General features: G+C 36.4%; 7 protein-coding genes, 2 long non-coding RNA genes and 3 pseudogenes across 9 annotated transcripts; 7 read left to right on the top strand and 5 right to left on the bottom strand.

Annotated features, from left to right (window-relative positions):
* Positions 1-7,126, bottom strand: part of LOC138324501 (uncharacterized) — an 8,700-nt pseudogene extending 1,574 nt beyond the window's left edge.
* A 24,015-nt stretch (positions 7,127-31,141) lies between these two features.
* Positions 31,142-70,333, bottom strand: LOC138322816 (uncharacterized). The gene is made up of 3 exons (XM_069266939.1): positions 70,152-70,333; positions 35,770-35,910; positions 31,142-34,869 (listed from the first exon to the last, which is right to left on the bottom strand). The coding sequence occupies exons 1-3, from the start codon at positions 70,231-70,233 to the stop codon at positions 34,664-34,666; spliced, it is 429 nt and encodes a 142-aa protein (XP_069123040.1). The 5' UTR covers positions 70,234-70,333; the 3' UTR covers positions 31,142-34,663.
* Positions 70,334-82,118: 11,785 nt separating this feature from the next.
* Positions 82,119-83,342, top strand: LOC138324500 (uncharacterized; annotated as a pseudogene).
* Positions 83,343-106,746: 23,404 nt separating this feature from the next.
* On the bottom strand, positions 106,747-108,622 carry LOC138324498 (uncharacterized). Its single transcript, XM_069269561.1, is given in 1 exon segment — positions 106,747-108,622. A coding segment is annotated over 1 exon segment (936 nt). The 5' UTR covers positions 107,784-108,622; the 3' UTR covers positions 106,747-106,847.
* Positions 108,623-128,245: 19,623 nt separating this feature from the next.
* LOC138322815 (NUAK family SNF1-like kinase 2) lies at positions 128,246-130,207 on the bottom strand. The gene has a single exon (XM_069266938.1). The coding sequence runs from the start codon at positions 129,296-129,298 to the stop codon at positions 128,357-128,359; it is 942 nt and encodes a 313-aa protein (XP_069123039.1). The 5' UTR covers positions 129,299-130,207; the 3' UTR covers positions 128,246-128,356.
* A 30,798-nt stretch (positions 130,208-161,005) lies between these two features.
* LOC138322814 (uncharacterized) lies at positions 161,006-201,540 on the top strand. The gene is made up of 5 exons (XM_069266937.1): positions 161,006-161,116; positions 191,998-192,268; positions 196,574-196,698; positions 199,450-199,588; positions 201,212-201,540. The coding sequence occupies exons 1-5, from the start codon at positions 161,068-161,070 to the stop codon at positions 201,369-201,371; spliced, it is 744 nt and encodes a 247-aa protein (XP_069123038.1). The 5' UTR covers positions 161,006-161,067; the 3' UTR covers positions 201,372-201,540.
* Positions 201,541-210,291: 8,751 nt separating this feature from the next.
* Positions 210,292-382,745, top strand: LOC138324259 (caskin-2-like). The gene is made up of 18 exons (XM_069269338.1): positions 210,292-210,785; positions 241,030-241,078; positions 254,810-254,907; positions 256,670-256,815; positions 266,811-267,037; positions 269,053-269,161; positions 287,896-288,004; positions 306,468-306,562; positions 322,990-323,101; positions 325,309-325,503; positions 329,145-329,257; positions 345,486-345,701; positions 353,602-353,796; positions 363,102-363,212; positions 364,486-364,813; positions 374,943-376,910; positions 377,778-377,844; positions 378,240-382,745. The coding sequence occupies exons 1-18, from the start codon at positions 210,689-210,691 to the stop codon at positions 378,337-378,339; spliced, it is 4,335 nt and encodes a 1,444-aa protein (XP_069125439.1). The 5' UTR covers positions 210,292-210,688; the 3' UTR covers positions 378,340-382,745.
* Positions 382,746-396,239: 13,494 nt separating this feature from the next.
* LOC138324497 (uncharacterized) lies at positions 396,240-398,488 on the top strand. Its single transcript, XR_011208633.1, has 4 exons — positions 396,240-396,467; positions 396,677-396,853; positions 397,207-397,316; positions 398,250-398,488. It is a non-coding gene; the product is annotated as an uncharacterized lncRNA (long non-coding RNA).
* A 30,413-nt stretch (positions 398,489-428,901) lies between these two features.
* LOC138324258 (uncharacterized) lies at positions 428,902-441,466 on the top strand (annotated as a pseudogene).
* A 23,593-nt stretch (positions 441,467-465,059) lies between these two features.
* LOC138324257 (uncharacterized) lies at positions 465,060-469,558 on the top strand. The gene is made up of 3 exons (XM_069269336.1): positions 465,060-465,390; positions 467,525-467,656; positions 469,503-469,558. Exons 1-3 carry the CDS (start codon positions 465,060-465,062, stop codon positions 469,556-469,558), a joined length of 519 nt encoding a protein of 172 aa, XP_069125437.1.
* Positions 469,559-478,703: 9,145 nt separating this feature from the next.
* LOC138324256 (neuropeptide Y receptor type 6-like) lies at positions 478,704-479,723 on the bottom strand. The gene has a single exon (XM_069269335.1). It carries the CDS (start codon positions 479,721-479,723, stop codon positions 478,704-478,706), a length of 1,020 nt encoding a protein of 339 aa, XP_069125436.1.
* An 11,889-nt stretch (positions 479,724-491,612) lies between these two features.
* LOC138322813 (uncharacterized) lies at positions 491,613-493,058 on the top strand. The gene is made up of 2 exons (XR_011208493.1): positions 491,613-491,983; positions 492,839-493,058. It is a non-coding gene; the product is annotated as an uncharacterized lncRNA (long non-coding RNA).
* The last annotated feature ends 83,658 nt before the right edge of the window (positions 493,059-576,716 follow it).

Here is a 576,716-nt window from a genome sequence, read left to right as displayed (position 1 = left end):
GGACATGACTGTTGGATGAAGATTGTATCCGACTTCTGAAGTTTGACCAGCGGACTGTTTTGGTCTGACTACCGGACTAGATGATGACTCTGTTCGGTCGGTAGGAATGCTTATGTTGCCCATAGCCTGTTTAATGTGACTCTGCCTGTTCTTACTTGGAGTAAACCCTGCCAAGTCTATTGTAGGTGCGGGTGGGATGTCGGTATCCAGTTCCAGGATTTCTGATACCGAGTCGTACATCAGTATAGCTGTTCCTGTCTGGATAGTCTGTCTATACTCTGATGAGAGTTCCCTCAAGCGTTCCCTTCTACCCTTCATTTCTGAGATGTGTGTCTGAAAGCGGTCCGTAGCCGCCACCTCCATCTTGTCACAAAGTGACAAATACTCCGCCGTTATTAGATCTAATTCTTCCTTACATTGGTTACTATGGTCCAGGATATCTTTGCGGAGTTTGTCATACAGAGGTTTACACGAAGTGATTTTTGTACGAGATGTAGTAATTTCCTGGTTCAATTTTGGAATATTAACTTTGTCTGTTTCATTGATAAAATCCAAAATGATGTTTTGATTTTGATATTTCGTTTCAGATAATTCAACAAAACTGCCATTATGAGCCTTGTGAGTTGACAATGAACACGTCAAACATATCAGGACCTTACAATCCTGACAAAGGAGGAGGACGTCATTGTCTTTATGTATGTGACACTTGGTGTTACCTTTACCTCGGACTGGTAACTGCGCCCGTATTGTCGATGTTTTAGATGCCATGGATGTCAACATTAGGTTTGCGATAAGTACAAGATGAACATTGGATGGGGTAGATCCTTTGATGTATCTGGATAACAAAGGAAATAACATATTAAGTCTTTGCCAACGGACTAATCTAATGATATGTTCACGCTTTTGTTTGTTTGTTTGTTTGTTTGTTTGAGTTTTACGGCCCATCGACAACTATGGTCATTTAGGGCCAAACTACAAGTCAGGCATTAGTATCAGGATAAAAGATCGGGGTAAGAAAAGGCAAGTAAGGATTAAAACACAGATTGTAAACGTTCACACGTAGAAAATCCTTTCTTTGGTCACAGGTTTACGACGCGCATAAAAAACATAAACTGAAAGGTTGTTTACTTAGCCCTGTATCCCATTTCCAGAAAATGGGGTAATTAATTTTGAAATGCTCTGAACACCACAAAAATCATCCGATTTGAATATTTTTTAGCTTACATTGATGACAAATCCTTACTGGTCATTATGGTATATGATATCTGTGCTCATTTGGGAATCGTGACCTGGGGATGTAGGGTGTACTTTAACGACTAATGATTTTTACACGAATCCTCGTAATTCAATTTCGATATGAAATAAAAGTCGCCTATAATCCCATCATATCATATACCATAGTGACCAGTAAGGAATTGTCTTCAATGTACATGTATGCTAACAAATATTCAGATCGGATGATTCTTGTGGTGTTCAGAGTATTTTAAAATTAATTACCCCATTTTCTGGAAATGGGATACAGGGCTAATAAACAACCTTTCAGTTTTTTAGTATATTTTTTTGCGCGTCGTAAACCTGTGCTTTGGTACATTTAAGTGGAATGAAATTTAGCCTAAGATAACAAAGGAAATGATATATTAAAGCTGACGAAGCAGGTCAAAAGTATTTATTTAAAAAATAAGTATGCATGTGTTTTAGGAATCAAGAGACATTCCCGTGTCGAGGACAGCCATTTTTGTTTTTCTGTCTCTCCGTATTCTGACGCACTCGCCGAACCATATATACACCGCGTGAATCGACACGTGCGTGCAGTCTATACGTGTACATATCACATACTATTACGTAAACGAAGCCTTTAAAACCTGTAAAGCTGTTTCAGCAAGAAAACATGTCAAGTCCTCTATGATGTTATTTAGATGTTTCTCAAAATAAAATTTTCCTTATCAGTGAATAGAAATTCAAATAAAATGTATCGAACTCGATACACTCGACTGGCCACGTACACATGACCACCAGTCCCAAACGAGTGACTGATATATAAACTGCCGAGGACACACACGTGTACATGTGAAACATTGTGTACATTAGCTTGTATTCGACATATTTTGGGATCTAGCAGACAATATTACTGCAATGAAACCTTGTCAGGTGAATGCAGTGGTTATTTTTAGTTTTACAATATTATCTGCAATATCGGGGCATGTATATCTGAGACAAGATATGTAAAAAATGACGCACGTGTGTCAAGTCTCGTGCTTTTTATAGGTGGTTGGCTAGTGGAAGGTAACTAAGCAGAACAAACGAAAATGGCTACCTTCGGAATCATTTGATACGACTTTCGTGGTACAGTTGAGAACTTAATCAAAAGTGTGTATTCATCATAACGAACCGTACTGTTACGCATGAAAGGTAGTACAGTTTGTTAATTTTTACAGAACATGCGAAAAAAAGGCAAATTTAAGGAAATTTAAGGTAGATATCAATTTTCAATGCACATATCTAATGTTTTCTGAGCAGTGATAAGATTGTTTTTAGGAAAACAGTTTAAACAAGGTAAACAAGGACTCGATTTGTATGATTTTGTCAAGTAAAATCCCGTCAAACAAACCGTACACGCTTTAGTAAAAAAAGGGTATTATACGAAGGACAAGATGTAGGACAAAGAGACACAACACAAATATGCCACAGCCTACCAAGACCCGCACATTCACACATGAGAGGCCGTCCTTTTATTACGACATTAATGTAATAAACTCAACTCTGAAATATACATGTCTTCGTATAGTATAGAAGAAGGCAGGGCAGTGTTTGAATCGTTTTTTCGTCAACCTCACTGAGTGCGCACGGACATTATCTTGCTGCAGAACGTCGACGGCTGGATGATTTCGAAAGAATGGTACGGCGGTAGTTTGTAGGATTTTGTCGATATAACGGCGCGTTGTCAGATTACGTCAGATCCACGACCACCAGAGGCGTTATGCTATAGAATGAAATCCCTCCTTAAACCTATCCCCCCCCCCCCACCGGTCACATTCGTTGACGCACGAATCGAAGTAGTCGTCTCCAAATACGAGTTCTACGAATTTAACGTCCTATGTAAATCCAGGGTCATGTATGTATGTGCAAGGTTTGTTGGTGGAGAAAAACTACCGACCAGTGTTCAGTACCTGGCAACTGCCCCTTACGGAATTCGAACTCACGACCCAGAGGTGGAGGGCTTGTGGTATAGGATGTCGAGACATCTTAACCACTCGGCCATCAACGTGACGCCTGGTCCACGTTAGACGACGTGGTGTCAGCATGTTTCTGTTAACAATCATTAACAGTAACCCGAGATTGTATGTCCTCCAATGTATGTGATGTGAAGTGCGGGTCATGACCCTGACTGTTAATATGACGTTAATTCAATCAAACAAACAAGTGTCTTCTTTTAAATGAGGAACTTTGCCCTTTTTATAGTGATATCTCACACCAGCATGCCGTCGAAGACACTTTTGCCCTGCATAACCGCTGCCCCTATTGCATGATCCTAAAGGCAGCTAAATTAAGGATCTTGTCTTATTTCTTCATCATTACTAACTCTCTTCTTCCTTATGTCTCCCTTGACACCACCTCTTATGGCCTTTGGTTCTCTGGGTTCTGTCCCCGTATTCAAAATAAAAGTGGATTGTTTCTGCTCCTCCTTAGCGATCAGCATTAAGTGATTCCCCGGGGTGACTGGTTTGCTCCGAGTCAGTATAATGTGACCGGGTGGGGAGTGTTGCTTGATCTCCCAAAACACGCATCACGCACTTCACACACGCTACACAACGCATACATCGGAGGTCGTCCTTACATTACCATGTGTGTTAACGGGACGTTAATTTAATCAAACAAACAAACCGAAGATACCATACAACTAAACCCTAATGAAAACATCCTACACTAGCCAGAGTTGGCCTGTGTGTTTGGGGGAAACCTCATGTTGGAGACCGTCGACAAAGGACAGTTGGTGTTAAGAGGTCGCAATGCTGTTAGTCAACACTTATTGGTTATTTTTCATTTTCAAATTAAATGGAAACAATCTATTTTCGTATTTATTCAACTCATCATTTACTTTATCCGTCATAATTCTTATGTAATAACAGATGCGTTATGAACAAACTCAAACGTCAACAACGTATACCTGCACCAGGAGGTGAGTATGCTAAATGAATATGTATGATAAACATACCTGATATCGTGACTTATAACGTGTGTACATACACTATACATGTACATTCCAGATAGGCTCTGTAAATACCGTAATTGTTTAGTTTCAACGTCCTCTTAAATCGTAAAGTGAGTTTTTTAACAAGTTTTTGATGCTGATTAAATAAATCCTTAACTAAGTCACTGTGACCTACAATGTGTCATCTGTTTTCTAAACTGAAGTTTAGAAACCCATGTTTTGCAGGGAAAAAATATATCATTCCTGCTGTAATACTTGATTTAATTAGGATATCAAACATGAAAACATCGCCCTGAAAATTACCATGATCCTAGAAAAATCGGATGTTCTTGAATAGCATACAATATGCTGCTGATCCCAAGGTATCTCAAGCAAAATAGTTTGGTTATCACTGAGTTAACAGCCCCACAGTGACACCCCTTCTTTCGATTGGTGAAGTTACCCATATCTGTATCATCTTACTTTGTTCTGTTTAGATCGAGCACACGCTTTTAAATTATGTTTAAGACCATTAACAGGATTGGCCATGATCTGAACTTTGGTTGGTGGTTGATAAGGCTTTACCTGGTTGGTTGTTGATAAGGCTTTGCCTCCTATTAGGGATCAACCAACTAAATAAAAAAAAAGACCTTCGAAATGGCCCACTGTGTATACAAGATTGAGCCCAGGATAGAATTTTAACCCGGCCGCTGATTGGCCTGGCTAATTATGAATTTCAAAAGTAAAAATGTTTTCTGACAGGTAATTATTCCTAGATAACCATAATATCAATTTGGAAATTCATATTGAGATTTAGGTTAAAAATATCAATTTTGATAATGAATAGGTAAAAACATTAGAATTTCCGGATATTTTAGTGCAAAATGCGCCTGATTTCAATAAAGCTACCCTGGTTGGAGTTTGAGCAGAAGGACCCAACTTTTTTTTCTATCTAGTGTTATATGAGAACTTAGACTTTAATTATGGAACACAATACCTAACTAATATTTCTTTGTTTTAATAATACAGTACAAAACTTTAACAAAGTTTAACACTGTGGTCTATGTAAAATCATTTAGTTGGTTGCTCTCTATAGCGAACGCAACCGGAAGTATAAGAGTCAGTCACTGGAGCCGAGTGAGTCCATGGATACAAAGGTAAGTCGCCAAGTTTTAGAATAATATATGTGTCACTGTGACTATGCATGCAGTTTATTTAGAATTGGCCAGTAAGTTAATGGTACATATAACGTAGATTCAGGTAATTAGCACGGCTGTAAACGTGTGACATGTGCGTTTAACATCAGATGGGTACGATCACATGGTGCGCGGTGCATGGTCTCCTCAGTTGTCAGAATTTAGTACACAGAACTGTATGCATGTTCCAGTTTAGGTGAACCAGGAATTAGCGGTCAAATCAAGAAATTGGGGGTCAGTCATCTCTGCCATATTGGAGTGCCGAGAGCCATAAAGGTATAATATAAAAACATAAGTTAAAGCTTATACATTTTGAAATTGGTAACATTAAGGGGAGACCAATTACATTGTATTACATAATGTCTAGTTTGGGATTTAGACCTCCCTTGTGCTGTGTGTTGTGTGAACATTTTGGGAGGTTGTGGTATGTTGTGTTCTTATAATGTGCCCTGTCCCTTGTGCTGTGTGTGTGAACATTTTGGGAGGTTGTGGTATGTTGTGTTCTTATAATGTGCCCTGTAATGTGTTATGTACTGAAGCAAGCACGACCAAACATAATACCTCCCCCGGCCACATGATACTGACTCGTGTAAAAGTAAACTGTACGATTTTGAATTAAAAATAAATTGCTACAAACAACTGAAATATTTCTTTTTAAAACAGGTTGTTATTTTAAATGTAAACTTGTCCCACTCCAATACTATTGACCGACCCAGGTTATTACGCCTTGGAAGTAATTTAACAAAACTGTATTATTGTTGAAGACAATACAACACATCACATGTAGCCATTGCGTACCAAACAGATACGAACCATATATTAAGTAAATGTCTGATGATTAGAAGAAGCAATGTATACTTTGAGGTATTTACTGGTTGAATTTATCGAAATACCCGAAATCAAGTGGAGAAGTGACAATCCTAGGTCAATGACCTATTTGTATTTTATTTTAAACATATAAACATAATTTGATTTCAACAAAACTGGACAAAAACAGAAAATTGCCCCCCACACACACATGACTCCGTACTGACCTTAAAGGTAGGTTTCGCCCAACCAAATAGTTTTTTTTTGTAAAATACGATAAACGGAAGAATTTTTTTTTTTTTTTTTTAAATACCGTAACTTAATTTCTTTATGCGTATGAGATTGAACAAATGTGTCTTGAATACAAAATTGAAGTAAATTGCCGTGGCAAACTGTCATTGTTATCTGACTTTTTTGTTGCACGCTTCCGTTTGTTGATGCGGCCTCGTTTTGGAAAAAAAAATACGTCATGTTCTATGTAAAACTTGACTTCGCTCTATTTTAGAGGAGTATTTTCCTTGTCAAGCTAGGCAACTGACCATCCATATTATTCGCTATATGCATTGAAAATGATCTGAGGATTATATCTATGTGCAGGATAAATTTCAATTTCGTAGTCTTTATATATCCTTGGACGAAACCTACCCCCGGGTATCTGTAAACAAAAATAATGCGTATCGGTCATGGCCACCAGAGGGCCCAAATTGACACTCGTCCTTTGTGTAAGCAAGGAAGATTTGGTTATTGGCGGGAATTTTACTTAAAGCCCAACTTAAGAAGGTTAGTGTCTCCAAAAACCATCCAAAAGTGTTGTACAGTAAATTGCTAAATACCTTGCTTTCAAGAATGCAGGCTACTAAGTATGGCGACTTCTGTACTGATCCTCGTGATGATTTCTTTTCTGTTCTCACTACGATGTACACTACTCGGTCCGTCACGTGAAATAAAACTAGTCTTTATATGATGATAAAGAGATTATAAATGATATAAACAAAACTTTGACCGTGGTTGTTTTCCGAGCTTTGTGACTAATCAATATATAAAGATACGATAATATTGCTGATAATCACTTAACGTTGCTGGTCTTTCTATGCTTAGTTTATCAACTTCAGTCTTAGCACTGTAACAGTTTAGGTCCAAACTTTATCAACTTTTATTTCTGACCTCACCCAATGGCAGTCAACAAGATGATAACATAACAAATGGTGGTTATCGTTTTTCTGACAAGAGAATACAACGCAATATCATGTATTTAGTATCGTTATACGAAACATCATTGACATTTTGATAATATCCTGTATGTCTATTCCTTTCTCCATACACTCTCACAGTAACTATGCTACATGCAAGATTACTTACAATGTGCCCTACTAAATGTATACTTCCCTAAACCTTATCAATAAAACTGTACCTCTATTTAGAAAACTACCACTTACTGATAACTTCCCCAAACCGATTCGTTTCATTATTGAGGAGGGTATTATTACTTCCAAATTCAGAACAATAAGGTCCACACCCGTAACTAACTACGCTTAATCTCAATGGAACGCTCATGCTTTATCTGAATGTCAATCGTTTACGATGCAATGCTATCAGGTATACATTTACTAATAATTGAATTACGGTTCTTAGTAACTCTTCTTATTTTATGACCATTCACAAATTTAATGTTCAAATATTCATATAGATTGAACTAATACTGCACTGAACGTGACACATCACAGAAACACTCCATCTCGACAATCGACAAATTCGAAATGTCCTTTATAGGCCTCCATCATCAGATGGTAGCTTTCAAATCGATTTTCGTCCGTGGCCCGTCCAGTAACAATTCTTGTTATCGCTATTGCTATTAAAGTACTGAAGGGGTCTTTCTCAGAATATGTTGGATCTCCCTATTGCCCTAGTTTTTCTATTTGTATTTTGGGATCGCGCCAACAAGATGGCAGACAGGCTACTATCTTGAATTTTGATAATTGAGGTTTATTACCGCTATTTCAGAAAGTACTGAATCGATCTGTCTCCAAATTTCATATGACGTTTTGTAGTTTAAAAATAAACAGAGAAAAAAACTTTCATTTCATTGTCTGACAAATCATTCTTGGTGGGCGCAATAATCCCTATGGGATTATTTGTTTTTTATTGGCATATTCTTTGTATTTATTTTCACTCTGTTGTTACCATTTTGGTACCAATTATTAAGATGGCCCACAGGCCTCCATTTTGGATTTTGATAGTTGAAGCTTGTTACCGCTATTTCTGAGAATGTACTAACGGGATATGTCTCGACATTTGGCAAGTTGTAAGGGGTTCCAAATGGGGTAAGTATAAATGTTTTTAAAGCATTCTACAAATGGGGAAATTCTACTCCGGCCTAAAACTGTGTTGCATAAATAGAACAATATTTGAAAATGGTAAAATCATTAAAATATTTTATATAGACCATAGATATTGATATTTATCATGAATTTTACACTGAACGAAACTGTCTCCCCAAAAGAGCCTCCAAATCGGATTCCTATAGAAACAATAAAGACAGTCGTTTAAATGGAAAATATGAATTACTAGAATCATTACAACCCACGATACATTATGACTTCAAATTGATGTTTTTTTCCCTGATATCTGTACTCAAAGTTAATCAGGTGTGGTGTACAGATATTACGTATCATGAGACTGGCCTACACTTAGATCTGTCAGGTGTAATGTACAGATATTACGTATCATGAGACCGGCCTACACTTAGATCTGTCAGGTGTAATGTACAGATATTACGTATCATGAGACTGGCCTACACTTAGATCTGTCAGGTGTAATGTACAGATATTACGTATCATGAGACTGGCCTACACTTAGATCTGTCAGGTGTAATGTACAGATATTACGTATCATGAGACTGGCCTACACTTAGATCTGTCAGGTGTAATGTACAGATATTACGTATCATGAGACCGGCCTACACTTAGATCTGTCAGTCATTGTGGTAGTTTATCACAGTTGTATTATCATGTTATATCAGGGTTAACTTGATATAACACAAATATCTGATTGTACTCTAGACACGGCGAAGCGGTTTGTGGTAAGAGTACAGAGGTTTGTCATATCTCCATAAAACACTAATCTCTTTGTGGGACTCTTTTTTATGAAATTATCACGCCATTATCTCAGTCAACTAGAACTGAGGTTACACATCATTCCAATATGGGTTGATTAAGTAATTATAAAGTCAATGATAATGGTCGTTACAATTACAATCAAAGTTGAGTTATACAAAAATATTCCACCGATTAAAGCTGCTTTATCTAAAATATTTCAATTTAAAACGACTCAATTTCCGTTATATGCAAGGTAAGAAGGTTGTTCCCTCTTGCATTAGGTACACTCCTTATCAGAGGTTAGGGGTTTACCTAATCACAATTCTGTGTAAACGTGATTTCATTTACCTTTTAAATAGACCCAATTCCCGTTCATTGGTCGAATTACTGTATAGTTTAATTTCGTGGGGAAAAATTCGCTCATCTTAGATTTCTAACAGTATAAGCTAGTACGAGTTATCTTTCTTCTTATTTGTTCAAACGTTTTTGAGTGAACGCTCGACCAAATTGAAATGTCCTTTTTAATATTGTATTTTGGGATATAGTCGAGGAAAATTAGCACTAAAATCAGCTAACCCCAAAATAATTGCAACATAATGTTTTTAATTGGTTTTACCTTCATCAATATCTGAAGTAAAACTCACAAAAAGTCGCCATCGATTAGCCAACAGGAAATTGTATTTTTTCCATATTGAAGTCAAGCATATTGTTCTATCATTATTCTATCATGAACAGGGGGTAGGGGTATTAAATATATCCTAAAATTGTTGTTGGTAATATCTTGTGGAATTTAAACATACACAATGTAAGTATACATAATAAGAATCATTGTCATTTGCATTTTAATGGAAATCCTCATTCAGTGACGTCACAGCAGGATCAAAAGTTATCGCCCTTGTTAAATTGAATAACAAAAATAGTTTCTCAAATCAATACAAATGAAACATTTATATACAATTTTAGATTGATGTCAAAACGCGTAAAATGTAAATATCTATTATTTTACACATTATGTTTATTCTACATCCGCATCAGAAGGCACAGAAGGTGAATTTTCACAACTCAGACCGCGACACTCTCCACAGCCCATTGAACATTTTAGTCCATGTCGCCTAAATGTGCATTGCCTTGTGTCACAATTTGACTTACATTTGCACCTTATGATTTTCAATAGTTCCTCCGGTGCCACAGCGATGCATGTCTTTACCGGTGTGTAAGTGTCATTCAAAAGTTCCCATCCCCAGTCCCGGGGATCCATATCTGCCTCCTCATCCATCCATTGTTGAACTTGTAAGAATACTCTGTAACTGTGAAATTTGGCAGCAGATGACGTAGGTGGAAGTGCGTGGACCTGTACAGGCCCAGTGTTTTGAGTAACTTTCTCTGAGAATTTTCTAAATCGTAAAATATTCAGATTCTCATTTTGAACACCATTGTAGAGAACAATCAAAGCATCTTCACCGACTTGTGCCACTTGTGCATGTGTTGAACTGTCATTAAGAAGAATATCTGCCTGAACCTGTAAGTGGGGATTGGTTTTGAGATTTTTTCAAAGCCAGACCTTTCCCAATGCCGTATATCCTCGATGTGGTATCACATCCTGTAAAAGCATGCAGAAATGGGAGGCGGTTACATGTGTCAAATCCAAGTACCTCTTTTGTCTTCTTAATGCTCCATACCCTCATCTTACGATTGGTTTGTTTGAATTCAGATTTGAAGTGAATATCGTGGTCGTCTATGCTTGCGTTGAAACAGAGGAGAACTAATAAGTCGGTGTCCTCGCCGATTAGAACTGTTTGGGCCCAAAGAAGCACAAGCTACTGCAGATTTGACGATCCGGACGTCGGAGTCACTGTCACTGTAAAGGATCTGACAACCATTCTCACTAAGATGAGCTGAAAGAAGGTTGATGAAGGCTTGCTTGTTTGCAGCATTTGCTAAAAACTGTTCTTTCTTGGTCTTAAAGGGTGTGTTATCGGAAAACACAACGTTTGTGCCAATAACTCCTCTTGTTCTGCGTTGGTGTGTAGCATCCTTTGTGGAGAGCCCTGCAGCATATCCATCAAATACGATAACAGGTTTATCATATTTATCATACTTAGTTGACACGTAGTTAACGCACAGAGTACAAATTGCGGCAAATGTTGCCCCTCTTGGCCATGATATCTTGTGTAAGAGAGATCCACCGTCCAAAACATATTATACGTCATTGTGTGGGACAAGAAGGTCTGCAGCACAGTCTCCGAGAGCCCAGACTGCGTTCGCAAGAGAGGGTTTCTGTGCCTCGCGCATAGTCCAAGTTGTATCAAACAAAGACGAGGGAAAACTGCTCAGTTAAAATGCAAACACTTTAGACACGTCATCCGATATTGTGTTTGCTGCAAGAACAAGTCTCTGAAACAACAGTTATGGGCTGACGAAAAAATGCGATCGCGATTGAAGCAAATACTACGGAAAATATTTCGTAATAAATCGACTTTCCGGGTGATATTTCTCTGGCGACTTTTTATATGTTATGAAGTGTTTGTGTTTAAATGTGGTTTTGACTTAAAAAATTCTGTTGCAACTATTTTGGGGTCAAATTTTATTTTTCCTGGACTAATAGAGGCAACAAGATGATTGACAACCAATCTGATTAAAATACATATTCTTATACAACTCCGTTCAATAGAGGATCTGACAACATGTGGTTAATTAAGGGTCATGTTCGGATAACCTATACGCCACCTGTACTTCAAATCACATGCATTTTCTACACATTGCTACATCATTTGAAAACGTCATTTCATCCCATTTTACATTTAGCTTTGTTGTGCTATTTGGCCAAGATGACTACATACACGGAAATGATCTGATAGCTTTTTGACACTTTTTCGCCCCGTGACATTCACATTCAAGGTTCTGATGGTAACAATTTGATTGGCCGTTTCGAAATGGCATCTGAACATGACCTCTGATGGGATGTTGTCAGATCCTCGCAAGTTGTTTATATCGCTACATTCACGTTTTCAAATGTTTTATGAATTTTGTCTTGATTAATACCTCGTAACACTTTTATTTCCTTTAAAAGTGTCGAAATTTTCGTATAGATATTTTGCTTACTATCGATTAATTAACGTTTTAACGGAAACCAACATGCGAGTTTTTTTCAAAATTCAATTTAGAATAAATCAAATTGGATTTGCATCTGCTGAACGTATTTTCTATATCGCATACAATTAAATAAATATCATTGATATGCAACCAGATGTACATTTGGGTCATGAATAAATTCAAATAAAAGACAAAAAATGTTCAGAGTCCATTGTTTGATAGGATGCCTGTGTGTCTTGATGTATACATTTTTTCAAATGCAGATGTTTTATTTGTCTGCCCTATGGCCATGAATTCACGGTGGTAAGATTCACTCAAGATACTGAAAATACGATGGGTGTCTGTGAAAAAAAAAACTTAAAATATGGTAGACCTATTGAAATCTTTATCGTTTTTTAAAATGTAGGGCATGTATTGGTATTTATGCTGAAATAACAATGAAATAAAAAACGGTTGATATGAAATAAAACACGATTTAACCATTACATTATTCAGCCAGACATCAGATGTGCGACAAGATGTTTCGGGGAAACGATTTGAGAAAGTACGGAACAAAGGTAATAATACTGCCATTTTACTGTCGATAAATTTCTTGCATGTAAAGCAAATGTCCCGATTGGCGATTGGGCTGTCTTGGAAAAGAATTAACTAAAACGCGGAGACAGCCATATTTATCTATACTTACACGATAAATCCCACAAATGATTGAAGCCTGACAGGTTGCTGAATTACTATACTATGATTACCTCTATCATTTCAGACATCTTTTTATAAACAGCAAAACATGAAAATGAAATCGCTTTTCGTACAAGTTTATGGAAATCCTACAAGTAAGTCTTAAAATTTGGAGGTAACCATTATAAAATAAAAATCAAGGACAATGGTGCGAATCTTACAAGGATACGCTACACGATGTACCGTATGTGTCCAAAACCATCTACAGTCACACTAGTATCAAATTTTATACAGGTGAGCCGGCCTTATTATCTTAAAGGTTCTTAGGATGGCACGTAATAAATAAATACTTTTGTTCATGCCATCGTCACCGTCCTTTATCCAAGTTCTTAAGTGTCGAATAAACTAAAACTTTAAATTGTTTCTCCGATATAAGGTTGCACGATTCAAACAGCTTTTCAATAAACAACATACACATATCGCCTATCGTCCTGGTTGTTGTTGAAGTCATTTGACTTTCGAAAAGCTGTTAATTTTAACTCTTGTTGGCACGTCTGATGATAATTAAGGAAACTGACACGTGTTACCTAAATATATCACAATTTCCAAGTTGTGGTTTCAAATTATATATGTACTCACTGCCAATAAATTATATTTTAGATGTAGAACTGACATGATTGGCTAGTTAAAATACCAATCAAATTGATGACGTCAAATCAATATGTCAAGTCTTCGACGCAGTAAAAACGACATTTGGCAAGTTGAAAGTGGTTCCAAACGGGGAAGTATTAATGATTTTAAAGCATTCCACAAACGGGGAAATTCTACCCCGGCTTAAAACTAAGACTTGGAGCAAATCAGAGATGACAGTCGTTAAAATGGAAAACCTGAATAGGGAAACAATAAATAGAGTTTTGAAGCAAATCAGAGATGACAGTCGTTTAAATGGAAGACATAAATTGGGGAAACAATAAATAGAGATTTGAAGCAAAGCAGAGATGACAGTCGTTAAAATGGTTTGTTTGTTTGTTTGATTAGTTTAACGTCCTATTAACAGCCAGGGTCATGTAAGGACGGCCTCCCATGTATGCAGTGTGTAGCGTGTATGTTGTGCGAGGTGCGTTTTTGGGAGACTGCAGTATGTTTGTGTTGTGTCTTCTTGTTTAGTGGAACTGTTGCCCTTTTTATAGTTTTATATCACTGAAGCATGCCGCCGAAGACACCAAGCAACACACCCCACCCGGTCACATTATACTGACAACGGGCGAACCAGTCGTCCCACTCCCTGTTTGCTGAGCGCTAAGCAGGAGTAGAAACTACCACTTTTATAGACTTTGGTGTGTCTCGGCCAGGGGACAGAACCCAAACCCTTCCTCACAGGGGCGAACGCTCAACCCAAGGCCAAAAGTGAGGCGGTGCCAAGGTAAGCATTAGGAAAGATAAAGTCAGTTAGGAAGAAGAGAAAAGATAAGATCCTAAATTTAGTCGCCTTTTACGATCATGCAATAGGGGCAGCAGGTACAATTCTAACGCCCTACCTGCAGGGCGAAAACCTGAACTAGGGAATCAATAAATAGATTTGAAGCAAAGCAGAGATGACGGCCGTTAAAATGGAAAGCCTGAACTAGGGAAACAATAAATAGAGATTTAAAGCAAAGCAGAGATGACGTTCATTTAAATGGAAAACCTAAATTGGTTAGAATCTTTAAAACCGACGATACATTATATATTTAACTTCGAATTGATGTTTTCTTCTGATATCTGTACTCAAAGTTATTCAGGTGTGATGTAGATACTATGTATCATGAGACTATTCTAGACTTAGATCTGTCAGGTGTGATGTAGATACTCTATTCATGAGACTATTCTACACTTAGATCTGTCAGGTGTGATGTAGATACTCTGTATCATGAGACGGGCCTACACTTAGATCTGTCAGGTGTAATGTAGATACTCTGTATCATGAGACTATTATACACTTAGATCTGTCAGGTGTGATGTAGATACTCTGTATCATGAGACGGGCCTACACTTAGATCTGTCAGGTGTGATGTAGATACTCTGTATCATGAGACTATTATACACTTAGATCTGTCAGGTGTGATGTAGATACTATGTATTATGAGACTATTCTACATTAGATAGATATTCTACACTTAGATCTGTCAGGTGTGATGTAGATAATCTGTATCATGAGACTATTATACACTTAGATCTATCAGGTGTGATGTAGATACTATGTATTATGAGACTATTCTACACTTAGATCTGTCAGGTGTGATGTAGATACTATGTATCATGAGACTATTCTACACTTAGATCTGTCAGGTGTGATGTAGATACTCTGTATCATGAGACTATTCTACACTTAGATCTGTCAGGTGTAATGTAGATACTCTGTATCATGAGACTATTATACACTTAAATCTGTCAGGTGTGATGTAGATACTCTGTATCATGAGACGGGCCTACACTTAGATCTGTCAGGTGTGATGTAGATAATCTGTATCATGAGACTATTATACACTTAGATCTGTCAGGTGTGATGTAGATACTATGTATTATGAGACTATTCTACACTTAGATCTGTCAGGTGTGATGTAGATACTATGTATCATGAGACTATTCTACACTTAGATCTGTCAGGTGTGATGTAGATACTCTGTATCATGAGACGGGCCTACACTTAGATCTGTCAGTCATTGCTGCATTATATTACAGTTGTATTATCATGTTATATGGATTAACTTGATATAACACAAATATCTGATTGTACTCTAGAAACACGGCGAATCGGTTTGTAGTAAGAGTACAGAGGTTTGTCACATCTCCATAAAACACTTATCTCTTTGTGGGACTCTTTTTTATGAAATTATCACGCCGTTATCTCGGCAAACCAGAACCGACGTTACAGACCATTCCATTATGGACTGATTAAGTAGTTTTAAAGCCATTGAAAATGCTCGTTACAATAAAAGTTATATAAAAATATATTTTACTGATTTAATAAAATGCTTTATCTAAAAATTTTCAATTTAAAGATGTTCCACCGCTGACAAATGGTATATTTTCACTATCAAAAATAGCAGCAAACGATTTAATATTTTTCTTCAGTTACAAAAATTACTTACTTTACACCATTACCATCGTAGAGAAGTTTGAGCTTCTAATTTCACTTCAAGTTAAAAATATAAAAAATAATTAATTGCATCCCGAAAAAATTCCATGGCACTCTATCCTATATGGAATGAAGTAATGAATGCGCATGACACAAAGGCAAAATAAAGTATTTTATATTATTTTTTGTGTTAATTAGACTTATGTATACACGATTAAACACTAATTATTGGTCAAATGATGAATTTCATGTATGCTCTGTCGGCGGTGGAGCATCTTTAAAGTGAAAGATATGTTTTCAGTCCAGTCATTAATTTCCCTCTAATTGTCTCACGTTGGTGAAAGAACACGGGCAATTTTACATCCAGACTGGTATTTATTTCCCTGAACTATATCACTGATATTTTCAAATTGCTCAACAGTAGTGCGCTTGTATGATCGTACAGCCAAAGAACGATGTCCAGTTCTATGGACACAAGCTGTAGAGCCTGGTAGCGGCAGTAGCACGTAAAGAGCAAGTATTCGATATGAACTTCGATGGCGTCAGATAACATGCATCTGTTGTACTTTTTTTGTGGACTGTGATATGTAAATACTATTGGAAAAAAAGAAATATAATTTACTGCCGGTATGTTAAAAGTAAATACCTATCTTAGACTGATATATTTTTTATATCTTCACAGAACAGCCGTCTGGTTGCATATTATTGTTCAAATGTTATCTTGGGAGCCACTTTTCGATGCAAAAGCCCCCCCGGCATTTGTCTTTGAAATATCCTCCTGGTATTCCAGAAAATGCTTCCCTGTGGAATCTGCCTTCATAGTTGATACGTGCCAAACCTCAAATTTAGGAGCTCCTTCCCGGCACGTAATCGCAAAACTTAGCCCAAGGACATATAGTAAGGTATCACGTAGTTTCTGAGGGGTATCATTTTCCAAAATATTTTTGCCAAAGTTCACTTTCTTGTTCCTCGGTTATTATTTCCGCCTATTTTTGTTGATTTACTAAAGCATGCCTAGACAAACCGTTCATCTTGGCATCTATAATTTGACGCAGCTTTCCAAAGTCAGTATTTGTTTGTTTGTTTGTTTGTTTGATTTATTAACGTCCTATTAACCGGTATGGTCATGAGTATCGTCTAAGAAATTGACAAAATGTTCAATAATGTTGGATCATAATAATCAGTTCATCAATTGTGTTTTGGCGGTATTCTTTTCCTCCTTGATTTCGAACCTCTACCACAAAAAAGGAGAGTGTAGAATTCAGGTCACCACTGCTTATTTTCAGCGGGTCCGTGCCAAAATGTCCAGGTATTTCTTTTCTCCATGCTTGATATACACGAACTGCCCATTTCGTTTTGTTCTCTGTGTTCCGGCACTTTTCGTTTTGAAAAATGTCATTGCAATGGCATTCCTTGAGAGGGCTGTACAATTTACATTCGGCTTTCTCTGCTTCTTGAGTTATTTTTGTTCATCGTCGAATATATGAGAAAAGGTCATTGTTAACATTGAAAATTTGACTGTTTAACCGTATTTTCCATGTCAAGATCATCGCTGAGAATTCCATCACTATTAATTCTCAGGTTTTTTCCTTAGTACTTGACTGAGTCATAAATATACCATTTTCAGTGCCTGAAGACATAGTGTTGAGTGAAACTTATACACTGAACAGGTAAATCATTTAGTTTCTGCTCCTGCTTAGGGCTCAGCATATGGGGCGACTGGTTCGCCTGTTGTCAGTATAATGTGACCGGGTGGGGTGTGTTGCTTAGTGTCATCGTTTGCATGCTTCAGTGATATAGCACTATAATTTCAATTTCAACAAAATTTTATTTCAAATGAATTGAAATGGGATCAAACAACAGGCAGTGCCTATGGAAGTTCTCTCCCTGGTAACAAAATGTATACATACAAATGACATGAAAGAGTATTTGAAAGCATTTGAAAGTATGTGTTTCAGAAGTCATGACAGTATATGAGAAGTTATTAATGAGATTACAGATAATAATTTTGTTTTTCAAAAAGTATAATAATAAAGAAGAAGCAGCCATGAGGAAATTACCTTCACCCACCAGATACAGACCAGAAAGTCCATGTGGCTAATAAGCCGATGGTCATCCACCAATGGGATTCAGAAATTCCACCATGGCTGCTGCATGCATGTATATGATTTAAAAGATAAAATGTTGCAGAATATTGAGATGAAGTTTGGTCTAAATTTATACTTGTCATGACACATGCATTAATTTTAACATTTACCTAAACAGATATGTAGCTAAGATAAATAAATTAATCATGTATTCTAAATAGTATGACAATTTATATAATAATACGTAAAATTTACAACTTATAAATGATAAATGCCCATCGGAACAGATGCTATTATAGAAGTGTTTTTCAGAACACTAATTTTATCAATTAAGGTATGGTATCTTTATCCACGATTTGTAAATCAATTCTTAAAAGTTATTGATGAATCATACAAATTTGAAGTATAAGAGGAAGAATCAATAAGTTAAACAATTTTGATGGTGGTTATATGTCATGAAATCTATTAGTAGCCCTTACAAAATCTAGTGTTCACTGAAAGATATTCAAGTTTGTTTCATTATTACAATCATTACAGCCAGACAAAAGTATTTGAAGGTCAAAGTGGTTATGAGTAAAATGTATTAACTTATTTTGGAGAGGTCTGCGTTGTTCATTTTATTTACCACATGAGATGTAATGTTCATTGATTTTTTATGCATTACCAAACTCGCACAATGGTGATTCTGCTAAGTGATCATTATAAAGAACAAAGTTTAAGTTACCACAGCAGTTCCGTAATTGACATATCAGAATATTATCTTTCCTTTTGCCTGAATTTAAAAAAGTTTTGTACTTCGAATTATCTGTTGGTGTGATATCACTAATATTCTGGTTTAGAAGTTTCTTAAATTGGTTGATAGAGGTGATATTGGTTAAATCAAATCTAAGTGCAAGTTCATTATATTACTTGGAATAAAACTATTAGCATAAATGGTAGATCTACTAAAAGGAATTGCAAACAATCTTTCATTTCTGAACAAATATGGGTTTCATAATTAAAGTATTGTTCAATCAATTCGTTTAGATAGGAGGAAGCAGTTTCTGATAAAATTTCATTAAGAAGGACAAGTCTATGTTCTAATATTGGTCTAATATATGAAACATACATATTAGTTAGAGATTTTCGACTCAATTTATATTTAACAGTTTTTGAAAGGTTTATACGATTACAAGCTTGTTTGTAGATGTAGTGAATATGATGGTGCCATTTACCATCCTCGGTCATAAATATACCATTTTCAGTGTCTGAAGACATAGTGTTGAGTGAAACTTATTTACTGAACAGGTAAATCATTTAGTTTCTGCTCCTGCTAAGCGCTGAGCATACGGGGAGTGGGACGACTGGTTCGCCTATTGTCAGTATAATGTGACCGGGTGGGGTGTGTTGCTTGGTGTCTTTGGTTGCATGCTTCAGTGATATAGCACTTTAAAAAGGGCAACAGTTCCTTTATACAAGACACAACATGAATATACCGCAGTCTCCCAAAACACGCACCTCGCACAACATACAAGCAACACACCGCATACATGGGAGGCCGTCCTTACATGACCATAGCTGTTAATAGGACGTTAATTAATCAAACAAACAAACAAACAAACGATTAATAAATCATGTGTTGTAATGTACAGTTCATTGGAATTATAGGGGTACTCAGCATTTACATGTAGGACTACCTTCGATTGGCAAATCTCGAGTATGAGTGTCGTTATATATAGAAATGTCAAACTCTTTGTCAGTCGAATGCTTCACTCCGAGAGCAAGTCATTTTTTGTTAATATGGTTTGACTGGTTGGACCTCTAGTCGTTTGTATGTGAATTAAAGGCGGATCTGATGATTTTATTTTATTTCAAACGAGTCTTCAAGGTTCTGATGGTAGCAATTTGATTGACCATTTCCATAGGTCACCTTAACATGACCTCTGATGGGAAGTTGTTAGATCATTTTATCAAACGTAGTGATAATAAAGATCTGTATTTCAATCAGACGATTCATTTAAGATGTTTTGTTCTACGCTTTTTAGGTCATCTCACCCGATTATTTGTTGGTTTTGTTTATTAGATTCAATAAACGTCCTATCAACAGCCAGGGTAATTTAAGGACCTCTCCCACGTATGTTGCGTATATGTGGTGCGTGTTTTAGGAAACTGTCACCTACCACTTTTTTTTAGACTTTGGTGTGTCTCGACATAACCCAGTCTTCAAAGGGCGAGCGCTCAACCTATGATCTGAAGTGGGACGGGGGTCAAGCAACTGAGGCAGCAAATGCAATTCTAACGCCCTATCTGCATGGAAACAATACATAGTGTCATGTATAGTGAATATTAATCTAAATAATTTGCTAATACTCTAATAGTTACAATATATAGTTCTGATGTATGTCACCTTTGAACATCCCCCATCTCTAGTGTAATTACTCTAAATTAGTAGAATAATATTCCCTTTTTTATTAATTAAGTACATTAATCTAGTAATGTACGGAAAAAAAGTATTAGTATAATTTTGTACTTGCTCCAGTGGAAGTTATAAAAAAATCCTCTGAATTTGCTCATATCAATAATTGTGAAGCCAATAGAAAAGAGCTAACAAGAATACTAAAGCGTTTTCAGAGATCAAATATGACAAAACATTAAAATTGCTTCTTAACTTCTATAACTAAATTGCATAATAAAGTCATCAAGTAATGCAAGTTTGTGAGCAATGCGTCCTAAACAATTTGAATAGCTAACTATATGATTGTTCTGGATTAAGTCTGAAAGCATACGACGCATGATTATGCGTTGTATATTCCGTTGTTATTTGTCTCTGACACTGGTGCTTGATCCATATAAATCTTTATCGTTACAGTTATGTTCAGTTGGTTATCCATTACTGCTGTCTGTAGGTGACAGGACTCGGTTATTGACTACTACCCAGTGTTGTATCCAGCGGAATTGTCCGTCGTATCTGATGCTGACAACCAATAGACCATGTTACCCTCCCGCCAATGTTCAGAGTGAAACAAAAACTCGGTACACAATCTATTAAGGAAACAATAGTCATGGTCTATTGATAAAAAATGGTCGGAAAAGTTAGGTTGTCAGGAAAAAGGCAAAGAAGCAATGTTTTTAGGTTTCATAAATAGTCATTTGCGGATGCCTTCTGATGCCTTTTTACACCACTGAGCAATACGTTTGTTTGTTTGATTAATTAACGTCCTATTGACAGCTATGATCATGTAAGGACGGCCTCCCATGTATGCGGTGTGTTGCGTGTATGTTGTGCGAGGTGCGTGTTTTGGGAGACTGCGGTATATTCGTGTTGTGTCTTATTGTATAGTGGAACTGTTGCCCTTTTTATAGTGCTATATCACTGAAGCATGCCGTCGAAGACACCAGGCAACACACCCCACCTGAGCAATATAAATAGCCTTTATATACAGCAGGAATAAGATAAAATCTGCACGATACACGATTCACCAAACGCATTGCAATTAATGCCGATTTTTATTGGAGATGTATAACTTGGTTAATGCTATACACGGACATGCTAAAACAACTCAAGGTAATTGTGTTTGTTGCGTTAAAATGGACGATGATCTTCATCAGATAACGAAATTGATAGAACCAAAATTATACTAGTATGGCAGGATGTCTGATTGCTAAAACTTTTTTTCTACATGACGCGACCATGTCTTAACGACAGGTCTAGACCAGTAAGGGTTGTATCCGCAAGGCAAAACGCGAACGTGTATCGATGAAGTTTCTAGATATTTCAAATATAATATACATTTAGAATAGTTTTGTGTCTATACTTGTTCTGGTAAAGTGGAAGACCGTACTTCAGGTAATAATTTCAGGGCAAGGGAGACAACTCATATTGACCCTTGGATTTATACCGTTACCTCTAGATGTTCAAGCATTTCAATACCCATGACTCAATAATTATATTCTGCTCTCCTTTGAAGTTATGGAAAAGTTAATTTCTTTGATTTAAAAATAACAACCCCATAAATTTAATAGTTCTATTTTATGTAAAATAAATAGTGTTTTAACATTTTTGTTTAATTCCAAATCTAACAAATTAATTAAGCTCTTATTTTTTAACAGAAATTTGGTTTGGCTGATTAAGTTTAACGCTTAGCCGCTGTAGGATGTTTAACCTCATAAAAACAAGCTAAATCAAAGTTATTTTGTCATCATATTTTTACGGCATTACTGCCTATGAACAGTTCCATTATACAAGAAAATACAACACGAATATACCGCAGTCTCCCAAAACACGCACCTCACATACATACACGCAACATACCGCATACATAGGAGGCGGTCCTTACATGACCATAGCTGTTAATAAGACGTTAATTAATCAAACAAACAAAATATTCCGATAGTGAGATATATGTACAAATATCAGAAGGGTGAAATGAAAACATAAAACATTAATAGTTTGTTTGTTTGATTAATTAACGTCCTATTAACAGCTATGATCATGTAAGGACGGCCTACTAGGTATGAGGTGTTTGCGTGTATGTTGTGCGAGGTGCGTGTTTGAGGAGACTGCGGTATATTCGTGTTGTGTCTTCTTGTATAGTGGAACTGTTGCCCTTTTTATAGTGCTATATCACTGAAGCATGCCGCCGAAGACACCAAGCAACACACCCCATCCGGTCACATTATACTGACAACGGGGGAACCAGTCCCACTCCCTGTATGCTGAGCGCTAAGCAGGAGAAGAAAAGAGAAATATGTCTTGAATTAACAATATAAAGTAGATAAAGGATAACTCCATAATTATATAGTTTGATTAATGACAAATAAGGTTTTTAATAGTGCGTAAGGTATATTTTAATATATCGGGTTCAATTTTGTTGAAAATATTGTTAAAATCAAATACACATGTCCATTTTATTCTATTAGTTTTACGGAATAGCTAAACGTTAAAATTTCGATTTTTGTATTTTGTGAGGATTTGACATTTTAAGATTTTAACTTATGGGGCAGATTCATCTCTATATTGTTTTTTCATATACAGAAAAGGGTACAAATAATGACTAATTTGAATATCAATGAAGAAAATAATGACAGGTTGTATTTCTTCGAAACTTCAAAAGAAGGCGCCAGAATGATAAAACAAGTACGAAGAATGTTAGACTACTATAGCATTTTAGGTGATGTGAGACTATCACCTTAAATGACTTTTGCTGTTATATACACGAGAAATATGTCCCATTCCATTAGGGGTCACGTCAAGATGACCTTTGGAAAAAAATTGGTACTGGCAGAATCTTGACTGGGGACGAAATAGTTTGAAAAAGCTGTCGAATTATTTTCGTGTATGTGGTCATCTCGCCCGAAGTGCACAACAAAGCTATTTATATTGGGACGAAATGACGTTGTAAATTGACGTAGCAAAGTGTAGAAAATGTATTTGATCTGAAGAACACGTGGTAAAAGGTCATCCGAACATGACCCCTTATGGGATGTTGTCAGATCCTCTATTGAACGGAGTGGTTATAAGAATCTGCATTTTAATCAGATTGTACATTTTCCGTTCCAACTTTTGTTTGTTTGATAAATTAACGTCCTATTAACAGCTATGGTCATGTAAGTACGACCTCCCATTTATTTGGTGTATGTTTTGGGAGACCGCGGTATATTCATGTTGTGTCTTCTTGTATAGTGTAACTGTTGCCCTTTTTATAGTGCAATATTACTGAAGCACGCCTCCGAAGTCACCAAGCAACACACCCCACCCGGTCACATACTGACAACGGGCGAACCAGTCGCCTCACTCCCTGTATGCTGAGCGCTAAGCAGGAGCAGACACTACCACTATTATAGACTTTGGTGTGTCTCGGCGGGGGGACAGAAGAACACAGAGCCTTCCTCCCAGGGGCGAATACTAAACTAAAGGCCAAAAGTTAGGTGGTGCTGAGGGAGGCATTAGGAAAGATAAAGTCAATTTAGGTAGAAAAGAAAAGATCCTAAATTTAGGCGTCTTTTACGATCATGCAATAGGAGCAGAATGTACAATTCTAATGCCCTACCTGCAGGGCCGGCCTTTCCAACTACATTATCAATAAAAGGTCAAAAATGAATATTATTTCCCTGGCGACAGTCGCCTCTATGGTACCATTTTGTTCTAGTAGTACCACTATATATAAACTACCTAATATGTTATAGAGCTCATATAAATGTGTTCTCTTATCGTATTTGATAGCTGAGAATATGCTCTCATCAATTTACAGATGCATGTCAAGTCTAGGTGTTTGTCATACCAAAGTCAAAATAAGGATATTCTATTATAAATTATGAATGAATTCAATGCAATTTGTATTTTAAAAACCCTTCATACAAATTAAAACTGAAACGGTAGCCAATGGCATCTCAGTATGCTCCTTTGCGTCGTGATCTTTGAACATTATCGTGATGACTGGGCTTTGTGATAACGACCGAATATGTCAACAAAGCGTGTACTTTAAGGATACAGTGGTACGGTTTTTTTATTCATCTGCATTTTGATGTTAATTTTAATAGTGCTACCTACTTGACTTAACTACCAATAGAATCGCCGTAGTCATGATCAACCAATCTTTAATGTTCCGATAGTCGGCATTAGATATCATTAGTCGTGCATCATTCAACGTTATCAGTCAGTTTGTGTCATCCATGAAGTTTTAATCAAATTATTTTGGTTAACAAAAGCTCCGATCGAAAGGCAATTTTCACAGTTGCAAGATCAAATACATACATTTAATCATGAAATAAAACGGAATAAAATGGAATAAAATGTTGCATGCTGTTGTGAAAGTTAAACGCCAATAAGCACGAAACTGAGTGTTTTGTAATATCCTTTGATCATTTGTTTGTTTGATTAATTAACGTCCTATTAACAGCTAAGGTCATGTTAGGACGGCCTCCCATGTATGCGATGTGTTGAGTGTATGTTGTTGGAGGTGCGTGTTTTGGGAGACTGCGGTATATTCATGTTGTGTCTTCTTGTATAGTGGAACCGTTGCCCATTTTTAGGTCATCTGACCCTCTATTGTCATCATGCACCGTCCGTCGTCGTGCGCCGTCCGCCGTGCGTAAACTTTTCATTCAAACGACTTCTTCTCAATGACCAGAAGGCCCAGGGTACTGATATTTGGCCTGTAGGATGCTGGGATGAAGGGCTACCAAGTTTGTTCAAATAAATGACCTTGACCTTCATTCAAGGTCACAGGGGTCAAATAGGCTTATATTCTTTAAACAACTTCTTGTGAATAACTAAGAGGCCTAGAGACCTGATATTAAGCCTGTGGCATGCTGGATTAAAGGGCTACCAAGTTTGTTCAAATAAATGACCTTGACCTTCATTCAAGGTTACGGGGGTCAAAAAGGCTAAATTCTTTAAACGACTTCTCCTCAAGAACCAGACAGCCCAAGGTACTGATATTAGGCCCGTAGGATGCTGGGATGAAGGGCTACCAAGTTTGTTCAAATAAATGACCTTGACCTTCATTCAAGGTCAGAGGGGTTAAATAGTCTAAAATTCTTTAAACAACTTCTTGTGAAAAACTAAGAGGCCTAGAGACCTGATATTAGGCCTGTGGCATGCTGGGATAAAGGGCTACCAAGTTTGTTCAAATAAATGACCTTGATCTTCATTCAAGGTCACGGGGGTCAAATAGGCTAAAATCTTTAAACGACTTCTTCTCAAGAACCAGACGGCCCAGGGTACTGATATTGGGCCAATAGGATGCTGGGATGAAAGGCTACTAAGTTTGTTCAAATAAATGACCTTGACCTTCAATCAAGGTCACAGGGGTCAATTAGGCTATAATCTTTAAACAACTTCTTCTCAAGAACCAGAAGGCTCAGGATACTGATATTTGACCTGAAACATGATGGGATGAAGGGCTACCAAGTTTGTTCAAATGAAAGACCTTAACCTTCCTTCAAGGTCACAGGGGTCAAAAAGGCTAAAATATTTAAACGACTTCTTCTCAAGAACCAGAAGGCTCAGGTTACTGATATTGGACCTGTAGGATGCTGGGATGAAGGGCTACCAAGTTTGTTCAAATAAATGACCTTGACCTGCATTGAAGGTCACAGGGGTCAAATAGGCTCAAATTCTTTAAACAACTTCTTGTGAATAACTGACAGGTCTAGATACCTGATATTAGTCTTGTGGGATGAAGGGCTACAACTTCTTCTCAAGAACCAGAAGGATCAGGATACTGATATTTGACCTGTGACATGATGGGATGAAGGGCTACCAAGTTTGTTCAAATAAATGACCTTGATTTCATTCAAGGTCACGGGGGTCAAATAGGCTAAATTTTTTAAACGACTTCTCCTCAAGAACCAGACGGCCCAGGGTACTGATATTGGGCCCGTAGGATGCTGGGATGAAGGGCTATTGGGTTGGTTCAAATAAATGATCTTGACCTTCATTCAAGGTCACAGGGGTCAAATAGTCTAAAATTCTTAAAACAACTTCTTGTGAATAACTAAGAGACCTAGAAACCTGATATTAGGCCTGTGGCATGCTGGGATGAAGGGCTACCAAGTTTGTTCAAATAAATGACCTTGATCTTCATTCAAGGTCACGGGGGTGAAATAGGCTAAAATCTTTAAACGACTTCTTCTCAAGAACCAGACGGCCCAGGGTACTAATATTGGGCCAATAGGATGCTGGGATGAAAGGCTACCAAGTTTGTTCAAATAAATGACCTTGACCTTCATTCAAGGTCACAAGGGTCAAATAGGCTATAATCATTTAAACAACATCTTGTGAATAATGAAGAGGTTTAGAGACCAGATATTAGGCCTGTGGCATGCTGGGATGAAGGGCTACCAAGTTTGTTACAATGAATGACCTTGGTCTTCAAGGTCATGGGGGCCAAATAGGCTAAAATCTTTAAATGAGTTCTTCTCAAGAACTAAATAGCCCAGAATACTCATATTAGGCCTGCAGCATACTGGGATTAAGGGCTACCAAGTTTGTTCAAATGAAGGACCTTGACCTTCATTCAAGGTCACGGGGGTCAAATAGGCTAAAATCTTTAAATGAGTTCTACTCAAGAACTAAATGGCCCAGGATACTCATATTAGCCCTGCAGCATGCTGGGATGAAGGGCTACCAAGTTTGTTCAAATGAAAGACCTTGATCTTCATACAAGGTCACAGGGGTCAAATAGGCTAAAATCCTTTAAACAACTTCTTGTCAATAACTAAGAGGCCTAGATACCTGATATTGGGCAGTTGACATGCTTTGATGAAGGGCTATCAAATTTGTTCAAATGAATGACCTTGATCTTCATTCAAGGTCGTGGGGTCAAAAAGGCTAAAATCTTTAAACGACTTCTTCTCAAGAATTTGAAGTCCCAGGGTACTGATATTTGGCATGTAGCATGCTGGGATGAAGAGCTACCAAGTTTGTTGAAATGAATGACCTTGACCTTCAATCAAGGTCACAGGGGTCAAATAGGCTAAAATCTTTTAACGACTATGTTGTAATGTACGTTGTAACTATGTTGTAATGTACTAATAGTCAGATGACCGTTAAGGACCATGGGCCTCTTGTATAGTGCTATATCACTGTATTAGGGGACAATAAGCTAATGACAAGTCTACATAGATATAAACGAATTCAAAATAGAATGATTTACATTATGAACTATAATTCTTATGTATATTTCCAAAAATATGCTAGTCTTTCTTTTGACAGCATCAGTATTGTAATAGCTAAGCTAACTCATGTTTCTTTTGATTATCTCACTTATTGGTTTCTGCATCTGACTATTAGTGGTACATACAATGTATGATATCAAATCTATATATTTATATTATATGTCACCATTTAAGGATCGACCGACTACTCATCTTAAACTACTGGAAATATTTCAACGAAACTTGGTGGAGATACTCCTTATACAGCGCAGATGAAAGTATTCTATATCGTTATAAAAATAGCGTATATTGAAACACGTTTACAGTTAGTGTTGTAGCAGCACAGTTCCCTGCTGTCAAGTTACATTTTCCAGTTTATGGCAAGTTATTATTGCTTAGTTATGCTATCATTGTGTGAAGTTTGGACAAATATGTTGTTTCACAAATTTTAGTTTCCTAGTTTCCGGACGATAACTTGAGAACACATCAACAGAATTTGTCCAAACTCACACAATGATAGCATATCGACCAGGAGACAGAACCCAGTGCCTTTCTCACAGGGGCGAACGCTCAACTCTAGGCCAAAAGTGAGGCGGTGCCAAGGGAGGCATTAGGAAAGATAAAGTCAGTTAGGAAGAAGAGAAAAGATCAGATCCTAAATTTAGTCGCCTTTTTACGATTATGCAATAGGGGCAGTAACATTGACCTTTGTAGCTGACCTTTTAATCCCAAATCCAAATCAAAAAGATTTTCATATGCTACCATTGTGTAAAGTTTGATCAAAACCCATCAATTCATTTTCGCTTGCCGTCAAAACTCTATAGGTTGGTTTCACGATTTCGTCGGTGATTAGGTGAATGAAAGAAATGTAATTACAAGCACATTCGTGGCGTAACTAATGTTGTAAGCAAATGAGATTTAGTTAGAAAAATGTTAGGATTCACAGAAGAAATATTAAATGAAAGTTTATTGTAGAATTTGAATTTTACATTTGCACTCATTAATAAACGTTATGGGAACTACTTTATGATTTTATTGTCGACGGTGAGTTTTCGATCAACCCATCAATTCTTTTCCTTAAAGGTTGAAATAGAATGAAAATAGTTAATATGGAGCTACAAATTAGTTTAATAAAACAGGTAATAGTTAAAGCCCTTATTGCTTTATATATTCTATTTCAATTCATAGTTGTAAAATGTCGAAAAAGTAGTTAACCAATAAGGTAAAGAATTACATACATAAACAAGTATTCATCAAACATTACATTTCTTTTTTCGTTTTACAGCGTCCTATTATTACCTTCTCGTCGAAATCAAATGAACTTGCTGATCCTAATGCATACCTGTATATTGCTTGTTGTACGCCTTTGTAATAGGTTTATGAGCCAGTCTTCACAAATCGAATCCTTCTAAAATATGCTAGACAAGCATTAATATGTTATAGATTAAACATGTTTATGTACCTTGTGTGTATAAAATCTCCGATAATCTCATTTCATGTATTTAAATATGCTGATAATAGCATTTCACGTGGTGGCTTGTGTGATAGATTAAACAGTAACTCATGACAACTCATCAATTGAGTGGCCAGCGAATCTACACTGTTACTTCGTAATATCCAGTCTCCATTAGCTATAAACAGACAAAAATATCACGCAGCATTGAACATATACGTGCACATCACTCGGGTATTCGTCGACTCAGCGTTTTCACTCTCAGCCAATCCGAAAAGAAAAAAAAATACAAAATATGAATACAAACATTAAAAGGTCTTCTCTTTGATGGGGATTTGATATCAATATTCTTATGAACCTAACATGACGAATGCCTAAAGCCCTAATGTGATTATTGAAGGAAAGGCTATTCTATAAGTTGAAATAATTGTTGTCCAATATACTTGTCCTTTGATCATGCAATAAATGTGCTTAAATGAATTGAAGATATTCCTTTTTATGGTAGAAGTACATTTTCCAATTTAAAGATGGATTCCCGCGTACTTGCGCTCAGCAAACATCGCCGTGGGTAAAAGGAGTTTTGTGCTACAAAAAGTTGATAAAGTACTATGCTGTATGATAAGTATATTACATGTTAGAAATATTTCTGAGAAAGATAGACAGATATGTTTCGTTTGATAATTTATACTTTGAGTGCCTTGACGATATTAGAATAAACGTACATTTCAGAACTGATAAAACCTATTAAATTATTTGAAATATGTTTCTGTTCGTGGAGAATCAAAATTGAAAGGTAATACAAGGAACCCCATTAGCCATTATAGTGATCGTAAAAGGCTATACATAACACGTGATATCTCCTATGCCTAATGTTATAGTATCTCCCAGGACACTTACTCTGACCTTGGGCGCGGCGTTCCCCTCTTTGGGGTTATATTATAATCTGTTTCGATGGGTGTTATATCAACAAGTAACTAACATTCATCTCCGATTTATGGTAACCTGCGATAAAATCGATATCAAAACGGCTTCCTTTTATTATTTGTGCGACAGTAAATTTTAATTAAGGAATGGATTCAACTTGTATGTCAGGAAAAACACATTAATGTATTTGTACAAAAACATACGGGTCAATCATCGTTGTGTTAAGAGTGACACAGGATCCTTGCAAACGTATGTCATTAGTATGGGCAAGGAAGTAATTTCAAGAACGTAGATAAAACAGATTGTCGAACTTCAAAGGCTAACGGTCAACGCAAAAAAACCAAACTCCCCACCCCACATACACAACCAGTCGTCCCATCCCCTTTATCCTTTTATGCCGACCACAAGCAAGAGCAAAATATCACTTTTATAGATTGTAGTGTGTCTTGGCCATAGGACAGAACCTTCCTAAAAGGGCAAACGCTAAACTAGAGACCAAAAGTCAGACGGTGGCCAAGACGAAATGAGAAAATACGATATCCTGTTAGTTTCCTTTGACGATTTTAATGTCTTATCTGAAGGACTAGTCATTTTCCGCCGGGTCATTCACGGTGTTCGCATATACAATATCGAAAGTCCATATAATTCTATATCGTGTGTACATTACTAGTTTTTCGACGACGTTTCAACATATGAGGCCGTCCTTAAATGACCCTGGCTGAAAATAGTAGGTTAATCTTACCAAAAGATTACGATTGTGAATCTAAAACATCACATACATCAGGTACTGGTACTATGCAGTGATGTTTAACAGTTGTTGTAGTATATAATTATGAATAAAATATCAAACAAACGTTGTCAACGGAATCATCATTTATTTACATAATGCAATATTAAGATACTTAGACGTAAAAGAAATAATCTCAAGAGACACTCCTTCGTTTGGATGTAAATAAAGTGTAGAAATTTTAAACTCGTCAATCAATACAAAATTGATTGTACATGTTTTAATACATATCATTTTCGATCAGGGCGTATTAGGGACAGACATTATTTATGTCGGATTTGCCGGCCATTAAATAAGGTACTTTGGGTAAAGAACTTACTCAGTTGAATAGCGTTATGAAAAAACTACACGTTTCACTCTTAAAACAAAGCATATTTTTCCATTTAGTATAAATCGAAGGAATGTCCCTTTAAAGCCCTGAAATATTATAGAATATTCAACATCTGCTTAAATTCTCCCAGAAAATCGATTTCAGCTTAGATTTCTTTCTTTCACACCATAAAGAACTCACAAGAAATTCTTTAAAAAAACTAATACTACATCAAGTATGTCAAAGATTAATTTTTGAAATGTCAATAAAAATGCAACACTTATTAAACCATGTATTAAGCGTTTATTATTTAAAAGGAAGATTAAAAAAAATCCTTATTTTTATGTGGATTTGTGCATTATTTCTAAGATATGTTTTATGACAACACTTGTCATCCATGGGACCAATTGCAAAGAAAAGCTTCAAGTACGTATGAATATTTTCTGCACTAATAAATCAGTTAACTTTATGATGTTTCACTGCATTGTAGGAGGATCGTCTATTTTATAAAAAGAGATCCCAGAGGATCCTGTCGCCCACCAAAGAATGATCCATGTCTGACAACTGAAAGAAGGATCTTTTCTCTGCTTTTCAAACATTTACTACATATTATATATATATAAGTGGAAAGATCCTTTCTGAGCTATATTGCAGTAACAAACTTATCGAAATCCAAGATTGCTACCTATCGGCCATATTACTGACCAATCAATCCTAATATTCAATATGCACAACTAAGGAACTACTAGGGGAACCTGCACATGAAATTTAAGACCGATCCCTTCAGTACTTTCTGAGAAATAGCGTTAACAAGCTTCAATTGTAAAAATCCAAGATTCCTGTCGGCCATCCTGTTGACCGATCGGTCCCAAAATTCCATATGCATAACTAGGGCCCTAGGGAAACCTACATATACAATTTGAGACAGATTACTTCAGTACTTTCTGAGAAATAGCGGTAACAAACTTCAACTATCAAAATCCAAGATGGCGGCCATCTAGTCCACCGATCGGTCCGAAAATGCACTTTGCACAACTAAACCGCTCGGGGAACCTGGTGATGAAACTTGAGACAGATTCATTTTATACTTTCTCAGAAATAGCGGTAACAAACTTCAACTGGCAAAATCAAAGATGGTGGCCATCTTGTACACCGATCTGTCAGAAAATGCAATATCTACTACAAAGGACCTAGGGAAACCTGCAAACGAAATTTAAGACGGATCCCTTCAGTGCTTTCTGAGAAATAGCGGTAACAAACTTCAATTGTCAAAATCCAAGATGGCGTCCTGTCGGCCATAATGTTCACCGATCGGTCCGAAAATGCAATATGTACAACTAAGGGACCTAGGGGAACCTGCATGTGAAATTTGAGACGGGTATTTTCTGAGAAATAGCGGTAACAAGAAATGTTAACGGACGGACCACGGACGAAAGACGATTTGGATATGGGGGGCTAAAAACAGAACAAATCCAGTTGTATTTACAGCGGAACCGGTAATGACCGAACATGGACATGTTTGGAACGTCTAATTAAGCAGAGATGTGTACAAACAGGTTCAGGTTGCACAAACATGATTACCAATGAAAATATTAAATATACAAGTGAGCATTGAGCGGCTCGATCAAAGAGCAAAAGTTTTCATTACCATATATTTTGAAGAAATATTGATATTATCCTCGTATTGTTTACTGACGATGGGCATTTTAACGCTTGTTACATTGATAAGTTATAATCAATTTATATATTACATTTTGAACTGTATATTAAATAATTATGTAATGTTTTGTAGGTCATCATCGCAGAGAAACATAAAGGGAAATACTTTCTTGTCGACGGTTGAATAATGGCCGAAGGTAACATGTTGCATAAAAAACCAATAACGGCTCCGTAATAATCACCATTCAACACTTATATCTTATGTATTTTTCATTATCTAGCTGAAAGTTTATAATTACCGAACAAATGATTTGTTGCAAGTATTGTTCTTCATTAATGTTTGTTTATGCAAGGTCTTCAACAAAACGCTAGCGTGTAGCTAGACTATAAGTATGCATTGTCTAATCGAAAGCATGAATACCTTAGAATACCTTATCTCTTCTGGCCTTTTATAAAAATCCCTTAGACAATATCAATCTGTTGATGGATGTCACTTTAGGGGTGTAACGCTATTTTTTCTGTTGACGTTCGCGATCTTAAATCATTGTAAAATCAAATTTGCACGGAAACAATTTAATAAAGATATTTATTTCGATCCTTGACGAGCAAAAGATAAAATGTTTATAATTGTTTAATAACATCTCATATAAAATGAATACATATTAAAGATACAGGGTGTTTTAGAAAGTATGTCAAGATTCTTATTATTACTCTATGGGTGTGACAAAACCCCGTTAGGGGTCACTTCGTGGTGACTTTTTGGATTTCCCAGTCAAACTGCTGCATCTATTCTGAAAGTGAAGTTCAAGGGACGAAATAGATTAAAAGAACTGTCAGAATTATTTTTGAATGCAGTTATATCAACCATTTAACACAACAAAGCTAAATATATACGTATACGAGGACGAAATGTCGTGTTCAATTGATATAGAAAATTCATTTGATCAGAAGAACAGGTAGTTTATAAAGGTCGCATGAAAAACCAGCAAAACCAATGAATATAAACTAAAGGTCATATTACACTTGTATCATGTGCAGCAATACTACAAGGGCGAATTAAATAAATATTCATTTAATTATGCGATAAACGATGATGTGTAAATAGAAATTTAAAAAAAAAGTTCGTGGAATGTGTACATGGAACTGTAAGATCATTGAATGGGATACTAATACATATGTAGAAAATCTAAAAAGCGTGAACTTCGATATGTCCAAAACACGACGTAATTAGCTTGTACATTATTGAAGGTAATATAAAACATGGATGCCAAACCGTCAGAAGAACTGTCATTTGATGCATATTTCGTAATAATTTGTACTATCTTAAATCATTTATGATATTTCTGTTTTCCTGTGTATATTACCACTCTATATTACTATGATTGGTTCATTCGTTGAGAGTGCAAACGCGCCCAAACCACATTAATACTACAAATCAATACTACGAGATAGCAACATTTCAAGAATCACGAATTTCACTGAAATCATTTAACCTATTTTTGTTCTGGGCACTGTTTTGAGACACCAGCCTGATAGTCATCTAACGGCTGTCTGTTAGAATGGGGTTTATCTAAATCTCCCGCATCAATCATGAATGACGTTCGTAGAGAAGATTAAGACGGAGCCTTGAATCAGTTGAGATACGTTAAAGTCAATAGCAGTGAGCTTGTAATGGACACTGCACTGGCGAATGGATCCGGTATGGAAATGGTGGCAGCGTTACATCCATCTTTGAAACATCTGTAAGTACATGTGCTAACCTTCTCGTCTGCTAACTCCCGTTCGTCGCACAAGTCAGAAGAGTCCCCATGGTCACAATCCCGGAACACGAACTTCACTGCAAGTATAATGGATATACATTTTACTGTTTTATCTCAGTGAAGCATATTACCATGGACAATGAACAGCAAGTCCAATAGTATTACAATTACATGGCATATCCAATTACCCTAGTTGTTAATAGATAGGAGGTCGAGCCTAATCAGCCAACCAATCACTTATCCCTGATACGCTAATCTGCCATATATCAATCGGCAGCCAAATCCAAATTCGGTTCTGTCAAGTACATAGGAATGCCCAATTCCTTCGTGACCAATTTACAATTGGCTTTAATAAACTCAACAACCACATGCTGGCCAAAATCAAACAATATATTTACTCTGTAGGGATTATTCACACCTTCTTAACATGACCTTGTGCGATTTCATTAATTTAAACATATCTTTCTCTCCTTGCTAAACGTTCAGGATAAAATGCGTGTACGCTGTCTGTATAGTGTGGCTTGATACGCTGATATTGGTCACCACACATTGTATATAACGGAATGAGCCCCTTCAAATCTCCTTAGCTGTTAGGACACTAAGCTTTATCGATCAAACCACCCTTGACACCGCCCGAATTTTGTCTCGAGTTTGGTGGTTGCCTATGTGATAGAAAAGCTTTTGGTTGCCAGTACATACTGCAAACACATACATCTACACACCATGAAAATCACTTCACATACAGTAACTGCTCTTCGTAAGTTATTATTGCTGTAAAATGGATTGGCTTGATTTAATAAATTAACGCCTAATTAACAACCAGATCCATTTAAGGACGACATCCCATGTGTGCAATGTGTTGTTGTTAGTAAACGATGGTAATAACATAATAACAAACCAACACATCAATCTTGAACAGTCGTCTGTCTTCAAGAACATAATTGAAGACGATTGTATTCAAGACATCAGATACTTACTCCCATTTAGGACACCTTCGTATTTTATACAGGAAGTTTGATTTGCGTCTGTGCAATTTGTTGGAGCAACATTTCCAGTAAGGCAGACTTGTCTCCCCTTTTGTACCATTGTACTGCACTGGACGCACTTTAGACCATCAACTACAATATATATTAGTATACAAATTAGATAGTGTGTATCATCTATATGTCATAGTCAAGCCTTAATATAACAAAAGGAGCAGAAATTATCTATTAATGACACTATTTAAACATATAAATGAACTATAAAAACCATAATGTTGTCACTGCATTCTTACCTTTGATGTTAATCATAACTGCTAGACATCAACTCTATCAAATATAGAGTATGTATTCCAGCGCCTTTCACTGATGAAAGTGCGATCTAGTAGTACGGGGATTTTCTAAACTCAAATCGACAGCCCAACTCATCCCAAAGCTAAAATGAAATATGGTTTTGAAAACATACTTATCGTTGGTCGACACAGCATGATGAGGGAAAATTGACTTGTCAACTATGGCATGATGAGGCTTATAGAGGAATGATTTGAGGCTGGAAATATTTAACGTAGAGGTAATGTCATCGCACTGGAAATCAATAGTGCGCGTGTATATTGTCATCTATAATACAAACTTACTAACTGGGAGTCACAAAATTAAACCATCAGTACCGTACCGTATTAAAGAGGACTTGACGTAGGGGAATGGCTTAATGTTGGATGGATGTACCCGATTCCTTTATCGGTTGAAATCATAAACAACACATGTTGTGTAGTTAATTATAGTATTTATTGGCCCGCAGACAGCCTATGACCCCCCATGGATTGCAGTAGTAGGTACAATTGCCAAATATTACTGTATTTAGCATTTGAAAAATCTGTTTACTGTAGAATGACGTTTCATGTTGACGTCATATAGAAAATTGCTCACTATGAACACGTCGCGACTTTTAATTATTAGGCGAACTAACACATAACGTATTGATCGTTGTGAATTATCAAATCATACAGCGAGTCAATCAGCATAAAGATTCGATTATCAGACCTAGTATCTAATAATAACTATTGATCACGGTGAATTGTACAATAACACTTTTGCAAATCTATGATTATTCTTGCAAAGTCAAAAAAGGTTGCCTCAGGCAAACAGTACAAAGTCTATCTTATACAATCGTCGAACGTATATATTAAACAACAAGACCGGTTAAAAGCGTAATGGGGAAAATGGATGTTAATGTTTGTTTGATTATTTTAACTTCCTATTAACAGCTATGGTCATGTAAGGACGGCCTCCCATGTATGCAGTGTGTGTGAAGTGCGAGATGCGTGTTTTGGGAGACTGGTATGTTCTTGTGTCTTCTTGTATAGTGGAACTATTGCCATTTTTATAGCGCTATATCACCGAAGCATGCGGCCGAAGACACCAAGCAACACACCCTACCTGATCACATTATACTGACAACGGGCGAACCAGTCCTCCCACTCCTGTTTTGCTGAACGTTAAGCAGAAGCAGAATCTACCACTTTTATAGACTGGTGTGTATCGGCCAGGGGACAGAACCCAGAGCCTTCACACAGGGGCAAACGCTCAACTCAAGGGGACATTAGCAAGGATTAAAGTGAGTGAGGAAGAAGAGAAAAGATAAGCTCCTAACTACATAATTACTAAAGCAATGCACGAAGGTAGATACTGGTGCTACTATAGTGTATAAAGAGAATGGCATTTAATTACATATTTTCGGTACTACGTAACACGACCCTTTAAAGATATTTTCATACTGGTTTTATAATGAGTTTCAATTTCTAGTTTCTCATAATAAAATAACTCGGGACGCATTAAAAGTATGTTTGTTTTTGATATCCTATCGCATGTTTTATTGCGATCATTGCAATCGGGTTGTTAAAATGTAATGCTTTTCGCGTTGTCAGTGTGTCTAGGTGGGGTTTGGCAGGAGTTTCACTATAAAAGACAACACCAATATACCGCAGTCTCCTAAAACACACACCAGCTCTTCATACAAACAACATACATGGCATACATGGGAGGCTGTCTTTTTGCATGACCTTGGCTGTTAATAGGACGTAAATTTATTCACAGTGTAATTCGGTGTATTTGGCAGTATGGGTTAGAGCTTTAACACGAATACCACAGCCTCCCAAACAATACCCTCTGTATAAAGGGGACGTCCTAAAATGACATTTCTGTGAACAGGTCGTTTAGCCAAATCTACAGCGAACCAAACATCTTTATCAAAACAAAAGAAAAACGTGCAAGGTTAACTAATGTAAAAAGTTCAGTAGTTGGCTTCAAAATGCCTAGTTTGACTAAGTAATTTAACATAAAAAATCAACAAATGGGATTTTAAAGATAACACAACAAATTAAAGCTTTTGAAGCGTTCTAAAAAATGAATACTACAAAACGACATAACACTACAGTGGTTTCTTAGAAACAATCGGCGTCATTTCGAATCTCGGCTTGGTTTATCATTCATGCACAATAATCGTCTTTCCATTCGACTTCTCTCCAAATTATCTGAATTATTCCGATCAGCGTTGGCAGAACTCGAAAACCTGTGTTTGTAATGTATTTTTAATATAGCTTCATCAGAGATGCAAAACGAATTTAAGCTGCCGATCACGGTGTATTTATGTTTTATTTTCTAAAGCCTCCTGGCTACGAAGGAAGTAATTGACACAATTTTCATGGATCCTGCTCTACAAGAGTGATATAGTGCCATTGTGGAGTGTCACATAACTAAGGCGACCTGATTGTGGAGCACAACAGTACGGATGTACCATTAATATGCTTTCAGGTGGGAAGAAACGCAGTAAGAATGAACATTATACGTATACAGAAGAGCATCTGGGTCGGTCACATAAAGATACTACTCCCGAATTGGAAAACACATGGAGTGTGATGCTCTGATCTCGCAAGCGGTGTCCATTAGTGGTAAATATAGGTTAAACCTGCTAAAATACTGACGACATTAATTCACGATGGTTAATTGCATTACACGTTTTCTACAATAATTGTTTGCTTTGTCTTCTATTAACAGTTATTAAGTATATACCATGTGATATTTTGTTTTATGTGCCTCTTGATAAATACCTAATTGGTGTACATTGTCGCATCATTGTTGCTCTGTTATACAAACGCTCACCATTTCAAAATGGCGAAATCAGGTAGACGTAAGGAAGTAAATAATAATTCATCACATAATCCGCCTGATATCCAGTGATTTCGCCAGTGTAATTTTTCTACATGTCATTAGTGTAATATGACCTGGAGCGATTTTCATTGGCTGGAAATGGATTGTGACGTCAGTCAGAAACAATAAATGACGTCAGGAAAAATGACGTGACGTCAGGATTACGAGGACATTTGCTGAATTTTCAGAATAAATTTTGACGTGTAATTCTTTGTTATGAGGATGTTTGTAGTTATCTGATAAAAGTATTTTAAATTTGTGTTCATTTCATATGAGATTTTATGAAATTCGTCTCGACAAGGCTCGCAAAAATAAAAAAAACTTCTTAGACTCGTTTCATAAAATTTCATATGAAATGAACACTCAAGTACGATCCTATATATCCTATTTTTTTTTACAATTAAGAAATAGAGATAGCAGGTTCAATGATAACACCCTATTTGACACCGCCTCAGTTGTGGTCATCACGAGATCGCTCGTCTTTTTACAGTGCCATCTCACTGAACCATGCTGTCACAGATAAGACACCAAACAAGCACACCTTATCAGATCACATTATACGAACAACGGTCAATCCAGTCTTCACACTCCCGTTGTGTTTAGAGCTAAACAGGAGCAGAAATTAACGCTTTGGATACAGTATCAAAGGAGACGTTAGGAAGAATAGATAAGACCTCAAACTTAGTCGTCCTTTTAGATCGTGTATTGGGGGCAGCAAGTACAACTCTAACGGCCTACCTGCAGGGCCTTAATTGAATGTAAAGCCAATCAAATAGAATGTGGTATCTGACATCGTACTTCCATTATTTTAAATGCCGTCGGTGTAACCATACTCTTTCAAAGTGGTGTGATTGGTAATGCTTATCTTTAGATTGAAGGCGATACATTAAATCGTCGCGCTGTCACGAAAACAAGTCGCTAGCAGACATTCTCTATATAGATCAGACTCCACAGGTGGTATATTAAGGACAGTCAAATAAACGGTCGTCATGGCAATCAAATGACAGGTCGCCAGTAAGTATACGTCTGTTTATATTGTATGCTCATGATGATTCAGTTTCGACATATAATCAGCGGTTATAAATAGAGGGAAGACATATACTCCACAAGAAAGTGCACGGTATGAGTTATTATTTTTTAACTTTTGTTTTGTGATGCTTAGAATTAATATGAATTGAAGCAAAGGATTGTAAAAGTACAGCTACATGTTAAAGGACTTTCCGACTGGCACAAATACATGGATTCTGCCCTGGCCGAGACACACAATAGTCTATAGAAGTTTCTGCTCCTGCTTGGCGCTCAGCAGTAAAGGAACGCACTCCATACACGCACCACACCGCTTATATGGGAGGCCATCCTAACATGAGTCTGGCTGTTAATAGAACGTTAAAACAATTAAAAAAATAAACAATGTGTGTTACTTGGTGTCTTCTGTGGCTTGCTTCACTGATATAGCACTCTAAAAACGACAAGTTCCACTATAGAAGGATACACAACACGAATATACCGCAGTCTCCCATAACATACACCTAGCACTTCACACACAAGGCACCACATTTATAGGCGGCCGTCTTCAAATCACCATGGCTGTTATTAGGACGTAAATATGATATTCAAACCGAATTAAAGTATTGCGACGAATACAATATTAGGTATAGTATATGGCGGGGCCTCCATACTAAACCAGCCACCTGTCAAACAGGTATAAGAGCTTTTGCTCTGTGTGATACTTAATTAAAATCGACTATTTTCCGTTATAGCATCTTACAAATAATAAGTATTTTTGATAAAAAATAAAAGAAAAATATTTTCCAGCAATTTTATTTCCGTATTTTGTTTGTCCGTTTGCGGACGAAAATTAGTATACCGGTATCTTACGATGAATGTCTATTGAAGCTCGAAACTCTAATGTTTCCATTCAAAACACCACTGACTAACTTCGGCATCCATATACTGTGTAAATTTATTTCTATTGTACAAAGGATAGCTATACAATTATAGTAATAATACATGGTCATTCATTTGTTAATGACGCGAAGTTTTTCATTTTTGGTCCCCGTAAATCCATGTGTATCCCATCTGAGTGTTTAGCGACAACTATGATTCTTGGAATTTACTTCATACGTGAATCTTTAAAATTATACTATATTTACCGATTACCACACCTTAAAATTGATACAATTCAAGTAAGCACTCGTGCTTCCAGACGAAATATTTGCTCGAATGTCGATGTCACAAGCGAGTTATAATAAATGGGTACGGATACATAAAATAAGTTTGCAGGGATCAGGATAGCGACGTTACAAAAGTATGATGTCACTGAAGGGACAGTTTACGTTAAAGCGATATATTTACAGTTTGCACTGATATGTACTCAATAGTATTTATCATTATCATGTTTAATGATAGCACAACACGTGCAGCAATTATATTATGGGAATAGCCAATCTGATTAAAATACATATCCTTTTAACCACTCCGATCAATAGAGGATCAGACAACATCCCATTAGGGGTCATGTTCGGATGACCTATACACCACCTCTACTTCAGATCACATGCACGTTGCTACATCAATTGAAAACGTCATTTCGTCCCATTTTACATTTAGCTTTGTTGTGCTATTTGGGCGAGATGACTAAATACACGAAAATAATTGACAGCTTTTTGAAACTATTTCGTTCCCTGATATTCACATTCAAGGTTCTGTTGGTAGCAATTTGATTGGCCATTTCCATAGGTCACCTGAGCATGACCTCTGATGGGATGTTGTCAGATCCTCTTATCAAACGTAGTGATAATATAATAAGAATTTCAATTTTAACAAAATTTTATTTCAAATAAATTGAAATGGGATCAAACAACAGGTAGTGCCAATGTTAGTTCTCTCCCTGGTAATAAAATTTATATATACAATTGACATGAAAGAGTATTTGAAAGCATTTGAAAGTATATGTTTCAGAAGTCATGACAGTATATGAGATATTATTAATGAGATTATAGATAGTAATTATCCCCCGCCCAACGAAGTTGGCGGGGGATATACAAATGGGTTCCGTCCGTCCGTCTGTCCGTCCGTCCGTACGAATGGTTTCGGGAGCATAACTCTAAAACCAGAAGAGATATTTCCACGAAACTTCATAGACACATTGGTCTTATGGTCTAGTAGTGCTTTTTGCTATTTTAAGGTTTTCACTTTTTGTACTTTTTTCTGTAACCATGGAAACATTGCTGAAAATGGCAGATTTTTGTGAAAGAATCGTTTCCGGAGCACAACTCTAAAACCAGCAGAGATATTTCCATGAAACTTCATAGACACATTGTTCTTATGGTCTAGTAGTGCCTTTTGCTATTTTTAGGTTTTCATTTTTTGCACTTTTTCCGTAACCATGGAAACATTGCTGAAAATATCATATTTTTGTACCAGGTTTGTTTCCGCAGCATAACTGGAAAACCGGTTGAGATATATGCACGGAACTCCATAGGCACATTAGTCTTATGGTCTAGTAGGGCTTTTTGATATTTTAAGGTTTTCACTTTTTGTACTTTTTTCTGTAACCATGGAAACATTGCTGAAAATGGCAGATTTTTGCGTAAGAATCGTTTCCGGAGCACAACTCTAAAACCAGCAGAGATATTTCCATGAAACTTCATAGATACATTGTTCTTATGGTCAAGTAGTGCCTTTTGCTATTTTTAGGTTTTCACTTTTCATGCTTTTTTCTGTAACCATAGAAATATTGCTGAAAATATCATATTTTTGTACCAGGTTCATTTCCGGAGCATAACTCTAAAACCAGGTAAAGATATTTCGACGAAACTTCATAGACACATTCTTTTTATGGTCTAGTTGTACCTTTTGCTATTTTTAGGTTTTCATTATTTGCACTTTTTCCGTTACCATGGAAACATTGCTGAAAATATCATGGTAAATGGTAAATGTTACTTTGAAAAACTCCACCCATCTTTGTGTATATAGTCTAATATAAATGTCAAGGCTGTATACCTGATTCAACAATTGCAGCCCCGCTCTACTTGAATTATACACCATCTTTCTTTAGCTCAACTTCCTTTTTCCTGGTTTTTTTCATACACATAAGTCTCCACAATCAAACTTACTTCAGCTTTAATATCTCCATTGGCGGGGGATCTGAATGACTATGTCCTTGTTTTGTTTTTCAAAAAAGTATAACAATAAAGAAATGAGAATGCAGCAGCCATGAGGAAATTACCTTCACCCACCAGATACAGACCATAAAGTCCATGTGGCTAATCAGCCGATGGTCATCCACCAATGGGATTCAGAAATTCTACCATGGCTGCTGCATTCATGCATATGATTTAAGAAAATAAAATGTTGCAGAATATTGAGATAAAGTTTGGTCTAAATTTATACTTGTCATGACACATGCATTAATTTTAAAACTTACCTAAACAGATATGTAGCTAAGATAACTGTATCAAACATGTATTCTAAATAATATGATAATTTAGATAATAATACGTAAAATTTACAACTAATAAATGATAAATGAATGAACAGATGCTATTATAGAAGTGTTTTTCAGAACACTAATTTCATTAATTAAGGTATGGTATCTTTATCCACGATTAGTTAAAGGCCCAATACCTTTCCGGAGCAAAATATAAAGATTTCTTAAAAACATTAATTACACCAGAAAATATATACCGATGGCCTAAGATGAGGTTACAACACCAAACATATGCAAGATTTCCTGCGTAATATATTATAACAATGGAGAGTCATTTCGCTGTTTTACCGTCTGCCGCAGTGATAGTCAACTACCGCGCGGTATTTAGGACGACGGGGGAAAACTTAAGACGACCCGCGTTATGAAAATTAACATTTTATTTATTTTAATTAAATTGTTTAGGAGGTGATAACGTAAAAATATTGAATGAAACAAAAACGATGGCTTTTAGTCTTATGCATGTGGTTCTATAAAATGCGATTGCAATTTCAGTAAATTCTACGGCGACTATATATGAATATATCAATCAATTTAAAGCGAAATCGTTAAATAAATTTACTCCGAGTAAAACCAGATAACAGAGTCGTTAATTCCATCCTGTTGCTCATGCTGTTGTATTCCATAGGCACGATGCGTTTTTAATTTTGATCAATAATGAGAATATAAATATGATGGATGGGATTTCTTAGAGCAGAAATGACACATGATACCATTATACATAGTATCATTAAGCCGGAAAATCAACCAAGTAAAGCAACTTTCATCATAGTGCGGAGGCAAAGAATACTTTATCATTGTCAGATTTAAATTGAAACTTGAAAGTATGGAAACGTTTGTATATCCGTCTGCTTTCTCTTATCTCGTAATTATGATATAGTGGGCCATTTAAAGAGTATAGCAGGTTATGTGATTGATTACCTACATCATATGATATTGTAGTGAATCTTCGACAAACAAACTTTTTTGTATTATTTTTTTTTCAAATAATAGGACAAACAGTATATTGTCAATGTACACATACACACTGTGTACTATCATACATTCACAGAGAGACGAAAACAGAAAAAAAAGAGAATGGAGAGAGAGAGGGGGGTAATAAATAAATAACAAACGTGTACATTTATAGTTATTATTGTGAATAGTTCAGGGTAGTAGGAGTATGAATAAGTATAGTTTTTTTCTCCAGTCTTTCTCTTTGATTTTCACTCTTTCGCCTTGGCTTTAAGCTATATATTTCTGAATATTATAATAGTCTTTCAAAGAATTGACAGTTAGTGTTACTTTGGACTGAAGAAGACCTTCTAGTGGCTGAATATTCATCACATAGAAATGATTTTTGATTTTACTTTGAATTTATTTTGGCCTTTTATTTCGGATTATTAATATTCTAGCTTTATGCCGTTTGTACCTAATTTATGAAAGTATTGACAAGACGATAGATACTGAGAGACTTATGGCGACTGAACTCATTCTATGAACATTCTGTTTTAGGGTCCCATTGTCAGCTTTGATGGAATATTGTACCACCTTCCCCTATTGCATGGTCGTAAAAGGCGATTAAATAGCATCTTATCTTTTTTTCTTCCTACCTTACTTTCTTCTTCCTATGGTCTTCCTTGACATTTGAGCTGTAGGTAGGACGTTAGAATGGTACCTGCTGCCCCTATTGAATGATCGTAAAACACGACTAAATTAAGGACCTTTCCATTTTCCTAAATGACAATGTTTTCCTAACGTCTATAAAAAGTCTATAAAAGTGATAGTTTCTGCTTCTGCTTAGCGCTCAGCAAACCCGGTTCACCCGTTTTCAGTATAATGTGACCGGTGGGGTGTGTTGCTTGGTGTCTTCGGTGGCATGCTTCAGTGTTATAGCACTATAAAAAGTTGTGCATATTGCATTTTGGGACTGATCGGTTAACAAGATGGCCGCCAGGCAGCCATCTTGGATTTTGATAGTTATAGATTGTTATCGCTATTTCTTGGAATGTACTGAAGGAATCATTCTCAAATTTCATATGTAGGTTCCCCTAGAACTCGTGTTGTGCATATTGCATTTTGCGACTGATCTGTCGACAAGATGGCCACCAGGCAACCATATGGGATTTTGATAGTTGAAGTTTGTAATAGCTATTTCCCACAAAGAACTGAGAGATCTGTCTCAAATTTCATATGTAGGTTCCCCTAGGGCCCCGTTTGTGCATATTGCATTTTGTAACTGATCGGTCAACAAGATGGCCGAGCGGCCGCCATCTTGGATTTTGATAGATACCGCTATTTCTCAGAAATTACTTAAGGGGTCTCTCAAATTTCATACGTATGTTCCCCTTGGGCTCTAGTTGTGCATAATGTCTTTTGAGAGTGATCAGTCAACCGTCTGCCATCTTGGATTTCATCGTTAAGCGATCTGTCTCAAATTTTATATGTTGAATGTTTGAAAAAGTTCGAAAAGCAGGGAAAATATCCCTCTTTCCATTGTCAGACATAGATCATTCATTGGTGGGCGCCAAGATCCCTCTGGGATCTCTTGTTTTATTTGTATGAACAACGCTCGTGATACTTTAATAATCAGAATTTCAGCACTAAATCTTCAACCTGCCAAACTCTGTTGATATTAATACAGCGTAGCGTTACGTTAAGAAATTAAGAAACCAGGAATGGAATAGGGTAAATGCCCACAGCTACGGATATGAAATTGAATTGTGAAGTATGTCGAATTAGAATAAAATAGGGTAAATGCCCACAGCTACGGATGTGAAAGTGACTAGATAAACAGGGTAATGCCCACAGTACGAGTGATAGCGTATATTAGAATAAAAGGGTGAATGCCCACAGCTACGGATGTGAAATTGTGAAGTATGTCGAATCTAGAATAAAATAGGGTAAATGCCCACAGCTACGGATGTGAAATTGTGAAGTATGTCGAATCTAGAATAAAATAGGGTAAATGCCCACAGCTACGGATATGAAATTGTGAAGTATGTCGAATCTAGAATAAAATAGGGTAAATGCCCACAGCTACGGATATGAAATTGTGAAGTATGTCGAATCTAGAATAAAATAGGGTGAATGCCCACAGCTACGGATGTTAAATTGTGAAGTATGTCGAATCTAGAATATATAGGGTGAATGCTTGGTGTCTTCGGCGGCATGCTTCAGTGTTATAGCACTATTAAAAGGGCAACAGTTCCACTATACAAGAAGACATACACGAACATACAGCAGTCTTCCAAAACACGCACCTCTCACTTCACACACGCTACACACTGCATACATGGGAGGCCGTCCTTACATGACCCTGGCTGTTAACAGGACGTTATAATAATCAATCAAACAAACAAACAAATCCTTACTGACTTTATTGTTCCTAAAGTCTCCCTTGACACCGTCTCACATTTGGCATTTGTAGAGCGCTCGCCCCTGTGAGGTAGGCTCTGGGTCTGTCCCCTGGCCGATACACTGCTTAGTGCTCAGCATATAGGGAGTGGGACGACTGGTTCGCCGTTGTCAGTATAATGTGACCGGGTGGAGTGTGTTGCTTGGTGTCTTCGGCGCATGCTTCAGTGATATAGCACTATAAAAAGGGCAACAGTTCCATTACACAAGAAGACACAACATGAATATATCGCAGTCTCCCAAAACATGCACCTCGCATAACATAGACGCAACACGCAGCATACATGGAAGGCCGTCCTTACATGACCATAGCTGTTAATAGGACGTTAATTAATCCAACAAACAAACAAATAAACAGAGACACACCAAAGTCTATAAAAGTGATAGTTTCTGCTCCTGCTTAGCGCTCAGCAAGCAGGAAGTGGGACTACTGGTTCGCTCGTTGTCAGTATAATGTGACCGGTTGGGTGTGTTGCTTTAAAATTTGAGCAACAGTTCCACTATACAAGGAGACACAACACGAATATACCGCTGTCTCCCAAAACACGCACCTCGCACTTCATACATGCTCCACTCCAAATACATGGGAGGCCGTCCTTACATAACATTGGTTGTTAATAGGACGTTAATTAATCAAACAAACGAACAAACGCATTTGTGCGATGGGCTGAGGGGGTCTGTACCATGGCCGAAACACAACATAGTCTATCAAAGAGTGTGACTACTGAACTATACTGTCGAAGACGCCCAACAAGCAAGCTCCCACCAGTCACAATATACTGACAACGGACAAACCAGTCGTCCTACTCTCTTTGTACTGTAATTAACTTTTCAATTGCGTAAGTCCATATAATCAAACAGTCATCCAAGTATCTCTTCCAATAGTTCCTAATATATACGCTTAAAGCATGGTCTTATATTCCAGGTGCCCATTAATAGCTTGGCATAGGTTGGGACTATATTGGTACCCATTCTTTTTCCAAGAACTTGTAAATATTTTACATCGACGTAGAAAGAATTATTTTTAATATGACTTTCAACAATTCAATTATATAGTTTGAATCAAACCTTGGAATTTAAGCCCGTAGGAATCGGTTTATCCAGAAACATATTGCTTCAACGCCAAGTGTATATGGAGTGTTTAAGGCTTGTGACAACTAAACTAACAAGAATCGCGTCCTGATCCACTTTTTTCAGAAAGATGCGCTATAAAATCCATTTTTCCCGGGGGACACTTAGAATGCAATTACACAAAGGTTTTTACAAAGTACCGAAAAAGTAACTTAAGCGATTGGTCGGACAACTTTGGCCTATGACAATTGGTCTGAATTTCAGATTCGCGAGTTTCAGAATTCGTGTATTTTTTATGTATTTTTATCAGTTTTGTTTGTTGAAAGATGATCCCATATTTCAAGATGATTAAAATAACTGCCGTTATGTACAAATGATTTTTCGTCTCTAATGTCTTTTTCCACAAAGAATTTCTTCTTACAGATAAGTAACACATATCTCACATAAAGTACGAATGACATAGCGATGCGTATAAATCATATGGTTTCCTAAAACAGATACGGAAGCCCCTCCTGGTGCTTTTAGTTAATTAAGTCAATATTTGAAGACCAAGGTTTCTCTGACGGGAAATTAATTCCATTTCGGAGATATGTTGTCAACTGAAATTAAGCCCAAGGTTCTTTGTCGTAAGTTCTATAAAATTATTCATAGTGTGAGTACCGAATCGATACAAATCTTTTTCTCGTTTACATGTTTTTCATCAGATGGTGGGCTTTTCAAATCGCTTTTCTTCTGTGGTCCGTCCGTTAACAATTCTTGTTATCGCTATTTCTCATAAGGTACTGAAGGGATTATTCTCAATTTTCCCATTGGACCCTAGTTATGCATATTGCATTTTGGGACTGATCGGTCAACAAAATGGCCGCCAGGCAGCCATCTTGGATTTTGATAGTTATAGTATTTTATCGCTATTTCTCGGAATGTACTGAAGGGATCATTCTCAAATTTCATATGTAGGTTCCCCTAGGGCCCTAGTTGTGCATATTGCATTTTGGGACTGATCGGTTAACAAGATGGCCGCCAGACAGCCATCTTGGATTTTGATAGTTATAGTTTGTTATCGCTATTTCTTGGAATGTACTGAAGGAATCATTCTCAAATTTCATATGTAGGTTCCCCTAGAACTCGTGTTATGCATATTGCATTTTGGGACTGATCTGTCGACACGGTGGCCACCAGGCAGCCATCTGGGATTTTGATAGTTAAAGTTTGTAATAGCCATTTCTCAGAAAGAACTGAGAGATCTGTCTTTAATTTCATATGTAGGTTCCCCTAGGGCCCCGTTTGTGCATATTGCATTTTGTAACTGATCGGTCACCAAGATGGCCGAGCAGCCGCCATCTTAGATTTTGATAGGTACCGCTATTTCTCAGAAATTACTGAAGGGGTCTCTCAAATTTCATAAGTATGTTCCCCTTGGGCTCTAGTTGTGCATATTGTCGTTTGAGAGTGATCAGTCAACCGTCTCCCATCTTGGATTTCATCGTTGAAGTTTGCTATCGCTATTTCTCAGAAAGTTCTTAAGCGATCTGTCTCAAATTTTATATGTTGAATGTTTGAAAAAGTTCGAAAAGCAGGGAAAATATCCCTCTTTCCATTGTCAGACATAGATCATTCATTGGTGGGCGCCAAGATCCCTCTGGAATGTCTTGTTTTATTTGTATGAACAACGCTAGTGATACTTTAATAATCAGAATTTCAGCACTAAATCTTCAACCTGCCAAACTCTGTTGATATTAATACAATCTGATTAAAATACAGATCCTTATTATCACTACGTTGGATAAGAGGATCTGATTAGGGGTCCTTATTATCACTACGTTGGATAAGAGGATCTGAGAACATCCCATTAGGGGTCACGTCAAGATGACCTTTTGAAATGGCCAATCAAATTGGCACTGCCAGAATCTTGACTGGGGACGAAATAGTTTGAAAAGCTGTCCAAATCATTTTCGTGTATTTAGCCATCTCGCCCGACGTGCACAACAAAGCTAATTGTATATGTATACTGGGACGAAAAGACATTTTCAATTGATGTTGTAAGGTGTAGAAACTGCAATTGCTCTGAAGTACACGTGGTATAAAGGTCATCTGGACGTGACCCCTTATGGAATATTGTCAGATCCTCTATTGAACGGATTGGTTATAAGGATGTGTGTTTTAATCAGATTGATATTAATACAGCGTAGCGTTACGTTAAGAACCCAGGAATGGAATAGGGTAAATGCCTACAGCTACGGATATGAAATTGTGAAGTATGTCGAATCTAGAATAAATAGGGTGAATGCCCACAGCTACGGATGTGAAATTGTGAAGTATGTCGAATCTAGAATAAAATAGGGTGAATGCCTACGGCTACGGATATGAAATTGTGAAGTATGTCGAATCTAGAATAAACTAGGGTGAATGCCCACAGCTACGGATGTGAAATTGTGAAGTATGTCGAATCTAGAATAAAATAGGGTGAATGCCTACAGCTACGGATATGAAATTGTGAAGTATGTCGAATCTAGAATAAAATAGGGTGAATGCCTACAGCTACGGATATGAAATTGTGAAGTATGTCGAATCTAGAATAAAATAGGGTGAATGCCTACAGCTATGGATTTGAATTGTGAAGTATGCGGAATCTAGAATGAAATAAGGTTAATGCCCACAGCTACGAATATGAAATTGTGAAATAATATATCGAATCTAGAATAAAATAGGGTGAATGCCCACAGCTATTGATTTGAATTGTGAAGTATGCGGAATCTAGAATGAAATAAGGTAAATGCCTACAGCTATGGATATGAAATTGTGAAGTATGTCGAATCTAGAAATAAAATAAGGTATGCCTACAGCTATGGATATGAATTGTGAAGTATGTCGAATCTAGAATAAAATAGGGTGAATGCCCACAGCTACGGATATGAATTGTGAATATTCGAATCTAGAATAAAATAGGGTGAATGCCCACGCTAGATTGAATTGTGAAGTATGTCGAATCTAGAATAAAATAGGGTGAATGCCCACAGCTACGGATATGAAATTGTGAAGTATGTCGAATCTAGAATAAAATAGGGTGAATGCCTACAGCTACGGATATGAAATTGTGAAGTATGTCGAATCTAGAATAAAATAGGGTAAATGCCCACAGCTACGGATATGAAATTGTGAAGTATGTCGAATCTAGAATAAAATAGGGTGAATGCCCACAGCTACGGATATGAAATTGTGAAGTATGTCGAATCTAGAATAAAATAGGGTGAATGCACACAGCTACGGATATGAAATTGTGAAGTATGTCGAATCTAGAATAAAATAGGGTGAATGCCTACAGCTACGGATATGAAATTGTGAAGTATGTCGAATCTAGAATAAAATAGGGTAAATGCCCACAGCTACGGATATGAAATTGTGAAGTATGTCGAATCTAGAATAAAATAAGGCAAAGCCTACAGCTATGTATGTGAAATTATGAAGTATGTCAGATTAAGAAGTTATTTGTCGAAGATCGTGATGATTTGTATACAACCCGATGTAACACAACATTTGGCCACAAATACTGTGATGCATCTAATTATTGTTTTTTTAAATGACCTGTTACTTCTTTTAATTTCAGTATTTTGATAAATGCGAACAAAGACAAAAAGACAATATGGGTTAAATACATAAAAGTCATTTATGAAAGGTTATATCAAAACGATTTTTAACTTCTAATACAGTGATAATCGGGGCTAGAGCAATGAAAAACACAATCTCTATCGGGTATTTCATACAACAAAACTAGGTCCAGCACAGAATATTATGCTATAACAATAATCATCTCACAGACATCTTAATGTGAATTAAACCTATTAAAATCCCCTTAAAATGTATAAGATGATTTTATTATTAATCAATTTGGTCTTGATTTCATTAGCATTATATGTATCCCTTAAGCCTATTTATTTCTGCTGGTTATCCTGCGGTACTAATTGTTACTGTTTATATTTATAAAGTAATATGACTGTCGATAAAACCTTACTACATGTCCAGTAAATTTCTTCAGCATTTTGAGAGAATTGAGACTAAAAGAGCAAAGACTTTATTCACGTCTGCCAACAATTATCGAAGGTCCATTAACCCGCCTGATATAGCTTGTACTAAAAATCAACAATCATTTTTAATATAGATGTACAAGTTCGTCATTTTCTATTACAGAATAATGGGAGCCGATGTTCAATTCACTATAGAGAAACCCTATCGAAATATGCTAAATGAATGGCTAATAACACCCTGGTGAACAATACCAATATTGAAAACAAGGCAGGAGAGCGACATTCATTGGATGGGATGACGATGCTAACATTACTGCTGCATTCTGCTGGACAAGACCTCATCTCATTCATATCACCTCCCATCAAACAGAGACCAAGCTCTCTGGATAACTAATATTACCACACCATGAGGCTGAAGCTATGTATTGTTTATTGCTACTTCATTCATTGACCCGATATTTGAGGCTTCAGTAAGCAGTAAATGGCACTAGTGACCTGGTCAGCCTTATTGGTTTTCTCCAGTATGATGACCTCATTGTCAAGTTTATTCCGAGATAGTAAGATTGTTGTACTTTACATAGAATACCTATCATCAATGTCGGCTAGTATCATAATGTATCGGGTAATTGATATAATTTACTAAAAGTAGATGATTCCATGATCATATTTGCCTCTAGATAGGTGAAAGATTTTCTATACATACCTGTACAAGGTGTACAATTTCACCCCGGACTAGTTGTAACGATTTACTATATAGAGGATCTTTTAAGGGAAGCAATGCTATAAGGAATTTATTTTACAAACCCAGGAATTTCGAATGTATTAAAGGTAAAATTCCATTTGGTTTCGGTTAGATGTTTTTCCTGTATCTGACGTCATTCAGAATAACTGTCAATCCCCATAGCTTTTCTGATGCGTCGTCCTGGTGGATGTGTTTGGTCAACTTGGTGTATAGATTCGGCCACTAATTCAACTATAAAATGTTGTCTGAAAACCTGTGAGTATTACCGATGATGCTGTTGCTGATTCTGTTACATTGCTGACTTGCATGATAATTACCGGTACCGTAGCGGTCGAGGTAGTTTGGGAACGATGTAATACTTGCGAAATTGCCTTGATGTTGATTACAACTGTTTATGTGACTATAAAATAAATGATATGATTCATCATGATATCTAGAAATCTGCATTATTTGAGCTGGGGCAATGTTCGTTTCACCCTGGCCCTGCAGGTAGGGCATTATAATTGTACATGCTGCCCCTATTGCATGATCGTAGAAGGCGACATAATTTAGGATATTTTCTTTTCTCATCCTAACTTTTCCCTTGACACCACCTCACTTTTGGCCTTCTGTTGAGCGCTTGCTCCTTTAAGGTAAGCTCTGGGTTGTCCCCTGTCAGTATAATGTGACCGAGTGGGGTGTGTTGATCGGTGTCTTCGCTGGTATGCTTCAGTGATATAGCACTAGAAAAAGGGGCAAGGGTTCCACTATTCGACGCAAAACACGAATAGGCCTATACTGCACTCTCCCAAAACCGCTACACAATGCATACATGGGAGGCCGTCCTTACATGACACACCATGTCTATAAAAGTGGCAATTTCTGCTCCTTCTTAACGCTCAGCATTAATGGAGTGGGACATTTGGTTCGCCCGTTGTCAGTATAGTGTTGCTTGGTGTCTTCAGCAGCATGCTGCAGTGATATAGCACAAAGGGCAAGGACAAGAGCTCCACTATACAAAAAGACACAACACAAATATTCCGCAGTGTACCAAAGCACCCTTCACACACTACATACCGCATACACGGGAAATAGTCGTTACATGACCCTGGCTGTTAATAGGGCGATAATTAAACAAACAATTGGACGAAATACTTCCAGACACTATGATGTGACAGATGCTTATAATTACTTATATTCCGACGAAATTCCTACAAGTTGTTATAAACTCGAAAGGTCCGTGTATCGCCTCTGGCTGTAGCTTTATGGTATGGGTTTCATGTATGTATATGTGCCCTTCCCGCTAAATATTCTGACACGTCTGTATTTTAATATATTTATATAAAGTGGACAGTGCTGCAGAGTCACGCTGTTTCTCAGATAGTGTTTGAATCTGATCTCAAGTATTCCAGAGTGTTCATTTTATTATCATTGATTACATCAACTATATGTGCCACTTCCCATTGACATCGCATATTAATCGACGCTCTTTACTTTTAATTTTTACACAATAACTTTGCTGACATTCGGCTGCTTGTGATCGAATGTTCGTAGTTACTGTGAAATTATTGTCAAAACCTGTAATCATACAATATGATTAAGAAGGCTCATATTCTGAGCCGACCTGTTATGAAAAATTACATAATAACGATCACAAGTCTTTCACTGGGATCTCATGGATCCCCTCCACCACCACCACACCTCAACCTCACTTCGTTGATTTCTGGCAGTTCTAAAATGTACGAACCTTTCAAATTATAACTTCTTTCTGTTTGAATGTTTAAGAATACAATTCCCTTCTTTGTTTTTAAATGTTTTACAAATCTCGTCAATTCACTTTCGGAGTTTTAAGTGGTCGTCTGCTGCTTCTCGTCTGGATGAAGTGCTGATTTGACGTGCAATTTTAAAGCCAAATACCGATCAATTTAACAACATAAAACGTTGCAAATCTCTGAAAAAATATTTCTGTGAAAATAGCTAACACTGCGTAATAAGCTAAAATGGTGTCTTCAATATGAGCATGTTTACTACAGAATTCATAGTAAAAATAGTTCACATTGTTCGCATTAACAATTTCCCCATGGTATATTTATAACAGGGTTGAACACGTCAGTTATATGATACAAAATCGTAATGTCCATCTTTGGCAGTATAATATTGCGTCCAAATATATAGAAGTGAGATATATATACAAAAAGTGTAATATTTTCATTTCGTTTTGTAACCATGGGGCATAACTCTAAACAAAGTGGATGTATCACGTTTCAATAAAGATACACCACATCTACTTTGAACCCGGAATATTGCGTCCGAATTTTGTTGAAATCCATCAAAGGAGTAGTCGGTGGACCATTTTGACACAATGGGGTAAAACTCAAAAACGACAAAACAACACGATATACCGCAGCCTCCCCAAACATTCCCACAATACATACAGGGAGGTCATTCTACAAAGACTAGCGGTTAATAGAACGTTAAGCGTAAACAAATAACACAGAAAGTAAAGAGTAAAACAGAGAGGCATCGATATTTCATTTGAATGATAACGATCTTGCATCATTTATTTTTGTTTAAATTCTACGCAAATTGGTTTTCAAAATGACAGTATTTTCATAATGGCCCGTTGAATGTTATAGACGTCACATGTAATTTTCGTCTGAGGATATTTAGTTATTTAAGGAAAGCGAAGTAACATAATATGCTGTAAACGTTCTCAAAAGTTAAGAGATAAGTCTTCTTTTTGATGCAAAAATTACATTATTCTAACTTATCAACTGCAGCCGGGAAAACATTAAAAGCGAAATGACATGATTTATTGGAGAAAAGAGACAATGACGAATAGTTATATCATGATGGGTGGAAGTCGATGATCCTGTTCTGCTTGTTATGACTTGGTCCAAATTTCCTTAAAATCAAGTTACTTGCAATGAATACGATACAAATGTCTACCAGCTATATATATTATTATATTTAAAAGCAAATGGAGGCAAAACAATTGTACATGTTTTCGTCATTACCTGGTCGATTAAAACTGCTACGATTCTGATCAGCTCTTATCTTCTATCTAAATTACCGCTCTCTGTCTGAGTTATTCCATGGAACCTCTACAGCAGACTAGGAACAGTTGTGACACGTAGATAATGTATTTTGCTGAATACATGTAATTTTCCTAGCGTTTTGGTTAGTTATCACTATACAAAATCGACAAGCTACTTGATGAAACGAAATTACCATAGTATCACACGTGATCACAATACAAATCTGTGTAGGTTTATTACGTAATCATGGGGTACGCTGACCTTAACAGACTATAGATAGTTTTTTTTCAATGAAATAAAACGGAAAGGTATTTTCTGTATTGTGATATAACTTATGTATGATATCTTATACATACAATCACTACATCTTGTTTCAATGATAGATAACTTCGTCGTGTTCGTATCCAATACATCGACATGATTTATAGGTTGCCGTGAATATTTTTCTTTAGACATGCGCACTCTTAAGTTGATCTGTTTACCAGTAGCATGAAGATGAATAACGTTTTACGCTCGATGATAATCCCCTTAACATCTTGTTCGATCCATAGGCTTAAACTGTCATAAATAAAGTTAGGGTTTAACATAAACAACTTTTAATTTCATACACGTGGCTTAAAACAAGAGTTTTTCATTAGTTCTGAATCCTATTGATAAGGAGAGTTTTCTCTTGCAAAACTAATAGGATCTACCCTACAACTTGTAGCTCAAGCAACCATTTAAAATATGTACTTTACACGTTTGAATTAATACTAGGACACAGGCAAAGCTGTGTTATGCTTTTATGTCGTATAATCGGGATAATGCAACAAGTAAAAGATTCCACCTACATCAAAAGGTGTAAATAATCTGCTTAATGTTCGCGTCGCTAGACTGACAGATAAAGTAAGTGATAAGAACATTGTTTTATTGAGAGTTCAATCAATACAAACATTGCCACTGATATGTCGCTGTCCTTATCATTGAGTCATTTGATTGGATAAGAAACTTTATATTTGTGGTGAATGATAGTTTCATATATATTGGTGGGGGACACAATATTACATTTAGGACCGATATAATAACAAACCTCAAATATTTGCAATTTTTAATACATTCACAAGTGCATGTACAAATTTAATACCGATATAATAACAAACCTCAAAGATTTGCAATTTTTAATACATTCACAAGTGCATGTACAAATTTAGGACCGATATAATAACAAACCTCAAAGATTTGCAATTTTTAATACATTCACAAGTGCATGTACAAATTTAGGACCGATATAATAACAAACCTCAAAGATTTGCAATTGTTAATACATTCACAAGTGCATGTTAACACATTGTTAAAGAGTTGAAAGACTTGTGTGTGCGTTGTCAGTATAAATTGACAGACTCCCGGGGCCCCGAGCGGCGTGTCCAAAAGGGGTTAAATAGGTTAAAACTTAAATTTGTTCTACCTAAATTATAAAAATGGTAGAATCAAATACTCTTCTTAGATGGGAAGGTCTTTAAGGTCCTAAAAAATTGTGAATTATATGATCTTAAAGTCCCCCCTCCCCCGGGGCGGTTGAACCTTGGTGAAAACATTTTTTTCTGACACTCAGGGGTCTGAATATACTGCAGACTCCCACAACACACACCCGCTCTTTATACACACAACACAACGCAAACATGACATAACCTTAGCTGCTAAAAGGACATTAATGTTATCAAACAAACTGAGGGACGGGACCAAAAGGGGCTAAATATATTTTACATTCTGTAACGGCTTAAACTTCAAAACACTTAAACAAATAGCATGATCCAATTTCCTTCGCATATGAAAAACTAAAACAAGAAAAACCCTGGGGAGTTGGTAAACGTTATTTAGTCCTCAAGCGATGTCATTGGATAGCAATTACTGTAAACCATGCGATTTACTTTCGCGACCACAGTAAATTCACGAATGTTTTTATCTGCGAATACATATAAACCTCGTTTATATTGATACATATTTACATTTTAATTTTCAAATTCTTCTCGAACCAGTTTTGAAATAGAAATCACGAAATTTCGTATCCTCGAAGGAAAGATGGTTTACAATTTCATGATGGTCCGTCCTAATATTATATATTACAAAGGAAAACCAACACCCTATACCAGCACTCATGTGACCTTCAAGGCCTCTTGGGCCTCTTGTTTATCGATGAAATATTAAGAAGTTATATGATTATATATGCCCTTTAGGTTAAGTCACAAAATGCATTATTTATTTGTCTTGTTTTATTTCAAATTCACGACAATAACAAGCTATACGGTACCATTATAAGTTGTAAAACTTCTACACACCAAATCGAACAAGGATCCTTCTAGCAACATATATCTAGATGATATACATGCGCAAAGGCAGAGCACCTACCGTAATGAAACATAACGAGACCATGGTATACGGACAACTGGTGGATCAGTGTTGTTTCAACGTTAATTGGTCATGTCTGTTCGCCCGTCGTCCGTCAACACTTTGTTTAAATCACTACTACTCATATAGTTTTAAATGTATTGTAACAATCCTTGTGGGAAAGGCAATTCTAGTGAGATGGTTTTTTGTTTTATTAATGGTTGCTTTCAGACAGTCAATATTAATAAAATACTGTTACTTCTACTGTAGGGCCTCTATGAGAGACAGTGATTTTAATCTAAGAATTCTAGGTAACCAATGTTAGTGATGCAATGATCGTATTTTAAAGAAAAGCCAAATATAATGATTTACAAATGCTTAGGGTCCAACGCATTTTATATTGGTACCCTTCCAAACGCGCTTCGCATAATTGGAGGTAGGAATGCATTATATAATGTCGTCATTTCCATTTACGCAAATAAAACCAGACAAAATCGCCGAACATATAAATGTTTCAGCATTGTGGTAATGGGCTGTTTTGACACAAAAGCCGACACAGCTCGGTATTGTGCGACGAGGTTCTCTTATGTTCCGTCTCTGTTAAGATCTTTGACAGAATAGAGATTACACCAACACAAACGTATCCCGCTGTACATCTAATTCCCTGAGAGAGCAGTCCTTCAATTTAGTCAAGATAAAAAAGAAAGTCGTTGTATTTCTTGAGCAGAGGTTTTAATGACTTTAATGTGTAACTGTCCGATATCGCAAAGCCTTTTGAGACTTGAATCAGTGTTTACGATATTGGACGGCTAAACTTAAAAAGGCAAACGAGACATTTATTGTTTTCATCCATAGTATACCACGGAATTCAATAGAACTCCTTGCCAAATAGCTCCGTAAGGTCTCTTACGTTACCAAAATACGAAAGTGTTTCAGAGGCGAGATGAAATAGATGCCGCTTGTAGCCACTGTTCGATCGTGAGGATTTAAACATTTTTTTTCCTTTTTCCCTAATCTCCCCATGTTTATATACATAATTCATGGAAATTGGATGAAAGTAAATTTGCTGTACCTCATTACTGTGTGTATATTTACGAATACTTCGTGCTGACTACCCTTTCTATCAGTAACAATTTCAAATCTTTAATCATGGTTTCAATTCACTAAACCTTGTTTAAAATCTCTAAAGAACACTGTAGTCCAGTAAAAATAGAGACATAACCTCCAAGTAATTGCAACAGGATTTGTTTTCTGCTTTTTGGGTTGGAGGATCTTAGTATTTTAAAATGAAAAAAGTCGCCAAAAATAGCATGGTCGGAAAGTCGTTTTTTTCAGTACTCCAAAAAATAAAAGATATATATACTGTATATGTAAAGAAATTATACTTTTGACCACTTTTAAAGTCCACTATTTACAATATTTTGCAATACTTGTAGTATTAAATCGGTTGTATAGTAAGACAAACTTTAAATTAAAACAAATAAGATGAAATTATACAACAGTTTCAGTCAATTTTAGAAATAATGAAGAATGGAAACAGCTCAAAACCTTTTGAATTTAGCAAGCATTACCATATTTTGCTCTTTTTTGATGCACACATTTATAAAATCTGACCCTGAAAAAATATCGGTTTATGTGTTATGTCTTCAATTTTTTATTTGACATTAATGCATTACTGATAATACATTAGCCAGAAAAAAAAATAGTCATCAACCTGTCAAGTTGACTGATTATCGTGCCAATTTGAAGTGTTTTTATATGTAGATATTGGACAAAACACCCATTTCGGTATTTTATATTTTGGAAAATGCTTTCAAATATCTTAAAATCTTTTTTGTGTATTATGTTCTTGTTATTGTGATAATTTGTTGTAAAAATATAGAAATATGCACATATTATTAAAAGGTAGGTTTCGCCCAACCAAATAGATATTTTTTGAAAATCCGAAAAACAAAAACAAAAGTTAAAAGAAAATATTATATATACCTCAATTTCGATGGATTGTGTTGTCGAAGTTTTGCGCATGCGCACAATCTGATTGAAATACAGATCCTTATTATCACTACTTTAGAACTGACAGGATCTGTATTTTAATCAGATTGGCATGCGCAACAAGGAGGAGGAAATTAGAATGGAATCGGTAGCACCCTAGGACATCTCTAGGGAATGAATTCAGAGATGGTATGTAGTAATAGAAGAAACAGAAGCTACATCTAAAGCGGATTCTGTTGGGACTTGTTTTGCACGTTGTGAAAATTTCAACAAATATGCTAACGCACATACAGCGGCAGACTAGCTACATATATGTTTGATGAACTAAGCTAGCGAGCTTATGTAAGTAACTAGAAGTATTAGAGATCTTATGTATATACAATCCATCGCACTTCGATTTTTTTTTCTTTTTGCTAAACATACTGTGGCAAGACTGTAACTTCCATCTCACATTTTGTTTCCGTTCTGTTAATGCGGCCTGAAGAAAATTGCATGGATTGTAACCAAATTTGGCCAGAAACTTTCTATGGGGAAGGGAAACATAATTAACATAAATTTGGCTCTGATCCCCTGGAGCCAAATGAGTGGGGCCCAATAGTGAAATCAAAGGTAAATATTTAAATTCCTTCAGAAAGAAACCTATGAATCAATATTTAGTGCATTACTTGGCATTACAAACCAGGTGAGCGATACTGGGGCTCTTGTTAGAGGTGTATTTTCCTGGTCAAGCTAGGCAACTGACCACCCATAATGTTCGCTGTATGCATCGAAAATGATCTGAAGATTATATCTATGTATAGGATAAATTTCTTTATATTACGTTGGGCGAAACCTACCTTTAATATTAAAAATTTCATAAATATGCATGACCATAGCTGTTAAAAGGATGTTAATTAATCAAATAAATATGCAATACAAAAATATATTTGAATAAAATTTTTCGAATATGCTTTATTTGCTGTCATAAAATGTTGCTAGTAAATCAATCAGAACTGTGATGATTTTTAGCCACAAGATTGAAATTAAACTTTTTTTTTATTTTATTCCATTATCTTATTGAAAATAATGTAATCCCAATCCAGTTCCATTATGAATAAAAAATAAAAAAAATACCTTACCTATTCAAATATTTGATCAAAAAGACACTTCAATCTCACTTTATAAAAAAAACCTCCATTATGGTAGTAACATCTGCCAATGGATTTTGCAATCTGATCAGTCACTAAATAGATATTTACATATTTGGTATATCAACTTATATGGACATCGAACAACCGTGTTATCTCAGGCGGTGAAAATAAAATGTTTTACTTTAAAAAGATCCACGAAAATGATTATCAATAGTATTGTTGATAATTACACATTCTTATCTTAACAATTAAATAAAATAAAATTTGGCCGTTGCATAATTTACATTGTTTGAGATCACTCTTGATTTATTTTACACACACCCCAAACACTAAAAGATGATGCGTAGCAATTTGTCTCTACTAAAGAAAAAATAATTGTACTAATAGATGATATATTTATTTTAGGGACGAAAAATATATATGCCAACAGCTTTGCATGGGCTGAATATGCCACGTACATTGTCAGCATGCGATTGACCAATGCGTCAATCTTTTCTTTTGAGGGATGAAAACGTGTAAGTATTGAAATACGTAAATAAAATTGATAAAATTTCATCATGTTTCTTAAAAATTGTCACGTTGCAAAGAAGAAATTGATCATCAAAATCTATTTTAGAAACACTAATCTCGATGTTTCTTGAAACCGAAGCTTATTATACAGAACCGCTAAGGAGAACGCAAATTATCTGGATTTGAAGTTCAAATTCTGCTTGATGACGCGAAATCTGACGCTAATTATGTTCACTCTCATACGCTATATGGTTTTGATATCAGAAAATGATTTGGCATACACGATGAAGTTTCACGGTATTTATTCTTTTCAATTCCATCTTAACAAGCACATAACGTCTCCTTGTTTCCATTTCGTATTGGTTTTCAGATTTTTACAGCCCAAAAGCTGATGATTTTTGAATAATACATTTACATTGTTGAAACGTGATCCATGTATGTTTAACAAACAACTTAGCTTGTAAAATATCCTTTGTATCAATATCTGTCATTAGGAGAACTACCGGTATTTTAATACCGTTTTATGATCACAATACTCGTCTGACACAAGCTATCCAAACATGCTGTCGTAAATTTTGTTCGAACGAAATGCTGATATATAAGCATGCATAGTAAAGGAAATGTAAATGTCACAGAGTAATAATGTTTAACGACACTGAAATAAATGAAATCTGATAGAAAATATCAACTAAACTAAATCAAAATTAGTTGGCTTTTATGTGGTTTATACATAACCTACTATTAAACGTTGCTGACAAATGGTTTTTCTCTATCAAAAACAGGAGTAGACGATTTAGTATCTTTCTTTAGTCACAACAGTTACAATTTTACACCATTACCGCCATGTAAAAGTTTGAGCTTCCAATTTTACTTCAAGATAAAACTATCAAAAAAATTAATTGCATTCCAAAAAAAACGTGGCACTATGTTCTATATGTAATGCAGTACTGATTGCGTATGCACCGAAAGCAATTTTTTTTTATTAGACTTATACATACACGATTAAACACCAATTATTGTTAAAATGATGAGTATCATTTATGGTCTGTCGGCGGTGGAGCATCTTTACTAGTCAAAGTCATCAACGGACGGCCTTCCGTGTATGTGGTGTCTTACGTTTGAAGCCAGGTGCGTGTTTTCAGTTACTGCTATGTTAGTGTTTGGTCATGTAGAATGAAAATCTTTGTCATTTGTATAATGCGATATCATTGGAGCATGATTTGTACCTGCTGCCCCTATTGCATGATCGTAAAAGACGACTAAATTTAGGATCTTATCTTTTCTATTCTTCCTAACTGACTTTATCCTTCCTAATGCCTCCCTTGGCACCGCCTCACTTTTGGCCTTGAGTTGAGCGTTCGCCCCTGTGAGGAAGGCTATGGGTTCTGTCCCCTGGCCGAGACACACCAAAGTCTATAAAAGTGGTAGTTTCTGCTCCTGCTTAGCGCTCAGCATACAGGGAGTGGGACGACTGGTTCGCCCGTTGTCAGTATAATGTGACCGGGTGGGGTGTGTTGCTTGGTGTCTTCGGCGGCATGCTTCAGTAGTTCCACTATACAAGAAGACACAACATGAATATACCGCAGTCTCCCAAAACACGCACCTCGCACAACATACACGCAACACACCGCATACATGGGAGGCCGTCCTTACATGACCATAGCTGTTAATAGGACGTTAATTAAATCAAACAAACATGTAGAATGAAAATCTTTGTCATTTGTATAATGCGATATCATTGGAGCATGCCGCCGAACACCGCCAAGAAACACACTCCACCCGTTCACATTACGTTGAACCAGTCGTCAAACTCCAGTAATATTGAGTGCTAAACGAGAGCAGATACTGCAACTTTTATAGACCATGATGTGTGTCTCTGCCAGGGGACAAAACCAAGAGCCTTACTCACAGGGACGAGCGCTCAACCGAAGGCAAAAACCAGGAGAGGCGAGTCGGTGTCAAGAGAGACGTTAGAAATAAGAGACAAGATATGATTCTAAATATAGTCTCTTTTTACGATCATGTAATAGGGGCAGCAGGTATGATTCTACCTACCGGGACAAGTTAGCTTCTATCACGCCTGATGATTCTACCTACCGGGACAAGTTAGCCTCTATCACGCCTGATGATTCTACCTACAGGGACAAGTTAGCCTCTATCACGCCTGATGATTCTACCTACAGGGACAAGTTAGCCTCTATCACGCCTGATGATTCTACCTACAGGGACAAGTTAGCCTCTATCACGCCTGATGATTCTACCTACAGGGACAAGTTAGCCTCTATCACGCCTGATGATTCTACCTAAAGGGACAAGTTAGCCTCTATCACGCCTGATGATTCTACCTACAGGGACAAGTTAGCCTCTATCACACCTGATGATTCTTCCTACAGGGACAAGTTAGCCTCTATCACGCCTGATGATTCTATCAACAGGGACAAATTAGCCTCTATCACACCTGATGATTCTACCTACAGGGACAAGTTAGCCTCTATCACGCCTGATGATTCTACATACAGGGACAAGTTAGGTTCTATCACGCCTGATGATTCTACCTAAAGGGACAAGTTAGCCTCTATCACGCCTGATGATTCTACCTACAGGGACAAGTTAGCCTCTATCACACCTGATGATTCTTCCTACAGGGACAAGTTAGCCTCTATCACGCCTGATGATTCTACATACAGGGACAAGTTAAGTCTCTATCACGCCTGATGATTCTACCAACAGGGACAAGTTAAGTCTCTATCACGCCTGATGATTCTACCTACAGGGGCATTCTACCTACAGGGACAAGTTAGCCTCTATCACGCCTGATGATTCTACCTACAGGGACAAGTTAGCCTCTATCAGGCGTGATATTAAGTGTTTTACCAACTACTACTTGATTATCAAGACTTTAGCCTTAATCTAATTAAAATACAATGCGGTTTTTGCAAAACCGTGATAGAGACTGTTAAACGCGATACTTTTTCTTAGATTTTAAAATATTCTTCAGTTAAGCATATCTGTATCCTTTATACAATATTCTATAAAAGCCTGGCTCCAATTTTTTTTATATCAGCCGTAGTATTTCACTTAGCGATTAAATTTCAACAATTTATAGATAATATTTATAGTTTTAAAGTACAAATGTTGATTTGTTCGGATATTTTAGGACGCTTTTCTAATACCCCAATTGACGTAGTTGTTCATAGGGTAACTACAATGCAATCTGATTAAAATACAGATCCTTATTATCACTACGTTGGATAAGAGGATCTGAGAACATCCCATTAGGGGTCGCGTCAAGATGACCTTTTGAAATGGCCAATCAAATTGGCACTGCCAGAATCTTGACTGGGGACAAAATAGTTTGAAAAAAGCTGTTCAAATTATTTTCGTGTATGTAGCCATCTCGCCCGAAGTGCACAACAAAGCTAATTGTACATGTATACTGGGACGAGAAGACATTTTCAACGCCCTATATTGTAAGGTGTAGAAACTGCATTTGCTCTGAAGTACACGTGGTATAAAGGTCATGTGGACGTGACCCCTTATGGGATATTGTCAGATCCTCTATTGAACGGAGTGATTATAAGGATGTGTGTTTTAATCAGATTGACTACAATGATACTTATAACAAAGATTGCAAGGATATTAAAAAGGCCCTGCTGGGAGAGCGTATGAAATCCTTGTGCCCTATTGCATGATTGTAAAAGGCAATTAAATTCCTAATCTTATCTTTTCTAAGTACTTCAAATTGATTTGTTTTTTTGACGGCTTCTTTGACCCTGTCTCACTTTTGACTTCGATTTGAGCACATTTTCTTTTAAGGAAGATTTTAGGTTCTGTCTCCTGGCGCAGACACACTGTAGCCTATAAACGAATGCCGCATCCTATCGTTTCAAAACCACACGTACCTTAAACACGCACAACTCGCGACATACATAGGAAACTGAATAGGACTAATAGGACGGTAATATAACCTTCATAGTCTTCACTATCTGTGGAGTAAATAGATAATTATGGAAACGATTTAAGTTTGTAATATAATTCATCTGCTTTATATATCGGTCATTCAACTGGTGTCTTACGTCATATACGCCCATACCTTTTAGGGGTTCTTGTTCCATTCTGTCATGTAACGCTGCGTTCCATTGAAGTTCCATTCAAATGAAGTCAGGGCATTTTTATCTTATATATATATTTATAATTGTGTCAAAGCAGAGAAGTATTTAACAGAAAACTGGTGAGTTTTCTTAGCGAAATTGTCTGAATAAAATCAATTTCAAGTTGTACTCGATTATTCAATGTCTGTGTGGCTGTCAAAATAAGAGTAGATGGTAATCATTTCTTTGGAAGATATCTAGCATTGGTAGTCGTGCTTTCTTGTCTCGACAAACATCGATCTACAAACAGAACAATACAGACGGACCCTTGTATAAAAGTGTGGTTATCAAATACTTGAGTATCCATTCTTGTTAAATCGAAGTATTCTATATGACTCGCTTGTGTTAACCATGGCAAATTTTAAAATATGAATTTAAAACTCCATTTCATTCTTTCAGTTAAAGGGACAATTCACTCATGCTAATTCTTTTACATAACCAAGAAGCAAAATATGGCATTAATGTATTGTTCTATATTTCTTATGAAACATATAACATAAAATATTGAACATTGATATAAAACATTGTTTAGTATTTTAATTGATACCGTTGTAATTACAAATCGTTGATCAATACGATTAAGCAGGTACAAAAAGTACGATGTACCCAAACCAGAGCCAAAGTCACGCACGTCAAACAAATGAACTACATAACCACTGAGGAGGTGATCAAATGATTTTTAGGCAAGACAATTCACCTAATAAGGTCAACACACTACTGTCAGAGCGATTTGAGCAGTTTTAAACAAAATTTGCATTACTCTACAAGCAAGGACAGGGTTCGGCAAACAAGATGTTCGACCACAATGTGTAATGGCGGACAGCGAGCGAGTTTGAACATTTCACACGCGTTTTACCACCATGGACTTTTCTGGCATATCTTAGTAAAACCGATTTATCTAATTTCCATTAGAACTGGGTTTTTCCGATATATGTACAAATTTTAATGTTCTCTGAGACTGAATTGTCCCTTTAAGGTATACCGTAATCTATTTACCTTTACAGAAAGAGTAACTTTTACCTATTTAGTCGCAAATGAAAAATGATGAGCTAATCAGTATTTATGAATAAAGGTTTATTTTCAAAAGCAACTTTCCATGTATTTGTTATGTTCAGTTCAGTGAATATTCAGTTCAGCCGTAAATTTAGTTAATTTAAGAAAGGTTTCCTTGCAGAAACGATTGACCAAGTTAAAATAGGTAACTACATCATGAACAACTTCAAAATATTGTAACATGATTAGATTTTGATATTAACAATATTGTGTTCAATCTTTTAGAACGTCAAATGCTGAAAACAATGTTACCCTTGAATATCGCATGACTACAGCAGTTGCAGGAACAACTAATTTCCGTAGTTTTCACATATCTCATTAAAATATTCAATTTCTAGAAGACATTACAGGAACTATACAATAGAAAATCCCTCGCGTAAGACATTAGGTTATCATTCATCGCTATTGTCCGTGTTCTGAATGAGTTTATGAAGCAGATGCTAGCATTTCCGCCCTTAACACTGGAGCAGCGTGTTTCCAATTAGCTCCGATTGATTGTGATGCTAATGTCTTCCTAATCCACATCATCACTTGTTAGTTGACGTATTCATTACGCCTACATTACATTTAACGAGTAGAACAACACATAGAAAATCCGTGCATATTATGATAAGAAATGTCTTTCATGTGTAGTACCATAATCTCTCCTAGAAACCCCATAGAAACTCCTTAGATATTATCCTGTCGCTTATAGAGCATTTATTGGAAGTTCGATTGGTTCTTGTATTATTCCCCAAGTTATACATTGGTATTACCGTGGTTTAGCAAAATACCATGTTAAGGAAAACTAATAGCAATCGTACCAAACCCAATTATCAGTGTTTTAATTTTTCCTTTTCCTCGTACTACAAAAGTTGATATTTTAATTTGGTAAGTTTGGAAATGGAATATAATTGCCGACGAAAACAACACAAAATGAATACTTGCCGACAAATAGGAGCCAAAATACAATGCCCGCGACAAATGTTTTAATGGTAAAACATTAAAAAATACAATAAGCTGTGCGTTGAAATGGCTCCAAAATATATATAGTCTACTTCAATACTACAAAATTAATATAGTTAATCGTAAATGCATTCCGACCTTCATAATGCTGTGCTGTCGGCACTGATCCCTACTCTACTGTGTAGATATATATTGTGTCATTGGAATGCAAATGACTGTTAAATAGTACATATAACGCTAATGACATATGAATAAAGGCATTTGTCAAAGTCGTTCCTAACATGCATTGTTGTGGATTCTAAAACTGAATAGAAAACTGTTTTGTGATACAATTTTTCAATCGTTGTACTTTGAGTTTTATTGAAAAATAATACATAAGTGAAAATTAAAAAAAATAACAATTTGGAACAAAAACTGAGGTATAATTATATATATAATTACCTGATTAGTTAACAAAATATTAAAATGCCATGAAGAACACATCGTCTGATTTATTTAAAAACACTGGGAATAGGCCACAACAATTTGGCAAACATTTTACCGACGCTTATTTGAATACTGTTTTAATATGTTTTCCCTTGGCATATACTATACGAAACAAAAATGTGCAATTCATCATTTTGTGTCCTGTTTAACTAATTACTTCATGAACTCGGAAACATTTTTGTGTTAAGATTTAAAGTAACCAGCGACAAGTTTGTGTACCCTGGATGGAATGGCTTGGACCTGTATTTCTACACTAACGGGATAATACTGCGTAGTACACAGTCTCACGAAGACACTCTGGTTAACTTGTACATTATTCAATGTTGATATAGAACTGAAACCATTCTAAGATACTGAAAGGAAGTATTTGTCAATATACCGGTATCGTAATACCGATGTGCACTATATAAACTATTTATTTTACATCGATTACGAAACAAGTTATGCAACTTATGTAAATCACTCTCGATGGCCCGGATGTAAGCGCGCGAGGGATCTTAGTGTGGGAGAAAACCGGAGTGCCCGGAGAAACCCCACGTGATCGGGCAGGTGACCCCTAACCTTTTCACGTCCGTGCCGGGGATCGAACCCCGGCCGGCTAGGTGAAAGGCGAGTGGCTTAACCACTGCACCACCTGATCACGATGTGCACCGTTGTAAATATTTTCTAAAAGTTATCTCAAGCCAAACCAATAGATTAGAAGTGTGCTCCAATTATAGATCACATTATTTAATGAAGATGTTATTCTATGGTAGATGCCAAATCGTTGTATACACCTTGCGATCAAAGAATTCGAGACAATTGTCGGCAAATTCAAGATGTTGTCCCTATTGACCAACAATTACAACACGCAAAGGATTGGTCACACACGACATCAACATCTGTATTAATTCAATTACAATGTCTAGTCGACACTTAATATAAGATTGATTTCAATTACTCAGTGTTAGTAGTTACTTTCCGGGTCAGTTAAAACGTCATATGACTACCTAATGGTGAGTGGCAGCAGCGTTAGTGACATACCTTTACATAGAAGATGAAACTGAACTGAGGTGTTGAATATACATCAGGGTACATTTCCGTTTAATAAATAAATATATGTTCAATTTAACACAAGTTAAATTGGGAATTTGTACATTCGTTGGAAATCAACATATGTATTTGACATCCACGAATGGAATCCTGAATGCATGAGCTGCATTTAATTGTAATAATGAATGAAAAAGGGACAACAAACTAACGCCAAAAGAATCAAAGAAAAAATACTTAAAAAGCAATATGCGAAAGGAGTAAACTGCTTTAATTATTACCAAATGTGAGAGACATCTTTAATTACTATTCATGTTATCATATACCATTCCCAACATTTCAATATGTGATAAATGACAGCCGTGACCCATCATTTTTAATTGTGGTTGTACTTCAGTCATTTAGAGTTAGTGTCTAACTATCATATGCATCTTACTAACGAATTAGTTAGATGCTTTCAAAATATAGGAATAATTTACCAAAACATTTGTAAAAAATATATTGATGAATGATATGTACAGAACTGAGATATCAATATACAGTATGACAATAAATCCATTGAAGTGGAAATGACCTAATTACCATTTCCCAAGTTAAGATCATCAAGGAATAGTCATTTACGAATTGCGAAAAAAGTTGTTTTATAACATTTCAATTCACCTGCACGAACAACAATAATGATAAAATTTAATTTAATTTTTCAAGCAAATGAAAGTAATTTAGATTTTAGATTAGTTCTTTAAAATAAACATATATAGTATATATCACTTCTTACCTTGGCTCAGTTGGAAATACAATCCTAAAGTGACTAGAATTACAGAAAGGCTTTTGGTATTGTTCCCTAAACACCGACTCATCCTTAGCTAGATCCCGAGACATCTCTCTCTTCCACAGAGAGAGCGAAAATGACACCGTCCTTTTGGAGACATGACCAAACACTAACGGCAAACGGTGGCACGCTTGTGGATCCGATGATAATAATGCTATAGACCTGTTTGGCAGTCATCAGAAGGCAGGTGGAGATTGGTCTCACAAATCATTGTGGCAGCAGCAATGAAGTGATAGCTCCACAGAGAAGCTATATGGTATCAAATGTATCAGGTTAGGAATAGCAATGAATGATTTCGTAACGGAATCAAAGATTTATCAATGTTTGTATATAGGGAATGTCCTATGTAGCTGACATGTTATGTTGACGAACGATGGAGATATTTATTTTCACATTGAATTACCAAAATATAAGGGTTGAGTAAAAAATGTAATAAATATTCGTTATAGCATCATTAAGCAGCTATACAAACAAATTATTGTTTTCGTATTCCCCATTATTGTTTAACCTTATTCCTTACTTAATTCACGTTGTCGTTAAGATTATAAATAACTGTTTATATCAGTTTTATTTGATACAGCTAAAAATAATTGTGGGTATTTGTTTGTTTGTTTGATTGATTAATTAACGTCCTATTAACAGCTATGGTCACGTAAGGCACCTCCCCTGTATGCGGTGGGTAGCGTGTGTGTAGTGCGAGGTGCGTGTTTTGGGAGACTGTGGCATGTTCGCGTTGTGTCTTCTTGGAACTGTTGCCCTTTTTATAGTGCTACATCACTGATGCATGCTGCCGAAGACACCAAGCAAGACATCCTTCCGGTCACATTATACTGTATGCTGAGTGTTCCTTCCGGTCACATTATACTGTATGCTGAGTGTTAAGCAGGAACAGAAACTGCCAGTTTTATAGACATTGGTGTGAACAATGTTAAACACTATGAAAAACCCACTTTGTTCCCTTGCCGATACACACCAGGCTATCGCAATGGTAATTTTGCTTCTGCTTAGCGCTCAACAAATTACGGAGGTTGGCGATTAGTTTGCAGATTGTCAGTATATATAACAGGGAAAGTTCATTGCACGGAAGTAAAGTTCAGGGATACCACAGTATCCCAAACACACATGAACTAAACCCATAAAAATATCGTAAACAGGGAATGTCAGTCTTACATAATCCTAATGTCTTTAATAAGCAATATAAGTATGAAGAATAGTACATCTTCTCGATGAAGCCATGCATATGCTGTTGATAAAAAACGAGATAAAATATTTTCGGAAATTACCTTTAGAGTTCCACGTTTGCAACTTATGAAATCAATATTTTTATGTAATTTAATATTATGACTTGAAACGAATAGTATAAATGTGATCATTAAATAGGTTTGAATATTTGTGGTAAATGTGCGCAAGTAAGAAAGAAATCTGAGCGAAAATGTGCACAGCGACATTTTTCTTAACACGAATCGATTCATTGGAAAGTTTGTAATATTGTTTTCATACTGAATCTAAAAAGGGAATATTTGTAAATAATGGACTATATTTACATTGCATTGCCTATGCTGAATACTCGGCTTAACACGGGTTTTATATCTTACAAAATTCCTATAGTATCAGGGATAAGAAATACGTTTTCCTCTAGAATGGTAATAAAAAACACGAATACAATATCGTTAAAAACTACTCTTTTATGCACATATTCCTTCAAATTAATTTTACATTTGGTAGCAGCATGTTGTTGTGTATCAAACGTCTGTCAAACAGAACGAGCTCTTTGTACTTCATATCGGCTCCATTATATCAATACCCTGACGCAACTAGCAGACCAACTTATTGGTCCAACTTGGTATTTATTTACATGTATGCAATACGTTAATTTCTCACATAGATAGCCATGTAAGATAGAGTTGTCCCATGAAAGACAGCTATGTAAGATAAATCTATCTTACATAGCTGTGACGTCACAATTGAAAAAACAATGAGATGACGTCATGTCAGCCAAAGTTGACGTCATTTTTCTTCTATTTCGATTAATTTGTCGGATTTATTTACCATTTCATTTGTTTAATTTGCATTTCAAAACCATTTTACCTAAGATTTCTTGTTTATATTTTCAATATAAACCAAACTTTGATGAGCTCTTTCGAATGGCGTTCTTATTTTTAAAATCGATCGATTATTTAAGAAGTTAAGATTTTGTCACAAAATAGCTGCCTCACCTTTCGTGCAAGTAATTCGACAAGCAATGTGAGAAAATAACTCTTTCATATGTAAATTATGTAGGATAGAACTATTCCACCCTCGGGTACAGAATTTTGGGTCAGAAACCTCGGCAAGCCTCGGTTCTGACCCAAAATTCTGTACCCTCGGGTGGAATAGTTCTATCCTACATATGTACATATGAAAGAGTCATATACTATTATTATTATAATGTGTAAATAAGAGCAGCAAACATAAGAAATGTATACATAAAATGATATAAATGCGAAATTGAAGTCACAGCCGTTAATAAAAAATACCTGGCACGCGAAATTATATGTGTGGCCAAAAGAAGAAAATGGAAATAGAGGATTTACGAATAAAATGCCTTCTGTCATGCAATCTGATTAAAATACAGATCCTTTTAACAACTCCGTTCACTAGAGGATCTGACAACATCCCATAAAGGGTCATGTTCGGATGACCTTTTACCACGTGTACGTCAGATCAAATACATTTTCTACACATAGCTAAGTCAATTGATAACGCCATTTCGTCCCAGTATACATATACATTTAGCTTTGATGTGTACTTTGGGCGAGAAAACTACGGACACAAAAATGATTCGGACAGCTTTTTCAAACTATTTCGTTCCCAGTCAAGATTCTGGCAATGACAATTTGATTGGCCTTTTCAAAAGGTCATCTTGACTTGACCCCAAATGGAATGTTCTCAGATCCTCTTATCAAACGTAGTGATAATGAGGATCTGTATTTTAATCAGATTACCTGTCATATTTTTTGTTTTATTTCTCCTATGACATAGTTAAAATCTGATAAAATCCTAAACTTAATATGTGCGTAAAGCGAAAAGTCCGTTTTCGGTTTGATAAAAGTGATTGTTTAAAGTATCTTGATTATATGTACCTGCTATATAACCACAATTAGCTAAACGACTGTAAAGGATAATGAGGAAAAGTAAGAGAAACAGTTTTGTTGCATTCTGTTGCCCTGTGTATGTTTCCGAGCAACACGATGGTACTAATAATTCTATTGTATAACAGAAATACACTTGAATAGTTTTACGGTATTGGCTCAACAGGTTTGTCTGTTGTTAGTATGACCGTGTGTACACCGCTAAACCTGTCTATTTTGTTAGGCTGTTTACCTATTACAGTTTGACCCGGGAATAATGAAATTCAGGGGACCCTATGAATTTGTTCATAATAAGCGGGTTTCAATATGACCAGGTTGGCATTTATGTAGTACATCTCGCGTTACTTCCCTCCCTTCCTAGCATCAACAACGACAACAACAAAAAATAAGATCTTATTTTAATAAAGAAATTATGTAATCATTTAAACTTATTTACAAATATTTTTTTATGAAATTGATTTCATTTAACATTATATGTTGTACTCTCGATACTGCAGTCTATTCTTTGTGTTAGGCCTATCAATTGTCATTGTTGAAAGAAATCGCTTATGTGAGGCTGATGTTTCGTGCCTCAATATCGGTCACGTTTTCAATTTCTTTACAGTAGTATACAACCAAAAGCCTAATAATATGAACAGCTTTTTTCGAAATACATTGTGTGCAGTCTGTTATAGTGAGTGGGGTGACTATCAACTGAAGATTTGTTTTCAAACAATAACTTTGTTCCACAATTTGCTGACACTTTTACTCGCACTATGAGAACTTATCACGACTTGGGTAGTTTAACGTCCTATTCTTTGCATATAACAGTTACCTACCTTACGGGTATAGACATATTGGCGTTACGCTGAGAACCGCATGACGGGTATAGACATATTGGCGTTACGCTGAGAACCGCATGACGTGACAAATAATACCTACCCACAAGGACAGATAACCCTGAAATATGCAAATACAGAACAGATGATTGGATGTCATATTTCGACAAGCATCAGTGTACTGAATTTGGTTTTGTTGTATACTTTTATCTGTTTCTATTGTTAAGTATTGTTTCAAGTGTTCGGATTTCACACTGTACATCCTAGAGGATTGACGAAGGATCAAGACCACAAAGAAATTATATGACCCTGGGGTCTCACGTTTTCCCCTGAGGTTTGTTCCCCTGAGGATTGGGGTAATTTTGCTATAGTTTATCTATGGAAAACATATTTTAGCATTATTTGGTCATTTGTGTAATAGGTAATGAGTGAAATGTTGTCATAAGTACCAGTATGAGATGGTCAGTCGTATTACGATATTGTATATATTAACCAACTCCCGAAGACTGAAGGGGCGGGGCCAAAAGGTGTCAAATAGGCTAAAATTTCAGAAATCTTCTAAAATTAGGAAACTGTTTACTACATTGTAAAAACATAAGGAAACCATACACTAAAATGGTCAGCTGGCACCCGTTTCAGTGTAAACTTTCCTTAACATAAATAGTTTTAAGTGTAAACTAACACCAAAATAATTATAACTGCCACCAGTTTTGGTATAAGGTGTCCTCATTTAAGCAAGCATTTTTGGCATCACATTCCCATTGTTAGATTTCTGAGTACTTATAAAGTTGTAATTACATACACATTTTTAAAATGGTGCAATATAGATAAGGAGTTAATATGTATGCACATTACACATCTTTAAATATATGGAGCAATGAGGAAATCATTATGCTAACGCAATAAAGTGACAAATAACATTGCTTTATTAATACAAACAACGATACATGGTGTTCGTGATACAACCAAATGATATTGTAGAGTGAATAATGATTGCTTACTTAAGACATCTGGTCTCTGTAAATTGTTAGATAAGAGGTTGGTCCCATCGTCCAAAATCTATCAACTGTTGATTATTGTAAAATATTCCAAGTTTTACCCAATAACCTTGTAAAAGGCCAAGGTTATTTTAGTGAACTCTCAGAACCTCAGATTCCAGGCCTAACTGTTATTTAGGAGAAGTAAGACCAGACAGATAAGATAGTGTACCAAAATTATACTCAGTAAATCGGAAACAGAAACTTGTTTTCTTTTTGGCCATGTATAAAATGTAAATAATCGCAGATAAATATCAACATTCATTTTGACAAACAAGCACACAAAGAGAGAGGTAGCATTCATATACATATTATTCGGTCTATCTGACCTTTCAAATGTAAAAGGACAAAATTACATTTTTTGTGTTTTATATAAGTACATTTTGGGAGTGTTATGATAAAAAGCATCATAATCCATTACCTGGTATAGCCTCTAAAATTAATGAGGCCAGTACTTTGAATTGATAAAAATACAAATATAAATAAAAAATCTTTCTTTGCCACATCACAGGCATAACACAAACTTCTTTACCTCAAAAACCTTTCAATCTACTATATATTATTCAAGAATTAAATAACATATTAAATTGAATGAAAATCTCTTTTTTGTGATGTTACAATATGCTAGTCTTCGTTATTATAATGTTACAATATGCTAGTCTTCGTTATTATAATGTTACAATATGCATGAATCTTCTGTTAACAAATACTGTTTCTTGATTTTTTTAAAACGTTTATCACTTTGCTGATCATAAACATGATGTTCAAAACGACAGAAATAGTATCATTGAATAATTATCACATCAAGCAAAAGTTTTGCGTTGTGTAGGATTGATTTCTTAATTCTGTATTCTTAATGGCTATTTCAAATGTTCTTATACAAGATACAAAATATACGGTTAAGTAATACAAATATATGTTAATAAAAAGGATGTTGTGAAACATTATTTCCAATGTTCTTAAACAACCTATAATTAATAGATAAAGGCATAAATCACAATCATCAAATAAGCATTGACAGTCGAAATAAACTGAAATAAACTGGCATAAATCACAATCATCAAATAAGCATTGACAGTCGAAATAAACTGGGATAAACTGTTACATTTTTTGTGCTTATTTTTGTTTCATAATTTAGCCTCCATGCATTTTTCTTGTAATGCATCTTGTAATACACAAACATGTTATAAAAAAAACAGGATTAGGAATTTATTAAACACCGATTTAATAATAAAGAATAACAAAGGATCCTTCGCTTATCTTTAAGTGATCTACTAGGTACTCAAATAAGAATTGAATTGATTGCATTGCAGAATTAGATTAAACAATGAACTAATTCTGGAAAACAGATCATCATGAATGAAATCTATTTTTGAATTGATAGCACCAATAATATAGAATCTAAAAGGGCATTCATTTTACAAATTAGATGAAAATATTTTACATTCAGTATAGCACTTGGTGTTATATCAAATACAAGAAGCCCAGAGAGTCTTATCACTTTCCTTTAAATGAGTTATATAACTCAGTCTGATCGTTTATACATTTTAAGTCCCCATCCCACAAAGATACCAACAATTAAATTTGGTTAAATTCTGACACTTTATTATGAAGTAGTTGTCTTGATGAATAGACAGACGGATGGTGCCAGACGCCACGGTATAGCATAAGCTCACCTTGATCGTTTGGACCAGCAAGCAAGCTAAAACAATTGAAAAGACTAGGGGTCAATTCAAGGCATGTAAACAACTAACTATAAATACATGTATTTACCCAGTGCGTAATGATACATTATACAAAAAAAGTGTACATAACTAATGATCTATCAATTACAAATGTAGGTTAAGCTAGCCACATGTAATAATAATCTGTTGACTAAAGATTTCTTTAGATATAAATCAAACATTGCTGGAACTGAATGAAAGACAATATCCATAAAATATGTCAATTGTTTAAAATGAATTTTCTCTAGTTAACATCAAACTTAGATGTCATCGTAAACAAATATCTACGACAGCTTTTCAGAATTTGATTTGCTTCAGACATACTTACAGTGATAGCAATGGACACCAAAGTTTGGCCGGTGATTTGTGTTAATCCAGCACACAAATGACCCATCTTTCTGAAATGTTTGATTTTCAGAAATTCATCATCTGAAATATTCTTGGATCCAGACACTAAAAGAGTTTTCAGGTTTTCTAAAATGGCAAAAATGATTGTGTTGTTAGTTGTACATCAGCTAAGTCTAGACGGGCAAGATTAATTGACAAAGGGAGGTAATTACTTAGACACTTGCCCAATTATAAAGCACTATACTCAAATGCACAAGATAACTATGGGCTGGCCTGCAGGTAGGGCGTTAGAATTGTACCTGCGACCCATATTGCATGACCGTAAAAGGCGACTAAATTTAGGATCTTATCTTTTCTATTCCCAACTAACTTTATCTTTCCTAATGATTCCGTTGGCACCCCTCACTATTGGCCTTGAGTTGAGCATTCGCCCCTGTGAGGAAGACTCTGGGTTCTGTCCCCTGGCCGAGACACACCAAAGTCTAAAAAAGTGGTAGTTTCTGTTCCTGCGTAGTTCTCAGCATAACGGGAGTGGGACGACTGGTTTGCCCGTTGTCAGTATAATGTGACCGGGTGTGGTGTGTTGCTTGGTGTCTTCGACGGCATGCTTCAGTGATATAGCACTATAAAAAGGGCAATAGTTCTACTATACAAGAAGACACAACATGAATATACCGCAGTCTCCCAAAACAAGCACCTCGCACAACACACACGTAACACACCGCATACATGGGAGGCCGTCCTTACATGACCATAGGTGTTAATTGGACGTTAATTAATCAAACAAACCCTGATAATCCGCCATGATACAGCTTGTAAATCACAAAGTGATGACTATCAATGATTGTTATCGTTTATCAGTTTATATCAGTTACCTATATGTAAATATTGAAGTTCTCTTTCACAGACAAAGGAGGTATTATGGGCAGGACAAATGGGACTTAAGAGAAGAGAATATATTTTTTAAATCATCATATTGTTTTACTGATATGAAAAATATATTGTATTGAGATGTAACTATATTTATTTTGTGAAATGAGTTCACTTCAGTGGATGGTTGATGTTGTACATATGTGGACTTAATAGTCCGTACGTAAATGTTGGGTCAGTTGAGATAATATGTCCAAATGGACAAATAGTCAAGTGAAATTATTATTATTATACCACCATTTTTTTGTGAAAAACATACAATCAAAAGAAATAAAAAAATATTATTAAGAGTTAAAGTAATCATTTTGGGAGTTATCTCCCTTTACCTTCATATTAAACCGTCTAATATTAAAGTGTTTCTTGTTTTTTGTACCATCTTACTATATATATATATCAAGGACTAAGATACCCAATCCAATTGCTTATTAACTTTTCTCTGTCAACAGAATATTTGGAAAATGAATATATTGGAGACGGTCAAGTTGTAGAGTAACAAACTCATGAAAACATACATCAATAATAACTATTGATATCAATATATGCAGTGCCGAACTATCCAAATTTGCTTGAAGCATTATAATGGTCCATCTAAAGCTATTGCATATCTATGCTATGTTTTTATACCATCTCTGGCTACCGTACGGACAGTTATGATTACAGCTTGAAATCTAATCAATTTTAAAAGCACCACTAATCATGTATAATAAAGAATTTGTTATCTTTGTGTCTAAATAAATGTATTATATGAAACCTTGTTTTTGATTGATTGCATCTCGATGATTTAAGTATTGTTATGTTGCAATTGTTCAACACGTGTAATTTGAGATTTTGGATCATTTTGGTTGGTAAATTATTTAATTGCATCTGAATGTCGCATCACAGACACATTTGTATAATATATCGCTTTATCCATGAAAATGTCATCTGTGAAATAGTCCCTTTTTCTCTTGTGAAAAAGATGAGTTATAGAATATCTATATCTGATAAAAATTATTCTTGTTTAAAAGCCTTGAAATTTCTCAAACACGTATTTGGAACGGCATGAAGTAGAATTGCATCGACGCAATCCATTACATTTATGAACAAGAAAGACATAAAGCCATCTATGAATATTCAATATCGTGATGTATAAAATTTTATCACTTATCCAGAAAATGCTATCGATGATTAATTCACAACCGCTCATATTTGAAAGAAGATGTATCAATAGTGGTAGACCGATCGTAACTAGCATAATCCCATGTGTTTTGATACTATAATGACAGCAATATATGGTACAAAATTGTTATGGATTTAAAATTCTTTTTGAAAATAGAAAATCAGAAATGAAACCACTGAAGTATTGCATGTGTCAGGCCACAGGGACTTGTAACGTAGGTTGTGAGAAAGTCTGTTGTGTATACATGTGTACTATAGGCCTATATACTATATAAAAGGACAAGGGAACCAACGGCTCGCTTGGAAGAGGTACACCTGCCTCTACAAAAGTCGCCGGTATTCCGTCAAACATGGATAAATATGTATATATTTAATACTAATATATTCTTAAATAAATTTTCGATACGGAAAACACAACTTTAGACACGAAATAATATATTAACATACCTTTATTTCACTATGAACGCGGAAAATGCAGTCAGATTTCCTCACTGTCGTTTTGCCTGTCCAGTGAAATCTAGGTCAAAGGCACTCATATTCCCTTGTAACAAATTTTGTATGCATTCACTTCACTTTCTGGTGATATTTTCCCATTGCAAATACAAATAGGCTATCTCCGATAACTCTTCCATTAATCCAATCCAACAACTAAGCGAGGAATCACACTTTTTTTATCCAGCACTCGACTCTTGTTTGTATAATCCGCCATATTGTAATTGATGATGGGTACCTTTTTAGTGTACCCGCCCTTACCCGATACTGCACTGGAATTCTGTACCCAGACTTTGTATAAATTAAGTTTTATGGTTAAGGTTCTTAGAAGTACCTTTATTTGAAATACACGTATCATTAATTGAAGAATCTAACTTAAGTCGAGACTCTAATGTTTTACTTTACCGTTACCACATTAATATTGTAGCTTTTAGTACACAGGCACTGTGTATATGGGGTTTCCAGTTCGGGACCGGGCATGGGGTACACAATATCCACTCAAACGTGTTTAACCTAGATTTCAGTGGACAAGCAAAACGACAGTGAGGAAATCTGACTGCATTTTCCGCGTTCATAGTGAAATAAAGGTATGTTAATATATTATTTCGTGTCTGAAGTTGTGTTTTCCGTATCGAAAATTTATTTAAGAATATATTAGTATTTAATATATACATATTTATCCATGTTTGACGGAATACCGGCGACTTTTGTAGAGGCAGGTGTACCTCTTCCAAGCGAGCCGTTGGTTCCCTTGTCCTTTTATATAGTATATAGGCCTATAGTACACATGTATACACAACAGACTTTCTCACAACCTACGTTACAAGTCCCTGTGGTAAGGACGTCCGCATACAGTCACTGAAAAAGTATAACAGTATTTTTGTCTACCGTCGGCTATATTAGTATAACCTGAAACCTGATTTGCTTCTTGCAAACTATCTATTCGAACTAACTGGGCTTGAACAGAATGTTAGGTTGTGCATTGATAAAAATTAAATGGTAAATTAAATCGATTCGCGGGGTTTTGACATTAAAGTTTTGATCTTTATAATTGCAAAACAAGCTTGCTGTATATTTCGTTGTTTGGCACAAAGACAGGCCTCGAGCTACCGAACTGGAATTCAGAATCAATCAAATGTAATCAATATACCATGAATATGTGTTCAATTAATTCTACAAATAAATATGAATCGAAAGCTGCTGAACCATACGTCACGGCACAAATCAAAATGTACAGTTTGGGTTAACCAAAACCAACATCGCATTTTGTTCAAAGACGTAAGCGAAGCGTTCCTCATCAATCTTCAGAAATCATCTTCAATCATGCCATACACCTTACAGAAATAAACAAAAGACGTCTTTACGGTCGATCTTGGTAAAACACTTGGAAAGGATTACATACATCGTGGCAGTTACATCACATGATAAACTAAGAAAAATTACGTAACACGCAAATAAATAAAGAAACCCTATTGGATGGAGAGCGTTTACATAAATTTAGTATAAATAGTGTATACAAGTTGTATTCCCGCATTCTGCCATAAGTTTATTTGGATAATTAGAATGCTTTTTTCCATGGACATTCATTCCGGATAAATAAGAAGATGTTTGTTGAGATGAAACGTGATATATGCCTACTGTCATTTAACAAGAGAGTCCGCCAATCAGGAGCGAACTTCTTCATTTTTCTTAAAGCTACAGATCTGTCGATGGCAGTTACAAGGCATGGTAGGAAATCTGTAGATCTACATACATATATATCCGACAGTTTCCTGTATCTTTCAGTAAAATCTAACCTATACAAATTGGTAACTGGATAACAGAAGAAAGCAAAATGTTCCGAGTTGAAATGCTAAAACTAGAATTATTTCATTGGAATGTTGGAATTATGTATGGGTGCGGATACTACATTGAAGTTGTGGCTTAAAACTGAAGTGATTTTCGTGCATATATATCCGACAGTTTCCTGTATCTTTGGTATTGTAATCGGCGCGTTGACCTTAACGTCATTCTATATTAACTTTTCACCGTTAATAGTGAGAATGTTAAGTAAAAGTGATAACAAAACTCGTGAACATACTTCGAATGCATCAATAAAAAACTGGTGCGCCAAATTGAACCAATTTAAGCAGCGGACTTAACAATCCTCATATGTTCAGTGTTCGATACGGAAATTGGTAGCGATGAATTCTATTAAAACCGTAAAGAGTTAGCTTAACGAAGACTTAAATTGTAATATTCAAAGCAACATTTTATACATGCAGATTTTGTTAGAATGGATAAAAAATACAGAACTTTGGAATGGTAGATGTAGTAAATTTTGGTGACATTTTTACAATACAGACATTAACAGAAGGAAATGCGTTCGTACTGAAACAAATATCTTACAGAGGGAATCTCATGACAAATCAGTATATACTAGACAAATCGAGTGTCTGCGAAGTCTAAAGCACGACCACATCATTCACTTTGAGGAGTTGCTTATCAATTCGAACCATGTGAACCTTATACTGGAATATGCTGAAAATGGAAGTTTGGAAAATTATTTACGAGAAAGATTTCCATTAAATGTAGTATTTCTCATGAGATTCGGTGTTCAGATTTTAAAAGCGATAGCATTTTGTCATTCGCGTGGGATCGCTCACATAGATTTGACCCCTAGCAACGTTTGAATAACTGCAGACCATGTCATCAAATTGGCGGACTTTGGCCTTGCGGTTTGTGCGGTGACAAGTGAAAGTGAAGTAGTCTCGTGCGAGGATTACCTTGGAAATGTTCCGTTTCTGGTACCGGAAGTTCTAAGGGAAGTTCCATACAATGCATTGATGGCGGACTTATGGAGCACTGGAATGTTACTCTGTTATCTTTTATTTGGTAAATTATTGTTTCAAGGTCCTGCTGAAGATGTGATGTGCAATTCCAGGGAGGTACCGAAATTCTTTTATAGTTTGAACACTACATCCTTTACTAGAACAGAGAAAGTTGTATTCAGACAGATTAGAAATCTTTTAAGATTTTCACCAGTAGAAAGGAGCCTTATTTCGAGACTCCTAGATGGTCTTAAAACAGAAATGGCGTCACATAATTCAGGCTGTTAGTTTTCGCGAAAGATAGAAAATATGTCGGATCTTTCAGAAACCAAAGTGATCACCAAACCGTCATGTGAGCTCGTGCGTGGAATAGTTACATGTGATGACACTGTCAGACAGGTATAATGCAAAACTGTTATGATATATTACATATCAAGTGTCGTTTACGTGTAAATTTGCGAAGGCTTTTAGAAAGTGTTAATGCCAGAGAGGAATACAAAAACAAAACTTTAAAATATTGTTTCTGTGTGAAATTATCAGCATCGAAGAGGTTTCGCCTCAGTTTTGGGGAAAAACAATAAATATATCGCTCGATATCGTTTGTACACTTTTTTTTCCACGAACCAATTTTTTTAAAACTACATGGTTTTTTTAACATGAAACGTTTTTGTACAACATGAACATAAATGGTATATAAATTCAAATTTTGTATAATAATCATATTTTCATCAATTTGTTACCAGTTTCAACAATTTGTCACCAGGAATTCCCTTCAAAGATAATTATTGTAATAAAGTTAAAGTATTTGAATATATAAATTAAAAGTTTGTCTTATTGCAATATCATGACATTAAAAAATGTGATTTTGGATATGAAATCAAAGATTTTGAAGGGACATAACTCAGACAAAATGCGAATGAACTATGCAATGGATAAAGTACTATTTTTGCAACATATAAATAATACATAGTATATTTTAACTTTTATGGTAGTTTTACGAATTTGTCGACGACCATAATAAAGCAAATCGAGATGAAAAAAAAATGAGTCGATGAATAGTGTAAACCGGAAGATAACTCTCATAACCGGAAATCATAACGAAAACAATATACACGTGGTTTTTTCGTTGGAGGAGTGCGTATGTACACTTAATATACTATTATATGTGAACGCATACCTATAAAAGGTCACAGTACAAGTAAATTGGTTTATCTTACAACCAGCACTGTAAGTGTATCTTCCTGGCATGAGACAACATTACATCTGCAAATTTTATTTTCACACTCATGAATACTATCGTATAATATTAAGGCTAACTGTATATTTAACATATCTATTTGTGTCTGACCTAAAACATAGCTGTTAATAGGACGTTAATTAATCAAACAAACAAATACGAGCTAGCCGACAACACCACACGTATAACCATGCCACTCAAGAGGCATTATATTAGATATACGTGCAAGCAAGTGTCTGAACAATAACATAAGGTGTTTTTTACAGTCTCTAAAGAGCTACTTGTGCATGTTTGTCTGTGATCAACAACTCATGGTTACGCATTTCTTATCTCAAAAGAGTTATCATGGAAAAAGTAATAAATTCACGCCATGGGGCGGGCAGACAGGATTCGAACTACCTACTAAATTTCAGGTTGTGTTTGAAATTCTCTCATAACAAAAACATTAATTACTTTTTTTTAAATCTGCTTTAAACTTTGAAAACCATGGCTAGAAGACAATAAGTTGACAGTTGGCAGACGATACGATTCAATAAATATGACCTAATTTGTCTCCGTCAGCAAGCCCATGTGACCCTATAGACCAGTCAATCTAGCCATGAAAATAGCTGAACCTCAAACTAATTGCAACAGAAGCAACTATGCATTTTTCTTACTCCTTGATATGTAGTAAATGATATATTAAAATTCCCAAATAATCCCAAAAGGGGAAAATTGAAAAATATCAGCTTTTCTTAGACCTATATAGCCTTACAGATAAGCACTGTAGATTAAGGGGGTAGGTTAATAAAATTATTCTTTCTTGGAAAGTATTTATATGTATACATTATATACTTGCAATAATACTATAAAGATAGATTAAACTTTGTTATGGTATTTTTTTCAGTAACAATCATTTTATTATGAAGGTCAAATACAGGTCAAAACTGCCAAATTGGTGAAAAAATGATGAAAAACCAGTAGTGTTTTCAGATGTACTCTCTTGTAGGATTATAATGCATTATATCACTTATAACATTTTCATCTTTGCATAAAGTTAAAATAAATTAATACAAACAACAAAATATAACCCTGGCAACTATATAATGTCCCATTACATTGTTAGCTCACCTCTCGGAGCTTACAGAATCGCTTTTGTGTCAGTGTCGGCATTGGGAATCCCATCTTAAGGTTTTGGTTGTGTGTTGTAATATATACTGCTATTCTTAACAACTGACATTTAATTCTACAATATTCTTGGATTAAAATTGTTGTGATAAGTATGGACTAGCATTTAAAGAAGGGCAATGCTGGATTTGGAGAATTTCAAGAGGTCCAATTGGCCGAAGTAGGCAGGTTAAGGTTTTGTGCAAGTGTTGAAATACTGTTATCTGTCACAACTGACATTTATTTCTGCAATAATTTTGGTTTATAATTGTGGTATATGGACAATGACTTAAAGGGGGAAATGCTGGATTTTGATAATTCCAAAAGGCTCAATGGACCAAAAGGTTAAATTACATAATGACATTGCTATAATTTATACTTTGGCCAAAGGGATTTCTTTGATGAAGGTAGTCTAATACTAAGGTTGTATCTTTCCCTTTGTGTTGGTCATTGGTTATATAATTGACCTTATTAGGTAACGAAAATGTAAGTTGTGGACAAAAAACCTCTAACAAAAGTCAGACATATTTTTACTCTTTCCACACTCATGGCACATTAATCTGTCACAGTAAACATACATATGCCTTCTTTCCTTTGATTACGCATTAGTAGGTAATGATTCACATGTGGAAGACTCACAAGTTTATATAATATGGAATACGATGCCTGTAAGCATCACACAGTTGTAAAACATCGTTAAATTTATGGGATGAAGGGGGGGTGGGCATTTATATAACTTCAGCATTAAGGGAGTGGGACGACTGGTTCACCCGTCAGTATAATATCATCGGCGGCATGCTTCAGTGATATAATATTATAAAAAGGCCAAGACTTCCACTATACAACACGAATAAACCACAGTCTCCCAAAATCAAACAAACAAGCAAGCAAACAAACAGACAAACAAATCAATTCCTCCAGAAGAGGAGAGGGGGCGCCAATTACGTCGAATACAGTATGTATATAAATAACTAAAATGGTTAAGAAGCGGAACCAATATATGACGTCAAATTTTTAAATGTAAATTTAAATCTAATTACAATCAGACTTGGGACCAGAACTCTATGTAAGAAGCGGAATTATCTATATTAATATTAACTATACATCAGCTTGGGACAGAGGAATAATTGTTCTAACAGAAATTTGATATAGAGTTTCTGAAACTATAAGTTCATTAAAGTCATAGGCCGATTGCAACCCGAATCAACGTAGTTATCAAGCTAACTCACAAATTCCGAAGTCAGCAACAATGTTTTCTTTAGCAGATATTCCATTCTCGATGATTAATTGTACACTTGTTTGATCGCATTTGATTTTCTATTAATTAATTCCCCCTTTTTTATTCATCACTGTGTGTATTTACTACTTATTCAGAGCTACATATATATGCCCTTTGACATTTGTTTGTTGAAATATGTATTTTATTTGCTTGATATTGTTGTTTCTGTTATTAATACGAAGGTGTAAAAGTCTCTAACATGATGACTAGTTTTCACTGTAAAGTCATTTTTCAATATGTATCCATAAAGAACATGTAGAAGTTGATTATCATATATGTACATGTAGATTAATTGGAAACCTACGTACATGTACATTCCCAACCCAGCAAGTTCCCTTTTTAATTCTGCTTCTTCCAGTTTCATTTCTAAACATTTCCTCACACATATAAATGCTCTGATTGGATATTGTTTTACCGTCTTTGTGAATTTGATAACCGAACTCTGCTAAAAGAGATTATAGAAAGTTTTACCACACAAATTAGCATTTAATTGTGGTTTAAAGGAGCCCCATAGGTCCATTAAATATCGTAGATTTTAATCAAGCTTTATTAGAGCTTTATGCTCCGTTAACTTTAATGGACGTTTGTGCAGCATCATATTTTCTGGAAATGACGTCATCAAGTTAATGACGGTTTAATGAAGGTTTAATCCTCGATTAACTTTTAATAGACCTTTGAACAACTGGTCCCAGATAAATAAATACATGGAACTAACTGACCATTAGTATCTGTTATATGTAGAGCTATGACACGTATTAAGTAATAAAGTGGCAATAAAGTAAAATGATTTCTGAAATAAAAGAAAATAGTACATATAAAATACACAGTTAGAAACCAAAACAATGATGAGGTCGCAAACATCCAAACCACTTTTCGGAAGAAGTATTAAATATATGGAATTTTATCGGAAATATGTGTAAAATGGAAATTTTGATCAATATCGCGCTAGTACAAACAGGCTTCCATACTTTTTTTCGTCAATGAAACTGGGTTATTAAAACTGGCAAACTTTTAAAACTTAAATAACATCGTATTGACAGAACCATTACTCATTAAAGATAAATTAAAGCATAGACTACACTGGCAAAATATCGAAATTAAAATATGTTTAATTTAACATAAATACAGTTATGTTGTCGTCACTTTGTACTTTCGTCGGGTAGGAGTTACCGTCACCGATCGCTAACCATTTCAACACTTAAAGACATATGTGAAGCACATGGTATTATGTATAATATAACTTAAAATAATCATGAACTTTGCTCACACTATCATAAAACCTGCCAATGATGCACGATTGTCAATAATCAACGCTTTTGTTTATGTAAATTGTATTCGTGTGTCCACTCATGCCAACATTGTAGCTCTTTTCCACTTAAAACATCGTTAAATTTATGGGATGAAGGGGGGGTGGGCATTTATATAACTTCAGCATTAAGGGAGTGGGACGACTGGTTCACCCGTCAGTATAATATCATCGGCGGCATGCTTCAGTGATATAATATTATAAAAAGGCCAAGACTTCCACTATACAACACGAATAAACCACAGTCTCCCAAAATCAAACAAACAAGCAAGCAAACAAACAGACAAACAAATCAATTCCTCCAGAAGAGGAGAGGGGGCGCCAATTACGTCGAATACAGTATGTATATAAAATAACTAAAATGGTTAAGAAGCGGAAGCGGAACCAATATATGACGTCAAATTTTTTAAATGTAAATTTAAATCTAATTACAATCAGACTTGGGACCAGAGGAAATAATTCGTTCTAACAGAAATTTGATATAGAGTTTCTGATATAGAGTTTCTGAAACAATAAGTTCATTAAAGTCATAGGCCGATTGCAACCCGAATCAACGTAGTTATCAAGCTAACTCACAAATTCCGAAGTCAGCAACAATGTTTTCTTTAGCAGATTTTCCATTCTCGATGATTAATTGTACACTTGTTTGATCGTATTTGATTTTCTATTAATTAATTCCCCCTTTTTTATTCATCACTGTGTGTATTTACTACTTATTCAGAGCTACATATATATGCCCTTTGACATTTGTTTGTTGAAATATGTATTTCATTTGCTTGATATTGTTGTTTCTGTTATTAATACGAAGGTGTAAAAGTCTCTAACATGATGACTAGTTTTCACTGTAAAGTCATTTTTCAATATGTATCCATAAAGAACATGTAGAAGTTGATTATCATATATGTACATGTAGATTAATTGGAAACCTACGTACATGTACATTCCCAACCCAGCAAGTTCCCTTTTTAATTCTGCTTCTTCCAGTTTCATTTCTAAACATTTCCTCACACATATAAATGCTCTGATTGGACATTGTTTTACCGTCTTTGTGAATTTGATAACCGAACTCTGCTAAAAGAGATTATAGAAAAGTTTTACCACACAAATTAGCATTTAATTGTGGTTTAAAGGAGCCCCATAGGTCCATTAAATATCGTAGATTTTAATCAAGCTTTATTAGAGCTTTATGCTCCGTTAACTTTAATGGACGTTTGTGCAGCATCATATTTTCTGGAAATGACGTCATCAAGTTAATGACGGTTTAATGAAGGTTTAATCCTCGATTAACTTTTAATAGACCTTTGAACAACTGGCCCCAGATAAATAAATACATGGAACTAACTGACCATTAGTATCTGTTATATGTAGTGCTATGACACGTATTAAGTAATAAAGTGGCAATAAATTAAAATGATTTCTGAAATAAAAGAAAATAGTACATATAAAATACACAGTTAGAAACCAAAACAATAATAAGGTCGCAAACATCCAAACCACTCTTCGGAATAAGTATTAAATATGGAATTTTATCGGAAATATGTGTAAAATGGAAATTTTGATCAATATCGCGCTAGTGCAAACAGGCTTCCATACTTTTTTTCGTCAATGAAACAGGGTTATTAAAACTGGCAAACTTTTAAAACTTAAATACATCGTATTGACAGAACCATTACTCATTAAAGATAAATTAAAGCATAGACTACACTGGCAAAATATCGAAATTAAAATATGTTTAATTTAACATAAATACAGTTATGTTGTCGTCACTTTGTACTTCCGTCGGGTAGGAGTTACCGTCACCGATCGCTAACCATTTCAACACTTAAAGACATATGTGAAGCACATGGTATTATGTATAATATAACTTAAAATAATCATGAACTTTGCTCACACTATCATAAAACCTGCCAATGATGCACGATTGTCAATAATCAACGCTTTTGTTTATGTAAATTGTATTCGTGTGTCCACTCATGCCAACATTGTAGCTCTTTTCCACCTCCTTTGTGGAACTCTTCCGATCTATGGCGGCCCATACGGGACACATTTACCGGCGGTGTAGATGACTTTATAAATAGGTAAAATTAACCACTTTCCCCTTATGGGATTTTTTGGGAATTTTTACCAGTTACTTATAGTCAAAATCTAAAAACATTCCAACAAAAAAAATTTCTGTTGCAATTAGTTTGACGTTGAAACCTAGTTTGACTGGTCTACTAGAATGTACCCATCTTAAATACGTAATCAAGCCATGTCAATATCTGCATGCATGCAGTGCTAATCATCAATGTATCAACTGGTTGAACAATGAAATGTTTGTTTTTTTTGTAAAATCAAAAGTTTTTAATGCTAAATTAGAACAAATTGTTAATTATGAAACAATGACCTATGACATTACCACGAGTTCATGGAATAGCACACAATAATCTTCATACAAAGTATTTCATCGAGTGGCCGTAATACGGTCCAAATCTATGCCCTCTTTATCTTATCTGCTTTAGAGGTATATGAAGTGAACATATTTCATTTCGTTCGTATTTTTGGTTTTTATGACAACGGCATACTATCAAGAGAACACTTAACATAACGACACTTCCGTCTTGACTCTGGGACAGTCTATACAGAGCTTGTCCATGATGGTTGTGGGACGACTGGTTTGGTCTATGTCGGTATAATGTGACATGGTGAGATGTCCGTTAATGGTAGTTCCAGCTAGCACAAAGAGACATCATAACACTCCGTATGCCCTCATATACACCTCTTTCTTTGGAGTGACAAATCATTGAATAGGGGAAAACGCTATTAGCGCGACAAGTAAGTGATACTAGTATCATAGTTTGAATTCATGTAATTCATTTCATGTTCTCATGTTTTCTTATTCTTATTATTCTTATTGTTTTCATGACTATTTTGATCGGAATCGACATTGCGGTTATAAATAGCATCGCTTTCCAAAACTTTAAAGAGAACATGACGCTGGTTAACTCTGTAATATTTGATATGTATACACGGTGATACGGACGAATTCGCTATCGTACTGATAAAAGGACAGGTGAAGACGATAGGCATATTTTCTTTGATAGGTATACGTATATTATCAAAGTTTTTGAAAGATAACTTGGAATTTATTGAAACAAAATACAGTTTACCATTCTGTTACACAGGTCTTTGTCCAGCATTTGATCGTAGAACTGAAAGGTAGGTCATGTACCCTAGCCGAGACACACCAAAGTCTATGAAAGTGGTCGTTTCTGCTTCTGCATAGCGCTCAGCCCTACGGGACCGGGACGACTTGTTCGCCCGTTGTCGGTATAATGTGAACGGGTGGGGTGTGTTGTTTGGGAAAACCCAGCCAATAAATTAGTCTTTGTTGTATATGACCATTGTATTAAATAATGGTCACCTACGAGTCCATAATGTAACTCGCTGTCCATTATTCTGGGGCAACTGTCCATTATTAAATTGTCTTTTGTTGTACATATAGGAGTCACATTATGTAATCCTGTCCATTATTCCCCAAAATAATGGACAGTCTATTTTGAACAAAGGAAAAACGCTGCTGTAAAGGAAAACCAAACAAGTTTATTTGACCAACAAAAATATTCAAAATTTTACATTTATGATCACTACTCCAACGAAATTATTAACTCCCTTTCTAGCTGTTACTGTTCTGAAATTTTAAAAAATCATAATAAGAGTCTTGCATTATTACTTGTAACACAGTTTATTAGTGATCTGATAAGGAAACATATCGAGTCTAAAAAACTTGTATCTGACAAGGAACAGGAATTCAACAGTTCAAGATTCTTTTCTGAGGTGGGATAACATGCAATCTTTTAGCTCGCCAGATATCTCACAATCTTTATAATATATAATTATGGTTAAAATGATAGAATAATCACAATAAAACAAAACCTGTCTTATCTGAAACCGGGCTTTCCTACATCCTAGTTGTATCTGTTCCATATTCCTAAGAACATCAATTAGTCAATTTTTGACTTTCCTAATCCCTGTCTAATCTGACCAAACTAGTCACAGCCACGTGGTGTCGGATAAGACAGGCTTTTTGTTTGTTTGTTTGATTAATTTACGTCCTGTTAACAGCTATGGTCATGTAAGGACGGCCTCCCATGTATGCGGTGTGTTGCATGTATGTTGTGCGGGGTGCGTGTTTTTGGGAGAGACTGCGGTATATTCATGTTGTGTCTTCTTGTATAGTGGAACTGTTGCCCTTTTTATAGTGCTATATCACTGAAGCATGCCGCCGAAGACACCAAGCAACACACCCCACCCGGTCACATTATACTGACAACGGGCGAACCAGTCGTCCCACTCCCTGTATGCTGAGCGCCAAGCAGGAGCAGAAACTACCACTTTTATAGACTTTGGTGTGTCTCGGCCAGGGGACAGAACCCAGAGCCTTCCTCACAGAGGCGAACGATCAACTCAAGGCCAAAAGTGAGGCGGTGCCAAGGGAGGCATTAGGAAAGATAAAGTCAGTTAGGAAGAAGAGAAAAGATAAGATCCTAAATTTAGTCGCCTTTTACGATCATGCAATAGGGGCAGCAGGTACAATTAGGCTTCACAGGATACCAATGCAATGGTTTGTTTGAGATATGGTCATGTAAGGACGGCCTATGCAATGGTTTGTTTGAGATATGGTCATGTAAGGACGGCCTCCCATGTATGCGGTGTGTTGCGTGTATGTTGTACGAGGTGAGTGTACTGGGAGACTGCGGTATGTTCGTGTTGTGTCTTCTGGTACCATAGCAATCAGATGTGGTTATTTTTATCATATATAACATGCGGATGGTCTATTGTAACAGTAAAGTTTAATTTGTAGCGAAACCTCATCTTGCTTGTATGCATTTGATGCAAAGTTAGACAATGCACTTGCCCTTGTGTGAATGAAAATATCACCACAAACAGGTAAACAATTACTCCAGTAAGAACGTATATCATTTGAATCACACATGGGTACATCCCTTAATGATGATTATGTAAGACATATATCAATATCCGACATGTTCAAAACGCTGTTGTACCAAAGGTGTAAAACTAAATGATTGTGCATGCATATCAACATCGATAGTCCATTATTTGTCACAGGTGAAAACTGCAATATCTGAAGTGGGATGTCCCATTTCTCAAACAGGGTACGCAAAGTAGTGGGTATGCTGGGGGCTGACGCGGTACTATCCATTCTCTGTAATTACGGACAGGTCGAGGAAATTATCCATTTACATATAACACAATAAAAAGGACAAGAGTTCCACTATACACGACAATATAACACGAGTCTCACAAAACACGCACCACGCAATTCATACACACTACATACCGCATACATGGGAGGCCATCCTTACATGACCCTGGCTGTTAATAGGACGTTAATTAATCAAACAAACAAACAAACGTAGAAACTAACCGCGGTCACCAGACAAATTAGTTGTCACAGATTTATAAATCCACTGTACATGAAAAAAATGAACTGCGATCTACAGACGACATTAGTTGTCACAGACTTATAAATCCACTGTACATGATAAAACTAACCGCGGTCACCAGACGGCATTAGTTGTCACAGAAAACAAGCCTTTCATTCTACCAGACATTTTAGTATATTGCAATCTGCAGAGAATTCCCTCAAACCGTTCACTGATTTTAGGTATGGGCATTATGGAATGGTTGCAATCTAATATCCCTGTAGTATCTTGATCTTTCGTTGCGAGGTTAATTCACAAATGATGACAAAATTCTGCCAGCTCGTTTTTCTGATTAACAAATATGCATCCACTGCGAAAGTATTCTAGACACCACCAAATGCAATTGATATATTGTAACTTAGATGTATCTGATGTAATGCTAAGCGTTACGTGTGTATGTATTATACAATAAATGTTATATAACATGCAGCTGTAAGTGTGCGTCCTACACAATCAGAATTATATAACCATAGAATAATATACATGACCAGTAGGCTGTGTAATGAGTCTTTATAATCGATACAAAAAATCCCTAAAGATGGGCGTATTATCTAAGTAGCACATTTAAACAATAAAAAGAAATATAGTTATATACAGTTGAAATCAATAGTTTATTTTACCAACCGGAAACCTATATTAATTTTCATTAATAATGACATTTACCTTTTTACCGCAGGCCCTAGAAATAATCTCAGTCAGCACCTCCCCTCTAAAAGCTTTCTTATATACCAGTTATTTCTCTTTTAGTAAAACAAACTGAAAACAATCTGATAGATCAGAATGTCAGAAAGGTATCTATGAAATTTAAGTTCAATTACACAAACGGATTCTGGCTTTTCGCACAGAATACTATTTTCCGAACGATGCCACCCTTCATGCTTATAAATGCCCCCTGTAAAAAAAGCAAACATTGAAGACATCCATTGCACTTGAATTGGTTTGTTTGACGTCCTATTAACAGCATAGCCTCACCTTTGGCCTTGAGTTGAGTGCTCGCCTTTGTGAGGAAGGCTATGGGTTCTGTCCCCTAGCCGAAACACACCAGGGTTAGTCTATAATAATGGTAGTTTCTGCTCCTGCTTAGCGCTCAGCAAACATGGAGTGGGACAACTGGTTCACTCGTTGTCAGTACAATGTGACCGGATGGGGTGTGTTGCTTGGTGTCTTCGGCTGTATGGTTCAGTGATATAGCACTATAAAAAAGGCAACAGTTCCACTTAACTAGAAGACACAACACGAACATACCGTAGTCTCCCAAAACACGCACCTCGCACTTCACACACGCTACACACTGCATATATGGGAAGCCGTCCTTACATGACCCTGGCTGTTTATAGGACATTAACATAATCAAACAAACAAACAAAGTCAGAGGCATTTAAGTCGCATGTGTACGGTGTATGAATGTCTATTTGTTTATCGCATCCGGTCACATAATACTGACAACGGGCAAACTAGTCGTCCCATTCCCTTTATTCTAAGCGCTAAGTGGGGACATTAACTACCAGTTTGATAGACTATGAAGTGAAAATTATCGTTTTATTTGAATTGATTTCGAGCTACATGTTAGTGTCTACAACCAACTTTATACAACTTATATCGAGACAGATGTCTGTGAAGATTCCAGCAAATTATCATAACAAGTACATTTCATTCCTTTGGATCTACATAAAAAACATCTTTCTTAATCCTTCAAAGTGATTGATGATGTAATTAGAACTGTTTCTTGTGATATTGGATATATTGAAATTGTTAACAGTGTAGGAATAGACTGGAGGATTACAAAACAAAATATCTTAAAGTTATATGTGCCGTAACTGGCCGAAAATTTGGACATGTTATTTTTTCTGCAATTATGTATTTAAAACCATACGTTTTAATGAACAAAGCTGTGAAAATCATTTAAATGGACAGACAAACATATATAATGCCTTATAAACGTTAGTTAGAACACATAGGTTTTGCACTGAGAAATTCTTGTTTTTCTATGCCTTATACATGTTGAGTTGGAAACATACCTTCAGAAATCACTTTACAATTACTAACAATACTGTACAAATGTACAATGAAATTGTGGACAACAATATGGCTTCATGGTCTGACCGTATGTCCTCATTTCAATACACTGAAGACGTTGATATGATGATTTTTGGCAGTACTGCCAAAAATCATTTTCAGCTCTTTTTTATAGTTGTAAAATTAAAACCTATATATTGAAAGTATTGTTATTCTCAAAATGTTGTTTACTTTTGGAGTTTAACAACATATTAAAAGCTCTTCTTGATTCGTGACTATGAATAATACGGCACATATAACTTTAATTTTACTCATACAGTAATACAGTACATTATTTAAGTCATATTCATCCACTAATAAATGATATATAATTTGCCAAATACTTCTAAAACAGTTATACAAAAATCCTAGCACAAATGATATTTTTTGGAAGAGAAGTCTATAAATCACAAACAAAAACGACATATCGAATTTATTTTACATTTGGGTTTCTAACCATAAAGCATTTTCACAAGTGTCGGAAGTTTTAGTACAAACAATCTTTATGATCATATTATCATCATTTTTAAACGATACTTGATATACATTTTATATGAGGTGTATATTACACTGCAATGTTTGTTTGCGTCTCAAAGACAATTCATTGTGTACTTTTATTGTATCGCAGTTGTCTATAGGAACATAGATGTTCGTCATAATGTTATTTGTAAATGGCATCCAAACAATTAATCTATCATAATTGCATTAAACAACTAGAGTGCCTGTCTTTGCCACAAAGGAAAGCCGTTCCATCATTCCCATTACCCAAAGATGCACAGGTGCCAAGAAACGAAGCGCACCTGTCAGAACCCACACTGATCTTATTGTACAGCTTCTGCAAATTCAGCTGTGCATTACATTGGTGAACATAGAAACTAGCCGGTATATAATATAGGAACCCTCCGTTACATTTTCCTTTTAATATAAACTCTTTTTCAAGAATTAAATAACTAGAGGCCCATAGGCCTAAACAGTCACCTGAGTTCAGATACAAAAGATTATTGGTTCCATCAATTCAGAAGAAGTTTTTTTGAAATTTTAGCCATTTTGACCTCTTTTTGCCCTGCCCCTCTGGCACCTGGGTGTCGACCAGGACCAATATGGTTATGGTGTTAAAATGCTTTATCAGACTAATAATTCTTATTTCTATTAAAACTAAGCAAATAATGTTCATAAATGTGTTTTTTTCTAGATAAACTTTAGTAAATTTGACTCCCTACCCACGGCAAAATCTGAGATCCCAGGGCCATGGAATTAACAATTTTTGTAAAGGTTCTTAATATATTTAAATTTATTTAGTGTATCTGGTTCCATCAAATCTGTGAATTAAGAAGATTTTTAAAATTATAGCCGTTTTGACCCCTTTTGGCTCTGGCCCTTGGGGGTCGGTCAGGACCAATATGGGTACAGATGTGATATCAAAATTTCTATTTCTGGCGAATAATTCTAACCAAGTTTGACTAACTTCCTATGAAAACTAAGCAATTAATGTTCATAAATGTGTTTTCCAATATAAACTATAGTAAACCTCAGACCCCAGGGTAATATGATCCACAATTTTGTAGAGGTCCTTGAAAACTTTCTATCTATAAAGAATATTTGATTCCATCACATCTGTGAGTGGAGAAGATTTTGAATCTTTAGTCGGTTTTACCCCTTTTGGCCCCTCCACAGCCCCCTGTGGTTTGGTCATATGATTCACAATTTTCATAGGCTTTATGCCTTATAAGGTTTTTGCAAAATTTCATTGAAATTGCTTCATTAGTTTTTGAGAAGAGGTCGGAAATGTATATTGTTTAGTAACACACGACGGACGACGCATGACGACGGACAAAAGGCGATTGGAATAGATTATTTGAGACGTCGTTTTAGGTGACCTAAAAAGTATATGATCAACTATGATGTTGCTTTGAGATTTCCAAAAAAACACTCATTCTACAGCTTGGTACAATCGTCACTGGTATCAACTGCCTCCGTCAAACAGGAGAGTAGTTTGTTAGACAAAGGTGTAGACTTGGGAAGTATTACGGCCGATGTTATTTTCAGATTTGAAAATATTCTTATTCTCTTTGTGATATAAAATCAGACCTATTGTCACTATGCAACTGCCTTTGAAAGTTTACTTTACCCGATTTGAACAAAATTGCTTATCATCAATTTCAATCGATAAAGCTAATGCTATCAATCTTAAACAAACCAGAAATTTGTTCTAATATTTTGAGAATAAACTTTTTATGGTGTATGTTATCTCATCGATATAAATCTTATATTTAGAGACACTTCATTTTTAACAATCTAAATCTATACGTTCTATCCATACGTAGAAAACATCATTAATATTGTATAAGCATTTAATTGAACTTTTGAAGTTGCCATTCATCGGAGAAATATCATGTATGATGACTTCAGTGAGATTCAACATTGACTATTCAATCACTTTTCGTGGTGTAAGATAGAAACTCTATACATTCGCAACTGGTGAATGACGTAGATGCGACAGGTGTCAGTTTGCATCAATAACAGGATTATTTTGTTGGTGCATTATACCCGAAAATTCGAAATAGAATTTTGAAGAAGAGTAGGCGTATCGTACCCCTTAGTTGGTGAAGATGACATACAGTATCAAAGTCCATCCTTAGTAACATTGAAGATGTCATAAATTGTTTATATCAAGAAATATGTTCAACAAAACAAATATGATGAATTTCTGTATGACTAAATGACATATTTAATGGTGAGCTTTGTCACAATCCAAAGAATCGATATCGATAACCCGCAAAATGATCATGCACGAAAAACGTAACAAGCTAGGAACCATGGCAGTAAACAAATTTACACCATGGTCGAATCGATCGACACAATGGCAATACAGGCGTAGCATGTGTAAGCTTCAAGTGATTGAAGTTTCAAAAAAAACTGGACAGAGGCGAATTCCATGAAACGCTCTAGCGCTTCATGTTGAATTTGCATCTGTTCAGTTGGCATCATATTGGCTATGGATGCCAACTGAAAGACGTTCAATGCTTATATTTACATTTGATGATGAAATCCCAAGGAATTTTGCATCTATAATGAAATAATTATTCATTATCGTCATGGATTGAACAGCCATTTGAACAGCTAATTTCCGTGATCGCCGACACAATTGTGACGTCACAATGATTATGACGTCATAATAAGCGCTTGAATTTCATTTTATATATGACTGCCAACTGCGTTTGGTAAGGTTACATAGTGGGACTGCAGTGAAAATGTAAATATTTAATGTGACTGGGTATGGGTGTGCTTGATCGGTCTGCAGTGGCGTAACACATTAGAACGGACAAGAGTTCCACTATTACCAGCAGACACAACACAAATGTACTGCAGCTTCTCAAAAAGATATACCGCAATACTTTGCTTACGTGGGAAGCCGTCCTATAATGTCCCTGACTGTTGGATTTCAATGAAATTAATCCAGTACTTTAGGATGAGTTGTTTTGAAATACCACACAGAAAAGCCGATTCCAGCACACCAGTATACATATACTCAATACCCTAGTTACTGGTGGAGTAAATATGAGATATTTAACTGTTTGTATGACTGGAGATGTGGTTTATTTAACCTGTTAACTGAGAAACATACCGATATAAAATAATTTCAAATGACACATGCTATGATATCGTATGTCTATATATGTAGTAAATTATTGACTGATGCTCTAACATTAAAGGTGATGATCTTCAACTCGGGACCGTCATACTGACTGCTTGTTACGTAACATGTAAGTATAGTTATTGTAACTGGTGTCAATTCTCTTCCTTTGACTATTATATAATAATATTTGATGTATAGCCTTTCATTACCTTCTATACATAACTGTGAACTGTGGAACTATTTCGGGATGAAGGTATGTTTGCTAATCAGGAACATGAACATGCATATTTTTTGTTATTTGTGAAATAAAAGACACATGTATATTAGATGTAGATAATAGATGTACATTTCACGATTTTTAGGACTGAAATTAATGACAGTTATAAGGATATTTCCTGCTGTGTGCAATGCTGTGAAATGTGTGTAGGAATGTTAGGCTTGTGTTCTCGGACAACTAATGTCGTCCGGGTACTGTTGTAAGTGTATCTACTTAATGGTCTTACTTAATGGGTCTTCTTTTTTGTAATCGAAAACAAAGGCAATTCTTGTTTATTTAGATTATTTCAGAAAAGAATGAAGCATAGTGCTAATCATCATGTTCAACGATAACACAAATGAGAAAACAGTTTTTCGATGAACTTCATATTTGAGCAGAATTTAAATTTTGATGAGAACTGTGAATCAAAGAAGCAATGTTGCAGATGTCAGATAATGACCAAATTCTCTTTAAAAGCACCAACAAACGACTTGGAATGTAGATTTAGATTCTGCCACGATATTCTATTCTATAAAGTGATAGAATAGAGAAGTCTGATGATGATATGGTTTGTTCTCATGGGCTATTATTTCCTTCCCTGGTGATACCATTCACATATGTTCTGACGAAAATAGTTTAACTATGCATTAATGGGGATCTAAAATAAAAACTCTAACAACAAAATATCAGTATAATTTATAAAGGTGTTCCTATCTCTTTGCAGTATAGAAATAGATTGAAACAATATGTCGTTGAAGAATCTCACTAAAACAAATTACCAAACCTTTTGGTGATTGTCCAGAGGTTGTACATACGAAGAAAACAAGCTTTGAAACTGTACTGATAACAATGGTCAAGACATTACCCATATACATCGGACAGTGTTTCCGGGTTTCTGCATATCCACATGTGTTCTATACCTATTTTATTCCCTAACAATTTGATTGCTCGCAAATGCGCATTATACTGCCAGTTTATCAGGGTATTTGTGAAAATGGAATGCCAGTACCTGGTGTTAATTACGAAAGAACGATTTTTCACTTGGGACTAAGGATTGTTTTTTGGGAAAATATGTTAACAAGACGCTTAGTAATTCGCGTAATAAGTAGCAAATTATAGAATGATGAAGATATCCTGCCTCGTGAGATCTCGCGAGTTTCATATCTGTCTTTTACATACCTACCTCGTACTGGACTGTCTGAATATTCCATTTGTGTATGTTTCATAATCTGTTCTCGCAATATCTAAAACACTTAATCCGTAACGGAACATAAGGAGTAAGTTGTGAACAAAGCTACATTCTCAGCCTTCTACATAGAAAATAAATGGTTAGTATTTTACAATACAAGGTTTTCTTTGGTGAAAGTCTTGGTAAAGCCGAGATGACGAGGCTTTGCCGAGTTATCTCGACTTTCCGTTTCTTTGGAGAAGATTTTATAAAAAAAAAAGGTTTATGCTTTTGTTGGTTGGTTAAGGTATGTTATATTTACAGAACAGCTAGGGTCATTTAAGGACGACTTACTCCCCTGTATACAATATGTTTGTGTATATGTATATGTTGGTTAGGATGTGGTTTGAACATATTGTGTCACCTTGCAATATTAGAAACTGTTGCTATCGCACTCAAGCATGTTTGTCAGAGACGCCGGCAGCACTTTCCTCCTGGTCACATTCTACTGACAACGGACAAACCAGTCGTCCCATTCCCTGTATGCTGAACACTAAGCAGGACCAGATAGGACCAAGAGCCTTCCTCACAGGGGCGAGCGCTCGAATCCAGGCAAAAGGTGTCAAAATGTTATCCATAAATTAAGTGAACTCTTGCGATCGCCCTACCGCATGGTATATTCTTTACACCTATGAGCATATGGAGAGATTCATAAAATGAAAATAAATAGTTGAAACACGTTTCAAAAACAAATCTTTATTAGTGGAATTTATATATTTCATTTGTCATCAAGCGTCTGATTACAAGTTATATATATATAGTATATATGGTGGTAAAAGGCGCAGGTATATTTGGCTAGGCGATTGGGTGCCGAAGATCGTGAGTTAGAGGTCCGGATAGAGCACGAGTTATTAGAAATCGTCCGAGATCTTTCCAATGCTAGTCTACATACAAACGATTCATTAATCTCGGTTCATAGCTACTTAATTAACATGTGCACAAGGTCCAATATAATAATTGGTGCAAAGGGCAATAACTCCGTAAATTACCGTTGAATCAAACTGATCGTCCGAGATCTTTCCGATATTAGTCTACATCTGAAGTTTCACCAAGCTCGGTCTATAATTACTCAATTTATTGTATTTACAACGTCCAATAATAATAATTATTTGTGCAAAGGGCAATAACTCTGTAAATTACCATCGAATCAAGCTGGTTTTAGAACTAGTCCGATATCTTTCCAATGTTACTCTTCATACAAAAATTCATCAAGCGGTTTATATTTATTCCAGTTATCCTTTCACAAGATCCGATCATATTTATAAGTGCAAAGGTAATAACTCCATGGATTACTGTCGAATCACGCTGATTTTCGAACTCTTTCGAGATCTTCCCAAAATTAGTCTATGTACAAAGTTTAATTAGCTCGGGTTATATTTATTCAAGTAATCACGTTCACAAGGAAATGTTAACGAACGTCGCACGACGGACGACGAACGACGACAGACAAAAGACTATCGCAATAGGTCACCATGTCCTAGATTAGGTGACCTAAAAATCACCACAATGGTGACAAATCAAAGCATAAATACATTTTTATTATTTTTTTCAGTTTTTTTTACTGAAGACGCATGTGAAGGCAGAGAGGCCTAGCAACGAAGTCTAGCGTGCTTTCTTTTTATCCCCCGCTTTCTCCGAAACGGGGATACTAATTTGGGTTTGTCCGCCTGTCTATTCGTCTTTCTGTAACACTTCGTTTCTGTGCAATAACTGTAGCAAATGTAAACCGATTTTCTTCAAACTTAGTAACAAGTATTGCCCTTTGATTTAATAAAAAAAGACATTTTCTGCCACTTCGTACAATAACTGTACTAAATATTAACTGATTTTCTTCAAACTTGGTAACAAAGTTAAATGTCTTAAGGTCTCGGCCAAGTGCGATCGCCACTTGCGATGGACTTTATCTAGCAGAGTTATGACCCTTTGATTTAATAAAAAAAGTCATTCTCTGCCATTTCCCTGCAAAAATCTAATAAATATTAAATGATTTTCTTCAAACTTGGTAACAAGGTCAAATGCCTTAAGGGCTTATCCAAGTTCGATTACCACGGCATGTTTCAACTAAGGTACTAAAAGTTATCTTTTAATAATAATCCATCGATCTATGCTATCCAAACAACTTATATTATCTACAATGTAAACATGCCTGTCGTCTTTCACTGCCTCTCAACATTTAGTTAGTAAATGCACAGGCTTAAACCGTCCCTAACTGTTTATACTTGTTATCAAATGTATACGGAGTTTAAGCGTTTTGTGCGCTTTTTATAGATTTCGACCTGTCAGTATGTATAATTGTAATCTGAATTCCTTATCCGAATTTCCGAGTACTCGCGCCAATAAATTAAATGTTGTTTGACCGTGCCAAAATACGCCAGTTTGAAAACAGGAAATAAAAAAGTAAGTTTTACTACCGATCTCGCTTCCTGTTCCATATCGCGTATTCTACCCTGGCTAATGCCAAGACTCTAATTAAAGAAGAGCCAAAACAAGCAAAGATATTTTAAAGGCCTGTTTCATTTTCGATTTAGGAGAAATGAAAGTTTTCATGTTGGAGTAATTTTCCTCAGAGACGCCAAGATTTTGTACTTTATCTTTGCTTTGTATTAGTGTGTCCGATATGAGAAATGTTTATGATATATAAGGAAAATGTGTGAGAATATGAACCTATTCCATATATAAATATGAGGTGCTATAGATCTAGTCAGGCGGTATGGTAGAAAAAGGAAAGAGGAAAACTTGACACACTCTGAATGAGACCAAACCTAATATCGGTCTAGCGTGTATTGTCTTACCATCATATCCATAGCTTATTTCAGTAATGTGATTAAGAACTGTGTTTTGTTATTTTTTTAACCAAATCGGTCCATTTAACTAATCTCATCATAGGACGGAAATGTGTGTTCACTATTATAACGGCCTCTTGTCCGTATACCATAAACATATACCGATATGTATTTAAAATATCATCCCAAAAATATAAAATGTGAAACATGTTACAGAACACCTTAGCTTTGTGTGTGGGAGTCGAAAAAGCAAGGCCCCTCTCAGTTACTGCTAGTCCCCAATACACCTATTACATACCAATGTTAATTTCTATGATCACACAGAAACTAAGGAGATGTTCGCCTAATCATTATTAACCAATAACACATTCTTCTATGATATATCCTATGTGTTCAGAGATAAGTAATAGTGATCTGTTCATCGTCTACAAATAGAAATGAGTCGCTGTGTACGATACAAGACGTAACAAACAGCTACTTGTTTCAAGACACTTGCTGCCTCGTATATCTTCTAAAATTCAAAATATAGTACTGGAAATGAAAATTTATTGTTAACCCCGGAAGGTCGTTGTTTCTGTTATTTAAAAGGATTAACTTCTATTTCCCCTATTTGGCCCCGCCCCTCCTGCCCCAGGGGAGTCAGAGCCAAAATTTGTACAAATTCTGTTTCCCTTCTCCCAAGGACGTTTTCTGGCCAAATTTGGTTACAATCCATGCAGAACTCTAGGACAAGTAGCGAGTTGTAGGATTTACCTTTATTACCCATATTGGGCCCCAACCCTCCTGCCCCCGGGGGGGTCAAAGCCAAAATTTATACAGGTTCTGTTCCCCTTCTCCAAAGACGTTTCTGGCCAAATTTGGTTACAATCCATGCAGAACTCTAGGACAAGTAGCAATTTATAAGATTTACCTCTATTTACCCCTATTGGACCCGCCCCTCCTGCCCCCGGGGGTCAGAGCCAAAATTTGTACAATTTATATTCCCCTTCCCCCAATGATGTTTCCGGCCAAATTTGGTTTCAATCCATGCATAACTCTAGGACAAGTAGCGATTTATAGGATTTACCTCTATTTCCCCTATTGGGGCCTCACCCCTCCTGCCCCCTGGGGGTCAGAGCCAAAATTGATACAAGTGCTGTTTCCCCTTCCCCTAAGGATGTTTTGTGGTCACATTTGGTTACAATCCATGCAGAACTCTAGGACAAGTAGCGATTTATAGGATTTACTACTATTTCCCCTATTGGGCCCCGCTTCTCCTTCCCCAGGGGGGTCAGAGCCAAAAGTTTATACAAATTCTGTTCCCCTTCCCCCAAGGATGTTTCTGGCCAAATTTGGTTACAATCAATGCAGAACTCTAGGACAAGTAGCGTATGGGCCCCAACCCTCCTGCACCCGGGGGGTCAGAGCCAAAATTTTATACAAGTTCTGTTCCCCTTCCCCCAAGAATGTTTCTAGCCAAATTTGGTAACAATCCATGCAGAACTCTAGGACAAGTAGCGATTTATAGGATTTACTACTATTTCCCCTATTGGGCCCCGACCCTCCTGCCCCCGGGGGGGTCAGAGCCAAAATGTATACAGGTTCTGTTCCCATTCCCCCAAGGACGTTCCTGGCCAAATTTGGTTACAATCCATTCAGAACTCTAGGACAAGTAGCGATTTATAGAATTTACCTTCTATTTTCCCCTATTGGGCCCCGCCCCTTCTGCCCGTGGGAAGTCAGAACCAAAATTTTATACAAGTTCTGTTCCCCTTTCCCAAGGATGTTTCTGGCCAAATTTGGTTAAAATCCATGCAGAACTCTAGGACAAGTAGCGATTTATAGGATTTACCTCTATTACCCCTATTGGGCCCCGACCCTCCTGCCCCCGGGGAGTCAGAGCCAAAATTTATACAAGTTCTGTTCCCCTTCCCCAAAGAAATTTCTGGCCAAATTTGGTTACAATCCATGCAGAACTCTAGGACAAGTAGCGATTTATAGGATTAACCTCTATTTCCCCTATTGGGCCCCGCCCCTCCTGCCCGGATGGGTCAGAGCCAAATTGATATAAGTTCTGTTCCCCTTCCCCTAAGGATGTTTGTGGCACATTTGGTTACAATCCATGCAGAACTCTAGGACAAGTAGCGATTTATAGGAATTTACTACTATTTCCCCTATTGGGCCCACCCCTCCTGCCCCCGGAGGGTCAGAGCCAAAATTTATACAAATTCTGTTCCCCTTCCTCCAAGGATGTTTCTGGCCAAATTTGGTTACAATCCATGCAGAACTCTAGGACAAGTAGCGAAATATAGGATTTACCTCTATTACCCTTAATGGGCCCCGCCCCTCCTGCGCCGGGGCGTCAAAGCCAAAATTGATACAAGTGCTGTTCCCATTCCCCTAAGGATGTTTGTGGTCACATTTGGTTACAATCCATGCAGAACTCTAGGAGAAGTAGCGATTTATAGGATTTACTACTATTTCCCCTATTGGGCCCCACCCCTCCTGCCCCCGGAGGGTCAGAGCCAAAATTTATACAAATTCTGTTCCCCTTCCCCCAAGGATGTTTCTGGCCAAATTTGGTTACAATCCATGCAGAACTCTAGGACAAGTAGCGATTTATAGGATTTACCTCTATTACCCTTAATGGGCCCCACCCCTCCTGCCCCCGGGGGGTCTGAGCTAAAATTTATACAAGTTCTGTTCCCCTTCCCCCAAGGATGTTTCTGGCCAAGCTTGGTTACAATCCATGCAGAACTCTAGGACAAGTAGCGATTTATAGGATTAACCTCTATTTCCCCTATTGGGCCCCGCCCCTCCTGCCCTGGGTGGGTCAGAGCCAAAATTGATACAAGTGCTGTTCCCCTTCCCCTAAGGATGTTTGTGGTCACATTTGGTTACAATCCATGCAGAACTCTAGGACAAGTAGCGATTTATAGGATTTACTACTATTTCCCCTATTGGGCCCCACCCCTCCTGCCCCCGGAGGGTCAGAGCCAAAATTTATACAACTTCTGTTCCCCTTCCCCCAAGGATGTTTCTGGCCACATTTGGTTACAATCCATCCAGAACTCTATGACTAGTAGCGATTTAAAGGAAATGTTGACGGACGGACGCCGCGGGTCAGGTAAGCTAAAAATCACTAAAGTTTGGCTCGATTATTTTTGTCTCTACTACATGCCTGATTCTAGACTGATCATCAGTCTCTAGAATATTAAAAAATCGCGAAATTTTGGCTTGATTATTTTTGTCTCTACTACATGCCTGATTCTAGAGTTTTAAATTAGGGGGAGATAATCTAGTAAAGAACTCTGTTGAGAAAGGCTTATCAGCAACTTAGGGTCTGGTTGCCAGTCTTGGAAAATGTGTGAGAATGTGAACCTATTATATATGCAACATAAACACGAGGTACTATAGATCTAGTCAGGTGGAAAAGTAGAATTTTAATGGCAATAATAAAAATTGATGCAAATAGTTCTTAGAACAATGGACTCAATAGACAAATTGTATGGATGGTTGAATATATTGACGTGCTACTAATAGTCAGGGTTAATTAAGGACAGTCTGTCACCTGGCCGAGACACACCAAAGTCTATAAAAGTGCTAGTGTCTACACAAACGATCGATGAACACGGAATTTGTTCGCTTGACACTGGAATATATGCATGTAAACTGAAGATGAAAAGTGATATCGATTGTAATAATTTTGCAGGATTTTATTTTAAAACTAAAGATAACAAATTAATACAGAAACGACACTAAATATGTTATACATGTATATCTTAACAGTTTTGTATTATACCTATCTGAGACTGTCATCACATGTAACCATTCCACACACGAGGTCATGTGACGGTTTGGTTACCACTTTAGTTTCCGAGGGATCCGACATATCTTTTATAATTCCGGAAACATGATAACGTTAGTCATGGGAATCCATGTCGGCTTTAACACCATCTAGGAGTTTTGAAATCACACTCCTTTCTGATGGTGAATATTGCAAAAGACATTTTATTTGCCAGAATATATTTTTGGCAGTTCTAGAAAAGGATGTCGTGTCTAAGCTACAAAGGAATTTTGGTACTTCCCGTGAATGACTAAGCACATCTTCAGCAGTACCTTGGAACAATACTTTACCAAACAGAAGATAATAAAGTAACATTCCAGTGCTCCATAAGTCTGCCAAAAATGCATTGTATGGAACTTCCCTTAGAACTTCCGGTGCCAGATACGGAACATTTCCAAGGTAATCCTCGCACGAGACTACTTCACCTTCACTTGTCACCGCACAAACCGCAAGGCCAAAGTCCGCCAATTTAATGACGTGGTCCGCAGTTATCAAAACGTTGCCAGGGGTCAAATCTCTGTGAGCGATCGCACACGAATGACAAAATGCTATTGCTTTTAAAATCTGAACATTGAATCTTCTTAGAAATAATCCTTTTAATGGAAAACTTTCTCGTAAATAATTTTCCAAATTTCCGTTTTCAGCATATTCCAGTATAAGGTTTACGGAGTTTGAAGCTATATACCCCTCCTCAAAGTGGATGATATGGTCATGCTTCAGACTTCGCAGACACTCAATTTCTGCAACTATATAGTCATTTTTCACGAGATTCCCTCTGTAAGATATTTGTTTCAACACGAACACATTTCCTTCTGCTAAAGTCTGTATTGTAAAAATGTCACCAAAACTTCCTTCATCTGTCTTTTTCAAAATCCTATACTTTTTATCCATTTTAAAACAATCTCAACTGTTGCTTTGAATATTACGCATAGATGTTTTGTGTTGGTGAGGCTATACTGCCTCAAAATAATCTACCTCCGTACCTTACACTTTTAATATTATCCATCCCTACAGATTGCTGTAACGAACGTTAAATATCTCTGACGATTATTAAGTCGTCCGCAGTATACGTTAAGCTGCTAATAAAAAAGAAATCTGACTTATATTAATCTTTCCCATGAGGTTCTCTCAGTGAAATTTAGGTCTGTCTCAGAACTTAAATCCCACACAAATGTTTTCTACAATTTAATTTTCACCAAATAGTTTGCCACTACATTCAACACAATCCAGAATCGCTCAGATACATTATACTATCAAATATGGATTATTGCCTTGTGAAAATAACTTTTAACCACAATTCTGAGCGTATTTGAATAGTTTCACCTATAAAACAACTATCCAATCGCAGACCATTCAACATTCCAGCTACGTAAATCTGTTCCTCCATTATCTAGTTACCTTTATGTGTATTTCCCCAATCACATTATTAGAAGTTTAGAATTGCACTGTATACAGCGAAAGCACTTGGTGTATGTAGATCTACAGATTACCTAACATGCCTTGTAACTGCCCTCGGCAGATCTGTAGCTTTTGTAAAAGTGCAGTAGTTCGCTCCTGATTGGCGGACTTTCCATGTTAAATGACAGTAGGCGTACATCACGTTTCATCTCAACAATCCTCTTCTTATTTATCAGATATAATTCCAGGATGCATGAGAAGCATTCTAATTAATGTATACATGATGGAGAGCGAGAATAAACTTGCAGTTTAACAATACATTGTCCAGACTATAAACATGTATACGACGTTTCTGTTATCTGTAAACATTCCTCAACCCTCAGATATTCTTTACTTACAGGCTTGCTATGCGATTTATCCAAGTTTCCCGATATGTATGTGATGTTACTGTCACGATTTACGTAATGCTTTCCAAGGTTATTACCAAGATCGACCCTTAAGACGTCTTTGTTTATTTCTGTAAGGTGTATGACATGAGTGAAATTTATTTCTGAAGATTGATGACGGAACTTTCACACCTTTTGGCAAAATATCATGGTAGCTTTCCTGCAGTTTGAACTGTCAATTTCTTACATAGTTCAAATCATTTAATTTTATTTGATTTGTCTTTATTTAATCAAATATTCATGATTATGTACATTTGGATTGGCGGGTTCCGTATATCTTTTATAAAATCAGATTTTCATAAAAATATCAGAATTCGTAAATTCATGACAATATAATAGATACTTGATAACCGGAAGGGACAACATGTGCCGATAATATATTGACATAGAAAAGACAAGTGGCCTCAAATCAATAGTGAAATTAATGTATAAAATTTTCACAAATCGTAAGTCTATCTAACACGAACACACTAATTGACAGGTTAAGTTATCAAAGCTTAAATGCTAATACAGTGTTATATGTATATCCTTTATCTCCTAGTGGCACCTGGAGGAGGTGTTAAAGACTGTGGTGGCTCCATGAATTATGTAACACCGGCTCTGTATTTGTGCCAAACAACAAAGAACTCAAAAAAAAGTGTTTGGCAATTATTAAGATCTAAACTCTAATGTTAACGAGGAATCCACGGATCAACTACAATTTATCATCCATGTCAAACGTGACATTATTTTTAAGCATTGTTAGTCTTAACAATTTATACGACGTCAATAATCAAGAGGATTTCAATGCTACAGAGCGAGATTTTTTCTTCTGAAATGCCCGGTTCAGGAATTTTCTTTCATTTAAAACTGCAAATTCATGTAATTTTGTTTCTGAAAGAATTTTGTGGTGATTTTACTTCTGACAATATATATTAAACATTTAAAAAAATTCGAGTTGTAACACAACTTGTATTAATATCTAATACAATACATCTTTGAACCTTTTATTGATGTCCCACTGTCATTAAGAAATTACATTTGTATTTCGACAATATATTACAGTCTATTACTATTGGATAATGATATGCTTACAGACATCATGTGAAAGGAATGTGCTGCGCATGTAACTCTTTATAATTACTTGTGATTGTACGACTAACGTACACTACTACTGTTGAAAGGTTGATGGTGCACCTGCATTAATGATATCTAAAAATATAATCTACATGGAATTTCCTGACTGTGATACCACTAAATACCGAAGTCGCAGTTGTGTGGCCGCACAGCGTACCAAAAACTGCGAGCGCACATCGTGCATACATCGTGCGCACAGCTGTGTGGTTCGGATCGCTTACCGCACAGCTGTGCGATCGCTGTAATATTTTATCATTATATTTGAAATATAGTTTGATTGATATACATTAAATTTTGCTTTATTCATTGTATTGTCAGTTTAAGCGATATCTCTATTTATTATATATAAACATGAAATTTATATTGAAATAAAGCACAAGTTTGTACATTTATTAGAAGATTATTAACTGAAAGTGATATCATTTACATTAAAATAATGTGGAGTGTTATATATAATTCATGTTGTCAAGAAACATTTTAATCATACGTGTAGATAGGTTTAATTAGTGTTTACACATACACATAAAATACAATATCTTATCATACTACAGGTACGTAGATATCTGTACATGTGTATTATACAAAAGTGTAATTGGTACAAAAGTCTGTTGCATACACTAATATATATATACATTGTACATGTACTTTACGTTGTACGGGGGATACAGGTATACACTGTACCTGCATTTACGTAATTATATATATAAAAATGACTTGCAATTGTGTACTGTAAATTATAGGCACACAGGGCTGTCGTTATAGTCACTTATAAGCCTAGGGCCCTTTCCTCCCTCCTTTCCCTATCCCACAACCTAAGAACGCGGTGGGTAATCACGTGGTCTGTAGTTGGTGTGTTACACGAATCAAAATGGCGGCCGCCAGCAGTTTTGCCAGAAAAGGAGGTAGGTCACTGAAAATACCCTTTGTATCGGCATTTTATAGTGACGAGCATATGCTATACATAATTCTAGACAAACCGATACCTTAGTTGTGTTGCAACGCTCTGTACTCTGTAACATTCTGACCAAAGTTTTGAATCGGAGCGATTTTGCTCGTAGTAGAATTGGTAGTATACACGAACATACACTTTTCGTACGTTTTCTGTGATTAGACGGGCCTATTCGCTGTAAATGTGATATTGTCTAAATGTTATAGTCTACATTCAATTGCACATCTAACCTTTCTGACAGAAAACATCATGTTCACTCTTAATTCTTTGGTTTTGTAAAAGGATGAGTAAACACGTACCGTTTTGGACTGTTGAGTTGACACGAACTTCTACATGTAGGCCTACTTATTTCCGTCAATTTGACTAATCTGGCAAACATTGATAGTGTGTGCTCAAGTTTGTAAGATTAACTTATAGCAGTGAAAAGTAAGATTAGTATACTTGTTTAATTGATTAAACTTTAACACATAACATTGGAAGGTGAGAGGATATACCCTTTTGAATTCCGGAAGTGGACGTCTTTTGCAACATCAGTCAAAATGGTAAATATGTACGTTGTTTTTTACGACAAATATGCCATACAAAACAACAGGAATCTGTAAAATATGCCGTACAGTCATTATTGGCTTACATCATGTTGATCTCCAGTGACTGCAGTCCAACTGAATTTAAGCAATGTCGTTGGTAAATATATTGATGAATTACTTTTACTTTTTAGAGTGTTGAATATAACAAATTAGTGATCAATTACTTGATTGTCTTTGAAATACAAGGGATCCTCGGTGGTATTCCCACAGGGGGCCAACTCAATGAAAATGAATGTTGTCACACATTTTTTGTATTTGGTTGATGGACTGCTGAGTATATATGACAGTCATGTTATTTTTTCAGAAAATATGAAATTTGAAAAATTATTAAAAAAGTGGGATATTTACTTTACTGTTTTATAGTAAATATCCGTTTTTTTTAATTATTTTTCAAATTTCATATTTTCTGAAAAAAAATCACATGACTGTCATATATACTCATCAGTCTATTTACCAAATGCAAAAAATGTATCAAAGTGATCTCTGAAAAATACCAAATTTGTATTATTGATGTTGTACTGATTAATTGTTTGTTGTTTATAAACTTGTGATTTTCCCTTTGGATGAATAAAGTTATGGTAAGTATTATGTCAGCCTAAATTGGTTACGGAAAACATCAATTTCTTTCTGTGACTAAATTGTAGGTTCATTCTATAACATATTCATTTATAAAACTGATTAACAAACAAATCTAAACATTACCAACACTTAAAACATTAAACATGTGCGTTATATACCTTATATATCTGATTACGTTCCCAAATTTCCCCGTTTGTTTCCTTAACCAGATGATATGCAGTCATGGCTTTGATGCAGTAGGTTGTGAATGTCCTGGATATTATAACAGTTGTCATAAATATTAAACGATATTCCATTGAACGATAGCTTGTTAATATATTCCATTGAATTTTAACCGCCCACATATTACATCATGCGGTTGTTTCTAACTGGTATAAGTTAATCACGTAAACATACTTGAACACAAGTACATGTATTAGGCCTATAATATCATTGTTTGTCAGCTTAGTCAAATTAACGGACATATGTAGCAGTTCGTGTCAACTCATCAATCCAAAACGGTACGTGTTTACTCACCCTTTCGTAAAACTAAAGCATTAACAATAAACATGATGTTTTCTGTCAGAAAGGTTAGATGTGCAATTGAATGTAGACTATAAAATTTTGACAATATTACATTTACAGCAAATGGGCCCGTCTAAACACAGAAAACGTACGAAAAGTGTATGTTCGTGTATACTACCAATTCTTCTACGAGCAAAATCGCTCCGATTCAAAACTTTGGTCAGAATGTGACAGAGTACAAAGCGTTGCAACACAACTAAGGTATCGGTTTGTCTAGAATTATGTATAGCATATGCTCGTCACTATAAAAATGCCGATACAAAGGGTATTTTCCGTGACTTACCTCCTTTTCTGAAAAAACTGCTGGCGGCCGCCATTTTGATTCGTGTAACACACCAACTACAGACCACGTGATTCCCCACCGTGAAGAAGGAAACACATTACCTGAGATGATGATCAGTCAGGCGTATATCTATTTTCTTTAACACCATGGGGTCCATTATAGCAATCATTTCGATTGATCACAAGCATGCTGTGATCGCCTCTATACCTGAAGACCCCATGTGTTATTTTGTTTCAAATAATGATAATCTTATAGCTACTTTTTATCAAATTGCGTTTATACTTTTAATTGAGAATAATTGATATAATACTATTTTTTTCTCAAAATGAAGATAATGTACACTTTTTTAGTACCTTTTTGTATTTTATTTATCTTTTTTCCAGGAAAGGGAGAGGGTTTATTAAAAAGTTAAATTTATACTACATATATACATATATGTGTATTTCAAATATGCTTCGAGACAATAACCATTTGGTTCCCTTTATACCCTGCGGCACCCCAAACCTACCTACATGTACAGTATATATATGTACATTGTACATGTATATAGTTAGCTATTTTCCGTGTATTTCGCCGCGCGCTCTGTCACTAATTTTGCCCTCTGGTCATGAATTGTTTTACCTTCAATTTAACTGATATCCTGGCTCAGGTATACAAACTTGTCTAACAGATATTGTATAGAGAGTATATGAATACCTGAATGAACGTACGTAAAACAAGATATTTAGATAATATTCTATATAAATTTCTGGTAAAACATTTATAGATAATAATGCTGCCCCGCTTTAAAAGATTTATATGATTTGTTTTAGATATTTATATACAATTAAATTTCAAAACTGAAACATTGCTCAAGTTAACAATAAAAAAAAGAGTTTGAAAATTTAATACGTAGTATATCAACCTTAAAAAGGCCTAATTAGCCGGTACAGTAGACTGCTTAGCAGCCTCTACACGTAAATTTTAAAGGAAACAAAACAAACCAAAATACATATTTGTTATATTATGGATATCCTTTATACAAGTGTGTATATCACATTTGGATTTACCGTGTCTTCAATACAGTAGCAATAAAACCCCTTCATCGTTCCGCACGTTTACTGAATAAAATTGAATACCTATATTTATATTGACCACGATAACTATCGCCCAGACACCGTTCCTACCGCCCAGACCGCACATCGTGCGCATACCGCACGAACCGCACATCGTGCGCACACCGCACATCGTGTAACGTTGTGCGGTCACACAACCGTAGGTCATTTGACCCGAAGGGTCACATGCACCGTTCGTCGTCGTGCGTCATCCGCCGTGCGAAGTGCGTGAACGTTTCATTCAAACGACTTCTTCTCAAGAACCAAAGTTCTAGGGTATTTGGACAAAATTTGTTGAAATGAATGACCCTGACCATCATTCAAGGTCACAGGGGTCAAAAAGGCTTAAATCTTTGAACGACTTCTTCTCAGGAAACAGAAGGACCAGGGAACTGATATTGGGCCTAGTAGCAAGCTCGGATGTAGGGCTACCAAGTTTGTTCAAATAAATGACCTTGGCCTTCATTCAAGGTCAGAGGGGTCTAATAGGCTTAAATCTTTAAATAACTTATTGTGAATAACTAAAAGGCCTAGAGATCTGATATTTGGCCTGTGACATGCTGTGATGAAGGGCTACGAATTGAATTAGTTTGTTCAAATGGATGACCTTGATCTTCATCCAAGGTCACAGGGGTCGAAATGGCTTAAGTCTTTAAACAATCTGATTAAAATACAGATCCATATTATCACTACGTTGGATAGGAGGATCTGAGAACATCCCATTAGGGGTCACGTCAAGATGACCTTTTGAAATGGCCAATCAAATTGGCACTGCCAGAATCTTGACTGGGGACGAAATAGTTTGAAAAAGCTGTCCAAATTATTTTCGTGTATGTAGCCATCTCGCCCGAAGTGCACAAGAAAGCTAATTGTATATGTATACTGGGACGAAAAGACATTTTCAATGATGTTGTAAGGTGTAGAAACTGCATTTGCTCTGTAGAACACGTGGTATAAAGGTCATGTGGACGTGGCCCCTTATGGAATATTGTCAGATCCTCTATTGAACGGAGTGGTTATAAGGATCTGTGTTTTAATCAGATTGGTCTTTAAATGACTTCTTGTGAATAACTAATTATATAAGAGGCCTAGAAACCTGATATTGGGCCTGCACCATGCTGTAATGAAGGCCTACCAATATCTTCCAAATGGATGAACTTGATATTCATTCAAGGTCCCAGGGATCAAATAGGCTAAAATCTTTAAATTAATTCTTGTAAATAACTAAGAGGCCTAAAGACCTGGTATTGGGTCTGTGACATGCTGGGAAAAGGGTGTACCAATTTTGTTCTAACAATTCACCTTGACCTTCATTCAAGGTCACAACAGCCAAACTGACTAAAATCTTTTAACGACTTCATGGGAACAAGCAAGAGGCCTAGATACCTGATATTGGGTTTGTGAAATGCTGGGATGAAGGACTACCTTTGTTCAAATGAATGACTTTGATCTTCATTCAATCTCACAAGTGTCAAAATGGCTAAAACTAAGACCCGTGGTACTGATGGTTAGCCTGTAGCATGCTTGGATAAAAGGCCTCTGGGGGTAAAATGTGTTACAATTGCTAACCATCTATTAAATATTGTATATACAGTCAGATGGTCGTGAAGGTCCATTGTGTATACAGTCAGATGGTCGTGAAGGTCCATTGTGTATACAGTCAGATGGTCGTGAAGGTCCATTGTATATACAGTCAGATGGTCGTGAAGGTCCATTGTATATACAGTCAGATGGTCGTGAAGGTCCATTGTGTATACAGTCAGATGGTCGTGAAGGTCCATTGTGTATACAGTCAGATGGTCGTGAAGGTCCATTGTGTATATACAGTCAGATGGTCGTGAAGGTCCATTGTGTATACAGTCAGATGGTCGTGAAGGTCCATTGTGTATACAGTCAGATGGTCGTGAAGGTCCATTGTGTATACAGTCAGATGGTCGTGAAGGTCCATTGTGTATACAGTCAGATGGTCGTGAAGGTCCATTGTATATACAGTCAGATGGTCGTGAAGGTCCATTGTATATACAGTCAGATGGTCGTGAAGGTCCATTGTGTATACAGTCAGATGGTCGTGAAGGTCCATTGTGTATACAGAGATGGTCGTGAGGTCCATTGTATATACAGTCAGATGGTCGTGAAGGTCCATTGTATATACAGTCAGATGGTCGTGAAGGTCCATTGTATATACAGTCAGATGGTCGTGAAGGTCCATTGTGTCTCTTGTATTTCCAGTGTACCAATCGTACGACGAGTATATATTTATATAAATCAATTGATATAAGAACCTCCCTATGTAGCTTTGTAAGTGACGCTATGATGACGAGTTCCCCCATAAGATTTCAAAAAGATTTTTGTCCGTTGTGTGCGCTTATCCATCATATTAATATCATCTTTTAGTTTCAGAATGCCTTGTAGATATTAGAAGGCGTATAGTAGGTAGACTACAACCATTTAAAGGAAAGAAGAACTCGCTGTCAAATAGATATATGGTGTATTGTGTGATATGAAAAAGCACTATTGGTGACGCGAGATTAATCATCATGCTTTTAATTGATCGATCGTCACTAAAACAAACAGATAGTGGTCAAAATGAGCAAACTATTTCTGAACAATAATGATAGTGGTCAAAATGAGCAAACTATTTCTGAACAGTAATGATAGTGGTCAAAATGAGCAAACTATTTCTGAACAGTATCGTTTAACAATACCACAACACGTTAACCATCTGAACACAATTATCGCATTACACAATGACAACACGCACCTCGCACAACATACACGCAACACACCGCATACATGAGAGGCCGTCCTAACATGACCATAGCTGTTAATAGGACGTTAATTAATCAATCAAACGAACAAACAAACGGGGTACAACGAAAGCAAACCTTTTTATACTAACAACGAAACTGTTGTATGATACGAATCTGCTGTATCTCAAATGGAACGCGCCGTACCAGCAGAACTGTATCGGTAAAAGTGTATCTTTGTTGAAAATAAGGCAGAGCGTATTTACATCCGATCAAATTACATGAATTGTTTATTTCAATGTGTGCCGAAATTATTTGGGTATTATTTTTATATCCATTTTATTGTTAACACCGAAAATACTTAGCTTTTGTATTAGAAGCGTATCTTTTATATGGGTGTCGCCATCATGGAAAAATCATGTGTGCAATCATACATAGCATGTATATGTACCCTCAGCACTCTTACATAATTTATTGGACAGTTTGTGAAATGTTCACTTATTATATAACTGCATGCTCCTACTGACTATTTATTTCATGGTTTTACCCGAGGAATGTAGTATTACTGAGAAACGTTATATATAATTGTGGTCTGACTATTATAAATGTCGAACGCCATCACTAAGACCTCGCCAGATTTTAGCAAGAGTGATGGTTTATTTTGATGCAGTAATGGAAACGATTATAAGTTTATCCCAGAAAATAACGTATTGAGCATGCGTAAGTGCGACTTCCGACTAGATCCTTGACAAAATGATAAGGTGTAGTGGAGAGAATTCTGGGAAATCTTATAAATTCTGTGCTTTGTGCATTCACGTTAGAATCTTGCCCGGGCTGCAATTTTGTGTACGTCAGGAATCCGGGTTTGGTAAGGGATTACGACACTCTGACCCAATAGTCTGCTGATATAGACAGACGTTCTATCCAGCTCAAAGCTCACGCACCGTTCGCATTACACGTAGTAAAAATGCATCCTTACTTGTGTAGGGTATGCTTGTCTTTTTATTCAATCTAATCTATTTCACCTCTATCGAATTAGTGAACTCTACATTAAAATACTCTGAAGTATCCTTGTGATAGCGTAAATATCAAATTATAGTAAGATCTCACTGAAACGTACATACCGTACATCGCTGAAGTTATACTAAACCTAAAAACCATGATCCACATTTAATTTACTTTTTAATGTAACGAATGAAGTTAAAGAAATTGAAATGATTCTGTCGTATAATCAAATATAACAAGTCCAGAACATGATGAAAGTCGTGCAGAATTACTTCCATTGTAAAAATAACTCACTTGTTGTATACCATTTGATAAAATTAATGTTTTATTTACATTTTAGTTTTCAAAATGACTTTAACAAAAAAGACGCTATATTACACAGATAAGAAGCAATTTACTTTATTGAGATGATAAATATAGAACACAGTTGATGTGGCTCGTTACATCTTGCCTATGAATATATTCCAGGTGAGTCTTTTCTAGTGCACGCACCATTGAAACCACGTGATAAGAATAAATGTAGTTTTCTATGTTAAAGTATATCAGATACGTGCATGTGCTATATTATTATGAAATAAAGATAGTGGTTATCATAGGGAGATAGCACAAGTCGAAGTCAACAACCTAACGCACAAGGTTAAAACATCTGTCAAGGATATGATCAATTAATTTTAGTGTCGGTGCGCCTGGTGAGTTTTGAAATTGATTTGTCTGGCAGATAGTGAATACACAAGTTAATTTCTCCGGAGTGACTATCAACGATAACACATTCATATGAACCTATATTCAACCAGTTTACTTTTCCTCCGAAAGCACTCTTAATGAATACGGTTTATTCATTGTTCCGTAATGTAGTATTTTCTAGTGAACGATCGTATAATTGATAACATTGATGACATATTTTGTTACATCCATCTAGATGAGACTAAAATTCGCTAAACATGTTTACAACGAAAATGTACGTATGACGACTTTCAAGTATTACAAGTTATAGGTAAAGTAAGAGACGCATGCCTCTATATCCATTTCCCAAATAACTAGAAATTTATTTGTTACTGTTGGGAAAGTAAGCGTTAGTCTTCATTAAAACCCTTCCACGGACAGTGTAAACAATAAATCTTGATCGCGATGCTATTTATGATGCACTTAAAACTAGAACACTGACACGTCAGAAAGGGCCCCGCTATGTGTCTGACGTGCTTAAGTGAAAAAGTAGTATTTTGACAACGAATTCTTCCGTGTTAGCTATATGTTGCTAATAAATAATTAATGTCAACATTAATTGGGAAACCGATGATGGTACATTATTATAATTCTTTGGAAAAAGTCTTCCAAGTATTTAACTTGAATCCTGATTCCAAGCTAACATTACATTAAGAGCATACAATTAACTCAAATACCCCTTTTAAACAAGGTAAACCTCATAGTTTGCTGAAGAAACACATAACAAATGTGAAAGGAAGGGAATAAAGGTCTTGCTCAAATATTTTAATCATGTAAACGTTTTTTTTTCCATAAGAGTTGTATCTGCAAATAAACTCTGTGGAATGGTATATCTAATCATATCATGTAGCCATTTTGATTCAAATCATATTGACTTTAATTAATATATTAAGCAATGAATAATTTTATTTATTATGTCATAACAAATTGTTAATAAGTCCAAAAATGGAAAATGTCAACCTTTGATGCAGTGACCCCATGATCTTACCTTTGGTCAGTCAAACCTTTGGTGAGTTGACTTCGTTTAATTCTGAACAACTCTGCTTCATTATAAATGTTGTAGCAAAATGTTCATGAGAAAATAATTTTTTTTAAATTTGACCTTGACCTTTGACTTAGTAACCTTGGCCCATGACCTTACCTTTGGACAGTCAACTCCTTGTTTAATTCTGAACAACTTTGCATCATAATGTTATAACAAAATGTTTATCAGTTAAGAGCAACAACATTGTGATTTTTTTAAATGTTAAAATCCAAGATGGCCGATTTTTTAATTTAATTTCAGCCTGAAAAATTACCAAGCAGATCTAGGATGGATGGGGAATCATCATGTAAAATATGGGGAAAATACTCCACTCCCTTCCATCATTAATGTGCAAAAGAAAAAAAACGGACAGACGGACGGACGGACAGACAGACAGACGGACGGACGGACGGACGGACGGACGGACGGACGGACAACCTGATTACTATAGGGCACCCGCATCTCGATGCGGGGCCCTAATAACAATCTTGGAATGGCGGACAATTTTCCTATTCGATCCGATTAATTCATCGGATTCGCTTCGATAAGAAATTTGTTTTCCTGTTCTCGTTGGAATTTTGTCAAACCGTTTCTTATCTGAGTATCAAGAATACTTAGGTTGACTTTTAACTGTCATTAATTTCTGAAAACTCTGGTTTTCACTTCCCTTGATAGTAGCGATACAAGAATAGGTATCCCGTTTGGTTGATCTTCAGGGGTTTTTTCCGGAACTTTGGCCATATGTATGATCTTGTTGAATAGTGTTTCAACGTCGCTGGATTCTGAAGAGGATGCGAACATATTCCGTATGACCTCCGTATCGGTTTCTTTTCTGACCATTTGGATCCTGTTGTTAGGGGATACCGAAGAGTATCAAATTAGTTTGTCGCTGTTCTTTCCTTGATTCCCAATATTATGATATTCGTATTCTGTGGTCTATATTTAGTTAAGCAACATGACTTTTCTCGAGAAGAGATCTCAAAAAGAATCTGATCATTTGGCGAAAAATATCCTGAGAACAAGAAAATTAATTTTAAAGGCTTTGTCATAAAAATTCGATTCCCGTGAGTTACACTGATTAACAGTTCCTAATACACGAACAAAATCGTTATAAAACAATAACTATGAGTGGAATGCATGCTGATTAACTCCCCGTCTATTTTTGTGCTTGTTTCATTTCGAGGCTGGCAAATACATTAGGTAGCATGTGTAATTTGTTTATAGTGAGTGATAAAACCATAATACATATCATCCATGATAAAAACTTTGGACTGAGCTCGGGGATACATGGAAACTCGTACAGGCCGGAGTTTTCTTTGTTGGTGCATGTCGCTACCAGCTGTTTTACTCTTTTAATTGGCTCATACATTATATATACTATATCAAAAAAATAAATCCCTCTTAAGTGTGCTTGATAATAGATTTCCCAACAAAACAGAATTCCATTAGAAACCGTGTGCCATTTTTCGCCTGTAGAACAAGCATTATTACATACGTACTGACAAAGTAAGTTATGAAACGCAGCAATTGGCTCTACTGCAAGGGATAATGGAGGTTGGGATAACTTTAACTCATTTCAATGACTAAGTCGAGTAATCTAAATCACATATTCTAGGAGATTATAACCACCATTATCATATTTAATGTCTTCTTTGGCAAAACTATATGAAATATATCAATTATGTTTGTTTTTGGTATTAATTTTGCTTGAGGCTGTTATATAGCGTTAATCTATAATCAGAGAAATTCTTTACTTGAGGAAGGAAATTTGGTTTAGGTTTCAATACACGAGGAAATATTTTAGCGTGAAGGAGGAGCTTCACGTATGAGCGATATTTTGAGAACTCTTAATTAAAATTAAAGAAATTTAGGGACACTTCACCACATTAAACGTTGGGTACAAGCAGGCTCTTCTGTATTTTTTAGTTAGAATGCTATTTCAGAGGGATCGTTTAGAGTTACGTAACAATTAATTGAGCATGCCTCTCTTCCGTCAAGTGTCGTCGTTAGCCTAGACGTGTCTGCTGCACATTATACACCAGTGGGGTGTAAATCGTGGCTGCTGTAGTGTTGAAAGCCCCTAGTCTACTTACAGCGAAGTAGACTGATTTACAAATACTCTTGGATAAGCCTAAGCATCACTCGTGTATCAAGAATACATGTTTATATTTCGTTTTCCATTTTTCTTCCTTGGAGAGAGCTGTCTGATTACAACATAAAATAATAAATGCAAGTCAAAGTAAAATTCCCCATTGCTAGCAGATCTTGTTATATGCTAGACTTAATCAAATGTATTGTTTCCATGCCAGCTTGCTGTCTTCGTACGGCAGTTAGAGATATTATCACGTGATACAAAGAGAAATGTCCGTCATTATCATAATAAATTATCATGACAGGTACGTCTTGTTTTCTTGATGTAAAATAGAAGATATCTTCCCAGTGTAATCAATGACGTAGATCAGTCAGGCGTCTGTTTACAGCAAGAGGATTTATCGGTATGTTGTTTTCATTTAAAATACCCAAGAGTTCCAAATAGAAATTAATCATCATTGAGAAAACATATTTTGTTCTTGGTTTCTTTATAAAAATGAAACTGTAAAGGAATATCTGGGAAAACGGAATATAACCAGCATAATAAACTCCTGTTCATACATTTGTTAATTATGCTATTTTTTCTCTAAATCTTTTGTCTCCGATATTACAAGTACTGTAACAATAACCAATTTTTGAAGAGTAATAATTAAACTATTATTTATAGTATCGTGATCTTGCTCAATTCATTTCAGTTTTCTTAGCACCTTACTCAACTTAAGATAAAATGTGAGGAGCAGACAGGAGCGAGTCTTTCTGTGTAGAAGATCTATCTACATACAATGTATGCAGCGAGGGGTTCCAAACTGAATATTATTGTAACGTCCTACTGTGGTTATGACAACAATGAGCAGTGGGATCTGTGTAGGTTCTAACAGGTGTGATAGTATTATTGGCACCTGCGCCTCTTCAGGTAATAAGTATGATGGAACGGTGTTTCTTTGTGGCAAAAGCAGAAACTCTAGATGTAAAATGGAATTGTGATAGATTGATAGTTTGGGTGTCATTTGTAAACAGCATTATGTTACTATAGACAACTGTGTAACAATAACATTACATAATAGTTTGTCTTTGATATACAAACAAACATTATAGAGTAATCAACAGCTGACGTAAACTACCTGTACCCCGTATTATTTAACAATGGTGATTATAAAACCATCGCAATTAAACGTCAATACTTTTGACACTTGGTATAATGCTTCACATATTAAGCATTCTAATGAACCGTAATGTTTAAAGAAATGAAGAATTGCAAGAAATGAAGAATTGAATTGAAACATGACTAAATACTATTTATCATCGTTGTATCCACCAACTAAGGTTTGAATCCGATATTTAAATTTTCAGCTTCATGGTTCATATTTTCGTATAGGATGGCTTGTGACTAAGGAAATTTCGATATTACACCCTATTATTTGAATTTTCATATTTTTTTCAAATACAAGTGTAATTACTTAAGGCTAGTTCACAGATGATATCTTATTTGGCTTTCTTGAGGATATTCCTAGAACGTAAACTAAATTACATCCTCATTTCTTTGGCAAATATTTGTCTATCTTCATTATGTCACCGACAATTTTTGGCAAATGTATTTAATAATGTACAAATAGTAATTCAAAAAAACAAAAACAACACACAATATTAATAAAAGAGGCGAACACTTACCTCAAAGTCAGAAGGCGGAGAAACGTTAGCCCTAGTAGGAAAGACACATATCCCAAACTAAGTGGTTGCCTTTTACGATCATGCACAGTGGAAACAGCAGGTAAAATTCCTACCTGCGACTAATTTGAGGTACATACATAAATTTTCTTTCTATAAAATAAACGCAAGACTATTGCCTGTTTCACAAATGTGTAGGACTGAAATTAATAACTGGATAGGCGAGTTCCTTTCTGGATGTAATACAGTAAAATGTGTGTAGGAATGTTAGGTGTGCGTTCTGGGACAACTAATGTCGTCTGGGTACTGTTGTAAGTGTATTTACGTAATGGTGTGTACAGCTAATTTAGATCTCTCCAACAAATGTTTATATCAAGTCATTTTTATAGCACAATACTTGTTATTCAAACACTTATATTTTTAGAAAATAAAAACATACATAAAATATACATCACAATTCCGTCTTTGCATTTCACAAAGTTAGCTCCCTTGTTAGTTTACATTAGTCTCGTTCACAATCATCAACAAACGCCTTTGAATGTATATTTATATTTTGTCATGGTGTCCCATACCTTTCTACATTGATCGGCAAATAATACAATGGAGACGCGCAGTGGTTTGATATAACGTTTCTTTGTTCTGCCCTGGTAAAATCATTCATACTTGTTCTGGATATGACAGCGGGAGTTGAATGTATGTGTGAACGAAGAACGGCTTAGAACTTGAGGGATCGCATTGGTCAGTGTATTATCCATAGATATAAGTTAATGTTTCCGAGGTTCTGCATAACAACATGGATGCTATGCTGTCTGTGTGATACTGCCCGTCCGTCAACATGTGTGTAAAAATTGGTTTAAGCGATAGGACAATATTTTACCGGGTACAGACAAATATTTTAGTGTTTACGGTACATTTATCTTAGTTACATCCTTAGTAATTAGTAAAATTAGCAAGTTATGTGGGTTTATTAAAAAGTATCATATTCATGAGTTTCGCTGCATCATTACCTCTAATACCGACCATCTGAACATTTCACTAGCAGAAAGGTAAGCAAAGCTATATTTCAACACACGTACAGTAATGCTTCACCATCATTATAATCTATGCTAAATTGTCTGTATTTTGTTCCAAGTGCCAAGTTTGATATGACCCTTGCTGTTAGTGTGACTTTAAAATAATCAAACATTACATTTAGTCGCCTTTTACGATATCCTGCAATTGATGCTGTGTAACATTGCAATAAACACGAAATCACAAAGGACACAACAGATTTAGGTGTATGTGATCAAATGAAACTCATTAAACCAGGACAATGGCAAGCGATAGCTTTATCATTTGGTTCTGTGGTCTCCTGAGATTAATTTCTTGGTTGTGTCACCTGGCCTAGACATACTAGTCTTTAAAAGTGGTAGTTTCTGCTCCTGCTTAGCGCTCAGCATACCGGGAGTAGGACGACTGGATCGCCCGTTTTTCAGTAAAATGTGACCGGTGTGTGTTTTCATGGAGTCTTTGGCGGCATACTTATGTGATATAGCACTATCAAAACGGCAAGAGTTCCAATATTTACTAGACACGAATATATGATAGCCTCCCAACACATGCACTTCACAATAGACATCACATACACGGCAGGCTGTCCTTAAATGAACCTTGCTGTTAATAGGACGTCAATATAATAAATCAAAACTCTAGAATGACTATAGCAGTCGATAGGACCCAACACAAACCTTTAATTAACAACCCAAAACTGATTTCAACATTTTACTACCAAGAGAGAAAGAACTCTTTCAAGTAGATCTTATATCCTTGCAGTATCACAAAAAATACATATGCCGGATATGCAGTCTTAAGACACAATACACAATCACATATACATCTCATAAAGTTGTAACAACTGAATTGAAGCCAATCCAGTATGTAATATGCCCTTGTCTTTGTCTTATATTCTTAATTGTATACATATCGAATTAAGCCAAGCTGAATTATCTTTCATTTGCCACCAAGCGTCGGATTTCATATTTTTGTTAGTTATATTCATTGTTTGAGGACTAGTGGCTTCGAATTCGATATCAATAGGTAAATTAGCTAGTTTTGCAGTTCTGGTTTTGAACACAATATTATCTTTAACGATAACCCATTTATTTATTCAGATAAATTAAATTTTATCTACATTGTAAACATGTCTATCTTCTTTCACTGCCAGTTATCAGTAAGATACTTCATGTACAGTCTAAATCCGTCTGTATCCTCGTATTCTTAGGTATCAAATTCCATGGAGTTTATGTACTCTAGCTGTGCTTTTTTAGCATTCGAAAATTGTCAGTCGTAACCGAATAACCGGAGTCAGTACTAATTTATTGGTCTTAATTATGAATTTTTGGTCTCAAATTAATGGACATCTTGGATTGATCACGTTTTCCTCCTACCTAATCGTTGATGCTAGCACTGTGGATAAGGATAACGCTTGGTCAACACAAGCAACAGTCTTTCAACGCCAACTACTTTCGAAAGTCTGTTTAGATAACTTTAGATGAACTTAGTTAAAAAAATAATTAAAAAAAAAAATAAAAAAAATAAAAATAGAAATACTTTTGGTAAAAAAATTTGGTAAAAAAGTAGTCATATTCGTTCTTTTATTTATTTTATGGTTTTATGGGCGTTTAAAAGATTTTTTCTAGTTTAAACAAATGTAATTCATTTCTAGTTTAAACAAATGTAATTCATATAAAAAAAATGGAAAAGGCAGTAAAAAGAGATAACGTTACATGGTACTAAGATTCATAGCTTATGATGCATACCGATTTCTTTAAGATACATAAAAATATTGCTTTAATTTGCTCGTCAGCTATCTGGAGAGCACCATATATACATTAATATATAATTTCCAGATGTACAATTACTCTAAAGATTAATAAACTCTATCGATATGTTCTTCATATTCACCTGATAATTAACATATAATTAATGTAAACTGCTAACTGGATGAAGTTGAAAATAGTGACATCAATGCTTTAGTAAACAAACATGAAAAAAACATCGGTCAAATGTTCTATCTGTTTTCTTTAATGTCCCGTTATTAGAATAAAAAAGATCCATATAAATCATTTCAGACGCCCCTGTGTAGGATTTAATGCGCCATGTGGTGCGGTACGGATATCCAATTTATTTGAACGACAACGCCGGTATTCGAGGGATTAAGACCATTTTCGTGTTGGAGTAAATTTAATTATCTCGAATGCCAAAAACTTGTTTGCAAGATGTTTGGTTTAACGCCCAACTCACGGTTTCTGACAATTAAGAACGGCACCCTTCAAATGTATTATGTAGTGTGAGTGAAAGTGTTTTGGGAGACTGCGGTATTTTCGTATTGTATTTTCTGATAATAGCTTGACTTTAACCATTTTTATTTTTATTGTGCTATCCCACTGATGCCTGCCGCCAAAGACACCAAAAAGCACACATCACAAGGTCAAGGTGTATGCGGTGTTCAGTGTATATGAAGTGCGTGTTTTGGGGTTCTGGGAGTATGTGGTATATTCATGTTATCTCTTCTTGTATAGTGGAACTCTTGCGCTTTTTATAGTTCTAAATTAATGATTCATGCCGCCGAAGACACAAAGCAACACACCCCACCCGGTCACATTATACTGACATAGGGTGAACCAGTCGTCCTACTCCCTATATGCTGAGCGCTACAGACTTCGTTGTATCTTGCCTAGGGGACAAAAGCTAGAGCCTACCTCATAGGGGAAAGCACTCAACATAAGACCAAAAGTGAGGCGTTGTCAAGAGAGACGTAAGGAAAAACAAAGCAAGTTAGGAAGAAGAGAAAAATAAGACAAGTCACCATGCAATAGGGGCAGTATGTGTAAGATTCATTACAATGAGTTGCAAAATTGTTAACATAATCACTAATTACCTTAAATGTGAGGTAAAGGTCATACACGTTAGAAAGGAAAAGGCAACTCTACACACTTTTAATCTTAAAGAAAAATACAAGAATATTATTGGTGTCGTGTATACGTTCTTACCGACTTATCCAGATCATTTAGAACTATATTTTGAGTAAGTCTGTGGGTATTTTGGGAGACTACTCTATGACCGAAGTGAATATCACCGCTGTATATCCATCACGTGGATAACCAGTCGACAAAGACCAGACTACCATTCCAATAATGATTATTCTCGTTCTTGTTGGTTTCTTAAATACTTATCTTAAAGCGTAATTAATATCCACTTGCTATGAGTATATTATATATACATATCTATATATGTGTTATTGTAACGATAAAATGTGAAATCTCTATACTGTCCAATTAGTTGAGTTTATAAATACACTCATGTTCTATTAACATACGTATTAAAGAACGATGAAATGTGTACATTTTGCTACATGCCATTTTGGTATGGGATTAAAATAGCAAGGCTTGGAATGACCCTGGCTGTTAATAGGTCGTTAAAATAATCAAACAAAGAAAGTGTTCCTCTCTATTCAACCAGCCACACATTGCGTTCACACCAATTACATAACATGGCTTTCTATAATCAAGAAAGAAGAAACTGAAAAGTTCGGCAATCATTAAAAACCAATAACACATTTGTCTATGGTATAACGTCTATGTCTAGAAATAGGTAATAGTGATCTGTTCATCATCTACAAATAGAAATGAGTCGCTATTGACGATAAACGACTGTAACAAACACCTCATGCTATTTTCCAAACACTTGCTGCCTCTTATATCTTCTAAAAGTTAACGCGTCTGACATGACGTGGTTATTTTTGCTTTGAATCTGGCTAGACCGTATGTGTTCTAGATAAACAAATTAAAACAGAAATGTTAGAATGATATATATGCATATTGGCCTTTAAAAGGGTTCTAAATTTAAACAAGAACGGCAATACCATTTGTACTTATTTCGCATGGTTTTATTTCAAAACTTAGTCATCACATGTAACGATTTCACATGCGAGGTTACGGAAAATCAGGAACGAGCTTCTGCATTTTCTTAACTAATTTGGTGGCAGCCGTTCGCTACTGATTTTCCATGTTAAATAAAAGTACTAAATCTGAACAAGAAATACCAATTTTACTTATTTCGCATTTTATTTCAAAACTGAAATAAAAAATCAAAGTTTTTGCAAATGAACACGTTAACGAAACTTGATATGTGGTATATCATAGCAATTTTGAATTATACCTGTCTGAGAGTGTCATCACATGTAACCATTCCACACACGAGGTCACGTGATGGTTTGGTGATCACTTTGGTTTCCGATAGATCCGACATATTTTCTATCATTCCGGACATATGGCAACGTGTGACATGGGGCGCCATTTCAGTTTTAACATCATCTAGGAGTCTCGAAATCAGGCTCCTTTCTGCTGGTGTAAATTTCAAAAGATTTCGAATCTGTTTGAATACAATTTTTTCTGTTCTAGTAAATGATGTCGTGTTTAAACTGTAAAGAAATTTCGGTACCTCCCTGGAATTGCACATCACATCTTCAGCAGTACCTTGAAACAATACTTTACCAAATAAAAGATAATAGAGTAACATTCCAGTGCTCCATAAGTCCGCCATTAATGCATTGTATGGAACTTCCCTTAGAACTTCCGGTGCCAGATACGGAACGTTTCCAAGGTAATCCTCGCACAAGACCACTTCACCTTCTCTTGTCACCGCACAAACCGCGAGGCCAAAGTCCGCCAATTTGATGACATGGTCCGCAGTTATTAAAACGTTGCTGGGGGTCAAATCTCTGTGAGCGATTCCATACGAATGACAAAATGCTATTGCTTTTAAAATTTGAAGACAAAATCTCCCGAGAAATATTTCCTTCAATGGAAATCTTTCTCGTAAATAATTTTCCAAATTTCCCTTTTCAGCATATTCCAGAATAAGGTTCACGGAGTTGGAATTTATATAAACCTCCTCAAATTGAATGATGTGGTCGTGCTTCAGACTTCGTAGACAATCAATTTCTCCGATGATATAGTCATTTTTCATGACATTTCCTCTGTAAGATATTTGTTTTAGTACGAACACATGTCCTTCACTCAAGGTTTGTATTGTAAAAATGTCACCAAAACTTCCTTCATCTATCATTTCCAAAATCCTATACTTTTCATCCATTTTAAAACAATCTCAGTTGAATATTACGCATAGAGGTTCGTGTTGGTGAAGCTATACTGCCTACAAATAATGAACCTCCGTACCTCACACTTTTAATATTATCCATCCCTCCAGATTGTTATAACGAACGTTAAACATCTGACGATTGTTAAGTCGTCTGCAGCATAACTTGGTTCAATCTGTCATCAGTTCCGTAAATATGTGTAAATAAAAGAGAAATCTGGTTTCCATCAATCACCTACACTCTAGATTGGCGCTCTCCTGACGGTTTAATTTCCGAGTATTATTTTTGTTAGAGATAAAGTTTTATTTAATTTCCGCAGACACTTCGTAGTTGCACACAGTATTCACAAATCCGGTAGCACCAACTTAATGAATAATGATGTAACGATCAATAATATGTTGTATACAGACAAATATCTATTACACCTTCTTGTGAAAATTATTTTTTAACCATAAGTGTATTTTGCTTATGCCAGTCATACAAAACTCCAACAACATATTTCTCATTTCAGAGCATACAAGATTCCAGCTTCGTTAATCTGCTTCCTTCCAGTATCTAGTTACCTTTATATGTATTTCCCCAATCACATTATTAGAAGTTAGTTTAGAATTGCACTGTATATAGCGAAAGCACTTGGTGTATGTAGATCTACAGATTTCCTACCATGCCTTGTAACTGCCCTCGGCAGATCTGTAGCTTTAAGAAAAGTGCAGTAGTTCGCTCCTGATTGGCGGACTTTCCATGTTAAATGACAGAAGGCATATATCACGTTTCATCTGAACAAACCTCTTCTTATTTATCAGATAGAATTCCAGAATGCATGAGAAGCATTCTAATTAATGTACACGTGATGGAGAGCGAGAACAAACTAGCAGCTTAAACAATACATTATCCAGACTATATACAGAGATTCTGTTTACTGTAAACGTTCTCCAACCTACAGATATTCTTTATTTATAGACGTTCTCTCGTTTTATCTCAGTTTCACGATATATATGTGATATACTTGACAGGTTTTACGTAATGTTTTCCTAGTTTATTACCGAGATCGACCCTTAAGACTTTCCTTGTTTATTTCCGTAAGGCGCGTGGCATGAGTGAAATTGATTTCTGAAAATTGGGCAAAATTCCATGTTAGCTTTCTTGTAACCAGAACTGTCAATCTGTACGTGAAATATGAACATATATACCCTTATGGTTATCAAATTTAATGATCATGATAATACATGTATTTTGAAAAATTATTATATATCTTAAATGATATATCAAATTGAACACATTTTTAGCAGATATTCATTTCTTATTAAATTGACAAATATCTTCAAACTATAAAAATAAGAGCGCAATAAACGCTTACTAAAGCACAAATCAATTACAATGACAATTTCACACCGATTTCATATCCCATAACATAAACAAAGTTTTTATTATTATGGGGCCAATAGTACAATGATCCGAATGTTTTCACAACAGAATATGAACATATTAATGACACTTGATGATAACATAACACGGCAACAGAGGCAGAGTGTATAATGCAAGCTATCAAGTCTTTAACATACACTTACACTGTATATATATCTTGTATCTTCAAGTGGCACCTGGAGGAGGTGTTAAAGATAAGACGACAGCGATGGTTCCGTAAATTATGTAACACGGGGTCTGTCTTTGTGCCAAACAACGAAATATAGAGCAAGCTTGTTTGGCTATTAGAAAGATCAAACTTTTAATGTAAACACAAATCTACGGATCGACTACCATTCCTAGCTTATCCATCTCAATCCTGACATTCTGTTGAAGCATTGTTAGTTTGCTAATAAATAGATATTTCACACAAAGTAAGTTTATTTCAGAAATTATTTTCCTGTGAAATGAGAAAACACATCCGAAAATTGAACTCTGTTTTCATTTTTCAGTCTTTTTTAAAATATTAATGGATACTATTTTTCAGCGGAAGAAAATAAGAAATAACACAAATCAAATGGTATGCCAGCCGCAAAGTCTATCTTTAAAGATATGAACGAATCGGCTAACAATCCAACTGTTGAAATCTGACATGCTGTCATTTTGATTTTTGTAGTCTGTAGGTCTTTCCCATTCATAAAATCACTGGCATTGTTCCTCTAGTTCTACTCTTTGTTACCTTTTATAGTGTTATTTCACTGAAGCATCTTGCCAAAGACACCAAACAAACACACCTTACCCGCTCACAATATTCTGACAACGGGCGAACTAGTCGTCCTACTTGGTAATCCCCTGCAGGTAGGGTGTTAGAATTGTACCTGCTGCCCCTATATCGCATGACTAAATTTAGGATATTATTTTTTCTCTTGTTCCGAACTGACTTTTATCTTTCCTAATGCTTCCCTTCGAACCGCCTCACTTTTGGCCTTGAGTGGAGCGTTCGCCACTCTGAGGAAGGCTCTGGGTTTTGTCCCCTGGCCGAGACATACCAAAGTCTATAATAATGGTAATTTCTGCTCCTGCTTAGCATTAAACAAACAGGGAGTGGGACGACTGGTTCGCCCGTTGTCAGTATAATGTGACCGGGCGGGGTGTGTTGCTTGGTGTCTTCGGCGGCATGCTTCAGTGATATAGCACTATAAAAAGGGCAACAGTTCCACTATACAAGAAGACACAACATGAATATACCGCAGTCTCCCAAAACACGCACCTCGCACGACACAACACACTACACACCGCATGCATGGGAGGCCGTCCTTACATGACTTTAGCTGTTAATAGGACGTTAGAATAATCAAACAAACAAACAAAATGGTAACCCCTGTATGCTGGGCGCTAATGTTTTGGTCACAACCCTTTCCGATTATGCTTATGATGCACTTCCAACATGATATTTTGCCATTTTGACCTGGACCCCTGCCGGACACCGGATGTTGCGGCCGGTGGCCGGGGCTCTCGGACAGTATCGGGAAGGTGCCCAGAGAGTTTGAACTCGAAGTTAAAATCCTTTGTTTTCATTTTCCTTATCCCTAGATATCGGCCGATCATTGTGACCAAAGCAGCATCAGCAGGAGCAGACAATGGTATGTCTCAGCCAGGGGACAGAACTCAGACCCTACCTCGCATAGGGAGCGCTCAACCGAATGCCAAACGTGAGGCGGTGTCAAGTGAGACGTTAAGAAGAAGAAAGTCTGTTAGAAAGAAGAAGAAATATAAGATCCTAAATGTATTACCGTTTCACTATCATGCAATAAGGGCTCCAGTTACAATTGTAGATCTAACGCGCTATACCTGCATGGCTAATACTATAAGATAAGTTACAAAATCAACATTACCCAAGTACAAAATGGTCGCTGGACTCGAATGCAATACAAGTTAACCTTCAATCATACTAGTGTGTCTAACAAATGTGAAGCAATAATAACAGTATTTTCATAATATACGTGATATTTTTTTATCTTAATTGAACTCCTTTTATTTTGCATATTTGAAAGATTGACCCTAAATGACCTTAAAGAAAGAAACAAACAAACATCTGGACACAATTACTTCAAAACAGGTTTCGCATATACGTTTTTGTAAGACAAAAGGAAAGGAAACCTTTGATATAAACAATGAAATTGTTATCCGGTGATTAATGGTGCTTATAATTGATACCAACACAGTTGTATAATGAGATAACAAGCAGTTAACCAGAGAGTATATACAACGTGATGTAATGTATTTAGATGTGCTCTCCTCCTGCTTCAAAGGTCTCGGAAAAATTTGGAAAATTAAATTACTCTGCATTGACGTTAACAGCATCAGCTATAACTGATGTCAGATTCTTGTTTTTGTTCCACGTATGCGTTTTTTACTTCTTTCTAATAGACATCACTTGAAAGCTTTGCCAACAATTTTCCTTTAAAACCATTAAATGAAAAATCTTTAATTTCACATTAAGTATACTGACTAAATCAACATACATATTGTTACTGGTTAATTAATCTAAATTTCATTTATTTTTGTTCTGAAAAACTAATATTATTTTAACGAAAAGCCGAAAAATCTTCATTATAAACAAGATGGTCTTAAATACTAAGTGGTTTTCTATGGTACATTAGCAGGTTTGTTTGATTAATTTATGTCCTATTACCAACCAGGGTCATGTAAGGACGGCCTCCCATGCATGCGGTGTGTGTTGTGCGTATTTGGTGTATTCGTGTTGTATCTTCTGCCTCACCCTGTCACATTATACTGACAACGGGCGAACCAGTCGTCCCACTCTCTATATTCTGAGCTCAATATAACGTCAAAAGTTGAGGGACATTAGGAAGAAAAAAGCCAGCTGGGAAGAAAGAAAGGTAATATAAATTTAGTCGCCTTTTACGATCATGCAATAGGGGCCGCGGGTAGCAGGTGACATCTGTACCGGAATTAGAAGTATAAGAAATAGCAGTGAATTAGAGAAGTTTTTTCTTTCTTTCTTTTTTGTTTTGTTGGAGTGTTTTTGTTCTATTATCGGCCTTTTGCCGGATCAATACAAAGAAGACGGTGGCTACTTCATTGAACAAATATTAATAAGGTATGTCGAACAATGCCAAAAATTGTATTGGTATGCCCACTGAACTACATATTCCCTTTCTTCAAACTACCAGAGACTAATATGAGTTTTTGTTTATTGTTATTTTATCACTAGGTGTTACAAACTTTCTAATTATCTCGGTTTTCCTAATAAATATATCATCGTACTGATTTGATCATTCTTAATCATCGATAATTATTCAGTTTTAATGTGGTCATCCCGTCAAAACACGGAACGGTATGGTATGGAGGCTCTAGACAATGATTTGTATAGAGTGTACAGACCAGTAAGGTAAATACGTGCATAAGATAGATACAAAATGTAACAGTAAATTTTTTTGTCCTAGATATATTTTGTGTCTTTACGTATATACGAAACTGTCATCCGCTGGAGAGAATATTGGTGATACAAAACAATAACCATTTAACCATGTTTACGGTGCCTAGCGAAACTTATGCTGTATAACAGATAGGTTTTTTATCCTACCCAAGGCGTATGTCAACAACCAATACCTGCCCATTGAAATCGTTATTTTACGTTACGAATTCGGGTAAAATAAGCCTTATGATTTTAGTTCTATTGGTAAACGGTTGAAATAGCCGTTATCATGTTTCCGTGTCTGAGATTGTTATTGGCCAGAAGACGTCAGATCTGATGTGTTTACACCAGAGGCGTAGAGGAACTTAACGTCAAGAAGCGGTGTGGTCTCACTGTTGAACGTCATTACTCAAGGCCTCGACAGCGAGAGTGATGGTTTGTTTTGATGCAGCAATGGAAACGATTATAAGATAACCTTTTATTACTCCAGGCGCAGTACGCAGTGCCCCTTAGTACAATAGGTTAATTAGTGTGCAGCTTGTAACATACACTTGAACCCGGATTAGTACTAAAACCTGCTCTGATAAAACAGAACCTTGGTATAGTAGCTTAGATAAATACGTACTCTAACAATACGTTTTGCTGGCAATAAAGTCTGGAACATTTGTATGTGCTATCCTCGTCAGAGATAGGAAGGTGCAGTAGAGAGTGAGAAATCCTTTAAATCATGTGATGTAATTACGATAGAGTTAGTACGTGGTGCCCCTTATTACAAAGGTAGGCTAGTTATACGACAGCACCAATACTATAGCAGTATGTTAGTAATAAGATATCAAGCATGCGTATTAGCCCGTCAAAATGAGAAGGTGCAATTGTGAGTATTCTGAAAAACACTATAAATTATGTTCTGTGAACATCACCGTAAGACTCTTCTTGTGATGCCATTCTAACCAAATAGTCGTCTCATAGGTAAAGATTTGTAACAAACAAATGCAGCCTGGATATGTTTAATTGAAACAGACTGACATAAATTATAGCAAGAATACAGGAACATCATCACTGATGTTATGAACACGTAGTAAAAACTAGTATACGTATATAGGCATAAATCCTTCATGTATATTGGGGCTTTATGCAGTCTGGAACACCGCTGTTAAAGTAGGGAGCTTTTTCACGCCATATTTATCACTGAATTAAGTGTAGTGGAACGTTTAGGCCAGACCGTCGATTAGCCATAATTTCTTTCAATTATACATCAATTATTGTGTCACAAGTTAAGTGACTCATCATTTGTTTGTTTGTTTGTTTGATTAATTAACGTCCTAATAACAGCTATGGTCATGTAAGGATGGCGGAACCAGTCGTCCCACTCTCTATATTCTGAGCTCAATATAACGTCAAAAAGTTGAGGGACATTAGGAAGAAAAAAGCCAGCTGGGAAGAAAGAAAGGTAATATAAATTTAGTCGCCTTTTACGATCATGCAAAAGGGGCCGCGGGTAGCAGGTGACATCTGTACCGGAATTAGAAGTATAAGAAATAGCAGTGAATTAGAGAAAGTTTTTTCTTTCTTTCTTTTTTGTTTTGTTGGAGTGTTTTTGTTCTATTATCGGCTTTTGCCGGATCAATACAAAGAAGACGGTGGCTACTTCATTGAACAAATATTAATAAGGTATGTCGAACAATGCCAAAATTGTATTGGTATGCCCACTGAACTACATATTCCCTTTCTTCAAACTACCAGAGACTAATATGAGTTTGTGTTTTTTGTTATTTTTATCACTAGGTGTTACAAACTTTCTAATTATCTCGGTTTTCCTAATAAATATATCATCGTACTGATTTGATCATTCTTAATCATCGATAATTATTCAGTTTTAATGTGGTCATCCCGTCAAAACACGGAACGGTATGGTATGGAGGCTCTAGACAATGATTTGTATAGAGTGTACAGACCAGTAAGGTAAATACGTGCATAAGATAGATACAAAATGTAACAGTAAATTTTTGTCCTAGATATATTTTGTGTCTTTACGTATATACGAAACTGTCATCCGCTGGAGAGAATATTGGTGATACAAAAACAATAACCATTTAACCATGTTTACGGTGCCTAGCGAAACTTATGCTGTATAACAGATAGGTTTTTTATCCTACCCAAGGCGTATGTCAACAACCAATACCTGCCCATTGAAATCGTTATTTTACGTTACGAATTCGGGTAAAATAAGCCTTATGATTTTAGTTCTATTGGTAAACGGTTGAAATAGCCGTTATCATGTTTCCGTGTCTGAGATTGTTATTGGCCAGAAGACGTCAGATCTGATGTGTTTACACCAGAGGCGTAGAGGAACTTAACGTCAAGAAGCGGTGTGGTCTCACTGTTGAACGTCATTACTCAAGGCCTCGACAGCGAGAGTGATGGTTTGTTTTGATGCAGCAATGGAAACGATTATAAGATAACCTTTTATTACTCCAGGCGCAGTACGCAGTGCCCCTTAGTACAATAGGTTAATTAGTGTGCAGCTTGTAACATACACTTGAACCCGGATTAGTACTAAAACCTGCTCTGATAAAACAGAACCTTGGTATAGTAGCTTAGATAAATACGTACTCTAACAATACGTTTTGCTGGCAATAAAGTCTGGAACATTTGTATGTGCTATCCTCGTCAGAGATAGGAAGGTGCAGTAGAGAGTGAGAAATCCTTTAAATCATGTGATGTAATTACGATAGAGTTAGTACGTGGTGCCCCTTATTACAAAGGTAGGCTAGTTATACGACAGCACCAATACTATAGCAGTATGTTAGTAATAAGATATCAAGCATGCGTATTAGCCCGTCAAAATGAGAAGGTGCAATTGTGAGTATTCTGAAAAACACTATAAATTATGTTCTGTGAACATCACCGTAAGACTCTTCTTGTGATGCCATTCTAACCAAATAGTCGTCTCATAGGTAAAGATTTGTAACAAACAAATGCAGCCTGGATATGTTTAATTGAAACAGACTGACATAAATTATAGTAAGAATATAGGAACATTATCACTGATGTTATGAACACGTAGTAAAAACTAGTATACGTATATAGGCATAAATCCTTCATATATATTGGAGCTTTATGCAGTCTGGAACACCGCTGTTAAAGTAGGGAGCTTTTTCACGCCATATTTATCACTGAATTAAGTGTAGTGGAACGTTTAGGCCAGACCGTCGATTAGCCATAATTTCTTTCAATTATACATCAATTATTGTGTCACAAGTTAAGTGACTCATCATTTGTTTGTTTGTTTGTTTGATTAATTAACGTCCTAATAACAGCTATGGTCATGTAAGGATGGCCTCCCATGTATGACTCATCGGGACATCATCAAAACCTCCATACTCTATACTATCCATGAGCATGATGAGTGGTATATGTGTTGTAATACGGACGGATAACTGCGTAAATCTGCATGATACAGTCTTTGTTTTGTTTTCGTTTTGATGTAACGTGTTCGACCAAAACCTTCTGTAAGTATAACTGATGTCAACCTCGATTCCACGTCGAGTAAGACATAAATATAAAAGCAAAAGACATTCACATTCATATTTTATTCCATAGAGATGTATCGTTTATTATTTTTCTACCACAATATGTGGTGTTAATATGAAGGTTTGAACTCAAAAAGACGTTAAATGGGTATTATTTTACCCTAAAGATATTTCCAATCAGAGGAATTTGTTATTGATAGATTCTTTATCTAACAATGACTTTTCAATCCTAATTAGTGTCGTTTTGCTGATGGAAAATATTACTGCTAAGTAACACTTTATTTGCAATTTTCGGACTTTATTTGCAATTTTCGGTAAATACACGTTACCGCATCCTCTCCGTATTTCTATCGGCTAAAAACGAATATGATTGTAGTAGAAACAGGTCACACTACTCGTGGTTGTTGAATATAGAATTTATTCACATTCGTAAGTTATTTTTCAAAAGTTACAAAATACACTCGCTTAAGCTCGTAAAAACACCTCACTCGTGTGGAATTAATTCAATATTTAAAAAACCACTCGTTGTGTAACCTCTTCATTTCATATCCTTTTGAAGCAGTCAGTATTGTTATGCACTACATGTAGAATATGTCTGTATCCCATCGCGTTCATGCCACTTTTAACGCAATCAAAACACTATTCGATCTTTATATTTACATAAATCAGTTTATTGTTTACATGACTGTGATCAAGTTAAAACGATGTTAGTTGCTAAGCTGGGTAACTGCGGTAGTCAGGATTACTGTCGATATAGTTCCGATGAATGAATGTTATAGCTGCAGTTTGATTTGAAATGTAACCCATTACACCTTTCAATTATTTTTTAAAATATGGGGTTTTTTTCAATTTGATCATACATCAAAAATGTCCATTTCGAATAAAAATTGAGATAAATGAGGCAAAACAACTTCCAGTATGTATCGTTGTCAGGGTAGTGATGCGGTCCGAAGTGAAGCGAGCCGCCGTATTTGATTTCAACCGAAGAAAGTAACTGTGATATAACCTGTTGATGGTATGGCCGTTGAACTGCTGAATGTTTGTCATATATATATCGATCTATGAACGCGATACAGACTAAATTCTTCATTGTTACGACTTTTATTTTATTATACGGATGATAGAGAAGTGTTTGCATGGTGTGTGACTGACGTAACTATGGATTTCCTCGAACATTCCTGAGGAAAGACCGCGGTTGTAACACCGACCAGCGATTCTTTTGTTATTTATTACCGTTACTATGCTTGAATTTATATTCTGTTTTGATGTCAAATACATAGTTAATTGATTCTAATAACAACTCTTTATTGTTATTTTGAAATCCGACAACGAGGAAACTTTGTTTACACATCATACAGTAGGCCTACTGTCAACCGAGTACTGACGGGCATGGTATTGTCTGTGCCGCCTAAGGATCAGTCTTGAGACAAATAAATGACCGAAATCGTTTTTTATTAGTTTATTATTGATTCAAAGCAAATCTGTGATTTGTGAAAAGATCAAATGTAAATTAAGCAATTAAAGTTTATCTAGATTATCATATTACGCGAAATCTTACCGAAGCATGAACTAGAAGTAGTCTGATTCTACTCTGGGTTTGTATTCATAAGTTGTTGCGTTTACGCTAATTTAAACGCAACTCTCCCCCGTTGACTATATAGGGGCATATGTAAAATAAATGACAGTTTTTCCGTTCTCTGATTGGTCTGTACCGCTCGAACAGGTTCCGTTCTCTGTTTGGTCTATACCGCTCGAACAGGTCTTAACAAAATGCAATGTCAACCTGCGACTGATGGACACCTGTTCAGAGGTTAATATTGCAAATCCGATAACCTGGCTATAAATAGTAACAGGGAATTCCCCCGATGTCTTCCTTATCTTTGACCAATCAAAATTGAGCATTGTCGATCCTCAGGCAGTTACCATACCAAACCATATGGCAGACGACACTGCATTGGAAATAGATAACAAATGTTTCGGTTCTGTTTCCGAGGATGATCTGGAGACTATACTTGTAAACACACTTAGCAAGAATACGAAAGGTACCACAGAGACTTCTGTTAAAATTTTGCGTGACTATTTACAAGAAAAGGGACATACCGGTGAGTTTGAATCCTTAGAGCCCGTGGATTTAGCAGGGAAGCTGCGAAAGTTTTACGTGGAGGTAAGGAAAGAAGACGGATCGAAATATCAACGTACAACATAGTTTGATATTCGCCATGGTATAAACAGGCACTTATCGAGTTAAAGTAAACCAGTTAATATCATAAAAGATTCAGCATTTGATGAGGCAAATAAGATGTTCAAAGCTGCTACAAAAGAACTCAAACGTGAAGGAAAGGGAGGCAGTTCGCATTACCTACCAATCGAGGAGACTGATCTTCAGAAAATGTATGCCTATTTTACTCTGAAGGACAGTGTCAAGCTGCTGCAGAAAGTATTTGTAGACATGATGTTGTTTTCTGGAAGGAGAGGTCGTGAAAATATTCACAATTTAAGAACTGATGATTTTGCTGCAACAACTGACGCAAATAGTAATATGTACGTGTACAAGATTAAAGATGAAGCGACAAAAAACCACCAAGACGACCCGAACAACCATTAGCGAAAGAGCCGACTTGTCACACAGACATACAAATCATAGGCTACGGGCTACAGCTGCTCATGTCCTTGACAAAACACAATTTGCTGGAAGACAGATAATGAGTGTGACAGGATATAAATCTGAAAATTCTTTAAAGACATACACTGGTTATACTGATCAGGGCATTAAAAACATGTCGGACACTATCATAGAAAGTCTGAGGCCCTCTGTCTCTTCAAATTCATCTGTTGAACCACCAATGAAAAATTCAAGAACACAGGAAGACGGAAACAAAGAGAACAATGTTGACGAATGGTCTGCTAACATAAACAACGCAGACTTTATGCTATTAACAGATTCTCAAATGGATGAGCTGTTAAATGTGTTTGATTCTAGGGAAGATGATGTAAAATTAAATGACTGTACAGGTGTTTAACAAACTGTGAAAAACAATGTTGTTACAACTCCATTGCTACAAAACCAGGTAGCCATACCAAACAAAACCACAGCCACAAATAATGGTGCTACAACTTCAAGGTGTTTGACTGAATCGTCCATGAATTCCTGGATGAACATCACTAATTTGCCATTTCAACTGTCATCAATTAATAATTGTGACAATGTCACAATCAATTTTAGTCTGAAACTGTAAACTGTCTCTTTTGAAGATGTTTAGTGTATACATTTCATATGTACACTATTGCAATTTCATAACTATTCTTTGTTTAGTTGTTCAACTTTGGAACAAAAACAGAATTCAGTTATCTTTGCGTTATGTTAGTTTCGGAATTTCATCAGTATCATATAAAACCTTCGAAAGGTGATACTCCCCTCGGCCTCCGACCTCGGGAAATATCATCTTTTTTCAGGTTACCAATTCCTCATGTTAACCTCCAAAAGTCGATAATTGTATAATGTTGACCTGGTAGAATACAATAATGACCGAGAGCGTTTCATATTAAATTCTACAAGGGCGGTATGGACCGAATCAGAGGCTCTTTAATGTTATGCAGGTTTTTTTGACAAATGTCAAAAGTATTATCTCATGTTATACAGGTTTGTCATGCTGTGATATGTATTGGTAGATCATGTTGTAATACAGGTTTGCCATGCTGTGATATGTATTGGTAGATCATGTTGTAACACAGGTTTGCCATGCTGTGATATGTATTGGTAGATCATGTTGTAATACAGGTTTGCCATGCTGTGATATGTATTGGTAGATCATGTTGTAATACAGGTTTGCCATGCTGTGATATGTATTGGTAGATCATGTTGTAATACAGGTTTGCCATGCTGTGATATGTATTGGTAGATCATGTTGTAATACAGGTTTGTCATGCTGTGATATGTATTGGTAGATCATGTTGTAATACAGGTTTTGCCATGCTGTGATATATATTGGTAGATCATGTTGTAATACAGGTTTGCCATGCTGTGATATGTATTGGTAGATCATGTTGTAATACAGGTTTGTCATGCTGTGATATGTATTGGTAGATCATGTTGTAATACAGGTTTGCCATGCTGTGATATGTATTGGTAGATCATGTTGTAATACAGGTTTGTCATGCTGTGATATGTATTGGTAGATCATGTTGTAATACAGGTTTGTCATGCTGTGATATGTATTGGTAGATCATGTTGTAATACAGGTTTGTCATGCTGTGATATGTATTGGTAGATCATGTTGTAATACAGGTTTGCCATGCTGTGATATGTATTGGAAGATCATGTTGTAATACAGGTTTGTCATGCTATGATATATATTGGTAGATCATGTTGTAATACAGGTTTGTCATGCTGTGATATGTATTGGTAGATCATGTTGTAATACAGGTTTGCCATGCTGTGATATATATTGGTAGATCATGTTGTAATACAGGTTTGCCATGCTGTGATATATATTGGTAGATCCTGTTGTAATACAGGTTTGCCATGCTGTGATATATATTGGTAGATCCTGTTGTAATACAGGTTTGCCATGCTGTGATATATATTGGTAGATCATGTTGTAATACAGGTTTGCCATGCTGTGATATATATTGGTAGATCATGTTGTAATACAGGTTTGTCATGCTGTGATATGTATTGGTAGATCATGTTGTAATACAGGTTTGCCATGCTGTGATATATATTGGTAGATCATGTTGTAATACAGGTTTGTCATGCTGTGATATGTATTGGTAGATCATGTTGTAATACAGGTTTGCCATGCTGTGATATATATTGGTAGATCATGTTGTAATACAGGTTTGTCATGCTGTGATATGTATTTGGTAGATCATGTTGTAATACAGGTTTGCCATGCTGTGATATATATTGGTAGATCATGTTGTAATACAGGTTTGTCATGCTGTGATATGTATTGGTAGTTCATGTTGTAATACAGGTTTGCCATGCTGTGATATATATTGGTAGATCATGTTGTAATACAGGTTTGTCATGCTGTGATATGTATTGGTAGATCATGTTGTAATACAGGTTTGCCATGCTGTGATATGTATTGGTAGATCATGTTGTAATACAGGTTTGTCATGCATGTATATATTGGTAGATCATGTTGTAATACAGGTTTGCCATGCTGTGATATGTATTGGTAGATCATGTTGTAATACAGGTTTGTCATGTTAAGTGGTAGATCATGTTGTATACGGTGTCATGTTATATTGGTAGATCATGTTGTAATACAGGCTTGTCATGTAGATCATGTTGTAATACAGGTCATGTTATATTTGTAGATCTGATCATGTTTGTGTAATAGATCATGTTGTAATACAGGTTGTCATGTTATATTTGGTAGATCTGTTGTATACAGGCTTGTCATGTTATATTTGTAGATCATGTTGTAATACAGGTTTGTCATGCTGAGATATGTATTGGTAGATCATGTTGTAATACAGGTTTGTCATGCTGTGATATGTATTGGTAGATCATGTTGTAATACAGGTTTGTCATGCTGTGATATTATGGTAGATCATGTTGTAATACAGGTTTGTCATGCTGTGATATGTATTGGTAGATCATGTTGTAATATACAGGTTTGTCATTTGTCATGCTGTGATATATATTGGTAGATCATGTTGTAATACAGGCTTGTCATGTTGGTATGTATTTGGTAGATCATGTTGTAATACAGGTTTGTCATGCTGTGATATGTATTGGTAGATCATGTTGTAATACAGGTTTGTCATGCTGTGATATGTATTGGTAGATCATGTTGTAATACAGGTTTGTCATGCTGGTAATATTTTGGTAATTATGTATTGGTAGATCATGTTGTAATACAGGTTTGTCATGCTGGTATATATGTATTGGTAGATCATGTTGTAATACAGGTTTGTCATGCTGTGATATATATTGGTAGATCATGTTGTAATACAGGTTTGTCATGCTATGATATATATTGGTAGATCATGTTGTAATACAGGTTTGTCATGCTATGATATATATTGGTAGATCATGTTGTAATACAGGCTTGTCATGTTATATTTGTAGATCATGTTGTAATACAGGTTTGTCATGCTGTGATATGTATTGGTAGATCATGTTGTAATACAGGTTTGTCATGCTGTGATATATATTGGTAGATCATGTTGTAATACAGGTTTGTCATGCTGTGATATGTATTGGTAGATCATGTTGTAATACAGGTTTGTCATGCTGTGATATGTATTGGTAGATCATGTTGTAATACAGGTTTGTCATGCTGTGATATATATTGGTAGATCATGTTGTAATACAGGGAGTTTTGTCATGCTGTGATATGTATTGGTAGATCATGTTGTAATACAGGTTTGTCATGCTGTGATTATATATATGGTAGATCATGTTGTAATATACAGGTTTGTCATGCTGTGATATATATTGGTAGATCATGTTGTAATACAGGTTTGCCATGCTGTGATTATGTATTGGTAGATCATGTTGTAATACAGGTTTGTCATGCTGTGATATGTATTGGTAGATCATGTTGTAATACAGGTTTGTCATGCTGTGATATATATTGGTAGATCATGTTGTAATACAGGTTTGCCATGCTGTGATATGTATTGGTAGATCATGTTGTAATACAGGTTTGCCATGCTGTGATATGTATTGGTAGATCATGTTGTAATACAGGTTTGTCGTGCTAAGGTATATATTGGTAGATCATGTTGTAATACAGGTTTGCCATGCTGTGATATATATTGGTAGATCATGTTGTAATACAGGTTTGCCATGCTGTGATATGTATTGGTAGATCATGTTGTAATACAGGTTTGTCATGTTAAGGTATATATTGGTAGATCATGTTGTAATACAGGTTTGCCATGCTGTGTGATATTTATTTATTGGTAGATCATGTTGTAATACAGGTTTGTCATGCTGTGATATATATTGGTAGATCATGTTGTAATACAGGTTTGCCATGCTGTGATATATATTGGTAGATCATGTTGTAATACAGGTTTGCCATGCTGTGATATATATTGGTAGATCATGTTGTAATACAGGTTTGTCATGTTAAGATATATATTGGTAGATCATGTTGTAATACAGGTTTGCCATGCTGTGATATATATTGGTAGATCATGTTGTAATACAGGTTTGCCATGCTGTGTATGTATTGGTATGATCATGTTGTAATACAGGTTTGTCATGTTAAGGTATTATTATGTTGTAATACAGGTTGCCATGCTGGATATCATGTTGTAATACAGGTTTGTCATGCTGTGATATGTATTGGTAGATCATGTTGTAATACAGGTTTGCCATGCTGTGATATATATTGGTAGATCATGTTGTAATACAGGTTTGTCATGCTGTGATATGTATTGGTAGATCATGTTGTAATACAGGTTTGTCATGCTGTGATATATATTGGTAGATCATGTTGTAATACAGGTTTGTCATGCTGTGATATATATTGGTAGATCATGTTGTAATACAGGTTTGTCATGCTGTGATATATATTGGTAGATCATGTTGTAATACAGGTTTGTCATGCTGTGATATATATTGGTAGATCATGTTGTAATACAGGTTTGCCATGCTATGATATATATTGGTAGATCATGTTGTAATACAGGTTTGTCATGCTGTGATATGTATATTGGTAGATCATGTTTGTAATACAGGTTTGTCATGCTGTGATATATATTGTAGATCATGTTGTAATACAGGTTTGTAATGCTCAGTGATATATATGGTAGATCATGTTGTAATACAGGTTTGTCATGCTGTAATATATATTGTAGATCATGTTGTAATACAGGCTTTGTCATGTTAATGGATATTATTGGTAGATCATGTTGTAATACAGGCTTGTCATGTGTGATATATATTGGGTAGATCATGTTGTAATACAGGCTTGTCATGTTATTGTATATGTAGAGATCATGTTGTAATACGGCTTGTCATGTTGGTAGATCATGGTTACAGGTGTCATGCTGTTATATTTGTAGATCATGTTGTAATACAGGTTTGTCATGTTATATTTGTAGTTTGTAGATCATGTTGTAATACATGGTTGTAATAAGGCATTGCTTGTTTTGTACTTGTAGATCATGTTGTAATACAGGTTTGCCATGCTGTGATATGTATTGGAAGATCATGTTGTAATACAGGTTTGTCATGCTGTGATATGTATTTGTAGATCATGTTGTAATACAGGCTTGTCATGTTATATTTGTAGATCATGTTGTAATACAGGTTTGTCATGCTGTGATATGGTAGATCATGTTGTAATACAGATGCTGTGATATTGTATTGTAGATCATGTTGTAATACAGGTTTGTCATGCTGTGATATATATTGGTAGATCATGTTGTAATACAGGTTGTCATCATGTTAAGGTATATATTGGTAGATCATGTTGTAATACAGGTTTGTCATGTTAAGGTATATATGGTAGATCATGTTGTAATACAGGTTTGTCATGCTGTGATATGTATTGGTAGATCATGTTGTAATACAGGTTGTCATGTTAAGGTATATATATTGGTAGATCATGTTGTAATACAGGTTTGTCATGCTGTGATATATATTGGTAGATCATGTTGTAATACAGGTTTGTGATATATATTGGTAGATCATGTTGTAATACAGGTTTGCCATGCTGTGATATATATTGGTAGATCATGTTGTAATACAGGTTTGTCATGCTGTGATATATATTGGTAGATCATGTTGTAATACAGGTTTGTCATGCTATGATATATATTGGTAGATCATGTTGTAATACAGGTTTGTCATGCTGTGATATATATTGGTAGATCATGTTGTAATACAGGTTTGCCATGCTGTGATATGTATTGGTAGATCATGTTGTAATACAGGCTTGTCATGTTAAGGTATATATTGGTAGATCATGTTGTAATACAGGTTTGTCATGCTCTGATATGTATTGGTAGATCATGTTGTAATACAGGTTTGTCATGCTCTGATATGTATTGGTAGATCATGTTGTAATACAGGTTTGCCATGCTGTGATATGTATTGGTAGATCATGTTGTAATACAGGCTTGTCATGTTAAGGTATATATTGGTAGATCATGTTGTAATACAGGTTTGTCATGCTGTGATATGTATTGGTAGATCATGTTGTAATACAGGCTTGTCATGTTAAGGTATATATTGGTAGATCATGTTGTAATACAGGTTTGTCATGCTGTGATATGTATTGGTAGATCATGTTGTAATACAGGTTTGTCATGTTAAGGTATATATTGGTAGATCATGTTGTAATACAGGCTTGTCATGTTAAGGTATATATTGGTAGATCATGTTGTAATACAGGTTTGCATGCTGTGATATATATTGGTAGATCATGTTGTAATACAGGTTTGTCATGCTGTGATATGTATTGGTAGATCATGTTGTAATACAGGTTTGTCATGTTAAGGTATATATTGGTAGATCATGTTGTAATACGGGCTTGTCATGTTATGGTATATATTGGTAGATCATGTTGTAATACAGGTTTGTCATGCTGTGATATGTATTGGTAGATCATGTTGTAATACAGGTTTGTCATGCTATGATATATATTGGTAGATCATGTTGTAATACAGGTTTGCCATGCTGTGATATGTATTGGTAGATCATGTTGTAATACAGGTTTGTCATGTTATATTGGTAGATCATGTTGTAATACAGGTTTGCCATGCTGTGATATATATTGGTAGATCATGTTGTAATACAGGTTTGTCATGCTGTGATATATATTGGTAGATCATGTTGTAATACAGGTTTGTCATGTTAAGGTATGTGTATATTATTGGTAGATCATGTTGTAATACAGGTTTGTCATGCTGTGATATGTATTGGTAGATCATGTTGTAATACAGGCTTGTCATGTGTAAGGTATATATTGGTAGATCATGTTGTAATACAGGTTTGTCATGCTGTGATATGTATTGGTAGATCATGTTGTAATACAGGCTTGTCATGTTAAGGTATATATTGGTAGATCATGTTGTAATACAGGTTTGCCATGCTGTGATATATATTGGTAGATCATGTTGTAATACAGGTTTGTCATGCTGTGATATATATTGGTAGATCATGTTGTAATACAGGTTTGTCATGCTGTGATATGTATTGGTAGATCATGTTGTAATACAGGTTTGTCATGTTAAGGTATATATTGGTAGATCATGTTGTAATACAGGTTTGTCATGCTGTGATATATATTGGTAGATCATGTTGTAATACAGGTTTGTCATGCTGTGATATGTATTGGTAGATCATGTTGTAATACAGGCTTGTCATGTTAAGGTGATATGTATTGGTAGATCATGTTGTAATACAGGCTTGTCATGTTAAGGTATATATTGGTAGATCATGTTGTAATACAGGTTTGCCATGCTGTGATATATATTGGTAGATCATGTTGTAATACAGGTTTGCCATGCTGTGATATGTATTGGTAGATCATGTTGTAATACAGGTTTGCCATGCTGTGATATATATTGGTAGATCATGTTGTAATACAGGTTTGTCATGCTGTGATATGTATTGGTAGATCATGTTGTAATACAGGTTTGCCATGCTGTGATATGTATTGGTAGATCATGTTGTAATACAGGTTTGTCATGCTGTGATATGTATTGGTAGATCATGTTGTAATACAGGTTTGTCATGTTAAGGTATATATTGGTAGATCATGTTGTAATACAGGCTTGTCATGTTAAGGTATATATTGGTAGATCATGTTGTAATACAGGCTTGTCATGTTAAGGTATATATTGGTAGATCATGTTGTAATACAGGTTTGTCATGCTGTGATATGTATTGGTAGATCATGTTGTAATACAGGCTTGTCATGTTAAGGTATATATTGGTAGATCATGTTGTAATACAGGTTTGTCATGCTGTGATATGTATTGGTAGATCATGTTGTAATACAGGTTTGTCATGCTGTGATATGTATTGGTAGATCATGTTGTAATACAGGTTTGTCATGCTGTGATATGTATTGGTAGATCATGTTGTAATACAGGTTTGTCATGCTGTGATATGTATTGGTAGATCATGTTGTAATACAGGCTTGTCATGTTAAGGTATATATGTATGGTAGATCATGTTGTAATACAGGTTTGTCATGCTGTGATATATATTGGTAGATCATGTTGTAATACAGGTTTGCCATGCTGTGATATGTATTGGTAGATCATGTTGTAATACAGGCTTGTCATGCTGTGATATATATTGGTAGATCATGTTGTAATACAGGTTTGTCATGCTATGATATATATTGGTAGATCATGTTGTAATACAGGCTTGTCATGTTATATTTGTAGATCATGTTGTAATACAGGCTTGTCATGTTATATTTGTAGATCATGTTGTAATACAGGCTTGTCATGTTATATATATTGGTAGATCATGTTGTAATACAGGTTTGTCATGTTATGATAGATATTGGTAGATCATTCTGCTCTGAAGAAAAATTTTGAAATTTGCTTTTACTAAAAATAACTTTTGATTCGTGATACACAGGTTAGAAGTTCTTTACTTGGTATGATAAATCTAGAACAAAGTCGATGTAGCGCATTTCATCTTGCCTTTAAACATATTTCAGGTGAATCTCCTCTAGTGCACGCGCCATGAAAATCATATGTTTATTATAATCTTTAATATGTTTATTTAAAGTGTATCAGATACGTGCAAGTGTTATATTATTATTTAATAAAGATAGAGGTATCATAGAGAGATAGCACCAGTCGAAGTCAACAGCCTCACGCTCAAGGTTAAAGCTTGTATCAAAGATATGATAAATGTTATTGTCTATGTTCCTAGCCAGTTTTGAAATTGATTTGCTTGGCAGATAGTCAGAACATATGTTAATTTCTCTTTCAGGCGGCTATCAGTGAGAGCACAATAGTTTGTATTTCCATCTAACAGCAAACAAACAGGGCCGCAGCTTTTGTACATTGTTAGGGAATATATTTTAACAGTTTTGCTTTTGAGCTGCGTGTCACATAATCGAAACTGCATCCAACGATTAATTGTTTTTATTTCAACAACAATGCCCGATTATAAGAAGTCAATTATCATTACCCAGGTAAAAGACAACTAAAGGAATTTTCATTGTTTTATCAGACACTAGGAGATGACAGCGACAGATCATTGTATCATTTTATCTAGAATTCGCTAAATATGATTACAACGCAATATGTGCTCATGTGTGATATGTACGTCATTTGTATTGTAGTGTTGTACATGTGTAACTGGCTTAAAAGTAAAGCCACCAGATTTTCTCTTACCGCATGTTATGACAAGATATTGACAGAATAATTGAACTGATGACCTGGATGATCCAATCAGACTATAAAGGTTTTCATGGAGGTTATCATTGATCACTTGTAACATTTGAAAGAATAGATGTTCTTCATTCATTTTATGTTAGCGTCATGTGTATACAGTGTCACATTACGTTTGGTTTCTACAAAATAATCAGTAGATTAACGTCTCCATAACAGCCAGTGCCATTTAAGGACGGTCATTCGTGTACGTAATGTGCTACTTGTGTGAAGTGACTGCGTGTTTTGTTATATTGGAACGCCTTATTATAGTGCTATATCACTGAAGCACACTTCACTCGTCACTGTGACGTTATACCACACAAACAAGATCATTATTAAAAAAACACCTCAAATTTGCCATAAGAACGCATGCTTTCGCGAAACTTGTGGTAATAGCAGTTTTCTTTTATCTCAGCTGTTCTGTTTAACTCCCCGTCTATTTTTGTGTTTGTTGCATTTCGAGGCTGACAAATACATTAAGTGGCATGTGTAATTTGTTTATAGTGAGTGAGAAAACCATTAATACATATCATCCATGATAAAAACTTCGGACTGAGCTCGGGGGATACATGGAAAACTCGTACAGGCCTTCGGCGGTTTCTTTGTTCGTGCATGTCACTACTTATAGCCTACAAGCTGAACTCCACGTGCACTGACCTAAATATAAATCACCCGGAACTACATTATCCTTCAGATTTGTTAGCTTATATCCAGTATAATGATTAAAAGATCATTTGATAAAGCTGAATCAATGTCTACCATATTTATCAATAAGTTTCTCCTCAAATTATAAAACCTGCAGGAGTATTACAGTAACACCCCTCTGACATTGCCTCTTGTTGGCCTCGCACGAAAGATATCATTTACATGTATTTTAATTGCGTTACCAAAAAGCAATAGGTTCTTGCAATGCAATTGTCGTAGTCCGTTGATTTCCTTTCGCATATTTTCTTAAATGTAAAAAGAGGGTGTAGAAATCTACCCTCTGTGTTAAATATTTAGTGTTTGGCGTCCATCCCATGTTAGTTTGTGCTCAGATTCCTTCCATAGACATACAATTGTATAATGTATTTTGAAATTATTTTTGCATAGTAATATAATTCATTTTTTGTTATCTGTATGTAGAATGCAGCATTCTACATGCAAACATTTACTTTGTTCCTATTGTACTCAGCCCCTTAGAACGAATATACGTACCAGGCCTACTATACCTTTCGGCCGGGTACGAATTGGTCCCTATGTGTCGTAGTGGAACACTGCCTCCGAAAATCACTCGGGCATAGTTTTCTATACTTTTTTGTAGGTTTCCAATTATTTTATGCGTATACATGCATTTACATATTTTTGTTCAAAACAAACATAACTATCTACCGTACCGCTCACAAGACGTCAAATTCACAATTTGAGGACTTGCCGTATAAATTCCCTTCAGAAAGACCTTCATATGTATTATGTAAAAAAAATAATGCCTCAATGAGAATTTGATATTTTATGTGGTTCAGTTTTATTGCCTAGTAGATAAGCGATATCAAACAAGTACGATAAAAATGCAAACAAACGTTTTAAAATGGTTTGCATAATCATTACTTTGCTCCATTAGCACCAATTGTAGCTCTAAAGACGACACAATTTTCTGTCAAAAAGTCTTTTGAGCTACAATATTGCAGCTATCAGCCCCTTAGAAGGGGCCACGCCCATGGCTAATATAAAAAAGCTTCTTTCCACAAATATGATTCAGGTCAAATTTGTTCTATTTTACCACCACAATCCTAAATGAAGCAGGTGAGTTACAAATGAGTGAAGATAAAAGTGTTTTTAACTAGAAGTGTACAGTAAATTTGTATACAATTTGCATAATAAACATAACGTTCGACATTGGATTTATTTGGAACCTCAATGCAGATATAATATTGATGGATTTTGACCAGTAACGCACCCATCTAAGATCCCGTAATATAAAGCAATATACCAAATTGGTTGAAATTGGACAATAAATACTAATTTAAGTTATCGAAAGGAAACCATGGATTTTTCGGTTTTGACGATTTTAAAAGTCCCGTAACTCTTGCAAATATTGACGGATTTTGACCACTATCGCATTCATCTGAGATCTCATTGATATAAAGCAATATCGCAAAATTTGGTTGAAATCAGACAATTAATATTTAAGTTTGCACATAAACCGTTTCCCGGACGCCGACGCAGCCGACATAGTGATAGTTTTACAAGCGACACAGAAATTAGCAAATGTGTACCCATCTCGTATGTGGTGTATAAAAAAGCTTTCAGAAACAAAACAAAATCCCATTAGAAACTGTTTTCTATTTTTTCCAAGCCGATTACATGCGAAATGACAAAATAAGTAACGCACAGAAAAACACATCACAGTTTGAGTTGTACTAGTACTGCCAGGTATAGCGCCCGTCGGAAAGAAACAATATATCATCAATCATTCCCTTGAAATGGTCTGTATATCGCCTTGTCATTTCAACTGTCAAGTCGAGTAATTAATAACTCATAACACATTCTGTGATATTGATCATTTTCAAATTTAATTTAGTTTTTGGCAAAATTCTCCCGCACTTTATGAAGACCACAGGTGTCGGTAGAAGAGTTTGTTGATCTAAGATTTGGGGAATAAATCATGCCATATAAACAATCCATACTTACTATAGTAGATATTAGGTTTACAACTTTGTATCCTCTATACAATAAGACAACAAGAACATACCGCAGTTTCCCAAAACACGCACCTCGCACTTCACACGCGCTACACACCGCATACTTAGGAGGCCGTCCTAATATGATCCTAGCTGTTAATAGGATTTTCAAACAAACAAACAATTATATCGTTTTATGTAATTTTATCACACATATATCATATGGAGCATTTTCAAAATAAACAAACAAATCAATCGTGGGTAGACCAATGCTTTCCTTTCCGTTGATTGTATGCAAATCCCCTCAAGTGTCATTTATGATCATCTTCACTATAAACGACATGCTGCATGTGTGAAGGGTCTGGGAGGTTGATTATAGTATTATCCCATTGAAGCACGACGCCAGATAATCCCACCCTCACTGACACATTATACGGACAACGGGTAAACCACGCCTTTACGTTGAGCACAGCAGAAACTACCACTTTATTATACATTGCTACAGAATCGTAAACACGTCACGCGCAATTTAACATAATCATTGTCATCACCGTGACATCATCTTAACTTTAGCACAACGAATCCATACACGGTTTCATATCTTAAATAAATCTATCAATTATATGGCCATATCATATCATGAGTCATTATTTTACTTTCTTAACACCCTTTGTGTTGATAGTAAAGGAAAGCTGGAATATGTCTCTTTAATATTTTAGGAAATTAGTGTTGAAGGTAAGCGTGAATGAAGGAAACTATTTTGAGAAATGCTGAGTAAATTTAGGAATTCCTCTTAATTCAGGTTTCAGCATTAAGAAATGTACACAAACAGTGCCTGCTGCAATAATTAGTTAAGTTTTCTGTGGGATCGTTTAGAGTTACGTAACAATTAAGTGAGCATGCCTCTCTTCCGTCAAGTGTCGTCGTTAACCTAGACATGTCTGCTACACATTATACACCAGTGGGGTGTAAATCGTGGCTGCTGTAGTTGTTGAAAGCCCATAGACTACTTAGAGCGAAGTAAACTAGTTTACAAATACCCTGGAATAAAACCTAAGCAAGTTAATAAAGACTGCAATACCTGACTACAACTGGTATTGTCTTCTAAATTTAATACATGGCCAAAGCGTTATTCCTCCCCGCTTTTGTAAGGGCCCCGCATCGAGATGCGGGTGCCCTATAGTAATCAGGTTGTCCGTCCGTCTGTCCGTCCGTCCGTCCGTCTGTCCGTTTTTTTTCTTTTGCACATTAATGATGGAAGGGAGTGGAGTATTTTCCCCATATTTTACATGATGATTCCCCATCCATCCTAGATCTGCTTGGTAATTTTTCAGGCTGAAATTAAATTAAAAAATCGGCCATCTTGGATTTTAACATTTAAAAAAATCACAATGTTGTTGCTCTTAACTGATAAACATTTTGTTATAACATTATGATGCAAAGTTGTTCAGAATTAAACAAGGAGTTGACTGTCCAAAGGTAAGGTCATGGGCCAAGGTTACTAAGTCAAAGGTCAAGGTCAAATTTAAAAAAAATATTTTCTCATGAACATTTTGCTACAACATTTATAATGAAGCAGAGTTGTTCAGAATTAAACAAGAAGTCAACTCACCAAAAGTTTTGACTGACCAAAGGTAAGATCATGGGGTCACTGCATCAAAGGTTGTGGACACATTTTCCATTTTTGGACTTATTAACAATTTGTTATGACATAATAAATAAAATTATTCATTGCTTAATATATTTATTAAAGTCAATATGATTTGAATCAAAATGGCTACATGATATGATTAGAATAAAAAAGGCTGCAAATCAGTCATCTTGGCACGTCAGACACATAGCGGGGCCCTTTCTGACGTGTCAGTGTTCTAGTTTTCTTTAGTGCATGCTGTTCACATTGTTTTGATATTATGACAATTGCATGGCTACAACGCTTGTTTGGTAATATTACTCCGATATGGCCCTGCAGGTAGGACTATTGTACCTGTTGCCTCTATTACATGATCTTAAAAGGCGACTAAATTTAGGATCTTATTTCTCCTTTCTTCCTAGCTTACTTTCGTCTATACCAATGTCTCCCTTGACACCACCTCCCTTTTGGCCATCTGTTTGAGCGCTCACCCCTGTGGAGTAGGCTTTCGGTTCAGTCCCCTGGCCGAGACACACAAAAGTCTATCAAGTGGTAGTCTCTGCTCCTTCTTAGCGATCAGCATTAAGGTAGTGGGACGACTAGTTCGCCCGTTGTCAGTATAATGTGACCGGATGGGGTGTGTTGCTTGGTGTCTTCGGCAGCATGCTTCAGTGATATAGCACTATAAAAAGGGCAATAGTGTCACTATATACAAAAGGTAGAACATGAATATACCGCAGTCTCCCAAAACCCTCACACCGTATACATGGAAGGATGTCCTTATATGGCCCTGGCTGTTAATAGGACGTTAATTAATCAAACAAAGAAGTATTCCAATATTACAGCCACAGAAAAGTTTGGCCGATGCAATAATCTCATCAATTTATCGTTGGCAAAACCCATCTTCGATATTTCTGGGATTACTATTGCTGTAATATCCACCCATGCATCATGACAGAATATACCGCAGTCTCCCAAAACCCTCACACCGTATACATGGAAGGATGTCCTTATATGACCCTGGCTGTTAATAGGACGTTAATTAATCAAACAAACAAGTATTCCAATATTACAGCCACAGAAAAGTTTGGCCGATGCAATAATCTCATCAATTTATCGTTGGCAAAACCCATCTTCGATATTTATGGGATTACTATTGCTGTAATATCCACCCATGCATCATGACAGAATCGAATAACGGAACATTATGGTTGGCTTTGTTACTTTGAAGTTGGGTATTGCTTTCTGTACTCTTAAAAACGAAGTTTCTGCTAGCATGTGATTGGTCAATGTTTTTCTCGTGAACTGCCTTCAGTTCTACTATGAGATAGTCCAAATGTGGAAACAACCACAGTAAAAGTAATCACTGGCATATCGAGGATGGCGGCACTACTTAAAGGTGTATCCTAACTTATTTTGTCAGGAATAGTGACCAGTCTGATTATTTCAATCTGTAGTTTTATATTATGTTTATTTTGCTAGAATAGTGTTATATAGTATATATATGTAAGTATTATTTTATGATAATTATAGTGCATGATTTACATTTCATTTTTATTTCTATCTCAAATGATAGATACATGTATGATTGATTTAAGCTACCTCAACAATTTCAGTAATGATCAAAGGTCGGTCGTTTATCCCCGGTTATAAGGGCTTCCCCCACCCTCTAAACATGGGTGGTCCTTACATTAACCCAGTTATTAATTTCTCGTTAAACCAATCAACTGTGATATAGGTAGAAGTTAGAATGGCCCTTAAGGGATTCAAACAAACCAACGATCTATTGTAGGACTTGTGGTAAGATGTCGCAACATCTGTAACCGTTCGGCACCCAAATGATGATGCATGATCGCCACATGCTTTACTTATGTTCCAAGGGAAATAACTCGTTATTTTACACAGAATACGATAATGCATCATGTAGCATTTGTCATCACATTTAGAACTGTGTATATGTGTCAACGGAAAATAACACCAAGTGGTATATTTGTAGGGAAGGGAAAATTGTCCTGAAAATAACCATTTTTTATCTGAACACCGATATCGCCACCAAACCGTTATCGGGATGCCAGATTACAACTATTTAGTATACCATGGTCAGTAGGTTGATTAGACGAACGTCCCTCTATTGTTGCAGCAAGGGTCGAAAATCTATCAGTGTTGTCATACTCACATTTGGATTATTTTTCCGTAGCATTTCGATAAGTTTTGAATGATATATTTCTAACCAAGACCATTTTCAACACTCTTTTTTTCACAAAATAAAGAATACTACATACTTGATTGTTTGATTAATTAACGTCCTATTAACAGCCAGGGCCATGTAAGGACGGCCTCCCATGTATGCGGTGTGTAGCATGTATGAAGTGTGATGTTCGTTTAGTGTCTTCTTGTATAGTGGAACTATTGCCCTTTTTATATAGGGAATGAATGCACAAATGTATTTTTCTAATTTTCATACCGGCTATGAAACCAGAAGCTGCCCGTGGATCGCGGTAGCGCCGCTCCTCGGAAGATATGTAGATATGTAGGTTCTATGAAAATTAGAAAAATACATTCAATCCATGTATTTACATAAGAATAATTTATGAAAATTAAAATTATTGAAAGGTTATTATATTATATTTACAATTATAACACACATATACGTCGAGAAACGAGACTAATGGAACAGCTGAATGACAAAGTCGTTCCGTTTTCAAGCTTCCGCCTTCTGGTCGACCTTTTTGTTCAAATGATAAACCATAAACAAGAAATATAATTAAAATAAGATTCCATCGACTTATTATCTTAAACCTTATTATTTATCAATAAACAAAGAAGATTATACATTAAAATATTGCGGGGACTTTTTTATTGATATGAAACTAGCGTGATGTTTGAAATCAGCTGATCGATGCACGGGAATCGCTGTATTCATAGGGTTTTCACAGGCAAATGTTTGTTTTTGCCAGTTGGTTGATTTATATAGTGACGAAACACTCGGAATGTAATTATAGTGCTTTATCACTGAAACATGCCGCTGAAGACACCAAGCAACATATCCCATCCGGTCACATACTGACAACGGGTGAACCAGTCTTCCCACTCCCTTTATGCTGAGCGCCAAGCAGAAGCAGAAACTACCACTTTTATAGACTATGGTGTGTGTCGGCCAGGGGATAGAAACCAAAGCCTTTCTCACAGGGGCGGGCGCTTAACCGAAGGCCAAAAGTCAGGTGATGTCGAGTGAGACGTTCGGAAGAAGCAAGTGATACTTAAGATAGGAAGAAAGAAAAGATAAGATCCTAAATTAAGTCGCCTTTTACGATCATGCAATAGAGGCAGGGGATACAATTCTAATGCCCGACCTGCAAGGCGACCTACCTCGTCACTTTCAATATGGTTATGGTAATTAGTTATGATTACCAAAACACAAAACAAATTCTTGGATCTCGGCACCCATTAAAGAAAGATCTATGCCTGACAATGGAAAGAGGAATCTTTTCTCTGCTTTTTAAAAACTTTTTCTATCACAATTCAAGATTTTTGTTTTGTTACAAAAAAAAAAACAATTCAAGACGGCTATGTTAAAGACCAATCGCAATCCCTTCCAGGGTGTATTGCGGTCCACACAATTTCACCTCTGTAAACGGCCCAACGAAATTTCAAGATTCTTGAAAAACGTATTTCGGACGCATACCGAATTCCCTAATACATATTGTAAGTTTCCATTCTTTTAGGGATGCACTAGATTCATTTGTAAGTAAACAGTTACAATTTGTATACGACGTCCGCCGTTTCAAAAACAATCACTGTGACGTCATATATAAAGGGGCACAATGTATTAAACAATCGTTATCATGAAATATTCTGTGACCCGAGGTCAACAGACGGTCAGTTCGTGAGCCGTTGAGAGAGGTGAAAGTGGACACCGCTATGAACCCTGGGAGAGATCGGACCAATCATTCCCAAAATACAATATACACATCAACGGCCTTCGGGGAGCAAAGACATGAAATTTGAGAAAGATTCTTTCAGTACTTTCTGAGAAATAGTAGTAAAAAACGATAACATTTCAAAGCTTCTTGAAGACATCACCAATTGTATTTATCTAACTGTAAGGACGAACAGTTATATCATAGCTTATTATAGCACTTTAGTATTTATTTTCTCGTGATTCACGCTTCAAATGCCTAAGTGGGAATTCCCCAAATGACATCATGTCAAATATACCATAAATTACGTGGTCACAAACTTTCACATACCCGCGTGACATTAACATACATTGGTCATTAAACAATTACCTACGAAACAATTCACACTCAACCAATTGTCGTGAACGACAATGTATCAATTAAGTTTGATATTTGATCTGAAAGTAGGGATTTCCATTTCGAATTAATGCAAATCACTATTTGGTTTTATATCATTGTATGTATGGCACAACCTAAGTTCACTCATTCCAATGCCATGTCATCAAAGTCAGGAGATTGTTACGGGGTTAAAAGAAGCGTCAAAAATATCACCAATCATTGCAAGTCACTTCTTAGTTTCAAGCGATACTTGCTTATTGGCTTACGTCAGAACCGAATTGACGTCAGCTGCATCTAATAGTCCCGTACGCTGTATTTAGTATCGCATAGTTTAAAATTTAAAGGTAAAAGCTACCGAATAGCCTCGGTAAATACGCCCCAATGGCAAACAAATCAAAACGCTCAGACGTAAAATATTAAGCATGTATTGCTATGATTTCGGCCAAAAACACTAGTATCGGGATTTACTCCGTAATAAAGTGTTAGTAGAAAAATCCAGTTGTCGCAAGTGATATAGAAAGTGTATCAGTTGTAAATGTATGATGGCCAATTTACGCTCTCTACATACATGTACTATCGCTTTGCCTCAGCATGAAAAGATGACTTATACAAAACGTGGCAGCAGATTGTGGCCTAAACAGACCTACGTATGAATCAAATTTACAATAAACAATTATAGTTTACAATGTTTTCTGAAACAACATGACGCCATTTAGGTTCAATTACAGTAAAATTACGTCCTAAATTGGGGGTCATTATGATGATTTGTCACACATATCTTTGCATTTTCAGTGATTATATCTACCATCATTATCATCTGAACTGGTGCCTGGAAAGTGAGCGCAAAATAAGATACTCAACTGTATCAAAACATCATTATGTATATATATGAACAAGAATAATAGTAGTAATGTGGTTGCTAAGGAAAATATTAATAGAATCTTTCATGGGCATGTCAAATGGACAGAGATACGAGATACCTAAACACGCATGAAGGATCTTAACTGGTCGACATAAGGTTTGATGAGTGTTGACGGCCATGTTTACGAGGCTTGTTGAGTGTTGGCGGCCATGTTTACAAGGACTGAGATATTTCTGTCCATCTATGTTTGATTGGTTTTCTTTCATACTTTAACGATTTTTTTTTTTTTTTTTTTTTTAATGTTTGGGAGCATTTACATTTACGCTGTCATCACAAGGACATCGCAATGCGTCAAAATTAATGACGTTGTCTACAATTGGCGCCGCAATGTACTGGTAACTTATGGATTTCACCCTCAAGTTGAAATTTCACTCCCGGAGGCGGTGAATATTATATTAGCCTTTTTACCGGGGTTGGGAAAAGACAACTCATACGCCCTAGACAATGGCGCGCGTGACGTCATCAATAAATGTGTCGCATATTGCCTACTAATATAGTATCATTTAATTATGGCATAGAAGTAACCAAACTTTCTGGGGTGCATCAAGACAACAGAAATACATGTAGTTCAACCATCGTGTGAGATGGCAGTAGGTTAACACTCGGCAAGCTTTCAATTGTCTTGTCAAATTCCTACCCTCGGGTTAAAATACCTGTGTCCATGTAATAGTTCCATGTAAAATCATATCAATCTTACATGGTGGCAAGGGGGATTGCAACGTAGCTCGATTAGGTCATGTTAACAATACAAGAATGGTGATAACCAACAACACTGTTGATAAACTACTGTGGTAGAATATTTACAAAAATAATTAAATGATTATCATCTTAGTTCGATTGACGACGGTAACGACTTAGATTTTATCATCGAGTTAACACACGGGCTTAGACATCCCTGTCCTATTGAAATCACGAATCTTGATAGCGTTATTTCGAACTTTGATGGCAATCGCATGCTATCGCTGGAATTGAAATCATAGTTAGATGGTTTGTCTGATAAAATTACATCGTATAAGAGAGAATTAGAGAAACAAATGTAAATTTTTGAGTGCATATTGAATTTGTGTATACATATTGTAGTAATAAGTATTTAATAAGTATAATTGTACGCATTCATACACCAAAGCAAAGTGCATTGCACACATGTCAGGCCGTCTTTATATAATCCTGACTGTTTATGCTACGTTAAACCCAATAAATCAAACCAAACTAGGAAATATAGAATGATCTCCCTTTTTATGACGATTGCCCTACTTTGTTAAATGCATTGACATACAGACAGCAATTTAAGCTGTACAAAATACGGTATCAGAATATTAGTCAGATAACAAGCCATTATGTTTGTTTTACTGCATGGTTTGGAAATATCAAAGTTCCACTTTAGAGACAATTGACATTAAATATCCTAAATAGTATCATTATAATACATTAACTGTCCATGGCAACATATTTAACAACACACATCTCTGCCACAGTCATCATTACCACTTAGAAGATCAACATGACTGACTTCGTTCTCCTACTGGCTGTCCTTGCAGGGGCCATTTCAGGTAGGACGCACAGCTCTATCTTTAAGATGCATGTTTTTGTCGTTTTGAAAACAAAATCATATAGATCTACAAAATATTTTATCTAACATTCATTGCATTTGTCAATAAGGGATTATGTTGAAACAGATATCATGATGCGTTGTTTCAGTATGATTGTCTTGGTTCAAAAAATAACGCCTTTCCTTAGCCAATTGATCACGTGGGTAGCAAACCATGACCTTGATGTAGACCGTCACTTCTGGTTCCCTCTGAAGGATTTCGTTCATTTTTTATATTTTGATTATAGGTAAAAGCACCTAAAATCATATATAACCAGGTTAATTTTTCTTCCATGACCATAGCTGTTAATAGGACGTTAATTAATCAAACAAACAAACAAACAATGTTTAAAGATATGTACTCATGACTTTTAAAATATTCCTGATTTTAAGGATTTTTAAAGAAATAATATTTCCTCCCTGTAACATTGCTTAATATATTAAGAATGATTTTTCCGCAATAAAACGAAATTTCCATTAAGATTGACATATTTGCAATAATAAAAGCCAAATATGACCGATTTTCTTTCTAATACCTATTAAATTTTGGTCTGAAAACGTTTAAATAGGTTAATCCGTGCACCTTTCAACGTTTTATGTTATCCATTTACCCTTGTTAGTTTTTTCTGTATTTATTATACTATTGGAGCTTACAAGATAACACAATAATTACATATCTTGATTTTATTTATTTATTATATAAAATATAAAAATGAATTTGGCAAGCTAGGTCTGACCTCAAACAGCTTTTTCTGAGGCACAAGAAATTGTGATAATCAACTATTAATATATTGGGCCTACTGTGGTAGCATGTTTTGAAAAATAATTGTTGATTAAACGTTTCACAAATAAACTTTTTTACTAAGTTTACATACCCACTCAAAAACATTGACCTCATTCAAGGCTATTGTTAAATTAAAAATGAATGATTTGTCAATATTACAGTAAAACTTTCTAAAGACGAAAATTCAAATCCCCGGATTCGGCTCCACTTTATTCATACTGATTTGAGCAACAATATTGGATTTTTTTATAAGGAATTGTCTTTTGATACGATTTTGAGGTCCCATCAAGTCAATATTGGCTCTATAACAATTTTTCCGGAATTGTTGCTGAATATCGCCTTGTTTGAAGCTGAAAAAGGGAGTAAATTGATAGAGAATCGAATACAACCAAACAAGTATACGTCTGTGCATGCGATTCGGGACCCAGAGTGCCTAGTAGGGGAGAAGTCCCCAGGAAAACGGCAGGTCGACAAAATTGTCCACGTGAGTTAGAGGCAGAAATGGCCATGCTGGGGCAATGTCGGGCCGTCAGGGTCATGTAAGGATGGCCTCCCATATATGCGGTATGCAGCAGGTACAATTCTAACGCCCAACTATCCTTCATACCCCACGGGTTACTATCACAGTCGTTATATCCACCCCTGTACTATCTCATTGTTAAACTGAAGGCAGGTCAAGAGAAAAAATCAGAACCAATCACAGGCCTGTGTCATTAATAGGCTTGGGAAGTTGTCATTTGTGATCGCAATTCCAGAAGTTCGCTTGAACAAGCTTTTTACCTACCCCCCCCCCCCTTTGCTGGTGTTGCCCTTTGCTGGTGTTGTGAAGAATAAACTGAATAACCACATATAAGTGGTACATGTAGTAGTGATTTGCACCCAGATACAATATAAACTAGTTTAGAATCATTCTGTAAACTTATTCAGGAGCATTAATATCATTGTAAGTTGATTGCAAAGAAAATAAGAAAATATTGTGAACTGCAATTCATTAATAACTAAATGATAGTGGGGTCGTGGTAAGTACGTATACGGAACTCTCTACTCTGACGTCCCGGTTTCGTCCCTCAACGTCGGCATATGTTTTTTTTTAATTTAATTTTAATTTCATATTTTTTGTTGTTGTTATGTCACTATACTTGAACATATTTTTTTTTTGTCTTTATTTTATTTTCCAAAAGTTAATTCCAAACATACACATGTATAGCATATACACTAAAACCTCACCTTACTGCCACCTCAAAAATTACGAACATCCCGCTATTACGGGCACTTATTTTCAGTCCCGATTTTTTTCTATATATGTCTTTATATTGGTCGTTTCAGTAATACGATCACACCGCTATTCCGTATTACGACCAGTTTTCATAGTCTCAACGGCCACTAAATTAGCACTAATTGACCACGGGCACATGTGATGACTTCACACCTCGCTGTGCCTCACATTCCCGCACGCAGCGACCCGTGAACAACTGCCCACAGGAACATCAGTCAGTCTTTTATTTCCGTCGACCTAATTATCATATTATCTACCTGTACTAGGAGAGTGTTAATAGCCTTCATTTGTATACTTGTGATTAACTGTACATGGCAGTTGATGTGATCGAAACCACAAATAATGCAACGTTCTTACGTTATACCTGGTGGCGAGATCGAACGATTTAGGTAGTTCTTGTTCGTACGTGTAACGCCACTGGAATTAAAATTCTCTAATGTATGAGATATATTGATCTTGTTTCAGATTTTTATGAACGTTCGTCAATCATCTCATTTCAATAGATGGGTCATCTATTTTGTTGCTGTAAAATATGTCTAACAATCGTAATTAAAAATACGCTTGACTATTGCACAGCAGTCTTTCAAACACTTTACCGATTGTGATCGTAAGTTATTATTTGAACAATCATTGCACGTGGCGGGGTAATTCAAAACGATTTACGTAAATATTTTGGAATTTACACAGATCAATACAAATTTTAAAACATAGTTTCTCATTAACCCCAGGTGATACTATGTGATAATTACACTACCGATATATGTATTTGGATTATAATTAGAACATAATAGAAAGTAATGTATATAAAAAGTATTTTCAGTTGGATTGTCAAAAATAACTTCAGTGAAGTTCAGTTTAAGATTTAAATAAGTACACACTATAAACTTTATTTAATGAAAAAATATGGTTATGCTCTAGAAATAAATGGCATAGTCATTAGATATATGTCCCTAATTTATCAAACTTGAATAATTAGAAATCTTTGTAAATTATTGTTTTGTATTAGATACGCATGGATTAAAATATGATATACATTTATATAAACATGTATATAACATTTTTCATAAAAGTTAAATCTTGAAACAAAAAATACAGTACATGTATTATGTACCTGTCTGCTAGGATACAGAGTTACTGTTCTTGATCGTCATGATCAGAGATGAAACCTGGTCCATCGCAGAATTAAGACCACCTCGCTATTAGGACCACTTTTACTCAAGTGGTTTTAATAGAGGGGTTTTACTGTAAATACAGCAATACATATTCTCAACAGATGTTATATAATGTTTCTGGCGTCCCTTGCTCATACACATTTTTATATACATCAGTAGGGAGCTGTGTTTGTGAGGAAATTATTTCAAAGATTATAGGATAGATAACCACGTGCACCCATATATATACATCTCTCCGTATCTGTAGCAGTGTACAGCCAAGCGTGAAGATGTAATACATTGATCATGACCACATCAAAACAATAAGCAGTGATCTAGGATTGACTGTTCTATTGTTTAGAGGATTAAGTGTCATTTTATGACGGCATCTTATCGTTTGGTTGTTTACGCAAATTATATGGAAAAAAATCGGGAAGTGTTTAAAATGTAAATGAAATTGTAATACATGTACGTAATATTTACAAGATCTTCTGTACTAGGTACATGTACTTATATAATTTGTAACACATTGTTTTTTCAAAGTAAATTATCATGTCAGAGTAAAATTGCTGAGTGAATCTGCTATAATATATATTGAAACCACTGAAGCTTACAATTTTTCGTTACTGTAATGGGCATTTTAGAAATATCAACCCATTTCAAATGATTCGACTGAACTAAGTCTTCCCATCTCCTCCTCCCGGTAGGAGTTATGTTATTTTTTAATTGCATTGTACAGATCAATATGAAATAGTTAATGTTAGTAGGAATAAAATTTGACATATTCCAGAGTCAGCTTAATTCAGGTATTCTCTGATAGCAGATAATAAAACCGTGATATCACATCAAAATTAGAACTAATCTGATAGATTTGTATAAATTCATCATCAAAACAGTAAAAAGTGTCACTATCCTACATCAAATCATATACTTCAGTTGTTTTTCTTGAACCAAGCCTTATAAGAACAGTTTTGCGACCAATAGTCATATTTCAAAGTAAATTATCATGTCCAAGCCTTATAAAAATCAGTTTTGCCACCAATAGTCAAACAAAGTAGATTATCATTCTAAAGTAAAATTTCTTGAGTGAATTTGCTATCCGAATTTTAGACCTATCCTTGCTGCAAATTCACAATGTAAGCTTGAACCAGAAATTACCTCCCCCGGTTAAGTACATTATCATTTGATCACAAGTACCGATTACTCTTCTACAATTAAATAGACCTCGCAACCCATGTAAAGGCCCAGCAGGGGGTCCGCCCATGCCAAGCGCTGCTGTGCAATAAAGATGGATAGACTGGGTTGGGGGTTTTGGGACCTGTTTAGTAGCTAACAGGAAATGTGAAAACACAGTGAGTAATGCAAGGTGGCATTGGGATCGAAAGTGCAGTGAATAAGTAATGGAAGATCTCGGTAAAGAGAGATAACAGGATTAGCCATGGAGGCCAAGCAGATAGAAAATCTATTAGGAAGAATTCATTCGTGAAATAACAGAAAGGGGATCCAACATGGGATCTGTTGAAGTATGTTTTATGGAGGATATATGATCATTATAGATAATAACAGGTTAGCCCATGGTCGAGACACAAAACATTGAGAACACAGTATGAGTATATCCACAGCCCGCCCCGGAAAGACGCATGCAAGAGAGCAACTAACAAGAGGAGTACCGCACACAGAATGACAACCCACCACCCAAACCCCACCTCGGTAATTCCCATTGCAGAGCACAGAAGAGAGGACGCACCAGCTGAGAAGACAAACCCCGTCTATAGACCCGTAACGCGTAAGACACACAATTTACTCACCATAAATACCCACACCCTTTAGAAAAATTTCCACATTTTAATCAGCATAGAGTTTCACAATGGACTAGCAAGGTACGCAAACCAGTAATACACACCCCGATCCATTTACCAAGTTAAGCAAGGTTTAACGACAAATGAATCTTTCACCCTCCGGTTGACTAAATAGAGCGCACCCCGCAAGCCACCGGGGACACCCCCTAACACAACCAATGGGGGGCTCCACCATACCATCCACTATAAAATACAATTACAACCTTTGCAGACACATTGGTGCACAACAAACTCGCATAAACTCGCCCCTAATAAACTCTGATCTATACCCCAGACGAAGTAAAATTAATAAGACAGAGTAAGAATCATAGAATCAGATTATAGTGTAGTGTTTGGGGTGTTCTTGGTTGTTCTGCTATCTGTACTATACATTCCACGGTATGATTTGTTGTTTGATGTGTGTTGTTATTTTGGATGGTGTGGTGTTGATGGGGTGTATAGATTGGTTTTTAATATTATTTATAACATAACTCATAAATCGAAAAATAAAGGATAATAAACTAACTCATAATAACGGGATATCTGGTTTGTCATGCTGTGATATGTATTGGTAGATCATGTTGTAATAGATCAGGTTACAGTCTTGTCATGTAATACTGGTTTGTATGTATATTGGTAGATCATGTTGTAGTACAGGCTTGTCATGTTATATTTGTAGATCATGTTGTAATACAGGTTTGTCATGTTATATTGGTAGATCATGTTGTAATACAGGTTTGTCATGCTATGATATATATTTGTAGATCATGTTGTAATACAGGTTTGTCATGCTATGATATATATTGGTAGATCATGTTGTAATACAGGTTTGTCATGCTGTGATATATATTGGTAGATCATGTTGTAATACAGGTTTGTCATGTTGATATATTGATGGGAGTAGATCATGTTGTAATACATTGGTCATGATATTGTAGATCATGTTGTAATACAGGTTTGTCATGCTGTGATATATTGGTAGATCATGTTGTAATACAGGTTTGTCATGCTGTGATATATATTGGTAGATCATGTTGTAATACAGGTGCATGTTATATGGTAGCATGTTGTATACAGGTTTGTCCATGTGATATATTGGTAGATCATGTTGTAATACAGGTTTGTCATGTTATATGGTAGATCATGTTGTATAGGATTTGTCATGCTATATATGGTATCATGTTGTAATACAGGTTTGCCATGCTGTGATATATATTGGTAGATCATGTTGTAATACAGGTTTGTCATGTTATGATATATATTGGTAGATCATGTTGTAATACAGGCTTGTCATGTTATATTGGTAGATCATGTTGTAATACAGGATGTTGATATATTTGTAGATCATGTTGTAATACAGGTTTGTCCATGCTGTGTGATATATATGGTAGATCATGTTGTAATACAGGTTTGCCATCTGTTATATATATGGTAGATATCGTAATACAGGAGATCATGTTGTAATACAGGTTTGTCATGTGATATGTATTTACTGGTATATGTTGTAGATCATGTTGTAATACAGGTGTTATATTGGTAGATCATGTTGTAATACAGGTTTTGTCATGCTTATATATTGGTAGATCATGTTGTAATACAGGTTTGTCATGCTTGTCAGTTATATTGGTAGATCATGTTGTAATACAGGTTTGTCATGTGTGATATGTATTGTAGATCATGTTGTAATACAGGTTTGCCATGCTGTGATATATATTGGTAGATCATGTTGTAATACAGGTTTGTCATATGATATATGGTAGATCATGTTGTAATACAGGTTTGTCCATGTGTATATATATGGTAGATCATGTTGTAATACAGGTTTGTCATGTTATTGTAGATCATGTTGTAATACAGGCTTGTCATGTGTGATATATATTGGTAGATCATGTTGTAATACAGGTTTGTCATGCTGTGATATATATTGGTAGATCATGTTGTAATACAGGTCCATGTCTGACTTGATATTATGTTGTAATACAGGTTTGTCATGCTGTGATATATATTGGTAGATCATGTTGTAATACAGGTTTTTGTCATGTGATATATATTGGTAGATCATGTTGTAATACAGGTTTGTCATGCTGTGATATATATATTGGTAGATCATGTTGTAATACAGGTTTGTCATGTTAAATGATATGTATTGGTAGATCATGTTGTAAATACAGGTTTGTCATGCTGTGATATATATTGGTAGATCATGTTGTAATACAGGTTTGTCATGCTGTGATATTATATTGGTAGATCATGTTGTAATACAGGTTTGCATGCTGTTGATATATATTTTTGGTAGAATCATGGTTTGTCATGTGTATATATATTTGTAGATCATGTTTGTAATACAGGTTTGTCATGTATATGGTAGATCATGTTGTAATACAGGTTTGTCATGTATGTGAAGATATGTATTACCGGTAGATCATGTTGTAATACAGGTTTGTCATGCTGTGATATGTATTGGTAGATCATGTGTGATATAATACAGGTTGTCATGTTAAGTGATATAATATTTTGGTAGATCATGTTGTAATACAGGTTTGTCATGCTGTGATATGTATATTGGTAGATCATGTTGTAATACAGGTTTGTCATGCTTAAAGGTGAATCATTATATTGGTAGATCATGTTGTAATACAGGTTTGTCATGTGTATATGGTATTGGTAGATCATGTTGTAATACAGGTTTGTCATGTTATGATATGTATTTGTATCATGTTGTAATACAGGCTTGTCATGTTAAGAGTAATTATGGTAGATCATGTTGTAATACAGGTTTGTCAAGTGATCAGATATGATGCTAGATCATGTTTAATATAATAAGGTGTTAGGCTTGTCATGTTATATTTGTAGATCATGTTGTAATACAGGTTGTCATGTGATAAATGTGTACTCATATAGGCTTAAATCATGTGTCATATGTATTAGATCATGTAGATATGCAGTGATTGTGGTAGATCATGTTGTAATACAGGTTTGTCATGTGTATATGTATTTGGTAGATCATGTTGTAATACAGGGTGTCATGTAAAATAATTATTATTGTATTTCGATCATGTTGTAATACAGGTTTGTCATGCTGTATATTATTGGTAGATCATGTTGTAATACAGGTTTGCCATGCTGTGATATGTATATTGGTAGATGTTGTTAGTGTTCAACAGGCTTGTCATGTTAAGTATTTATACATCATGTGTAATTACACAGGTTTATGTCCATGTTAAGGTATATATTGTGTATCATTACTAATACAGGTGTGTCATGCTGTGAAATGTACATGTAATACAGTTTCATGCAAGCTGTTCTATATGACATATAGAGAAGCTCATGTTGTAATACAGGTTTGTCAAATGCTTGATGAATGTATGTATATGCTGTCAGATATGTTAAGGTATATATAAATACAGATCATTTGTAATACAGGTGATGTGATATATATGTGTAGTGTAATACATGATGTATACAAGGCTTTGTCATGTTTGTAACATAATAGACAGGTATTGAATCATGCTGTATCAATGTTGTAATACAGGTTTTGCCATGCTTGATATGTATTAGATCATTAGTAATACATGTCATGTATATCATTTGAATACTTGCTGTGTATGATTGGTAGATCATTGTAATACAGGTAAATGTGATTTCCTATATTTGTAGATCATGGTAATATCATGTTGTCAGTGTTTTTTACATGCTGTATATGTTTTGTCAGACATATACGATCATGTTGATAAAATTACAGGTTGTAATGTTTTATATATATAGTAATCATGTTTTGTAATACAGGTTTGTCATGCTGTGATATGTATATTGGTATTCATGTTTAATGTACAGGTTTGTGATGTGATAATGTATATGATTGGGTAGATCATGTTGTAATACAGGCTTTGTCATGTTATGTACATTGTGTTAGATCATTGCTAATTAAAAGGGTTTGTCGTGTTAAAGGTATATATGTAGATCATGTTGTAATACAGGTTTGTCATGTTATGATATGTATTGGTTGTATCATGTTGTAATATGTTTGCCATGCTGTGTCTATGTGTATTTGGTAGATCATGTTGTAATACAGGTTGTCATGCTGTGAATATGTATTGGTAGATCATGTTGTAATTACAGGTTTGTTCATGTTAAGGTACTTTGGTAAATCATGTTGTAATACAGGTATGTCATGCTGTGATATTATTTGGTAGATCTATGTTGTAATAACAGGTTTGCCATGTCATGTGATATGTATTGGTAGATAATGTTGTAATACAGGTTTGCCCTATGTGATATATTGTGATTGGTAGATCATGTTGTAATACAGGGTTTGTCATGTGATTATGTATTGGTAGATCATGTTGTTAATAACATGGTTTGCCATGCTGTGATATGTATTGGTAGATCATGTTGTTAATACAGTTTGCCATACAATGTATTTGTAGATTGTTGTAATACATGTTTGTGTGTTAGGTAATATATTGGTAGATTCATGTTATTGTAATACAGTTGGTCATGCTTCAATATTTATCATTGTCATGTTGTAATACAGGTTTGCCATGCTGTGATATGTATTGGTAGATCATGTTGTAATACAGTTTGCAATGCTGTTGATATGTTGTAGATTCATGTTGTAATACAGGTTTGCTGTGGTATATTGTAGATCATGTGTATAAGGTTGCCTTGTATGATATGTACATTTGGTAGTATCTTGTTGTAATAAGGTTTGCCTATGCTTGTGATAATGTATTGGTAGATTCATGTGGTAAACAGGCCTTGCCATGCTGTGATATGTATTGGTAGATCATAGTTGTAATACAGGTTTGCCATGCTGTGATATGTATTGGTAGATCATGTTGTAATTACAGGTTTGTCAATGCTGTGATATGTATTGGTAGATCTGTATGTAATACAGGTTTGTCATGCTGTGATATGTATTGGTAGATCATGTTGTATACAGGTTTGCCATGCTGTGATATGTATTGGTAGATCATGTTGTACAATACAGGCTTGCCATGCTGTGATATGTATTTGTAATCATGTTGTAATACAGGTTTGTCATGCTGTGATATGTATTGGTAGATCATGTTGTAATACAGGTTTGTCATGCTGTGATATGTATATTGGTAGATCATGTTGTAATACAGGTTTGCCATGCTGTGATATAATGTATTGGTAGATCATGTTGTAATACAGGTTTCATGTTGTATATTGGTAGATCATGTTGTAATTACAGGTTTTTTGCATGTGTGTTATGTTATTGGTAGATCATGTTGTATTACAGGTATGCTCCTTGCTGTGTATATGGTAGATCATGTTGTATTGTATACAGGTAAAACAGGTGCCATGCTGTGATATGTATTGGTAGATCATGTTGTAATACAGGTTTGTAATGCTGTGATATATTGGTAGATCATGTTGTAATACAGGTTTGTCATGCTGTGATATGTAATTGGTAGATCATGTTGTAATACAGGTTTGCCATGTACTGCTGTGATATGTATTGGTAGATCATGTTGTAATACAGGTTTGTCATGCTGTGATATGTATTGGTAGATCATGTTGTAATACAGGTTTGTCATGTTATATTTGGTAGATCATGTTGTAATACAGGGCTTGTCATGTTAAGTGTATATATTGGTAGATCATATTTGTAATACAGGTTTGTCATGCTGTGATATGTATATTGGTAGATCATGTTGTAATACAGGTTTGTCATGTATATTGTATTGTTAGATATGTATACAGGGTAGATCATGGTAGATCATGTTGTAATACAGGTTTGTCATGCTGTGTATGTATTTGGTAGATCATGTTGTAATACAGGTGTTGCCATGCTGTGATATGTATTGGTTAGATCCTATGTTGTAATACAGGTTTGTCCATGCTGTGATATGTATTGGTAGATCATGTTGTAATACAGGTTTGTCATGCTGTGATATGTATTGGTAGATCATGTTGTAATACAGGCTTGTCATGTTAAGAATATATTGGTAGATCATGTTGTAATACAGGTTTGCCATGCTGTGATATATATTGGTAGATCATGTTGTAATACAGGTTTGCCATGCTTAGTGATATGTATTGGTAGATCAGTGTTGTAATACAAGGCTTGTCATGTTGTAATAAAGGTATCATATATTGGTAGATCATGTTGTAATACAGGTTGCCATGCTGTGATATATTTTGGTAGATCATGTTGTAATACAGGTTTGCATGGTTATATTTGTAAAACATGTTGTTAACATTAATACAGGCTAGAAAATATGTTGTAAACATACGTGTCATGTTAAGGTATATATTGGTAGATCCTGTTGTAATACAGGTTTGTCGTGTTATGAAGATATTAGTAGATCATACTGCTCTGAAGAAAAATTTTGAAAATTGCTTTTACTAAAAATAACTTTTGATTCGTGATACACAGGTTAGAAGTTCTTTACTTGGTATGATAAATGTAGAACAAAGTCGATGTAGCGCATTTCATCTTGCCTTTAAACATATTTGAGGTGAATCTCCTCTAGTGCACGCGCCATGAAAATCATATGTTTATTATAATCTTTAAATGTTTATTTAAAGTGTATCAGATACGTGCAAGTGTTATATTATTATTATTTAATAAAGATAGAGGTATCATAGAGAGATAGCACCAGTCGAAGTCAACAGCCTCACGCTCAAGGTTAAAGCTTGTATCAAAGATATGATAAATGTTATTGTCTATGTTCCTAGCCAGTTTTGAAATTGATTTGCTTGGCAGATAGTCAGAACATATGTTAATTTCTCTTTCAGGCGGCTATCAGTGAGAGCACAATAGTTTGTATTTCCATCTAACAGCAAACAAACAGGGCCGCAGCTTTTGTACATTGTTAGGGAATATATTTTAACAGTTTTGCTTTTGAGCTGCGTGTCACATAATCGAAACTGCATCCAACGATTAATTGTTTTTATTTCAACAACAATGCCCGATTATAAGAAGTCAATTATCATTACCCAGGTAAAAGACAACTAAAGGAATTTTCATTGTTTTATCAGACACTAGGAGATGACAGCGACAGATCATTGTATCATTTTATCTAGAATTCGCTAAATATGATTACAACGCAATATGTGCTCATGTGTGATATTTACGTCATTTGTATTGTAGTGTTGTACATGTGTAACTGGCTTAAAAGTAAAGCCACCAGATTTTCTCTTACCGCATGTTATGACAAGATATTGACAGAATAATTGAACTGATGACCTGGATGATCCAATCAGACTATAAAGGTTTTCATGGAGGTTATCATTGATCACTTGTAACATTTGAAAGAATAGATGTTCTTCATTCATTTTATGTTAGCGTCATGTGTATACAGTGTCACATTACGTTTGGTTTCTACAAAATAATCAGTAGATTAACGTCTCCATAACAGCCAGTGCCATTTAAGGACGGTCATTCGTGTACGTAATGTGCTACTTGTGTGAAGTGACTGCGTGTTTTGTTATATTGGAACGCCTTATTATAGTGCTATATCACTGAAGCACACTTCACTCGTCACTGTGACGTTATACCACACAAACAAGATCTTTATTAAAAAAACACCTCAAATTTGCCATAAGAATGCATGCTTTCGCGAAACTTGTGGTAATAGCAGTTTTCTTTTATCTCAGCTGTTCTGTTTAACTCCCCGTCTATTTTTGTGTTTGTTGCATTTCGAGGCTGACAAATACATTAAGTGGCATGTGTACTTTTGTTTATAGTGAGTGATAAAACCATTAATACATATCATCCATGATAAAAACTTCGGGCTGAGCTCGGGGGATACATGGAAAACTCGTACAGGCCTTCGGCGGTTTCTTTGTTCGTGCATGTCACTACTTATAGCCTACAAGCTGAACTCCACGTGCACTGACCTAAATATAAATCACCCGGAACTACATTATCCTTCAGATTTGTTAGCTTATATCCAGTATAATGATTAAAAGATCATTTGATAAAGCTGAATCAATGTCTACCATATTTATCAATAAGTTTCTCCTCAAATTATAAAACCTGCAGGAGTATTACAGTAACACCCGTCTGACATTGCCTCTTGTTGGCCTCGCACGAAAAATATCATTTACATGTATTTTAATTGCGTTACCAAAAAGCAATAGGTTCTTGCAATGCAATTGTCGTAGTCCGTTGATTTCCTTTCGCATATTTTCTTAAATGTAAAAAGAGGGTGTAGAAATCTACCCTCTGTGTTAAATATTTAGTGTTTGGCGTCCATCCCATGTTAGTTTGTGCTCAGATTCCTTCCATAGACATACAATTGTATAATGTATTTTGAAATTATTTTTGCATAGTAATATAATTCATTTTTTGTTATCTGTATGTAGAATGCAGTATTCTACATGCAAACATTTACTTTGTTCCTATTGTACTCAGCCCCTTAGAACGAATATACGTACCCGGCCTACTATACCTTTCGGCCGGGTACGAATTGGTCCCTATGTGTCGTAGTGGAACACTGCCTCCGAAAATCACTCGGGCATAGTTTTCTATACTTTTTTGTAGGTTTCCAATTATTTTATGCGTATGCATGCATTTACATATTTTTGTTCAAAACAAACATAACTATCTACCGTACCGCTCACAAGACGTCAAATTCACAATTTGAGGACTTGCCGTATAAATTCGCTTCAGAAAGACCTTCATATGTATTATGTAAAAAAAATAATGCCTCAATGAGAATTTGATATTTTATGTGGTTCAGTTTTATTGCCTAGTAGATAAGCGATATCAAACAAGTACGATAAAAATGCAAACAAACGTTTTAAAATGGTTTGCATAATCACTACTTTGCTCCATTAGCACCAATTGTAGCTCTAAAGACGACACAATTTTCTGTCAAAAAGTCTTTTGAGCTACAATATTGCAGCTATCAGCCCCTTAGAAGGGGCCACGCCCATGGCTAATATAAAAAAGCTTCTTTCCACAAACATGATTCAGGTCAAATTTGATCTATTTTACCACCACAATCCTAAATGAAGCAGGTGAGTTACAAATGAGTGAAGATAAAAGTGTTTTTAACTAGAAGTGTACAGTACATTTGTATACAATTTGCATAATAAACATAACGTTCGACATTGGATTTATTTGGAACCTCAATGCAGATATAATATTGATGGATTTTGACCAGTAACGCACCCATCTAAGATCCCGTAATATAAAGCAATATACCAAATTGGTTGAAATTGGACAATAAATACTAATTTAAGTTATCGAGCGGAAACCATGGATTTTTCGGTTTTGACGATTTTAAAGTCCCGTAACTCTTGCAAATATTGACGGATTTTGACCACTATCGCATTCATCTGAGATCTCATTGATATAAAGCAATATCGCGAAATTTGGTTGAAATCAGACAATTAATATTTAAGTTTGCACATAAACCGTTTCCCGGACGCCGACGCAGCCGACATAGTGATAGTTTTGCAAGCGACACAGAAATTAGCAAATGTGTACCCATCTCGTATGTGGTGTATAAAAAGCTTTCAGAAACAAAACAAAATCCCATTAGAATCTGTTTTCTATTTTTTCCAAGCCGATTACATGCGAAATGACAAAATAAGTAACGCACAGCAAAACACATCACAGTTTGAGTTGTACTAGTACTGCCAGGTATAGCGCCCGTCGGAAAGAAACAATCTATCATCAATCATTCCCTTGAAATGGTCTGTATATCGCCTTGTCATTTCAACTGTCAAGTCGAGTAATTAATAACTCATAACACATTCTGTGATATTGATCATTTTCAAATTTAATTTAGTTTTTGGCAAAATTCTCACGCCCTTTATGAAGACCACAGGTGTCGGTATAAGAGTATGTTGATCTAAGATTTGGGGAATAAATCATGCCATATAAACAATCCATACTTACTATAGTAGATATTAGGTTTACAACTTTGTATCCTCTATACAATAAGACAACAAGAACATACCGCAGTTTCCCAAAACACGCACCTCGCACTTCACACGCGCTAAACACCGCATACTTAGGAGGCCGTCCTAATATGATCCTAGCTGTTAATAGGATGTTCAAACAAACAAACAATCATATCGTTTTATGTAATTTTATCACACATATATCATATGGAGCATTTTCAAAATAAACAAACAAATCAATCGTGGGTAGACCAATGCTTTCCTTTCCGTTGATTGTATGCAAATCCCCTCTAGTGTCATTTATGATAATCTTCACTATAAACGACATGCTGCACGTGTAAAGGGTCTGGGAGGCTGATTATAGTATTATCCCATTGAAGCACGACGCCAGATAATCCCACCCTCAATGACACATTATACGGACAACGGGTAAACCACGCATTTACGCTGAGCACAGCAGAAACTACCACTTTTTCTATACATTGCTACATGATCGTAAACACGTCACGCGCAATTAAACATAATCATTGTCATCACCGTGACGTCATCTTAACTTTAGCACAACGAATTCATACACGGTTTCATACCCTAAATAAATCTATCAATTATATGGCCATGTCATATCATTAGTCATTATTTTACTTTCTTAACACCCTTTGTGTTGATAGTAAAGGAAAGCTGGAATATGTCTCTTTAATATTTTGGGAAATTAGTGTTGAAGGTAAGCGTGAATGAAGGAAACTATTTTGAGAAATGCTGAGTAAATTTAGGAATTCCTCTTAATTCAGGTTTCAGCATTAAGAAATGTAGACAAACAGTGCCTGCTGCAATAATTAGTTAAGTTTTCTGTGGGATCGTTTAGAGTTACGTAACAATTAGGTGAGCATGCCTCTCTTCCGTCAAGTGTCGTCGTTAACCTAGACATGTCTGCTACACATTATACACCAGTGGGGTGTAAATCGTGGCTGCTGTAGTGTTGAAAGCCCATAGACTACTTAGAGCGAAGTAAACTAATTTACAAATACCCTGGAATAAAACCTAAGCAAGTTAATAAAGACTGCAATACCTGACTACAACTGGTATTGTCTTCTAAATTTAATACATGGCCAAAGCGTTATTCCTCCCCGCTTTTGTTTTCTTTAGTGCATGCTGTTCACATTGTTTTGATATTATGACAATTGCATGGCTACAACGCTTGTTTGGTAATATTACTCCGATATGGCCCGGCAGGTAGGACGTTTGACTATTGTACCTGTTGCCTCTATTACATGATCTTAAAAGGCGACTAAATTTAGGATCTTAGTTCTCCTTTCTTCCTAGCTTACTTTCGTCTATACCAATGTCTCCCTTGACACCACCTCCCTTTTGGCCATCTGTTGAGCGCTCACCCCTGTGGGGTAGGCTTTCGGTTCAGTCCCCTGGCCGAGACACACAAAAGTCTATTAAGTGGTAGTCTCTGCTCCTTCTTAGCGATCAGCATTAAGGTAGTGGGACGACTAGTTCGCCCGTTGTCAGTATAATGTGACCGGGTGGGGTGTGTCGCTTGGTGTCTTCGGCAGCATGCTTCAGTAATATAGCACTATAAAAAGGGCAATAGTGTCACTATATATACAAAAGGTAGAACATGAATATACCGCAGTCTCCCAAAACCCTCACACCGTATACATGGAAGGATGTCCTTATATGGCCATGTCTGTTAATAGGACGTTAATTAATCAAACAAACAAGTACATGTATTCCAATATTACAGCCACAGAAAAGTTTGGCCGATGCAATAATCTCATCAATTTATCGTTAGCAAAACCCATCTTCGATATTTCTGGGATTACTATTGCTGTAATATCCACCCATGCATCATGACAGAATCGAATAACGGAACATTATGGTTGGCTTTGTGACTTTGAAGTTGGGTATTGCTTTCTGTACTCTTAAAATGAAGTTTCTGCTAGCATGTGATTGGTCAATGTTTTTCTCGTGAACTGCCTTCAGTTCTACTATGAGATAGTCCAAATGTGGAAACAACCACAGTAACAGTAACCACTGGCATATCGAGGATGGCGACACTACTTAAAGGTGTATCCTAACTTATTTGTCATGAAATGTGACCAGTCTGATTATTTCAATCTGTAGTTTTATATTATGTTTATTTTACTAGAATAGTATTATATAGTATATATATGTAAGCATTATTTAATAATAATTGTAGTGCATGATTTACATTTCATTTTTATTTCTATCTCAAATGATAGATACATGTATGATTGATTTAAGCTACCTCAACAATTTCAGTAATGATCAAAGGTCGGTCGTTTATCCCCGGTTATGAGGGCTTCCCCCACCTTCTAAACATGGGTGGTCCTTACATTAACCCAGTTATTAATTTCTCGTTAAACCAATCAACTGTTATATAGGTAGAAGGTTAGAATGGCCCTTAAGGGTAGGACTTGTGGTAAGATGTCGTAACATCTGTAACCGTTCGGCACCCAAATGATGATGCATGATCGCCACATGCTTTACTTATGTTCAAAGGGAAATAACTCGTTATTTTACACAGAATACGATAATGCATCATGTAGCATTTGTCATCACATTTATAACTGTGTATATGTGTCAACGGAAAATAACACCAAGTGGTATATTTGTAGGGAAGGGAAAATTGTCCTGAAAATAACCATTCTTTATCTGAACACCGACATCGCCACCAAACCGTTATCGGGATGCCAGATTACAACTATTTAGTATACCATGGTCAGTAGGTTGATTAGACGAACGTCCCTATATTTTAACAGCAAGGGTCGAAAATCTATCAGTGTTGTCATACTCACATTTGGATTATTTTTCCGTAGCATTTCGATAAGTTTTGAATGATTTATTTCTAACCAAGACCATTTTCAACACTCTTTTTTTTTCACAAAATAAAGAATGCTACATACTTGATTGTTTTATTAATTAACGTCCTATTAACATCCAGGACCATGTAAGGACGGCCTCCCGTGTATGCGGTGTGTAGCATGTATGAAGTGTGATGTTCGTTTAGTGTCTTCTTGTATAATGGAACTATTGCCCTTTTTATATAGGGATTGTACAAATGTATTTTTCTAATTTTCATAGAGGCTATGAAAGCAGAAGTTGCCCGTGGATCGCGGTAGCGCCGCTCCTCGGAAGATATGTAGATATGTAGGTTCTATGAAAATTAGAAAAATACATTCAATCCATGTATTTACATAAGAATAATTTATGAAAATTAAAATTATTGAAAGGTTATTATATTATATTTACAATTATAACACATATATACGTCGAGAAACGAGACTAATGGAACAGCTGAATGACAAAGTCGTTCCGTTTTCAAGCTTCCGCCTTCTGGTCGACCTTTTTGTTCAAATGATAAACGATAAACACGAAATATAGTTGAAATAAGATTCCATCGACTTATTACCTTAAACCTTATTATATATCAAGAAACAAAAAAGATTATACATTAAAATATTGCGGGGACTTTTTTATTGATATGAAACTAGCGTGATGTTTGAAATCAGCTGATCGATGCACGGGAATCGCTGTATTCATAGGGTTTTCACAGGCAAATGTTTGTTTTTGCCAGTTGGTTGATTTATATAGTGACGAAACACTCGAAATGTAATTATAGTGCTTTATCACTGAAACATGCCGCTGAAGACTCCAAGCAACATATCCCATCCGGTCATATTATACTGACAACGGGTGAACCAGTCATCCCATTCCCTTTATGCTGAGCGCCAAGCAGAAGCAGAAACTACCACTTTTATAGACTATGGTGTGTGTCGGCCAGGGGCGGGCGCTCAACCGAAGGCCAAAAGTCAGGTGATGTCAAGGGAGACGTTAGGAAGAAGCAAGTGATACTTAAGATAGGAAGAAAGAAAAGATAAGATCCTAAATTAAGTCGCCTTTTACGATCATGCAATAGAGGCAGGAGATACAATTCTAACGCCCGAACTGCAAGGCGACCTACCTCGTCACTTTCAATATGGTTATGGTAATTAGTTGTGATTACCAAAACACAAAACAAATTCTTGGATCTCGGCACCCATTAAAGAAAGATCTATGTCTGACAATGGAAAGAGGAATCTTTTCTCTGCTTTTTAAAAAAAATTTCTATCACAATTCAAGATTTTTGTTTTGTTACAAAAAAAACCATAACAATTCAAGACGGCTATGTTAAAGACCAATCGCAATCCCTTCCAGGGTGTATTGCGGTCCACACAATTTCACCTCTGTAAACGGCCCAACGAAATTTCAAGATTCTTGAAAAACGTATTTCGGACGCATACCGAATTCCCTAATACATATTGTAAGTTTCCATTCTTTTAGGGATGCACTAGATTCATTTGTAAGTAAACAGTTACAATTTGTATACGACGTCCGCCGTTTCAAAAACAATCACTGTGACGTCATATATAAAGGGGCACAATGTATTAAACAATCGTTATCATGAAATATTCTGTGACCCGAGGTCAACAGACGGTCAGTTCGTGAGCCGTTGAGAGAGGTGAAAGTGGAGACCGCTATGAACCCTGGGAGAGATCGGACCAATCATTCCCAAAATACAATATACACATCAACGGCCTTCGGGGAGCAAAGACATGAAATTTGAGAAAGATTCTTTCAGTACTTTCTGAGAAATAGTAGTAAAAAACGATAACATTTCAAAGCTTCTTGAAGACATCACCAATTGTATTTATCTAACTATAAGGACGAACAGTTATATGATAGCTTATTATAGCACTTTAGTATTTATTTTCTCGTGATTCACGCTTCAAATGCCTAAGTGGGAATTCCCCAAATGACATCATGTCAAATATACCATAAATTACGTGGTCACAAACTTTCACATACCCGCGTGACATTAACATACATTGGTCATTAAACAATTACCTACGAAACAATTCACACTCAACCAATTGTCGTGAACGACAATGTATCAATTAAGATTGATATTTGATCTGATAGTAGGGATTTCCATTTCGAATTAATGCAAATCACTATTTGGTTTTATATCATTGTATGTATGGCACAACCTAAGTTCACTCATTCCAATGCCATGTCATCAAAGTCAGGGGATTGTTACGGGGTTAAAAGAAGCGTAAAAAATATCACCAATCATTACAAGTCACTTCTTAGTTTCAAGCGATACTTGCTTATTGGCTTACGTCAGAACCGAATTGACGTCAGCTGCATCTAATAGTCCCGTACGCTGTATTTAGTATCGCATAGTTTAACATTTAAAGGTAAAAGCTACCGAATAGCCTCGGTAAATACGCCCCAATTGCAAACAAATCAAAACGCTCAGACGTAAAATATTAAGCATGTATTGCTATGATTTCGGCCAAAAACACTAGTATCGGGATTTACTCCGTAATAAAGTGTTAGTAGAAAAATCCAGTTGTCGCAAGTGATATAGAAAGTGTATCAGTTGTAAATGTATGATGGCCAATTTACGCTCTCTACATACATGTACTATCGCTTTGCCTCAGCATGAAAAGATGACTTATACAAAACGTGGCAGCAGATTGTGGCCTAAACAGACCTACGTATGAATCAAATTTACAATAAACAATTACAGTTTACAATGTTTTCTGAAACAACATGACGCCATTTAAGTTCAATTACAGTAAAATTACGTCCTAAATTGGGGTCATTATGATGATTTGTCACACATATCTTTGCATTTTCAGTGATTATATCTACCATCATTATCATCTGAACTGGTGCCTGGAAAGTGAGCGCAAAATAAGATACTCAACTGTATCAAAACATCATTATGTATATATATGAACAAGAATAATAGTAGTAATGTGGTTGCTAAGGAAAATATTAATAGAATCTTTCATGGGCATGTCAAATGGACAGAGATACGAGATACCTAAACACGCATGAAGGATCTTAACTGGTCGACATAAGGTTTGATGAGTGTTGACGGCCATGTTTACGAGGCTTGTTGAGTGTTGGCGGCCATGTTTACAAGGACTGAGATATTTCTGTCCATCTATGTTTGATTGGTTTTCTTTCATACTTTAACGATTTTTTTTTTTTTTTTAAGAAACATTTTTTTTTAAATGTTTGGGAGCATTTACATTTACGCTGTCATCACAAGGACATCGCAATGCGTCAAAATTAATGACGTTGTCTACAATTGGCGCCGCAATGTACTACTGGTAACTTATGGATTTCACCCTCAAGTTGAGATTTCACTCCCGGAGGGGTGAATATTATATTAGCCTTTTTACCGGGGTTGGGAAAAGACAACTCATACGCCCTAGACAATGGCGCGCGTGACGTCATCAATAAATGTGTCGCATATTGCCTACTAATATAGTATCATTTAATTATGGCATAGAAGTAACCAAACTTTCTGGGGTGCATCAAGACAACAGAGATACATGTAGTTCAACCATCGTGTGAGATTGTAGTAGGTTAACACTCGGCAAGCTTTCAATTGTCTTGTCAAATTCCTACCCTCGGGTTAAAATACCTGTGTCCATATAATAGTTCCATGTAAGATCATATCAATCTTACATGGTGGCAAGGGGGATTGCAACGTAGCTCGATTAGGTCATGTTAACAATACAAGAATGGTGATAACCAACAACACTGTTGATAAACTACTGTGGTAGAATATTTACAAAAATAATTAAATGATTATCATCTTAGTTCGATTGACGACGGTAACGACTTAGATTTTATCATCGAGTTAACACACGGGCTTAGACATCCCTGTCCTATTGAAATCACGAATCTTGATAGCGTTATTTCGAACTTTGATGGCAATCGCATGCTATCGCTGGAATTGAAATCATAGTTAGATGGTTTGTCTGATAAAATTACATCGTATAAGAGAGAATTAGAGAAACAAATGTAAATTTTTGAGTGCATATTGAATTTGTGTATACATATTGTAGTAATAAGTATTTAATAAGTATAATTGTACGCATTCATACACCAAAGCAAAGTGCATTGCACACATGTCAGGCCGTCTTTATATAATCCTGACTGTTTATGCTACGTTAAACCCAATAAATCAAACCAAACTAGGAAATATAGAATGATCTCCCTTTTTATGACGATTGCCCTACTTTGTTAAATGCATTGACATACAGACAGCAATTTAAGCTGTACAAAATACGGTATCAGAATATTAGTCAGACTAACAAGCCATTATGTTTGTTTTACTGCATGGTTTGGAAATATCAAAGTTCCACTTTAGAGCCAATTGACATTAAATATCCTAAATAGTATCATTATAATACATTAACTGTCCATGGCAACATATTTAACAACACACATCTCTGCCACAGTCAATTAGAACTTGAAATTTCGTTCTCCAATGGCTGTCTTATCAGGGTTTTCTGTTACGACATTCTTCTCCTAAACTCATATAGATCTACAAATATTTTATCCATGTGAATCATTGCATTTTAGGTTATGTTGAAGCATTAAATACTTTTTTGTCTTTAAGTGCTATGGCAAACGTTTTGAATAAAACATTCTGGTTCCCTCTAAAAATATTTTATTTCTATAGGTCAAAGCATAAAATATGATTGCATTTTGTCCTCTTTTATTTTTAACCATGACCATATGCTTGAATGGAGACTTCTGAATTAAATGCAAATTAAACAAACAATGTGAAATATGTAAATTGAAAATTTGACCTAAGGATTTGTTACCAAGTACGAAAAATTTGAATTAACACACTTAATAATGACATGACTTTATGTAGCAAAAAATGATTAATCTTGATGTAGACCCAAATTTGAATACTTCTTCTTTCCTAAACCTATTAAATTTTGATTTCAATTTTTAAATAGGTTATTTTGTGCTTATTTCAAATATGTTCATCCATATTACCAGTTTTTTTTCTGTATTCCATACATAAGCTGTTAATTGTTAATTAATATCAAAGTTCACTTTTAAAGATAATTGATGACATTAAATATGATTTTATTATTTTTGTTAGTAAATAATAATTTTGACATTCCTTGTGAAATACAATACTTTTGTGAGAAATAACCGCCTCACTCAAAAATGGCACCTCAACATTTCCATTAAGATTGTCACATACTTTACTGCAATCTATGTGAAGTCCAAATATGTCGCCATTTTCTTTCTATATCCTACCGCAATTTAATCTTGAAAACGCAAACAGTAATAGGTTCACCACTTCAACATTCCTTATGTTAGAATGTCATACTGTAATACTTCGTTCTTGTTTGAAGATATGGGAGTAAATTGATAGACGATACAACTGACTATTCCTTGTGCATGCGATCTTGACCCAGAGTGCCTGTAATAGGGGAGATTCCTTGCAGATATGTCGCCATTTAAAAATGAATTTTGGAGATATGGCACACGCACTGTAATGTCAAATTCCTCATCATGTTTACCAGATATGCAGTAAGCAGGTACATTGACAACGCCTTGTCAGATTGTTTTGTCGTTGAATAACATTCCTTTGAGATATTTGTACTATCATCACTTTTAAAGCAAATTTTGTGAGATATCATTTTGTAATACTTACATTCCTTGTGATATTGTAACATTCATAATGACATTTTGTTATATGTCACCGCAAGTTATTCCTGTGTGATATGTTGAAACCCATGTAAGTAGTGACGTGATTCCTTGTTGGTCACACCCATGTGATTTCAAACTTGTTACTGACATTCCTTGTCATGGAATATGTCTGTAAAAACACTTGATAGAGAATTCCTTCTTTGAAATCAACGCCCAATTAATACATATAAGTGAGCCAATTGTGAATTACATAACCATGACTGCCCATTGATTCGTTGGCCCAAAATAGAAAATATGAACTGTTCCTTAATGAGATAAATGTCCACCACTTCTTTGACGAAATTTTCGTCCACTGAGTTAGGCTGAATTCCTTGTGAGATTGTCATCAGGGTTTACTTTATTTGTTCCTTGTTTTATGTCAATTGATTTTTTTGATTATATTTTATTCAAAAGTGTATATCCACCCCTGACATCACATTGTATAATGTCATACCCACTGTAATAGACATTCCTTGTGAGATCAATCCCACTGTGTAATTAAATATGTCCGCTGTAAACTTTCACTTTTTGTCACCACCCGAATACTATATAATTCCTTTTGAATATGTCCAGTGTTAATACTGACATTCCTTGTGAGATATGTCACCCGTGTTGCTGGTGTTTCCTTGTGATAGTTGAAATTCCTGTGATTGTAATGCTGACATTCCTTGTGAGATGACTTCACTACCTCGCTTGCCCACTGTTACTGACATTCCCACAGATATGTCACAACCCACTAATATTTCCTTGTGTTAGGTACATCAATACTGTATTTATTTATAATATCTGCTTATTCAACCAGCTGTAATTCTATTCTTGTGAAATAATGTTACCCACTGTTAATAAACATGCCTTGTGAGAATAATCAAACCCACATAATACAACCTTTGAGATTATATACCAACTGAATGTCGATATTCCTTGTGAGATATGTCATTCGTACTGTAAAATATTTCCTGATTTACCACCCATGTTTGTTTCAGATTTTTTTTGAAGAATTCATAATAGAGTCCTCCCTTAACAATACTTTAATAATTATATTCGTTAATTGTTATTGTTTCCACCACCCACTTGCAAACACTTATAACGAAATTTGATTAAGACATGGACATATTTGTCAGCATAATCACCACCCACTGTAATTTATTCTTGTGATTAATACAGGACATTCAGATAATATGATATGTCCACCCACTGTAATGCTGATATTCCTTGTTGATATCTGATATCACCACCCACTGTAATGCCCTTGTGAGATGTTAATCTGAATTCCTGTGAAACTAGCACCTTTTTGTCTGAAATGTGATATTTATATTACTAATCCCACTGTAATCCTACTCTTTCAACGTTTTATATTTAGTGAATGTTATCCCCATTTACCATTCTTGTTAGTTTTTTTAATTGTATTTAGATATACTATTTAATGCTGAGCTGGTACAAACGTCGCTGTATAAATGCACAATCCTTGTGAGAATTACACTTTAACGGGTCACATGTATCTTGTGAAATTTCACCACCTGCTGGGCTGACAATTAATTAAACTGTACCCGCTATACATGATATTCCTTATTCAAATTTCTGAAGCTGTAAATCAAAGTAATACTGAAAAAATTGGTACCCACTGTAAGTCTGATATTTTGATGAAATTCCACTGCATGTCACCACCCACTGTAATGCTGATTAACAGAGGATATGTCACCACCTCCACTGTAATACTGATGTAAATTCCTTGTGAATTGACCACCCACTTAATGACTGAATTTGTGAGATATTGTGTACTCACATTCAACTTTTACGTGTGAATATATGTCTTTGACTATGAAAATCACTGTCTTTTATATATTCCGTTGTGACCCCTAAATATATGTCCCACCCAAACAGTTATACCTGACTTCCTTGTGAATTTTTCCATGTAATATTTGTGAAAATTGCTTGTACACCCAGGTTTGATGTGATATTCCTTGTGAGAATATTTGTTTTACAAATTCCTGATATTCCTTTTGAGATTTACTGTAAACTTCATGACATACACCCACTGTAATTAAATTTCTCTTAATGTGAGATATCTGACCTCAAAAGTAATGCTGACGTTGTCAATGTTTATTTCACATGACTATTGTTAAATAAAAATGAATGATTGTCAATATACAAATCTGACAGTAAAATCGCTTTTTCCTTGTGAATATGACGAACCAAATTTGCAAATATTGAATTCAAACACCCCGCATTAATCGGAGAGATATTATCAACTTGAAATTCTTTGTGAGATATGTCACCACCCACTGTAATACTGAATTCATATGTTGAGATATGTTTTTTTTGTATAAGAATTGTCTTTTGATACTGAAAAAGTCTGAATATTGGCTCTATAACAATTTTTCCGAGTTGCTGAATATCGCCTTGTTTGAAGCTGAAAAAGGGAGTAAATTGATAGAGAATCGAATACAACCAAACAAGTATACCTCTGTGCATGCGATTCGGGACCCAGAGTGCCTAGTAGGGGAGAAGTCCCCAGGAAAACGGCAGGTCGACAAAATTGTCCAACGTGAGTTAGAGGCAGAAATGGCCATGCTGGGGCAATGTCGGGCCGTCAGGGTCATGTAAGGATGGCCTCCATATATATGCGGTATGCAGCAGGTACAATTCTAACGCCCAACTATCCTTCATACCCCACGGGTTACTATCACAGTCGTTATATCCACCCCTGTACTATCTCATTGTTAAACTGAAGGCAGGTCAAGAGAAAAAATCAGAACCAATCACAGGCCTGTGTCATTAATAGGCTTGGGAAGTTGTCATTTGTGATCGCAATTCCAGAAGTTCGCTTGAACAAGCTTTTTACCTACCCCCCCCCCCCCCCCCCCCTTTGCTGGTGTTGCCCTTTGCTGGTGTTGTGAAGAATAAACTGAATAACCACATATAAGTGGTACATGTAGTAGTGATTTGCACCCAGATACAATATAAACTAGTTTAGAATCATTCTGTAAACTTATTCAGGAGCATTAATATCATTGTAAGTTGATTGCAAAGAAAATAAGAAAATATTGTGAACTGCAATTCATTAATAACTAAATGATAGTGGGGTCGTGGTAAGTACAGTACGTATACGGAGCTCTCTACTCTGACGTCCCGGTTTTCGTCCCTAAAACGTCGGCATATGTTTTTTTTTTTTATTTTAATTTCATATTTTTTTGTTGTTGTTATGTCACTATACTTGAACATTATTCTTTTTTTGTCTTTATTTTATTTTCCAAAAGTTAATTCCAAAACATACACATGTATAGCATATACACTAAAACCTCACCTTACTGCCACCTCAAAAATTACGAACATCCCGCTATTACGGGCACTTATTTTCAGTCCCGATTTTTTTCTATATATGTCTTTATATTGGTCGTTTCAGTAATACGATCACACCGCTATTCCGTATTACGACCAGTTTTCATAGTCTCAACGGCCACTAAATTAGCACTAATTGACCACGGGCACATGTGATGACTTCACACCTCGCTGTGCCTCACATTCCCGCACGCAGCGACCCGTGAACAACTGCCCACAGGAACATCAGTCAGTCTTTTATTTCCGTCGACCTAATTATCATATTATCTACCTGTACTAGGAGAGTGTTAATAGCCTTCATTTGTATACTTGTGATTAACTGTACATGGCAGTTGATGTGATCGAAACCACAAATAATGCAACGTTCTTACGTTATACCTGGTGGCGAGATCGAACGATTTAGGTAGTTCTTGTTCGTACGTGTAACGCCACTGGAATTAAAATTCTCTAATGTATGAGATATATTGATCTTGTTTCAGATTTTTATGAAGAACCGTTCGTCAATCATCTCATTTCAATAGATGGGTCATCTATTTTGTTGCTGTAAACATATGTCTAACAATCGTTGTTTTCGTTAATTAAAAATACGCTTGACTATTGCACAGCAGTCTTTCAAACACTTTACCGATTGTGATCGTAAGTTATTATTTGAACAATCATTGCACGTGGCGGGGTAATTCAAAACGATTTACGTAAATATTTTGGAATTTACACAGATCAATACAAATTTTAAAACATAGTTTCTCATTAACCCCAGGTGATACTATGTGATAATTACACTACCGATATATATTTGGATTACAATTAGAACATAATAGAAAGTAATGTATATAAAAAGTATTTTCAGTTGGATTGTCAAAAATAACTTCAGTTAAGTTCAGTTTAAGATTTAAATAAGTACACACTATAAACTTTATTTAATGAAAAAATATGGTTATGCTCTAGAAATAAATGGCATAGTCATTATATATATGTCCCTAATTTATCAAACTTGAATAATTAGAAATCTTTGTAAATTGTTGTTTTGTATTAGATACGCATGGATTAAAATATGATATACATTTATATAAACATGTATATAACATTTTTCATAAAATTTAAATCTTGAAACAAAAATACAGTACATGTATTATGTACCTGTCTGCTAGGATACAGAGTTACTGTTCTTGATCGTCATGATCAGAGATGAAACCTGGTCCATCGCAGAATTAAGACCACCTCGCTATTAGGACCACTTTTACTCAAGTGGTTTTAATAGAGGGGTTTTACTGTAAATACAGCAATACATATTCTCAACAGATGTTATATAATGTTTCTGGCGTCCCTTGCTCATACACATTTTTATATACATCAGTAGGGAGCTGTGTTTGTGAGGAAATATTTCAAAGATTATAGGATAGATAACCACGTGCACCCATATATATACATCTCTCCGTATCTGTAGCAGTGTGCAGCCAAGCGTGAAGATGTAATACATTGATCATGACCACATCAAAACAATAAGCAGTGATCTAGGATTGGCTGTTCTATTGTTTAGAGGATTAAGTGTCATTTTATGACGGCATCTTATCGTTTGGTTGTTTACGCAAATTATATGGAAAAAATCGGGAAGTGTTTAAAATGTAAATGAAATTGTAATACATGTACGTAATATTTACAAGATCTTCTGTACTAGGTACATGTACTTATATAATTTGTAACACATTGTTTTTTCAAAGTAAATTATCATGTCAGAGTAAAATTGCTGAGTGAATCTGCTATAATATATATTGAAACCACTGAAGCTTACAATTTTTCGTTACTGTAATGGGCATTTTAGAAATATCAACCCATTTCAAATGATTCGACTGAACTAAGTCTTCCCATCTCCTCCTCCCGGTAGGAGTTATGTTATTTTTTAATTGCATTGTACAGATCAATATGAAATAGTTAATGTTAGTAGGAATAAAATTTGACATATTCCAGAGTCAGCTTAATTCAGGTATTCTCTGATAGCAGATAATAAAACCGTGATATCACACAAAATTAGAACTAATCTGATAGATTTGTATAAATTCATCAAAACAGTAAAAAGTGTCACTATCCTACATCAAATCATATACTTCAGTTGTTTTTCTTGAACCAAGCCTTATAAGAACAGTTTTGCGACCAATAGTCATATTTCAAAGTAAATTATCATGTCCAAGCCTTATAAAAATCAGTTTTGCCACCAATAGTCAAACAAAGTAGATTATTATTCTAAAGTAAAATTTCTTGAGTGAATTTGCTATCCGAATTTTAGACCTATCCTTGCTGCAAATTTACAGTTTTACAGTGTTTACAAATTGTAGTTAGAAAAGGACGCCGATGACAATATCTGCCATTTAGTTAACTCGTGCCATTACCGTTTCTTATGATTTAGTTTTACAGTTAATATATATACATTAATGTACTTGAAACTTGATAAAACATATACCGGTTAACAGCTGATAGCTATTCTCTCTCTCTCTCTCTCTCTCTCTCTCTCTCTCTCTCTCTCTCTCTCTCTCTCTCTCTCTCTCTCTCTCTCTCTCTCTCCCTCCCTGATATGTTGCCAAAGTAGTATTAGTGAAGTTATGAAGCATGAAAGTCATCCTTTATGACAATATACGTTAGTTATATATGTTACACGGTTTGACAACCATTAATTTTTGTAGTTATAGATAGTAAGGTGTTCTTAAACTTGCCAGATACATAAGACAACATTAACAAACTTATTTTTGTTAAAAAGGAAATCCTTGATGTCATTTACATTAGTCATTAAAGGTCAAATACGTGTGTGGTATTGCTTAAGGATTATATGAGATTTTATATTATATAACCAGTAAGTTTTTTCTTACTAGATGAAGAATCTCTGATCCTACACTAAACATATATGCCTGTTTAGTTTTTAACAAAAAAATCAATTCAATTTGACATTACAAGTCACCATAGTGCATAAAACTTTTTTTATGTAAACTTGACTTAGGCAACATAAATACTTCCTCTTTGATTGAAGGTTCTGCACTAAAATGCATTATGTGTATATAGAATAACTGGACCTGTACAAAATGTAAGAAAATAAATCAATGGGATAAATTATTACAAGAAAAACCCAATTACTTGTATTAGTTTTTTCAGCCTTAGTTTAAGTCCTGTATTCTTTGGATCGTTTTCTAATTTGCAGTTATACTGATAATATAACCATTGACTTATCAATCTTTAACACTCGAATCAACTCCTATCATCCAGAAGTTTTACCACTGCAGTACTTTCAGTACTTTGATTATATCAAAGCGCACACTCTATTGTCAAGTCTTTTAATTGTTATGTAATTAACTTTACAACCGGAGTTACCTGCCAAACTGGACAGAAGTCACTTCATAAAAACGCCTTTTTGATATTTGGACGCCAGTTGGATTCCAACGATCAAACGGACAGGTCGGTCCACTATCGGACTTTTATTGCATATTTTCAAAGGTTGGATTTCCATATAGAGAACAAGTGTGAAACAGTGAACTTATTGATGGATTGCTATGGACATAATATACAGTGTCTACATTGGATTACCAATATCAGTGAAATTTAAATTTACCTTCTAACCAATGTGCCACCATTTTGTTTATTTATGATATGAAAACCAATTCTAATTAACAATACAAGAAACGAGTACAAACCAATCAAACTCTTAGTTTTGAGTCCTGCTAATTTAACCCAATATCAACGGTCCGAATACAAACAACTTACTATCACACACAGCACAAAAATTCTTATGATACTAACATGAACCTGGTTGTTATTAGGACGTTAATTTAATTAATCAAACAAACATCGGGAATGATGTCCTCCTACCTGCAGGGCTTTAATAGGACATTACGCCCAATAAACTAACTAATCAAACCTCGATCTCGCCATTATTTTTACCTCTGTATATTTTCATCAATGGAGAAATATTCATTTTTTTTATTTATTATCAATTAGCTTCTACGATCCGAGACTACACAGGTGGAAATGAAGTCGATGACATATTTGACCACCAAGACAACATTGGGACGTCCCAGGGTGAGGAAGTACCTGCCTTACCAGCTGACACTATCGACAGCGAGATGGTTAACTATACGCGTACGGATGCTGAAAACTATCGATGTATGGAATATTACTCCTGCATCTCGGAAACCTCACCTCCTGAACCTTTAGGATCATTAAGAAAAGGATTTTACTTCAGTCCTGCATTCGTAAAGAAAGCGTGCAGGTATGTTAAGTGATGTGATAGTCGAGTATAACTGATCACGTAAGGCTATGCAATACAGACATCTATGTGAATCACAATCATTCCCGTAACACTGATATTCCTAGTGAGATACGTCACCAGACCCCGTAATACTACTTTTTTGTGTGATACGTCAGCAAATCCCATAATGCTGACATTCCATCTATGTGAGATACGTTTGAGAAATATTCCTTGTGAAATATGTCACCACCCACTGTAATGCTGATATTCCTTGTGAGATATGTCACACCCACTGTAATACTGACATTCCTTGTGAGATATGTCACCACCCACTGTAATGCTGACATTCCTTGTGAGATATCTCACCACCCACTGTAATGCTGATATTCCTTGTGAGATATGTCACCACCCACTGTAATACTGACATTCCTTGTGAATTATGTCACCACCCACTGTAATGCTGATATTCCTTGTGAATTATGTCACCACCCACTGTAATGCTGACATTCCTTGTGAATTATGTCACCACCCACTGTAATGCTGTTCTTGCTGACATTCCTTGACATGTGAATTATGTCACCACCCACTGTAATGCTGAATTCTGAGATATTCACCACCACTGCTGACATTCCTTGTGAGATATGTCACCACCCACTGTAATACTGAATTTCCTTGTGAGATATGTCACCACCCACTGTAATACTGACATTCCTTGTGAGATATGTCACCACCCACTGTAATACTGACATTCCTTGTGAGATATGTCACCACCCACTGTAATGCTGACATTCCTTGTGAGATATGTCACCACCCACTGTAATGCTGACATTCCTTGTGAGATATGTCACCACCCACTGTAATGCTGACATTTCTTGTGAGATATGTCACCACCCACTGTAATGCTGACATTCCTTGTGAGATATATCACCACCCACTGTAATGCTGACATTCCTTGTGAGATATATCACCACCCACTGTAATACTGACATTCCTTGTGAGATATGTCACCACCCACTGTAATGCTGATATTCCTTGTGAGATATGTCACCACCCACTGTAATGCTGACATTCCTTGTGAGATATGTCACCACCCACTGTAATGCTGACATTCCTTGTGAGATATATCACCACCCACTGTAATACTGACATTCCTTGTGAGATATGTCACCACCCACTGTAATGCTGATATTCCTTGTGAGATATGTCACCACCCACTGTAATGCTGATATTCCTTGTGAGATATGTCACCGCTCACTGTAATGCTGACATTAATTGTGAGATATGTCACCACCCACTGTAATACTGACATTCCTTGTGAGATATGTCACTACCCACTGTGATATTCCTTGTGAGATATGTCACCGCCCACTGTAATACTGACATTCCTTGTGAGATATATCACCACCCACTGTAATACTGACATTCCTTGTGAGATATATCACCACCCTCTGTAATGCTGATATTCCTTGTGAGATATATCACCACCCACTGTAATACTGACATTCCTTGTGAGATATGTCACCACCCACTGTAATACTGACATTCCTTGTGAGATATGTCACCGCCTACTGTAATGCTGACATTCCTTGTGAGATATGTCACCGCCCACTGTAATACTGACATTTCTTGTGAGATATGTCACCACCCACTGTAATACTGACATTCCTTGTGAGTTATCTCACCACCCACTGTAATACTGATATTCCTTGTGAGATATGTCACCACCCACTGTAATACTGACATTCCTTGTGAGATATGTCACCACCCACTGTAATGCTGATATTCCTTGTGAGATATGTCACCACCCACTGTAATGCTGACATTCCTTGTGAGATATGTCACCACCCACTGTAATGCTGATATTCCTTGTGAGATATATCACCACCCACTGTAATACTGACATTCCTTGTGAGATATGTCACCACCCAATGTAATGCTGATATTCCTTGTGAGATATGTCACCACCCACTGTAATACTGACATTCCTTGTGAGATATGTCACCACCCACTGTAATACTGATATTCCTTGTGAGATATGTCACCACCCACTGTAATACTGACATTCCTTGTGAGATATATCACCAACCACTGTAATACTGATATTCCTTGTGAGATATGTCACCACCCACTGTAATACTGACATTTCTCGTGAGATATGTCACCACCCACTGTAATGCTGATATTCCTTGTGAGATATGTCACCACCCACTGTAATACTGACATTCCTTGTGAGATATGTCACCACCCACTGTAATGCTGACATTCCTTGTGAGATATCTCACCACCCACTGTAATGCTGATATTCCTTGTGAGATATATCACCACCCACTGTAATGCTGATATTCCTTGTGAGATATGTCACCACCCACTGTAACGCTGATATTCCTTGTGAGATATGTCACCACCAACTGTAATGCTGACATTCCTTGTGAGATATGTCACACCCACTGTAATGCTGACATTCCTTGTGAGATATGTCACACCACCCTCTGTAATGCTGACATTCCTTGTGAGATATGTCACCACCCTCTGTAATGCTGATATTCCTTGTGAGATATGTCACCACCCACTGTAATGCTGATATTCCTTGTGAGATACGTCACCACCCACTGTAATACTGATATTCCTTGTGAGATATGTCACCACCCACTGTAATACTGATATTCCTTGTGAATATGTCATACAGTATATCACCACCCTGTAATACTGATATTCCTTGTAGATACTGTAATACTGATATCCTTGTGAGATATGTCACCGCCCACTATAATACTGATATTCCTTGTGAGATATGTCACCGCTCACTGTAATGCTGACATTAATTGTGAGATATGTCACCACCCACTGTAATACTGACATTCCTTGTGAGATATGTCACTACCCACTGTGATATTCCTTGTGAGATATGTCACCGCCCACTGTAATACTGACATTCCTTGTGAGATATGTCACTACCCACTGTGATATTTCTTGTGAGATATATCACCACCCACTGTAATGCTGATATTCCTTGTGAGATATGTTACCGCCCACTGTAATACTGACATTCCTTGTGAGATATGTCACCACCCTTTGTAATACTAACATTCCTTGTGAGATATGTCACCATACACTGTAATACTGACATTCCTTGTGAGATATGTCACCGCCTACTGTAATGCTGACATTCCTTGTGAGATATGTCACCACCCTCTGTAATACTGACATTCCTTGTGAGATATGTCACCACCCACTGTAATACTGAATTTCCTTGTGAGATATGTTACCACCCACTGTAATACTGACATTCCTTGTGAGATATGTCACCCACACACTGTAATACTGACATTCCTTGTGAGATATGTCACCACCCACTGTAATGCTGACATTCCTTGTGAGATATGTCACCACCCACTGTAATACTGACATTCCTTGTGAGATATGTCACCACCCACTGTAATGCTGACATTCCTTGTGAGATATGTCACCACCCACTGTAATACTGACATTCCTTGTGAGATATATCACCACCCACTGTAATGCTGATATTCCTTGTGAGATATGTCACCACCCACTGTAATACTGATATTCCTTGTGAGATATGTCACCACCCACTGTAATACTGACATTCCTTGTGAGATATGTCACCACCCACTGTAATGCTGATATTCCTTGTGAGATATGTCACCACCCACTGTAATACTGACATTCCTTGTGAGATATGTCACCACCCACTGTAATACTGACATTCCTTGTGAGATATGTCACCACCCACTGTAATGCTGATATTCCTTGTGAGATATATCACCACCCACTGTAATACTGATATTCCTTGTGAGATATGTCACCACCCACTGTAATATTGACATTCCTTGTGAGATATGTCACCACCCAATGTAATACTGACTTCTATGTGATATACCGTTAGGATAACCATCCCCGATATCACATGATATCTATTTCTGTATTTCTTCATGATTTTCGTCGTAGTATCGAAATAAGCTATTCTTAGTAATACTTGTTTCCATTATTTCCGTATTATTTGCTAATAGTCCAATATATCAAAAACTTTGGCATTAACTCTAATAAACGTTATTTAGCCATTCGTAAATTTATACGATGCAATTTTCTACAAAGTCTGTAAAGAACTGCATTATCAAAATTTTCACCGAAAAGAATGTCTGCAATTTATACATACATTCGAATTCCCTACCTAGCAAATAGCATAATCAAAGCCATGATAGTGTTTAGATTATGACGCTTATTTAAGAAATCATATTTTTAAAACATTGTTATTACACTGTTAGATGTAGAATGATTATAGCGAATTCCTATGATTACCTGCAGGTTTATGAAGAGTGCAGTGTCCTGTTATATCCATGGAGTCTATGATGACTGTCCCGCAGTGACGGAGTCTGTCAAGTCAATAGCAAGCACGTATTCATATGTGTGTGTAGAACCCGGACGATCAGGTGATGTATTTGAAAAACAATTGGGATTAATTGATGATATATATACCCTGCCTTGATTTATTAGCTCACCTGGTCCAAAGGATCAAGGTGAGCTTGTGCTATACTGTGGCGTCCGGCGTCCGTCCGTCCATCAACAATCGACTTCTCCAAAACCGCTGGTCGGAATACAACAAAATTTGACTGGTAGCATCCTTATGAGTTACTGACTAAAAATTGTACAAATGATGGGCTGACCCCCGGGGGCCTGAGGGTCGGGGTCAAAAGAGGTCATTTTGGCTATTTCCATATACAAGGACTTTTCTCTGGAACTAAGGATTCGATAGCACCCAAAATGTAATGTTAGCATCCTTATAGGGCGGGATTTAAAATTGTACAAATGATTAGGCTGACCCCCCGGGGGCCTGAGGGGCGGGTCAAAAGGGGTCGATTTGGCTATTTTCATATTAACGACTTCTTCTCTGCAACTAAGCATGGGATAGCACTCATAATGCAATGGTAGCATCCTTATATGGTCAGGATTCAAAATTGTACAAATGATGGGGCTTACCCCCAGGGAGGCCTGAGGGGCGAGGTCAAAAAGGGTCAATTAGGCTATTTTCATATAAACGACCATTTCTCTGAAACTAAGCATGGGATAGCACTCATAATGCCATTGTAGCATCCTTATAGGGTTGGAATTCAAAATTGTAGAAATGATGGGGCTGACCGTCCGTGGGCCTGAGGGACGGGTTGAAAAGGGGTAAATTTGGCTATTTTCATATGAAAGACTTCTTCTCAGAAACTAAACATGGGAGAGCACTCGTAGTGTAATGGTCGCATTCTTGTAGGATGGGGATTCAAAATTGTACAAATGATGGGGCTGACCCTGCCCCCCCTGCCCCCCTGCCCCCCTGGCCCCCCCCCCCCCCCCCCCCCCCCCCCCCGGGGTCAAAAAGGATTAATTTGGCTATCACCATATAAACGACTTCTCTGCAATTAAGCATGGGATAGCACTCATAATGTAATGGTGGCATCCTTATAGAGTGGGGACTCAAAATTCTACAAATGATGAGCCTGACCCCGGAGCCTTAGGCGCGGGACCAAAAAGGTCAATTAGGCTACTATTTAATTTTTCATATAAAAATCACTTCTTCTCTAAAACTATGTATTTGATAGTATATTCGTATGGTATCTATAGCATCATTATATTGTTGGGATTCAAATTTAAACAAATCGTGGGATCAATTATGCTTATTTTTCTAACTGTAAGAGTCCTTGTGATAATTACTAAAATAAAACCAAGTGAGCGATACAAGCACTCTGGGCCTGTTGTTAGGCTAAACATTTTATCAACAGTTAAGGTCAATTAAGGACGGCTTCTCCTGTATGGAACGATTTGTGTGTGGATATCCGTACACTGAAGTATGCCGCAAAAGACCCAACCTACACATCACAACCAAAACACATTATACTTAATACGGGCAAACCAGTCGTCCCCTTTATGGTCAGCCTTAAAGAGGAGTAGAAACAGCCACTGTTACAGATTATAGTGTGGTTCGGTCAGGGGACATAGCTTTCAGGGGTCTCTCAACTCAACGCCAAATGTAAGGCGGTGTCAGGGGAGGCATTAGGAAGACGAAAAATAAGTTAGAAAGAAAAGATAACAGGTATCTCAAATTGATTTGCCTTTCACGAACTCCTGCCCTTTTGATAGTGCTATGTTATTGACAGTTAACGAACACGCACACTCCACCCGGTCCTACTATACTGACAACGAGCAAACCAGTCGTCCAACTCCCTGAGCTGGGCTTTAAAGTTGTATTGCTGCTAATTTCACTGTAATGATATGTAACTTAAACATTTGATATTCAAACATTGAAATGTAACTTGATGATTTAGCTCCCTAAAAGCATATGTCGGCCTATAAGAGAGCCGAAATCTAGGAATCATATATTCCTGGTTTTGAATAAAGCGCCTTCAATCACCGCCATGTTCAGTGACTTCGGATTCAGAATCGTATCACGTGACTGACGTTCGACACGACCTGCACGTGGTGAGCCAGATTAAATAGCGTAAGCGCACATGTGTTTGTTTACGTTTTCCTTCTGGCCTATATGAGTAAATCATGCTGGTATATGTCCACAGATAGAGTATTTGAAACATTTAATTTACACATTACCGTAAAATATTGTGTGGATCAAATATAGTAATGTGCGAGCATTATTTTCTTTGTAGATAGAGTCTGATGAGGTCGACCACATGTTTTGTTTATGAAAAATTGTTGATGTTTTCTCTTGGTTTCACAACCCTCGTTTTACTTCGAGATTGTCGAGACGATGTTCGGAAGAGTTCGGAATGATTCGGCATCTTTCGAGCCTATTTTTCACGTGTACACGTTAAAAAGATTTTTTACTTTTATAATTAAAGATACTTCCAGTGCTGCAACTTTATAAAAAGTGGTAAAATTAGAAAGTTTAAAACTCAGGCAGACGGAGAAAAATATGTATAACACTTAAACAGTTTTCACTATGACAAAAAAAGCGAAAGTTATAGACCATACAACTTTAAAGCTCAATTGACGACCAAAAGGTAAGGCGGTTTCAAGCCGAGAACGTCAGTTGGGAAGAGGAGAAAATACAATAGCCTTTTGGTTGCCTTGTACAATCATGCAATAGGGGCAGCAGATTAACTTGTAATGCTCTACCTGCATGATTAAAACTTTCGACTACCGACCATCAGAAAATCAATACTTAATGTTGGCCTTTTTTGCAGATATTTACTCATTTCTCCCGTGCATCAACAACTTTGACGTCCAGATGTCATTGATTAGAGCCGGCATTGGGTTCTCTTATTCCATGGAGATTGTACTAAGGTGGCCTGACCCTGCCCACGTGTCTATGATGGCCTGTCAGTAAGTTCCAAAACAATAACTTTTTATTTAGCGCATATATGACTGAATCATAGGTCTTACACTTTTTTATGACTGATCCCCCAACCTCACGTTCTGTATGACTGACCCCTAACCTCACGTTTTGTATGACTGACCTAAAACGTAGCGTTTTGTATGAATGCCTCAAAACATAACGTTATGCATGACTGACCCCCCAAAATAACGTTTTGTATTATCTGACCCCTAACCTCACGTTTTTTATGACTGACCCAAAACATAACGTTTTGTATGACTGACCCTCAAACATAACGTTTTGTATGGCTGACCCCAAACATAACGTTTTTGTATGAGTTACCCCCGAAACATAACGTTTTGTATGACTGACCTCCAAGCATAACGTTTTCTATACCTGACCCTAAACATATCGTTTGTATGATTGACTCCCAAACATAACGTTTTGTATGACTGACCCCCAAACATTACGTTTTGTATGACTGACCCCCAAACACAACGTTTTGTATGACTTACATGTACCCCGAAACATAATGTTTCGTATGACTGACCCCAAACATCACGTAGAACTGAAGGGGACTATAGTGTCTGTCCCCGTCTGTCTGTCTGTTCTGTATGGTTTTCAGATGATAACCTGAGAACTAATTGATGTATTTTGAACAAACTTCACATAATGGTAGCATTTGAGAAAATATAGCATGCATGGGATTGGATTTTGGGTCAAAAGGTCAATTACAAAGGTCACTGTTATTAGTAAGTTAATTAATGGACGCAGGCAATCGTATGCCTCTATAGTCATATCTAAATTACTCTAAGAGAATTTGGTCTAATAATTTTAAATGTGTTTTTTTTTTAAATTTCCTTGCCCTTCATTATTTAGTTATTATTCTAGGAAAGCCTATGGTTTTCATAGTCCATGGCGGGCCCCGAACACGGTAGATATAGTCTTCTATTTCCATTGATTTGGCTTCTTCTCTCAGCTCTCTTTCCCTTTCTCTTTCGCATTTAGTTAGGTCATTTCGTATTTTACAGCGGAAAACTTATGATTATTATTAAATATAGATCGGTTCACAAATTTTAGTTTCCGGACGATAACTTGAGAACACATCAACAGACTTTGTTCAAACTTCATACAATGATAGCATAGGATCCCCCCCGGAGGTGACAGCTTTGGATTAAAATTGGGGTGAACAGGTCAATTACAAAGGTCACTGCTACTAAAAATAGATATCTTGACGATATCTTGAGAACACATCAACAGAATGTGTTCAAACTTGGTACAATGATTGCATAACTAAGCAATAATGATAACTTGCCATAAATGAATTTACACGGGGCTTCCCCAAAATTTCAATGGTTTCCTTTGCCCGACTGTTCGCATTAACCGAACGTGACCGAGAACCATGGTCAAGCGTTATTTGTTTGAAGAGTTTCGACAATGTGTTTGGTGTGCATGGTGAATATGTAACAGATACTTAGTATTAGATTGGTTGTCATGGTAGTATTTCACCTCTTTTTTAAATATAAGCTGTATACGGTGTAGTTAATATTAAGTTTTTTAACTTGTGTCAACGTGTTTATCACGTTATTTTTTTCATCCTGAAATGTATGTTTCCTATATCGCCATTACAGGACGATGGAGAGACTGTATGACGAGGTCAGTAGCACTGTACAATTCAGCTGTTCGGAAAGAGATCGCAGTACAGCAGAAGGACTGTTGGTAGCGTCGTTACGAGTTGTTATAAGTAAATATAATTGTTCCATTGGCGAGAACAACGAAACTACTCCGTGATTCAAGAGATTGCAATGGTTTTCATTTTCAAAGATAAACATTGTCAAACTCAAAATTAGACCATGTTCTATCTCTAAATAAGTACGAATGATTCAATATAACCCCATACAAACCTTTTGTATGTTGAATGTATTTTCTTTTGTCTAAAATAAAACTTTCAGCAATTGAATATTCTAGTTTTGTTTGGAAGTATAATCACCTTGCATTATCGGTACAAGAACGTTAAACCTAATACACCGAACCGGATATACTAGTACATGGTGGCATACAGATGTTTGTTATTAAAATGACAACATCGCAATATTTTATATACCAATCTTCATAAGGAAAAAATACATTTAAGCCTGGCGTTGTCTCGGCAATAAATCAAGGCTATTTATTGTGAACACGACCAATAGAGTTATTGTTTGTGACCTTTCCTTAATACCTGGGCCCAGTTTCGTGAACAGTTCTTAACTTAAAGGGATTCCTTAACTTAAAATTGTCCATAGGAAAAAGCATTACAGATTTTAAAGAAGGCTCCTTAACTTCAGATAGCTCCTGAAATGCTTTCCTATGGGTGATTTTAGTTAAGGAATGCCTTAAAGTTAAGGAATGTTCATGAAACTGGCACCTGTTCGCTGGTACTCTAGTTGAAGAATTATAACTTCATAAAAAAGTCTAGACATGACTTCAAGTACATTGTATGTCCATATCCTTGATGCAATAGCACAAGGACTTCATTTTCCTTCAACACTCTGGTTGATGTGTTCTTATCAAAGCGGACGCTTGTTTTTCAAAAATACCTCTTTTGCCATGGGACACTGCTTTTACTTACCTCTATTTACTATTGCTGTCTGTCAATTTTGTGTACAGACTTTGAAGAACGGTTAACACTGTGTTCAAAATGGTTTGGACTTTAAAAAAATACGGCCTTTAGTTATTAAGGATTGAGTACAAGTTGTCAAACTTCTACATGTATGGAGCCCTATCCTACACAAATCACAATCACTTACCCACAACATAAAGAGGATAGACATGATATACAAGTGCTATAACTAACCTTACTATACAATCTTGGTGAGAGAGTGGGTACAAGCGATGGAGGAGTTAGAATCGTTTTGTATTAAGGATATTTCTAAATAAAATCAAGAATAAGATCATTATCATTTTCAGATAGGTATGGATCACCAAACATCAGGGTTTGTAGACCGAGTGGGATTTAAGCATTCAATTCCTGAAAAGGTCTATACGTTATACAACAGAGAGGTTACAGTATGATAACTCACAGACAAAACCGCACTGGCAGAGTTGATGATTGATTGACTCTGAATAGATCGTGTTGAAGTGAGCTTTATTTCTCAATCTCCATTATATATATATGCAGGATATAGTCATCCAGCCACCAATGCAATAACCTGTGTAGAGGATTTATAAATTGTTTTTTGCGAAGAGTTGCTCTAAACATGATGAACGTTCCTAATTGTCTAATCGTAGCGAAGGAAGATAGAGGGATGTTTGTTCATTGTAAATTTTACAAGTTAAGTTTAAGCATAGATCTACGGTCAGGTCAGGTTTCAAAGCCAGTTTCCTAGTATACAGATTGTCGACATGTGTTTGAGGGAATCCTAGCAGCTCCTAACTGGATTATTGTATAATCTGTCAGCATCTGCATCACTTCACCCATAGATCTATAATATTTTGCCTGCAGTCCTGCGATTAAGAATCCATATTTACAGTTGGAAACAATTATTATACTGTTTATGGTGGTCAAAATATTTAACATTTAGATTATTAAACTTTATGTCAATTCTATGTTTGAGATCGGCAGAGCCCTCAGATTGGGTATTGGATACAAGACAACAACAGTAACAACAGCACGTTGATCACCACACACTTCACCCTCCGCGATCTATCATTAACAGGGGGTAGCTTCAATACTTCCCTGTTATTCTCTATTTTTTACCAACCTGTTTGTGGAGCATTTGGGAAAAAATCTCCTATAGTTAAGACATTTGAAACACCCTCCGCAATCTCCTATAGCTAGGACATTTGAAACACCCTCCGCAATCTCCTATAGCTAGGACATCCGAAACACCCTCCGCAATCTCCTATAGCTAGGACATCCGAAACACCCTCCGCAATCTCCTATAGCTAGGACATCCGAAACACCCTCCGCAATCTCCTATAGCTAGGACATTTGAAACACCCTACGCAATCTCCTATAGCTAGGACATTTGAAACACCCTACGCAATCTCCTATAGCTAGGACATTCGAAACACCCTCCGCAATCTCCTATAGCTAGGACATCCGAAACACCCTCCGCAATCTCCTATAGCTAGGACATCCGAAACACCCTCCGCAATCTCCTATAGCTAGGACATCCGAAACACCCTCCGCAATCTCCTATAGCTAGGACATCCGAAACACCCTCCGCAATCTCCTAAAGCTAGGACATCCGAAACACCCTCCGCAATCTCCCATAGCTAAGACATTTGAAACACCCTCCGCAATCTCCTATAGCTAGGACACACGAAACACCCTCGACAATCTCCTATAGCTAGGACACACGAAACACCCTCTACAATCTCCTATAGCTAGGACACACGAAACACCCTCTACAATCTCCTATAGCTAGGACACACGTAACACCCTCTACAATCTCCTATAGCTAGGACACACGAAACATCCTCTACAATCTATAGCTAGGACACACGAAACACTCTCTACAATCTCCTATAGCTAGGACACACGAAACACCCTCTACAATCTCCTATAGCTAGGACACACGAAACACCCTCTACAATCTCCTATAGCTAGGACACACGAAACACCCTCCGCAATCTCCTATAGCTAGGACACACGAAACACCCTCCTCTACAATCCTCAATCCCTATAGCTAGGACACACGAAACACCCTCTACAATCTCCTATAGCTAGGACACACGAAACACCCTCTACAATCTCCTATAGCTAGGACACACGAAACACCCTCTACAATCTCCTATAGCTAGGACATTCGAAACACCCTCCGCAATCTCCTATAGCTAGGACACACGAAACACCCTCCGCAATCTCCTATAGCTAGAAGACGTCGAGGATGAAACTGCAGAATATAGGTTCTAAGTAAGATGCAAGGAGTATCCGTATTTGAGAACCCTTAAATTGGAAAGTTATGTACAATGTATGTAGAAGATCAGTCTTGATATAGAGTTATTGTTCTTTGCCCGCTAACATCATCGGTAACATTTCTTTTTCATACTTTGCTTTTTTACTTTGTGGGTCTCCGATCATGCTATTCCCGCAGACCTACACAAATGTTGTTTGTTTAAAGTAATTATACTAATTGATAATAATATAAGTATGCTGGTAAACCACATCAATCTACACTCCACTCCCACTATCTCCTTCATTCACAATTTCTTCAAGTTCTTCGTTTATTTTCCAACACACTTCTGTTCCATGTATACAAATATTGCAAACATGTTAGGAATGTCGCCATATATCGACAATTAAATTATGTCTTTTCTTTTTATTAAAACTGTCTGAATCATATTCATCCATTTCCGAAGCACTAAAAAGTCCAGCCGATCCCGACCTCCCTCCCCCAGATGCCCTCAACAAGTTCGTCAACATTTAGAGACACTAGTATGCCAAACCAAGAGTCGGAATTAACCACACTAACCGGTAGTTCTGTAAGTGACAAACCTAGTAAAACATCCAGATTCAAAACTGTATCCGAAAAACAAATAAAGGACTACGAAGAAAGCAACCAAAGCAAAGCAACGAAAAAGAACACAGCGTGGGGTGTAAAACTGTTCCAAGGTGAGGGGGGTGGGGGGGTGGGGTGATATATATCTATATATAAGCAGGTAAAGGGAGGCTACTCTTACAGAGAAATCAGAGCTTACCTGAGTTATGGTATCAGATTCATAAATATACATATTTCAGATAGTATTACCATCAAGAAGAAGAACTACAAAAACTGACATAAAATGAAAATAACAAACAAACAAAATATGTATACTGTACATGAACACAAAATATGTGTTTTTGTTTCCCCAAATCGAGGAAACTACTCTTGAAGAACATTTACAGTTTTTGCTAATACAATTGAATATAACATCAACTCGCACTTACCATTTTAATCCAAACAAGAATAATTATGCACAACACAAAAACTCTAATCATAATAAAATGTTTATCGTGGATCGGTAAACCAGTGACTTAGTCTCTGGCGGTAGTGCTGTCCACTACCTATAGTCCATTACCGACCTTTTATAATGAAATCTCAATTGTTTCAGATTGTGAAAATACTTGGACAAGTACACGTAGGTCTATATTTCTATACATTCCTTCTGAAATTTGCGTCATTCAGCAGGAAATCTTCTTCCAAAGGAGTAACGAACAGGATTCTGGGTTTTTTGCCGTTTTCCAGGATAACAAATAAGTTTCCATCTACGCTTTAAGAATTCTTAACACAGTTCAAATCGTATGCTGTTTTCAGTTTTTGTTGGTTAAGTGTTGTTCAAGTTGAAAAAATTCACCTCCTTTTCCTTAAAGACATACTTAATGTTAGAAAAACAGTCAATACATCTATGGTGTTTTTCGAAACGGGTAGATATTCATTGTATGTTCAACGTAAGACAGCTGTTGTGAAATATTGGTTAAAACTATTGAAAACAAACAATTGCATTCTTAAATCTTGTTATGATGCACTAGTCGAATTGAATAGCAGAAAACCTAATTGTAAAACGAATTGGGTCTATCATATTAAGCACGAACTTTGTAGTTTGAGATTTGGATATGTTTGGAAAAATCAATGTGTTTATATAGTGTGTTTGATGTATCTCCTAAATGTTATTTGTATAAACATATTGTTGATAATTTTTGTACACAGCTCTATTTAATTAAGCCTGTAAATCATAAATTCAAGAAGTTTTTAAGTCAATTCCGTATGCAATGTCATAGTCTTAATATCGAATCCGGACGTTATAATAATATTCCTAGAAATCAAAGGACTTGTTCATTATGTGATAAAAATGACGTCGAAGATGAAGTACATTTTGTTCTTCTCTGTCCGGCATATTCTGAATTAAGAGAAAAATACATTAACAGATATTTTTATCATAGACCAAGCGTGCATAAGTTTATAGAATTATTCTCTAGTAAAGATGTTAAAATTTTGAATATGTTGGGTAACTTTTTCTTTCGTGCAACAGAGAAAAGAAAAACTCTGCTCACAATTAATTGAATGATAAAATTGCTTTTTATTTGCCGTCAGCATCAACGTGGGTTCTGTTGTGATCACGTTTTTTTATACATATGTAGCTTATTAGTATATTGAAATACTGAAATATTGTCCTCCGCCATCTTATACTTGTATACATTGTATGTCATATTATAATGATAATAATTGTACTGTTCCCTATATGCTTGTTATGCATTTGGATGAAATAAAAAAAACTTGAAAGATCCTCAAACACAGTCATGCCGGCACAGGTACCCTTCAGCTGTCGTCTCGCGCGGACAATCTCGTGCTTTTTCCGTCTGTGTACAAACTTTACAATAATGTTCCTCGGACGATCTTTACTGAATTTACCTAGCCTGTGGGCAATGCCAATGTCCTCACTCCGTACGGGAATGTTCAACTTACTGTTTACAAAAGACACAACAGTTTTAACACAGTCCTCTACATATAAGGAATCTGAGGTATCCCGGAGCCGGATATACGGATGGAATTCTTCCTAGAGTACATTTCACATTGCGCTTTCTGTAGCTCGATAATTGTTTCCTCTTGATTCTGGACTGTTTATTTTAGTATGTCATTGCTGTTCTCTCAGTCGAAAATCCGACTCTCAAGTTTCTGAATCATATCCTCATTTTCTTTTCTGATATCACTTTTGAGTTTATGTATCATTTTTTCCATGGTGTCACTATAGTGATTAGACTCTCAAATTTTATCTAATTGTAAGAATGATTTTTGGAAGGATGTATTTACAGCATGGCTCAAACTACGATTAAAGGATAACCAATAAGAAGCGGAAAAACACTCTGTTCTTAAGACACCAATTTTGTACAATAAAAACATTATTAAGACACCAATTTTGTACAATAAAAACATTATTGTTGGAAATAAAACTATTTTCTACCAGTCATGGTGTAGAAAGTGAATTTCAATTATACAAGACCTGTTAAAAAGTGTTTCTCCGTGTTCATTCCTGATATGATGAATTTTGTAATAGGGATTGAATTTCGCTTTTATGTTAACCATGCTTGTATGGAGCAATTCCTCTAAGAATATATTCTATGGGGCGCGTTATATTGAATATATTCTTAGAGGAATTGCTCCATACAAACATGGTTAACATAAAAGCGAAATCCAATCCCTATATTTACACTCACAGGACTTTTTTTATTTGTATTTTATGCAATAAAATCGTCATTTGAATGTGACGTAATTATTCAATAAAAGTCGGTCAAAAGTGGGAGGAGCTTACTCAATTGAACAGCGAATGATGACTCTTCACATAAGGTAGAATTATTCATCCGCGACGACAAAAAGTTCAATATTTTATTGTAAAATAAACATGACAAACAAAGTATCCATAGAACACAAGTGAATTTGTTTCATCTATCGATGGCGATATGAGCGTAGATTATATAATCACATGGCTCGCAAGGATGTAATTTCGTCAAGTCAGACGACATCTCAAACACATTGAGCTACTTGAAAATCGGTGTTTTGACAACTTCGGCAAACTCCAGTGTGTAAGCATGCGTCAGCTTCGCCTCGCTGCACAATAACGGTCACCGAGTTCACACATGTGGCCGTGTACAAATTCTTAATGTTATTACGCTATATATTAACTTTTAGCAAAATTGAATAAATCAAATTATCTGTCCAAAAAATGCAGTTTACACACCAGTAAACAACAAAAAATAAGAATCATTCCTTAAATATTTGAATAAAGTTCATAGCAAGTAGAAGGTACATTGTATCATAAGATTTGTCTCTATCTCAAAATGATTTCCTTCTGATGATAAATACTTTACAAATTCATTATTAATACCTAGGTCGTGACTTCCAATAATTGTAGGTAACCTAGAAAAAATACAGGGAAAATTAATGTTTTAGAGAACGGAAATTGAGTACAATTAGATACATGTGTACGCAAATAGCGTAAAAATGACGACACCAAACCACTCCAATAGCAACATCGCAATCGTGTCTTAAAATATAAGTTATAATCTTTATTTGACCTTAGCATGCTCGTTCTAGCTGTTGGAGTGCCAAAATTAACATAGACAAATATTAACGTGTTTTGATAAATTGTTTTTGAAAAAAAAAATATATATATATACTTGATTCGCCTTAGCAGATGATCAGAAATATATTTAACGACGGCAAATTAAAGGGAGTGAACTCATGCGAGCTTAACTCACTAAGTGTGCGTAAAAAAAGCTGCGTGTGTCTGGAGTATACATTATAATCAAATTAATATAACTGTCTCTTTTCGCAATTTTTCGGCTTCCCAGACATACAAAGACAGACGAAAAAAAAACCCAACAAAATTACGTCCGTCTTGAATTTTCAATGTCCAAATTACATTGATCACCTCGTCGATGCCCTATTCACACTGCAAATAAATTGCGAGTAAGGTGATTAGGACATGCCTATAAATAAAATCTGCAGTCTGACTTTAATAAATAAGTGAAATTCCGCCACTCTATCAGACCTAATATTGACGCAATACACGAGTACCCCGTACGTGTGTGTACACATACGTCGATTTCAATCTGTCTCAGATATTGACAAAAGCGAATCACAACAAAATTGACCGACGTCAACAGTTACATAAACCTTTCCTGCCACGGTCCCAAGGCCTAAGCCAAGACTGGAAGTTGACATCGATTCAATGCATTATTAAAAATAATGGTTAAAATTTGAAAATAGAACTTCAGATCTAATAGATAGTGTATAAGATAGCACAGAAAAGCTTAAATACATGTAATACATTGAAAAACTTGGGAAAATGAAAAAAAAATTACATAAGCCTTACATGTAGGTAAGATAATGAAAAAAACCATGAGAAATATAATATTAGTACTATACATGTAGAACCTAGTTTATCTAACTTTCGTTAGTTAATATTGAAAAGACGCTTAAAATTAACTAACGTGAGTTAGATACAGATGATAAACAACAGTCACTTGTTGGGGAACCTCCATATATAAATAGGAAAGTTCGGAAAATGAAGTTTTGATAAATAGATACATTGTTACATGTACATGTAATCAGAGACATACATGAAGATCTACGTCTCTGATGTTATAAATTAAAATGCATCACAATACTAACCTAATTAGTATGAAGGTAAAGTAAATCAAATTTTGTATTTCAAACCAAGGATTTATAAGTCTCATATACGTCCTTGTTCAAACATTTGTAAAGCTAGGAAAATAACAACTTAAGACATTGCTAATTAAATAGTGTAATCAAAAATATACAAAGGAAATTTTAATTTTAAAATTATGATGGAAGCTAATAAATTATATAAAAAAAAATCATCGATGCATTTTCTGTAACAATTACAAAAATAATATTGAACTCTATTGCACCAGCAATAAATCAAAAAGTTAATCAGACCTAAAGATAATCAATACAGTACAATAAATATCTAAATTGATGCAATTAAATCGATATGCTAGCTCAACAGATTATCTAATTCAATTAGTCGAAAATGCACCGCGTTACTACTATATGTCTGCAAAGCATCTTTTTGTAAGGTAAAAGGTATAATAGGTAAGAGATCGATCTGCTAATTGCAATTTGATAGATCAAAGCCTGACGATTTTCCCAAAGCAATAACAGTTCCTATTGGCCGCCAATCTGTTATCTCGATGTTGATTGGTCCGAGTCACGCAGACGCAAATAACTCCTGGGGCTATACACACAGCCAGGTGTACGAGATAAAATAACAACAGAGCCGAATATACAGACCCCGGAATAACAGTACAGTGATCTCGTGGAATAGTTTATGGATTAAGACACGCTTACAGGATTCGATAACTTGTGACTCTCGAGTTGTTTTTACAATTTACTTGCTAATTTTGTTTAGGGAGATCGCGTGCTACCAGTCATCGCACGTCATGCTTTGAGTCACAGATTTGCGCCTAAGCAGGGTCAATGCTATTTTGAGTGATAGAGCCACGTTTTGTTTACATTCGATCGTTGTGGTACTTAGACGGTTTTGTGCATGTCATTTTCAAGAACAGGTTTAATGTTTAGTTGTGTTATATAAACTTTATTGGATTAACCGAAAGGAAAGGGAAAATGGGAAAAGACCACGATATTATTCAGGCGGTCAAAGACCGGGATTCGTATGGACTTCAGAAAATCCTCACCAAACTTGGAAAACAGTCTAAAAACAGTAAGTTAACATGACAAGTGACGTCTCATGTGACAATTATGTCAAAGTTGAATGCTAAATGGAGTTAATTTTGATTAAATAATGATGTTTTATTTTATTTATCGCACCCATTAACCTATATTAATGCACATAGCACGTGCTACCCAATACACTATACACTGTCACACGTGCTCATCTGCTCAACATCTCATCCATCACCACTGATGTCTGTCAGATGATTTTTTTTTCTTCTTAGAAAATATCTCACTTCATCTTTGACATGATTTGCTTCTCTATAACATTATGTCAACATTAACACATAATGCAATGATTGTTAAATTTTTTCAACCTAAGTAACCTATATAAAAAATGGCATAAAAATGAACTCATGTTAATCACCTAATCACATTAAATTTCATGTCATTAATATATATAATACATTATCAGAAAAAAATAATGTAATTATAATCAGTGTTAACTTGTTAAAAGGTTAATATTATCTTTTTTAATTGAAAGAAATTGTGATAAAACAGATATACCTGCATTGTTTAAAGTGAACAGTCGGGCAAGGATGGCTAAAATCCGTAAAAATGGTGTGAATGTATCCAGTATTATTTCTTATGAAATAAGAAAAATAAATCTCTCGTCAAAATCTGTCTGCGTACGAAGAAATTAATTTAAAGTATAGGAATCCTAAAACGTCCTCCCGGCTGACTGTGTCCGTGGTTACATTTCCATGCAGCCTCGCTTTCAATGCTTTCAACTTTTCTTTATTTCAATGGTCAGAACTGGGAAACGTAAGCAGAACTTGACCGTCGTATTAATAAGTGTGAACTTTTGGAAGGCCAATGAACGCATTTAGACTGGTTTTCTTTCCCCGACTATTCACTTTAATGTCAGTGTGTAGCTCACTTCAGTAAGGTCACTGTGACCTTGACCTAGAGGTCAAAGAAACGTTTGGTGCAAATTTGAAAGAAATTTGTTGTTGCCATATATAATTTGGAACCGTTGAATATATACCGGCTGGCCAGGGTATATAAGATGAAACTCCCAGAAATTAAAAAAAAAAGAAGGAAATATATACCTTATTTGACCCAATAATCACCGCTTAATATCCAATTTTTGAGGCCCGAATTTCACTCAACTGGAATTAAATGCAGACTGAAATTTTGACAACAGTAGATTTCGCGGTATTATCAGTGTACCGATATATCCAGGTTCAGTATGTAAACATTACGTATCGCGGTACGATTTAGACGTATTGGTTCACTCGGAATCATTCGGGGATTTTCAGTATAATTCCGTGAAATTTTCGTTTTTGACGGGAAATAATTTTAAAATGATAATTTGTATAAAAATGAAAACTAAAATGATAACCTAGCTTGTAAAAAATCCCAAAGCAAAAGCGGCTGTATAGCAGCATATTGGCCTTATAGGACTTAAAGTAGAAAGAATTAGCGAGGAGAACATCGCTGGATGTCGATTGTGTAGGGCAATCATTAAATGTAGTGGCAGGACAACGAACCTGACGACTCACTTGCATCGCCATCGCCCAGCTACTGCAGCTAGCGTCCCGTCCCTAGTAAGTGTTTGCAAAACATCGAGCGGAAGTAACACAGACATTATCTCACATTTTACAGATAAAAACAAGAATAAAAATGATGAATTAATTGACAAAACATTTATTTCATATTCTTTTTTAGGTGATTGAAAAAAACCATGCAATTCTTATTGTACAAAAATATTACCAAAATATCATGATATGTATCATAACACACTTATGATGTATCGTGATATATCGCGATACAAATTTTTTCGCGTTACTCATCCCTACATATCATAAAATTTCATATTAAAATTCTCTAATTGAGTACATGATATTTTAAAAGGTATTAAAGCACCCACGTTATTTTTACTAGGTATTAGTACAGTATTGGTTGGGTATTACACACAAGTACAGGCCTCCATTTAGCCTATTAGAAATCTCCATTGAAACCTTAAACTTCTGACTCAAGCTCATGTATAAACATTTGAATTAGTGTTGTCAAAGTTAAGACTGATCCTAACTTACACCATCAATGTGTACTTGATATATGATATAACTATCGGACAATACACAATTTCTATCTATAGTACAGAGTGTATATTTTTAGGACTCATATAGTATGCTTCGTATATATACTGATAGTCTTCAACATATTTAGGCTCACACATAACCTTATAAATTGGATAATATGATATGGTATTATTTAGTGGTGTTCCGATTTATAATCAAGTTCGTGAGTATCATTTGTTTGGGTGTTTGAAAAATTAATCGAGTAATTACCGTGTAAGAAATCTGTAATCGAGATGAATGATTCTTGCATTTGTTTGGTGTTGTAACCTCATCTTATGCAATTGATGTTACTATTGTTTTTAAGAAAACTTTGACATTTGTTTCAAGGGAAAATTTTATGTACCCCGGGGTATGAATTTAATATGCGGAGAAAAAACCCCTCGCAAAAATATCCATGTTTTTTTAGAATATTTATGGTATAGGAGGTTAGCTCTATTTATAGAATCAACCTGTATAATTTGATACACATACAGGTACGTATATTACATTGTACATTACATTGTACGTGTATCTATTGTGGGTATTCCCACAGTTACAGATCGCATGCCAGTGTTGCATGTTCATTGTAAATTAAGTTATGTTTAAGGTTTTTCCTCAGAGTGCTTAGTTCAAGAACAGAAAAAGTGGAAGACGTGTTGATATTTGTCTAATTACAATTTTATCGTTAACTCGAATGTTTATAGTAAGGGTCATGTTTGGGTGAGGTAACTGCAAATTAAATTACCTTTATGGTGAATACACATGAAAACCTGTGTCATAAGTAATACTTACCTCAGAGATAATCATCAGATTTAATGACATTTGGTTTGTTAAAAATAGAAATGAATTTCAATATGTTGAGTAGCAAAGACTTTTCAAAGCATTTTATTTCAAAGAAATGTTATCAAATGATGAGGAATATCATAGGAATGTTACAATCTACATATACCTGCAGTGACAAAAGTTTACAGAACTTGTAAGAGAATTGAGTCGAGATAACAATACAGATCATGTTTTTTTTCATTTGATTGACATAATATATATCAAATTCACAATTTCATGTTTCTTTTGGTTTGAAGTTATCAAATTAAATTAAATGAGACATATTACAGTGCACTAGTACATCAATTTTCTTAATTGATTTTGGAAATTAGGATTGATTGTAATAATGTGCTATTGCATTGGAGCAATTGTTGTTGACAGCTTTATAGTTTAATATTTGTGAATCTCTCAATTTTGTATTCAATCATTAAATGCTATTTTCAGCCAGTAGCATGTTTAAAAATATTGATGGTACTATATATAGCTATCTTTTGTGAAGTCAGTATTAACTAGTAACTACCTAGGGTGCCTTACATATACTTTTAGGAGAAATGTGGTATAACCATGTTTTACCTGTTATGTATGAATTGATAAAATAGCCTGGGAAAATGCCAGCAGAGAGAAAAAATCAATATATTTCAATATGTTTGCTAATTTGGATTCCAATTAGCATATCACCAAATTTATAAACCCTACTGTAAATATCTATAAAAATAGCGAATATACTTGAATAATTAATTATTTTCATTTTCTCATTAACTATACCTGAATGTACATTAAAAGTTATAGTTGAATTGATTTATGATAAAAAATTAGTACTGATCAGCTTTTAGACATTTAATTCACTTTTTATTTTTATTTTATTCATGTATATGTAATTTAGCAATATAGCTAGTCTTATTTGTATCTGAATCTGTTTCATGCATGTTGACAGATATTTTTGATATTTTTGATGTTTTAAACATTTAAAAATCACCTAGCATTTTATACTGAAATATGTTGAAATTAGTTTATTTTAGTCAGATAAATTGATGATTTCTCGCAATGTATGTACCAGAAATAACACCTTTTTATGAAGATTATGGTAGTAGAGTGTTTGTATTGGCGATACAGGTGTATACTAGAGTATACTGTGTATAATTTGTATGCTATTGCAGCTAATGGTGTCAGAAGTGATTATATACATGTTGATATGCAGGTGTATATTGGCTTCTCTAATTAAAATCTACCATATTCAACAGCATGTGTCGCCCCAGGCCATGTCCCTCTTAGAGCGCTAGCTAAGCTTCATCTCTACTAGCTTGAAAAAGACATTTCCGTTCAATGAATGCTACAGAGCAGCCCAATTACATATAAATGGACTTGTCTTGAATTGTGTTGGGGATAGTATGTTTTAAAACTGCAAGATTATTTGATTATCTTTAATAGGAGATAGGAGAATTATTAAAAAAAATAGGAAAAAGTAGGGAGACGGGATTCTCAAATCTTATGTTTGTTGGGGCTACAAAGATGGGTGTAGGTAGCGTATTTGCATACTAAAGTTAGGTAACATATTACTGAAATGAAAAGGAGAATTATTAAAAGAAAGGAATTTTAAACAATATTTGACACCTACCATCAACTGGCATCAAGGTCTACAGAAATTTAACAGTGGTGTATATGTAGTACGTGCTGAACATTAAGTTATGACATAGAAAATAATATCAGGAGCAATATGAACCAGTATTTGGATTACTTAATATCATAGGATATTTATATGTCTGCTTATAATTATGTAATTTCCAATTTCAAGGGGACATGTACTGTAAAGATAAATTCAATTATTAGCATATAGTCTACAATATTGTCACCTGATCAGTCCACTAGAATGTCTAGAAATGGGTCTTGTGTACGTTTTAATTTTTTAGATGAGAAAAACCTTGAAAATAGCTATAGATTTTATTATTTTGTCAATTTAGATGTATGTTATCAAGGGTCGGATTTGAATATCTACAGGTGCCTGAAAGTTATTTATATTAGGAAGGGTGATTTTTGAGTTGATTACGGTAGGTGCCTTTAAATGTCAGGAGATACAATGTCCCTTGGTACTAGTTGATTGTGTACTTGCCCCTTAGTACATTTAATTTAGCTAATTACCCTGACAGGTATGTGGTGTTAGTTTGTTACCTGTGACTTTGTGTGAGGTAATCATGAACCTTGGTTTGTACTTTGTTGTCATTGATATACCTCCAATGTAGCTGGCCTTTCCACTGACAACAGGAATATAACTATTGCTTATTATGTAGGAAGAATGGTTATAGTATTGTACAATACAGTTTGTATCTCCCCTCACTCATTTGCCATACAATATGATTACTACATATACCCTCACTATCGTGATAATTGCCTCACCATAGGACTAACACCTTCACTTACTTATCATTGCTTTTGACGTAGGATACTTGACCCTCACTGCAGGACCATTTGAAATTCATATTGCCCTTGCAAGAGTTGTTTTGCCCTCACTGCAGCTGTAGAGTGATTGTACTTGCTATAGGACATGTACACTGTAACACTTGCTATAGGACATGTACACTGTACACTGCTATAGCATTACACTGTAACACTCGCTATAGGACATGTACACTGTCACACTCGCTATAGGACATGTACACTGTACACTCGCTATAGGACATATACACTGTAACACTCGCTATAGGACATTACACTATACAACACTGTAACACTCGCTATAGGACATGTACACTGTAACACTTGCTATAGGACATGTACACTGTAACACTCGCTATAGGACATGTACACTGTAACACTCGCTATAGGACATGTACACTGTAACACTTGCTATAGGACATGTACACTGTCACACTCGCTATAGGACATGTACACTGTAACACTCGCTATAGGACATGTACACTGTAACACTCGCTATAGGACATGTACACTGTAACACTGCTAGCTATAGGACATGTACACTGTAACACTCGCTATAGGACATGTACACTGTAACACTCGCTATAGGACATGTACACTGTAACACTCGATATAGGACATGTACACTGTAACACTCGCTATAGGACATTACACTGTAACACTGCTATAGGACATTACACTGTAACACTTGCTATAGGACATATACACTGTAACACTGCTATAGACATTACACTGTAACACTCGCTATAGGACATTACACTGTAACACTCGCTATAGGACATGTACACTGTAACACTCACTATAGGACATTTACACTGTCACACTTGCTATAGGACATGTACACTGTAACACTCGCTATAGGACATGTACACTGTAACACTCGCTATAGGACATGTACACTGTAACACTCGCTATAGGACATGTACACTGTAACACTCGCTATAGGACATGTACACTGTAACACTCGCTATAGGACATGTACACTGTAACACTCGCTATAGGACATGTACACTGTAACACTCGCTATAGGACATGTACACTGTAACACTTGCTATAGGACATTTACACTGTAACACTCGCTATAGGACATGTACACTGTAACACTCGCTATAGGACATGTACACTGTAACACTCGCTATAGACATGTACACTGTAACACTCGCTATAGGACATGTACACTGTAACACTCGCTATAGGACATGTACACTGTAACACTCGCTATAGGACATTTACACTGTAACACTCGCTATAGGACATTTACACTGTAACACTCGCTATAGGACATGTACACTGTAACACTCGCTATAGGACATGTACACTGTAACACTCGCTATAGGACATGTACACTGTAACACTCGCTATAGGACATGTACACTGTAACACTCGCTATAGGACATGTAACACGCTGTACACTGCTATAGTGTACACTGTAACACTCGCTATAGGACATGTACACTGTAACACTCGCTATAGGACATGTACACTGTAACACTCGCTATAGGACATGTACACACTCCGCTATAGGACATGTACACTGTAACACTCGCTATAGGACATGTACACTGTACACTCGCTATAGGACATGTACACTGTAACACACTCGCTATAGGACATGTACACTGTAACACTGCTATAGGACATGTACACTGTCACACTCGCTATAGGACATGTACACTGTAACACTCGCTATAGGACATGTACACTGTAACACTGCTATAGGACATGTACACTGTAACACTCGCTATAGGACATGTACACTGTACACTGTAACACTCGCTATAGGACATGTACACTGTAACACTCGCTATAGGACATGTACACTGTAACACTTGCTATAGGACATGTACACTGTAACACTCGCTATAGACATGTACACTGTACACTGCTATAGGACATGTACACTGTAACACTTGCTATAGGACATGTACACTGTAACACTTGCTATAGGACATGTACACTGTAACACTCGCTATAGGACATGTACACTGTAACACTCGCTATAGGACATGTACACTGTAACACTCTAAGGAGGACATATGGACATGTACACTGTAACACTTGCTATAGGACATGTACACTGTAACACTTGCTATAGGACATGTACACTGTAACACTTGCTATAGGACATGTACACTGTAACACTTGCTATAGGACATGTACACTGTAACACTGCTATAGGACATGTACACTGTAACACTCGCTATAGGACATGTACACTGTAACACTCGCTATAGGACATGTACACTGTAACACTTGCTAAGGAATGACACTGTAACATCTTAGGACATGTACACTGTAACACTTGCTATAGGACATGTACACTGTAACACTTGCTATAGGACATGTACACTGTAACACTTGCTATAGGACATGTACACTGTAACACTCGCTATAGGACATGTACACTGTAACACTCGCTATAGGACATGTACACTGTAACACTGCTATAGGACATGTACACTGTAACACTTGCTATAGGACATGTACACTGTAACACTTGCTATAGGACATGTACACTGTAACACTTGCTATAGGACATGTACACTGTAACACTTGCTATAGGACATGTACACTGTCACACTTGCTATAGGACATGTACACTGTAACACTCGCTATAGGACATGTACACTGTAACACTCGCTATAGGACATGTACAGCTGTCACACTTGCTATAGGACATGTACACTGTAACACTTGCTATAGGACATGTACACTGTCACACTTGCTATAGGACATGTACAGCTGTCACACTTGCTATAGGACATGTACACTGTAACACTTGCTATAGGACATGTACACTGTAACACTTGCTATAGGACATGTACACTGTAACACTTGCTATAGGACATGTACACTGTAACACTCGCTATAGGACATGTACACTGTAACACTGCTATTAGGACATGTACACTGTAACACTCGCTATAGGACATGTACACTGTAACACTCGCTATAGGACATGTACACTGTAACACTCGCTATAGGACATGTACACTGTAACACTCGCTATAGGACATGTACACTGTAACACTCGCTATAGGACATGTACACTGTAACACTTGCTATAGGACATGTACACTGTAACACTCGCTATAGGACATGTACACTGTAACACTCGCTATAGGACATGTACACTGTAACACTCGCTATAGGACATGTACACTGTAACACTCGCTATAGGACATGTACACTGTAACACTCGCTATAGGACATTTACACTGTAACACTCGCTATAGGACATTTACACTGTAACACTCGCTATAGGACATTTACACTGTAACACTCGCTATAGGACATTTACACTGTAACACTCGCTATAGGACATGTACACTGTCACACTTGCTATAGGACATGTACACTGTAACACTCGCTATAGGACATGTACAGCTGTCACACTTGCTATAGGACATGTACAGCTGTAACACTCGCTATAGGACATGTACAGCTGTAACACTTGCTATAGGACATGTACACTGTAACACTCGCTATAGGACATGTACACTGTAACACTCGCTATAGGACATGTACACTGTAACACTCGCTATAGGACATGTACACTGTAACACTCGCTATAGGACATGTACACTGTAACACTCGCTATAGGACATGTACACTGTAACACTCGCTATAGGACATGTACACTGTAACACTTGCTATAGGACATGTACACTGTAACACTCGCTATAGGACATGTACACTGTAACACTCGCTATAGGACATGTACAGCTGTCACACTTGCTATAGGACATGTACAGCTGTCACACTTGCTATAGGACATGTACAGCTGTCACACTTGCTATAGGACATGTACACTGTAACACTTGCTATAGGACATGTACAGCTGTCACACTCGCTATAGGACATGTACACTGTCACACTCGCTATAGGACACGTACAGCTGTCACACTTGCTATAGGACATGTACACTGTAACACTTGCTATAGGACATGTACACTGTAACACTCGCTATAGGACATGTACAGCTGTCACACTTGCTATAGGACATGTACACTGTAACACTCGCTATAGGACATGTACACTGTAACACTCGCTATAGGACATGTACACTGTAACACTCGCTATAGGACATGTACACTGTAACACTCGCTATAGGACATGTACAGCTGTAACACTTGCTATAGGACATGTACAGCTGTCACACTGCTATAGGACATATACACTGTACACTCGCTATAGGACATTTACACTGTAACACTCGCTATAGGACATGTACACTGTAACACTCGCTATAGGACATGTACACTGTAACACTCGCTATAGGACATGTACAGCTGTCACACTTGCTATAGGACATGTACACTGTAACACTTGCTATAGGACATGTACACTGTAACACTCGCTATAGGACATGTACAGCTGTAACTCGCTGTAGGACATTACAGCTGTAACACTTGCTATAGGACATGTTACAGCTGTAACACTTGCTATAGGACATTTACACTGTAACACTCGCTATAGGACATGTACACTGTAACACTTGCTATAGGACATGTACACTGTAACACTCGCTATAGGAAATGTACAGCTGTCACACTTGCTATAGGACATGTACAGCTGTAACACTCGCTATAGGACATGTACAGCTGTAACACTCGCTATAGGACATGTACAGCTGTCACACTTGCTATAGGACATGTACAGCTGTCACATGCAGCCACCATCACTGAAGGTCCAAAGTGTTGCCATTACATTAAGACTGCTGCCTTCACTGTAGGACCATTGTCTTCACAACAGGACCGCCACCTTCATGTACTTTAGGACATGCATTTGCAGATAGAACTGTTATAATTGCCTCTGAATCTCTGCCATCGCCATATGACCATGCACCCTGTCATGTTACTACATCTGAATCATCGTTGTAGGGCTATCACCCTTACTGTATGTAAGTCCTTGCCCTCATAATAAGACTGATGCCTTTACTGTAGGACCATTGCTACATACTATTAAGACTACATAGGTATGCAGCCCTCATGTGCACTGTAAGGATCAACCTACTGCTCATACCTTCACAATACAAAGACTGCTAGCTGTCCTCATGATCATTGTAGGACCATATTGCCATCACCAAAAGACTGCCAAATTACCACCTTCATCGTTAAACCATCACACTTATAATTAAGCTTCTGATTTAGATATCAGTAAAATGACTATAAATGAAGGTATTGAGACGATCTTAGATGCTTCATGTTCATATGCATGGTATTGCTGAGATATGCTAGCTTATATTGAAGACCAAAATACAAATCCATTGACATATTTTACCCACTTTATTTAGTATGTATATGTTTTCCATGTTAGGACTTACAACCTGTAGATCTAGCTATTTTTAGACATTGACCTATATATTCAATGTGTCCAGGTGTGCTAACTTGTCTGATGACCTCCAGGTGTGTAGTCCAAGATCTACAACGAGATACCTGTAAAGGAGACAATATCTACCTGGAGAGGCCCTCAGATCACCAAGTACTGTCAACAATGGTTACAATGTGTATCCTGTTAAGTTCTGGTTACAATGTATACATATACCTGTTAAGTTCTGGTTACAATGTATATGTACGGTATACCTGTTAAGTTCTGGTTACAATGTATACATATACCTGTTAAGTTCTGGTTACAATGTATACATATACCTGTTAAGTTCTGGTTACAATGTATATGTACGGTATACCTGTTAAGTTCTGGTTACAATGTATACATATATACCTGTTAAGTTCTGGTTACAATGTATATGTACATATACCTGTTAAGTTCTGGTTACAATGTATACATATACCTGTTAAGTTCTGGTTACAATGTATATGTACGGTATACCTGTTAAGTTCTGGTTACAATGTATATGTACGGTATACCTGTTAAGTTCTGGTTACAATGTATACATATACCTGTTAAGTTCTGGTTACAATGTATATGTACGGTATACCTGTTAAGTTCTGGTTACAATGTATACATATACCTGTTAAGTTCTGGTTACAATGTATACATATACCTGTTAAGTTCTGGTTACAATGTATACATATACCTGTTAAGTTGTGGTTACAATGTATACATGTACTTGTTAAGTTCTGGTTACAATGTATATGTACGGTATACCTGTTAAGTTCTTGTTACAATGTATACATATACCTGTTAAGTTCTGGTTACAATGTATACATATACCTGTTAAGTTCTGGTTACAATGTATATGTACGGTATACCTGTTAAGTTCTGGTTACAATGTATACATATACCTGTTAAGTTCTGGTTACAATGTATACATATACCTGTTAAGTTGTGGTTACAATGTATACATATACCTGTTAAGTTGTGGTTACAATGTAACATATACCTGTTAAGTTGTGGTTACAATGTAACATATACCTGTTAAGTTTGGTTACAATGTATACATATACTGTTAAGTTCTGGTTACAATGTATACATATACCTGTTAAGTTCTGGTTACAATGTATACTATATCCTGTTAAGTTCTGGTTACAATGTATATGTACGGTATACCTGTTAAGTTCTGGTTACAATATATGTATATGTATAGTATTCCTGTTAAGTTCTGGTTACAATGTATATGTACGGTATCCTGTTAAGTTCTGGTTACAATGTATATGTACGGTATACCTGTTAAGTTCTGGTTACAATGTATATGTACGGTATACCTGTTAAGTTCTGGTTACAATGTATACAAGTATACTGTTAAGTTCTGGTTACAATGTATAATTTACTGTATCCTGTTAAGTTCTGGTTACAATGTATATGTACAGTATACCTGTTAAGTTCTGGTTACAATGTATACATATACCTGTTAAGTTCTGGTTACAATGTATACATATACCTGTTAAGTTCTGGTTACAATGTATATGTACGGTATACCTGTTAAGTTCTGGTTACAATGTATATGTACAGCATACCTGTTAAGTTCTGGTTACAATGTATATGTACGGTAGGACAGCCAATTTCATTGACTAGAATTTATTAACAGAATACATGAGAATAATTAATAATGCAATGCTATTGCAATTTTAGTTTGAGATAAGTAAACTAATTTACAATAGTGTTTTTCCAGATAGCAATATTGTTGCAATGGTAAAAATCGTGGGTAAATGTCAACCTCCTCTACCAAGAGGTGGGAGCTAGTTTAATGCAAGCTAAGACTTTGAAGTAATTTATTTGAGTTGTAAATTAGATTTTGATAGTAAGATCAGAAGTCCATCTCATGGTCTGAAGCCATTGATCACGATTTAAGATGTTCTCTCATGATCAGTATCTATATAACATTCAAGAATAAAACTTTTAATGACATTATACAATGATCATGATTAAAAGTTAGTGTAATTCACTATTGCTCATGAGTTACTGTACTGGTTGATTGTACATTTTTCTCTGTGAATCTAGCATGTTCTTTAATGACTGGCTGGAAAGATTGTACAACAAAAAACCAAACAATCACTCAGTGACTGTACGTACACTTGTGCAATTTCGTTACCGACTGGCTGCTATTTTGATTGTACCCAGTAAACAGGTTGTAGTATCTATCATCACCATGCGGTACTTATTCCTTTCTCCTCTCGCATGTGCATCTAATTGATGCTGTAATGTTAATGTTTTTTTGCAAAAATACATCTACGTCTGCCTTTTGGTGTAACTGTATAATGTTGGCCCCAGCATATTACATATAAACACAGCTTTCTGTGTGTATCAATGTGTTCCTCACAATGTAAATTGGAGCCATCTAGGTACTCCAGATTTTTCTCCACCTTGGCTCGATCCTAAAACCTGGCCGGTCCGAAATGGCCCTGCTGTTATAAAATATACTTGACAAAATTAAAAGAGACCTGAATTTCTAGAGTATAGCTACTTCCTCACACATGTACAAAATACACGAAATCCTAGAGCATATATAGTTATAGAGCATTAATGCACATTATATTTATATGATACCTGTTTGCCGCTCGAATCAAAGAGAATCACTCTCATTTAATTTTGATGTATAAAAATTTATATATCGATCAGCATATATGCATGGTTTTAAATTTCCTTGTGGTATTAATTTTTAGAAATACCTACACTATAATTCTTAATACCTGTAATAAAGTGTACACAAATCTGATGTAATGCCAAATTGACGGATCGCCAGCTGTCAATCAAACCGCACGTGACTTTGTATTTTGTATTGTGTGTGCTACGATGTTTGCTCCGACATTGAATAGAAACACGTGCGTTTGTGAGCACGAGGCGTGGCTATATTTCACCTGGCGATCGGTCAATGATGATTGGATGTTATAATGTGGCACACTTCAGCGTGGTATTTATCAGTAACTACATTATCTATCCGTGAAGTGGAATAATCTTGCCAGAAATATTTTGCAAACAAATTGTTACTGATTTAGCAGGAAGTCTAGACTTCTGGACTGAAATGGATATAGAATTCTTCTAGGAATAGGTGGATATAGAATTCTAGGAATAGGTGGAGAAAATTTATACTGGTAATTGTGATTTATTTTTATATAAAGGAAAATGAAAAAAATGAGTTATAAAGTAAATGTGTTAAAGAATAAGATTTTGATGCTTAAATTGACAAATATATTTTGTGTCTTGGATGGGTATATATAATACAAAACTTTTGGTTTTATCTCTTGGCTTACGAACTTTGGGTTGAGTATCTTTAGGTTCTGTCTGCTGATTGACATAATTGTATCAGGTTCTGTTTGTCATCATGAGTTTTAAATAAATGGAGCTAGTATAATAAGTCACTACCACTCTGAAGAAGAAACAGGTTAAAGTCATTAAAATTTATCCAAGAAGAGATGTCTTGACCAAAACATAAAGCAAGAATTCAAGGGAGATAATTCTATCATTTAGAAAAATTGAATTGATTTGAAATTGAATAAGAATAGAACTGAGTCAGCCCATGCAATCATTCAATATTCCAGTGCCCTAGTAAACTCCTGGACATACTAGTGTCAGCTAGGTTTAATTAAAGTGGCCTTAATTTATATGAAGAATTATCATATGCATGGTTTATATGTATATGTGTATAATGACTTAAACAATGGAAATATTCACATATTTATCAAAACCGTGTCAATTGTATCAGCTGTTAAACAAAAGTAACAATGTATTAAATTGTAATTATAAATGTTTGGAAAACTGAACATTGGTTTGTATATATATGAACTAAACTTGATAACGTTTACTGAACTAATTAGAAAGAAAACAATTAAAAGAGGTGTTGTGCAATTAACATAGCGTATGTCGCCATCAGGATATAAGGTCACCTTTGATGTTGTAATTGTCATGGTTTAGTCGTGTGACAAAATGTCGTATATATTATGTATGTAGGAGAATTCTTTTTAGGAGAAGATAATCAAAACTATAATCTCTTAATTGGAAGTGTAATCTTAATGTAAGGAATGTGTGTGGTATGTTATACAGGGTATCCTACTGTACCCTAATTTCTCTGTAGAATGTGTGTGGTATGTTATACAGGGTATCCTACTGTACCGTAGTTTCTCTGTAGAATGTGTGTGGTATGTTAAATAGGGTATCCTACTGTACCGTAGTTTCTCTGTAGAATGTGTGTGGTATGTTATAAAGGGTATCCTACTGTACCGTAGTTTCTCTGTAGAATGTGTGTGGTATGTTATAAAGGGTATCCTACTGTACCGTAGTTTCTCTGTAGAATGTGTGTGTAGTGTTTCCCACAGGAAAAAAAAGGGCATGGTGCTGGGTTTTGAAAAGGGCACCTTGACCGCGATAAATAACCATCAGAGGGGCACAAAGGTTATATCGACAACTTCCAATATATGGGGAAATCTTTAAAACTGTCTTGTTGTTTATTTAATTCTGGTTCAACTTAATATCATTTAAAAGCTTTAAACTCTCTGAGTTGCTAAGTAATATCAGGACATCTATTTAATTATTCTGAGTGAAAAAAATGATTTTGAAAATTGTAATATGCAGATCATATGATCATGACTATAATTGATTCACAAGAAAGATCTAAATTTCATTTATATTAATTAAAAGAATGGGAAAATTCAAAATGTATTTCTTTATTTTAATATATATCTTTATTTAAATATTAAAAATACTGTATTGATTTGAATAAGATAACATGCTTCATAATAATGGACAATTAATTAAAATAATGTTCTACATTTACAAGCACTAAATTAAGAAAATACAGATAAGTGTTGGAGTAGTATGCAAAATATTTCAATTTAATCTGATAGAGAAAAAAGCTGATTTCTTTTTAATTTGATTTATTTTAATTACTTTGCTATTAATAATTTTATTATTATTAAGATATCTTTTCTAAATATAAATTCACACCGAAATTCTAAAAAAATAATACCGTTTTCATTTTTAAAAATGTGAATATTAGTAAAATCCTGAAATTCAATACCTCCGGATCTACTATTACAATACACCCAAAATGGCGGCCATTACGATTGCAAATCTTGTGACATCCATCCGATATAGATAGGCCTATTAAACATTAAAAACGTGAGTAAATCATTTACAGCTGTAAGCAGTATTTGTTTTTGAAGTAGAGCTCACTAGCTGAAGTCATAAAACTTATTGAAAGGCCAGCTGATTGTTTTCTAGGCTGCCGATCGGCTGCTTGATTTCAGCTTACGTAATACACAGACCTGAAAGTGACACCACAAGCCAAGGTGGAAATAGCCACTGGGGTGTTGGTCAGGGGGTCAGGGAATGGTCACACTTCTTTTGTTTACTGAATTATCAAGCCACTACCTGGTATTTGGTAATTTAGTAGAAGTGTACTGGGGACAAACAGGGCACGGCGTTAGGTCAAAGGGGCATGGCGTCAGGTAAAAAGGGCACGGCGCGGCGCCATGCTAATCGGGGCTGTGGGAAACACTAGTGTGGTATGTTATACAGGGTATCCTACTGTACCGTAGTTTCTCTGTAGAATGTGTGTGATATGTTATACAGGGTATCCTATATCCTACTGTACCGTAGTTTCTCTGTAGAATGTGTGTGGTATGTTATACAGGGTATCCTACTGTACCAAAGTTTCTCTGTAGAATGTGTGTGGTATGTTATACAGGGTATCCTACTGTACCGTAGTTTCTCTGTAGAATGTGTGTGGTATGTTAAATAGGGTATCCTATATCCTACTGTAGGGTATCCTATATCCTACTGTACCGTAGTTTCTCTGTAGAATGGGTGTGGTATGTTATACAGGGTATCCTACTGTACCCTAATTTCTCTGTAGAATGTGTGTGGTATGTTATACAGGGTATCCTACTGTACCGTAGTTTCTCTGTAGAATGTGTGTGGTATGTTATACAGGGTATCCTACTGTACCGTAGTTTCTCTGTAGAATGTGTGTGGTATGTTATACAGGGTATCCTACTGTACCGTAGTTTCTCTGTAGAATGTGTGTGGTATGTTATACAGGGTATCCAACTGTACCCTAGTTTCTCTGTAGAATGTGTGTGGTATGTTATACAGGGTATCCTATATCCTACTGTACCGTAGTTTTCCTGTAGAATGTGTGTGGTATGTTATACAGGGTATCCTACTGTACCGTAGTTTCTCTGTAGAATGTGTGTGGTATGTTATACAGGGTATCCTACTGTACCGTAGTTTCTCTGTAGAATGTGTGTAGTATGTTATACAGGGTATCCTACTGTACCATAGTTTCTCTGTAGAATGTGTGTGGTATGTTATACAGGGTATCCTACTGTACCGTAGTTTCTCTGTAGAATGTGTGTGGTATGTTATACAGGGTATCCTATATCCTACTGTACCGTAGTTTTCTGTAGAATGTGTGTGGTATGTTATACAGGGTATCCTACTGTACCGTAGTTTCTCTGTAGAATGTGTGTGGTATGTTATACAGGGTATCCTACTGTACCGTAGTTTCTCTGTAGAATGTGTGTAGTATGTTATACAGGGTATCCTACTGTACCATAGTTTCTCTGTAGAATGTGTGTGGTATGTTATACAGGGTATCCTACTGTACCGTAGTTTCTCTGTAGAATGTGTGTGGTATGTTATACAGGGTATCCTACTGTACCGTAGTTTCTCTGTAGAATGTGTGTGGTATGTTATACAGGGTATCCTACTGTACCGTAGTTTCTCTGTAGAATGTGTGTGGTATGTTATACAGGGTATCCTACTGTACCATAGTTTCTCTGTAGAATGTGTGTGGTATGTTAAATAGGGTATCCTATATCCTACTGTAGGGTATCCTATATCCTACTGTACCGTAGTTTCTCTGTAGAATGTGTTTGGTATGTTATACAGGGTATCCTACTGTACCGTAGTTTCCCTGTAGAATGTGTGTGGTATATGTTTTACAGGGTATCCTACTGTACCGTAGTTTCTCTGTAGAATGTGTGTGGTATGTTATACAGGGTAATTTAACTAACGCTAATTCTTTTATTTATACATATTTACCTCCAAATTCCATTGAATTCAGTTTTCAGCAAGCTAAGGATAAATTCCTCGTTTTATACATATTTTATGGAAGTTCTCCATTTTGGACTATGCAATCTTACAAATGTGTGTCTGTTAACAATAAATAAGTTTCAATGGGTGATAAATATATAGGCTGTGAATACTGTAACATGGATCTAATGCCGAAAACACTTAAAGACGATTACCATATATGTCTTCCTGGCGGAAGGAATTATCATGGGTTTAGAGGCTTGGGAAATAGATATAGCACGATTTGATAAATGTGTGGATGTGTTTTAGTTATACTACAGCATGCAGACATAGAATAGACTCAAGTGCTGCTGGCGACAGCGATTTTACAGCTTTCAATTAACTCGCAACTTAAATTTAACAGTAGAGGAATCAAATTAAGAAATTTTAGCTTTTGTGTTGATCTTAATGTCGCTTGCTATGATAAAAATCAATTTGCTTCTGAAGTTTCGATTGAATATTTGAACTTGATTGGAAAAAAAGATAGTTTCTTAGTTTGTTAACAGAATTGTCAAATTCATTTAGAGTATAAATATATATATACAATATCTGTATCAATGCTTAATATTAGTTTAACGGTCATTAAAATATCACTTTTTTATATGAATTTGATACAATTAAATTTTGTATTATGGTAGCTATATATATAGTAACAAGCTAGATAATTCTTCCTTTAGTGCCTATTGTAGTTAATGTTTAAGTTATAGGTAAAATATTGTTATTTTTCACATCTTTTTCTCCAAAAATACCAAATGAAATTTGTGAGGAATATTTTGTGTGAAAATGACCTTTATACTGAGAACGGAGTGAATTACAGTGCTTAGTATTCATTAAGTGCTAGCTGACAAGGAAATCATGACTTGGAATAGAAGTGACAAAGTAATGATACAATTATTGTTATAATAAGGAAACTATTGATATAGGATTGCTTTGTCCTTTTACTGCTCACAAGAAATGGCCGGGATACAGCAGGGAATCAGTTCAAACTCTAAAGGGTTAAAGAGTACGATAGTAGTGTTCCTGTCAGTCAAAACTCCGGAGGTTATCCAGTTCGATGGGAGCTCAGTTTCTCTAGTTGAACTCTCCTAGGACATGGTAATGAGGATAGAACCTGACAATGACAAGTTTTGAAGAATTGTGGATGGACTTGTATCATTAATGGTACGCCATGGTACACCATATAGATTTTAAATCTCAAGGCTTTTGGCATATTGTATTGTACGATGTTCACAACTGAAAATTCATCCAATTCCTATGAAATTCTTTTAGGGATATATCATTAATCTGTAAAAAACAAATAGAGATGCAGCATTGTGGTTTTTTTTCTATATTTACCTGTTTCTTGGTTTTGTGGTTTGAATACTCTTAATACTTTAGATTATAGATTCCTTAAAAAGCCTGAACTTGAAGCAGTTGCCTGCTCAAGGATGAATTTAATAGTGTTCTTGCACTAGAATCAATTAAACACTGCTTGCGCATACAAAAACGCATTTTGTATGTTGCATTGTCAGGATTCAAGATAGAAAAAATTATTATAGCATTTTAACTTTAAAAAATGTGAAGTGAAGTGGTAGTTGTGTTTGAGTGAGTCATGACTGCATGTTGTAAATGATAGCATGCATGGCCAGGAGATGGTGTGTGTAACTAGTGCATCCTACCAAGGCTCTCAAACATTTAAAATTTGTTTTAATTACGACCTAAACTTAATACCAGTGCATCCTACTTAAGCCTCTACCACCGAATATTTATAGGGGGAGAGAAGTTAACTTGAAATTATAGTTCTTGATAAGGAGTATTGCTATAAAGATATCCATGGTACTAAGTTTAAATTTTAACCATACACTGCTAATAGCATCTTTAAACTTAATCAAAGCAACCAGAGCTGGCTATTTCAATATATTAATAAGACGACGTCATGTAGTACTAGCTTTCCATATCTACAGTAGTTAATTCTGAAAAATTTCAAATACGTTAGCACAGACTGGTTCATTTCTCAACACTTAAATCATAACACATTTCATACAGTTTGAATCAAATTTAAAAGGAGTCAAAGTAAAAGAAAAAAGTCATTCTTTAAATATACTCCACCGCTGACAAATGGTATTTTTTCACTTTCAAAAACAGGAGCAGACGATTTAGTATCTTTCTTCAGTTACAAAAGTTACTTACTTTACACCATTACCATCATTGAAAAGTTTGAGCTTCTAATTTTAACTTCAAGTTAAAAATATGAAAAATAATTAATTACATCCCGAAAAAAATCCGTAGCACTATATCCTATATGGAATGAAGTAATGATTGCGCATGCACCAAAGGTGAAATAAATAATTCTATTGTTATTTTTTCTGTTAATTAGGCACATAATATAAACACACGACGATTAATAAGGTTTATTTCTTAGAGTGGAATCAAATACAAAACATTTATCATTCTCATTGCTGTCAAAAATTATTGCTAAATTGATCATGAAATGTATTATTGCAAGCTTGCTGTCGGAAACTACATACTAGTTCACATAAGTCCAACAAAATGACATTTAAAGCATGTAACTACACCTATTTGTTATCTACCTCAGCAATAAAAAGGACATTCTAGTCCAAAAATACTTGCCATATCTTCAGGCAACATATATGAAAGGTGTTTATGGCAAAACTGTTTCCAGCTTTGAAGTTAATTAAAAATTAATTGACTTGGGCTGTGTCTAATATGTGCCTAAGATAAACCATGGTACTTTTTAACTACCCAATCATTTCCCCATCTGCTAGTGAGTCTGTATTTAGTGGTAAAAGATACCTTGGTAGATTTCTACAGTAAAGCACAGTAAGTGGGGCGTATGTAGCTCCAGTATTAACCAAAGATTAATACCCATCCCAGCTGTCAGTTTTTGTAATGATCTATTTGTGTTGTTTTTCTCCTCCATCAAAGAACAGAGCTAATGATAGATGGCCTCCTAATAACACAAGCCATGGAGGTCTTTAAGATCTGTTACCGTTCCTAACACATCTATAAGTACGAATATCTTTCGTGACTTGAGTGCATGCCTGGAAAAGGAATACATTTATATTTTGTTCAATTTCAAGTGCCGTCTCCTCAGCAGTTTGCGTTTTTACTTCTGTTTATAATAAAGATAAATTGTTTGCACATTTATGTTTGAGAATTTGATTGACACTTAAGTGCATTTGTACTATAGCTCCCTGGTCTTAGCTCCAACCCAATCATTTCCCCATCTGCTAGTGAGTCTGTATTTAGTGGTAAAAGATACCTTGGTAGATTTCTACAGTAAAGCACAGTAAGTGGGGCGTATGTAGCTCCAGTATTAACCAAAGATTAATACCCATCCCAGCTGTAGTTTTTGTAATGATCTATTTGTGTTGTTTTTCTCCTCCATCAAAGAACAGAGCTAATGATAGATGGCCTCCTAATAACACAAGCCATGGAGGTCTTTAAGATCTGTTACCGTTCCTAACACATCTATAAGTACGAATATCTTTCGTGACTTGAGTGCATGCCTGGAAAAGGAATACATTTATATTTTGTTCAATTTCAAGTGCCGTCTCCTCAGCAGTTTGCGTTTTTACTTCTGTTTATAATAAAGATAAATTGTTTGCACATTTATGTTTGAGAATTTGATTGACACTTAAGTGCATTTGTACTATAGCTCCCTGGTCTTTGTATGCTTATAAAGACGCAACATTCTTAGCTTATTAGAACAATCCAATAAATTATTCATAGAAAATAAGCAGTTTCCTCATCGGTTATAGCTATGAGCGTTGTGTTGTCCCTCCTATGGTGGCAGATAAAGCCTTGATAAGGTAGTGTACTGATGATGTATATCCAAAACAAAAACACTGACACTTTTTCTCCCGTTACTTTTCAACCCTTTTATAATGTTGATGAAGATTTAATGTGGGTTTTTTTCTCCTGTTTAAGGGTGAGTCACACACACAGTTGAATCATGCCATCTCCCCGAACCATTAATCTCGGAAAAAATTATTTTCGTTCATTTCCATGATCTGTTGAATAGGCTTCTTGGCGCCCGATCGTCGTCGTTTTAACGATAGGAAAGAATCAGGTCATATTTGTGTGTGTATATGTCATATGCATGTCAAATACCAATTAAATAATCACGAGATCTAGTGGCGATAAGATACCTGTTTTAAAAGAAAAGTTAATGTTTTATAATTACATATATACCAGATCTCTAAAACTTAAATAAGAAAGTTCTGCATTAATGCATATTGCAATTTAGTATAACAGTATTTAGATGAAGTTTGATAGATACATTGAAAAATGTATTGTCCATAGATTTTATATCACTTAAGAGAGAATTGTTCTGTAAATAGGAGTAAGGTTTGTTTAGCTGGTATCCTAACTCCCAGTAGATATGTATACATTAGTTCTGGTAATAAAATAACAGATGATGGATATCATCAATAATTGATCTGTCAGATTCCTTCTGAAGTGGCGTAAAAAGAGCGGTGTGTATGAAATCACACGTTATGGGATCACATTGGATCACCTATATTGGTCCCTAAGGTTCCATATATACAGATATGGGGTCCCTAGATTGGCTGCCGGGGTTATAACCCTATTGCATATAAGTAGAGATTTTTTTAAGAATTTAAAGAAGTTGATTAAAATTCAACTTTAACCAAAACATGCCCTTGATGATTAGACATTTAAAGCTATCAGTTAATAATTAGCTATCTAATGAACTGGGTTCATGACAAGGACATCGTGCCATAATTTTTACTTCTTTTATCAAATATTAAACATGTTCATATATATATATTTAACATATTTATGTTGATAATTTGGCAAGACCCACAATGTTATCCCCCAAATGACACTCTATGGGCTAAAGTTACGCAGATGAATCTAGCATCTGTCTACAATTTGTAGGAATAAGGGCGTATGTCTAAGATTCCTTCGCATCTTAATTAGGCCAGTGACATCACACTCGTGTTGTGGAACGTTAATTAGGATATCTCCATTCTAGGCGATGTTCTAATCATTCTTAGTTTAAAGGTGCCATCTTATATTAATTATAACAAAGATATGAAGAAATCTTAAACTGATATCTAGGGGAATGGGCGGTGTATTCATAGATTATTATTTTTGTTCATAGTGTCATGAATGCAGTATTTTTTGTAAGTGATAGTTATGTTGATTTTGTGTACTGTGGAAATTTTACACTTTATCATGTTTTCCTGTACGTGTACAATATTTGTTGTCACCTTATGTTTGACATATAGGTTTAAGATAGTGCAACTATGTATTTTAGATTAAATTACATTGTCAAAAACAAATTATAAGCCATTTGTAAAGACATTTGTAAGTAGGTAGATTCACCAGAATAAACCAAATGAGTCATTTGATTTTTGTGTACGTTTTGTATTTGTTGTTACACCACAGATGATAGTGGTGATTTGTAAAAATTTGTTGATCTCACACTGCTATCACCTCAGATCTGGACAGTGATACAACAGATTTGATATACCTGGTGGTTGACCCAGTATGAGACAACTCCATTAGTGGTTACATCATACATGTCAGGGTCAGTTATTGTTAACAGGGAAAGTTTGTATATAATGATTAGATCACACTGTCTACCCCAGACCAGCGGGTGATCTGTATAATACAGCTACACTTTAACTAAGCCACACTTGTCATCATAATGACTATCTATCTTAGTAGTTTATCTCGATCTTCTACACACAAAGGTTTACAGGTTGTGCAATCTCTTGACCTATAATTATAAGGAAATGGTTCTGTTCCCAATTGATCAAACACTTGTATGTATATAACTCTGTGAGTCCATGCTGAGTTTTACTGACACGAAGTCTGATAATTGGCCCATCAGTATATGTCTCATATAAACCTGTATCTGAAAATTACATTTGGTAATAATCTAATTAAGCTTGTCTGGTATAAGCCCATGTTTGGTAATAAGCCCATATTTGGTAATAAGCCCATGTCTGGTAATAAGCTTATGTATGACAATAAGCCCATTTTTGGTAATAAGCCTATGTCTGGTAATAAGCTCATGTCTGACTATAAGCCCATGTCTGGTAATTAATAAGCTCATGTCTGGTAATTAACTCATATCTGGCAATAAGCCTATATGTCTGGTAATAAGTCCATGTCTGGTATAAGCCCTTGCAAGGTAATATATACCCATGTATGTCTGGTAATAAGCCCAGTAATAAGCCCATGTCTGATAATAAGCCTATGTCTAGTAATAAGACCATGTCTAGTAATAACCCTATGACTGGTTAATAAGCCTTTCCTCGATCTCGCTATTTGAAAGCTAGAACATGTTCATTGCATGTTTTAAACATTGTTAAAATACTGGGTTGAATCTGGATTTTTCTTGACCATATAATGTAGTGATGGAGATATGCTTCTTCTAGATACCTTACAAGCTTCCAGAATCCCAATGAGCATTACTTACTATGCAATTTCTGGCATATATAACATCTACTGTTTAAAGAAGTCATAAGATGTGACACATATGTTAAGGAGTCGATATGAATTTCCCCTTGTGATACTTAGCCTCTATCCTACCTGATAATTAGCCCACCCAAGTCTGCCATTGTTTATACCAGTTTATATGTACCATACCTCCTAGGTAGAAATCAACCCTTGTATATTTGCCCTTTAAATAATAACCTCTGATGCCTAATGTTTTCTTTGTTAAGCAATAAGTTGATTATAGAGGAGGCACTGATTACTCAAGTCTTATTTGAGAAAACATGCATGTTCTATGCCTGTATTCATTCTATTTATAAGGTCAATTTGAAGAGATGTGGTAGATGTTGTGATTATATTAGGTGATAATTAATCATGATCATTGAAAATATAAATAGAGAATACATGTACATGGTTAGTATCTTACAATACAAGGTTTATTTTGGTGCGAGACTTAGGAAAGGCAAGATGAGGAGGCTTTGCCGAGTCATCTCGGCTTTCCATGTCAAGCACCAAAATAAAAATTGTATTTTAAGATACTAACTGTGTATTCTATTTATCCTGCAACCATTACATTCAAAACAAAAGCTAAATTGCTAGTTATTTACTTAGTTTTGCTGGAAGCAAGACGCTTCTTTGATGTGGAGGAAAAGATTCATTCACTAAACCGAATGGGAGTGTACTCCTTTTTACTACCATGGGAAATATATATAAGCGCATTCATAAACAGTACCAATAATTCTATTCAGTATGTAATATTACTAAACAATATAAAAATACTCAAAAACACCAAAGATTTACTTTACAATACATACCTTTGCTATGAGCCATGAAAAAGACGCCACAGCCAGACAAGATTTTCGATATCGTAAAAATGATGTCATTCAGGTGAATGTAACGTCACATTTTAGCAAGATTTAATAATGTTTCATTCACCGGAAAGTTTAAAGTTCTGGGTCAAGTTGGAAAAAGTTCCTTCAGATATATAACAAATTCACACGATCAGATTGAGGGATAAAGCATTATTTGGTATTAATGGAGCGCAAGTTTATTCGGCAGTAGATATATATATATAGTTATCCGTCAGTATGTGGGGAAGGTTATGAGCCTTTGGTTTTCCTGAATTATGTGTTTCAATGCATGATGAACATGGAGAATAAATCCAGAAATATAAAAGTATAAAACTTGCTGATGGGAATGAAAATATGTATGTATATATTTATAGAAAGAGCAATGTGGTATTATGAGTTTATTTTTAAGCTTTCCGCTTAAAATACCCACATATTTCACATGAATGTTTTTGTCTTTGCAGACATGTGAAGCTATACAAGTGTTGTGTGGATGGCTGGGTAATTAGCCTCCTCCCTAATTATACCCAGGTTATAGCTCATACCGAAGATAAAGAGAATTCCAGCAGCTCTTTAAAACACTTCTTTACGCCCAAACCGTCTGAAGGCTATAACGATGTGGTAGTTCTTTGAACAGAGTAAAAACCTGCAAGTGTACATGTACATACTACATATTGGTGGTTGTTGTGTAATATAACTGTTCCATGGTAACTTGAACCTATCAGCCTTTCATAGTTTCTTTTTGTTTAATGAATTGTCTAGGATATACTATTGATGGTATCAACTATGACTATGAATGAAAGATAGAGGCATTAGACACACACATGAAAAACAGTTTTATTCACATCTTCGTTTTACTCTCTATTCTTTAAGCTAGAGCAATTATGCAGTAATTGAGTTTCTTAATATAATGTACTCATGTAATATATAGCCAAAAATTCTTATTTCTCAGGATGTTATATGTGGGTCCGTATTTCATTTTGTGAACAATTGGGAAACAGCAAGTCTGAAAAGCAGCCATGTTGGATTTTGATAGTTGAAGTTCATTAATTATTACTGTTACTCACATTGATATTTAAAATGTTTTCTGCCTGTGTTTATGAAATATCTCAAAGGAACATTTCCTGTTGTCCAATAAAAAGTTAGTTATAAGTAGGGCAGGTAATGAGTAGATTAAATTCTTGCTTTTGCTTATGCAACATATATATAGATTGTTTTAGGATGGACACAAAGATCCATTGAAGATCTTGTATGTAAATCTGTTAGGAGACAAAACGTCATGCACCCTAACGAAGTGAATTCCTGAGCCAGAGGATGATATTTTTGGTGTCTTATCCTTGCCAACACAGCCTTAATTATTATTAGTCTATTTGTCACATTAAGAATATCTCCTTTTAGATTATAGATTATCACCCTTATAGTTATAGATGATCTCCCCTTACATTATAGATGATTTCCCTTATAGTTATAGATGATCTCCCCTTAGATTATAGATGATCTCCCTTAAAGTTATTGATTATCTCCCCTTAGATTATAGATGATCTCCCTTTAAGATATAGGTTATCTCCCTGAGATTATAGATGATCTTCCTTAAAGTTATTGATTATTTTCCCTCAGATTATAGATGATATCCCCTCAGATTATAGATGACATCCCCATAGTTACAGATTAACTCCCCTTAATTTATAGATTATCACCCTTATAGTTATAGATCATCTCCCCTTAGTTATAGATGATCTTCCTTATAGTTATAGATGATCTCCCCTTAGATTATAGATCATCTCCCCTCAGATTATAGATTATCTCCCTTATAGTTATATATGATCTCCCCTTATAGTTATATATGATCTCCCCTTAGTTATAGATTATCTCCCCTTAGTTATAGATGATCTCCCCTCAGATTATAGATGATCTCCTTTATAGTTATTATAGTTATAGATGATCTCCCCTCAGATTATAGATAATGTCCCCTCAGATTATAGATAATGTCCCCTCAGATTATAGGTGATCTCCCTTATAGTTATAGATGATCTCCCCTCAGACTATAGATAATCTCCCCTCAGATTATAGATAATGTCCCCTCAGATTATAGGTGATCTCCCTTATAGTTATAGATGATATCCCCTCAGATTATAGATAATGTCCCCTCAGATTATAGATCTTCCTTATAGTTATTATAGTTATAGATGATATTCCCTCAGATTATAGATAATGTCCCCTCAGATTATAGATGATCTCCCTTATAGTTATTATAGTTATAGGTGATCTCCCCTCAGATTATAGATATTGTCCCCTCAGATTATAGATTATCTCCCCTTAGATTATAGATGATCTCCCCTCAGATTATAGATGATCTCCTTTATAGTTATTATAGTTATAGATGATATCCCCTCAGATTATAGATAATGTCCCCTCAGATTATAGATGATCTCCCTTATAGTTATAGATGATATCTCCTCAGATTATAGATAATGTCCCCTCAGATTATAGATGATCTCCCTTATAGTTATAGATGATATCCCCTCAGATTATAGATGATCTCCCCTCAGATTCTAGATGATCTCCTTTATAGTTATTATAGTTATAGATGATATCCCCTTAGATTATAGATGATCTCTCCTTATATAGTTATAGATGATCTTCCTTATAGTTGTAGATTATCTCCCCTTAGATTATAGATGATCTCCCCTTAGATTATAGATGATCTCCTTTATAGTTATTATAGTTATAGATGATCTCCCCTTAGAATATAGATGATATCCCCTCAGATTATAGATGATCTCCCCTCAGATTATAGATGATCTCCCCTTAGATTATAGATGATATCCCCTCAGATTATAGATGATATCCCCTCAGATTATAGATGATCTCATTTATAGTTATTATAGTTATAGATGATCTCCCCTTAGATTATAGATAATGTCCCCTCAGATTATAGATAATCTCCCCTTAGATTATAGATGATCTCCCCTCAGATTATAGATGATCTCCCCTCAGATTATAGATGATCTCCCCTCAGATTATAGATGATCTCCCCTTAGATTATAGATGATATCCCCTCAGATTATAGATGATCTCCTCTTAGAATATAGATAATGTCCCCTCTGATTATAGATGATCTCCTTTATAATTATTATATGTTATAGATGATCTCCCCTCAGATTATAGATGATCTCCCCTCAGATTATAGATATCTCCCCTCAGATTATAGATGATCTCCCCTCAGATTATAGATAATCTCCCCTCAGATTATAGATGATCTCCCCTCAGATTATAGATGATCTCCCCTTAGATTATAGATAATATCCCCTCAGATTATAGATGATCTCCTCTTAGAATATAGATAATGTCCCCTCTGATTATAGATGATCTCCTCTTAGAATATAGATAATGTCCCCTCAGATTATAGATGATCTCCCCTTAGATTTATAGATGATATCCCCTCAGATTATAGATGATCTCCTCTTAGAATATAGATAATGTCCCCTCTGATAATAGATGATCTCCTAGAATCTAGATATAGTCCCCTCTGATTATAGATGATCTCCTCTTAGAATATAGATAATGTCCCCTCTGATTATAGATGATCTCCTATATAGTTATTATAGTTATAGGTGATCTCCTCTTAGAATATAGATAATGTCCCCTCAGATTATAGACGATCTCCCTTATAGATTATAGACGATCTCCCTTATAGTTATAGATTATCTCCCTTTAGTTATAGAACTATCTCCCCTTAGTTATAGATGATCTCCTCTTAGATTATAGTAATGTCCCCTCAGATTATAGATGATCAAAAGTCATGAGACAGTGAGACTCCGTATGTAATACTGAGGAGGTTATTGGGAGGGACAGACAGATTGAGGTGATCAGTTAAAAGGTGTACATGCAATATTTATTCAATTCAGATCCAAAAGCAAATTAATGGCCAGCTTTAAAACATCAGCGACAGTTGTTGACAGAACGTAAAGTACTACATGTATTTCAGAATGTATTTTAAGTATGGGTTCGTGCAGAGCAATGTTCTCAAAAATAGAAGAAGAAGAAAAAGACTTTCTAATATCGTTCATGTGTTCATGATCACATGACCTTGGAAAATGTTCTAGAAGCAATCAAATTTTCTAAAACATCAGCAGGAACTATGGTAACATTAAGGTTGGTTTTGAGATTATGTCCTAGCCTTTAACACAGTATTGGCAATGACATGTTTTAAATTATTCATCGTTCTACATACAGATGATGGTAATGACAAGTTCTTCGGAGAAACCCTCCGGCGGTTGTACAGCAATTTTACTTCTGACACCGTATTCAAACTTCCTTGGCATTAAGTTCTTTTAAAGCGGTACGTTCCTATGAATTATACATTGCCACACCTTGTTCATGATGATCAGAGCATTGAGAAATTGCTATCATTGAAAATCCTTGGGATATGAAATTATTTGGTTGTCATATTGTTTTTTAGCTCACCTTACAATGTTGTTAGTGACAGTTGTGAGATTTATCACTACACAGTTATATTGAACAGTAAATGGCTAAAATAGAAATATAATTCATATTAAACTTTTACAAATATTAACCATGTATACAAATTATATTTTGTTTAATCACAATACTGATTAACTATACAAAATATATATTCACATGTATATCACATCCAATGAAGCATGACCATTACCTTCAGTGAAGTGTATACTCCACAGTAAAAACAATCCCCATTAAGTTAGACATAAGAAATGTGGATCAGGGGTCACAACACAATACATATATACTATTTGTCAAACTGGTTGGAATCAATTTACTAAGCATTTTGTCTGTTTCTTAAAAACAATACTTACATTGAGATGATTTTTATTTGAAATAATTCCAACATGCAACTTTGTTATATAGTCAATACGGCAGTCACAAGTTTATATTTGCTCTCTTGTCCACTATTTTGTTTACTACTAAGTGTAAAGCTTACATTGTTCAAGGGAGATAACTACACCTTTTCAGTTACCGTGATACAAACTGAGGATTTGTATACTGTATCATGTACTGTGATTACAAATACATTGATGCAACGTTATAACCTCTATAAGACATGGTCTTGTACTATTTATAATATGACCTTTTTTTTTATTTTCAGAACTTCTGGGTTCTAAGAAAGGTGGCATTAACTTCCAAGACAGTGATGGGTAAGTTGTTACCATGGAAATTAGGTCATATGATCCAATAGTAGTAAAAATGGAGATCAGGTTATGTAGTCCATATAAAAGTTGTTACCATAGAGATGATCATGTGATCCACGTAAGAATGGATATGGTTTATGATCATTCTTCGTAATCAGAATTTTTTTATAACAAGGATGTTTTTGTATTCCTAACTCAATTAAATAGCTATTTAAAGTATTAATTTACAACAATTTTTTTTTATTCCTTAAATTGCAAGACAAAATATTTTCACTTCTTCCTGTAATTATATTCCTAAGGTACTTGTAGGCAGTGTATGTGTTGTATGTGGCTCTTTGGACACATAACTGGTGTTAAATTTTCTATGCTGACTTCAGCAATATGGATTTGACTCCTCAAGCTATATGCTGTCATCCTAAAAGTACTTTCCACCATATTACTGTGTTCACCAGACAATACCTTACTAGTGTACATGTAAAGAGTTTTCTATGAGAGTGGAAACAATGTATTATCTATATTTATGACATTTTGTTCACTGAAGACTCCAAGATCAGTATGAAATCTTTTAATGTTGCTGAACTATTAACCATGCAGTGTAGATAAATTTGTTCACCCTCACAGTTATGTTTGTCTATGGAAATTTTGAAAGCAGAGTTTTTTTTAGGTCATCTGACCCAAAGGGTCAGGATGACCTATAGTCATCATGCACCGTCCGTGTCGTCCGCCGTGCGCCGTGCGCCGTGCGTAAACTTTTCATTCAAACAACTTCTTCTCAATAACCGTAAGGCCCAAAGTACTCATATTTGGCCTGTAGCATACTTGGATGAAGGGCTATAAAAGTTGTGAAAATAAATGACCTTGACCTACTTTCAAGGTCACAGGGGTCAAATAGACTAAAATCTTTGAACGACTTCTTCTAACTAACCAAAAGGTCCAGGATACTCATATTTGGCCTGTAGCATGCTGGGATGAAGGGCTATAAAAGTTGTGAAAATTAATGACCTTGACGTACTGTCAAGGTCACCTGGGGTCAAATAGGCTAAAATCTTTGAACGACTTCTTCTAACTAACCGAAAAGTCCAGGGTACTCATATTTGGCCTGTAGCATGCTGGGATGAAAGGCTACCAAAGTTGTGAAAATAAATGACCTTGATCTACTTTCAAGGTCACAGGGGTCAAATAGGCTAAAATCTTTGAACGACTTCTTCTAACTAACCGAAAGGTTCAGGGTACTCATATTTGGCCTGTAGCATGCTGGGATGAAGGGCTACCAAAGTTGTGAAAATAAATGACCTTGATCTACTTTCAAGGTCACAGGGGTCAAATAGGCTAAAATCTTTGAACGACTTCTTCTAACTAACCAAAAGGTCCAGGGTACTCATATTTGGCCTGTAGCATGCTGGGATGAAGGGCTACAAAAGTTGTGAAACTTAATGACCTTGACTTATTGTCAAGGTCACCGGGGGTCAAAACGGCTAAAATCTTTGAAAGACTTCTTCTAACTAACCGAAATATCCAGGGTACTCATATTTGGCCTGTAGCATGCTGGGATGAAGGACTACCTAAGTTGTGAAAATAAATGACCTTGACCTACTTTTAAGGTCACAGGGGTCAAATAGGCTAAAATCTTTGAACGACTTCTTCTAACTAACCAAAAGGTCCAGGGTACTCATATTTGGCCTGTAGCATGATGGGATGAAGGGCTACAAAAGTTGTGAAAATTAATGACCTTGACGTACTGTCAAGGTCACCGGAGGTCAAATAGGCTAAAATCTTTGAACGACTTCTTCTAACTAACCGAAAGGTCCAGGGTACTCATATTTGGCCTGTAGCATGCTGGGATGAATGGCTACCATAGTTGTGAAAATGAATTACCTTGGCCTACTTTCAAGGTCATAGGAGTCAAATAGACTAAAATCTTTGAATGACTTTTTCTAACTAAATGAAAGGTTCAGGGTACTCATATTTGGCCTGTAGCATGATGGGATGAAGGGCTACCAAAGTTGTGAAAATTAATGACCTTAACGTTCTTTCAAGGTTACAGGGGTCAAATAGGCTAAATTCTTTGAACGATTTTTGTTAACTAACCCAAAATCCAGGGTACTCATATTTTGCTGGTGGCAAGCTGGGATGCAGGGTTACCATAGTTATAAAAATGAATGACTTTGACCTTCTTTCAAGTTCACGGGTCATTTAAGCTAAAATCTTTTAACTACACCTTTTAATTAGCCGAAAGGTCCAGGGTATTCATATTTAGTCAGTAGCATGCTGAGATAAAGGGCTATCAAAGTTGTGGAAATGAATGACCTTGACCTACTTTCAAGGTCACGAGAGTCAAATATTCCAAAATCTTGAATTTTGAACTTCTTCTGAAGTTCTACCAGTGTGATTAAGCTGAAACCTGCATGAAATGATCCTGACATGGTCCCGACCAAGTGTTGTTATATTTTATGTCAATCCAAAATCCAAGATGGCTGCCACAGATGATCCAAGATGGCTGCCACAGATGCCATCTTGAAAACACATTTTGAACTTCTTCTCAAGTTCTACCAGTGCAATTTAACTGAAACTTGAAACATGAAATGCGGCTGATATGATCTTGTCAAAGTGTTGTTATATCTCTGGTTGATCCCAGATTGAAGATGGCTACCATGACACCATATCTAATTGTTTTCCTATAAAGCTATTGCCAAGATAGTCAGATGACCGTTAAGGCCCTTGGGCCTCTTGTTACAAAATACCTGGCTACTGTTAAAATTCAGTTTCAGTTTGGCTTGAATTACGTGCCATTAGCTAGTAATGTCATACATGTGTTTCAAAGTTCCAAATTAAGATTTGAAAATGGCTTTTGGTTTGTTCGGTAGAACATTTTAACAATTTTCATGTAATTGCAAGAGAAGAATCATTTAACTTGAGGAAATGACAATTGTTGGTGGATTATTCATTGGAGTCGGCTTCGTACACGTTCCTATTTACACTACCAACACATAAACGTTCCAGGAAGGGTTTCTATAGAAGAAAGAGGTCAAGGCAATGCAGTAACACCTCATGACCATGTTCCTAGCTCCAATTCTACATCTATCCTGAAACTATCTAACTCCAGATTTGATTACGTGGCAAGCTGGCGTATAAAAGGCCTGCACTTGCTAGTAAGAACCATTCCCAATAGAGCAATCATTGTCAATGGATTGGATTCGCATACGTCCTATTCCATTTTAACCGGGATCACCAGAGGGCTAACGCATGAAGGTGTGGGTAGCGGCCAGGAGGGGGGAGCTGGAGATGGAAAAGGGGATTACGGAATCAATACCGTTCAGGTCACATGACCTAGCAATATGCATGAAACAGAAGATTCATTGCTTTAGAATTGTTAGGGAGAATGGAAGATATGTGGGCTTGAAAAGTTTTCAATTTAATCCTGAAACTTGGTTTCCTATATAAATTGAAGATCAATGTTTATGTATTTTATCCTTTATAGCTGAAAATACACTGCAATAGATAATTTGTTATGAACTGTAGTTGTAATAATTGTCAACTGAATTATTTTCAAGAATTTCAAAATACTTGTATATGGAGACACCATTGTATCAAGCTTATTTGATTACTGGACCTTATAACCATCATAATGGATTAACCTTTCACATCTGAATGTTCAACCCATGTTGTCTAAGATGACACTTCCCCTTGCTATAATGAGTTTGTACAGCTCACATATTCCATGGTTTGTCTGTAAAGATTTGTGTTCACTCATTATGGCATAAATCCAGTTACTTAACTTGTCATTAACAGTTAAGAGTAAAATTAAATGCGACTTTCCTATCATCAATAGAATTAAATTGAGAAAATGAGGATAGACATTTGAAAAAAGAAATCAATTCCATAGCTTTTGGAAAATTACAGTGTTTTAGCAGTAAATGCTTCAGAAAATTTTGCATCATGTGAAATTAGAGACAAGAAGTTTGAAAAAATCCCAGACTGAATGGAATTGCTTTCTATTGTTTCAGAAGCAGATAGTATATCACATTGTCAGCTGTGTGTTACCATCCAACACACCCTATACATACAGAGAGCAATTGAAGTGTTTTGTTTCAAGGTCAATCTTATAGGTACAGCTTCTTTAGATAACTTGCCATTTCAAGTTGAAGGTCAACAGTTTTTCATTTGGAAGCTATCGGGAATTCGAATCAGAAGCTGACTCCAATTGCAATAGGCAATTGCTTGCTGAACTTATATCTGCAAGTGATATACAGTCTATATCTTAGTTTACCAACTGTTCTTTCTAGATATTTATGTCATATATGCATTGCAACAGTGTGTCTGTAAACATCTGCTTTAAACTTCACAGATCAACAGCAAATTCAAACTTTGATTGACAGGACCCTTATCTTGCCAAATAATTCTATTAATTGAAAGAACTACTAAAACATAATTTTGATAAGAAAAGCATTTACATATATATATATACAGATTCCTTACTAAAATATGGAATTACAATGACAGATTTTGATATAAATGTCTTAATGAAAAACATGTACCTAATAAAAGAAAATCTTTCTCTGAAGTGAGAGATGCCAAAATTTTGTATTTCCAGCTATTTTCCCAAGTTGTCTCCCTTTTATACCCTGTACCCGGGCCTTTAAAATGGGAGAGCATACACATTTCTGTGTTGATTAATAATTCAACATTTAAACTATTGGCATTGAATTATTCATAAGGAAAAAAAGATAATTTGTTATAAATAATAAGTGAATGATTAAATGAGTTGAATCTATCTTGTTGGGGAGTATTCAGGGTGAGTTTCTATTAAATATTTGTAACTTTTGATGGGCCATTGGGAATTCCTTTATAAGTCATTTATGTAGGGAATATCATACATAATTTTGTAATAGAAGAATTGACCACTTCCTCATCCAGACCCCAGAGGCCGGGTTTAAACATCTCCCCTATTATTACAAGAGTGATTTCTATACAGATTAGGGTACTCCTTGTTGTGGTATAGGTGTGGCACCTAGCCCCTTAACCTGACAAAATACACAGGTACTAGCTACAGTAATAATCTACCCCTCTCACTGAATAGCTGGAATGTTAAGGCTCAAGATTTGTGGAAAGGTCAAGAGCAACATAAGCAGATCAATGGCTTATAGTATCACAGTTCCTAACCTAGCGTAGCTGGGTCTGAAAGCTATAGTGTAGGACGGTTCCCTGTCGGACATGCTTTAGGATTTTAAGGCTTGGCCTGTCACAGAAAGTTGTGACCTGCATTGTACATGTGTGAAGCAAAACAGTGTTTAGAGATTTCTTAGGTTACAGGGCACAATTAAAACACATAGATTAAAATAAAAATGGTTAACCTGGGTACTCTGAGTTTAATCATATACAAATCATAATATTAATGTTATCAAAACATAGAACAATAGAAAACTTTTAAGTAGGTCTTGAGTCATATATCGGAATTTTAAAAACCAAGGAACAAAAATATGTGTGACAAATAATTTCTATTTGATGACTTAATTTGTGGAGGTCGACAGACTTAATGTACAAAAAGTCATTGATTCAAAACGTGAAGATTTACCTAGGATAACAAGCTCAAAGTACTGAACCATAGTGAAATATTTAAATGTTGAAAACAATATATATATACTTCCATTCCAGGTAGAAGACAATATCTTGATCACAATCCTGTCTATACAACTGAAGATGGTTATCACTTTATGTAGACGTCTGCTTGGTGGTCATCGTTACCTGAAGGTGTTTAACACATACCTATAGCTATAGTGATATAAAATCATCAGAATTATCATTGAATCAAAGACGTTGGTGATGCAATATTTAAAAGGCTTCCAGAAGATACACATGTCCGAATATATGGGTGTTTACATTATGGATCACGTAATAAGATTTGCTTAATTATACCTCCCTCATTCCTCCCCCGCATCAAGTATTGGGGGAGGGTAACACTGGATTCAGGTTGTCTGTCTATATCTGTAGACACAATGAATGACCAAGTATATAGCTACTCCTAAACTACTGGTGGGATTTCAATTAATCTTTGTAAAAGTAAACATTAGAGTGGGTGTAGATTTGCATAATCTATTTCAATATACCTCCCCTTTTGTTAGAGTTATGCCCATTTGTTACAAAATTATTAAATGGCTAGTTACTCCTGCACTACTGGAGTGATTTCAATGAGACTTTGAAACAATAAGTTTTATACATGCACAGTGTAGATATATATACCTCCACCTGTTATAAGTTGCCCTCCTGGATGACAGCTCTACTTTATTTGAATTCTGTGTTGCTTTTCTACAAACATTGTATAAGGGAAACAGTCAATACCTTCATACCTTTTGCTTGTGGTTTAAGCAACAAATATTTTGTTAAATTGGTGAATGAAAATAGGAGAGGACAATGAGTATACAGTTTATGTACATGTATTTATTTTTCCAATCAGTCCGGCCATATTGACACTTGAAGATGCTGATGCAATTTTGTAAAGCTGTACTTGCATCATAGTTTTATACATATATTTACATACAATAACATGAGAGAACCACAGGTGTCTGTAATCTATGCAACAAGCTGTTACTGTTGTCACACCTTGTATATTAATATATAATACGTACCGCCAATCCTACGTGCATAAAGACTGTCATTATACATGGAAAAATGTCAGCTCTATACATATATTATTGAAAAATATGGTAAAACTAGTAATAGTAGTATTTATTATTAATAATTATAATATTGCATAATTAAAATGTTTGTCTGAATAAATATACGGTAATGATTATAATCTTCTGTTAAATAGCTTAAAGCCATATGAGAATGATAACTTTTAGATTTTAATCAAAAATTGCTTTTACGTAATAATAATGTAAAAATTTGACTCAACCATTATATGTTCTGTTTTCAAGAAGTCAACCAACATCATCTTAATTAAATTGGTGCTGTGACCAAGATTATTGCATTATTTGTCATGTAATCTTTAAATGTAGATTAAAACTACACAATTTTTGATGGTTTTTTAAGTCATAAGATATTTGGCATACTAATTTTCTATGAAAATGGACAACCTACCTTAGTTTCATTGGTGGGTTTTTAAGATTTCATAATATGCAATGTATTGTTAAATCTGACTTTATGAAATGTGGAATTTACTGTATACACAAAAGAATATTGGATAGGCACATTTTATGGCAGAAAGATGCATATAGAGGATAAACAACTGATCACTAAAATATGAATATAGAATTAAACATATGGGATATCTATCATATCATGCAACACGTTCTCCAACTATTGACTCTTATTTATGATGATCTTCTAAACTTAATAATTGTTAGTTAATTTTCAAATTCTGAAAATACTCTCAATTTTGAAAACTTGTGTCTTTTTAACCAATTTCAGTTTGATAAACATGATTAACAATTCTAACAGTCACTTATTAGGGAACCTCTATCAATCTTCGAGTTTTGTCTGATATTATAGCAGAAATATCTTCTTAAGTATCATACAGGGCTATTAACATCAGCAGCCTGAATCAATATTTCAAATGGAAAAAAAAATATCAATTTTCCCTGTTATAATGACTCTAGGGGAGAATGAATCTAATGTTCCCTATGCAGTCTCAGGCTAAATGTTTTCGTAGGAATTTGCTGCTACAGGTCAATCAGCTACCTGTGGGATGAAAACTAATGTTGACATGATGGAGATGACATAGATGTCGATAATCAAATCCTTTGCTTTCTGAGCACTGTCAGATCTGTTGGGGATACAGCCTGTAAATTATTAGTGCAGCGGCATTGAAGTGAAATCTGCTTGCACTTGTGTCACACCTTCAATCACTGCGAGCTGGGGTGATTACTTAGGGCATCTGTGTACACAAAAAATAATTCCTCTCTCTTAATCGGAACCAAAAGTACATTTTATAGAAGCAAATATGCAGTTATTTAACACAAGCAAGTAACTATTTAGATTATGATGACAGCTAGTTATGATTGTGTACATAGGCAACATACCCAAGGGCAACACCAAATTTAGATTTTAAGAGTTCAGTGTAAATCTTAGTACAGTTTGGATGGAAGAGGGCATTAAGGCCATCTACTATATTATAAAGGAATATCCACTTTGTCATCATTCCTTTCGCACTAGTGAAATATAAATATCATTTTAAAGAAATATTGGTGGTATTCTCCCAGTCTCATCTAAACAGATACATAGAACAAAGGAAAGCATAGAACAGAGGAAAGCATATAGATCAAAGGAAAGCATAGAACAGAGGAAAGCATAGAACAAAGGAAAGCATAGAACAATGAAAAGCATCATGTAGCTAAAAAGTTGTATGTGGTTAAAATGAAAACAGACAACATGATTGGTTGTTCAAGCACTTTGGGACTTTAGTTCAGAGCTGACTGACAATAAGGCCAGTTAAAGGCCAAACAGCTGAAGAACAGTATATTTCTGCTCCTGAAGGACAAGCCAGTGGCTTTAATGAAGGGAAATAAAAAAAAAATTGCATGGTAGAATGGAGAATAGGAAGGCCACATTTCTTTTTTTGTCCAAATGATGACTTGTTCAAATCAGAATCTTTTTTGATGAAGGAGGAGTGAGTTAAATGTAGAATGGCTGCAGCATCATTATCTGTGGTACCACAGGGGATGTGCTTCCTGATAACGCTGTTTGCCAAGGTTGAGTCATTCACTCCCTGTCTGCACCTGTAAGTGTTTATATAGAATACCCTGATTCAATAGTTGTGTCTGTTTGCAAACATCTGTTCCTGTTTAGACCTGTAGAATGGTTGGGTTTTTACATTCCGTGCGGTTCTACATGCATCACATCTGTCTGTATAGTAGATAGGGCAACAGACAGATAAGTGTGTTTTTCTCTCAGGATTATGGCTCAAGATCTTGATGACTTACAGTGTTCCGTGATCAAACCTGAAATACAACACTTTAGTTTTTGTGTACACTCTATGTACCTATATTTACATAACCAAATATTACTGTAGAGCATCTTCCTTTAAATGCTTTAAGTTGCTGTGAATGGAATGACCAACTGGATAAAGTACAATTTTTTTTTATTGAAATAATAAAGGAGAAGATATGATAGGACCAGTATTTGGCCTTAATTTTGCAGGCCGAAAAATATTAAGTCTGATCCACATCAATTTCACATCAATAAATACTCTCATACTTGCCATTTATCAGAACATAACTTTTTATAACCATGTACAAGATGTGCTGCACCTATGACGTCATCAAATTGATGATTTTCTTCTTCTCGCCAAATTTTGCTAGAAATTCATCATCTTTAGGTTAGAAAAGGCTTGAAATGGATTTGGCCGCCACCTTGGAGCAATTTTATATTTTGCATGGATATGGGTAAATACACGATACACAATGTGTGAAAATCTCTTTCTGCTCCACGAAGGCGGCCACATTCATTTTTAGAGAAAACCACTCAAAAAGTATGATTTTTCAAGGATTTTTGTGAAAAATGGCGGGAAACTGCATTTTGACGACGTCATAGTGAATATAATTGGCACGTGCGGGATATATTTGGGATGTCATGTGTTAGCAAATGTATTCAACTGTTATATGGCAAAATATGTTGTTCTTTACTGGAGAATTAATTTTGGGGCCATAATCGAGTCCTAACGTACCTTCTCCTTTATTCATCTTAAGATAAAATTTTGAAGTATTGCTGCATGATTAGATATAGAATTCAATCTTTTCAGTATTGAAATTTAAAAAGAAAATTCAATTTTTGCGTATCATCTGGATGTAATTAAAGAAACATGGATATATCCTCTCTTGATCACAATTCTGCAGCAACGTAACCAACGGATAAGGGATTAAAATTATTAAAAGCAAGTTTTACTGAATTACAGCTAGACCACCAATTTCAATGAAATATGACCATATATCCATGACAACAGAATATTCCTCCTCTCCTATGCATATTTATTCATGATTTTATCAACTCTTGCTGTGATATTTCCTCATATTGCAGCCAACAAATGTTTTTAGCTCAATTTACAGAAATTATATAGCAATAAACACATAATAATATCATAATGCCTTAAATGTATGGCCAAGCTCAATGATATCATAATGCCTTAAATGTATGGCCAAGCTCAATGATATCATAATGCCTTAAATGTATGGCCAAGCTCAATGATATCATAATGCCTTAAATGTATGGCAAAGCTCAATGATATCATATATTATGCCTTCAATAAATGCTCAATGATATCATAATGCCTTATATGTATGGCCAAGCTCAATGATATCATAATGCCTTAAATGTATGGCAAAGCTCAATGATATCATAATGCCTTAAATGTATGGCCAAGCTCAATGATATCATAATGCCTTATATGTATGGCCAAGCTCAATGATATCATAATGCCTTAAATGTATGTAATGGCCTTAAGTAGGCTCAATGATATCATAATGCCTTATATGTATGGCAAGCTCAAGATATCATAATGCCTTATGTATGGCAAAGCTCAATGATATCATAATGCCTTAAATGTATGGCAAAGCTCAATGATATCATAAATGCCTTAAATGTATGGCAAAGCTCAATGATATCATATATTATGCCTTAAATGTATGGCAAAGCTCAATGATATCATATATTATGCCTTAAATGTATGGCAAAGCTCAATGATATCATATATATGTATGCCTTAAATGTATGGCAAGCTCAATGATATCTATATTATGCCTTAAATGTATGGCCAAGCTCAATGATATCATAATGCTTAAGTGCCTAAATGCTATATGGCCAAAGTATGCCAGCTCAATGATATCATATCATTATGCCTTAAATGTATGGCCAAGCTCAATGATATCATAATGCCTTAAATGTATGGCCAAGCTCAATGATATCATAATGCCTTAAATGTATGGCCAAGCTCAATGATATCATAATGCCTTAAATGTATGGCCAAGCTCAATGATATCATAATGCCTTAAATGTATGGCCAAGCTCAATGATATCATAATGCCTTAAATGTATGGCCAAGCTCAATGATATCATTATGCCTTATATGTATGGCCAAGCTCAATGATATCATTATGCCTTAAATGTATGGCCAAGCTCAATGATATCATAATGCCTTAAATGTATGGCCAAGCTCAATGATATCATAATGCCTTAAATGTATGGCCAAGCTCAATGATATCATAATGCCTTAAATGTATGGCCAAGCTCAATGATATCATATATTATGCCTTAAATGTATGGCCAAGCTCAATGATATCATAATGCCTTATATGTATGGCCAAGCTCAATGATATCATATATTATGCCTTAAATGTATGGCAAAGCTCAATGATATCATAATGCCTTATATGTATGGCCAAGCTCAATGATATCATAATGCCTTAAATGTATGGCCAAGCTCAATGATATCATAATGCCTTATATGTATGGCCAAGCTCAATGATATCATTATGCCTTATATGTATGGCCAAGCTCAATGATATCATAATGCCTTATATGTATGGCAAAGCTCAATGATATCATATATTATGCCTTAAATGTATGGCAAAGCTCAATGATATCATTATGCCTTAAATGTATGGCCAGGCTCAATGATATCATAATGCCTTATATGTATGGCCAAGCTCAATGATATCATAATACCTTATATGTATGGCCAAGCTCAATGATATCATAATACCTTATATGTATGGCCAAGCTCAATGATATCATAATGCCTTAAATGTATGGCCAAGCTCAATGATATCATAATGCCTTATATGTATGGCCAAGCTCAATGATATCATAATGCCTTATATGTATGGCCAAGCTCAATGATATCATTATGCCTTATATGTATGGCCAAGCTCAATGATATCATAATGCCTTAATGTGAAGCTCAATGATATCATAATGCCTTAAGTATGGCCAAGCTCAATGATATCATAATGCCTTATATGTATGGCCAAGCTCAATGATATCATTAATGCCTTATATGTATGGCCAAGCTCAATGATATCATAATGCCTTATATGTATGGCCAGCTCAATGATATCATAATGCCTTATATGTATGGCAAAGCTCAATGATATCATAATGCCTTATATGTATGGCCAGGCTCAATGATATCATAATGCCTTATATGTATGGCCAAGCTCAATGATATCATAATGCCTTATATGTATGGCCAAGCTCAATGATATCATTATGCCTTATATGTATGGCAAGCTCAATGATATCATAATGCCTTATATGTATGGCAAAGCTCAATGATATCATAATGCCTTATATGTATGGCCAAGCTCAATGATATCATTATGCCTTATATGTATGGCCAAGCTCAATGATATCATAATGCCTTATATGTATGGCAAAGCTCAATGATATCATAGTGCCTTATATGTATGGCAAAGCTGCTGTGTCTTTGGCAGTATTCTTCAGTGAGGTAGCACTATACAACGGCCAATGATTCTGCTATGATAAAATACTGTATTTGACCTAATAAACGCCCAGAGCAGTTAAAAATTACAATCAATTTGAGTTCAGACTATACAAAACATATGTTAGATATAAACTTGGTTATCATAAATGTTCAGAATAAGTAGAAGATTTTGGCTCTTACAGAATTACTCAGGTTGTAGACTTTTATCGGTGTCCTAGTGCTATATGGGCTGATGCCTACAAGAGTTTGACACAAAAGAAAGGATAGGATATAAACACATGTCTATCAAATGTAAGAACTGGTATAAAAATCCTGATATTTATCAAACATTTCTTGTCAGACAGAAAACGACTAAAACATTTCAGTCTTCTGAAAAAACTGATGTCTTCCCTATCTGATATGGTCAGTGATCTGGCCCAAATCCTTCATAGGTTTTGGATGGATACAATGGTCCTATTGGGCATCAGACACAACAAAAACAACAGATAACAAAAGCTATAGAGAAAGTAAACAGATCTACTTTAGATAACATTATCAGGAATGTTAGGGACACATTTGTCTTGCTCTCATCCAAACATAGAGTAGAACTAGGCATTCAATAATCTTTATTGACTATTTTGGTGCATCTTTTGGCCTGCTCTGCAATATCACTGAAGCTTTGATCGTATTGGCAACAAAAATATCCGGAATGAAAAAAACCAGCCTTTGACAATCTCAATTGATATTAATAAGTTATATGGCTGAGGGGCAATGTGTAAAATAACATAATTTTTTTCACATGTTGGTATTTAGGTTATCAGATCTGAAAGGTCAGGATGATCTAGAGTCATCGAACTTTGACAATTTAATTTGACATCAGCCTCCAATACACATAGTGTCTGCTGTTCATGTACACAAACTTTTTGTTCAAAATACCTTTTCTAAGTCACCAAAATGCATCCTAATAGGTACCCAGTAAGACAAACTACCAAATAAATGTTCTACTGTCATTCAAAGTCACATAGAGTTGAATTAGATAAAATGTTTAAGCGTCTTTTTTTCTAATTAGATATGGCTTAGATGTACATATGTTGATGTTTGTATTTTTCCAAATAATTGGGCCTGTTGCATGAAAGGTTGAATTGCTACATATTTTGTATACAAATGAATGACCTCACATCTTAATCCATTCAAGGTCATAAAAGAAAATCAAAATAGTTTACTCTTTAGAATTTGATATTGAAATAAGTTGAACTGAATCACCTAACACTTAGAAATCAAAGTAACACCAAGATTATCTCTATAATGATGATTATCTTTTTCAGCATGTCTGCACTGCACCAGGCAGCTCTGGTTGGAAACCTGGACATGATGCAGCTGTTACTGGAGAATGGTTCTTCTGTCAGTATCCAGGACAACAAAGGTAATTACAACACAAGGTATTGTTTATTTTAGCTCACCTGGCCCGAAGGGCCGATGAGCTTATTTCATGGCGCGGCACCGTCGTCCGTCCGTCAACTTTTCCTTTAAAACGCTACTAGTCATAGAGTTCTGTATGGATTCTAATTAAATTTGGTCAGAAACATCCTTGGGAAACAGAGTTTGTATTAATTTTGGCTCTGTCACCTTTTCCTTTAAAACGCTACTAGTCATAGAGTTCTGTATGGATTCTAATTAAATTTGGTCAGAAACATCCTTGGGAAACAGAGTTTGTATTAATTTTGGCTCTGACCTCCTGGAGCAGAAAGGGCCCAACAGGGAATTTAGAGGTAAATCTTTAAATTCCTTCAGAAAAGAAACAATGATCCCGTATTCCGAACATTACTTGGCATTACAAACCAGGTGAACGATAAAGGCCCTCTGGGCATATTGTTCTCATCATCTACCAAAACGGCCAAGTGACACATCTTTAGCTTTGGTGCAGCTTCTGCTGTACTTATCCTGTAGTGAACGGCCCCTTTTACCTTTTCCTTCTAATGTACTGGTTATGTATCTGATATTCTATTATACAGAGGTATACCCCTGATGCTGAATAGTAACAATGAAATGGTCCGTGCCAAACCTGAGCTTTTTGCCTTTTTGGTAAAGCTGTCATTGATCAGACAGATAAATGTTTATAACAAAGAATACAAGTGTTATGATGTATCATAGCACCATCCCAAAAGACAGAGCGGTACAACTTGTGGGGTTCTGATGATGCATTACAACACAATTGCAGTTTCATTTCTTTGAATGAAATGCTTTTCTGATTTCTTTTGTGGTGTCTTGTTTCTGTTAATGATGTTTTTTGTACCCAGACAAACAATCCTCATTTCCTGTGGGTTGTCTGTTTGGCCTCGAAAACAAAGCCGAGGTGATGGAGATGTTTTTGTCCTTGTCAGCCTTTGTTAAGTATCGTACAGAATCGTACAGTATTGCTAGGTGAATCATGGATAGATTCCTCACATGGCCTATCTGTCCATCCGTCTGCAACAGGTTGTTGTGAGCAGAGGTCATATGGGTCACATGTGTGATTGACAGCTATTCACACATCGGTATTTCCTGAACAATGACTTAATGATAGATCGGTACAAATGTTTTAGTTCTGTATCCTTCACATTCCTGTGTATGTGTGTGTAAACTTTGCACCATTGGTATAATGATTTCATCTTTAAATTGATCCACTGATAATTGAAATGAATGTTAAAAAAAATTGTCAGTTTACATTATATTTCAACATCCTCTAAATTGATTTGTTTCCCCTCTGTTTATTAATTTCTGTTATTTTTCGGATACAACCAATCAGTCAGCCTATATATCTGTAGCTAATATTATTAATTGATACTGTACGTGTCAAATTTAAAAGAAATAGTGTAGTTTGCAGATTAAAATAACTTTTTCAGTATCATATTTGTACAGGATTGTGTGTGTTACTTGTAGGAGAATGGCCAAATGAGAGCAGATTATATTGTACAGATTGAGTTTGATATTTCTGTTGTATAGGTTATGAAAATGAAAAGCCAATTCACATACAATCTTTGATCTTTTTCCTTCGACCAAAATACATATAGCTATTTATTTTGGGGACGAGACCTTTCATTGTTAATTGTTGTTTTCAATATTTTTGCAAACTTTGTCATTGTTTTGCAGCCATATGTGAAATTATTTTGATATTGTTCAATAATGTGTTGTTACCCCCCCTTCAGGTATGCTTGCTCTTCACTACGCGGCGTGGCAGGGGAAATCAGAGCCTGTCCATCTATTGTTACAGTGGCAGTCCCCGACCAATGAACAGGCAAAGGAGGGTGAGGCGCCTCTACATCTCGCCTGTCAACATGGACACTTCGACGTGGTAAGTCTCGGTCAATGTTTCCAGGACTACAATAACAAATGAATTGTTCTGGTAAATGCAGATTTTCCTGAGATAGTGTCTTACTTTTGGCCAATCATACCATCAGATACCAATTTCTGCTGATTATTTGCTGACACCCTATATCTACTGATCTGTGCTGAATATCTGCTGATTAATGTTATGCTGACACTATATTGATCTGAATGTATGCTGATATATATAAACATACTGTACTTTCTATGCACTCTCAGTTGAAGTAGGGTAATTAAACAAAGTGTTGCCTGTTGCTCTGTCAAATAGCAAGGTCTGGTGTGACCTAAAGATTCCGTGAGAAAACCAGATTGCATGCCAAGCAAAGCTTACATTTAATCAATAAAATATAAGCTTGCAGATTGTCTAGGAAAGTGCTAAGGTGTTCAATGATAGCCATAGGGCCATTTAACATTTAGACAGACATGGACAAAGGAACTGATTAAAAGGACCTATATTTAGTGCCCCGGATCAGGGATGTTCAGTACCACCTAACTGATAGTATATATCTCACTGTCTGTCATTTTGTCTGGTCACACTTCCCTAGAAGTTTATGTTGGTATTTGTCTTGTGTGTAAGTTAGTTAAGGTGAGGGTTGGTGATTGTTCAGTGATCTGCTAGGAGATTCTCCCGTCCAACTAAAATGATCTCTTGGTAGTAAAGGGTATATCATAAAACACAATCAACACAAGTAGGCTCATCATTATGTCACTGTCATCTTCCCAAAGGTCATGCTCAATACTATTCAGTGTTTTAGTATTCAAGGTCATAGTCGTGTATCTAAAGGTCAAGGTCATTTTTACAATTCCTTCTAGTCTTCTGCCTCTTTCTTTCTGACATATTCTCTCCATCTCATTCTAATGCAAATTTAAGTCTGGAAAACTCTTCTGCAACGGTCTGTGTCAAACAAAGTCATGTGTTTATTTTTTTTTGTTTGATGAAAAATGCCTGCAGTTTCCTTAATTGAATCGATCATTATTTGAATGTAAGGTGTGGGAAAACAATAGCAGCTCGTGTAGACTGAATCAACAAACTGATATCTAGTGCAATCTTAATTGACCCATTTGTAAATGAAGGAGAAGTATGAGAATTTTCTCTGGATTGTTGCAGTTTCACATGCATGGCATACCATGTGGGCCCCCAGACTGGTTAGCTTCGTATGTTAGACTTTAAGTATTGAAAACAAGCTCACTATATAGGCACACAAATCTGATTATAAAAACAGAAATACATTCTGCCGTTAATGACAGGATAGTGATTCCATCCCAGATAATATGGGCATCAGTATTGACCAAACCCTGATTGTGTGAATATTGTCAACTTGTGTACAAAATAGTTACACCTCAATCTGATGTAATACTATCCCACACATACAACTCGCAGCATGCATCAATCTGATGTAATACTATCCCACACATACAACTCCCAGCATGCATCAATCTGATGTAATACTATCCCACACATACAACTCCCAGCATGCATCAATCTGATGTAATACTATCCCACACATACAACTCGCAGCATGCATCAATCTGATGTAATACTATCCCACACATACAACTCCCAGCATGCATCAATCTGATGTAATACTATCCCACACATACAACTCCCAGCATGCATCAATCTGATGTAATACTATCCCACACATACATCTCCCAGCATGCATCAATCTGATGTAATACTATCCCACACATACAACTTGCAGCATGCATCAATCTGATGTAATACTATCCCACACATACAACTCCCAGCATGCATCAATCTGATGTAATACTATCCCACACATACAACTCCCAGCATGCATCAATCTGATGTAATACTATCCCACACATACAACTCGCAGCATGCATCAATCTGATGTAATACTATCCCACACATACAAACTCCCAGCATGCATCAATCTGATGTAATACTATCCCACACATACAACTCCCAGCATGCATCAATCTGATGTAATACTATCCCACACATACAACTTGCAGCATGCATCAATCTGATGTAATACTATCCCACACATACAACTCCCAGCATGCATCAATCTGATGTAATACTATCCCACACATACAACTCCCAGCATGCATCAATCTGATGTAATACTATCCCACACATACAACTCCCAGCATGCATCAATCTGATGTAATACTATCCCACACATACAACTCCCAGCATGCATCAATCTGATGTAATACTATCCCACACATACAACTCCCAGCATGCATCAATCTGATGTAATACTATCCCACACATACAACTCCCAGCATGCATCAATCTGATGTAATACTATCCCACACATACAACTCCCAGCATGCATCAATCTGATGTAATACTATCCCACACATACAACTCCCAGCATGCATCAATCTGATGTAATACTATCCCACACATACACACTCCCAGCATGCATCAATCTGATGTAATACTATCCCACACATACAACTCGCCAGCATGCATCAATCTGATGTAATACTATCCCACACATACAACTCCCAGCATGCATCAATCTGATGTAATACTATCCCACACATACAACTCCCAGCATGCATCAATCTGATGTAATACTATCCCACACATACAACTCCCAGCATGCATCAATCTGATGTAATACTATCCCACACATACAACTCCCAGCATGCATCAATCTGATGTAATACTATCCCACACATACAACTCCCAGCATGCATCAATCTGATGTAATACTATCCCACACATACAACTCCCAGCATGCATCAATCTGATGTAATACTATCCCACACATACAACTTGCAGCATGCATCAATCTGATGTAATACTATCCCACACATACAACTCCCAGCATGCATCAATCTGATGTAATACTATCCCACACATACAACTCGCAGCATGCATCCGGCAACAGATGGTATAAAATTATGTGTTGAAAATGTCATCACAAAATGCCCTTCAGTTAGCAAGCAAATGCATAGATGTGTATATAAAATTGCAGGAGTTCTGTAATTTTGTTGTATTTATTTCAATCGGTACTAGTATTGATATCTAATTTACGGGATCCCCTAGTACATCTATACATTTCACAGTGTTCCCGGTCATTTTTTTCAAATGGGGGTTTTTGTACCCCATAGCTTGCAAAATGGGGATACGGTGCCATATTTAAGGGGTACACTATATTTGCATATTTTCCCCATGTGTATTCTTTGATAGAAAATAAAGACAAAGTGTAACGTAGATTTCGCCAAAGGAAAAAAAACACATTTAAAAACAGTGTTAGATATATATATCTTTGTTTGATTTATTTTAAACAACATTGCTGCTTAATTTGTCTGCAAGTTATTCAATCAGATGAAATATGAACAGACAACGTACGGTACATGTCTGCTGTGTTGTGTCAATTTCTTCACTTAAAAATCATGTTCTCAATATGCATAAAGTCCATCTTACATTGCAATCAATTTATAAATTCATTTTGAAAAGCAATTATCAAAATATTTTGTATAGATCTACAGATTTTTCACCGTCCCAGCCCGTGAATGTGTCGATCCTAAAAGGCTTGTAAAATCAGAGACTTAGATATAATACGTCGCTGGTAAAATGTATTGCTGTACGTCCTATAGCCGATTTCTGTCACAAACAATTTTCTTGTTCAAAGAACCATGTGGATTTGAAGTTCGTTTTCATACTCTATGATAGTGCATGGACATACACAACTCTGGTTGTTATCACACGATTAAAATTTGCATCGTAAACACATGCTCTTTGAGCGATATAACAATCAGTCCTGAGACTTATGATGGTCATGGGTATGGTCTCGGATTTTATCATAGGACAACGCAATTTACACAAGTTCTGTTCCCTTTCCCCCAAGGATGTTTGTGGCCAAATTTGGTTACAATCCATGTAGAACTCTATGACTAGTAGCGATTTAAAGTAGTTAACACATCTGTTGCTTGGTGCGCTGCAGTTAATGTTTACTGAAAGGATTACTTCCAGTATCGCAAAACACGTTTTGACACACTTACGATTTCTTCAATCAAAATCAGAGATAATAGAAACAATAATCACCAAATAATGGAAATTATTTAAGCGTACAGGTTGTCAAATTTATGCATGCATGACACAAATTCACGCACGTTTCTCCATGATCAGGAACACTGATTTCAGCATTGTGTTGTAACATGATCAGAAAACTAAACTCATTGGCTCTCACATTTGAGTATCAGGATGCCATTTGTAATGTTCAAGCTGTCATACAAGATCCTCGTGTTCATTGGCTCTTACATTTGTTTTGATGGTAATTGTATGTTCAGGTTACCCTTTACAACACCGGGTTAGCTCAGTTTTAGAGTTTATAGGATGAAGTGTAGATTTTCTACAAGGTCTCTAACTCATTGCTCTTTTTGAGTTTTGGTTACAATGTAAGAGGAGAAGAGAAAATGTTGTGGCCAGAGCGGGATTTAAACCCAGGCCCTCCAAACACTATCGACTACCTGGTCACAGATGAACGAACCTGTCCAATACCCCTACAAAAATATGATGTGTATAGGGTTGCCCCCCTAAATTTGCCTAGCTTACATTAAGTCAAAGGTTGTAATACTCATAACTTTTATTGGTATTTAATCATGGATGTAAGCATGCTTCGAGCTTGTATAGATTGATGTCAATTAGTTAATGATTTATACAGGTTACTTAACCACGACTGATAGGAACCTTGTGGTCACCCAAGCATGAATGACTGATATCGTGTAGATACATACTTATGTATACGTAGGTGTAAAGTTCATCGAGCATATGGTAATTGTGAGTAAGTTTATTTGAAGCTTTTCCCATGTGAGTTTATGCCGATAGGGAAAGTGAATAGATAAAGTGTTTTGAACAGTGCCTTGCTCCATATAGTTAGTGGCATGTGCGCTTCAGAACGTCACATTGTACACTCATCCGTGGTATCTTTGCAGTGTTTGCTCATAAAATAGATTACAGTTGGATTGGTTATAAATGTTGAATGCACTTGTTTTGTTGTACCCAGACTGTGATATAAAATAACAGTAGGTACATGTTTGATGTAACAGTGTCTGGGATAAAACATACGTTCTATCGATGGCCATGCAGTTCATGGTTCAGGAAAATCACGCAATTGTCTATTATACTTCCTCTATCATTCTATGATATAGTTGATTTTATAGATTAACAAATTACCTAAGATAATGATTGGTATATCCAGCTTCCTGTTTGTACCAGCTATGTGTTACAGTCTTTTACCTTTCACACAATCCAAACCAGTTTCCATTTTGACCTTGATAACTGTAACAGCTAGTTGTCCTCTGTCAGTCTACTATGTTATCTTACTGTTAATCCTAAAAGGTATACAGACAAGTAATAAAAATATAAACTTTAGTTATTTTACATCGATTGCGAAACTAGTTATACAACTTATACAAATCACTTTCATTGGCCCATATGAAAGCGTGTGAGGGGTCTTAGAGTGAGAGGAAAACGGGATGCCGATCGGAAAGGTGAACCGGAAAGGTGAACTGGCTGGCTAGGTGAAAGGCGAGTGGCTTAACTACTACACCACCAGATCAAAAGACAAGTTTTCATCAATTCCCCAAAAAGTGAAACAAAGAAATGGCAATTAACATGGAAATGCTAAAATTAAAATGAAAATTATACAGAAGTCAGTTATACCATCTACCTACGGGCCGGGGTGGTCAAGTGGTTAGGATGTCCTGATATATATCACAACAAGCCCTCCATTTCTGATATATTACAATTGAATATGAACATTTTAATTAGTACTTGGTGGAAAGGGGATGGACATTTTATGTAAGAGGGTTGTGTTTTGGTAGGAAGTAAACAGTACTTGTTATACAGAATAAAAAGTAAACGGATACTATTTACGCAAGAGGTGCATTTTATGCATGACATCGGGTAGTCCGCCTTTCCTCCCATGTCCTTTAAAAAAATATGACCCTGCCTGTTAATAAGACGTTAAATTCATCATACCAAATAAAGCATCTACATATAGAAGTGGTTTACACATTATTATGTAACATTAAAGCAATCAGACTGCGCTTTCTTGTATTGTAGTGACCACAAAATTCTGATGAATAACGAAAGGAAATCATAAAAACTTCTCCAATTTACTCTGAATATAATTACAGACTGTGCAGGAGCTTATTTGGTCAAATAAGGTAGATTTTAAGAAATTTTGATCATATCATATAAGAATTAACCTTTTTTTTTCCATCTCAAATTTAAACTGAATCACTGTGATATCCTTGTCTGTATTGAAGTACATAGGTGCTCCTCAGGGTCGCTGATACTTTGGATAGTACTGTAGGTTAACCTGTGGGAATTTATATTGTAAAAGTATTACTTGTAATGAATCAAAATGATGACAATAATCTTTGTTGGTTTCTGTGAATGAGATTGATGAGAATCAGTAATCCTTCCTAATCCATCTAGTTTACTCAATGATATAGATATATTATTCTTATAGAAAGCCTAAATTGGATGCTGCTGTGTAACAGTTCTACTGACATGATGTGAATGATTGACTGAGACTTTGAAGTTCTGTGAACAGTGCGGTATGGTGACTAATTTCACGCCCGACCGAACACAGTGTCCTGTAGGTTCTGATTAACAATAATACATACTCAGCATTTTCTCTACATCCGTGTTGTGACTTTCCACATGGCTGATTTCACACTGCGACGACCCCTTCGCTCCAGTTGCCAGATATTGTACGCATGAACAGGCCAGGATTATTAACTCTGACAGCAAGGTCACGGATATGTCACATACACAATATTTAATATGATTGACAGTCACTTCAATTGGCTGTGAATTAAATTATTTCAGCCGTGATTACAAATACTACATTGTGTGTGGCTGATACACTATACAGAGACATGACATACCCATGACAGCACCTTGGAATGTTACATTTCTTTTGTGAGCTGTCATAGCATATATACAAAGGGAAATAACTCGTACAAAGACAATGAAGGTCCCCATTAAAGAGAAAGCCATATGAGAGAAAGCAGATTTCGTTTTGTGGGGTGGAAATGTTGCTAACTTGTGTGTGATCCTTGTTACCTATTGGCAGTAGGAAGGTAACACAAGCCAGTGTGTGTTCCACACCGCCTTGATGTAGAGGGTGGTGCTGAAATGTGGTCCGTTTGTACCACACATTAACAATGGCAGACAGAAGACTGGAGCTGCCAGACATAAAAAAGAAAATGTGAGCGTAAACTTATAATGATGTGTAACTTTGTACACATGCTGTCTATAGGTACACTATCTACAGGTGGGTCAATACGAGTTTTCTCGGGAGAAAGTACAATGTAGGGCAGTCAAGGGTGTCACCAAGTACACATATTGGATTCAGAGGTCACAACTTCAGTTTTCTGGCTTATATTTGCTGCCTAGGTCAAGGGTTATAATCTAGATTCTTTTTTGTATTTCTCATCTGGTTCCTTTAATCTTTGTCCAGATTTTAGTTTTTGTCCAGATTTTAGTAACATTCTAGATTTTGTATTGGTCATAACCTAAATTCTCACGGTATCGTCTAGGTCAAGGTCACAATCTAATTTTTGTTTGTTTGTGTTTTTCATTTTGATAAAAAGTTATAACCTGTTGCTTAAAAATTAATTTTTTGACATTTTTCAATCCTGACTTTCCATCACAGTTATTTGAATATTTCAAATTATTGTCTGAAAAACAAGAACTTGACTGGTGAGAACAGGATATTTGTCCTGATATTTAGAGACATATTATTAACTTGTCAAGCTATATAACATTAGTATCTGCCTCCTCAAAAACCAGTTTCTCAGATGATATAGAGTACAAAGTTAGGATTGGGAGTGTTAAGATGTATTTGTAGATACAGATTGTTTATAACGTTTTAAAAAAGTTAACATGGTGATAATTAAATTATCAGGGTTATAATCAAAGCATTACTTTGTCACAAATCTTCTTATCAGGGTTATAATCAAAGCATTACTTTGTAACAAATCTTCTTATCAGGGTTATAATCAAAGCATTACTTTGTCACAAATCTTCTTATCAGGGTTATAATCAAAGCATTACTTTGTCACAAATCTTATTATCAGGGTTATAATCAAAGCATTACTTTGTCACAAATCTTCTTATCAGGGTTATAATCAAAGCATTACTTTGTCACAAATCTTCTTATCAGGGTTATAATCAAAGCATTACTTTGTCACAAATCTTCTTATCAGGGTTATAATCAAAGCATTACTTTGTCACAAATCTTATTATCAGGGTTATAATCAAAGCATTACTTTGTCACAAATCTTATTATCAGGGTTATAATCAAAGCATTACTTTGTCACAAATCTTCTTATCAGGGTTATAATCAAAGCATTACTTTGTCACAAATCTTCTTATCAGGGTTATAATCAAAGCATTACTTTGTCACAAATCTTATTATCAGGGTTATAATCAAAGCATTACTTTGTCACAAATCTTCTTATCAGGGTTATAATCAAAGCATTACTTTGTCACAAATCTTATTATCAGGGTTATAATCAAAGCATTACTTTGTCACAAATCTTATTATCAGGGTTATAATCAAAGCATTACTTTCTTCACAAATCTTCTTATCAGGGTTATAATCAAAGCATTAATTACTTTGTCACAAATCTTATTATCAGGGTTATAATCAAAGCATTACTTTGTCACACAAATCTTATTATCAGGGTTATAATCAAAGCATTACTTTGTCACAAATCTTATTATCAGGGTTATAATCAAAGCATTACTTTGTCACAAATCTTATTATCAGGGTTATAATCAAAGCATTACTTTGTCACAAATCTTATTATCAGGGTTATAATCAAAGCATTACTTTGTCACAAATCTTATTATCAGGGTTATAATCAAAGCATTACTTTGTCACAAATCTTATTATCAGGGTTATAATCAAAGCATTACTTTGTCACAAATCTTATAACTAAATAAGGCACTATTAGATTCAAAATTGAATTTTGTTCTGAATATATAGTCATGTTGAAGACAATCTTACCATCAATTTATGTTAGTCTTTAAATTTGTAGTTACTTCCCTTTGTATGAGATATGTTTTATTACCAACTGATAAGTGTGTCTTTATTGAATACAGATTTTATTTGTCACTACTTATTATTGTCAAATACTTCAAATGAAAATTACATTAATTCCTTAGTCGAATTAACATCTGAATCTATTACTCAAATATAGACACTTTATGTTATTTAAGGCATTTTACCACAAATTTGGCTTTGCCAATCTATTTTCCTGTTTCAAAAAGCCAAATAAAGCAAATCTACTTAGTTATGATAAGCCCTAATTTTTTTAATGTTTAAATTTAGGTTGAGTGGAAAAAACTGTAAAAGTAATTGATCTCAATCAATATTTTAGATTTTCTTGAGATAATAGCTTGTGCTGATAGTTTATTTTATGCAATATGAATGTTATGAGTCATGCAACCGTTTGGATTTGAGTGAATTTTGCTCTCTCTAGTGTGAACATTACGTCAAATTCTGATGTATTGATTCGAAAGTTGGCATGTAGTAATTTAAATATCTTGCCTTTGGAGGAACATTAATTTGCATACAAATTCTAATTTTTCACCTTTGTTTGTCAAAAATACCTTTTAATCTTGTTTTTGTTTGTGTATTGTGGCCTATATCAAGTTTTATAGATGAAATAAATTTTGATATATCAACGAATTAAATTCCACCACCGTACTTAACCTTTTTTAAAGGGATGCCTGCCAATACCTTTCATTTTTACACAATAAAGGTCTAAGACTGTGGTAATGGAAACTTTGCATTGCAGTAATAAAAATCAATGTGCTGCTTGTTGTTTCAGTGGTTTGATTTATAACTGCAGGTAAACATTTTCTTATGGTTAGATAATTCAAAAGAACATAGTTTTTTTCTAACATATACTCCTACTTACCCGATGTTATGATAATCTTTCTGTTTCCAGGTTAACTTACTACTTCTGCACCACGCTAACCCTACCATAGTGAACAAGGACTGGAAGACCCCGCTCGACCTGGCCTGTGAGTTTGGACGTTACCGAGTGGTAGATCTGCTTCTCCGGAGTAACCTATGTGCTGGCCTTCTCGCTGAATCTCCAAATGACATGATTGACAACAATCGTACCACATGTATTCATCTAGCCGCCAAAAATGGCCACATTGAAATCATCAGGTGAGTTTGTCTACAGCATGGAACTGTTGTGGTCTAGTAATTCAGGTGTCTATTAGGGCTCTATAAGGATGCGACTGGTTTAGGAGGTGGAGGAAAGCCAGAGTATCTAGACGAAAAACACCAAACCACAATCACTACCTAGCAACTGCCCCATATTAGTTTCACCAAGAGGTGGAGTAATTGTGGTAATTGAAATGCCCAATATCTTAACCACTCGGCCACCTCAGCCCTTGGTCTTGTGTTGGCATTATTGCCAAGAGAATCAGTTTTCCATTGCTTTCAAAACTTGAAATGTTCTGTATAAAAACAGCACAAATCCGAACAGAGCTGTTAACATATGACACCTAGATTTTAGATTTAATTAAAATTGTAGTCAAAATTTTATCTTCAGTTTTAACATTGATAGATATAGATAGATTAACCAAGAAACTAATATATCAGTTTGATTTGCGAAACTTAAGACGTTGTGAGAGTTGTCTCCCCTGAATTAGATCAGCAACTCGCACTAAAACTATTTATTACTTTTTTTTTTACATTTGATTTAAAATACATCCCTTGTCGAGCATTCCAATAACACACACCTGTAGTTATGTATGCTATCTAGGTATTGGAGAATGAATAGATTTGAAGTAATGTTTTGTGGTTAGTGCAGTGTTGAGTTGTATTTTACCTGGCCTAATCTGATTACAGGTAGGTTTATATAGGGTCAACCAATTAAGCTGTAGCACCTGTTGATTAGATTGCTATCACCTGACAGGTGTATTAAGGTTTATAGCAGTATGTGTATTAATTAATTATGCTATGTGTGTATATAAAGTTTGTATCAACTGGACTGGATTGGAATTTGCATGGTTGTATGTCTCTGTATGACCTTTAAAAAACCTTCATTCAACATTAAAAATTTTGTTTTAATTGATAATATGTTTTAGTTTTCTTAAATGAATAATGGAAAAAAAATCTTGCATTGGTATTTTGGACTATATAAGTATGAAGTCTGGTGTTGGTTTAAATGATTAAGACAGTTTATCAAGACTCTTTTTTTTTTTTTTGTCAAATTCTGACACATCTGTTAAATTTCTTATTTTCATTCTAAACGAATTAATTTATCTTTTCATACTAAATCTGACTTTCTCATTGCATGGCCAATACTTTTTTTGCATACCACTATGGAAAAAAAATCTGAGAATGGCGCAAAACCCCGACGTTATTGTGACGTCACATAATAGACATTGACGTTGCATATTGACTTAGAAAAAGAATCCCTTGAAAAAGCACTTGAATGGTACATACTTTATATTTATTAAATATATTATAAAATTAAGTATAAGCATTGATGTCACTATCTTTTAAAATTTTTATCAGGTTATGAAAAAATAGTGATATCAATGCTTTAGTATGACAAGAGCCATGTATCGTTTGTGCCGTCTTTGGCACCCAACTTTGTCAGATTTACAAATCTGTTATTTAATGGTCAAAATATTGAGTACGTTCTTGATACAATAGATTTGATGGTTGTGTATCATTGCAGCTGCGGTTGCTATGGTAACCATCCTCAACATGCATCAATTATACAAATGTGGAAATTTTGTCGCCTTTGCCGGTTTTTCATCTAGAACACACTTTATATTTTCCTAAAGATGTATCTGAAGTGCCTACTACAGGGCGCCGATAGGGACTTTATCTTTTTGTAATTAAAATCAGTTTCATGTACACAAAATTAAATTCTGTCATAACGAAATAATTTTGGTCTTACAAAATTATCTTCCAGCACACAAAATGTCATTCCAAAAATGTCATGACAAAATTCATTTTTTGAATGAAATTGAGTTTTGTTAGACAAAAGTGAAATTTGAACACAAAATTCAATTTTGTGTCACAAAAGTCAATTTTGTCACCGATTTCAAATATTGATATATGCTAATGAACTGTCTCATCCCGATTTTGTAACGTGGCCTTTCATTGGATATAGTGACCGTTGGTATGGCACACGCATATAATTTACCTATGATTTGTAGGTTACTGCTACAAGCAGGGGTCAACATCAACCGGTCAACTCTCCGAGGAACTTGTCTTCATGAGGCAGCATTATGTGGAAAAACTGAAGTCGTCAAACTCCTTCTCGATGTAAGTAATTTATCAATACCTCTACATCAATATCACCCACAAGGTGTAATAGTATATACTTATGACATCAACTGAACTGATTATAATGCCCTCAGATAAGCCCCCCCCCCATTTCTCCTGAACTCAATTAAATGATATGTAAGTATGTCCTCAATAAGCCCCCTCCCATAACTACTAATAAAGCTCTCTTTGCTCTTAGTCAATATTTAATTATTATACGCTCAAATTGACCCATTCCTTTTCAAAGTATAACGGCAGAAATAGGAACTGTGCATTTTCCCTTGGATCTCTACCTTAATTAGGATATATTTTGTCTTTTCAATTGTGCCTCAAAGTCTATAAAGTCTAATTTCCCAACAGATCAAATGCTTTCTTTTCTTCACTTGAAAAGCTTGCATAGATGAAACACTATGACAAACACAGCAAATCTATGGAGGGCCAGTCAACAAAACATTTGTTTATGATATTGTATGATTAAATCTCATTTAACATGTAAACATATGTATTGTGTATGCTGGACATTTCTTTTAGCTGAAAAAAATATTATAACCTATAAAAATCAGATCTATGGATTATGTACTGGAGTCATAGTAAATGACAGCCCCTCAAAGTGTGTTAATTATATGAGTAGCCTTTGTCATTATAATTTATCAGCTGATTACAATGTCACAGTACAAGGTAGGAAGTCCTATGGTCTGCCCTTGAATAACCTTCAAATCCCTAAACAGTGGCAAATCTGAGATGGTGGTTCCCTATATCTTTGATTCTGTCTGAGTAAATTGTGGTGAATTTTTTTGTATGTTTTTTTTCTCTGATGTGATTGGAGGTTGACATGACTTCTGTGAGTTTGAGGGAGAGTAGTGTGGAGGGGTGGATTGAGAGGGGGCCACGGGGGAGGGGGGTACATCAGGAGATAGAGGAAATGTCTGTGGTATGTTACACAGGTTATCACTTCCATCAGTGCCCATGTATATCTTCTTCACATCCTCCCCTCTCTCCCTTCTCTCTTCCCCTACCCCCTTCCTTCCACCTTCTATCTTCCCTCTATTCCATCCCACGACTGCCACCATTATCTTGAGTCACTTGGCCAACATGACCACATTTGCTGAAATTAAATGTAAAATTGTTTATAATACAATTGAATTTTTCTGTCTTTAATCTAATTTAATAATAAAACTGTCTGAACTGTTTAGTATCACGTTTCTAATCTAATTATAATAAAATTGGGTGGAATTTTCTGAAACAACATTAGAGACTGTTGTCTATGTAGGTAAAAAAAAAACCTAGTACTAAATGGGAGGTTACTTAATTATATTACCATTCTCAAAAGAAATAATTTCTGTTAGCCACAGTTATTTGTGTATATCGTATTAAGGGTAGCACTTTTCTTTATAAGCAGCAATTCCGATGCCTGCAAGGTGAGGCTGGTAGCATCCTTATGGGCTACTAACTGAAAATTGTACAAATGATGGGTCTGACCCCCCAGGGGCCTGAGGGGCGGGGCCAAAAGGGGTCAATTTGGCTATTTCCATATAAACGACTTCTTCTCTGAAACCAAGCATGGGATAGCACCCATAATGCAATGGTAGCATCCTTATAGGGTGGGGATTCAAAATTGTACAAATGATGGGGCTGACCCCCCGGGGGCCTGAGGGGCGGGGTCAAATGGGGTCCATTTGGCTATTTCCATATAAACGACTTCTTCTCTGAAACCAAGCATGGGATAGCACCCATAATGCAATGGTAGCATCCTTATAGGGTGGGGATTCAAAATTGTACAAATGATGGGGCTGACCCCCCGGGGGCCTGAGGGGCGGGGTCAAATGGGGTCAATTTGGCTATTTCCATATAAACGACTTCTTCTCTGAAACTAAGCATGAAATAGCACTCATAATGCAATGGTAGTATCGTTATAGGGTAGGGATTAAAAATTGTACAAATGATGTGGCTGACCCCCCAGGGGCCTGAGGGGTGGGGTCAAAAGGGGTCAATTTGGCTATTTCCATATAAACGACTTCTTCTCTGAAACCAAGCATGGGATAGCACCCATAATGCAATAGTAGCATCCTTATAGGGTGGGGATTCAAAATTGTACAAATGATGGGGCTGACCCCCGGGGGCCTGAGGGGCGGGGTCAAATGGGGTCAATTTGGCTATTTCCATATAAACAACTTCTTCTCTGAAACTAAGCATGAGATAGCACTCATAATGCAATGGTAGTATCTTTATAGGTTGGGGATTCAAAATTGTACAAATGATGTGGCTGACCGCCGGGGGGCCTGAGGGGCGGGGTCAAAAGGGTTCAATTTGGCTATTTCCATATAAACGACTTCTTCTCTGAAACCAAGCATGGGATAGCACCCATAATGCAATGGTAGCATCCTTATAGGATGGAGATTCAAAATTGTACAAATGATGGGGCTGACCCCCAGGGGGCCTGAGGGGCGGGGTCAAAAGGGGCCAATTTGGCTATTTCCATATAAACGACTTCTTCTCTGAAACTAAGCATGGTATAGCACCCATAATGCAATGGTAGCATATTTATAGGGTGGGGATTCAAAATTGTGCAAATGATGGGGCTGACCCCAAGGGGGCCTGAGGGGCGGGGGGTCGAAAGTGGCCAATTTGGCTATTTCCATATAAACGACTTCTTCTCTGAAACTAAGCACGGTATAGCACCCATAATACAATGGTAGTATCCTTATAGTGTGGGAATTCAAAATTGTGCACATGATAGGGCTGACCCCCCGGGGGCCTGAGGGGCGGGGTCAAAAGTGGTCAATTTCCATATAAATGACTTTTTGTCTGCAACTAAACATGGGATTACGCTCATAATGCAATGGTAACATCCTTATAGGGTTTTGGATTCAAAATTTTGCAAATGATGGGGCTGACCCCCCGGGGGCCTGAAGGGTGAGGTCAAAAGGGGTCAATTTAGCTATTTCCATATAAACGACTTCTTCTCTGCAACTAAGAATGGAAGAGCACTTATAATGCAATGGTAGCATCCTTATAGGGTTGGGATTTGAAATTGTACAAATGATAGGGCTGACCCCCGGGGCCTTAGACGGCAATAGATGCGAGGTCAAAAGGTCAATTAGGCTACTATTTTCATATAAATTACTTTGTCTCTGAACCTATGTATTGGATAGCATATTTGTATGGTATCAATAGCATTATTGTATGGTTGTGATTCAAAATTAAACTTTGGGAGTCAATTTTGCTTATTTTTCTAATTGTCTGAGTCTTGTGATAATTACTAACAAAAAACCAGGTGAGCGATACAGGCCCTCTGGGCCTCTTGTCTTTATAAGCAGCAATTGTTATGCCTGCACATATTGGACCTACACAAAATTATTGGGCAAAGGTTTTAGACAAGCTGTCATGTAAATAGGTATGGAGTGTAAGATCAAATTAAAAATGTAAAGATCTAGAAACCAACTATAATAATATGCAGAAAATACATTTTCAGATCTGTTTAAACTCTGAAAAGAAGAATGTGTGAAGGAAGAGAAAAAAGCCAGCTTTCTTACACACTGAATGAAGATAGATCTGTTTTGGATGATAATGTTACACATTAGTCTGGCTGGAGCTTGGTTAGCATAACAGATATGTTTTCTATTTAACTATTAAACAATGATAAAACTAGAACAGCCATTTACTAACCCCACTGTTACTGACCCTTGACTCCACTGTTACTGACCCTTGACCCGTGAGAAATGGTCCATGAAGCCCTGATTGACTTGAGGATGGAATATGTTTTTTCTTGGTGATGTATCTGGGACTAATTGATGTGTATAATGTAACAGCTTCTAACACCTTCACCTTCCATATTGTAACATATAACTTTCTCACTTCCTCCTTTCTTCCTTCTGTCTTTACTTTTCTGCTTTGTTATTATTTGCACTTTAAATTTCATTTAAAAAATTTGATGATAATATATATTTAGACTTTTTGGACATGGGTTATTTTAGTAAAATTGTAATGAAAGAGCTCTCTGTAAGAGAAATTTGAGTGTTGATTAGAGTGTTACTAATGGCAGATTGTTACGATATGCATATTTTAATGCATATTTGTGTGGGAATGCTAATTGTGAATGGCAGGGTTACAATGACAATGAAACCTGCCATAGTGACTACCTGTATATAAAGACCACCTGATTATTCAGACCACATTCTCTGGGTTCCAAATGGTGAATTTCAACACAAAAAACATTTCCTCGTATTTAAAGACCACTTAGCTATAGTGACTATTTTTCTTTGTCCAATAAAGCACTGGTGACAACAAAAGATGACATCATAGCTATGTTTTAAATAGACATGATTGATTGTATATGTGTTTTTGAAGGAATTTATATAGTAGAGATTCACTTAGAGCCCAAAAGAATTTCAGGGTGTGTTTGATTGTTGGAAGTTTGCTATTTGTTGGAAGTTTCTATATAAAGTGCTTGTGTTTGATTGTTTGTAAGACGTTAGTTTATTCTGGAGGTCAGGAGGGGGTCCCATTTTATCTATCATCTTGGAAGCTCTCTGTTGTCAGTCAGACCTTTAGCATAAATGGAAGGTTGGAGAAAAACAGGATTAACTTTTTATGTTTGATTCATCTGTAAAAGTGTTCTACTTAGCTTTAGGGATTGGAAACTCAGCTGAATTCTCTTTAGGTGTATATGTAAATGCGTGTAACATGCTATCTTATAGAACCAGGTTGATTGAAAGACGTAAATGATAAAGAGAAAAAACTGTAGGCCCTCATTGAATAGTCCAATCACCTACATCTTCAACCGAATGGTATTGAGTTGGTCTTTCCATTGCCAGAAGAGAACTTTTTATACAATTTAATTTTTCAAAATGTTTCCCTCTTCATGTGAACAGCGTAACAGGACGACTTGTGATGGTATCAGGCGGCCAGTTTTTATCTTGAATGGAATAACTCATGCTGGTGCCTGCTTTAACATCTTTACCTGATAAAAACTCAGGCAAATATTTTCTTACAGAGTAAACAGTGTTTTGCATCTAAAGGTATCCCCCATATTTTTTTGAAGAGAATTCCAATATTTGAATTGTTTTATCTTTGAGTTGTTCTCTTGAACAGCATGTGGACCTCTTTCTTGTGGGCAGGGCTTTTATATCTTAATATACCTCTGCATTCTATAGAGACAGTTTAACCTCCTTGTGTAGGAGAGGGAATATGCATGTACCCCTTCTATATATATATATAGCGATTTATATCTGAATGTACATCTTCTTTCCCCTCCCCCATATTACTGTATGTATGCTGTCCCTCCCACATGGATTATGGCAGAGCTCCAGAACTAATGTTCACCTTAATTACAACTGTGTGAATACTTCACACGACACACTGTGCTTTTTCATTGCAGAGAATAGATGTTTAAACATTAAACATTTACCAGACATTGAAATCGGATCTGTCAACTCCTTCTGGAAAAACATGTATTCTGTGTCTCGCACCCGGAAACCTGAGTCTTTAATTGTCGATGGGGTCAGTTGTTAAGTTCAGCGATCTTTAATCCAATCTATAAGATGGTACTATTTGTTGACCTGGAAATTTTGTCAATTCATTGCGAGTTTTTTGGATATATATATGTGAATAATTAAACATATGACTGTTGTGTGCCGAGGCAACAAGATACTTGGGTAGTGTTACATTTTGTGGTGAACATGATGGTATGTATACCACTAGATAGCAAACAATTTGCCAGTGGTTGGATACATGAAGAAAAACATTGTGGCCAACAGTAGTTAATTTTGGATTAGATTGGGCCAATTCTCATACAAGTGTTTATCCATAAGAAACTTTCCACTTGTTTCTTGGCCGGTTGTGGTTGATTTTCTGTCGGAGTCCTTTTCATCTCGGCAGTATTTTGGCACAGATTAAATGACTGAGATGAAGTTGACTGTCCCTCAGATACTGTGTAATGACTTCGGACAGTAGTTCACTGTTTGCAGCATCAACAGTGACAGCGAGCATACCTACAGGGCAGAGGGCCAAAACGTATCCTGTATGCCCAACTTTAATATTCTGACCATAGAGGTCTGCGGACAGGAGATGGAGCCCTAGAGCTGTAGGATAGTGTTGTACTTGTATAGTCTCCTTTGCTTTGTGGTATCTCTGGATTAAATATTAAAAGATGTCACAGAGGATGACTCGGCCTGGATTAAAACGATCTGTTAGTGCCATGGATGTGGGCTATACAATCGGGAATCCTTATGTCACACGTAAGGTAGGTATTGATATATACAATCAAACATGTCTTAAGTGGTCTTCCATGGGAAGTTCAATATAAGGTCGATTAAGATAGGTGATCACTTAAAGACAGGGTCAATAATGAAAATTAATTATGTACCAGATACAGTGTAAAGGTGATGACAGGCTGAATACAACACAGACTGGGATGCTTTATTTTAAGGTGGGAGCTGGGTGTGTGTTGTGGTGGGGAGGGTAACAAACACTACGCTAGAGGAAACAGGTAGACATTTGAGGATCAATAAGAAAGGTTATAAGGGGTCAAAATGGCAAGGGGTATGGGTATTAATTTGATACTAAGGATACTTGAGGTACAGATAGATACAGGTGTGAAATAGTGGGTACATATAGATGCAGGTCTGAAATAGTCGGTAAAGGTGGTACAGATAGATACAGGTCTGAAATAGTGGGTACAGAAGGTACAGATAGATACAGATCTGAAATAGTGGGTACAGAAGATACAGGTCTGCAAAAGTGGGTACAGATAGATACAGGTCTGAAATAGTGGATACAGATAGATACAGGTCTGAAATAGTGGGTACAGATAGATACAGGTCTGAAATAGTAGGTACAAAATACCAGTGTTAAATAATGGGTACAGATAGAAACAGGTCTGAAATAGAGGGTACAAAATACCAGTGTTAAATAATGGGTACAGATAGAAACAGGTCTGAAATAGTGGGTACAAAATACCAGTGTTAAATAGTGGGTACATGTGGTACAGGTGGTACAGATAGATTCAGGTCTGAAATAGTGGGTACAGGTGGTACAGGTGGTACAGATAGATACAGGTCTGAAATAGTGGGTACAGGTGGTACAGGTGGTACAGGTGGTACAGATAGATATAGGTCTGAAATAGTTGGTACAGGAGGGACATATAGATAAGGTCTGAAATAGTGGGTACATGTGGTACAGGTGGTACAGATAGATACAGGTCTGAAATAGTGGGTACAGGTGGTACATGTGGTACAGATAGATATAGGTCTGAAATAGTTGGTACATGAGGGACATATAGATACAGGTCTGAAATAGTGGGTACAGGAGGGACATATAGATACAGGTCTGAAATAGTGGGTACATGTGGTACAGGTGGTACAGATAGATACAGGTGTGAAATAGTGGGTACAAATAGAAACAGGTCTGAAATAGTTGGTACAGGAGGAACATATAGATATGGGTCTGAAATAGTGGATGCAGGAGGGACAGATAGATAGAGGTCTGAAATAGTGGGTACAGATAGATAGAGGTCTGAAATAGTGGATACACAGGAGGTAGAGGTCTGAAATAGTGGATACACAGGAGGTACAGATAGATAGAGGTCTGAAATAGTGGGTACAAATTGTACAGATAGATACAGGTCTGAAATAGTGGGTACAGATAGATACAGGTGTGAAATAGTGGGTACAGATAGATACAGGTGTGAAATAGTTAGTACAGATAGAAACAGGTCTGAAATAGTTGGTACAGGAGGGACATATAGATACAGGTCTGAAATAGTGGATACAGATAGATACAGGTCTGAAATAGTGGGTACATGTGGTACAGGTGGTACAGATAGATACAGGTCTGAAATAGTGGATACAGATAGATACTGGGCTGAAATAGTGGGTACATGTGGTACAGGTGGTACAGATAGATACAGGTCTGAAATAGTGGGTACAAATAGAAACAGGTCTGAAATAGTTGGTACAGGAGGAACATATAGATATAGGTCTGAAATAGTGGATGCAGGAGGGACAGATAGATACAGGTCTGAAATAGTGGGTACAGATAGATAGAGGTCTGAAATAGTGGATACACAGGAGGTAGAGGTCTGAAATAGTGGATACACAGGAGGTACAGATAGATAGAGGTCTGAAATAGTGGGTACAAATTGTACAGATAGATACAGGTCTGAAATAGTGGGTACAGATAGATACAGGTGTGAAATAGTTGGTACAGATAGAAACAGGTCTGAAATAGTTGGTACAGGAGGGACATATAGATACAGGTCTGAAATAGTGGATACAGATAGATACAGGTCTGAAATAGTGGGTACATGTGGTACAGGTGGTACAGATAGATACAGGTCTGAAATAGTGGATACAGATAGATACTGGGCTGAAATAATGGGTACATGTGGTACAGGTGGTACAGATAGATACAGGTCTAAAATAGTGGGTACAAATAGAAACAGGTCTGAAATAGTTGGTACAGGAGGAACATATAGATATAGGTCTGAAATAGTGGATGCAGGAGGGACAGATAGATACAGGTCTGAAATAGTGGGTACAGATAGATAGAGGTCTGAAATAGTGGATACACAGGAGGTACAGATAGATAGAGGTCTGAAATAGTGGGTACAAATTGTACAGATAGATACAGGTCTGAAATAGTGGGTACAGATAGATACAGGTGTGAAATAGTTGGTACAGATAGAAACAGGTCTGAAATAGTTGGTACAGGAGGGACATATAGATACAGGTCTGAAATAGTGGATACAGATAGATACAGGTCTGAAATAGTGGGTACATGTGGTACAGGTGGTACAGATAGATACAGGTCTGAAAAAGTGGATACAGATAGATACAGGTCTGAAATAGTGGGTACATGTGGTACAGGTGGTACAGATAGATACAGGTCTGAAATAGTGGATACACAGGAGGTACAGATAGATACAGGTCTGAAAAAGTAGGTCCAGATATATACAGGTCTGAAATAGTGGGTACAGGAGATACAGATCGATACAGGTCTTAAATAGAGGTTACAGATTGATACATGTCTAAATAGTGGTTACAGGAGGTACAGATAGATACAGGTCTGAAATAGTGGGAACAGATTGATACAGGTCTGAAAATGTGGTTACAGGAGATACAGGTCTGAAATAGTGGGTACAGGAGATGCAGGTCTGAAATAGTGGGTTCAGGAGATACAGGTCTGAAATAGTGGGTTCAGGAGATACAGGTCTGAAATAGTGGTACTGGAGATAAAGTTCTGAAATAGTGGTACAGGAGGTAGAGGTCTGAAATAGTGGATACACAGGAGGTACAGATAGATAGAGGTCTGAAATAGTGGGTACAAATTGTACAGATAGATACAGGTCTGAAATAGTGGGTACAGATAGATACAGGTGTGAAATAGTTGGTACAGATAGAAACAGGTCTGAAATAATTGGTACAGGAGGGACATATAGATACAGGTCTGAAATAGTGGATACAGATAGATACAGGTCTGAAATAGTGGGTACATGTGGTACAGGTGGTACAGATAGATACAGGTCTGAAATAGTGGATACAGATAGATACTGGGCTGAAATAGTGGGTACATGTGGTACAGGTGGTACAGATAGATACAGGTCTAAAATAGTGGGTACAAATAGAAACAGGTCTGAAATAGTTGGTACAGGAGGAACATATAGATATAGGTCTGAAATAGTGGATGCAGGAGGGACAGATAGATACAGGTCTGAAATAGTGGGTACAGATAGATAGAGGTCTGAAATAGTGGATACACAGGAGGTACAGATAGATAGAGGTCTGAAATAGTGGGTACAAATTGTACAGATAGATACAGGTCTGAAATAGTGGGTACAGATAGATACAGGTGTGAAATAGTTGGTACAGATAGAAACAGGTCTGAAATAGTTGGTACAGGAGGGACATATAGATACAGGTCTGAAATAGTGGATACAGATAGATACAGGTCTGAAATAGTGGGTACATGTGGTACAGGTGGTACAGATAGATACAGGTCTGAAAAAGTGGATACAGATAGATACAGGTCTGAAATAGTGGGTACATGTGGTACAGGTGGTACAGATAGATACAGGTCTGAAATAGTGGATACACAGGAGGTACAGATAGATACAGGTCTGAAAAAGTAGGTCCAGATATATACAGGTCTGAAATAGTGGGTACAGGAGATACAGATCGATACAGGTCTTAAATAGAGGTTACAGATTGATACATGTCTAAATAGTGGTTACAGGAGGTACAGATAGATACAGGTCTGAAATAGTGGGAACAGATTGATACAGGTCTGAAAATGTGGTTACAGGAGATACAGGTCTGAAATAGTGGGTACAGGAGATGCAGGTCTGAAATAGTGGGTTCAGGAGATACAGGTCTGAAATAGTGGGTTCAGGAGATACAGGTCTGAAATAGTGGTACTGGAGATAAAGTTCTGAAATAGTGGTACAGGAGATACAGGTCTGAAATAGTGGGTACAGGAGATACAGGTCTGAAAAGATGGGTACAAATGGTACAGATAGATACAGGTCTGAAAAAGTGGATACAGGAGGTACAGATAGATACAGGTCTGAAATAGTGGGTACAGAAGATACAGGTCTGAAATAGTGGGTACAGAAGATAAAGGTCTGAAATAGTGGGTACAGAAGATACAGGTCTGAAATAGTGGGTACAATAGGTACAGAAGATACAGGTCTGAAATAGTGGGTACAGGAGGTACAGATAGATACAGGTCTGAAATAGTGGGTACAGAAGATACAGGTCTGAAATAGTGGGTACAGAAGATACAGGTCTGAAATAGTGGGTACAGGAGGTACAGATAGATACAGGTCTGAAATAGTGGGTACAGAAGATACAGGTCTGAAATAGTGGGTACAGAAGATACAGGTCTGAAATAGTGGGTACAATAGGTACAGAAGATACAGGTCTGTAATAGTGGGTAAAGAAGATACAGGTCTGAAAAAGTGGGTACAGAAGATACAGGTCTGAAATAGTGGGTACAGAAGATACAGGTCTGAAATAGTGGGAACAGAACATACAGGTCTGAAATAGTGGGTACATAAGATACAGGTCTGAAATAGTTGGTACTGAAGATATAGGTCTGAAATTGTGGGTACAGGAGGTACAGATAGATACAGGTCTGAAACAGTGGGTACAGGAGGTACAGATAGATACAGGTCTGAAATAGTGGGTACAGGAGATACAGATAGATACAGGTCTGTAATAGTGGGTACAGAAGATACAGGTCTGAAAAAGTGGGTACAGATAGATACAGGTCTGAAATAGTGGGTACAGAAGATACAGGTCTGAAATAGTGGGAACAGAATATACAGGTCTGAAATAGTGGTCACATAAGATACAGGTCTGAAATAGTTGGTACAGAAGATACAGGTCTGAAATAGTGGGTACAGGAGGTACAGATAGATACAGGTCTGAAATAGTGGGTACAGAAGATACAGGTCTGAAATAGTGGGTACAATAGGTACAGAAGATACAGGTCTGAAATAGTGGGTACAGGAGGTACAGATAGATACAGGTCTGAAATAGTGGGTACAGGAGGTACAGATAGATACAGGTCTGAAATAGTGGGTACAAATTGTATAGATAGATACAGGTCTGAAATAGTGGATACAGGAGGTACAGATAGATACAGGTCTGAAATAGTGGTTACAGGAATTACAGATAGATGCAGGTATGAAATAGTGGGTACAGATGGTACAGATAGATACAGGTCTGAAATAGTGGGTACAGGAGGTACAGATAGATACAGGTCTGAAATAGTGGGTACAGAAGATACAAGTCTGAAATAGTGGGTACAGGAGGTACAGATAGATACAGGTCTGAAATAGTGGATACAGGAGGTACAGATAGATACAGGTCTGAAATAGAGGGTATAGATAGATACAGGTCTGAAATAGTGGGTACAGATAGATACAGGTCTATAATAGTGGGTACAGATAGATACAGGTCTGTAATAGTGGGTACAGGTGGTACAGATAGATACAGGTTGTCTGAAATGGTGGGTACAGGAGGTACAGATAGATACAGGTCTGAAATAGTTGATACAGGAGGTACAGATAGACACAGGTCGACTGAAATGGTGGGTACAGGAGGTTCAGATAGATACAGGTCTGTAATAGTGGGTACAGGAGGTACAGATAGATACAGGTCTGAAATAGTGGGTACAGGAGGTACAGATAGATACAGGTCTGTAATAGTGGGTACAATAGGTACAGAAGATACAGGTCTGAAGTAGTGGGTACAGGAGGTACAAATAGATACAGGTCTGTAATAGTGGGTACAGGAGGTACAGATAGATACAGGTCTGAAATAGTGGGTACAGGTGGTTACAGATAGATACAGGTCTGTAATAGTGGTTACAGGTGGTTACAGATAGATACAGGTCTGAAATAGTGGGTACAGGAGGTACAGATAGATACAGGTCTGAAATAGTGGGTACAGGTGGTTACAGATAGATACAGGTCTGAAATAGTGGGTACAGGAGGTACAGATAGATACAGGTCTGTAATAGTGGGTACAGGAGGTACAGATAGATACAGGTCTGAAATAGTGGGTACAGGTGGTTACAGATAGATACAGGTCTGAAATAGTGGTTACAGGTGGTTACAGATAGATACAGGTCTGAAATAGTGGGTACAGGAGGTACAGATAGATACAGGTCTGAAATAGTGGGTACAGGTGGTTACAGATAGATACAGGTCTGAAATAGTGGTTACAGGTGGTTACAGATAGATACAGGTCTGTAATAGTGGGTACAGGAGGTACAGATAGATACAGGTCTGAAATAGTGGGTACAGGTGGTTACAGATAGATACAGGTCTGAAATAGTGGTTACAGGTGGTTACAGATAGATACAGGTCTGAAATAGTGGGTACAGATAGATACAGGTCTGTAATAGTGGGTACAGGTGGTACAGATAGATACAGGTCTGAAATAGTGGGTACAGGTAGTACAGATAGACACAGGTCGACTGAATTGGTGGGTATAGGAGGTTCAGATAGATACAGGTCTGAAATAGTGGGTACAGGTGGTTACAGATAGATACAGGTCTGAAATAGTGGGTACAGGTGGTACAGATAGATACAGGTCTGTAATAGTGGGTACAGATAGATACGGGTCTGAAATAGTGGGTACAGGTGGTTACAGATAGATACAGGTCTGAAATAGTGGTTACAGGTGGTTACAGATAGATACAGGTCTGAAATAGTGGGTACAGGTGGTACAGATAGATACAGGTCTGAAATAGTGGGTATAGGTAGTTACAGATCTGAAATAGTGGGTACAGGAGGTACAGATAGATATAGGTCTGAAATAGTGGGTATAGATAGATACAGGTCTGAAATGGTGGGTACAGGTGGTTACAGATAGATACAGGTCTGAAATAGTGGGTACAGGTGGTACAGATAGATACAGGTCTCAAATAGTGGATATAGATAGATACAGGTCTGAAATAGTGGGTACAGATAGATACAGATAGATATAGATCTGAAATAGTGGGGACAGGAGGTACAGATAGATACTGGTCTGAAAATGTGGGTACATGTGGTACAGATAAATATAGGTCTGCAATTGAGGTTATGAAAGGTAGTTTGCGATAAAACAGATGAAAATGATTTTAGTAGTAACAGCATAGTTAGTGGTTCCAGTTGTTGGTGGTGTAAGGGGAAGGTGAAGGAGAGGGGAGGGCAGTATTTGTTTTGGCCAAGATATTCCTACAATTAGTACTGTATAGTAATGAAGATGGCTTCCTATACTTTAGCAATTTGTCCAGTGCATCATGTTGACCAGTAATCAGGTACAGACTGACCTGGCTCTTTTGGTCAGTTTAACTTGTAGATCACTACAGACTTTGATGGTCAGCTCTGACATGACCAAAGGATCTCAAAATATGTACAAACTGTCAAGAGATTCTTATGATTACAAAAATAAAATTCCTGTAGAAGTTTGTAGAGCGGATATCTCGTAAAATCTTCTGTTTACTAGTTAGTGAATGTTAAAACAAATACAAAAACATTTATACAGTGTTAGCACTGTTGACTTTAGGTCTCAAGTTAGTTATATCATGTGTTGTTTTTCATCCAAAAATAAGCTACACAGCTAATATTGCTTAAGATTTGGGTAATAAAGCATACCTAGGCAGGGTTTTGGGAGAAGATTGCAATGAAACTTTATAGATAAAGATAGAGCGTTTTTATCTTAAAGTTGTCGTACATCCAACGCTCTCCGATGGCTAATTAAATTCAAGAAGTTTTAGGAGCAAGTCTTGCCAATATCAGTTCTGGAATTGCTCGATCTTGATCTGAAATAATCACAAGATTATGACTCAGATGCTTTATGTAAAGATTGGCTCCTTACGTTGAGGACTATACGTTACTGTTAATATCTATGGTTATAGTAATGTATTTACGGTATACACAAAATCTATTGAATTCTCCTGGCAATGAAATAAAGTTTGTAGATGCAAAGAAACCGATTACATGATAATTGTTTTTGATGTGTATTACATCAGGAAAAAGATTAGGCTGTGTCTAGATTGAACTAAATTTTGTTTGGCAATTTTGAGAGGCATGCTAAATAGATGGATAGAAATCTGATGAACTTATGAGCTGGAAAAAAAAGAAAAATGCTTCAATTTGATGTTATGCACTATTTTTGTTGATATTTGAAGAATGGAGTGCTTAATAACACTGAAACACAAGACTGAGTGTAATACTTGGTATTACTAGGCCCTAAATTACTTCATAGAATCATGTAAACATAGAAGTCAGTTGCTCTGGTTCGTCTATCTTATCACCTCAAACTGTATAAGAAAAAAGAAAAAACACTCTGAACGTGTTGTTTTCTTTCATTTCAAATATTTCCCCACACAAATGCATTATAATGATTATTGTGAAATTTTATATTGATAGGTTTCATTCAAATTATATTTATATGATTATATAGTAATTTCAAATCCATTTCTAATTAGCAAAAAATTAAGAGTGTTTTATAATTATTCTAGAAAGTTCAAACAAAATTGCTTTCGAGTCTTACACCTTAGGGTTGTAACAACAAATTAGTGAATATTAATAGAATATGAAATTGGATGTAGATAAAATAGCAAAATTCCTGTAATAAAATTCCTATTATTTATTCTAAATACCTGGTGAGGATGTTAATAAGATTGATGTCTGATAAAACAGTTGCTTCTGAGAAGATTGACTTGAAACAGGATGTAACAAACTGTTGTAATCTTGTCCGGTACAGCTGCTTGGGGCTGCCACCTTGAGATAGCAAGGTCAGAGGTCATAAGGCACATGCGTCAAAGGTCGTGGTCATGACCCCTGGGTCACAGCTGGAAGATATCACCGGCAATTTCCTAAAGACAAAAATTAAGGAAATGTAAAGTAAAGATATCATATTTTGGTTCATTCTTAAATATTTCTCTTTAAGTGATATGAGGTATTTTTGTCTAACAGGTGGTTTGCATGGGAAAGAATAAACAATACGTTAGGATGACCCTGGGCTTGCTGATAGAGCAGGTCTCTGTTCTGATTGGTTAAGATCACATAGAGTAACATATATATTTTAAAATTCCACAGATAAAACTTGTGTTTTAGATGGAGATATATCTGTTGTATTTTAGATACAGCAGAGGCTTGGCATCATTATAGTTTTACAGGTGACACCTATATTGCTATTCTGAGAACTGTTAGCAGGTAGAGTGTTATAGAGTACAACTCAACTCTGAAATTTAGGTGTGGTCAAAGTCTTTACAATAAGATTGTTATTTGATGTTGCTATTTGTCTCAGGATTGCAGATTTATTTCTGTAAAGAGTTCTAAATCTTGGGTTATAGATTTAACTTTAACACCTTGCAAAGTATTTGTGTATAGAAGATAAATTGTATGCACCTTGAGAGGTATTACAATAACGAGACTAAGGCAGACTTTACAGATACACAGCTATGTATGGTCCTCCTCCTTCTCTCCTGCTTCTCACCAGTTCTTTTCAATTTATGTAATTTATTCTGAACCATTGAAGAGCTGTTGATTGTTGAGCATTTTGAGGATATACCATCATTGTTGAATATCATTATTTGATCAGTAACTACCATTATACAGTTCACTGCTGTTAGGTCACTCTAAAACGATTTCAAATATTTTATTTTTGCCATTACATATCTTAACTCTTGAAAGCACATAATTTGGTCAAATTGTGCAAATGTTACAGGTGACTTCTTATTTGGGCTATTACATCTAAAGGAGTAGATATGATAGGACCAGTAATTGGCCTTAACTTTTCAGGCCGAAAAATATTAACTCTGATCCACATCAATTTCACATCAATAAATACTCTCATACTTGCCATTTATCAAAACATAAATTTTTATAACCATGTACAAGATGTGCCGCACCTATAACGTCATCAAATTGATGATTTTCCTCTTCTCGCCAAATTTTGCTAGAAATTCATCATCTTTAGGTTAGAAAAGTCTTTAAATGGATTTGGCCGCCACCTTGGAGCAACTTTATATTTTGCATGGATATGTTTAAATACACGATACACAATGTGTGAAAATCTCTTTCTGCTCCACGAAGGTGGCCACATTCATTTTTAGAGAAAACCACTCTAAAAGTATGATTTTTCAAGGATTTTTGTGAAAAATGGCGGGAAACTGCATTTTGATGACGTCATAGTGAACATAATTGGCACATTTGGGATATTTTCGGGATGTAATGTGTTAGCAAATGTATTCAACTGTTATACGGCAAAATATGTTGTTCTTTATTGGAGAATTAATTTTGCGGCCATATTCGAGTCTTAACGTACCTTCTCCTTGATGAAGATATGGTGGTGAACTGAACATCAAAGAATTAAAATAAACAAATATTCATATTAGCTAATAAGGGGAAACAATTGTCCTTGTTCTTGTAATCGGTTCTCTAGTTGATACCTGAACTTTGTTACTTCCTGTTTCATTGACATTTTTTCCTGTTCTGTCCCCTTTATACCTTTCCTCAAATGACCTAGCTACTCGACTTGTTGGTTTGTCCTTGACACCTTTTCTCCCAGTATTTTGGCTTTTTGTGTGTCCTGTATACCTTTTCTCATATGACCTATGAATGGCAATCATTCTCACAGAACATAGTTTGTTTGTGTCTCCTTTTCTCCAGGACTTTGACAGTTGGTGTCTCAATCCTTTACATTGCTCTTGTGTATGACTTTGGCTATGTGTGCATGCCTCTTGGCACCTGCTCTCATGCAACAAGAGGTGTTTGTGGTTTTTAACTATTTTCATATGACCCTATATGTTTTATATTATATAACATTAACATAAATAATCAAAGAAATGAAAAATAAGTTAGCAAAACAGATGATGTAGTGGTCTGTAGTATATATTAGAATTTACATGTAGTATGAATTTACAATATTTCTCCATTTGGGGGTAGCTTTCTGAAAATGATCAGAGAATGCCTGGTATAAGTTATCAGATACTGCCATTTCTGCAATGAGTAGTTTTCTGTCCAGATGTGGCTAAACCTTCTGTCCTTATAAGATATACCACATTGATTTTGTAAATAGGTGGGTGGTATGGCCCAATTATAAGCTGGCCAAATTAAATGCCTTCCTGTTATTTCCTTGCCTCTATCAATATACCAAACAATGTTGGTATAATTACAGTACCTGGCTGTAATTCTGCCACTGAGAGAAGTATATTTGTGTTACAGAGTTGATAGCACGCTGTTCTTAATTTACCCATAAACCACTAATTTTACATTTCCTTCTATTGATCATGGTTCCTGCTTGTTTAAGCATTGAAGAATTAATGTCATAAGGTTCCACCAAAACGTTATCGACTGCTAAACATTTGTATCGATTAAGAATAACTATGCCAGTCGTTTGTCATTTTTTTGTTCCGTCTAAATGTTTTTGCAATATTTTCCATTCTAAATGAGCCATGTTTCATCGTTGGTAATTGATATGGGCTTTTGTTGTGTAGTTTTGCCTTGTGAACATGTAAAAAGAATCCGTAAGTCACAATTCCAGGAAATGTTGTATGGAATCTGATAGTCAGATTATACTACGGAAAAGCACAAAATTAGTCCCAAGTTGGTTATCAGATTTGAGTGTATGTCATTGACGAATTAATAGTTTTCCCAACTATAACCACCATAGAATCATTGTTTTATCATCAGACTTCATAGAAAACATGACTTAATTACTGGGTATTAACAGCTTTTGACAATTTTACAGTAATAGATGAAATTAATTGGTGTCAAATATAATCTGAAAAGGCTTGTATTGAAACAGTATGAGAGTTTCATGATGGCAAATTTAACTTTTAGTGAAAGTATTGCAGAAAAGCAGAAGGAGATGATCTGAAATTTCATACTAACTATATGATTTATTTTCCAGTAATGCCTCTGAAGAGGATTGTTTTTTGGGGGTTGGCAAATAAAACGATAGAGTGTGAATGAAATCAAACAGAAAAACCGATATTAACTATATAATCCTATGTTAATATATCTCTGAATGGATTTTAGTTAAGAAATGGTTTTAAAATATATCCCTTCCTATAATTCATTAATTTTCTCCCCTAAAATATGAAAGGCTCTAATTATAGCTGTCCAAAATCAGATAATTTAAAATGTCTGGGTGATGTTTTCTGTTGTTGACAATAATTATAATCTGTACGACTCTCTCTTTTAACTGACCATATCAATATGTTTGTTTTTGTAGTGTGGCGTAGATGTTAACAAATCCAACTCATATGACCAGACGGCACTGGACATTGTGACAACCTACACCACCACACGGGCTGCACGCGATCTTAAACAACTTCTTAAAGGTGAGTGGCTGTGTGAAGTATAACACAGGTTAAGTCCGATTGGCCGACAGAAATCACCGTAGTAGTGAGTAAAACGATGCTGCTTTGGAAGCACATTTTGATTGGAGATGTTACATGGCAGCCATTTCTGATTGGTTATGAAGGATTGATCAGAAAGGACACATACTAGACCTTTTGCTTAATTAGAAATAGGAAATTATCTTGATATAAAAATGATAACTATTTATTTGAAAAATATTGCAAATAAAAGATCATTTATCCAATAATTACAATGAAATTTCCAAATATCGGCATTCAATTAACTTATGAAATAAACGTGCAATTTTGATAACTACATATATATAGCTACTGGCTCACAATTCAGTAATTCCTTGAACTTATATCAAGTAAAAAAAAACAAACATGCAAATAGTTATCAAACTCCCATTCTACTGAAATACATAATTGTTTTGAGTGATGGCGAGCTCCTGCATGCTTGGGCATACCAGGAAGGTAGTAGGAGTTACTTCCCTTTCAATGAGTAGTAATATAGTAAACATTGCATTATTTCGCTATCCATATTACTTCACTATATTGTAAAATTATAATATGACATGAATTTAAATCAATAGTTTTTTTATTACTAAGGTTATAAAGAATATAGCAATAGACAACTAACTTAACTTGATAACCAGTAGTGCTGTAGTCAGTGTATTAGTTTACTCTAAGGACATTAGAGTTGTCTCCCCTTCTACAACTTTTGTACTTAAAATCATACAAAATGTCTGTTATTTTCCCAACAATGCTTTCAAATTGGAAAAAAAAATAGAGTTACTCAAAGGTAAAAATGTTTGTCGGAAATGTTGTGTTGTGTTGTAGACTTCTTGTCTGTGTGTGTCAATCCTGTCTACTCAAGCGTGAAATTCACTGTCTATATTTTCATCTCCTTCACTCATTCATGTTTTTGGCGTTTAAGTGGTACTAGCTCACCGACATGTTAAGTGATGCATGAACATTTAAATCTTATTTATTTTATTTTATTTGCCCCATTACTTTTATTTGATAAATGGCCTATGTGTCATAATTATTTTTGTACACTCATGTCAAAATTTATTCCAATGAAGTAGTTTAGTATTTGTGCATGGTTTCTGTGTTGTTGTTTAGGTACTTTCATATTGAGGAAATGTTTATATAGTATGACTTGTATAAACTGGACGCAACTTCGACCCGTGTATTTTACCAGTATAGGATTATAATACCATAATTACCATAAATTAAGAAGGAAAATGTCATATAACTATACCACAATAGACAGGTATCCAGATTATACAAGGACCAGTTTCGACAGATTGTATTGTATTCGTGAAAATATTGGCAATCCATGGTGATGTGATACATATATATATATAACATTCACAAAAGATTTGATAGTAAATTTTACCAGCTGATAGCTTCTGTAGAGCAAGTCTTTTTGCACTACAAAGATATTCTCATAATTGTTAAGTGTAGGTCTTAAGATATTATTTCATTATTATTAAAAAGAAAATTGTTTAAAATCATGTTTATATTATACATGTTATAAAAAAATTCAAGGACATTTTAAAGCAAACCAAGCTTGTTAGGGGAGTTATGACCTTCAGATAGTTACTTATAGACTTACACATCCCCCAAGGTCATAAAGTCTATTTAAGGCAAATTATTTGTAAATCTAAGTCTGTATCTATATTTTTCTTTGAGGAATGGCCTGTTTTTTATATTTTTTAATATAGCATGATGTTTGTCTTTAGTGTCGAAAATTTAAAAATGAAAGTTTAGTAAAAATTGAAAAATGAAAAGGACTTGTATAAACTGGACGCAACTTCGACCCGTGTATTTTACCAGTATAGGATTATAATACCATAATTACCATAAATTAAGAAGGAAAATGTCATATAACTATACCACAATAGACAGGTATCCAGATTATACAAGGACCAGTTTCGACAGATTGTATTGTATTCGTGAAAATATTGGCAATCCATGGTGATGTGATACATATATATATATAACATTTCACAAAAGATTTGATAGTAAATTTTACCAGCTGATAGCTTCTGTAGAGCAAGTCTTTTTGCACTACAAAGATATTCTCATAACTGTTAAGTGTAGGTCTTAAGATATTATTTCATTATTATTAAAAAGAAAATTGTTTAATATCATGTTTATATTATACATGTTATAAAAAAAATTCAAGGACATTTTCAAGCAAACCAAGCTTGTTAGGGGAGTTATGACCTTCAGATAGTTACTTATAGACTTACACATCCCCCAAGGTCATAAAGTCTATTTAAGGCAAATTATTTGTAAATCTAAGTCTGTATCTATATTTTTCTTTGAGGAATGGCCTGTTTTTTATATTTTTAATATAGCATGATGTTTGTCTTTAGTGTCGAAAAAAGAAAAGAAAAAAAGAAAAGAAAAATAAATAAGAAACCTGTTAAAAAAAGGTCTTGACATGTTAAAAGCATGTGAGGTCCATATATCTAGGTCATTTTGATATATTACATAATCATCTTGATTTAAAACTGGTGGTAACCTGAACAATAAAAGTATGTAGACACATTTATGGCGGTGTTTCCAGTGATGATAAACTAACTATCGTATTTTTGTCAGGATGATCACATTGTAAAAGTCTCCAATATATCCATCTTGATAAAACCTTGGTAGAGAGAACCGGATTATAAATGCTGCACATACATTTAAGATGAACTGTGGCGGTCTAACACATCCTACCTGCTGTAAAGATAATAGATTAGGTTGCTGGTGGATTTAAAGCCCCATTTATGTACAAGTAGAGCTTTAAAATAAGGTATAACAGTCGAGGCCTGTTGTGGAAGTTTCTACCTCTCAAATGTTTACTTGTCCGGGATGATTCATAGGTAAAGCTTTACCTATCTTCTACGCCTTTTCCCTGTCACAAAAGGTATCTAGATATACGTCATCTTACAAAACTCCATGTGATAAAACTTATAGGACGACGTTTTCCTTGTGATTCTACTGTAGCTGGTGAGTTTATCGAGGTGTTATTGAAATTGTCTGATTTATATGGTTATTTTATTAGTTGATTGGTCAGTGTATTTACATAAGAATGAATCGTTGTGTATATTATTATTCAATCCCTATTTACCTGGCCAGGTGAGGCTTTTGATTTATGTTGTATGGGAGAATGAGTGAGAGGGAACTCTGTTACTAAACTGTTGAGACGATTGTGAACTTTTTGTAGAGGACACTACATGGTTCTGTTGTAGCAACATATTAACCTGTACAGGTATGCTTTACTTGATTAACTTATACAGGTACGCTTTACTTGATTAACTTATACTGGGACGCTTAACTTGATTAACTTATACAAGTACGCTTAACTTAATAAGTACTGATTACTTAATACTATAGTAACGGATTAACTATAAGTCTTTAATTAACTTATACAGGTACGCTTTACTTGATTAACTTATACAGGTACGCTTTACTTAATTTAATTATACAGGTACGCTTTACTTAATTAACTTATACAGGTATGCTTAACTGGATTAACTTATACAGGTACGCTTAACTTAATTAACTTATACAGGTACGCTTTAACTTGATTAACTTATACAGTACGCTTTACTTAATTAACTTATACAGTACGTTACTAATTATCAGGTACGCTTTACTTAATTAACTTATACAGGTACGCTTTACTTGATTAACTTATACAGGTACGCTTTACTTAATTAACTTATACAGGTACGCTTTACTTAATTAACTTATACAGGTACGCTTTACTTAATTAACTTATACAGGTACGCTTTACTTAATTAACTTATACAGGTACGCTTTACTTAATTAACTTATACAGGTACGCTTTACTTAATTAACTTATACAGGTACGCTTTACTTAATTAACTTATACAGGTACGCTTTACTTAATTAACTTATACAGGTATGCTTTACTTGATTAACTTATACAGGTACGCTTTACTTAATTAACTTATACAGGTACGCTTTACTTGATTAACCTGTACAAGTACACTATACCTATATGTACAGAATTGTTACTTACACAAGTCAGTATCACAATTACATAGTGCTGTGTGTATACACCTATCTCATTCACTTGATGGGGTATTAGATTTCATAGTCATTAGATTAAATGAAGGAACAATACTTCTGGTAAAGAGACCAATAAGTTTGAGAGACATATTATTTAATATATTGGTTTCAGTTGTCTGACATACAGCCAGTTCTTAAAGGAAATGTTTCTATTGATTCAGGTCAACAACATTAGGTTTTGGTAGCATTTCTCATCTGATCTATTATACTGGATTATTTCCCCTAGTAGGAATCGAACATACACAATTATAGAGACCAAAATAACTAAGAACAATTTTGTGATGATCTTAATGTTTAAGCATTAGATCATGAACAATCTAGATGTTGATATTCATGAACCAAAGATATGTCCGAAGGTTTTGATATTCATGTCTAAATTAACCTTAATTATAACATGTTTATTTTGTATGCCATATAATTATCAACCTAACTGCATTTTGTATCATGTATCTTATTTTAATATTATATAAGAAAACAGAAATGTTAGAAGTATGAATAAAATGTTTTATGTGCCATTAAAGCTACATGGAATGGGCGTTTCTGATATTTACAAGTAATAAACTGTCATTTTGCAGCTATTTCGTTACAGCATATTTCACCCATCATAAGCCTTAACTGATGTAGGTTTTTTAATGAAATCTTGGTGTGTTATATTAAAGTCATAATTAAACCAGTACATTAAGCAGAGTGCATCATCTTGTGTGAAATGATGGTAGATAATATAGTGAAGTATGTAAATGAATACCTACATACAAATTGATGGCCTCTTTAAATTCTCGGTGCGTATCTGTGGTTCTAGGGACAAATGTATGTTGTTCTGCATTTTTTACCTGGCTCATTAGTATGCAGCAGGTAAGATAACGAATACAGGTAAAAGCTCTCCAGGTAAAAGCCAGCTCTGACCTACAATTTGCATAACAACACAACATACCTATATTATTGTCAGAGAAATTTGTTTTCAAATTCGTTTTTGCATGTTTTGTAAGAATTTGTAAATAAATTATATGCTGTGAAAAAAATTATGATTTAGTGTGATGGGCAAAAATTGTGTTCCTTTTGAAAGCAGATATCTGTCTTGTGTATGTTAGCTGGTGACATCTGGTAAAGACATGACACACTTAAATTATACACATTTGTCATAATTTCTCAGAGACACACTTATAAACATTTAATATGTATGCATGCCGAAGCATTAATTGTTTATTTGATATTCAAATTGTAGTGTTGATTACATTGTATAAGACATAAATCAAGGAAGCTGATGATAACATTTCTACGCACATAAATGGTCCATTTCTCTGCTTCTTGCCTATGTGGCTCTGTGTGACAGTTCATTGAGGTAGCACTATACACAACTCTGGATGTGTTATGTAAATTTAGACCAATATTGAGAGTAACAACTTCATAGGACAGACATTAAGTGAGAGAGGGAGAAGACTGGCGATACCTGATGACATTGTCAATAAAATGTTTGAAATTGAAATCAAGTTATAGAGTACTTTCAGCTCCTCAACAATAGATTGGAGAGCTCTCAAATAATCCCGTATATCAGCAGAAACTTTCAATGCTTTATTGTCACCATTACACTGATAAAACTTTCTATAGATCTCATTGTATTCATGATTGTATTATAAGCTGAAAACTTTCTATAGATCTCATTGTATTCATGATTGTATTCTAAGCTGAATGATTTTTAAACAGTTTTCACTTGTCTATAACTTTTAGTTCTTAAAAAAACCCCAATTTCAAAATGTTCTAGATATGGATTTATTTTGTTTAGCATCCTATTACCAGCAAAGGTCATTTAAGGACATGACTAGTGTTGGAAGCAAGCTGGAGTACACAGAGTAAAACCACCAACCTACATTCAATAACTGGCAACTGTTCCCCATGGGTTTCAAACTTGTATCTTGGAGGTGGAGAACTAGGGGTTTATGCCAATACACACCTAAACCATTGTGCCATCACATTAACCCCTTGCAATTTCCATTATAAGGATCGGTCATGTCTTGTCATCCAATGCATATATGTAAGCTATGTAGCTTTAATGTTCTGCAAAACTAAAGCTTTGGTTAAGCTTTGTGCAATTTTGTTCGATTCTAAATTTGTGAAAAATCTATTCACTGTGAAATTCAGTTAATTAATTTTAATGTTTAAAATTGGTATCTTGCTCAGAAAGGCTGTTTTGAAGAGCAAAATCTCAATTTTTTGTCCAATCTTTACCCATTAACCTTCAAGCCTGCAGTAATTTGTATTCTGTGTACATTCTGTAATGGTGAGCAGACCTGATTTGTCAAGGTTTTCTAACCACACTGATTATATGGGTAGGATGACTATTATCAATTACCAATGTTTGTTTTTGGTAGGAATAGATTGGATATACATTTTCTTCTACTTCATTCTAATGAAATATAACTTACATACAGTTCCTAGAACAAATAAGAATTAATTTTATTTAGATTTAAAAAAAGAGACTTTCTAATGTAAATGTAAAAAAAAGGCTTAAGGTACTAGTACTTCTCATCCAAGTCAAAACAAATCTACAGTGATGGTGGGTTCCTTTTCCTGCTAAGTGTTCCACATCAGGGAAATTGTTCATCCATTGTCTTTGGGTGTGCTGCTTGGTGGTTCACGTCAGGGCAATTGTTAGCCCATTGTCTTTGGGTGTGCTGCTTGGTGGTTCACATCAGGGAAATTGTTTACCCCTTCTCTATAGGTGTGCTGTGCTTGGTGTTCCACATCAGGGAAATGGTTCACCCATTGTCTTTGGGTGTGATGCTTGGTGTTCCACATCAGGGAAATGGTTCACCCATTGTCTTTGGGTGTGCTGCTTGGTGTTCCACATCAGGGAAATTGTTCATCCATTGTCTTTGGGTGTGCTGCTTGGTGGTTCACGTCAGGGCAATGGTTCACCCTTTGTCTTTGGGTGTGCTGCTTGGTGATTCACATCAGGGAAATTGTTCACCCATTCTATATAGGTGTGGTGCTTGGTGTTCCACATCAGGGAAATGGTTCACCCATTGTCTTTGGGTGTGGTGCTTGGTGTTCCACATCAGGGAAATGGTTCACCCATTGTCTTTGGGTGTGATGCTTGGTGTTCCACATCAGGGAAATGGTTCACCCATTGTCTTTGGGTGTGCTGCTTGGTGGTTCACGTCAGGGAAATTGTTCAACCATTCCATATAGGTGTGCTGCTTGGTGGTTCACATCAGGGCAATGTTAGCCCATAGTATTTGGGTGTGCTGCTAAGTGTTCCACATCAGGGAAATGGTTCGCCCATGGTATTTGGGTGTGCTGCTCGGTATCTTTGCCGGAATATTGGTTCTAGTTCTATGCCCTTTCTGTAGATAAATTGTAAGGCTAAAATAAAATCAACTCAATTGGCTTTTGCCAGAACTGAAAAAAAAAGGAATTTAGCATTTTGTTAATTAGAATGAGGATCAAACATCCCTTTAGATGACCTGTATTGACCTTAGAGAATATATTGTTCTGGATGACTTGTTTTCCAGGTCACACTTTAGTGATCAAATCTGTCATAAGACATTTCAGATTTTAAAGTGGAGCAGATTTAAGTCTTATCACAGATGAGACATTTTATTAAATAGAATAATCCTGGATCATTGTGAGTGGTAGTTGAATTAGAATGTTCTATAAAAAAACCACTCTGTCATTATGTATTTTTTGTCAGTATACTCAAATCTAATATCATGGATGTATGTTTGCTGTTAAAATCAAAAGTATGTTATTTTAATGTTGTGCAAAACACCACTCAAACAAATTCAATTGGCTTCAATAAATAACACACAATCAATGCATTATATCAACACTTATATATAGAAATGGTGAAACTGGGTCAACATTTTCTTGGATCAAATCATGTGAAATGTTGTGCTCTGCAGTGTATAGTGCAACATTAAGGTCACGAAACCATGTCGATGATAATGTAACCTGACCATGTGATGTAACAGAAGACTTTGATGATCGTTGACCTGTAAAAAACTACACAGAGGCTGCCACAGGGCAAGGGTGTCTAAGGTTTAGATAAATCCCTATCATAAGTCTGTATTACAAACCTTGCACTGCTTGGCTACCTGTGGCAGGTGTCAGACTGCAAAATTTCTCGTAAATCACAGCTGCATCCTGGGCCATGTTTTACCTGTGATCTAGACAAGGTATTATCGGTTTCTGTTTTGTTTGTAATTAATAATTCATCATTAGTGGGAATATTAATTCAGTTAGATCTGATTAGTTAGGGGGTGGGGTCGGTTAATGAATATTAATTCAGTTAGATCTGATTAGTTAGGGGGTGGGGTCGGTTAATGAAGAAGAAGTGGTGCATTGTGATCATCTGTCCAGCTAAGGGTAACCAATGCATTCTTAACTGCTAGTTGTCTTCAGTAAGATGTTGCAGTGAGATAGGACTATACTGTCAGTATAATATGACTGGATGAGGTGTTTCAGTAAGATGGTTCAGTGAGATAGGACTATACTGTCGGTATAATATGACTGGATGAGGTGTCTTCAGTAAGATGGTTCAGTGAGATAGGACTATACTGTCGGTATAATATGACTAGATGAGGTGTCTTCAGTAAGATGGTTCAGTGAGATAGGACTATACTGTCGGTATAAATATGACTGGATGAGGTGTCTTTAGTAAGATGGTTCAGTGAGATAGGACTATACTGTCGGTATAATATGACTGGATGAGGTGTCTTCAGTAAGATGGTTCAGTGAGACAGCACTATACTGTCGGTATAATATGACTGGATGAGGTGTCTTCAGTAAGATGGTTCAGTGAGACAGCACTATACTGTCGGTATAATATGACTGGATGAGGTGTCTTTAGTAAGATGTTGTATGAGATAGCACTATAATGTCGTATAATGTCACTGGATGAGGTGTCTTCAGTAAGATGGTTCAGTGAGACAGCACTATACTGTCGGTATAATATGACTGGATTAGGTGTCTTCAGTAAGATGGTTCAGTGAGACAGCACTATAATGTCGGTATAATATGACTGGATTAGGTGTCTTCAGTAAGATGTTGTATGAGATAGCACTATAATGTCGGTATAATATCACTGGATGATCAGGTGTCTTCAGTAAGTGAAAAACATCACACCATTCTGTCCTGTGTGACTCAACTGACCTTGGAATTCTTATATATGTGTATATCTAGATAAAAAGATTTCATGAAATTTGCTTTTCAGCTCTTTGCAGAAGTCTTCCAGTAAGATAGTGTATAATGTTAGATTACAGAAATTGTAAATATTCCCTCGTAGTTAACAATCCGCCTCAAAGTTAAGGATGGATCATGGTAACTTTTCCACTGTTCATCAGTATTCGATCGAGTTAGATTTTAACTCATAATGAAGGGTTTTTTGTCAAAATTCATTCAGAATTAAGTTACTGCTAACCAATGTAATTTTGTGTCTACTTAATTTAGCATTTTCTGCTGAATTTCTTACTTATTCAGGACAATTTAATTTTGCAATCAAGACTTTTATAATTCCACTTGACCTATCTTTGAAACAATTTTGCATCAATTCATTTTTGCGGTTTCATTTTGCTCTTTAAATACACGAAAATGAATTGCACATGAAAATTAATTGGATTACAGTGTAGGACTTAATTGGATTACAGTGTATGACTTAATTGGATTACAGTGTATGACTTAATTGGATTACAGTATATGACTTAATTGGATTACAGTATATGACTTAATTGGATTACAGTGTATGACTTAATTGGATTACAGTATATGACTTAATTGGATTACAGTGTATGACTTAATTGGATTACAGTATATGACTTAATTGGATTACAGTATATGACTTAATTGGATTACAGTGTATGACTTAATTGGATTACAGTATATGACTTAATTGGATTACAGTGTATGACTTAATTGGATTACAGTATATGACTTAATTGGATTACAGTGTATGACTTAATTGGATTACAGTATATGACTTAATTGGATTACAGTATATGACTTAATTGGATTACAGTATATGACTTAATTGGATTACAGTATATGACTTAATTGGATTACAGTATATGACTTAATTGGATTACAGTATATGACTTAATTGGATTACAGTGTATGACTTAATTGGATTACAGTATATGACTTAATTGGATTACAGTATATGACTTAATTGGATTACAGTATATGACTTAATTGGATTACAGTGTATGACTTAATTGGATTACAGTATATGACTTAATTGGATTACAGTGTGTGACTTAATTGGATGACAGTAAATGACTTAATTGGATTACAGTATATGACTTTATTGGATTACAGTGTATGACTTAATTGGATTACAGTGTATGACTTACAGTGTTTTCTAATCATGGTTTTCAATTAGTGTTTTATTATACCGAGTCATCATATCTAGGTACAAAAGGATTTCCGGTAGGAATGTTTATGATATACTAAAATAATTAATATTCTTGTGATAGTGTCTGATTTTAAAATTGGAAACAGATATGAGATGTCGGCTTCGATGGCAAAATATCGGAATGTATGAGCTGGAGTGTCTTATATGTAGTGTGTTTAGGGGTAAACCAGGTACGACAGATCACGATCAGCACACACTTAACATATGTCACAGTCGTCATTATTCTGTGGAAACCTGACAGATATTTAACCCATCAACTCATGGAATGTGAAAATACTAGGAAAATCTCTTAACAATATAATTCTTCCTTTTTGTTCACTTCTTGTTATGACCTTCCATCAAAGTGCAATATATTGAAGTTGTTAGCCAATGTACTACCTAAACCAGGGTCATTGTCATTAAATAAATAGTGTGACAACTCGAGATCACTACAGTTAATTATTTGTTTTTTGTATAGGTTTTTAGACTATCCGAGCCAGGGTAGGTCAAAGTGACCTTCCTGATATAGGATCAACATTTATCATACAATATTAATAATACATGATTATTGTAGTGATTTATAGACATAATTGATTGATTGACATCAATTGTACACTATTCACAGTACTTTGACTGTTGAAGTTTATAGCCCAATTATGTAATTGACCTAATTCAGTGTTAAGTTAAGAAGTCATGTAATTGTCAATTTAATGCTGCAGTTTTTGAAAAAAAAACCTTAAAGGAAATTAATGTAATGTTATATTATATAATTACAAACATCAGAAGTAGTTTGGGAAGTATTATATGTTCAAGTTTATTTCACATCAAAAGGAACCTCTTATCACATATATAAAATAGTGCGTCTGAAATAAACCAGTCTGAACTGACAACCACATGATTGGTTAATGACATTATTTAATCTATACCTTCATCATTATATGCCTCCAAATCTACTTCCATCACCGTTTTGTCAAATCTATTTATATTCCTCGTTGTGTCATCAAATCTACCCTTTTAATTTCTACTATCCTTATAAAAGCTTAGCTGTTAGTATTAGCCACATTCACGTCCTTCCAGAGGCATTTCAAGAATTCAATTCTGGAGACATTCTGCCTTTTTTGGCCATCAACTATGAAAGAAACACACTGAAGTGAATACCCCCTGGGATAAAATAGAGATAGAAACACTGAATTGTACTTGCTAATTCAGTAACTCTACCCTGGCTTGATTGGTGGGCTGACACACGATGGTGCAGACGCAGGCCAACATGACCACAATACCCTATATAAATATAGACAGGATTGGTGTGGAATTTTGTTCTGCATTCTAGAGGCAAGCATTAAATTTGCCTGTAAGTTGATGGCTGATTTCAACACTATTATCAGATTAGACTCGATTTTTACAGACTTGTTCACCTGTTCAGAGATCAGCTGCTAAGTTAGCGATGATTTGATCCAAGGTTATACAAGGGCAAGGTGTCCTACAAACAAGTTTATAAGGTCATATATCATCTGGTTGTGTTATATAGAATGGTTATTTTCATATCAATGGTACTAAACACCATCAACCCCAGCTAGTGAGAAATGTATAGAACTGCTTGTTCTCAAATAGGTCACACAGTGACCTTCACCTTAAAAGTCAAAAATGTATAATTTTTCTGTGAAAAAAGAGGTACCTTAATGCAGTCTTGTATGGAGTAGACTTACAATTGTGTCAACTGTGGTGATTTGTCCTCTGCCATACATTAACTATAAGGTGATTTGGAAAAAAACCCACTTTCTTATTGTCTATGGAACTTGGTATTATAATTTTGATTACGCAACGCCCTATGACATGATAGACAAGTCATTTTGACACATGAAGACAAGATAATGCTTAGAGATAAGGCATTTGTTTAAGTCAGACTAAAAGATAATATGTGAGTATAAGTCTGTTTTCAATTTAATGGTACTCTGCTGTTAAAAACCGCAAACTGCATGGCAGAGTTATTTTAGCTGATTGACAGAGGGATTGAAATGAACATGAGCGGTGATTTCATGGGTACTTAGGACACAGGCCTGATTGTTGGAGATTGATTAGGTTTAAACTGTCTAATATCTCCCGGGAATTCCAGGATTGCTTTCTATGTAGTTCTACATTATCACTTAATGACAGAGATTGAAATGCAGATAGCATAATTCCAATAACATGCATGAGCGAGTTCTATATTAGACTATAGGACTATTGGAGACTTATTACTCACTGCCGAAAGCTGTTTTTATCAGGTACATACATCAGGGTACATCAATATCAAGTTTATATGCTGTAAAAGTTTTGTATAAAATTGAGTTGAGTGTTGTTATGTTAAAGTAGATTAGAAACAGGCCGTCCATTTGAATGGATTTACTTCACATGGACAGCACCATGTGACACTAGCTCCATTGCATTTGAATCGGAATCTGAATTGGATTTTAAATATGTCATTTGTATAAATGTTGGATTAAAAACATCAGATTCCACTGTCAGAGTAATATGTGTTTTCAAGTATTGATGTTGTGAATTCGGTGAGTATAAATTCATTGTTTTCACTTAAGTAAATTGTGATATGGAAATTTTCTATATATTTTTCATCCATTTTACCAATGAAATATTCATGTGGACTATTGAAAACTCACGAAGCATCCTGATTTCTCGGTTGATAAGAAATGTTGTGGTACTATATCGCTCACTGGGGAAAATAGATATGTGTATGGTATATTTCAACTGTGAAATGTTACAGCGATGTCTATTAACGTTTGTTGATGTGTAGTTGTTTCCATTCCACATGTACCTTTCCCTGGCAGGTCAGCTTTGTTTCACTCAAATCTACAGATACGTCATAGTAGCCAAATGTGATTTTTGAAGTACTAATTATATTTTTAATATGTGAACAATTAATGACTGGTTAAGATGAAATTTGAAGATTTATTAACCTAAAATTGAAATAATATTAACTTGTAGGAAAGTTTTGTTCCAATCAATTGGCATGGTTTTTTTAGGTAAAAAAAGATTTCCATGGAGGGTCATGTCTTATCTTAAATTGTTCGCAACAAAAAATTACACATTGGAATTTGGCGTAGAAAATCAATAGTCTCTTATCGGTAAAATATCTTCAACTTCCTTGAAGGTTCTTATTTAAATTGATATATATAATGCTACAGGTAAATTCCACTTTATCAACAAGTTTGTACCAGAACTTTGTTCCATTAGATCTGAATGTTGATGTGTCCATTCATAAAAATTGAGAAAGGAGTGCTTTGTACAGAGTAATTGATATTTTAGCCAGATTTTAATTCAGGAATAAATGTGAAAGGAAACAAATTTAAAAAGAAAACCATCAATTTAAAAATACAAAAAAAAAAATAAAGTGCCTTTGATACAAATGCATGATACACTTGTGTATTTTAATGCTGTTTATATGCACAGTTTTAAATAATTATAATTTAGATATAGTTTTATCTGGTTTAATTCAACTTGTTTTCCCAAAGTTGTGGTGTTTTTTCAGGTTGACCCTACGTATTTATAGAAACATGATTTATATAACAGCTAGTTATCAAGTCAAACTAGATCAGTTGTACTTTGTGCTACATACTTCACAACTTTGTCATCCAGCTGGCCAACTTTTTATACAAGGCACAATCCCCTGTCTTAAAGGAATTCTATACAGGGTAGGAGGTAGGGATGAATATATTACAGAGAGGTCAGAGGTCGATTAGAGTTTGGGAGGTGAAAGGTGATTATTTAGGTAGAGGGAGAGGAGACTGTTTATAGAGAGAGTAATCAGTGACTGTGTTTAGACTGTAAACCTGGCTCACACACAAAACATAGGAATCAGGGTGGATGGCGGGGTAGATGACGTAAACTTAGAATTTACAGGGCCATCGTATTAAAGCACTGATTCACCTGGTGGAGTTTACATGTTGTGTATTAATTTTACCTGTGTATGAAGTGTTGCTTTTTCACATGGAGATAAAACGAAAGTTTCACGGTTTGGCTGTTGAAGTGAGATCTGGATTACTTCTCTATTCTGGATGTATATTGTTAGAGTTTTGATGTTGGATTTTTGATCTGAATGATCCCTTTGTGGGAGAGTGTGATAACAGTATTTAAATATATGTGAAGATTCCACGGACAAGATCACAGGTATGTGTAGTGTTGACAATAGAGGACTCCGAGGTCAGGGGCTGTATGTCTCATACCTGTACTTTAGCTATAATGTAGCCATGATAAACACACACAGACATTTAAAAGTTCAATAAGTAAAGCTATTCTTACATTTCTGATAGTTTGGTATGTGAAGCCTTTCTCAGTGAACACACAGTCTGATAAAGTTACAATAAAAAACCCTGTAAAGTCTCTAGAGTATAGACTGTTAACGAGGCCTACATCAATGGGAATTAAAGCATTATTACCTGTCAGGTTATATCAGCCAATCAGTTTCCTTTCATTGTAGACTGATAATTAATAAGAAAGACATTTGTGTATGTCAACCCTCATGTATATATACATTTCACTACTTTGGCAATTTGGTTGATACATTAATGTATAAATCAAATGTAAATGTTATACTAACGCTTGGTAATGATACATATTAAAGCTACTCTAGGAAATAAATGTTCTCTGCTACACTCAGAGAAAATGGTTACTGCTAACTTACACTCAGAGATAAATGTTTACTGCTAACTTACACTCAGGGATAAATGTTTACTGCTAACTTACACTCAGGGATAAATGTTTACTGCTAACTTACACTCAGGGATAAATGTTTACTGCTAACTTACACTCAGGGATAAATGTTTACTGCTAACTTACACTCAGGGATAAATGGTTACAGCTAACTTACACTCAGGGATAAATGTTTACTGCTAACTTACACTCAGAGATAAATGTTTACTGCTAACTTACACTCAGGGATAAATGTTTACTGCTAACTTACACTCAGGGAAAATGTTTACTGCTAACTTACACTCAGGGATAAATGGTTACAGCTAACTTACACTCAGGGATAAATGTTTACTGCTAACTTACACTCAGGGATAAATGTTTACTGCTAACTTACACTCAGGGATAAATGGTTACAGCTAACTTACACTCAGGGATAAATGCTTACTGCTAACTTACACTCAGGGATAAATGTTTACTGCTAACTTACACTCAGGGATAAATGTTTACTGCTAACTTACACTCAGGGATAAATGGTTACAGCTAACTTACACTCAGGGAAAATGTTTACTGCTAACTTACACTCAGGGATAAATGTTTACTGCTAACTTACACTCAGGGATAAATGTTTACTGCTAACTTACACTCAGGGATAAATGTTTACTGCTAACTTACACTCAGGGATAAATGGTTACTGCTAACTTACACTCAGGGATAAATGTTTACAGCTAACTTACACTCAGGGAAAATGTTTACTGCTAACTTACACTCAGGGATAAATGTTTACTGCTAACTTACACTCAGGGATAAATGTTTACTGCTAACTTACAGACAGATAATAAATGTTTATATATGAGAAAAGATCCATCATTATTTTACTGATATAGATCATGCTTGATTCCTCTAGGATCTCTTTCTTGTAGTTAGATCCATTTTGTATTTAAGACTGTAACAAGGTAAGGACCACTAACCAGTCAAGTGTTACTATAGAGTTTATCTAGATGTTGACATGTATTTATAGCTTACATTGTACAGGTGTGAATATTTCCTAGTAATCCTATAGGTAGACTATGTTAATATGATATTTACTAAGTGTACCTAACATGCTATCTAGGGTTTCAAAACAGAGACTGTGGGAACAAGGTATTGTTTATAGGGTGAAGGTCGGGTATTTTATGTAAGGTTAAGGTTTGATACCTTAACAAGTCCACCCAACATAAGTGTTTGGGGAGACATTGGGCCTGGCACGATTCAGACCCTAATTAAATAATGAGCCGAGTTTTTGTAAATTATAAACCATGGTACACATGTTAAGGGATGACAGTGCATAAATCTGCATTCATTTGTATGACAGAAATTCTAATTATCTCATCTTACCGCTACAGATATAATCAGTATGAATGCTATTTCTAGTTGTGACACTCTCAGTTTGACTTAAGTTTCTTGTTAGACTGATAACCAATGCTAGTAATGCTTTCATTCATCACATATCTATAATGGTTTGAAATTTTAGATGGCATTGGTTGATCAGACAGGATTATTATATTTATTTTTATCTTGTAATCTTAAAGTTATTGTGGTCATGAATATGAATCCATTTTGTTATAGTGTTGTTTTGAGTCTTACCATGAAGTAGAGGGATGGTATACTATATGAAACAGAGGATCGCTATACTGTATGAAATAAAGGGATGCTTATAATTCTGTATGAAATAAAGGGATGCTTATAATTCTGTATGAAATAAAGGGATGCTTATAATTCTGTATGAAATAAAGGGATGCTTATAATACTGTATGAAATAAAGGGATGCTATGCTGTTTGAAATAGAGGGATGCTATACTGTATGAAATAGAGGGATGCTATACTGTATGAAATAGAGGGATGCTGTACTGTATGAAATAGAGGGATGCTGTACTGTATGAAATAGAGGGATGCTATACTGTATGAAATAGAGGGATGCTATACTGTATGAAATAGAGGGATGCTATACTGTATGAAATAGAGGGATGTTATACAGTATGAAATAGAGGAATGCTATAATGTATGAAATAGAGGGATGCCATACTGTATGAAATAGAGGGGTGCCATACTGTATGAAATAAAGGGTACAATTAAAGGGATACTATACTGTATGAAATAGAGGGATGCTATACTGTATGAAATAGAGGGATGCTATACTGTATGAAATAGAGGGATGCTATACTGTATGAAATAGAGGGATGCTATACTGTATGAAATAGAGGGATGCTGTACTGTATGAAATAGAGGGATGCTATACTGTATGAAATAGAGGGATGCTATACTGTATGAAATAGAGGGGATGCTGTCTTATGAAATAGAGGGATATAGTATCATATGTATGAAATATGTAGGGGATGCTATACTGTATGAAATATAGAGGGATTCTATACTGTACTGTATGAAATAGAGGGATGCTATACTGTATAATAAGGGATGTACTGTATAAATAGAGGGATGCTATACTGTATGAAATAGAGGGATGTCTATACTGTATGAAATAGAGGGATGCTATACTGTATGAAATAAAGGGATGTTATACTGTATGAAAATAGAGGGATGCCATACTGTATGAAATAAAGAGATGCTATACTGTATAAAATAGAGGGATGCTAGAGATGCTATACTGTATAAAATAGAGGATGCCTGTAACCAACTGATTCTCATATGTTTGATTAAATCTTGTGTAATTTGTGAGCAATAAGAAATAAAAAAAAATCAGTTTGTTTATAGATTTATATCCTCCATCTGGTCCTGTCTTATACTGTCCCACCATGTGATACAGACAGACGCATTGACTTCCAGGCATTTCTTACTTTTTCAACATCATTCAATGTTTATTGATATTTATTTTAAACATTTTCAGTTTCAACTGCTAATTCTACAGTATAAAGTTATATTTTGCTGTGTTCAGATTTGTTTGCATTACATACCTGAAAGTGATCTTATGAAGATATTCCAGTAGAAATGTTCTCTTAATGTAACTTTCAAATATGTTATTGACAGGAAACCATCAGGTATCAAAAGTGTAAATTCCAGGAAATTGATATCTTGTTCTTATCTACCTGCTCCACAAAGGGGAAACCATGAACTGTAGTATAGTTTGTAGGCAACAAACTCCTCAAAACTACTGTAAAGGAAATCTTTATCAAGGTATATAGTGTTGAAAAGGTATACAAATATATGTTTTGCCTTTAATGACATCTTCTACTGGATATTCTTGCACTAATAATTAATTCATTGTATTTTCCTTTTTTGTTTCCACAGAAGCCAGTTTTGCAGTGAAGGCTCGGGCGGTGAAGGATTACTGTGATCTGTATGACACAAAGTCTCTCGCATTTCGGGAAGGTGACATTATAAAGGTCAGTCTACATCAAGTATCGATACATACACTGCATCAAAATACATGTCATACAATTAACACACACTTATTCATCAGATACACATAACACATCAAAATACATTTCATACAAGTAACACAAGTATACATCAAGTATAGATACACATAACACATCAGAATAAATGTCATACAATTATCACACAAGTATACATCAGATAGAGATAACACATCAAAATACATGTCATACAAATAACACAAGTATACATCAAGTATAGAAACACATAACAAATCAGAATAAATGTCATACAAGTAACACAAGTATACATCAAGTATAGAAATACATAACACATCAGAATAAATGTCATACAAATAACACACACGTATACATCAGATACACATAACACATCAAAATACATGTCATACAAATAACACAAGTATACATCAAGTATTGATGCACATACTGCATCAGAATAAATGTCATACAAATAACACAAGTATACATCAGATATACATAACACATCAAAATACATGTCATACAAGTAACACAAGTATACATCAAGTATAGATACACCTTACACATCAAAATACATGTCATACAATTATCACACAAGTATACATCAGATAGAGATAACACATCAAAATACATGTCATACAAGTAACACAAGTATACATCAAGTATAGATACACATAACACATCAGAATAAATGTCATACAATTATCACACAAGCATACATCAGATAGAGATAACACATCAAAATACATGTCATACAAATAACACACAAGTATACATCAGATATACATAACACATCAAAATACATGTCATACAAATAACACAAGTATACATCAAGATATGCACATAACACATCAAAATACATGTCATACAAACAACACAAGTATATATCAGATATACATAACACATCAAAATACATGTCATACAAATAACACAGACGTATACATCAGATATACATAACACATCAAAATAATGTCATACAATAACACAAGTATACATCAGATATCAAAACACATCAAAATAATGTCATACAAACAACACAAGTATACATCAGATATACATAACACATCAAAATACATGTCATACAAGTAACACAAGTATACATCAAGTATAGATACACCTTACACATCAAAATACATGTCATACAAATAACACACAAGTATACATCAGATATACATAACACATCAAAATACATGTCATACAAATAACACAAGTATACATCAAGTATTGATACACATAACACATCAAAATACATGTCATACAAGTAACACACAAGTATACATCAGATACACATAACACATCAAAATACATGTCATACAAGTAACACACAAGTATACATCAGATACACATAACACATCAAAATACATGTCATACAAGTAACACACAAGTATACATCAGATACACATAACACATCAAAATACATGTCATACAAACAACACAAGTATATATCAGATATACATAACACATCAAAATACATGTCATACAAATAACACAGACGTATACATCAGATAGACATAACACATCAAAATACATGTCATACAATTATCACACAAGTATACATCAGATATACATAACACATCAAAATACATGTCATACAATTATCACACAAGTATACATCAGATACACATAACACATCAAAATACATGTCATATAAATAACACAAGTATACATCAGATACACATAACACATCAGAATAAATGTCATACAAGTAACACACACGTATACATCAGATACACATAACACATTAAAATACATGTCATACAAATAACACAAGTATACATCAGATACACATAACACATCAAAATACATGTCATACAAATAACACACAAGTATATATCAGATATACATAACACATCAAAATACATGTCATACAAATAACACACAAGTACACATCAGATACACATAACACATCAAAATACATGTCATACAAGTAACACACACGTATACATCAGATATACATAACACATCAAAATACATGTCATACAAATAACACACAAGTACACATCAGATACACATTACACATCAAAATACATGTCATACAATTATCACACAAGTATACATCAGATACACATATCACATCAGAATACATGTCATACAAATAACACACAAGTACACGTCATTGGTCACTATATATATATATATATAATTACTAAGTTAAAGGAAAGACAAACATATCATAATGTGTTTACTTTTAACTTGTGTAGTATCCCATCCTGTTGAAATGTTTGTGATGTATATCTGATGTCCAGTTCATAAAAGACCAGAGGGCCATATTACTGTGAATCATTTATATACAGTGGTAAAGCTACATCATACATTAGAGTATACAGATGTACTGATGTTCCCTAGCCAGCAGGCAGTCGTGTCCAGCTGGGCAGCATTAATTATGGACCAATATTAATTAGTATACCTCATGGTTATTGCTCCTTTGTACAGTGGTCTATGAAGTGGGTGGTCATTACTGTTAATTACCTCCAAATGTTTATAGTTTAAGATTGTTTATTTTACCTCTTATCTATCTGTGGGACTGACAAATGTACTATGTCTGTTGTGTATTCCAATGATGTAGCCTGGAATAGTAGAAAATGTTTAAAATAACTTCAATCAGAAAAATAGTCCAATTAATTTCCTGTTTGTTGAGCAGTTAGAATATTTCCTCCTATATCTTTACTTAGGCTGTACCATTAAGGCTTCATGGAGCTGTGAATAGATGACTCCATTGCCCTTTTCAGTTGTTCAGTCTCTCTATTTTCTACTATGTTTGTCTTTGTATAGGTTTATGAAGCTTCAGGAAGTTATATAATTATGAATCACTTTGTTGTAATGGTCTGTCCATCCCTTGGCCCTGTCTGTCTGGGTCTGTCCATCCCTTAGCTCGTCTGTCTGGGTCTCTAGGTATGTGTCAAGGTTTGTGTATTTGGATCTGTATCATAGATAATACTGATAGATGTTGAGTACTTAAGTCAAGTCAGAATCATCACATTCAAAGAAATAAATATGTAGGAACATGATTGAATCAAGGTAATAAAGCTAGAAACATCCTAGAATAAGACATCTATATAGCCATGGACAACCTGGTGAAACCAAAGCTGAGTGGGGTTACCTTAGATAAGTTAGATAAGAATGGTTCCAGCTCAGTAAGAGTTAGTGAGTCCTGTCAGTGTCTGTTACATCATCTGTGTCTATACTGTATCTATACTGTATCTAAACCCATCATAGATTAACTCATCAACTACACTAACTGGGGTAATCCCTGCCAAGGCTAATTGATGCTTCTTAGGAATCAGACGATTTACAATAATACTAACTTACTGAAGTTTCCTTACATGAAATTGAAGATTATATCTGGTCCCCATACCAGAGGGTTCATTCACTTATGGCTGGGGGTATGGACTGGAGGGGAAGGGGGATACACGGTGGGGGTATGGAGGGGGGGGGGGGGGTATGTTTGTGTGGAGGGAAGAGGAGCCTAGATAGTGATGACAGTGGGAGAGGTTGTGACCTCCCCAGTAGAGGTCACTACTGTACACACATCACCCAGCATGTGCTCTGGTAGTATACCAAGGCCATTCTGTACCTCTCACATGGATTACCTACATAGGATGTGATTGTGGTGTTAGAGGTAAGAAACTTATATCAAAGTCATCACAGTAAAACATATATACCCAAGGGGCCAGGGCAGTAGGTCTATAGGGCCAGACTCAAATCTGACACAGGGGGATATATAGTGGTGACTTCCTGATATAGAAGGGATGAAGGGAAGTGGAGGAGTGAGGGGGAGGGGGGGCTTTGGTGTTGTTTTCCTTGACTTATCTCCTTGTCAGTTTATAATTTATTCGTTGATATCTCACTGATAATTAAGAACCATTTAAACTTGAGGTGATAAGGAATATAAATATATAATTTGTGCTAAATATCATCTGTATCAAATTTATCATTATTCAGTGTAAAATTATTATTTTTGGAATAATATGATTTTATAACATCTTATCATGTTAGAAGTCAGACTAAAGCTGAAATATGAATATGAATTTACTAAAAAATAAGACACATACATATGATAGGAACATGAAATGTACTACAGAACATGAAATATGAATTATGGCAGTCATTTCAAGCACTGCATACATTTCTTAATCTGTGCATGTGCAAGGGAAATTTATATTCACCACTAACCTTATCCATTTATACATGGTGAAAAACTGTTTTCAGGATTGCATAAAATTTGCATCATCCACTTAACGCCTCATACTTCAGGTGGAAAATACAAAAAAGTCTTTTCAGATAAAAGTTGACTTTGATGCAGGCAAAGGGACACCTGCCAAGACTAGTGTAGTTTGGCTGTGGGTGTGTCAAAGGTATGGAGATGGATGGCTGTCTCTGAACACCAGCTAGATATATATTTCCTGTCTTATTGTGAAATACACAGAAATCCAACAGTGTCATCTATTTCTTCCCTGTGTTGGCTAGATATCAATTCCAGTTTCAAATGGGATTAAATTTAATGCTATGTTGTGAAACACGAGATATCAGCCATGGTTTGTAAATCTGAAATCTTATAGAAAGACTTTAAAATTCTAAAGTAATCTTTTCGTGACAAATATATTTCTTCTATCTGTTACTGAATGTTCTTTTTGTAGGCAGGCAAATGACATCATGTGTTAATGTAAATGGAACTATGACTTACAATATGTGTTCATATACACAACTTTAGAAACCAAGGAAAGTTTCATAAATCATTTAATTTCTTATTCTTGAAGTACATAATAATTAAAGAAACTTTTTTGATATTGTCTGTCGAACCAGTATTGTTACCTACACATACATCACTTCTAAACAACCATCCTGTCCTTAGTTAACAGGGATTAAAATGTTCAGCCAATTGGCTGATTTCAGCCTTTTTGACTTTCAGAAAATAGGTTCCGGTATCTTTAATTCCATAAAATATCCCCCAAAAAATGAATTTCAGCCTTTTTCAAAATTTTCTATTTTCATCTCTGAGTTAAGCTGTAATATTCCAGTTTCTATAGCTATGGGCTAGCTAAGGGGAGATAATCATGTAGCTATATACACCAGACATGATTTTCCACAATGACTAAAACTGTTCTCTCTGATGGCTGATCGTCTGGTTTCTATTTACATTAATGCCTTGGGAGTACCAACTGGACAGGGGTCATTTGTTGGATACTGTCCACCACTCTGGTCAGTAAATTAGCCACAAGGGGAAATGCTATTGTAGTATAAACTTAAGAGTATGGAGAGATGTTTCCAATATACTATGTATATTGTTCCTAGCATTCTGATTGAGAGCTTCATGTATACTAACCATACTGGTCAGCTACAGATGCTGGCCACTTGCTCTAAGCTATAATGAGTCTTGTGGGCAGCTGTGAAAGATCAGCATGTATAGAAGGATGGAGCCCATGTGCTTGCATGATTACAAGGCTACTACATGTAGACTGGAGCCATTTGCTGTGTGCATTAGTATTTTAAGGTAATCTATTGCAAGTTAATATTCAAACCTTTATTAAGTTTTATATACCTTTTGAAGCCTTCAGTTGAAACTGTATTAGAAGCACCATAGCTATTGGGAGTTTACATTAACTGGTATACAACTTCAAAAGTGATTATAGCTTCAGATGAAACGATTGGATTGATGGTAACTAATCCTGAAGTAATTGTTCTGTGATGTATTTGAATGGCCGTTTTGGCCGGAGGATTGTGAAGGTAATTATTTCATGTAAGGACATATAATTGTGTGATTGATTTTACATCAGTCAAGTTAAATATCTAGGAGAACCGTTTATGATACTCCTCATGTTGATCAATACCTCTGTTCTGTATGTAGATTTTCCTCATGGGTTTTCGTGGTGTAGTGAAACTACTTTTTGCTCTAGCTCCATAACAACGGAGGTATTTCTCCCCTGAAGTATTTCTATATCGGCCTCAGGACAATACTCCAGGCCTGCCTTGGCTGGCTGTATTATCCTCCCTGACATTAAGGATAGTTCCTACCAGATATTAAGTGCTGTGATAATGGCGGTGTAGTACATTCCTTGATTAAGCGGTCAGTGATCCTAATTTGTATATGTAAATAGACTCTGCAGGGGGCCAACTGTATCAATATCCACATCATATTATACATCTATACAATTAGTGCTGGAACAGTTTACAGTAAAATCATATTAAAGTCTAAAAATAACAGGAGAATTTTACATTGAAGTGTGTATAAATATGTGTCACTTGGGTATAGATTAAAGGGAGGTAATCTAATAGATGTATCAGCACACTTATCCATAGTTTGGGCTGCTCTATGTATATAGGTAGCAGTAAATTGATTTTTATGTAGGACCAACCTTGACTTTATCGTTTTGTTTGTCTGTTAGCGGTACTCTTATCTCGTCTGACTCAATCTGGTTTTTTCTTGTTGTATCTGTTTATCACGATGTGCTGCGGTCATGTATCAATGTCTGTGATCTCCACAAATCAACTGTATTTACTAGATTTGTTACATCAATTAGTCATAATTCTTATCCAAGTTCCTAGACTTATTGAGGTGTGAGGGATAGCGATGGGGAATTATTGTGTTATTGGAGTGTTGATGATGTTGTTGTTTTGTGATGGAACAATTTGATACATGACGTCCCAAATAGACCACCCAACAGTACTTCACACGTGTTACCCTTACATCCTGTATTAAAAGTACTACTCTCCACTCAATCTGATTAACATTTAAATCTTTATACATGCCCCTTAGAGATCTAACATTCAAATCTTTATACATGCCCCTTAGAGATCTAACATTCAAATCTTTATACATGCCCCTTAGAGATCTGACATTCAAATCTTTATACATGCCCCTTAGAGATCTAACATTCAAATCTTTATACATGCCCCTTAGAGATCTAACATTCAAATCTTTATACATGCCCCTTAGAGATCTAACATTCAAATCTTTATACATGCCCCTTAGAGATCTAACATTCAAATCTTTATACATGCCCCTTAGAGATCTAACATTCAAATCTTTATACATGCCCCTTAGAGATCTAACATTCAAATCTTTATACATGCCCCTTAGAGATCTAACATTCAAATCTTTATACATGCCCCTTAGAGATCTGACATTCAAATCTATATACATGCCCCTTAGAGATCTAACATTCAAATTTTTATACATGCCCCTTAGAGATCTAACATTCAAATCTTTATACATGCCCCTTAGAGATCTAACATTCAAATCTTTATACATGCCCCTTAGAGATCTGACATTCAAATCTATATACATGCCCCTTAGAGATCTAACATTCAAATTTTTATACATGCCCCTTAGAGATCTGACATTCAAATCTTTATACATGCCCCTTAGAGAGATCTAACATTCAAATCTTTATACATGCCCCTTAGAGATCTAACATTCAAATCTTTATACATGCCCCTTAGAGATCTAACATTCAAATCTTTATACATGCCCCTTAGAGATCTGACATTCAAATCTTTATACATGCCCCTTAGAGATCTAACATTCAAATCTTTATACATGCCCCTTAGAGATCTAACATTCAAATCTTTATACATGCCCCTTAGAGATCTAACATTCAAATCTTTATACATGCCCCTTAGAGATCTGACAACATCTATATAGGGGTCATGTTCTGGTGACCTTCTGGATTGATTCATTCTTTACAACCAAAATCTTGGAAGTGCAATTTTGAGTCAGCAAAATCAGAGTTTACAGTGACTTGTGTCTATAGATCCATTTTGTCCCAAAATGTAGAACTGTCTCTTAACGGCATTATAAGGTTGTGCCAAGGTAAAGTAACATGGAGTGTAGAGGTCATTAAAACTTAATTGACATCTATTGAGATGTTGTCAGATCCTCAATAAAATGGAGACAAAATAAGGATTTCTATTCTAATCAGATTGACATTTGACCATTTAATGAACACTATTGCCTAGCCTGCAGAACATAGTGGTACTCCCAGCCATTACACTTCCTGGATAAGCAGATCCCCCTTAGATTCTGCTCCTAATTGAGAGTGACGCCACCTACCATCAACAAGCTAAACTGTTGGGGGAATCCCTTCCCTCTGCCCCCCCCCCCCCCTCCCCCCTTACTAAATTATTAGTGTAGGCCTTTAACATTGATTATCAGTGATGTTTTAGCTTTGTCAACATTCCACAGACTTTTGACCATTTATAGTTTTGCTAAATTGTTCCAGTGAGACTGCTTTACATATAAACTGTCTTTGGGTGGCTGAAGTAGGTGGTAAAAGCTCTCATCACCTTCAAATACGCAAATCCTTTAAGATCATTTTCTAATGTCTACAATACGAATCATGAGTAATAGTAGTAGCCAACCGGGAAACACAAGGGGAAGTCACTCACATGGGAAATCATTCAGGATATATCACAAGGGCTTCAGTTAATTGTGGAAAAAAGATCATTATATGAGTATTGGCAAAATAGTTAATGGGTAAATTGATGATTCTGAAACTTATGGCTGTCCTGTTTAACAGTATTGTGACAGCTTGATAAAGAGAATGATGGATTCAGTAAGATACAAATAAACGGTAACCAATGTCAAATTACAGTTTTAGACAAAAATTGCAGACAAGTAACTAAAGTTAAAAAGACAATGGATTCAAAGACAATTAGATTTGAAGAGAGTTGGAACCAGAGCGCCAACCAAAGTAAAAAGGAAATCAGAGACAAAAAGGTATCAGTATATAAATGGCTGGTGTAGGACATGGAAAAAGTCATTTGTACTGGAATCATTTTATATCAGGTTGTAACACAGATATTAATTGTTTATATCCAGCATTCTAAATTTGGTAATGTTTAATTCAACAATTTGACAGTGATGAGTTTATACAAATGTAACTAGTGACCATGTTTATGCAGATAGATTGTTTGGGTTTGTATATTTATACACGTTTACATATTTATCATTAGTAACTAAGATTTCTGGCGATGAAATTACAACAGATGTCTTCATTCATGTTACGATATTTGCCTCAAGGCTTTGATGTTGATAAATATTACATGTAAATGTGTGGGTCTCTAAACACTTAATTCATTCATATATCAACCCCTGTGTTAAGTAATAATCAGAAAAAAAACTGGCCTAGTAATATAATATTGTCCTGATGCTTTGACAACATTGAGAACTGGCCAGCTACAGTTAGTGGTATTATTGGGAAAACACCCCATTGAATTAGTAATTATTGTCCAGTGGGATTTGGATGGATGGAACACGTTATATCTTATTGGTACAATCTAGGGGCTCGCTGGCTCAGAACTCAAAGCAACATGGCTGTAAAAAATCTGTAAATGGTTGTTAAAAGGCCATGTGGTGTATAACGCGTATCTCTGAGATTGTTGAAAAAATGTAATTGAATTCCAAAACAGAAAATTATTTTTATAAAATGGTAAAACATTTTTTCATGTTATGGCATTCTTTGATTGAAAATTGTTCCTTTTAAGCAGTATATGATAACTATTATCACAGCTGAATGTTTCAGGAAATATTTTTTGTGTGGGGATATTTGTAGAGTAACTTTTAAGTGTTTGCCATGGGTTATAAACCATCTAGTTTTTGTGACGTAGTGATATTGATTCAGTTCACACGCCATTTTTATTGACTTGGTATTAGCAGGATAAAGAAATCAAGCATACTCCAACCGCAGACATCACTTTCAGCTTAATTTAAGGAATTGGAATAAAAAGTAAATACAGGTCAATCAAGTGAAACAGTATTTGATGGCTGTTTTGGGTACAAAAACATGGCCCGTACTTGGGTTGGGGAATATTATTGAACTTAGATAGTATTGATGGGAACTAGACAATGAAATTAGGCCTGGCATTCAGGAATTTCTGATGAAGTGACCGAAATGTCAGATAAATTGGATCGCTATGTTATGAGCCTTAATTGTCCAATATATGGATCTGGACCAGGGACAGCAAAGCGATATGCACATATTTACTTTGGGAAGCTTGAGAGAGATGCACGATGTACTGAATCGGGACAATGAACAATTTGTGCTGTGTGTGTGGGATGTGGGAAGTATTTGGTATAGTTAATTAAGGTGGTCAATATTCACACTGGTCAGCTGCTGATTGACCATATGGACTGGACATTGACTGACCAGACCTGTGTGTGTAATGGCTGGCCAGGTTCCAGGATATGATTTAGCAGAATAATACACTTTCCTTACTAGTGTGAGTGTAGGATAATATTAGAGTAGTTTCTTGTATTAGTGCCAGAAATGGATTTGACAAATATGCTTGAAAAACTCTGATATGACTACTAAATGTGAGTATGATTGATATTGCATGCTTTAAGATGTTCCATTCTTGCTTGATAGTTAAAACAAACTTATAAATTAATCATGATGTATATTGTGTTTCTTTGTTCCATTGTGACAATGTGTCTGTGAAGACATCATTCCTGATGACTTAATGAATTGAAGTCTACTTCAGGAATTTCTTTCCACGTGAATTAGTGTTAAGTTTTTTGTTTTATCGTCAAAAGTGATTTGAATGTCATCTACAAGTTAAATGACAACAAAGTTAATTCAACAAGGATTGAATACAACTAGGATTAAATTCAACAAGGATTGAATACAATAAGGTTAAATTCAACAAGGTTTAAAACAACAATGATTAAATACATCAAGGATTAAAAGGGAATACAACACAACACGGACTTGATACAACAAGTATTTCACATGAGGATTTGATACATGGATTAACACTACAAGGATTGAATGCAACACAGGTTCAACAAGGATTTAACATATTGAGGATTTGATACAGCAAGAATTTTCTTCAATCTACAAATAGGATTCAACTCATCAAGGATATAACAACATGGATTTACTAGAACAAGGATTTAAGCCAAGGAGTAAATACAACATGAATTTAATACCACATATCAGATATACAACAAGGATAAGATTCAACATAGATCGATAGAATTATACACGAATTTGATGTATAGCAATCATAGAATTCATAAAACAAGGATTTAATATGTTTGACCAAAAAGTATGTAATTGATAAGGATATATTGATTAAATCTAACCAGACTTTTGTTTGATTGTGGTCTATGGATTACTGAGGATATACTACAACAGCTAAGCAGACTTTTATTTGATCCGAAAGCGTTTATTTCAAAAGACATATAAAAAGTTTACTAGACTTTTGTTTGATTTGATGAGTCAATGGATTGTGAAGGATATTTGCAAAAGCTAACTGGTTTGATGGGTATATATGCATTACTAAGACCATCAGTAAAAGCTAACCAGACTTTTGTTTAATTAGAGTTTATTGGTGGTATGCTAACCAGACTTTTGTTTAGATAGAGTTTATTGATAGTATGCCAACCAGACTTTTGTTTAATTAGAGTTTATTGATGGTATGCTAACCAGGCTTTTGTTTGATTAGAGTGTATTGGTGGTATGCTAACCAGACTTTTGTTTGATGGCTATATATGGATAACTAAGGCCAGCTGTGTGTAGAGGACCTGCTACACTGGACACCATTTAACTATTTGTGATGACTAAATTGCTTCATGTTTTTCTGTTCATGGTGAGGTGATCCCTATAGGGTCATCTGGTCTACTGTATTGGTCAGTGGTCAGCAGGGAGGACTGGTCCACTGTATTTGTCAGTGGTCAGCAGGGAGGACTGGTCCTCTGTATTGGTCAGTGGCCAGCGGGGAGGACTGCATGGTCCTCTGTATTGGTCAGTGGTCAGCAGGGAGGACTGCATGGTCCTCTGTATTGGTCAGTGGTCAGCAGGGAGGACTGGTTCTCTGTATTGGTCAGTGGTCAGCAGGGAGGACACTGAAACACTATCAATGAAGGATACTAAAGGACCATAAAGTTAATAAGTATGTACCTTCTTTTAGGTTGTATTTCTCATGGTAGGCTCTCAGATTTCATACGACAAGGAATATTATCTTACAGAGTTTGTTTATTTTGTTAAACCATATTAAAAAAAGGATGTGTCATAGCAAGGTTAGGATAAAGAGGAAAGCTGGAGTACTCAGAGAACAACCACCTACTCACAGTTGGTATCTTACAACAGTCCCACTTGGGATTCAAACTTAGTATCCCAGAATTGTGGGGCTAGTGGTGATACGCTGTAACATCTTAACCAATCAGTTTAAGGTCTTGCAGACATTTCTATAGTTGAATATCTCTATCACCCAAATATGAAATTTTTTAATTTACAGGAAGGAAAATCAATTGAGTTATCCTTGGCTAAAAATATTTAGAGACACAGAAAAGGACAGTGAACCAAACTGCTTGTTGATTAATTTGTTGTTGAACAGTTTAATGATTTCAGACATAATTTCTTTGTTTTGTTGAAATGTTACAAGGTTTCTTCCAATAATGACGGCATAGAGCTGATGGAAACTAAAGGATATTGTATAAAGTTGTAGGTTATCATTAGGGCCCCGCATCGAGATGCGGGTGCCCTATAGTAATCAGGTTGTCCGTCTGTCTGTCCGTCCGTCCGTCTGTCTGTTTTTTTTCTTTTGCACATTAATGATGGAAGGGAGTGGAGTATTTTCCCCATATTTTACATGATGATTCCCCATCCATTCTAGATCTGCTTGGTAATTTTTCAGGCTGAAATTAAATTAAAAAATCGGCCATCTTGGATTTTAACATTTAAAAAATCACAATGTTGTTGCTCTTAACTGATAAACATTTTGTTATAACATTATGATGCAAAGTTGTTCAGAATTAAACAAGGAGTTGACTGTCCAAAGGTAAGGTCATGGGCCAAGGTTACTAAGTCAAAGGTCAAGGTCAAATTTATTTGAGTTATTTGTATGCTCTTAATGTAATGTTAGCTTGGAATCAGGATTCAAGTTAAATACTTGGAAGACTTTTTCCAAAGAATTATAATAATGTACCATCATCGGTTTCCCAATTAATGTTGACATTAATTATTTATTAGCAACATATAGCTAACATGGAAGAATTCGTTGTCAAAATACTACTTTTCCACTTAAGCACGTCAGACACATAGCGGGGCCCTTTCTGACGTGTCAGTGTTCTAGTTTCTGTAAGGTTTCAAATGTTAGGGCATTTGAAAGGATTAAAGTTGTTCATTTTGATCTTTAAAATGCCTGACAGATATTAATTATCATTTTCCATTGTATAATTTATCAAAGAATCAATTAACTCTAGAAATCTGATAATTAATTTCCAAGCAGGTAAAAGTTTGTGGTACCCACGTGCACTGTCACCAGTACATATGTACCGCCATGTTGTCACAAAACCATTTGTTATTTTGAATGTCACTGAGATACGAGATGTAATTTGGCATTTAAATCTATTTTATTTCAGAAAAAACCTTAATGCTTTGAAATGAATAAGTATTTTGCACTGAAAGTACACTGGTGTAGAGGTACATTGAGAAAATTGATACTAACATCTTACTTTTCGCTACATTCCGCATGAAACAATGGCTGTCAATAAAAATTTGTTTAGCCATACATTTCTGTACTAGGACACTTGGAACCATGCAGAGTGATTTTCAATATTGTACTTGTGTGGTTCACAGTTATGTCACATTGTTGCCTTGGTTGGAGGTTATTGAGATATACACACAAGATGTTAGCTTTAGAATACTATCGAGGACAACTAATACCACATGCTATATCCTTATTGAGGACTCTACAGTGATGAGAGAACAAAAATCTGAAAAACAAAATACAGGCAAACCTGTGTATGAAGACTTCCCAAGAGACAGATAATGGTCTTTATAGCTAAATGATATTGCCCATGTGGGACCACAATCTTATTGAACAGGTGATCCTGGTACAGAGGTGACTGCTAAGGCAGGTTTTATGATATAGATGAAAGGTGGTGCTAAAAGTTATGTTGGATTGCAAGTTTCAAAAGGATTAATCATTTAAGAAGTAATGGTTACCAAATGATATTTCAAAATTTTCAATTTGACGTTTACTTAAGCAATAAGCTGTTACCAGATTGGACATACAGTTGATATGAAGAAAATAGAATGGGGCGCGAATATTGATCTTTTGGATGGATGGTATTCATATCAACTGTATGTCCAATCTGGTAACAGTTTATTACTTATATATTTCCATTATGATCATTCAAATTGAAAATTATACACGTATAGTTTTTGAATTTCCCGTTTGGGCTAGTGTTGATGTCACCAAGTTCAATAAACAGAACAGCCATAGCATTAGCTTCTGAATATAGTTCAGCACAAAATGGTTTGAAACAAGTGAACAAATGAAAACTATGCGATGATATTTTTCAATACTGGCTATTTTGTCGACACAGTAATACTATTGTATTTCAAAGACCGCACAACTTTGACACCACTTTTTAATTATTTGACCGTTATGTATAGGTGTAAGTATACATTGTCCGTGACGCGCCGGAAACGTTAAATATATATGTCAGGTACGACACATGCAGTTGAATGAATTTGGCACATTGTAAGAACTTGAGTAAGTCTATCGTATAATGGGATCTGGATATTACTGTAATGCCTTATTATTACTGAATGGTTGTTGAACATCAAGATAAATGTTCCATGCCAAGTATTGATTTATATAGGTTTCAACAGAATATGGCTCATCTGAGACTACTAAACTTTCATTTGCTGCATGGTACTGGTGCCACAAAACTGTGAACAATGGCAGAACATCTCTTAATTAATTTTGTTAGGGAATGCCTTTACACTTTTCACTTTCTTAGTTCAGTCCTTAAAATGAAATTCTCCAAATTTGATTTGGGTTGTCATTTTATATCTATATAAATATAAGTAATGTTAAAGTGTTTTCTTTTGTGTAATAAAGAATGCCAAGAAAGCTAGCACTATCAGCTTAATTAATATGGGATGATTAGATTGTTAAATAATATTTGTAACCTGAAACTGCATTCTTTGAGCAAACTGTCTTCTTGTGGACTTGTTGATCTACCATAAACATGCATTACTCAGAGTCTCCTTATCTTATTGAATTTTTTGATAAAAGTTGCCAAAACAAAATGATTGTAGTTAAAGTATATATGACCTTGAAAGTATTATGACCTTGAGGATTGGGTTGATCTTGAACATAACTGTGTGTTTAACCAAATGTATTGGGTCTAGCCATATTTAATTGCTGGCTACTGTTTTTGTATATTACCATCAAATAGCATGTGTCTGTCTAAACGGTGAAGAAAGTTGACTGAAATATGTCGACTTTGGTAGATAACCTGCGTTTATGTCGCTACTCTTCCGAGCAGACGAACATGTGGCAGATACGATCTCTTTTATGGAAATAAAAACAGCCAATCAACTGATAGTTGCCATGGCTATTGTGATTTTCGTATATCTTCTCTTTTGGAGAAAGGTTCAACATTCATAAATTTCATCCAACATTTCGTTTTGTTTATGTGTTGTTAATACACATGGAGAATGTTTTAAGTACATTTTGTCTAGAAGAGAATTGTCCAGGGATTGCTTCTTGGCACTTATTGTCAAAGATGAAACTTGCTGTCAAAGACAGTTTTTATTATCTTGTCTGTCTTGTGCTATTTTAAATACTCAGTAGTCAGTATTTCGTAGACATTTACTTTTAGTCGTAAAGATCTTGGTAGCAGAATGGCTAGAAGAAATATTTAAAGATTTGATAATCAATTCAAGCTAATTGTAATACATTAGATCTATAATATTGATGTCCATCGAACAGTTACATAAATTGATAACGACAGATCTGTGTAAGGACTGCTAAAACACTTTTAAATCTTATATTTCAAGCCTTAGCAATACAACCTTGTTTGAAGCATGTGCGATATTGGCTTGAGCATATGGTCTTGATAATCCTCTTATGTCCCTATGATTCCAAAGTGAACTCTCCAGCATAAGTACAAGTAGAGTCAAATTTGGTTTCTGCAATGTTTAACGAAGTAAATATGTCAAGGATTTCAAGATATATGATATATGTAGATACAGGGGTGAGAAGGCAGTGTGGATCGTATCCTTTCTGTGGAAGTTTAGACATACTATCTTACAGACTCGTCTAGTTATATCTGCAGTTCTATGTAAAATGTATGATTTTGTTTTGTATTGATTTCTTAATTTATTATGAAATACATGTTCATAAAAACTTGGTACTATAGGTTTATAACTAATTAGTGCTAAATATTCTTGGAAACCTGAAAATATTAAAGAATAAAAAGAGAGAGAAAATATGGAGAGAGCCAGCTGGTCGGGATAAGGTTGCATTGGGCGATAATGGTTACTGAGAATGATATATGGGTACTTCATAGAGATGGATATAGTAGCTCCTGTTTTGTTTTACTTATCAATTGTTTTCTGTACAAAGAACAGTAAAACATATACATCTTGTATTTTATGTTGTACATATATAATTTTGAATACTTTGTATATTTACAGGTCATAGAACAAGGTGAAAATGCATGGAAGGGAGTGGTAATTAGTGACAATCGGAGGATGTCGAAGCCGGGATATTTCCCACCAGAAAATGTTGTTCTCATCGACAGTTCAGGTACGGTATCATCCACTAAAAACATGTTTGTATTCCATCTTTGCATATTACAGAGTTATCTGCCCTTGCAGATAGCTATCTTTAATATTTGCAAGCATAACATCATATTTTTTCAGAGAAAACTATAAGAATTTCACTCACAAACTAACTCTGTAATATATACAAAGACAGAAAAGTATCTGCTTTACAAACAATCCTCTATATTACAAAGACAGAATAGTATCTGCTTTACAAACAATCCTCAATATTACAAAGACAGAATAGTATCTGCTTTACAAACGATCCTCAATATTACAAAGACAGAATAGTATCTGCTTTACAAACGATCCTCTATATTACAAAGACAGAATAGTATCTGCTTTACAAACGATCCTCTTTATTACAAAGACAGAATAGTATCTGCTTTACAAATGATCCTCAATATTACAAAGACAGAATAGTATCTGCTTTACAAACGATCCTCTATATTACAAAGACAGAATAGTATCTGCTTTACAAACGATCCTCTATATTACAAAGACAGAATAGTATCTGCTTTACAAACGATCCTCAATATTACAAAGACAGAATAGTATCTGCTTTACAAACGATCCTCAATATTACAAAGACAGAATAGTATCTGCTTTACAAACGATCCTCAATATTACAAAGACAGAATAGTATCTGCTTTACAAACGATCCTCAATATTACAAAGACAGAATAGTATCTGCTTTACAAACGATCCTCTTATTACAAAGACAGAATAGTATCTGCTTTACAAACGATCCTCTTTATTACAAAGACAGAATAGTATCTGCTTTACAAATGATCATCAATATTACAAAGACAGAATAGTATCTGCTTTACAAACGATCCTCTTTATTACAAAGACAGAATAGTATCTGCTTTACAAATGATCCTCAATATTACAAAGACAGAATAGTATCTGCTTTACAAACGATCCTCTTTATTACAAAGACAGAATAGTATCTGCTTTACAAACGATCCTCAATATTACAAAGACAGAATATTATCTGCTTTACAAACGATCCTCAATATTACAAAGACAGAATAGTATCTGCTTTACAAATGATCCTCAATATTACAAAGACAGAATAGTATCTGCTTTACTAACGATCCTCAATATTACAAAGACAGAATATTATCTGCTTTACAAACAATCCTCTATATTACAAAGACAGAATAGTATCTGCTTTACAAACGATCCTCTATATTACAAAGACAGAATAGTATCTGCTTTACAAACGATCCTCAATATTACAAAGACAGAATAGTATCTGCTTTACAAACGATCCTCAATATTACAAAGACAGAATAGTATCTGCTTTACAAACGATCCTCAATATTACAAAGACAGAATAGTATCTGCTTTACAAACGATCCTCAATATTACAAAGACAGAATAGTATCTGCTTTACAAACGATCCTCAATATTACAAAGACAGAATAGTATCTGCTTTACAAACGATCCTCAATATTACAAAGACAGAATAGTATCTGCTTTACAAACGATCCTCTATATTACAAAGACAGAATAGTATCTGCTTTACAAACGATCCTCAATATTACAAAGACAGAATAGTATCTGCTTTACAAACGATCCTCTATATTACAAAGACAGAATAGTATCTGCTTTACAAACGATCCTCTCAACATCTGACACACAATAGAATTGTTTGCTGGTATCATATATATATTAGATTTGCATGACGCTTCTCTATTATTATCTCAGTTTTATTTGCTTATATAGTTAGATAGATAGCTGATAATTAGTTATTTATTTATGCTTCTTAATGTTGATAAGGAATCCTGATTTTGCCAAAAATGGATACGTTTTAAGGATAAAATGGATGTTTTTAACTAGTTTGCAGCAATTTATGTTAAAAAAAGAACAATACTTATTTGAATCATGGAGATAGAGGTAGCTAATAAGGCTTCGTTCAGATATTTTTTTTTCTTTTTTTTTTTCAATTTTATTTGCTTTATATTTGTCAACATGTTAACAATATTATTTTAATCAGAAAGATGTTAATTTTTTTGGGATACTATACAAAGAAGACGGAATATTCACTGTATTAGTCGGTATATAAACTAATTGATAGAGAATTACTAATGTACAGTACCTTTATTCAGTTTGTTTTATTTGGTTTGCATGCATGCTTTTATTCTATCTTTATTTCCTCCATTATTTTCCTACTGGTCACAGCCCATACATTGAAACGAGGCAAGCGAGCCCCTAGCCTTCCCAGCATGCAGCAGGTTCCAGACCTCCTTAATCGAAGCAATCCTGGAAATTTTCATTACACAAACCACGATGTGAACCACTATGGCAGTATAGGGGCCGACGATTCCTTCCCTCCACCCCCCTCATCTCTCGTAGCCCCAATCTCTCCCAACAAAGGTAGGATATATTGACCCATGGACCGGGTCTTTGGTGACTGGCACCATGACAAGAGTCCTACAGTTCCTGATCAATATAGGCCAGACATGACCTTTACAATCAAAAACGATAAATTTTATCTAATAAAGATCAAATTAAAGAAGTTATTGAAAGTTTCTGATTAAAACAATTCTACTTGTACCAAAAAAATCTTGATTTATGTGATATTATCATATCGGTTCAAATTGATGTTGTTAAAGGATTAAAAAACTTGGCATATTTTTAAGTAAGCAGTAATCAGAAACTGCCATTTCATCCTAGAAGTACCGTAGATTCTACTTTGTTTTGACATTCAGCACTCACTGACTTGATCAATCATTTATATATCCTATTTTGATGGCCCTACTGCATGCAAGGTATCAAGATATTTGAGTTGGAATTAAATATAATTCAAAATTATGGCCATAGAAGAATGTGCCAACTTTTTGAAATTTTTGAACAGCTGAGATCGAAGCCTGAACTGTGTTAAAATGAATGCTGATGTCTCTACTGTAACTACAATCTCATGGGAAAAAAGTCCACAAGCTCAATCTACAACAAACCATTTAAATAGCTCAAATAGATAGAAGTATGATTTTCAAATTTTAATTACTTTGTAAGTGGTAAGACTGTCAAAAACTCTTTATATCTTAGCATTTCTTAACCGCCCCAATCAAGAGAAACACATACCACCCCAAGATTGAGGTACAAATGTTTCTGTTAGTTTGCACATTTAGTAGACTCAAGTTGTGTTTTCTTTTTTTTCTGTATTTTATCTTCATTTGCATATTAAGTTTGTTTTCCATTACTTATATAGATTTAGTTTATAAAAAAGCTGCTTATGAACATTGTAATCAACATTGGTGCTGTCTGTACCACATTAAGTTGACAAATCATTTCTTGGTTGAAGTGTGGGAGGTAGCAAGTCTTTTTAAAGTATGAATCATCACTATGGATATCTTATGGAGTTTTACTTTGATACAAAAGTTGAGTTGTGGATGATTGTAAAGTTGATGTTTATTATATTTTTGTTCATATTTGTGGTTATGTTGCTTATACAGATTGATATCAGATTTCTCTACTATTTTTGTATTTGAAAATCAAGAAATATGAAATTCACAATTCTACGAGGTGATAGCAATGAAGTGTGTATGTGTATCATTGCATTGTAGGTAGAGGTAGATTTTGGTAATGTGTATCATTGCATTGTAGGTAGAGGTAGATTTTGGTAATGTGTATCATTGATTGTAGGTAGAGGTAGATTTTGGTAATGTGTATCATTGCATTGTAGGTAGAGGTAGATTTTGGTAATGCCTTACGTACTTTAAAGAGGTAGATTTTGGTAATGTGTATCAATATTTTGGTATGTTATGGATTCAGGAGGATGTTGGTGTAATGGTGTAGTGTACATGCCATTTTCATATAAGTACTTAGATATCTATTTTGGTACAGATTACAGTAAATGTTAAATGACGCATGGTGATTATGTTTATATCTGCAACGCCATAACTTTTGCACTAAATACCTAGGCCATGGTTTTAACTTTACATAGCTCCCATAGTATAGCACTAAACCTAGGCCATGGTTTTAACTTTACATAGCTCCAATAGTATACACTATTACCTAGGCCATGGTTTTAACTTTACATAGCTCCAATAGAATATACACTATTACCTAGGCCATGGTTTTAACTTTCTCCGACAAGGTTACCTTGGTACATAAACCACTGTATGGAGCCTCCAGGGTATAATTATTTTAACAGGTCTACGTTTAAAATGGACTTAATAATGTATTTTCTGTCTTAATGCTCATTTCAATACACTACTCCTATTGTCAGTAGTAGTGTAAAATATATCTCTGTTCCATGCCTGAATGATTTCTGTTCACAATAATATACTGGGATAATAACAGAGATGAGAATATCTGTATCGTCTAATGATACACAGCCAAGCAGGCTTAAATAGTCCAATACACACTCTCAGGTAAACACTTTAAATTACATGTAAAAATGTTCTAACAAATACAAATAAATGGAGTGGAAAAAGTAAACAGAATTTCCTAGTGATGTGATATGTAGCTGAGACGCTGGTCGAGGAAGATCTAGTGTTCTATACAGTACGGGGTGGTGGTGTTTGGCTGTCAATATTTCTCCGTGGTGGCAGACGGTATGTACTAGATACACCAGCAGTTAGCTGGATGAAACACAGCCTTCTAGTTAATTGCTAAAGCACCTTACAGGACAACCTGAGGATCGTGTTTTAGACATGATAACGTGTATTCCACATCCCAACATCTGGGCGCTGTATCAACAGATGGTGTGGAAATCCGAGTGTGAAAAATGAAAACGGTAAAAATTCTCTGATGATTTTTATTTGATTAGGGGGTGTATAGTATTGCTGTAGGTTTTAATTTGAAACAGACACACGAAAGAGGAGGAGAGTTAGGTGTGTTTGTATGGTTTTTTATCATCACAGACTAATACAAATGTACTCTGTGAAATTTCTGGTCATAACCACACTAATCTGAGGTGATAGCTCAGAGCTATTTCTTATACATTGTCTCCTTGTTATTGAACATAACAGAAGATGTAGGCAAAACACCAGTATCAGTTATTGGTCCCATGTGTACTGTGTGTGTAGTCCAACGCAAACCTATGTAATAGACCTTCTTCTCAATGGAATATCAACCTATACATATCATAGAGGAGATCAACGGCACTTTCAATGGAGGTTCACAAATGGATTAATTCAGAACCTGTAACTTTCTCTAGAGTGTAACGGAAATATCTACAACAAGTAGTATCAGAACCTGAGGACACATATAAGTAAAGAGAAAACATCTAATGGAGAAGTGAGATCATTGTCTGCTTTCCCAGGTCGTTGTTGTCTGCTTTCCCTGGTCGTTGTTGTCTGCTTTCCGTGTTTGTCATCGTTGGACAGCTTTGACTCTGTCAGTTATTCACACTATTGTGTTGAGTAGGTGATTGAGTTATCGTAATCAGTCCATCATTGATTAGCCAGAGTATAGGGTAGGTGTGCGGCGATACCATGTCTATCAGTCTCCTCCGCCGTGCTGATTGCAGTGAAAGTGCTCTAAATGTACGTGGAGTGAGCATCAGTTTCCGAGTTTTTGATGTGATATTTGTCACTAGATATGACTGTTTGATGATGTTTGATCCGTGGGTTGGGATGTACCGATACCTATAGAGGTTGTAATGGTATTCTGATACTCTCTCATTGTCACATCATGTTTGTTAATTATCTGCTGTTATAATGACGGTGTGACATAGTCAGATATTGTATCAATGTCGGGATATTTTGATGATGTTTAGATATAATACTGCTATTACAGCTATCAGGATACATATTTCTATTTATGAGGGTATTGTCTGTGTATACATTAAGATCATGTCCTCAGTACCTTTTACTATTTAATTTGATAATAGTGTCACCACCATTGAATATTTTTCAAAACAATTACAGCTTGTTGCTGAAGTTCTGTGGTATTTGTGGTACATTAATTTGCATAGAAGCATTGATTGAAAGCTTTATTTGGTATAATGTTTAACTTATTGAGAGAATGTAGCTATGAATTTAAACATGTCCTTTGATATTTTGTTTCAGATTGTCATGGTTATATTCACCATCATCACGACCACAACGGTGCCTTATACCTGACTGGCCATCACGTTCATCCACAGACCCATACTCACTACAGCTCCCTACCTGATAGTCATGTAAGTATTCTGTACACCTCCATACTCACTACGGCTCCCTACCCGATAGTCATGTAGGTATTTTGTACACCTCCATTAGGGCTGCCGCGGTTCACCGGTATATTGGGGTATTGCAATACACCACCAAAAAATATTGTACCGCGATACAGTTTACCTGTACCGGTTTTTTACGATATATTTTCTTAGTATCATAATTTCATTAATTTGATATAATTAAAACGTCCTGTCATTAAAACAAAACCAGCAAGTTGTATTTGTTTTCCTTTCCGATAATATGAAGCCATGTGGGTATCCCTTTCGTTTTCATTCGATTCAGATGTCGGTCAAATGTTTGTAACTAACGTGTATAATGTTCAAATGATTCAAACATTTGCATGACGTTGAATATAAACAATATGACATTAGGCTAGTTTCTGAAATATTATCAAGCTGATTCGCTCCATCAATCAACTATACCGGAATATCTAATTCTCTAAACACATTTAAGGCCCGGTGAATACATGGCTGCAGGGATTTTGCCAGCTTTTTCAGGCTTCATCGTCCGCCGCCATTTTCGATTTCCTACACGTGTCAAAACAACACTGCAAGCCGGTCAGCCCTTTGAAGTTTAATCACGATCGTAAGCTTATTTTGCCAGGACAATTGTACGTAAATTTGTTCATCATTTAGGTTCAAAAGTGTAAATATTTGCAGACACTATCATGTTTAGTTATTGCATTATTAGGTTACGATCGTCTGTAACAGTTAGCCTAGCGTTTTCACAAACAGACTCGTATTTTTTTAAAACAAGAACACATTTGAACATTTTTGTTACTCAACAACATGGTTCAAATCGATGTAAAACTACATAACATAGCACTGTATGTTTGTATAATGTAATGGGTGTTTTTATTATGGAATATATACAAAATAGACAACACATATGTTAAGGTCAAAATATTGCAATACATATCACAATACAGTTGTTGTGTATCGCAATATATCGTGGTACGCTTCTGCCGTATCGCGGCAGCCCTAACCTCCATACTCCACTACAGCTCCCTACCTGATAGTCATGTAAGTATTCTGTACACCTCCATACTCACTACAGCTTCCTACCCGATAGTCATGTAAGTATTCTGTACACCTCCATACTCACTACAGCTCCCTACCCGATAGTCATGTAAGTATTCTGTACACCTCCATACTCACTACAGCTCCCTACCCGATAGTCATGTAAGTATTCTGTACACCCCTCTATACTCACTACAGCTCCCTACCCGATAGTCATGTAAGTATTCTGTACACCTCCATACTCACTACAGCTCCCTACCCGATAGTCATGTAAGTATTCTGTACACCTCCATACTCACTACAGCTCCCTACCTGATAGTCATGTAAGTATTCTGTACACCTCCATACTCACTACAGCTCCCTACCCGATAGTCATGTAAGTATTCTGTACACCTCCATACTCACTACAGCTCCCTACCCGATAGTCATGTAAGTATTTTGTACACCCCTCTATACTCACTACAGCTCCCTACCCGATAGTCATGTAAGTATTCTGTACACCTCCATACTCACTACAGCTCCCTACCCGATAGTCATGTAAGTATTCTGTACACCTCCATACTCACTACAGCTCCCTACCCGATAGTCATGTAAGTATTCTGTACACCTCCATACTCACTACAGCTCCCTACCCGATAGTCATGTAAGTATTCTGTACACCTCCATACTCACTACAGCTCCCTACCCGATAGTCATGTAAGTATTCTGTACACCTCCATACTCACTACAGCTCCCTACCCGATAGTCATGTAGGTATTTTGTACACCCCTCTATACTCACTACAGATCCCTACCCGATAGTCATGTAAGTATTCTGTACACCTCCATACTCACTACAGCTCCCTACCCGATAGTCATGTAAGTATTCTGTACACCTCCATACTCACTACAGCTCCCTACCCGATAGTCATGTAAGTATTTTGTACACCCCTCTATACTCAATACAGCCCCCTACCCGATAGTCATGTAAGTATTCTGTACACCTTCATACTCACTACAGCTCCCTACCTGATAGCCATGTAAGTATTCTGTACACCCCTCTATACGCACTACAGCTCCCTACCCGATAGTCATGTAAGTATTCTGTACACCTCCATACTCACTACAGATCCCTACCTGATAGTCATGTAGGTATTCTGTACACCCCTCTATACATCACTCATACAGCTCCCTATCTTACTGCCACTACTCCCTATCTTACTGCGTATGAGCATTGACCCATAGAAAGAGGTGAATATTTTTCTACAAATATTAGCCAAAATTTGTAAACTGACTAGACTTTTGTCCTTGAACTTTCAATTGTTTGGAACTGATTCCAGTCAGAATCACAATCTAATTGAATGTTCAGACTTGTTAACTATATAATCCATGGTGGTTATATAAGGTATGAAGAATGGTGTCCATATCAATACAAATATACAACGTTTGTCTACACTGGCTGTGTTCTCAGTGATACTAATTACTGATCAATTCTGGCTGAAAGCTGTGCAAAAGTTGTCAGATATATGATTATTGAATTTCCTATGTTTCAATGACAGCTTGATGACACCAGTACTTCCAATCTCTTGCACATTGTTCTGTGGACGTCATTTTAAATACCACCATGTTCTTTGATCTGCTGTAGAAGTAGCATATTGAATGTTACTCAGCACATGAAAGTCATTTAAGTTTGACAGCGAATACTTACTGTGGTGTTAAAATGGAGAAATCTGTAGTTCTAGCTGACATCCCTTTACACTGCTTCTATACCAATATAATGGTACTTGGTGATGCTACTTGCCCCTTGGCACTAATGACCAATTGTGTGTTCCATTTGGGATACTGACCCAATGTGCTTGCCTTTTGGCACCAATGACCCATTATGCTTGCCCTTTGGCACCAATGACTAATTCTATGTTCCATTTGGCACCAATGACTCATTATACTTGCCCTTTGGCATCAATGACCCAATGTGCTTGCCCTTTGGCACCAATAACCCAAGGTGCTTAACCTTTGGTACCAATGACCCACTGTGCTTGACCTTTGACACCAATGACCCATTATGCTTGACCTTTGGCACCAAAGACCCATTCTGCTTGACCATTGGCACCAATGACCCATTGTGCTTGCCCTTTGGCACCAATGACCCTCTGTGCTTGACCTTTGGCACCAATGACCCATTCTGTGTTCCATTTGGCATCAATGACCCACTGTGCTTAACCTTTGGTACCAATGACCCACTGTGCTTGACCTTTGACACCAATGACCCATTCTGCTTGACCATTCGCACCAATGACCAATTCAATGTTCCATTTGGCATCAATGACCCACTATGCTTGACCTTTGGCACCAGTGACCCACTGTGCTTGACCTTTGGCACCAATGGCCCACTATGCTTGACCTTTGGCACCAATGACCCATTGTGCTTGACCTTTGGCACCAATGACCCATTATGCTTGACCTTTGGCATCAATGACCCAATGTGCTTGCCCTTTGGCACCAATGACCCTCTGTGCTTGACCTTTGGCACCAATGACCCTCTGTGCTTGACCTTTGGCACCAATGACCCATTCTGTGTTCCATTTGGCATCAATGACCCACTGTGCTTAACCTTTGGTACCAATGACCCACTGTGCTTGACCTTTGACACCAATGACCCATTATGCTTGACCTTTGGCACCAAAGACCCATTCTGCTTGACCATTCGCACCAATGACCAATTCAATGTTCCATTTGGCATCAATGACCCACTATGCTTGACCTTTGGCACCAGTGACCCACTGTGCTTGACCTTTGGCACCAATGACCCATTATGCTTGACCTTTGGCACCAATGACCAATTCTATGCTTGACATTTGGCACCAATGACCAATTTTATGTTCCATTTGGCACCAATGACCCATTGCACATGCATATGGGGCTTATATTATTTTACTGGCCCAAGTGTTGAATTCTATCTGTGAGAAAGAAACCTATGCTACTGATATTTATCTGTTTTGTTGCTATGTTCAAATGAATACAGGTTTTCTACACAAATATTCACATAGATCTGTTTTGGAATAAAACATCAACAGGTTATACTTGTATTGTTCAGTTCATTGTGTACATGCATTAGTTCAAAGTTTGCCAACATCAACGCAATGGCTTGTTTCATCATTCCTATTGATGCCTTTGTCAGGAAGTACAGTTCTTCTGTAGTAAACTACTCAATATCATCGATCAGCATCACTCTAATGCTTTGTTGTTTTGTTCAAATGCTTGAAATGCCTTCTAATAGCTGATTGAGGGGTTCGACATTGTGATGCGGTACAAAAAAGAAAGTGATTTGTACCGATGGCTGTGGGTTGTACACATTGACTGCCAACTTTAGTGCTGGTGGTGTAGGCCTTAGACTGGACAGATAATCAGCCTGCTATATTCATGGATATACATGAACATCTTTGGACAATATCTGTTGAGGGATAGCCAACATTAGCTGTTATAGAGGGGCTACACTGTACAGATACATATAGTCTGAGGTTTGTCAGTTCACAGCTATCACTGTCTGCCATATAGTCAAGCCAGCTTGCTTTTGTATCCAACCATTTCTGATAACTTCCCAATCATGCAGGCAATTTCATTGGAAAATTTCCAATATTTATGTATAAAAAAAAGTTATAAAGACGGAGGTAATAAGAATTCTCCACTAGTTCTGGGGTATTGTCCTGGTGTTTGTCTCCACTACAAAGGTTTACCTTCACTCATAATCTCAAACTACAGTTTAATACAACCGTTGGTCTGAGATTGTTCTAGCTCTGAAGTTAATGAGGAGATGAGCTTTGTATACAAGTGTGAAGTAGTGATGGGAGATGAGACAGGTTTGGGAGGTTCTGGCAGGCTACCTGCAGTGATTATTTCCTGTTTGATAATGTGCCAGAGATATTTCACCACTATGAAAAGCCTATTAAAGTTTACATTAAGATTGGTGTATTCCTGAAATACTTTCAGTTTGCTATAGAGACTTACACATTCTCATTGTTTTCACATGTTGTCTTCATGTGCCTAGTGTCTCCTTTTCTCTTCTATAACGATAGCACCCTTAGCACACATCAGACCCTGGGACTGCTATTCTTAGTTTTAGTTTCTTTATAAAGCTATGCACCTCTCCCCAATTAGCTATTATTTTCCCCTGTTCATGTGTTGATTGACCTTCACTCTGAATCTCCAGGTAAGTGAGGTGACCCATGTATCCTTCTCCCTTATAATCAGTCCCCTGTGACCTAGCTCTCCCTGATATACCAGTCCCCTGTGACCTAGCTCTCCCTGATATATCAGTCCCCTGTGACCTAGCTCTCCCTGATATATCAGTCCCCTGTGACCTAGCTCTCCCTGATATATCAGTCCCCTGTGACCTAGCTCTCCCTGATATATCAGTCCCCTGTGACCTAGCTCTCCCTAAAATATCAGCCCCCTGTGACCTAGCTCTCCCTGATCTATCAGTCCCCTGTGACCTAGCTCTCCCTGATTTATCAGTCCCATGTGACCTAGCTCTCCCTGAAATATCAGTCCCCTGTGACCTAGCTCTCCCTGATCTATCAGTCCCTTGTGACCTAGCTCTCCCTGAAATATCAGTCCCCTGTGACCTAGCTCTCCCTGATATACTAGTCCCCTGTGACCTAGCTCTCCCTGATATATCAGTCCCCTGTGACCTAGCTCTCCCTGAAATATCAGTCCCCTGTGACCTAGCTCTCCCTGATATATCAGTCCCCTGTGACCTAGCTCTCCCTGATATACTAGTCCCCTGTGACCTAGCTCTCCCTGATATATCAGTCCCCTGTGACCTAGCTCTCCCTGAAATATCAGTCCCCTGTGACCTAGCTCTCCCTGATATACCAGTCCCCTGTGACCTAGCTCTCCCTGATATATCAGTCCCCTGTGACCTAGCTCTCCCTGATATATCAGTCCCCTGTGACCTAGCTCTCCCTGATATATCAGTCCCCTGTGACCTAGCTCTCCCTAAAATATCAGTCCCCTGTGACCTAGCTCTCCCTGATATATCAGTCCCATGTGACCTAGCTCTCCCTGAAATATCAGTCCCCTGTGACCTAGCTCTCCCTGATATATCAGTCCCTTGTGACCTAGCTCTCTCTGAAATATCAGTCCCCTGTGACCTAGCTCTCCCTGAAATATCAGTCACCTGTGACCTAGCTCTCCCCGAAATATCAGTCCCCTGTGACCTAGCTCTCCCTAAAATATCAGTCCCCTGTGACCTAGCTCTCACTGAAATATCAGTCCCCTGTGACCTAGCTCTCCCTGAAATATCAGTCCCCTGTGACCTAGCTCTCCCTGAAATATCAGTCCCCTGTGACCTAGCTCTCCCTGAAATATCAGTCCCCTGTGACCTAGCTCTCCCTGATATATCAGTCCTCTGTGACCTAGTTTTCCCTGAAATATCAGTCCCCTGTGACCTAGCTCTCCCTGAAATATCAGTCCCCTGTGACCTAGATATATATTTTGTCCCTGTTGTACCCCCACCACCCCTCACACCACCCCCACCCGTTGCATTCCTTTACCAGTGAGAGTGATGAGTTCCTATCTTTTCTCACCTGGTGTTTACACTATAGTTTTGACAGCCTCCTGTGAGCAGTAAACATGCAGCTGCAGATGTAGATTAGAGTTGGTGGTCAGTCTACACATGTAACAGTATGTGCTATTAACATTCCTATCTGATGATGGTCAGTCTTGTGGTCAGGAGGTGTTAGATCAGACCCCCAATGTCTGATTATCTCATCTTTTAATGCATAGTCTGAGTGGTTCAGTTGGAAAACAGATTGGGCAAGGGACTGTGTTGTAGGAGAGAGGCCTGTACTGTATGTATAATCACTGTATAGTCTGATTATGAAGTGTGGCCAGAGAAAAACCACCAGGGGTCAGTACTTCTCAGACTCTCTTCTTGTCAGAATGTATCTGACCTGTTATATTCAATAGGGCTCCAATCTGACTTTCATTTCTGGAACAGGAAATGGTACACTGCATGACCAGGGCAGGTCATTAAACAGTGTATTTCTGATGATCAGAGTGTATCCTATATATACTGGAGGTAAAGAGGACTGCTATTTTATCTAAAACTCTACACCCATCAAAGTACTGTAGGATATCTGTGTAATTCATGGTTTGGGTTTCATAAATGTTTCCTTTTATGTGGATATCTATAGCTAGATTTTCTGTTATTAAAAATGTTTCCCATTGATATTCATGACCAGTTTGATATATGGAATATAATTAATAATTTTAGATTTTATATTGCCTGGATTTTTGTAGTTTTGATAATCACAGTTGTTTATGAACAGTTTTTGTAGATTTGATGTTCATGATTTCAATTTTATAATAACGGTTTTGTGTAGATTTGATATTCATTGTTTTGGATAGATTTGATAATGGTTTAGATTTGATATGAACAGTTTTGTGTAGATTTGATGTTAGTGGTTTTGGCTAGATTTGATATTCATTGTTTTGGATAGATTTAATAATGGTTTAGATTTGATATGAACAGTTATGTGTAGATTTGATGTTAGTGGTTGGTTTAGCTAGATTTGATATTCATTGTTTTGGGTAGATTTGATAATGGTTTAGATTTGATATGAACAGTTTTCTCTGTAGATTTGATGTTCATGGTTTTGGATAGATTTGATATTCATTGTTTTGGAGAGATTTGATAATGGTTTAGATTTGATATTCATGGTTTTGTGTAGATATAAAGTTTATGTCCATAGTTGTAGTTCACTTAGAGTTATAGGCATTCCTTCACCATTATCGTGTTGGTGGCTTGTTTACGATGTTTCTCTAGCCAAATGTTCCATCTTGTCTGCCAAACAATTGTATTGGAAGTCCTATTGATACAGATATGGTCCTTAGGGCTATGATGGAGTGTATACCTTAGCACTGTATGTTATTTATAAAGCCTATTGGTGGGAAGTATGTAAAAAAGACATATTGTTTTCCATCTTTACTTTACAGATATGGGTCACGGTGAAAATGCGTGCTTGGCATTTTTCTGATTAAACTATCCGACACGTTAGATATATTGCATGTTGTAATGTAGAAGTGATGTTATTGATTTGTTGAAACCGTCAACCGTAGATGATTTTATACACAAGAGTTAGGAAAAAGTGTGTATGAAAGTCAAACAACTCAACAAGATGTCTTGCCATTTTCGTCAGGGTATTATGGGATTGTTTTTCCATGGCGCCATACTGCTATTGATTGGTGGTTAAAGCTGGGTATTTATTTAAGCCCTCTAGAATCCAGGCACAAGCAGCTAAGCACGCCTTGTAAGTAGAAACAGGACTTCTCAGGTAGGACTTGATAGCATCAGCCATGTGCCATCAACCTGTGATCAGCTCAACCAATTACTGAATAGATTTCCTTTCTGCGACGAAGAGGTTGTTTTATGCAAGCTGCCATGTTACTCTGAGAGAGAGTCAGGAAATGATGACAAGTAAGATTAGATATGTTATAGTGTCAGCCTTTTGTCCCCTACAATTCTAGCCTGATCAGCAGTTTATTGGTGTAGTTGTTTTATTACCAGCAGGCTTCAAGGAAATAATCATTTCTTCAGTAATTTCAATACATTTTATGGAGAGCTGGCGTGTTTCCTGAGTAACTTTAATATCTTCTGCAGGAAACTGATGCGTTTCCATGATGGCTTCATCTTTAATTCTAAAAAAACTTCAGATGCATGCTCTTTCTACACATCCTGTGTTAGGGTGATTTTGAAGTGACAATTCATGATTATCTTAATATTTTTTATGAACCTAATAGATGGTCAAAACAAGGTTAGTGTTGTATCAAATAGAAAAAAATTGTACAATCAGTGTGGTAAAAAAGAGGTCACTGTTTCTATAAATAGAAAGTAAAAAATGTTTTCATCAAACAAAGTAACTAACTTTGTCACTATATTGGTATTTCTGGAATATGGTCACAATTGAATATATATGGAAGTCTAACATCTTGACTTATGAATCAATAATCATAAATCTGTTTATACCTGTTCATAACATGTTGTATAACACATTTTTGGTTTTCTACTCTAAATTCTTTTTTGGTAAGATTTGAATATAAGCTCTTGAAATGCAATATGATATAAGTGAGGGATAGAAGAGCATTTAATTACATTTGGCAACTTGTAAAACAGCTTTACATAGGAGATGAACATAGCTTATATACTATGTATACCTATATCCTCTCAACTGATGAGGTTTACAGTGCTTCATACCAAATCTCAAAAAGGCTTGTTAGCTTGATATCCTAAACAAAATAAAAATGAAAAGACATCACAAATTTATCAATTTGTAACACTTGTAAAGTAAATCCTTTGTTTTATAAATGGTTTAAACAATAATTTGAATGACATGTATTATCACATCTTTTAATTCACTCTTTTTGAAGTGTGAATTTTGATAAAGACATTCTACTAATATTTTCGTAAAGAATTAAGCTAACAAGTATAAATTTCAAACCTGCTGGTGTTAGGCTATGTCTTGTAGTAAGCCTTAGCTGTATACTATATGTAAATCCTGAGGCACTGATAAGGGTCTCCAGTACTGGTCCCTCCTATTTATACACACTCAGGGTAGCCAGCTACATGTTACAGCGACCCACCCCTACCAGGGATCAACAGCCGCCCTCAAACTATAAATTTGTATCTAGGAGATGTGCCTATCAAGCTTATGATGAGTATCCTGTTTTGAGTACAAACTATTGAATCCTTCACCTGTTGGTAGGGAGGATGCCTATCAGTATGGGGTAGGGAGGGGGAGGGAGGGGGGGGGGCTGGATGATGAAGCTGGCAGATAAGGTACATAGTGACTAGATGCTGTAGGAGACTCGACTACACTTGATACATGCCTCTCATACAAAATGGAGATATCTCCAGGATACATCTATAATTTGGTGAAATGTTCCCGAGATTTTTTTTAAGAGATGAAGTTCACATATTGAGGGAAACTGAAAATTCTGTCGGACATGTTTTTATTTTTGAGCGTGAATCAAAAGTTTGTTGTGTTATGAAATTAGTGAATCACGATGTGAAAGATTCTACAAGCCATGCTATGTGGAATATATGGTATCAACGTGGTGAAATCAGGATTGGAAATTCTATCATTATTTGTTGATCCAGTGTTTTTCACAAGATGGTAAGTAATAGTCTGTAGAGATTTTGTGTTAATGGTTTGTAAGGCAAGACAGTGAAGATGTTGTGGAATTCCCTCAACGTGAGAATGTTCCTAAGGAATGTTGCCTCGTGTTAGCTAGCCTTGATGTGGGATATCAATGCTGTGTTGGTTCCAGAGGACATGATGTCAATTACCCTAAAATGAAATGTATTCACAGTTAAGATTTCATTTCAAATCCATTTCACAGTTGTTTACACATTTAGGATATTTACTCATTACGGTGATATTGGTGTTTGACAGTTGCTGATTTATTGAATAAGTTATTTTAATTTTGTATTATGACAGCCAAGGTAGATGTTGAAATCAAGCTATTTTTAGTAGAGTTTATAGTACATTTACAAGATCTATCTTAAATATTAAGCTACAGATTCTTGTACAGATAGAATTCCAGCTTTTCATATTACAGAGTTATCACCTTTGTGGGAAGGTATTGATTGTGATATATACTAGTTTTATGGGTGAAATTCATATCATTTTCTCTAAAAAAAAAAAAATATTAAAAAAATGACGTTATGCTCACTTACATGAGATGTCACATTTGATTCCTACCCAGAAGGGAGAATAACTCTTTATTATGCAGTGACTGAATTTAGTGATAATTTAGTTATCAACAACACATTCACATATTTCCAAATCTGGAGTTGATTGTGATAAAAACATTTAAACAAAATTACAATCTGAACAGTGTACAAAAACATATGATCAAGTGAATGTTATGCTATGTAAAAATTAGTGTGGGGGTCAGAGGCCAGGGACTGTAGTCATTGATAAAGGAGGTATTTTCCACTTGTTTCATTGTTGGTGATATATTCATGATTTTGATAAATCTTTGCTGTTTACTTAAAATCAGCATGGAAGACCAATTTCCCATTTTAATCAGACAATCTGTTTTTCTAAGTAAATCAGTACTCTCCTTCTCTAGATGATTACACATTCTGTATGTGATTCCATTGCCTGAAGTTTTAGTCTGGTAAAGTACCCTGTACCCTACCATTAGTAGAGAGGAAATGTATCATGTGATATTGGCTGAGAGAGAGAACCCCATAATTTTCATAGTCAAACCAACATCAGTTGGAATGCTTCAAGTCAATGATATTTGTCAACTGTGTATTATCAGCAGATCTTTTCCAGTGCTAGAATGATTGATGCAGATCTGTTTTAATTCTATCAGGTTTGTATACATGGCCTTCCATAGAGGAAACTCAGTCTTGGTTAGACTCTAATGATGAACAAATATTTCATTGTTATTTCATAGAAACTTTAGAAAATAGTTCCATGCAAGTTTCCATGACTACCAAATACTTGATTCTGAGTTGTGAAACTTGCTGGCATGGTTTTGAGTTGTCCAGTGTTACCAATGTTTTTTGGTTAAGGTGGTCAAATTTCCGCAGTTATCAAATAGGTTGGGGCTATTCAATAGTTGGCAATGTAATGGGTTGCAGTTGTCAAAGGTCTAGCTGTAAATGAAATGCGTTGGGGTCGTCCAATGTCTGTCAATGAAATGGGTTTGAGTTGGGGGTCGTCCAATGTCTGTCAATGAAATGGGTTTGAGTTGTCAATTGTCAAGCAATGAAATTGGTTGGATGTGTCCAATGTCTGGCAATGAAATGGATTCTAGTTGTCCAATATCTGATAAAGAAATTGTTTTGGATTGTCCATTGTTTGGAAATGAAATGGTTTGGGGAAGTCCAATTGCTTATAATGAAATGGGTTGGGGCTGTCCAATGTCTGACAATGAAATAGTTTGGAATTGTCCATTGTTTGGAAATGAAATGGTTTGGGGAAGTCCAATTGCTTATAATAAAATGGGTTGGGGCTGTCCAATGTCTGACAATGAAATAGTTTGGAATTTTCCATTGTTTGGCAATGAAATGGTTTGAGTAGTCCAATGCCTTATAATAAAATGGGTTGGGGTTGTCCAATGTCTTTCAATGAAATGGATTTGGGGTTTTCAAATGTCTTGTCAATGAAATGGGTTGGGGTAGTCCAATGTCTGTCAATGAAATGGGTAGGGGTTGTCCAATGTTTGTCAATGAAATGAGTTCTGGTTGTCCAATGTCTGTCAATGAAATGGGTTAGGGTAGTTCAATGTCTGTCAATGAAATTGGTTTGGGTAGTCCAATATTTACCAATGCTATTAGTTAGGTTTGTCGAATGGCCAGTAATGGTATGGGTTGGGGTTGTCCAATATCAGGCAATTAAATGAAATAGGGTTGCTCACCAAATGTCTATGTGGCTAGCTATTTTCAAGGTTGGTGTTAAAATTCAATTAACCGAGAGGAAACTTCAAGAGAATGGTCTCGGTTTTGGTTGATAGTTACAATTACCATATCTATTTTTATCACCGGGTGTGAGCTTACAATACATATTGATTAGAACTTACAAAGCAGATATAATCAGCTGATCAATGGTTTGGCAAAGGTGTATGTAATATCACTAATTGTTAGGGGGCTTTTCTTTGGCCTTGAATTAGTCATCCATACATGTCAATTAACAAATTAACAGAGTAGTGCCAGGTTTGCAGTGATATGCTTCCATTGAATTTCTTTGATGACATTGAGCCATAAGAATATATGAGGAGTAATGTTGTTTTTGTTTTTGCTTGTTCAATACTGAAAAGTGTCATAATCTTGGGAGTGATATCTTTTTTTGAGTTCATAAAGTCTTTATACAAAGAGTAAAATGCATGAAATGTTAGCTAACAATGAGGATCGACTTCTAAATTATGGAATGTTTGCTTACACTGGAGTTAGCCATGTGTTGTATGGTAATCCTTGGTCATTTAACTTTTGAAGGCTAACATGGGTTGATGTTAACCTGGACAGTTTTAGATATGCAGAATGATAAACTTGGAAAGTACTTAATGCACTTAACTGTTAACATAGGTTAGCTTATGTGTTGAAATATATAAATATAAACCTTGACAGTGTTATATATGTTGAGTGATTAACATGGGCTGTACCTAAATGTTGTTTTAATCACGGAAAGCACTAATGTTGAGTACAGTTTTCTGCAGCTTTCCTCAGTCTTCTGTAAATGCCAATCTCTTTGAAAATTGATTGTGTTTCTAACACCTGAATGTATTACTTTTGTGGCTTTTCTATTGGAATGCTCACAGAAAAGACAATAGCTGTGGAGCATTTCAATTAAATCAATTAGATTCTTTGGATATGTCTCCCTTGGGAGTTCTGTCGAGGAGATTGGCTGCAGTGTGGATAGACAGGTTTTCTTTGTAGATAGAATCTTAGATTAGGCAGTGCAGGGAGGAAACATTTACATAATTGATTGGCCAATTGTATAGTCTATATTAGCTAAGATCTCCCATGGTTTTATATATTGTTGGTACATTGGAGAATTAGTAGATGAAGAAAAGAAATATTTGGTTGTCTTGAAAATTACTTTGGAAATGAACTTTGAGCTAAACGCTACTTTAAACGAATTAAAGCATTTTAAATTTATGTATGAAATGTTTCTTGCATTGTCACCATATATCTTTGTAGACCTACCTGGGGAGACACTTATTTCATATCATTTTAAGGTCTTCCATCTAGTCTAATAGATGGGAGGCACAATTAACTTATTTACAGGTTCTCATAGGGGGGTCGATAAAGGGCAGATAAGTTTGGGCTGGAGAAACTGAAGTAAACTTTAAATGATATTTACTTAAAAATTTATGGAACAGGTCATGGTCATGTGATCCCAAATGATTGTTCTTAAGCCAGGAATCTTTAAGAAATTAAAGCTTTAGAATTATGATAATTTGTGTGGAAAACAGTAATCCTATTCTGGTGTTCACGGTGGGATTTACCTTATCACTCTGCTGTACAGCAGCTTCCAGAACTTCCCATGAAGTTCTATATTAGTATGAAGAGCAACATGGCCCAGGTTTATGTGTGTGGTAAAAGACCTTATTGGATTAAAGTGAAGTTAGCTGGAGCTGCCAGTAAATACCAGATGTTGATTCGACCAATTGATCCATTAGCCAATAAAGCTGCTCTTTGATGTGAACTTTAGAACAAGAGAATGACGTACCAGGTAAACCGATTAAACTGTATTCTGTAGGGTCACGTTTTTGATTGAATCTTCTGGAAATCATCCATCAAGTCAATTTTTTTTTTCGAAATGTTTTACTATGACAACTCAGCAAGAGTTTTCATGTGCTCTGATTAGGGTTCTGTTGTCAAGGAAATTGTTTTGTGATAGATTGAACCATTGAAGTGATGTAAGAGTTATTAGAACATGCAACAAGGCCTGCTTGGTTGTCAAGGAAATGGTTAAAAGAGAATCATATCAAAATTTAGAAATGGAAAGTTATTTGTTGTAATCCAATCACATATCACATTTTGAATACATAAAATTTCATTACCAAAATTATTTGATAATGTGGCTATTGATCACTTATTTCATCATGATTTCAATAAATGTTAACTGATAGTGTATTACAATTCAAAATTAATCATTCTTATTTCAGCCTCGACACCGAAAAAAAACCCACAACTTTGTATAATATTAATTTTTGATTTTAATTTAGAGTATAGTAGCCTGTAACCATCATTATCGTAATGAATCTTTTTAAATTCAGATTATATAAGCCACACCCTTTTATGCCAGTAAGAGTGGGATCTGTGCTTTGTACCATAAATCTATTGACCTTACTTAGCACTGGCAGACATATGTGGGAGAACTATAATGATAAAACTGATATTTTACATGCTTCAGTTGTCAAGGAGAACTGCTGTTTGGCCTTCATTCATTGATTGGCTCATGTTGCAAGAGCTTTGTTTCTTGGTTCCATATTCAGGGGAATTATTCATGGCTAACTTCACAACTACACAGTCGCCTTATGTGACCTCTGATATAGCATTTATGAGTAACCTTTCCACATATGAACTTGACCTTTGCCCTTAATCTGAACTCGACTTTTTCCCTAGAGCTTTATATGCAGCAATTGGTGTAGAAGTATCTAATCATTCTGCTGAAACTCTGATGAATTCTAATACAAAGAGATGTAGCAGGTTATCCAACTTTTGATAAATCCAACAGGAAAATTGTTAATCTGGTTTGGTGTAGACAAAACTAGCTCTCTAGCAGCAGTACTTCACATGTCTCCTAAAAATAAACTTAAAGCTTTTCTGTGACTTTTGAACCTTTCACATTCAGTCTAGATGAACTTTGTCATTTTTAGACCTGACCTTTACCTTTGTGACTGAGACATGTGACCTTTGCTTTAGAGTACAGTATGGAGATGATCATGTATATTTATAAGTACTTGTCAGTTATACACATCTAGAAAAAGAGAACTTGATCTTACAAAAGGTCAAGAAATTCTTGTTTCTGACAGAATATCTCACTACTTTTACAGCTAGGTACTGATATAAGGTGTGTACAGGTTTGACAAAGGCTGTATTATTGCTACAATACCATTACAAACCTACTAAAGCTTCCTAAACATGTTAGTGTGTAAGGTGTAACACATTAAACTGTTCCTATACCATCCATGGTGTGACTTCAGAAGCCTCTCCCTGACAAGTTCACACAGTGGACTGTTTATTGCGAGCAGTGCTGAACTTTTTACATTTCCTACAGAAGACTTGTAAAGAGAGTTCTGTGTTCCATTTTAAATGGATTTTGGTTAAATGGCAAAAAAAGTTGTGAAGACTTGACACAGTGCCTTTGTGTTACATTCTGATCAATCGTGATCATTCATCAAATGGAGACCTTAATATAACTAAAACAATATGTCAATTGACAACAGATCAGGTGTATTCTAAGCTAACCTGTAATCTTTATTGAATAATTCACCAGGGATTAATGGCTTGTTTAATTTCCATTGGCTTGCTTCACAACAAATTAATGGCATGACAAGTTATGTCAGTGGAGTCAGTAAGAAGAAGCTAACATAGCAAGAAAGTGTTCATTCTTCAAGGTACCATTTTTATTTCATATAATGTTTGCTTAATTAATTTCCTTTTTGCTGTTTTTCAGAATGTAAATGGTAGACCATACGATAATCACAACCATGTTGGAGAACACAACTTACATAATCACCATGGTGACTGGGCCTCACCAACACCATACTCTATCGTTGGTGACCTAAGGACAGCTAGTCCAGCCAAGGGCAGTCCAACCAATAGTAATCGTAACAGTGCAGCTAGCAGTGACAGCGGCAGGGGCTATAGCACAGGACACTTAGAACCCAAGGTAGGTATAGTCACCATGGTTATCAGGAAGGTGATAGGGTACAGCACAGGACACTTAGAACCCAAGGTAGGTATAGTCACCATGGTTAACAGGAAGGTGATAGGGTACAGCACAGGGCACAATTAGAACCCAAGGTAGGTATATAGTCACCATGGTTACCAAAAAGGGGATAGGGTACAGCAAAGGACACTTGGAACCCAAGGTAGTTATATAGTCACCATGGTTACCAGCAAGGAGATAGGGTACAGCACAGGACACTTGGAACCCAAGGTAGGTATATAGTCACCATGGTTACCAGAAAGGAGATAGGGTACAGCACAGGACACTTAGAACCCAAGGTAGTTATATAGTCACCATGGTTACCAGCAAGGAGATAGGGTACAGCAGAGGACACTTAGAACCCAAGGTAGGTATATAGTCACCATGGTTACCAGAAAGGGGATAGGGTACAGCACAGGACACAATTAGAACCCAAGGTAGGTATAGTCACCATGGTTACCAGAAAGGGGATAGGGTACAGCACAGAACACTTAGAACCCAAGGTAGGTATATAGTCACCATGGCTACCAGAAAGGGGATAGGGTACAGCACAAGACACTTAGAACCCAAGGTAGGTATAGTCACTATGGTTACCAGCAAGGAGATAGGGTACATCACAGGACACTTAGAACCCAAGGTAGGTATATAGTCACCATGGTTACCAGGAAGGGGAAAGGGTACAGCACAGGACACTTAGAACCCAAGGTAGGTATATAGTCACCATGGCTACCAGCAAAGGAGTAAACTTAGAACCCAGGGTATATAGGGTTACCATAGTTCCCAGTAAAGGGTTAAGAAAGTTTTCTGTTTTTTACTTAGAACCTAAGAACTCAAGATATGTCTTGTCACCGTTAGTTACCAATGAATTATTTCAAATATCGGTAATTCAAACAACTTTTATCTGATGAGTTTTATTGTTTGCTAAAAATGGCATTTGTTGGGAAAACATCTTGGTTGGATAGATGACAATGTATACTTTCATGTCTGTCTGGGAATTCCTCTCGGTTCATAGATTGTGTTGACTGGTGTTGTTTCATCTGACCAACCAAGTAGGCTGCCTCAGTCTATTTTCACTTGTCAAAAACAGATGTGGTCATTGGTTTGCTTTTTGCAAAGACTAAGAATAGACCATGTGTCAAGATGCATTACCTAGCTAATTTGTTACAATGGTGACACTCATGTAAAGGTTACATTGTCAACTGAAGATGTGGATTTCTCTATGTAAACTCCTATTTTAGGACACTAAGTATTTCAGAAGCAATATGTGTTTTAAGTCTGGTTACCATGGCTACACATTTGTGTATTTCCTAGGGTTTGAAAAATAGATGGCTGAACCCTTTACATGTTCTCAAGATTGCTTCATCACAGGAAGCTGAGTTCATGTTAGACACAGATCCGAATTACTTGTACAATCTAGAAGTCTACAAAGTACATAAAAAACCCTTGGTCAGATAAAATCATTAAATTAACATGCAAAGATGGGTAAGGGATGGTTTGGTCCTGGGCCGAGGAACTCTACTAAGGCTATAGTTTGATATCTACGATTTCAATCAGACTTGCCAGACAGGATACGGTATCTAAGGCAGGGATCACCTTCCTGTCTTTAGTGGAAAGGTCAGATGAATGAGCAGACGACACCATCCATTTCTGGTGGTAGATCTAACGAACACATGATTCACTTGGACGTGGAAGTCTTATTACTACAATGATAGTAGTCTTCCCCTTATTCCAGTGTTGATTTGGTTCAGTCCATTCTATTGTCAGAAATAATACAAAATGTATGTTTATTTTCAGCTTTAGTATTTCAATTGACAAATGGTTTTGATATATATCAAGTGAAAAACATTTAAATTGGTCCTTGTCTTCTCAGTATTGTAAAATCAATTGCATTTGAAGAAGAAGTGGGGGTATACTTCAATCCTTGTCAGTCTAGATCGATGTCTATCTGGAAGGCTGAGGTGGGTGAGTGGTGAAGACGTCATGACATATTACCACAAGCCCTTTACCTCTGGGATGCAAGCTCGAATTCAGGCATTTCAACTACTGACCACTGGTCGATGTGTTTTCTCTGGGTACTACAGCTTTCTTTCACCAACAAACTTGGCATGTCCTGAAATTATTCTGGCTGTTAATAGAAGATTAAACTAATAGAACCAACCAAATTGTCTATCTGAATCTGCAAATGTTGTCTGAACACCTACTCAAACATGTGGACCTATTTTAATAAAACAGGAATGATAAAGACCATGCTGTTGAAAGGTTGAACACCATGTCGGAAAGAGGTTTCCAGTTACTTGTAGGTCTGGGGTTTATCTCTGGGTACTTTCCTACACACCAAAACCTGGCACCTTTTTCAATGGCCCTGGCTGTTAATAAGGCATACATCAGAACATAAACCAATTAAACAAAATAGGAAACCTTTATCAAACAAATCAGGGAATTTCGGTTTTGTTTAAAGTATTCCAAAATTTACAAATTACAAAATAAAACCGCTGTCTTCAAATTTATGATTAATCATGCACATTTTGAAGACAGCTATACACATAGTGACTGGGATTGATATCAGAAGCATCACAACCATTCCATACAGCTATACTTTGGTAGTAATGGCTTCTGTCAATAGACTTAACAATATTCTCTGATATTGTTTCATTCGTGATGCTGGATTAGAATCCCTAATCATATCTATTATCTGGGCTGTGTACTAAATATATTAAAAAGCTTGCAGCTTCAAGGGAGCAAACAAATGTTCAAAGGTGCCATATAGGATGCTGTTAAAATGTTGTTTTTTTTATTATTATTATTATTGCATGTTTACTAGAAGTCATGAATTTAGTAATTATAATTACATAATGCAATGTTTGAGTTGTTCATAACCAAGCTAACAGTGCTTGTCCTCACAGAGATGACAGTTTAGTATACCCATTCTGATTGGCTGATAAAGGGCTGTTTCACATTCCTTTGTGCAGAAGAATGTTTTGTAATAAATTGTATTATGATTAGCAGTGTCTAACTTCCTGGTACCAAAAGTATTACCGAGCCCAAGCAACTCTCGTTTCCTTCAGTCAAGTACACAGCACAAAAATCAATAGACATATGCCATAGATGCAGTTCAGTAAAATTCAGGGCTAGTATTGCCTCTGCATGTAATGATATTGGTTCTTATTTTGGGGAAATGAATAATCTATTTTCCCAAGACCTATGAACAGACTTACAACCACAAAAAGAGCATTTTTAATATGTAAATACAAAATATAATGAAATTGACGACAGTTTGGTATGAACAAAATTTGCCTGGAAGCCTAGTTGTAATTGTTTACAATGCAATCTGGTTAATTTTCAAAGTAGGCATGCTGTCAAAATTATTGAAAAAGAGAGAAAAAAACTATGTTGTTGTCCCAAATGTAAGACAATTTAATGAGTTTGATTGAACATGTTTAATTAAATAGTTAATAGAAAAAGACAAAAACTTCGTGTTTATTGCATTTGGTTTCCATTCTTCTCCATGTTCAGTCTAATTGATAGGACATTTTTGTGCAGTTTCATTATTGATGAAGTTCTGGTACATATATACAATATCTACCATATGGCTTCAACAATAGCTATGATAGTGGTTTGTTTTAAAAAATAAAAAAAATAACAGTAATTATTGGAAACAAAAGAACAAAAGAAAACGCTTGACAACCAAAATTCAAACTATAAAAAGCTACAAACAAAATATTCAGATTGGCATGAAGAGGAAGACAGATCGATGTGGTTTAGAGTTTGAATGTTCAATTGGACATGTTTTAGCTTGCTCTTTTCTTGTGTGATCTGGTTTGCTACCCAAGCTTGGCATTGGAACGAAAATAAATTCAGCTGTGCACTCAAGTTTTAGAGTAATGAATAATTTAAGCAGTATATGGATTTTATGTTACAGTTGATATCCTTACAAATTTACTCCAAACTATTGTAAAATGATGATTTCTGGTAAAGACAAGTAACTAGGGGAACTTTGACACAAAACAGTCTTATGCTTGAATTTAATCAGCTTCTATTGAAGGGTCTCTGATTTTGTGTTGGTGTGTTACTGTTATGTAACCCCTGGGTGTCGTAGGAGGGGAATTGTATCACGCTGGATCTGCTGGATCTGTCCGACTCGCAGGTCTCACTGTCTGATTGGAGGGTAGCCTACATGGCGGTGGCAAATCTAGCACGGATTATATACATGATGTGGTTACTGTCGCTGGGTTATAATTCCTCTACCTGATGTTATATTTCTATTGATTTCTGTAGAGTTTGGCTTCCTCTAAGTCTTTCATAAACCCTTAAATGCAGGCAGCGTAAATGACAATTATTGCTGGCCTCGAGGTTCCAGTTTCAAACATTATACTGTAAATTTATTTCTTGTTATCGCAGCCCTAAGCCACTGCTGTAGCGTCAAAGTTGTCTAGCACTGTGAGAATTTGTGATCAAGCTGCCGGCTTTATTCATTATCATCCCAGAGAAGAGCTTGAAATAACTTCCGATTGAATTCCACGATTTGTCAAACTATGGGAAAATTACATGTATTTTGTTATCTTGGATGGTAATACTTCATGACCTTTGATATTTCCAAAGAGGAAAATAATCAATACTTAAACAGTGTGAAGACTTGCTGGACATCGGACGTATGGACAACAGACTGGACAACAGGTCACTGGATATCATTTTCAAGTCACAACATTTAACACTGGACATCAGACTGGATATCCTGTCTGTTTGGCTGCCAGCTCCGAAATACTGGTGACATCAGGATGGCAAGGTTGCCATGGAAACAAGTATCTAGCAGTGCTGACATATACAATTGTTGAGATATGGACATATATTCTAGTGTTGGGTGACAGTCATGGGTTAAATATTATTATACTTCTGTCGTTAACAAATCCCACAATGTATCATTACAGAATCAAGTATTACTGTGGCGATTCAGAGATAATGTCAGAGGTGGCAAATTGAGAAATGGGGATGGATTTTACTTCACCAGATTAATGCTGTAATGCGTGGTTTGTTATGCAACTGTGTAGGCCATCTTTGTGAACCCTAAGATATTGCTGTGTATGTGGACATTCTTGGATGTTATATTCCGTGCCTAACTCATGGATAATATGACCAGGCATCAAGTATTTGTGTGACCAGGTCATTGAAATAATTTGTCTCTATGATGGTGCTATTTATTTAAATAGTTATTTTGGATATAATAGTGACTCAATGCTGTTAACACTCATTATATATCATCACCATGACAACTCACCAATAAATGACAATTTTCAAAGGTAAAATAAATCAACAACAATAAGGCAATGTTGTTACTGGAACTGGTAAGGTGACTGGAATGCTTTCAACAACACCATGTATATGGCAGATATACTCTGTGTCTGTGAAATCTGAAAAGGTTGGACTTCCCAGAATTAAGTTGATATTTCCATTATGAACAATCACCCATGCACATAAGTGGAATGGCATCATTGAACTTAATTGGAGATCAAAGAAATAATTAGATTAAATCAGAATTCTAGGAGCCTTCAGATTTGGTAAATTATTTCAAATTTAAGGAAAACACTATGATTTCGACATGTAATATTTTTGGAAACCAGAAAGTGCTAAACACTTGGCTTTGTACTTTGACTATGAGTATACTTTTGATACCAGCATAATTTGATATCTTGTCTTCAGGAAATGCTTCAAAAAAGGAAATTTGTACCATGTTAGATATACAAAACCAATTAAGTGACATCTTGATATAGATAAAACATTTAGTGGATGATATCATGAATGTTGGAGAATTGACATCAACTTGGATTGTTTCAACAAATCTTGTGCCACATAAAAATAGCATTGTAGTGTGTTTGTTGTGATTGGCGGCCACAATGTGATGTTATTACAAGATTGTAAGAACAGATACCAACAAAATTTCTGTATCTGTGAGAATTCTGTCAAACTACGTAGAAATCAAATTTTCATAATGAAAAAAATTAAGCGGCTACACTCCGTCACAGACTTTGCAAAGAAGTACGCCTGTTCTCAATGTACGATCACAGAAGAGGCAAGTGGAGCATTGGTATATATTTTATGTTCAAACAGACTTCTATAAAGTTTTTTTATCAGATGGGCATTGGAGGTGATATCTTAGGATGTTTTATACTCTTGGCCTTGCTACGAAATGGTGACAGGGACAATATAATGTATATATATATATATATAAATATATATGATAAATTTAAAGAAAAATCCTTACGGACGAAATCTATAAGAAATAAAAACAATAACGACTGACTAGTGAGCGCTTTCACCCCATTCAAGAGCTCCCTTGAATGGGGCGAAAGCGCTCACTAGTCAGTCGTTATTGTTTTTATTTCTTATATATATATATATATATACTGATCAACATGTTTATTTGTGATAATTCTTCAGGTTTTGGTTTAATTAAACAGTAGTGGTATTATGGATGACATTTTTACAATTTTAGACGGAAAATTTTGAGCTAAAGGGGAAGTGTTTATGTTTTCCAGGAGTTGTCTTACTATTGTATCCAAGTTTTATATTGGATTATTGTAGGGTTTCCTATTGATAGTGGATTTGTACATGGGATATGTCACATTAACTTAGCTTTTCAAAACCGGAAATTCTTTAGTTCCTCGTAATACATAGAGTGAAAGGGGTTTTTAAATCACAAATGTATGTCTGAATGATGTTCCTTAGTATTAAACAGACATGACCTTTAGCTGTGTCCATGTAGCTAGAAGTTGCTTCTGTATTGTTTGATGGAAATGGTAGTTAATGCTCAAGCATGAATAGCCTGTTGATAAGTTCAGAAAATCAAATTAACTTGAATATTTATTTCATTCTTTATTAAGGATAATTCTGCTCTATTGCATTGCTGGATAAGATGGTTCAAATTATGATTCTAAGATCTGTTTTGGAAAGAAAACAGCTAAAACAAGCTATAAATAATGTGAAGTGTTTGTGAGGTAAATACTGACAAGGCTGAAGCACTTATTTCCCAAAGGTTACAGTTGTACTCATGGCAGCAATCTGTTTTGGAAACTAGATCCTTAGAATGTTGTTGAAGAGAGAGACAAATTGCTGCTAGAATGAGCTGCATGATATTGTAGACATTTCAACTGTGTGTGTCTCCATCATGTTGGACATGCTATTGAATAATATAGGGCAATATCCTCCAGGAATGAAATAGTTCTATACCAAGTCGTGTATCGATCAGAGAGGCAGCTTTATATCTCAATGGCTGGATTTGTGTTTAATATTGGTCTATAGGGGAAAAGTTACAGTAATAAACCACAATAAAACATTTTACAGTTGTTTTTATTGTTGAAAATATAAAAGAATTAATTTTGAAATGTGTTGAAAATTTGCAGTGAGTTTGACAGGTTTGATGATACATGATTGTTACTGTTCCTGATTTAGAAGTTATTATATCAGTTCTGATGATAAAGACAACTTGACCTAGTTATTGGAGCCTAAGACTTGTAGGTCATTGTGCCATGAATGAAGTAGAAGATACCCACCTAACAAACATCTAAAATTCTTGGAATTTCTTGAAATTCTTTGAATTTTTATGTTAAAATTTGGGCCCCAGTGGCCAGTTGTTTGAAGTGTCTGATATTCTGCGACCACTATTCTTAATTTTTGTGAGTTTGAGGCCGATTTTAGCAGTTGCTAGGTACTTGGTTCAGAAGGTGTGTTTTTCCCCCCGGGAACTCTGGCCTCCATTAACACCTAACACTTAATTGACTAATAGGTTTTGATCAATCTTTCTGATAGTTCAATTGATCGTGATAGTAGAATTTCAAAATTAATGTGTTTCTCGTTCTATTATTTTCAGGTAACACATAATTATGCTAATGTACAGATAAACAACCAACATCGTCTATCTGGTCAGAGTTACGAGTCGGGCGTATCGTCGCGCCAGAGCTACCACAGTACGTCGAGTTCCAGCGTTGGCAGTCTGGATCGTCTTGAAGAGGGAGGCTACAGTAGCCAAATCAACGTGGCGGAGCTCGTTCATGCAGGCTTGCCGGTAGGTACAGGGTTCAAGTCCAATAAAGAAAGACCCACCCCACTAACACCCTCACCCTATTGCATGATCATAAAAGGCTACTAAATTAGGGATCTTATCTTTTCTCTTTCTCTTAACTGACTTTTTCCTTCCTAATTTCTCTCTTGACACCTGTTCACTTTTGGTTTGGAATTGATTGCTTGTCGTTACGAGCAATGATGTGGGTTCTGTCCTCTGGCGGACACACACTATGGTCTATAAAAGTGGTAGTTTCTGCTGCTGATTAGGGCTTAGCATATAGGGGAGACTGAAGAACGGTTTGGGAAACTTGATTTGATGATGGTGAAAGGAGGGAAACTGAAGGGAGGAATCATGGAGGGAGGGAAACTGATGGGGGTGAATTGAAGGGAAGATAATGGAAAGTTTGGTTTTATTAGTTTAACATCCAAATAACAGCCAGGGTTATGTAAGGATGTGCCAGGTTTGTTAATGGAGGAAAGCCTGAGTACCCCCAGAAAAACCAACGATCAACATTCAGCACATGGCAACTGCCACACATGAGATTCTAACCCGCATCCCAGAGGTCTTGATAGCAGAAGAAAACTTAGTATTAGAAAAGAGAGAAAAAATGAAAAGGTTATAGAAATGTGAGAAAATTTAATGGAATTATACAATGAAATGATTGGATGTTTGTTAAAAAACAAAAGTAATCTTAAAACTTAATAGGGGTAGAGGTTATTGTGGACGAAAAAATAAATGTAACTTTCACATAATGGTGTGAATAAAAAATTGAAAGCTATAACATTAGCAGTTAGATGAAATCCTCCCCTATAATTTAAATTACACAGTGTGAAGCAGCCTGGCCTCTGGACTCATGTGCATTAATAGTCCATAACCTGCATACAGATAACATATCCAATCAACCCATATCATTACCTAGCTGATGTTCATTTACCCAAGGCATGCAGGATTTCAATACCAATTACTGGTTCAAAGGTTTAGGTGCTTCGCTAATAGAAATATATGCGAAAAGCAGACATTTGGATGTTTTTAGCAAGTGCTGACGTGTTTTGCGTAATGGTTTTTGTTGCGTAATGTTCTCAGGCCATTCTCAGGGCATTTACGATGTATTGACCACTGGTCAGTGGCTTTTTTCCAGGTACTCTGGCAGCTTTCCTCCACCTCCTACCTGGCTTGTAATAGAACATTAAAACAAACAAGCAAACAAAGCAAAGAGGATGTGTTGTAAACTCATTGTAACAATAAGATTATGATAAAATAGGGAGATTATCAAGATTGGAATGTAAACCCAGCATCTGTTAAGGCACTATGGTAAGGATAATTATACATCCTCAGTAAAGCTATGATGCAGAATGACTATGGTACGTTATACATTCTCGGTAAAGCTGTGGTACAGAATGACTATGGTACGTTATACATTCTCAGTTCAGCTGTGGTACAGAATGACTATGGTACGTTATACATTCTCAGTACAGCTGTGGTACAGAATGACTATGGTACGTTATACATTCTCAGTACAGCTGTGGTACAGAATGACTATGGTACATTATACATTCTCAGTACAGCTGTGGTACAGAATGACTATGGTACGTTATACATTCTCAGTACAGCTGTGGTACAGAATGACTATGGTACGTTATACATTCTCAGTTCAGCTGTGGTACAGAATGACAATGGTATGTTATACATTCACAGTAAAGCTGTGGTACAGAATGACTATGGTAAATTATACATTCTCAGTAAAGCTGTGGTACAGAATGACTATGGTAAATTATACATTCTCAGTACAGCTGTGGTACAGAATGACTATGGTACGTTATACATTCTCAGTAAAGCTATGGTACAGAATGACTATGGTACATTATACATTCTCAGTAAAGCTGTGGTACAGAATGACTATGGTACGTTATACATTCTCAGTAAAGCTGTGGTACAGAATGACTATGGTACATTATACATTCTCAGTAAAGCTGTGGTGCAGAATGATTACGGTATGTTATACATTCTCAGTTAAGCTGTGGTACAGAATGACAATGGTATGTTATACATTCACAGTAAAGCTGTGGTACAGAATGACTATGGTACATTATACATTCTCAGTAAAGCTGTGGTGCAGAATGATTACGGTATGTTATACATTCTCAGTAAAGCTGTGGTACAGAATGACTATGGTACGTTATACATTCTCAGTACAGCTGTGGTACAGAATGACAATGGTATGTTATACATTCTCAGTAAAGCTGTGGTACAGAATGACTATGGTACATTATACATTCTCAGTAAAGCTGTGGTACAGAATGACTATGGTACGTTATACATTCTCAGTAAAGCTGTGGTACAGAATGACTATGGTACGTTATACATTCTCAGTAAAGCTGTGGTACAGAATGACTATGGTATGTTATACATTCTCAGTACAGCTGTGGTACAGAATGACTATGGTACATTATACATTCTCAGTAAAGCTGTGGTACAGAATGACTATGGTATGTTATACATTCTCAGTACAGTTATATGGTACAGATTGACTATGGTACGTTATACATTCTCAGTTCAGCTGTGGTACAGACTGACAATGGTATGTTATACATTCACAGTAAAGCTGTGGTACAGAATGACTATGGTACATTATACATTCTCAGTAAAGCTGTGGTACAGAATGACTATGGTATGTTATACATTCTCAGTACAGCTATATGGTACAGATTGACTATGGTACGTTATACATTCTCAGTTCAGCTGTGGTACAGAATGACTATGGTACGTTATACATTCTCGGTAAAGCTATGGTACATAATGACTATGGTACGTTATACATTCTCAGTAAAGCTGTGGTACAGAATAACTATGGTACGTTATACATTCTCAGTAAAGCTGTGGTGCAGAATGACTATGGTACATTATACATTCTCAGTACAGCTGTGGTACAGAATGACTATGGTACGTTATACTGCTGTAAATACTGTACATTTTATATGTTCGACCACATGTGAGAAGAGACTTTGACTCAATGTGCAATCGAATGAAAATAAAGTCAATTATTATTATTATTATTATACATTCTCAGTAAAGCTATGGTGCAGAATGACTATGGTATGTTATACATTCTCAGTACAGCTGTGGTACAGAATGACTATGGTATGGTGGTAATATTAGGATAACTACTGTAGGTATAGATCCATGCTTTTAGCTACATGTTCATGGGTAATTGTGGTAGCTGCACTCCCAAAATCTAAGTTCCATCAGATATGTTTAGGCAGTCTGTACCACTTGGTTGTAGTGTATATAGTAATTTCATACCACTTTGTGATGAGGGGTGTGCTACATCAGTACCTGAAATCTACCAGATGGCCACAAAAGTTAATCAATAGACATGGTGTACTATACATCTGTGGGAGGCAGTCAGTGGCCGTAGCTAGACTACTATACATCTGTGGGAGGCAGTCAGAGGCGGTCAGTGGCCGTAGCTAGACTACTATACATCTGTGGGAGGCAGTCAGTGGTCGTAGCTAGACTACTATACATCTGTGGGAGGCAGTCAGTGGTCGTAGCTAGACTACTATACATCTGTGGGGGGCAGTCAGTGGTCGTAGCTAGACTACTATACATGTGTGGGAGGCAGTCAGTGGTCGTAGCTAGACTACTATACATCTGTGGGAGGCAGTCAGTGGTCCTGTGGGAGGCAGTCAGTGGTCGTAGCTAGACTACTATACATCTGTGGGGGGCAGTCAGTGGTCGTAGCTAGACTACTATACATGTGTGGGAGGCAGTCAGTGGTCGTAGCTAGACTACTATACATCTGTGGGAGGCAGTCAGTGGTCGTAGCTAGACTACTATACATCTGTGGGAGGCAGTCAGTGGTCCTGTGGGAGGCAGTCAGTGGTCGTAGCTAGACTACTATACATCTGTGGGAGGCAGTCAGTGGTCGTAGCTAGACTACTATACATGTGTGGGAGGCAGTCAGTGGTCGTAGCTAGACTACTATACATCTGTGGGAGGCAGTCAGTGGTCCTGTGGGAGGCAGTCAGTGGTTCTGTGGGAGGCAGTCAGTGGTCCTGTGGGAGGCAGTCAGTGGTCGTAGCTAGACTACTATACATCTGTGGGAGGCAGTCAGTGGTCCTGTGGGAGGCAGTCAGTGGTCGTAGCTAGACTACTATACATCTGTGGGAGGCAGTCAGTGGTCCTGTGGGAGGCAGTCAGTGGTCGTAGCTAGACTACTATACATGTGTGGGAGGCAGTCAGTGGTCGTAGCTAGACTACTATACATGTGTGGGAGGCAGTCAGTGGTCGTAGCTAGACTACTATACATGTGTGGGAGGCAGTCAGTGGTCGTAGCTAGACTACTATACATCTGTGGGAGGCAGTCAGTGGTCCTGTGGGAGGCAGTCAGTGGTCGTAGCTAGACTACTATACATCTGTGGGTGGCAGTCAGTGGTCGTAGCTAGACTACTATACATCTGTGGGAGGCAGTCAGTGGTCGTAGCTAGACTACTATACATGTGTGGGAGGCAGTCAGTGGTCGTAGCTAGACTACTATACATGTGTGGGAGGCAGTCAGTGGTCGTAGCTAGACTACTATACATCTGTGGGAGGCAGTCAGTGGTCGTAGCTAGACTACTATACATCTGTGGGCGTCAGGGAGGCAGTCATTGTGGGGCAGTGGTCTAGTCTGTGGGAGGCAGTCAGTGGTCGTAGCTAGACTACTATACATCTGTGGGGAGGCAGTCAGTGGTCGTAGCTAGACTACTATACATCTGTGGGGGCAGTCAGTGGTCAGCAGACTACTATACTCTGTGGGGCAGTCAGTGGTCTAGCAGACTACTATACATCTGTGGGAGGCAGTCAGTGGTCTAGCTAGACTACTATACATCTGTGGGGGGCAGTCAGTGGTCGTAGCTAGACTACTATACATCTGTGGGAGGCAGTCAGTGGTCTAGCTGACTACTAACATTGTGGAGGCAGTCAGTGGTCGTAGCTAGACTACTATACATCTGTGGGAGGCAGTCAGTGGTCGTAGCTAGACTACTATACATCTGTGGGAGGCAGTCAGTGGTCGTAGCTAGACTACTATACAATCTGTGGGGGGCAGTCAGTGGTCGTAGCTAGACTACTATACATCTGTGGGAGGCAGTCAGTGGTCGTAGCTAGACTACTATACATCTGTGGGAGGCAGTCAGTGGTCGTAGCTAGACTACTATACATCTGTGGGAGGCAGTCAGTGGTCGTAGCTAGACTACTATACATCTGTGGGAGGCAGTCAGTGGTCGTAGCTAGACTACTATACATCTGTGGGAGGCAGTCAGTGGTCGTAGCCAGACTACTATACATGTGTGGGAGGCAGTCAGTGGTCTTAGCTAGACTACTATACATCTCTGTGGGAGGCAGTCAGTGGTCGTAGCTAGACTACTATACATCTGTGGGAGGCAGTCAGTGGTCGTAGCTAGACTACTATACATCTGTGGGAGGCAGTCAGTGGTCGTAGCTAGACTACTATACATCTGTGGGAGGCAGTCAGTGGTCCTGTGGGAGGCAGTCAGTGGTCGTAGCTAGACTACTATACATCTGTGGGAGGCAGTCAGTGGTCGTAGCTAGACTACTATACATCTGTGGGAGGCAGTCAGTGGTCGTAGCTAGACTACTATACATCTGTGGGAGGCAGTCAGTGGTCGTAGCTAGACTACTATACATGTGTGGGAGGCAGTCAGTGGTCATAGCTAGACTACTATACATGTGTGGGAGGCAGTCAGTGGTCGTAGCTAGACTACTATACATCTGTGGGAGGCAGTCAGTGGTCCTGTGGGAGGCAGTCAGTGGTCGTAGCTAGACTACTATACATCTGTGGGAGGCAGTCAGTGGTCGTAGCTAGACTACTATACATCTGTGGGAGGCAGTCAGTGGTCGTAGCTAGACTACTATACATCTGTGGGAGGCAGTCAGTGGTCGTAGCTAGACTACTATACATCTGTGGGAGGCAGTCAGTGGTCGTAGCTAGACTACTATACATCTGTGGGAGGCAGTCAGTGGTCGTAGCTAGACAACTATACATCTGTGGGAGGCAGTCAGTGGTCGTAGCTAGACTACTATACATCTGTGGGAGGCAGTCAGTGGTCGTAGCTAGACTACTATACATGTGTGGGAGGCAGTCAGTGGTCGTAGCTAGACTACTATACATGTGTGGGAGGCAGTCAGTGGTCGTAGCTAGACTACTATACATCTGTGGGAGGCAGTCAGTGGTCATAGCTAGACTACTATACATCTGTGGGAGGCAGTCAGTGGTCGTAGCTAGACTACTACTTACATCTGTGGGAGGCAGTCAGTGGTCGTAGCTAGACTACTATACATCTGTGGGAGGCAGTCAGTGGTCGTAGCTAGACTACTATACATCTGTGGGAGGCAGTCAGTGGTCATAGCTAGACTACTATACATCTGTGGGAGGCAGTCAGTGGTCCTGTGGGAGGCAGTCAGTGGTCGTAGCTAGACTACTATACATCTGTGGGAGGCAGTCAGTGGTCGTAGCTAGACTACTATACATCTGTGGGAGGCAGTCAGTGGTCGTAGCTAGACTACTATACATCTGTGGGAGGCAGTCAGTGGTCGTAGCTAGACTACTATACATCTGTGGGAGGCAGTCAGTGGTCGTAGCTAGACTACTATACATCTGTGGGAGGCAGTCAGTGGTCGTAGCTAGACTACTATACATCTGTGTGTGGGGGCAGTCAGTGGTCGTAGCTAGACTACTATACATCTGTGGGAGGCAGTCAGTGGTCCTTGGGAGGCAGTCAGTGGTCGTAGCTAGACTACTATACATGTGTGGGTCAGTGGTCGGCTAGCAGTGGAGCAGTCAGTAGCTAGACTACTATACATCTGTGGGAGGCAGTCAGTGGTCGTAGCTAGACTACTATACATCTGTGGGAGGCAGTCAGTGGTCGTAGCTAGACTACTATACATCTGTGGGAGGCAGTCAGTGGTCGTAGCTAGACTACTATACATGTGTGGGAGGCAGTCAGTGGTCGTAGCTAGACTACTATACATCTGTGGGAGGCAGTCAGTGGTCGTAGCTAGACTACTATACATCTGTGGGAGGCAGTCATGGTGGTCGTAGCTAGACTACTATACATCTGTGGGAGGCAGTCAGTGGTCGTAGCTAGACTACTATACATCTGTGGGAGGCAGTCAGTGGTCGTAGCTAGACTACTATACATCTGTGGGAGGCAGTCAGTGGTCGTAGCTAGACTACTATACATCTGTGGGAGGCAGTCAGTGGTCGTAGCTAGACTACTATACATCTGTGGGGGGCAGTCAGTGGTCGTAGCTAGACTACTATACATCTGTGGGAGGCAGTCAGTGGTCGTAGCTAGACTACTATACATCTGTGGGAGGCAGTCAGTGGTCGTAGCTAGCACTATCATTGTGGGAGGCAGTCTAGCTAGACTACATACATGGTGGGAGGCAGTCAGTGGTCGTAGCTAGACTACTATACATCTGTGGGAGGCAGTCAGTGGTCGTAGCTAGACTACTATACATCTGTGGGAGGCAGTCAGTGGTCGTAGCTAGACTACTATACATCTGTGGGAGGCAGTCAGTGGTCGTAGCTAGACTACTATACATCTGTGGGAGGCAGTCAGTGGTCGTAGCTAGACTACTATACATCTGTGGGGGGCAGTCAGTGGTCGTAGCTAGACTACTATACATGTGTGGGAGGCAGTCAGTGGTCGTAGCTAGACTACTATACATGTGTGGGAGGCAGTCAGTGGTCGTAGCTAGACTACTATACATCTGTGGGGCAGGCAGTGTCTACTAGTCAGTGGGAGGCATCATAGCTAGACTACTATACATCTGTGGGAGGCAGTCAGTGGTCATAGCTAGACTACTATACATCTGTGGGGGGCAGTCAGTGGTCGTAGCTAGACTACTATACATGTGTGGGAGACAGTCAGTGGTCGTAGCTAGACTACTATACATCTGTGGGAGGCAGTCAGTGGCCGTAGCTAGACTACTATACATCTGTGGGAGGCAGTCAGTGGTCATAGCTAGACTACTATACATCTGTGGGAGGCAGTCAGTGGTCGTAGCTAGACTACTATACATGTGTGGGAGGCAGTCAGTGGTCGTAGCTAGACTACTATACACTGTGTGGGAGGCAGTCAGTGGTCGTAGCTAGACTACTATACATCTGTGGGAGGCAGTCAGTGGTCGTAGCTAGACTACTATACATCTGTGGGAGGCAGTCAGTGGTCGTAGCTAGACTACTATACATCTGTGGGGGGCAGTCAGTGGTCGTAGCTAGACTACTATACATGTGTGGGAGGCAGTCAGTGGTCGTAGCTAGACTACTATACATCTGTGGGAGGCAGTCAGTGGTCCTGTGGGAGGCAGTCAGTGGTCGTAGCTAGACTACTATACATCTGTGGGGGGGCAGTCAGTGGTCGTAGCTAGACTACTATACATCTGTGGGAGGCAGTCAGTGGTCGTAGCTAGACAACTATACATCTGTGGGAGGCAGTCAGTGGTCGTAGCTAGACTACTATACATCTGTGGGGGGCAGTCAGTGGTCGTAGCTAGACTACTATACATGTGTGGGAGGCAGTCAGTGGTCGTAGCTAGACTAATATACATCTGTGGGGGCAGTCAGTGGTCGTAGCTAGACTACTATACATCTGTGGGGGGCAGTCAGTGGTCGTAGCTAGACTACTATACATCTGTGGGAGGCAGTCAGTGGTCGTAGCTAGACTACTATACATCTGTGGGAGGCAGTCAGTGGTCTTAGCTAGACTACTATACATCTGTGGGAGGCAGTCAGTGGTCGTAGCTAGACTACTATACATGTGTGGGAGGCAGTCAGTGGTCATAGCTAGACTAATATACATCTGTGGGAGGCAGTCAGTGGTCATAGCTAGACTACTATACATCTGTGGGAGGCAGTCAGGGTCATAGCTAGACTACTAAAGTAAGCTCTAGAACAAATAACTTATTCACAGCTCCTTCCATCTCTCCATGGTTTTCCTCATTCTGGTCTTTATTCCTTAGTTATCTGTAATGCCTTCTCCTCTGTCTCTCTAATAGAAATGGGGGCTATATTTTGGTCTTACATATGTATGTACTAGCTGTTCCAAAAATATAACACAATGCAACTCTGATGTCCACAGTAGAGTTAATCAGCACAAAATTTACATCATTTTAGGTTAATTCTGGTATTCTAACATGCTTTAATGTATTTGCATTATATTTTACATGTTATGTGCCTGTTGTAATTGGTTTTGTGTAGATGGAAATCTGTAAATTTTATATCCTTTTGTTACACACAGGATCACGAAGTCTTGCGCTGCTGGCTTCGAGATCTGCGCTTTGAAGATTACCATGGCAACTTTTTACAAGCAGGCTATGACATGCCAACAATATCTCGTATGACGCCAGAGGTAAGTTGGTCCAGGTCATTAAAAGTTTTGATCTTGTGCATGAACATTTTTGTTATGTTTCCATCTAAAGTGCTGAATAATTTGCTAAATCCTGCCAGTTTCCTTGTTTTGACTGGTTTCAGGCAATAATACACAGAGACAAGTAATTGTACTATCTGTAGCATTACTCAAAGACATATCACTTCTCAGTTTAATCTACATTCATGATGAGGCTGTAAGTTTAATGGCTAAGCTTGAGACAGTTGTAAATGTTGAAATATAGTATATATTTACCTATAAATTCTACTCCTATTTCTGAATTATTAAATCAAATTATGTAAATACTTATATACATTTATCATTATTTAAGAGAAACAGGGTGTACCTAATATCTAGTTACTGTCGGCCAACAACAGGAAGTGTTCGGTCATGTGACCTGCTATCAGAGAAATGAGATCCTGTCATGTGACTTTTTATCAGAAAAGACGATACTTATGCCATCATTGATAAATAAAGATGTTGGATTGGTCGTGGCATTTTATTTGTATTTTTACTGTTTTATCTGGAATCACACCCTACCTGCTTTGAAAACTTTATTTTTTGTTGTGATATGCAGCCAAATTAACTTTGGAACCATGCTGTGAATATTTCAGTTTAATGTATATTTAAAATGTTTTACATAAATACCAGAATCTTGTGGCATAGCTATTTGCTTTTTTGCCTGCCAAAATAAAAGAAGAACAAAAAATATAAATTGTTTGGTTCAGAATGTGACAGTAAGTGATCGTTAATGCTGACAAGTGCTTATAAATAGGGCCTCATCCTGTTAATTGGTGTTGATTCAAAAGTAAGAAAAAAAATCAGGAATTTAAAAAATATAGAAGAAAATGTTAACAATTTGAAAACATTCTGAAAGTAAGTAGACGGTGCTGTACTTAGTGATCATCAAGGTCACAAACATATACTATACTGTTCACCTTGTGTAAAATTAGAATAATGCACTCAAAAATTCCTTTTGCATTAAGTTTCAGTGGGATAGCACTCTAAAGTCAACAATAAATCTAATCACCATCATTTATAAAACCATTTGGAAACAGATTTTCTCATCTCTCATTTGTCCCAATCCATAGACAATGCATTGCTAGAGATTCTTCTCATTTCTTTGAGATGTTTTATTCAGGAAGACCTCGAATACAAATGCAAATATAAGAGATTATCTATAGCATTTTTTACTTGAAGTAAAGCTTTCTTAGTTTAATTGTGCTTTGTTAATCAATATAATTCTATGTTTTAGGATCTAACGGCCATAGGAATAACAAAACCGGGTCACAGAAAGCGCCTCAAGGCTGAGATTGCTCGGCTGAACATCCATGATGGCATCCCAGACCACAAACCTGTGAGTTTGACAGTGGGTCGTATGATAGTGTTACAGGCATGGTCTGGTTACCATACAGTTTTTTTTTGTGTCATAGTGGTGCAGCTGGTGGGATGGTCTGTTTACCATACAATGTGTCAAAGTGGTGGAGGCAGTGGGATGGTCTGGTTTACCATACAGTGTGTCATAGTACTGGAGGCGGTGGGATGGTCTGGTTACCATACAGTGTGTCATAGTGGTGCAGCTGGTGGGATGGTCTGGTTACCATACAGTGTGTCATAGTGGTGCAGCCGGTGGGATGGTCTGGTTACCATACAGTGTGTCATAGTGGTGGAGGCTGTGGGATGGTCTGGTTTACCATACAATGTGTCATAGTGGTGCAGGCGTGCGATGGTCTGGTTTACCATCAGTGTGTCATAGTGGTGTGGCGGTGGATGGTCTGGTTACCATACAATGTGTCATAGTGGTGGCAGGCGGTGGGATGGTCTGGTTACCATACAATGTGTCATAGTGGTGCGGGCGGTGGGATGGTCTGGTTTAGCATACAGTGTGTCATAGTGGTGCGGGCGGTGGGATGGTCTGGTTACCATTCAGTGTGTCATAGTGGTGCAGGCGGTGGGATGGTCTGGTTACCATACAGTGTGTCATAGTGGTGCGGGCAGGTGGGATGGTCTGGTTTACCATACAGTAGTGTCATAGTGGTGCAGCGGGTGGGATGGTCTGGTTTACTATACAGTTTGTCATAGTGGTGCGGACGGTGGGATGGTCTGGTTTACCATACAGTTTGTCATAGTGGTGCAGGGTGGTGGATGGTCTGGTTTACTATACAGTTTGTCATAGTGGTTTGGATGGTCTAGTTTACCATACAGTGTGTCATAGTGGTGTGGGTGCCGTGGATGGTCTGGTTTACCATGTACAGTGTGTCATAGTGGTGCAGGGCAGTGGAATGGTCTGGTTTACTATACAGTGTGTCATAGTGGTGCAGCCGGTGGGATGGTCTAGTTTACCATACAGTGTGTCATAGTGGTGCAGTCGGTGGGATGGTCTGGTTTACCATACAATGTGTCATAGTGGTGCAGCCGGTGGGATGGTCTGGTTTACCATACAGTGTGTCATAGTGTGGTGCAGGTGGTGGGATGGTCTGGTTACCATACAGTGTGTCATAGTGGTGCAGGGCGGTGGGATGGTCTGGTTACCATACAATGTGTCATAGTGGTGCAGCCGGTGGGATGGTCTGGTTTACCATACAGTGTGTCATAGTGGTGCAGGGTGGTGGGATGGTCTGGTTTACCATACAGTGTGTCATAGTGGTGCGGGCGGTGGGATGGTCTGGTTACCATACAATGTGTGTCATAGTGGTGCAGGGCGGTGGGATGGTCTGGTTTACCATACAGTGTGTCATAGTGGTGCAGCCGGTGCGATGGTCTAGTTTACATACAGTGTGTCATAGTGGTGCGGGCCGGTGGTGGTCTGGTTTACCATACAGTGTGTCATAGTGGTGCAGGCGGTGGATGGTCTGGTTACATTCAGTGTGTCATAGTGGTGCAGGTGGTGGATGGTCTGGTTACCATTACAGTGTGTCATAGTGGTGCAGGCGGTGCGATGGTCTGGTTAGCATTCAGTGTGTCATAGTGGTCAGGTAGGATGTGGTTACTTCAGTGGTCATAGTGGTGCGGCGGTGCGATGGTCTAGTTTACCATACAGTGTGTCATAGTGGTGCGGGCCGTGCGATGGTCTGGTTACCATACAGTGTGTCATAGTGGTGCGGGCGGTGCGATGGTCTAGGTTTACTATATCAGTATGTCATAGTGGTGCAGGTGGTAGGATGGTCTGGTTAGCATTCAGTGTGTCATAGTGGTGCGGGCGGTGCGATGGTCTGGTTAGCATTCAGTGTGTCATAGTGGTGCAGGTGGTGCGATGTCTGGTTTACCAAAATCAATTGGTATTGATTTGAGGTTACAAAATGACTTGCTGGAATAAGGCATCACTATCTGCATTTGGCTTTTGAGAATAATGTTATACAGGGTTATATTGGTGTGACAAAAAAAGAATAATAGGAATTGCAGTGTTGTTTGTTCTGGCCTAGATTTGGGGAGATAAGAGATACATTTGTAATTGATTTTGTTATGTACACCATACACAAATGCAGGCCTTGATGCATCTTCAATGTGACAGTTAACACTATATGGGCCAAAGTTTGTGGTTTTGCTGAACAATCTAATTTTCCACAAAAACAATTACCAGGTGTGTTAAAAATAAATGGTGTTGTAGGACGTTTCTTTCTGTATTGAATCGATGGTATTCTACTTGTGTATGTACACTTCAGTGTAAGGTACCATAGAACACAGAAATTTATCAATTCGAGGAACAAGTAAGGTTTATCACAGGAACACAGTAAGGTTTATCACAGGAACACATAAGGTTTTATACAAAGGAACACAGTAAGGTTTATCACAGGAACACAGTAAAGGTTTTTTACACAGGAAACACAGTAAGGTTTATCACAGGAACACAGTAAGGTTTTATCACAGGAACACAGTAAGGTTTATCACAGGAATTCACAGTAAGGTTTATCACAGGAACACAGTAAGGTTTTATCACAGGAACACAGTAAGGTTTTATCACAGGAACAACAAGTAAGGATTATCACAGGAACACAGTAAGGTTTAATCACAGGAACACAGTAAGTGTTTATCACAGGACACACAGTAAGGTTTTACACAAGGACACTTAAAATAAGGTTTAGTCAACAGAACCAAACCTAAGGTTATTCACAGGAACACAGTAAGGTTTACACAGGAACACAGTAAGTTTATCACTAGGAACACAGTAAGGTTTATTACACAGGGAAACTTGGAAACACAGTAAGGTTTTACACAGAAACTTGGTAAGGTTTATCACAGGAACAGGTAAAGTTTATCACAGGAACACAGTAAGGTTTTACACAGAAACTAGTAAGTTTATCACAGGAACACAGTAAGGTTTTACACAGAAACTTGGTAAGGTTTATCACAGGAACACAGTAAGGTTTTATCACACAGGTTTTTAACAGAAACTTGGTAAGGTTTATCACACAGGAACACAGTAAGGTTTATCACAGGAACACAGTAAGGTTTTACACAGGAACACAGTAAGGTTTATCACAGGAACACAGTAAGGTTTATCACAGGAACACAGTAAGGTTTTACACAGGAACACAGTAAGGTTTATCACAGGAACACAGTAAGGTTTATCACAGGAACACAGTAAGGTTTTACACAGGAACACAGTAAGGTTTTAAACAGGAACACAGTAAGGTTTATCACAGGAACACAGTAAGGTTTTACACAGGAACACTGTAAGGTTTATCACAGGAACACAGTAAGGTTTATCACAGGAACACAGTAAGGTTTTACACAGGAACACAGTAAGGTTTATCACAGGAACACAGTAAGGTTTATCACAGGAACACAGTAAGGTTTACACAGGAACACAGTAAGGTTTATCACAGGAACACAGTAAGGTTTATCACACAGAAAATCACAGACACAGTAAGGTTTTACACAGGAACACAGTAAGGTTTTACACAGGAACACAGTAAGGTTTATACAAGGAACACAGTAAGGTTTATCACAGGAACACAGTAAGGTTTATACACAGGAACACAGTAAGGTTTATCAGGACAGGAACACAGTAAGGTTTATCACAGGAACACAGTAAGGTTTATCACAGGAACACAGTAAGGTTTATCACAGGAACACAGTAAGGTTTATCACAGGAACACAGTAAGGTTTTATCACAGGAACACAGTAAGGTTTATCACAGGAACACAGTAAGGTTTATCACAGGAACACAGTAAGGTTTATCACAGGAACACAGTAAGGTTTATCACAGGAACACAGTAAGGTTTATCACAGGAACACAGTAAGGTTTATCACAGGAACACAGTAAGGTTTTACACAGGAACACAGTAAGGTTTATCACAGGAACACAGTAAGGTTTATCACAGGAACACAGTAAGGTTTATCACAGGAACACAGTAAGGTTTATCACAGGAACACAGTAAGGTTTTACACAGGAACACAGTAAGGTTTATCACAGGAACACAGTAAGGTTTTACACAGAAACTTGGTATGGTTTATCACAGGAACACAGTAAGGTTTTATCACAGGAACACAGTAAGGTTTATACACAGGAACACAGTAAGGTTTATCACAGGAACACAGTAAGGTTTATCACAGGAACACAGTAAGGTTTTACACAGGAACACAGTAAGGTTTTACACAGGAACACAGTAAGGTTTATCACAGGAACACAGTAAGGTTTTACACAGGAACACAGTAAGGTTTATCACAGGAACACAGTAAGGTTTATCACAGGAACACAGTAAGGTTTTATCACAGGAACACAGTAAGGTTTATCACAGGAACACAGTAAGGTTTTACACAGGAACACAGTAAGGTTTATCACAGGAACACAGTAAGGTTTTACACAGGAACACAGTAAGGTTTATCACAGGAACACAGTAAGGTTTTCACAGGAACACAGTAAGGTTTTATCACAGGAACACAGTAAGGTTTATCACAGGAACACAGTAAGGTTTTATCACAGGAACACAGTAAGGTTTTACACAGGAACACAGTAAGGTTTTACACAGGAACACAGTAAGGTTTATCACAGGAACACAGTAAGGTTTATCACAGGAACACAGTAAGGTTTACACAGAACACAGTAAGTTTATCACAGGACACAGTAAGGTTTATCACAGAACACAGTAAGGTTTATCACAGGAACACAGTAAGGTTTTATCACAGGAACACAGTAAGGTTTTACACAGGAACACGTAAGGTTTAACAGGAACACAGTAAGGTTTATCACAGGAACACAGTAAGGTTTATCACAGGAACACAGTAAGGTTTATCACAGGAACACAGTAAGGTTTATCACAGGAACACAGTAAGGTTTATCACAGGAACACAGTAAGGTTTGTCACAGGAACACAGTAAGGTTTATCACAGGAACACAGTAAGGTTTATCACAGGAACACAGTAAGGTTTTACACAGGAACACAGTAAGGTTTATCACAGGAACACAGTAAGGTTTATCACAGGAACACAGTAAGGTTTATCACAGGAACACAGTAAGGTTTATCACAGGAACACAGTAAGGTTTATCACAGGAACACAGTAAGGTTTATCACAGGAACACAGTAAGGTTTTACACAGGAACACAGTAAGGTTTATCACAGGAACACAGTAAGGTTTATCACAGGAACACAGTAAGGTTTATCACAGGAACACAGTAAGGTTTTACACAGGAACACAGTAAGGTTTATCACAGGAACACAGTAAGGTTTATCACAGGAACACAGTAAGGTTTATCACAGGAACACAGTAAGTTTATCACAGGAACACAGTAAGGTTTATCACAGGAACACAGTAAGGTTTATCACAGGAACACAGTAAGGTTTATCACAGGAACACAGTAAGGTTTATCACAGGAACACAGTAAGGTTTATCACAGGAACACAGTAAGGTTTATCACAGGAACACAGTAAGGTTTATCACAGGAACACAGTAAGGTTTATCACAGGAACACAGTAAGGTTTATCACAGGAACACAGTAAGGTTTAACAGGAACACAGTAAGGTTTATCACAGGAACACAGTAAGTTTTCACAGGAACACAGTAAGGTTTATCACAGGAACACAGTAAGGTTTATCACAGGAACACAGTAAGGTTTTACACAGGAACACAGTAAGGTTTATCACAGGAACACAGTAAGGTTTATCACAGGAACACAGTAAGGTTTATCACAGGAACACAGTAAGGTTTATCACAGGAACACAGTAAGGTTTATCACAGGAACACAGTAAGGTTTATCACAGGAACACAGTAAGGTTTATCACAGGAACACAGTAAGGTTTTACACAGGAACACAGTAAGGTTTATCACAGGAACACAGTAAGGTTTTACACAGGAACACAGTAAGGTTTTACACAGGAACACAGTAAGGTTTATCACAGGAACACAGTAAGGTTTATCACAGGAACACAGTAAGGTTTATCACAGGAACACAGTAAGGTTTATCACAGGAACACAGTAAGGTTTATCACAGGAACACAGTAAGGTTTATCACAGGAACACAGTAAGGTTTATCACAGAAACTTGGTAAGGTTTATCACAGGAACACAGTAAGGTTTATCACAGGAACACAGTAAGGTTTATCACAGGAACACAGTAAGGTTTACACAGGAACACAGTAAGGTTTATCACAGGAACACAGTAAGGTTTATCACAGGAACACAGTAAGGTTTATCACAGGAACACAGTAAGGTTTATCACAGGAACACAGTAAGGTTTTACACAGGAACACAGTAAGGTTTATCACAGGAACACAGTAAGGTTTTACACAGGAACACAGTAAGGTTTATCACAGGAACACAGTAAGGTTTTACAGAACACAGTAAGGTTTTACACAGGAACACAGTAAGGTTTATCACAGGAACACAGTAAGGTTTTACACAGGAACACAGTAAGGTTTATCACAGGAACACAGTAAGGTTTATCACAGGAACACAGTAAGGTTTTCACAGGAACACAGTAAGGTTTACACAGGAACACAGTAAGGTTTAACAGGACACAGTAAGGTTTATCACAGGAACACGTATAAGGTTTTACACAGGAACACAGTAAGGTTTATCACAGGAACACAGTAAGGTTTTACACAGGAACACAGTAAGGTTTATCACAGGAACACAGTAAGGTTTATCACAGGAACACAGTAAGGTTTATCACAGGAACACAGTAAGGTTTATCACAGGAACACAGTAAGGTTTATCACAGGAACACAGTAAGGTTTTACACAGGAACACAGTAAGGTTTATCACAGGAACACAGTAAGGTTTATCACAGGAACACAGTAAGGTTTATCACAGGAACACAGTAAGGTTTTACACAGGAACACAGTAAGGTTTATCACAGGAACACAGTAAGGTTTTACACAGGAACACAGTAAGGTTTATCACAGGAACACAGTAAGGTTTATCACAGGAACACAGTAAGGTTTATCACAGGAACACAGTAAGGTTTATCACAGGAACACAGTAAGGTTTATCACAGGAACACAGTAAGGTTTGTCACAGGAACACGGTAAGGTTTTACACAGGAACACAGTAAGGTTTTAAACTGGAACACAGTAAGGTTTATCACAGGAACACAGTAAGGTTTTACACAGAAACTTGGTAAGGTTTATCACAGGAACACAGTAAGGTTTTACACAGGAACACAGTAAGGTTTATCACAGGAACACAGTAAGTTTTATCACAGGAACACAGTAAGGTTTTCACAGGAACACAGTAAGGTTTATCACAGGAACACAGTAAGGTTTATACAGAACACAGTAAGGTTTATCACAGGAACACAGTAAGGTTTTATCACAGGAACACAGTAAGGTTTATCACAGGAACACAGTAAGGTTTTAACAGGAACACAGTAAGGTTTATCACAGGAACACAGTAAGGTTTTACACAGGAACACAGTAAGGTTTATCACAGGAACACAGTAAGGTTTTACACAGAAACTTACCACAGGAACACAGTAAGGTTTATCACAGGAACACAGTAAGGTTTATCACAGGAACACAGTAAGGTTTATCACAGGAACACAGTAAGGTTTATCACAGGAACACAGTAAGGTTTTACACAGGAACACAGTAAGGTTTGTCACAGGAACACAGTAAGGTTTTCACAGGAACACAGTAAGGTTTTATCACAGGAACACAGTAAGGTTTATCACAGGAACACACAGTAAGGTTTATCACAGGAACACAGTAAGGTTTGTCACAGGAACACAGTAAGGTTTATCACAGGAACACAGTAAGATTTATCACAGGAACACAGTAAGGTTTATCACAGGAACACAGTAAGGTTTGTCACAGGAACACAGTAAGGTTTTACACAGGAACACAGTAAGGTTTATCACAGGAACACAGTAAGGTTTATCACAGGAACACAGTAAGGTTTATCACAGGAACACAGTAAGGTTTTACACAGGAACACAGTAAGGTTTTCACAGGAACACAGTAAGGTTTTACAGGAACACAGTAAGGTTTATCACAGGAACACAGTAAGGTTTTACACAGGAACACAGTAAGGTTTATCACAGGAACACAGTAAGGTTTTACACAGAAACTTGGTAAGGTTTATCACAGGAACACAGTAAGGTTTATCACAGGAACACAGTAAGGTTTATCACAGGAACACAGTAAGGTTTATCACAGGAACACAGTAAGGTTTTACACAGGAACACAGTAAGGTTTACCACAGGAACACAGTAAGGTTTATCACAGGAACACAGTAAGATTTATCACAGGAACACAGTAAGGTTTATCACAGGAACACAGTAAGGTTTATCACAGGAACACAGTAAGGTTTTACACAGGAACACAGTAAGGTTTGTCACAGGAACACAGTAAGATTTATCACAGGAACACAGTAAGGTTTTACACAGAATCTTGGTAAGGTTTATCACAGGAACACAGTAAGGTTTTACACAGAAACTTGGTAAGGTTTATCACAGGAACACAGTAAGGTTTATCACAGGAACACAGTAAGGTTTATCACAGGAACACAGTAAGGTTTTACACATAAACTCGGTAAGGTTCCTAATAGAAACGCAGTAAGATTTTACACAAAAACTCAGTAAGGTTTTACACAAAAACTCAGTAAGGTTTTACACAGAAGCTCTGATTTTGTACATTAGTTGTAAGGTTACCTGGTTTGGTTGTGTAGAGATATGTGATATCATTATGATGAGCTAATTTCTTCTGATTCAGTAAAATTTAAATATTTGATCAGGTAAAAAATATTGACTTTATCAATATGGAATCTCTTCTTTTGTAAACACTATATTTAACTAAAAATGTTAAAAGCACTTTAACCGTCAATTTGAAAAGAAAAACTTGCTATTTTGAAATCGAGAAGGAAAGTTGGATAAAGCATAACACGTTTGTTAGATTTCGCAGTTCCTTGGCTACTGGATTCTATCAATCGTCTGACAGGCTGTTGGTGGTTTCCATAACAATCTATTTCAGTTCTCTCCCGGTGGGATACAGAGAAAAAATGGCCTCGCCTGTATCAGTAGGGGCTGCAGACATTATACACTGGCTCAATTTAGTGCTTTCAAATAGAACAATGGATTAAAATTAGGAGAGCTATGGTGAATGTCTACAACAAGCATCAAGGATATTGTTTAGTAATTATCTTTTAATAATGGAAACTAAATTTGTTTTGAATGATCTTTTTTTTAAATATTTCTCCGCAAATGTAAGACTTTTATTGCATTGGGACAAATATCTTTTAAAACTTTGACATTTTTTTTTTTTCACTAGAAAATCATTTTGATGAGTTAATGTGCACAAAACCGAGAATAGAGATGTGATTTGTTGATGATAAGGAAAGTTTACGAGGAGGAAGGCTGCTTCATAGAAATGATAGAGATGACAGTATAACACTAGTTTTATATGTACAAACCTCCCATATATTGAGTCATTTTGACATGATTAGGCACCCAACACAATATACATATTAAGATGAATTTTCAGCAGAAGTAAAGAAACATTGGATCTTTAGTGATATCCCCGTTTTTAAACATGTTTGCAAGCCTCGGTTTGTTAAGGTGTGATCATTCATTGTGGAGGGAAGGTAAAACCGTGGTCTCTTAGCGTAAAATCTTGATCTGTAAAACTGAAATCCATCTCCTTGATGTACAGCTATAGATTTGGTAGTTGTTCAACCTCTGAAATGGAGGTTTACATTAAATTTTGATTTAAGCTTAAGATGTCAGTAAATCCCACACACAAAGGAAATATATTATTTAATAAAGAAAAATCAATTTGTGTCTTGGTCTCAAGAGGGTTCTAGATGGGGGCTTCAGTCAGGTCTCCACATAAGTTTATGGCATATCACATGTATAAATATGGAGGTTTTGTAAAAAAGGAGAGAAAAATTACAAAAACATACAGCCATACAAATCTAAAATTCTGAAACTAGTTGATATTAGTTTGTGTAAGAGTCTAGCAATCTATCAGTTAAAGGAATACTACTTTGGTTACATACAGTTAACAAACATAAAAAAGACAAAAACATAAATGGTTTTCTGTGTAATATAAACACAAAATTATGTTACATAAAACTTATTGGTTGTGCTAAAACAAAACAGTTTTGAAATTAAAATCCTTTACTGCTATATAAGTATAAATAGAAATCTTTTGTATCAGCTAGAGTTAAGCCTAAGATATCCTTAGAACAATTATGTAATCATGTAACATTGAAAGAATTCAAATACCCTAAATAGATTTGTATCTAGTCATTAACTGTATATGTTTTGTATTTTCAGGTCATCAGAAAAAGATCATGTTGGCAATAGAACGACTGAAGCGGATTATGTCGGGTTCGAAACGTCTCTCCACTATGGACAACAACAAGCGTTCGTCTGGGGAGGCTCTGGAACCTCCAGCCAATAACAACACACGATGGTCAGCGGGTGAGGTCATGTCATCATCTTATAATGGTCAAGACATGGCTGGAGGTATGCCCTACAAGCCACGCCGATCATCGTCTAGTGAGAACTCTAATAATGCAAACATAGATTTCTCATCAGCAACATCATCGCCCTTTAGGAACCGTCACAGCAGTGAGAGTAGCATCGATTCCTGCTTTCTTCCGCCAAGTCCAAGTGGCAGTTCATCGTCATCGTACCAGCCCGATGTTGTAGCCATACAGGTCAAAAGGTCATCATCTCAGTCGGGTCCAGCACCATACCATAAAGAGTCGAGAGACATGAGTGGTCAGACTATTACGTATCAGTCCTTTCAGGTGCCAGCTACAGGCCAACGGTTGTCCGACAGTATGGACCGTGAAACTACACCAACAGGTGATGATGTCATGTATATAGTGCAGGGATCGCCGAAGGCATCGGTGCCCGTGGCAACTGTTGTTCCTAAAGCAGCCATCAAACCAAAGCCTGTGGCTAAAATTATAGCAAAAACAAAGCGTACTAGTCGGGAGTGTTCACCTGACATCATTGACATAGAAAAACATGAGATTGAGAAAAACCAGGATGTGTGTCAGAGTCCATCACATAATGGTGGACATCGGAAGTCGGACCATATCTATGATCAACCTCAGATACACAGTTCAATGTCTCCATGTCACAAAAAGATTGAACCACAGGAAATACCTGGTTCACCAAAGACACCAATTCATAAAGTCAACAAGAATGGTGCTGTAACTGAACCTATATTTGTCTCAACACAACAGGAAGTGACATCACATCCCCAGAATTCTCCACAACAGGGGTCACCGAGTGGTAAAAGTCGGAAAGTTCCGCCACCACCACCCCCAAAACGGACTAATTCTATCACACAAAGATCTGACCATGCTGTGAAAGAGCCGAGGTCACCTCACTTTGCTGGAAGCATACCAAAGTCTGCTGTACAGGGACAGACGCCTGGAAATAAACCAGAACTAATTTCACATGGAAAGGAACAAGCTTTTGCAAATTGTGTTCAAAGTCTTTCTCAAAGGTTTGGCAGAAAACGTGAGGAATCGTGCAATTCTGACGAGGTTGGGAGTTCTGATGGGGAGGAGTTTCCCCCGCCCCCACCTCCTGTGGCTATGGATATTATCACACCTAAACTGCATAATTATGGAATTCCCAGTAAGGAGGAGAAAAGCAGTATGGGTAGTGAATATCGCCATCAGGGCAAAGTTAAAGTGGAGCACAACGTGGCTCCGGGCACCGTGGTGAGTAGTACAACTCACAGCCCCGCTAAGACTGTGTCAAAGAGCGAGGACACTAACGAAGGTAATGTGGAAAGTACATTTGGTGTAAAATTACGAACACAGCCCACGGTGTCGGTGACAGCACAGGGAACCCCGCCCCCAACTCCTCCCCCTAAAACACACAGTGTAGTTCAGGGCGGGGCTCAGCCTGTGTCTCGTACAAACCCTATTGTGTCTCATCCGAAGCCATCACCGCCACCAAAAGTGTCGTCTATGAATGGAGGGCTCCCTCCTCATCCAGCATCTAGTGTTCACAGTGAGATAGGTAGTGCTAGGGACAGGAGAAAGGACTCTAATCCCACTTTGGATCTGAATACCTCCACTTCTAGTGTTGACTCTAACACACTGCCATTTGCCAATGAAAATGTTGGGACAATAAAACAGCGGACACCAACCACTAAGCCCTCTGTAGTGCTCATTTCAGAGGAGCTTGGTCAGAATAATTCTCATATGTTTGACCATCTATCTGGCAGTACCAACACTGTAACCGCGACACAACATCCTATCACCTCCCATCGGGGTAAGTACATGTACTACAACCCACATCTAGTCTTCTAATCCTCATGGAAAAGAGGGAGAATGGACATATAGTGTAGCATAATATGTCCATTCTGTCTGTCCAAATATGAAATATGAAATTATGAATGTGAGGCAGTTATGTCGGGACATTTCTAGCTTTCAATTAGTGTAGCAAATGAAATCCAAGAATTAGGGTGGAAAACACTTTTGAAGATAATCAACTGAACTTGCAACCAAATCAGACTGATTATAGTAAAAGGTATTGTTCATATCCTTAGAAGCTGAAATAAATACTGTGGACCATTGTGATTGCTTTCTCAAATATAAGCCAAGATTATCAAGTTTGTCTCACTACGCTGACCTCTATAGTCCCTGTTTTTAGCCCACCATCATTAGATCACTGTCTGCCCAGTGTTTCTTCTGTAGGCAATGCTTGTTACCACTATTTCTAAAGAAATGCTGAAGAGATCTTTTCACAAATTTCATTTGTAGGTTTCCGTGGTTTCAAGTTAGGTATATTGCAATTTGGGAGAACATAATTGGGGGGGAAATAGATGACAAAATTGTATTTTGACGATCAGCACTTCCAACAGACAGCCAATGGAATGTCTTTGCTTTAGGTATAGTTTCTGTATCAAATGTGTCAAGGAAGGAATGAAGTAACAAGTTACAGGGAAAAGATCCTGTTTCTGTCGTAGATTATTCAGTGATGAGTGACAACTTCCTTCTGGGATTCTTGTTTCTTCTAATACTCAGGCTTTCCTTCAGTACTAGAAATAAAATTTCTGTATGCAATTCAGGAAAACACCATTGATAAGTCATGTAAACAAAAACATTTTGTTAACACATGTTTTCTTTATTAATACAGAAATAAAGAAACCAACGGTTCCCAAGAAACCTGGAGTAGCCATGGTGACACCATCAGGACACAATAAGTATGTATCAGACAGCATTCAAAGGTGAAGGTTAATTTAAACTGGAGATGCTCTGTACTGTAAAACTATGTTAAGTATGCTCACATTAGTTAACTGTTACGGGTGAATTTTTAGCAAAGTTGCATATACACACTGTATATTGTTGGTCTAAAGTCATCAGTGCTAAAGATATTTGTACTGTCAGTATTTCCAGCCAATTTCACAGATAGAGTGTAAAACAACGAAAGCCCATGGCAATCAGATATTGTTGTATTTTAATGGTGAATAGCAAAGAAAATACAGCAGTAGAGATTAGGCCCACAATTGTGGTATTCAGGGCAATGTCAGGAAAATGTGTTTTTTGGTAATTTTTCATTACACATTAATAACTGACCAGTACTTTATTTGTATTTCAGACCTGCTGGTGGTGACGTCCTGAACGACATAGACAACATGTTACAGGGCCTAACTGATGAACTGGACGCCATGTTGGAGGAGGAAATGAATTTAGAGTGACCAGATAGTCAGGAGACGTAACTTAAGGTCTCTGGTTACTATATATAGTGACCACAAAGCCAGGAGGCAATTATTACTGGCCATTAAGTTGTGGACAGAAGTAGTGAAAGAAATTTGAACGGAGAGGATAAAGGTTACTGATGTTTTGTTGGTTAATGAAAGGATGATATATTTTCATATCACATCATTGTCAGCATTTCTACTTTGGGACAAGATACAAAACAAAAATTTAATTGTGAGGAATGAAATATGTGATGGAAAAAAATGGTGCAAAATTTATCGTTCATACATGTCAACATGAAATTACTCAAAAGGGTAAATTTCAAAAGTCAATGAGAAAATACATCAACTGTGTTAATTTGATCGATCATGGAAATATTAAAGATGGGAATTTAGAGATGAAAGCAGACTGAAATGCTCTTATTGGCTACAAAAATATCGAATGGAGTTTACTGTCGATGGTTCGAATGTGTAAAGAAAAACGAAAGTGATCTGGCATTGGTTTGGATGTCTCTCTTGGGGGTAGATATGTCAACATATAGAAATACATAAACATTTCAAATATGCCAGAGCAAAATTGTAACTGAATTTGTCTCCATACAGGTAAAGTGATGTTGTATTGATTTCTTGTATGCTCCGAGTGATTTGAAAGATCCCTGTATTCTGTAGAACTCTGAGAGATTTAGAAAACTCTTGTACCATTATCATCCCCATGGGATTGATTTTATTCGATACAAAATCCAGGGTACCTCATCAATGTCAACGATTGCTGAATTCAGGTGCTTCAAAGATCCAACATCTTTTCATGTTTCTTTCATCAAAAATTTTTGATTTCCAATTTTAGATTACTCTTATTCATGCAAATTTATATGCATATACATATATATATATAAGTTGAGATGAAAGTGTATAGTTTTTAAGGAAACTTAATTTCTGACAAAAAATCTGCTTGTTGAAACTTTGACATCCTGAAAATGTATACATTAATATCTTGTAGATAAAATGTCAGGAATGTGTTCACATAGCAACAACACACAAACGTAGTCAAATTTGTGTAGTTGTTGGATCGAGACTGTTCTTGCCAGTTTGATTTTCTCTGATAATTGTTTGATGTGATATCTTAACAGTATTTATTGTAGTTACTTGTTTTTCTCTAAATAAACAACATCAAAGCTTTAAAAATAACATCAACTTCTGCTTTTGCTTACTTATAATATTTCTTCATTGTTTATTTTTAATGCTTTAATTAGGACTTTGGACTTCCCTGTTGATATTGTACTGAGCATATTTCTGCTGAAGTTGTTTGGATGATCTTAAGCTATTTTATCTATTTTCAGCACTATTGTATGCTATTTACAATCATCTGCAATTCCTGGTATACAGTGTTGTGTGGTATCTTTTCAGTCACATGAAATAATATTTTGCTGAATGAAACTGTCTTAGATTCATTCATATCTTTTAAATTTTAACCAATTTTCAAACCACCTACCTATTTTGATTTTATCATTTAGGAAACTTCTGAGACTCTGTTGTCTTTATTTTTGTCTAGGGGAGACAACAACCTTATTACATGGAAATGTGTTCACTCACAAAAGCATAACATAATAGCATACATTGATTTTAGAATATATCTTGTCACTTCTATATCTGAGTATGTTTACAAATGCATTCTTGTTTAACTTTCGATATTTATGTACAAAACAAGATTGTTGGAGCAAACATATCTTGGCCGTATCCAACATAGCTAGACAAATCCATGAGTATAGATTCTTCAGATCTTGCTCCTTTCTTTTTCTGAAGGTCTGTATTTATTAAATCTTTTTGAAATGTGCTTTAAATTTTGTCTCAGAATTGATCTATTTCTTAATATAGATTACAGTTATACCTCTGCTTTAATAAGTTTTCATTGATACATTTTGTTCATTCACTAACTAACGTTACTTGATCTTAATTAATTAGTTTCAAGCTGTTTATACTTCCAGTTTCTTGCTGCCTTTATTACAGTATATAAACGTGTAAAAGTGATTCATACCCCATACATATTGTCCAGCTTATATATATGGCAGTTTTCATTTCAAAAATTCAATTTCTTCATCATATTACATAGTTCTTCTTTACATATATATATATATATGAAGTAATATTTGTAAATGTGAATTTTTACCTTTTGAAGGATTTTGACATTATAGATATTCTTAATTACTATGTGGTAACACTCTTTACTGTTTCATTGGCTATTCATCGCCTACTTGTTGAATATCTAAGACCTTGGTTTTATTAATCTCTTGTTGAATATTCATTACGTGTACTTGTATAGCCATTTGTAGGGTGTATATATTGTCCATATTGAATGTTATCTACATGTATGAATGTCTCATTAAAATTTGTCGTTTAAATCAATGCATTAATAAATTGACTTAGAATTGTAACAAAATGTTGACTGAATCTCGAAAATACATGTAATTAATTTTTAACTTTTATTAGTAGGTATGTAATTTTTAAACATATATTATATATATACACACTCAAGTAGATAATTTGGAAAACAGAAACAACCACTTGGTATGGAAATTGTTGGGGTTGTAACCCTCAATGTTATATAAGTCTCTGTTTTCAAAGATAAAAAAAAAACCTTTAATAATGAAGAGTGCTCATACCCATGATCTAGTCCAATTTTGTGCTTCAGAATTAAGGCTATACAGAACTGCAGGTAGTTGCCGAAGTGTTCAGTAAATGTGAAATATTTACACTTAACATTGATCGAGGCTTATAATGTAATAATTAATGTAAGGTCAATCTGTGCCTGAAGTTTAGTTGTATATATATAAACAAAGATATTTATTGTCATGTGTAAGTTTTAAGTTATTTGGCAATATCTTAGGATTAATGCATTATCTTAGGATTAATGCAATATCTTAAGGTTTATAATATTGTATTTGTATTATGTTGTTAGAAAAAATAATTTGTAGCGATATAACTCATCCATATATCAAGAACTTTGGACCATTCCAGTTCTAGGACTGGAAGAGTTCATTGTTAACTTTTAGGGGCGAATATGTTAATCAAGATGTTACTGTACTTTACCAGTGACAGACTTCTCCTTTCTAATTCCAAAATTAAAGTCCAGTTCTAAATTTGTGAATTTAAATTTGGGTGCATAGTAAATGTTGATTTTTGGATTAAATATGAATGCTTATAGACCTTCATTATACAATCTGATTCCAACCCACCCTGGCAAAAGGCTTGTCATTAGTAAAATATTGTAATACAGTTAAGTTGTGAAATTAAAAGGTTGTGTTACTTGATATCAATGTGTTATTGCTCATGAACATAATGAAATCAAAACTATGGTTGTGTTTTTGCTATCCAAACAATGAAATGAATATTGAATAATGTGATGAAGTCTCAGCCTAACAGATTTTTAGCGTATTTTTATGTAAGGAATTAAGTTCTATTAAAAGGAAATTCAATTTATTGAAATGATTTGAACATGGATGTAAATATATAAGTCATAGTTGAATCTAATGGTACTGTATTTTATTCAAAGTTTGGTTAAATAATGACAAGAAAATTCCATAAACTACCATTTAATTACCAGCTTGCACCAATGCTACCAGAGCAAGCATATTTTAATGTGATTATTTTAAGATTTTATGAAATTGTTATAAAGATATATATATTTGGCAATGGTTTTCGTTGGGCATGACTGATATAAGAAATAATATTTTAGCAGGTTTAAAAAATAATCAGAGAGTGAAGGGTTTATGAGTAACATTTATATAAACAGAGGAGGGGAGATAACTCCTATTTCTCAGTCATGAATATCAAAATTAAATTATAGGTTGATAGTTGATTATCGTACATCTGAGATCAGAAGTGCCTCTAGCCTGACAAAGCTTTCTTCAGGGAAGTGTCAGTTTGTGAAATTGACATTAAAAATAAAACACATTTTATGTACCATGGAAGTGAAAATGATGGTCATTTTTGTAATTTAGTTCTTTTCATTTCCAATCATGAATGTTTGAAACACATAAACTTACATAGTACTTGTGAATAGTTTGTTTTCCCATCTCGTGACCATGTGCCAAGTTTTTGAATATTCTGTTACAATATTTATTTGAAGAATGTCTGTGTGTATGTGTGATTGTTACAATCTGTTATTGTTAAAGTTTAGTTAAGAGAGTCGAGGTTTAATTCATATTATAAATACCTTATCATTTATACATCAATGTAGACATCACCTCATTTACAGTTTTAATTAATTAGGTAAGGAAAGCCTTTGGGCGCCTTTTATTATGATACTTAATTATAACAGTAGCGAACACTCTACCAGGCAGATGAGCCAAAGTCGTCATACTCAACATGTACACACAAACACTGAAATAAATCAAATTTCAGAACGACAATCATGCCTTGTTTCTTTTTAATGCCTATATCATAGACAGAATACTGCCTTTCAGTATTCCCTTTATATCATAGACAGAATACTGCCTTTCAGTGTATTCCCTTTATATCATAGACAGAATACTGCCTTTCAGTATTCCCTTTATATCATAGACAGAATACTGCCTTTCAGTATTCCCTAAGTCGAAATAGATGGTTCATGGTATTGTTATTTTCTTATTAATTCCAATATGTATTGCTTAAAATATACAAATTAACAGGGACCAAAAAGAAACTTTGGAATTCTTTCTGAGAAATATTGTATGTAAACATGGATTGCTGAAATCAAATGTGACACACTATTTTCAGCAAAGCTTTTTAGCTCACCTGGCCCGAAGGGCCGGTGAGCTTATGTCATGGCGCGGCGTCCGTCGTCCGTCGTCCGTCGGCGTCCGTCGGCGTCCGTCTGTCCGTCAACATTTCCTTTCAATCGCTACTAGTCATAGAGTTCTGCATGGATTGTAACCAAATTTGGCCACAAACATCCTTGGGGGAAGGGGAACAGAACTTGTATAAATTTTGGCTCTGACCCCCCGGGGGCAGGAGGGGCGGGGCCCAATAGGGGAAATAGAGGTAAATCCTATAAATCGCTACTTGTCCTAGAGTTCTGCATGGATTGTAACTTAATTTGACCACAAACATCCTTGGGGGAGGGGGAACAGAATTTGTATAAAATTTGGCTCTGACCCCTCGGGGGCAGGAGGGGCGGGGCCCAATAGGGGAAATAGAGGTAAATCCTTTAAATCGCTACTTGTCCTAGAGTTCTGCATGGATTGTAACCAAAATTAGCCACAAACATCCTTGGGGGAAGGGGAACAAAACTTGTATAAATTTTGGCTCTGACCCCACGGGGGCAGGAGGGGTGGGGCCCAATAGGGGTAATAGAGGTAAATCCTTTAAATCGCTACTAGTCATAGAGTTCTACATGGATTGTAACCAAATTTGGCCACAAACATCCTTGGGGGAAGGGGAACAGAACTTGTATAAATTTTGGCTCTGACCCCCCGGGGGCAGGAGGGGCGGGGCCCAATAGGGGAAATAGAGGTAAATCCTTTAAATAGCTACTAGTCATAGAGTTCTGAATGGAATGTAACCATATTTGGCCACAAACATCCTTTTGGGAAGGGGAACAGAACTTTTATAAATTTTGGCTCTGACCCCCCGGGGGCAGGAGGGGCGGGGCCCAATAGGGGAAATAGAGGTAAATCCTTTAAATCGCTACTAGTCATAGAGTTCTTCATGATTTGTAACCAAATTTGGCCACAAACATCCTTGGGGGAGGGGGAACAGAACTTGTATAAATTTTGGCTCTGACCCCACGGGGGCAGGAGGCGCTGGGCCCAATAGGGGAAATAGAGGTAAATCCTTTAAATCGCTACTAGTCATAGAGTTCTGAATGGAATGTAACCAAATTTGGCCACAAACATCCTTGGGGGAAGGGGAACAGAACTTGTATAAATTTTGGCTCTGGTCCCCGGGGGCAGGAGGGGCGGGGCCCAATAGGGGTAATAGAGGTAAATCCTTTAAATCGCTACTAGTCATAGAGTTCTGAATGGAATGTAACCAAATTTGGCCACAAACATCCTTTGGGGAAGGGGAATAAAACTTGTATAAATTTTGGCTCTGACCCCACGGGGGCAGGAGGGGTGGGGCCCAATAGGGGAAATAGAGGTAAATCCTTTAAATCGCTACTAGTCATAGAGTTCTACATGAATTGTAACCAAATTTGGCCACAAGCATCCTTGGGCGAGGGGGAACAGAACTTGTATAAATTTTAACTCTGGTCCCCGGGGGCAGGAGGGGCGGGGCCCAATAGGGGAAATAGAGGTAAATCCTTTAAATCGCTACTTGTCCTAGAGTTCTTCATGGATTGTAACCAAATTTGGCTACAAACATCCTTGGGGGAAGGGGAACAGAACTTGTATAAATTTTGGCTCTGATCCCCCGGGGGCAGGAGGGGCGGGGCCCAATAGGGGAAATAGAAGATCGTGAATCCTTTAAATCGCTACTTGTCCTAGAGTTCTGCATGGATTGTAACCAAATTTGGCCACAAACATCCTTGGGGGAAGGGGAACAGAACTTGTATAAATTTTGGCTCTGACCCCCCGGGGGCAGGAGGGGCGGGGCCCAATAGGGGAAATAGAGGTAAATCCTTTAAATCGCTACTAGTCATAGAGTTCTGAATGGATTGTAACCAAATTTGGCCACAAACATCCTTGGGGGAAGGGGAACAGAACTTGTATAAATTTTGGCTCTGGTCCCCGGGGGCAGGAGGGGCGGGGCCCAATAGGGGTAATAGAGGTAAATCCTTTAAATCGCTACTAGTCATAGAGTTCTGAATGGAATGTAACCAAATTTGGCCACAAACATCCTTTGGGGAAGGGGAATAAAACTTGTATAAATTTTGGCTCTGACCCCACGGGGCAGGAGGGGTGGGGCCCAATAGGGGAAATAGAGGTAAATCCTTTAAATCGCTACTAGTCATAGAGTTCTACATGAATTGTAACCAAATTTGGCCACAAGCATCCTTGGGCGAGGGGGAACAGAACTTGTATAAATTTTAACTCTGGTCCCCGGGGGGCAGGAGGGGCGGGGCCCAATAGGGGAAATAGAGGTAAATCCTTTAAATCGCTACTTGTCCTAGAGTTCTTCATGGATTGTAACCAAATTTGGCTACAAACATCCTTGGGGGAAGGGGAACAGAACTGGTATAAATTTTGGCTCTGATCCCCCGGGCGCAGGAGGGGGGGGCCCAATAGGGGAAATAGAAGTGAATCCTTTAAATCGCTACTAGTCATAGAGTTCTGCATGGATTGTAACCAAATTTGGCCACAAACATCCTTGGGGGAAGGGGAACAGAACTTGTATAAATTTTGGCTCTGACACCCGGGGGGCAGGAGAGGTGGGGCCCTATAGAGGAAATAGAGGTAAATCCTTTAAATCGCTACTAGTCATAGAGTTCTGCATGGAATGTAACCAAATTTGGCCACAAACATCCTTTTGGAAGGGGAACAGAACTTGTATAAATTTTGGCTCTGGTCACCTGGGGGCAGGACGGGTGGGGCCCAATAGGGGAAATAGAGATAAATCCTATAAATCACTACTTGTCCTAGAGTTTTACTTGGATTATGACCAAATTTGGCCATAAACATCCTTGGGGGAAGGGGAACAGAACTTGTATAAATTTTGGCTCTGACCCCCTGGGGGCAGGAGGGGTTGGGCCCAATAGGGGATTTAGAGGTTAATATTAAAATTCATTCAGAAAAGAAACAATGAACCTGTATGCAGAACATTACTTGGCATTACAAACCAGGTGAGCGATACAGGCCCTCTGGGCCTCTTGTTTTTTTTCTTACTGATTTTTTATAATTCAATATGCACAGTCTTGTGTAATAAGCTCAACCAGAGACATTAGCTGAAATCTTTCATATTTAATGAGAAAACATAAAAATTTGTTGGACATCTTTTCCAAGTACATTTAGACCTTTTGTCACTTAAAAGCCTGCATTCTCCCCAGTAGAATAATTGTTCAACACATTAACTAAAATACTGCATCAGTGTTGAAATCAGATTGTCATAAGTTAAAGCTAACATTTGAATACTTCCATCAAAACCATAACCAACAACCATTTGGTTCATTGAGCCTTGATCTTGGAATGATTGTTCATACTCAAAACAACAGTAATAATCGCATGTCAATGCAGAAATCAGTCTGGTTATTAAACAGTTCTTCTAAAGGTATCCCAATGATTACACTCAAACATCTTTAATTACTTTGGCCATTGAACCTCTTGAATTGCTCTTGAAGATGATTGCCCAATTCCCAAAATAATTATTAGACATCTGTATTAAAACTGGAATCAGTTTCACTTGTTATGGATAACAACATTAAATACAAAATGATGCACCAAACCCTTACCCAAGTACAATTTACAAGTTTCCTGATGAGGTAAAAACGGTGTAAAGCTAGTATATTTATAATCCGAAATAAAAGGCCAAAAAAAATTCAAAGTAAAATCAAAATCATTTCTATGGAATATATATTCAACCACTATAGGGCCTTCTTCAGTCCAAAATAACACTAACAAGTTTCCTGAATTTCTTGATTCCTTGAAAATGATCACCCTTAATCTGAAAAAAACTTATTTCACAACTTGCAACAAAACCTTTGTACAATTTCACCCATTGGGTTTTTGAAATACTCGTATAACACTGCTGATAAACAAAACTCATGCAGAATTAAATGGATGGTTTTACAGAAAACTACATTCCAACATCTTAACCAAATACATTCTGCTAACTCTACATTAAAAACTGTGTTTACCTCTTAGATTAATGCTGAAATTAACAGCTCCTCTCCTTTTTAGAGACTTGTTTTAATTGTGTCGGGAATTCTCAATAAACTTTATCTTCACTGTAGGATAAAACACTTTGTTGCTATACAGGAACCAGATATATCACATATAACTTTTAACAATTTGATTATGTTTTATGTTGTAATTAAATTTGTTCCTCATAAAACAGTAACTATTCGACCCAAACACAATACAATTTATCATCATTCTAAAGTCAAATTATATAATAGCTCAGCCTCTTTGAACTGGAGAATTATTTGGGGGGAAAGGTCAAATAGATTACAAGCATCTTTAATAAATCTGTACCATACCCAGGGAAATGATGAAGCTATTGTAGTCGTGAATAATATTGATATACTCATATATATAGACAAACTATTGAAATTATGTCAATACATTTATTAATGACCCTGTCCGTTTGATAGTCACATCAAGTTTACCAAATTAATATGTTCTTTTTTGATGATTCAGAAATATTCAAATACAAATTAGATGTGGTATTCAATGAAGATAAATGGCCAGATTTAATGATTAACCTTTCAATCTTTGTAAGTAATATGATGTAGGAAATGTTCTATTGACATGATTTGTAAACTACAGACAAATTGACATACAAATGAACATGCTGGTTGATTGGTTCTTAATGTTTTAGTAACAGCTAAATTCATTTTATGTACAGCCTCCCCTGTATGCAGTGTGAATGTCATTTTGTTTCAAAGGGTAGTTTATACGGTGTGCTCCCTTTGTCTTTTTTTATAGCGCTCTCTCAATGAAACATGATGCCAAAGCCACCAAACATCACACTCTTTCTGATCAAATTATACATATACTGACAGCGGTAACAGTCAAACCAGTTGTCCAACTCCTCTTGTGTTGAGCGCAAGCATAAACAGAACTGTGAGCCCAAAGCCGACGGCCGACACCCATCGCATCCTCTTGGAAGTGTCTGGCTTATTTTGAAGGTAATATGATGCTGTATACAATTATATCATATAACTATTTGGACTATATGATATCAGTATATACTACCTCATATTTTTCAACAATAGCATGTACATATTGACTTTGTTTCCATGGCATTCTATATTTTGATTGACCTTGTTTCCATGGCATTCTATATTTTGAGAAAGGAAAACATGCATACACATCTACAGATGACTGCAAAGCTGAATTGAAATTGATCCTGTAGTTTTGGAGGGTTTATCTGGACATTTTTGTTACCTGTGTGAAGTGAAGTGACGTCTGGTTACCATGATAATGCCATGATTACCATATTTACCACAATATTACTGCAAAGTTTCATTGATTTTGTTTGTTTGTTTGATTTATTAACGTCCTATTAACAGCTATGGTCATGTAAGGACGGCCTCCCATGTATGCGGTGAGTTGCGTGTATGTTGTGCGAGGTGAGTGTACTGGGAGACTGCGGTATGTTCGTGTTGTGTCTTCTTGTATAGTGGAACTGTTGCCCTTTTTATAGTGCTATATCACTGAAGCATGCCGCCGAAGACACCAAGCAACACACCCCACCCGGTCACATTATACTGACAACGGGCGAACCAGTCGTCCCACTCCCTGTATGCTGAACACTAAGCAGGAGCAGAAACTACCACTTTTATAGACTTTGGTGTGTCTCGGCCAGGGGACAGAACCCAGAGCCTTCCTCACAGGGGCGAACGCTCAACTCAAGGCCAAAAGTGAGGCGGTACCAAGGAAGGCATTAGGAAAGATAAAGTCAGTTTGGAAGAAGAGAAAAGATAAGATCCTAAATTTAGTCGCCTTTTACGATCATGCAATAGGGGCAGCAGGTACAATTCTAACACCCTACCTGCAGGGCCGAGTTTCATTGAAGTCCATGCAATAGCGGAGGAATCATTTTTCAACTCCCCTAACTAAAACACTCCCACTGTTGTGGACAATGGCATGTCTCTGTCGGAGACAGAACCCAGAGCCTTCCTCAAAGGGACAAACGCTCAACTAATGGCAAGAAATGAGGCATGTCAATGGGGACTGTATGAAGCAAACATAAGTTCTCAAATTTAGTCGCCTTTTACGATTATGCAATTGGTGATAAACGTGTAAGGTTGGTTTGGTTCATTAGTATAACGTCCTATAAACAACCGGGGTCATGTAAGAACAGTCTCATATTTATGCGATATGAAGGAAATGTGAAGGGTATGTGAAGTGCAAGATGCATATTTTGGGAGACTGTGGTATGTTCGTTTGATTATTTTAAAGTCCTATAAACAACCAGGGTCATGTAAGAACGGCCTCCTATTTATGCGATGTGAAGGAAATGTGAAGGGTATGTGAAGTGCAAGATGCGTATTTACGGAGACTGTGGTATGTTCGTTTGTTTGTTTGATTATTTTAACGCCCTATTAACAGCCAGGGTCATGTCAGAACGGTCTCATATTTATGCGATATGAAGGAAATGTGAAGGGTGTGTGAAGTGCAAGATGCGTATTTTGGGAGACTGTGGTATGTTCGTTTGATTATTTTTAAGTCCTATAAACAACCAGGGTCAAGTAAGAACGGCCTCCTAGTTATGCGATGTGAAGGAAATGTGAAGGTTGTGTGAAGTGCAAGATGCGTATTTTGGGAGACTGTGGTATGTTCGTTTGTTTGTTTGATTATTTTAACGCCCTATTAACAGCCAGGGTCATGTAAGGACGGCCTCCCATGTATGCAGTGTGTTGCGTGTGTGAAGTGCGTGTTTTGGGAGGATGCGGTATGTTCGTGTTGTGTTTTCTTGTATAGTGAATTGAATTAAATTGAATTGAAGAGTTTTACGTGCCGCAACGTGATCGTTTCTGGGCACACGAAAAGATAGAAAATGGAGTAGGAAGAGCAAAGTATGTAGAGAAAGCATAGAGTGAGGAGTCGTCTGTTATACCTATATATCTATTAATTTGGAAGATGACTCCTAGATCCTAATAGGTCCTATGATGGCATCGTCTAGCAGTAACTAGCCCTACCCATCAAGAGCAGGGGGAAAGGAAGGAGCCTAGCCTATCAATTTGGTATATAGATTAACTATGTAAAAATATCTAAAGTGTACCTTGTACCTGAACCTATCCTCTGGGCCGGCGTATAGTGAAATTGTTGCCCTTTTCATAGTGCTATATCACTGAAGCATGTCGCCAAAGACACCAAGCAACACACCCTGCCCGATGGCATTACACTGACAACGGGCGAACCAGTCGTCCCACCCCCTGTTTGCTGAACGCTAAGCAGGAGCATAAACTACCACTATTATATACTTTGGCGTGCCTTGGCCAGGGGACAGAACCCAGAACCTTTTTCACAGGGGCGAACGTTCAACTCGAGGTAAAAAGTGAGGCGATGCCAAGGGAGGCATTAGGAAAGATAAAAGTCAGTTAGGAAGAAGAGAAAAAATAAGATCCTAAATTTAGTCGCCTTTTAAATATGCAATTGGATCAGCAAAAACTATTATAACGCCCCAGCTAAAGGGCCAGTTTGATATTCAAGGTAAATCATAATAAGGCATGACATGAAATTCATCTCAGAAACAGCAGACAGCTATAACGTTGTCTTGATGGATTTATGTAACAGGGTTTTTTACCTAATTTGTTTCGTTTGTTACCGACTGTGTATACCTGTGTACGTATGTCCAGTTTACATGTGTGACGTAGTCAAAGTTTGTGTTCTTGTATTATTGTCTCGTTTCTGTTTTGTGGTCATTGTCTTTGTCTGTTGTTTGGCGGGCAAAAAGGGGGATTTGACCTTAGACGGACTATTTATAAGATACTATTCTCACTATACCATTGACCCATTTTCAATGTAGGTGTTATATTTGTTTTAAGATGAAATGATTCAGATACTTTTATTAATTGATACAAGTAGTCTACAGGTTTTATAATAGTTATATCAATTTATTTGTAGAGTCATTATACCACAATCCGGAATATACAATTTGGAACGAAATTGTACCTGCTGCCCCTATTGCATGATCGTAAAAGGCGACTAAATTTAGGATCTTATCTTTTCTCTTCTTCCTAACTGACTTTATCTTTCCTAATGCCTCCCTTGGCACCGCCTCACTTTTGGCCTTGAGTTGAGCGTTCGCCCCTGTGAGGAAGGCTCTGGGTTCTGTCCCCTGGCCAATACACACCAAAGTCTATAAAAGTGGTAGTTTCTGCTCCTGCTTAGCGTTCAGCATACAGGGAGTGGGACGACTGGTTCGCCCGTTGTCAGTATAATGTGACCGGGTGGGGTGTGTTGCTTGGTGTCTTCGGCGGCATGCTTCAGTGATATAGCACTATAAAAAGGGCAACAGTTCCACTATACAAGAAGACACAACATGAACATACCGCAGTCTCCCAGTACACTCACCTCGCACAACATACACGCAACACACCGCATACATGGGAGCATACCGCAGTCTCCCAGTACACTCACCTCGCACAACATACACGCAACACACCGCATACATGGGAGGCCGTCCTTACATGACCATAGCTGTTAATAGGACGTTAATAAATCAATCAAACAAACAAACAAACAAATGAAGACCAGAAGATAGGAAGACAAGCTTTCAATATATTTCCCTCAATTTTCCTTGGTCCTTATGTCTTTTCTAATAAATCGTATATTGTATAAGAAGGCTCTCTTTTGAAGCCAAGGTTTTAGAATGCGTTCAAAAGACGCAGATGACTCATTTGTTAGCACAACTCCGTCATAGGGAAGGTAAGTGTAGCAGGGTCATTTTTATGACGTCAATATTATATTTATTAATAGTGCATTTACTTTATCTTTGTATAGTTACAATGTACTCATACATTGTATAATAATCCATTTCATTTTCAGAGTGTACGTCCTGGATAGTCACATACTTGTATTCATAGTTTTAATTAAGAATGTGTAATTGTATTTTAGTTATGTGTCGTACGACTTACTAACACCCTTTTGCCCTTTTGACGTCACACTGGTCACTTAGACAGGTGACAGCTGACCGATTCTGCGCGCGAGACAACACACATTTTGAAAATTAGACAAACAGACTCGAACTAGCCATTAGCATCTTTTAGAAGCCTGCATGTAAGTAATAACCGTATATATCCCCTTAATTCCTTTTGGCACTATTTCTCAGTTGATTACTGATTTCACTCCACGTTAATATAAACAGATCTACGTATATATTTATTATATTTGATAAATTATTCATTATATTCAGGAATATGTTATCGGCCATCAGGTGTATTCACTTGACTGCCGTTATCACGTTATTTATTCGATAACGTAACCCTTGTATATCTTTTACCTTATGTAATAGAATGTTCTTGTTTTGTCCTTGTTAGATCTATTCGAACCAACATTGTATATATGGTATCGCGCCCCAGACAAAGCGCCCTGTGTCACACACAGGTGAGATATGTTTTATTCTACAAATAGTTTACCGTTATGTTATATACGTAATGTTCTAAAAGATCATAATGAGGAAAAACGGTATAAAGCTAGTATATAAGTAATCCGAAATAAAAGGCCAAAATAAATTCAAAGTAAAATCAAAATCATTTTTATGGAATATATATTCAGCCACTATAGGGCCTTCTTCAGTCCGAAATAACACTAACCTAAAAGATCTAAAAGATAGTGTATAAACTCCTACATTTTATTTTGTATGTAAATCCATAAACAGTTTGACACATCAACCTGTTCGTTAAGATAATTATATAACTGTTCGTACATGTATGTAATTATGTACGTACCTATCATGTATAATGTAATAAGTATTGTCAGTAATGTGTGTCAGATGGTTATACTTTCATTAGCCATACTATATAAATGTATTTCATTCTCTAAACTAGTGTTTTAATATTGCTACAGGGTGCGTCATAATATTTGAAAATATTCGTCGATATGGAATAAAAGAACTTGCATGGTTAATCAGTGTTTTTTGTTTTAACCAATACCCCTGCAACATAAGTAACAATATTTTTTTCAGTAGCTTAAGTTTTTTTTCTTTTTTTTTTCACAATGCCAAACGCCAAGAGATGTACACCACATTCATGGAGTTCTGTGATGTGGGGCCACTGGAAAATTCTCAGACATGCATCAAACCAGATGGCTATCTCTTCAAAACACTGCCAGTCGCACCCTTCACCATTGGCCTGCGCTGTCCAGTTACTGCAGTAGTCAAAAGGAAAGGTCAACAAAAGTGGAGAAGTTGAAGAAACAGCTTACTGACCCTGAATTTAAACTGCAATTCATATCCTGGAATTTATCTTTATTTTCCATCATTTGACAACAGTGATGACAACCTGGGAAAGCGTTGGCTGGAGCTGTCTGTCCAAAAGGACCCATTCACTAAACAGTCGAGCTACCCTTAACTGTGCAAAGTGGCTATACGTGTTTCCTGGTTATTCCCGTTAGCATCGCGAACAGTGAGCTTATGCTTTCCTTTCTTAAAACTAATCTGTGCTCTGATTGCCTCAAAGCTGTCGAATTGTCGAACCCGCCATGCGACAGTGCGTCATGGTCAAATTAGCAACTGTGAAAACATGCTCGTAACTTTTTCTCATCTTTTATTTTGATCTTCAATAACTGCCGCAGACATCAATTTATTTAGCATTCCCGAGAGACGCTCCCTCAGTTGTTTGTAAGTAGCAGTAGCAGATAGTTCTTTTGTGTCTGTGGGAAGTTGGTCCATATTCTCTGTCATGTCTTCGATGATGTCGGACCATGTCGTAGGGTGAAGTACGTACGACCTCAGCATGCACATAACATCAATTTTTGCAAACTGAACGTTTTCTTTCGACTTAATTTTGACGTTTCTGGAAAAAAGATACTGTATCAACGATACCATTTTATCAATTTATTATCATAGTTCATAAAACATATAAATCAATTTAATAAATAATAATACGGCACTCGCACATCTGGTCACCGTCACGTGAACATTACACCTTTACATGTAGTGTAGCGGTGAGGTCACCGATTACGTGGTAGGTATCTATAGAATAAAACAACATATCTTTATAAAATATTGATACGTTAAATAATTATATTGACAACGTTTTACAAATAAAATGCATGTTATTTTCTATGGCTAAATCAACTTACGTGTTTCAGTCATTTTGGCTCTCAAGATTACTCCGGTCTTTTCTCGGACAAACTCACGTGCGTTCTGGGCCATGTCGCCAATGCTGGTACATGTACACGTGTGATTTTCATTAGGGTACGGAAGCTCCTGAGGGAAGAACTATATTGATGAAATTCTCAATGAATACTTGTTCTCGTGATGAAAGCGTTAGTAGTGTGTTCGCACCACGTCCATTGTACGTGCACAGACCATGCGCACAGATGTACGCGCATGATGTACTATACATATATATATAGTCTGTATACATATTTCACTTTTTGAGGAGCGAGCAGCCGTATGTATATACGGTACTATACGTAAAGTCTTCATTATATTTTACAAACTTTGAAATTAGAATGTTTTACAGTTGTGTGATCGCACAGCGTACTAAAAAATCGTGTGTCGCACGCCGCATGTTCAGTTGATTAATAGTACGAAATCATTAGCTGGCGGAATGCCTTTATTAATTGTCTTTCTTAATAAAACACATAAATAGAGATTCTAGTTAATGCCGATTGTTTATTGTTGTTTATTTCTCAGTATATGCTGCTTGTATTATTTAAGTACACCAATACGTTACACGCAGACATGCCATATTGCACGGACAAAAAAAAAATCACTTTTTGTCTACACGATGCTCATTAACTTTGAATAAAACCCAACTAAAATATGCTTATAGCTAAATTAAATAGTTCAAGAAATGTATAAGTTACAGTGCATGTATACATTGTACATCAACCACGATCGTTAATGCACAGAAACCGTTTGTATTACACATCCTGTGCGGACTATACATACCGCAAACATTGCTCATCGTGCGCACACGTACCACACATCGTGTAACGTGATGCGTTCACACAACAGTACATGGTTGATCATGCGTGATCAAAAAAAATAACCATGTGTGGGTATCATCAATGTCGTTCGAGCAAATGATAAAATTACTCTGAAAATCATTAATTAAATTAAAGAAATTGTGTTTCACTTGTTGCACGATCATTTTTGCACAGAAACCGTTTCACGCTAAAAACGGTTAAAATTCAATTTCCTGTACGGTTCATACCGCTCGTCGAACATCGTGAAGACATCGTGTGTGCTTAGTAGGGCGTTAGAATTGTACCTGCTGCCCCTATTGCATGAACGTAAGAGGCGACTTAATTTAGGATATTATCTTTTCTTTCTTCATAAATTACTTTATTCTTCCTAACGTCTCCCTTGACACCGCCTCATTTTTGGCCTTTATTTGATCGCTCGCCCCCGTGAGGAAGGCTCCGAGTTCTGTCCCCTGACCGAGACACACTGAAGTCTATAAAAGTGGTAGTTTCTGTTCCTGCTTAGCTCTTAGCAAAATGGGAGTGGGACGACTGGTTCGCCCGTTGTCAGGCTTTGTGTCTTCGGCGGCATGCTTCAGTGATAAAGCACTATAAAGAGGGCAACAGTTCCACTATACAAGAAGACACAACACGTACATACCACAGTCTCCCAAAACACGCACCTTGCACTTCACTCACTCTACACACTGCATACATGGGAGGGCGTCCTTCCTGTCTGGACGTTAAAATAATCAAACAAACAAAGTATAGACAGATGGCATCTAAAAGCTGGTTATTTGGCGTCTTCTCACTTAGCGAACATTCTGAATTTTCAGGTATACAGGTAATGTACTTTGTTAGCCAAGTGAGACTAGGTGTGAAAAATAGAACAACAGGAGATAATTATTGGTAAGGCTATAGACTATTTCATAAAACTTCCAACTTTTATAAAACGCTGGATATTTAAATATGTAATGTATTTTAATTAATAAAGACACATTGTATATCAGATTACATGATTGGCAATTGTTTTTGTCTTACTTATATACATGTTTTATTCAGCTGATTATTCTTTATATTTAGAAGTGAAAAATAACACATGTTTTGTTTGATTTCTGAAAGAACATTTCTATTTTATAATTGCATTAGCATGATTTTCTTTATTATTATAGACTATTACAAACACTCCTGCCCCGAAGCCGAAGCAGCCCAAGACAATGAGATCGCGTAGTCATGACAAAGCTTGTTATACTCTTCGTCAGATTTTACAAAGTATACTGATGTCACTGGAGAGGGAGGCAGAGGAAAGACACGACAGCCTTGCCCTGGGATTAGCTAGGAACATTCAGACCAACACATTCATCTACATTCTACACATGATGTGTGACATTCTGCCACAATTTAGTATTCTGTGTAAGTGTTTTCAGGTAATGGAAATAATTGTAATCGCTTAAATATGTTTTGAGTTGTGAATATGAATTCTGATGTCATTTATAAATTATTGTTACATCTAAAACACATCCATTATTATTATATTGGTTTTTTGTTTTGTTCATTTTTTTCAACTGGAGTTTGATATGATTTTATGTGCAACTTGTTAATTTTCTTTTTGTCTTCTTCAGGAGGCTGGTCTAGATTATACATCGGTGCAGGATCATGTCAGAATGACCCCTGACTTCTTAGATGCAAGACTGACCATTCCTGGCCACCACTACAGCCAAGCTCCTGCAGTTGTCCAGAGTCTTGAGGAGCATTTTAAGATCACAAAGAAGGGCTTTGTTGATGATTTCAAAACCAAGGTATGGGAATTAATGTCTACAGTATAGCATAGATCTATTCCCTTTGCACATACATTTTTCTTTCAAGAGTAAGTCATTAGTCATGATTTTAAAATATCATCAATTTATTTGAATCAATTGGTTAGAAAATTTAGAATTTGCTGAATGTTAATGTGTTATACTTTTATTATCTTCGTTTATACGCAGTCTCCCAAAACACGCACCTCGCACAACATGCACGCAGTACACCACATACATGGGAGGCCGTCCTTACATGACCATAACTGTTAATAGGACGTTAATTAATCAAACAAAATTTTTATTATCCTGGGTCCATGATCGATTCTGCCTTGCTGTGATTGAAAACATCAAAGACAGGTTCCCCAAGACTGGGATACTGACAGCCTTCTCCTGCTTTGATCCAGCTATTGTTAGGGACACAGACACCCATGACTTGGACTTCATCGGAGGAGAAAAGCTTGAGGTAAATATATGATATCAAAATATTGGTATATTTTTTTCTAAAATAATATATATTCTGTAAAGATATTTATATTATTTCTGAAGTTAATAGCTTTTAACAATAAATTTGTATTTGGAAATGCTATAACCATTTACCAAGTTTGAATATCTTAATTTTATTAATACTGTCTTTCTTCTGCAGGGCCTGCAGGTAGGGCGTTAGAATTGTACCTGCTGCCCCTATTGCATGATCGTAAAAGGCGACTAAATTTAGGATCTTATCTTTTCTCTTCTTCCTAACTGACTTTATCTTTCCTAATGCCTCCCTTGGCATCGCCTCACTTTTGGCCTTGAGTTGAGCGTTCGCCCCTGTGAGGCAGGCTCTGGGTTCTGTCCCCTGGCCGAGACACACCAAAGTCTATAAAAGTGGTAGTTTCTGCTCCTGCTTAGCGCTCAGCATACAGGGAGTGGGACGACTGGTTCGCCCGTTGTCAGTATAATGTGACCGGGTGGGGTGTGTTGCTTGGTGTCTTCGGCGGCATGCTTCAGTGATATAGCACTATAAAAAGGGCAATAGTTCCACTATACAAGAAGACACAACACGAATATACCGCAGTCTCCCAAAACACGCACCTCGCACAACATACACTCAACACTACGCATACATGGGAGGCCGTCCTTACATGACCATAGCTGTTAATAGGACGTTAATAAATCAAACAAACAAAACAAAAATCTTCTGCAGGTTCTTACTGATCACTTCGACACTGAAAAAAAATAGAAAAAAAAACATCCGTTAAGTTCAAATTTGTTAAAAAAAACCAAATTAAAGTGAAAGATATCCCCAAATCATTATGTTTTATAACATTCATTATAAAAAATATTTATAATTGTATTAATGTTTGTTTTATTTACCTGTCTTGAATTCACTAACCTTATGATTTTCATTTTTCAGATTGTGAGAGAGGCTTTTCCAGTTTAAAAAGGGTCAAGACACAGTTGAGAAACAGGCTATCAAAGAACCTGTCGAATTCTTTGATGATGATTTCAACACAGGGACCAGAGCCAGAGGAGTTCAAGTTCAAAAGAACATGTGGACTTTGGTCTATGATGCGATAAAGGAAGATCAATATTGAACTTGAGGAGGAGGACATGACAGAGGAAGGCGTGAAAAACCGTTCTATGTAGCTATGATAAAAAAACAATGATAAAGAACAATGAACATTTTGTGAAACTACAGTTCATACATATTATTAATTTAGTGAAATTTTAGTGATATGTGTTGCCTTTTATGCATGTGTGTTATTAGTGCTGTATGGACTATGAACATTGTTTTATTGAGTCAACTTTGATATAATTATTGTCTTTTTGAACTTGTTATTTTGTTATCATGATTGATCATAATGACATTAGAATAAAAAAAATCTAAACTTTAATTTAGTTCTTGCAGTTTTTTTAAAGCAAAAAATCTAATGTATTTAGCAAGTAAAATTGATATATAATAAATATTATAATTACTTATTTATTATTCATTAGTTTTACTTAGCTAATGTTGAGCCACCTTTCCTTTGTACATGTATTGTACACATTTTTAAGCATATTGCTGAAACGTCATTCGCGTAACTTAGATTTATTTTTAACAAAAATCTGGTTACGCACTCTCCTCCATCATAAATTTTGGTCTGTGGTGATCCCTGATTGCATACACCAAGTAGTAGATCTTTAGATAAATATATATCAGAATCGATACAAAAAGTAATTATATTTTGAACATAACTACTACTTTCAAACACAGTAGTAAAATAAATTTAATTTCATTTTCAATGAATATAAATCAGAATGGACACAAAAGGTAATTACATTTTGAACATAGCTACATTTTTTAAAATTATTTCATTTACAAATATATATAAACCGGCATGGATATTAAAAGTAACTAGATCGTGAGCATACAGCTACCATTTTAAAATTATGTCCACTCAAATTCATCAGCAAGCAGCACAATGTTATAGGTACTTTTAAATAAAGCTTTGTCCCATACCAGAAGCATCGGAATAATTAACTCATCACTAGAAATGTTTTCACCGCATTTTTCACAGTGCATATTTTAATACATGCATTTTAATACATGTATTTACATGCATTATCCACTCACTTTTCCAATACAACACAGTTCATTAACTAGGTCTTTACTGTAAATGCAGTAAATGAGATGTAGCATTAGCATAGGTAAGCACATCGATTTTTCCATTTCTGTATCTGTCTTCAGCTGACTTAAGGGACAGTCTGCTGACTTAAGGGACAGTCTATGTGACTGTGACTATAATTCCTCTTCTTTGGTCTGGGTTTACCTCCATCTGGCTGCACACTCTTGGGCAAGGATAAAAGATTCTATCTCAAAACACAATGGTAGAATCACAAATAGAGTTTACTCAAATTGTCATCTGTAGCGAAAACCATGATCCTGTGTCCATTATTGTCAGTGTCATCACATAGTAGAAATCTCTCTCCTGCAAGTGTTCCAGGTACCCTATAAGAAGGAAGTTTAGGTAAAGTCTTGGAACGGGCTCTGTAGAGGGATACTTTACAGCTCTCAAATGTGGTAATTTTCGATATCATCTCGCCAATTCTTCCCTAATGTCTCGTCTAAGATAGTTGGGACGGCGCAGACTTCTTCGCGACAACGTTTTTACTTCATTTATAGTATCTCAGAGATGGTTATGATCATGTTTAGTTTAAACACATTTTATTGTCAAAAGAAAAGACAAAGGGATAAAACAAAAATTATTAAACATATAAAAGCCTTCTCCCTACATACAATGACGAGACAAGTGACAACATACCTAGACAATATCAATAATTTTAAAATTTAGTCATTTGGTCATGTCAAAAGTTAACTGGAATCTTGTGGAGTGTAGTGATTGTGGCCGGGCACTGTCTTTGTACTCTTAAACTCTTGTTATTACACCTGGTCCGTATAGAAAACTTGTTTTCTGTAATTGAGGTAAAAAATACATTAAGATAGTCTGAGAACTTTTCGGTGACTGCCCACTTGACTGCCAAAAACTCAAGTTTGTGTGTTTGGTATCTCTTCTCGGCCTTGGTCAACATTCTGCTATATGTAGCATAATATATCACTCTCTTGGCGTTCTCCTACTCCTGATAGAGTATAGCGTCAAGACCCAGAAGAGATGCGCTAGTATCAATTTCAAAAGGTATGTCGAAATCTGGATACTCGACAATAGGCGGAACGGACAAACACTGCGTAAGATGTCCACGTCTGTGGAGGCTGAACCTGCTTCTTCTTTTTTATTGTAAAAGAGGCTGGCATAAAGATAATTAATTGCCCTTTTCCGGCTGAGTAAAGTATAAAACTGATGTATCACAGTAGAGACAGTGGATCCCTATTTCCCCACCCTCTATATGGACACATGGTGAGTCAACCAAATCTGCCGGGTGACACATCGTGGCCACTGAGTACCGTATAGACAGATGGCAACTAAAACAACATGATGCACTCAGTTAGTAACTTAATCAACATAATGATGATACTTTATAATAGTATTCACTCTGATCATTGTAATACATCAATGATTTCTATATACCTATATATAGATATACCAATTAAAATATAAAGTCTTTACACACCAAGCCATATCGCTACATATAGCAATAGAATAAATGAATTTATAAATGATATATAATACATAGTAGGTGATGTTACTTATATACAGGTCGTTGGCGTCAACGTCAAATACACCAATCGAACGTCCACTCTACAAGCCTAACTCCCGCTAACTAACCATAAAATCAGACAACAATGACCACACACACTGACCAAGCAAAACACTAAGACCATAATGACCATTATGGCGTAACAGACTACAACGACACCTTACGACTATCACACCCGACATACGGACGCAGATTCAAAAGTAAAATTTTGTAGTTATTATCATTTGATAATTGATCATGAGGACAATACAATGGATACCTTCAGCTAATAACAATCTGCAGTAAAATGACATCAAGGGAAACGAGCTCACTTTTCCTTAAGACTCAATTAAGGAAAAAAGTATAGTCTGACACATGGATATCCCTTGATGGCATTTTGACAAAGTTCATGGCTTATGCTGCGAATGTTGATTACAGATTTCATTTATAAGAAAATATGAGCAATGCATATATAATGTAAAAGTAAATATTTTCGATGAACTACGTGGTACAGATTTATTACAGGAGGAAAGGTGGATAATCAAATAATTATCAAGAAAAGAAATGAAATGACACTAACAAAAACTAAGGGTCAAATCACAGGGGGCCAACTCAATGAAAATGGATGTTTTCATACAGTTTTTGTATTTGGTGGATGGACTGATGAGTATACATGACAGTCATGTGATTTTTTTTGAGAAAATACGAGATTTGAAAAGTTATTAAAAATCGGGATATTTACTATAAAACAGAGAAAGGGGCGACAGTCGCCATATTGGAATTTTTACCCCCATCTCGATAAAAGTTATTTTTTCACAATAGTATACCTTTTTTACTAGAGTCGTAGTCACGCAATATTCCTCCGATAATCCATAATCACACGCATACCATGCAAAAGCATAGAAACGATGTCTATAAAGTCGAACGCAATATTTTAATCCAAAGTTACCGGCGCTTTCTGACTTGTGCTATCGAAAGCAACGTCCTAGTGGAGAGCGATTAGAGTGACTTCCCCTGCAGTGTAATTCGATCGGTTTAGTCAAAGATATTCCGATACGTTTGTTTTCGCAGAAAATGTAAATATTAAAACGTATCGGAATGCTCATCAGTCCATCCACCAAATACAAAAAGTGTAAGACAACATCAATTTTCATTGAGTTGGCCCCCTTAGGGTCAAATGTCCATTTAAAGAATTGGTTACTGCATCAAAATCAAAACTAAATTACATACATTATTTTTATTCTAGTACTCTTGCGTGATACACACAATGCATTCCATTCAGGCATATTAATAAGTAATGAGCAGTTCTTGATACTTTAATGCAATATTGAAGTAATATCATATCAAAGTCATATTCAGTATAATATTATCTCTATACTGGCTTGCGACATATTATCGTGAAAAAATAGCGATTTTTCTCGATTTTTTTCTAAACGTTGTATTTAAATTTAGATTTTTAGAGTTGTAAATAAGCTTTAGTCCACAACACTTTAAATAAATAAGCTTTAAGTCAATTTATATGATATTTTACAATAAACACAGCCCTTTGAAAAAAGTCGGTCAGATAGGTTTTCGTGTCATTTTACTGAACATATTATCGTGATTTTTTTCAAAAAAATATTTAAAATAGTTACGTGTGATGGAATAAATTAAATTTGGTATCAACATAAAGATAAACATTTGAACTATTTTAAAAAAAAATAATTGATGTAAAAACTGTGTTGCAAAACAGAGAAAACGTGTATTGTTTATGACATGTCAAATCGTTAGATTACGCTGACAGGGGAAATGAAGAGGTCGCCATTTACCGATCTATTTCTGGCAAAATGACAAATATTTCTCACATGTCTGTGTAAATTATTAGTATTCTGAATAAATATTAAAGATATTTGAATGATTTCTGGTGGTGATTAATTCCGTAAACAATAAAATAACAAATCAAATCGGCATTGTTTACTACCTTGTATTTTGTCGTCTGGTCAAAAGCGCTTGAGTGACCCCGATCAGCGTTCATTTCTAAGATTGAATTACCTCCCTTACAACTTTAGTTTTTTGAACGCTGTTGTCTGTCATCAGAGGAAGCAGACGATATATAAATCGGGACTATTATCTTAGAATAAAGCCGATATCATGCATTCCCCCTGGCTAATGTTGAACATGTGAGGTAAGATTTACTGAAACCTGGTATTTTTATGTTAAAAATTAAATTTTCTTCTAAATTTGAAAATATTGTTGGTAATTTTGGCAGAAATTTAAATATAACTATATAAATCTCTGATTTTGGTAGGTGTCATCTTTCTAAACACAAAACCGTTTCAAAATCGCATTCAGTGTACCACGCCAATCAAAATCACGATAATATGTTCTTCACGATAATATGTCGCCAACCAGTATACATTGTAATGCATAAAATGGACACCGAGAACTCTTAATAGCATATTAAAACAACCATTCTCAAAATCGTTGTGTTATTTGTATACATTGACATGTACAATGGATCCATGATAATCCGTACACCTTCGTTTCGAGCCTAAACCGTCCAGATCACAAATTTTCCGGACTGCCGAATTCCGCGTTCCTAGTAAATGTTAAAATTATCATGGAAGTTAGGAGTTACTCCCCTTGACCTTGTAATAAATGATGGGTTTTAAGTTTGTATACTACAATAAATACTTTGTAATGTTTTAAAGGTTTTTTCCCCGTTTTATCCTAAGAATCAGCATACATGCAATCACACATTATTGGTAACTTGTTGTTAATGTCACATTACATTTTGTTTGTTTGATTAATTAACTTCCTATTAACAGCCATGGTCATGTAAGGACGGCCTGCCATGTATGCGGTGTGTTGCGTGTATGTTGTGGCAGGAGCGTGTTTTAGGAGACTGCGGTATATTCATGTTGTGTCTTCTTGTATAATGGAACCGTTGCCCTTTTTATAGTGCTATATCACTGAAGCATGCCGCCGTAGACACCGAGCAACACACCCCACCCTTTCACATTATACTGACAACGGGCGAGCCAGTCGTCCACTCCCTGTATGCTGAGCGCTAAGCAGGAGCAGAAACTACCACTTTTATAGACTTTGGTGTGTCACATTACAGTTGTTTATACATGTATTGGTGGCGAGATCAGAAACAGTTGTAAAAAGGATAGATAGAAACATCAACTAATGGGAACAATCAATGGGCTATGTCACCAGAAGTGTTAAAATTAATGTCATTTTGGTGAATACAATGTGAAACACACTGCACGAGGTCACCAGGTAACACTGTTTATATTCTTGTTGTAGTAAATAAATGAATATCATTCCATATATACGTATATGGTTACCTTGCCAAATTGTAAGTAATAGACTTTCTAACAAAGAGTATCATGACAGCCAATTAAGTGAGCCGTGTCAAAAATGTGAATCATTGAAATGTACATTGTAATAATAAACATTCAGGTGTGATGATGGGTAAATAAATAATCAGTTTATATATATCATAAATGTAGGATATTGCTATATATATATATATATCCAAGTGCAAAGTTACTGCACACTCGCTAATTGTCATCACTTGATGTTTTGCAACATTACAGTGAATGGGACAGAATTGTAGCTCTGATGGTGTCTGTCAAAACCTATAGTGTGTTTCATTCAAGCCAAGAAAGACTCTGTTTTGTTTGTTTGAGTTTTACAACAAAACAGAGAAATACTCTAATACGGTGAGACGGTCTGTAAACACCTCCAAACTGTCGACAGATTGATAACAATTGGCACTATATGGTGATAACTCTTCACAAAAGTTGTAAATCTACTGGATTTTTTTTTTGTATTTTGGTGTTTTGATTCGCATTATGAAACAATACGAATGAGTAGCCCTAGCACATACGTCTTTTGTCCATAACTACATCTATGTTGTCGCAGCTAGTTTAATATATGCTTGATAGTCATCCTTAAAATCATTTCACTGCTTCCAAAGTAATTATGATAATCTCCAGTCTTCAACAATTATTAATCTGCTTCAGATGACTAGCCAATGACTCCTTTATTATAAAATTTAACACAATATTCCTTAATTTGTTATAAAAAAAAGTAAACAAATTAAGAAAACAAAAATGCACAGACTCAAACAATGCATCTACAACACAAATTCATCAAAGCAACACATACATTTCAAACATTCTGCATTTCTACAAATAAAAATACAGTGGTACATCATGAATTATGTAAAAATGATAGATCATCACAAGCATACGGCAGGCAACTCGGCTTACACTTTGAACATAAAACTGGTATAGAAGATGATCAACATTGTAAATCACGACAAAATAGAAATATTCAAAAAGTCAATTATAAACTTGCTCTTGAAACAGTACCCGAGGCAGCACCTCTGACAGATGATTACCATTACAATACCTCAATGGATTGCATTCGCTCTTTTGAACTTAAAGAAATAATACACGAGATATGAAATTTAAAGAAAATGTTTGTCACAGGTGTTCAGCTGATAACAAATACAGAGTTAAAATGTTCTGTTATGTATGACACTAAATACATGTAGTTATGAGATAAGGGAGATAACTCCTATAGCTTTTCTTATCAATACATCCTATGAAGGTCATATCATTGATTTAGGTTATAGAACTTTCTAGAATTTAATCATGTATAAACAAATATGTTTGTAAACATGTTGATTTTAAGTAGAGATCTAAAATGATCTATTTCCAGAAAGTTATGTGTGTTTACTTGTTTACTGTTTTTAGTTAGATATTTCTAGAAGTAGAAGGTTCTCCAATATTCTTGAATTACGGTTTAGCTATATATACTCCAGCTGTCCAAGGCTAATCAGAACTGTAATGAGACCTGTAATAAGACATATCAAGAATTGTACAGCGCCATATAAGATTCTATTGGGAGAGCTATTGTGACTTTATCTGTGGATTATTACAACACTTTGTGTGGACTTTTTCATATTGCCTGGAACTTTACAAATCATCGGTGGACATTCAATTTCCTTGTGGATTTGTGATTATTGTTAATTTGAAACCTGGAAGGATCAAGGATTATACCAGGACATTCGCATACAGATAAGTAACACTTTAAATCATCGTACTAGTCTTGTACCACCACCAATTACTTTAGATATTGTAAACCATCTCTGTATAATATTGTATATATAATTAAATTGTGTTTTGAATTTAGCTGCTGGTTTCTCCTTTCTGTTATTCGTTCATGTAACAGAATTGGGGGCTTGTCCGGGATCGATATTCAATTTGTGAAATCTAACTTTGAAAAATTAATTAAGAAATTTTCAAAATTTGTGTACAAACTTTGAGTTTACATTTGAAACCAACAGCTAGATAAATATGACTACTATGCAGGTAGAACAGTTTGTTAAAGCGCCATCCCTGGAAGTTCTTTTGCAAGTTAGTAAGAAGGATTTACTGTTATTGGGTAAACATTTAGGCCTTACTATCAAAACTAATTTGAGGAAAGCTGAAATTAGGAATGTAATTATAAGATATTTTGTTGACAATGACAAATTTGACTCTAGTGCATTAGATAGTATAGAGGAAACAGTCAGCTCAGAAATTCAAATTAGACAAATGGAACTTGAACATGAAATGAAACTAAGACAAATGGAAATAGAAAAAGAGTTAAGAGAAAAAGAAATTGAAAGAGAATTAAAAGAAAAAGAGATTGAGAGAGATCAGATGTTAGAGCTAGAGAAGCAGAAAATTCAAGCTGAAACAGAACTTAGAATGAAAGAATTAGAGCTAGCTTCTCAAGACAGTTCAAGTAATCTAACTTTTAGGGGTTTACAAGGAAACAGAGGTTTTGATGTCAGTAGAAACATTAGGTTAGTTCCTCCTTTTCAAGAGAAAGAAGTTGACAAGTATTTTCTGCATTTTGAGAAAATAGCTGATAGTATGAAATGGCCTGAAGATAAGCTTACAATGCTTCTTCAAAGTGTCTTGATTGGTAAAGCTAGAGACATTTATTCTTCTTTATCTGTAGATGAGATTTCAAATTACCAAGTAGTCAAGAAAGCTATTTTGAAAGCTTATGAGTTAGTTCCTGAGGCTTACCGCCAGAAATTTCGAAACTCGAGAAAGAGAGATGAACAAACTCATGTAGAATTTGCCAGAGAAAAAGAACAATTATTTAATAGGTGGTGTGATTCTAAAGAAATTGATGAGGATTTCGGTAAATTGAGGCAATTATTGTTGATAGAGGAGTTTAAACGTTGTGTCCACACAAACATAAAAACTCATTTAGATGAGAAGAAAAGTTGAAACCCTTAGTGAAGCAGCTACAATGGCTGATGATTACGCTCTCACCCACAAAGGCCCATTTGTTAAAAAACAGTTCTCAAGACAAAAACAGTACCACAGGTACTAGTAAATTTGGTCAGCCTAGGAACCCAACCTTTAGTGGCCCTTCCTACGACAAACCTAAATTAGGTGATAAAACTAAGTCTGCTTCTAAAACAGATGATAGGGTAGGTGTGGGGTCTCCTTCTGGTCCTGTTTGTAATTACTGCAAGAAAGTAGGACATGTTATGTCTGAATGTTATTCTCTCCAGCGTAAGGAGCAAAGGCGTAAACAGTCAGTTCCTTCTGTGTTAGCTATGTCAAAGCCTAGTCAGAAACTTAGTGATATTGTGGAAGATTCTAAAGTGTCTGTTGAGATTAAGAGCTCAGAGTCTGATAGTGTCTTGGAGAAGTACTCTCCCTTCATTTCTGAAGGTTTTGTTTCACTTACTAGTGATATTACCAACTTGAAACCTGTGAAGATTTTGCGAGATACTGGGGCTTCTCATTCTTTGATATTAGATGGCGTAGTGCCTTTGTCTGAGGAGACCTCATGTGGTAGTAGTGTGTTTTGCTTCAAGGTGTAGAGTTAGGTTTTGTTAATGTGCCTCTCCATTGTGTTTATTTAAAGTCAGACTTAGTAACTGGGCCTGTCACCATTGGTGTTAGACCGGAACTTCCCATAGAGGGCGTGTGTCGCTCATTTTAGGCAATGACTTGGCTGGAGAGAGAAAGTTAGGGTAGATCCCTTAGTGTCCAGTATTCCAGATAAAACAGATGATGCTGAGTCTATTCAACAGGAATTTCCTGGTATTTTCCCTTCTTGTGCTGTAACTCGTTCAATGAGTAAGAAGGTTTCTGATGTTGCAGTAGTTGAGGATCATTATAGTCCAGGGTTAGGTGACACTTTCTTGGCTCATGATATAGAGGATATCGGGGGCAAGTGTGATCTTTTGAGCAATCCTGTAGACTTTGATAGTAATAGAGTTGTTCCTAACAAGGGTACTTCTTTGTCTGACATGATGAGTAAATCATCTTTGTCTAGAGAGGAGCTTATAGTAGAACAGGAGAAAGATCCTGAAATCTCATTATTGTGTAATCGGGCTTTGAGTGAGGAAGAGGCTGAGAAAGTCCCGGTTTGTTACTTCCGTCAGTCAGGTGTGTTGATGCGCAAGTGGCGCCCCCCTGATGTGTCTCCCGAGGAAGACTGGAAGGTTGTCAATCAAATAGTTGTCCCGACATATTATCGTGAAAAAATAGCGATTTTTCTCGATTTTTTTCTAAACGTTGTATTTAAATTTAGATTTTTAGAGTTGTAAATAAGCTTTAGTCCACAACACTTTAAATAAATAAGCTTTAAGTCAATTTATATGATATTTTACAATAAACACAGCCCTTTGAAAAAAGTCGGTCAAAGATAGGTTTTCGTGTCATTTTACTGAACATATTATCGTGATTTTTTTCAAAAAAATATTTAAAATAGTTACGTGTGATGGAATAAATTAAATTTGGTATCAACATAAAGATAAACATTTGAACTATTTTAAAAAAAAATAATTGATGTAAAAACTGTGTTGCAAAACAGAGAAAACGTGTATTGTTTATGACATGTCAAATCGTTAGATTACGCTGACAGGGGAAATGAAGAGGTCGCCATTTACCGATCTATTTCTGGCAAAATGACAAATATTTCTCACATGTCTGTGTAAATTATTAGTATTCTGAATAAATATTAAAGATATTTGAATGATTTCTGGTGGTGATTAATTCCGTAAACAATAAAATAACAAATCAAATCGGCATTGTTTACTACCTTGTATTTTGTCGTCTGGTCAAAAGCGCTTGAGTGACCCCGATCAGCGTTCATTTCTAAGATTGAATTACCTCCCTTACAACTTTTGTTTTTTGAACGCTGTTGTCTGTCATCAGAGGAAGCAGACGATATATAAATCGGGACTATTATCTTAGAATAAAGCCGATATCATGCATTCCCCCTGGCTAATGTTGAACATGTGAGGTAAGATTTACTGAAACCTGGTATTTTTATGTTAAAAATTAAATTTTCTTCTAAATTTGAAAATATTGTTGGTAATTTTGGCAGAAATTTAAATATAACTATATAAATCTCTGATTTTGGTAGGTGTCATCTTTCTAAACACAAAACCGTTTCAAAATCGCATTCAGTGTACCACGCCAATCAAAATCACGATAATATGTTCTTCACGATAATATGTCGCCAACCAGTATACATTGTAATGCATAAAATGGACACTGAGAACTCTTAATAGCATATTAAAACAACCATTCTCAAAATCGTTGTGTTATTTGTATACATTGACATGTACAATGGATCCATGATAATCCGTACACCTTCGTTTCGAGCCTAAACCGTCCAGATCACAAATTTTCCGGACTGCCGAATTCCGCGTTCCTAGTAAATTTTGAAATTGTCATGGAAGTTAGGAGTTACTCCCCTTGACCTTGTATTAAATGATGGGTTTTAAGTTTGTATACTACAATAAATACTTTAGTTATGTTTTAAAAATTTTTTTTCCCGTTTTATCCTAAGAATCAACATACATGCAATCACACATTATTGGTAACTTGTTGTTAATGTCACATTACATTTTGTTTGTTTGATTAATTAACTTCCTATTAACAGCCATGGTCATGTAAGGACGGCCTGCCATGTATGCGGTGTGTTGCGTGTATGTTGTGGCAGGAGCGTGTTTTAGGAGACTGCGGTATATTCATGTTGTGTCTTCTTGTATAATGGAACTGTTGCCCTTTTTATAGTGCTATATCACTGAAGCATGCCGCCGTAGACACCGAGCAACACACCCCACCCTTTCACATTATACTGACAACGGGCGAGCCAGTCGTCCACTCCCTGTATGCTGAGCGCTAAGCAGGAGCAGAAACTACCACTTTTATAGACTTTGGTGTGTCACATTACAGTTGTTTATACATGTATTGGTGGCGAGATCAGAAACAGTTGTAAAAAGGATAGATAGAAACATCAACTAATGGGAACAATCAATGGGCTATGTCACCAGAAGTGTTAAAATTAATGTCATTTTGGTGAATACAATGTGAAACACACTGCACGAGGTCACCAGGTAACACTGTTTATATTCTTGTTGTAGTAAATAAATTAATGTCATTCCATATATACGTATATGGTTACCTTGCCAAATTGTAAGTAATAGACTTTCTAACAAAGAGTATCATGACAGCCAATTAAGTGAGCCGTGTCAAAAATGTGAATCATTGAAATGTACATTGTAATAATAAACATTCAGGTGTGATGATGGGTAAATAAATAATCAGTTTATATATCATAAATGTAGGATATTGCTATATATATATATATCCAAGTGCAAAGTTACTGCACACTCGCTAATTGTCATCACTTGATGTTTTGCAACATTACAGTGAATGGGACAGAATTGTAGCTCTGATGGTGTCTGTCAAAACCTATAGTGTGTTTCATTCAAGCCAAGAAAGACTCTGTTTTGTTTGTTTGAGTTTTACAACAAAACAGAGAAATACTCTAATACGGTGAGACGGTCTGTAAACACCTCCAAACTGTCGACAGATTGATAACAATTGGCACTATATGGTGATAACTCTTCACAAAAGTTGTAAATCTACTGGATTTTTTTTTGTATTTTGGTGTTTTGATTCGCATTATGAAACAATACGAATGAGTAGCCCTAGCACATACGTCTTTTGTCCATAACTACATCTATGTTGTCGCAGCTAGTTTAATATATGCTTGATAGTCATCCTTAAAATCATTTCACTGCTTCCAAAGTAATTATGATAATCTCCAGTCTTCAACAATTATTAATCTGCTTCAGATGACTAGCCAATGACTCCTTTATTATAAAATTTAACACAATATTCCTTAATTTGTTATAAAAAAAAGTAAACAAATTAAGAAAACAAAAATGCACAGAATCAAACAATGCATCTACAACACAAATTCATCAAAGCAACACATACATTTCAAACATTCTGCATTTCTACAAATAAAAATACAGTGGTACATCATGAATTATGTAAAAATGATAGATCATCACAAGCATACGGCAGGCAACTCGGCTTACACTTTGAACATAAAACTGGTATAGAAGATGATCAACATTGTAAATCACGACAAAATAGAAATATTCAAAAAGTCAATTATAAACTTGCTCTTGAAACAGTACCCGAGGCAGCACCTCCGACAGATGATTACCATTACAATACCTCAATGGATTGCATTCGCTCTTTTGAACTTAAAGAAATAATACACGAGATATGAAATTTAAAGAAAATGTTTGTCACAGGTGTTCAGCTGATAACAGATACAGAGTTAAAATGTTCTCAGAAGAAAACAATATGGATCCTGGTGAAGTACAAGATGTTTTACAAAATTTAACAATAATTGAACAGCAATTAATTTCAAGAATATCATCATGTATAAATGTCCATCTTCTGAAACATGGTGGATTAGCATCAAGTGGCATTGTGGGGCATTCACACAAGAAATTGGTGAACCTTAAAATATTTTTCCTAGATTACCTGAAGAAATCCACATTATACGCATTCGTCGTCAAGGTAAAAATGACACTTCAAAAGATTTCTGGGTACGCCGTTACTTTGTACAAAATACTTTAGAATGGTTACAAAAAATAATCCAGTTTATTCAGGCATTATCATCTGTCCAATAAGACTAACACAATTACCACTTGACGGGGAATTACAATCAGTACCAACAGTTCAGTTCCAATCACACTTTTAATTGTTTGTTTGTTTGATTAATTAACGTCCTATTAACAGCTATGGTCATGTAAGGACGGCCTCCCATGTAGGCGGTGTGTTGCGTGTATGTTGTGCGAGGTGCATGTTCTGGGAGACTGCGGTATATTCATGTTGTGTCTTCTTGTATAGTTGAACTGTTGCCCTTTTTATATTGGGATTGGATTTCGTTTTTATGTTAACCATGCTTGTATGGAGCAATTCCTCTAAGAATATATTCTATGGGGCGCGTTAGGGATTGGATTTCGTTTTTTATGTTAACCATGCTTGTATGGAGCAATTCCTCTAAGAATATATTCTATGGGGCGAGTTAGCGCCCCATATTGAATATATTCTTAGAGGAATTGCTCCATACAAGCATGATTAACATAAAAACGAAATCCAATCCCTATATTTACACTCACACGACTTTTTATTTATATTTTATGCAATAAAATCGTCATTTGACGTAATTATTCAATAAAAGTCGGTCAAAAGTGGGAGGAGCTTACTCATACATGGGAGGCCGTCCTTACATGACCATAGCTGTTAATAGGACGTTAATAAATCAAACAAACAAACAAAAACTCAATTGAACAGCGAATGATGACGCTTCACGTAAGGTAGAATTATTCATCCGCGACGACAAAAAAGTTCAATATTTTAGTGTAAAATAAACATGACAAACAAAGTAAATTTCAGAGATAATTTTATTTAATCAGATCAGAACTTTAAATATATATTCAATTTTGCTAAAAGTTCATATAGCGTAATAACATAAAGAATTTGTACACGGCCACATGTGTGAACTCGGTGACCGTTATTGTGCAGCGAGGCGAAGCTGACGCACGCTTACACACTTTAGTTTGCGGAAGTTGTCAAAACACCGATTTTCAAGTAGCTCAATGTGTTTGAGATGTCGTCTGACTTCACGATATTACATCCTTGGGAGCCATGTGATTATATAATCTACGCTTAGATCCATATCGCCATCGATAGATAAAACAAATTCACTTGTGTTCGACGGATACAATGTATTTGTGGTGACGCGGAACTGTCAACACGTGGATTATTAGCGGTGCATGTTTTATAATACACATGATTAAATACTCAAAAAACAAAGACAAGAGGATATGTTTATAACTGACCTCTATCAGAGGGTCTCACACCCGTCCACCCCAAAGGCTCGATCGTAGGACGAACATAGGCACAGAGGTAATGTTTACATTTGACACCCATCATTTTTAACAAAAATGCAAGCACGTCGCCCCGGTCGGGATATTTTTCCGTTTCTTTATACAATTGTTATTTTAAAAATTGTTTGAATCATATATAAATATAAAACATGTATATATTGTTTACATTTTTCCAAAATTCTATGAAAAACAACAATATACACGTAATGTTGCGTCAAAATGTAAACAAAGCCATGTGTTTCTTTTTTAAAAAAGTAGCCCTTTTACGTTGCACAGAATATTTCCTTACGCAAGTTCAAAGTTCAATGTTACCATGCAGTTATGGTAAACAAAATCGGCTAGTATTAGCGTATAGTGACCAAGCCTAGCAAGTGTAAATATAGAGCTATATCACTGAAGCATGCCACCGAAGACACCAAGCACCCGGTCACATTATACTGACAACGGGCGAACCAGTCGTCCCACTCCCTGTATGCTGGGCGCTAAGCAGGTGCAGAAACTACCACTTTTATAGACTTTGGTGTGTCTCGACTAGGGGACAGAACCCAGAGCCTTCCTCGCAGGGGCGAACGCTCAACTCAAGGCCAAAAGTGAGGCGGTGCCAAGGCAGGCATTAGGAAAGATAAAGTCAGTTAGGAAGAAGAGAAAAGATAAGATCCTAAATTTAGTCGCCTTTTACGATCATGCAATAGGGGCAGCAGGTACAATTCTAACGCCCTACTTGCAGGGCAATCCAATCACACACTAATGACCAGGGGCCAGCAAATAAACAGTTAGACCCTGGTAATATTGACGACACTTGCCAAACTGCCTCCTCTGTACTCATCCCCGACTTGAATATTGACATAAAGAAAAAGACAATATCCTAAATGAAATCATTGGTCAAAATACAAATACTAAATCAAAATTAATTACTATTCCTTGGCCAACAGGGATAACCAGCCTGTTTCAGAGTTCACAACCCGTAATTTTTTTTACCCTTGCATTCCCATGCCTTTTCCCTTGGGGCTCAGGAGATTTTTTTATTAATCGTCCAAGAACATGCAGTTCCTTGTCAGACTGTGCAAATCATTTATTATGGTATCAAGATGGCCGATTTGCCAAACATCACATTTTCAAATTTATTTTACATAATATGATAATAAGAAAAAGGACGATTGAACAAGGAAATTTCATTGTGCAACAAAATTAGGAGAAAATCATTTTCCTATATCAAAAATCAAAGAGCAATTAGAAAAAGGTTATTCATCATTCAGTATGAAATGAAGAGAAAGAACGTACAACACTGTTATAACAGAGTTTTCGTTCTAAAACGAAATGTTAACACGGCTAAATAAACCTATCAACCTGCTTATTTTCGCGATTTGAGTAATAAGGAAACCCAACGATATTTTTTGCTGAAATTTTGAATGTAAGCTAAACTCGGCGTGATCTATCGATTGAAATAATGACCTTAGCTGTGAAAATTCAAAATGATGAGATATTTTGGTGTAAAACCTCCAAAATCGACATTTTGACCACTGGTTTCTGTTTAATTCGTCCTAGTAAATTAACTAATAAAGCTGACATGCTAGAACTTTTCATATAAAAGGTCCTTGCATTTCTGAACAAAATGGTATTTTTGTTTTTTGGAAATGTTACATACAACGGCCACAATACAGCCTTGAATATTGATGGTATTTCGCAGATTCTCGGTAAATTTCCACAACAGACGAGATTTTCTGGGGTCCCGACGCCTTCATTAGGAACTATTCTTAACGATTGGACCGGCAAATGTACATGTATCATTTAATCAAAGTACTGAAAGTACTAAATGGCTCGGTCTCGATTATTGGAGGAATATATTTCTAAAGTCAACACTTTTTTTGGACAATAAGAAATAATTTTGCTAGTGTTCCTTCCAGTTTAGACTCTTCAGGATTCCTTGGACACCAAGGTGTTAAATAAGAAACACATCTTTTGGGAGCCCATTCTAATATTTCCTATGATGTTATATGCCAAATGATTTTATAGCATTTTTAACCTTTTCCTTGTAAATTTGATGTCATTTAAAATATCTATTCTGAATTGCTATTCTCATCAATATCCTGGGACCACAGAATCAGTTAACATGTATTGTTTTGCAGCAGAGACAGACAAGAGGCATATTTTTCTATGCAAAAATGTCTAAAATATAGAATATGTCACTCCTCTAGAAGACTTATCAATACAGTCATACCATTTCTGAATAAATTGGTCAATTGGTCTACTTTTAACAAGGTTTTGTAATTATTCTTTGAAAAACAGTTGATTGATATATTCAAACATGATTTAAACTAGCTCTGGATAAGATATCTTAAACATCTTTCAGCCATTTAAAAAACGTCTGGTCCATTTTCATGTAAAGTATACATTAATTTATAAATATTACTTGATAATTTATTTGATGTTATGTAGTTATGCCAAAAAGTAATCGTTCTACATTTCATTTCAATATCAATTGGGTATCTTGTTAGCTCGCCATAGACCATGAATTGTTTTATACACTTTCTTAACTTGAGGAAATTACAAATGAATTTTTCTACAATATTTGTATTTTCAAATCCCCATACTTCTGATGAGTATAATAAAACTGGCATTACAAGTGACTAAAATATTTTCAGTTTAAAATCAACAGGAAGAGATTCCTTAGTTTCTTAAAAATAGCAAACACTGATTTAATTGTTTGTTCAGCAGTTTTTTCCCTTTTCTTTAAAAACGCTACCATTACCATAGATATGTATACCCTTCTTATCAAAATAATTCTATATCCCTTAACGTAAACTGGTTTTGTTGGCCCAATTTACGTTTTGAGAATATTACAACTTTTATCTTTCTGATATTAGGTTATAATTTCCATGTTATGCAATATTGTTCAAATCCGTTTAACATTTGTTGTGGAACAGTGTCATCGGCATATAAAATGATGAAAAGTTTGGGATACATTTCAATATTATCTATAAATAATTTGTCAATACAATTAGTCAGACAATTAACATTCTTTTTCCGCTAGATAAGATTCCAAGTCATCAAGGTAGACTGAAAATAGGAAAGGAGATATAAATAAGGTACCATACTGTGCATGTATATGTTCAAGGTAAATAAACAATGCAAGCTGATCTTGAAGAATTGCCTTACAGCGTTATAATAAATGCAGTATGTCTCATTGCATTGGATGTAATTGATTTAAGGGCAGTTCATGTGGTGACCGAAAAAAAGGTAAAATCAATACTTTCAGAGTGATCAGGGAACATTGATAGTCAAGGCGGGGAAAACATAAGACGACCTGTCTCGAAGGTGATGATTAGTGTGTTATGAACGATAAGCTTAACATGTTTTTGACAAAAATATAAACAGCTAATGTCATATTGTGTTTTAAATTTAAATAATCTTCTATTTATTCATTTCATTTCAAGCATGTACATGTCATATAATATAAACAAATATCAGGTATATGCTTAAATCATATTATAGTTAAATTCACAATAAGGAATTTGAAGATGATGATAGTAGTTATTTTCGGATTGAAAATTGATTACAATATTAAGCTTCCACAGTTGAAAATTACTTCTTTTTGTTCACACAATTCTTCTCCTAGACTGTTTCCAGTTGAAATGATACATGCATGCTGACATTCTGTAAAACATAAGGAAACAATAAATGTATTAACAGAGTAATTACTGAAATGGCTAATATCATATAATTAAACATTTCAATCATAAATAGCAATACCAGTTTTGTCCTTCATAAATTGATTGTAATATAGCAGTTGTTATATAATGTGCACAAAAAAGTATAAATATACACACGTATGCATGGGTACAGTGGTAAATTAATAAGTTATACAGAAAATGATGGTGCTGATCATGAAAAGTGTAGTCTATTTTGTTGAGTAAAAAGTTAAAAAACTAACATTGTTCACACCCTAAGATGTAATCGCACTAAAAACAGTGATCATGTGGGCTTTTGTGCGATTGCATTTGTAAGACTGTGCCAGGTGGTAGAGATTAGTTCCGCTCGAGTGATCACACAATGCAAGTGAGAGTCGGGATATGTTTATGTAAGTTTTAATTGCTAATCTCTGATGCTTGTTGGTAAAATATAACTCAGGATAATTGCTAAACAATTATCAGTTTTCCCTACATTGGTTACAGATTGAAACAGCTTTTTAAGTGCCGTTTTACGGAAGAATTATGAAACAGAAATCGGCATTTTCGTCGATCTAGTAGTCCAAAAAATATCACTTCGAGTTATATGAACATTCCATATGATTTATGTCATTCGGCCAAAAAATTACTTCGTATTACCTAGTTTAATGAATATGCTGTATGTATATGATCAGAACGTCAAGCTCCTGTGGTGAAAATAACTAAAATGTTTTAAAAGTATGGTTTAGTGGTAATCTCTGAACGTGCTTTAGTATATAGATATAATCTGATATTTATACATGTGCTTATGAAATTATCGATAATTATGGATGTGGTAAATGTTCATACCTTATTAACTGCCGTGAGTTTTAAGATTGTTCACCGTCTGTCACGTGCTATTTTATCAGTAGACAAAGTTTGTCCAAAATTTTGTTAGAGTTGTCTTTCTTCCATTGTAGTTTTACGTCCATGTGCCATAACACAGCCGTGATAAATGCATCTCCATTTCGCCATGAAATGTATTTGCTCCGAGACAAATTTGATTCAAATTACAAAATTCATTATGGTATCAATTTTGATGTTCGAGGTGAAATATTGATTTCATTTTTTCCGTTGTGGGATAACTGTCACTAAGAGGGAGTCAACGTCTGGGGGGAACCAGCTTTGGAGCGAAGCATTTTTGGGACGAAACGTCTTCATTCATTGTAAACACCATTTTGGGGACGAAAAGTCTAGATACTTTGTAAACAATTCAGGTGAAAATTTTCAAACAGAAGATCTTTTGGATAATGTATATAGTAAGGATATGAAAGCCGTTATATACTATTCCTATTTCAACATTACAGATACGCTTATTTCAGTAACTTTCATATTCAAAATTTGCTATTTAAAATTCCCGGTAAAATCAAAGTTGTTGAATACACTGTCGCTAGGAGCGCTAGTATCTGCGAGCAATTTCTAAGCCAATCATATTGAGGAAATCGACTGTAAGAGAATTTTGCAACCACGATCACAATGGCGTGGCCTCGCCAAAAATGAGTGATATTTTTGAAATTTTCTGTAGAAGTGAATAAACATCATAAAATGAGTAAACAATTTATGCACTAATCATCACATTTATGTTACAAAATGCGCCCAAAAAGTGCAACAGTGAAATGGATCTGTTTGTACTGTCTCGAACACACAAAATCATGGCGCAGACTATTGCGCCCCCTATGAGGAATGTGTATTTGTTTGTATCCGGTTGAGTAAAAACGATGAAGCCGCCTTGATGTTCAAGTTAAATCCGGCATTCTCAGGTAAGTAGTTGTTCATTTTACTTGTGATAGACATCAATATCATTAACGGTGGTTATTAGTATTATCAGATATATTTGATTGTTTTTGTAGGCCTGCAAATATAACGTTAAGGTACTGTTTACAGTCTGTTTATGATCATCATCGCGAGTGACTGTCTGACAACAGAACCATGCATGCGTTCTAAATCGTGGCTTAACAGCACGTAAACTGACAATTGTACTGCCTTTGAGGCAGCTGCCGTTTGAATATATAAGGCAGCTGCCGTTTGGATATATGTATCTCCTAATATATTGTTTGATCATATGATTAAAGATGCTCCACCGCCGACAGAGCATAAATGATATTAATCACTTGAACAATAATTGGTGTTTAATCGTGTAAATATATGTTTAATTAACACAAAAAAAATAATATAAAATAATTTATTTTGCCTTAGTACATGCGCAATCAGTACTTAATTCCATATAGGATATAGTGCCACGGAATTTTTTCGGGATGCAATTAATTATTTTTTGTAACTTTAACTTGAAGTAAAATTAGAAGCTCAAACTTTCCAATGGTGGTAATGGTGTAAAGTAAGTAACTTTTGTAACTGAAGAAAAATACTAAATCGTCTTCTCCTGTTTTTGATAGTGAAAAAATACCATTTGTCAGCGGTGGAGCATCTTTAAATTGCTAGTAGTTAAACCATTAAGTAATGCACATGTCGTTTCGGTAGTCCGTAGGCTCACATACGCAGCTTCGTTACATGTCATTTCGGTACATGCGGAAGTGTTTTCGGTATCATAAAGTTAACATGGCGAAATGACTTTCAGAAGATACCGAAACGACTTTAAGTAATCTGAATATAAGACAACTAAAGAAAACAAACCAGAAAAAATGGTAACATTTTGACAATGGATATGATCAACATTATTACATCTACATGTAGATATGGACATTTGTATGCACTGCAGTTTTACATGACACATAATTATTGCTTAGGCTTCAGTTACTGTACAGACTGGGTGGGTGAGGTCAATAATGGTAATGAAAATTCATTTCACAATTTTGCTGTGTTGTGTATAGTGATAGACAAATACTGCGTAAAAATTAGGATGCCGACAGGAATCATCAGATTGACCCGTGTTGTGAAAAATAGCATACATGTATAATATCACTGACCCATTTAGCAATGTTATATACGGTTATGTCATAAATGTTGTAAGACGAACGTTATTGTGGTGTCGTAGATATTAATGACGTCTGTGATGTTGTATGATTATCTCGTTTGACACGTCGAATCCAAGCCTGATTTCGCCACTCTTACATAAAACAGAATTGAAACTAAACAAAGTAATCCCAATTTTGACCTAGAGCTTAGGCCCTGGCTATTCTCTCAAGGATTCAATAGGTCTAGAATTAAATAAACCATGTTCAAGAAAATTTGTAAGATTTTTCCTTGTAAAAGAAGTTGTTGATATCTTCTTGGTGCCCCTGGACTCTGATCTGGTGGTCATTTATTGAGGTCAAGGTGCGCTTTAAACTAAGCACCATGGATGCCTTTTTTTCCTGCAGGGGCGTAGGAAGTGGGGGCAGGGGGGGATTGCCCCCCCCCCCCCCATTCCCCAGGACGGGGTGGTTAACATGTCTTTTTGCCCCCCCCCCATTTTCGAGGAGTGAAATGTTATAAAAATTCACATTTGAAAGAAAAAAGGGTCCTCCTACACATTTTTGAACTTTTTAGAAAAATTTTCGCTGCACGGCATGTTTCCTAAAACGTTCAAGCATGTAATGTTCAAACCTTTAATAATGAAAATTCAATACACACGAACTAGACTAAAAATGTCCATCAAGGGATTATACTATTTAAAAAAATGCTTCTTAAAAGATTTATTTGTTAATATGTCTAAGCAAGACAACCAGTTGATTATTATTTTGAGTTAACACAACAATGTGCCGATGAATCCGATATGTTCAGATCGAGCAGGGTTGCATAATGGTAAGACGACACTCACAATTATCATTTCTAAATGCAAGTAACTTTAGATTGAAAAATTACCATGTTAAGAACGCTTAGATATTATCAAAATACAAAATCGTAATATTTTTTCTCAGGGGGAGACCCCCGGACCCCACAAAAACCAAAATCTTGCGCCTACGGCAAATTCAACAAAATGCATCGTAAAACTCATCTCAGCCAATCTAAATAGTAAAACTTTTTCCCGGGGGAGACCCCTGGACCCCCTCAAACATCAAAATCTCGTGCCTACCGTGCTCGCAAATTCAACAAAATACATTGTAAAACTCATCTCATCCATTCTAAATCGTAAATTTTTTTCCCGGGGAAAACCCTCGGACCCCCAAACACGAAACTCTCGTGTCTAAGGTGCTCGCAAATTCAACAAAATACATTGTAAAACTGATCTCTGCCATTCTAAATAATACATTTTGTTGCCGGGGGAGACCCCCCTGACCCCCAAATTGATTTCCTATTAGCGACGCCACTGTCTATAGATGAGTACAATGATTATATGTTACGATATATGAAAAAAGTATATCGAGTATCTCCTGTGGTTGTGGGGCGTTGGGGGAGGGTATGAAATATTGAGGACCTTTGCCCCCTCATTATGTTTCATCTTCCTACGCCACTGTCCTGTCAGAATCACTGAAGTTTTGACTATGTTTTGATTAATACTAGTTATGTGATAAATAGAATCTTACACTCATGGCTACATCATTTGAAATTTATTAAACTTAAATTTATAAAATTTGAAGTACCACGAGCCTTTAAGGATATTTTTGACATTTTATTTCCAAAATAACAACAGTTTTCTGGGTTTTTTTTAAAATATCATACAGTATCGAGGTAAAGGAGACCTAGTTATAACACTCACAATAAAGTAATGAATGTCAAACTTGTAACAGCTTCATCAGCTTTAGAAACCAAATAAATTTGAATTTGAGAAATGTTTTCAAAAATTTTCTAAATCAAAAAAAAATTTAAACAAAAATTGATAAATTGAAAGCCATTTTGGTTAAGGTATAGACTTTTAAATTATGACTTTTAAATTATGATCTGTGACGAATAACACTTGGAAACGGTAACTATTTTAAATACAAGTACCTATATATATATATATATCGGTAATCTTCCTCAATATAAAAATTAAATATGATTAATAAAACAAAAGAGGAGCATGAAAGATTTACCAAGTAGTTCATTTCTGCGTATGTATAAAAGCTACAAATAGATCCTTTAATGTGATGATTTATTTAACTGATTTTCATATCCTTCAGCAGTATCAAGGGTTTAAAATAATTTAATTACCTGGTACCATATGTGTTCCAATTCAGATGTACAATTCGGATGAAGTATAGAGTTCTCTTTTTTTTATTAATTTAACGTCCTATTAACAGCCAGGATCATTTAAGGACGTGCCGGGTTTGATGGTGGAGGATAGCAGGAGAACCCGGAGAAAAATCATCAACCAACTGTCAGTACCTGGCAAGTTCTCCACATAGGATTCAAACTTGTGACCCAGAGGTGGAAGGCTTGTGGTAATATGTCAGGACATCTTTACCACTCGGCCACTGTGGCCCCATGAATAGAGTTCTTATAAAAGGTCTCATAAATGTTATAATTAGAAAGAATGGCACCTAATATAACCCATTACCCTACTTACCCAACATGAAATTCCAATTAGCATTATACATTTCCATGGCATTTCTTGATTAAAGCATTATATTGTTAAATATCTTATGTAAGTATGATCAAATGCATGTATACCATCAAGGGTTGAAAATGACAACTGACTTACTTGTAAAAGGGTACGTGGGTTTTAAATCAAAAACTTTATATTCTTTAAATGTTCACATATGAACAGTTTTCATTGGGATTGAATAAAGGGAGGTAATTGGCTTATTATTTTTTTAAGGTATATTTTCTAGCAAAATGCTCAATATAACTTAAAAGGAATTGCGAAAACAGAGAAATGTATGTTTTGTTATCGATTGAGTATTCGGTCAGACCAATATTGTCTATATTTTGACATTTTTTTTATCTACATGAGGAAAAACAGTTTCTTATTGATAAAATGGGGGTAGCAGAGACTTTTACATGATTATTCGTGATGTACATGTATAAGTACGATATTTTTTTTTCAAATCTTTGATGCCGTGTCATTATGAAACGATATAATCCATGTTAAATGAATTCTGGTTAATTTAACTTGATTATAGCAGTAGTTTTATTTTGGATTTTTTTCTCTGTAAAAAACTGTTTAACATTTCTTGTTCTCTAAAATGTATGTATTTGTAAGAAATTGAGTACCAGCCAGGCGATATTGTCTGTGATTACCATTTTTTTAACTTATTTTTAGATGAAATGCGGGTAGCTAGCAGAGACTTTTGCATGATTATTCATGAAAATGCATATTCCAGGCAGCAATAGCAATTATGATGAACTCCTTGCTTAATTGTATGTCATAGGGACAATTATAAAATGCCACATTCAAGTTTTAATTCTCCCTTTATTTCAGAAAATAGCAGAGTAATAGCCTAATCCTTCTCCATACGCCAGGGGTTACTATCACTGACATAATATCTACCCCTGCACTATTTCATAATTAACTGATCGCCAGCTGTCGATCAAACCGCAATGTTTGTTCCGACATTGAATAGAAACACATGTGTTTGGGGGTAGAGGCATGGCTATATTACACCTGGCAATCTGTCAATGAAACTGCAGGCAACAGAAGACACAGGTAACTAGATCATTTAACTACATCAAAGGAATTGTATAATGTAGTTCACTGTACATATGTGTTGGTTTGAAGTTGGGTGTCACTTTCTCTGTAATCTTGAAAGGAAGTCTATGCAGGACTCAGTTTTGAGGTCACCTGAGATGAAGTCTCCAGTGACCTAATCTAATTTTGCAGAGACCTTTCATGGTCAAAGGTCAATCAAAATTGTGAATTATATGGTCCCCTAGGGACCTGAGGGTTGGGCCAAAAGGGGTCAATTAGGCTAAAACTTCAACAATCTTTTTCTAAAATTCCGGAAATTGTGGAATCAAATACTCTTCATAGATGGAATCACATGGGGAGGGGGTCAAGTTTATAATAGTTTATTTAGGTAAAACACATTTTTGAACATTATTTGGTCATTTGTTATAGAAAATGAATCAGAATTATCAGTATGAAATGGTCATTGAATCATATAAACATATTTTCCATAACTGACCCCCAGGGGCCTGAGGGGTGGGGGCTAAAATGGGTCAAATAGGATAGGCTTAAAGGATTTGTACAGCCAAATTTTTTTTTGATTATACGTCAGGATATTGCTTTGGATGAATGAAAAATCAAGTCCCACCCAACGAATCGCCTAGCTTTTAGCGCTATCGATTGATTTTGGTCGTGATTTACGGGTAGTGTCGACTACGGTTCAGAGATAATGAGCTAGGCGGTCACGTGGTCTTGTGATGTCGGAGTAGTCCGCGGCTACACAAGGTAAGCCTAGTACTATACATTTATACAGCATATATACGTATACGTTAGATCTACAATTTGAGTTTTTCGAGTAAATGGTTATTCTAGCTTTATGATGTAGATATTTTCAGTTTCAAAACATTCCATTTACACCATTTCAAACATTCAAACCAGTATATATATCTAACTTTAGATTAGATAATCAGTCCACTTTGATAACGATATCAAAATGATGTTCGGATCAGTCTGGACTGAGATTTAGATAGAATATTAATATTATGTAAATTTCTGTGTAATAAAAAACAGTATAATGTAACACTATCTTTTTACGAGTAAAATCACAAAAAATGAGCATGAATATATCTATAATGCGTGTTTTTATTTCAAACTTCTGCTATAACGATGCAAACACGGCATAGTTTTTGAGTAAAAATAAAATGTGGACGGTTGTCAGTTATGTGATATTGGAGTAGCAGTACAGGGCCCGGCACCATAAAACTATTCTCAGACAGATTTTTTACTCAAGTATATGATTTAACATAGACTTGAGTAAAAAATCTGAGAAAGTTTTATGGTGCCGAGCCCCGATCTTATACCGAAAATACTATGTATACCTATATTGTTGCCTTTGAAACTTTATCCATAACGTTTACTAAAAAGCAGACATACAACAATGATATTTCTGATATATGATTTTAGATACAGTATAAGTGTAGATTTTAAAAAAATCATTATTTAAAAATTATACTAATCCTTAAAATAATTGTCGATCCTTTTGTATATCATACCGAGATTTTAATAGTGTGATATATGAACATACTTAGTGATATTTAAATAAGTATATTTAGTGTGGTAATGCTGTAACCCTTCTTGTATGACTATACATGTAGATTCGAAACGGTGAAAATACATGCTTAGAATTCTTACTTATACCTTAGAAATTACGGAAGATTGCTATATGCCACGATTACGTTATTACAGTACTTGACTGGAATAATTTTTAAGGTTAAACCTTTAGTTGAAATAGTTCTTAGAACCATTTTTGTTTCTGAATAAGTCAACTTCCATTATTATTTTATCTGTGTACGACATATATATATATGTGTGTGTGTGTGTGTAATATATACTCCTAGGTATGATCAGGGATATTTTATTTCCATTTGCTTTTACATCTTCATTTTAAAAATGGAGGTGACAATAAAATGTACGGGGTTTCCATAATTCAAATCTCAATCCAATTAACGGATGTCCTAGCCTGATTGACAGTAGGACAATACCAAATACCCGATATAGTCCACCGAATAACAAATTGCCCGCGGCCAGGTAATACAAAATTAAATTCCAAGTTTCCCCAAATATTATACTGATATTTTAATAAGCAATTACTGTTTTCTAAGTCTTACTTGGTAAAACACCTTACGATGTGTGATTATGACCAAATTAAAATTTGCCTTCGTAGATACCCCAAGCGCACTGCAGCCATTACGTACAGTAATGCCGAGATCCCGAATTTCGTCATTTTTCATAGTCACAAAATTATGCATTCTGGTTAACTTTTTCGTTAGAAATTTTGGAATTTAGTTTATAACATTCAAATAAGTCATTTCATAGTTACTTTTTATCATATTTTTAAAAAAAACTTCGAGTATTTTAGAATTCTCAAAGCCGTGCGCAATGTGTCTTGGTCGGCATTTATAGTAATTACGATCTACAATTGTAGCTACAGTATATATTCAAAAATCTAAATGTAGTCTATCTAACATGTATTCAAATTATTTAAAAGTAATATCACCTCAATTTGGGACTTCACATAACGGCACATGGAATAAAAGTGATTAAAAAAATAAAAAATAAACTCATGAAATTGAACGATTTCACTATTTTATTTTTCGAGATATCGGCAGCCATACTGTACATTTACGTCTACGTACACATACATGTATATCTTCATTTATGTGTAACGGTGGTTTATACCATTCATTTGAAATAATATATACATGGGAAATAACGAAATATATATATTTTACAAGTACTTATTGAGATATGTGTTGGTAATTACGTATGAATATTATTAATTTCCCAACTATCGGCTGTTGCCCGAGGTGATCTACATGTACCAGCGAAGCCATGCACGAGCGGCCGTGGTCTGGCCAGGTGGTTCACATTTCGTTATATTTTTATTAAATAGTGTTATGAACAGATTGTTCGTGTATAACAGAAATATGATACATTGAAATCAATTATCTATTCATAACTTTTTCACAACATGGATTTCAACGTGTGACGACCCGGCACCGCTTCGCAAGCTGGCTTCAACACTAAATCTAAACAAATATATTTAGCAATAAACAATTTTAAATATAAATGTCTGTAACCTCTGAAACAATAAGAAACTATTTTGAAATCAGAATTTGCAAGTATGAAAGTGTATACTTTTGTCAACGTATCGATTGTGTAGCAGGGATGTACGTATCTGTTATTGTTTTTATTAGTCGCCATACCGTGTTTGTACCTTTGAGGACCCGGATGTAAACTTTCTGTGACGTCACGCCATCTTTTCTGAAATCTCCTATAGCAAATTGCCCGCGGCCAGGTAATTACAGGTGAGTTCGATGAATGGCGTTGCGTACAGGTAAACAACATCCTGGTCCTGGTATTACATAACCATCAAACCAAAGACATGGCTAATTATATATCTATATCGGTGTATCTATTCGTATATCGATTAAAAATTGAACGCGACCGTACTGTCTTAAAAAATAGTTTGTTTTGCTTAATATTTCAATATTTTGATCTTTTATAATATCAAAAATAAATTCTTTCTACCACATGTTGAAACGTATTACGGTATTGTAATAAATGTATCTCAATTTATTCGGTTAGAAACACACAACACAATGTTTGTAATGATCAATCATCAGTGTGTACGTACGTCAAGTATCATATCCTCGATGCTTTAATCAAGGATTTCTTTACTTGTTACGTAAAATTTCATTTTACAGTCACAAACTTTGCAATTCACAATGTATCAAAGATACAGACTACAGGAAAATATTATCTAATTAAAGCTTATTCGTTGCTGAATTCCTCGACAAAAAAAAATCCGAAACTTTTATTTCTGTGCGGATTTTCTTTCATAATTACACGAAGATACCTGCTATTAGAGCATAAATTAGAGTATTTGAAACATCGAATTTCACTCTTTTAGTTATTTACATTCGAACCAAAGTTATTGTACGATTAACTTCACTCAAAGGTCATCATAAAAAATCGTTGATCGGCTTTTCCTGTGACCGTTGATATAAGTGATAGCACATTAGTTATAGTACAGCTATAAGCCACGGACTATTGTGACGTCACACGCTTTAGAGCTAGAAAATATGCATAATCGGGTGGTCAGAAAATTTGACCCCGATATCGACGGCTTACGGGTTATTCCGGTCGCGCGCGGTACGGAGAGGTTTCTACACGTGCTAATAAAGCCATTTCCAGCATAAACTGAAATTATCATTTTTGACTGCACAAATCCTTTAAACTTCAAAAACCTTCATCTAAAATTCTGGAAATGGTAGAATCAAATACTCTTCATAGATAGAAAGATCTTAAGGTTCTTAACAATAATTATGAATTATATATGAACCTGGGGTCTCATGTTTTCCCCTCGGGAGGGATCAAGTTTACTATAGTTTTTTTTAAGGGAAAACACATTTTTGAACATTATTTGGTCATTTGTAATAGAAAATGAGTCAAATGTTCTCAGAATTATCAGTATGATATGGCCATTGAATCCTATTAGCAAATTTTCAATGACTGACCCCCAGGGGCCGGAGGAGTGGGTCCAAAAGGGGTTTCTTTAAATTCATAAATGCTTTTTAAAGATTTGAACCGACTTTGCAATGTTCTTTCTGTATCAGCACTCAGGTGACCATCAAGGCCTCCTAAATGGGAATGTAAAACTTGATCAAAAAATTTGTAGAGTCGCAAAAGTTATTAACTTACCGTTAATACTATAATCATCATCATCATCTTCTACAAAAAATAATTAAAGTAAATAAAATGTTTTTAGCATAGATTACGGAGTTTTGTAACCTCATCTTAGGCCATCAATGCATATTTTCTGATGCTATTGATGTTTTTAAGAAAATTAAAAATTTTGTTTCGGAAAGGTAGTGGGCCTTTAAGAGTAACAACAAGAGTTATCTTCCCTTTCTCTTCTCTTCATTTCATCCGCGACACTCCTTCAGGTGTCGCCCAACTAGGAAAAAAATCTGTATTTTGGAGCACACAATAATACTGGGAACAGAGACGCAAAGAATTAAGAGCTCTAATACAATACAAAATCAACAAAGGCCAGGGATTACCATCTTTTTTCGCTATTGGCAGTTGTGCCGAGTTCTACTTCAAACCCTTAAAGCGTCTTCTACATATGTACATTAAAGATACAACTGGGCAAGATGTAGATTTAGATGATAAAAACATTTTGTGTAAAGCTCTCCGAGAAAACACAAACATTATTGCAAACTATTTTGATAAGAGAACAGCAAATTATTTCAAAGAAGTACTTGCCCCTGTGTTTGGAGTAGATACATTTTGGTATCGTCAAGAGTTTGCCAAATCGAGAGGTATGATCCATTGGCATGGACTCTGTTGGAGGTTTGACAAGGAACCGCATACCCCTATGTTCGAGTCCATTCAGAAAGGTACGCCCATCGAGGAAGTAGCAAATGAAATTTCTGAATGGGCTCAGCAAGAGTTCAAAATGACCGCTTGTCATCCTGCTAACACATATGACAGTGGTCTTCCAAGGAAGGAATTTGGCCCCCAACTGAAGGTTCAGCAGAGGCACCCCCACTTAATATAAATCCGTTAATGAATATTTTAATGGATGTAAGCTCTAATCAAGAAACTATTCTAGAAGATCGCCTTCTACTCACCAACAAAGTTAATATACATAGATGCTCCGACTATTGTTTGAGAATTCCAAAACGAAAAAAAAATCATCAGAGAAAGAATGTCGTTTAGAATTCGGCAGTATTTCAAACCCCGATAAAGAACTGAGAACCACTCCTGCTATAGTTAGTGACAAAAATGGTTCACCAAGACTAGAAATGGTCCGAGACCACCCCGTGCTTGTTCAACATAGCTAATATCACACACAAGCGTGGCGTGCAAATGGCGATATTTTTATCATTTTGTCAAAAAGTGATCCTCAGAATCCTTCAGTTAATGACATCATGGCAACAGAAAGTATGTAACTGGCAAGCGAGGGGAATCAACAGGGGCCGTAGCTGATTTTTTGCAACGATATAATAAATTCCAGCAGTGACGATGATTCCTGCGCAAAATCGTTATGCACCAGATTACTCGTGCAAACAACAAAACGCTGTAGAAGCATCATTTGAACTGTCTAGCTTACCACTTTATAGGTGCAATCATAGTTTTCAAAATGTCAGCTTGAATGGTTCTCGTGTTCTTGAAAAACTTGGCAAAACCTTAACTAAAAACATCTTTAGATAAATATATATCCAGACCAGATGATGCAACAGAATCATGGTATGGGTATACCTGTAAATATGGATATGTGCCAGTTATATCTGGCAACAACATTTACAGTACTTGGCCTCTAACAGAAGAATATTCCAGAACCATGCTTCTGTTGCATTGGCCTAACTGGAGAAAAATTAGCGACATCAAGAATGACAACATTTCCTAGTCTGAGACAATGTCAGAATTTTCAGAAATGGAAGTCTGCCCGAACTTTGTAAAAGCAGATGCGAAAGAGCAAGACTCGATTCAATCAAAGGATCCATAAACAATGATGGATGTGATGATGATAATGACGTTTTACAACCAGATTGATTTAGTAAGACCAAACTCTGAATACAAAGAAGTTTCTGAAGAGTTTGAATATGATGATGGAGATTTAGAACACGATTGGTCAGCAACAACAAGCATATATCGATCAGACCTTGGACTAAAGATTGTAGATAAATAAATGCAGACATAAACTCAGACCGGGAAATGTTGGATATTCCTGATGTAGACATTTCTAGTCTCAATACGGAACAGGAATTTGCCTTTAATCTTGTTATCAAAGCCATATTTGATTCCATTAACTCTACAGATTTCCAACCTTTACGTCTGGTTTTATCTGGCACTGCAGGATCGGACAAATCCCACCTGATCAAATGCCTCGTTAAAATGCTAAGATTGATATTTCAATAATAATTGTGTGAAAATGTCAGTGCAGCCAACCTCATATCTGGAGTCACTATACACAGTTTTCTAAAAAAAATTCCCATTGTATCAAAATCAAAAGAAATGAGTTTACCAACAGGCCACACGGCCGATTTATTACAAGAAAACTGTAAAGGCCTCAAAGCCCTTTTAGTTGATGAAAGATCATTGATTGGTTGTTCAACTCTTTGATGAATGGAATTCAACTGCAGATTTGGTATGAAATCTGATTACAGTTTGTTATTGGGTGGTCTTCCAGTAGTAGTTTTCTTTGGTGACGAAGTACAGCTTCCACCTGTTTTGGACTACCCCCTTTATAACCAAAATGTTAACTGTCCAGCAGCAAAGCATGGAAGCTCGGTCTAGCAAAACTTCAGTACAGCAGTGACCCTGCGAAAAATAACAAGGCAAAATGAAAAAAAAACATCGCTAATACAATATAAGTTGTCTCAAGAAAAAGCTACATGGTTACAAAGTTATCAAAGGGATGATCTTAAAAAAACATTTTGGACACCAATTGTTAGAACGTATCTCTCAAAAGGGCCTTTTATGTGTTTCCGTCCCACAACGAGGAATGGAAACACAATAAAACTCAAATACTTGAGAAAAACAAAGATCATCCAATTGCAAAGATAGTGGATTTGATGGAAAGTATTCATGCGAATAACTGTACAACAGACAACAGTTTATCTGTGTAAAGATGCCAAAGTGGTGTTGACATCAAATCTTATTGTGTCAAGTATGACCTCTTTAATGGTTCTGTTTGCACAGTTATTGATATTATCTATCCTCAGCACCAAACCCCCAAAACAGCACAACCACTTGTTGTTACGATAAAGTTTGACAAATATACAGGACCTCCTTTCATACAAAACGTTCCAAAATGTGTACAACACCAGTAAAACGTGCACTAGAATGTCCCTGCCATAACTGCAAGATAAATCAAGTTCCACTACGTCTTGGCTGGGGTACGACAATTCACCGTTTCCAAGGTATGACAATAGGGGAAAATGAGTCTAATAGATATATTGTTATAAGCCCAGTTATAAGCTTTTGAATCGCGTAATCCTGGTGCACTTTTTGTTGCCCTTACTAGAGCTAAAACTGCTGGTTCTGTTGATGAAGATCCATATTTTGCATGGCATCCTTCTGTCTTAGTCAATCCGGACAGGCTTTGCCATGTTGTGAACACTCCAACAACACAGGCCAGAGATAAAGAAATCAAAAGAATAGAATGTCTTAGCATAATGACCAAAGAAAAATATTCATACATCAAAGATGACAGAATCTTTCAAACATTCCTATCACAATATAAATCCAATTCAATACCAAATGAAGAATAGGACTTGAAAAGGCAGCCCATGATCAGCTTATTCCTTTCAAATGAAAACTTCATAGTGAAGTTTAATTAACATGGAAGGGCAACAAAGAATTCACCAACCATGACTAGTGCAACATACCGTTTATATCTACTTTTTTATAAAAAAGCAGTATTCACACTGAAGGTAAATATGTTGGAAATTCTTTAAAGCAATCTGATATGTTATGGTCAGGTTGTAATGTGGTGTGGGACACATCAGTGACCGGGTGGGGTGTGTTGCTTGGTGTCTTCGTGCGGCATGTGATATAGCACTATAAAAAGGGCAACAGTACGATACAAGAAGACACAACATTCATTGTTTCATCAACATTGTGAATGAACTTTCTCATGTGTTTTAGCCAAAACTATTTTATCCTATGCAACCCTTTCACAATAGTTCCACTATACAAGTTTCTTAGACACAACACAATTATACCGCAGTCTCCCAAAACCTGCACCTCGCACAACATACACACAACACACTGCGTATATGGGAGGCCGTCCTTACTTGGGTGTGGGACACAACAAGCTCTAACCAAAATGTTACAATACAAGACACAAATATATCAATATTAGAAGTAAACTTCTCTTACCTATCTTTCATATTCATATGATGTTATCTGAATGAAGATAATTGGCAAATGTCTTCAATTCCTGCTTTTGATTTCCAAACTAATCATTCATCATGATCAGCCACATAATATTTGCTACTGATTTACGTGGGACAAGACTGGACCAATACATAAAGGTGAACAAACCGTTTTCTTTGCGATGGAATGGTATGTTCATACCATTGTAAAACCTGGTGGCACTGGTGAAGCCATGAAGCAATGTATTATGTCTAAGCTTGAAAATCTGCCAAATCCTTTCAATTGTAGGATTGTTGTGGCTGCAGGGATATCAGCATCACCTCAACAAGAGATCCCAGAGGGATCTTGGCGCCCACCAAAGAATGATTTATGTCTGACAATGGAAAGAGGATCTTTTCCCTGCTTTTCAAACTTTTTCAAACACACTACATATAAAATTTGAGACAGATAGCTATAGTACTTTCGAAGAAAAAGTGGTAACAAACTTCAACAATGAAATCTAAGATGGCGGCCGGTTGGCCATCTTTTTTACCGATCAGTCCCAAAAAGCATTATGGAGCAGTCCTTAAAGGTACTATGCACAACTAGGGTACAAGGGGAAACTATGCTTGGAATTTGAGAAAGATCCCTTCAGTACTTTCTGAGAAATAGCGATAACAAACTTTAACTATCAAAATCCAAGATGGCCGTCGGTCGGTCATCTTGTTCACCGATCGGTCCCAAAATGCAATATGCACAACTAGGGTTCTAGGGGAACCTACATATGAAATTTGAGAAAGATCCCTTCAGTACTTTTTGAGAAATAGCGGTAACAAACTTAAACTATCAAAATCCAAGATGGCCGCCTGTCGGCCATTTTGTTCACCGATCGGTCCCAAAATGCAGCATACACAACTAGGGCCCTAGGGAACCTATATATGAAATTTGAGAAAGATCTCTTCAGTACTTTTTGAGAAATAGCGGTAACAAACTTAAACTATCAAAATCCAAGATGGCCGCCTGTCGGCCATCTTGTTTTGACTGATCGGTCCCAAAATGCAATATGCACAACTAGGGTCCTAGGTGAACCTACATATGAAATTTGAGAAAGATCCCTTCAGTTCTTTTTGAGAAATAGCGGTAACAAACTTTTAACTATCAAAATCCAAGATGGCCGCCTGTCGGCCATCTTGTTGACCGATCGGTCCCAAAATGCAATATGCACAACTAGGGTCCTAGGGGAACCTACATATGAAATTTGAGAAAGATCCCTTCAGTTCTTTTTGAGAAATAGCGGTAACAAACTTTAACTATCAAAATCCAAGATGGCCGCCTGTCGGCCATCTTGTGGACCGATCGGTCGCAAAATGCAATATGCACAACTAGGGTCCTAGGGAAACCTACATATGAAATTTGAGAAAGATCCCTTCAGTACTTTCTGAGAAATAGCGGTAACAAGAATTGTTAACGGACGGACGGAAGGACGGACGGACGGAAGGACGGACGACGGACCACGGACGAAAGGCGATTTGAATAGCCCACCATCTGATGATGGTGGGCTAAAAATCCATCATGAAGGTGGGGTAGAGATATGCTACAACACTTCAGACAGTAAAGTTTTAGAAGTGGTAAGCAAAATGGGATCACTTGTAAAAGATTTAAAAAAAATTATTCCTATACATGTGGCTCATATTTCACCTGTATCACTGTCTAAATTTGCTGAATATCAAACTCTTAGGCATCCATCTTGAATTCAGCCAGTTCCATTCCGATGATGTAATACGGCAACAACAGCAATTGGGGTCAGATATTCAGTAGATAAATTCTGCTATTGCTGAAATTAATCAGAATCAGGATTTAGTTTAATAAGGTGTGATAAGAGTTTGATGGAAATCAAAAACCAATTTGATAAAAAACAGATCCTTATAACCACTCCGTTCAACAGAGGATCTGACAATATCCCATAAGGGGCCACGTCCAGATGACCCTTTATACCACGTGTATTTCAGAGCAACTGCAGTTTCTACCCCTTACAACATCAATGGAATATACAATTAGCTTTGTTGTGCGCTTCGGGCGAGATGACTACATACACGAAAATAATTTGGACAGCCTTTTCAAACTATTTCGTCCCCAGTCAAGATTCTGGCAGTGCCAATTTGATTGGCCATTTCAAAAGGTCATCTTGACGTGACACCTAATGGGATGTTCTCAGATCCTCTTATTCAACGTAGTGATAATAAGGATTTGTATTTTAATCAGATTGGATAAAAATCAAAATAAAACATAGAGGGAGAAATAAAATAGACAAAACATTATAAATAATGTAAAACAGCATTATGACCACTTGTATGACGGTGTCCATCCAGACAAGATAATGTCATAAAATTGGTATTCATTTATGTGTTCTTCAGTTGATTATAATATCATTGCAAAATTGAATAAAGTGTCAGATAGTGATGAGAGTGACACAGAAGGTACAGATCTGTGGGATTTCAAGCGTCCAAGGTATCTGGATAGTTCCTAATCGAGTGAGATTCCTGTTGATGTATTATTCCATTTAAATGATAATAAAGTACAACTATATGAAAATGACAACACATATTCACAAAGGTCAAAAATGATAGTTCCATTGTTACTATACTCTCCTGTTGTGTGGGACATAACAGTCTCTAACCTTGGAAAATACAGTATAATATACTCTGTATGATCTTTAAAAATGTGTGAATATTGAAGTCGTTCAATCTGATTAAAATAGAGATCCTTATTATCACTACCTTGGATAAGAGGATCTGAAAATATTCCATTAGGGGTCACATCAAGATGACCTTTTGAAATGGCCAATCAAATTGGCACTGCCAGAATCTTGACTTGGGACGAAATAGTTTGAAAAGGCTGTCCAAATTATTTTCGTGTTTGTAGTCATCTCGTCCAAAGCGCACAAAAAAGCTAAATCTATATGTATACTGGGGCGAAAAGACATTTTCAATTGATGTTGTAAGGGGTAGAAACTGCATTTGCTCTGAAGTACACGTGGTATAAAGGTCATCAGGACGTGACCCCTTATGGGATATTGTCAGATCCTCTATTAAACGGAGTGGTTATAATGATCTGTTTTTAATCAGATTGACTATAAAAGATGCAAACAACGGAATTTGTGTTGAAAATATCTCGCAATTTTTCACGTATGGAAAATTGACTTCCAGTCGTGAATTTCTTCGAATTTATTTCAAAGTAGCGGGATATTAAAGTTGTAAAATTTTGTGAACCTGGGGTAGAATATCCCTATCCTTCATATCTATATCTGAAAGAGTTTTATAATATGCAACGTCATTGTTTGGTACGATATAACAAATTACTTTGCAACATCCAGAAACTTGGTTCGGTCTGTCCGAGTGGTTAACACAGGGGTCAACTTTGGCCCTTTTTCACTTGGGATTTGTTTGTTTGTTTGTTTGATTTATTAACGTCCTATTAACAGCGATGGTCATGTAAGGACGGCCTCCCATGTATGCGGTGTGTTGCGTGTATGTTGTGCGAGGTGAGTGTACTGGGATACTGCGGTATGTTCATGTTGTGTCTTCTTGTATAGTGGAACTGTTGCCCTTTTTATAGTGCTATATCACTGAAGCATGCCGCCGAAGACACCAAGCAACACACCCCACCCGGTCACATTATACTGACAACGGGCGAACCAGTCGTCCCACTCCCTGTATGCTGAACGCTAAGCAGGAACAGAAACTACCATTTTTATAGACTTTGGTGTGTCTCGGCCAGGGGACAGAACCCAGAGCCTTCCTCACAGGGGCGAACGCTCAACTCAAGGCCAAAAGTGAGGCGGTGCCAAGGGAGGCATTAGGAAAGATAAAGTCAGTTAGGAAGAAGAGAAAAGATAAGATCCTAAATTTAGTCGCCTTTTACGATCATGCAATAGGGGCAGCAGGTACAATTCTAACGCCCTACCTGCAGGGCCATGTTTGTTTGTTTGATTAATTAACGTCCTATTAACAGCTATGGTCATGTAAGGACGGCCTCCCATGTATGCGGTGTGTTGTGTGTTGCGTGTATATTGTGCAAGGTGCGTGTTTTGGGAGACTGCGGTATATTCATGTAGTGTCTTCTTGTATAGTGGAACTGTTGCCCTTTTTATAGTGCTATATCACTGAAGCATGCCGCCGAAGACACCTTGGCATTAGGAAAGATAAAGTCAGTTAGGAAGAAGAGAAAAGATAAGATCCTAAATTTAGTCGCCTTTTACGATCATGCAATAGGGGCAGCAGGTACAATTCTAATGCCCTACCTGCAGGGCCAGCTCATGATCATGTCTAGTACATAAAATTCTATATAAATAAAAACATTTCTATATTTTCTGTTCTATTGGAAATATAAAATAGTAATGGATTTCTGAACACGAAAAGAAGTTCTAGAATATTTTCAAATATAAATGATCTAAATAAGAAAAGTCAATATTAAGCATTACTATGTTATTTATATTAATATTCAATAATTCAAACATAAAAGGCTTTAAGTATATTGAATTCGGGCTCGTAGACGGATTCAACACAACCTCCTGATAGTGGGGAGTATGAAACTGTTTTGAAATCAAAGTGTGTATATTGACCAAGGACCAAGGCAAGTTATTTGTGTACTCAGATTTCTTTGTAACCATGCACTGATAAGATTTTACTCAATAGTGAACAGTTCTTATATGGCCACTTGAATATGTTTCAGTTTACTTTGAAATATGATTTTTTCTGAATTATTCTATGATATGATTCTAATATACTTTTTAATAGAGTTTGCTGTATCAATTTCAAATTTCCCCATGCACACATTTTTATCTTTTTTAACCAGGCAAAAACAAACATATGATTTGAAAGAAAGCCAAGTAAGCCAGAGACTGCTGAAGAGGGAAAAATCAAAAAGAGGCAAGCTTTCCAAGCAAACACAAACACTGCTAACAGGAACAATGACAACCTCAACAGAAAACCTCTTTTATGGCAATTTAGTTTCTCCATCAAAACAACACCAAAATAAATCAACACAAACTATAGTGTCAGGATCAACATTCAACAGCTCAAGCAACATATTCTATGAACTTTTAAATTAAACATGTCTTTCTGCAAAAAATTAGGTTTTGAACTACATACTGTCTTTTCAAACAACAAACTGTCCATATCCAATCTAAATAACGACAGTGTTCTGGAAATTTTCAGCTTAGGCAAATCAAAAAATCTTTTGAATATAAAAACATTGTTGAACTTCTAGCTCAAATATGTGAAATAACCGCAGTGAACATTCCAGCTTGTCTTTCTAAAATTCATCGTATAGTTAATACTGATAAAAAAAGAGAGGAGCTCTTAAAGAGGAATTCAGGCATGAATTATTTGTTTTCCAAACAACTACTACAGCACATACCAATGTACAACCACATACTACATGTACAGTTAAACCTGATGATAACAATTTACAGAAAACAAAAGAGAAAGATATAAATATTATCAAATTAAAACTACAAGAGAAGATTAAAAGTACAGAATCTGATACAGTGTAATAAATTACTGAAAAGAAAGTTAGAAAGGAGAGATATACAAAAAACATTCAAATACTGAACAGACCATTGCAACTGAACAAGAAAACAAAGCCACATTGAAGACTGTGAAATTTGTGAAAAAAAGAACTTGAATTAAAAAAAAACTTCTGGATAAAGCAAAGGTTAGAAATCGGACCAATTATTCGTCATTAATAAACGCTAATCGGAAATTTAAAACAATTCAGCAAACAGTACAAAGTTTAGAAAATGATAAGGCAAAGCTACAGAAAGACCTGCAAAAGATCAAAGAAGAAAAACTTATAACAGACAAAAGAAACAGCATTGTTGAGAAAGAAATCAGAGACATGCATATCTCAAATGATTACTTACAAGGATTACTTTGTGATGAGTGCGACCTTAATGTTTATGATCACGAAACAAAAACATTCACCCCTGAACTTGTAGAATGTGCAATGAACTTAACTGATTTAAAAGTGTCTACACAAAATGTAGGGTCAGTTATTAGAGAAGTTTCATCGCTGTGTGGAAAGGTACCAAATCACCTCCCCTCCCGGACGACAGTGGACAATTTTGTTGACAGAAAAGCTTCACTATCACAAAAACAACTAGGACTAGTTCTGTCATCAAAACAAGAAACTACTTTATATACAGATGAAACTAGAAAATATGGCCATACGTACCAAAATTATTTAATCACAGATAAAGATAAAAATTCTTACTTATTAGGTCTCAGGGAAATGGTAAACAAAAGTGGTCAGTGCACTCTGGACACCATGAAAGACATTCTAAAAGACATTTCAGACTACTGTTCGTATTCAGACGAAAATAATGCTTCAGGATCTGATGTAGGATCTTAAATTTTGAAGAACATTTGTAATACCATGTCTGACCGTGCAAGTACAGAAAAACATTTTAATGTTCTATTACAAGATTATAGGAATAACATCTCTGGTAGCTCTAGATAAAAAAATGCCTTAGCAAAAGTTGCTAAAACCTTTCTTTTATCTTTAGCAAAAAAGAAATATTTTTAGCAGAACACACCTAGTGCCCAACAAAGTCACTTATTTGTCTTTTCAAAATTACGATATCTTCAATAGCGCATAGGGCAAAATTTGCAATGCTTTAAATTGCTAAAAGTAAACTAAGAAAATTATAAAAGAACATGATATTTTTCATAATCTCCCACATATCCCTCCCTATATTCCTCAAGGCCATAACCAGGCCATTATTTTTTCAGTGTAACACTTGGAATGACAAATGTTAAGGAACTTAAATTCCATCTTGAATCATATGGATTTGATAGCTCAGGTATTTAGAATGAAAAAAAATGAAACTACAAATTTATTCTCTTTCTTCAGCCAAAAAAGTGGCTTAGCAAAAAATGCTAAAATGATTATTTTTATTTTAGCAATTAGTGTCTTCTATTAGCAAAATGCCCAAAATGCTATCCATAGAGTGAGCACAGAACATATTGCCTGATGTAGTTCATAATTATCACCTTATGACAAGTGAAGAAAAACAACTGTGTGGTCAAATGAATAACTTTTTTTGTGGTCTGCATCTTTTAGTTGGAATTGCAGATGTGTCCGAAGCATCAATGAAGAAATTTGAGACATCATTTCTTGATGGAAAGTTGATTGGATCTTCACAAAAGCCAGAACTTCAGCGGTATCACAAAGCTGAAAGTGGAACTTTGCGTCTTTTACGTACATGTAGTAAAGCCTTTGCCATGGGGGAAGATGAGAAAAATGGAGTGTTTCTACCATGGAAAACGTATCTCGGCAGTGAAGATTTTGTTTGTTTGTTTGTTTGTTTGTTTGATTTATTAACGTCCTATTAACAGCTATGGTCATGTAAGGACGGCCTCCCATGTATGCGGTGTGTTGCGTGTATGTTGTGCGAGGTGAGTGTACTGGGAGACTGCGGTATGTTCGTGTTGTGTCTTCTTGTATAGTGGAACTGTTGCCCTTTTTATAGTGCTATATCACTGAAGCATGCCGCCGAAGACACCAAGCAACACACCCCACCCGGTCACATTATACTGACAACGGGCGAACCAGTCGTCCCACTCCCTGTGTGTTGAACGCTAAGCAGGAGCAGAAACTACCACTTTTATAGACTTTGGTGTGTCTCGGCCAGGGGACAGAACCCAGAGCCTTCCTCACAGGGGCGAACGCTCAACTCAAGGCCAAAAGTGAGGCGGTGCCAAGGTAGGCATTAGGAAAGATAAAGTCAATTAGGAAGAAGAGAAAAGATAAGATCCTAAATTTAGTCGCCTTTTACGATCATGCAATAGGGGCAGCAGGCACAATTCTAACGCCCTACCTGCAGGGCCAGGCAGTGAAGAGGAACATAAGAATTACATATTGAGATTTAAACACAACCGTTTCAATATATTTTTAATTGGACAAGCTGTTTATTACCATTCCAAACTGGTTAACTTCCTTGAGAAAGCTTCCAGTGACACAGCATCAGCACAGGAATTCTCAAAAGGACAGAGTACACCATTTCACTCTGATGTGGATAAAACAGACCCTGTGCTGACAAAGCTTTTGATGACAGCAGAACTTGATCACATAGCTATACCTCTGATGCAGAACATATTTGTTGCAGTTAAGGAACTGTTAAAAAGAATGGTTGCAGAGCATCTCCCCGGAGGAAAATTTTGGAATGGTTCAGATGCTACAAGATCATCAACATTGTCTGCACTGAAACATAATAAATCACCAGAGTTCATATTTGGACAGTTGGACCATCTTATTTCGTACCGTCCAAATGCTTCAACCCTTGCAAATGAGTCTTACCTGATGTATTCTTATAATAAAACAAGTGAATGGCTACACAATCTCCCCGACGATACGAGGAAGTAGATGATAGAAGGATCAAGGAAAGAAGGCAGGGAGATACGGCAGAAGTTCAAAGCAAGGTTAAAGCAGATTGAGCAGCAGAGGATAGAGGCCCAGAAAAGAAAACACATTGAGTTGAAAAGACTAGAAGCCCAAAGAATTAAGAAAGCTGAAAATCTTATAGATGATGTTTGCTTCTATGGTCTTTGGCAGAGCACAAATCAGATAGAGGAAGGACTATCAAGACTGAAAGATGATGAAAGAGAAATGGTAAAGGCCCTTCATTCCCAATTAAAATTCAGAAGATATGTGTTAAAACAAAAGCATTCTGACCCTAAAGTATTTAACCTCTCCAGGAAAATGTCCAATGGAAAATACCACAAGTTATCTATTACAAAACTTAAAGCTAATGTGACTGAACTTGTTCAAAGTGCTGCCAATGTAACAACAATGGAGAAACAAACAAGTGATATCCCTTTTTCAGTTGGCAAATCAATAGATCATGTGTTTGTCGACAACACATACAGAGGTGTTGTAGTCAGTGTAGTGCCAGGATTTCCGATGTGGTACATTGTGAAATATAATAATGATGAGGCTATTTACGCTTACAATTTAATTGAAGATTACAGAAAAGGTGACGTGAGGATTGTGATTTCTTCTCAGTCAAAAGTATGAAGTCTGAGATACTCGAACTATTCTTATTCTTGTGTTCTTTTATAATATACAGACATTCATTAGTTAAGACTTTTACCTCTCACTACAGGAAGAGGAAAGCAATAGGTTAGGTGAGACACTCGTCAGCCAATACATTGTCTGGACTCTATGTAGTTGAGAGGTATAATGTGTCCATGTATTTGTCATATTCTAATGATGATGAATGTTTATGATGATGAATATGATATGATGAAGATGAAGCAGAATGATGATGAATGTTGATGATGATGATGATGATGATGATGATAATGATGATGTATTTTATGATGAATGATGATGATGATGTTTATGATGATGATGATGATGATGATGATGATGATGTTATGATGATGATGATGTGATGTTTATGATAATGATGATGATGAATGTTATGATGTATGATGTTATGATGATGAATGTTTATGAATGATGTTTATGATGAAGAATGAGATGATGATGAATGTTGATGAATGATGAGATGATGATGTTGATATGATGTTCATGAAGATGAATGATGATGAATGCTTATGATGATATGATGTTTATGAAGATGAATGATGAATGTTGATATGATGTTTATGATATGAATGATGTTGTTTATGATGATGATAACATGATGTGATGATGATGATGATGAATGATGATGAATGGATGTTTATGGTGATGATGATGATGATGATGATGATGTGATGAATGATGATATGATGTTTATGATGATGAATGATGATGAATGTTGATGATGATGATGATGATGATTTATGAAGATGAATGATGATGATGATATGCTTATGATGATATGATGTGATGATGAAGATGATGATGATGATGAATGCTTATGATATGATGTTTATGAAGATGAATGATGATGAATGCTTATGATGATATGATGTTTATGAAGATGAATGATGATGTTTATGAAGATGAATGATGATGTTTGTTGATGATGAATGATGACTATGACAAATGTTTATGATGATGTAGATATGATGTATTTGATGATGATAAATAATTATCATTATGATGGTTATATAATGTTTATGAAAATGAGATGATAATATGTTGATGTTGATGATGATGTGATGATAAATTTGTTGATTTGACTGTTGCATCATTTTGTTTTAAAAATATAAACAGTTACAAAAAAAAAGAATTGTATCTTTATGCAATTACTTAAAAAAATATTATGTTCAAAATAATTCAAGAAAATAAGGAGAGAATAAAGAGTGTGAAATATCTATATTTTCTCTTGATTTGTTGTAATTCTGCATGCAGTTTTATATTCATCAACTAAAGAAATGCAATGGAACTGAATGAATTTTTCATGTTTACATTTCTATGTTCTTACCAAGATCAGTTTCGTATTAAGATAACATAAACACCACAAATAGTTGTATGTTTTTACTTGACAGTATGTCATTCTTATTTGTAATTATATCTTCTCTTCAAATGTCATTGTCTTTAAAAATTGTTATCCAGGTGACTAGTTCTTTAAAGTTTCTTCATCTTCTGTAAGGAATAAAATATGGATCAATCTTCATTAGTTATTTCAATGAGAGATCTGAATGCAATGGAAGTTACTATACACATGAAGCAAATTCGGTGTCCTGGATATTGATACCTTGATCACCTAGATGACAAAGGTCGACAAAGAGGGATTAATCTTTATTTTCTGTTATTTTCTTTTTCTAATTTTGCGGTTTTTTTTTTCGTCTTGACAAAAACTTTGACACCATAAAAGACATGAAATTTTAACCCAATGCAATAAGTTAGAGCATTATTTCTCGCACCATCCTATTAGTATGAAGAAATCAAATTAAATAGTAAATTACATTGTTCTTGCATAATAATTGTTTGTTCACAAAAATAAATGTCTTGTCTTCCTTTGCATATATGTTTAATATCATAATGTGTGTAATTCAATTTGAATTATGATTATTGTTATCAATCTTTTTTTTCAGGTAGATGATTCTTGTTTACAACTCATACAGGCAGAATTTGGTTTCTGGAGCAAGATGCATATACGCATATGGTAAGTAGAGCTCCGAGTAATAGACAGGTAAACCATAATGCAATAAATCTAAATATGTAGATAGGTGAATGTTTTTTTTTTATTTTCTAGTATTGGACTGCTAGCTGTTGTAAAAAAAGTTTGGGTGCTACCGTAATTACGTTATATTAGATACGTCTTCAAGCATAAACAAATATATACTGATTTTTCGCCTGATAGAAGGAGGGGGGCATGTAAAATGAAGAAATTTATATGACACTGATATTTTTTGCACGCTTTCCAGGTTTCAATCAAAGAAGACATGCAGTTAAGTAATGCTGTGTAGTAACAAGGTGATACAACAACAGGATAACTTTTTGTGGACTTGGGCCTATTTACCCCCAGATTTGAAATATGCTTCATTTCTACACGTGAAGTTTTTGCTTTTTTGAAGTTGAATAAAATCGTCAATCGTTGACAGAGTTCATATACTAAATGAATGCTATATAATTGCAATAACTGTTACTATCTTCCCACTAAATTTACACACGTTACATGATAGTTTATTCATAATACACAAAAGGTCAGCATTTTATACTTAATGTTTGTTTGTACATTGTTTGATTAATTTAACGTCCTATTAACAGCAGCTATGGTCATGTAAGGACGGCCTCCCATGTATGTTGTGTACTGCATGTATGTAGTGTGAGGTGCGTGTTTTGGGAGTCTGCGGTATGTTCGTGTTGTGTCTTTTTGTATAGTGAAACTGTTGCCCTTTTTATAGTGCTATATAACCGAGGCATGCTGCCGAAGACACCCAAGTACCACACACCACCCGATCACATCATACAGACAACGGGCGAACCAGTCGTCCCACTTCCTGTATGCTGGAGTGCTAAGCAGGAGCAGAAACTACCACTTTTATAGACTTTGGTGTGTCTCGGCCAGGGGACAGAACCCCGAGCCATCCTCACGGTGCAGGGGCTAGGAAAGAACGCTCAACTCAAGGCTAAAAGTCAGAGGCGGGTACAATGCGATCAGGGATAATTGGATTAGGGTTCTCAAAAATTGGATTCTACAACTACAGATTACAGATTACCGTAGCTAATAAACATTGCATGGTCTATTAAAGTATAGAATAACCACCGGAGCCTCTAGAAATACCCAACACAAGGACATAATTCCGAAAACAGAAATTAATAAAAATAAACTATTATTTTAAGGGGGCATCAGATAGCTGTTCACTTTGTTAATAGGAAACATGAAAAGAACGTATGCGACAGATGGATTTCTGTGTCCCTTTAAAATGTTGAAAGTGCTATTAGAAAAAACACATCCGATTTTGACAATGCTGTTCAACCAGTATCTCCAAGGAGCAAATATAAATGACAAGGTTTGGTACGTCAACAAACCGTTTGCCCCTCGCACATTTAGCAATTACATGTACATGCAAGACATCTGTAATGCTGCAGCTTATTGTCTCCTTGCTACTGCCATCACGGCGATGAACTAGTCCGGGTATGATGACAGGCACATCATGTTGTAAGGTCATAGATCGGAAACAGCCATTCGTTCGTACAATAGATCTTGTACTGACACACAGAAAAAATCATTTTCTGACACTCTGTCAGCACTTTCGTCCGGTATGGGTACATATCAATCTCCTCATCCTGATACCAGTAGTCCAACTGGACAACACACGTGTTTCTCTATCCAATGAATTGAAACTTGTAAAATGAGACACTTTCGGACAATGATAACGTCCACAGACCGCAACATCAATTACGTCTACATCCAGCAGGTCCGGAAAGTTAACAAACTCCGGGTGTACTTTCAATTTCACCTACTAGATTCTGCCAACACGTATGTGCAGCCACAATCAAAGATGGCGGCTCGTCTCCCGTTCGTGACGTATCACTACTGCAGTGATCCAAACTATATTACGTAATTATCAATCTGATTAAAATACATATCCTTTTTAGCAATCCGTTCAATATAGTTCAAACATAATGATAATAAGGATATGTATTTTAATCTGATTGCGTCATTATTAGAAAGAGACATGATTGTCGCATAATTATTTCTTTTTGATTAAAATACAAATTTATAAATTATGAGATTTTTCTTTCTTTCTATTCCAATTAAACTGTGCAAATTACGTTTCACAATAAGAACTATATTTTTAGCGACTCCGCTCTACCGTAGTTACCCTACTTAGCAACCAACACAGTTTTATATATAATTTAGAACATGATTTGTTTGTTTGTTTGTTTGATTGTTTTTGTTTGTTTGATTAATTAACGTCCTATTAACAGCTATGGTCATGTAAGGACGGCCTCCCATGTATGCGGTGTGTTGCGTGTATGTTGTGCGAGCTGCGTGTTTCGGGAGACTGCGGTATATTTATGTTGTGTCTTCTTGTATAGTGGAACTTTTGCCCTTTTTATAGTGCTATATCACTGAAGCATGCCGCCGAAGACACCAAGCAACACACCCCACCCGGTCACATTATACTGACAACAGGCCAACCAGTCGTCCCACTCCCTGTATGCTGAGCGCTAAGCAGGAGTAGAAACTACCACTTTTAAAGACTTTGGTGTGTCTCGGCTAGGGGACAGAACCCAGAGCCTTCCTCACAGGGGCGAACGCTCAACTCAAGGCCAAAAGTGAGGCGGTGCTCAGGGAGGCATTAGGAAAGATTAAGTGAGTTAGGAAGAAGAGAAAAGATAAGATCCTAAATTTAGTCGCCTTTTACGATCATGCAATAGGGGCAGCAGGTACAATTCTAATGCCCTACCTGCAGGGCTATTTAGAACATGAAAAAATAGTTTTAACATGAAAAAATAATCTTATTTATGTAAGTAATAGATTGAACAGTGTTTTGATTGCGTTAAAGGTGGTATGAATGCAATGGGATACATATATATGTCTGTATCCCTTTGCGTTCATACCACCTTAACGCAATCAATCTATTTATTGCCAGCGTAGTAGAGTTAATGTGGGAAATTGCAGTATCTTAAGCTGAATGCAATCTAGTCTTAATGTTATGTACTCCGTGTCTGACTGTAATATGTTTTGTTTATCCATTGCACCATGTAAATTCTGTTTAAATGCAATCTTACATTAGTTACTAACCGATGTTTACTTCTGTTTCTCTTTTAACAAGTACTTAATCTGTGATATTTTATATTTATGTTGAATGTATTAATTTGTTATCCATTCTGTTCTGTTAATTGGAGAAAGATAAATAAATAAATAAACCACAACGTCTGATGTTCTAAAGAATTTAGTGTATGTTCCAAATATTGGAATGGAAAGGATTCGAATCCCGATTCTAAGTATCAGTTTCAAAGAAGGATAAAATTGACATGGCATATGAATGAAATCAAGAGACATCACAATTGTATTTCGGATTTTTGAAGGCATGGCCTGATGGAAAAGTAACCTAGGTGAGAAGATACTCATTGTTATATTTTGTAGAACAGGAAAACTACACATACTGTTTCCTGTCGAGTGTCCCGACTAGGAATTGAACCCGGGTATCGGGTGTAAAAAAACTATGACTCTACCGACTGAGCCAAAGAAGCATGCTCCGTGACAGAGACCATATTTAACACTATGTACAAATCACACCAACCCTCTCCTTTTACACTTACAAGAAATGATTTCATGAAATGAATCGATAATCCCCTGAATAAAACTTCACCAAGATAACATCTTCCAATTAACTATGATCACAAACCTTTCCTTGTCTTAGTCTTGGAGACACTAGTTATACGTGTCGTATTTTCTTTTTATACTCACCAATCAAGAAGTCGAGCTTTTGATATGTTATTCATCATCAAAAGTTACCAACATTTTGAGAATTGGTGAAAATGATTTTTGGCAGTACTGCTAAACATCATTATACATACATACGGGGAGACCAAATTGTTACTTACAATTTCAATTCACATTTGTACAGTATTTAAGTTATTGTTAATTGATTCTTGCTGGTACTTACAGCATATAAATCAACAATTTTACAGTTCACAATTTCTGGGTTGTAACTAACGTTTGTAAGACATTTGAAGGTATTGGAATGATTTTCACGGCTGAATTCCTCAAATCTTATGGTTTTCAATTGAAGATTGGAGAAGAGCGAGCGAGGGTGTGATAAAACAGTGCTGGTAATCTGAAGCTATTTACAAGGATCGAACGTGTCTTGTATGCGAAGGTACAATTCTTTTGTTTGTTTGATTTATTAACGTCCTATTAACAGCTATGGTCATGTAAGGACGGCCTCCCATGTATGCGGTGTGTTGCTTGTATGTTGTGCGAGGTGAGTGTACTGGGAGACTGTGGTATGTTCGTGTTGTGTCTTCTTGTATAGTGGAACTGTTGCCCTTTTTATAGTGTATATCACTGAAGCATGCTGCCGAAGACACCAAGCAACACACCCCACCCGGTCACATTATACTGACAACGGGCGAACCAGTCGTCCCACTCCCCGTTTGCTGAGCGCTAAGCAGGAGCAGAAACTACCACTTTTATAGACTTTGGTGTGTCTCAGCCAGGGGACAGAACCCAGAGCCTTCCTCACAGGGGCGAACGCTCAACACAAGGCCAAAAGTGAGGCGATGCCTGGCGGCCATCTTGTTTTTCCGATTAGCCTCAAAATCTGTATGGCACAACTAGGGACCAAGGGTAACCTCCATGTGAAGTTTTAACAAAATCCCTTCAGTAGTTCTCAAGAAATATCGATAACAAACTTAAACTGCCAAAATCAAAGATGGCTGCCTGGCGGCCATCTTGTTTTTCCTATCAGCCTCAAAATCTGTATGGCACAAATATGGACCAAGGGGACCCTCCATTTGAAGTTTGAACAAAATCCCTGCAGCAGTTTTTAAGAAATAGTGATAACAAGCATTGTTTACGAACAGACGACGGACCACGGACGCAGGGCGATTTGAATAGCCCACCATCTGATGATGGTGGGCTAAAAACCAGCACTCTAAGTACCTTGGACATAATATGGAAAATACGTATGATGTCAAAATTGTAGTCCTGCTGTTCCAACAGCAACAGCCGTTCCAACAACAGCGATATCAACAAACACTGCAGCATCAACCGCACCCGTTTCAACAGAACCAACAACAGCAGCTTCAACAACAGCGGTATCAGCAACATCCTCAGCGACTTAACGCCTCAAAGATCCAGCAAGGACGGAACAAAGGCGAGACATGGTCAATAATGGCAGCTAAACAACATCAACCGACTAGACCTTGCCAAGGATGCGGTAAGTCCTGTTTAAATATAATTAAGTGCCCAGCTTAAATTAAACAATGCACTTAATGTGAACTTTTGCGTCACACAGAAGATGCTTATAGAGCAAAGAAAAATATATAGAGTTCAAATAGCACAAACTAACACTCCTGTTACAGCTAATAACACCAAAATTCAAACAACGATATAGTATACGTTTCTTATAAAAAAATAACTAGACCATATTAGGCATGGATTTCGTAGACAATTCTAAATGAAGGTCTAAATAGAGACGAAGAAGCTAATATCACCAGGCACTTTTACAATGTCAAGGATATCACACAACCAAAAATAGTAACGTGATAGAAAATTTGTCATAATAATCTTGACGTGCATTCCCCTTACAGCCACAGCTGCTGTACCAAATACTGCATTTAATCTTGACGTGCATCCCTCTACAGCCACAGCTGCTGTACCAAACACCACACCTAATCTTAACGTGCATCCCTCTACAGCCACAACTGCTGTACCAAACACCGCACATTATCTCGACGTGCATCCTTCTGCAGCTACAGCTGCTGTACCATTGCCCTGCAGGTAGGGCGTTAGAATTGTACCTGCTGCCCCTATTGCATGATCGTAAAAGGCGACTAAATTTAGGATCTTATCTTTTCTCTTCTTCCTAACTGACTTTATCTTTCCTAATGCCTCCCTTGGCACCGCCTCACTTTTGGCCTTGAGTTGAGCGTTCGCCCCTGTTAGGAAGGCTCTGGGTTCTGTCCCCTGGCCGAGACACACCAAAGTCTATAAAAGTGGTAGTTTCTGCTCCTGCTTAGCGTTCAGCATACAGGGAGTGGGACGACTGGTTCGCCCGTTGTCAGTATAATGTGACCGGGTGGGGTGTGTTGCTTGGTGTCTTCGGCGGCATGCTTCAGTGATATGGCACTATAAAAAGGGCAACAGTTCCACTATACAAGAAGACACAACACGAACATACCGCAGTCTCCCAGTGCACTCACCTCGCACAACATACACGCAACACACCGCATCCATGGGAGGCCGTCCTTGCATGACCGTGGCTGTTAATAGGACGTTAATAAATCAAACAAACAAACAAACAAACTGCTGTACCAAAACACTGCACCTAATCTTAATGTGCATCCCTCTACAGCCACTGTACCAAATACCGCACCTAATCTCAATGTGCATCTCCGTACAGCCAGCGCTACTGTACCAAATACCGCATATAATCTCAATCTGCATCCCCGTACAGCCACAGTTGCTGTACCAAATCTGAATTTGTCAGAGCACACCATCCTCAACCCTCAAATGACAAAACCATAAAACAAATCCCATTCAAATAGTGATTCTGATCAACTCACTTATAATGTTGAGATAATTCTAAAATACAGATTGAGGAATGGCAGAAAAGAGTTTGTTTGTTTGATAAATTAACAGCTATGGTCATGTAAGGACGGCCTCTCATGTTTACGGTGTGTTGCGTGTATGTTGTGCTGGGTGCATGTTTTGGGAGACTGCGGTATATTCACTATTCATGTTGTGTCTTCTTGTATAGTGGAACAGTTGCCCTTTCTATAGTGCTATATCACTGAAACATGCCGCCGAAGACACCAAGCAACACACCCCACTCTGTCACATTACACTGACAACGGGCGAACCAGTCGTCACACTCCCTGTATGCTGAGCGCTAAGCAGGAGCAGAAACTACCACTTTTATAGGCTTTGGTGTGTCTCGGCCAGGAGACGGAACCCAGAGCATTCCTCACAGGGTTGAACGCTCAAATCAAGGCCAAAAGTGAGGCAGTGTCAAGGGAGGCATTAGGATGGACAAAGTGTTTAACAAAACCTCCATCCATGTTAAACTCACAACAGGTAGTATATGTATGCTTATTACTGTAGTTTCCGTACCCCTGTGTCCAGACAACTGAACATAACACCACCCATTGACATAACCTCAATCCACGTAACATGTAAAATATTTCCTATTCTCCATTTTTATTGTTCATTGTTTTCCATAATTCATAACCATACCAAACATCGCATGTATCCTAAACACAAGTTACATGTGTCACACATGAGAGCTCGCAAAATCGTACGCATTGTTAATCAATAGACATTTCCAACAACTGCAAACATTTTGTTACCGAAACGTTATAGTCATGAACATCTTACATTTAGTATACACGGAACAAATGATTTTGTACACGCGAGTGGTTGTCAAAGCGTAGATTTTTCGCATACCAAGACACGTTCAACCCACTTGATTTGACAAGGGTCGTTCGTCCTTGAGACCTCATCAGTAGTCCGCGAAGGTTGTACAACTTAGTTGGACTGTTTTACTATAAACGGGCCCAAGCTTCCCACAAATTAAGTTTTATTAAATATTAATAAATGAAGTCATTCAGAAATTCTTTTTCGCCAACTTACAAAGAATACAAATAATAATAAATGATAACGCTTTATTTTTTCAAAGTAAATTATCATGTCAAAGTAAAATTGTTAATGAGTAGATATTCAGTACAACTTTGAGTAAGAATAGGACCAAATTGCGGTTGGTAAAGCAAGCAAGTACAGGAAAACAATGGTAAAGACAAAACCTAGGTACTAAAATGAAGCAGCACATATTATGAATATCACAGACAACCAAATAGGTTATATTTTAAGTTAATAATGAATACCAATATATCGCATATGTATGTATATATATATATACACTAATATTGTATGAATTAAAAGGGATAGACTATGTAGTCAGTTTATATTTAAGTAAGTGATGAAGCTATATGAAAGGTGCTGTAAGAGCTGATATATTTAAACATACGGAAAACACAAGATTAATAGGCGAAAAGATAACATAATTATAAAGGGTGAAGCACAATAAGATTAAATACGTATACAGATCCCTATAACCACTCCGTACCAACTTTGCTTCAAATCAAATGCATTTTCTACTTTTTGCTCATCAATTGAAAGTGCTTTTTCGTCCTTGTAAACATATAACAATTAGCTTTGTTGTGCTCTTTGGGCGAGGTGACTGCGTACACGAAAGTAATTTTGACAGCTTTTTCGAACTATTTCGTCCCTCGAGATTCACTTTCAAGATTATGCTGGCCTTCTGCAGGTAGAAATCTTATTGACCATTTCCAAATGTCACCTGGATATTACCCTTAATGGAATGTTGTCAGATCCTCTTATCAAACGTAGTGATAATAAGGTTTGTTTTTAACTTCCTATTAACAGGGTTATGTAAGGACGGCCTCCCATGTATGCAGTGTGTGAAGTGGGTGTTTTGGGAGACTGTGATATGTTTGTGTGATAATAAGGATCTGTGTTTTAATTGTTTGTTTGATTGATTAATTAACAGCTATGGTCATGTAAGGACGGCCTCCCATGTATGCGGTGTGTTGCGTGTATGTTGTGCGAGGTGAGTGTTTCGGGAGACTGCGGTATATTCATGTTGTGTCTTCTTGTATAGTGGAACTTTTGCCCTTTTTATAGTGCTATATCACTGAAGCATGCCGCCGAAGACACCAAGCAACACTCTCCACACGGTCACATTATACTGACAACGGGAGAACCAGTCGTCCCACTCCATTTTTGCTGAGCGCTAAGCAGGAGCAGAAACTACCACTTTTACAGACTTTGGTGTGTCTCGGCCAGGGGACAGAACCCAGAGCCTTCCTCACAGGGGCGAACGCTCAACTCGAGGCCAAAAGTGAGGCGGTGCCAAGGGAGGCATTAGGAAGGATAAAGTCAGTTAGGAAGAACAGAAAAGATAAGATCCTAAATTTAGTCGCCTTATGCAATAGGGGCAGCAGGTACAATTCTAACGCCCTACCTGCAGGGCCACTGTGTTTTAATCAGATTGGGTTAATCATATAATTCAATAGCAAAAACAAGAAATAAACAAGGACAAACCACAACAGGGGGGGGGGAGAACAAGCAAATAATTTAATTGTGTTACACTTAGTGTTAGACAGGTAGCGGTTTTTGACGACATAACGAACATTACAAACTCGGACGGCATTTGATTCAACAATACCATTGAAACCAAATAAATGAAAAAGAGCCATGTCTTTGATGAAAAAAAAAACTATACTGAAACATCAGATTAGACCCTGGGGTCGGCCAGGACCAATACTAATATGATGTTAAGGCCAATAATTTTAACCAAGTTTGACTCATCTCTTATGAAAAACTGAGTAAATAATATTCATTATTATATAAACTATAGTAAACTTAACCCCCTCCCCGGGGGATACGCAAGACCCCATGGTCATATAATTCACAATTATTAAAGATGACCTTTCTATCTATGAATAGTATTTGATTCTACCACATTTTAGAAGAATTTTGAAATTTTAGTCAATTTGGCTCCTCCCACAGGTCCCTTGGGGATGGGGGTCATATAATTCACAATTTTGATTGGCCTTGTGCCTTAAAAGTTTTGTGCAAAATGTCATTGAAATTGCTGAAGCGGTTTTGGAGAGTTAATTGTTTACGGACATGTGACAGGCACGACGACGGACAAAAGTCGATTTGAATAGGTCACGCCCTCGGTCATTATGTATTCTACTCGAGCGATAATATAACAGCGTGTTCCATTTAGCGGAACGTTCCGGTTTTTCCGGAACGTTCCCGACGTTCCGCTAAATGGTATGCAACGTTCCGCTGGAACGAACCGGTTCGTCTGGCACGTCTTATTTGAGGGTTCCAAGTTGGAACCAACATGGCCGCTAGTGTAAGATGTCTTAGTCCTATTTCAACAAAACTCTGCATATATGTATGAAAACGTATTTTACGGTTACTAAATCCAGCTACGGCAATCGTATATGTTTGGCAGAGATTACGACTGAACCTCTCAGGTTACATCCGGGGGAGAAGTACGGTTTTATCAACAAATTCGTCGAAAATGACCGCAGATGGAAATTTATGATCAAAATTTATAATACTTTAAGTGCATTTGCTGTCAAACGAATCACAAGTGCCTAAAGTAAGAATAGATTGTTGATTATATATCGAGCAGACGACAACACGACAACGCTTAGCTGATCATCAGGAGACCGTACGGGTACAGTAGGCTAACACAGTAGTTTCCTTATTTTCGATAAAACAAATGGAAAACTTTCAGGGATTGGAACTTCATGGTGAAGACGGGACTTTTGAACTGTCTGTTACAACCACAGACTATAATCGTTTAAGTAATGGTAGGTTGATTACTGTACAACTTATAAACAGTAGGCCTAGGCTAATCATGATCATTAGGCTGTTGGGCATACATGTTGCTGGCCATCGTCATGCAAACTGAAAGTGATATTGTACGTTCAATCTTAAAATTAATAACAACAACTGTTCTTAATATACTTCCATATTCCATTCATATAGGGCCAGTTAATACACAACAAAATAACACAAGTTTTCAGGTCATGAGATTGTACCTAGACTGGCCACCAGATCCTTATAATTAGTTCTTTACTAGATTATCCCCCCTAGTTTAAAACTTAGGAATCAGGCATGAGAAAAAAAATCAAGCCAAATTTTAGTGATTTGTTTAATATTCTAGAGACTGGTGGCCAGTCTAGATTGTACCGTGTCATTTTTATTTTGCAGCATATGAAATCAGATTAAAGGATAACAGATCCTTGTGTATGAAAATATAAAACCATTAATTTTTGAAAATTTATAAGGAATTTGATATACTTTCTTGACCATGTGTAAGACGAGCTGCAAAGCTCTATATGTAGATCTAATCAAGATTAAATAAATATAGATTGAAAAAAACATGAAAATTGATCAAGAAAATTGAGTGACTACTGTTAATGTAAACTTTAATATTTCAATTCATCTTTAAAGAAGTTATCAAACAGAAAAAAATGTATATATCATATCAATTTTCAGCTTCCACATTTCATATTATTTACAGTTCAATGATGATCTTAAAAAAAAACTGTTTTAATTTGATATTTTAAAGCTTTTTTAACTATTATACCTGCAGACCCTATCTTGCCTAACATCGCATATAGAATGCTAGCAAAAGAAGAAGACCTAGGTTCTATTCTGGTTGGACCATATTTGTTAAAAACGAAAGGTATTTCATTAGGATATTTTTGGTATATATATACATGTACGCCTAATTGATTTAAAAACATACTTAACCGAAATGGCTTTTATCTTTATAAAGCAAAATTCATTTCGGTTGTATATAAATTAAATAAATAAATCCTTTAAATATGGATATGCAAAAATGTATGTATATATGTTCATGTCAATAATTCCTTTATTGTGAAGGCAAATGTAAATTAAAAAAAAAAACTTACCGAAAACCGATGTATATTTTACAGACATCTTTGCTTGATGTTATACACATGTTACAGAAACCAACTGTCCAACTGAAACAACATGTAATGATGCTGCAGGAAATGGTGATAAAACCACAGGTACATATTGTAAAAGATACACATGTAACAGCAATTATATTTTTGATTCCAGAGTAATTCCCCTTTTCCAACATTATATTTAATCTTTGTGCATTGATGGATACCATTATGGGTATGTTATTATATAATACAGTCAAACCAGTCCATATACCATATGACCAAGGGGGTAAAGAAAAGCCTGTATAGCCAATTTAAGTAGTCTATATGTTTTAATTGACTATTTGGCAAAGATGTGTCACCCAAATTCTTAAGACATGTTTTAGAAATTATTTAAGATATACATTACTGAACTGACACACACGATCCAAATACAGAGAAAATTACATGTACCATAAGCAGAAAAATAAAATAATTGAAATCAATAATACATTTATAATGAAATTGTCACTTGTGATGTAATTCACTAATTGGAGTAATTACATTTTTTTTAAAAGTGTCTTATTTGATGAATGTTTATTTAATTATGTATACAATTATATTATGGAATAAAGGTGATACAGAAATCAACAATGCCTCTAAGGATACAACAGGTAAGTAGAAATGTAGCTATTTGACAATACGTTATTAGTATATTGAATCGAATTGTTTCATCATTTTTCTTTATTCAATATAGGCTTACATCATTTTCAAGGATAAATGTTATGATTCTATTAAATGAGATCAACATTATGTAGAATCTCATATTTATGAATTGATGAATAAATTCTAAAAATTAGCAATTGTTTATTTCAAATTTTCAACCCCAGACAAGTCACTAATAAACAATGGAAGAACAACACAAACAAAACCAGACAGTATGATTTAATAATGTTTATCTGATACTTCTTTGGATAGTGATAAAACTGGCATAAACATGTACATTCAATTCTAATATACATATGTATACATATTTGTTTCTTTTGAATAGATGAGGGAAGAACTGAAGCAGATGGTAAATTTATGTTGAATTAATATATAGACTTATTTGTGTGCAGTAAAGGGTACATTTTAATTAAGAATTGCAATTGTTCAAGTTTTGAATTGAAACTATATATGGATATGCCGGTAGTATGACAGTGCACTGATATGTCAATCATACATAAACAATGACTAGCCATCAAATTTCTTCCCAAAACGGAAATATTTTGTTCAATTGTAATGGCTAAATTGTACCCTTTTCTCTTAGTAAATTATGATTGTTATGCAAAGTATTATTGCCTTTGTCATATTGGAAGTGTATGACAGCCAACACTTTGCCTGATGTTATCCCTGTTGTATTGTTTGTTCATGTTAATTACTTGTATGTTTTTACTTTTTAGTAAACAAACTTTAAAGATGCCACAGATTGAATACCAGAGTAACCAACAACTTTGTACAATCACTATTTCATAACATGAGGAAAAGCACCAATGGATTTCTCTGAGATAATGTTTAAGAGATTTTTTTTTTAAATTTAGCACAATACTTTATGTGTTATTAAATATACATATATATATTATACATGTACAATGTGATATCTTAATATCTGTAATATGACAGTGTTTGTATATATATCTATCATTTCAGAAAAATTCAACTGGACTACAGAGGCTACCAAACTCCTCATTAGCTTGAGACATGATCACCAGGGCCTTTTTGACAACCATGCAGTAACAAAGAAAAAAGTGTGGCAAATAATAGCCCAAAAATTTGGTGAAAAGGCTAAGCCAGTCGACTGGAGTCAACTAAAGGGAAAATGGGCAAAGTTGGAGAGAAAGTACAAGGATGTGAAGAGTGGAAATGGAAAGAGTGGGAGTGGGAGGAGGGAGTTTTTGTTTGAGAGGGAAATGGAGGCGGCTATTGGGGGTAACCCAAATATTACCCCCGTGGCTACCTTCAGTTCCATGGATGAGAGTGGGACTGTGAGTGTGGAGAATGAGACAGGTAGGCCCACAAGTAATGAAAAAGTGAGTGAGGCAATTGAGAGAAGTAAGGGACTGAAGAGGAAGAGGGAGAGCACATATGAAATGTTGAGCGAAATGAGAGAGGAGAGAAAGAAGCAGCATGAAGAAAAAATGGATGTTATGAATAGATTTTTAGCCGTTTTTTCAAAAATGGTGCCAAAAGAACAGTAAATGTTATGACAACATGATTTGTTTAAATATTTTATCTCCACAGGCTTGTAGAGTAGGATATGGCAAGCCACAAGTATACAGTACTACATTTTGTATACCACCTGTATATATGAAGTGTCATGCAAGTTGTCACTTATTCATGAGGCAGTGATGATAAAATTACTTGTACTATAGTACACTGTATTTCATTTGATTGGAAAAATATTTGACATGAATTTTAAACAAAACATTAAAGAGAACTTCTATAATTTGAATGCATTTTATCATCACTGCTTTATGAGTAAATATCATCTTGGCTATAATGACCACCATGAAGTTTATTACTAGTTCGTTATTCAAATAACTTATTCTATTGCATAATTATTTGTTTGCCAGACAAACTGGTTACACAAGCAACCCCGCGATATAATCTCTCTTGTTATGACCCGTGCTGTTTACGTCATCAGCTAGCCCGTTGTTGTCATCTACACCATCTTCTTCAGCCTCGGGAATGTCCTCTGGCCCATCCTCTACCAAGACGAAGTTGTGTAAGACACAGCTTGCAGCAATTACCTGACACATACTATCTACTGAAGACATTTCCAAATGATGTAGTCGTCGCCATTTCACCTTTAGCAGGCCGAAAGCTCTCTCTACAACCACACGTGTTGATGAATGTTTTTTGTTGTAGTTTCGCTGCTGGGGAGATAGATGGCCATTATCCCTATATGGTGTCAGCATGGTCCTGAAAAAAAAACCATGTAGTACCTTACAAGTATTTTCTATGATCCCCTCCCCCTTTTTGAGGCCTCAATTTCAATTGCCCAGGCATAAATAAGGACCAAAACTACATAAAACGGTATAAATTTGCAATAATTTTGACTTATTAGCACCTTTTCATTTTTATCAATTTTTAAGTGCCCTGGGCGCTTATTGGGTCGAATACGGTATGTACAGAAAATGACACAAAAGCTTACTCACTTTGATAGCGGGTATGCGCCATCTCCAATCAAATGGCCTTGGATTGGAAACAGTTCTGCTGATCTCAAATTAATTTTGCTGTTCGCATACACCCGCGCATCATGAACCGATCCCGGCCATCCAACGTATATGTCTGTGAATCCCATCTGATGGTCAACGACTGCCTGTATAAATTCACAATCAATATCAACTATTCACCTCTACGCAAGTTTTAGTCTCGTTAATGCCAAGTTGTCGTTTATCCAGGGACCAATGTTTATCCAAAATGCATGGATTTATACAATCTACATGTATGTCTCTGAATTTATAACCATATCTTTGTTATTGTCGACTACATTAAGCACACATGATACATTGGTATCGCACAGGGTAACTAAATGGAGTCCGGATACATTGTACCTTTTAGGATTCAGTTATCGACATCGCAACACTAAAATTGCTAATGATTCAACCGGATATGGATAGTTCAATGATTTATAAGTGATACCCTCATATACGTCCTTTAGATAGTTATATTCGATGTTAATGATTCCTTAGTACATTAACGTCTGTCGTCATAAAAGGTTGGCTGAAATTCTGCTGTTTTTTTTTTAATTTTGAAATGCAACAATTCTCCGTCGAAATATACTCGTGGGTAAGTCTATTTTTCCATGGCACACACGTATTTGTAATATGCTACCGAAAATCAAAGGAAAATCCCAAAACTGAACCTCCACCCCATCCCCTCTTTTAAATACGGACAACGACCACAAACCTTTTCCGATTCTGTTGCAATTATGGCAATGAATAAAATGTATGTTTGACTAATTAAACATACAGGTAAACAATGGTGTAGCTACAGATCTAGACCTGGTTCGAATTCCTAACCGACGGTATTACTACTATATACGACATAGTCCGCTAAATCTGCCTATATTATTAGGATTTTTTTAATATATATATTAGGCAAAAAAAATTAAAATTAAAAAGCCTAATTATATAGGCAGGTTTAGCGGACTATATACGACATAAATCATATATATATATATAGTTAAATCAACGGTTCTTGTCTATATGTTTGTCCAGTTATCCTGCAGTTATCCATATCCAACATGGCGACGGTACAAAAATTCGAGACAATCGTACTGTCTGTTCACAAAATAGACGGGTAGTTTTCTTGCATAACCGCCGTAGATCGTGTCTTTTAACAATATTAACAAAATTTGAAGCGTAAGTCATATGCACAGAGATCCACAGTCGTTAGAATCAAGGGTTCCCCCCTGTGATGTATCTTCGTCATTGAACCAAAGAGGCCGACACCGTTTCTGTTTGACACGTCACACGTTTGTAACACTGAGTGCCTACGTATGTTAATAATATCTAAAATTATAATTTTGATATTATTTAAGCTGCACACAATTTCAATTAGCTTTTTCATTAGATAAATTGCATAAGCCTTCGGCGATCGCAACCAATGCAATATAGCGATTGACCGAAGGGTACATCAAGACCGACATTGTCTCTGTAGTTTATTCATGTTTTATATGTACTTTTATTTGTTCTTTTTTTGTCTTGACAAAGGAGCAGATCGACTCGAAAATTCGACGATAATCTGTCCACAGTTAGAATTACACTCATGTATGTATACTGTGTGTACCAGGTGTAACGATGGCTGTCCTCGTAACACAATTAAGGTATCCCGCCATATTAACTAAATATATACTGTATCGCCATATAATGTATCTCATAAGATCCAACTTGGATATACCTTGGTCCATAAATAAATGATATTTTGGCTTGAAATGCTAGCGTGTATAGTCGTTGAAAATACATGTACTCTTTTCGTCAATTTCTCGGTGATAGATCTATGTTGAATAAGAGCCAACATTGGAGACTTTTCAAGCATAATTTACAGTTAAAACCGGGAAGTGTACAACATACATTGTATACGTAATTAAAGGTATCAATTACATACATTTGCACATACATACAGATATGTATATGTAAAGTTATACATCGTTAGAATACAAATTGCTTTCAGATTAGTAATTTACACTTCAATTAAAAATACACGTTCAATAATGGTAAGCTGACAACACCTATATTTTGACTAATTGTACTAAATTTGGTTGTACCTGAAGTACCAAGGAGTGGTATTTTTTCCTATTCAGATAGGAAGCCTTGTGATTTTTTGGCGGTGCTATGGATATATGCGTTCCATCAATAGCACCAACAACCCCCGGGAAACCATTTATCTCGTGGAACTTCTCTTGTATTAAATGTAGTCTTGGTCCTTGATAAACATAAAACGTTAAATGGATGGGTTGAGAATTATTTTTATGATGTAGCAAAATCGTTTCGCTTAATACTGAAACATAATTACTTAAGTAGACGTAGCGTTGATAAAATTGACTCAGTAACAGTGTAAACCTGAGATTTACAATAAAGGATGAATATTCTTTATAAATGAAATGTTTTCATTTATTTTGAGTGGATAGAATGAGAAATGAAAATATTCGCAGTAAACTTCAGTAAAATGTCAAGCTTGTAGATCTACACTCTTTAACATAAATAAGTTACCAATCGAATGCACCAAACAGAAGAGTTATCGCTCCTGTGAACTTTCAACCCGCCATGTTTTGATTTAGGCCTACTGCCAGTCTACAAAACCTGAAACTGTTATGGCTTATGGCGGCCATGCAAAGTGAGAGAAGTGCGGACTTTTTAACTCTTCAATAAGGTAAGTGTAAGTGTTATAGGAAAAAATGATTACCAGTAGGCCAGGTGATGAATTCATTCATCAAACTAGTGATGGCGTTCACAACACGAGCCTTCGTCCTTGTAACACTGCTGCCAGTGATGTTGAACCTATCGGCAATTTCCCGGTGAGAATCTTTGTTTGCCAAATACCATATTGTAATCAAAATTTGTTTTTCAATTGATATGGGTTCACGACCCTGCTCGTGATAAACAGGCACTTTATCAGTTGCGATAATCAAGTGCTGCAAAAAAGAAAAACATCTCCGAGACATTCTAAAATGCGAATGAAATTCATTTTCATTATAGTTTGCAACTACATTTTCCACATATAAAGGAACACGGGTTCTTTCCCGTGTCCTGAATGCAAGAGAGGTGGCGATTTCATCAAAATCATCCTCTTCATCGTCAAAAAAGGAAAAAAAACAATAGGCAGCAGACAATATCTGGCTGTTGTCCGCCATATTGGATTTCGCGTGCTTAGAACGTGAGTGTACCATTTAACGAACCCGTTCCAAGTTGGAACATCCGGAACGTTCCGCTAAATGGAACACGTTGTAAGACTCTTTCATACGCAATTTTACTACTATTTGTCTCCGCCATTTTGAAATAAATTTGAAAAAAAAAACCCAAGTCAGTTCTCAATACATGAAAATTGCATAATAATTTCAACACAAATTCCGTTTTGTATCTTTTAAAGTTAATCCACCCTAGTTTCTGGAAAAAAAATCGATATATATATATATATTTGGCAATATTCAACTATATTTAATATGAATATTCATTTTTAGCTCACCTGGCCCGAAGGGCCGGTGAGCTTATGTCATGGCGCGGCGTCCGTCGTCCGTCCGTCCATCCGTCCGTCTGTCAACATTTCCTATAAATCGCTACTTGTCCTAGAGTTCTGCATGGATTGTAACCAAATTTGGCCACAAACATCCTTGGGGGAAGGGGAACAGAACTTGTATAAATTTTGGCTCTGGACCCCCCGGGGGCAGGAGGGGCGGGGCCCAATAGGGGAAATAGAGGTAAATCCTTTAAATCGCTACTAGTCATAGAGTTCTGCATGGATTGGAACAAAATTTGGCCACAAACATCCTTGAGGGAAGGGGAACAGAACTTGTATAAATTTTGGCTCTGACCCCCCCCCCCCCCCCCCGGGGCAGGAGGGGCGGGGCCCAATAGGGGAAATAGAGGTAAATCCTTTAAATCGCTACTAGTCATAGAGTTCTGCATGGATTGGAACCAAATTTGGCCACAAACATCCTTGGGGGAAGGGGAACAGAACTTGTATAAATTTTGGCTCTGATCCCCCAGGGGCAGGAGGGGCGGGGCCCAATAGGGGAAATAGAGGTAAATCCTTTAAATCGCTACTAGTCATAGAGTTCTGCATGGATTGGAACCAAATTTGGCCACAAACATCCTTGGGGGAAGGGGAACAGAACTTGTATAAATTTTGGCTCTGATCGTATAAATTTTGGCTCTGATCCCCCGGGGGCAGGAGGTGCGGGGCCCAATAGGGGAAATAGAGGTAAATCCTTTAAATCGCTACTAGTCATAGAGTTCTGCATGGATTGGAACCAAATTTGGCCACAAACATCCTTGGGGGAAGGGGAACAGAACTTGTATAAATTTTGGCTCTGATCCCCCAGGGGCAGGAGGGGCGGGGCCCAATAGGGGAAATAGAGGTAAATCCTTTAAATCGCTACTAGTCATAGAGTTCTGCATGGATTGGAACCAAATTTGGCCACAAACATCCTTGGGGGAAGGGGAACAGAACTTGTATAAATTTTGGCTCTGATCCCCCCGGGGGCAGGAGGGGCGGGGCCCAATAGGGGAAATAGAGGTAAATCCTTTAAATCGCTACTAGTCATAGAGTTCTGCAGGGATTGGAACCAAATTTGGCCACAAACATCCTTGGGGGAAGGGGAACAGAACTTGTATAAATTTTGGCTCTGGCCCCCCCGGGGGCTGGAGGGGCGGGGCCCAATAGGGGAAATAGAGGTAAATCCTTTAAATCGCTACTAGTCACAGAGTTCCGCATGGAATGTAACCAAATTTGGCCAGAAACATCCTTGGGAGAATAAGAACTGAGTTTGTATAAATTTTGGCTCTGGTCCAAGGGGGGCAGGAGGGCGAGGCCCAATAGGGGAAATAGAAGGTAAATTCTTTAAATCGCTACTAGTCATAGAGTTATTTATGGATTGGAACCAAATTTGGCCACAAACATCCTTGGGGGAAGGGGAACAGAACTGGTATAAGTTTTGGCTCTGGCCCCCCAGGGGGAGGACGGGTGGGGCCCAATAGGGGAAATAGAGGTAAATCCTATAAATCGCTACTTGTCCTAGAGTTTTGCTTGGATTGTGACCAAATTTGGCCACAAACATCCTTGGGGGAAGGGGAACAGAACTTGTATAAGTTTTGGCTCTGGCCCCCCAGGGGCAGGACGGGTGGGGCCCAATAGGGGAAATAGAGGTAAATCCTATAAATCGCTACTTGTCCTAGAGTTTTGCTTGGATTGTGACCAAATTTGGCCACAAACATCCTTGGGGGAAGGGGAACAGAACTTGTATAAATTTTGGCTCTGACCCCCTGGGGGCAGGAGGGGTGGGGCCTAATAGGGGAAATAGAGGTTAATATTAAAATTCCTTCAGAAAAGAAACAATGAACCTGTATTCAGAACATTACTTGGCATTACAAACCAGGTGAGCGATACAGGCCCTCTGGGCCTCTTGTATATAATTTTACTAGTTAGGTTCGACCACTGGGGACTGAGGTGTGGGGCTCAGAAGGGAGGAATTATGATGACATTTGGCTTTAAAATCCTACTCCTCCAGAACCCTTGAATGGATTACATCCATATTTGGTGTAAAATATCATTGGGGAAGGACAATCATATTTTATATAAACGAGTTAGGTCCAACCTCTGGTGTGAAACATCAATGGGGTAAGACAATCATGTTCTATATAAATGAGCCAGATTTGACTCTAAGGGACAAAGGGGTGGGGCTCGTAGGGAAAACTTTGATGAAAGTTTGCTTTAAAATCCTAATCCTCGTTAACCCTTGGGTGGATTACAACCATATTTGTCATGAAACAGCATTATGTGTGATTGTTTGTTTGTTTGTTTGATTAATTAACGTCCTATTAACAGCTATGGTCATGTAAGGACGGCCTCCCATGTATGCGGTGTGTTGCGTGTATGTCGTGCGAGGTGCGTGTTTCGGGAGACTGCGGTATATTCATGTTGCGTCTTGTTGTATAGTGGAACTTTTGCCCTTTTTATAGTGCTATATCACTGAAACATGCCGCCGAAGACACCAAGCAACACACCCCACCCGGTCACATTATACTGACAACGGGCGAACCAGTCGTCCCACTCCCTTTTTGCTGAGCGCTAAGCAGGAGCAGAAACTACCACTTTTACAGACTTTGGTGTGTCTCGGCCAGGGGACAGAACCCAGAGCCTTCCACACAGGGGCGAACGCTCAACTCAAGGCCAAAAGTGAGGTGGTGTCAAGGGAGACGTTAGGAAGAATAAAGTCAGTTAGGAAGAACAGAAAAGATAAGATCCTAAATTTAGTCGCCTCTTACGATCATGCAATAGGGGCAGCAGGTACTGTGTGAACAATCATATTTTGTAAAGGACTGAGGTAAGACTCGTGGGAATAGAACGGCGGAGTTCAAAATGGAAGCAAAATTGCTAAAATTTGGCTTTAAAATCTGGCTCCTCCTTAATCCTTGAATGGGTTACAACCATATATGTTGTGGAATATTTGTAGAAAAAATTATTCAAATGAATTACCTTGGCGACCATTCAACTTCACAGGAGTCAAATTAGCTAAAATCTTTAAACAGTTTCTTGTGAATAACTAAGAGGCCTAGAGACTTGATATTTGGCCTACAGCATACTAGGATGAAGGGCTACCAAATTTGTTCAACAATGACCTTTACCTATTTCAGAAACTTACATATTAAATTAAGGTGTTCCTTGTATTGCCTATATTAATTGTTAACCACTACTTTATACTGTGACTGTTGTTTTGTGCCATGAGTCAGCTGACCGTTAAGGCCCATGAGCCTCTTGTTGGTTACTGAAATGTTGCACGTATTCTTGCAGTTTGCATACGCCCACAATCTAGAAAACCAGGCACCTGCATTTGACGGTCTGGTACCAGAGGCACCAGAACCAGCAGCACCAGAACCAGCAGCACCGGCCCCCGTACCCCTAGGTCTGGTACCAGAGGCACCAGAACCAGCAGCACCAGAACCAGCAGCAACCAGAACCAGCAGCACCAGAACCAGCAGCACCGGCCCCCGTACCCCTAGGTCTGGTACCAGCAGCACCGGCCCCCGTACCCCTAAGGAGATCCCTACGCCTCCAAGGAAAGCCTCGCCTGAACTACTACGCCCCATATATACAAGTGAACGTATGTATTATCTAGATAATATATTGTTAATTGTAGGCGGAAGAATCATTTGTAATATGTATACAATATAACATGAATACCTGTCTCGCTACACACCACACTTGTTCTTCGGCAGTGTACTGTACTCACACGTGTGTCGCATCTGTGTATATTTACGTCTGTGTAGTGTAACTTCCGGTTTGCCGCGATTCCTTATTCTATTATCTTTTTGTAGGATATGCCCCCTTTTAAATTTAGATTACAGTTTAGGAATTCGCTTTACATGTACACACTTTCAAGATATTTCCCTTTTAACGAAATTAGTGTTTATTAACAATGTTTTACCAAGTCTCGCAAGGTCTCGTTAACGTAGTTTACCGTCGTTCGAGTCCCTCGGACTTTTCCATGCGTAGTAGATATATAAACAAATGGAGAGCATAATGTGATTTCCCCTTGGACACAACAACTCTACGATAGGGTACATGTAGGTAGCATCCAATCGTTTTAAAACTTGCTTCAACCTCTGATATGTATAAAGAAAATTCAAAGCAAAGTGTCACTTTCGAATTTTCTGCCGTGCAGAACAGATCGCGCTTGTTCGCAGTGAAATTCGATAAAAATTCTCCCGTCCCTTCCCGCCTGGTATTTACGTTAATTTTGTAGGTTGTGTTGAACTTTGTACCTTAATATGTGTAGATTTAATTAGCTGAGAATAGATTACTTAGTTTAGTCCTCAATTAGTCGAGGTTAGTCGGTCCCTAGACAAATTACTACCTGGTTTATTACATGTGGTTCTTCCACTTACTGTAATCATAATTATAAAAACATATTATGCAATTATATTTTGCAATATTGTGTCATGATTATATCATCTATCTATAATTATGTAACATTACATAATACGATGATACAGTAATAAACCTTGGCTACATTATCACCCAAACCTGAACGACTTTAGTTTTATCTATTCCTTTGTAAGGCAGAAAATTCGCTCCATTAACTTTCTGGTTTGCAACTTGATGACTGTACTATTAATATGCAGATTAACCAACCAAGAAGATCATTAAGGATTCAAGGAATTGCACCAGCTATTGTAATTGAACCTATTCGAAGATCAGCCAGAACACATAAAAAACCAGCGTGGCATGCTGATTTCATAATGTAATGATAATCAGTCGGTAAGAGTTATCTTTCTTTATTCATAGTTAAAGTAATAGCCGGAAACACCGGATGCTCAGATAGAGTTATCTGCCCCTGTGTTTTTGTAGACTGGTTCCCTTCCTGTAGCTCTCTACGGGAACCAGTTTAGTGTTTTTGTAATTCCCCGCAATGCACACTGGGAGAGATTGGGCCAATTCAACCACTTTTTTTAATGACAGAACACGGGTGCAGAATGCGCACAATTTGATAAAGAAATATGAACAGTTTTTGCCCACAGCTAGTGGCCCCCATGGTGTAATGTCATGTAACCCAGATTGGCACACATTTTTCTTATTTTTAAGCATCTATTTGTCAGATTGCAATAGAATTCCAATTTTTGTATCAATCTTACAAATAAAGCGTATCATCTATCTGTTGATCTATGTTTGGAATTATTCTTGCATGTGTTTCCATAAATAGCATCCTTGGATACAGGTCCGGAACGCACCTGATATCAATCGGGTGTAGGTACCCAGATTGTCACACCCAAGTAAAACAGTGAACAAACAAAAATATCAGGATATTTCAAATCTGATGTTTTATTTTGAAACTACAATACAAAAGTTAACAATGATAATGCCATTGAACACTTTTCTCCATATTTATTTTTAGAATGATTTACGTCAAAATTAATGTAGTCAATACGCAGGTAAAATTTCATCTTTATGGTTATCACTTACCTTTCTTACATGATTTTTACGACGATATTCATGAATATTTTTTCCTTTTAAAGCTTTGTTTTGTTTAATAAACATATGAATGGCATAAGGGAAGTAACTTTTGGATTAATAAGTGCTATTCGAGCGCACCTTTCTTTCATTTCGCATGTGCACATTATCGCAAATGAAAATTTAAAAAAAAATAGAAAATCAACATTTATGGAGGATAACACAGCTCTGAAGCTCTGAACTACGAATCTACCAAATAACTGACAACTAAATTGATTGTATTCTAGACGGTCTGGTACCAGAGGCACCAGAACCAGCAGCACCAGCAGCAGCACCGGCCCCCCGTACCCCTAAGGAGATCCCTACGCCTCCAAGGAAAGCCTCGCCTGAACTACTACGCCCCATATATACAAGTGAACGTATGTATTATCTAGATAATATATTGTTAATTGTAGGCGGAAGAATCATTTGTAATATGTATACAATATAACATGAATACCTGTCTCGCTACACACCACACTTGTTCTTCGGCAGTGTACTGTACTCACACACGTGTGTCGCATCTGTGTATATTTACGTCTGTGTAGTGTAACTTCCGGTTTGCCGCGATTCCTTATTCTATTATCTTTTTGTAGGATATGCCCCCTTTTAAATTTAGATTTCAGTTTAGGAATTCGCTTTACATGTACACACTTTCAAGATATTTCCCTTTTAACGAAATTAGTGTTTATTAATAATGTTTTACCAAGTCTCGCAAGGTCTCGTTAACGTAGTTTACTGTCGTTCGAGTCTCTCGGACTTTTCCATGCGTAGTAGATATATAAACAAATTGAGAGCATGTTGTGATTTCCCCTGGGACACAACAACTCTACGATAGGGTACATGTAGGTAGCATCCAATCGTTTTAAAACTTGCTCCAACCTCTGATATGTTTAAAGAAAATTCAAAGCAAAGCGTCACTTTCAAATTTTCTTTTAAAGCTTTGTTTTGTTTAATAAACATATGAATGGCATAAGGGAAGTAACTTTTGGATTTATAAGTGCTATTGGAGCGTACCTTTCTTATATTTCGCATGTGCACATTATCGCAGATGAAAAAAAAAATAGAAAATCAACATTTATGGAGGATAACACAGCTCTGAAGCTCTGAACTACGAAACTACCAAATAACTGACAACTAAATTGATTGTATTCTAGACATAGTTTTTACCACTTCCCCACTTTTTAAAGCAGACTTTTGAGTGAAAAGAGGAAAACTAGAGTCATTGCACGGGGCAATATTTACTGTAACACTTGATTTCAGGTATTTTCTCAATTTTATGGCTGTAAAAAATTCCTCCTAGCTTAATGCAGAAATATTACCATTAAAATACTTCATGATGATCAGGGTATAATTACCGGTATAGCAACAACTAAAAGAAAATTTCCGAAATGAATTAAAACGGGAGTATTTGTATAAAAAAGTGTGCCATTTTGGGTAGTGTGCCAATTTGGGTAACATGACGTTAGGCGTTTGGCTCTATAGACATATTTCACTCTTTTTCTCCCGGCGTTAATTGGTCAATTAATTTTCAAGCAATCAACGTCAAGAAAACAAATGTACTACAGACATAACATGGCGGCTAGATTTTTCAATCGGAAATTTCAAAGGGCTGTATTGAGCAAATTTATGGTATATAGTATAATTTTTTTGTTTGTTTGATTAATTAACGTCCTATTAACAGCTATGGTCATGCAAGGACGGCCTCCCATGTATGCGGTGTGTTGCGTGTATGTTGTGCGAGGTGCGTGTTTCGGGAGACTGCGGTATATTCATGTTGTGTCTTCTTGTATAGGAGATTTCAGAAAAGATGGCGTGACGTCACAGAAAGTTTACATCCGGGTCCTCAAAGGTACAAACACAGTATGGCGACTGATAAAAACAATAACAGATACGTACATCCCTGCTTCATAATCGATACTTTGTCAAAAGTTTACGCTTTCATACTTGCAAATTCTGATTTTGAAATGGTTTCTTATTGTTTCACAGGTTACGGATGTTAACATTTTTATATTTTCATTTGTTTATTGCTAAATTTTAGTGTCGAAGCCACCTATCGAAGCGCTGCCGGGCCATCACACGTAGGCCTACCCGATTTTGTTCATACGTATAAATTCAGGTTGTGAAAAGGTGTATGATCTATTTCAATGTATAATGTTTCTGTTATACATGAAAAACTGTTCACAATATGATATGATATAAACAAAACGTGAACCACCTGACCAGACTACGGCTTCGTCGCTGGTAGATCACCGCAGGCCACAGCATTGTTGGAGAAATAAATCATATTTATAAATATCAACACTTTTATCCCAAAAAGTACTTGTTTAAGATATATATTCGTTATTTAATATGTACATGTTGTTTTAATGGAATACTCTTGTATCATAACAAAATTACGAATAGTAATTAAACTACTGTTTTACACGTACACGTATGGCTGCCGATCTCGTAAAATAATATGGTGAATTTCATGCTGCAGATTTCATTTTCAATATTTCATTTTCAGCCGCTTTTATGCCATGGACTGCTATGTTAAGTCTCAAACTGAAGTGGTATTACTTTTAGATAATTGGAATACATATTAGGTAGACTTCATTTAAATTGATATAAATTACAGATCGTAGTACTGTAAATGCCGATACATTGAGCACGGCTTCGAGAATCCTAAATACTCAAAGTTTTGTTTAAAAATATGATAAAAAGAACCTACAAACTGACTCATTTGTATGTTATAAACTAAATCCCAAAATTGATGACAAAAAAAAAACCAAAATACGTAATTTAATGACACTGAAAATGGACGAAATGCGGATTCTCGGCTGTACTGTAATGGCTGCCGTGGGTTTGGGGTAATCTACGAAAGCAAATGTTTAATTTTGCACTAATCACACATCGTAAAGTGTTTTATCAAGAAACACTTCGAAAACAGTAATTGCTTATAATTATATTTTGAGGGACATTGAATTTAATTTGTAATTTCAAGTTGATATTTGCAATATATCTGTCAATGTTTATACGTAATGGCGACCGTGTGTTCAACAGAGTAAAATATAAGAATACTATATGTTTAAATTTGTATATTATTGTAAAATATTTTTATTTACACTTTTTGAAATGTAAATAACGCAATAGTTCTCGGATTGCCGTACTATTTATTACAATAAAATGTAAACAAACATCACAAGCGGCTGTGTTCACACAATGTTTATGTGTACAGATATAAGAGTTGTACCCTTTGAGCGCCCGGATGTACCTTTGTGTGACGTCATCGCCATCTTTTCTGAAATCTCCTATAGTGGAACTTTTGCCCTTTTTATAGTGCTATATCACTGAAGCATGCCGCCGAAGACACCAAGCAACACTCCCCACACGGTCACATTATACTGACAACGGGAGAACCAGTCGTCCCACTCCATTTTTGCTGAGCGCTAAGCAGGAGCAGAAACTACCATTATTATAGACTTTGGTGTGTCTCGGCCAGGGGACAGAACCCAGAGCCTACCTCACAGGGGCGAACGCTCAACTAAAGGCCAAAAGCCAACAGGATCAATGCCCGCCTCTCCTGTATATAAAGATTACAGTTGTTTAGACTACTGACCTATAAACAGGATCATTTAATGCCCGCCTCTCATGTATATAAAGATTATAGTTGTTTAGGTTAATGACCTATCAACAGGATCATTTAATGCCCGCCTCTCGCGTATATAAAGATTATAGTTGTTTAGGCTAATGACCTATCAACAGGATCATTTAATGCCCGCCTCTCATGTATATAAAGATTATATTTGTTTAGACTAATGACCTATAAACAGCATCATTTAATGCCCGCCTCTCACGTATATAAAGATTATAGTTGTTTAGACTAATGACCTATCAACAGGATCATTTAATGCCCGCCTCTCATGTATATAAAGATTACAGTTGTTTAGACTACTGACCTATAAACAGGATCATTTAATGCCCGCCTCTCACGTATATAAAGATTATAGTTGTTTAGACTAATGACCTATCAACAGGATCATTTAATGCCCGTCTCTCATGTATATAAAGATTATAGTTGTTTAGACTAATGACCTATCAACAGGATCATTTAATGCCCGCCTCTCATGTACACAAATATTAGTTGTTTAGACTAATATCCAATTATATTAACGGTCAGGATCTTTCCTGTTTGTGCATGTGTAAAGTGTGTGTCTCTCTCAGACTGCAGTATGTTCATGATGTGCCATTTTGTAACTGGATTTTTTATTGTTTATAGTTTTTTTATTATTTCCTTAAAAATTGAACAAATAATGTTCATATGTTTACCTATATAAGCTTTAGGAAATTTGACCCTCTCCTCAGGGGAAAATCTGAAACAGGGCAATAAAATTCATAACTTCTTAGAGGGCATTAAGACCTTTCAATCTATGCAGATTATTTGGTTCCATCAAATCTGTGAATTTAGCCATTTTTGACCTCTTTTGGTCCCGCCCCAGGGGTCAGCCAGGACCAATATGAATATGATGTTAACATTATTTCTTAGGCTTATAATTCTAACAAGGATTGACTCATTTCCATGCAAATTAAGCAAATAATGTTCATGAATGTGTTTTTTCCTAAATAGATTATAGTTAATGAGTGGTATCACTTTGGGCCGTTTTAGGGCCCCTCAGTGATAAGCAAAATATTTTGCATGAAGATACATTAGGGTCAGCTGCATATTGTATGCTACCCGTTATGCAAAACATCCAATTTTTTCTGCACTCATTTTTATTTCAGAGGCCAAAGGTCAAAGGGTGAAAATACACATTTCATTGTTTAAGTCCTAAATAATTAGATATTAGAATAGAGAAAAAAATTTGTGCAGATTATTCCTATGAATATTGGTTTTGTGAAAATCAGTTCAGAAAAATGATGAAAAGTCAAACAGTATGTCACAGTGACCTAGTTAAGCATTTATTCTATTTTAGCATTAAACTTTAATATTTTCGATGGAATCTAGAATTTTTCAAAGATTTGATAGCATAAAATTTATGTTTAGTACTGCATAAGGATCTTGACATGACCTGCTTAGGATGATTACATCCTAGAGTCACATTGGCTAGGTCATGTGCATAAATTAGGTCATATTTAATAATAAATGATATCATCTGTCCACTAAACATATGCTGTTTTCCCATGTTTAAAGAAGGATTTTAAATTATTTAGACTTGTTTTATGAGCCTAATTTTGAGCAATGCCTTCACAAAGGTTTCGAAATTTCGAACCTAATTTCGCGGTTATGGCTATAAAAATTTCCAACCGTTCCATAGCTTCAGAGTGACGTTTAGAGCTTAATTTATGTTTTGAAATGATCTGTTTTAGATGATGATAGCTTATGGTCATATGAGCTGGGTGATGGGGATGAATTAGGTCATTTTCAATGATAGGTATATTCTGTCAATTATGTATCTTCTGGATTTTCTATATATAAGGCAATTAAGTTTGTTTTGAGATTATCTTGAGTAACACCTGCATTGCAAACTTTTTGTTAGAAATGTGCCTGCTGCTCCATCGTAAAAGGGGAATATGGAATCTTTATCTCCTGGCTTTAGCAAATAGAGGTTAATATTCAAATTCCTTCAGATATTAAACAATGAACTTGTATTCATAACATTACTTGGCATTACAAACCAGGTGAGCGATACAGGCCCTCTGGGCCTCTTGTTGTTCGGTAAAGTGAGAAAAAAAGCACAGTGTGTTTTAAGATGTAAATAAAGCCTCTGATAGAGTATAGCATAAAGTATTTGTAAAAGTTTTGGGTGTTAAGTCCAAATGTATAGACACATAGTGATTTGTAGGTTGGTTCTGTCTCGAATTCGTGTGCTGGCTGAAGAAAGGGGTACACAGCGATTAGGGAACTATTCAATCTGTATTAAACATTAAACAGATCCTGTAACAAACATAAAACAGATAAGGCTAATGACCTATATTCTCACATTTGAAACGACAACACAGTCGGTAACGTTCAACAATTTATTATAATGAAATAGATGAATACATGAATCACAATTTACAAAGGGAATATCCTGAAAATGGAGCGGACTACAGAATGTAAAGAAACTTGATAGCAAAAATGTACACGATGTGAATATTTCAAAATACAATATTTTTACATATTATCGTATACATTATAACAATATAGTTTTACAGGAAAAAATTGTGGTTCAAAATTATTTATCTGATCAAAAACAACCCTTTCTTAATTGAAGATGTATATCGTCTGCTCTAAACGAGTCCTGTTAACGTTAATGGTGGAGTTCCCCAGGGATCCGTTTTAGACCCTTTTGTTTTCGTTGCATATTTACTTCTTTTTTGTCTTGTATAATTTTTTTGAAAGTACGAGTTCATACAAAATTTGAACAGCCCTGCAGGTAGGGCGTTAGAATTGTACCTACTGCCCCTATTGCATGATCGTAAAAGGCGACTAAATTTAGGATCATATCTTTTCTTCCTAGTTTGTTTGTTTGTTTGAGTTTTACGGCCCATCGACAACTAAGGTCATTTAGGGCCAAACTACAAGTCATGCATTAATATCAGGATAAAAGTTCAGGGTAAGAAAAAGCAAGTAAGGACTAAAACACAGATTGTAAACGTTAATTTGATAAAAAAAAAGTTTGCATGGGATAAAATAAATTTGGCTAAAACACATGAGAAAACTCATGCACAATGTTGATGAAACGATGAAATGTTGAGTTGATACGATGTATGATGAGAAAAAGTTCATATTTTGCTTAAAATACCGATCTCTTTGAGATAATTAAAAATACGATTATGTCTCACGGCATGAAACAAAGTGTACATGTCGGAGACATCGTAGTATTTATCTCGTATGTGTTTAAAATCAATACAATGCAATAAAATATGCTCCACTGTGAGAGGAGAATCACATGCATGGCATGTAGGAGGATCCTCCCCTCTCAATAGATAGGAATGTGTAAAATATGTGTGTCCAGTTCGGAGCCGAGAGAGAACAACTTCCTCTCTGCGGTCTCTCCGACTGGACAGTTTAGGATTAAGTGTAGGTTGAATTTTAAACAGTTTATTGTTTGTTTCGTAGACCACCTTTGTTGCCAATGGTGTTTGATGGCTGACTGAATTGAAGGTTTGATGTCGGTGTATGGTAGTTTCAAATCTGTTTGTGCTAGGCGAAGAGCAGTCTTAGCTGCTTCATCAGCCTGTTCATTCCCCTTTATACCCACATGACTGGGAATCCAGAGATAAGTAATTTGAGTTTTTAGAAGATAATCGAAATGTTCGGATTAAAAGATTTTGGATTAGAGTATTTCTAGGGCTTCTTGATTTCAAAGCCTGAAGAACCGAAAGAGAGTCTGAACAGATGATTGCCTTTTCAATGCGGTGTTCTTCGATATGGTCAAGCGCCAGACCGATAGCACATGCTTCCGCAGAGAAAATGGAGGCAATATCCGGGAGTCGGATAGAGGAGCAGTGATTAGATGTACAGCATGCTGCCGCAACTTTATCACCATCTTTTGATCCGTCAGTGTAGATCTGAACATGGTCAGGGAAAGCCCTAATGCACTCCCGAAAGGAGGATTTGTGTTCTTCGGGTAATACACTGGATTTTGCCCTCTCATGTAGAGATAAATTGATATCAGGTGTTTGAATGAGCCATGGTGGTACATCCGATACGGTGTACTCGTCAATGGTGTCGAAAGTTATATTAAGTTCCAGCAAAAATTTTGAAATTCTGATGCCAAATGTTGGTATGAGCTTTTGATTTTGTGTAAATATTTCTTGGTGTTGTGGATTGAATACAAGGTTAAATGCAGGATTTTTGGGGTTGGATTTCAGTTGAGCAGCATACTGTAAGGATAATTTCTTTCGTCGATCGTCTAGAGATGGCTCATTAGCTTCCACATGGAGACTCTTCACAGGTGTTGTTCGAAAAGCTCCAAGTGCCAGACGCAGTCCCTGATTCTGTATAGGGTCCAGCATCTGTAGATAGGAGCTGCGAGCCGATCCATAGACAATAGAGCCGTAGTCAAGTTTTGATCTAATAAGTGCCCGATAGATACATAGAAGCATTTCACGGTCTGCACCCCAATCAGAATGGGAAAGAACTCGTAGAATGTTCAGCGCCTTCGAGCACTTATCCTTCAGATGTTTGATATGTGGAACAAAGGACAGTTTCGAATCAAATATTAGTCCAAGAAATTTAGTTTGTTCAACTACTGGAATTTTAATTCCATTGAGTGTGAATTTCTTCCTAACTGACTTTATCTTTCCTAATGCCTTCCTTGGTACCTTGTGTTGAGCGTTCGCCCCTGTGAGGAAGGCTGTCCCCTGGCCGAGACACACCAAAGTCTATAAAAGTGGTAGTTTCTGCTCCTGCTTAGCGCTCGGCAAACGGGGAGTGGGACGACTGGTTCGCCCGTTGTCAGTATAATGTGACCGGGTGGGGTGTGTTGCTTGGTGTCTTCGGCGGCATGCTTCAGTGATATAGCAGTATAAAAAGGGCAATAGTTCCACTATACAAGAAGACATAACATGAATTTACCGCAGCCTCCCACAACATACGCGCAACACACCGCATACATGTGAGGCCGTCCTTACATGACCATAGCTGTTAATAGGACGTTAATTAATCAAATAAACAAACAAACAAAATTTGAAAATTGTATAAAAATATTATGGCGGTGTGTTTGTGAATCAAATAGAGTTATTTGACGCAAATTGTGCCTTTACTGGAGTCTGACTGCTTTGACAATAAATACATTCGACAAACTAATATTTTCTAAATAGGTTGTCTGATAAGCATGAATATTCGCATAATTGACAAAGCAATATTTACTGTAAGAAAAACAGTACATATATATGTTACCGCTACACCCTAAATTTGAAGATAAAAACATATTCTGATGAGTTACTTTTTCTACAATATTTGCAGTTCAAAAGAAAACAAATGATACTGTTTTTAAGACCAACATAACAATAGGGGTTCAGTGTGGATTTTTTCCCGTTACAAACTTTATTTTTTAATGCTTAATTTGCTAAAAATTCAAATTATTTTAACTACCCAAAAATCTATAAAAAAACAAATGGCCCAAGGGCCTTAACGGTCATCTGATTAACCAGAGATGTAACAACACTTTGTCGGGACCATGTCAGCATCATTTCATGCAAGTTTCGGCCAAATCGCACCGGTAGAACTTGAGAAGTTCAAAATGTGTTTTCAAGATGGCGGCTGTGGCGGCCATCTTGGATTTCTGATCGACCCGAAAAATAAGAACACTTTGTCGGGACCATGTCAGGATCATTTCATGCAAGTTTCAGCCAAATCGCACCGGTAGAACTTCAGAAGAAGTTCAAAATGTGTTTTCAAAATGGCGGCTGTGGTGGCCATCTTGGATTTCGGATCGACCCGAAAAATAAGAAGACTTTTTTTCAACCATGTCGGGATCATTTCATGCAAGTTTCAGCCAAATCGCACCGGTAGAACTTGAGAAGAAGTTCAAAATGTGTTTTCAAGATGGCGACTGTGGCGGCCATGTTGGATTTCGGATCGACCTGAAAAATAAAAGTACTTTGTCGGGACCATCTCAGGATCATTTTAGGTAAGTTTCAGCTCAATCCCACTGGTCAAACTTGAGAAGAAGATTGAAATGTGAAAAGTTTACGCACGGCGGACGGCGCACGACGACGGACGAAGCATGATGGCTATAGGTCATCCTGACCCTTCGGGTCAGATGATCTAAAAATCAACAAGACCTATATCTTATTATTTCAAACGTAAATGCTTAATATCTTCATCACAGTTAACCTTGAAAAAATTAACAGCAAAACTTATTTGACATATAATGGAAGAAATGCACTTTTTTTCAAAATTGGTTATTTCTTAAACTTCGTGCATAGAATTCTAAAAACTATTTTCTACAAATAGCGACAATCAGTTTTGAAAGTCACAAAAAACCGTTTAACTAATGTTGAAACGAGACTGAAATCTCACCACAGTAGATTCTTAATTTGTTACATGAAATTTCGCTTTGTTAATTGGACAATCAAATTACTATTACAAACACCTTTGTTTGTTTGATTGATTAATAAACGTCCTATTAACAAGCAGGGTGCTGTAAGAACGGTCTCCAATGCATGCGGTGTGTAGCGCGTTTGATGTGCGAGGTTCGTGTTTTAGGAGACTATGGTGTGTTCCTGCTGTGTCTTGTGTAGGGAAACTCTTGCCCTTTTTATATTTCTTTATCACTGAAGCATGCCGCCGAAGACACAAAGCAACACACCTGACCAGAAAACATTACACTGACAACGGGCGAACTTGTCGTTCCACTCCCTTTACAATTACACATCTATACTATTAGTTAGGAAACGAAATGCTAATTAGATAAATGCTAGAAGATTCACGTTGATATTTAAAAGATTAGTCCAATTTTAAGTACTCAAAACTTCACAGGAATTTACTATCTTAAACTGATACTTGTCTTAACACATTCAATAAAATAACAATCGATCAGGTAAACATACTTATACATTTAAAAGTGGTTTTCACGTATATAAAACAAAATATGCATTATTAATTATTTTGAGAATATTATGAAACGTTCAGCAATGTAACTGATTTACTACAATATGATTAAGATACAGATCCGTATATATTATCACTACGTTGATGTTTGATAGATGATCCGACACCATCCAATAATGGTCACGCGAAGATGACCTTTGGAAATGACCAATCAAATCGGCACTGCCAGAATCTTGACTGTGGACGATTAGTTTGAAAAAACTGTCCGAATTATTTCCGTGTACGTAGTCATCTCGCCCAAAGTGCACAGCAATGCTAAATGTATATATATACTGAGACGAAATGGCGTTATCAATTGACCTAGCAATGTGTAGAAAATGTATTATATCTGAAGTTCACGTGGTAAAAGGTCATCCGAACATGACCTCTTATGGGATGTTTTCAGATCCTCTATTGAACGGAGTGGAAATAAGGATATGTATTTTAATCATATTAGGATTACTAAAAGGTTGAACCCACGAACCCACTCTAGCGACAGAGCTAACGCGAAATGTCCTCAAGTGCAAAGATAGAAGGTGAACATACAACTAATCATAATCAAAAATTATTATTGTTCGTCCAAACTTATATAGCTATGATTCTAATATTCTTTTTACAATACATTAAAGTTGTAAATGACGTTCCATAGACAGTTCCTTGAAGGTGATGACCAGTTTGTTTGTTTGATTTATTAACGTCCTATTAACAGCTATGGTCATGTAAGGACGGCCTCCCATGTATGCGGTGTGTTGCGTGTATGTTGTGCGAGGTGAGTGTACTGGGAGACTGCGGTATGTGATGACCAGAACAAGTTTAAACCCAATAAGATAATTTATTAATTAAACAATGTACATTTGTAAACATTAAAGGGATGTAGATACGGTGTTGTTTGGGCTTACTTGATGTTGGTTGTTGAGTTTACGTAGAGTGGTAATGGTGTTCCGAACTTCCTCTCGAAAGGTGCCATTGCCAATGTAATAAACAACTGCGTTCATCGAGTAAGTGATACTTTCTAGTAACATTGACAAAGGAAAAATTAACAGCATGCCTCCGATAGGGATGTCCGCGCCACTCGTCGTCTGGATTGGGAATATGACTACTAATGGTAGGATACAGATGATAAAAATGATGGTAACAACGATGACCAATTTGGTAGTTTTTAGTTCCCGAGCCTGTCTGGGGGTGATGGTACTCTGGTTTCTGCCAAGTCTGTCCCTGCGATAGCGTTTCAGCAACAAGATGGCAAGAGTTATATTACAGATGAAAACACCTCCGAGAGGTACAAGAAAATACAACATGATTGTCATTTGATAAAATATATTATATAGGTCAATGTTAATATTTATTTGTGGTAATCGTCTGACAAAATATTTTCCCTCCGTTCCCTGGATAGCCACAAGTTCCGGTTCAACCGCCATTGGTAAGATGGTGATAGGAGTAATAACTGAACACACAATGACTACACAAACGATTCCAACTCTCTTCGTGAATATAACACTCAGTTTGTGTGGCCATGCGACACTGACCAACCGCTCAATTCCGATCAAAAGCAGCATAAAGTTGGAACAGTTTCTAGGCGAGCGTGAAATAGCATTGAAAAGCGCGAAGATTTTGGCCTGTTTCCAGCCGTCGATATAAAAAAGATGAATGCTAATCCCTACCATTGGGATTATGAGGAGAAGTGTGAGCATGTCGAACACGGCCAAAGAGGTCAGGATCAAGGACGTGGCTACTTTAGACTTCTTCACTTGTTTCCCATAGAATCGCATTGTTATAAGTGTTCCAGGAATCCCGAGCACACTGACGATGATACTAGGTATGAACAGAAAGCACATCGACGAGAACTCCCGGTAAGGTGCAGTGCCATTGGTGTTATTCATCATATTTAGAATGATCAGAGGTGTAAATAATTACACAACTATCTGATGAAGATGCTGGTTTTTAAAGTTCTATTATCAGCTACACTCGTTCAGGTATACAATATGTTATGGATTTATGCTCCAACAAACCTTAATGTCTCACTTACCCATGATACAACCGAAGTAAGCTGTCTTTGTAATTTATATATAAGTCGATGTGACGGGAAATTAGAATGGCTAATCAAGGGCATTGATGTTATAGCAACCCCTTGATCATAGCAACGTATTATGATGATAATCATCGTGCACCACTTAGTGACTGTTTGCTTTGAAACCAGAATGCCGTGGGTCAGATTATCTTTAAGGTCTAATATTCAATAAAGTTAATGAATATAATCGTGTATCGGTGATTAGTAGTAAATGCAAAGTTGCGATTCAGAGGAATGTTCCGCCGCCGTCAACAATATCATTAACAGCTCCGCATACACATCATCATCAACACCAAGAAATGGCTGTCGTAGAAAATTAGCTCCTTTGAAGTATTGTTTCTTTTTTTTATTTTGAAGTCTTAAAAGTGACAATTCACTCAGGCTAATTCTTTTACATAACCAAGAAGCAAAATCTGGCATAAATGTATTGTTCTACATTTCTTATGAAACATATAACATAAGATGTTGACAAATTCCACGTCATTGTTTAGTATTTTAATTGATACCGTTGTAATTACAAATCGTTGATCAATACGAATAAGCAGGTACAATATGTACGCTGTACCCATATCCGAGCCAAAGTCACGCACGCTAAACAAATGAACTACATAACCACTGTGAATGTGATATAATGATTTTTCAGGCTGTAACATTATATGGAAATGTTAAAGATTTAGAAAAATTAATTTTACGTTTAAACTTAGATAATGGATATTAATGAATACACTTAGTCTAGTATAGTTATACATGTAGCCTTAGACATCAGGTCGCAGTGACCAGACGGTTATATGCCTTGTAGGTATACTTAGTAGGATATGTATTCAAGTAATCTGACCACTTAGTAGGATATGTACTCTGACACTTATTATAAAAATGATTGATGTTGAATATCCATGTATCTCTATATAAACGAAGGTTTTGAAAGTTAACGGAGTCGCTCTTAAGGACTCCACGAATAAACACCAGAAACTACCAACTCGTGTTTGATTGGGGGGGGGGGGGGGGGAAACTACCAACTCGTGTTTGAGTCCTACATATCCATACCACAACAGAACATACGACAAAACCTACATTACTTAAACATTTCAAGGCAAGACAATTCACCTAATAAGGTAAACACACTTCTGTCAGAGTGATTTGATCAGTTCTAGATAAAAGTAGGATTACTCTACGAGAAAGTGACAGGGTTCAGCATACAAGATATTCGACCACAATGTGTAATGGCGGACAGCGAGTGAGTTTGAACATTCACACTTTTGTTTGTTTGATTAATTAACGTCCTATTAACAGCTATGGTCATGTAAGGACGGCCCCCCATGTATGCGGTGTGTTGCGTGTATGTTGTGCGAGGTGCGTGTTTTGGGAGAATGCGGTATATTCATGTTGTGTCTTCTTGTATAGTGGAACTGTTGCCCTTTTTATAGTGCTATATCACTGAAGCATGCCGCCGAAGACACCAAGCAATACACCCCACCCGGTCACATTATACTGACAACGGGCGAACCAGTCGTCCCACTCCCTGTATGCTGAACGCTAAGCAGGAGCAGAAACTACCACTTTTATAGACTTTGGTGTGTCTCGGCCAGGGGACAGAACCCAGAGCCTTCCTCACTGGGGCGAACGCTCAACTCAAGGCCAAAAGTGAGGCGGTGCCAAGGGAGGCATTAGGAAAGATAAAGTCAGTTAGGAAGAAGAGAAAAGATAAGATCCTAAATTTAGTCGCCTTTTACGATCATGCAATAGGGGCAGCAAGTACAATTCTAACGCCCTACCTGCAGGGCCATGAACATTCACACACATTTCACTATCATGGGATTTTCTGACATATCACAGTAAAACTGACTGATCTAATTTTCATTAGAACTTGGGGTTTTCCGATATATATACAAATTTAATGTTCTCGTAGAATGAATTGTCCCTTTAATTGTTTCGCTGGAGGGCGGATGATTCTAACAATATTGCAAGTATATCGACGACGTTTTGTCTAGGGAAGGATCGCAAAGCAATATACATGTAACATGATAAATCTGTTTACAGCATTGAGAACCATTTCCTTACAAACATGTCAGCAAATTTTTAAATAACCAACAAAAACATTGCTGATGAGTGATTAAACATATTTAGTCTTATATAGAGCGTGATTAGCTTACCGTTTCCTAAATTATCACGCAAATGTATTGCATGATCGTAAAAGGCGACTAAATTTAGGATCTTATCTTTACTCCTCTTCCTAACTGACTTAATGTTTCCTAATGCCTCCCTTGGTTTACAGCTATAGTCATGTAAGGACGGCCTCCCATGTATGCGGTGTGTTGCGTGTATGTTGTGCGAGGTGCATGTTTTGGGAGACTGTGGTATATTCACAGACAATGCGAAACACTTTGAAAACTTACAGGACATTTGGTCTGGTAAAATTTTCATTTTCACCAGACCAGATGAAACTTTACCAGACCAAAAATATTTACTGAAAATTGACATGATTTTTGTTTTGCTTTTGGTTGATGTGTATATGGTACAGGAAAGGAATTTAATAATGGAAATATAACAAGCGAAGCTATGATAACAAAATACAATCATTTTATTGCTCAGCTGGTAGTTGATTAACCATGGATAATTCTCTATGATTAGATTCTTCTTACAGGATTGAAAAAGTTACGAGATTTAAAAGGGAAAGTAGTTGGAGAAACAGTTAAAACAAGGATAAAGATCCAAACATCTTGCTACAGAGTGATAAATTCTGATCTACTATTCCCTGGAATACATCATGATGCCCATGAAATTATCTGCTTTTGACTGAAAGTCATCGAAGAAATCATCCTCTATGTCCTTGTTGTCATATATATCATTAATAATGTTCACATCCTCTATTTGCGACATCCAGTTCACATAGCCACTCAAAGTCTGACAGTGGACGATTGCTTTAACAATGGCATGTATTGATTTAAAAAGAATCAACATCTTCTCAGTATCCGCTTTTTTCAGTTGTTGTAATGTTTTTACAGCCACCGATTCCGCCGGCACCGCTGATACTTTCCTGTTTGAACATCCCGTTATGAATTTGTTCTGCCCTCGCAAGTTTTTTAATCTCTGGTTTAAATTATCACGTGAGTTGAACCCGTAATATTCTTTACAAAGAGAACATGACATCAGACCATCCTCAAATACAAGACATACTGACTAGGCCCTATCGGTGTGCTTTTAAATAACGTCAGCCATGACACTTTCGCTTTATCATCATGATCAGTAAAACGCTTTGATCGTATGAAATTCAATATGTTTTAAGCGCGTAGTAACAGAGATCTACTCTATAAAAAAGTCTATAAAAGTGGTTGTTTCTGCTCCCACTTGGCGCTCAGCATACAGGGAGTGGGACGACTGGTTCGCCTGTTGTCAATATAATGTTACCGGGTGGGGTGTATTGCCTAGTGTCTTCGGCGGCACGCTCCAGTGATATAGCACTATAAAAAGGGCAACAGTTCCACTATACAAGAAGACACAACATGAATATACCACGGTCTCCCAAAACAGGCACCTCTCACAACATACACGCAACACATCGCATACATTGGAGGCCGTCCTTACATGACCATAGCTGTTAATAGGACGTTAATAAATCAAACAAACAAACAAAATCTCCTAAAGCATGCACTTCAAACGCACTACACACGGCATGCACGGGAGACCGTCCTTACATGATCCAGGCTGTTAATAGGACGTTAAAATAATCAAACAAGCAAACGAAACAAGTAATAGTTACACAACGCTTTGATTAAATGTGTTACTTATCATGTTTACTCTTTAGGTTGTGCGTTGGAATTGTACCTACTGCCCCTATTGCATGATCGTACTAGTTTCTGACTTTCTGCTTATACTTAGCGTTCAGCATTCAGGGAGTAGAACGACTGGTTCGCCCGTAAATGTCAGTAAAATGTGACCGGGTGGGGTGTGTTGTTTGGTGTCTTCGGCGGCATGCTTCAGTGATATAGCACTATATTTACACTTGCTAGGCTTGGTCACTATACGCTAATACTAGCCGATTTTGTTTACCATAACTGCATGGTAACATTGAACTTTGAACTTGCGTAAGGAAATGTTCTGTGCAACGTAAAAGGACTACTTTTTTTTAAAAGAAACACATGGCTTTGTTTACATTTTGACAAAACATAACGTGTATATTGTTGTTTTTCATAGAATTTTGGAAAAATGTAAACAATATATACATGTTTTATATTTATATATGATTCAAACAATTTTTAAATTAACAATTGTATAAAGAAACGGAAAAATATCCTGACCGGGGCGACGTGCTTTCATTTTTGTTAAAAATGATGGGTGTCAAATGTAAACATTACCTCTGTGCCTATGTTCGTCCTACGATCGAGCCTTTGGGGTGGACGGGTGTGAGACCCTCTGATAGAGGTCAGTTATAAACATATCCTCTTGTCTTTGTTCTTTGAGTATTTAATCATGTGTATTATAAAACATGCACCGCTAATAATCCACGTGTTGACAGTTCCGCGTCACCACAAATACATTGTATCCATCGAACACAAGTGAATTTGTTTCATCTATCGATGGCGATATGGATCTAAGCGTAGATTATATAATCACATGGCTCCCAAGGATGTAATACCGTCAAGTCAGACGACATCTCAAACACATTGAGCTACTTGAAAATCGGTGTTTTGACAACTTGGGCAAACTAAAGTGTGTAAGCGTGCGTCAGGTTCGCCTCGCTGCACAATAACGGTCACCGAGTTCACACATGTGTCCGTGTACAAATTCTTTATGTTATTACGCTATATATTAACTTTCAGCAAAATTGAATATATTAAAGTTCTGATCTGATTAAATAAAATTATCTCTGAAATTTACTTTGTTTGTCATGTTTATTTTACACTAAAATATTGAACTTTTTTGTCGTCGCGGATGAATAATTCTACCTTACGTGAAGCGTCATCATTCGCTGTTCAATTGAGTAAGCTCCTCCCACTTTTGACCGACTTTTATTGAATAATTACGTCACTTTCAAATGACGATTTTATTGCATAAAATATAAATAAAAAGTCGTGTGAGTGTAAATATAGGGATTGGATATCGTTTTTAGGTCATCTGACCCGAAGGGTCAGGATGACCTATAGTCATCATGTTTCGTCCGTCGTCGTCCGCCGTCCGCCGTCGCCGTGCGCCGTGCGCCGTGCGCCGTCCGCCGTGCGTTAACTTTTCACATTTTGAACTTCTCAAGTTCTACCAGTGGGATTTGGCTGAAACTTGCATGAAATGTTCCTGACATGGTCCCGACAAAGTGTTGTTATTTTTCGGGTCGATCCGAAATCCAAGATGGCCGCCACAGCCGCCATCTTGAAAACACATTTTGAACTTCTTCTCAAGTTCTACCAGTGGGATTTGGCTGAAACTTGCATGAAATGATCCTGACACGGTCCCGACAAAGTGTTGTTATTTTTCGGGTCGATCCGAAATCCAACATGGCCGCCACAGCCGCCATCTTGAAAACACATTTTGAACTTCTTCTCAAGTTCTACCAGTGGGATTTGGCTGAAACTTGCATGAAATGATCCTGACATGGTCCCGACAAAGTGTTGTTATTTTTCGGGTCGATCCGAAATCCAAGATGGCCGCCACAGCCGCCATCTTGAAAACACATTTTGAACTTCTTCTCAAGTTCTACCAGTGGGATTTGGCTGAAACTTGCATGAAATGATCCTGACATGGTTCCGACAAAGTGTTGTTATTTTTCGGGTCGATCCGAAATCCAAGATGGCCGCCACAGCCGCCATCTTGAAAACACATTTTGAACTTCTTCTCAAGTTCTACCAGTGGGATTTGGCTTAAACTTGCATGAAATGATCCTGACACGGTTCCGACAAAGTGTTGTTATTTTTTGGGTCGATCTGAAATCCAAGATGGCCGCCACAGCCGCTATCTTGAAAACACATTTTGAACTTCTTCTCAAGTTCTACCGGTGGGATTTGGCTGAAACTTGCATGAAATGATCCTGACACGGTCCCAACAAAGTGTTGTTATTTTTCGGGTCAATCCGAAATCCAAGATGGCCGCCAGAGCCGTCATCTTGAAAACACATTTTGAACTTCTTCTCAAGTTCTACCAGTGGGATTTGGCTGAAACTTGCATGAAATGATCCTGACACGGTCCCGACAAAGTGTTGTTATTTTTCGGGTCGATCTGAAATCCAACATGGCCGCCACAACCGCCATCTTGAAAACACATTTTGAACTTCTTCTCAAGTTCTACCAGTGGGATTTGGCTGAAACTTGCATGAAATGATCCTGACATGGTCCCGACAAAGTGTTGTTATTTTTCGGGTCGATACGAAATCCAAGATGGCCGCCACAGCCGCCATCTTGAAAACACACATTTTGAACTTCTTCTCAAGTTCTACCAGTGGGATTTGGCTGAAACTTGCATGAAATGATCCTGACACGGTTCCGACAAAGTGTTGTTATTTTTTGGGTCGATCTGAAATCCAAGATGGCCGCCACAGCCGCTATCTTGAAAACACATTTTGAACTTCTTCTCAAGTTCTACCGGTGGGATTTGGCTGAAACTTGCATGAAATGATCCTGACACGGTCCCGACAAAGTGTTGTTATTTTTCGGGTCGATCCGAAATCCAAGATGGCCGCCACAGCCGCCATCTTGAAAACACATTTTGAACTTCTTCTCAAGTTCTACCTTTGGGATTTGGCTGAAACTTGCATGAAATGATCCTGACATGGTCCTGACAAAGTGTTGTTATTTTTCGGGTCAATCCGAAATCCAAGATGGCCGCCACAGCCGCCATCTTGAAAACACATTTTGAACTTCTTCTCAAGTTCTACCAGTGGGATTTGGCTGAAACTTGCATGAAATGATCCTGACACGGTCCCGGCAAAGTGTTGTTATTTTTCGGGTCGATCTGAAATCCAACATGGCCGCCACATCCGCCATCTTGAAAACACATTTTGAACTTCTTCTCAAGTTCTACCAGTGGGATTTGGCTGAAACTTGCATGAAATGATCCTGACATGGTCACGACAAAGTGTTGTTATTTTTCGGGTCGATCTGAAATCCAAGATGGCGGCCACAGCCACCATCTTGAAAACACTTTTTGAACTTCTTCTCAAGTTCTAAAGGTGCGATTTGACTGAAACTTGCATGAAATGATCCTGACATGGTCCCGACAAAGTGTTGGTATTTTTCGGGTCGATCTGAAATCCAAGATGGCCGCCACAGCCGCCATCTTGAAAACACATTTTGAACTTCTTCTCAAGTTCTACCTTTGGGATTTGGCTGAAACTTGCATGAAATGATCCTGACATGGTCCCGACAAAGTGTTGTTATTTTTTCGGGTCAATCCGAAATCCAAGATGGCCGCCACAGCCGCCATCTTGAAAACACATTTTGAACTTCTTCTCAAGTTCTACCTTTGGGATTTGGCTGAAACTTGCATGAAATTATCCTGACACGGTCCCGAAAAAGTGTTGTTATTTTTCGGGTCGATCCTAAATCCAAGATGGCCGCCACAACCGCCATCTTGAAAACACATTTTGAACTTCTTCTCAAGTTCTACCGGTGGGATTTGGCTGAAACTTACATGAAATGATCCTGACATGGTCACGACAAAGTGTTGTTACATCTCTGGTTGATCCCAAATCGAAGATGGCTACCATGACACTATATCTGATTAATTTCCTATATGTTAAGGCCCTTGGGCCTCTTGTTTGAAATAAAATTTGTTGTAAGAAATTGAAAATTATCCTGACATGATCCTGACAAAGTGACACTATATATAATTAATTTTACTATTGTCAAGGTAGTCAGATGACCGTTAAGGCCCTTTGGGCCTCTTGTTATGTTAACCATGCTTGTATGGAGCAATTCCTCTAAGAATATATTCAATATGGGGCGCTAAGGCGCCCCATAGAATATATTCTTAGAGGAATTGCTCCATACAAGCATGGTTAACATAAAAACGAAATCCAATCCCTATTTAAAAAGGGCAACAGTTCCATTAAACAAGAAGACACAACATGAATATACCGCAGTCTCCCAAAACATGCACCACGCATCTCACACACGCTCCATACATGGGAGGCCGTCCTTACATGACCCTGTTGATACGACGGTAAAATAATCAAACAAATATTGTCCTATCTTCCGAATAATCATTTTCATATTGATTTCGAAAGTTTGCGGGCAATAGTGTGAATCTGGCACTAAATGGTAACCTTAGTAAAACATACAGCTATCAATCAACGATAGTGAGAATGAGTATTGAACGAACTGCAATGTTAAAAGTGTTAAAAGAGCTTCTGAAATAAGGGAGTATAAAGACATCAAAACAGTTTATGTATTGATTTCTCCTCATTAACACTTTCATCTTATACTGACCAAAGACCCACCTGCATTGTATATAATGTTCAAATATCTGCGGAGTTTGTAAAGTGAATATATATTCCTACCACTGACAGCGCGCTAAGCAATGGCCATTGTCAATTTTAAGTGATTAGATATCGTTAATGCATGCCTAGGTATTAAGGTAATTTTTCCAATGTTCCTGCAGGATGGGTGGAATTTATGTTAATCTTATATGTTAATTCCACCGAATGACAAATGTGTGTGATCTTGAAAGTAAATCCCACCGTTTCAAACGGCTAGTCTTTTGTTTCCTTGTATCCTTGATTAATCCTTCCCCTACGACGATAAATACCAGATTAGTTTGGTTCCTGGAATCAAACAATATTTTAAGTCCTTTGCAAAGCGGCTTTAGAAACCGCAGGGGAACGGTAGACCACTTAGTTAGACTAGAAACATTTATACGAGAAGCATTTGCCAAGAAAGAACATCTTGTGGCCGTATTCTTTGACCTTGAAAAGGCATACGACACAACTTGGCAATATGGAATCATGAACGATCTCCATGATATCGGTATATACGTGGTAATTTGCCAAAGTTTATATCAAATTTTATATCTGACAGGCATTTCAAAGTTCGAACGGGTTCAACTTATTCAGAAACAGAAACACAGGAGATGGGCGTCCCTCAGGGTGGTATCTTGTCCGTCACACTTTTTGGACTAAAAATTAACAGCATAACCAAATGTCTTGGCCAATCTACGGAAGGGTCTCTATTTGTGGATGATTTCTTGATCTGTTACAGATCAAAAAACATGCACACTATAGAACGGCAACTACAACAATGTTTAGGCAAATTACAAAATTGGGCTGACGAAAATGGCTTTAGATTTTCAAGATCAAAAACTGTCTGTATGCACTTCTGTCAAAAACGAAAACCACACAATGATCCTGACCTCATACTCAATGGAATTAAAATTCCAGTAGTTGAACAAACCAAATTTCTTGGACTAATATTTGATTCGAAACTGTCCTTTGTTCCACATATCAAACATCTGAAGGATAAGTGCTCGAAGGCGCTGAACATTCTACGAGTTCTTTCCCATTCTGATTGGGGTGCAGACCGTGAAATGCTTCTACGTATCTATCGGGCACTTATTAGATCAAAACTTGACTACGGCTCTATTGTCTATGGATCGGCTCGCAGCTCCTATCTACAGATGCTTGACCCTATACAGAATCAGGGACTGCGTCTGGCACTTGGAGCTTTTCGAACAACACCTGTGAAGAGTCTCCATGTGGAAGCTAATGAGCCATCTCTAGACGATCGACGAAAGAAATTATCCTTACAGTATGCTGCTCAACTGAAATCCAACCCCAAAAATCCTGCATTTAACCTTGTATTCAATCCACAACACACAAGAAATATTTACACAAAATCAAAAGCTCATACCAACATTTGGCATCAGAATTTCAAAATTTTTGCTGGAACTTAATATAACTTTCGACACCATTGACGAGTACACCGTATCGGATGTACCACCATGGCTCATTCAAACACCTGATATCAATTTATCTCTACATGAGAGGGCAAAATCCAGTGCATTACCCGAAGAACACAAATCCTCCTTTCGGGAGTGCATTAGGGCTTTCCCTGACCATGTTCAGATCTACACTGACGGATCAAAAGATGGTGATAAAGTTGCGGCAGCATGCTGTACATCTAATCACTGCTCCTCTATCCGACTCCCGGATATTGCCTCCATTTTCTCTGCGGAAGCATGTGCTATCGGTCTGGCGCTTGACCATATCGAAGAACACCGCATTGAAAAGGCAATCATCTGTTCAGACTCTCTTTCGGTTCTTCAGGCTTTGAAATCAAGAAGCCCTAGAAATACTCTAATCCAAAATCTTCTAATCCGAACATTTCGATTATCTTCTAAAACTCAAATTACTTATCTCTGGATTCCCAGTCATGTGGGTATAAAGGGGAATGAACAGGCTGATGAAGCAGCTAAGACTGCTCTTCGCCTAGCACAAACAGATTTGAAACTACCATACACCGACATCAAACCTTCAATTCAGTCAGCCATCAAACACCATTGGCAACAAAGGTGGTCTACCGAAACAAACAATAAACTGTTTAAAATTCAACCTACACTTAATCCTAAACTGTCCAGTCGGAGAGACCGCAGAGAGGAAGTTGTACTCTCTCGGCTCCGAACTGGACACACATATTTTACACATTCCTATCTATTGAGAGGGGAGGATCCTCCTACATGCCATGCATGTGATTCTCCTCTCACAGTGGAGCATATTTTATTGCATTGTATTGCTTTTAAACACATACGAGATAAATACTACGATGTCTCCGACATGTACACTTTGTTTCATGCCGTGAGACATAATCGTATTTTTAATTATCTCAAAGAGATCGGTATTTTAAGCAAAATATGAACGTTTTCTCATCATACATCGTATCAACTCAACATTTCATCGTTTCATCAACATTGTGCATGAGTTTTCTCATGTGTTTTAGCCAAATTTATTTTATCCCATGCAAACCTTTTTTTATCAAATTAACGTTTACAATCTGTGTTTTAGTCCTTACTTGATTTTTCTTACCCTGAACTTTTATCCTGATATTAATGCATGACTTGTAGTTTGGCCCTAAATGACCTTAGTTGTCGATGGGCCGTAAAACTCAAACAAACAAACAAACAAACAAATCCCCTACGACGAGTACTATATACACAACTCTGGTTAGTTGTTTTTTCACGAATTAGACAAGGGCATATCCGTTCTCACAATGGTCCGCGCATATTCAAGACAATGCTATATCCTATTGATTGTTTGCTGTGGGTGGACTTCGCCGATATTGGTCTTTACATACATGTAGTCATGGGCATTTTGTTATAAGATGAAAATATTTGATAATCGGCGTTGCAGGTAGGGCGAAAGAATTGGACCTGCTGATCGTAAAAGGCGACTTAATTTAGGATATTATCTTTACTACTTTCATACATGCAACACATTGAATACAAGGGATTTTTTATTAATAAATTCACAGGTACTTAGCTCGCTGAGAAAATATATCAGAGAAAGGTATGGAACTTCAAAATCCCTATATTTAGGAGATTTCATTTCAAACGACGGCTGTTACATGAAAAAATTAATTATATACTTGAAATCCATATAGCATCGTGAAGATGATGAATGTATCTTTTAAAGCGAATAGTCGGGCAAGTGACTGTAAAATCGGTAAAAATGGTATTAATATATCCGGTATAATTTCTTATGAATTAGGAAAATAAAACTTTCCTTCAAAATCGCTGTACATGCGAAGAAAATAATAATATCTATGGGAATCCTAAAAGTCCTCCCGACCGGCTATGAGTGCAGTTCAACCTTAACGCATGCGCAACATCCACCACTCTCCGTAGTAAACAAAACATGGCTACCGTAGTTTTGAACCAAAAGGTTACCGCCAAAACAACCAACTGACTCACCTAAAATGCGAAAGGCAAGGCAATGGAGCAGCGACAATCCCAACAAATGACTCGGTAAACATTACAACGCATGGACAGTGTTAATACAACTTGTTATAGTGAAGAGAACAGTTCAAACGAGCACGCGGCTCCGGACCGCTACTGTACGTACCTAGGCCTACTACCCGGTACTCCCTGCTCAGCTGATAGTGAGTGAGTCTTCGTATTTTGATCATTATGTAAATAGTCCCTAGCAGTATTTTTTCATAAATGAATGGTCACATATGGTCACATGTTTCATACCTGTTCCCCAATCGCGTAAAACGTAACCCTGGGGTAAATAGCGGTTCTTTCGTGGGGCCTCTTTAGGGGTAATGAATGCCCTGTATATTTATAAAATGTACCGTTGTAATGCATGTACAGTAAGAATGTAACCGCTAGTGCATTATCAAGCTAAGATTTGTTTCAATTAATCTATAATATTATGCTACCGGTCAATTCATACAGTTCTGATGTATATATTTATAGATTTTTAATTTGTAAATTTTTGTTCTGTACATGTTCTGGTAGTGTTATACACATACATTGTATATAGGATTTACATTGTAGGTTAATTGGTAAAATTGTATTGTATATGTTCTGATATACACATATACATATGTACATGTAGGTTTTAGCTTGTTCTTTAGATATATTTGGAGGACACATACAGTATTATTTCTGGTCATAATAATAAATAGTGTTTGTATATTTATTACAACTGTATCTGGTTCATGTGTATATGACAAACTTTACAGAGTTGAAATGTACTGCAGCCATGTATCATTTATAATTATTCTGAATTTTTGTTGGAACTATAGATAATGAATTTTGTATCTTTTTTGAAACAATATTTGATTCTATCAAATGCATCAGTGACACATTCACAACTTATAAAATGTTTTCTCTAAAATAAAAAAAACCCTGTAGAATGAACCTACATTTATTCATTTATATATATTTGAAATTGATCATTTCAATTTTTGTCATATTCAACAGATATAAAAAATTGTTGGTTCTTTTTTTCAGGCACCATGCATGCATAGTGACATGAATATAGAAAGTTCATCCCTTGGACCTGTATACAAGTGTATGTATACATATACATACAATTAGCATCATATGAAGACTGAAAGTAAACTTTTCCAATATGGACCTAGAAGATCATGAACAGAACATTTAAACAGTATTCATTTATTAAATGTTCCTTTCAACTGTAATCATTAAATAAAATTATGATGCAATACTTTTTCATTGTTTAACTTTGTAGAAATATTTGTTTATATTAGTCCTCTAGATCCAGTGATTATAATTCTTGCATCCATATGCCAGCCCATTTGTTTGTCAGGGCTTGTGAGATAGCTTTTCAATTACTTTTAAAATATAAGGATTTTTTTACATATAGCAATATAGATACCATTGTCTTAGGATTTCTAAATTCTACTTTACAAGAGAGTAGACTCAACATATAAATAAAACCATAAAACTAGCAAGTTATCTGAAATGTTAAAAATCTTTTTGTCTGAACCAAATTTCACATTTATTGTCTATGTGTAACTTGTACATAGACCATTTATGTATTAATACTGTAGTAACAGTGATTACAAACACATAGACTAAAATGTAGTATGTAGTACTATGTACATCTGTCTTTGATTTGAGTTCTAAACAAAAAAAGTGGTACCTATTGGGAAGTTGTGACTTGGGCGGAGGGTGAAATACAGAAGAAATAGCTACACATGGAAAAAAGAAAGATCTACAGTACCATATGGATTCAAAGTTGCTCCAAAATCAATGAGACTAAATAACCAAAAAAAGCCGTGTAAACCCCAAATATGCAATGACCAGATCAATGATAAAGCACCCTTCCACTTCCAGTTATCTGTAGCTATTTCTTCTATATTTCAACCCCCCACTCAAGTTACAACTTCCCATCCTCATGATTCTTCTGTCTTTTAGCCCCCCCCCCCCCCCCCCCCCCCCAACACACACATACCTGATTGATTGTCATGTTATTTCAGGTTCCTATTCAGGTATTATTCCTAAAAACCAAAAAGGGTATACACACTGTGTACTCTCAAAGGAGGGGAACCACTTCATTCAAAAATGGAATTTACAATTTCATCTTAATTTTGAAATTTTCAATTTAATTATTAATTACTGGACTATTAAAACAGTATAGAACCCCTCGGCTACAGACAAAGTACTGTGGTACACATTTCTCTTAATTAATTACTTTTCTTCAACTCAATCATCTTTTTCTCCAGAGCACAAAAAAGAACAGGAAACAACAGAAAAGGAAAGTAACATACATGTAGGCCTATATGTTTTCTGGAAATATATATGATGTGTTAATTCTCACAGCATAGGCCTACATGAATGTGAAGAATTAAATATCATCAATGTTTGAGAGAATTTCCTAGTTGTAATTCTATAGCAGCTACATGGAATGTACGTTTACATATATACATTGTACGATACATATACATCATAAAAGTTTCTTTCCTTCCAACTGGACATTCATGTCATCTCTCTCCAGAACTCAAATATTGTTTACAAAAAAAACAAAAAGAAAAAAAAACAACAACAACCAGAGACATAGATAATTTAATTAAATCTCTGCAAAAACTACACGAATAATTGAACACATATATTGTACTTGTAAAATATCTATGTATGAGCTAATTTATTTTCACATCTTTGACAGCTACATGCATGGACGTTCTATGGAACGTTTTCGTGTGGTTTTGAATGGGAAATTATGTTACGATTATTTGTATTTAACCTTCATGATTCGGTTCATGTAAAATACGACGAATGCGATGCTGCAATAATTGCCCCTTGCCGGGGCCCCATCTCTGCATCGGCCGAATATTTGTGTCGATTTCCATGTACAAGATGCTTTTATCGAAAAATGATTAGAAGCATTGCTCATTTAATGTAAGAATACTTCATTTGCATCAAATGTATCATCTCAAAACAACAATTTGCATACCGCATTAGTGGTTTATCACACGAAACGAAACCGACACGACTGAGAAACACATGTCCATGTAGACATTTCCACGCAGCCTCGTTTTCAAAGAGTTTGGCGAATTTATATTTAGAACTGTGCTAAATTTACACGGGGCTTCCCCAAAATTTCAATGGTCAAAACTGGACACCGTAAGCAGAACTTGACCATCATTATGGTATACAATGACTTTTGGAAGGCCAAAGAACGCATTTAGACTGGTTTCCTTTGCCCGACTATTCACTTTAAATGAGGTATAAATGACACTAATGATTCCGCTTTAAAGGATTTGTGCAGTCAAAAATGATAATTTCAGTTTATGCTGGAAATGGCTTTATTAGCACATGTAGAAACCTCTCCGTACCGCGCGCGACCGGAATAACCTGTAAGCCGTCGATATCGAGGTCAAATTTTCTGACCACCCGATTATGCATATTTTCTAGCTCTAAACTGTGTGACGTCATAATAGTCCGTGGCTTATAGCTGTACTATAACTGATGTGCTATCACTTACATCGACGGTTTCAGGAAAAGCCAATCAACGATTTTTTATGATTACTTTTGAGTGAAGTTAATCGTACAATAATAAATGTAAATAACTGAAAGAGTGAAATTCGATGTTTCAAATACTCTAATTTATGCTCTAATAGCAGGTATCTTCGTGTAATTATGAAATAATCCATACAAAAATAAAAGTTTCGGATTTTATGTCGAGGAGTTCAGCAACGAATAAGCTTTAATTAGATCATATTTTACTGTAGTCTGTATCTTTGATACATTGTGAATTGCAAAGTTTGTGACTGTAAAATGAAATTTTACGTAACAATTTAAGAAATCTTTGATTAAAGCATCAAGGATATGATGCTTGACATACGTATACACCGATGATTGATCACAACAAACATTGTGTTGTGCATTGCTAACCAAATAAATTGAGATACATTTATTACAATACCGTAAAACGTTTCAACATGTGGTAGAAAGAATTTATTTTTGATATTATTATAAAAGATCAAAATATTGAGATATTAAGCAAAATAAACTTTATTTTTCAGACCGTGCGGTCGCTTTCAATTTTCAATCGATAAACGAGTAGATACACCGATATAGATATATAATTAGCCATTCCTTTGGTTTAATGGTTATGTAATACCTTGACCAGGATGTTGTGTATCTGTACACAGCGCGATCCATCGAACTCACCTGTAAATTACCTGGCCGCGGGCAATTTGCTATTCGGAGTATTTGCTATTGTCTTACTGACAACCAGGTCAGGACATCCGTTAATTGGATTGTGATTTGAATTATGGAAACCTCGTACATCTATGCTCTAGGTTTTTTATATTGTCAACTCCATTTTTAAAATGAAGATGTATATCCCTGATCATACCAATTTATTAAATGTGCTCTTTTTTTGTATTTTACATACATAATTTGATTAATTAATTACAAATGTAAAATGCAAGAGAATAGATTACACTATATGACATAATTTACATGTGTGATATGCATCACCATTCACATATATACAATACATGTGAAAAACATGCGTGGCACTTTTCGGCTGATTTACATATGATATAATTTACATGCGTGCAACGCATGTGATACGCATGATTTACATATGTGGCTACACATGATTTACGCATGTTGAAATTTACGCATGAGAATCATGCGTTTCTCGCATGATTATCATATGTGGCTACACATGATTTATCGCATGTGGAATTCTACGCATGAGATTCATGCGAAAAAAATAGCTTGGATTCTCATATGAATTTTAAGCAATGAGATACAGGTGTGTGCTCTTTTCAGCTTCAAATACGCATGACAATTTTCGCATCGAGAATCATGCCGTTTTTCAAATGTATTTCATGCGTGGCACTTTTGCCTGTCGTAGGGGTCGGACCAGGCTCATTTTCTATAAAATTTGATTGTCCGTTGCCAGTAGTTTTTCAAACCAAAATTTGATTGAAATCCGCTTTGCAGTAAAAGGAGGTGTGTAAACGTTTTAAATGCAAACGTTTACACACAATTTGATATAAAATACAAATCCTCATAATACACTCCATTCAATAGAGGATCTGACAAACATCCCCATACGGGGTCATGTTCGGATGACCTTTTATCACCTTCGTACTTCATATCAAATACATTTTATAACACATTGCCTACTTAAATTGATAACGCCAATTTCCGTCCCGGTTTATCATATACATTTAAGCGTTGTTTTGCATCTTTGGCGAGATGGACTAACGTACACGAACATAAATCGGGAAAAGCTATTTTCAAACTTTTTCATCACTGACCCTTTTGCCTAATCTAACATTATTATTTGGGATATTTAGTACCTATAAAATTACTCACTTATAAATTCGCACTGTTTTTAGATATGACGATTTTATTTTATCATTATAATTTAGAGGAATTTCGTTTATCAATGTATATGCGACATATGAAATAAAAACCTATGGCATTCCGTGTTTTGGATCGGGGAGCCCTCGTTTGTACGTGCATTTTACCATACATTTTACCTGGTATGCGTAATTATTGTTCCTGACAAAGAGCTATTGCTCAGGCTGGACATAATTCAAATTATATGGTCCTTTATAGGTGAGACACTTCACCTTCGCGTTCACTCATCCTGAATCTTACAATGGGCCCATTGGGTGTTATTACCCTGGTGTTACTTTCTCTCCCAATTCAATTCCAGTTGATAATATATAACTTATTTAGTGTTATGTGATCAATCAGAACATTCTTACTTGGTAGGGAGATATACTGAATATTAGATGTGCCAACTAGCAAAGAAATATTTCGGAAAAAATTGTTTCTATTTCAATCTGATTGAAATGCACATCCTTCTCATCACTTACTCCGATTAATTCTATATTCAATAATGAATTTTTTTTTTGTAAGATCGGATAGCAGGCATGAACTGGTTCCAATAACAACAGTATACTTTAACTTTTATACTATTTTAATGTACAAACTTAACTTGAAGGACCTCACTCATAACCTAATTGGTGTATACTAAGTTATTATTTGGTATCTATTTCAAAAAGTTTGATTGCCATGAAAAACCAAATTCTGAAGGACCTTATCGAGATAGTTATCTTAGATATATGTGAACATTTTATGGTAACATATGTGTAATGGAGTATTGCCGAATGACGATTTGTAACAGTATAAAAATACTTCGTTGTTAAGGTCATAAAAATAAGGGTCCCTCGAATTGGTCATAAGTGTAAGATTGTAAGGCTTTGGTGGTGCTGGGTATTTCCGTTTTACATTAAATATTTTTTATTTGAAAATCAAGACGTATAATCTCTGTTTCCCTCTTTAATTCATTTTTTTATTCTATATTAAATAGTTTTTTTATCTACATCGTTAGGGATGGATAACCTTAATTTGTATCTTTTGATTTTGACAATACAATACGATATCTCTTTGCAATAATTATTTTTGATTTCGGATATTAAAGGATTTGATGCAAACCTTTAGCATATCTTACGGTTAGGCTTTTTTGTATTATTGGAGGAAAAATATGCAAAAATAATAAATTCCTAATATTTTGTTAGTTAATGTTAGTTCTCACCTTATAAAATAGTCATCATCATTGGATTATTTTTAGTTAGTGAACTAGGGATCACTTTTGAAATTACAGTGCATTTAGGGCATATTATCAGATTTAAAAAAAAAAAAATATCTTTGGCTACCTTTCAAGAATATAAATTTTGCTTTTGTTCCTTAGATTCCAAATTTAAAATAAAGTTTTCAAGATGTATAACCAATAGCATGTTTTTTAAAGATGGTTTAAAGGTGTGGACCAAAATCGGTAAAATGCCAAAATAAAAAATAAAGTTGTAGTTAAAAAAATTTGAATAGTAAATATTCATTATAATGGGGTATAAAATATTTGAATGAAAGTAACTATTTTTTTTTTTTTTATTAACTCAGAAAATAAATTAAAAATTTACAAAAAAATATAATTACAAAAGATGGACATAATGGGTCCCCTTGCCTTTACTACCCAAAAGTATTTGCTAGAAAAGCATCATTTTTGACCTATATATGCCTTTTTGAATAAATAATAGAATAGTTAAAAAGCAAATATAATGTATTTATACAACTACGACCATTTTAAGACTGCAATATCTGAAAACAATCGAAACCGTGGGTGGCTTTTGCAATCTCACCTTTGGGCATTGCAAAGTTGTCTAGACTATCCAAAAACAATATTTAAAAATCAGGGACTATTGCTAAATGTACCTACTTCCTGGGTGGTGTTTTTCCCAACAAAGCCGCCATTTTTCGGTGGGGGTAAAAACCTTTAACAAAGTTAACTTACAATAGCATGCTGTACATCTCAGTGAAAAACATGAAAAATTGGCTAGTTATGTAGCTAAAGACTACTAAAACTAATATTAAAAGCGGGAGCAATGGAATAAAATATACCTTCTTCCCAGCTAATCACGATTCCAATAGTGGCCGCGCGATTGTATTGTGGCGAAACTATGAGCATTGTATGGATCCATTGTAAAATATTGCCTATTTCCGGTTGTTTCCAAGATGGCCACATTTTTTCGTAGGCCGAAACTTAGAGTAGTAACGAAATAACATTACTGTAAGAACGTTTTGGGATAAAACCTAAAAAGATTGGTGCCATGTGTGTAACTAAGTTATGCAAAATAAGATTTAATCCGGTAGCCACTGGAAAATAGTACCTGCTTCGGTTTATTTCGAGATGGCGGCCTTATTGTCAAAATCGCATATGACGTTGAATAACACGGAATTTTCATTAAATCATATGTCACCTTTTAGTTTGGTTCGTACTTACTTTAGAGATATAACACGAGGTAAAGTTTGTGTATGACAAGTAACGGTCAGGATGATCGAAACGCCGCCGGGCGTGTTACAGGTTGCAGTGGATAACTTTCGTACTCTATTATGTATTGTTGTGTCCTGCAAATGTATTTTTGCTGTTTCCGGTGTGGGAAATATTGGCCATTTTTCTTGGATGTGTTTTTTCCGTCGGACACGGACTTCGCACTGAAATCGGATCGCACTCACTGGATCGTCCCCCTTGACCAGTGGGTTAGGTAGGGTTTACAGCGCCCCAATTCATCTGACTTTTTTAGATAAATTTTGAAGAAATTTCATTTTCCGATAAATTATTCAAAATTAGTACTTACATTTGTTCAGTTTTCCCCAGGTTTATTCTTATTTTGTTGGTTTTTTTTAAAAACTTCAAAACATTTTACCTGTGTTGAGTGGTTTCATTTTCGCCACTGGGTTGCCCGTTAAATAAATAATGGCGGTGTATTTGAAGGACAGAATTATAACTGTGTTTTGTGTTTGCCTTTGGATTGTACCACTAATATATACAATAAGCATTAAAAATCGAAAGGTTTTTGAACCTTGAACAATATTCTATATTCAGTCCTTCTTAGTGGCCCGATGTGTATAATAATCGGGGCTATGCAAACACTATCGGCAATGGTTGGGGTGAATTCAAACCATGCCATGGAAGCAGAGTGGAGGCCAGTGTAATTATTATTCGATCTAGTTATGCATCTTTCCTAAAAAAATCTCACAACAAAAGATGGGATGAAATTGGAAAAGAAGTCGATTATAATGGAATTAGCCACATATTGACCCTTTTTTGACCCGCCCCTGCCTCAAGGTCCCGGGGGGGGGGGGGGGGTCGGTCCAGTCCGCATGATTGGCTCAATTTTCAGTCAGTAAACCAAATAGGTCTAATTGTTGTGTTGAGGTTCTGGAAGAAGAAGTCGATTGTTTGACAGGTCGGGCCGGACGACGTAACGCCGGTTCAAGAGTCTGTTCAAGATGATCACATGATTTTCGACACTTTGTGACCTTGGTAAGCCTTAAATCCCGGCATGCTAATAAGTCCAAGATGATCAGGACTCTAGTGTCCCCTAGTTTTGTGGGAGGAGAAGTTGTTAAACATTGGAAAATGTTGACCGCCGGAGACGGACGAACGGTCCATCTAGACGAACGGGTACGGCCTGCACCACAGCATGAGCTAAAAAAGAACTCAATAAGTGTATTTCCAAAATTTTCTATTACAATCGACCAGTCAATTGGGAACTGAAGTTCTAATGTCTCATCTATTTCATTTTTAAAATAAACGCATTATTTATCTAAGTCTCTATAAGCTGTGGAAGTCTTCTGCTTCTGGCTTAGCGCCTCCAGCATTATGGACGTGTATTGACACGTTGGTCCAGTAATAATGTAATTATGTACCTTAGTTGGGTGTGTTGCATGGTGTCTTCAGCGGCATGACTTCGGGAGATAGAGCACTAATAAAGGGACCAAGAGTTCTAATTTAAACAAGAAATCACAACCCTATCGATACCCAACAGTCTCCAAAAACACACTCGCACGTCGCTATACGTATAACAACACTACTGTAATGCGGGCCGTGTCTTACAGTGACCCTGGCTGTTAATAGGACGGTTACAATTATCAAACAAACAAAGGCCGGGTGACTAGGTAACATCGTGATGTAAAACCAAAAACCAACGTAAGTACGACTCAATAAACTAGTTACTTAAATACCATGTGTATGTGTTTTGTCACAAAAAATCCTTTTGTCATGGTTCCGTATAGCGATAGTTACAAAAGTATGTCATCACAGATGGGAACGGGTCCCTACGTTAAACAATGAACAACGGGAGAAAATAAGGTAATTCCGTGACGTTAAATTTTTTTGAGTGTGTCGCCGAAGGGGAGAAGTTTCCCCGCGTCCATGATCTGTCACTTTCACATGTTCCGATGTAGAAAATATAAATGCTGATTGTAAATATAAGATTAATTCACGACTTTTACATAACTCATTAGAATAGGCATCATGATATTTCGTGATCCGTGCTGTATTAAACACAGTATTCCGTCCGACTTTGAAGCTGAATGGTTTTTAAGATAATCCGGGCTTCCCCGCTGACCAGACGAAACGTTTTGTTTGTTTTGTTTGATTATATACAATCTCTTCCCATTTACAGCCTAAGGTCCTGGCCTGTCTCCCATGAATTGCTGTCTGTGTCAGCGTGTGTGGAAGTGCGAGGGATGCGAGTTTATGTGGAATAGCTGCGATATGTTCACAACACGTACAGGAAAGTAAAACCACGTACCGTGTCGTCTGCCGTGTGTTGGATTTTGACAGTATTACAAGTTCTATGTCTTCAATGTACACGTGGCCCATAATGTCGCATTTACCGCCGGATTTTTGCACCATTGGTGTGATCTAGTGATTTTGTCTTTACAACAATCAAATCGATTTCTGTTAAGTGACTTCCCGAAATATATGTCAATGATTTACGCGCCAGTTTTCGCACGGATGATATCGTGGAAAACAGAATTAACGTGTCTGCAATAGAACAAGGAACACATGAATGTTTTTTTCATGAGTGGCGCCAATTTAAAGCTTGTGTTGCTAGCTAAAGGTGAAAGTTACCATGGGTGGTAAAGACAAGAAAAGACAAACGTTTTGAATTATGATTATCACCTGTTTTTGCTAGTCATGCCATGTAATAGGGTGGCAGCAGGTTACATTTCTGACGCTCCATACCTGACTTAAGGTCTACTGAGACGAAGACTGAAATTTGCACAATCTTCTAAGGCATAAGGCCACTCAAAATTGGTGAATTATATGACCCTCCAGGGGCCGTGGAAGGGGCCAACATACCCACCAAAGGGTAAAATTGGCTTAAAATTTCAAAACTCTTCTCTTCCACTCACAGATGTGGTAGAATCAAATACTCCGTCATAGATAGAAAGGTATTAATGACTTCTACAAATATTGTGAATTATATGACCCTGGGGTCTAAGGTTTTCCCCTGGGGAGGGGTATAAAAGTAGAACGTTTTACTACAGTCCTATATAGGAAAAACACATTTATGAAGTATGGACATTATTTGCTTAGTTTTACATAGGAATTTAGTCACACTGGGGGTTTAAAAGTATTAGGCCTGAGATAGCATATTAACGTCATATCCATATTGGTCCTACCGACCCCCAGGGGCCAGAGGGGCGGGGCCAAAAAGGGTCAAAATGGATAACATTTCAAAAAATCTTTCTTCTGAATTTTACAGATTTGATGGAACCAAATACTCTTCATAGATTAAAAAGAGTCAAATTTATAAAATCACACTGACAGACTTCAAGGTTTGATGGACCAATATATAGTGTTTATATATGTCTTTGTTTCATTCTGTATCTGAACTCAGGTGGCCGTTAAGGGCCCACGGGCCTCTTGTTTTTTCATTACATGTATGTTATATATTCCCAATAATTATGTTGTGATATATCTATATATTATATAACATCGAATATCTTCCATCTATTTGTACTTTGTACAAAGTATTAAGCGTTTAAGTTCAATTAAAGCTGAACGTATAACTTTAAACGCAAAAACGTCAATGATATGTATGTTTTGTATAAGTTGACCTCTCGGTGCAATACACGGTTTGCCAATAGTGAATCGATAAATCTGCTTATTGAAACGATTTTCTAAAAACGAATTTTACAAATGACTCGAAGGGCCAGTGAGCTTATGTCACGGTGCGGCGTCCGTCCGTCAACATTTCCTTTAAAAACGCTACTTGTCTTACAGTTCTGCAATGAATTATAACCAAATTTGGTCAGAAGCATCATAGGGGAAAGGGGTTAACAGAGCTTGTATAAATTTTGGCTCTGACCCACCAGGGGCAGGAGTGGGCGGGGCCCAATAGGGGGAAATAGAGGTAAATCCTTTAAATCGCTACTTGTCATATAGTTATACGTGTTGCTTGGTGTCTTCGGCGGCATGCTTCAGTGATATAGCACTATAAAAAGGGCAACAGTTCCACTATACAAGAAGACACTACATGGATATACCGCAGTCTCCCAAAACACGCACCTCGCACAACATACACGCAACACACAGCATACATGGGAGGCCGTCCTTACATGACCATAGCTGTTAATAGGACGTTAATTAATCAAACAAACAAACAAAACAAATGGATTGTAATCCAAAGGCAGGAACATCCTTGAAGATTGGAAAACTTTTTGTATAAAGTTTGGCTCTTAACCTCCTGGGGACAGGAGGGGCGAGGCCCAAAAAGGGGAAATAGAGGAACATTTAAAATCGCTACTATGTCATAGAGTTCTGCATGGATTGTAAAAAATTTGGCAAGCAACATCCGTGTAGGAATGGGAACTACAGACTGTAAAGTTTGGCTCTGATACCCCCACCGGCAGGAGGGGCGGGGCCCAATAGGGGAAATAGAGGTAAATCCTTTAAATCTAGATACTATTCGTGGTGTTTTAACTAAATTACGCCACAGCTGTGTTATATCATTCATAGAGTGGGAACAGTGGATTGTTTTGGCTCAAAATTTGGCAAGGGACAGGAACATCCGAATAAGAGGTAGGAATTAGTCTATGGGAACATGCAGAATGTGTAAAATTTTTCCACCAAAGTTTGGGGGAAGGGGAAAAGAGGGACTTGTATGAAATTTTGGCTTGGACCCCACGGGCAGGAGGGGCGGGGCCACAATAGGGGAAATAGAGGTAAATCCTTTAAATCACTTAGTCATAGATGTTTGGCAAATATAACCCTGTTTACAAAAATTGGATAATAACTTCAATTTGGGAATTTGGGAACAGAGTTGTTTGAAAAATTTGTATCTAACCCGCACTGGTTTCAAAAAGGGTCCGCAATAGGGGAATTACCAAATTTAAAAACCATCATTGGGAGGGAAAAGAGTTGACCAGTGTATAACTCATTTTAAGTCATTCTAACCACTCGTCTGCAGGAGGGGGAGGAATTACCTTACCCTAACATAGGGGATGGAATAGAAATTGTAAATCCTTTAAATTTCGCATAATATTTAACAGCTAGAACGCCCCAGGATGAGGAGTAATGTTCTACATGTTAATATAAATCGTTAAATCTTCTGGTTTTCCAAATGAAAGATTTCTGTCCTTGGGGGAAGGGGAACAGAGTTTGTATTATCTCTGGCTCTGACCGTGGGGACATAATTTGGAAATAGAGGTAAATTATCTAAATTGCTACTTGTCAAACATAGAAACATGGAATGTAACCAAATTTGGATCAGCCTTGGGGGATCAGGAACAGAGGTTGTATAATCGTATTTTGGCTCTGACCCCTGGAGCAGAAAGAATGGGTCCTAATAGGAACATTACAAATAAAATCTTTAACATTCTTCAGAAAAGAAAAATTGATCGTGTATTCAGAGCATTTACTTGGCATTACAATAACAGGTGAGCGATTACAGGCCTTCTGGGCATCTTGTTCATAATAAACGTATTATATATCAAAATCTATAGAAGTGGTAGTTTCAGCTTTCTGCTAAGCGCCCAGCATTAAAGAATTGGGGCGATCAGTTTGCCCGTTGTCAGTATATTAATGTGACCGGGATCGGGTGTGTTTGCTTGGTTTCGTCGGCGCCATGCTTCAATGATAGAGCACTATAAAAAGGGCAACAATTCCATTATACAGGAAAAAAACAACAAGAATATTCCGCAGCCTCCCAAAACTCGCACTATACACTTCATACATATACACGCAACACACCATATAAATGGTTCTAGGCCACACCCTGGCTGTTTAATAGAACGTTAATTTAATCAAACGAATCTATTCAACTTTCAGCCTTTTTATCCGTACACTATATACATTAAAACATGGTTTGCAGCAATATCGATAAATTAAGGGTTTATTTAATAAATAAATAAATAAATGGAGTTTACATCTATAGTTAGTATAAAAGTTATAAAGTCTGGCAATAACCATATATCATCTTTTTTAAACCCATGTAAAAATAATGTTTAAAGCAGGCTGTTTGACATTTTAAGATGACTAATGTTATGGGCAAGTGAAATTTATCTTAATAAAATACACAAGCACGCAGTCAATGTTAAAGTTTTTAGAAGCACTAACCTTGTCTTGGCAGTCTTATCATTTTACATTCTGTTGTTTCCTACTTGAATTTAATGAAGTTGTGTAAATGTTTTTTTATATTTGTAAAAATTGCACTCAATCATTTTTTATTGCAAAATTTCATTTTCCGGAAATTTGATAGTATGCCTTTTACTATTATTTTGATCTGTATTGTCTTATGTATGTTTGTCCACAGGGTTCTATGGCTATGTTAATGCTGGAAAAATGTTTTGTAACATTCCACTGGAAACAAGAAGAAGGCCATGTGCACTATAGAAGGTGCAAAACACAACGAATTATACTTAAATAATTGCTGCTGGTTTGTAAGGGAATCAGGTGCATATGTGTGTCAAAGAGTTACCTTTCCCCTCCCCCTCCATAGTTTGTTTTATAATAAAGTTTCAACATTCTAGCTAAGGTTATGATTATTTCTTGCATAGATTTCTTGATTTGATGTTAACTGATGTTAACTTAAATATGTTTAGTATTTCACATATGCACGGGATTTATTGAGTTAGGGTTAATTCTGGCCATACAAGTGTTTTAATTCTGGTTCATTTATATATAGATCACATGTAGTATAATAAATTTTCTCTCAACTGTTTCTCGGAGATTACTTCCTGTTTCAACTTTTTACTTATTGGAATTGTGTTAATATATTTTACATATCGTTTCACAATATCTCATGCTAGCTTTGTATTTACAATATCTTAAATTATGTGTAACAAATTTAACGCTTATCTCAGTTGTTACACTTTTGAGGTTTGTAATTATATAAAAGTATTCTAAAATTGTATATGTACTTATTAACGGAGTATATTAAAGTTACTTAGTAATCGCATATCAAATATATGTACATGTACTTTGCTAATAACGTAGTTAATTAATATAGTTATTTGTATTTTCTCGTTTTATCACGTTATATGGAGTTATGGAAAAAAAGGGAAAAACGCAATAAACAGAATTCCATATATCAGTTCTTGAACTTTATTTATACACGACCAAGCCAGATTCAGTAGTTCTTTCATGTTTTAAGTGACACATATTCAAACTTGTTTCGTGACCATCATATTAATACTTACTTGTAACTGATTTGCTGAGCACGAAACAGTACATCATTCTTTTCTGGAACACATTTAATAATTCAAGAATGTGTTTTAAATCCCCTTAACAGTTATGATGGTAGACAGTTTCATTCATATCAGTGTTAAGGTATTTCTCAAAAAGCTGTGAATGAGCTACGAGGCTTCCCATATGGGCAAAATGTTGCGATGCGTGGATGTATACATGTTTTGGGAGGCTGTGTCATTTTCACGTTATCTTCTAGTGAGCGTAAGTCTTGGACTTTTTGTAATGTTATCTCACTGAAGCATACCGCCAATGGCACAGAACAAAGGCAAAAAAAAATGACAACGGGCGAAACAAACATTCCGTTTATGCTGTGCACCGAACACGAGCAGAAACTACCAAATTAAGGTCACCTGAAACTAGTCTTTCTAATTTTTGGTCCAGCGTCGTCCTTCAAATGCCAGTAAAGATACAATTTTACATTTTTTGACTGCTGAAGCAAAATTCAATGAAAATTTTTCCAAACCTTCTGAGGTAAACACACATTGTATAGCCGTCACTCGCAGGAGGCTTGTGGGAGGGGCCATAACGGAAATATATTGACTAAAATTTCAAAACCGGTCTCAACTCGCTGATGTGTTTAAAATGAATACCCTTCATCAATTGAAATTTCTCAGAAAGTACTGAAGGGATCCTCTTGAAATTTTATTTGTAGGTTCCCCGTAGTTGGGCATATTGCATTTGGGGACCGATCGGTCAAATTTCACAAGATGGCCGTCACATCTTGTATTTTGAAAGTTTAAGTTTTATTATCAGCATTTCTCGCAAAGTAATAGGAATTCCTTAATCTCAAATTTCATCTGTATAAATTTCATACATCCATATAGGCTATTGCATTTGCTGTATTTGTGAATGGCATTTTTGGACCGATCAGTAAAAAAGATGGCACACAGACAACCCTTCCCCCTGTAGTGCTAATGAGCGATAAGCAAGAGCAGAAAAATTTACGTCTATGCAAGGAAGGTGGGTCAGAATGATTGTACTGGGTGCCCCGGCAATCTGTGATTAAAAAATTCGCATATCCTTATATACAAATCCGTTAAATAGTAGAATCTGACAACATGTTCTCTAAAGGGGTCATATTTGAATATCCTTGATACCACGGAACTTTTTCGTATGTGAAAGTCACGACAAACTTCTGCAGGGACAGCTATTCAATATTGGTCATTTCCAAAGCTCACCTGGACATGATATTGAGATTTTCTCAAGATCCTCATATCTAACATAGTGATTATAAGGAATTGTATTTTAATAAGATTGATATAGAGTGAAAGACGTCACATGCATTTATTGAGACTAGGTAAATGATGACTCCTTGGCCCCATTTATAAACTGAATTAGATGTTGTCACTTTCTGTCTGTCACGACCTAGTGACCTTGGTATAGCTAATTCGCTACAGGTAAAATGTAAGGTAAAACATAACTATTATGGATATGGAGCTCCCAGGCTCCATCCAAAATTCAGAAATGTCTATAGTTTTTTCAGTGATAAACTTTTCATCTAGTTTTGTGAATATTAAAAGTGTTTTATCCTATATTGACTCTTTCCCTGTTACGGTTGATTTGTACGCAACTCATTTGCAAGATTCATATCAAGACAAAAAAAGATGTTACAAGTCGTTTACGTTTTATTGTATACATAATAACCAATATTTTTTTTCATCTAATAATTTTTTACCCCACGATTCATCAGATTGGTGGGGCTATCCAAAATCACTTTTTCGTCCGTGGTCCGTCCGTTTGACAATTATTGTTAACGCTATTTCTCATACTAAATGGATCTTAAATACTCAAATTATTCCATATGTATGTGACAACTAGGGCCGTAATTGTGCATATTGCATTTTGGGGCCAATCGGTCAACAAAATGGGCGCCAGGCAGCCATCTTGGATTTTGATAGTTAAAGTTTGTTACCACTATTTCTCAGAAATTAAACGTACAGAAGGGATCTCTCTTAAATTTCACATGTAGGTTTGTAAACCTAGAGGTCTGGTTGTGCATATTGCATTTAGGACCAATCGGTTAACAATAAATGGCCGCCAGGCAGCCATCTTGGGTTTTGATAATTAAAGTTTGTTTACCGCTATTTCACAGTAAGTACAGAAGGGTTTTCTTCTCAAATTTCACATGTAGATTTCCCTAAGGCTTGAGCATGCATTCATGATTGCATTTACTGGGACCAATCGTATCAACAAGTGGCCGACAGGACGGCCGCCACCATCTTGGATTTTGAAAATTAAAAATTTGTTACTGGTATCTGCTATTTCTAGCAAAAGAGTACTGATGGGAGCTGTCTCAAATATCATGTGCATGTCATCTCCTACGTCCCTTGTTATGCATATTTGACAACTGCATTTTGGGACTGTATCGGTCAACAAGGCCATCTTGGATTTTGACAATTGAAGTTTGTTACCGCTATTTCTCAGAAAGTACTTAAGGGATCTGTGTCACAAATTTGCATGTGCTTGGTTCCCACAACTAGGTGTCTAGTTGTGCATATCGCATTTTCGGACCGATCGGTGAACAAGATGGTTGTTACTTGACAGGCCGCCATCTTTGATTTTGATAGTTGAAGCTTGTTACCACTATTTCACAGAAAGTGCTGAAGGGATCTGTCTCAAATTGCATGTGCAGGTTCCCCTAGGGGTCTAGTTGTTGCATATTGCATTTTGGGACCAATTGATGAACAAGATGGCCATCAGGCCACCATTTTGAATTTTGATAGTTGAAGCTTGTTACCACTTTTTCTCAGAAAGTGCTTAAGTGATCTGTCTCAAACACGACAAAGAATGTTTATTGTTATTCAAAAATGAAAAATAAAGATTATCATTGTGGCGAATCAAACAATGAAATCTTTCGATAAATTTGTTACAGAGGAGTGCTTATTCTGAGTGCTTGATTGAAACTTGTTTAACGACCAATTGTAACAAAATGGGCTGGTAATATAATTAGTTTAATATCGAAATGTAAGGGAAACTAAGATAATTTAAATGATGAGCTTCATTAAAGTACGAGGAGTTAGGAATAACAGGCAAATTGCATTTTACAGGTGTGTTGGACATAAGTATCTGTTGTGGTCGGTAGTTTTGGGTTCTGTAGCCACTAGTCAGCGATCTTTACAGCCCGTAGATGATAAAAGTGATCGGGGTGGTCAGTGTGAAGCCAGGCTATCCAGTGAGGAAAGCGACCTTTATGTATGGTGGATGTTAGAATTTAGATAGTTGATAAGTGTATTTTAGGCAACATTACACCTTCCATTATGCGTTACCGTGGATTTTCATTTAAAACCAGGAACACTATACTTGGTAAAGCCTATCGGCAATCCCCGTAATACGGGAGATAACTTTTACACTGTGTACGTTGTGAATTGCACAGAGGTCAAGAACTGTTTGAAACATTTGCTACACATACTTTATTTGATTTGGTTTATTTAGTTTTATGTATCAACAGGATCTGATTAATGTTAACGTTTGAAAACATACGATCGATCTCTGATGAAGTACATGTACGTATACGGTAATGATTATCGATTGATTAGAATAACTAAAACTGTCTGTAAACTTAATGGAAATAAATAACAAAATAACACTCACAATGATGAAAATATCTTGAGTAAAAGTGGATTTGGTCATGTTTCTGTTTGTTGTTTACTCTGCCATTACGTAAGCCTACTTGTGTGTAAACAAACATGGCGGCCGTACGAATCTCAGTAAGCCGGTTAAAATACAGTCTTCACTATGAATAGGATTGTATTGTATCACTATTTTGACATAGTTTGTGTATCAAACATATTGTTGTGTAATAGTTTAATGTATTATCAAGATTAGCATCGTAACCTAAATTTGACTTCGTTTAGAGTGAAGGCGTATCGCATAATGCATTACCGTAGCCTTATTTTTTGCAAACTTCCGGATATGACCTCGTGGTGTTTGCCACTGCAGAGATCAATTACATTATGTTTTATACGACAGTGTGATGTCTATTATGTCGGTATTATGTTAAATATTACACGTTATTTCCGTTTATAAAGTTGATTGGAGTATTTCATTAAAACCATGGCGACAGGATTCCAGGAAATACACATATGTGTAACACATTTGCAAGTTCGAATTCATGCTTACTCTCGCTAAACATTTCAATACGCCGGTTTAAGATACTGTTTTCAGTACGCATATGAGTGAATTATATCTTTATTTTGATATATTATGTGTATTTGATATGTCTTTGTGTAAAGAGTTACTGTGTACTATCGACTTTGTTTCGAGTGTAGGCGTATCCTATTAATCCCAAGCTTTATTTGTGTAAACTTCCAGATATGACCTCGTGGGGATTTGATGCTGCAGAGATCGATTACAAGATGTTTTATACGACAGTGAGATGCTATATAAAATTGGTATTATGTTCTATATTACATGTTATTTACGTGTATAACTTGATTGCTGATTATTTCATTAAAATCACGAAGACAGGATTCCGGGAAATACACCTGTTGACAGATAAACTTCGTAACACGTGTGCAAGTTAGCAGTCATTCTGAAGACCGTTTTCTTGGTGTCTGCGGAAATTTCTTGTCCAAACATAATATTTAAATAATATATTTAACCTTTTATTTGATATTTGATCATTTTTGACGTTTTAATATTATTATCTCGATAACAAACCCCCAGAAAATCGATAGCGAGTTCAGACCGCCATTGTGTTGTAAGTAGACAACCACGCTTCAGTTGGCCGATTTTCCGTGAATTAAACAATTGTACGATTGAACATGCATCTGGTACGTAAATTTTTTCATCCTTATTATATTTTCATTACTTATTTTATCTTTTAAACGCTTTTATGGCGATTTTTTTCGATGTATAGCTTTACTAAACCGGCGAGTAAAACTTACGATTTTCACGTGTGGATCATTACGTAATAATGCAAAAACATCGTCAGATTTTGGTTTTCGTCCACAGATAAGTCTCACTGGTGTATAGGTAGCGATCCCGAATTTAAGAGGGAAAAGTCGCAACTTATACTCCGGAAAATACGGTATTATATAATTATTTGACTACTGACTTATAACAGTGAACCGGCCAGTGTCTAGTGCAAGCGTTATACGTAGTGCTAGATCTAGTATTGTATTTGCTTATAAAATTTGAATCGATCGTAAATAATAAACTTGATTATTAGCAAAATCAATCCGATCCACTTCATCAGTACCCTAAATGTTTTTTTTATATCGCCGGTATTCATTCTACTTGACGCATGCGCGGCAGCATGTTTTTGCGATCATGACTGAGGAAAAACTGCAATATTTTCCCCAAAATTAAATATCTACAGTTATGTTGTAACCGTTAGAGTCAACGTTTACATCACGGTAGCTTACATTATGGTCACTGTTCTTAGTGTTCTATCAGGTTCAGTGGCGTAGCTACCATTGACGCAAAAACGCAACTGCGTGCACATCAATCAATTCTCAAAAAAAGTTCGACTTGGGACCCCCCCAAAACACAAAAATTATCGCGCCTTTGCCTACATTTACAATTAAAATTTCAAATATAGGTAATTTTCAATTTGCAATATGAATAAAATCCGTTTCAGTGTTATTTTTTCTTCGCAAAATTACTACTTTAAGAACGCTTTAAAATCATAAAAAAATACATCGTAAAACTCATCTCTGCCATTCTATAAATCGTATTTTTTTTCCAGGACCCCCCGAACAACGATTTTCTCGCGCCTTCGGCACTCGGACTCCACTTTGCGTGCACATTAATTTGCTGCTAGCGACGCCACTGAGGTTGTTTATAAATCTTCAGCTGAAGTGCGAGATGAAGTAAACATAATCCTAACTTCCGCAGTATGTAAATATAGAAATGGTCAACTTACGCTTAATCAGTGATATATATTTCTTATCAAGAAAAAACATTTCCGTGAAAACGCATGCAGTATTGTAAGGGAGGTAACTCCCTAAGTACAAATGGCCAATAAAAAGTTAAATACAGTACAATAAATCAATGTAATAGATATATGTATTTATCTTTTGGACATAAAAAATAAGATCAAATATGGAAACAAATTATTAAACACAATGTATGCTTACATGAAATAATATTATTTTTTTCCATCAATTCTACTAGATGAAAGATATTTATGATTTGTATTTTAACGATAGTCAGTAAAAGGTAAATAATAGTTTCTTAAAATGAAATGAAAAAAGAAGAAGTTTATTTTAGTAATTTATTCCATTTACATCTGAGGAATCATGATTCAATATTAAGATTAATATATTAAGTCATTTTTTAATATTTTTCAAAATATTACTAGGGAAGTGCAACTAAAAAAGAAATGTATTTAACAGCCATTTAAAAAAAATCATGAAGTGAAAGATATACCTTGCATGTGGATACTAATACTACAGTGATTATTATTATCATTATTACATGTATATATATATATATAAATTTATCAATTATATGACTTTGATTTTGATATTTAACAATAATGAATAAACTTTACCCAAAGGTCACATGAATCAAATAGCCAAATACTTTGAACTGACTTCTTGTCATTAGTGCAGATGATCTCATACATTATTAGAACTGTAAAATTTAATACAAAGAATATGGCTTCAAAGTACAGTTTATGTCCAAAAATTGAATCAATTGCATTGACCTTTATTCAAAGTCACAGGGTTCAAATAAGCTATTTGTAACAACTTCCTGTCAATATTATAGCTAAGACGACTGATATTAAACCTGTGTTATGTTTTTATTTTAAGTGAATCCAAAATTGTCCTTTTATGTGACCTTGTATGAATTTTAGAAAAAAAAACAAAAAAAACCTAGTACATGTAGCAAGTGACCAATGCGTTCTATTGAACCCTTGTATTTTCTTTTAATCACAATGAATCTTTGTAATGTATATATAAAAATAACAAAGGTATAGAAACATCTAAGGAGTTTAACGAAATACTTAAAAGGGCATGGTTATGAGGACAGATGGCAGAAAAGGTCAGTCTATATGTCTGGTGAACTATTTCAAGTATAAAACAACCGCCGGGAAAACTTAGTTCAGTATCATTAAAAGGCCAACTGTTGCTGATGGATATTTTATTATGAAATTTATTTCAAAGATTACGTCTAGAAAATATACAGCATGACAGTTAACTTAAGAAACCTGATGTATTTGTTTGCCATAATTTGCAGCATTTGACACTTCCTTTCGGATAAGATCATTGGAGAATACCGGTATGTCCATGGACTTTGAGGAAGCTGCTCAATGGTTTATCTTGATTAACAAAACACCATCTAGTTTTGAAGTTGGGACAATTACATGTCTTTTTCATGATTTTGAATAACACCTCCTTCAGTACTTACAGTACTTTGATTTAAGTTTTCCAGCAAAATTAATGTAGTGTAACTTACCTTACTTTTGGAGAAAATCAACTTTTTGTGTCCCTATTTCCCCGATCAAGATATTCACTTTTGCCATACTTGGAAGGTCTTTATCACTACGGTGGTTATTCCCGTTGAAAACAAGCGTTCTGACGCCCTTCGCGGGTTAAGTTCATTTTACGAATTTAAAGTCAACAAAAGAAGCGGAACAATATCAAGAAACAATGTATTTTCAGCTCTAATATCAACATCAGTCGGGCACAGAACTCGATACTGGATAATAAGAATTTCCTGTAATAGTTGCAATAGGAAAATATTACGATATCATTAAATAAATGTTTAATTTCTTTCGTTTGATTTAATTTCTAAATTTGATGACTTGATCCCGAACATTCCAGTGACGTCACTTTTAGTAGGAGTGAATGAAACGGCAGTCAGTCCCGCCAAACAGTGACGTCACAATCACCGAAATGACGTCGCTTACATATTTCCCACGGTAGTAAAAATGAGTACACACTCATTCGGTTTAGTGCATGCATCTTTTCTTGATCATCAAAGAAGCGTTTCGCTTTGAGCGAAATCGTGTAAATAACAGGCAATTTGCTTTCGTTTTGAATACCATCTTCTGTATGTATAATGAAAAAGTTGCAGGATAAACAGAATACACCACAGGGACCTGGCACGAATTTTTTTTAACCAACAGTATACATATATATAGTATAGTATATACTGTATACTGTTGGTTAAAAAAATCGTGCCAGGCCCCTGTGGAATACACGTTCACTATCTTACAATACAAGTTTTATTTTGATGTCGACAGGGAAAACCGAGATGACTCTGCAAAATCTCCTCATCTCATCTCATCGCAAAAAACGATAGCAGCATCGATATTAGTTATAGCAAAATAAAAATGTCCAACGTTGGAAATATTGCAAGTACAATCATTTTTACATAAATCAGTAATTAGAATAATAATTTATTTCATTTAGACTAAATAATTTGCAAATCCCATACACCGCCTGCAAGGAGACGTCATTGGCCTATCGCTACCCACGATACTCTCGATCGTGGTCCTATATTATGTATCTTTTCATGGGATATTAAATCTAGATATATCTGTTTTCGACAGTTAAATTTCTATGAACATGTGCAAAACAAGCAGTCTCGACTGCTGTTCCGAGACCATAAAATGCAATCTTGGTCACCTCAGCCAATACACAGGGGCACGCAAATTATGACAGAAACGTTTACTAGTGAATTGATAAGTATGTCATTTGCACGTGTATATAATGACGTTTCAAGTGGCTGTCCGTATTATTTTTGTGAAAAAAATGAATTAAATGAATTGGCTTTTTTATTGTCATTATTGTTATATACAATGTATGTGATATTTAAACGAAAAACATATTTACCTTAGAAGCCAATTATATATATAATGTAAGTATCGGTTAGCTTGTTAACTTACATTATATATAATAATAATAATAATAAAAATACTGTAAGAGGTATCTTCATAATTCCAATTGTTCTGAAATCAGAACGATTTTTTAAGTGTTCCAGCAAAATTAATGTAGTTTAACTTACTTACTTTTGGAGAAAATCGTCTTTTTGTGTCCAAATTTCCCTGATGCAAATTTTCACTTGGAAGGTCTTTATCACTACGGTGTTTATTCACGTTGAAAACAAGCGTTCTGACGCCCTTCGCGGGTTAAGTTCATTTTACGAATTTAAAATCAACAAAGGAGCGGAATAATATCGAGAAACAATGCATTTTCAGCTGTAATGTCGACATTAGTCGGGCACAAAACCCGATATCGGATAATAAGAATTTCCTGTAATAGTTGCTAATAGAAAATATTACGATGTCAGTAAATAAATGTTTAATTTCTTTCATTTGATTCAATTTCTAAATTTGTTGACTTGATCCCCAACATTCCAGTGACGTCACTTTTAGTAGGAGTGAATGAAACGGCAGTCAGTCCCGGCAAACAGTGACGGCACAATCATCGGAATGACGTCGCTTACATATTTCCCACGGTAGTAAAAAGGAGTACACGCTCATTCGGTTTAGTGAATGCAACTTTTATTGATCATCAAAGAAGCGTTCCGCTTTAAGCGAAATCGTGTAAATAACAGACAATTTGCTTTCGTTTTGAATACCATCTTCTGTATGTATAATGAAAAAGTTACAGGATAAACAGAATGCTCGGTCACTATCTTACAATACAAGTTTTATTTTGGTGTCGACAGGGAAAACAGAGATAACTCTGCAAAATCTCCTCATCCCATCTCATCGCAAAAACGATAGCAGCATCGGTATTAAGTATAGCAAAGTAAAAATGTCCAACGTTGGAAATATTGCAAGTACATTCATTATTTACATAAACCAGTAATTAGAATAATCATTTATTTCATCTAGACTAAATAATTTGCAAATCCCATACACCGCCTGCAAGGAGACGACCTTGGCCTATCGCTACCCACGAAGCTCTCGATCGTGGTCTTATATTATGTAACTTTTAATGGGATATTAAATCTAAATATATCTGTTTTCAACAGTTAAATTTCTATGAACACGTGTAAAACAAGCAGTCTGAACTGCTATTCCGAGACCGTAAAATGCAATCTTGGTCACCTCAGCCAAAACACAGGGGCACGCAAATTATGACAGAAACGTTTACTAGTAATTTGATATGTATGTCATTTAAAAGTATTGGAAACCTTTTGATATGCACGTGTATATCATGACGTTTCAAGTGGCTGCATGCATTATTTTTTGTGAAAAATGAATTATACATATATGTTATAAAATTCGGTTAGCTTATACACTGTATTTGATATTTAAACGAAAACACATATTTTACCTAAAAAGCCAATGGTATATATAATGTAAGTATCGGTTAGCTTGTTAACTTACATTATATATAATAATAATAATAAAAATACTGTAAGAGGTATCTTCATAATTCCAATTGTTCTGAAATCAGAACGATTTTTAAGTGTTCCAGCAAAATTAATGTAGTGTAACTTACTTACTTTTGGAGAAAATCGTCTTTTTGTGTCCAAATTTCCCTGATGCAAATTTTCACTTGGAAGGTCTTTATCACTACGGTGTTTATTCACGTTGAAAACAAGCGTTCTGACGCCCTTCGCGGGTTAAGTTCATTTTACGAATTTAAAATCAACAAAGGAGCGGAATAATATCGAGAAACAATGCATTTTCAGCTGTAATGTCGACATTAGTCGGGCACAAAACCCGATATCGGATAATAAGAATTTCCTGTAATAGTTGCTAATAGGAAAATATTACGATATCAGTAAATAAATGTTTAATTTCTTTCATTTGATTCAATTTCTAAATTTGTTGACTTGATCCCGAACATTCCAGTGACGTCACTTTTAGTAGGAGTGAATGAAACGGCAGTCAGTCCCGCCAAACAGTGACGTCACAATCATCGGAATGACGTCGCTTACATATTTCCCACGGTAGTAAAAAGGAGTACACACTCATTCGGTTTAGTGAATGCAACTTTTATTGATTATCAAAGAAGCGTTCCGCTTTAAGCGAAATCGTGTAAATAACAGGCAATTTGCTTTCGTTTTGAATACCATCTTCTGTATGTATAATGAAAAAGTTACAGGATAAACAGAATGCTCGGTCACTATCTTACAATACAAGTTTTATTTTGGTGTCGACAGGGAAAACAGAGATAACTCTGCAAAATCTCCTCATCTCATCTCATCGCAAAAACGATAGCAGCATCGATATTAAGTATAGCAAAGTAAAAATGTCCAACGTTGGAAATATTGCAAGTACATTCATTATTTACATAAACCAGTGATTAGAATAATCATTTATTTCATCTAGACTAAATAATTTGCAAATCCCATACACCGCCTGCAAGGAGACGACCTTGGCCTATCGCTACCCACGAAGCTCTCGATCGTGGTCTTATATTATGTAACTTTTAATGGGATATTAAATCTAAATATATCTGTTTTCAACAGTTAAATTTCTATGAACACGTGTAAAACAAGCAGTCTGAACTGCTATTCCGAGACCGTAAAATGCAATCTTGGTCACCTCAGCCAAAACACAGGGGCACGCAAATTATGACAGAAACGTTTACTAGTAATTTGATATGTATGTCATTTAAAAGTATTGGAAACCTTTTGATATGCACGTGTATATCATGACGTTTCAAGTGGCTGCATGCATTATTTTTTTGTGAAAAATGAATTATACATATATGTTATAAAATTCGGTTAGCTTATACACTGTATTTGATATTTAAACGAAAACACATATTTTACCTAAAAAGCCAATGGTATATATAATGTAAGTATCGGTTAGCTTGTTAACTTACATTATTAACTTACATTATATATAATAATAATAATAATAAACATACTGTAAGAGGTATCTTCATAATTCCAATTATTCTGAAATCAGAACGATTTTTAGCTCACCTGGCCCAAAGGGCCGGTGAGCTTATGTCATGGCGCGGCGTCCGTCGTCCGTCGTCCGTCGTCCGTCCGTCCGTCCGTCCGTCGTCCGTCCGTCCGTCAACATTTCCTTTAAATCGCTACTAGTCATAGAGTTCTGCATGGATTGTAACCAAATTTGGCCACAAACATCCTTGGGGGAGGGGGAACAGAACTTGTATAAATTTTGGCTCTGACCCCCCGGGGGCAGGAGGGGCGGGGCCCAATAGGGGAAATAGAGGTAAATCCTTTAAATCGCTACTAGTCATAGAGTTCTGCATGGATTGTAACCAAATTTGGCCACAAACATCCTTGGGGGAGGGGGAACAGAACTTGTATAAATTTTGGCTCTGACCCCCCGGGGGCAGGAGGGGCGGGGCCCAATAGGGGAAATAGAGGTAAATCCTTTAAATCGCTACTACTAGTCATAGAGTTCTGCATGGATTGTAACCAAATTTGGCCACAAACATCCTTGGGGGAGGGGGAACAGAACTTGTATAAATTTTGGCTCTGACCCCCCCGGGGGCAGGAGGGGCGGGGCCCAATAGGGGAAATAGAGGTAAATCCTATAAATCGCTACTTGTCCTAGAGTTCTGCATGGATTGTAACCAAATTTGGCCACAAACATCCTTGGGGGAAGGGGAACAGAGCTTGTATAAATTTTGGCTCTGACCCCCCGGGGGCAGGAGGGGCGGGGCCCAATAGGGGAAATAGAGGTAAATCCTATAAATCGCTACTTGTCCTAGAGTTTTGCATGGATTGTAACCAAATTTGGCCACAAACATCCTTGGGGAAAGGGGAACAGAACTTGTATAAATTTTGGCTCTGACCCCCTGGGAGCAGGAGGGGCAGGGCCCAATAGGGGAAATAGAGGTAAAATCCTATAAATCGCTACTTGTCCTAGAGTTCTGCATGGGTTGTAACCAAATTTGGCCACAAACATCCTTTTTGGAAGGGAAACAGAACTTGTATAAATTTTGGCTCTTACCCCCCAGGGGCAGGAGAGGTGTGGCCCAATATGGGAAATCAGAGGTAAATATTCAAATTCCTTCAGAAAAGAAACAATGAACCTGTATTCAGAACATGACTTGGCATTACAAACCAGGTGAGCGATACAGGCCCTCTGGGCCTCTTGTTTAAGTGTTCCAGCAAAATTAATGTAGTGTAACTTACTTACATTTGGAGAAAATCGACTTTTTTTGTCCCAATTTTCCTGATGCAAATATTCACTGTTGCCATTCTTGGAAGGTCTTTATCACTACGGTGTTTATTCCCGTTGAAAACAAACGTTCTGACGCCCTTCGCGGGTTAAGTTCATTTTACGAATTTAAAGTCAACAAAAGAAGCGGAACAATATCAAGAAACAGTGCATTTTCAGCTGTAATGTCGACATTAGTCGGGCACAGAACTAGATACCAGATAATAAGAATTTCCTGTAATAGTTGAAATAGAAAAATATTACGATGTCAGTAAATAGATGTTTAATTTCTTTCGTTTGATTCAATTTCTAAATTTGATGACTTGATCCCGAACATTCCAGTGACGTCACTTTTAGTAGGAGTGAATGAAACGGCAGTCAGTCCCGCCAAACAGTTACGTCACAATCACCGGAATGACGTCGCTTACATATTTCTCACGTTAGTAAAAAGGAGTACACACTCATTCGATTTAGTAAAAGCATCTTTTCTTGATCATCAAAGAAGCATTTCGCTTTAAGCGAAATCGTGTAAATAACAGGCAATTTGCTTTCGTTTTGAATACCATCTTCTGTATGTATAATGAAAAAGTTGCAGGATAAACAGAATACACGGGCACTATCTTACAATACAAGTTTTATTTTGGTGTCGACAGGGAAAACCGAGATGACTCGGCAAAACCTCCTCATCGCACAAACGATAGCAGCATCGATATTAATTATAGCAAAATAAAATGTCCAACGTTGGAAATATTGCAAGTACATTCATTAAATAAACCAGTAATTAGAATAATCATTTATTTCATCTAGACTAAATAATTTGCAAATCCCATACACCGCCTGCAAGGAGATGTCCTTGGCCTATCGCTACCCACGATGCTCTCGATCGTGGTCTTATATTGTGTAACTTTTCATGGGATATTAAATCTAGATATATCTGTTTACGACAGTTAAATATCTATGAACACGTGTAAAACAAGCAGTCTCAACTGCTATTCCGAGACCGTAAAATGCAATCTTGGTCATCTCAGCCAAAACATAGGGGCACGCAAATTATGACAGAAACGTTTACTAGTAATTTGATACATACATGTATGTCATTTAAAAGTATTGGAGACCTTTTGATATGCACAGGGGCGTAGGAAGCGGGGGGGGGGGGGGGGAGGGGGGGGGGCAACTGCCCCCCCCCCCGTTCCCCAGGACGGGGGGGCAAACATGTCTTTTTGCCCCCCCCCCCCATTTTCGCCGACTGAAATTTTTTAAAAAAGCTTATTTGAAAGAAAAAAGGGTCCTCCTGCACATTTTTCGTACTTCATTCTAGAAAATTTTCCGCTGCGCGGCGCATTTCCTAAAAGGTTCAAGCACATAATGTCAAACCTTAAATTGTAAAAATTCAATACACACAAACTAGACTAAAAATGTCCATCAAGGGATTCCCACTATGTACTATTTAAAAAAATGTCTCTTAAAAGATCAATTTGTTTATATGTCTTAGCGAGACAATTAATTCATTTTTTTCTGTTACACAACAATGTGCCGATGGTGTGAAGCCGGTATATTCAGATCGAGTAGGGTTCCATAATGTTATGACGACACAATTATCATTTCTAAATGCAGGTAGCTTTAAATCGAAAAATTACCATGCTAAGAACGCTTTATAATCATTAAACTTTATCGTAAAACTCATCTCAGCCATTCTAAATCGTATTTTTTTCCCGGGGGAGACCCCCGGAACCCCCTAACACCAAATTCTCGCGCCTTTGGGCGCTCGCAAATTCATCAAAATGCATCGTAAAACTCAGATAAGCCATTCTAAATTGTATTTTTTTTCCCGGGGGAGACCCCCGGACCCCCCAAACACCAAATTCTCGCGCCTTTGGGCGCTCGCAAATTCATCAAAATGCATCGTTAAACTCATCTAAGCCATTCTAAATTGTAATTTTTTCCCGGGGGAGACCCCCGGACCCCCCAAACACCAAATTTCTCGCGCTTTCGGGCGATCGCAAAATCATCAAAATACATAAAACTCATCCCGGGGGTCACCCTCAGACCCCTAATAAAACACCAAAATCTTGCGCCTTCAAAATTTGGCCAATTTGCGTATTCGTTTATTTCCTTTTAGCGACCCCACTGTCTGTAAATGTGTACAAGGATTAAATTTAGTGATATATTGTTATGTATGACACTAAATACATGTAGTTATGAGATAAGGGAGATAACTCCTATAGCTTTTTTTATCAATACATCCTATGAAGGTCATATCATTGATTTAGGTTATAGAACTTTCTAGAATTTAATCATGTATAAACAAATATGTTTGTAAACATGTTGATTTTAAGTAGAGATCTAGAATGATCTATTTCCAGAAAGTTATGTGTGTTTACTTGTTTACTGTTTTTAGTTAGATATTTCTAGAAGTAGAAGGTTCTCCAATATTCTTGAATTACGGTTTAGCTATATATACTCCAGCTGTCCAAGGCTAATCAGAACTGTAATGAGACCTGTAATAAGACATATCAAGAATTGTACAGCGCCATATAAGATTCTATTGGGAGAGCTATTGTGACTTTATCTGTGGATTATTACAACACTTTGTGTGGATTTTTTCATATTGCCTGGAACTTTACAAATCATCGGTGGACATTCAATTTCCTTGTGGATTTGTGATTATTGTTAATTTGAAACCTGGAAGGATCAAGGATTATACCAGGACATTCGCATACAGATAAGTAACACTTTAAATCATCGTACTAGTCTTGTACCACCACCAATTACTTTAGATATTGTAAACCATCTCTGTATAATATTGTATATATAATTAAATTGTGTTTTGAATTTAGCTGCTGGTTTCTCCTTTCTGTTATTCGTTCATGTAACAGAATTGGGGGCTCGTCCGGGATCGATATTCAATTTGTGAAATCTAACTTTGAAAAATTAATTAAGAAATTTTCAAAATTTGTGTACAAACTTTGAGTTTACATTTGAAACCAACAGCTAGATAAATATGACTACTATGCAGGTAGAACAGTTTGTTAAAGCGCCATCCCTGGAAGTTCTTTTGCAAGTTAGTAAGAAGGATTTACTGTTATTGGGTAAACATTTAGGCCTTACTATCAAAACTAATTTGAGGAAAGCTGAAATTAGGAATGTAATTATAAGATATTTTGTTGACAATGACAAATTTGACTCTAGTGCATTAGATAGTATAGAGGAAACAGTCAGCTCAGAAATTCAAATTAGACAAATGGAACTTGAACATGAAATGAAACTAAGACAAATGGAAATAGAAAAAGAGTTAAGAGAAAAAGAAATTGAAAGAGAATTAAAAGAAAAAGAGATTGAGAGAGATCAGATGTTAGAGCTAGAGAAGCAGAAAATTCAAGCTGAAACAGAACTTAGAATGAAAGAATTAGAGCTAGCTTCTCAAGACAGTTCAAGTAATCTAACTTTTAGGGGTTTACAAGGAAACAGAGGTTTTGATGTCAGTAGAAACATTAGGTTAGTTCCTCCTTTTCAAGAGAAAGAAGTTGACAAGTATTTTCTGCATTTTGAGAAAATAGCTGATAGTATGAAATGGCCTGAAGATAAGCTTACAATGCTTCTTCAAAGTGTCTTGATTGGTAAAGCTAGAGACATTTATTCTTCTTTATCTGTAGATGAGATTTCAAATTACCAAGTAGTCAAGAAAGCTATTTTGAAAGCTTATGAGTTAGTTCCTGAGGCTTACCGCCAGAAATTTCGAAACTCGAGAAAGAGAGATGAACAAACTCATGTAGAATTTGCCAGAGAAAAAGAACAATTATTTAATAGGTGGTGTGATTCTAAAGAAATTGATGAGGATTTCGGTAAATTGAGGCAATTATTGTTGATAGAGGAGTTTAAACGTTGTGTCCACACAAACATAAAAACTCATTTAGATGAGAGAAAAGTTGAAACCCTTAGTGAAAGCAGCTACAATGGCTGATGATTACGCTCTCACCCACAAAGGCTCATTTGTTAAAAACAGTTCTCAAGACAAAAACAGTACCACAGGTACTAGTAAATTTGGTCAGCCTAGGAACCCAACCTTTAGTGGCCCTTCTAACGACAAACCTAAATTAGGTGATAAAACTAAGTCTGATTCTAAAACAGATCATAGGGCAGGTGTGGGGTCTCCTTCTGGTCCTGTTTGTAATTACTGCAAGAAAGTAGGGCATACTATGTCTGAATGTTATTCTCTCCAGCGTAAGGAGCAAAGGCGTAAACAGTCAGTTCCTTCTGTGTTAGCTATGTCAAAGCCTAGTCAGAAACTTAGTGATATTGTGGAAGATTCTAAAGTGTCTGTTGAGATTAAGAGCTCAGAGTCTGATAGTGTCTTGGAGAAGTACTCTCCCTTCATTTCTGAAGGTTTTGTTTCACTTACTAGTGATATTACCAACTTGAAACCTGTGAAGATTTTGCGAGATACTGGGGCTTCTCATTCTTTGATATTAGATGGCGTAGTGCCTTTGTCTGAGGAGACCTCATGTGGTAGTAGTGTTTTGCTTCAAGGTGTAGAGTTAGGTTTTGTTAATGTGCCTCTCCATTCTGTTTATTTAAAGTCAGACTTGGTTACTGGGCCTGTCACCATTGGTGTTAGACCGGAACTTCCCATAGAGGGCGTGTCGCTCATTTTAGGCAATGACTTGGCTGGAGAGAAAGTTAGGGTAGATCCCTTAGTGTCCAGTATTCCAGATAAAACAGATGATGCTGAGACTATTCAACAGGAATTTCCTGGTATTTTCCCTTCTTGTGCTGTAACTCGTTCAATGAGTAAGAAGGTTTCTGATGTTGCAGTAGTTGAGGATCATTATAGTCCAGGGTTAGGTGACACTTTCTTGGCTCATGATATAGAGGATGTCGGGAGCAAGTGTGATCTTTTGAGCAATCCTGTAGACTTTGATAGTGATAGAGTTGTTCCTAACAAGGGTACTTCTTTGTCTGACATGATGAGCAAATCATCTTTGTCTAGAGAGGAGCTTATAGTAGAACAGGAAAAAGATCCTGAAATCTCCTTAGTGTGTAATCGGGCTTTGAGTGAGGAAGAGGCGGAGAAAGTCCCGGTTTGTTACTTCCGTAGGTCAGGTGTGTTGATGCGCAAGTGGCGCCCCCCTGATGTGTCTCCCGAGGAAGACTGGAAGGTTGTCAATCAAATAGTTGTCCCACCGAGGTATAGGCAAGATATTCTGAGTTTGTCTCATGATGTACCTATGGCAGGGCATCTAGGTGTGACCAAGACTTATAACAGGATCTTAGATCACTTCTTTTGGCCCAAGTTGAAACGGGATGTGGCTGATTTTTGTAGGTCTTGTCATACTTGTCAGGTGGTAGGGAAACCTAATCAGAAAATCCCTGTTGCACCTTTGCACCCCATTCCAGCATTTGAGGAACCATTTAGTAGAGTCATTATAGACTGTGTAGGTCCTCTACCCAAAACTAAGTCTGGGAATGAGTATCTTTTAACTATTATGTGTGCTTCCACACGCTTTCCTGAAGCCATTCCACTCAGGAATATTAAAGCCCCTAACATAGTCAAGGCTTTGGTTAAATTCTTTACATTGGTTGGTCTTCCAAAAGCTGTCCAATCGGACCAAGGTTCGAATTTCATGTCTGGTATTTTTCAACAAGTCATGTACCAGCTCCAGATCAAGCAGTATAAGTCTAGTGCTTATCATCCAGAGTCTCAGGGTGCTTTAGAACGTTTTCATCAGACATTGAAGAATATGATGAGATCTTATTGTTTTGAAAACAAAAGAGATTGGGACGAAGGTATACACATGTTGTTGTTTGGCGTTAGAGAATCTGTACAAGAATCTCTTGGCTTCAGTCCCTTTGAACTTGTGTTTGGACATACTGTACGTGGTCCTTTGAAAATTTTGAAAGACAAAATTTTGGACGAAGATTCTAAAGTTAATCTCTTAGAGTATGTGTCTAACTTTAAGCAAAGGTTGACAAGGGCATGTGAACTGGCAAAAGAAAATTTGGCCGTTACTCAAACCAAAATGAAAACATGGTATGATAAAGATGCCCGTGCAAGAAGTTTTGATCCAGGTGACAAAATTTTGGCTCTATTACCAATACCGGGTCAGCCTTTGCAAGCTAGATATTTTGGACCTTATGTTGTTGAGAAAAAGGTCGATGATGTTAACTACATTGTACAAACTCCAGGGAGGCGCAAGAAAACTCAATTATGTCATGTTAATATGCTTAAGAAATATGTAGATAGAGAAGAGAGCAAGACCTCTCAACCTATTGCTACTTTGGCCTCTGTACCATCACAAAGTGAAAGTACAGCTGATATTTGTAAATTAGACTTAGATGGTGGTGTACAAGATGTAGGTTTAGACTGTGGTGTTAAGTTACGGAACTTCAGATGTGCTCGCGAACTTGGACAAGAAACTATGTCATCTATCGGAAAAAGAACGCAATGAACTTAAAGATTTGATACTTGAGTATAAACATTTGTTTCCGGATACACCAGGCAAAACAGATGCTATCTATCACGACGTGGATGTAGGCGATGCGCCACCTGTCAAGCAACATCCTTACCGTGTCAATCCTTTGAAAGAAGAACACTTAAAGAAAGAAATTCAATACATGTTGGACAATGATATTATTGAACCAAGCAAAAGTGAATGGAGCTCTCCATGTGTTCTGGTGCCAAAGCCAGACAAGACATACCGGTTCTGTACTGACTTCAGAAAAGTAAACTCTGTCAGTAAAACAGACTCTTATCCAATTCCAAGGATTGACTCATGTATTGACAAAGTTGGCAAAGCCAAGTACGTAAGCAAGTTTGACCTGTTGAAAGGATATTGGCAGGTGCCATTAACAGAAAGAGCTAAAGAAGTGTCGGCATTTGTAACCTCGCAAGGTTTGTACCAGTACAAAGTTATGCCGTTTGGTATGAAGAATGCCCCGGCAACATTTCAACGTCTTCTTAACAGCGTGATATCAGACCTGGAAGGCTGTGATGGATACATCGATGACGTCATCAACTACCACGACACGTGGGAAGACCATCTACGCGGGATTCGTGAATTCTTCGAAAGACTCACTACCATGAAATTGACTGTAAACTTATTGAAATGTGAATTTTGTCATGCAACTGTTGAATTTTTAGGCCATGTTGTAGGACAGGGGCAGGTTAAACCTGTTCAGGCCAAAGTAGAATCAATTATAGATTTTCCAGCTCCTGGAGGCAAGAGAGAGCTGATGAGGTTTCTTGGTATGGCTGGATACTACAGAAAATTTTTGTCAAAATTTCTCTGTTATAGCAGCTCCACTTACTGCTTTGTTAAAGAAAAATGTCAAATTTGTCTGGTCAGACGAATGTAAGTCTGCCTTTGAGAAATTGAAAGCCATACTATCAAACTCACCAGTTCTGACTGCACCAGATTTTAATAAACAGTTTAAACTGTTTGTTGACGCCAGCGATGTAGGTGTTGGTGCTGTTTTGATGCAAGAAGGTACTGAACAAATTGACCATCCAATTTGTTATTTCTCGAAAAAGTTTGACAAACACCAGAGAAATTATTCCACCATTGAGAAAGAATGTTTAGCGTTGATTTTGGCCTTGAACCAATTTGATGTGTATCTCTGCACTACAGTTGTGCCTGTGTTGGTCTTCACCGACCACAACCCTTTGACATTCATTGGGAAAATGAAAAACAAAAATCAAAGAATTCTCAGGTGGAGTTTGACTTTGCAAGAGTACAATCTTGACATCAAACATATCAAAGGGAAAGACAATATTCTAGCTGATGCTTTATCAAGGATTTAAATATTACTTGATATGTCAAGAAAGTTTCCTTTTCAAGAAAACTTTCTTTTCTTTAAGGAGGGGTGTGTTATGTATGACACTAAATACATGTAGTTATGAGATAAGGGAGATAACTCCTATAGCTTTTTTTTATCAATACATCCTATGAAGGTCATATCATTGATTTAGGTTATAGAACTTTCTAGAATTTAATCATGTATAAACAAATATGTTTGTAAACATGTTGATTTTAAGTAGAGATCTAGAATGATCTATTTCCAGAAAGTTATGTGTGTTTACTTGTTTACTGTTTTTAGTTAGATATTTCTAGAAGTAGAAGGTTCTCCAATATTCTTGAATTACGGTTTAGCTATATATACTCCAGCTGTCCAAGGCTAATCAGAACTGTAATGAGACCTGTAATAAGACATATCAAGAATTGTACAGCGCCATATAAGATTCTATTGGGAGAGCTATTGTGACTTTATCTGTGGATTATTACAACACTTTGTGTGGATTTTTTCATATTGCCTGGAACTTTACAAATCATCGGTGGACATTCAATTTCCTTGTGGATTTGTGATTATTGTTAATTTGAAACCTGGAAGGATCAAGGATTATACCAGGACATTCGCATACAGATAAGTAACACTTTAAATCATCGTACTAGTCTTGTACCACCACCAATTACTTTAGATATTGTAAACCATCTCTGTATAATATTGTATATATAATTAAATTGTGTTTTGAATTTAGCTGCTGGTTTCTCCTTTCTGTTATTCGTTCATGTAACAATATGAAAAATGTACATAAAGCATATATTATATGGTTGGGAGTTGAATTAATCTCCTCCTGTAGGTGTGGCGGGGGGGGGGGTACAAAATATTGAGGACCTTTGCCCCCCCCATGACGTTTCATCTTCCTACGCCACTGATGCACGTGTATATTTTCATAAGGAAAATTTGCATTTTTATTTCATTTCTTTATTTTCCTTATGAACCTTTATTTACCTAAAACATGTTGTAATATATACAGTTTCCCCTACAAAACTTATACATTCTTTGTAATTGTCGTCTTGAGAACTGATATCTTAATCTTATGGGAAATGTCACCACCTTGAGTATAAAAGTTTTTGGGTTTGGTCAGTCTTATTAAGCTAGGCTTTTCATATTTTCTTCAGTACATAATCCTTAACAGAAAATTATACATCTGCTTTTTACCGAAAAGCTCAAACCGCATTGACTCTTCCGGTCAGTTCTGACACCGAGAACAATTTTTATTGTCCGAGAATTAAAACAAGGTGAGCACTTGCAATTAGTCCCGGTCAAAGCCATTAGCATGACGTAACAGTATTAGTGACGGGTTGAGTTGAAATATTTGGGCGTAAAACCCCAGCTTACGTTTGACCAATCAAAGTTTCGTCATTGATATTTGTATTTTGAGTTAATTTTTATTATCCAATCAAATTCTCGTCTTTTCGCGGACAGTCACTTTAAAGTGTCTCTAGTGCCCAAATTCGTCACTTCTCTCTGGGACAGAATAAAGACCACAGTAAACTTAATCGGCTGTCTCCTCATATTTTACAGGTGAGCATTTTCTATTTTATTGTATCTAAAACATATTCACAACTACAGATATTCTGTCCTTGTTCGACATGTATTTCCTTGTTCAGGTACCTGTTTGTTTTATGCGTAATTGATTATAACCTTCTGAACCTATGATTTATTCAAATCAAAGCTTATTATATTTGAATACTGCGTTTCGCCCATTCAACTTCTACACATGCAGATTCTGATATCTGAAATAACCATTGCATTGTTAATAAGCTGCATATATAAATACTTGGGTTCAGAATGTTATTATATTTCTTGCCATACTTATTTTATGTGAATACATATTTTATAATCTGAAACTGAGGTACTGTCTTAGTGTCAGGTTTTGAATATTATAATACTTATGCTTTTGTTTGTGTACATATAACATTATCTTTGGAAATTGTCTTTTGTGAATCTAAAATCCTATTTTTCGAATACTTTATGAGCTTGAAACATTTTGTTAATCAGAAGTAAGCACATTCAAAAGTCAATTATTTCAAATTCAATAAACATTAACTATAAACATTTATTCTGTTAATGAGTTAAAATTAACTATTTTATCACAAGACAATTATTATGTTTTGTGTAATTCAAGATATTTACAATTCTCATTTTGTTATTTTGCTGAAGACTGAGGCATTAACAATACCTCTCACTGCAAGTGAACTCTACCACATCTAATTTCCCCCCATTTAAATATATTGATTATTCCCCTTTGTTCAAAGCTAAAGCCTTGACCTTTGAATTATTGTAAAGTCTCAATTTAACAAGATCATCTTAACTTATGTTGGATTAATTTCAATGTGAATACAGTTCATTCATTTATTTTAATTCTACAATTGTTAATGTTCAAATAATCCTTTTCATGTCCTTGTCCATTATTTGTAACTGACAATTAATCTCTATTAAGTCAATTATCCATGTCCATCTTAATCTATAACTATGATGTTCTGTAATGATTTATATTTTGTATTATGACTTCTCTCTGGGACAGAATAAAGACCACAGTAAACTTAATCGGCTGTCTCCTCATATTTTACAGAAACTACATAAAATAAACACCGAACACACAACGCGGTGAAAATATCATGACGTTTCAAGTGGCTGCCCGTATTATTTTTTGTGAAAAAGAATTATACCTATATGTTATAAAAACTCGGTTAGCTTTTTTTATTGTCATTATTGTTATAGACACTGTATGTGATATTTAAACGAAAACACATATTTTACCTAAGAAGCCAATGATATATATATAATGTAAGTATCGGTTAGCTTGTTACTTACATAATATATAATAATAATAATAAAAATACTGTTAGAGGTATCTTCATGATTCCAACTGTTCCGAAATCAGAATGATTTTTTTAGTGTTCCAGCAAAATTAATGTATTTTATTTTTCTTACTTTTTGAGAAAATCAAATTTTTATGTCGATGCAAAAATTCACTTGGAAGGTCTTTATCACTACGGTGTTGAGATTCCGGTTGAAAACAAGCGTTCTGACGCCCTTCGAATTTGCGAATTCAAACTCAACAAAAGTAGCGGAAAAATATCAATAAACCAGATATTTTCAGCACTAAATATCGAGATTAATCAGGCATAGAACTCGATACCAGGTAATAAGAATTTCCTGTAACAGTTGCGATATGAAAATATTGCGATGTGAGTAAATAAATGATTAATTTCTTTATTCTGATTACCATTTCTAAATTTGACGATTTGATCCCGAACATTCCCGAACAATGTAAATCTTACAGCGTTTGTGGATACAAGGCTTCCTTTAGTAGATGAATTTCATGAAATATTGCACAAAAACATCATTAACATGCTTCTGACACATATAAGTAATGAGTTGAATTGAATATTTTTGACATTGTATGTAAAAATCTATTTTGGTCTTTCGCCGTCGAAAACCGATGAAACCGCGGTACCACTGGGTTGCGAGCAGCTATCGTGATTTTTTCGTGTTTATTTTTTCTTATTAATTGAAAAAGCGATCTTTGGCTATCTCTGAGTCCAAAAGGTTTCGGCCATAGCATTCATTTTTTTATATTTGAGTTGAATGCATCAAATCGGATCTGTTCCCGACATCGACTGTGCTTACTGTACCTGCAGTTATCGTGATTTTTCATGCAACTTAGTAGAATTTTACGATGCATACGCAGTAGAAAGATATAATCTAAAAAAGATTGTTTTGTACAATTTCTCAATGCATAATATAACTTTGATATTCCATGGTATAAAATAAAAACTGTCGTTTTCTCCGTGTCAACGTAACATGAGCGTGTGCTTCGTCTCGGCGAAATCTAACTCATTACTCTCAGGGGGTGTCTTCAACGACGTTCGAGCATATCAGAAAAAATCAATAAAATAACAAACAAAGAAGATTATCGTATACCAGGTATAGTAAAGAACAACTAAAAACTTTGTGATTTGTGATCAATGTGTTATTATCCTTTTTTCACTTTTCTTCATGCTGAAACAACAGCTACATGCACATTACATTTACAATTTTTTATTTTTCCTATAAGTAAATACTCTATCATACAACAATATTATCTGCTTCTTATAAAAAAAAATCACTGTATATAAAAAAGCAGAAATCTGGTTTAGTGTTAACGTGCAGATCTTCTGATCTTTCGATTCTCACCACCGGCGGCAATTTTTTTTCGTTTTTTTGTTGTTTGTTTGTTATATATCATGCAAACATGCCTATTCAAACTATTCACAATATCTGGCGAGGGCTACATGTATCTCTATTACTCTATTACTACAGAATGAATAATTATATATCTGAGGATTTACATCGGATATATACATGGTCAGTATCTTACAGTAGCTAGGCCAAGGACGTGTCCTTGAATAGGCCTGTTAGCTTTATTTTGGTGTTGACACGGAAAGACGAGATGACTCCTGTCTCCTGGACATTAAAACAAATCATTTATTTTATCTAGGCAAATTATAATTTGAAAATTCCATATACCGCCTGCAGGGAGACATCCTAGGCCTATCGCTAACCACAATGCACTCGATTGTGGTCTTATACATATGTATTATGTAACTTTTCATTGATTATTTGATCCAGATATATCTGTCTTCGACACTTATATTTAGAATTATGAATATGTGGAAGGAACGTGTGTACAAGAAAAAAACAACCCATCTCAACTGCTATTCCGGGACCGTGAGATGTAATATTGGTCACCTCGGCCCAAGCACAGGGGCACGCAAATTATTCATCATGTAAAATAATTCCTATGTACGTCATGTCCACATGACTGAAAATTGCGAAAAATGAATTATATATTATGTAAGTATCGGTTAGCTTGTAATAATGATAATAATAATAATAATAAAAAAACAGAACAAAAACAATAGGTCTTTTCACCAAAATGGTGAAAAGCCCTAATTAAATCACTTATGAATAATTGGAATAAAAGAATACTTACACCTATTGGTAAAGCACAAGTTGTCAAATCACTACTTATTTCGCAACTTAATCACCTATTCATTGCATTACCAAGTGGACAAAATTCAGAGAGATATTGTTATAAAAGAATATAGTGATGGTGGTCTTAAAATGATAGATATATTGTCTTTTATCAAAGCTCTAAAGTTAACATGGATAAAAAGAATATATACAAGGTCAAGTAAATGGCAAAGGATTTAAGGTAAATTATTGGCATAGGCAAGCTGGCTAATTGTGGAGAAGGATATATTAAAAAATGTGAATATAAATGTAACAATCAATTTTGGAAAGATGTTTTTAATTCTTTGAACTGCTTTATGGAGAAAAAACAAAGTTAAATGATACTCCTGAAATATTGAAAACACCTATTTGGTACAATAATGATATACTAATTGACAGGAAAATGGTATTCTATAAAGACTGGTATCAGAAAGGTGTGTTTTTTTCCTAATGACCTTTTGAAATATCCATACTCATTAAGTTTTTACAATTTTCAAGATTTCACTGATAAATTTAATGTAAATACTAACTTTATAACCTACCAGGGAATTATCAACTCATGTAGAGAATACCTATCACACAAACAACTTGACAATGTCAATTTGTCATATCCAATTATACCAAACAATTTAGAAATTTTTATTAAACATAAAAAAGGATCTGAAGAATTCTACCGTATACTTTGTCAAAATAACACTATGTCCGCGGGCAAAAGAAAATGGAATAACTTATTTGAAATTCATGATGAAACTTGGAAAAAATATATTCTATTCGTTTCCGAGTTCCTACAAGTTCAAAACTGCAATGGCTGCAATACAGAGTCAACCAACATATTCTTACAACAAACTCGTATTTATTTAAGACAAGAAAACACAACACGAACATACCGCAGTCTCCCATAACACGCATCTTGCACTTCACACAAGCTACACACTGCATACATGGGAGGTCGTCCTTATATGACACTGGCTGTTAATAGGATGTTAAAAATAATTTAAAAAAACAACACAAATGAGAGTGAGAAATACATTTTATGCACAATGTAAAATTACTTACGGTATAATACTTAAAAATAGTATGATATTTGTTGATGAAGCCTTTCGAGCAAATTTATACTATACTTTATGGAAACATCAATTCCTACTAGTGATTTTACATTGAATTTCAAAAATATCTAATGCTCCTCCTGTTCATATTTTTAACTACCATGAAGATTTCATCAATTATCCTTTTCTGTTGATACATGTAGTAGCTAATTACATACATGTATATCATTAACAGAATGAATTCAATCACATAGTGATGTAATTATTTTTGTAGTTCAAACATGTACCTATTATTTCATAACGGTGTTTAAAAAACATATTTTCTATTTTATCTGGCAATTGACCCATAAATACAGAATATATGCAGCTGCAACATATATGCATTATTCTCCATTTGTTCCTTCTGCATCCTATTGTAATTTATAGTGTTTGAAATTACAAAAGAAAAGGTCATATATATATAGTGTTAGCCTAGAACAAAAATCAGGATTCTACATCATTTAGTTTTCATAATATTAGCTTGAGGTCCCATTCTCAAATACATTGTATTAGGTCATAGTAATGGTGTACCATTTCATACTTGTGTCACAATGTACTCGATTCGACCCAAAATAGGCCTCCGGAATAAATAGTCTTATCTTTGGTTTGTCAGGTTCTCGGACTCCTGGTGACATTCCATGACGGGGTGATGCTAATTTTGGAAGTATTGCTTTGAAATAGAAAGATTTCAGCTTTTGGAGCATCTCATTTGTACATAATAACTTATCACGGAAAATTCTCTTAATATGAATTTGATTAGGGTTGCAGCGGCGAACGACGAATGCAATCCATGGTTTTTTGATAATATTCAGGTATCCTTGACAATGGAAATAAAATGTATGTCCCTTTTCAGTGTAAGCTCTCCGCCAGATTCCTGTAAACAGAAGGATCCAATTTGTTTAGCTGCTTCTTGGAAAGACAGCTGATTTCTGAATAATATTTTTTAACTCCAACAGGCCAATCTCTGTACCAGATCATCCATCACTATTCCATCTGTGCTGGCAGCCAGAAACTTGTTTTCTGCGTCTATCATTAATCCCATTGGCTTCGCAGTCACATTCTCATTTTGTTCTGCTTTAAAGTTGATATATTTCTTCCTTGATGGTAGACGATTCTTGTGCAAGGCCATATGATGCGTATGCATTTCCACCAAACTTCTTGTACAAAAGCCTCTCAACCAATAGTTTCACAGGTCTATTTACGTTCTTGCGCAGAACTTCACCAAAATTGGATATTGTGAGCCTACCTCGCCTCTCTTCTTTCCATTTGCATCATCTGTGAAGTGGTCAAATTCACATGGGTGGTAATAAATTCATCAAATTGCTCAGTAAGCTGTGTTGGAGACATGTCGGAAAGAATGTATGGTACCTCGGAGCCATATTCCTTTCTAGCCTTTTTACTCGCTCCCACACTTACAGAGTTCATTTTTCTTTCCTAGCTCGGCCCTTGATGTCTGGTTTTTGTTTGTTCCGTAAACTTTGTAACCATTGCAGTGCCCTTTGCCTGTTGTGGTTCGTGTACATCTGCACTGGTCCTAAATGAGTACATTTCTGGAATAATAACGGGGACCATGCTGGACTAAAGGTTTTCGCAGACCTCCTCCAAAGCATCTTGCATGCCATAAACCATGATTTCATCTATTTATCATCTTGCCACCATCAATCTTTGCTCTAACTGACATCCAGCTCTCTGCTAAATTAATGGTAAAGTTTGCAATTAATCTCTGACCATTGTGTTGCGGGTGGAATATGTTCATAAAACGACAAACCCGCTGGGTTCAGATTCTTTCATTTTTATTCAATTTTTAAAAGACATTCTGTAAATATAATAAAAACACAATTAGAATATTCAACTCTCAAAACATACATCATTCATTCAACATCTAATCACGCGAATAACTTTCAGAGACTAACTCTACATTTCACAACAGTAGCGAAAACGTATTATTGCAAAATAGATACGATATATAAAAGTAAAAACACACACTTACAATACGTATGGTGTATCAATGTATACTCTGTAAGTCATGAATACGGCCAATCATAAGGCAACAGATTGAACTAACTTAATGAATTTCTGGACCGAGCAAAAGAAACGTCCAACCAAGAACAGGGACGAAATTCAAATCTCCCGAAATACAAAAAGATATAGCAAATACGTTTAACTGACAATACTGACCAATCAAACAACTTCGTCAATGTCACATATCCTGGCCGTCATAAAAGTTCGTCAGTGAACACTACTAACGGGTACACAAACATATACGTGCATACACTTGTAGACAAACGCACCGCTCGCGAATATATACGATATATTATGTACGCGAGTAAAACACGGCAAGGCAAAGATACATATTAATATTACCATTCACAACAAATTGTATATTTATAAATATTGGAACATCTTTCAAAATACACTTTTATTTAATACATAAATTCACATAAAATATGACCCTACTACAATTGCATGCCAATCTATCTAGTAGGATTCTGACGTCAAGCAAGATGTCTTTGTTGATGACCATCTCATCCTGGACACCTTGCCTTGACTCCCCCTTTTCTCCCTCACTAGTCCCATACGTCAAGTAGTTCGCCTGATCATCTTCTATGAAGTTTTCTGGAGATTCATCTGATTGCACATGTGTCGTCTCTTGTGATATGGTGGCCTTAAAACGTGAGTTGCAGAAATCACTACATCACTTATGATAACGGAATATGTGAAGAACTGAATTTATAATATCTTAAGACAACTGTTGAGTTGCAGAATAACGATACAAATCCTTTGACCTCATGCAAATGGCACATCTCACAGCAGTAACCAATCTAATTCGAACAAGACGCGTCAATTTACCTTTGCCTTTATAGCGAAGTTTATCCATCGCAAGCTTCCGGAGACTCGAGTCTTGCAGCTAAGACGGCTCTTCGCCTAGCACAAACACATTTGAAACTACCTTACACCGACACCAAACCTTCAATTCAGTCAGCCATTAAATACCACTGGCAACAAAGGTAGTCTACCGAAACAAACAAGAAACTGCTTAAAATAGAACCTACACTTAATCCTAAACTTTCCAGTCGGAGAGACCGCAGAAAGGAAGTTGTTCTCTCTCGGCTCCGAGCTGGCCACATATGTTTTAAACATTCCTATCTATTGAGAGAGGACGATCCTCCTACATGACATGCAGCATGTGATTCTCCTCTCATAGTGAAGCATGTTTAAATGCATTGTATTGATTTTAAACACATACAAAATTAATATTACGATGTCTCCAACATGTACACTTTGTTCCATGTCGTTCGACTTAATCGTTTTTCAATTATCTCAAAGAGATCGAGATTTTTAGCAAGATTTGAACGTTTTCTCATCTTATGATATCAACGCAACACTCATTGTTTCATAAACATTGTAAATGAGTTTTCTCATGTGTTTTAGCCAAAACTATTTTATCCTATGCAACCCTTTTTATTACATCAACATTTACAATTTGTGTTTTAGTTTCCTTGCCTTTTTCTTATCCTGATCTTTTAGTTACAGTACTTGTGTCTATCCTGATATAAATGCCTGCCTTGTAGTTTGTCCATACAACTCACACAAACAAACAAACAAAATCGAGACTCGAACGTAAACATTTACAAGCATGTTTCTCCCTCAAACAGAAACATTTTCTTGACAATAACGAACTGTCACCATCAGTAATAATGTGTATATCTTACTCCATGTTTGCTCTCTGTCTGATTGAAACCTTCGTTCTAGGTCTCTATGGCTTGGCTACTGTCGTTCCAATTTTGAGCCTATGGATCAAGTCGTCTTATCTCTGCCAAAGTACATTCATGGGAATGCTTATTTCTTACCCACTGCCTCAATGCGTCATTGTATAGGAATGATTCATATGTACCAATGACTTCTATTGAACCTTTACTTTGGCATTCTAGTGATTACGATCCAAATTGTGAAACAATAATGTGTGTAGTAATATGGCGAAAGTTTTCAATCATCAACGTGAATGCAGTTGTCAAAAACGGATATTTTTTTTATTTCAAACACAATATTAAAAACATAAAAGTAGGTTTCAATAGCCGATGTATTTGAAATTCTAATTATGTATTTATAAAAAAAATTAAAGGATTTGTGCAGCCAAATTTTTTTTTGATAATACGTCAGGATATTGCTTTGGATGAATGAAAAATTAAGTCCCACCCAACGAATCGCCTAGCTTTTAGCACTATCGGTTGGATTTGGTCGGTTTTGGTCGTGATTTACGGGTAGTGTCGACTACGGTTCAGAGATAATGAGCTAGGTGGTCACGTGGTCTTGTGATGTCACAGTAGTCCGCGGCTACACAACGTAAGCCTATAGTACTATACATCTATACAGCACATACACGTATACGTTAGATATACAATTTGAGTTTTTCGAGTAAATGGTTATTCTACCTTTATGATGTTGATATTTCCAGTTTCAAAACATTGCATTTATATCATTTCAAACATTCAAACAAGCATATATCTAACTTTAGATTAGATAATCAGTCCAATTGATATCCAAGCGATATCAAAATGATGTTCGTATCAGTCTGGACTTAGATTTAGATAGCAGATATTATGTAAATATCTGTGTAATAAAAAACAGTATAATGTAACACTATCTTTTTACGAGTAAAATCCCAAAATTAAGCATGAATGTATCTAGAATCTGTGTTTTTATTTCAAACTTCTGCCATAACGATGCAAACGCGGCACAGTTTTTGAGTAAAAATAAAATGTGGACGGTTATCAGTAATATTATATTGGAGTAACAGTACCGAACTTATACCGAAAATAATATGTATATCTATATTGTTGCCTTTGAAACTTTATCCATAATGTTTACTAAAAATCAGAAATACATCAATGATATTTCTGATATATGTTTCTAAATTACAGTATAAGTGTAGATTTAAATTCATTATTTCAAAATTATACTAAATCCTTAAAATAGTATATTCATTGTCGATCCTTTTGTATATCATACCAAGATTGTTAATAGTATGATATATGAAAATTTATCGTATTATCCAAAAAGTAACCACATATAGTGTTCAAATGAGAAATGAAATTACTTGTATACAGCCATTATAAATAGATATAATATATTGTACCTTTTTTGAAAATATACTTTGTGATATTTAACTAAGTATATTTAGTGTGGTAATGTTGTAACAATTCTTGTTTGACTATACACGTACATGTAGATTCGAAATGGTGAAAATATATGCTTAGAATTTTTACTAACACCTTAGAAATTACGGAAGATTGCTATATGCCACAATTCCGTAATTACAGTACTAGACTGGAATAATTTTCAAGGTTAAACCTTTAGTTGAAATAGTTCTTAGAACCATTTTTATTTCTGAATAAGTCAACTTCCATTATTGTTTTACCTGTGTACAACATATATATATGTAATATATATTCCTAGGTATGATCAGGGATATTTTATTTCCATTTGCTTTTACATCTTCATTTTAAAAGTGGAGGTGACAATAAAAAACCTAGAGCGTAGGTGTACGGGGTTTCCATAATTCAAATCACAATCAAATTAACAGATGTCCTAACATTATTGACAGTAAGACAATAGCAAATACCCGATATAGTCCACCGAATAGCAAATTGCCCGTGGCCAGGTAATTACATGTGAGTTCGATAAATTGCGTTGTGTACAGGTATCCGAACATTTCGATTATCTTCTAAAACTCAAATTACTTATCTCTGGGTTCCCAGTCATGTGGGTATAAAGGGGAATGAACAGGCTGATAAAGCAGCTAAGACTGCTCTTCGCCTAGCACAAACAGATTTGAAACTACCATACACCGACATCAAACCTTCAATTCAGTCAGCCATCAAACACCATTGGCAACAAAGGTGGTCTACCGAAACAAACAATAAACTGTTTAAAATTCAACCTACACTTAATCCTAAACTGTCCAGTCGGAAAGACCGCAGAGAGGAAGTTGTTCTCTCTCGGCTCCGAACTGGACACACATATTTTACACATTCCTATCTATTGAGAGGGGAGGATCCTCCCACATGCCATGCATGTGATTCTCCTCTCACAGTGGAGCATATTTTATTGCATTGTATTGATTTTAAACACATACGAGATAAATACTACGATGTCTCCGACATGTACACTTTGTTTCATGCCGTGAGACATAATCGTATTTTTAATTATCTCAAAGAGATCGGTATTTTAAGCAAAATATGAACGTTTTCTCATCATACATCGTATCAACTCAACATTTCATCGTTTCATCAACTTTTTGCATGAGTTTTCTCATGTGTTTTAGCCAAATTTATTTTATCCCATGCAAACTTTTTTTTTTTTATCAAATTAACGTTTACAATCTGTGTTTTAGTCCTTACTTGCTTTTTCTTACCCTGAACTTTTATCCTGATATTAATGCATGACTTGTAGTTTGGCCCTAAATGACTTTAGTTGTCGATGGGCCGTAAAACTCAAACAAACAAACAAACAAACAATGTGTACAGGTAAACAACATCCTGGTCAAGGTATTACATAACCATCAAACCAAAGGCATGGCTAATTAAATATCTGTATCGGTGTATCTACTCGTTTATCTATTAACAAGAGATCCCAGAGGGATCTTGGCGCCCACCAAAGAATGATCTATGTCTGACAATGGAAAGAGGGATCTTTTCTCTACTTTTGCAAACATACTACATATAAAATTTGAGACAGATCACTTCAGTGCTTTCTGAGAAATAGCAGCAACAAACTTCAACTATCAAAATCCAAGATGGCTCCTTGGCGGCCATCTTGTTGATCGATCGGTCCCAAATCGAAATATGCACAACTATGGCCCTAGGGGAACCTATAGATGAAATTTGAGACAGATTCATTCAATACTTTCTGAGAAATAACGATAACAAACTTTAACTATCAAAATCCAAGATGGCAGCCTGGCGGCCATTTTATTGACCGATCGATCCAAAAACGCATTATACACAACTGGAGCCCTAGGGGAACATACATATGAAATTTGAGAAAAATTCCTTCAGTACTTTGTGAGAAATAGCGATAACAAACTTTAACTATCAAAATTCAAGATGGCTCCCTGGCGGCCATTTTGTTGACCGATTGATCCAAAAACGCATTATGCACAACTAGAGCCCTAGGGAAACCTACATATGAAATTTGAGAAAGATCCCTTCAGTACTTTCTGAGAAATAGCGATAACAAACTTTAACTATCAAAATCCAAGACGGCTGCCTGGCGGCCATCTTGTTGACTGATTGGTCCCAAAATACAATATGCACAACTAGGGCCCTAGGGGAACCTACATATGAAATTTGAGACAGATCCCTTCAGTACTTTCTGAGAAATAGCAATAACAAACTTTAAGTATCAAAATCCAAGATGGCTGCCTGACGGCCATCTTCTTGACCGATTGGTCCCAAAATGCAATATGCACAACTAGGGCCATAGGGGAACCTACATATGAAATTTGAGAAAAATCTCTTCAGTTCTTTCTGAGAAATAGCGATAACAAGAATTGTTAACAGACGGATTGTTAACGGAAGGACGGACCACGGACCACGGACAAAAAGCGATTTGAATAGATGCTGGGCTAAAAATTGAAAGCGACCGCAAGGTCTGAAAAAACCCCAGTTTGTTTTGCTTAATATCAATATTTAGATCTTTTATAATATAAAAAATAAATTCTTTCTTCCACATGTTGAAACGTTTTATGGGATTGTAATAAATGTATCTCAATTTATTCGGTTAGTCACACACAAATTGTTACGTTAAATTTCATTTTACAGTCACAAACTTTATAATTCACAATGTATCAACGACAGACTACAGGAAAATATTATCTAATTAAAGCTTATTCGTTGCTGAACTCCTCGACAAAAAATCCGAAACTTTTCTGTGTGGATTTTCAAAATTACACGAAGATACCTGAAATTAGAGTATTTGAGACATCGAATTTCACTCTTTTAGTTATTTACATTCGAGCCAAAGTTATTGTAAGATTAACTGCACTCAAAAGTGATCATAAAAAATTGTTGGTCGGCTTTTCCTGTGACCGTCGATGTAAGTGAGAGCACATCAGTTATAGTACAGCTGTAAGCCACGGACTATTATGACGTCACACGGTTTAGAGCTAGAAAATATGCATAATCGGGCGGTCAGAATTTTGGACCTCGATATCGACGGCTGGCTTATAGGTTATTTCGGTCGCGCTCGACACGGAGAGGTTTCTACACGTGCTAATAAAGCCATTTCCAGCATTTTTGTTTGTTTGATTTATTAACGTTCTATTAACAGCTATGGTCATGTAAGGACGGTCTCCCATGTATGCGGTATGTTGCCTGTGTGGTATAGACGGGTACGTCGTCGAGTGTGACTTGGTCTGTAATACTAGTTTTAGTGTTTGTCTGCGAGATGACAGGTGACCCTGCAGTGGTTTTGGCTCTTACTAGGTGTACGTACCCTTAGTCGCTATGTTAGCCGTACTCTGGGGGGTTCAGCCTAGGGTTTACGGAGGGATATCGTGTCTGGTTTGACAGGTGTCTGCTTCGGGTTGTTTATGTCGGCCATCTTGTTAAGTGGGCCGGGGTCGGTTGTGTTAAGCAATGTGATTGGTCGAGGCTTCAGCGGTGGAGCCAGTCGCTGAGTCTTATAGCTACTTTCGGTTTCATTCCGAGTAGGTTCACTGGGGTCAGGGGGTATAAAAGTCACGCACGTGTGTAAGGCCGTGCCTTTCTTGCCGGAGATTTGGTGAGTTCCGGTGGACTTTCTGCTGTTATTACTGATGCTTTGAGACCAAAGCGATACTGGATGGGAACATAGCTGTATGCACGCTCCGAAAACGGAGTGATAGTTTAGTGACACTTTGAGAACAGAGTGTTATAGGCCACTATTCAACCATGTAGACGGGGCTTAGATCATTACACGTAGTACTGGTAGTTGGTATTACGCTCGGAGACCCGAGCGCAGGGCAGGACTTTATTAGTTAATAGTACTAGTCTAGTATAGGGCTGGGAGTCTTTTACAGTTGTATATTCGGGTTAATCTTTAGTAAACTTGTCAGTAACATGTAGCGTTTAGCTTATATATTGTAGCTTCTCCACGGGAGGGGGTTGGAAGTTTCGCCCGTCTCGAAGGCAGTTAGAGTTATAAACATACTGTAGGTCTATCAAAGCGTAATGTTAGGGACAGGCTGCTATTAATAGCAGCCACCACAGTCAGTAATTGTGCCGGAAGTGCTCAGGAACCATGAATTAGTCCTTCAGTAGTCTTTATTTTTGGTTTTGTTTACCTTTAGTTATTTTTGTTAATATTTATTCTGATTTATTTATTTTTCTACTGGCTTTACACCTAAGTTAACTGATTTTTCTATGTTATATATTATTTGTTTATTTACTTTTGTTGCACCATGATTACATTATAAATTAAATATGTGGAACTTAAACTTTGGTGTTGTTGTGGGTCTTTCCTAACACTTCAGCTAATCAGGAGGAAAAGATCCGGAAGGCGCGCTTGAGAGTTGACTGTTGGCCACTGATTTTCTGCTATATTCTGGTTTTGGCCTTGTACCATTTGTTCACTTTAAAATTACACAACGCGAAGTCATTTGAGTGGCAAACTCTCATCTCCTGACCCCACCTACTACATAAATTGGTGCTGTGACCAGGATTAGTCGTATTAGTGAGGAAAGATACCCATATTTTGGTAAATTATTGCAAAAATGGACTCTGACATAGAAACAGTTGATGAAGACTACTATTTGATTAGAGAAGGTCTTAGGGAACTAGGATTGCCAAGTTTAAGTGAGGGAAACCTTGCTGCATTCAGGGACACCCAAGGTCATTATGGTGTGGGTAATTTTTCTGACACTCAGAGCTATGAGAGTGAGTTTTCTCCAGTAAGGTCAGATGGTAGGTTCCAACAAGATAGTTTAAGCCGTAGTGTGAGGTTTGATTGCCCCGTCTCAAGTACACCTCTCTCAAGGCAGGTTCATGTTAGTGAAACCCCCGGGAATAAGTCTAGCAGATCTAGATTATATCATGCCTCATATTCTGGAGTAGGAGGGAATAGACTTAGTCGGAGCCATGTGTCAGAAACTGATACAGAGGATAGTTATGAGGGTGATACAGAGGAGGGGTATAGGTATCCAATGCCCAGGGGTAGAGCTAGGCACAGGTTTGTCAGAGATAAGAAACGGGCGGGGACATCTTCGCCAACTAGGGCTGATTATAGAGTCAGACCTCGTGAACGACAAGATATTGGGCATAGAACACCCAGAGTCTCTAGGAAAGAAAATTTTCCAGACACCTTTGATGGTAAATCCAGTGATTGGCAGGATTATATAATCCATTTCGAGCAGGTGGCAGCCTGGAATGGCTGGAATGGCTCGGAAAAGGCTCAGCAACTGAGCATGAGGGGTAGCCCAAAAACTTTTAAGTAACCTTACTGTAGGTCAGCTTAGTGATTACCAAGCTATTAGAAATGTGTTGGCACAAAGGTTTAATCCGAAAGAGCGTAGTGTTGCCTATAGATGTGAATTCAGGAATAGACGACAAGGGAAAGATGAATCAGCATCGGACTATGGCTATAGTTTACGTAGGTTAGCATTGTTAGCTTATCCAGATGTTCCATATAGTTCATTGGAGTTACAGGTAGTAGATCAGTTTGTGACTGGCCTGAATTGTTTTGCCTCGCGTAAAAAGGTTACATTTAGTCATTCCCAAACATTAGAGGAAGCTATCTCCTCTGCTGTAGAGTATGAAGCAGTAGTGGGAAATAAAGGTAGAAAACCAACTGAGGGTGCTAATCAAGTTTATGCTGTAGCAGTACAGGAAAAGGGTCCTAATAAAAAGTCCAAAGACAAGAATAGTACTGAATTTAAAGGGGAGATAACTATGGAGAGCATATCAAAAATGCTAGATGAGAAGTTAGCAAATCTTCCTCCAAAAAGAACTTGGACTGCAGGCCCTAATCAGTGTTACTACTGTAAACAGGAGGGTCATTTTAAGAGAAATTGTCCTGTTTTGTCTGCTAAGTTGGCTAATACACAGTCTAACAATGTTCAACAGGGGTCGGAAAACTAAGCAGGGTTGGGTTCGGGCCCAAGAATCCAGCCCGTGGTGTTGAAAATGCAGTACAGCAAGGGCAACAGGAAATTGTTACTGAAGATGTGGAAACATCTGCTGGTACATCAGTGATTAGATTAGGTAGTGTGCAGTCTGTAGAAACTTGTCTGTATGCTAGGTTAAGAGCCCAGGAAGGAGGTTTTAATGTCTTGGTGGATACCGGATCGCCTGTTTCGATTATGTCGTATGCCAGGTTCAGGGAACTAGGTTTTAATTCTGCTCTGTTGGTGTGATGTTTGATGTAAATCTTGTGTCAGCGGGTGGTAAAAGGTTAACAGTAAAGGGTCAAGCAGCCAGAGTTGAAGTTGGGGCATTTATCCTTTCAACAAACCTTTGTTATAGCAGAGTTAGAAGGATTGGATGGGATATTAGGTATAGACTTTTTGAACAAGTATGATGGTAGTATCCAGGTAACACGTCAGACTTTGAGAACCAATCAGGACAAGGTTAAGTTAATCAAGTTGAAAACCTACAGTTGTTCCCATATCAGGGTGGGAAGTAGAGTTAAAGTTCCTGCTCTGTCCGAGAAATTCCTGGTGTGTCAGACTGACCGACCCTTAGTCAGTAATGAAGGGCTTGTAGAACCAACCCGATAAAGTAGAAATAAAGGTCTTTTGCTGGCAAAATGTTTAGTGAAACCGCAGTCCCCTAATATTATAGTTTCTGTAGTAAACCTGGGGGAAAAAGATGTTTGTCTGGAACCAAATACAGTTGTGGGTAGAATACAGGCGGTGACCTCTGAGGTTGAAGTTGATATGAATAACACTGTGGAAGGGACAGAAAGTGAACTTTCTGAAAAGAGGGGGTTGGATAAGAAGAAACTCCCGGAACATCTCAAGCCACTATTATAAAACTGCTCTGATAAACTCACTAGCAGTCAGAGAGAAAAAGTTTTAGAAATGTTGGTAGAGTTTACAGATGTGTTCGTTGATGAGGAAGGAGTTTTTGGCCAAACCAATAATGTTACTGATAAAATAGACACTGGTAGCGCAGCTCCAGTCAAAATACCAGCCCGTAGAGTAACCCCTGCTAAAAAACAACTAATAGAACAGGAAGTAGAGAAAATGTTAGAGCAGAATATCATAAAGCCAAGTGAAAGTAGTTGGTCTTCCCCTGTGTGTCTAGTCACAAAGAAAGATGGGTCCTGTCGGTTTTGTGTTGATTTCCGTCGTCTTAACACTCTTACCCGCAAAGATGCGTATCCTCTTCCGAGAACGGATGAGATTCTTGAGAGTTTAAATGGTGCCCAGTGGTTCAGTACATTGGATCTTGCAAGTGGTTATTGGCAAATTAAGATGGATAGGGCAGATAGAGAGAAAACGGCTTTTTCTACACACTTAGGCCTATATCATTTTAATGTAATGCCATTCGGGCTATGTAATGCTCCCGCCACATTTGAAAGGTTAATGGATAAAGTATCGGGGGGGGGGGGGGGTCCACTTAAATGGAAGAAATGTCTTTGTTATCTGGACGACGTTGTCTGTTTTGGTAGTGATTTTGATGGCGCCTTAGCCAATCTTAAGCTAGTTTTGACCCAATTCAGGTTAGCCAATCTTTAACTCAAGCCTTAAAAGTGTGTGCTATTTCGCACCGAAGTGACCTTCCTAGGGCACGGAATATCACAAAAAGGAGTTAGTTGTGACCCAGAGAAAACGAAAGTCATAGAATGTTGGCCACGACCCGAAAATAAAAATGAAATCCGTAGTTTTCTAGGTCTGGTGGGGTATTATCGTAAATTTGTTCCAAATTTTTCTGAAATAGCATCTTCCTTAACAAGACTCACCAGAAAAAGGGTAGAATTTTCATGGGACGACAGTTGTGAGACCTCATTTAAAACTCTGAAGCAGAAGTTATTAGAGGCACCTGTTCTAGCGTTTCCAGACAATGATGAATTGTTTATTCTTGACTGTGATGCAAGCTCATTTGGTATAGGTAGTGTGTTAAGTCAGGTAATATCTGGTGAGGAGAAAGTTATAGCTTATGCAAGCAAAACTCTTAACCAAGCCCAACGAAATTATTGTACCACCAAACGTGAACTTTTGGCTGTAGTGACATTTTTGCGCCAATTCCAACATTATTTATATGACAGGAAATTTCTGATTAGGACTGAACATGCCCCTTTAATCTGGTTAAAAATATTCCAAAAATGCAGAAGGCATGTTAGCACGCTGGTTAAGTGTGATCGAAACTTATGATTATGAAATTCAATACCGAGCTGGCACAAAGCCTAGCGCTCAGCAAAAAGGGAGTGGGACGACTGGTTCGCCCGTTGTCAGTATAATGTGACCGGGTGGGGTGTGTTGCTTGGTGTCTTCGGCGGCATGCTCCAGTGATATAGCACTATAAAAAGGGCAAAAGTTCCACTATACAAGAAGACACAACATGAATATACCGTAGTCTCCCGAAACACGCACCTCTAACAACATACACGCAACACACCGCATACATGGGAGGCCGTCCTTACATGACCATAGCTGTTAATAGGACGTTAGTTAATCAAACAAACAAACAAACAAGGCACAAAGCATAGAAATGCTGATGCGTTGTCAAGGCGTCCGTCCAGAAAGTGCGGACTTGTAGATTGTCCAGATTGTTTTTGAGGTTACTGATTGTGAACATTCAGATGTAGAACAAGGGAGACAACTCTTTGAAATCTCAGGTAATACTGACTGTGAACAGTCTAGAGAACCAGTATGCCCCATAACTCAGACACCTGAAAATCAATGTAATTGGTTACCAGTTTGGACTAGGGATGAAACCTTAGAAATGCAGACTAAAGACCCCGGAATAGGTCCCATTTTAGAATTAAGGAAAGAATCAGACTCTGTACCAGAAGAAGGCGAGATAAGTCACCTTAGTAGTGATGCTAAAAGTCTGTGGGCTCAGTGAAATGTGCTGAAAATAGAAAATGAGCTACTATACCGTCAGAAGAAACATGGTGACAATGAATTTATCATGCAACTTGTAGCTCCTATAGAGATTAGGGAAACTATCTTTGAGCATTTGCATACAAATCGCACTGCAGGGCATTTTGGTCGTGATAGGACTGTGGAAAGTGTAGGTCGTAGATTTTACTGGCCCGGGATGACAGATACATTAGCTAGGTGGTGTAAATTCTGTGACCTCTGTGCTAGGTGTAAACCAGGTCCTGATCGTGGTAAATCTGCTTTAAGACAGTTTAAGGTCCGTAGTACCATGCAGTGTGCAGCTGTTGATATTGTTGGTCCCTTACCTTGGAGTAGAAATGGAAATGAGTACATCATTGTATTTGGTGACTATTATACAAAGTGGAAAGAGGCTTTTGCAGTTCCGAATCATCAAGCTCTCACAGTAGCAGATAAATTAGTTACAGAAGTGTTTTCCAGATTAGGTTGTCCTTTACAACTTCATAGTGATATGGGTCGTGAGTTTGAAAGTGATTTGTTTTCTGAGGTGTGTAGATTATTAGGCATCAAGAAAAGTCGTACAACCCCATATAGACCATGTTCAAATGGTTTGGTGGAGAGATTTAATCGTACTCTGAAACAAATGATGTCAAGGTATGCACATGAGGAAAAGCTAGAATGGGATGATCATCTTCCCTTCGTTTTAATGGCTTACAGGGCAAGTGAACACAAAAGTACCGGTTGTACACCAAACCTCATGATGTTAGGTCGAGAAGTAGACTGTCCTTTAGATCTCATGGTGGGTGGGGCTCCAGAGTCACAGACAGATTTGTGTACACTAGAGTATGTGGAATGGTTGCGAACAACCATGCAGGAGACTTTTGTGTATGCTAACAAGCATTTAGATATAGCTGCTAAGTCTCAGAAACAAACTTATGACAGAAAGTTGAAAGCTAGAGAGTTTGAAATCGGCACATGGGTGTGGCGCTGGTATCCCCCAAAAGCTGGTCAGAAGCTAGAATTAGGTTGGACAGGTCCATTCTTAGTAGTAGGGAAACTCTCAGCTTTGACCTACAAAATACAAAAAAAAGTAGTCAGGCAGTAGCATTTAGTGTGCATGTAGACCATTTAAAGCCATACGAGGGTACCAGTCCCCCACAAAACTGGTTAGAACCACATGCGGTGGATCCTGTTCCTCTGGAGACGTCCAAGGGCCATCACTCTTTGATTGATTCGTCTTCAGATGAGCAGGATATAATTCCACCACAATTGTTCAGATCTCCTGTAAAAACTAGGGCTGGGAGAAGGATCAAACCCAGAGAAATATACTCCCCATAGTTCCCAGGAATCAGTTTTAAATATTTTTATTTTTATTGTCATTACATTCTATGTTCTGTGCAGAGTTACATTCTGTATAGGATCCAGTTTCAGTGTTCCTGAAATAACCAATTCTTCGGCAAAATTTTGTGTACATAATAAATATAATTCAGATTGATAGCAATCTGTTTTGATATTATTTTGTGACATGGTTCAGAGGGGGGGGGGGGGGGGGGGGAGTTCCACTTGTTTTAGATAATACGCACAATTGTTGTAAATAAAGTTTTTCAATTTTATACTGGACAATTAATTTTTGGAGAATGGTAATAATCTTCGAAGGAAGCTGAAGGTGTCGAAGACTACAAATAAAGTTGAGTATAATTAGGGCCCCGCATCGAGATGCGGGTGCCCTATAGTAATCAGGTTGTCCGTCCGTCCGTCCGTCCGTCCGTCCGTCCGTCCGTCCGTCTGTCTGTCTGTCTGTCTGTCTGTCTGTCTGTCTGTCCGTCCGTCCGTCTGTCCGTTTTTTTTCTTTTGCACATTAATGATGGAAGGGAGTGGAGTATTTTCCCCATATTTTACATGATGATTCCCCATCCATCCTAGATCTGCTTGGTAATTTTTCAGGCTAAAATTAAATTAAAAAATCGGCCATCTTGGATTTTAACATTTAAAAAAATCACAATGTTGTTGCTCTTAACTGATAAACATTTTGTTATAACATTATGATGCAAAGTTGTTCAGAATTAAACAAGGAGTTGAATGTCCAAAGGTAAGGTCATGGGCCAAGGTTACTAAGTCAAAGGTCAAGGTCAAATTTAAAAAAATTATTTTCTCATGAACATTTTGCTACAACATTTATAATGAAGCAGAGTTGTTCAGAATTAAACAAGAAGTCAACTCACCAAAGGTTTGACTGACCAAAGGTAAGATCATGGGGTCACTGCATCAAAGGTTGACATTTTCCATTTTTGGACTTGTTAACAATTTGTTATGACATAATAAATAAAATTATTCATTGCTTAATATATTAATTAAAGTCAATATGATTTGAATCAAAATGGCTACATGATATGATTAGATATACCATTCCACAGAGTTTATTTGCAGATACAACTCTTATGGAAAAAAAACTTTTACATGATTAAAATATTTTAGCAAGACCTTTATTCCCTTCTTTTCACATTTGTTATGTGTTTCTTCAGCAAACTATGAGGTTTACCTTGTTTAAAAGGGGTATTTGAGTTAATTGTATGCTCTTAATGTAATGTTAGCTTGGAATCAGGATTCAAGTTAAATACTTGGAAGACTTTTTCCAAAGAATTATAATAATGTACCATCATCGGTTTCCCAATTAATGTTGACATTAATTATTTATTAGCAACATATAGCTAACACGGAAGAATTCGTTGTCAAAATACTACTTTTTCACTTAAGCACGTCAGACACATAGCGGGGCCCTTTCTGACGTGTCAGTGTTCTAGTTTTAACTTTATGAATTAAATGTGTTTTTTGTGGGTTTTTTTGTATGTATAAAGCCTATTTATAAATGTAGGTGATAAGGTCACGGGTATAGCCAGTTATTTTTTTTTAGGGGGAAGGAGGTTTGGGCGATACTGTGTATAATGGCACGGGGTATCATCTTAAATAGTTACCTTGTATTGATGATCAATGGTTATTTATTATTATTTTTTTTAATTTAATAATTGGTTATAGGTAGTTAGAAGGGGTAGGGTATAATCTATTTAATTATTAGGCTGTTAGTGTTGCAGGAGTGTGACATGCATATTTTATAGCGGGTTGGGTGTGTGTTTATAAGGAGCTATGAGTAGTTTCTCTATTTTGTTTTCAGTAAATCAAACTTAAAAAAAAAAAAAAAAAAAAAATGTCTGACAAGATGCTGGTGGAATTGTTGGCTGACGCCAAAGAGTTGTAAGAATAGGTAGCATGAGGGCCTCTTTGGCCGCAGGACGGGATGGCCTGTCCTGTGGAGGGCTGTGGCCCTCAAATCTACACCCGTCTCGGCGGATACTTGGACCATTGGAGCCGGTACCACTCACCTACCACCAGGCTGTATAAGTGCAGCCGCTGTAATAGGCGAGTGAGGGGCCGTCCACGGGGCACCAGGCACCTCAGGACCCACCATCCAGGACTGCCAGGGACCTTGTCTCCGGTAGTCGTTCCTAACCGGGAATACCGATCCCCAGGGGATATCCTCCCACCTCGTCCAGGCAGCGAGGCCGAGAGGGCAAGCACCAGACTGCTCCAGTCCATGGATGATGAGGCAGCCGAGGGAATGGACACCCTACTTTTGTAATTTTATTTAAAAATAATTTTGTTTAATAATTATATATTATTCTTTGGTTCTCTTTTGTTGTACAGTTTTAATATTTTGTTTTTACAGGACTAATTTACTAAATTTAGCATTTCTATCTTCAAGGTGTAGACTACAAGCCAGAATTCTCAGTTAATGGTTAATGCTTCAATGGTAGAATAGGGTCTGGACAAAGTTAATTGTTTGTGAAAATTACTTTGATCTTTTGGTGGAAGGTATGTGGTATAGACGGGTACGTCGTCGAGTGTGACTTGGTCTGTAATACTAGTTTTAGTGTTTGCGAGATGACAGGTGACCCTGCAGTGGTTTTGGCTCTTACTAGGTGTACGTACCCTTAGTCGCTATGTTAGCCGTACTCTGGGGGGTTCAGCCTAGGGTTTACGGAGGGATATCGTGTCTGATTTGACAGGTGTCTGCTTCGGGTTGTTTATGCCGGCCATCTTGTGAGGTGGGCCGGGGTCGGTTGTGTTACGCAATGTGATTGGTCGAGGCTTCAGCGGTGGAGCCAGTCGCTGAGTCTTATAGCTACTTTCGGTTTCATTCCGGGTAGGTTCACTGGGGTCAGGGGGTATAAAAGTCACGCACGTGTGTAAGGCCGTGCCTTTCTTGCCGGAGATTTGGTGAGTTCCAGTGGACTTTCTGCTGTTATTACTGATGCTTTGAGACCAAAGCGATACTGGATGGGGACATAGCTGTATGCACGCTCCGAAAACGGAGTGATAGTTTAGTGACACTTTGAGAACAGAGTGTTATAGGCCACTATTCAACCATGTAGACGGGGCTTAGATCATTACACGTAGTACTGGTACATTCATGTAGTTGGTATTACGCTCGGAGACCCGAGCGCAGGGCAGGACTTTATGAGTTAATAGTACTAGTCTAGTATAGGGCTGGGAGTCTTTTACAGTTGTATATTCGGGTTAATCTTTAGTAAACTTGTCAGTAACATGTAGCGTTTAGCTTATATATTGTAGCTTCTCCACGGGAGGGGGTTGGAAGTTTCGCCCGTCTCGAAGGCAGTTAGAGTTATAAACATACTGTAGGTCTATCAAAGCGTAATGTTAGGGACAGGCTGCTATTAATAGCAGCCACCACAGTCAGTAATTGTGCCGGAAGTGCTTCGGAACCATGAATTAGTCCTTCAGTAGTCTTTATTTTTGGTTTTGTTTACCTTTAGTTATTTTTGTTAATATTTATTCTGATTTATTTATTTTTCTACTGGCTTTACACCTAAGTTAACTGATTTTTCTATGTTATATATTATTTGTTTATTAACTTTTGTTGCACCATGTTTACATTATAAATTAAATATGTGGAACTTAAACTTTGGTGTTGTTGTGGGTCTTTCCTAACACTTCGGCTAATCAGGAGGAAAAGAACCGGAAGGCGCGCTTGAGAGTTGACTGTTGGCCACTGATTTTCTGCTATATTCTGGTTTTGGCCTTGTACCATTTGTACACTTTAAAATTACACAACGCGAAGTCATTTGGGTGGCAAACTCTCATCTCCCGACCCCGCCTACTACTATGTTGTGCGAGGTGCCTGTTTTGGGAGACTGCGGTATATTCATGTTGTGTCTTTTTGTATAGTGGAACTGTTGCCACAAGAACAAATTGGAGAATCTCTCAAATGATATCTATGTTGAGCTTTAGGCAGTAATTAACGTCTTATTAACAGCTAGAGTCATGTAAGGACGGCACACATGTATGCAGTGTGTTGCATATATGTTGTGCCAGGTGCGTGTTTTGGGAGACTGTGGTAAATTCATGTTGTGTCCTCTTGTAAAGTTGTACTAATTCTCTTTTTATAGTGCTATGTCACTGAAACATACCACCGAAGACACCAAACAACACACCCTATCCGGTCACAGGTTGTTTGTTTGATTCATAACTGTCCTATTAACAGCTATGGTCATGTAAGGACGGCCTTCCATGTATGCGGTGTGTTGCGAGGATATTGTCCGAGGTGCGTGTTGTGGGAGACTGCGGTATTTTTTTATAGTGCTATATCACTGAAGCATGCCGCCAAAGACACCAAGCAACACACCCCACCCGGTCACATTATACCGACAACGGGCGAACCAGTCCCTGTATGCTGAGCGCTAAGCAGGAGCTGAAACTACCACTTTTATAGACTTTGGTGTGTCTCGGCCAGGGGACAGAACCCACAGCCTTCCTCACACGGTTCAACGCTCAACTGAAGGCCAAACGTGAGGCGGTGCCAAGGGAGGCATTAGGAAAGATAAAGTCAGTTAGGAAGAAGAGAAAAGATAAGATCCTAAATTTAGTAGCCTTTTTACGATCATGCAATAGGGGCAGCAGGTACAATTCTAACGCCCTACCTGCAGGGCCAATCCGGTCAAATTATACTGACAACGGGCGAACCAGTCGTCGCACTCCCTGTAAGCTGAGCGCTAAGCAGGAGCAGAAACTACCGCTTTTATAGACTATGAGCATACAGGGAGTGGGACGACAGGTTCACTCGTTGTCAATATAATGTGACCAGACGAGGGTGTTGTTGCATGTTGTCTTCGGTGGCATGATTCAGTGATATAGCGCAATAAAAAGGGCAACAGTTCCTCTATACAAAAAGACACAACACAAATATACTGCAGTCTTCCAAAACACGCACCACGCACTTCATACACGCAACACATCGCATACATGGAAGGCCACCTTATATGACCCTGGCTGTTAATAGGACGTAAATTGAATCATACAAACAAACAACCAGGCCATATAAGAACGGTCTCCCATGTTCAATGAATGCAGTGTCCTGTTCAGTGTGTAAGAAGTGTGGGGTGTGCATTTTTGGGAAACTGGTTTATTCGTGGTGTGTTCAGTGGAACTGTTGGAAGCATGCCGCCGAAGACACCAAGCAACATATCCCACCTGGTCACATTATACTGACAACAGGCGAAACATTCATTTTACTCGCGGTATGCTGAGCGCTAAGCAGGAAAATAAACTACCACTTTTATTGACTTCGGTGTGTCTCGACGAGGGGACAGAACCAAGAGCCTACCAAGTCTAGAGAGACGTTACGAGAAAGATATAAGAAAAAAGAAGATAAAATCCAAAGGGAGGAGTGTCAATTTAGGTCCTCTTGTGGTGTTGACCGATAAGCATCATTTTTTGTTTACAGATACCTGAGGGTTAGGACATCATGATATTATGACTAATGATAAAAGTCAGGTCGGAGTCCCTTGTTAGCTATGTGGGGTTAAACAGGGAGGTCCTTTTTCTGTTATCTCAAGTTATTCTAGAACCATTTGGTTTATATATTTTTTGTTTTTACGTCCTATTAACAGCCAGGGTCATGTAAGGACGTGCCAGGTTTGTTGGTAGAGGAAAGCCGGAGTACCCGGAGAAAAACCACCGACCAGCGGTCAGTACCTGGCAACTGCTCCACATGGGATTCGAACCCGCATCCCAGAGGTGGAGGGCTTGTGGTAATATGTCGGGACATCTTAACCACTCGGCCACCGCGGCCTAGAATCAAATGATATTTTTGAATGATTTTTCATGAATTATAATGCATTGGTATGTTGAAAAGAAAAAAGAAAAATGTTAATAAGCCAAAATGCAATTAAGTATGACATAACATTTTTTCTGGTATATTATGGCAATAGATAAACTTTTTTCTAACATAATTGACATTTTACAAAATTAGGTCACTGCGACCTTTTTCAGAAACTAAGTTATATTTTCCAAAATGTTTCATTTTTAACATATAAATGCCTTATAATTCATAAAAAATCATTCAAAATTATAATTTGGTTCCAACAAAACTTGACAAAACCCTCCTGTTTAACCCCCATAACTCACAAGGGACTCTGACCTGTCCTTAACAATATGTCATATCATGATGTCCTAACCCCCGGGTATCTGTAAACAAAAAAAATAATGCTTATCGGTCATTGCCATCAGAGGGCCCAAATTAACACTCATCCTTTTTATATGTATAAAACTTGTAAATAAATATATAGAATAGAATATTTATTTTATTTAAGAGTTGTTCCCCCTGAAAGTATTTTTTAATGGAAACATTGAGATGTGTAAACGATGAATGTATCTGTAACTAATGTAAAAGGGGTGTAAGTGCATATTTAGAATAATCAATTTAAATATAGAAATTGGTGTGGAAGTCCTTCTGTGAAAGGAAAACATTGTAATTTTCATGCATTTATTGAATAAAAAATTTTGGAGAAAAAAAAAGACAAAAAAGACATACCTAACGGCACAGACAGAAACAAAGCTTTTCTGATGGAATCAATAATGCTGGCCTTCATTAAAACTTCCCCACAGTTGTCCATGGTTGTCTTCCATCCCTAGAACTGGTTCTCCTTTTTGCTATGTTTACAAAAATGCATCAATGAAATAAAAAAAAATCTGTGTGCCAGAGAAGACGACTAGTTAACTCAAATTCCCTTTATGTCAAGGTTGTGTGTACCAAATTTATCAAATTCTGTCAAGTATTTTAGATAGAGTTTGCCGGACAAAGTTCTGTCAATAGACAGAAAGACAGACATACAGACGGACGGACAACTCTATTCCAGTATACCTACTCCCCCTTAACTTCGTTGTGGGGGTAAAATAAAAAATTACACTTCATATAATTTGTAAGGCTTACAAATATCTAAAAAAAAAAAGTCTTGTCATAATGAGGTAAAAACGGTATAATAATAATCCGAAATAAAAGGCCATAATAAATTCAAAAATAAAATAAAAATCATTCTATTCAATATATATTCAGCCACTATGAGGCCTTCTTCAGTCCAAAATAACACTAACACAAAGTGTTCGTCTACATGTTTGTTTACATATATTGAGTGAGGTTGTCATATCAGGAGTTATATCTTACGACTTTGGGCTTCCATTTTGGGCTTCCATAATTTTGAAAACGAAATAAAAAATAGATCCTTGTGGAACCACATAAAGTCCTTTGCTTTTTATACTGAGGCGCCTACTTTGAATCGCTGTGCTTAACAAGGTGTCGATTGGACCTTAATTTTTCCAAAACGCTTATTGATGATTTAAAGTTTGCGTCATACATTAAATCAGTTTTAAACATTTTTATAATAAGTTGGTGTTGATTTTAAAAACAGAAATATCTAGTACGCAAACCCAATCTTATTCTTCTTCCATATATGCATAGTGGACTTTTCAAAAAGCGTTAAACTAAGGCTGATTTGTTTAGCTGATGATTCTAGAGGTTTGTTCTGGTTGGTTGATTAACCTAACGTCCTCTTAACGACTAGGGTCATTTAAGGTGTAGTACATTTGTTTTCGAGAGCCAATCAACGCCGAGAAAACAAATGTGTTACACGCATACTTACATGGCCGCTAGAGACAAAAAAAAATCAATCGAAATTTCAAACGGCTACTTTGGGCAAATGGGTGGTATTTAGACATGGACAAACTAACCGGTAAGTTTGTTTTCTACCAAACTTTCATTCTTATGAAGCTGAAGTGTTGACATGCAGTGGTTTTTGAGCTACCCATTAGAGCCCTGATGTGTTTATCGGAGGACACCAGTGTCCGACCAGTTTAAATCTGGCTGTTTTCCGATGTTTCTGGATACCTAGTGACATTTATACGGCATGCTGCATATTGTATCATATATCAAATTAAAGAGAAATTATCTGGCTGTCGATTGAGATTATTCCAATTGATCATACAGTACGTATCCTGAAATTATGTAGTGTTATATGGCCAGCCGAGTTATAAACCTTGACACAGTATTATATAAACAATATATTTAGAGAGAAAAATGTCAATAGAGCCAAACGCCTATGGAGGAACATTAGCTGTATAGTTTTAACAGTCACCGTGCCATGCATGAAGTAAGTATTACAATTTACATATATACTTTAGTTATAAATAGTCTACATTAGTGTGTTTCTGTGTTTATTATTTTTTATCTTATTATGTTTATTTTTGTATTAAATAGTTTTACTTATATTCGAAATGTCACATGGCTATGCTTACGATAAAGGAGTCCTAGAACCACGTGGTGCATGTGGTAGACTTAATGATATACAGTGTAACTATGCATTATATAAATAAATGTGATAGTAAAGAATTATACATACTGTATGAGGTGTGTGTCTTAATTTGCCACGTTTTTATTGTAATGACATTGTATCAAACATTCAGTTAAGACAATGACTTGGTGTTACATGAACGAATAACAGAAATGAGAAACCAGCAGCTAAATTCAAAACACAATTTAATTATATATACAATATTATACAGAGATGGTTCACAATATCTAAAGTAATTGGTGGTGGTACAAGAGTAATACGATGATTTAAAGTGTTACTTATCTGTATGCGAATGTCCTGGTATAATCCTTGATCCTTCCAGGTTTCAAATTAGCAATAATCACAAATCCACGAGGAAAATGAATGTCCACAGATGTTTTGTAAAGTTCCAGGCAATATGAATAAATCCACACCAAGTGTTGTAATAATCCACAGATAAAGTCACAATAGCTCTCCCAATAGAATCTAACATGGCACTGTACAATTCTTGATATGTCTCAATACAGGTCTCATTACAGTTCTGATTAGCTTTGGACAGTTGGAGTATATATAGCTAAACCCTAGTTCAAGAATATTGGAGAACCTTCTACTTCTAGAAATATCTAACTAAAAACAGTAAACAAATAAACACACAGAACTTTCTGGAAATAGATCATTCTAGATCTCTACTTATAATCAACATGTTTACAAACATATTTGTTTATACATGATAATATTCTAGAAAGTTCTATAACCTGGATTAATGATATGACCTTTATAGGATGTATTGATAATAAAGCTATAGGAGTTATCTCCCTTACCTCATAACTACATGTATTTAGTGTCATACATAACACACCCCTCCTTAAAGAAAAGAAAGTTTTCTTGAAAAGGAAACTTTCTTGACATATCAAGTCATATTTAAATCCTTGATAAAACATCAGCTAGAATATTGTCTTTTCCTTTGATATGTTTGATGTCAAGATTGTACTCTTGCAAAGTCAAACTCCACCTAAGAATTCTTTGGTTTTTGTTTTTCATTTTCCCAATGAATGTCAAAGGGTTGTGGTCGGTGAAGACCAACACAGGCACAACTGTAGTGCAGAGATATACATCAAATTGGTTCAAGGCCAAAATCAACGCTAAACATTCTTTCTCAATGGTGGAATAATTTCTCTGGTGTTTGTCAAACTTTTTCGAGAAATAACAAATTGGATGGTCAATTTGTTCAGAACCTTCTTGCATCAAAACAGCACCAACACCTACATCGCTGGCGTCAACAAACAGTTTAAACTGTTTATTAAAATCTGGAGCAGTCAGAACTGGTGAGTTTGATAATATGGCTTTCAATTTCTCAAAGGCAGACTTACATTCGTCTGACCAGACAAATTTGATATTTTTCTTTAACAAAGCAGTAAGTGGAGCTGCTATAACAGAGAAATTTTGACAAAATTTTCTGTAGTATCAAGCCATACCAAGAAATCTCATCAGCTCTCTCTTGCTTCCAGGAGTTGGAAAATCCATAATTGATTCTACTTTGGCCTGAACAGGTTTAACCTGCCCCTGTCCTACAACATGGCCTAAAAATTCAACAGTTGCATGACAAAATTCACATTTCAATAAGTTTACAGTCAATTTCATGGTAGTGAGTCTTTCGAAGAATTCACGAATCCCGCTTAGATGGTTTTCCCACGTGTCGTGGTAGTTGATGACGTCATCAATGTATCCATCACAGCCTTCCAGGTCTGATATCACGCTGATAAGAAGACGTTGAAATGTTGCGGGGCATTCTTCATACCAAACGGCATAACTTTGTACTGGTACAAACCTTGTGAGGTTACAAATGCCGACACTTCTTTAGCTCTTTCTGTTAATGGCACCTGCCAATATCCGTTCAACAGGTCAAACTTGCTTACGTACTTGGCTTTGCCAACTTTGTCAATACATGAGTCAATCCTTGGAATTGGATAAGAGTCTGTTTTACTGACAGAGTTTACTTTTCTGAAGTCAGTACAGAATCGGTATGTCTTGTCTGGCTTTGGCACCAGAACACATGGAGAGCTCCATTCACTTTTGCTTGGTTCAATAATATCATTGTCCACCATGTATTGAATTTCGCCTACATCCACGTCATGATAGATAGCATCTGTTTTGCCTGGTGTATCCGGAAAAATATGTTTATACTCAAGTATCAAATTTTTCTGTTCATTGCGTTCCTTTTCTGATAGATGACATAGTTTCTTGTCCAAGTTCGCGAGCACATCTGAGTTCCGTAACTTAACACCACAATCTAAACCTACATCTTGTACACCACCATCTAAGTCTAATTTACAAATATCAGCTGTACTTTCACTTTGTGATGGTACAGAGGTCTTGCTCTCTTCTCTATCTACATATTTCTTAAGCATATTAACATGACATAATTGAGTTTTCTTGCGCCTCCCTGGAGTTTGTACAATATAGTTAACATCATCGACCTTTTTTCTCAACAACATCAGGACCAAAATATCTAGCTTGCAAAGGCTGACCCGGTATTGGTAATAGAGCCAAAATTTTGTCACCTGGATCAAAATTCCTTTCACGGGCATCTCTATCATACCATGTTTTCCTTTTGGTTTGAGTTAGGGCCAAATTTTCTTTTGCCAATTCACATGCCCTTGTCAACCTTTGCTTAAAGTTACACACATACTCTAAGAGATTCACTTTAGAATCTTCGTCCAAAATTTTGTCTTTCAAAATTTTCAAAGCACCACGTACAGTGTGTCCAAACACAAGTTCAAAGGGACTGAAGCCAAGAGATTCTTGTACAGATTCTCTAACGCCAAACAACAACATGTGTATACCTTCGTCCCAATCTCTTTTGTTTTCAAAACAATAAGATCTCATCATATTCTTCAATGTCTGATGAAAACGTTCTAAAGCACCCTGAGACTCTGGATGATAAGCACTAGACTTATACTGCTTGATCTGGAGCTGACTTGTTGAAAAATACCAGACATGAAATTCGAACCTTGGTCCGATTGGACAGCTTTTGGAAGACCAACCAGTGTAAAGAATTTAACCAAATCCTTGACTATGTTAGGGGCCTTGATATTCCTGAGTGGAATGGCTTCAGGGAAGCGTGTGGAAGAACACATAATAGTTGAAAGATACTCATTCCCAGACTTAGTTGTGGGTAGAGGTCAGACCTACACAGTCTATAATAACTCTACTAAATGGTTCCTCAAATGCTGGAATGGAATGCAAAGGTGCAACAGGGATTTTCTGATTAGGTTTCCCTACCACCTGACAAGTATGACAAGACCTACAAAAATCAGCCACATCCCGTTTCAACTTGGGCCAAAAGAAGTGATCTAGGATCCTGTTATAAGTCTTAGTCACACCTAAATGCCCTGCCTATATAGGTACATCATGAGACAAACTCAGAATATCTTGCCTATACCTCGGTGGGACAACTATTTGATTGACAACCTTCCAGTCTTCCTCGGGAGACACATCAGGGGGGCGCCACTTGCGCATCAACACACCTGACCGACGGAAGTAACAAACCGGGACTTTCTCAGCCTCTTCCTCACTCAAAGCCCGATTATACAATAAGGAGATTTCAGGATCTTTTTCCTGTTCTACTATAAGCTCCTTTCTACACAAAGATGATTTACTCATCATGTCAGACAAAGAAGTACCCTTTTTAGGAACAACTCCATTACTATCAAAGTCTACAGGATTGCTCAAAAGATCACACTTGCCCCCGATATCCTCTATATCGTGAGCCAAGAAAGTGTCACCTAACCCTGGACTATAATGATCCTCAAATACTGCAACATCAGAAACCTTCTTACTCATTGAACGAGTTACGGCACAAGAAGGGAAAATACCAGGAAATTCCTGTTGAATAGTCTCAGCATCACCTGTTTTATCTGGAATACTGGACACTAAGGGATCTACCCTAACTTTCTCTCCAGCCAAGTCATTGCCTAAAATGAGCGACACGCCCTCTATGGGAAGTTCCGGTCTAACACCAATGGTGACAGGCCCAGTAACCAAGTCTGACTTTAAATAAACACAATGGAGAGGCACATTAACAAAACCTAACTCTACACCTTGAAGCAAAACGCTACTACCAGATGAGGTCTCCTCAGACAAAGGCACTAAACCATCTAATATTAAAGAATGAGAAGCCCCAGTATCTCTCAAAATCTTCACAGGTTTCAAGTTGGTGATATCACTAGTAAGTGAAACAAAACCTTCAGAAATGAAGGGCGAGTACTTCTCCACGACGCTATCAGACTCTGAGCTCTTAATCTCAACAGACACTTTAGAATCTTCCACAATATCACTAAGTTTCTGACTAGGCTTTGCCATAGCTAATACAGAAGGAACTGACTGTTTACGCCTTTGCTCCTTACGCTGGAGAGAATAACATTCAGACATAATATGTCCTACTTTCTTGCAGAAATTACAAACAGGACCAGAAGGAGACCCCACACCTGCCCTATGATCTGTTTTAGAATCAGACTTAGTCTTATCACCTAATTTAGGTTTGTCGTTAGAAGGGCCACTAAAGGTTGGGTTCCTAGGCTGACCAAATTTACTAGTACCTGTGGTACTGTTTTTGTCTTGAGAACTGTTTTTAACAAATGAGCCTTTGTGGGTGAGAGCGTAATCATCAGCCATTGTAGCTGCTTCACTAAGTGTTTCAACTTTTCTCTCATCTAAGTGAGTTTTTATGTTTATGTGGACACAACGTTTAAACTCCTCTATCAACAATGATTGCCTAAATTTACCGAAATCCTCGTCAATTTCTTTAGAATCACACCACCTATTAAATAATTGTTCCTTTTCTCTGGCAAATTCTACATGAGTTTGTTCATCTCTCTTTCTCGAGTTTCGAAATGTCTGGCGGTTAGCCTCAGGAACTAACTCATAAGCTTTCAAAATAGCTTTCTTGACCACTTGGTAATTTGAAATCTCATCTACAGACAAAGAAGAATAATTGTCTCTAGCTTTACCAATCAAGACACTTTGAAGAAGCATTGTAAGCTTATCTTCAGGCCATTTCATACTATCAGCTTTTTCTCAAAACGCAGAAAATACTTGTCAACTTCTTTCTCTTGAAAAGGAGGAACTAACCTTATGTTTCTACTAACATCAAAACCTCTGTTTCACTTGAACCGTCTTGAGAAGCTAGTTCTAATTCTTTCATTCTAAGTTCTGTTTCAGCTTGAATTTTTTGCTTCTCTAGCTCTAACATCTGATCTCTCTCAATCTCTTTTTCTTTTAATTCTCTTTCAATTTCTTTTTCTTTTAATTCTCTTTCAATTTCTTTTTCTTTTAATTCTCTTTCAATTTATTTTTCTCTTAACTCTCTTTCTCTCATTTCCTTTTCTTTGTCTATTTCCATTTGTCTTAGTTTCATTTCATGTTCAAGTTCCATTTGTCTAATTTGAATATTTTAACTGACTGTTTCCTCTATACTATCTAATGCACTAGAGTCAAATTTGCCATTGTCAACAAAATATCTTATAATTACATTCCTAATTTCAGCTTTCCTCAAATTAGTTTTGATAGTAAGGCCTAAATGTTTACCCAATAACAGTAAATCCTTCTTACTAACTTGCATAAGAACATCCAGGGATGGCGCTTTAACAAACTGTTCTACCTGCGTAGAAGTCATGTTTATCTAGCTGTTGGTTTCAAATGTAAACTCCAAGTTTTTACACAAATTTTGAAAATTTCTTAATTAATTTTTCAAAGTTAGATTCCACAAATAAAATATCGATCTCGGACAAGAGCCCCCAATTCCTGTTACATGAACGAATAACAGAAATGAGAAACCAGCAGCTAAATTCAAAACACAATTTAATTATATATACAATATTATACAGAGATGGTTCACAATATCTAAAATAATTGGTGGTGGTACAAGAGTAATACGATGATTTAAAGTGTTACTTATCTGTATGCGAATGTCCTGGTATAATCCTTGATCATTCCAGGTTTCAAATTAACAATAATCACAAATCCACGAGGAAAATGAATGTCCACAGATGTTTTGTAAAGTTCCAGGCAATATGAATAAATCCACACCAAGTGTTGTTGTAATCCACAGATAAAGTCACAATAGCTCTCCCAATAGAATCTAATATGGCACAGTACAATTCTTGATATGTCTCATTACAAGTCTCATTACAGTTCTGATTAGCTTTGGACAGTTGGAGTATATATAGCTAAACCCTAGTTCAAGAATATTGGAGAACCTTCTACTTCTAGAAATATCTAACTAAAAACAGTAAACAAATAAACACACATAACTTTCTGGAAATAGATCACTCTAGATCTCTACTTACAATCAACATGTTTACAAACATATTTGTTTATACATGATAATATTCTAGAAAGTTCTATAACCTAGATTAATGATATGACCTTTATAGGATGTATTGATAATAAAGCTATAGGAGTTATCTCCCTTACCTCATAACTACATGCATTTAGTGTCATACATAACACTTGGTCATAGTTTCATGTGGCGGGTGTTGTTGATAATGCACATTTTTTTTTCTGTAAAGCTTAGTTTATCCTCTTGACATTGCTTGATCAATTACGTTTATCCTCTTGACATTGCTTGATCAATTACGATTACTATAATAATTACAGACCTGTGTCGTTACTTCAAATACTATCTGAAGTTTTGGGAAAAAATGTGATATTCATTTCTGAAATTGTATAAACCCACTCATCTGTAAGGAGCAGTATAGTTTTATGCCCAAGAGATCAACATGTACAAACCTAGCTTGTTTTATTGATCAGCTCTCTAAAGCCTTTGATTGCAAACTTGAATTGTATTCTTATATACTGTTTTTTTAAGGCATCTGACAAATTGTTATTACTCAAATTGAATTGTTATGATAAAGAAGGAAGTATTTTAAATTGGTTTAAAAGGTAGATTCCAGCGTATTACTATAAATGGGACAACAACCAGTTGGTCTGATGTAACTGCCACAAGACTCGATACTTTGTCCTAAGATTTTCCTTGTTTTATCAATTATCTGTCTAATGTTTGCAGACGATAGTAATTTTTAGGTGTGTTAGATCGCCGTTTGGGTGTGAGCAGCTACAGAGTGATAAATAAAAAGTCTATGCAATAGACGACTTTTTTCACAATTCGTATTTCCCGCTTTAGGTTTTATGTTTTTGTTCTTTGATTGGTCAGTTTATATCACGTGATCGTCATATACGTAACGGACATGCGCATATGTCATTCTTTTCTGACAGAAAAAATTGTAAGACGCCATTTTGTAAGACAAGAAATTTTGGAATTTCGTTCGTTTGTATCAGCGTTGAAGACGTTATACCACTACCAGTAACTAGATTCATATCACTGATTGGTCAATTACAAATTGGGTAAGTTTTTGTGTTATTTTACGGTTCAGTTATCCCACAAATTTGGGTCACTATGTCAGACCCTGCTCGAGTTTTGGTTATCGGCCACAGTTTCATTGCGCGTCTCGCTTCATATATCAATGACTCCCCATCGCGGGCTAATTTTGGTTTATCTCGTGATCTTGTGGATTTCGTGGGTATCCAAGGGGCTAATATGCAACGTATCGCTTCTCGTTTTGAGCTTCCCGGTTCGACATCTTTTTACGACGTCATTTGTATACAATGCGGCGGAAATGACCTTAGTAGGCCACGAGGTTTGCCTGAGCGTGTGGTTGACGCTATTATGTCTTTCACCGAGGAACTCTTGTCCAGGGGTACCGGGCATGTCGTTGTTTGTCAGTTGTTTCGGCGAGAACGAACACGTCGTCATAAAGGTGATGTTGCGATTTCAATATACAATTCGCGTGTGGCCGAAACCAATGAGCTATTGCTTCATAGACTTAATAATTTCCAAGATGTTACCTTCTGGCGTCATGCCAGGGAGATCTGGGATGATCATGACTTGTTAGGATCAGATGGTGTGCACTTTCATTGCTTAAAACCTTATTATCGCTCAGTAAAAGGTGGTATTATCTATGCTCTTGCCCAATAATATTTTTTACAAATTTCCCTGTTTCGGTAGAAGTTACCTCCCTTTGACAATTTCCTGTGGTCAGAGATTTATTTCGGGGTTACTTCCCTTTACACGGAATGAGATCTATTATATAGTTTACAACTAAATATATATTGCAGCCCAAAACACATGTAGTTAGCATACTTTTGCTGTGATACATATCAGTATGGAATTAATGAGTAATTGCAGACTTTTTTTCATAATCATATATACATAAAAATATATTCAAAAAAAAATAAAAAATAAAAAAATACTTAAAATCAATAACATCACTTAAAAAATGTTAACAAAAAAAAAGTGTTATGTACACAGCCAATCGGGGCTTTACTGGTATTATGCCAGTATATACGCCATATCTGTTTCGGCAGCGGTTTAAACTCTGAGAGGCTTATTTGTGTACCCGCGTTATTATATTCTAGTTATTTTGCCTTTGGCCCGCGTTAGTTTTATTATTTTGCCTATGACCCGCGTTCATATTTTCAATGACTGCAATTTTGTTTCTCGCCCAAGTGCCCGCGTTTTTATCTGCTATATGCCCGCGAATTAAACTTTTATATAGCTATATAGTGTTATTCAATTCTATATCAAACATTAGCATCCAGGTTTAGATGGATATTTTGCATAATATATTCGATAATTATGTATTATTGTAGATATATCAATCATAATAATGACTAATGTATCAATTTATTCTTGGGGTTTCCTGATATTAATTTAAAGACCATGGAGAATCATTACTTTGTTGATATTTTGAAGATAAACAACATATTATAGTCTTAACTCATATGGGATCCTATTATTTTGTTGATATTTTAAGATAAACAGAGTAATCTAGTGCGGGTAACCAAATTTGACTTTATTCAGGTATACACTGGCAAAATGCCTCCCAAGCGGAAGGCAGCCTTACAGAACCCCTTTGTTGGCTCCAAAAAGAAATCAATTAGACAGTCTCCTTCCGCTACGGTACAGCCACCTTCCTCTACTGCTCAGACTCCTCCCACTACAGAAGTAGTAGTGTCCTCTGTGGAAACCCAGTCTGTACAAGAGGAGACTAGACATCATGATGGGGATCAGGAGGTATCCATGCCCTTCTCACAATTACAAAACCTCATTAAAGAGGCTTTCGAAGCTGGACTGAAAGAGGCCAGAAGCAACCTGCCAACAAATGATGTATTACCTGGTAATTTGACGTCATCTAGCACCAGTGGTCAACTTCCGGAGACTACAGCCCATGCCTCTAATGGACATGCAATTGGTGAGGATTTGGTGGCAGCCACCAACTTATTATTTGCTCAAGGAGTTACTGATGCCGCTCCACAGACAGAACAATTTGTGTCTCAATCTGTGCCACTTCACCTTATGGTCACGGAAACAGTTCGACAAAACATTTTAGCTAACAAATTTGTCGATATGGCAACTTTGACTGATAAAGACATAAATGGTCACATGACTATGGCAGTTAACACCTCAGATGAACAACCATCCCAACAAGTTCAATATGTTTATATCAGTGTTTTGTAGTGTTGAGCAAAACAAGAAGACCTTTCCTGGGTAACTTAAGTATTTGTCATTGGTTCGTAACCTGGCTAACAAACACGCGGATTGGCGGTATTACGATAGGAATTTCCGCCTCTTGATGGCAAATCCCGCTTGTTCGTTGCGTTGGGATGAATGACAATTGGAATTGTGGCATGAAGCCCTTACCCGCCGTGCTTCTTCAACAGCACATGCGCAGACTCCCAATATCTGCCATAGGTCTGCGCGTGGCGAGCATTGCAGCGGTTGTAGATATTTACATAAATGAGGCGTTTGTGATGCAAAGCACGCAAGTACAGCTTGTCCTGTATTGGGTTTTGCTGGTAATCCTAATAGCGATACGCAAACCTTTCGGCCACAGAATTTTCGGTTTCGTGGATCACGCTATGGTCCCAGACAAAACTTCCACAACTTCCAACCCCGCGGTTACATGCTCGGAAATCGCTGGCGCTTCGGTCAATGAGATAGAGACACCTGTTAATCCCGTGGTTTTGGCTAAAGCCTTACAAGGGTATAATCCAGAAAAGGCCTCCTTCTTAATCAATGGTTTTACTTTTGGTTTTGAATTTCATTTTAACGGTACAGCATCTCGTAAAACATGCAAGAATTTGATATCTGCCAAAGAAATGCCCGAGGTAGTGAACCAAAAACTTGACAAAGAAATTAAAGCAGGACGTATCGCTGGCCCTTTTGTGAAACCCCCTTTTGATTCGTTTCAAGTAAGCCCTTTGCATATTGTGCCTAAAAAAGATCCCAATAAATTTCGTTTAATTCACCATCTTAGTTATCCAGAAGGAAATTCCATTAATGATGGTATATGTCATAGAGAAATTTGAGATGTTCTTTGTTGTTATATAATTGTATATTTTACCTATAGATGTGTTGATCAGTTTAAAATCTACCCTAAGGCATTGTGGTCTTATTTTTGTGGAGTGACCACCAATTACATATAGTATTCACATGTCAAAGTGTTTATAATCTTCCTTGAGGCAATGGTGTCATTGATAAGCTTAAGTAGATATATTTTATATCAAACTGTCGATATATTGTCAAGTCGTTTAATTGTGATAATATCTTTATGCTATTAATCTTGATTACATCCGGGTATACCTATTGGACAATGGTCATTTTATTATAATAACCCATGCCTGATTTATGAACATCAGTTGGATTTCCAACCTTCAAGGCGGTCACTACGGATATTTCTTGGATTACCAGATAGTGAACTGTGTGTGAACATTATTCCAATTCGGAACTTTTATAAGGTGGATCGCCATCTACGGACAATTAATTCGGTGTCTACATATTGGATTACCAATACGAGTGAACTTTCATTTTATTTCTATGTTATGTGCCACATATGTTTGATATATGAGAAAGAAATACAAGAGAAAAGCAAATTCCACTTGAATTCTTCGTTTTGTGTCCTGCAATTTATACTCATTACCAACGAACTGAACTTGAAAACAACACACATTTTCTTTATTAAAATTGGTGGAGAATCCGGGTAACTTGCCACAGGTAAGCCAAGTTACGCACAAGATCTCCGGGAACCTCAGCGAGACCCCAACCTTGGAGCACCAAGACTGTTGCCACAAATTTGCTCCGCATTTTAACAATGGATGCCACATATCAAAACAACACGTCGCACCAAAGATCAATTCCCTCAGCGACACGAACAACGTTCCTACCAAATCTACCTTTCAACCGAAGATGGACACGTTCACCTGACGAAGCCTGTCAAACAACGGCTACAAGGCACCAGAGACTCCCTATGTCATCTAACAGCCCAACATCGTCGCCTCGGAATCAGTGTTTTAGATGTGGTAAGTGGGTATTCCGTTATTTTCAAGAGCACGTTAATATCTCTTGTCAGGCAAAATCAGCCCAATGTTTCAAATGTGGCAAATTCGGACATTTCTCACGGGCTTGTTTTTCAAAGCGCCCAATTTCGGACCAATCAAACCAAAATCATAAATCAAAAAGTAAATTTCATAAAAGCAGGGACGCAAAACGCATGTCAGAGTTCATCTCGCGAAAATCAATAGTATGTGAATTTCCATTTTCGGACCTTTCTGACTCAGAATTCACAAAAATAAACAAAAGAAATCAAATTCAAGTACAAATTGTACCACAGATCAAAAGCAAAATTGGCACAAATGAAAACGAGCTGGAAATTAAAGAGCTCAAAAGCACCAAAGAAAATCTTGAAGCTGAAAATGAACGCTTGAAATTAGAACTAAACGAGAATCAAACTTATACTAATGAGTTAAGAGTCAGCTTTGCAGAAACGTTTAATTTGTATCAGAGTGAACATGAGCGTTTAAAACGGGAGAATGCATTTTTTTTAAAAAGAAACGATGATAAATCTGGTCAAATAGCTCGTCTTGAAAAAGACATCACAAAATATAAGGAAACAATCGCTAATCTTGAAAGCACGATTCAGAATTTCGAAAGAGAAAATTTGCTTGTAAATTCTCAAACGTCTCGACAAAATTGTCAAAATTACGCACCTCCCAATCATAACCAACCATTTCGGCCAAATCGAAGACGAGGAAATTTTGGAAACCAATTTGGTTACTATTAAGTTTTTAGCAGTTTTTGCTAACCCATGCTTAAGCTTAAGCTAATTATACTTCTAGATTTGAAGGAGTCAATGAAAACCAATAACAGTCTCTTGAAAACAACAGTATCCACTTTTATTACATGTGTGTGTTAATTTGATGGACAATCTATTGAATGAACGTTATACAGTTGAGAAAAGCCTAGATGTATTTAGATTATCAACACTGACTTGTTTGACAAATAATTTAGACTCTGGGACAGAGTCTTCCTGAGCGAGAAGGAAGTTGTCATAGAGAAATTTGAGATGTTCTTTGTTGTTATATAATTGTATATTTTACCTATAGATGTGTTGATAAGTTTAAAATCTACCCTAAGGCATTGTGGTCTTATTTTTGTGGAGTGACCACCAATTACATATAGTATTCACATATCAAAGTGTTTATAATCTTCCTTGAGGCAATGGTGCCATTGATAAGCTTAAGTAGATATATTTTATATCAAACTGTCGATATATTGTCAAGTCGTTTAATTGTGATAATATCTTTATGCTATTAATCTTGATTACATCCGGGTATACCTTTTGGACAATGGTCATTTTATTATCACAAAGAATTTTGTGATAAATTTTAAAGTGCTTTGAACTTTGCGTTAATAGTTGCTAAATTTTAACATCAATTATCAGTTAATACTATTGTGTGTAATTTAACATTCCTAAGGTTATATTCTTGATCATATTTACGTTTGTGACATTTGAGATCAAATCCTTATGTGTGATAACTGTTGTATCCTCTGGCAATTTACTTTGATACCTTTTCTGAAAGATTTTAAGTTCCATTCTATTACGTAACCGGATTAATGTCACGGCCATCCTAATTGCCTAAAGGACACTGACCACGGCTGATTAATCTGCCAATGAGCGATATCTGTCAATCATAATTCTGTAATTTTATTGTATGTACATTATTTAAGCATGAAATATTTTATTTGTAAAGCAGTTAGGTCTCCGACTTTGTACGGAACACAACGGTTATATTCTGGACACTCCAGAATAGCCATCCGTCAAGTCAAAGTTATCATCATTAAATTCCAAAGTTCAACTTCAAGGATTCTTACGTCATCATTTTAATTTGACAAAACGTGCGGAAGTTTCCGTATGTTAATGAAGTTGTCATAGAGAAATTTGAGATGTTCTTTGTTGTTATATAATTGTATATTTTACCTATAGATGTGTTGATCAGTTTAAAATCTACCCTAAGGCATTGTGGTCTTATTTTTGTGGAGTGACCAACAATTACATATAGTATTCACATGTCAAAGTGTCTATAATCTTCCTTGAGGCAATGGTGCCATTGATAAGCTTAAGTAGATATATTTTATATCAAACTGTCGATATATTGTCAAGTCGTTTAATTGTGATAATATCTTTATGCTATTAATCTTGATTACATCCGGGTATACCTATTGGACAATGGTCATTTTATTATAATAACCCATGCCTGATTTATGAACATCAGTTGGATTTCCAACCTTCAAGGCGGTCACTACGGATATTTCTTGGATTACCAGATAGTGAACTGTGTGTGAACATTATTCCAATTTGGAACTTTTATAAGGTGGATCGCCATCTACGGACAATTAATTCGGTGTCTACATATTTGATTACCAATACGAGTGAACTTTCATTTTATTTCTATGTTATGTGCCACATATGTTTCATATATGAGAAAGAAATACAAGAGAAAAGCAAATTCCACTTGAATTCTTCGTTTTGTGTCCTGCAATTTATACTCATTACCAACGAACTGAACTTGAAAACAACACACATTTTCTTTATTAAATATACCTGAAAAATTTACCAGTGTTCAGTATAAAACCATTCAACATGCAATCAATTTCATTAAAAAAGCTTAGTCACCTTTTCTTGCAAAATCTGACATTGAAGCTGCTTTTAGAATTATTCCAATACATCCGTGTCAGCGGCACTTGCTGGGATTTCTTTGGCAGGGCCAATTTTATTTTGATAAATGGGTCTTGCTGAAAGTTGTAGTATTTTTGAGGCTTTCACCTCAGCCATAGAGTGGATTATGTATCAACGAGGCAAAGCATCAGCAATTGTCAAAGTGTTAGATGATTTTTTGTTTATTGAATCGTCTTATAACACATGCCTTCAGAGCTTACATGATTTCCAAGCCTTTTGTTCTCAGTTAGGTATGCCACTTGCCCCGGAAAAACCTGTTGGGCCTGAACAAATACTCCCTTTCCTCGGTATAACACTTAATAGCATTTTGATGGAGGCACGCCTCACAGATGATAAACTCGGTGAATGTAAACAATTGTGTAAAGAATTTTCATATAGGAAAAAGATCACTCTAAAAGAGTTGCAATCTGTGATTGGAAATTTGCAGTTTGCGACAAGTGTCGTTTTACCAGGACGCCCCTTCCTAAGAAGGTTAATTGATTTAACTATAGGAATTCAGAAGCCAAACTATAAAATACGTTTAAATTCTGGAGGGCGAGCAGACTTGGCAATGTGGGGACAATTTTTAGACAATTTCAATGGGAAATGTTTTTTCTTATCTGACATTTGGGAGTCTTCCAATACATTACAACTGCATACTGATGCATCATCTTCAATCGGTTTTGGGTCTGTTTTTGGAAATAAATGGTTACATGGGGTTTGGCATGATGACATTTCAAAGCCACACATTAATTTGCTCGAATTATACCCCATTGTAGTAGCTGTTTTCACTTGGGCTGACGAGTTGACCAATAAAGCCATTTGGCTCTATTCAGATAACTTGAACATGGTGTCAGTGCTTAACTCTCAATCTTCTCGTGATCCTATAGTCATGAAAATTGGTCAGAAGTCTAGTGCTTGTAACGACACAATATATTGATTAAAGCTAGACACATTGAGGGTTGTAAAAATATCCTGGCTGATGCTTTGTCTCGTTTGCAGATTCAGCAGTTCAAAATGTTGCTGCCCACAGCCGAGAGTTGTCCAACGACAGTGCCCAGCGAAGTGGATAAAAAAATCTTCTTTCAACCTTGTCCCACCTCATAAGTGCTTCTCTAGCACCAACATCGAGGAAACTGTATGATCAGTCCTTAATGACGTTCGAGAAATTTTGTATCGAGGTTCTAGGACATCGTTTTAACCCTACCTGTATGTCAGGGTACAGTTGCCCTTTATATAGTCCATGCCTTTCAACTTGGCAAGGCACCAAGCACAATTACGTCCCAACTCTTAGCCTTAGCATATATTCATAAGCTGAACGGGTATAGTGATCCGACAAAAACATTTCTTGTTCGTAGAGCTATTCAAGGTGCTACACGTATAGCCCCTTCATTTGATTCTCGACTTCCAATTACTTTATCAATATTACAGTCTCTCTGCTCTTCAACATGTAAGGTTACAGCATGCCCATATGAGCAAGCTCTTATGCCAGCTGTCTTCTCTGTAGCCTTTTACGCCTTAGCTAGATTGGGTGAATTACTTTCCAGTCACCCTTCACAGGATGACAAGGTGATTCAATTACAGGATGTCGACTTTGAGTTTCACAACAATATACCAAAACAGATACTCATTACATTTCGGCATTTTAAACATAACCTATGCGGTTAACCTCACACTATACCTATCAAGGCAGTCGCACATGGTCACTGCCCTGTGCAATACTTAATGACATATCTAAGGCATCTCGGTACAAAACCGGGCTGTCTCTTTCAAATTAAACGTGGTGACGCTTTCTCACGCAGACGTTTTGACTCGTTGACAAAACAATGTTTGTCCATATGCGGACTTGATGTGACTCGATTCAAGGGTCACTCATTTCGTATAGGTGGGGCATCATTTGCTGCTAATATATTGGGCTTGTCTGATTCTCGAATACGAAGTCTTGGTCGATGGAAAAGTGACGCTTTTAAGGTCTATATTCGATCTCCTGCCATTTCACACACCAATGACTCGTAGTTACATGACAACCCCCCCCCCCAAACCATGAATAGTTGGATCTCAATTTATGTGCGACATTTACTATGTACTCAGTAATCTTGTCAGGCAGAGATGTGTGTATCTTTGCAATTTTTTTTCCCACAGATTTTTCAGTATTGGGTCAATTTTATGAATAGGATTGTGGTTGTAAAGGTTTACTCTTTAACATTATGTATGGTGTCAGGTAGGTCCTAAGTGGCGGTACGCCCTGGCCCTGGCTGGTTCCTTATACATGTTAATTTTACAATGTTATTTGTTCCACACAGGCTATAGAGACGGTACGTCCAGGTCATTGTGGTATAAAATTCATTGTGGTTTACATGTTGATGTAAGTTTGATATTTGTCTTTGATGTATATAGGTTGAGGCTAGATCTGCGACTGGGAACTCAGTGACGGTACGCCCGTTCCCTGGTGGTTTTTCTATGACTCTAAGTTTTCTTTTGATGTACTGTGTTTTACTCTGTAACATTTGGTATTTGCAGATATATGTGCCATAAAAGACTTGTTGTAAAGTCTGTTTGGACACTGAATGTGTTTCCAACATTATTTGCTTCTGTTATATGCATTGAAGTTATATACGCAGCAAGGGTGGCGGCAGTTCCATATGTATTAAGGTAATACATAAGTAACTTTTTGGCGCTCTTTAGGCCGCACCTTCACTCAAAATTCTTTTCGATAAATAATTTGGGTTAAGTCAAAATAAATATTTTCGGCCGCCTTCATAAAAGGTGAGCCAGTTTTCTGCCAAAAATCCTTGTTGCGTTGTTTATTCTTGATTATTCATTTTGAGTAAACGGATCTTGCTGCTTTATAATAGAACATAACGAATTGAGGGATCTAAAGAAGTGGTCTTTCGATTTTTGTATACAAATAAGGGGAAAAATAAAAAGTCTATGCAATAGACGACTTTTTTCACAATTCGTATTTCCCGCTTTAGGTTTTATGTTTTTGTTTTTTGATTGGTCAGTTTATATCACGTGATCGTCATATACATAACGGACATGCGCATATGTCATTCTTCTTTGCTGACAGAAAAAAATGTAAGACGCCATTTTGTAAGACAAGAAATTTTGGAATTTCCCACCCTAATCCACTTTCCTGTTGCTCAATATGTTATATACCAATAAACTATGTTCTACTGTTAGCCAGTTAAATGTGTGCCAACTTTAAAGTATCTTTTTTGCATTATTGTCCATCCTTGCTCATTATGTTATGTGCCAATACACTATGTTCTACTGATAGCCATATGAATGTGTGCCAACTTTAAGAGTATCTTTTTTGCATTATTGTCCATACTTGCTCATTATGTTATATGCCAATACACTATGTTCTACTGATAGCCATATGAATGTGTTTCGTAGTATCTTTTTTACATTATTGTCCTTCCTTGCTCAATTTGTTATGTAAACGTATGTACCATCTGTAATTATTATTATCAGAGTATTAATTGTTGTTGTTATCTTATGGTGATGGCGCTCTTTAGGCCGCACCTTCACTCAAAATTCTTTTCGATAAATAATTTGGGTTAAGTCAAAATAAATATTTTCGGCCGCCTTCATAAAAGGTGAGCCAGTTTTCTGCCAAAAATCCTTGTTGCGTTGTTTATTAGCTCACCTGCCCGAAGGGCAAGTGAGCTTATGCTATGGTGCAGCGTCCGGCCGTCCAGCTGTCAGGCGTCAACTTTTCCATTTAAACAACTTCTTCTCCAAAACTTGGAGACCTAGAGTCCTGAAATTTGACTTAAAGCATGCTGGGATGAAGAGCTACCAAGCTTGTTCTAATGAATGACCTTGACCTTCATTCAAGGTCACAGGGGTCAAATAGGTGAAAATCTTTAACAAACTTCTTCTAAATAACCAAGAGGCTTAGAGACCTGAAATTAGACCTGTGACATGCTTGGATGAAGGGCTACCAAGTTTGTTCAAATGAATGACCTTGACCTTCATTCAAGGTCATGGGGGTCAAATAGGCTGAAATATTTCGTTAAGACTTCTGTTTCATAACCAAGATGCCTAGAGACCTGATACTTGGCATGTAACATGCTGTGATGAAGGACTACCAAGCTTGTCTAAATGAATGACCTTGACCTTCATTCAAGGTCACAGAGGTCAAAAAGGCTAAAATCTTTAAACGACTTCTTTTCAATAACCAAGAGGCCTAGGAACCTGATATTAGGCCTATGACATACTGGGATAGATGGCTACCAAGTTTGTTCAAATCAATGACCTTGACCTTCATTCAAGGTTACAGGGGTCAAAAAGGCTAAAATCTTTAAATAACTTCTTCTTAATAACCAAACAGCCTAGGGACCTGATATTAGGCCTGTGGCATGCTTGGATCAAGGGCTACCAAGTTTGTTCAAATGAATGACCTTGACCTTCATTCAAGGTCACAGGGGTCAAAAAGGCTAAAATCTTTAAACGACTTCTTCTTAATAACCAAAAAGCCTAGAGACCTGATATTGGGCCTGTGGCATGCTGGGATCAAGGGCTACCAGGTTTGTTCAAATGAATGACCTTGACCTTCATTCAAGGTCACAGGGGTCAAATATGTTAAAATCTTTAAACGACTTCTTTTTAATTACCAAGAGGCTTAGGAACCTGATATAAGGCCTATGACATACTGGGATAGAGTGCTACCAAGTTTGTTCAAATGAATGACCTTGACCTTCATTCAAGGTCACAGGGGTCAAAAAGGCTAAAATCTTTAAACGACTTCTTCTTCATAACAAAAGAGCCTAGGGACCTGATATTGGGCCTGTGGCATGCTGGAATGAAGGGCTACCAAGTTTGTTCAAATGAATGACATTGACCTTCATGCAATGTCACAGGGGTTAAAAAGGCTAAAATCTTTAAATGACTTCTTCTTAATAACAAAACAGCCTAGGGACCTGATATTAGGCCTGTGGCATGCTTGGATCAAGGGCTACCAAGTTTG

This window comes from Argopecten irradians, chromosome 5, assembly GCF_041381155.1.
Source record: "Argopecten irradians isolate NY chromosome 5, Ai_NY, whole genome shotgun sequence".
In the NCBI taxonomy this organism is placed as follows: domain Eukaryota; kingdom Metazoa; phylum Mollusca; class Bivalvia; order Pectinida; family Pectinidae; genus Argopecten; species Argopecten irradians.
Note: the sequence above shows the minus strand (reverse complement) of the source record. Positions and strands in the feature narration are given on the sequence as shown.

Bases quoted from the DNA above. Each gene is read 5' to 3' on its own strand.
- LOC138322816 (XM_069266939.1), bottom strand. From the start codon at position 70,233: ATGAGTCGGTGTTTAGGGAACAATACCAAAAGCCTTTCTGTAATTCTA. The intron at 35,911-70,151 runs GTAAGAAGTGAT...TATATATTGTAG, and splicing joins GTATTTCCAACTGAGCCAAG to TTGATGGTCTAAAGTGCGTC. The intron at 34,870-35,769 runs GTAAGTATCTGA...TTATACTTGCAG, and splicing joins CGAAGGTGTCCTAAATGGGA to TGAAGTTCGTGTTCCGGGAT.
- LOC138322815 (XM_069266938.1), bottom strand. From the start codon at position 129,298: ATGGATGAAAAGTATAGGATTTTGGAAATGATAGATGAAGGAAGTTTT.
- LOC138322814 (XM_069266937.1), top strand. From the start codon at position 161,068: ATGACTGACTTCGTTCTCCTACTGGCTGTCCTTGCAGGGGCCATTTCA. The intron at 192,269-196,573 runs GTATGTTAAGTG...GATTACCTGCAG, and splicing joins TTCGTAAAGAAAGCGTGCAG to GTTTATGAAGAGTGCAGTGT. The intron at 196,699-199,449 runs GTGATGTATTTG...CCTTTTTTGCAG, and splicing joins TGTAGAACCCGGACGATCAG to ATATTTACTCATTTCTCCCG.
- LOC138324259 (XM_069269338.1), top strand. From the start codon at position 210,689: ATGGGAAAAGACCACGATATTATTCAGGCGGTCAAAGACCGGGATTCG. The intron at 210,786-241,029 runs GTAAGTTAACAT...TTTTATTTTCAG, and splicing joins TGGAAAACAGTCTAAAAACA to AACTTCTGGGTTCTAAGAAA. The intron at 363,213-364,485 runs GTAAGTTGGTCC...TCTATGTTTTAG, and splicing joins TATCTCGTATGACGCCAGAG to GATCTAACGGCCATAGGAAT.
- LOC138324257 (XM_069269336.1), top strand. From the start codon at position 465,060: ATGTTGCACGTATTCTTGCAGTTTGCATACGCCCACAATCTAGAAAAC. The intron at 465,391-467,524 runs GTATGTATTATC...ATTGTATTCTAG, and splicing joins CCCCATATATACAAGTGAAC to ACGGTCTGGTACCAGAGGCA. The intron at 467,657-469,502 runs GTATGTATTATC...CCACCTGACCAG, and splicing joins CCCCATATATACAAGTGAAC to ACTACGGCTTCGTCGCTGGT.
- LOC138324256 (XM_069269335.1), bottom strand. From the start codon at position 479,723: ATGATGAATAACACCAATGGCACTGCACCTTACCGGGAGTTCTCGTCG.